This window comes from Tauraco erythrolophus, chromosome 7 (genome assembly GCF_009769465.1).
Source record: "Tauraco erythrolophus isolate bTauEry1 chromosome 7, bTauEry1.pri, whole genome shotgun sequence".
Taxonomy (NCBI): domain Eukaryota; kingdom Metazoa; phylum Chordata; class Aves; order Musophagiformes; family Musophagidae; genus Tauraco; species Tauraco erythrolophus.
The window spans coordinates 33,977,467-34,509,605 of record NC_141471.1 but is presented as its reverse complement, the minus strand read 5'-3'; the positions used below and the strand labels follow the sequence as shown (position 1 = coordinate 34,509,605).

Genomic DNA, 532,139 nt, shown 5'->3' with positions numbered 1-532,139 from the left:
TGAAAGCCGATTTGCGTTGTAATCTTAAATGCAATTTAGAAAACAATGGGAGAATGTTTCTTGCATTTGCCTCAGATTTTGAAAAGGAGTAAGACTTTTCTTCTCGTGTGAAAGTGTACGTGCTCCGGACACAACACACACACAAAACACACACAGTCACACGCACACTCCGCTTCTGAACCTGGAGCTATCAAACATGTTTAGTGACTGAGTGAGGTGCTGTCTACGGAGGGGTTGTTGATGTAGGAGCCAAATTAGCGTTAATTTCAAACAGGCGGCTAATTCCTCACGGAACCTCAGCACTTTCAAAGTGCTTTGCTGTGCTTAATTTTTAATTACTTGCGATGGAAAATAAATCAATTTCCCACGTAGAAAGATTAGCTAATTAATTAGGTGTCTTCTTTCTTTCTTTCTTTCTTCTTCTTTCTTTTCTTTCTTTTCTTTCTTTCTTTCTTTCTTTCTTTCTTTCTTTCTTTCTTTCTTCTTTCTTTCTTTCTTTTCTTTCTTTCTTTCTTTCTTCTTTCTTTCTTTCTTTCTTTCTTTCTTCTTCTTTCTTTCTTTCTTTCTTTCTTTTTTCTTTTTTCTTCTTTCTTTTCTTTCTTTCTTTTCTTTCTTTCTTTCTTTTCTTTTCTTTCTTTTCTTTTCTTTTCTTTTCTTTTCTTTTCTTTTCTTTATTTTCTTTTTTCTTTTCTTTTTTTTCTTTTCTTTCTTTTCTTTTCTTTCTTTTCGCTTCTCCAAGAATCCTGGAACACCTTTCAACTTCAAGGTTTTTACACCAATATAAACCAGATCCAGAACAGACTCCCTTCCCCCTTCCCCTCGGTCCTCAGATCTGAACTTAAAACATATCATAGATCAGTTTTCATCCAGCGAATTTAGGCATAGTCCTCGACCTGTATTTTCAAAGAGATTCTGGGCTGGAGTCTGCAATATTTAATCCAGTCAGCTATTAAATGTCCTCCGGCTTGAATCAAGAATTTAAACAGGCATCTGTGCTGGGATAATGACAGTTAAAGCAGTTTGGGGTATAGTGTGTGTGGCAGAGAGAGGGGAAACGGACAGAAGGACACGATTATGTCTTTGATTTGGAAAATTCCTGAGTTTTAGGAGTTATGTCGGAGTAGTATTGGTAGGGGAGAACATGAAAGAAACCCTTTGCTCGAAGGCATGGCTTTAAGGGGAGAAATAGTCCTATTAATACCTGACAGTGCCTGACTCTCGCCTTCTTCTGCCTGCCCAGCAGTAACGTGACACCCGTTCCCCTCGGTGATGGCCGGGCCCGGTGCGGGCAGCCCGCTCCCCGCGGGGATCTCGGCTCCGGCGGACGGGGCGCTCCGCCGGCGGGAGGGCTCCGCCGGGCGCCGCCGGGAGGGCTCCCCGCGGCTGTCCCGCCGGGAGGGCTCCTCCAGGCGCCCCACCAGCAGGGCTCCCCCGCTCTTCGCCTCCCCGGGGCCTCTTTTTGGGATCTTGGGGTGGATGGGCTGGAGAACCCGACGGTATTTCAGGCAGAGAAGTGTTTGGGGCTTTTTCTCTTCCCCCCCCCTCCCCCTTCCTCTGTCAACTATTGAGCCGATGGCCAATTAGATTGAAAAATGAGGTTAGGGATTGGATTATTAAAACTACAGGGCTCGAATCCAAGGAAGGAGAGCAGGGCGTTGGTAAGAGGCTCAGCTTTTGACTTGATGAAGCATGTGTCAGATTCTACAGTTCAGGCAATTAAAACTCGCTTCTGATCAAAGGGCTTCATAAATCACCAAGAGAAGTGAACTGGTCAGAGACAGCTGTCTGTGTGAGCAAGCGGGGGGCAGCTGCCTATCCCACCTTTCGGACACTGTCATCCACTCCCACTGCCTCCAAGGAGTCTCGCTGGGAGTGGATTTTTCCTGCTGTTTTATGGAGGCTGTTTTATTATGGAGGCATTTCAGCAGGAAAAAAATATAGAGGGAGTTCATGACCACTGTTGACTATCCCAAGGATAGAAGTGTCACAGCATTTTCTTTTCTGATCAGAGAAAAATTGCTGGATGCTGAGAAAATAATAACAAAAAAGATTTCCCTTATCCTTAAGAATGGAGTATGAGATGTCTGATTCTCTGTGCTGGGCTCAGCCTCAGGACAGTGGTGAACTCATGCCCAGAAGCTTCTGTCTCTGCCCTCAGCTGGCTCCACTGCTGGGTCCTGGGCAGTGAAAGGGAGAGGTGGAGAAGAAAGGTGAGAAGGGAAAAAGGTTTTGCAGCTGAGTGAAGGCAAAACTCCTTGGTTCTTGGAATAGGGCCCTGAAGCCAGGGAATTCATGCAACTTTGTGTATGGCAGCCCCTGTCTATGAGTCCTGGAGTGTCAGGGACAGTCCTGCCATTCAACTCCCCAGTAATGTACCTTCTCATGTCAGACTTGGTGTATTATGGGGGTTTACAGCTTGAGGGGCTGCTCTTTGATATTGGAATTTAGGGGTGAACCTGTAAGTGCTCTCAAGGTACTTGTCAAATTTGAGTGCTTTTGGTGTGATTTATGGCAAAAGGCTCCTTTCTGACACTTCCAGATGCCAAACCTTTCACCTTGCAGAAAACGTGCTTGCGATAGCCAGGGTGAGTTTATGCCTGCTCTTTAAAACAGCTGCTCTGGGATAGTAAGATGGAATGCAAGCCCAGTAAAGAACCTTTTTTTATGAGATTTGCCAGTGGTTCGAATGGTCTGTACCATGGTTTCTACCTCCTTCCAGCCTCCAAGCTGTTCACTGACTGTGACACTGAACCTGTCCTACTCATCTGGAGGAATGCAGGACACCCTTTCTCACTCCGAATCCTTCCTTCAGATTGACTTCCTAAGTGCACTCCAGTCAGCTTGTCAACCTTCCTCTGCCCTGTTTATCATTTGGCCAGCTGAGTCATCAGGAGTCTCTGGAGATCCTTTTAATACAGGCTTTCCAGAGATTTCTCTGGACAGAGGGCAACTCTGGAGTGAGAATTTGAGACAGGAAAACAGGGGGCATTCATCTTTAGAGCACATCAATCACCATGAACTTCCCAGGCTACTCCAATAGGCTTGGGATTCCTTGCAGAGATGAGTCACAGATAAATTACCAATGGCCCACAGAGAACAAAAGGTTTGTCCAAAAACTGCAAAGGGATGGGTGTTCTCCAAGAAGGAGCGGAAGCCTTGCTAACACATGCTTCTTGATGGACGATGGAGCCTCATCTGCATTCCCGGTTCTCATGAATAGCAGGAAATAAAACCAAAAATAGATCAAAATCCACTATGTGGTGATTCCTTCTATGCGTTTCTTGGCAGGTGGACTCAGATATTTGATCTCACTCAGAGACAGTTTTCTTTCTGAAATTTAAATAACTCCTCCTCCCAATCTGAATGCATCAGCAAAAACAATTAACATTGAGCTTAGCTAGTACTAGATGGGGAAAGGACTATCACCACGTTAGAGTTAGCATTGCAACAGCAGCTGTCATCTGATCGCTTCCTGTACAGAATGTTGATACTATTCAGTAATACTAATACTGATTTTGAAAGATTCTTCATTGCAGTGATAAAATTGTGCCATATGGAATAAAAACAACAAAAGAGGAGAGAGAGACAGAGGAGAGAAAGAAAGACAGAAAGACAGAAAAAGACAGAAAGACAGAAAGACAGAAAGAAGAAGGAAAGGAAGAAAGAAAGGAAGGAAGGAAGGAAGGAAGGAAGGAAGGAAGGAAGGAAGGAAGGAAGGAAGGAAGGAAGGAAGGAAGGAAGGAAGGAAGGAAGAAGAAGGAAGGAAAGAAAAATAATCTTTTAAGATATTTTCCCGAACACAGAATTAGCAGTGTCTGGTGCATGGTTGTCAGCATTTATCTGAAAATTCCCAGATAATACTTGTTGCCTGTATGTAAGGTTAATGGGAAGGGGAAAATAGACTCCTCCACTGGCATCCATATTATTTCAATTTACAAGTGTATATTTCCTGTGGATGATAAATGAGTCAAATCCATTTTTATTGTTTTGTGCAGAACTGATCCCATTGCTTTGAACCCTAATCAGAACCCCAACAGAAAAGTTAATATATATAAGACTGGCAGTTTGACAATCTGCTCTTTTAATGACAGGCAACCTTGCTCGTCTCTCCTATCCTCTGTTGGCCAACCATATCGAAAGACTTAAAATTGCCTTTGTCCTGCTGCATGCATATTTCCATGGAATGAAAAGAAACTTCCCCAAACTTCAAACCTATCAAATGTTTAGCATCTGAAGGATATTCATCTTTAGGAGCCAGGCCAAAAAGTCAATAAAAATTTAATTATTTCTGTAGCATATGGGAGCACTTACAAGATCAAAAATGTGATACTATGTATTGGTATTGGGAAAAACTCAAAATATACATTCATATTCGCTAGTCAAGACAGCGTTCCCACCAAAAGGCAACATAAGCCCTGAAACTGCAATTAATCCCAACAGAGTTTCTAAAACTAGCATATAACAAGTCAATGATCAAGGAAGTGATTACCTGCATCCCACTTAATGATAGAGTGGTGCTAATGATCTATATGCAAGGAAAAACATGTGTTATCATTTCTTTGTATGGTCAACAGGAAAAAGAATATTGTATTGATAAGATTCTTGCTTTCTGAAATGAGTTATCTCCTTGTATATGCGGGTATGGGAAGAGAGCAAAAAAATCCCAAACATTTTCCTGAAGAGACAGAAGGGAAATCTCTAATTCTAAAACTAAAAATAGCTTCAATATATCAATCATTAGCAATGTCAGGTAGAGGAATATTCTTTGTAGGGCCTCATCTAACGGGATCAACTCTGTGGGAGTCCTTCAATTAATTTCTTGGGGAAATAGAGCAGGCTACTACCGAGTTATTTTAGCATATCCCAAACTAAGTGTTAGATAAAGAGAAATTCGATCTGACAGATGTAGGGGACTGACATGGAACAGCCTGACGAGGCCTTTCTGTTATTGTACATGTGACTTTAGCAAGATTACCATCAATCCAGATCTAGGCAGTGACAGTTTTAAACATTAGAATTATTGTTTCAGGTGATACATACCAGAATCTGCTGAAATACAACCGCACATCCATGCCTTGACTTTCATTTTAATTAAGATGTATAACTATATAAGGTACCTATAACTACACAAGGTATCTAAATGAATATACATTTAAATCACATCCTATTTGTCTATCTAACTGGAACACATTCACACATTCAAGTACTTAGCCTTTTTTCATTTCTTTCGATGGTCTCACCAAGTCTTGGGTCACCAATCTATTTTCTCTAGGATTACTTATTCCTGCCTGCCTTTATACATGAAATAAATCTATTTTCTTCTGCCTATTTTTCTTCTGTCTCAATAGAGAACAGGATGTGAAGCAATGTTCTGAAAAAATAATTCTGGAGTAGAGCTAGATTTAGGTCAGACAAGAGTAAAAAATATAGCTTTCCATTTTTTGTCCAAATGCACCACCTGCTTCTAGTATTCACAGGTCCTGAATAGCAGGTGTTTGAACAGTGATGTCTATTTGGAAAGGACATTGGTTACTGCTGGTTAAACTGGTTATCAACCTTCTATTCCATGGATTGTGCAGTTGGAAGTAGGGCAACTAAAACATTTGGCTTTATAGGGGCTTTGTTAGTCTCTTAGGTTTAAAAAATAAGCTCCTTTTATTTTATTTTTTTTCCCTCTTTTTCCCCTCCGTGCTGTTAATCCCCTCCTTTCCTCTACCCCAAATTTTCTTGGTGGTAGCATGTAGTTTAAAGGATTTATTGGTATTAATTTGTGACTTTTTACCTTATTCATACACAGCTTCATCAGTGCTGAGTAAAGCAGGCATCCTAGATGAATGCCAGTACCATCACTATACCACAAGGTTATGTATGTTTTATGCCTACAGTGGCAGAGAAAACAGTTAACATCAGCCAAGAAAATGAGGCAGTCCAAGCCTTTTCAAAGTTGTGTAGAATACGATTCTACAAAGTTTGTAGAATACGAGCAAGTTCTTACAGATTAATAATACTTACCCACTTTACAGGATTGCAGGAGGCTTACTTCATTAATCTCTAAATATTCTGAGTATATCAAATGGAAGATGTTACCTAAGAACAATGTATTTAATTGTTTGCTTCAATGTATAGCATTATATATATTTATATATAATTACATCTCTATAGAATACATATACACCTACTCTACTGGTTGTATTTCCACTGGTGTAGTATATGAAGATGATTTAAACCAGGTAGTCTTCTTAAAAGATGTTCATAGCAAAACACGGACACGAATGTGACTGCCATTCTGAATATTTGCTTGGAATTCCTCATCATTATAGAATTTGGGTAAACTAGATACTTCTATATTAGTGTCACATTAGCAATAGTAAACATGCTGCCCCCTAAAATCTGGAATATTTAATTCTTTAATTTCTCTCAAAACAAATAAAAGCTAGGTCAGCGTAAATCAAGTAGACTCTGTTAAGGTTACTTTTATCTGTATTGCTTGTAAACTAAATGTAACTTAATTCTACCAAGAAAGTATGGACTATTATGTCCAGATTTTTTTATGGAAACAGTCAAGCTGCATACTACACTTACTGGATCAAGCACTGACCCTTTTACTCATATTGAGTAGCATTTCATTCTATAAACAGTCCCACCAAAGCCAACGAAGCCATTAATGAAGTAAGGAGTTATTGTGAGCTGGGATCCCAGAACTGCCCATAGCAATTCTTGTTTTTAAAAAAGGTATTGATATCTGCAAGTAGTGGTAGGTTTTTGACAAGGAAGAATGGATTTCCAATGTCAGTGGGGAAAAAGGATTCACAAAGCAGAATGACATTTGTTCAGTGAATTTTTTACCACATACTGCCAGTAATAAGATGTCTTCCGGTCATAGTATGAAGTGAATAATTTTTGCAAACCCTGCTGTAGCAAGGGAGGCTGTGACCTTTTTCACTTCTTTCCAGCAGAAGCAGAATACGGGCAGTCGGTTAGCAACATTGGTGCTAATTGTCTATGAAATGAATCTTAAATTAACTGTAATTTTTAATTTTAATAATGTCTCTTGGGAAATCTTAAATAATTCAGCGAAGTAACATTTATGTAACTTTCTAGACTGGACATTTTGCAGCCTCATCAAATATCGTGAGTTTCTCTTTTCCAATGCAGACTATAGATGTCATAGCTGTATTAACAGAACATCCCTCTCAAAAGCTGTAGCTAAGAGATATGGGCTGATTTTATTTGAGACTGCGTGCATTCTTTTCTGTCTTAAAACTCTTCTTCCCATTACAACTGTTAGGGCCAAGAAGAGCTGTATTGCGAAGAGAAGGATCACAATCTCAAGGCAACGTGTGGTTTTCTTCTTGCACACAGCACATCTTTATTTCATTCAGCTCCAACAGAATGCATAGGAGAGCAGCACAAACAATCTGCCCCTCCAGTCTTACCTCCTTTAATTTATTGTAACATTTCTGGAGTGAGGAACCTACGCAGTTGCTCCTGAAGATGTCCTTGAACTGTACTGTCCCAGGAGTTACCTTGAGAATGTTACGAGAAAACCAAGCAAATTCATTTCAGTCCTGCAGTTAATGCTGGTGCATTTGATCCCTCTGGGCACCAGACAAGGTAAATCATGCCAGCAGAAAGCCTCTCTTTCCCAAGTTAGAAGCAAACAATTGCTTCTGGAAATCTGCTCTGTGAGTGATGCAACCAGAGTTTTTAAATGATGCTGAGAACAGAGCTGATATGAACAATTCTCAATATATCTGACTGTCAGTACTGCCAAAAGATCTTGCCTCCTGAAATAAGTCTTACTTTCTCAACATTTACTCTTTTACCTAAATGTTCATAAGTAAGGAAACAGAGACTTTACTATCCCAGCAAAAAAAAATCTCCTCCCTGGGGCTATAATGATCCAGTGACAGTTCTTCTCATTGCCAAGTGTGGCTTAGACACATGGGCAGGAGGTTTGCCAAGGCCCCAGGTCAGCTAGCCAAGCCTTGAGGCCCTGAAGAGAGATGACCCTTTGGCTTTGCATGGGTGCACGGTAGGTGTCAGTGGGCACACGCTGCTATGGAGGGACTCCATAGGTCCAGCAGTCCTAATGCCTGCATGGCCATCTGTCCCACAAGAGCTGGAACCAGTGCTTTGAAGCCTTGCAGTCAAAACAGTTACTGGAGGAGGCTGGTCTGGGATAACGAAGGTAGTTGTTGTCCAGCCACACAGATGGTGGATTCCTAAGCTTTATGGATTTTATCTGACAATGTCAGTCAGTCTTCACAACCTTTCTTTAGTCAAATTTAGTAACATTTCTACTGTGATTTCAGGCATCATCTCACCCTCTTTCCCCTCTGTGGGAAAGGCTAAGTAAGAATAATCCATTACTAGTGGAAACAAAGCATTTTTTGATGCAGCATTTTTTTCATTGCTTGCCAGCCTGGGACCTCTCCTCAGAAGTTGGGATACATTATTACTCAGCATTTCATTTTAATGGGATATAAGACCGTCGGGGCATTGTTTCAAAATGTTTGCTCATACAGCAGACAAAAAGCTTTTGTACTGATATGCAGAGATGATGGACGCAGGTTGTGTTTATTTGCTGCTATGCTTCGTGAAGGTATTAATCATCAGCCTCATACTGAACTTTCTTTTTCTGTACATAACATCAAAAGGGAGGTTTAAAGCTCTATAACCTTTCTCAAGAACCCTACTCTGAGTATTCTGTTTCTTGTTTTGCTTTGTGGTCACTAACACAGGAGAAATTTGTCTTTTTTACATATGCTGGAAATAATTTACTGCCTTTAGAAATATTAAACCACAAGAAACCCCCTACATTAAAGTAACATTAAGGGTCTGCCTAAAATCCACAAAAAAAGCCAGGAAATTGAGAGTTAAAGCTGAAACTCTGATCTGATATCCAGCCTTAATTTACCTCACAGGGTATAGGTACAGATGCTATCTTCAGTGAGGGAGTGAATGCTATTGGGTGGAGTAGTAAACATTCTCTGTAGCACCTAGATGCAACAGCCTGAGTGAAATACAGATTTACTAAGAGTGGATTGCTAAGGATGATCCCTTTTTATACTCAGGTTAATTTAGTAGGATGAACTCTCCTCAGCCTCTCCACAGCCACTGCTAAAATTACTTCCATAGCTTGTTGGCTAGCTTTCCTCCTTCAGCCTGCCCTAAACAACTTTTGGTCAGGGCATTCTCCTAACTTTAAACATGTTCTGCTCGACAAATGATGAGCTACTTCTAAGGTTTGCTTTGTTGCTTGCAAGGAGATCTCAGTGATCACTCAGTTGGGTTTGCTCTTACCCTTTTCTCCTGTTCTTGTTCCTCTGGACTTTGTGTGCTCCACAAGCCGTTACCAGCCTGAAACACTGTCCCATCAATAAATGCAACAGAATCTTCCAGACCAACCACAAAAGGTTGAAACAAAAGGATGTTGAAAACACCAGAACACCTATGCACACTGGGATATGCAGAATTGATAGCAATAATCAAAGCATAGAGATGTAAACTATAACATTAGGGTGTAGGGAACTGTTGGAGTGCCACTTCATGAATCCCATTAATGCCTGGCAGTGAGAGACAAATTTGATTGTCTGGGTGCTCATGGGTATTGCTGTTGTCTTTTCTCACCAGCCGAACACCACTATCTGTCAACTGGAGGTACCTGACCAGGTAGTACCTTTAGACATATGCTTAACTTTCTAACAGGACAGATGATTACTGTGAAAAAGCAGAGGAAATCTCAAGGTCATTTCTCAGTTGAGAAATTTTCAGGTTCACAACACATTTTTTATCACTACTTGGCTTCTAGAGTTTAATGGCACAGGAGGCTGCGGAAGCAGACTGTATCAGTAGGTTCAAAAGATCTAGACAAATTCAAGGACAATATGTTGGTAAACAGAAACCTAGTGAATGGTGTACCTCTAAGATCTCTAATGCAAAACTGTGGATGATGAAGATATAAAAGGTGCATGTGCACCAGACTCACAGTTCTGTTGTCTCTGACATCAAAAGTGGACTGGATGGACCACTGCTCTGACCCGACAGGGCTTTACTCATGTTCTTATTATTTAACTGTCCAAAATGGTGACAAATGACAGTTTCATACTTAATTCTTATTTATTCTTCTAATTTCCCTTGTGAAAGACTTTTTGATAGATCAAACCTCAGGCAAAACTACTGAGTAGCAGCTGTCATAGCATTGCTCTGCCTCAGGAGCTGCGCCACGAGGAAAAGAGCAAATGATCTGTGCTTCTCTTATTCTGCTGAAGAAACTCGACTTTGCTCAATCTACTTTGTATTTAGGTCTAGGTATAGTGCAGTCCTGTCCTGCTACGTACACCAGCTTTGCTTCTCTACTAGCAAACAGATGAGGAGAAGAGGGTAGAGGCAGCAAGAAAGTGGAGCTTTGCTTCTTCTTTTTCTTTGCCAGCCAGCCAGAGGAAAACTGAACCACTTTGGGAACCACCATTGAAATTTGAGACAGCTGTTTCAGAAAAATGGCTTTTCTGGACCTGATAATAAGATAGTGCTGCTCATATTCCTTTTTTTAAGGTTAAAATCACCAGCTTACTGGATGGTTCACATGAATTGGGTAGGTTCATTTCAAGATGATGAGATGGTGTTGGGAGTCTTGAACAGGAACTGAATTGTAGCTACCTTTTCCTTTCTGTGTTGCTGAGAGTAAAATCTCAGCTAGACAGAAAGCTTCTTGTAAGGAATATAGATATAGGAAAGGAAATGTCGATGTGAAACCAGTTGAGACTCACTGACTTCTTTTTTAGTATCAACAAAAGCTGTTAAATGACATATGTATCTATTTAGGCCTATAATCAGTTAAATCGGGGCAAAAGTTATGCTGTGAACAGAGCCTAGACCAGTGGAATATTGTAACTCTAATATTCTACCCATGGCCTAATTCTCAGTGAAGGAGGATTTTTTAATGAAGTGAGAAATGTGGGAGAATTAGTAGAGAGCTGACACTTACTAACCAGAATTCCAGTATTTTACAGCATTTGTCCTCTATAGTATTTGTCATTATGCTTCAGCAGCTCATCTGTGACAATCAAGTTGCATGAGGCTTTTTCACCATAATAGTGTAAATTTGCCAGATGTTTGACAACAATTCCTAGACTTGTGCTTGCAGACTGCAAATCTTCATGGAAGTCACCAGGCTGAGAGGATTTGGTTGGTGAGGTCAGATGATATTGGAGCATGGAATGGAGCCAGACTGGAAGAATTTGTAACACCTTATGCTATCAATGATGTTACCCCTGTGCTCTCTCAGATAGGAGGCTGCTCATTATTAGGGTAAAGTTATTCAAATTATTAATTTGAGGTTTACATGTTTTGCCACACACTGATGATGGAGAGTACGGTTTTTAACAGTGCTTCAGCACTTCTTCTTGGCTTTATCTATTTTCTGCTGATTTTTTTTTTTTTTTAAGGCTTTCAAGAGGCAATAATCCTAAATACCATGCATGGAAATGATAAACTGCTTGTTGTGACTTTACTTTGAACAAGTTCTCCTGCAGAGTATCATATTTAAGTAAATTGCCATCAAGTACAGTGAGCAACACAATCATTCACATTCAAACAGAGCCTTTTGATCATATTCTACAATGCAATCAAGAATCACATGAGAATTCAAATACGCACTGACCTCATTCAATGCTAACTAGGTGAGCAAGAAAGAGGATTAATTGTGGATGTCAACTAATTGGCTGGTACATTAGCATATAGAAACTTGCACTAGTTATATGCAGTAACTGTATATAATTGTAAAAGGCTCATGTTTACAGTGCTCTGCAAATGTATGGTTACTCACTGCTGAAAGATTAAACATTGTTTCATGTGGGTAATACCCCCACCCCCCCATTTTTCTCAGATCAGAGAAAGATTTGGAGCTTTTTATCCACGAGACACATTAAGGTCACCGATTGGGAATTGTTAACTGATGGGCTAATTGGGGAAACTTACAGACTCTGTTGAACCTCAGCCAATAATTTAGCTTATAGATTTAAGCAGGGCAACAGATGTGGAAGTGGAACCTCTGACGGAATGTACGGCGCTGGCAGAGAGCTATCTCTGCCCCTATTTAAGTGACAAGTGGGACAGCAATACAACGAGGAGGTGAGAACTGATGCTGTCTGAAAATATCCCTTTGTTGAAAAAAATGTGCGCATTAGAAACCAAGTGTTTCTTAGAGAGAGAGTTCATCCTAAATTCACACAGAGGAATAGCCTGCAATTATAACCTTGACCACTGTGCCACTCTTTCGCAAATCTCTTTGTACGCTCTATGGTGATGTCCTGCCTTCAAGTACCTTCTCTGAACTTTCCTGGAAGATAATTCTCTCCTTTCTTCCAAATTCAGTCTCCAATTGCCTTTTTCAAGTTTAATTGCTGGAAATTAGCCATCTAATTAAGTTTTTGTTAAAGTGTATTTGGAAATAACAGTTTTTGGAAATCCTCTGAAACAGCCAGTTGCTATGCTTTGATTTAGTTACTTGAAAGAGAAACATATCCACTACTGCTCTACTTGCTAGTTCTTTGCTTATTGGTGTACATGTTCTATTTAAATCTCCTTACAGTGGAATATGCCTAGAGGGACAAGAAATCACTGCCTAAAAACACCACAAACTTCATTTGCCACTTCCTTCTCCTGTTGAGAGGGAAAAACTGAGGTAGAGTGAACCTCTCTCCTAGCCTGGCTCTTGTTTTCCATCCCTAAATGAGATTGGCCACACTGAATCTAGGCATAAAGGGGACAACTTATCAAAAGTGGTTCCAGGACTCCCTCCTAGCAATGCATAATTAGCTCTCGCTGAAGGGGTAGCAATGACTCTGCTTTTGCAGCACCCGTATAAAATCATTTTTTAGGATGACTATACATCCCTTTGCCATTTAGGAATGAGAAGCATGGAGTGGAAATATTTTTCAGTTTTCCAGTAGTTTAAATCTTTAGCTCAGCTTGGGGTTCTTTTTGCCTTTACTGTATTAGGTTTAATAGGGGCATTTTGGGGCAGGCAAGGAATAGAGGGGACGGTATTCAAGCTGCGGTCAGATTGGCAGTTCTGGTTGCAGCTGAGCTTGGTCACAGACTACCTCTTTCTGTTCAAATTTGTCCACTTTCCTCAGTCCTTATGCTATTCTCCTTTCTTTCTTTACTCTCTCACTGTGTTTGGAGGGGGTAAAAAATGACTGAGGTTAAAAAAAATAATGGATCAAAAGTGTCCAAGTAAATCAGTATTATTTTTTAACAGCCACATCAGAGAGACCATACTCATAGTTGTGTAGGTAGATTTTAGGGGGGGAAGAGAAGGTGGGCATAGGCTCAGGAACAGCTATAGTAGCACACCTGACTACAGCTTCATTTCCAGTCTCTGGTTCAATGAGTTATAGAAGGCACATTACGTCTACACACTGGCACTGAGTATGTCCCTGTTGACATCAGTGGGTCAGTGGGAGCTGGAGTTGACCTGTGAATGATGCTGACTTCATATTAAGCCCTGTTCTTGAAAGACAGGGCAAACCAACCCTTTTCTTGGAAGTAAATACAAATGTCAATTTGTCTGAGATTTCAAGACTGATCAGTGATGAGAACTTGTGAATCAACAGAATGGCATGTTTCACATTAGAACTGAAGCAGTGTGTGTGTGTGTGTGTGTATGTGTGTATGACAGCTTAAAAAAGGGGATATAATTGTGCTTTCTATTGGGTGGTGCAGAAAAAGGTCTTGATGTGTTCTGTTGTCTTATTTTTTTGGCAATTTTAAATGTTGTCACCCCTGATGTGTGCTCAGCTCCCACTCTTCAGACTTACATTTGATTTTGAGATTGGATAAATTTGAAATTTATTCCTTGATTGTGCTTAGAAGTTTTTACCAATTTTCAGTTAAACATTTTGATCCTTCTCTCCAAGAGCAACACCATTTTCTTTTTAACTGCTACTAAATTTTTTAAACTTGAGCTCTATTCCTATCTTTCTGTTGTGATGAAAAAGTTTATTTATTTCTTCTGAACTGAATGTCACCTAAAAAAGATCAGTTACGAATAGTCTGTCTACCCTGCTCCTGTAACTGGTAAGCATCCCAAATCCTTTGTGTTTCTTACTGCTTGCTTTTCCTTACGAGACAATTGAATCAGAAAAGCTATTAGGCATCAAGAGAGGTACCTAGGAAGAGCTATAAAACACCTGAACATAGCACATTCAGAGTCTGTCATCTGCAGGTAAAAGCAGTGACCTGGCTTTAAAGATTTAACCATAAGATAACTGTCTAAAGACAGTAGAAAATCTGTGGCAGAGAAAGAAGTCAAACACAGCTGAACGTAATGCTCAAAACACTCCTTCTCTGAAGACAAGATGATGCAACTTTGACCCTGCTTTGCAAAAGATGCTTTGGGTGCAATCTCTTGCATGCAGATGCTCTTTAGATACACAACAGGCATCCTTGTACTGGAGGTCAATCTGTAACACCAGTGCTGGCTTTACACTGCCTACAGAAGCGAAAAAAATATCTCGGTACGCTATGGTCAGGGCAGAGGACTGGGCACATTTTAAGGTGGTAGAAGGAGCTGTTGAAAGTACTAGAAAAATCTAGTACCTTTCTTTCTCCAGGCTGCCTGGGAAAGGGTTCAACTTCCCCGGATGACAGGTATTAGACTTCTGCCTTTCTTAGAACTTATTTTTCAAGAATCCTGGGTTCAGTGGTGCTTCCCCAAAGGGTAGTACTAGCTAGGCTAAAGCCTTGGAATCTCTGTAGAGTCAGTGTTTAGTTGACTGGATCTAGACAAAAGAAACTTCAAGAAATGAGATTTCTTGACTTTTCTTGCTTTCGTCTGGTTTGGTTTCACTTGGTTTTGGGAATGTTTTCCTGAAGACTTGTATTTGCATTACTGTGGCTTAAATGCTGCCACATTTTCATCATTAACCTATTCTAAACGCCTGTAAGCATCTTGGATATCAAAGAAACCTGCCCAAATATACTTAATTTAGAACATATAGAAGAATCACCCTTTCAATAAAAAAGACAGCTTACACAGACATGAAAGAGTCTATTCATCCTAGTGGGTGTTTGAATTTCTTGGCACTTCCACCAATACTTTAAGGCGTCTACCATACACTGAGGATGCTTTTCTTCAATTCTTTACATAGAAGGAATACATTATAGCCTAACTCTGACCTTGAATACTTTCTCCCTGCAGTCTCTTTCTCTCTGCAGTCTCAGTCCTAGCTCGAGAGGCAAATGGAGGCATAGAAAGAATGACTAAAAGGCTCTTCAGATCTAAAAGACTACATGAAATGGCAGAAACAAACACTCATTTGCTGAGCAGGGTCTCAGAACTCATATGAGCATCCTAAATAACCACTGGAACAGGGGACCCTTCCCTTCCCTTCCCTTCCTTCCCTTCTCCCCCTTCCCTTCCCTTCCCTTCCCTTCCCTTCCCTTCTTCCTTCCCTTCCCTTCCCTTCCCTTCCTTCTTCCCTTCCCTTCCCTTCCCTTCCCTTCCCTTCCCTTCCTTCCCTTCCCTTCCCTTCCTCTTCCTTCCCTTCCCTTCCCTTCCCTTCCCTTCCCTTCCCTTCCCCCTTCCCTTCCCTTCCCTTTCCCTTCCTTCCCTTCCCTTCCCTTCCTCCCTTCCCTTCCCTTCCCTTCCCTTCCCTTCCCTCCCTTCCCTCCTTCCTCCCTTCCCTTCCCTTCCTTCCTTCCCTATCCTTCCTCCTCCTTCCCGTCCCTTCCTTCCCTTCCCTTCCTTCCCTTCCCTTCTTTTTCTGGAATACCATTTCATATTTCTTTCCCCAAGGAAGCTGCAGGACCACGGCAGTAAATGACATAAACAGTGGATGACCTCATCTGTTGTCAGGGTCGTCAGTGTGACCCTCTTCTCTCACTCACCTTAGCCTGAGAAGAAACTGAGTGGTAATTCGGTACAAGGGCTTCTTGTTACTAATTCCTTTCTTTAAATGTCTGCAGACCCTATCTCACAGTTCTTTGGGTTCACACTAGATTTTGCAGTGATTGGAGACGGATATTAAAACTCTTAAGAAAAACAGAAATAATTTTCTAACTCTGGAGCACTGCTGTAATATGCCTAGTCAATGTTCTGCATTGTTTCTTTGTGGTATGGAAAATCTCTTGGAGAGGAAAAAGCCGAGCGTGCACTGAAGAACTCACTTGAAACATTTATTTTTCAAATCTAGGGTATCACTGGTGGTCATCTGTGATATTATACATAAATCTACTGCAGATGAAACTGAGAAAAGCCTTTTCAATATTATTTGCAGCTAAGGTGGTGACAGAAAACATTATGAATGCAACAAACAGAAAGAGAGGAAATGCAAGCCTGTACAGCAAGGCAGATTTACATTTTCCCCAGCTCTTTGCCAGCTAACAAATGTACATCTCTGACTCCTGGGTCCACTTTTATTGGAGGTTGCTGCAGCAACCTCGCTCGTGCATCTGGCTAAGTTTGGAGGTTGCAATAACCCTCCTTTCCCCCTTGACATTAGAGATGCTAGAAACATTCTGGAGACTCACTTTAAGCAAAGGAATCCCTCAAATGAAACAGGTGTTGAGGATGAATCATTTTACTTGACAGCTTATATCCCTATAGCCCTTACTGAAAAAGCTATATCCAACTGAAGAATAATAAATTTTACATTGTTTTTTATCATATTATTTATCAATCCCTGTCTTGTAGGATTATTAATTAGTAAATCTTAATGTTTCCCTATCAAATGAGAATGCTGTGAGGAAATATTTTCTGTTATTTTTAAAAAAGTGGGAATCCTGATTAAAACTCTGTTCCTTTCTTAAAGTTCTCATCTCTTCACTTCATCTCTGACCCTTTTATAGTCCCCATCTCCTCGGTCTACTCAAAGGTGCTGCCAATGACTTTAATTTCCTCTCAAGTGTAATACATACCCAGGATAGAAGGTTGCAATTTTCTTTGACTTTAAAATCACAGTCCAACTATTTACCAAAAGACAATTAGTGGCTTTAAGGCAGAGCAGCTGAGGAAAGATCATGGCCTCACTCTGTGAGGGTATCCACTAGGATATCCAGCGAAGAAGGGCAACTGTGCTTCTGAACAACCGAGCATCTTCCACCCCAGCATGTAAGGAGTCCAGGCACTGAGCTGGGAATGCAGGGGGAAGACAAGGTAAGTCCTGATGGTGAAGCTGATAAGAGCATCGTTACTGCTGCTGATCCCCCTCCATCTCTGCATCACACAACTGATGTGAGGGAGTATAGCCTAAAGCACAAAAAGATGCCACCAACAGCCAGTTTGTGTTCACTCATAGGGAACAGCGTGACAAAGCAGTCACTCAGTCCTGACACCTAAGTGTGAGCTGGAGATACATGCGTTTAAGAGGGTTGTTGAACTTCTCACAGGATTTCTTTCCACAGTGCTGCTGAGGAAGCCAATGCTTTTAACTAGCCAAGGAGTGTGACCTTCTATGAGATCCCACCCAAAACTGCTTTCATTTGGCCTGTGTCATGAAGCCTGGTGACTCTGCGTCGTGCAGCAGAGCAGCGCAGGCTTTGATCCACTGCTTGCATGGGAAAGAATTTGAATGCATTGACTCTTGTAAAAATGAAGTTTTCTTGGAGCAGCCTGAAGGTTTGCTGGGCATAGCTCCATCCCAGGGGGTTTTCTCTGATGTGACCAGAACCGTCCAGCTCTAGCTCTAATAAGCTAGTATATTTTACTTCCTTCTGCACTTGACTTTTAACACAATCACCTTTTCAGGTCCCAAAGCTGCAGTTGTACCCCTGCTCACTAGCCCATGGAATAGCTTCAATAGATGAGGTATCCTTGAGGAAGAGCAGATCATATTATTGCCCCCTAGGGTATTTCTAATCTGGAAAAACTTTAAACACCAGTTTTGAAGCTCTTCTGCTGGGTTGGCTTTGTAGGGTGCTGAGATCATCTCACAAATACCTTAACTACTGCTATAAGTATTCATGCCAATTCTGACCCATTGTCAGCTACAGGGTCCTAGCAAAATAAAAAAAGTACTTTTCATACAAGAAAACACATCAGAAATACATAAGAACAGATTTGTGTGAGTGGGATAGATATAGTATGGGAACTACAGCTATTCATTGTGTTTCTAGGTGTCTTCTGTAACAAATATAACTCATGAAATGGACTCAAGACACTGTGGCTGTCTTTGAAACTGTAATTTTTTTTTTTTAATTTAAATTTAATCTTTTTAAAGATTAAAGGCTACTTTCAGTTTGTTCTTTCTTTCTTTTGAAGGGGTTGAGGCACCTCCAGGGATTCTTCTAAAAGTACAGAGAGCGTCAGAATGACTAAATTAAGGCAACTTCTGCTACAGTGAAGTGAAAGCATCAGGAGGAAAGATTTTTCCAGCTTCTGCAATGAGTAAGAATCTTTCTGGTGAGATACAGAATAGCATTTCTCTAAAGCTGTTTCACTTGCTTTTGAAACTAAACTTGGAGAAGAAAATCAAAGAATTAATCAACATTATTTTCCTGTACCAAAGGGAGTTCAAAAATTTGAGATGTCTGTGTCAATGTTTAACCTCACAATAACAATATTTTAGTATTTTCAGAGGGGCTGGGGGAGGCTGGATGTAGATGGGGAAAGAAGTGGTTTTGGCTCTTAGTTTTTCATGTGATTCAGATGAAAAAGAACCTGGACCATTTATCTGTATAACATAAAATCTATTTCTTCCTTTACTGCGTGATACACATCCCAAGCTGCTTAGAAGGTGCGTGAAGGGAGTACAGATAGTGAAGAGAGGTCAGGAAAGGCATCTAAAGGGGTGGAAGCTGTCAAATGGACAAATTACATGTATTTTCCTCTATGCAGTATGTGCATAGGCTAAGAAACCAAGAAAAGAAAGAAAACCTTCCAGCATGCTTTGTTTCTTATATCTGGCTTCAAAGTCAGATTCAAATGTTGGCCAAAGAAAGTACATAAATTCTCAGGCCTGTTCAATGGGAGGTAGTGATCCTTTTCAAATTCATAACTCCAACAGAAAACCATCACTCATGGAATGCACTCCATTTGGTGGAAAAACATTATTTCCAGCTCTATTGAAAAAAGAAAACTCAAAGAGAGAGAGCTAAGCCACATTGTCCTAACATATATAGATGAAGCTGTACCAGAAGTGGAACTAACAGCAGCTTCATAGCTGAGGGATAACATACTAACTAAGGTTATCTTGATTTGAGTTATTGCTTGGCTAGCGTGTCCTGATCGATTTGCATAAGTAAATTTTAAATATTATGTTATATTTATTTTGGAAAACCATGTTGAAGAGAATTAATTTCTCTAAAAGGAGTTCATTTTGGGAACTATTGTTTCATCAGATAAGGTTTTCTTGGCTAAACCAATGTAACACAATAAGCATAGTTACAATGACTACCACTACCTAAACCTGGTTAGCACCATTGCCTCTGTATTTATTTAATTATTTTTGCTACTTCATGGGCTCTTCATTAATGCCAGCAGTGAGAAAATCACCGCTCTGTTGCCAGGGTCAACAGTCATTTATGAGAACTTGATCAGCTTCTGTGAATTAGTGTTTGGCACACATTTAAGAGTGTTGTTCCCCTATGGCTGTGCTCATGTTTTGACATTTCTATTGCAATTTTCTTCTAAAAAAACCTCATTCTCATTGAGTATCACTTATATCAGAAAGTACCTTGAAATGGAAAGTTTTAAAGAGGTGTGTGAAATGCAGGTTAGTCAACTCTGCTGTGAAGGTGAACCAACAGTTAGCTATGGGAAAAAGTATGAAGATTTCACAAATCTTTCCAGCCAGCTCACACATGTTCAAGAGACATAAATCCCTTTGTAATTTTGGAATGTTTCACTTCATAGAATAAATGGATTAGAGACTGGATTAAAAAATGAAATGTTGAAGTGTGAAGTCACAGCCTCTGTGCTGACCTATTTGCTGAAAAGTCCATAGGGAGCATACGACTGCCATTCTTCACACCTGCCTGCTTCACGTGTACTTAGTGACATGCAAAACAGTCGGGAACACTTGAGCAAAGAGATCTCTTCATGGTCTAGACTCATCATGGTCACCTCTCAGCTGAAGCTTGCTGCATTTAGCTGCACATCCCAAAAGTGTGACTGGACCCTCCCAGGGCTGGTGCATGCAATTACTGAAGCCTAACTTCAGGGAGGCCAGGATTTTCCCCAGAGGAAAATGATCATCAGTCTTTACGTTCAGTGGAGTTAAAATATTATATACAGCTAAAACTCAGCTCCCCTACTGTTTCGATCCCATGATGGTACATATATTCATAGCTGTGGTATGTAGAGCTAGAGATAGACATATATGGTGCATTATAGTACTCTATGCTCATATAATTTGGCATTTGGATGGGTAGCTAACCTAAATACAGACATAGTAGTTTGGCAGATATCCATCTAATCTAATTTATCTTAGAATACAATTCTTTTTAATATGACTTCATTAAAGTAGCATCTTGTGACTCAACAAGCACATCTTCTGTGAGTACTTGGTGGCTTAGCTGCTTACTTTAATGACTGAAGTTTGGTTTTTGTCAATCATGTTCTTGACAGTTCTGCACTCTGAAGAAGAAATGGTTTTGTATAAGTAGCATTCTGGGAAGAGCTCTGTAGGTCAGTAATTTCCAGGTTAACTCACAAGTGATCGGAAACCCCTCCACACATCTCATTACCCCTACAGGTTCCTCTTTTTAATGTGAAAATTAAAGCTGCTATTTCTTGCACGTGGTTCATATGTAAGAGAGAAGCCAATTCAGAACAAAAAATGCTGTAATAAATTACTTGAGTAAATTACTCAAGCTCTTTCTCTCTTCAATTACATACTTCATGTGAGAAACTACTCTCTGGCAGGAATAAAGTGATCACAATCTAACCTTTGGGTAAAACACCTACAGGGCTGCATTCTGCTCTGCTCTGAGCAGCAGGAACAACATTTTAAACAATGCTCAAAGGAGTGGAAGATGCTGCTCTGTAACACATAGATGTGCTTGCCACAAGTGACAGTGTTCTGAGTAAAACTGTGCTTCAAAACAACAAGCAACCATTCTATGATTCTATGATTCTACGTTCCTGCAGAACAATACAGGCTGATTCAAACATCAGAAAGGACAAAGACAATAATCTGTCTTTTAAAGCACAGAACATCTTCCAGAACATCTCTGTGAATTACCATTCTATTATCGCCAAACTCTCCTCTGACCTCACAGTATGCTTTACGTATCCGTCTTTATTTTACATTTTCAAAACAATTTCAAAGCAATTTCAATTGAGAAATATCATTTTACCAAATGTAAATTGGCTGAAGTCTGCTCTTCACATTTACTGCAATAAATTACTGAAGCCATCTTAAATACGTTTTGGGGCAAAATGATGCACAGAGATATAAACCAGCAAAATCACGAATCTATTTTATATGGGAATATTTCATCATAGAGGGCACACTCTAATTAGATCAGATGAAGAAAGCAGGCAGAAAAGTGGCCCACTAATGATGTTGGTAGTGCAACTGAATGTATAATCCAAGTGATAGGATGACAGAAATGGAGCAAGAGACAGACAAATATACAGAAATGCAAGCAGCACTGTTCGGCCAGGTTTGTTATATTCCCATGGAGACTCATGTTTCACATGTTAAGAGCCACTACTCGCTCATCTCCTACACACACTAAAAACACTCATTACAGACACACATACAAATAGCACATCAAATACCTTTGGAAATAAGTCAAACATATCATTACGTCAGTGATAGCTGTCTTCAGTAGTGGGGTTTTGTTTCAATAATAAATGCCTATGGGAGAGATAGGCATCCTTAGAATTTGGACATTTAAAGTCGAAGTCCTCTGGAGGTCTTATTCACAGCTGACTGTAACAACTAGAGGGTTATTTCTTTTTCAGTAGGTTTTGGTCAGGCTTCTGATATATTGCATACATGAACATTAATTCTAAATAAAACTCATGAACATTAATTCTAACTACAACTTTTATCCTTTAAACCCTATTTTCAGGCAAGCTACCTCATGGAATGTAATGGAGCTGTTGGGTAGGAACCTCCCAAACCTCATCCAAGAGCTAAGGGGTTTCTGTTGATCACGATAAAAGCATTCAAGAACTGCCCATATGCAGAGAGGATGGGATGCTGTGCTCTACCGGTACTGCAAAAGGCAGTAGTTTGAATAAATAAGCTCCTTTTCCAGATGCTTTCATTCTGCTCTGCTTGGTTGGCTTACCTATGAGTTTGTTGCCACGCACCATTTTGAAGATCGGTTTGCATAGCTGCTTTCTTCCTGTTCCCTGTTATTGTTCACATTGTTTTTCACCACTTTTGAGGCAGCTTTCACTCTTCCTTGGCATTAATTGAATAAACAGAGTTCTTTAAAGATCTATCTCTCTACCCAAACTTGGAACAAACTATGTGTTGGGAGATAGAACAACTAGTACCTTCTGTAACTACAGAAATGCTAGCAATGGACAAAGCTGCCCTCATAGAAACAGGGATTTTGGACTCAGGCTCTTCTAACAGCTATTTCACCATCTAAGCAAGCGTTTGTTTGTCTCTTCTTTTCTGATGTATATTAAAGCAGAAAAAAGGTCTATTCCAGGACTATTTAAGTTGACAGAAGATTTTTCTAAGAGCAGGTCGTTTCTGTAGGTAAAATATGCAAAAATGATCTCTTCAACTTACATTCACAGGGTCTGCTTATTGCTTTAAGCAGCTCTTTGCATTAGGTCTTATTGGCACCAGGTGTCTAGAGAGAAAATGTAACTTTCCCCTCATAGTTCTCCTAGAGGCAGGATGACAGACTAGGAACAAACCTTTCCACCTCTGTTCCCACAGAGGTTCTGGGTTGTTGGAGAAATAACTTTGGAGCAGCTAATACAGCCATCCACAGTGGAAAAAGAAACATACTTGTAAACCCAAAAAAACAGGGCAGCTCTCCTAGTCTCAACGGGGTGGTAGCAGGAGGTGGCTCTAAAAGGAAGTCAAATGCTTTAGTTTATTGCAAGAAGTCCTTTCAACTTCGTGCTAAACTGGCATGGAGGCATATACCTAACTGAAGCTGCAGGGCTCGGCATTTAGAACGACCTCTGATGAAAGGAAACAAAATCCCAAGCTCAGTGAAGTCAATGGCAGCATTCCCACTGACTTCAATGAGAACAGGAGGTAGCCCATGGTCATTACAGAATTACTAAGAAGCTAAATTTATTTAAACCGAGATATGACAAACTTCTGTTTGTGATGGCTTCTCACAGAAGAGATTCCAGTAATAGTAAGAGCTGACTTTGGTATTTCCATTCTAGCAAAAGTATTAGACAGCTAGTCTACATAGCTCAAAATGTGCTTAAGTCATTAAAAAAACAGGATACCACACCCGGTTTATAAAACACAGATTCTTAATGAAGCCATGCTTGAAGGAACTCGAACTGATTTTCAGGGAGAGTACTGGTTGCTAGAAAGCACAGATGTGAATCTAGAGAGATTGTTGTTGCAAGACGCATAATATTTAAGAGCTTGAACACAGTAGTTTGTTGTTGCTATTTTCACACAACTCTGTTGCTGCTTTGTGTTGCTGCTGGCTTTGAAAGATGCATGTAAACAATGGGAAAAGATTCACAACTTCTAACTAAGAGACTTTCGTTAAGATTAAAAGCTGCAAAAGTTTAGCATTCAGTGTCCCTGAAAGGATGGACAACCTAGTCCCTCTTTGCCCAGGCAGCAGAAGGCACAGTATGTGAGGTAGCTTGCCTAGAGACCTCATTTCAAGTTTGACACATTAGCAGCCTAATGACAAACCACCCTCAGTGATGACATAACAGAGTCCATAAACAGTTCAATAGATAGTAAAGCTCTTGAAAAAGTGGGACAGCTTCCTGAAAAGATGTCATGAGGACTTCTAAGCAACCCATAGAAACAGCTCCTTTCTGGATTTCAGGGTATTTTTTTGAGCTTCAAAATTTCATGCGTTAAATCATGCGTTTCCCCAGCCAAAGTATAGATTAAAGTAATTTCAGTACTGCAATTTGAGGGATGCCATAACATTAAATTACACCCACTTAAATCATTACAACTCTTTAGCTACAAATGATAAAATAAACGTATCATGTTTAGCGTGTGTACTTTGCATGCAGTCATATAAGAGTTTACATGCAGAGCCTTTCCCAAAGTAGCAGAGGGAAAAAAGTTCTTCTGGAAATCTTTACCATTATATTAACGCATTTGATTGTGGGAAACAATAATTTAAATGAGGCAAAGGTTATGGTAGAAAAATAAATGAAATCAAACGGGAATAAAAGCTATAGCTAGAAGTACATGTTTCAATCAGTGTACTTTATTCTCATTCTTAAGCTTGACTAATTGTTAAGAGGAACATGACTGTTAAATTATATCTTCTGTTGGCTTTATGAATTTCTCTTTGCATAGTTGACCTCTCAGGGCATATACACCAAATGCAACTCTATTTTTAGAGTCTTTATTCAAATGGGCTATAACATGCAAAGAAAATGTGTGAGATAAGGAGGAAGCAGATGCTGCAGCAGGGAGTGAGAAAGAGAATAATTCTGCAGACAAACAAAACCAACTCGATAACAGCCAGTGAGGACTTTTCCTCACATTTTATTATTTGGTCCATGGGAAGCAAAAAATAACTTTAGTCTTTTAAGAACAAATCAAAACACCATCAGGAATCCCACCTGTTTCTATTTTAGTCCACAACACCGGATATATTTGTCCCTGGCCTCCTGGGTGTCCAGTTCATGGAAGATACCAGCTGTAGTTGCCTTGACCTCAGAAGCCAAGGCTCTTCTGCCCAGCTTGCTGTTGCTCAACGCTTTCTGAGTTGCAGCCTGCCCGGGAGGTGGTTATGCACATCTTCACAAATAACTCTCCTGCTCCTCTCTGGCTGCTCCGCACCTGGCTGCTTTGTAAAATATATTTGAGATATATTGGAAAAGAAAAGAAAGGAAACATTTAAATGTTGGTAATCATTTGGTTCTTGGGGGCAGTTCACTCCCCTTGCATGTAGCAGTGTTAGAGATAGTCTACAGTCTAAATGCAGCTCTGAATTTGGATTTGAATTCCAATCAGGCCAAAATGTAGTTTACACAAATGTTCCTAGTTGGCTCATTTTAGAGATAGATCTTGTTGCTGAAATTTAGGAGAAAAACTTGAGTCCTTTTCTTCAAAAATTCCTTTGGCTTTTGACATTCCAGTCTGGGGCAACACCCTGTTTTAGGACCCACAGCCCCAGGCAACTGGCCCAAATCTACACCCTCCACAGGACTTGTTCTGCCAGATTTTCTTCAAGCACACCTCCAGGATTAGCCCATGCACAAAACCAGCTCGAGTGAAGTGCTTCTGCCTTTTCTCCCATGCTTAGGTCAGCAGGGCTTTGAGAAAGACACAGCATCGGTCCTTGGCCAGAGGAGAATGACAACTCAAAGCAACAGGGAGGGAACTGAAACTGAGGCATTGAAAGAAACTTCATCTTATGTGTGAGTTAAAATACACGCTAGTTAAATATCCATTGGGAGAATGAGAGAGAGAGAGAGCAGGCATGGCTGTGGAGCTCGGCAGTTAGACACTGCCCCGGGAGGTTGGGGTGCAGCCCCCAGCAAGCAGGGTATGGCTATTAACAGCAGCTGTGAAGCTGACAGGACTATCAGACACAGTCAGCAGCTGACAGGGTACTGGGAAATATATTTCATCCTGGGAATAACCACATGGCTGTGTTTCCAAAACCAAGTGAAACAACAATAACAACAAAAAAAGACTAAATATTTCCCTTTGTGCCCCTTCCCCAAGGTTTTCATCTCATGGGACTGAAAAAGAAAAGATAAAGCGATTTGTTCTGAAGAAGAATGAAAGCCGCATTTGAAAAGCTGGCTTCTCCTGTCTCCTGAATTCTGCCCAGCTCTGCTCAATGTCCCAGAGACTAGGGCTCTCTGTAGGAATGGGAGTGACTAGGCAGGAGAAGAATGGACTCGTCTACTAAATCAGGCAGACTGGAGATGAACATGTCTAAAATTGCCAGCAGCACATCTTTCCAGGAAAACAGTGGAATGCTCAAACTGTGGGTGCAGAGGGTAGAGAAGGTACCTCATCACAAAAGTCCCCCTTGGTGGGGCATGAGCAAGGTGACTTCTGTAAATACCTACCCTGAGGATCCCAGTGGAGCTCGGGCCGGAGAGAAGCCCCAGGGGCTGCAGCCAGCAGCGCTCAGGCAATGCTGATGCTTGCAGCACTTGGAATCGGTCCAGCAGCAGCTCTGGGAATGCCAGTGGACACTACCCATTTGATTGAAGAAGCCAGGCCTTTGGAAGCCTAACACTGACGTTTTGTGACCAACTAAAATGTCATCAAAAAGCATGATCTTAAAGAAAACGTTGAAAGTGCCTGTAGTATAGTTAATTTCAGATTTTAATGAAGGCAGTGTTATGGTTATGAAAATCTGTATTTTTCAACGTAATTCAGTGTCTTCTGTCTGCTGTCCTCAGTGTGCTTCACAGTCTTTTGCCGTTTCACAGCACAAATACAGGGTAATTATTACTATATTTTGTGATTGGTGAACTAAAGAGCAGAGAAATGTTCATCAGAAAATTTATGCAGCTCAATGCCAGCAATAGAACATATTGATCTCATTTTAACAATAGTCTGACTCTGTTTCTACAGATAGACTTCCTCAATAATTAACATTAGTTACATTTTTAGGATTGTGACTTCAGTCAGCTTAATACCATTATACTTATTGTAAAAAAGTATCTTGGATTTGTGTGATTACATAGGCACACACCAGACCTCACATGGGTTTGTTCCTGCTATAAGACGGGCATACAGATACTAGATAAAGATACTATAGTCATGGGCACAACTAAAAGCAGAAGCCTGAGGAAATAGATCATAGCATCAGAAAACATACTGCATGTGTCTTAAATCTCATCTTTCTTGGGCAGTCAGTCAAGTATCCCTCTTGTATGCATTAAATTTGGTCTAAAAGCCTGCAAAGCAAACAGATATCCTGCTGCCACATCTCCTGCCAGGGTCCCAGCCATGTAGGGATTGCCTGACTCCACGTACAATAACTCACAGACTGCTCCCAGGAAGCTTCTATGGTTATTCAATTTCTATGGTTATTACTGTATGGAGAAGAAATGGGAGATTCAATGTGATCAATGTGTCTATTCCCCTCTGATATGTTTGTGTGACCTAACGCACGCCTTTTATCAAAGCTTGTGCCACTCGTGAATTCAGTCATGGAATTACACAGCACACAGTGTAGTCTCTCCCTAGAGTATGTTTTCCATTCTATTTCTAGACATAGTTCACACTATACTTAAAATTCCTTTCATAAAGGCACGTGCATAATGTGAGGAGGTGATGTCACATATTTGGGATAATTCCTCCTGATTCATGCCTTGCTTCTTCATTCTGTTTGAGTTAAAGATGGATACATGGAGCTTAGCAAACACTTTTTGCTGTGATGTCATTTTAAATTTTGAGCTGCTCCTATATTAGTTCCACATCACAGTTAATGATTCATGTTCAGGTGCAACTGTAGAGTTTTCTCATCCTTTCCCATTTACCTCTGAGATTCACAGTGTGTGAGGCAGGGTTTAGGGTGTCACAGGATTCTCTCCAGCAGCTTATTCTGATTCTACAAGAGGATGAAGAATGTCCCAGACCTTTTGAATCACGTCCTAGTGCTCTACACTGTGAAGGTCCCATCATCATGGATCCTGTGGGTACGTGGTGCACAGTACACATGCAGGTCTCACTCATTATGCTTGAAATATGCACATACTTGTCTCCAGCTTCTTGGTTGCCTATAGTTAAGAGCATGCATTTTGGGCATAACCCCTGAGACTTCCTAAGAGTGCCTTACAGGAAGATGCAGTCCAAAGTTTCAGTTTAACAAGGGTTGTCTCATTACATGTACCACCCTGCTTCCTTCACGCATTCAAGAAGATGGTTGGACAACTGTATATAGGAAGATCAAACAAAATTTGTCTTGAAAGGTTCTTAATACTGCTCAGATGAAGTCTAAGTAGGCAGAAAATAGAAGCAGAGTTGAGAAATCACCTGTTCATCAAGAAGCAGGTTTTTCCAAAATTCCTGACTCAATTTGCAATGTGAGTTAGGGTTTTGCTTTACATTCAGTTGTGAGGGCTTGGTGCATGCAGTCTATGCCTGTTCTGACCTGTTCATTCGTTGAACCCCTACGGTTAATACGGGGCATAAGGACTGGGCTGATGTTTCTTGGTTTGGTCATAAGAACCACAACTTTATGCTTATAAGCAGTGAGAGTCTTGAGATAACTTCCTTCCAAATCCCCTGAAGCCTCATCTGAAATGGTTCAGTTGTTATCCCTTGCATAAGTGCAGTATTTATTGATATTTTTGTGTTCTTTGCAACCTATATTCAAATCACAACAGCCAACACATCTAGCAGGGTAAAGGAAAGGTCTAGTTCCTGTGCACGGATTTTTACACAACCTAAACTCTTCTCTGTTTTGTGAAGGTCATTGAAAAACAGGGAGCAAGTAAGAAAAGAAAAACACAAGGAAACTACAGGATATGATTCATAAAAATCCCACGTCTCCTCTATATGCTCATGCAGTCTTCTTTGAAAAAATAAATAAAAGTTTTTGTTCTTTAGCAATGTTCCAGTAAGTAATACACATGCCAGAGAACAAGCAAGCTCAAAACAATGAGCTAAAATTAGAAGAGGCAGATTCAGCATCTAAAGTCACAAATACACACACACTTGCTTTATAGTGTAAAGGCATCTGGAAGAAATATAGTCACATGGACTATCTGGGTGCTGGCATGAGGACTGTAGCTCAGGATATTCTTCTATCAGCTACAAGCTCTTTGCTTATTCTCGAGCAACTTTCTTAATCCTATCTGTGAAAAGAGGCAACAAGGGGCCTGCTTTTGTGGCTGTTGTGAGGATGAAACCTTGGATGTTTACAGAGATCCTGGATTTTTGTGCTGAGTGCCACTGAAATAAAACTATTTCTTCAATCCACTCAGTTTTAAAAAGTGCTAACGAAGTAGCTCAGTTTGGGCCGTTTTGCTCTTCAAAGTCTACTTTGTACTGAAATGGAAGAGAAAGAGAGACGTGGTGTGTGCTACTACTGACCGTTCATCAGCACTTCAGTACTAATACCAATAATATCTTTTCTGGCATATTTTTCTCCTAACCTAAAAAACCCCCAAAGTTCTCTGCAGCCAGGTGTTTGCTAGACACCATCAATTCTCAGCAGATCTTATCAGCTCAATCAATAAACCACTTACATTCCCATGGGATATATGTTCAGCAACACCAAGAAGCAGCAAGACTTACATGAGTCTGGGGAATCATGACTCATGACCAGGACCACTCCTTACGTATTGTGCCATCAACCAGTAATTAAAGAAAAAGTTACTTACATCTACAGAGAAGGAAAGGACAGAAATCATGAGTACACACAAATTTTGACATTACAAAGAGGATTCAGGAGGAGCTATCTGATACCACTCCAAATTTACACCCCCAGTGCAGATACAGGCTCTAAAGCAGGCAACATGAGCTATTGCAGGTCAATGAAGATGGACAGGTTTTTCAGCATCCAATATTCCTAAAAATTCCAAAGATTTCATTGCAAGGCAATACCACACTGTGATGATATTTTTCACAAAATAACTTGCTGGACGTTTTAAAGGATAACTGGAGCCCACATATTCATTTTTAAAGTTTTTCTGTTTGTTTTGTTTTTTTTTTTTTCACTGTTTTTAGATGTTGTTGCAGCTGTTCTTGAACTATGTACTCAACTTTCGATACGAACCCAAATGCCCACTGCAGGCAGTAGCTCAGAAGGAATGGGGACTGGTTCCTTCTGGCTAATGTGGCATAGACAGAACTGCTACACATCAGATCTAGTGACACATAACATACATTTGCATTTGGGATAACATCTTATGTATTTATATAAAATGATTCTGAAGGGAGGAAGAGAAGTTGCTGAGAAAGAGAGAAATCAATTGCAGAATTAACTTCGGTTTTGTTTCCTAAGAATCAGTTTTTATTTTTCCTGCTGCATTTGGTAGCTAGAACAGGGAATCATCTAATTTATCACTACTCATAGACCAAATTAATTACAACAAGACTAGATTAATTATAGACTCTATACTAGATTAACTATAGATGTTCCAATAAGATTCTCAAGTCTAGATTACCTAAAATACTGCAAAAAATATTAGATCTTTACCAATTGCGTTGCATGACATAGTCAAAGTTGGAGAGCAGAATTTAGACAAGGAAAGACAAGAGAAGTTAAGAACAAATTATCAGAAATGAGGCCAGTTGTGTTCCTACCCTTTGTTACTGTGTAGAGTCTGGTAGAATTGCACGTAGTCAGGCTGGGACCCTGTCAGAGCTAAGATCAGGTACCGTGAATATGGAAAGTGAACCTGTACTGATTTGGTGAACATAAATATGTGTAACGCATGCTTTTACCTTGATTGGTCAATTGATGCATTTTTTTTTTTATAACACTTAGTAACTGTAACCCAGACTAATTTTTAATTAGATTAGTCAGTTAAAGAACAATGCATTCAAATGCCGTAATGATCTGAATGATGTAAAATGATGTTGCTTGTATGTAAAATACACCACAAAAGTGGTAATTTGGGATCTTACTATCAATGCTCTGTTTAATTATTAATCTATGAAGACATTAATGTGGCAGTCGTAATGGGCTGGGTAATTTTCAGTGATATGTGGACAGAGAAGTTCAGCTTGAAGCCGCTTACAAGCTAAGAGTAGTAATAAGATAAAGTTTGCACAAAATCCTGGACCCATGCCCTTACTCAGCTTGTAGTAAAGTACAGAACTTCGTTTTGGGTTTTCGTTGAACCTGTTCCCTTTATAGGCAAGCACAGAAAAGGGTGTAACAAGAATCCTGGAACTCTGTTTTCCAAGTAGCCAGGAGGCCTGTATAAACGAAGTACTGTACCCAGGCCACTGTCATAGCAAAGGGAAAAATAAAACATTTCCCTGTTAAAAAAAAAAAAAAAAGAATCTCAATAGCATGATAACAAAATAATTTTAACATCATCTTCATCTCACTTAGCAGGAGAAGAGGCAGAAATAAAGAAGAAGAGCAATGGCTCAATGTGTAGTCATTCAGCTTTTATCTCACTATTTACCCTTTCTGACAAGGAGCCATCCAACTCTTGCTACTTCTTTCAAAGCTGCCAGTGGAAAGAAAGGTTTTTCCTGGGGAGGAGGATCTCCAGGGGAAGCAGTGAAAAAACATGAGAGAAAGAATCTGGAAGAATTCACTCCCACCCACCTACAGGAGATTCCTAGAAGCATTGTTAGCCTGAAAGTTTCCAAAAACCCAATCCACTGCTCAAAGGCAGGGTCATTTCTGTGGCAGGTTGACTTTAAAGCATCAACGGTGTCTAGCTGGAACCTCTCACGAGGTTGGAATGTTAAAAGTAGTCCCAGGAGAGAGGATTTAATGTACAAAATGCAGGTGAGGCAGCCAGAAAGACATGATGAATGCGATTTATCACAGGGTTCTGCAATTTATCACAATGGAATCGCAGGAAACAAGCAAAGCAGAGAAGCAGATAGATAGACTGGATAGATTAAGCTCCTCTGGGCATGGAACTTCTTTGAAATATGCCAAGGAAATTACATGTCACACGTCCAGATTTTCAAACAGTATTTTATTGACTGAAATGGAGCTACGGGTTTCTGGGGCTGGGGTCCTTTTCCCCAGAAAGGAAAAAAGATGTGTTATTCTGAAGACTGAAATAAAGCTAAAATTATAAGGTGCTGGTTTGTTTCCTTTTGGTTTTAATCCACCTCTGGATAGATGCCAGGGAGTCAGCAAATCAAGCACCTGCACTTCCCAGCCACCCTTCCGCTGGCTCAGCTTCCACCTTTAGGTGCACGAAGTTCCGCACACAGGAGCAATCTCAGGGGCCCAAATCCGTCAGCCACTTTTGACGATGCGCAAGTGACCGAAGTTGTGCTCACAGCAAACACAGCCCTTCCTCACTGCCCTGCTTTTGTGGAGAGCCTTTCTCAAAACAGGTCTGTTGGATCCGCGTAAGAACCGCTGAGTTTTACAGCCGCAGGGCTGGCGCGATACCGCGGTCCAGAGGATTGCTGCAGTGTGCTGCGTATTCCCCACCTCCCACAAAGTAGGGGCCTTACAGCTTTCAAAACAGCGCGTGTACTCTTTAAATTGTTTCACTGGGAGGAGAATTACGTGTTCTGCAACGCCTCAGGACAATGAGCCAAAGGAACTATAGAATATGAGCTTGGTGTTAAAGCTGGAGCTCTGCAATGCTCTGCTTTGTGTGGGTTTTAGCCTGCTATGTAACATTACTTTTACATTAACATTTGTGGTTCCTTTTTTATGCACTCCAGCTTCACCATGCTCCGCCCTTTATATTTTACACAGTAAGATTCCTATGATCCAACCAGGGTGGCATGTTCAAAGTTCCACTTCTTTTTAGCACTGATTAAAAAAAAAAAAACAGGCAAAAAAAAAAAAGCGCAGAGTATCGAACAAGCTTACTTCAAATAGCTTTTATTCACACTAGGACAAGACTATAGCCAAAGAATTATACAAAACACAAAACAAAAGGGATTTAACAACTCGGTTGAAGACTATTTCACTCCAATTCAACGCTCGTATATCTATAATCAACAATGTTTTGGAGCACAATATTACTTAACATTACTCATTGGATGCTTTCAGATACAAAAATGTATCAGGAATAATAACAATAATCCACAGGTTCCTTTTACTCTTATGGAAATATTACTATTGGCTTTTAAAAATGTTGCCCTTTTGGTCAGTCCCACTGATGCTTTGTTCCTTAGAATCTGATCTGCCTGGAAAGACAAATTACAGATAGACTTTTAGTGCTCTGAGCAAAAGGACTGCTTTTTATCATAGAAACAGAGAGCAACATCAATTTCTGAAGAAAAAAATAGACATTTCAGTTGTGCATCCCTAGACCGAAAGTCAGAATTGTAAAAACCCACGGCAATAAGTTTGCTTTGAAAGCTTTAGTTATGACTTCACCAGGTATTGCTTTATGCTTTCCTACTGCATCCTAACTTGGAATATTAAGCCAATCACAAAATTTAAAATAGCAGTAAACTAAGCAGCAAGAGACATGAGTATGAACCTCTTCCCATAATGCACGATGCATATACCCTCCTGAAGCCCACTGAAGTCAATAGACTATATCCGCTACTGTCAATGCTCTTTCAGACAGACTTTTTCAGAAGCACAACTGGCACTTCACATCAGAAACAGTGGTGTGTGGTCAAGTCCAGATCTGTATCTGTGCTTTTTTTACAGTTTGCTGTGGCTGAAAGCAAAGTTAAAGATTTCTGCTCTAGCTGCCTTCCGAATGTTACCCAAAGCCTGTCAGAGAAGGCATTTCAGTGGTCTTTAAGTGCCTCTGGCCATGCAGGAGTACTGGGGAAGAGGATAATGTGTGGAGATCTTAGCACAGAATCACTCTCACTGCACAGCACTAGTGCCACTGATTTCATGCGTCACTTGCCTTTAGACCATCCACGCGGGAGTATGTCTTCCTTATAAGTTACAGCCCCACTCACAGTGTGCTAATTAACATACAAATAGCAGTATCTTTGATGGCACGGAACAATTTATATTTTGCTATGAACTCTTCTAATACGCTGAACCACAGAGCGTGGCACTAAAGGAGGATGAAGGATTGTGCAGAAGAGATACAATTAATAGTTGCTGGAATGTTCTTTCTGGTCTTCACTCTCTGTGGTGTGTTATTTGCTAGAGACTAAAACTGAGCTGGTAACAAGATGTCATGGGACAAAAACCTTTTGGATCAAGTGAAAATATTACATTGTTAAAATCAAAATGGGTCCCTTTTGAGGTTAGAGAGGAATGTGAGTTTCACAATTTCTTTTTTTAACAATCAGCAGACAGCCAGCTAAATCGTACTCATAAAATACCACTCCAGTTTGGATCTGTCACAAAAATGAAGCATTTAATTGCTGCTAGAAGTGACAAAGATAAGCTATTTTCATTCCCACACGAAGAGCAGGGGCATCTGTGGAAAAGACAGACTTTTTTTCTTGGTTTTCTATGTGCTACAAAGATGCATTCACTTATAGGTAAGAAAACGAAGCAAGCAATGTGACAAAGTAAAAGCTTAAACATTAATTAAGAACCTAAACTCCTCCAAATCCAGCATGAAAAGCAGGTAGCAGAAGCTTGGTTTAAGAGAAATTCTTTCCCAGCAGGTTCCCCCCATGTACATATTCTATTTTACTTCCATATGGAGTCTGTAAAAAAGAAAAAAAAAAAAAAGTACAATGGTTCACAAAGCTCTATTGTGACCTTTTAAAATAAAACAACCATGCACTGCTACACTTCTGGAAAGGCCACTATTGGGAAAAAAAGATATTATAAAAATCTTTCCTATCAGTCACGTTACGAACTGTCTGCTGGGGGCTGATAGCTTCTTGGGCAAACGCACAGCACAGACGTCAGGGCAGCACACCTGGATCCTGCTGCTTAGGACAAAAAATCTTCCAGCCAGGTTCATGTCTGCATGCATGTGGGCATGCTTCTGGAGTGGGGGGCATTTCCCAAAGGATAACTGCTCCCTGGGCACCTCCTTGCCCCTGCAAGCTAATAGAAGTTAGTTGCCTCACAGCCATCAGTGTCTTTGGAAAAGTTCCCTCTAATTCTTTGTCCCAGACACATTGCCCCGAAAGTGTCCTGCTGTCTGTCTACACAAATTAGTCAGTCTCTACAATCTTGTTCTCTACAGGACTTCTGGTGTTGGCTGCAGCAAAACCTTTCTAATATTTCATCTCCGGTTATGACTCTCAGCTTTTTAGGGAGGCTGCACTTAGATAAGACACCAACTCAAATATCCTATACTCTAGAGAGGGCTTTCATTCAGCTGGCAGCATGTTGTTGACTTTTTTGCAAAGTAAAGAAACAGCCATCTTTGTTTGCATAACAGCTGTTGATATTTTCTTTTTGTTTTATGATGTTTATTTAAGATATCTTAATGATTTTATTTTCCTTAGATTCACTTGCCTGGAATTAGCTACTTTGTTTTCACTGAAAGGAAAATTAGGAAGGTACATAATTAAAAAAGGGACTAATTCTCTCATCTTTACACTGGCAGAATTCCCATGAACTTTGATTACTTGCTAGGAATTTTGCCTGAAAAAGGATCATATAATTAAGGACTTCATTGCTGCAGATTATATTAAAGCCAAATGCCACATACAGAATTCCTGCACACAGAGTCCAAAAATGAAGTGCAAGACACTCTTAGGTTTTAGGAGTTCTGAGATTTACTGTTCATCGTTGTTCCCACTTCAGCCCGGGTAAAAGCATTAAGCTGGATAAAAAGAAGTCTTTTCTTGATATCTTGCATCATATTTCTTTTTAGTTTTCAGTTTCTGCTGTGAGTTTAAGGATTTAAGAATACAAGAAAACTATTTAATTACCCAAGAACACAAAAAAATTACAAAAATACAAGAGAAGTCCCACTAAGCTTAATATTTAGTCCCGAATACTAGGGAAGAATACGAACTGGAGCAAGCATGTTAGTGATGCTTGTTGCTGAGGCATCTTTCATTGTGGAGGCTGGTGGCTTAGAGACACCTTGATCCAGAGGGCAGAGGGCAAATTCCTGCATGCGTCCTGTGTGAGGCAAGGATTTGCTGCTAATGGCAATGGCAGCCTGGGATGGTGGTGCTGTGAGATGTCCTCCCACTCGCCGGCAGCCCCCGTGACACCAGATCACCAGGCAGAGGATCACCCTGGCACCGAGGGCTCTCTGCCACCTCCTCAGCTTCACCTTCTCCATGGAATCACTCACAGAAAGCACCATTTACCCCTCTCCTTGTTTATCCATTTCAGCTCATTTTAGAAGTAATCTAAGCTCAAATGTAGATATTTCGGCAGCCAGCTTGAAATATCTGGGACTTAATTTTCAGAGGTGTCAATCTCCTAGCCTAGGCTGAGGTCTATGGGACACTGTGACGTCTCTTCAAAAATAGCTCCTAAGCCTCTGAATTTGAACATTAGAAATGGAGAAACATGCAATTCATGCATCTTTCTGAAATTCTGGCATTTGTTGTTGAATCCAGCTAAGACTGCGCCTTTTAACGAGTGTGTATGTGAATATTTCCCTGGAAGTATGTCTAAAATTGCTGGGAGATATTTTAACTGTAATCCATGGGGAGCTATTGATGGTAATAAAAAACACTGTGAGAAGAAAACAGCAGCAAGTGAAACTGCCCTCTCAGAAAGCCCAGTGTCCCAGTTTTAGCTGGGACAGAGTTTTTTTTTTTTTTAACAGCCAGAAGAGCTCCCTGTTTTGGTTTCACTCAGAGGCTCACTCTGAGAAGAATGTTGATAGCAAGCTGATGTTTGTGGTTGGAAGTGAAACTCCAAGGACTTTTCAGTGTGCGGAGTACAGAAACACGGCAGGATAAGGGGGGAGCATAGCTGGGACAAGGGGGACACGATTCCCTTGTCATTTGTGTGGAACTTAAGACTGAGGGCCAAACTGGCCAATTAGTATTCCATATCATGCAGCGTCATGCCCAGTATAAAAGCGAGGGTCAGCCGGGAAGAGGGGCTTTTGCGCTTTTGCTCTTTTTGCACTTTTGCTCTTTTGCGCTTGCTGCGCTGCTGCTCTGCTGTTTTTTTTCTTTCTCTCTCTCTCTCTTTCTCTCCCTCTCTGCCCCTCTCTATTTCGGGGCCTCGCGTTCGTCCGGGATTTGCAGTTTTCGGGACGAGACGGGCTTCGCATACGAGGGGTGGTGAGCACCTACATTGTATTAAATCATCTGTATTAAATCACTCTTATCTCAACCCACGGGTTTCACGTTTATCCTTTAATTCTCTCCCTCATTCCTGGGGGTGGGGGAGGGGGAGTGACCGGCTGTGTGTGGGGCGGTTCAACATAACCCACGACAGTCTTAATTGGCGCCCAACGTGGGGCACGAAGGGGTTGAGATAACGATGTGGCTGGCCGGAATGCTGTTCGTTATGCTTGCGTACATGTTACCGGACATTCATAATTTATTGTCTTATCTACCTTATATGATGTTAGGCGGAATGTTTACGCGGTTTTCTGGCTCTGGGTGTTGGACCGGCATGAAAAGTATGTTATCGGTAATTAAGGGTTTTGCTATACTGTACGGTGTAACTCTGATAAGATCATCGGTGCTGGGTCCGGCTCAGTCTTTGTATTCGGCGGTGCAGAGGGGGATGGTGATGTGGAACTCGTTTATTAATTTTGAGCGTCACCTGGCGGATATCATCGCCAATTATACCGGTGACTTTTCATTCACAAAAGCTTACGTTGATTTTGATAATGCCGAACATCATTGGAATAATTTAACCGGTTTGATTGTCCTGCAAGGTCTCCTGAATATATGTTTAATTATCTATATATTCAAAATCAATCGGCCATTTAGGGGTGTATATCAATTTATTTCTCGGGTTATTGTGCTTGCCATCTCAACTCCCATGACAAGCACTATAGCTACTCAGACTACAACGTTATCAGTTGCCCCCGTAAGGAAAAGAAAATGTATACAAAAGTTAGACGACGAAGAAGAGGAATCAGGGCCATCACAACAACCAAATGAGGAAGAGCAACCAGGACCATCAAAGCAACCAGACAAAGAAGAACAACCGGGGCCATCACAACGATTGGAGGAAGAGAAACCAAGGAAATGTCTGCGAAAGTCAGAACGCAGAGGAGAGGATGATGATGATGATGAAGAGCGACCAGGGCCATCACGAGAAATGAAGCGGGAGCGTTCTGTTTCGCCCCAGAGGAAATCTCAATGGAGGAGGAGTGACATCATAGATGAGAGGATAACCACCAGATCTCTAAAAATGAGCGAGCTGCGAGATATTCGAAAAGATTATGGCCGCCTTAAAGGTGAGCCCATTGTCTCTTGGTTGCTCAGATGCTGGGACATGGGAGCCAATAGTCTGGAGTTAGATGGTAGTGAAGCTAGGCAGCTGGGAGCCCTTGCCATGGATGGAGGCATTGATAAAGCAATTGGAAGGCAGACACAAGTCCGCAGCCTCTGGAGACGACTCCTGGCAGCCATAAAGGAAAGGTACCCCTACAAGGACGAGGTGCCATGTAATGTAAGCAGGTGGACCAACATAGAAAAAGCTATTCAGTATCTGAGAGAACTGGCTGTGCGAGAGTTGATTTATCTTGACTCGAGAAGCGGACCAAGACTCGAAGATCCAGATGACGTCCGGTGCACACGACCAATGTGGCAGAAGATTATACGGAGTGCGCCAGCCGCATATTCCACCTCATTGGCAATAATGGACTTCGGGGACGATGAAGCACCACTATCCGTAGGTAATCTGGTCACCTACCTCCGACGATATGATGATGACACTTCTATACGAACCTGTGTTGCGGCTGTGGAAAAGCTGTCTGAAGAGGTCCGAGAATTAAGAGAAAAAGTAGATTTCCCACCACCCGAACGTTCTAGAATTTCAGCTGTCAGAACCAGGCGTTACCCTCCTCGAGAGAGACAAGAGAGACGGTACAGATCACGGGGTGAGCTATGGTTCTACCTCCGTGATCATGGAGAAGACATGAGAAGGTGGGATGGAAAACCCACCTCCGCTTTAGAGGCCAGGGTACGCCAGTTGGGAGGAAGAACCAACAGGAATAGAACTTTCTCCAATTCCTCCAGGACAGCTGTTGCCCCAGTCTACAGTGAGCAGTCCACTAGTCAAAATGGGAGGGCTGATCCTCCTAGCCATCCTGACTCCAATCCTGCTGATTCCTCTGATGAATATGATAACAGGCATTAGAGGGGCCCTGCCTCCAGCCAGGTGGAGGAGAGGGATAATCGAGTGTACTGGACTGTGTGGATTCGGTGGCCTGGCACATCATACCCTAGAAAGTATAAGGCTTTAGTGGATACTGGTGCCCAATGCACTTTGATACCATCGAACTTCAGAGGGGCAGAATCCATCTCTATTTCTGGAGTGACAGGGGGGTCTCAACAACTGACTGTGTTAGAGGCTGAAGTGAGCCTAACTGGACAGCAGTGGCAAAAACACCCTATTGTAACTGGCCCAGAAGCCCCGTGCATCCTTGGCATAGATTATCTTAAGAGAGGGTATTTCAAAGACCCAAAAGGGTATCGGTGGGCTTTTGGCATAGCTGCAGTAGAGACAGAAGAAGGCAGGCAGCTGTCTACTTTGCCTGGTCTCTCAACGGACCCTTCTGCTGTGGGGTTACTGAGGGTCGAAGAACAGCAGGTGCCAATTGCTAATACAACAGTGCACCGACGGCAATATCGTACCAACCGAGACTCTCTAATTCCTATCCATAAGTTGATTCGTCAACTGGAGAGTCAAGGAGTCATCACAAAGACCCGCTCCCCTTTTAACAGCCCTATATGGCCTGTGCGTAAGTCCAATGGCGAGTGGAGGCTGACGGTAGACTATCGTGGCTTGAATGAAGTTACACCACCATTGAGTGCTGCCGTGCCAGATATGCTGGAACTTCAGTATGAACTGGAGTCAAAGGCAGCCAGGTGGTACGCTACAATTGATATCGCTAATGCGTTTTTCTCAATTCCTTTGGCACCGGAATGCAGGCCACAGTTTGCTTTCACTTGGAGGGGCATCCAGTATACCTGGAATCGACTGCCCCAGGGGTGGAAACACAGCCCCACTATTTGCCATGGACTGATCCAGACCACACTGGAACAGGGTGATGCCCCAGAACATCTGCAATACATTGATGACATCATTGTATGGGGCAACACAGCAGAAGAAGTTTTTGAGAAAGGTGAAAAGATAATCCAAATCCTTCTGAAAGCAGGCTTTGCCATAAAACAGAGTAAAGTCAAGGGACCTGCCCAGGAGATTCAGTTTTTGGGAATAAAATGGCAAGATGGGCGTCGTCAGATTCCGATGGACGTGATTAATAAAATAACAGCTATGTCCCCACCAACCAACAAAAAGGAAGCACAAGCTTTCTTAGGCATTGTGGGTTTCTGGCGAATGCATATTCCTGACTACAGCCAGATTGTAAAACCCCTCTACCAAATAACCCGAAAGAGGAATAATTTTGAATGGGGCCCAGAGCAAAAACAAGCCTTTGAACAAATTAAACAAGAAATAGTCCATGCGGTAGCCCTGGGACCAGTCCGGACAGGACAAGATGTCAAAAACGTGCTCTACACCGCAGCCGGGGAGAATGGTCCCACCTGGAGTCTCTGGCAAAAAGCGCCAGGGGAGACGCGAGGTCGACCTCTTGGGTTTTGGAGTCGAGGATACAAAGGATCCGAAACCAACTATACTCCAACGGAAAAAGAGATATTGGCAGCATATGAAGGAGTCCGAGCTGCTTCTGAAGTGATTGGTACAGAAGCACAGTTGCTCCTGGCACCCCGATTGCCAGTGCTCGGCTGGATGTTCAAAGGGAGCGTCCCGTCTACACACCACGCAACTGATGCCACATGGAGCAAGTGGATCGCGCTGATCACACAAAGAGCTCGGATAGGAAACCTCAATCGCCCAGGAATTTTGGAAGTAATCACTAACTGGGCTGAAGGTAAAAACTTTGGAATGTCACCAGAGGAGGAGGAGGTGACACGTGCTGAGGAGGCTCCACCTTATAATGAACTATCAGACAATGAGAAGAAGTACGCTCTGTTTACCGACGGGTCCTGTCGCCTTGTAGGAAAACATCGAAAATGGAAAGCTGCTGTATGGAGTCCTACTCGACAGGTCGCAGAAGCTACCGAAGGAGAAGGTGAATCAAGCCAGTTCGCAGAGGTGAAAGCCATCCAACTGGCTTTAGACATCGCTGAACGAGAAAAGTGGCCAATGCTCTATCTCTATACCGACTCTTGGATGGTAGCAAATGCCCTGTGGGGATGGCTACGGCAATGGAAGCAGAGCAGCTGGCAACGCAGAGGTAAACCCATCTGGGCTGCCCCGTTGTGGAAAGACATTGCTGCTCGAGTAGAGAAGCTGATTGTGAAAGTACGACATGTAGATGCCCATGTACCCAAGAGTCGGGCCACAGAAGAACATGAAAACAATCAACAGGTGGATCAGGCCGCCAAGATTAAAGTGGCTCAGGTGGATCTGGACTGGCAACATAAAGGTGAAAAATTTCTAGCTCGTTGGGCCCATGATGCCTCAGGCCATCAAGGAAGGGACGCCACATACAAATGGGCTCGTGATCGAGGGGTGGACCTAACTATGGACACCATTGCAGAGGTGATCCATGAATGTGAAACGTGTGCTGCAATCAAGCAAGCCAAGCGGTTGAAACCTCTTTGGTATGGAGGGCGTTGGTCGAAATATCAATATGGAGAGGCTTGGCAAATTGACTATGTCACACTTCCACAAACTCGCAGTGGCAAGCGTTATGTGCTTACAATGGTGGAAGCGACCACTGGATGGCTGGAAACCTATGCTGTGCCCCATGCCACCGCCCGGAACACGATCTTGGGCCTTGAAAAGCAAGTCTTGTGGCGGCATGGCACCCCAGAAAGAATTGAGTCGGACAATGGGACTCATTTCCGTAACAATCTTATAGACACCTGGGCCAAAGAACATGGCATCGAGTGGGTATATCACATCCCTTATCATGCACCAGCTTCTGGAAAGATTGAACGATATAATGGATTGCTAAAAACCACACTGAAAGCAATGGGTGGTGGAACCTTCAAACATTGGGATACGCATTTAGCAAAAGCCACCTGGTTAGTTAACACTAGAGGATCTGCCAATCGAGCTGGTCCTGCGCAATCAGAACTTCTACGTACTGTAGAAGGAGACAAAGTCCCTGTAGTGCACATGAGGAATATACTCGGGAAGACAGTTTGGGTTATTCCTGCCTCGGGTAAAGGTAAACCCATTCGTGGGATTGCTTTTGCTCAGGGACCTGGGTGTACTTGGTGGGTGATGCAGAAGGACGGGGAAGTCCGATGTGTACCTCAAGGGGATTTGATGTTGGGTGAAAATAGATGATAAAATGAATTGAATTGTGTGATATTAATTGCTGAATAACCCTGTCCCTGCATACCATCATCACTATGGTTGTCACATTGTACTAATGTCATTATATTAAGAATCATCCAGGTTAATGAAGAATGAACTTCGTCAGAATCAGAACTGATTCCAAACAACCAGCAACTTCTTCAAGATCAACATCTTCAACCTGCAGACAGCGGCCGGATACACCAACTACGAGCTCCAGGCGCCACACGCAACAAAGACTACATGTCATCCGTTCTACCGACTGAGCGAATTCCACGTCGTCTTTCCTGCCCTGAGAGACTGCTGTAACAGATGAAGACACATTTTGGAGGGATGACCCATGGCTAAGGGAATAGTATATATGTAAGGTTTGAGCATGACATGCATGGTATGGAATAAGGGGTGGATACTGTCCCAGTTTTAGCTGGGACAGAGTTTTTTTTTTTTTAACAGCCAGAAGAGCTCCCTGTTTTGGTTTCACTCAGAGGCTCACTCTGAGAAGAATGTTGATAGCAAGCTGATGTTTGTGGTTGGAAGTGAAACTCCAAGGACTTTTCAGTGTGCGGAGTACAGAAACACGGCAGGATAAGGGGGGAGCATAGCTGGGACAAGGGGGACACGATTCCCCTTGTCATTTGTGTGGAACTTAAGACTGAGGGCCAAACTGGCCAATTAGTATTCCATATCATGCAGCGTCATGCCCAGTATAAAAGCGAGGGTCAGCCGGGAAGAGGGGCTTTTGCGCTTTTGCTCTTTTTGCACTTTTGCTCTTTTGCGCTTGCTGCGCTGCTGCTCTGCTGTTTTTTTTTCTTTCTCTCTCTCTCTCTTTCTCTCCCTCTCTGCCCCTCTCTATTTCGGGGCCTCGCGTTCGTCCGGGATTTGCAGTTTTCGGGACGAGACGGGCTTCGCATACGAGGGGTGGTGAGCACCTACATTGTATTAAATCATCTGTATTAAATCACTCTTATCTCAACCCACGGGTTTCACGTTTATCCTTTAATTCTCTCCCTCATTCCTGGGGGTGGGGGAGGGGGAGTGACCGGCTGTGTGTGGGGCGGTTCAACATAACCCACGACATTCATGCATCTTTCTGAAATTCTGGCATTTGTTGTTGAATCCAGCTAAGACTGCGCCTTTTAACGAGTGTGTATGTGAATATTTCCCTGGAAGTATGTCTAAAATTGCTGGGAGATATTTTAACTGTAATCCATGGGGAGCTATTGATGGTAATAAAAAACACTGTGAGAAGAAAACAGCAGCAAGTGAAACTGCCCTCTCAGAAAGCCCAGGTCTGCTTTGAAGGAAGTGTTGATATTCACCATAAGCCTCGATCATTTCCCAGAGGGCTGTACAGTGCCTTGTAATGACATAATCAAAAAGTAATGGTGTTCTGGACTTAAAGAGAAAAAAAAAAAAGCAGGGCCTGATCCGTCTCCCATTGAAATCAAAGAGGATTTTGCTATTGACTTCAGTGAGAACAGAGTTCTGGACACAATCTGCGTACAGTTAATTTGCACATTTGCTTATCCAAACGATCCTAACTTTAACCAATAGCATGTCTAGATGTTTGTCTGGGAGTACTCCTGTACAAATGCATAAGTGTGAGTTTATCATGTGGTTTAATTCAAATTATTCTGGCATTTAAAAAGCATTTCCAGCTACAAAGGACAGCTTTAGCTGATTTCCACCCAGAATATAGACTTTAATTGGTAAAGTTGTAACTCATATTTCAGGCTGCAATTCATATTCGATTTCATGCAAGCTAAGGACAGCAGCAGATTTTGCATTTGTGGGGTTAATTTTAAAATGATCTTACTATGCAGTCAATTAAATTTTTGCAGTCATTATTTCAAAATGTGAAAAGCTCTACAAATTACTCAACTCATCAACTAAGGTCCTTGGTTTCCTTGAAGGGAAACTTCTTTGATGACCACAAGAAAATTGCAGTAAATGGCAAGTAAGATTGCCATCACAAGTCTGCTGAAAATACAAGATGAACTCCTGATTGCTTTAGTCATGTGAACAGTCCCTTCAGAGCAGCCGAAAGTCAGGCAAGGTGGCTTACACCAGGAGTTAATTTAGCCTGCTGGGACTCTTTGCATTGCTAAAATGAGCATGATTTTGGCTTGTAAATGGGGGGTAGAATTTTATTTCGCTTTCTGAGAGGCATACATCCATTTTAGAGTAAGCCTTTCAGAATAAAAGTTTACTTCACATTATAGGAAATGACATTCCTTTTTTAGATTTCCCTTTTCAAAGCATGCCTCAGATTTCTAACTTGTAGCAGAGAGCTTTTGTATAAGTAATAAAAGTCTTTAAAATTAAAATGCTAATCGTAAACAAACCCAAATGCATGAAAGATCTAGTCTGACTGCATAACAAAAGAGAATTATATAATTCTATTTGAGTGAAATCTTTCATCTTTGATTTACAGGTTTGAGTCTGCCTATAACTGAAACCATATTGCTCCATATCTTTCATATCATGGCCTTCCCCAAAATCTTGTTTTAATTAAGGTTCCTTTCAGATTTCGGAATAAAAAGCATGACAGTCTTCACTTATGGCTTTAATATATCTTGTGAGTTTGGAAAATATATAAAATGAACATCACTTGCTTTTAAAAGCTGAGCGAACTATCCAATACTGCAAGTCAAATACTTCAAGGTATCTCCCAGAGTTCATTAGGTGACAAAGTGGTAAACAAAATCAAAGTTGCTGTAGCAGAGTTTTGTTCATTTGAAGTAGTCTTACATACATGCCCTATCTCTTTTTCTGATGGTAAGGCAACACGTGTAACAGTTTAAGCATTCATTATCAGCTAAAGGCACAACTCTATGTTACGTTCTCAAACACAGAATTAAACAGCTAAAGTCACATTGCAGGGAGATCTCGCTGCTCTTTGAGGATCTAAAATAAAGCCTAAACCCTTTGAAGCTTCTAAAGCAACATCAGTTCTCTTGGTGCAGGACTACATAAAAGAACCAGTTTGCATTCACATGACGACCTGTAAAGAACACCCCCCCGACACAACCTCCACAGAAACACCTGAGCTTCAAATGAGCTGCACGCAGTTACTGAAGGTTGCTGCTTTTAGAGTCAGGACGAAGAAAAGTTTCAGAACCAGCTAAAAACACGTTTGAAAAACCATCCATTTTTTCAGAGACTACTTGATCTCTGCCGCACATCTGGCGAGAGCTACTGTCAACTACAGAGGGTACAGCACTTTTTTGTAAAGGCAGAAGATTGCTCGTTGTAGAGAATCGTGAATGTGTTTTCATGATAGAAAAGATTACATGAAATGGGGAGGGATGGCCAGGAAAAGGGAAAAGAAAATAAAGCACCCCCAAGCACAGTACTTCAGGGGATTTATAGTATGGTAAGAAGTGCTTTCCCGTTAGCTGAAATCCCTCGTTGTAATTTACATGCCTTTCACTTACTCAGCTATGAACTCATTACAGGGGGTTAAAAAATAGCACGTAAAATAAAAGTTTTTTTTTTCTTTTTCATTACACAGAGCAAAGAAAACAAATTCTATTAACAATTTAACACAGTATGAAAAAAATCACCCAGTAAAAAGTGTCAGAAAGTGATTCATGGAGTTTACCGAGTATTTTGCTGGCTGTTGCAAATCTCGTATCTATAATCTATCATGTAGAATTTTGTAATACTCTATTTCACAATTTATGTTGGTGAGTGGGTCAAACAGCATATAAAAAGCATGCTCTAGGCTCTTTCTCCCAAGCCCGTTTTACTGTAACTCTAGAATTGTAGTGGTTACATTTAAGGAATCTTTAGGGCCCTTTCAAGTCCATCCAAAGAACAAGTGAAGCTGCTATTCAGAGTTTTGTGCCCAGTGTTTATGTTCCATCTGATCTGTGCCACCCAAGCAGCAGACAAGACATGTCTGAGGGTGCTTTGGGGGGATACACAATGATGTCACCCACAGGAAATATCAGGGAGGACTTGGCACTTCACAAGGCTGGCTCTTCTTCCATGGGCTCGCCAGCAGCTCTGTAAAAATAAACAGGCAATCAGAATATGGCACAAGAGTACACAATGACATTGTAGATTTTCATGCATAATCAAAGCTGATTTTTCAGCTCTCTCTGATGTTTATTTGTGCTATTCAGTTATCCATAAATAGAGTTTCTTTCCTAGGAAGTATAAACAAATGTCAAGTGGAAAAACATTTTAGATCCAAGCAATCACTGAAAATGTTCCTGTTTATATTAAAATATGTCAGAATATTTTATAACTTTTTGTCGAGAAATGTACATGCTTTGTGTCAATAGAGTCAAATAATTTCATGAAAAAATAGCTGTGATACTTTTATTTTACAAGCTTTTGCAACTAAAAATACAAGCATTTATTTTTTCAAGTGGGCCCATACCATTGAAACTAAATAGTTCACTAGTAGACAAGTAGTTAGCAGTGTTTCTTCTGTGGTTCCTCGGATTTTTGATTCTGTGCTTCCTCTGATTTTTGATTCTGTGCTGTCACAAATGTATTGCCTGCCTGCCTGCAACTTCTGAGACCAGATTCTGAACTCAATCAGATCACTGTCATAGAGGAAGTATCTAATAATAATATCAAATCAGATTATACACATATCTTGTATTTTAAAGCCTCTGGGAAATATTCAGCTTAGGTGAGACAGGCTCTTTAAAACATCCAGCAAGAAAATAATGGGAATATATGCTGAGCTGGAGTAAAGTGTCATAATTCATGGTATCTGACAAGGTAACGCACCTGAGGATTATGCTGGTAATTATAAAATGGGAAGCTTCTGAGACCATGAGACCTCAGTGTTGAAGGACATGAGAATTTGAACATAAAACATTTTTCACCTCAGTCTGGCAGAATACCATAAAACAAATGAGCTTAAGATCTCCTTAAAAATAGTCACTTCAAGCAATGTTGAAATGAGAGAGGCGCCAAAAGTAAATGCAAATTAATAAATAAGATATTTACCAATTAAATCCAGTAAGCCAGTATAATAATTGGCTTCAGTAAAACATCCCTCAGAAAGTACAAACTCATGAGATTGCATGGAAAAAAAAAGGACTTGCACGGGCTTTGGTAGTTTATTCGGCAAGGAACCCAGAGAATTTTAAATGGATCTGGAGTCTATTAAAGGCTTTCCCAATGAAAAATTCAGCAGTGTGTCTTTAAATGATTTTAAACAAGTTATTCCTTTATGATTTGGAAAGGTCACAGCTAGTATGAAGAATATGTCAGATGAATGATATATGAAAAAGGTGGTGTTTTTCTGACTAATCATTTTCCAAAGGGTTGTTGACCCTAAAAGATTATTAATCTATAACAATCACAGGTTGCCCAGAGAAGTTGTGGATGCCCCATCCCTGGAAGTGTTCAAGGCCAGGTTGGATGAGGCTTTGGGCAACCTGGTGTAGTGAAGGATTTCTCTGCCCATGGCAGGGGGGTTGGAACTAGATGATCTTTAAGGTCCCTTTCAACCCTAACCATTCTATGATTCTGTGATTCTATAAATCTCAAATCTATTGCTCCTCACCACATGGTGGAGAATGTTTCCTATGTACAGTAACCACTGCAGCTCTCTCATTCTGGAGAAGGGAGGTGAAGCAGAATTTCAGGGAAGGCTGCAGCAGGAGTCACTTTGGATGGGGCAGTGCTGGGGTGGAAGTGCTTCCCTGCCCATGTGCAGATGCAGCAGGACATCGCTCCCCTTTGACAGGCAATATAAAAACCTGGAGAGCTTATCAAGATACGCATAAAAATGTTTTGCAAGATCTTTTTCAAAAATGACCGAGATCATCACTGTCTTCTCTTTTTTTTTTTTCCCCCCTTACTTTGTTTTGGCTTGCAGTAGAGACCACACAGGGGTAGCCAGGGTGGGATGGAGCCCAGCCTGCTGCTCAGGTCCTCAGGTGTGATAAAGGATCGTGCACCACGTGGAGAATTCATATGGATGCTGTATATGGCTGTTGTTCTGACCACATGCTTCCACTTTCTCCAGCCACTTTTGGAAGACCTGCATGTCCTCTAGCATAGCACAAAAGTGCAGTAAGTCCTTGTTAAACCTCCAGGACCTTATGGGGCTGCCTGGAGGAGAATAATTTGGAAGCAGATAACAGTTCAGTTTTAAGTTCTGGTGTGGATAAGTGAATGAATGAGAAAAAATAGTTGTCAACAGATTTCAACTGGAGACTGGCAGAGCAGGAAGGAGTGGAGCTCTTGAAATCTTATGGAAGTGAAAGTAGGAGTTTGCATTATTTATAAGGAACTAGGGAAGCAGTATGTGCAACAGTTTGTTCACATGTATTTGGCTTCTGGGAATGACACCTTCATAATCATAGTACAACTGAGAGACAATCTTATTCAAAGTTTTAGTCCTGGACAATTTTTAACTGATGAGGGTGTTTCTGGGTGCCAGGACCAACCTTCAGTGCTATATTCTAATATATTCCAATATATTCCAACACTATGCTAATATTCTGCACCAGCCAGAGCCTAAGCACTAATAGAAATTTTTATATGTGAATGCAAGATGTAAGGCCCTTTTTGGAAATGGCACGGAGATTAGGGTGCCCTGGTGAATCCAGCTGTTGTCACTCAGTGTGGTTGCTCTCACAGCCTTCTGTGGCCTCCTTTTGAAGACTTATGTGCATGCTTTAACTTAATTTTATTAGTGTCAGAGAAGTCACTGGATCTGTCCAATGGCTTATCATTAAAAACATACATTTTTATGGGATAACGGCTTAGGCCAGAGTTTTGTGTGAGAGCCAGCAAAGTTTTAGGGTCGTTAGTACAGAGACAAAAACACTGTAGTCACATATCACCAAGCGGTGAATTAATATATACCCATTCTGCTAAAACCAAAAGTTCTCAAAAAAAAAAAAAAATCGAGGAGGCAGAGTCTGACAGGCCAAATTTAGATTACCTCAGTTATGTCACTGTTAGTTACATCAGTTCAGTCAGTCTTCCTGTAGCTGACAAGAAGTTGGCATAAAACAGGCAAAAAAACCCATCCCATGTTGTGTGCTCTGACTCGTTCCTCAGAGGTGCAGCTGCAAACTTGGGTCTGATCCGGACTGATTCCGTGTGGTCAGCAGATCCAGAAAGACACTGATTGGGACTGTAATGACTGTAGAGTCAGAATTGTGATTTTGCATTAAGGCTTCACAATGGTTCATTTAAACTGCAAGTTCCTAGGAGCAGAGAGTGCTCACCTGGAGCTCTCTATATATGCAATTTACACTACAGCATAATGAAGTAGTCTCTTTGCAGTTAGCGCTAAACAAAACGATTCTCTTTAAACCTTAAAACAAACGAAACAGATGAGGCAAAATCCCCCATATGGATGAAATCTGGCAAATGTATGACATCTTAAGTATTGTTCTGTGGCAGTTGAGAAAAAATGACAACCATATTATTTAATGAGAATATTATTTAAAATAGTTCACATCTACACTTAAAAAAAGTCAGCATTTAAGAATATAGATAAATCTTGTACATCTTCCAAAAAAGTAACTGTTTCTCTTACCTTATTTTTAAAATTAGAATTATAGAGATTCCTCACAGCTACATCATCACATACATAAAAACAAAAATTCAAGGTATGTTTCCAAGTCACAGAAACTGCTGAAGAAAAGATAGATTTTCTGGCATGGTATGGCTGCTTTATGCCATAATCTGTTCCTAATTTAACTCAGCTGTCTCAGGGAAGATTGTAATTGGAAAGTGATCCTCTGGTAGCAGAGAACTGAGGAAAAAGAGGTAGATTTCTATACCACGGAGATGATTTGGAGAGTGTCTAAAGACATCATATAAGAGATCCTGAGTAAGTGTATATCCTAGTAAAAACAGATTTTGCATGGATCAAAGAAAAAGGAAATAAAAGTAAAAGCCATCATAGTTTAAGAGCAGAATAAGGTAACTTCACGTATACTCTCAAAAGAGGAAGTAATGTTCAAATAAGGCAAATTTAAAAAAGTATAAACTCTGGCAAGTTAAATGTAAACCCTCAGGGAGGCGGGCAAAAGAAGAGTCTGAAGAGCAACATGTTAAAGGCATAAAAACTAATAATAAAAAGATCTTTCAAATACATCAGAAGAAATGATCAAAGCATAAAAGGATCATCAAGGAAGGTAGACCGCAAAAGCAAAATGTACTATTTATATCTGTGTTCACTAAAGAAGTGTCAGGGAGATTTTATTATTTGCAGATGAACTATCTTAAACTGAATCAGCACTAGAACAAACTGATATATTAAACATTAGCAAATTGCTAAGAGCAGACGATATTTGTCCACTGAGTTTTAGGGGAGTGCAATTATGATTTTGCTAAAGAAATAATTATTGAGCATATTCTACTACTTAACTCAGCATCCATGCCATAGGCAGAGAAGATAAGAAATACAATTCCCCTTTTGGAAACTACAGGAGATACAGTAAGTCCTTTATGGGGAAATTGATGGCAACTATAATCAATGATAGAGTTAGTGAGCACTTAGATAATAACAATCTGGGTAAGAGTTATGTTTTAATACTTACAGACAAAGCAAGACTTACAAATTTATCAGATGCTTCTGAAGGAAATGAAGGAAAAGAGATCAAGTGACATCCCTCTGCAAAGAAAGCCTTCTAACAATTTTATCCAAACGTTTTGAGGAACCTAGGTTATGAGAGAAGGTCCTTTCATAGATTAGCAGTCCATCAAATGTAGCAAACAGACAATAATATTGGCAAATTTTCACTATGGAGAGATTCTCCAGAGCATCTCCAAAAGACTTGGCAGACTACCAGTAGATTTAGGTGATATCGTTTGTTGATGATGCCAAATTACCAATACTAGTCAGTTCTAAAGCCCATAACAAAATTTCTGAGTGGAAAAGAAGGCAAACAAACACAAACTAACACAGAATACACAAAAGGGGGGGAGGAGAGCTTTAATCGTTTATGCATAGTGAATCCTATGACTGAGAGCCTGGAGTTAATGGTAAGAGAACAGAGAGCAATAGAAACAAGAGAAAATCCCCAACATTAAGCTATTGTGTAAATCCACAGTGTGCCCAACACCTGGAGTCCTGCATGCAGTTCTCACTCCATCTCAGAGAAAACTACAAAAGGCACAGAGAGGGGCAAGATTCATCAGAGGTAAGAAATTATTTTCATACCAGGAGAAATACAGAGTCTTGAGACAGGTGCCTTTAAAACCAGAAATGCGGCAGAGACTATGAGTAAGAAAAGAGCTACTTTTATTTCTTACAATGCAAGAACTAGTGAATTTATTGGTTAATAAGTTTATAGCAAAGAAAAAGAAGTGCAATGCCTGATGAGGCTGTGGGATTCACTACCTGAGTGCCAAAGGTGTAAGTTGGTTCAAAAAGAGCTTTGAAAAGTTTATGTCTGGGTAGGTATCCTGAAGGCTTTTATGCAAGATGAGTCAGATGATACAGCTGTTGACATCTACCGACTCACCAGGGCAAGGGTGGCTCTCCAACTCTCTGCTCCTGGTTTTCTTCATTACACATGCACTACCAATGAATGAGAGGAAGGTGGGCAACATAAGGCTGCAGCCTGGCCTGGGGAAGCTTTTCTTCAGCTCCTGAGCCTGGCTGCAATTGCAGATCCTGTGGGGTATGGCCAGGTAGGTGCATGTTACTGAGCACAGCTGAGGTGAATACCGAAACAGTGAAATGCTAAGTGAAGAGTTGATACACAAACACAGCAAGTGACCCTAGATGGTGGCTAGCTGTACCCCATGATCCAACCAGTCACTCTAGTATAAAATATAATGCATTATGCAGTGTGACTGAAACTGCAATGGGTAGCTCTGTAGCACTAAGAGTAATATCTAAATATTATACTTTGTTTTCATTTCCATTTGAGTAAAATCTATGCTCAGCTGAAGGAGGGCCATAAAGTCAAATTCTGATAAATGTCATTCTCAAGATTTACTGTTTGCTGTAGAAATAGTAAGTGCAAGAGATCTCTCTCCATACCCTTTTATTTTTCCATTTTAAGAAGAAACATACAGAAGCTCTAATGTATCAGGGAAAACACGATACTGAATATTTTCACAGCAAGATTTCTGAAACGGGTGTCTGGCCAAAGCAAAATTCTAATCAGCTAAATCTGTATCTCACATAAGGAATAAGCAATTATCAATGCACAACAGTTATGGTAGTTAGAAATATTTTATAGGACATGCCTGTTCCTTTAATTACATCTGTATTTAAATCTGTGTTAGCATCATGCATGTTTTCTTTCCTATCCACAAACTCTTTTTTCTATATCTGCTCTCTTCTGAAGTCTATAATCAAGTTTCAATTGGATGTTAAAATGCAGAGTTGTGCTTTGGTAAAATAAAACACCGAAAGTGCGGCAGTTTTTCACGGTTTTCTTCATTTAGCCTGCCAGAGAAAATCAAATAAAAAAATAATCGGTACTGTCACTTGAAGAAAAGAAAGACAGAGAGAAGAAAGAAAGAGAAATACTTAAGATGGGCCTTAGCCAGAAGCGTTTTATCCTTTATTCATCAGTGGTAAATGAGTCAGATATGAGTTGGCCAGGAAAAGAGCCGCTTTACCCAAAATCCGAGTTTAAAGTGAGTCATCTCACTCCAAACACCAATATATCCTCCAACATAACTGGCAAGAGTTTCCTGCAAAGAGATTCTTGCTGCTGCTCTCTTCATCTGGAGGCCTGACCATCCAAACCTGAAGTCAACAGGATCTCTACCATCAATTCAGTGACACAAGGTTAGAGATGCAGGCCAGAGCTGTCAGCCTGGCCGACCATGGTGGGAATTAAGAGAAAGTAGATAGGTTTTTGGCATAGCGAACAAACCCTTCAGGCTGCCCCGTCAGACACGGTGCTTTCTGCTCTGATCTCGCCCTACCTGTCACAACCAACTTTCCCAAATCAACACTCAACAGAAAGGCTTGCAACAGGTCTTCAGAAGGTGGCCTCCATCTAACATGTGGACAGGAGAGGCACACCTATGGTGGCCTTATCAGGAGGACTTGAGACACCAGACGTCTCTTCATGTTCCTACAGTTCTGTCCTTTGCCACAGAAAGGGGCTGGAGAAGAAGCATTGCATACTTGGTCCTTAATTACAACAAACGTAACAAATGTGAAAAAGCAATGTTGGACTTATCACTACATTACCGAAGTTTGTGTTGGCATGTGTCTATGAAATGAATGGCATGTTTTTGTGAAATGAATGACATTGTACTGGCATGAAACCACAGTGTGCAATGTTGAATCTTTCCCTGGATTTATGATCCCGTGCTGGACTTTCATTCATGCTCGAAGTACAGATAGGTCATCTCAGGTCTCACCCAGCTCAGAGGGCTGTGCCCTCAAAATCAGACCTTCAGGGTCACCATTTTTGATTCCATATCCCTCTTTACATTCAGCAGGAAGAAGAAAAAGAGAGTGATGTCCTGAAGCCTCAGAAAACCTATCAGTTTTGGCTCAGTGGGACAGTGCTTATGATGTCTTGTTGCTCTCTGATGGCAATATGGCTTTGAGGGACTTCTTTGGGGGTTACAAGTGTGAAAACAGAATTAGGAATGTATGTGTGCATAGGATTTTTTTTTGTCCTGCTGAAAAATCTCTACAGCACCACTGAAGATATTTCAAATGAAGCCATTTTTCCACGGAACAATTCATCACGACGGATTCGTCCCTATTATAGTCCAGAACTGATGAAGTGTAATGAATCTGGCAGCCACATGAATTCCACTTGTGTACATTTCAGCACATCCCTTTTTTTCCATTTCTCTCAGCTCCACTCTGAAATTCTGTTTTCAGAATGGGTAGAAACTGTCACAGGTTATCAGTAGATAGGTAATAAATACAATAATTAAGTGCAGTGTTAGTCAAAGAGTTATTTTGTTCAGGTCATGTAGGATCAGCAGTTGCTCTCAATGGCTGTAGTTTTAAGTGAGTGGAGGCACACAACAAATACAATTCTTGGTTATTCTGAGCAATATAGAAATACACACAATTAACCACACCCTTTTTCAGACAATTTAAAATGTAGCTTTGTTTGACTGCATTAGTTCCAACATTTTAACTAAACATTTGTATATTTCAGAGCTCTGCACGCACAAGCAGATACCCTTCTGTCCCTGGCTAGAAGTGTCTTGTAACTGTCACTAATTTATATGACAAGCCTTGTATTATTCCTTAGCTGAGCACTGATTAGCACTCTCACAAATCTAAAATATGTCTCTTATTCATCACTGGATCCTTCTCTAAGCTTTTATGGATTTGTTTTCAATAATACTAGCACAACAATAGCCATAGCATATTAAAATGTAATTACAGTCAGATAGGTAATTGTGTAAATACTGAAACTTTACTAGCTAGCTCTGCTCCCTGTGTGTCCCTTTGAGCCACGGCTGTTAGCTCATTGACAGACGAGCGCTCTCACTGCTGTCAGAGATGTTCTCTCCCAAAGGCACCTATAGCTTTAGCACTGCACTCTCCTCCCGGATGCCTATCAGTTCAGTTCTGATTGAAAGAGTGAAGGCGGGAGGCAAGAACCGAATCAAACAAGTAGCTGGCACGATGTAGGAGCCATGGATCCTTCTGGCTCCACTCCCACCACCACTCTGTCTACTCACAGCTCCCTCCTTTCTCTCTGGTTGTTATGCAGCTCTGCTCCACAGCCCGCGGGGAGCTGATGAGACTCCTTATAAGGCTTTTTTCTCCTTTCCTCCTCCCTCCCCTGTTTTCTCTGTGTGATGGAAATTGGATGATTTTACTGCGTTTTGGGTCTTCCTCAACTGGTGAAGGCCAGGAAGGTTTGTCCTTAAAATGAGTAAATAGGAAACTCCAAGAACTTCTGCAGTGGCTTTTCTGACTCCTAACGACTCATTGTAGAAATACCATATTGTAGGTGACACAGTATTCAGTGTAATGCATTTTTTTCATCTCCAAATGGCAAAAACCACAACAGCAGTTACTATATAATTTTCTCAATTTGTGAAATCGAAAGCAATCTTCATTAACATAAAAAAGCAGCTGACAAGCTGGAAAAAACAGCGTTCTCATTCTTCATTCTTTCCTGCTATACCTTCAGCTTGGTACACAGAAAATGTTGGCCCTGATGCTGGTCAGGGTTGCTCTAAGTTTTATACTGCTACCGTTCCATTGCTTCCAGGGAAGTAACTTTTAATTCCTATCTAATATCATTTAACAATGATTTAAGTCCATCCTTATTAAATTTATCCGACCACATGTTAAATGACTTCCTAGAAAATTGAAACTAAACTAGGTTTGAATATCTTCCAACAAGAAGAATATGATTATTTACATTTGATGATGCCTATTTTCCTCATATGGATATTGCACTTTTTATGTAGTAGAGAGTACTAGACGCAGGGAGAAAACAAGGTTCTTGTACTAACCCTGAACCTTAGTAAAGAACTACACACGCTAAAAAAATACCTGGTAGCATGGAACACCTCTGCTTCCAGTGGCCACATGAGACAACTCAAATCCAGGGATGAAAATTTCCAGGTACCTCAATTAGCAGATAATTTTGAAACAACCCTTAGTCTAGCTGTCTTCATCTCGCTTGGCTGGAGCAAAAGCCATGTTCCCTACAATAATTGCATATGCTTACCTGCTGCCTTCCTGAGGAGTACACTGTTCAACATCCACTGAAAGAGAGGCCATAGCAGATACCGTTTCTGTCTCCTCCCTTTCTCGTTTCTGAGACTCAGCCAGAGCACAATCCACTGGCACAGAGTATGGCTCCACTGACTTCCAGTACTTGCCTAAGGAAAATACACATAATAATTTATGGGATTTTTAGCGAGCATGGTGGTACGAGCATAGTAATCACTTAGTTCAACACTGCGTGATTATAATTTAAAATCGCTGCGGTGTAAGCAGTACAGTTGAAATTTCAGACTGCAGTGCAGAGGTATATTTCGGAACCTAAGAATGCCAAGTTGGAAAGTGCTTTTGTTCCAAGGGCTGTGTCACACCCTTCCCCAGAAGGTAATAAACTGGAGGAGTAACACGCAGACTAATGAACTCATACTGTCAAAAAAGCTATGGGCTTTATCTACACAAGGTGAAGGGAGTTCAGGGCAGGGTTAATAACTAGAAGATCTGATATAGCAGGCAGTTGATGCATACACAGCAAGTAGGACTAGAAAAATGAACATGGTTGCACAAAGTGCTCACATAGCACAGTCTAGAAAAGGGAAAAAGTCAGAAATGCCAGCTCGGACTGAAGTGATGTTGCCAGAACAATCAGGTTTGTTAGTCCTGGATGTTCTTTCTCCTCCAACCTCAGGGCGTATACTAGAACAATAATTTATTTAAAACTTTCATATATGAACTGGCTGTTGCTGGAAAGCTGCCAGATATCATAAGGAATAGAGCTTTCTGGTTTGCCGTGTAAAAACGCAGCAGTGAATTACGAGTATTCTCAGTTTTCTGCCTGCAACAGAAGAGATAGTAAGAAACTTCTCGAGCAATGCAAACAATAATGGCAGGTGGCTCACTGTCAACATGTAAAACGGTCTGCTACTGCAGTACTGCTAAGAAACAGAGGTTGATTAGTGGTAACCAGGTGAACAAGTAAGAATCCACATATGCATTTCTTACAGTCCAGTAATGCACTGAGCACTCACTAATTGCCAGGTGGATGACACCTGGAAATGAGGAGCTTTGGGAAGGCTGGGAGCTCTGGGCCAGAGCTTATCCAGTGTTTAGCAAGAAGCTTCCAGCAGCTGCTGCAGAGGTTGGGTCAGGGTACTTATCTGGGAATTAGACAGAGGGTTTCAACAGCTGTGAAAGAGAGGGGATCAAGTAGGGGACTTTTCCGAGGGCTAAAAGGAGGATTTTAGCAGCTGGGCAGCAGGCTGAGTCGAGGTGCTGATCTGGAGGGTAGCTGGAGGCTTTGACAGCTGGGCGTCCGGGCCAGCGGTAGTGGTGCCTGAAAACTCCCTCTTTGGTAACACAGCTCTCAGCACAGTTTCAGGCTTTTCAAAAGATGAACTTTTCCCTCCAGTGAGAAAGCAGCTGTCAATAAAGCCTGAAAATGTCTTTATTCGAAAACATCGTCGCAAGATGAAAGTCCAAGTCAATCTGCAAGAACAACCAGCGAGCAAGGCCAGCGCGTTTCTTTGAACTCTAATAGTGTGCACGTTTGAGTAGTTAGCAGAATCTTTAAATAACGGGGACCTTCTGGGGATAAAAAGTAAAGTGTATTAAGTATCCTACAAAGTTGAGATTAAGTGTTAGGAGGTTGGCTTTGCTCCAAAAGCATGAAAGACACAGCTAAAAAGTTATGTACATAACAGTAGGCTCAATGATTGGAGCCTGGCAAATTTTATAAAAACAAGACAAAAATATTCTCTATTATTACTGTGCTCAGAGACCATATTCTCTATTCATTAAAAAATACACTAAAAACAAACAAAAAAGTTATATGGGCATTCCACAATGTTCTCACAGATCATATGTGTAAAAGTCAGTCTTTGCAATATACACCCAATTCAAACTCTATAATTTATGAGCTAAATGTTCGCAGAGTGGGTGGGGTTTTTGTTGCAGAAACAGATGTGCAAGAAAATCAAATCTGTTGGCATGGGAATAATACCTCCTCTTGCCTATAAAAGAAATGAACCCATGTTCACTGCTGGAGTTTTCAAGGGCTCTTATTCATAAAATAAAATATTAGTAACCAGCTACCACTGCGTTGCTCTCCTGCAGCAACAATAAAACAGCATCAGTGAGGACTGCTACATCGCATTCGCCCATTCACACACAGGCTCGCACACCAGCTGCCCCCTGAATCCTGACTTTCTTATAACACTAAAACTCAGGGCCAATTCAAGCATATTAGTGGGCTCTCTGTGCCTGTTCAACTGCCCTTCACTCCCAAGCAATTGGGGATTTTCCTTGTTTCCCTGCACTGAGAATTGGATTATGAGAGGGACTTCAGCAGTAAAGAGGGAGAGCAGAGTCAGGGCAGGAAGCAAGTGGTAGCACCTATGCTGCAGTGGAGGCTCCTGGAGAAGGGGAGTACACGGCAGGGTGTTTGCGGTTTGTGAGAGGAAATTTTAAAGCAGCCTCAATCAGGAATAGCACCCAGGCAGCAGCAGGTACCTCGTGCAAAGAGGGCTTTCTGATGCTTGTGAAAAAGCAATGGTAGGCTTTTCTTTAAAATCAGAAATCTGTACTTTACAAATGCCTGTGGCTAGCGGAACAGCTTTGCAAGCTTCTTTTTATACAGGACAACCCATATATGTTGTACACAAAACATATAGGGCTTGCATGTGTGTTCAGCCAAAAGATTTGCAGGCAAAGTCTTGTGGAACGGAGAGGCAATCAGTGTGCAACAGCAAAGGCGCTTTGTCGGAAACTCTAGGTATGCTGTGGATTGACAATTAAATGAACTCAAAAAGCATCTGCCTCAAACTGCTCACATCTCTGAAAATCCCATTTCTACTGTGCTATACTGGAATGTGATATTCTACCAGTCCTGTTACATTCATTGAGAAGAACTTGGTGGAGCTCGGGGGAAAGAATGAAGCATACTACTGGTTTCATTCATACGAAACTCCAAGAGCAATCACAGCTTGCAAGAAAAACAATGAAACCAAATCAGTCTTCTAGGTATGCTTTGGCTTTCAGCATGAAAATGTGCTTAAGTCTCCCTCAAAGATTTGTGGAAGCACTGATTATTACCAGGAAATAATAAAAAGGAACGTTTCTGTCACTGTTACAGGCATTTGTAACAGACAGATTTGGACATACCGCACCATGGCTTGCTTGAAAAAAAACAATTTAAGGGTGATATTCAAGCTAGTGAACAGGATTGTTTAGAAATAGCATATTACATGGGTGTGGGAACTACTACTTCCAAACGTATTACATTTCCAAAGGAGCTTTGGATCACTGTCACAAACAAAACATTTATACAAATTCCATTCTAGTTAGAAAAATATTGTTTCCTCTCATTCTCTAACTAAATATTATATCTTCTTTTTTTTTTTTTTTTTTTTTTTTTTTGCAACAAACACAGTAGAGGGACTGTTTTTGTCTAAAATATTGCTAATATTCATTAGGAAATCTGGATCACAGAAATACAGACCCAATACACATGCAAGCAATCATCCAAACAAATGAGACTTCTCAGCATCTCTTGAGGTGCAACTCCACAGCTTAATGATTTCAGCTTGCATAACTCCCTATAATATTCCACATGTACTTGCCTCTCTTAATTCTATCTAAAAATGTATCCTCCATAAAGCTGCACTGAACTTCCTCAATGCTCCTTTCTGTCATCCAAGCATATTCCTTTCTAATACTTAGTCTCTCTCCAGACACAATGAGGTATGCATAACTTTTTAATAGCTGCAAGAAAAGATAGAATATTGTGTATAAATTACTCCAAACCCTGAGCAGCCCAACTTAGGTTTCAGAAGAACAGCCCACTGGACTGCCATGACTGTATCAGTTCAGCTCAAACTTAAGTGTGGCAAAACTAAGCCACTCTTCAGAGCTTTGGACTATGTTTTTAGACATACACTAGATATTTGTTCCTAAATCATCCTTTCTTTCTGAACTGCCATCTTTTGTGTTTATTTCTAGTAAGACACTATGCCTTTCTAGAGTCAGTATTTTTTTTTTGTTATTTCTCAATTCACTTTTTTTGTTGTTTTGTTTCAGATCAATTTTTCATTAGATATGTGTCTTATTACAAACAGAATTGCATAGTCTTTCCTCATGTCTGTGGCCTACATGCAGCTCTCTGTCCTTATTGTCATTTGCAAATCTGTTGTCTTGCATAGTACATGAATTTCCTTAACTTGCTGATTCCTTTCAGATCATTAACAGGGAATTTCAAGGAGGATATTAACTCATGAGCTACCCCAGGACATACCAGTCAGCAAAAATGACTTACTGGAATTTATCATATACAGCTGACTTAGAGCATTTTCATATTCAGATGACTTCTAGATATAAAGGATTAATTACATACCTACAATGAATTTTGTCACTTCACGACTAAAATCAGATTAAGAAGTACTGCATGGTCAGTGAATAATGCATGGTGTCCCTTTAAAAAAAATGCATTTATTTTATATATATGAAACCCCATTATTTGTGATTCATTTAACATGAAGAATAACATTTGTTATCCATTTGTTATTGTTAAGGAGCCAGCAAATGGCAGAAGTCAGGAAGCTCCCACTGCCTTGGTGAAATGGCAGAGAGCAGAAGACTAAGCAAAAGAGAAATTAAGGGAAGTCTGCGCAGTTGGATTAAGGCAACTGATGGCAAAGAGAAAATTTTTCAGTGAGGCCAGAACAAGTGCCCTAAAGCATCTGAGTAGTAAAGGGTTAGGGTCAGAGTACACAAGTGAAGCAATCAAGTACCTTCTGCATCAGAAACAGAATAAAAACATAAATTTGTTAGCATTGTTCCACGGATCAGTGCACATTTTGAGCTTTTCAACTTTATCTTGAGCTCCTATACATCTCAAAGCGATAACTTGTAAAGCACTGCACAGACTGAATCTGAAGAAACTATTTGTTAGAGCTCTAGTTTACCTGTATCTTCCTGCCCCTCACTGACAAACACCTATTTCATCCAAGCTGCTCTGGAATGGAAAGATTTGGGAATATTCAGGAATCAGAAAGCTCTAAATAATTTCAACGGGTTAGTTTTTCAGGGCTAAATACATAGCAAAAATAAAATAAACAAAAATAAAAGCATATATGTGTATACACAGACACACACACACACACGACACAGCATGTGGGTTTACACATAAAACATTTTCCATCTCTTTTCTCTGAAACAATTGTCTAATGTCTATGACTTCAATTAATAATAAAAAATACCCCAAATCCACCAACCCAAACTGAGAAACATACTTTGAATTTCAGTGGTCTTTTTTAAAGAAGCTATTGCATTCATATTTGGGATTTGGTGCACAATATCTTCCGGGAGAGGCTCCAGCTGCAAGAATAGAATAGAATAATATAAATTTTCAATAAGCCACAGGGAAGTAAAACAAACTGAAACAATCTAATCCTCAGGAAAAGCTCAGCCCAAAAACCAGTTAATGTTTTGCTGGTATCGGTTCTAAAAGTATAGCCATGATTTTGTTTTCTGTTTTCCAGCCATGTAATTGAATTCCAAGGGGCTTTTCTATTGGCTGCAAGACTAATCTATGGAGTCTCTGAAGCAGGTGCATGTCTGTGTATTATTCATTAAAAAAATGCCAGTTATTTGTGTAATTTTTGTAGGTTCCTCACAAACCAAATTCCACTGCGTCTGTATACGCAGCTGGGCGCTCCAAACAAAACCTTGCTGAAGCCACACTGGAACCGAAGTGTACACTCTATTATCTTTATTTTTCTAGTGTTATTACATCTAACCATCTTACGCATTTTAAGATTTATAGGGGAAAACCATAAAACACAGCTGCTTTTACTAGCTTTGCATTAATTTTGAATAAAGTAGTAGATAAAACATGGTTATACAGATCGGCAGTAAGACTTCTCTAAGCAAGTTTTTTATAGAGTCAGCTGCATTTTAATTAGACAGTTTTAATGATATATTCTTTGAGTAGGGCTGCATCATAGTAAATCAGCAGAAGGAAGTGTTCTGTTACTGCACAGTTATTTTTGCCCTGCAATGGACAGATATACCAAACAAACTGTATTTTGAAATTCATCCACATGTGCTTTTTTTGTCCACCTTCCATACATTTTCTCCTAGAAAAAGGGCAATATATCGCCTGGTTTTAATGCCTCTTCCTGTACTGTAAAGTCTCCTTGAACTATGCTTGGGGAGCAGCCAGTTTTTCCGCTTCCTCACATAGGCTGCTAAAGCTGGTCATGGAGGCGTGCTTCCTGCGGAGTCAGGAGTAGCAACCATGTCAAGGTAGACAAGGAAGACTGATATCAATACCAATCGCTCTTCTATAAAACTAAGGAAGTTTTACCATCGCTGACAGGAGACATCTGTACTGCAGACAAAACTCCTTTCTTAAGCATGCCTGGGTCTACTTTAAACGAGGTCAAGTGAAGCCCACCCAAGGAGCTTCCTCTGTGAAGTTAATAGTTCAGTAGCCATCATATATTGTCCTCTGGATCGCTACCGCTGCATTGCTACCCACCAACTAGATAAAATCAGCTTTGATCCAAGTACACAAAGTGGGAAGTAACTGCAGTGTAGATACTCCCTTAGTGGTGTTATTTTAAGCAAGCTCAGCTACAAATCCCAGAACTTCTGAGATTTTACCATTATGACCAGCAGTGAATGCCTGTCAGGGATAAAGACATTGCAAATACCACCAGTCTTTTGGAGTCCTGGTAACTAAAATAAATAGGGCTGTTCGTGTCATTATTTCCTTAGAATCCCATATAATATTGCAGCTGGAAGATTTCCTTGTCGCTAAAAACAATAGCATTATGTTTTGTTTTCAAATAGCATAAATCACTCCATTTTGGGCAGTGAGAAATTGTGCAGAGAAGTGCTGGTAGGACCTAACTGGGTACTGTCTCTACTTGATTACCAAGGAGGCCAAACTGCAAAGGAAGACTGTTGCTATCTAATTTGTATCATGGATTAGAATGAGAGCAATTACAATAAAAATAATATTTATGGATACATTTGCAATTCTTAAACCACATGCACTTCATGATCTTCATAGGTTACTCTATTTGGTAACTCTTGCGGGAGAAAACTGCATATTTATGAAAATGCCCGCCAACAGATCAAACTTCACAGATTTTAGAACAATAATCCATATAATAACCTTAATAATCCATACCTGGGGTTAGGTAGATAAATCGCACTTGCTTTTATCACTTGTTATTTTCTGTTTACAGCAACCTGTCATTTGGCCAGGAAAAGGACAAAATCCTGAAGTTTTGTTGGTTGTACTGGGTGCAGGAACACAGAAGGGGAAGCAAACAGTAGCTTAAGTTTCTGTTTTGACAATTTCCTAATTCCTAAGGCTCTGACAACCAATTCACTCCCCTGAAGCAGGAGAAAATAGCTCCAGGCTGTAACAGTAGGAATAATAGTGCAAGGTATGGAATTGCCAGACTGTAACATCTGAGAGCTGTGTCTTGCTTTGCCGTTTGAGTACCTTGAGATTCTTTCTGCAGACCTCTTGTACTAATTATTAAACTGGAAGCAACTGATGTAGAGACAGCTAGAAGAGATTTCCTATTAAAAGGTGAATATTTTGTTGCCATCTTCAGACCTGGATTTTTGCAGCCAAAAAATTGTCTGGACTTTTCCTATTATATCAGACTCCTCTTTATTTATCGGTTCAGAAATAAATTGTTTAACAAGTAGGCTACATTTGAATATCTAGACATAAAAGATGAATATTTAGAAATGGTAGATGTGTTTTTAGAAATCAAGATAAGCTGATGAATCATGAAAGAAAAGAAGAAAAAGGGTCAAACATCCAACAATTATTCCAATCATTACTCCATTTGTTAGCTCTACTAACAGATCTATAGGTGACATGAGTATGATAGTCACATTTGGTTGTTTCCTTAACTCTTTTTTCCACAAAACTTTCATTTTTCATCCCAAGCTCGGCTTCTCCTCTGAAGCTGTTCTGCCTTCTCACTCTTAGGGATAGCCACACAGAACTTGGATCCTCTTCCATATGAGGGAAAACTTATCACACTCCAGAAGTAAGCTCATTACATCATATACCCTATTCAGCCCAAATGTAGTACTATTACAAAAACACTGTAGAAATAAAGCCAGTGGCTTATGGCAGCTATTTCTATACACTTTGAAATGAGACTGTCTGCATTCGAAAGAATTATTTCTGTTGGCAACTATCCACTATACAACTGTATAGACATAGGGGTGTCCCTGGAAAATATCAGCAGTTAGATCCAAGAGTGAACAAAAGAAATTACCCACCACCTGGCATATATGGCGCTATCACCTTCCCGCCTACACTTATTGGCATTCAGATCATGAAGTCTATTAAATCTGGAGGCTAACAGAAAGGAAGCTGAAAAGAGCACTGGAAATACACTGTCAGGAAAGAAATCTCTCAGAGAAGAACAGTTCAAGTCCGTGCAGAAATAACCAAACCACTGGAGAAACAGTTTGGACTAGACACAGAGAGTCACATTTTCAAAGGTTTTAAATGGCTGAATTGGGCTTTTGTGCCAAAACTGGCAGATGAAAGTAGAAACCGTGTCCACTAATCATTTTCAAAGTAGGAAAAACAATGTAAACGGGCAAAAATCACTTGGGCTGACTAAGTCTACCAGAGGCATATAAACAAATGTTTGGAGATGGAATTGATGGAGATTTCATGTGCCCAGAAGGTGATCTGAAATGATCCTTGGGAATGCGGACAGAATCTGAAACTACAGCAGTCTGTACTGAGCTAGAAAATCTAGGAATTCTTTCAATATCTGCACTGTCCTTAGCACTGTCACATCTTAAAGCACCAAGACTGTCTTCAAAGAAGATTGTTGCAGAGTGCAGTGAGAGATAACTGAGAAGTGAGTCAATTGCAAGCATAAGGTAAGGAGCATGGAGAGTCCTGACAGAAGCAGCAGAAGGGGAGGAGGCAGGCAGGCTCCTCTGGGATGTCTAGGTTGCAGGAGAAGCCCTACAACCTCCCTTTCCCAGATACACCGTGCAAGAGGCATATCAGGCCAAAGACTGGTCTTTGCTGCTTTTAGGGTCGCCTATGATTACAGTGAACTAAGTTCAAAGATCTCACAGGTCCGCTGTGTACTTGTATTAGCAAACTTCTCAAAGTTTCTGCATTTTCTGTTTATATGTAAGCACTTTAGGCAGGTATTGTTGTGATCCACTGTTACAACGTGGTACATAAATGAGTCAGTTTTCAGTAGGGAATAGGTTCAAAGGCACAAAGGATCATTAGAACCTATCAGTCCCTGAAAAACAAGAGATGCCTTGGAAATATGTAACTTTGGAATCAGAATATTCCTTGTTTTCTTGGAAAAACCACTTCCTGACTAGTATTGCCCACCTTGGAGACTTGATATTACCATACTGACCTCTGGCACAGTTTCCTATTCCATCTAATTCTCTATTTCTGGGCCAATTTCTGGACTCTGGGTTTATGCAGTAGCAGTTGACAGGTGGCTTAGACTCAGTGTTAATTATTTTCTAGTATTAGACTCAGATTAACAATGAGGATGTGAGACTGTGACTAAGTTTACCATGCAATTTAAAATTGATCTCAGGCCATATTCACTTCCATGAATATTTCCATTTTGGAGAGAGAAACGCTTACCTGTTCCGGCAAATAGCCCCTTTTAACGCAGTCCAGGCCCTCTTGGCAGAGCTCACTGCCTAGCTGGCAAGCAGCCCCAGATTCACACTGAATTCCACAAAGGAGGAGAATGCCAACTTTTCATCATCAGCAGGAAAGCTGCAGAGTATGAGCTTTCCACTTAAATTACCATCCCCTCCTAAATGCCAGCTCAACAGATTGCAAGAAAGAAGCACATACTTCACACTCTGCAAGAAAATTGTCCAGTATAAGTTTTCAAGCATGCTTGGGAGCCAACCAATCACAATGTTTTGTCAAATTCTGCTTCAGACTGAAATTCAAGCCAGAAGAATATTTACTAGAAGATGTTAAATTTAGTCACTTAAAAATGTTTTTGCACTTAGGGCCAAATTCAGCCTTGGCCGCCACAGTCAATGAGAGCAGACTCGCATCCTCTGTGTGCCTTTGTTGCAGGGTCCCGCTGGGCAGAGCACACTGTGGACTGCACTCCTCTGTTTCCTCTATGCAAAGAAGAGCATGACCCCATCTGTGACTAATTATCACTTGTTATAGACCACAGCAAACTGCAGTACCACGTAGAGCTAAGAGACACTGCCCAAACCTGTAGACAGATTAGAGGGACCGTGATGTTAGACTGACTTCTATGTCCCATGGAAATATCCCACCTAGCTGCTTGAAAAGGGATGGGATGAAGGAAGAATTAAATCCTTAGTTTTTAACTCAAAAAGTTTTGTGCTTGAAGGAACCCTTCCTTAGTCTCTCTGGCTGCAGAAGAACTCCCAACTGAACGCAGTTACATTGGAAATAAGCTGTAAGATTTAGGATACTGAACTCAAAGACAGCTTATCCCTGAGGGTTTTTTAAATCCATGTAGTGCCTCTTCAAAAGTAATGTGGAGGAAAGAAACCAGAACCTATCCTTGCATCAACACAGCAGCCTTACTCACCACCACCTGGCACTGAAAGGCATAGCAGAGGTCTTTATAGCACTGAAGCTAGGACAGACAAAATACTGTAGTGCATCCATTCTCCATGACAAAGATTTTTGGGAAAAATCAAAATTTTCAACCTAATTTTCACACACTTCTTGAAACAGCATACAAATCTTAACATTTAATTATTTTCTTCATTGAAATAATTTGTGTATCTACATATGCTTTAAAAATAAGTATTTGAAACTATACAATCAGTGAAAAACTGTAGAAACATTTAAAGACTATCATAATATATGAAAAAAATAAATTTTAAGCACAAGAGTATATTACCATCTCAGAAATGCTTACATTTAAAAGCAATATATCTTCTCTAGTTATCTGATTCCATCACTTCCTTTGTTTTGACAGATGCCCTTTTAATGGACAAGTTCTCAAATCATGTGGAGAAAATTCAGGGATGTTTTAAAGTAAATGATGCTCATCCTACCTTTTTACCTTCCAGAAGGATTTCCTTGTTTTCATTTTGAATTTCAAGGGAATCCAGCTGCTTAATCTCTTCTCACCTCTTAGGAAGATTTCATTCCAAGGAGATAACCTACAGTGCTCTTAATTAGCTCTGCAAATGGTCAAATGGGTTTTTCTCAAAGTGACATGGAAATTTTCTGCTGGTACACAGAAACATGGACAAGAAAACCTGAGATCTTGATTTTTTTTTTCAAAAAGTAATTTTATATGTAAGCTTTCTAATTAATAATTTCATTTTTATAAAATTTATCCTTATCTTTATGACTATAATTTCCTTTTTAATTTTCTCATAATTTAGGGAGAGATTCACACAATCAAACCATTGAGCCATTTCAGATACTATAGGGTGTCTTGCCTCATCTCCAGTTGCTGCTCAGAAAAGGTGTGAATCTCCTCTAAGTTCTGCGTTAGATCTTCCAGTCCTGTGCTGATGTCCTGGATACTCTAAGGTATCTAAAAAGGCACTAGGCCTTAGGTGTTAGAAAGAAACAATTAACAATATAAGTACATCTAATCAGAGAAAACCAACAATTATACTCGCATTTGTGTTTCTGTGAAAATTTGAAATTATTGTTCAAAAGTACTTCTGCAGAGTTCAGAAGTATTGACCAGACATAGATGGGCCTGATAGCTCATATAAATTCTGAGCTCTTCCAAAAAAAGAGACCTTTTTAATAGTTTTTTTTTGGTTAGTCTTCAAAATCAACAACTGTATGCAGGAATGTCCTGTGCCATGCTCAAATTATTTAAAGATTAGTGCACTAGTGCATTCTTCTCCTAGTGGCTCTACTTGCATTTGTTAGGAGAAGAATACAAAGTTATCTTGCTAAATGGATCTATATGTGCTACAGGCCACATATAACTAAAAGCAAAATGTATCTATTTTGACTGTTAATCTGTTTTCCTTCTTAGTGTTCGGAGACAAATTAAGAAAAGAAAGCATTTTTCACTTATAAATTTGATGTTACCTCTACATATCAGACCAGCTCTCCATGAAAGTTAGAAGTGGTGGCTAGTTTTACAATTACTCTTTTTTAAAAAATGTTATTCTGCTGGTAGTAGAACATATCAAGCAGTGAATTTCTGTATTGACAAGTCCTGGCCAAAAACAACAAAAGAAAAGAAAAAGTTTTTAAAAAAACCTGGAAAATGTTTATGAATTCTAATCCTCAGCACATGAATAAATACATCTGACAAACTGCAGAGTACCTTACAAAGGCCTTTCCCAACCTTTCTAATTTGAGTTCAATTACATGTGTAGTGTTTAGAAACCGAAGTTCGTTTTGCCAATGTTTTTAAACTGGGGTTGCACTGCATACCATTATTTGTAAAAGTGAAGGGCAGATAATAAGTTATAATTATCCTATTAATCACCTGTAAAGAATTGCATTCAAGGAAGAATGCATCCTCAAATTACAGTAATTGGTTGCTTGAAGAGAAAAGTTTTTTTCTGTCCTTGGCAGGAACACACTTGGAGTTTGCTGTGCAAGTTCATGAATATTATGCTGAAATCAAGCTATGTATATGCTATGGGCCATATGGTAGAGATTGCCATAAATCTATAGATGTCAACAGACGTGCTGATTTCTAACTGCTAACTAGGTATCAGGCTTCCTCATTAGTGTCTGCTCCTCAGCAACACCTTTACTTAATTCTTTTAAGCAAACATCAGTTTCTTACGGCAGTGTTGGTAACAACATCCTCTCTGGAGTATTTTTGTCTTCTTAGCAGCCACAGTATATTTTCTCTTTGAAATTCTGCTGCACAAGACCATTTAATGCATGTCCCTGAAGACAATGCTGTGAGTAAGAGTGCATGAGAATAATGCTTATTGCATGAGATGTTTTGAGATATTAATTATCATATTCTTTTCTAAGTGAATTAAAAATGGCTGCACGGTTGTTTGTTTTCATTCTCAGTTATTGAATTTTTGTTTCTCCTGGAATTTGATTTGTTGTGTTTTGCAAACAGACAGACTCACAATTTATCTAAGTTCCTGGTCTCTAATTACTCTAAAATAAAACGGAAGAAAGTCTCTCTTCCAGTACACTTATCCCATTCCTTTTTCTCACAAGGAGTATTTTTTCTCAGATAATGACTAGTCAGTGACAGCAGAAACAGCAATTGGGTGTGACATAGTGTTAAAACAAAACCAGGCAGTTTTCATAAATGGGTAGCACCACCAAATGGTCATAGCTGGATAGAGGGACCCAGGCATCTACACAGAGGAAGACACATCACATGAGGACATCACCCAGTGGGTGGATGATGGTAGAGCAGTGGATGTGGTCAATCTTGACTTCAGTAAGGCATTCGACACAGTCTCCCACAGCATCCTCACAGCTAAACTGACGAAGTGTGGTCTGGATGACCGGATAGTGAGGTGGATTGTGAACTGGCTGAAGGATAGAAGCCAGAGAGTAGTGGTCAATGGGACAGAGTCCAGTTGGAGGCCTGTATCCAGCGGAGTTCCTCAAGGGTCGGTACTGGGACCTGTATTGTTCAACATATTCATCGATGATTTGGATGAAGGAATAGAGTGCATGGTCAGCAAGTTTGCTGATGACACTAAACTGGGAGGAGTGGCTGACACACCTGAAGGCTGTGCTGCCATTCAGAGAGACCTGGACAGGCTGGAGAGTTGGGCGGGGAGAAATTTAATGAAGTACAACAAAGGCAAGTGTAGAATCTTGTATTTGGGTAAGAACAACCCCATGTACCAGTACAAGTTGGGGACTGAACTGCTGGGGAGCAGCACAGAGGAAAGGGACCGGGGGGTCGTGGTGGAGAGCAGGATGACCATGAGCCAGCAATGTGCCCTTGTGGCCAAGAAGGCCAATGGCATCCTGGGGTGTATTAGAAGGGATGTGGTTAGTAGGTCGAGAGAGGTTCTCCTCCCCCTCTACTCTGCCCTGGTGAGGCCGCATCTGGAATATTGTGTCCATTTCTGGGCCCCTCAGTTCAAGAAGGACAAGGAACTGCTTGAGAGAGTCCAGCGCAGGGCCACAAAGATGATCAAGGGAGTGGAGCATCTCCCTTATGAGGAAAGGCTGAGGGAGCTGGGTCTCTTTAGCTTGGAGAAGAGGAGACTGAGGGGGGACCTCATTAATGTTTATAAATATGTAAAGGGTGACTGTCATGAGAATGGAGCCAGGCTCTTCTCTGTGGCATCCAATGATAGGACAAGGGGAAATGGATATAAGCTGGAACACAGGAGGTTCCGCTTAAACATGAGGAAGAACTTCTTCCCAGTAAGGGTAACAGAACACTGGAACAGGCTGCCCAGAGAGGTTGTAGAGTCTCTTTCTCTGGAGATGTTCAAAACCCGCCTGGACGCGTTCTTGTGTGATCTGATCTAGGTTGTCCTGCTCCAGCAGGGAGATTGGACTAGATGATCCTTTGAGGTCCCTTCCAATCCCTAACATTCTGCGATTCTGTGATTCTGTGATCAGCATTGTACCATTTGCATTAAGCCCATGAGGGTGGGAATTTCAGAGAATGGGTTTAGAAGGGCTATGAAAAGCCACTGATGCTATAAGATACTACCACAGGGAAGACGACGACAGAGCATATCAATGACAGTGCCCTGGAATGGCAGCTGATCAGGAAGGCAACGCTGCATTCACTAAGATTGTCAAAGGCCTCAAGCTATGTTTTGTAATCCATATTTCAGCACCTAAATAAAAGGACCAACATTGAGCTGAGCATCTTTTTCAAAAGTGCAGGTCACCACACTGGAAAACTGTCTAAACTGTCTTTATGGGACTTGTCAAAGATGAAAGTAGAAAAAACCCAAGGAAAGCTTTATTTTTTTTTTTTTGTGGACATATCTACTTCTTTGCATTTCTGAGAATAATTTTGAAAAAGCTATTAGTTCATTCAGTGCATGTATAATGTAAAAAAATATTAAGCATAAAAATGTTTTTCTCAATGAGTCGTAAAGATGAAAAGCAAAGGTTTAAAAGAACATGTTGAAAGTCCTTCTATCCAATATCCATCAGAAGACACATTATTTCACATTATTCACATAGGTATGAAGTCTTAACGTGGAAGGGAACTGTCAGACTACCTTGCAATTTCGCACTAATATATTTGATTGGAGAGATTATATAGCTATTGCCACTCCCTCTGGGGGAAAAAAAATAAGTAACACACTGCATTTTATAAGAAGATCTTGCAAAATTCACAACTTATGGTAAAGGTTTTCGCCCTTTCATAAATTATTTTGGCTGCACCTTCAGCAAGCTTATTTTCCTTCTCGCCGTATTTATAGGAGAAAAGATGTTTTCTAGTGGACAACAGGAAAATTTTCAGTAATATGAATGCTTCTCTTTTCTTTGTGTACATAAATAGTACGTACTCTGCTTAGTCTGATAGTCCACTCTCAAAAGTTTTAAAATAATATATACAGTGTTTGATAAATCTTGGACACTCCATTTAAATCACATACAGATTAACCTGAATCTTCATTTATAACTTTAAAAAACCAAAATTTTTGAAGTCTTGTACACAGTTATTAATGTTGTTCAATTTCGCATGTCAGTTGAAGTGTCAAAATACTGCAAAGAATGTGCCTTTGCAAGTTCCTAAGATTACTAGACACCATGCAAAGGCAGGATTTTTTTCATGATAGTTATCTGGAAGGTCCAAACCTGATTGATGATATGCACACCAATGACTACGAATGGTGTCAAGTCTGGTATTCAGCACAACATCACCAAAAGCAATTTTGAGGTATTAAAACTTGCTCAGAACTGGGAATAATTTAGGCAAACACTAAAGGATTTATATAATCATCTAATTCAGAGGTATTTATCCAAACCAGCTCATCTGAGGTCTGCTCATTTCTAAGACATGTTCAGATTGCATGGTCTTTATATCAAATGCAGAAAGGACAGATGCCATTGTTACTAAAAGAAAAACAAAAGAGTTTCAGCAAACTTGGATCATTCTCTCCACCTACTATGATTTATGTTTTACCTCATTTCCTAAAAGGGCGTTTATACAGGCTTCAGATGCATCACAGATGGCAGTAAGGTCATGTCCTCCCTCCAGTGCCAGCACGACACGGCCATCCGCTAGCTTCAGCAATTGCTTGGTTAGGTGACCAAAACCTAGTATTCAAATACAGTAGTGCAAATAATTAAAGCAGAACAGATATTACTGGCATATTTCACATCTGCTGCATGAGAATGTAGAAAGCTCACGGATATTGCACAGGGAGCATGGGATACATTTAGTCCAGTATCCTGTTTCTGACTATGACCCACACCAGATGCTTTGAAGTTAGGTATATGGAACTTTGTACAAGGCAGATGTGAGATAATGTCCCTCATGCTGATCTCCAATAGCTGGAGATTAGTTGAAACATGAGGTTGTCTCTCTTCTTACCGTTGTTAACCATTATTACCCTGAACTCTCTTCCTATTTGCACACCAATGTGACATATATCCAAATTATTTAGAGAGATCTGACATAACCCTGGTCATTTATGGCATCGATATGACAAATAATATTTTAAGTCAAACCGTGATACTATAATTAAAAATAATTATATTTTTCAGATGAGATGATGAAATTTTTAATTACAAACTGCTTCTTCTCTGTACTTGAGGTTTGAGTATAGTGTACAACTCTGGACTGAAAAATAGTGGAAACGTATGTTACCTCTTAGCTCCATTTTGAAGTGGTTTTGGAAGCTGCACTAACAACTAGCTCACTTATTTTGATTCAAGGTTGAAACTGTCCAGAACTTCACAGATATCTCTACCAATATCACTCATTCCTGATCAACAATGTTCTCAGCAATTATGCACCACAGTCAAAAATGACAGTACTTCATTTTATGTGGTGATCTATAACTACATAAACACTTCCACAAAGTTTTCATCTGTGATTCAAGTAAAATTAATTTATTTCATTTTTAATGACAAGAAAAAATGCATTAAAAATATTAATTTGGAGAGAAGATTTGGAGAGAAGTTTTGAGGCAGTTTCCTGGGACAGCTGTTGTTTTTGATTAATCTCCTTTAAATGAGTAATAATAAGTAAAGCTTTGAAATTATTGAAGTTAAAAACCCATCACATCTTGCTGTTAACTTTTCCACTTGGTCTGCTCTAGTTGCTCTGCTTGGGGTCATCACTACTCATTCCAGTGTACTTCTTAGCCTTCAATAAAGCATTTAGAAGGTACTCACTAAAGTCTGGGGCTGTATAAAGACAAAAGGAAAATCAACATCTATTTAATACGTTCTAGTGCAGAAGGTCATCAAAAATTAAAAACTAAAAAAAAATTACAAGCATATTTTCTAGATAAATTTCCGAAGACACAGACTTAAGGTCTGATCTGGCAAACGAACAATCACACAATTATGTCCGTTTACATCTCAGGACTTTGTTAAGCACATGCCCAACTATTTTTAGAATAGGGACTTTAACGATACCAGATTTTGTTTAACTGTGCAGACAAAAAAAAAAAATCTACTTGCCACTTAATCTGTAGATGATCACAGAAGACTTGAGGTGAAATATTTTTTCCTTAAGCCACTCCACAATCTTCTGTACCCTCTAAGAACTGCAGTTTTGATTCTAGCAAAGTAACTACACTGTGGTTCAAATTACATACAGGGTTGAAAACCAAATAAAATCTTAAACTCTCATTTAAGCTCAATCTTTCCTCATGAAAGAAAAAAAACACCCACACTCAATCCTCTCTACAAAAGACCAAATTTAGAGAGGATAATAAAAGTGAAGGAAGGAGTGGAATGAGGATAACCTTTGATCTTTAGCCAATTTCTACTTTCTTTTACCTACAGGATTTATTTCTGCCTGCATGTTACACATGTGATCTTCAGATTCATAAGAAGAGAGTGCCAACAGCGTAAAGTGAGTTGTACACACAGCGTTTAAAGGAAATGAAGAAGAATGAACAGATGCAGACTCCCCACATCTACAACTCACCCTTTGGGTCTGTGAGAAATCCAACAGCAATTTCAAGACAACATTATCCTTCATGTTATACAGCTTCTGCGAAGAAGGGAAAGCTCTACCATGTTTCCCCTGCACATTTTGAAAATTTTGTATGACCACAAACGTTGCTACTGCCACATCGTAATTTTCTGAGGTATGTGTGGCAATAAATGAAAGACTCTCTCAACGCTTTTTGCTTCTTTTAGGCAACCATACATAATATAACTCATGGACATTGTTACAATATTAGTTTGCTTGGTTTCTTAATGATTTGCCTAGTATCAATGCCATAATAATAATCTCCGGCTGAGGCAGGATCCATGCAATGAGCCATACAGAAAGCATCTTTCCCAACAGAGATGACTGTAATAAGACAAAGGTTGCCAAACCAAATCAACATGATGGGGGCTTTTCTTCAGTGTAATTGCCCTGAGAAAGTAAAGGTGACTTGCTGGAAAGGGAGGGAATAACTTTAGTCAACAGTACCACCATTGCTGGTGGCTAAATGAGTTATGGAAATTCTTAACAAAGAAACTTGGATCCTAATGTCACTGCAGCAACCTAGGAAATACATTAGCCGCCTCAAGGAAATCCCCTGGAGTGCAGAATTAACAAAATGGAAAGAAAGGAATCCCAGTCAAGTAATGATTTTAAGATGAGCTGTAGTTCATGCCAAATAATTAAGAAAAACAAGCAGAAAATAGTAACAAGCACCATGAAAAGAATCAGTCACCTCCCCTGATATAAGGATTGACGCTCCATTGACAAATTCTAAGGTGATAAAGGAGTCAGACAAGTATTTTGAATCCTGGATCTTCCAACCCACATGAATTTCTAGAAATCAGCAGCAGTTCTTTGTCCTTCTGACAAAGGTGTCAGCTATGATGCTGGCTTTAAAAGATGTTTTCAGTTTGGATATACTATTGTCTAAAACTATACGCTTTTGAAGTGATGCATAACCGTTACAAGTTAGTGGCATTTTATAAAAACAGAAAAAGTTCAGTTATAAAATCCAAAGTCATGTTAAAATATTGGCGCTTGATTTCCAGTCCAGTCTTAAATGGACATTGTTTCTTTGAAGCTGCAGGTGCATTTGCGCCGTTTAGAGCCTGACTCAATGACAGCCATCTATTAGTCAGAGCTTGAAAAGGCCCTGGCAGAATTCACAGTTATTTGTGTCCATAAACATGGGTAAAAAGTCACATATTAATAATTAAAAACCAGAAAAATCCAGTCATTTCAGTCAACAAGTGAGAAAAAATTACGTATACTGGGATATTTCTCAAATCTTGATTTGCTCAGTGGATTTGTAATTCAGAGGAGTAGCAGAATTTTTTAATGTTAGGCTCATGCAGTGTGCCAGGAAATTGTGAGCATGATTTTGTGCCAACTATTATTTTCATAATTTCTGTAATATAAATGTTAAAAGTACCTATTTCCTGCACAGATCCAATATTTAGACATCCAGGGTAGAATTTGCAAAAGCACTTAATATTTGTTTGCTGTGATCCTAGTAAAGACAATGATAAACCTTCAATTAGCACAAGAAACATTAAAACATTACTAAGTAGTTCTGAAAATCCTGCTCACTAAATAGTTTACATTTTCCTGACAAAAAAGCTGTGGGTGCACAATTGTACATCTAAGCAAAAAAGACTAGATTCAAACGGAAACCATTATAACCCATGCTATGTATTGGAGAAATATTCAGTACATGAGCTGTTATCTGCCAACCTTTGAAGTAAAAATATAAACTTTTAAAACAGAGACGTAACACATACTTTTTGATTATACCCTTTCCATTCCTTCAGTGCTATTAACGGAGGACATGCACTATTCAGCCTTATTTAAGAAAATATTCTACTATGGGAAGGGAGAAAGAGAGAAAAGTAATACTGTATTATACCAGTGAGCAATCTACCAGGCTGTTATTGAAGGACACAACGTACTAATCACTTGAATTGCTGTCTGAGCAAGTAATTCAGGTTTTAGTGGACTGATCTCCTGGTACAACACTAAGAGCCCTGTTGTTTTTTTTTTCTTTTGTAGCAGAGAAGCTCCCCATGTGCTCCTTCTAGTTCTGCCAAATAGCAAGGAATGATATAGGTGAAGCTTCTGCACTATTTGACTCTACCTGGACTTACTGAAAACCAAGAAAATGTTAAACCATATAAAAAGAGAACCTGGAGTTTTTTCACTTTTTTCTTTCCGTTTTTTAGGTATCCTTAGTCTGACAACCTGAAATGGAAAGTGGCAAACAGAGAGCAGGTAAAAGACTTCGGAACCAGGACTGCTCCCCTCCAAGGAATTCATCACACAACTGTGTTGTGTATTACAGCTAGATGAAGTAAAGCTAATAAGTCAGAGTTTGCATGTACAGCCTCCCATTTCGAGAAAGAAGACAACCTGTGAATTTATTCTTTTTACGTCCTTTCCTCAGCGGACAGGAAAGGAACCATATGGACAGCGTACACTCCCAGCCAGCATCACAGCACTCCTTGTGTGCATGAACAATCATACACGCAACTTCAATTTGCTGGCCAGCAAATGTGCAAAAATCCAGATAGTGGGGAGTAAACCTCTCTCAACAGAAGACAGACCTCTTCCCTCTCCCCCACTGTGCATAAGGAGAGCAGATGTCTCCTGCACAGTCCCTTTTTGGGTGGCAGCAGGCTGAAGAGAGCAGAGCTGTGGCTCTGGCCCTTGCTCAGAGGAGGCTGCTGGTGGAGGAGCAAGGACACGTCAACAACGGAGAGGCTAGCAAAGCTTTGGAGTTATGGAGAAAGCCTCAGCTTTCTCAGCCACAGCAGCGGGGCCCCAACAGCTCTTTTGGCTTTAACGTCTTAAAAGCTACAATCCGACCCAAATTGCAGGCAGAGTTCTGGTGAGCTCCTCTGGCTACTCGGAGCAGCCTGGAGAGGAATACATGCAAAACGCAAAAACTCCACAGTCTCTGTCCTGGACCTCCAAGCATGTATTTAACTATTATTTACCATTTAATCATGTCATTACTGTCTAATTTATTTGAGAATGTGTTTTCCTCTCATTAAAACTGTTGCAATGATCGCTGCCAAAAGTCTACCCACCAGTGTTCTGCATTACTTCCCTGTGGTTCCTTTGTGATTATTTGATTAATTTTCATTGATACTCTTCCAACAATAGCATCTAAAATTAACTGGGTCAGTTTTTACATAACTTCCTGAGTCATCAGGCTACGTGTCCTAAATAAATATGTCCATACAGGAGTCAAATGATAATTTACCCTTCCAGCACTGGCGGGAGCTAGAACTTTTGCAAAGCTTGTGTTCTATGATAAGAAAACATTTTCTTCTCAGGTCTTAATTCAGGACCTTTTATTCAATCAAAACTTCATTTGGATTAAGTCAGAGGTTTGACTCAGTTGGCAGGATGTGGCCCTGAGTAAGGGGAGAAAGGGAGATATTGATGCCAAATACATTCTTATGAAAAACATTTTCCAAATGGCTGAAATTACGAATGTTAGTGTGGAGGCACCTGAATTTAAATGGTAGAGATCTGGCCTCTAGGCATTAGCTGCTGATTTCTTGCTTTTAATACCGGAGAAGGAAGCTCAGTAACACTTCAAATTACATGTCTCAAGCAGGCATTTAATTTAGATTAAATTAGACAGTAATTGTACGTTAAATAAATACCAATGGTCTCAGGAACACATTTTTTATGGATTAACAATTTTATGTAATAGATGTTTTTATTGCATGCCTGTTAGTTCTACAGTAATATGTTTTTCACAATTAGCTGCTCTTTAGCTCCTACGCTGAACATAACTTATTAAATCTCTATTAAGTTCATACTGAAGGATATATAGGATACCCCTTCAAAAGCCAAATAATGCAAATCTGTGTCACTACAGGAAAAAGTCACCTTGACAACTCAGTAGAATGGTCTGGGCATCTTCAACGCTCCTGAGATATGTTTGTATCTGAGCAGGCCATACAGACCATTGCACTTGCTTAGCTCTCTGGGAAGGAAGAACTTGTACATCTTCACCACACAATGGGAGTACTGACCTCCTGACAAAATGTTCCTCAGAGAAAACACATGGAGGAAGAAGACTTCCTCAAACTCTTCTCCCAGCTAATTAATACTTTAAAAAAAAAAAAAAAAAGGAAAGGATTACTTTTGTACCCTGTATTATCAAGCAGTAGGGGTTCTGCATCCTCCAGGAAAGGTCATAGTGATGTACAAAATAATAATGATGTTTTTAGAGCTGTTATAACACTGTCATGCGGATTCAGAGGGAAAATATTCAACCACAGATTTCAGCTGCCAGAGTCAAAGCAGGAACCTTTGGATACTCCCAAAACTGGCTGGATGTTTTTAGCTCTGTTCTTACTTGCTCTGTGCCTTCCTTTCTTCTCAGTTTCCTCACATTCTCTTCATCTCTACCCCATCTCACATCTGGTTTAATTGATAATTTCTCCACTGTCCTGCCATCCTCCTTCTTTTTTTTTTTTATTTATTTTGCTTCCTATTTAGTAAATCCTCTACCAGGTAAAGCTGGCCAGGAAGCAAAATTATTTGCCCCACAGAGTTCTTCATGTTTTTTTTTAGGAACATGTAGCTGCTCTGCATCAGAAGGCAAGAGGCAAGACAGGAAATGTAGAACTGCAAATGGCAAGGTGATATTTCAGAAGCAGATTCAGATGTCTCTGAAAAGGGCTGGTGTTTCACATCTGGCTGGTGAGGAGATTCACCATGGGGTTTGGGGTGGATTTCTTTTCTTTCTTTCTTTCTTTCTTTCTTTCTTTCTTTCTTTCTTTCTTTCTTTCTTTCTTTCTTTCTTTCTTTCTTTCTTTCTTTCTTTCTTTCTTTCTTTCTTTCTTTCTTTCTTTCTTTCTTTCTTTCTTTCTTTTTCTTTCTTTCTTTCTTTTTCTTTCTTTCTTTCTTTCTTTCTTTCTTTCTTTCTTTCTTTCTTTCTTTCTTTCTTTCTTTCTTTCTCTTTCTTTCTTTCTTTCTTTCTTTCTTTCTTTCTTTCTTTCTTTCTTTCTTTCTTTCTTTCTTTCTTTCTTTCTTTCTTTCTTTTTCTTTCTTTCTTTTTCTTTCTTTCTTTCTTTCTTTCTTTCTTTCTTTCTTTCTTTCTTTCTTTCTTTCTTTCTTTCTTTCTTTCTTTCTTTCTTTCTTTCTTTCTTTCTTTCTTTCTTTCTTCTTTCTTTCTTTCTTTCTTTCTTTCTTTCTTTCTTTCTTTCTTTCTTTCTTTCTTCCTTTCTTCCTTTCTTCCTTTCTTCCTTTCCTTTCTTCCTTTCTTCCTTTCTTTCTCTTTCTCTCTTTCTTTCTTTCTTTCTCTCTTCCCTTCCCCCCCCAGCCCCCCACCTCCAGAGATTAAAAATACCTTTAAAGGAATTCTATGGGGATAGTCTAATGAGTCTGATAATTATTTACTGAAAATCTGTCCCATGTATTGTGAAATCTGCTGAGCTGATAGTGTAAATGGTAATACTCTTATGACGGTAACTTCTTTCAAATCTGATCAAGTTGCCTGATTTAAACTGATTTAAACTGATATACAATATATGCACCTGATGTTACAAATTACAGATGATTATATCTCAAAATCTCAGTCCAGACTCAGTAAGGGGTTGGCTGGAAAAGAAGACATTTGATAAAAAAAATAATTCAAAGTATGAAGAATTTATTTCTAATCCACTCTGGAATGAAAATCAGATACTACTATTGACTATCCAAATAAATCTGTAAGCTTGATTAAGTTTAGAGAAATTTATTATAATGCTACTGACTATAAAATCAACTTGACACATTTTTAAAATATGTGGGGCAAAGTTTCTGCTGCTATAAATGAGTATAGCTGAAATGTGGGCACTGAGTTATGACTGCAGACAATCTGATGGGAAGATCTAGCCTTATTTCTTTTTTTAACTGATGAAAAGTTAAGTCAGTTAATTTTGAATTGACCCGAGAGACTTACACAAAGGATCTGATTTAAAGCCCATCACTCAGAAGCCGAGAACTGACTGCCATTTTCTGAAGATGGTCTACAAAATTCTGCCAAGAAAAGCAGCATGGACTAAACGATCTTTCCAACATATACAGTTTCTCAGGGTCTACAAATTAAGGCTCTCACTTTATTTGCAGTCATTTATTGACCCTGCCACATCAACATATCGCATTAAATTAAGGGCTAGTTCCTTAGCCAGTGTTAATCAGCATATACCATTATCTAAAGACCTGGCCTCCAGATGTGGATCATTCATCATTCCAGGACTAGAGACATAGATACAATAAGCATATCAGGGATGGGTTCTTGTAGGTGGATAGACGAGGTAAATACTCTATTTCCTGACCAATTTGGCATCAAGTCTCCTGGTGAACTCAGTATTAGCATCGGAGGTCTAGCGCCCCTCAAGATTTGCATCATGTTGTTTAATAAACATCATTTTATAATATCAGGAGGGAATAAGGCAGTGCATTTCTAAGGGATTACTGTACATCTCAAGTAGTTACTCACTTTCCCTCTGGCCATGTGCCCGTTAACCCCACCTGACATATGCTATAATCACCCAGAAATGCACTGCCTGTCATCACTTATTGAAAAGGTAATGTGTAAAACTCATTAAAGGAAATGGTATTGAAACTAGGTTTAGGGTCTGAGTCCTTACAGTCTTCTGATTAATTGCAATTTCCAAGTAAAATACATTGAGCAGCTTTCTATTATGCTGTTCTATTACAAAAACGTGTAAGAATTAAGGATGTGATTTCAACCTATACAACAGCCCCTTTGTCCCTTTTCATACTATTAAAAGGACACACACCTTGAAATGGTGGGTAAAACCCCACAGAGTAAAAGAAACTGTAGCTACCATTTGAATGACATAGGTGGCTCTATCCAGCCTTCTTCCCGAACGGAGAAGTCATGTCAGAACCTTGTCACTCATGTTATTACACAGCAGAGTTTGCAAGAGCCTTAAATTGCTGGGAACACAAGAAAAGGTGACAGGGAATTGCATGGGCCTCAGGTGAAGACAGGACTGATGCCACTCTGTTCTGATGCACAGTCAGTGGAAATACATAGAAGATGTTTTTATTTACTGTTCCCCAGAACAAAATCTATGACTTATCCTCATCACAGATATGTAAAATTTTTAAAGAATGAGAGTAAAGATGTTTCTTTTTTCTTTTCTTTTTTTTTTTTTTTTTTTGTCACTTCGTAGACATGAGGGCAAGTTCTAGCTGCTGGGCAAATGAGAGGGCTTCATGCACAACACAACTTGTGGTCTGGAACAAGTTAATTGGAATAGGAGCGGCCTCTTTGTTTCCCCAGAAATTCTTCCCTCTGGAAACATATATGAGAATAAAATCTTTTCTTAGAATATTGAATATCTCATCCCTGTCTTTCCAGTCTTCTGACATACGGTTCTCAGAAAAAGCCCTTTTGTGAGCTTCTGCAGCCAAGCAGAGACCCACAAATTACTGCTTGAGAACTAGTGCTCCAGAAACTCTCATGGAATTCTTCACCCAATGTTTTTCTACCTTTTCTTAGAGAAACTTAAAAAAGTGATTATAACAATGCCTGGGTGAAAATGCCTTTGGATGGCTGAGCAGTCATGAAGTAATATTTTCAGGATTTTCTCAGAGTGAGGAGCAGAGTCGCTCAGGAATGACCTGATTCTGCAGGATCCTTAAGTAGGGAAATGATCAGTGTCTCTGCTGTTACCATAGCATGACAGCAGTATTAAGGGAAGCTGGCAGACCTAAAATAATTGGTAATCTTCATTGAACAATAGAAACATAAAGACAAACAATGACATTTTTGTGCTACGCTCAGACTTAAATCCAGTCAACTAGTGTCAAGGTAATTTGAGGACTCCAGATGTTGTTGCAGCTGCATTACCACAGCCATCTTAGTCATTCTCCTTAAAAGTGGAAAGTTCATAACAGGGCAAAAATCATTCATTCAGTGCTAAGACACTGTTTCTTGAGCAACATCAGTAATGTCTTCTTCAAGGGAAATAGTACACTGGCTTTACTAAATGGAGACACTCACTGAAAATCTACTACCAGAATAGCTACTGTTTCTCCCTCCAGAGTTTTAACAATTAGAAGTAAAATAACCTGCTGCCAGAGCTCAAAGCTCCCTAGTGGCTCCAGAAACTTAGCAAACAACATATACCAAACTGCAACATCAGGATTTTATTTATTCTTCCTTCTGACAAAGCTGAAGAGCCACAACAGCTGAAAGCTTGAGCAAAAATTGTCCAAACTTCTTAGCAAAGCCATTTAGAAACCCTTGATGGCAAAGGTTTTTGACTGTCTCACTACAGATAAATAGAGAAGGTCAACAAGGAAAAATATCAAATTCTGAACAGCTCCACTCATCAGAGCATACGGTGGTCACCCCAGCAGAGGATGCACTTTTTAGTCAATTTTAGCCAAAGTGCTGATTTCAGTTAATAAGATAAATGGACAAAGACAACATTCTAATATCTTCCCACTGTTTTTACCTAAATTTTACATTCAGACACTATGTTAGAGGGAACTAATTAATTAATAAATATTAATTACACATGAGAGACAAAGATGAAAGAAAACAAAAAAAGAGACATGAGAGAATTAAGAAAAGGATAAAAGTGTATGTTGGGTTAAAGAAAGAGACTTATCAAGTAAGATGACAAATACATTTGTGACTAAAAGATGGTAAAGGCATGTAAGAAAAATTACTGGATGGCTGAGTGGCGAGCAAGAACAAAAATGAATGTGAATATGAAACTAAACATTGTCAAGGAATTAGATTTTCTTATAACCATCAGGATTAGTCAGAAATTAAAGATGGCAGAGAAAGCTTATGACCTCTTTTCTGCAAAGGGATGCAGAACATTTCTGAATTCTTCAGGGATATATTTTTATATCCTTTATATACAGAGAAAGACGAGGCAATCTCACAGCTATATTGACATGAAAATGATTCAGATTTTGTCCACAGTGAACTCTGAATTCCCCAGTGACCAGTTACTAAGTCAAACAAGGTCTAAACATAGGCAGCTGGCACTGAAAGTGTGTTTCAGGTGATGGGTTTGTATATGTAGGCAAAAATGTTAGTGATAACACTCAAAGCAAATAAAGTATTTAAATAAGCAGGTACTTGACAATAAGCTGGTCTCCCTGGGATCAATCACATCATTTGCCATTTATTCAGACATACTACCACATTGTCACAGAGACAAAATCTGAAGTAATCCCACAGCTGGAATACGTTTATACCTCTGGAACTATGAGCAAAATTTGGCCAAGTACGTACAAACATTTATCTTCTTTTAACCATAGTAAAGTAAGTTTAGAAATTGCAAATGAAATCTGCATTAAAGTTCAAAGGCATATTTGGAGATCCACATTTTATCAACCAGAATAGAGATTTTACAGTGAATGCATAAGTTTCCTGCACTCATCTGGACTCAAGCAGCCAATAGCAGTTGCTCTTTCTAACCTTTTAGCTACATATGTATCTTACCAGACTATGTCTTACTCTAGTGCATCATCACAAATAAACTCAAACTACCTTTCCGTATATACAAATGCTTAGTGGCAGTGGAAATGGTGGCTTCTGTCTCCTTCCCAGGTGATATATGACTCCATGTCAAGCTGATAAGCCCTGGTATATGCCTACCACAACCCGGAGCAGCTGAAAGATGGCCTGGAAGTCTTTTAAACAAAGATCATAAACAAAAAGCTTTCATTTTCTTTTCCTCATACCCATTCTGAACTCAAACAGTAAACCTATGTATTTATTATAACATTTGCAAGGACTTACTGCTCAGACCTCAGTGGAAAACATGTCTGAGGGCAAGTGCTTGCAAGTAGGTAAAGAAAAAACTCATTTCTGAATATGAGTTTTGTGGTGGTAGTTATTAATAAACCACGTCTTTAGTGCTCAACTCTATACAAATCAGAGCAAGACCTATTGAAGAGGTGTGAAATCCAACATGGACAGCCGGCAGGGCTGTTACAGCCATGCATGAGTAGGTGTGTGGTTGCAGGCAGAGGGAGATGTAAAAAAACAGGTGTGGGGTTTTTTTTTCATGCTATCCTGTCTCAGTGGCCCAAGAAACTGGCAGGAATAGTCCTTGTCTTTCAGACTAGGACATTTTTACTTCTTGTACATGCTGTACTGGGTCTTCCTATATCCTCACTGTGTCTGGAAATGCTCAAGAGAAATTTGTTTCAGCATGACTATTGTCTGTTCTATGGGACTACTATGGAGTGCATGCAATTTAATATTTGGATCAGAGCTCTGTCTGAATCTCTGGCTTTGGCTTTTCATGGCCAGTTGCAATGCATAAGTGACCTGCTGACTGATGTTACAAATTGGACAATAAGAAAAACAAAAACATTTTTATTTAATCTGAAATCAAGATTCAAGAGATCTAGAGCTCCACAGTGTCATTTTTGTATCAACCACTTTTAGCAACAGAGCTTGTGGTGTTGAAGCTTATTTTTCATTACAAAAAAAAGAAGATACAGGAAGAACTGATATAAAAAAAAAAAAAGGTGAAAAAACATATATTTCCTATATTTTTTAGATTCAGGCGGAAACTTTGAAGTTAGCATTTATTGCTGGTTTATAGTTACAGTTTGAACCTGGCCCTCTGTATACTGAAAAAAGCGAAGGCGCAGAAGAGTAGATGTTCATTTAATTAACAACTCTATCTTAAAGCATATGCAAAAGGGGTCCATTGTGCAAGCAATCATAAATCTCACTTGGCCTAACTTCAGAGCAATTGACCTTACAATCCAAATAATGTTCCTTTGTGCACAGTTTTATATGCAATTTCTAGATTTACTGTTTCAAAGAAAGAGTATGTAAACAGTTTCAAATGAGCCTAAATTGAGCAACTCATTCATCCTACAGCTGGACTAAAGTTTGCACCAAACTGGAAAACTTGTTCTGGAAAGAGTCTTTATTGATGCTACTTTCAGTGAATCCAGATTCAAACTTTTATTTTCACATACCTCTGATATCTTAATTAGGAACGAAATAAGGAGAAGAGAAATTACAAGTTTTAGAAGTTCACTGGACAGCAAAGAATACAATAGGAAAAGGTAATGACACTTTGCCAGCTTGAGAGTATTTCCTCGACAGTCATCAAAAGACTGCTACAAACACAAAATTCTGAGAACTTCTCCAAGAAAAAGGTAGAAGAGAAAACACAGGCAACATAAACGTGACTTCTATTTACTCTCACTCTAATTATTCAGTGTCCTGATATTTCTTTTTTCTATCAACAAAATTTCAAGACACATTTTAATAAGTTTAATATACAAAGCACACATATCACTTCCATAAGTGTGTTCTAGGTGACATCTATCTGGAATCAGTGACAAATCCCTTTGCTTGATTGAATGTTGTAAAGCCTTTATTAGAAAATTTACAAAAAAAGAAAATATGTTATCTATATCAATACTGCGCTTAAAAAATCTCAAAGTACCTAGCTCCAAGATGAATCTTGGCAAACTCTGAAATCCATATGTGAGACAGGCCACTTTAGCACTCAGCAAATATCAAAAAATCTGCAATCAATCCTGAGAGATTCTTCAAATATCTCTTAGGTGGCCAGTTTTTTTTGGTCATCCACTTCTGGAGAGCTCTGGAAATCTGAGTCAGCCTCTGAAGGCTCCACTGGCCATGTAAGGCATCTGGGCTTTCGACTCAGACGCCACGGTTGGGTGCTTAAAGTTGAGGCAGGCAAGAATATGTCAAACTCACTAGGAGGTTATCCCTGTCCTTATATTATATGCAAGTATGGTTAATCTTTCATACATTATTAGAACTGATTGAAGTATTAGTTACAAATAAGTAACTCAGTCTAGCCCTGCTTCATGTTCATAATACTGTCTGTAAACATATGTTAGTATTTCCCAAATGTTATGTTCATAAAGTTGTTTGTGAAGATATCTGTTAGCCAAATGTTATATTCAACTTCGAAGCTCCATGCACACTGCTTTCTTTGACTTCTTAACCTTAGTTATCCATTTCTTATTAGTGCTCATAAAAGGACATCCTACAGTATCTACTCTCTTAATGTGTGATTGAAACTTTATATACAACAGAATGGGAATCAATTAAGATAAAGTGATAACTAGTAAATAATCAGTTCTCTTGATCACACAAATATCCAGGAATCTTTGCAAAGAAATACCACGCCTCAGACTTCAATGAGAAAATAAATTAGAGCCCGTGACTATTTCTTCATAAGAAATGAAAACGGAATATGACCAGGGATGGGATGAATGAGGTTTAAAAGTCAAAGAAATGTTTACTAAAAAGAACAGCATTTGCATTCTTATTTGCCTGGGCCACTTGTCCCTTTGCAACCTGATAAAACAAATGAGTCAATACAAATCAAGATGACTTAGTAGAGGAACAGCAAATGGGCATTGTAAAGTAAAGGCCAGAGGAAAAGGGACACCACAAAGGTTCCAGTCCTGCAATTTGTTTTTTGCAAGCAGATTGAACTGGTGTACTGTGGCCAGACACCTTCAGAGTCAGACATGCCATTTCTTAAGGAGATAAAACGGCAAGATCTTGTCCAAAGACAGCAAAATGGAATAATAACGTGACCTGCTACAAAGTTCATATTTTGAAAAGAAAATAGTAGAAAACTTGCAAAAAAATTTTTCCCTGAGAATCTGTCCATTCTTCAACCATCTTTATGTGATAAATGGGGAATGTTATTCTTTCCTTCATAAACATACTGCCTTGTTTTCATCGATTTACCGACTGTCAAGGAGCCTTCCAGAAAACAGTGGATAAGCTGAGAATTTAGGCAGTTCATATTCACTATCAGACAAATCACTGCAAAGCCTCGTTTTCCCCCTTGCATGTCTGACAAAACTGCAAGACAGTCAAATACAGGTGTTCGGATATATTCAGACAACATTTTTCTTCTTTCTCTCTTTTTAATATAATATTTTGTCATCTACTCTGGTGAAAACATTATGGTTGGTAAAGTAAGATCAAGCAATAATTCTAATTTTTTAAAGCTTTTAAAGAATTTTTTTGAGAAATATGGGAGTTTAGACAGAACATTTATTTAGTTTTAATTTTTGTGCTGTCATACATCAGCACTGAAGTCCTGATTTAGAACACATGCAGCTTTCCTTTGAAGTTTTGGCTGTTTTTTAACAATGGCAAAAAAAGATATAAAGAAATTAAACAGCACCAAAAAAATCATAAAACAGGGCTTTTGTGCTCTTGATTTATATATTGGGGTTTTTTTTATGTTTGTTTAAAAAAAGCTTTATTCTTAATAATCTTTCATGGGGAGCTTTGCTCTGACATACCTTTATTCATCTAAGCCTTTTCTTCTGCGTTGACCTTTCTTTTTTTTCCTCCTATCCCCTCAAGTCTGTGAACAGTGCTTTCTAATATTGTTCCTATTCAGTAGCAAAATGAGTTTACTGGAATTCTTCTGAAAACTGAAAGAGTAAAAAATATGCAGTGATATGCTAAACTGGTATTTTTGGATGAAAGCAATAAATGTTCCAAGTGAACAGGACCTTCACTTGAAAAGATTGTTTTCTGCTAGTGCTTGCTGGACTCCCCTTCTAGGTTGCGCGTATGCAGTGGTATAAGTGGTCCTTTTGGTCAAGTTACACAACACTGACATTTTCCGAGGGAGCGCATGAAAGCTGATAGTTGCCGTTGTTCATTTTTGTCCAATGTGTTGTAATGAATACGAGCCAATGCCGTATTTATTTGTTCTGTGGCCAGCTTTTTCCTGTTATTCTCTCTCCATTTCAGCTCAAAGACTAAATTGTTGAAGCAACAACAAAACCACCACAATTGACTTTATAGTTTTTCTCCTCCTTAAGGTCTTCCTTATAAAAAAATTTTAGGGCTTACTAGCGTCATCTAAAGGCACCAACACCATGTGCTGCTAAGACCTACCTTCAAAACATATTGAAAGTAGTTTCTAGACAGATCAAGTTCTGAAAATGTCCAGATGTTTGAAGCAGAACACTAAAAACCACTATAATTCTTAATTGTCAGCCCAAATATATATGTATACAGTACCAGTGTGTATGTGTAGAAGGACATGCGCAGGGCATTTATGATAGCTGAGGGAGTTGGAGAAGCAGGGGCTGACAAGGGAGCTGGACTTTGTCTGAGGCATTGCAAGAAGGTTAACAGCTGTGTATCAGGAGTTTACTGGGGACCTCCTCACTCACTGTATCTCTTCCCTTACCTTCACCATCTCATATCTATATGCTTAATATCTGCACCCCTTCTAAAATACTGCTTACTCTTAAAAGTAATAACAACAAAAAATAACAACAGCTGCATCTGAGGAGAAAGTTCTCTTCGTATTCCAGCTTATTCATGGGTTAGTGAAAAATAACAGAACCAATAGAATCTCCTATCACCAACATTGACACCTGGATTTATGTCAAAATAGTTTTTCCCGGTGAAGAGTAGTGGTAAGCTTATTGCAAAGACATCTCTGAGTTCTACAATACCTCCCTTAAAATCCACATGAAGAATTTACGTAAAATTTTGACTGAACATATAAGGTTCTGCAGTTTATTTTATTTTTATGGAATTTAACTATCAAATTTAGCAACTTGATCTGTGTTGACAGGAAACTCACTTATGAGTTCATTTAATTTCATATTTAATTCATGACCTTTCTATATCTTAAAGCAAATACTGCTGGATGGGGAAAAAAAAACTTTGATTTTAACATTAATTATGATTCGTCTCCCCTACCTTTAACCAAGCAAAGGTTAGCTGTCTTGCCTCTGCTACTCCTCGAGGCTAGTTACTAGTCAGTGGGGAGAGAGGAATCTCCCCAAGAAGATCTGTTGTACCAATTTACAGAAAAGATGAAGGTCTCTTTGGAATTAAGCACTTCTCTATATTGACTGTCATGGACATATCCGGACTTATCAAGATGTATGAAGTTCAGAAAGCCAAATGTAGAGAAAGGAAGCTCATCTATAGCTCTGAAAGACTATTTATATCAAAGCAGGTAAAATTTGCTTTCATCCACCAAGGTCATTCTTTGGCATTGTGGACATGGTAAACTCAGTGAGAAGCTTGTCAGGTAAATTTGAAATTAGAGATGAATGCATTTAGATTAAGTAGACTATGCCTCTGTCAATACCTCAATAAAAATTACTCTTGCTAGAGATTTTGTGGGTTACAGAGCCCTGATTTCTTTTTTTTTTTTTATTTAAGCAAGTCACCATACTAATATAATAATACAATATTATTATATTAATTAAATTGTTACTAGGAAATTATTTATACAAATATTTTCTGTATAATAATACTATCTGATATATTTCTAATAATCATTCAAATATCAAGCTAGCAGGCTTATTTTTATACAGAAATCATGGAAATTATACAGAAATTATGATTGTTCTACTTGAAACATGGAAGAATTCATAGTAGTATGTCGCACTAATAATCTTTTCAGCTTTAAAGCCTATTCATCTATAATTCCTTGTAGAATATTTCCAGATTCATAAAGTCTGAAAATAATTATATGCAGACAGAGGATTTCTATGCCAAATTTGTTCCATTACTCGCAATAATAATTCCTCAGACTACACTTCTGACTCAAAATATTTGTTATCTTATCAACCCACTTTGTACCTGCTTTCTTTGTCTAAGATATACATTGTCAGCTCTTTTTAGCACCGTTCAGTACTTAGCTCAAGCTCCTCTAACACGTTTTTATTCCACTCTCCTTTTCCCTTGGATATACTGGCACTTCTCTGCTAATAACATGATAAAAACTTGGTAAGTGGTATGCGTTTACCAGGGTGGCTTTTAGATATCCCAGAAAAAGTGGAATTTGGCCATTTGTCCAAGTATTTTATAAGTTAAGCCACTCAGTCAAAAGAATGGCTCCAGCTCGGACGTCTGATGTTCAGGCTCGCCATCCTAACATGGGAGATTTCCCAGGCTGAAACACAGGAAAACGTCCTTCTCCATCATGAATTAATTTGCTGCTCTCAGGTCCTTTCTTTCAGATTAGTAGTTGACATATCTCTCAACAGTGCCACCACTCTTTTACAAGAGTGTCCACTGATAGGACAAGGGGAAATGGGTTTAAGTTGAAGGAGAACAGATTTAAATTAGATCTTAGGAAGAAATTCTTCAGTACGAGGGTGGTAAGACTTTGGAATAAATTCCCAGAGAAGTTGTGGATGCCCCCTCCCTGGAGGTGTTCAAAGCCAGATTGGACGGAGCCTTGAGTAGCCTGGTCTAGTTGAGAGGCGTCCCTGCCCATGACAGGGAGGTTGGATTAGATGATCTCTAAGGTCCCTTCCAGCCTATGCCATTCCATGATTCTATGATTCTATAAATATTTACATTATTTCAAAAAGGAGACATTTGAAAGAGGGGAATGATTGCTTACTTTAGAGAGATAAATTAAAGCAAATGAAAATCGAATCTCTAGGGACGTACTCCCAGACTGAAGTCTGCACATATCAGTCTCCCAAAGGTAGCAAGTGGTACAAATCATTGATCTGAAACTAACACAGAAGGTACAGTTCAGTAACATAGTCACATAACTATAATAAAATAGACTAGGAAATATTCTCATAGTAGTGAGAGGACTTTTCTCTGAACTTTTTGATTATATGCTTATTTTTGATGCTTTTATGAAGCAGAGTCTACTAATTTGCTCTCGTGAGACCCCACCTGGAATACTGTGTTCAGCTCTGGAGTCCCCAGCACAAGAAGGACATGGAGCTGCTGGAGCGGGTCCAGAGGAGGACCACGAAGAGGGCTGGAGCACCTCTGCTATGAAGACAGGCTGAGAGAGTTGGGACTGTTCAGCCTGGTGAAGAGAATTCTCCGGGGTGATCTTATAGCAGCCTTCCAGTACCTAAAGGGGGCCTACAGGAAAGCTGGAGAGGGACTTTTTAGAAGGGCGTGTAGTGATAGGACAAGGGGCAATGGATTTAAACTGAAAGAGGAGAGATTTAGATTAGATACAAGGAAGAAATTTTTCAGTCAGAGGGTGGTGAGGCAGTGGAACAGGTTGCCCAGAGAAGTTGTGGCTGCCCCATCCCTGGAAGTGTTCAAGGCCAGGTTGGATGAGGCTTTGGGCAACCTGGTGTAGTGGAGGGTTTCCCTGCCCATGGCAGGGGTGTTGGAACTAGATGATCTTTGAGGTCCCTTCCAACTTTAACCATTCTATGGTTCTATGATTCTATGATTCTAACTGTGCATCAGTTTTCTTATAAGTTAAGGAAACATTCAGAGCAAACCAATATATTTCCCAGATGCATTGTCTTTCACTAGAGCTTTAATAAAATAAATAAATAAATAAAATAAAAACAGGTACTGAGCAAGGACAGTGTTATCCATGGACTAAATTATGTAGTTGAGTCTCAATGACAAGAAGGATAGGCAAATTTTGAAAAAAAGCCCAGGTTATTCAAGACATAATGTTTGACATTAGGTTCATGATTCCTCTCCTCTCCTCTCTCTCTCCCTCTCCTCTCCATTCTTTTCCATTTCCCAACTTTATTATGTCTTTGATAAAGTACTAAATTTGATCAGGCAGATTCAATTTCCCATTCTTTTTTGAAAGCACCACGTAAAAACTTATCTTCTTTAAGTGACAGTGGGAGTCCAGCACCACATAACTAATCAGAGAATTCAGTAGCTTCATGTCCATGTGATGCCTCACGTTCAAAGGGGACTAAGACATCCTGTTTGGTGTTTTGTCACTCAAGCTACTAAAACTGCACAGACCTCCTTAAGTGTTTGGTTTTTTTTAAGTAATCTTCTTTATTCTCTATCAGTAAACTAAACCATTATAAAAGCCAGTATCAGTTTAGAAAATTTTCAAATCTGTAATGTGATTTGGAAAAAAACCCTGGTGATTCTCAGTGAAGTGAAGGACTGAAACTCCCGATGAATGCAAACATTTCAGATCTATTACTTTTTTCCATGTCCCTCAAAGATCTTGGCTTAGTAATTCTGTTCAGCTTTTCTGACCTCAGTGTTTTTCCTCAAAAGGCATGCTGGGAAATTCCCAGAGGTGTGCACTGTGTGTGGGAATGTATACACCCAAAAAGGTCAAAAGAAAGAGATTACATGGTTCAGAACATATGCACGTCTTCATGTATATTCTACAAAGCTACAGCTGATGTAGTTGACACCACTAGAAAAACAAAGTTTTGTTCACAAGGTCATATAAACGTCACAATTTTTTTGATAACTCCTTTCATGTAGCATAATTGTTAATTAAATTACAAGTTTTGAAATAACATTTTATCACTTAATCGATAGATTTTCCTTATTGTTTTCCCCAGGGCTTGATGAAAGCTTAAGAAGGTTGCTTACTCAAATATTTGGGTGAATGAAAAATTACTTTTGGCCTGTTCATGCTGGCTTCCAAAGTTTCAACACTACTAGGTTCCACTTAACCACTTTTACTTGTGTGCTAAGATGATTTGAGATTTGAACATAGATATGCAACTATTTTAAAGCTGATTACACAAAATTTCTTGAAATTCCTGGTAAATGTTAGTAAACAAAGCAGTCATGATTTTACTGCGAAGCTGTTCCTCCAATGTAGGAGCCATAAAATATCCCTCCTGTACTTTGAAGGAACTATAGCTTTCAGCTGAAAATAAAGGGTTTCTTTGCAACAGTCATATCTGAGACCACAGATACCGGCTTTTTTTAATAGAAATAAAATAGCTACAAATAATAACAATTGGATTTGTTACTAGTTAATAACTTTTTTTTTTACAAAAAATATATTACAGATATTCTTGTTCATTTCTACCATTTTGTACCATTTTACCATTTACCATTTTGTAGAAATTACACATTTTTATCAGAAAGAAATAATAATGCTTTTTGTCTTTAATTAAAAAAAAGAAATTAATGTGAAAAAATTAATAATAAAACATATTTGTGAAAATACATATTTTTAGTTGAAATTTATAAATACGTCAATTTCTAAATTGATCATTTCATTTGGCAACATAAAAATACTATGCAAAAAAATTACGTTATTCTTTGCATACCTTGAACATTGCTTAATAATAAGAAAAAGATGCAGAAGAACATACACAATATGCCTAAACTGCAATCATAAATGAAAACATAAATTATGTGACGATATATGTGAGCAATCATCTTTCCATACAACACAATCACTGAATAAGTATCTGACGTTAAGTAGTCACATTAGGAAAATGATTTTAAGGCTAGCACATTTACAATCCAGATATTTTATTGAAGGATGGATACATTCCACTATTAAATGGAACAACTTTGGGGTTTTTTGCTTTTAGAGATTGCTAACCCATCTTAAGTAAAGGGAAAAATGATTTAGAAACCAGCCCTCACAACCAAGCTGACCTACATAGATGCAATGTCAGATACCAAAAAGCTTTTGGTCACCATATTGCTGAAGAAGTAGTCTTTTTTACAGAGAGGAATCTAAGGAAAAGGGATAAAACTATAGATCAAAGGAAACAAATATTTAATTCATGCTAACAGTTGCTATCATAAACAGAAAACAGGAAGTAACTGAATTTTAATTAACAAGCAGCATTTTTTTTTTATTCTGGATACACACTTATTTTTAGTTTCTTCTTCCAAAGAAGATCTTCTAAGATCTGTTCCTTGGTCAGTTTTAGCGTATGTGAATCATAATCAATGATAGGAAGAAAAGAAGGAATCTGAAGTAAATAAATTACTGCTAAATGCATTTTAAATGGATTTATTTTACAGAAGAACTACTCATTTACTTTCTAATTTAATTCCATAAAACTTCAGGAAGTATTTAAATAACAGCTTTCTCATGTGAAATGCTTTTGAAGGATTTTTAGCATGTGTTTTTGTACCATACAAATACTTACAATGCAAGGTCTGTCCCTGTAAACATTACTTATTTTAACAAATCTTAATCAGGTTAGTGGAGTGGTCTCAATCAACAAGACTACTTAAAGTGAGTAAAAGCTTGTGGGATTAGGACCTGCATTCTTGCATTTCCAGCAATTTTATGGCAATTAGTTGGTATAAGCAAGAACAAGTTCCTCAAAAAAAATCACCAGCACAACCTCCCAAAACAACAAGCAAAGGCAATTAAAATGCTGAAAAAAAGATAAGGTGTGTTTTGTGTTTTTTTTTTTTTTAATGTGCCAGTGTTGGCAACTTGCACCATTTTATTGCAGATTTCATGGTATTAAGTGTTTGCATTAAAGCTATTATAATCACGAGATTGCAACAGAATCTCATCATCAGTTGATAAGAAATGGCTGCAGGGAAAAGCTTAAAATATGAAGGAAGTATGTCCTGGGAGCTCCACAACAAAAAGAAATCTGACTAGTATTTTAATAACTCTTACAATATTTTTGAGGTCTGAAGCAGTGAGTATTAACTTTTAGAATTGATACTACTGATACTCTATTTGAACCATTAATTAAGGTGCAAGCATCCTGTGTGGTGATGCATAATATGTGACTTTTTGAAACTACTGTCATGAATTGATGTTTCTAGTTTAATTACATGAGTAAGCACTTATTTCCCTTTACCCACAAATAATTAACATACCTGTTATAAGTACTATTTTAATAATTTATTTTCTTTGAGCCAATAGTACCTTGAACCTAATTTTTGAAATTTTATTTTATATGTTTGCTTGGGTAAAAACCAACACAACAGTAACTAAGACAACTGCCTGTGTTCAAAGCTGAAAATGCCAAGAAAGTCTCTTCAGATCAGTGAAGAACTGCTAGTGCTGATACCAGTCAGACCTGAAGTGTACTTGATACTGGGATAGTGTGAAAAAGATGAGCTTGCAGACCAAAAAAACAGATGGCCCCTTATCACCCCATGGGGCTAAACATACAAGAGCAAACTTCAGAGACGCCTTACCTTTACCCTGTCTGTCCCTATCAGGAGAGACTGTTATATTAAGGGTTATTGCCTCTCTAGCCCTCCCTGTGATCAGCTTTTGAAGTCCATGGCCAAGAGGCCAGTGTGAGAATATCACCCCAGATAAGAGGTGTTTGCTCTGTGAAATATTCAGGACAGGAATCCATGGACCCCATGATAGTTCAGCAGGGAACCACAAACTCCAGCTAATATCTTCTAATCCCCTGTTGGTTTGAGAACTACCCACCATAAAAAGCATAACTGGCTGTTTATTTGTGCAGGCAAGAGATAACATCTTAAAGTTACAGTCTGCCTTAAGCAGTAGGGATGTGAAGCCCAAAGAAATGAACCATTCAAGCTCATAATCAAAATTGTGTGTGCTCCCTTCTTCTCTGCCTAATGAGATGTAAACATTTTGGCTAGTGTCTCTTTTGAAAGATATTAATCAAATATATTGGTTAGAAATCACAAAGGATAGTCCGGTCTGCAAATTACATGTCTTCTTTTATAGCATTCTGAAGCTGTGAACAATATGTTAAAAATTTTCCCATGGCGCAACCAAGTAAATACTTGTGGCACATTTCTATTTATTACAGAGAATAGTTAAATTCTAAGACATAAATCATGCTCTTCTACTAAAGGCTTTACAAATTCCCAAAGACAAGCCTAATTCCCAATGCAACGATGCTATAAAAGATCAGACACTTTGTTATGGAGAAATCCACATTTGGACATGTCTTTCAACAATTTTCTCTCAGGATCCAATCCTGTAAAAGGCACATGCAAGTTGCTGAACATTGTGTCGAGCTCCATTAGTTTCAAAATGGCCCCAAAAAACTTATATTTAATTTGCTGTATTTAAATTTTAATCTGACAAGTTTAATACTGCTTAAGCAAAAAAAAATCTTTTTCCTTTTCATTCTTCTACTAAATCACAGTCTTTTGGTTTCAAAAAGAAAATAGATTTCACAAGTTTAAATTTCAAAACTGAGAAAAGATGCCACCAATTTTATCTTTTTTGCACCCCTCGCATCAGTTATTGTCATTAGCCAATGTCACTACTGTTGCATGAAAGAAAAGATAAGAGGTAGGTGAAGAGAGAAGGGAAGACGACTGAAAAGGGAAAATAATTCTTAATGGTTCTGTAGATCTTTTTTTTTTTCCCATTGTAATCTATCCTCTGCCCTGTCCTCAGCAACTGCCCTAAATCAAGGAGCTGGCACCTGATGCATTCTGCAGATGGACCGGCACTGTATATCTGGAACACAGTATACAGGCAGTTTTTCACTTGCACGAGTTAGTTAACTAGCCAGCAGACACATCTTTTGTTTGTGAGGAAGGAGCGGGAGTGGAAAATGGAAATCTCTCTCAGCTGATTTACAGAAAGAAAGGCAAAGTGAAAGAGCAGGTCAAATCAGTGCTTATTTATTAATATTTCTAATTGCTTTCTCTTCCTGCTTCTTTCCAGAAGGCACACCAGTTACCTAGGTAGTCTTCGAAAACACTAGACAATAGCAAAATCAGTGCTAAGATTTCTGAATCCTTCAGTTGTCTTTTAAATACATCTTCAGTTGGACATGAGTGCCTCAAAGTCTGAAGATGAGGATTTCCTTGGCCTCAGTAAATGAGGTGAATTGTTCACCAATCTGTTTCTCTTGGTTCAAATCCATAGTCTAAGCCATTGACACATGCTCACTTGACGGCAGGTGAAGGCACATTCCTCAACCTGAAATTAGAACTGGAATTGTCCATATTTTTATGTATTTCTGCAAGCATTAATGCCTTCTTTAAATGGATTTTTTTTTTAAAAAAAAAGAACAACAACAAATAAACCCCCCAAATCCAAAAAAGATTTATCCTCTTATATCTTCACCTTTGCCTTTTATTATGCTGTGTCCTGGAGAGGATGCTAATTTTATACAGTGAATTCCAATCTCTGCTCAATTTCCACAGCAGCCAGTAGACTACTCTTTCTCATAGAACAGGATTTCTGGAATTTTCTACATTTCATATTCATAAATGTAAATGTAAATAACATACTGGATCCTGGATTCATTGGCAAATAATTCACTAATATTTGCAGTGCAAGAGTGAATTTAAGGAGTACAAATGAAGGAGTAAATGCAGCATAATCTGACTTGGGAGGCTGGGCAATCCAGTGGCCATGCCCGAGTCATAGAAGATGCTACAGCAACCACTGCTGTGGGCTAGGAGAAAAAATAAATCAAAATGCTTTCCTTCTCCCAATAAGTTATGAGAAGATACTCATGTCTCAGGGCACGTCACCAATGAACTTGTCATCTATTTTGATGCCTTTTTCCTTGTGCCAAGCAACCATTCAATTAGCATTCAAGAACTGACCCTAGAGAAAACCCAGACTTTGCTTTCCAAAGTGAAGAACTGTAAGCAAAGTCTTGATGCTATGTTTTCTTGCTGCCAGTCACTGAGTATCCTGTAGTTTTCAAGAGACAAAAGGAACAAAAGGAAAATTTCAGATACAAATCAGAAGACTCCCCTGTGAAAAACTATATGAATGATCATTGCTCCATCCCACCTCCAATGCTTTTAGCTCTGAGTTCAAAGCTCAAGATCTGTCCTGCTGGATAACCATCTTATCACTTCCAGTACCGCAAAGATAACCAAATTATGTTAACCAAAATCAAATCTCTGAACTCAGAACAATTCAGACAAGAAGGCATCTGTGGCTACTGAGTTATTTTAACAGCTTTCTGCTACCAAAAGGTATCCTACTCCATCTCTTCCTTTCTGTATTGCTCCTGCCCTCCTTCCACTAGCTGTGGCACACATTAGTCCCTCCATAATCTGATTCAGCTTCATAGCTTAACAGAAATCTCTCCACTTTTTTGGTTCATTAGGTTTTTTGAGGGGTTAAGGAGTTAATGCTGCATGTGTTTACAGAGAGATCTGACAAGAGCCAGAGCCAATGCAACCTAAGTAATAGACAATTTAGAAGGGGAAGGGGCATGCAACTACCTTTTTATATGGTAATGAGCTGCTGGAGTAGCTTACACCGTTTACTGGAACTAAACTCTGAAGTAGTTAGTACCAGACTTTGCAAGATCATAGCTTCTTGTGCTGATAGTTGAGTCAAAGAGACTTTCTTGCTTGTGAAGAGAAGAAATTAGATATGGCATCATAAAAGCTTGCAATGCTATTTTTAGAGGCGTGAATTGTGTTTAAACAGCTACTAAGTCAAAATTACTATTCTGTTTAGTCAGCTGTCAATTTTCATGGACTCTTTTTGCCTGCCTTCCTTTAACATTTACCTATTACATTAGCCCCAGTACTCCAAGTCAGGACTCTTTTTCTGAGTCAGGTGTCAGAGAAGACTTTCAGACCATCACAAGAAAGTGTAGTCCTTCTCCAAAGACATTACAATCGCTCCACTGACCCTACACAGTCAGTGTAAGGTACTGTCCAGTAGATAATTACAATATTATTTCGGGACTCCTTTAGAAATTAAGTGCTTCCAGGAAAAAAACAAACAAACAAACATATATATATCGTTTTCAGTCCTTGTAATACTCAGAATAGTCACATAGAATATTTTAGAAATAGTGAGTCTGGCACACAGGAAAGTTTTTATCTGAAACATATCTGAAGTACCAGGCTTAGACTCAGATCAGTTCTGCATTTGAAATCAGTGATGTGCAGTTCTAGCATCTTCCTTTGGTCTGTTTCCAATATATATACTATACATGACATGTAGCGGGAAAATGAAAAGAATTCCGAGATACAGTAGGATAATAGTGAAAACTCAAGAAAACACTGGTCATTGAAGAGAAATTTCATTAAGTGATTTTTGCATTAAGCCTCTAATGTCTGAATGTTCTATGGCATACCTATTTGTAAGGATGGTGTAAGCCATAGATTTTATAGATTTCTAGGTTGGAAAAGACCTTAGAGATCATCCAGTCCAACCGTCTCTAATCCCCATTAAACCATATCCCTAAGTAGTTCATCCACTCTTTTCTTAAACACATCCAGGGATGGGGACTCAACCACCTCCCTGGGCAGCCTCTTCCAGTGGCTGACAACCCTTTCAGAGAAGAAATACTTCCTAACATCCAACCTGAATCTCCCCTGACTAAGCTTATACCCATTTCCTCTTGTTCTATCACCCAACACTAATGTAAAGAGCCCTTCCTCTACCTCCCCACCATCTTTTCTCAAGTATTTGTAGGCTGTAATCAGGTCTCCCCTCAGCCTCCTCTTCTCCAGGCTAAACAGCCCCAACTCCCTCAGCCACTCCTCATAAGTTTTATTTCCCAGCCCGTTGACCAGCTTAGTCGCCCTTCTTTGGACTCGCTCCAGGAGCTCAATATCTCTCTTAAAGCGAGGGGCCCAAAACTGGACACAACATTCCAGGTGTGGCCTCACCAGTGCCAAGTACAGGGGCAGGATCACTTCCCTGTTCCTGCTGGTCACACTACTCTTGATACACGCCAGTATCCCATTGGCCTTTTTGGCCACCTGGGCACACTGCTGGCTCATATCAAGCCGGTAGTCAACCAACACCCCCAGGTCCTTCTCCGCCAGGCAGCTGTCCAGCCACTCTTCCCCAAGCCTATAGCAATGCTTGGGGTTTTTATACCCCAAGTGAAGGACTCTGCACTTGGCCTTATTAAAGCTCATGCCATTGGCCTCAGCCCAACGATCCAGTCTGTTCAAATCCCTCTGAAGGGCCTCCCTACCCTCGAGCAGATCGACACAGCCTCCCAGATTGGTGTTGTCCGCAAATTTACTGAGGGTACATTCAATCCCCTCATCCAGGTCATTGATAAAGATGTTAAACAGAACTGGACCCAGCACTGAGCCCTGGGGAACCCCACTGGTGACCGGCCTCCAGCTGGATTTAGCCCCATTTACCACCACTCTTTGGGCCCGGCCATCCAGCCAGTTTTTAACCCAAAGGAGGGTGTGCCTATCCAGGCCAGCAGTTACCAGTTTCTCAACCAGAACACTATGAGAAACTGTATCAAAGGCTTTACTGAGGTCAGGGAAAACTACATCCACAGCCCTTCCCTTGTCAACCAGGCGGGTCACCCCATCATAGAAGGTGATCAGGTTCATCTATTTATAAATCTTATTTAAAGCCTGCCAGTGATGGCAAATACACCATGCTCGATCACTTGTTTCAGTGATCAGTCATCTCGTTATTAAAACTGTGCACAATACTTCTGAATTTTCTTGCCCCCAGATGCTAGATATTTTATATTTTTGTAAGATTGTATGCTACATTCAGAGATCCTATTATCAAAAATCATTACTTCCTGTGGGAAGCTTGAACTGAAATGTGAAGGGCAAAGCAGAAACCAACAGGACTGGTACCAAGCTCAACCTGGTTGCTCTTATATTCTGAGAAGTACCAGTTCCAGCCATGAGAAGAGATTCCTTGATGGAAGACCCATAGGCTACATCTAAGTCAGCAGCTCTTTTTACACGTTAATTTCTACCACTTAGGCTGACATATCCTTCAGAAACAAATTGTATAGAGCATTAATTGTTTCCTCTGCTGTGATTAATCAGATAGATTGTGCACTTTTACAGTGAAGTCCTCTAAGCTCTACTTGCCGAAGGCTCATGATGAGGGAAACTGTTCATAGGTTTAGCACTCTTTTCATTGGTCCCATTTGAATGGGGTGTATCACAGCATAACGTGGCTTTTTGTAAGTTAAGGGAATTACTGCGATTTTCTCAAGTAAAACATTTAAAGTTGTAAATCAGCTTCATGAGAGTCAGTTATATTCTAGACATTGGATCAACCTTGTGTCACAAATTTGGGATAACAGCAGACATGTCTCCAAACTGACAAAACATAATTTACTTTCTAATGTCTGCAGTGGTATCTTTTCCTACTGCTAATTGCTGATCTTATTTTGCACTCTAGTGTCAAATAGCATCTTTGGAATAAGAGAGTAAAACAACAGGAACACTCCAGTAAATCACCATAGCCCTTAAAAACGCAGTGCTTCAGGAAGATTAGTACTCTGAAAAAGAAATCTTCATTCTTGCTTGACACTTCTCTATTTACTTTATTCTTTTTATGGACTGGTCACCATTTAATGAGCAATTATGTACAATATTTACTTGAACAGTAAGATGATCTCAGTGACTTTAACACAAGCATTATTCTAAGGGCTGCTCTATAAAACAAAGCGAAAGTACTTCACCTCAGGATAATGTTACAGGGAGAACTTCAGTCAGCAGAGCTAAAATTAAAAACAATGCTCTTGCAAAATCTAACAACTTGCAAATTTATGATCAGATCTGGTAACTCTTTTTAAGACTTGTTCACTGTACAGAATTCAAATGGTGTGCCAATGCAATACGTTTTAGCGGAGGCTGTAAAAATTAACTATACAATAAAGCACAGAATATATCAGCTCTATCTTTAGTAGTTCCACCTAAGCATAATCAGGATAAGATGCAAGAGTAGATTCATACTCTTTAGGCATCTCCTTACTGTTTTAAATATAAAACTCCTTTATACCCCTTATTTCTTCCCCCATAATTTTTCTTACACTTTATTGCCGATACAATTTTTACTACTTCAGTACAAAAAGTGGATTTGATACAACTATGTTTTTATAACATGTAATTTATTGTGCTGATATTTTATCTGTTACTTTATTGAAAAAATGACACATTTCTAGTAATAAAAATATTAGGCTAGTCAGGAACTAAAGCATGTTTTCCTCTTATCTGATTATAGTTTACAGTAAAATTAAAGCACTTTCATAGTCTCTGATCTAAACAAAGGGATCCCAATGACATCAATAGTTACTCTACATAGTGAGTTGTTCATGAGAGAGCTCCCGCTGCTGCATCCACCTTCACCACACAGCTTGGGGGACCAAGCAACAGGGACAGAGCTGTGCCAACACTAAAGATGATACTTGACAATACAAAAGATATTTCGTTATTTCATCTAATGAAGTTAAGCTTGAGTCATAAGAGAGGGGCCATAGAAAGTAAAATCTGAGGTTAGTTGCTTGAATACCCCTGACAATCTGAGCCAGACCTCATCAAAGCTAGAGAAGCTCCTGAGCAGGAGTTGGCACCTATAACTGATGCAAGACCTTGGGCCGAGAGGACTACCAGAAAGGTTTAATGTGCCATGTGCCTTGCTTTCTTTTTGCTTTTTGATGTTAAACTTGGTGCAGCTTTCATAGTATAAGGACACAGGCAAGGCAGAGCTTGTGAGTGGAGATCGTACCTTTATCACAAAAAACAGGTATATTTGGAAAAAGAAACTCCTCTTCAGACATAATCCTTTTTTTTTGGGAAGATCTTCTTCAGGACAAAATGGTTGTGCATTTAAAAGTATACCTATTGTTTCTAATTATGCTAGGTGGTCTTATTATATGTAAATATATATATAGCTGGTACCCAAGGTCTTTCCAGCAGCAGAAAGTTCTGACCTATGCCACCAGTAATATCAAGTCTTTGAAGCTCATTTTTTTTTCTTAACAGAATATAAAATCCATCACAAAGTTTATGCACATAGGTAGAGTATACGTTTCAAGATGTGTACGTGTACCTAGGTATATACAAGCACCTTTTGAAATGTTTAGCGCTTCATTGAGAAAGAGCATTGGAACAAAGGAAAAAAAAGAGCCAACACAAAGGAAAATGTGCCTGTGAAATCCTCAAGTTGGGATTGAAAAAATGTTTTAATTAAGGCTCATTCTCAATTCTATGTTGCAATAAACAATATCTGTTTTGGGGCCAGGTAAATGTTAGTTAAATACTTGTTAGCTTAATGAAAATTTTTCTCCTCAAAAAATCAACAGACAAGGAAGAATTGCAAAGGCAATTGGAGAAAAAGATTTACTTAGGGAAAGTGATTTGAAAAATGCAATAAGAAAGGCAAGATTCAAACCTCCCTTCCAATTCTTCTCAAACACTGCCTCTTATTTTCAATGAAAAGACGGATAGTGATTTTGTTAATGGGATTGGAGATAAATTAGGCAAGTGAGATATCTTCTAGCTCTGCTATCATCACATATCTCAGTTGGCCTTCTTCCATCCTACACCGTTCTAGATGAGCTGAGTGTCAGCTCACTGAGAGAAATCTTGACATACACATCAGACTCATGCATTTAAAATCAGCTGCAAAAATACATACGACTATTTTGTTGCTGAGGTGTTTGTTTACTAGTTAGAAACGACAACTCCTCAGTAAATCAGATTGCATGTCAATATAGCAAAAAATTATAATACTGAGTTAAAGCAGGTTATATTTTACACCTCTCAAACTGTGTAGATTTAGTAGACCAATTTTTCTGTATGTAATTGCCTGCTATATGGTTATTCCAAGGCTGTAATTAGTCCAATCTGTTATCTTCATCCTATGTTTTTTACTTCATGACTTGGGAATGCTGATTGGTTAACACGTTTTCATTTTTTTCTCTTTGACTGTACTCTGAAGGAAAGACATAAATAATTCCTTATCAAGAATCTAGTGTCTCCCTAACTGTTTAATAGCAAGTTTAGTAGCTAAGGACCCATCTTCTCTCTTTTGATGTCAATCTCTTCTTAATTTATATGTGTGAAGTTTGTATTGAGTCATAGAAATCATAAAATTCAATGTATTAAGTGTACACAAAGTGCTGACAATTTATAAAAAAGAATATTTACAGGTTAAACTTTACTTTGCATTTAATTGTTCTGAGCATAATTTCTAATTATTACAAACCAATTATATTAAAAATTTGCATGAATATCTATTTTTAGTGTTTAATATGAATGTTTCTCTTTGGAGTGGTTTTTTTTTTTTATAGACTGTTCATTTTTCTACATACCACATATAGTATGCTGTGTCCTAAAATGGTATGGTGGAATGTGGAGAATTTTGTTTTAGGGAAATAATAAATTCCTTTGGCTCTGTACAAAAGGCTTTATTCATCCCTCCAGTGCATGATCATTATCTGGGTCTATCTTGGCTTTTCCCTTAATTTAAACAAAAGCCACATATTGTAAATCACCTTTTTTTGCTTACAGACACATGTGCAACTTGTAGATGCGCAGCCTCTTATATTAAAAAATGTACCGTGATTTCAGTTTCTAAAAACAGTTATGAAGAGTTACCTAATTAATTCATGAATGGAAATTAACATTGATTCCAATATCAAAGAGTTTTCTTTGCTGTCAGGATGAAATTCAGTCTAACCTAAGTTGTCAAAGCTGCTGTGCCAGAACATCATGTATGCCAAAGCACCTTATTGGAGCATGACGCATACTTAAGGGACATGCAGCATGCATTCTCAGCTGCTAAATACAGATAATTATACAGTGCTTCTCAACAAAATATCTATTTCATATGGGTTGGAAGCTCATTTGTCTACCACATAAGCTCGTGGAATGGTTCCTCTGACCAGGAACCATGTTTTTGGAAAACAAAAATGAGTAAATCTCTTACAACGGGCTTTGTCATGCCCAATGTTTTACTAAAAATCATAATACACTGATAAGTGATACTCAAGCATGCTTCTAGGCTACTAGGCTTTTTTTCTCTGTAGTGCAACCGCTGCATTAACCTGAAAAGCTGTGCTAAATCTCAGTGTGCCTTATTTGCAGCTACAGGGATGTTTCCTTTCCAATCCACTTGTGCTTTAGCACCTGTGAGTGTTTTGGGCAGACGCTTGCACTGCTCTCTGCATTCTCACTTTTTACAGCACACCACTATGGACAGTCACTCTAGCTCTTCACCTATCCTTTCATCCTTGGTATTCAGGGGAGTCTGTGCAGCATGCAGTTAAAATGAAAATAAAATAATGTGTCTCTGTCCTGCTCCTCCTGAGGTAAACAGCAACTTTGTTCTACTGAGCTGTTGCAAAAAGTAGAGGTCAGAAGGACAAAATCCTCTAAGCTGGAGTCCATTTGTGCAGCGTGCTAAATGCCATTAGGTCTCATTGACTTCTCCGACTTTTCCCAAGGCTTTTGTTGTTAGCAGCAGAGATCCGTATTTGCTAACTGCTTAAGTGTTATTACAGTATTTCTTGAGATATATTGAGGTGTATATACTGAAGAAAATTATTCACAGCATTGGATTAGGAAACCATTTGCGCTGTCTCATGGAAAGTGATTTATATACAGCGATGCTACGGTGCGCGTTACTGTACAGACTGTTACTGCATTGCCCAGCCTTGCTTAACATCCCAGTCTCAGCATCAGTTTGGCCACAATATCCTGTAAGAGCTAGCGACTTTGGAGTGCTACATATGAGACATCTCAGGCAGACCTGTCCTTCAGAAATATAAATTTCTGCCATGAGCATGCATTTCAGAGGACTGAAATGGACATCCAAGCATTGAGATCCAACAGAGTAGTCTTCTAGAAATTTTGGCCTTCGTGAACACTGATGTAATTCAGGATTAATGCCATCAAGCTAAAAAGATTACAATAACAAAAAAGCAATATGAGATTGGATTTAGGCCTCCAAAGTCCGAAATCTCCAATATATATTTAAAGAGAAATAACTTATTCCAGCATTTGCAAAATGGGGCCTATTGAAAAGCATGAAACCTCGAAAATGTTATTTGAATGCCAGAAAAGTAATACTTTGAAAAGCCAAGAGGAACAGAAAGAGTGAGCCAGAAATGCTAACACGTTTGTTTTTCCCCCTGTCCATGAGCTGGGCAAGACTCACAGCTCCAGGGGCATCTCCAGATGGACAGTCCCTGCCCTCGGGGACATGCGTGTCACCTCACCACATAGAAACATGGATGTAAGCTGTTCTTAAAATAAGGTTCCTAAGTGGAAGAAATACCGACTCGGAACATGCAACTTATGATAATACCTACATTTAGCTGTGACTTTGTACCCGCCCAATGGAGGGTCGTGGCCTTCCACGGCATCGAATCCCGCTGACACCAGAACAATCTCAGGATCAAACTCATTGGCAGCTGGCATAATCACTGTCCTGCAGAGTGAAAAAAAAACAACCTGTTAAAAATTAGAACTTCTATCTTCATGGTATAAATTGCCACAGTCTCAAAAATCCACAACACCAGGTATTTCTTTTAATTAAACCAATCTTCATGGTAGCTGTCCAAACCCAAACAAAGTCAAAGGCTTCAAATAATTTCTTTCTGTAGTCACTTTTTTCTTTCCTATGATTGGGGGGGGGGGGGGGGGGGGGAAGGGAAAGCAGGTACATGTGAAAGCCTCTAATATTACACACACATCTGTGCCTGTTTTATCCTGCTGCCTATAAAAGCTGCCTCTTCCAGGGAAGTGACTAATGGTTTACAGAGAGCACTCAAAGCCTGCGTGGAAACCCGGACTGCTCCAGTTAGTGCGAACTTGGTGTAAATTTGAACTATAAATTTCTTTTGGGAAAATGTTTGCTTTCCAAACTTTTTTTTTTTTCCTTCTTAACATTTTTAAATGTTTGTCGAGGTGGGGGGTGACTCTAGCAAAGGAAAAACATGAAATTCCCTTAATCAAATCCAGACTATGTTGTCAAGCCTTTCCAAGGTCAAGCATAACAGGAATGTGACAACCACAAACTAGTGACAGCAACCCCTGCTGGTGTCAGGAAGAGAATTCAGCCCTTCACAGTCACAAAGAGTCCACTTTTTTTTTTAACCCTTTCCTTGACAACCTTCCGTGGTGATATTTTGTCGCTTTGTTTTTGCTATTCTCCAAGCTCAAAACATTAAAGATGTGTTGAAGGAGAAGATAAAACCCTGCATTCTGCACTCACAGATTCCTTCTTTCAGGCTGACTTTCCAAAGGGAAGGTGTCAGGAGGCTTTTACACCAGTGCGACAAACGCTGAGCCTGTAATGACTGCACTAATTCAGGGGGGACATCACTAATATTAAAAGGCAAATACACAAATGAATGTTCTATTCCAAATATACTCGAGGGAACTCAAAAAAATCCCACTTGGTCTACACTGATCAAAATCTGAAGATTAATTTTGCACATTTTGCCTTAGTTCAATATTTATTTATTACTATTTAATCAATCAACTTAGGCCAACGAGATAATGTGTTTGTTGAAAGACTAAGGTTTTCTGTGGGGAAAAAAACCCAATGTATTAATAATATTTTAATAACTCTCTAGGTTTTTCTTTAGTTTATTTTTGATCTGTTTGTAGAATTTATTTTGTTCTGATTTCCTCAAAGTTAATTTTAATATTAGGAAAGTGTTCCTTTTACTTGTTAGAGAAAAGGAGAATCCAGACTATGTCAATGTCTTTATCAGAACATACAGCATTTCAATGAATATTGTTTTACATTAGAAAAGGACAGAGATAACTTCATTTTTCTGGTGATTTCACCAAAATTGCATCATGAACATCTGCAGGAAAAGTGATATAATTTGTGAATATTCCTTTTTTCACGTTATTAGTAGGCCACTGCTGAAGTATGGATTCAGTATTGAGCATTGTACTTCAAGAAGGGCCTAGACCAACTTGAGAGAACAAAAAGAAAGAAAAAAATTCTAAAAAATGTGACCTACATGGAAAAGACAATAGAATTACAATTATTTGATTCACAAAACATGAGAGTAAACATGATAAAAGTCCACGAATATGTAGTGGTTGTTGCAAGAGGAAAGGAGTAATTTGTTCTGCATTTCCACTGTGGATAGGACATGAACTAGTTGCAGCAGGAAAGCTGTAGTTCCGACACTGGAAAAGCTTTTTAATAGTAAGGATAGATAATCACTGAAATAAAATGTTTAAGAAAATTGAAGAGTAAAAAAAATGAAAATTGAAGAATAAAAAACTCTGAGTTTTTTTATAATGGGTAAAACAAATATCTACAGCTTGCTTGAACCTGTGAAGCTTGCTACAGGTTCAAGCTGACATGGCCTTGAGGCTGGAGGTCAGATGCTTCTCTTCTCGGTCTTTTCCCTATAGTTGCATGATGTATTACACACAAAGTACACATATGAATAATTATGTTAGACACTTTGGTGACTGAACATTTTTGCAGGCTAATGTCCACAAATTTAGGGAACAACATCAGGAATAAAGATCTCCTATGCAACCACATCTTATCTTTCTTATGTACATACCTTCTGATACTCCAATTATATGTTGTTTGAAGCAACACGTACTTCTAAACTTTCCATGTCTTCAACACATGTGGCATGGATCCTGATTAATGATGAGGACTGTGGCTGATATGCAACCTTGATCTGTCCCCACAGGACCATATATCTTATGCAATGAAAGAAGGAGGGATCCTATGAAGAACCCTTCCTATCTGCAGCCACTTGAGCTTTGCCCTTGTCCTCTACATTCACATTTCCTCAAACTCAAGTCAGGCTCTGTTTTTTATTTCTTCATGCCAAATAAAGTAGCAGCACCACAAGTACATCATATACAATGCACAGAAGTCAGAGATGGGGTGTGTTCAGTGCAGACAGAAGCTCTGGAAACTCAAGTTGCTGAGCACTAACAAACCTAACCAGGCTAACACGGAATGAGATTCTTGAGAGTTTTATAATTTGGAACATTGGGAAAATCATCACACTTCTACCACATTTCAAGACCTTGCTTAAAAGCGTAAAGATGTCAGCACGTTTTTTTATAACTTGGGCAAAACAATGCATTTGACCCTTAATCTCATTCTTAGAAGCAGCAAAAATTGTTCAGCCAGTTTCTTCAAACATTTTTGTCAAATAAATATGTCTGACATGAAAACCGCCAGCCAACTGGGTAACATTAGTAAAATTATTAAACACTGAAAGCAAAGTCTTTCAACACAAAGCACCAGGAATAGCTATTAACACCATCTTTAATAGTACTGAACAGGAAATAGTAGCATATTCATAAATCTATACAGAAATGATATATAGGGATCTCAGCTAAAGGAAGGAGAAGGCTGTAAGGATAATAACTGGAAGTGGCATTTAGAATTCACTGTTCTGTTACTAGCTTTCGGTATTACCTGAATTCATATGACTGAAATCAGACCTTAGAGAGTTTTTCTGAAAGAAAGGCTTTTTTCTTCTAAAAATCTACATAGCATCTGTTAAATTTCAGCAGAAGAATAGCATCCTACTTTTACTGTAATATTGTCTCACAAATTATGACCGAATTTTGCTGCTGCTACTCTGCATACTACATACCAGAAGAGCTAACCTGTGTGCCCACAAGACCTGTCATTGTTCATTTATCTTTCATTCTCCATATACTGAGGGACTTGGAATGTCAGAGCTCACTCATCTTACATTGTTTTTAATCTAATACTGAACAGAAAATCTAAGGACTTTTCTTTAGAAAAGACCTTATGGAAATGTAATCTGTTTACTAGGATAGCAAGCCTGACTCTTCTCTAAAACATCTCAGAGTGCCTATGGTCCTTGCCACAGCAGTCAAGACTATTATTTGGTCATTCAAAAATATGACAGCCACAAGTTTCTCAATTGCAGAGAGGACCATATAGACATCTAGTTCCCAAATCTCTAATCCAGTCTTCCTCTACATTAACCAACAGATGTTTACGGTTGCTCTTTCTTTGAATAACTACGATGAGATCTTCACTCAGAGAAGAGTGGCTTAATATCTGGAAAACATCATAGCATTTGTTTTGGACTTGGTGCAGGTAGGACCTCTCTAACTTTTGTCTTGTCTTGGCAGGAACTTCCTTGTGGCACAAATACACATGTAAATTCCTTCACGAAAGCAACAAATACTTTCCTATCTATATATAAAGTGCTATGAGGACTCATACACGTGCATTTTAAAAATATAGACTAAATTTTACCAGGATATAAATAAAACCTTGAGACATTTGCTGACTCTCAGGCTTCTGAACTTTCATTATCCCTGAATAACTGCTTTGAGGATGGCAGCTGTAAAGAAAGCCCACATAAAGCACTAGACTCCATCCCTTTTTTTTTTTACCCCAAAGCAAAGTTGAAGCTCACTTTTCCCTTGTAAACAGTCTCTACCTGAGGAGAGTGGGGACAGTTTCGCAGACAGGGATAGCTCCCGACCCTTCACTGTCTCTTGGGAGCAGAGAATAATTAGACCCTGTATCTTTGTCCTTTCCCATCTGCACTCTGGAGGGCACAGTAAGGTGTGAGAAAGAAATCGGCCATCAACCACCTGATAAGGAGCTACATAACCATAGCACTTCCCTTCCTAATGGCCTCAGAACAGAATCCTCTGAATCAGATCATAACAGAAAATATGATTTTTTTTAAGCATACAACTAGCAACGGTCATAGACTAATAGATATTCACGTTAACCTTTCCAAATTCCTCAGACCAACCCTATGCTCAGAAGTCAGACTGCAGCTGGCAGGATTTGTTACGGTGCGAAGGGTCAAAACTCTGCTCATCAGAAATCCTTTGCAAGGGTGCATAGGCAGCCTGCACTCAGATCGAGGTAGGAATAGTTTTTATCTTACCCACAGAAGGAGTAAGAAATATGATTTGGCTTCTGGCTATAGGTCACCAGACAGGTATGGACTGGGGAATGGCAGGCTGTCACCTTCCTGCTTGAAGCCAGTTCAGCTGCAAGGGTTATCAGAAAACAGAAGTTAATACTCAGATCCTTCTCTGACAAAATGAGTAGTTTTGTCAGAAGAGAAGTGAATTTTATTCTTCCTCTATGACTCAGACTCTCCTCTACTCCCTTCTCCAAAGAAAATAAAACACATAGATATTTATTTTCTGTGATCCTGAATCATATAGAAGCATAAATATTTGGTATACTGTATTCACCTAATGATGACAGCAGAGTTAGAGGGGCATCTTGCCTGGCTGACTGTTTCTTTCTTTCCTCTCACATTTTCATTAATAAACATGTCAAAGCCTGAAAACTCGAGCAGCTGGATCGCAGGAGTTATTTATCTGCAGTAAACCTTGCAGTTACAATGAAACTGTGTCCTTCAGCCCAAGGTAGTGCAGATCTTCCTTTAAGTCTGATGGTATTGGGAATAGAGCACGTGTCTGGGAAGCTGAAAAGATTCCTTTTTGTCCCACTAAGGAGATTTCCCCAAAGAATTAATATGTTCCATTTGGGTATGCTGCCGTCTGCAGAAAAGCCAAAGGATGGCTTTCAGTTGGGTGTAGTCCTAGAGAAAACATCATGCATGTGATCCTCCCTTCCCCACCAATCTGAACATCAGATGCAAGACATTAAAGAGATTCTACCAAGGGACTGTTCCTTTTAGTCTTCCATTCTATTTTTGTACATTTAAAGCACATGGTTAGGATGCTCCCAAACATTTGGTCTCCCAGAAGAGATTGCAGAGAAGAACCCAACTCAGAAATGACTCTGCAAGTACCATCACACAGAGCTGGAAATCTCCAAAGAAAATTAAGCTGATGCAAATAGCTACAATTCTTTTGCTGTGTTGGTAATTTAAAAAGGAAATGAGCGGGAATACCAGCCCAGGACAGTAATTTATGTAACCGAGAAAAAAAAAAATACATGCTGTTCTAAAACTGCAGATTGGAATGGCTTAGTAACATAAATTATTTGCTTTTCCCCTAAAATCCTCCAGTGTTTTCATCCACTAATCTCGAAGTACTTTCAGAACATTAATAAATGGAAAGGCTCATATCTTCAGCTGGTATAAATCAGTGTAGCTGTTTCTGATTGCATAGTTCTCTAACGCAAGCATTTCTTGTACCCACTTCACAGATGAATCAGCTAAAAACTAAATGCTGGTAAAAAACTTGAATAAAGTACTTAGCTGTCCCTGGAAAAAAACCTTGGAAGAAAACACAGAAGACTGTGACCCCTACTTTAACTAGTACAAAACACTATAAAAGCACTGTTATTTATTCAGTTATAGAAGTATTTTGCAAGAAATAGATATAAAATGCATTAGTGCTGTTAGAGTAGGGGTTTTGCCACCAATGGAGACCCAATCTCTCATTTGAGAAAATGTAGGTCTACCTACAGTTTCTCAGTTTCACAGTCCTGCCAATGAAATATGTTCCAAACAATCACTCTGTTGTCCTACCTTAAACTACACAAATTTTTAATATATTGCTGAATGCACCCTGATAGGTAGGTGGAACTTAAGTACCTATAATTTTAGGAGTTGTTCGTGTGTGTTTTCATGTAATGCAGCATCAAGTAATTTCTACTCTCAACAGAAAGTTAGATAGCATTTCTGTACAAAACATTGGAAAATTACTTTTCTCTCCGTATTAATTGTGTTGACACTAGTGTCTCTCACTAAAATTTAGTTTACCTTCATGACATTTCTTTATGCCATTTCTACGGCCCAGCCCAAGTTCACCAGGCCAAATCTGAGAACTTTCCCCCAAAACTCCTTGCTGATCTGAATATCAGCTTTATCCTGGAATTATCCTCCAAAGTATGCCCAAATCCTGCAGATTTTATTGACATGAGTTTCTAAGTTATATTTTTTATGTAATTTTATCTTTATAATCTTTCTTTTAAATATCTTTTATCCTTATAGATTTTCTTTCTGTATCTGTTTAGAATTTATTTCTTCTCTATATTTTATAAGCACAGCATATTCTTGCCCTTACTTTTATTTATAGTTACCATATTTGCTTTCTGAAGGTACAAAACATATCTTCTTTTATCTTCAAGGGTCAAAAGGTACCACATCAATACAAAATTCCTCACTACTGTAAATCACAGTCATTTCACTGGGATTTACACACAGTATTAAATTTAAGCACATGCCAAAATGTTTAAAGAGTCCAAAGTCTTCTAAGGATGCACCCAAGTCAGTAATTTCAAATGTTATAATTTTAGAAGTATCTAGTGCCACTGAATGAAAAGTTTAGAAGCACCAACAGCTTCACTTATTTGTTTTGGGGTGGGGGGCTTTGGAAGACATTTTCAGAGCCTAAGACTATTATTGTGGGTTCCTTTTTAAATGAATAATTATTTTGGCATCTTGCATGCAAGTTCCTAAATTCTATTACAGCTGGAATTGCAACATCTTAAGCACTCCAAAAGCATAAGAAATATTGACTACGATACTGCTGAATCCTTCAATTTTTAATATTATTAGAAAGGTAATTTCAACGTAATTAGACAGACTCTTCTGCATTTGATCTACAGAAAAAGTTTAACAAACAGAAAAGGATGAGGAAAAATATTACTTTGCTGTTTTTGGAATTCACTTAAAAATTAATAGCAAACATTGTCAAATAAAATTATCCAACTTATAGGAAACATGAGCAAAGGTATATACACACACACAATGCATATTCATATTCAGAACTGAGTAAAATTCAAAGTTCTAAAGGGATTGGCTAAAAAATATGGGTAAGTAAGTTTGCTCAAAGGTTATTGGTCCAAGTATCTCTCAAATGATTATACATTGAAGAAGAGGTTACCTTGGAAGGATCAAAGACTTCCAGCTGTCCAGAATGCAAATATAAAGCCTTCTATGGAAACACAGGCCAAGACAGCACATGCAATAGCAGGATATCTCCTTACAGAACACTTTACCCTGAAAAGTGACGGAGTTAAAAAATCTCCATTTTATATTAAATGTTCCTCTGTCTTTTTAGTTTTATTTGTGGAAGCACTGACGTGATGAAAGAAAAATTTACCATCTTTTTACATCTTATTATTTCCCAGATCTCAAAGAAAGTTGGTTGGTACCATGCCATCTTGTGCAACATAAATAACACATAATGTCATAAATAAAACTTATTTACTAAGTTCCAGCTGGTAGCTAAAGGACTGAGCTATACAACTGAACATGATATATGAGAAGGAGGAAATAGAGGTTTAATTCGAAAGATGGGGCTTAAAATAAAACACAGCATGACTTAAAATAGTATCACCAACACTGAGAAAGGAAAATGCAATAAATATGGAATCCCACTGTTTCAAGTCAATTGTTTTTCTATCAAAGAAATTTACATGTATGGTAAATGGTACTGACACATGCATATACACTGCCAAATTTTACCCTCAAGTATTATTTAAGCTAGCAGTTAGTTTTCATGCTGTAACATGTTCCTATCAGAAAAATCAATTTGGTGCCCATTTCTTGTATTACTTTATTCTATGATTAAAAAAACCAAAAACAACCAACCAAACAAATCTTTAGAAATTTTCCGCCCTAAATAATCACCTTTAGGGGTATTTTAAGTTTTCTGTCTTAAATTTGCATGGCTTCTTAGAAAATATTTTATTTCTAATCAGCTTGAGTACACTACAGTATTTTCTAGAACAAAACAACTATAAGTTTGCCTTTCTACTAAGTAACTTCTTTTAATAGTATTTTATCATAAAAATCAGTGGACTTGTCCTAAAACGTTAACATAATAAACTAACACTACTACTAAAACAGTTCACTGCAATCAGTAAATCTTATTACATAATAATAAGATTGCTCCTAAGAAGACAAAAGTAAGTGTTCCAATATCAGAAACAGTTAAATACAGAGGTAGAAACCTTGCCACAATGTGTTACATTTATAGAGTTCACAAAAATTAATGACCATAGTATCCTTTCTGAGGAATTTGATGTCTATGAAAAAGCATATTTTGAGCATATTCTACCTTTCAGTGTCTTTCTAGAGTACTTGACACTTTGAAAATTACTTAGCAATCTAAGAACAGTATAAGAGAAAGGAGAGCACAATACCTATTTTACTTACACTCCAGAGGAATGGTAGAAGTGAGGAAAAGAAGGAAATGGTGGCGTTCTGAATAAATTGAAAAGAGAAGAGGGCTCTGGAGTATGAAGTTTGTCTCTAAGTCCAAAATCTACCTTCCTCCTTTATGAAAAAAAATTAGAAAAGCTTCCAGTTTGAGTGTACAGTATACAGTTTGACAAACATCAGGAATGAGGAAAATACGCTACCCAAATTTACTGCTATCGATTGTATAACAGCTCAGTTTGCAATGTTAACTATCCACTTATTTCACCACTGAAGTGATTGCTAGAGAAGTTTAAAGGAGTTTTCAATTCTTGCAAAAGTGAGATGTGGGGAAGAAAGGAGGGAAAATCTTATTTAAAAATGCCTGGGGAGGTGAATTGAAGGGGTTGCATTTCTTTACGGGAGCAACAGGTTGAACGGATAAAAGATACAGAAATCCCTTGGAAAAAATACTTGTACCACAAATTGCTAAATTTCTGAAAAGTGCATTTTTCCCAGAGGAGGATTTTTTTTCCTTTTAAATGAAAAGAAACCAAACATTTTCTAGAAATCAAATTATTCATCAAGGTTATGGCCATTTGAAAAAGCATAATTTTTCACATGCTGTATTCATCAACATGATTGTGAATACAAAGTACAAGAAGTTTCTTTTTTTTCTCTGAGGTCTCTACATATTCTTCTGCAAATGCTTTCTTGCTTTATCTTGTATTTCCTTCGGTATACTCACATCTACTTTTAAAGGTATTTTCTGTATGTGGTTTTCTGTCCTTATCATCAAATAGAAATTTCACAAGTTTCTGGGTAACCACTATTATTTATTATATTATGTTGTTACCTTTGAAGTAATGCTATTCAGAAATTGCTTGTATGGTTAACCTTATTTTGAGCTCTTATGAGGTATTCTTTCAGAGGGAAGATACAGATATATATCACTTCCTCTTGTTTATTGCTGAGGAACAACACACACTTGTAGAAAAGGAACATATGGACGTTTTCTTACACTCAAATTAATCAACAGGAAGTGTCTCTGATCTCAAGCACAAAGATATTGATGCTACTGGCAGCAACAGTTTCCAATACTTCTGTGTTAGTAAATACAGGCCTATTTGTTTGTCTCATGCTTGGCAGAACTTTGTCATTGGAATTAGGGCCACTTTAGCCCATCCCGTTACTCTAGCGTGTACTTAAACAGACCACCTGGTCTTCATTCTGATAGCCAAAAATACAGCATCTCTAATATGACAAGGTTTTATAAAGTACAGAAACATCAAGTCTTCTCGCTTTACTAAATTGAATTCCACTTAATGGAACCCATACCGATACAGTTTTAGTGGGGATTTAGAGGAAATATTTATAGATAATGCAAGGTAACATAGAAAAGTACTTTTCAATCCTTGTCCTTCCACACCCCCTCGTCCTGCCCTCCAAAAAAAAAAATTAAATAATTTTCAGAGAGAAAGAGAGAAGATATTTGTGCGAGCAGGATGAACGCTCACACTAAAGCACTAATCCCTAGGTAACACAGTGTTAGACACGACAACTTTTTCTGGTGCAGTTTCAGCTACTGTTTGGTTAGAATGTGATCTGGTGTTGCTTCTGGGTAGTTTGAGGAATCCTGTCTCTTTTATATTATCCTATTCCCTCTCTTCCCTTACTCTCATTTTGCTCAATAAAACGGAGGAAATATGATACATGCTCAAGACAGAGAAAATTGGATGCCATGGCTTACAAATTAACTAAATTGAACATCACTAGAAGGACTCAACTCACAAAGAAAAGTACCAGACTGGTTCAGGAAGTAACATCAGGTAGGCTATTGTTATAAATATGAAACTCTCTCCTGCAAGAGAGTTATAGATATAACTTAAAGAGTGAAGTCAAAGAAAAGACTGGAGAGAACTAAGGATTAGGGAAATAAGAAGCCAAACATGACATGTGGAGGACAATTGGATTTTTTTTTCTGATTTCAGTAGTATGAAAAAAATAGGGGTTTATAGCTGATATTCAGAGGGAAGAATTTTCATATAGGAAAGAACCTTAAGTATTAAGGAATCAATGTCACAAATAGGAAGTTTAATAAAATACAAAGCCAAAAGGAATCTAATTTCATAGAATGGTTAGGGTTGGAAGGAACCTTAAAGACCATCTAGTTCCAACCCCCTGCCATGGGCAGAGAAATCCTCCACTACACCAGGTTGCCCAAAGCCTCATCTAACCTGGCCTTGAACACTTCCAGGATGGGCCAGCCACAACTTCTCTGGGCAACCTGTTCCACTGCCTCACCACCCTCTGACTGAAAAATTTCTTTCTTATATCTAATCTAAATCTGCCCTTTCAGTTTAAAATCCATTGCCCCCCTGTCCTATCACTAACACACCCTTGTAAAAAGTCCCTCTCCAGCTTTCCTGTAGGCCCCCTTTAGGTACTGGAAAGCTGCTATAAGATCACCCTGAGCCTTCTCTTCTCCAGGCTCAACAGCCCCAACTCTCTCAGCCTGTCTTCATAGCAGAGGTGCTCCAGCCCTCGGATCATCTTCGTGGCCCTCCTCTGGACTCGTTCCAGTAGCTCCATGGCCTTCTTATGGTGGGGACTCCAGAGCTGAACACAGTATTCTGGTGGGGTCTCACAAGAGCTGAGTAGAGGGGCAGAATCACTTCCCTCAACCTGCTGGCCACACTTCTTTTGATACAGCCCAGGATACAATTTGCTTTCTGGGCTGCCAGCGCACATTGCCGGCTCATGTTGAGCTTCTCATCCACCAGCACTCCCAAGTCCTTTTCCTCAGGGCTGGTCTCGATCCATTCTCCACCCAGTCCTGTACTCGTGCTTAGGATTGCCCCGACCCACATGCAGGACCTTGCACTTGGCCTTGTTGAACTTCATGAGGTTCTCACAGGCCCACCTCTCCAGCCTGTCAAGGTCCCTTTGGATGGCATCCCTTCCCTCCAGTGTGTCCACAACACCACACAACTTGGTGTCATCTGCAAACTTGCTGAGGGTGCACTCGATCCCACTGTCCATGTCTCCAACAAAGATGTTAAATAGCACTGGTCCCAGTACTGACCCCTGAGGAACACCACTCATCACAGGCCTCCACGTGGACATTGAACCGTTGACCACAACTCTGAGTGCAACCATCCAGCCAATTCCTTATCCACCAAGTAGTCCATCCATCAAATCCATGTCTTTCCAGTTTAGAGACAAGGATGTCATGTGGGACAGTATCAAATGCTTTGGATAAGTCCAGGTAGATGATGTCAGTTGCTCTTCCCCTATCCACCAACACTGTAACCTCATCATAGAAGGCCACCAAATTAGTCAGGCAGGATTCGCCCTTAGTGAAGCCATGTTGGCTCTCACCAATCATCTCCTTATTTTCTGTGTGCCTTAGCATAGTCACCAGGAGGATCTGCTCCATGATCTTGCCGGGCACAGAGGTGAGACAATTTAATTTAACACAATATCTGAACAAAACCCAAGGTGGTCAGGAGATATTATATCAGCTTCAGAGAAACTTAAATAATAATTAAAAAAAATATATACTCCCAGTCACAGACACAATGAGGGAAACAAAACCTTTTCTTAAGCACAGCTGGAAGGAGAAGGAAAAAAGGAAACCAAAGGCCTCTGAAAAATAAGGATTGATGTTGCTCACCAGCCTGGGCTGCAGCACTAAGGACACTGTTGCATCTTCCACAGCCAGGAGGAAATGGCCTGCCTCTTGTAGGCAGGATCGGTACCTTGAGTTGATTAGTTAATTAGTTCATTATCTTCAACTCAGTCCAGCTGGCTAATAATGATTGGATGCCATAGATTGAAGACAACACTGCAGAATTCAGGAGTAACACGACTCCTGCACAAAGGTTTCACAGCTTTTTTTTAAACAAAGAAGGAATAGTGAACTGCAAAGCACTTGAAATCTCACACTAAGAAACAAAACATGAAAATGCAGATATACTGCGAGGTGATTAATATTTCACTTAAGCTTCCATTGACTTCATGGAGCCAAGATTTCTCCTAATAGATTTTATTGACTTGTTGCAAAAGAAGTGTTAGAAAGTCTTGTGGTCCTAGATCCATCGTAACTGTTTCAGTGGTGTGTGTGGAAGAAGTCTTTTATTTGTGCCAGGCATTTTACAGCAGAAAGGGCAATTTCACTTACCCCAAGAGAGTCATACTAATACAATGCCAATTCATTTGCCAGTACAATCACTTGCACCAACTCTTAATGTTGCCAGGTCCCCTGAAGAAAGTCAGAGGAAAAATCAAGGGTGAAGTTTGGGATTTAACTGAAGGGCATCTAAACATTACATTTTGATGTTTCTGATTTGCCTTTCCCCCATGATCTTATGTCTCTGCACTTCTGTTACAAAACTGAACTGCTCACACCTCTTTTAATCATTTTGGATCCTATTTGGAGTGATAAATTGGATGGTCTCCTCAACAGCATGAAACAAGAAAGACTTTTCGACCATATGTTACAGTAATAAAAGAGAAAGCTGTTTCCCATTATTGGCTGGTCCATCCTCATGTAGTCATTGCCTTGGAAACTGAGATTGATTATAATTCAAGAAAACATAAGAATGAACTGAATCACATAGTTCCTTTTTCAATGTCTGACTCAATTTACAACGTTGAAACTAGAAACAAAATATCCCTAAGCATGACTTCCACTTCTAGCTTTATTTTTGTTGCACTTATCTCTCAGAGTGACAGTCAAAATAATATAATAAGTTAGATTGGATACATCAGTAAATAATTGTAAAGTTTCAGAAAACGTAATAAATGTAAGTCAAATGTACATTCAAATGGACTTCATTAAAAAAACAATAAAATAGTTGTTCTTCCAGATTTGATATCTGGATGACACAATATCTAGGTATCATGTAATTTAATTCTTCACTCCTGTCCAAAATCTTGAACTTTTACTGAAGCCAAATATATTTGATAAAGCGTTCATTTTCCAACTATTTCATAGGCCCCTTCAGATTTCATAATCATTCTCTCCTAAGGATTTGACTTTAATCAGCTTTAGTGTGTTTACTGCAAATAAGTTGCCATTTATTTATTAAATTCTTTTGTCATTTTAAATTCCTCACTTAAAATTGCCAACAGAGCTTGTAAACTGTGCAAAGGACTAATTCAAAAGCAACACTTTTCATGGTCCTATCTTTGGATTACCACAGTCCCAGAAACTTTGTAAAGATCTTTTTGCTGTGAGTTCTTCATTCCAGTTCCCAACCTGTATTTAAAACAAAGGAATTTTACACTAGCTGAGAAATTAGGCATACTCTTTCCATCTACTCTTTGGTAAAGTTACTCTTCCAACATAAAATTACAAAACCTGTGATAGGGAGTTGTGCAACTACAGTGACTAGGGGAAGTTTTATCATTGCTAATACATGGGGAGGCGATCCAACAGATTTTTAAGTTGTGGACCCTTCAAGAAAGCTTAGAAGACTCTTGGCACCTAAGCAAAAAAAAATTTGTCAGCCCTTCAGCATGAACAGCTAAGGAAAAAATTACTTATTAAAATCTATAATCTTTGCATTGTTTTTCTGTAACATAGTGCAGTCTTTGGGAGAAAAATCAGAATCCTAAATTAATATAATGTTACGGATAACTACACAAGGGCTGTATCTATAATTCTCTAAATTGATTTTGACTTTGAAGCCCTAATTCCAACACTTTCTGAGTTTGAGATCATAACATTAATCAAATTTTATCTAATTTTTTTTTCTTCTCATTTATTGGGCAATTCATGTCTTTTTCTCTTTATCCAACTCTGCACACTTGACAGACATTGCTACTCAAGTAGTGTTGCATTGAATTTTCTTATTTAGTGCCAAATAAATTATTTGAATTTTTTATTATTTACCTGGTATAGCTTTAAAAGACATTGCAGTAGCACAAATATAATTTAAAATTTCACGTCATAGCCTTTAGATTGTTAAACAAATTCTTTATTTCATTTTATTTTAGACCTTGAATTCCAGTAAAAATCTGGGCTTTTAATTGTAGGTCTTGAAATTTAATTCCAATCTCAAACAGCAATTGGTGCCCTGACACTGGGAATCCTGGCAACCTGTCAAGTGCAAGCAGAAATCTACAATCAGGAAGGAAATGGTTATCTTGAAGAGACTTGACGGTGGAATGAGAAACTGGTAAAGTCTTGCTTGCTATGACACAAAGCAAGTCAGTTTTCCCACCATCTCATTGTACTTGCTTTCTTCACCAAAAAGCAGTGCTAGAGATAGGGAGTATTAAAGAGCAGAGAGTACTTAATATAAGCTGATCTTGCCAAGGCTGATATTTTCATCTTCCCTCTGGCTCTACCTCATTCTCTTTAAATTCCATTGAATCACCAAAGGAGAACTCTGGCCTGATTATGGAAAAAAAAAAATTATAAAATATAAAATCAGTGCACTAACCAACAAATGAGAATAGCTTGTAATCTAAGAGAACTCCTTTTAGCAGGATTGCTACCTATTGGTGAACAGCTCAAGAACGGCTTAAAGAAGCTGCTGCAATTCTAGAATACTCAGTATTTCTATAATTCATGCAGATACTGTACAGATAAGAAACATTTAAAATTGAAAAAGGCGTATGTTGCTTCAACAGCTACAGGGTACACATGGATCTTCCAATTTGGCTCTCTTTCTAATTGCAGTGAAGCCAAATTCTGATATGCAGCTCCTTCAGACTTCTGCTCTCTTTAACAGTTCCTACATTCTCCTTCCATAAGTTAAAACATTCAATTAGATTTTTTCGAATTCACAATCCCACATAAATGTAAATAATGGTTATTGTTAAGGGATGAAGATTATTATTACAACAGGCTAATGTGAGAAAAAATGGTCTTCTAGGACATATGTAAAAAAACCATGGGGTTTGTTTATCTTGTTATCCATGCATTCAATTTCAGGCTCTGTACAGCTTTAAAAGGAAGTATATATTAGCAACGAATAGACCTCAAGGGGTTTGAAGTTTGGTTCATACAAACATGTAAATGTTTTGATGTTTTATGTCAATCTTATCTATGCAAGGTCACCATACTATCAGAATATCCTGTTATAGAATCTCTGTTTCTAGTTCCAGGATGAAAAGATTCACAAAGTTTTGGCTTGATCTTTTTAAAATCCTGTTAAAGATTTGCTTTAGTTTGAAGTTGGACTGAGGGTATAAGTTTCTTTTTTTTTATTTTATCCAGACAAATTCCATTATGTCTTGTGTAAATCATTATAGGTCTTGTCTCTCTCACTTCATTGGCTTTTCAGCTTCCATCCTGTTTTCTCTCATCTTTTTTCTCTACCTGTCTCATCTACATTCTCTTTCTACTCTGTTTTCTCTCATCTGCTTGCTCGTTACTATTAGCCCAGCCCTCTGTTTCCTCTTCCAATTATCTCACAGTGGTAGAGAATGCATGAGATCTGAGAGCACCATTCTGAGAGATGCTGACCACTTTAACTTCTTTTTTTTGACCTGCGAACTTTAACTTTTTTTTTTTTTAAATTTATTTTTTAAGACAGTCCTGGATGTCTTTACTGACCTCAGCATGTTACTTGTCTGAATGTTTGTCTAAGGTACATTGTGTTCTTATTCCTGGAAGCATTAATTTCTACAGGACCTATTTGTACTTTCCATAGAAAAGTGTAACTCCTTAGTGTCCTACCTGCACACAGGCTAGCACAGTATCATGATATGTACTTACTAAACTCTGAAGGAAAATTGTAAATATTTTACTGTTCACACGTTATGTATCTGTTGAAGAACCTTCAGGAATGTGTTCATTTAATGTTAATTAAGCAATTAATTTAACAAGATGCTGTGATATAAGCAAAAAATTGAGTACTTCAAATTAAAAAAAGAAAGATAGATAGACATGCATTTAAAACCTTTTAAGATCAGAACCAAATATATACATTATTCTATCCCTGAAACTGGCTTAACATGGCAGGCTTAATGCTCTACAGCGACCTTTGTGACACCGTGGATGTCACAACTCCCTATCTAAAGCCATAATCCAGCCATTGATGATTAGGGGTAATCATTAATCTTTACATTGACTTCAGTCAGAAACTTCTAGCTTGACATTATTTTTTTTTTTCCTTCTCAAACAACTCTTCACAATTGTTCAAAACTGTACAGTAATGTACTGACCTTCCAGAAGTGTGCATATGGTCTCATTCCTAGGGCCTTCACTAGTTTCTCATGTTTGAGTACTTTACCTTGTCATCTCTGCAGTGCAGTCCCCTGTGACCGAAGTCCAGAGATGGCAATGCCGAAGGGACTTAGACAGGTCATCACCTCAGCATCAGATCCATCATTTAAGGGGTGCATCGATGTGTATTTCAGAGAATTACCTACACATTTCTATGTCTCAGGCGTGGGAACGTTGGCTGGACACTTAACTACCAGCTTCAGTGAAGTCCAGCTGTGCTATGCATCCCTATTCCTTGAGACAGCTCCCATTTAGCAAAAGGCACCTCCTCCAAGTAAACACCCTGAAGTAGGAAAGCTCTATTTATCTTCTGGGACTCATCACCTCGGCCCTTGTGCCAGCAGAGATCTGTATCTGTCAAAGCTTTCATTTCTCAAACTCTGCCCTTCTCATGCTGTCCAAGTGAATATTTTCAAGCACTGCCTCCAGGAGGGACAAATAGTAAGGTTTATGCTCTACCTAGTGTCAGCGGAGGGAGGAAAATCACTTACAAATAAATGTCCAGCTGTCCGGAAACTACAGAGACTTCTACAACATTCCCGAGGTTACAAATGAGTTTAGAGAAGTAGCTTGCATGTTCCCTTAATTAAAAAGTCCCTAGCTCTTCCTCCCTCTGCTAACAGCACTGTTCTCCACTGAATGGCAAAAAGGCAAGTGACAGAAGAGGGTCGGCTTGATTTGGATTTTATCAAATAAAGTAGCTGTGTTATTCCAGGTCATTCCACACTCCATGACATACCGTATCCTTTTTTAAAGACTACGAAAATTTTAAAGCTGAGATGCTAATGTGGAGCCCTGTCAGAGCTCTTGTTACTGAAAGAGGTAAGCAGTCCTTCACACTTTCAGAGAGCCTCTATTCTGAAAGCTGGCAATCTGTGCACACAGCCAAAACAGTACTTATCTTTCAATGAATTGTGGGAGTCATGAACCTGATGTGATTGGAGCTGCTCTATTTACAAGCAGATATTCAAGACAGCATTTTGGGAAGCAGCCACTGAGTGTACTGTATTACAGAATAAATCACTCTGAAAAGATGCTCCTTGACAGTTGGAGATACTTTTAGAAAAGATCAATTACAGAAACCATCACATTTATGTGACTATTTCTAACCTTTGTTAGTGACACACGCTTATTTATACACAACATAAGATCCCAGATGAGTTCCTCTAAGATTTCACACAGATCACAATACCACAGGCTCTTAAATCTAGTGGAAAAGGTCCCATTTTGTATACTACAATGAAGCACAATTAAGGCATGATCTTCCTCGACCGGTCTGAAATGATCTCCATCTCAGCTCCTTAGGGAGGTGTTGAAATCTAGCCATTTAAAAAGATCTCTAGCCAATGTGTGAACTGCTCTGAAGTCTCATAAATATTACCAGCCCTAAATTTCTGGAAAGGGTCACTGTTGAGAGGCAGTCCCTTCAGGAGTATACAGTGCAACCTAACAAAAGTACAACCTCATCCCAGGTTGTTGTTCTCATGTATTTTGGTCTAAGTGCAGCCAACAATATTGGCTACAGAAGGTGCAGTACAAGTGGCAAACCTCCCACTTACATCATCAATAACTGAAGTGGACACCTTGCCTAGGGATATGACTACAATGCACAATACAACAAGATGCAAAGATGTGTAGCTTTAAAATGAGTCAGTGTGGATACTGAAAAAACTTTTGCCAGAGGGACTTAGTTTTGTATAGGCTATTTCATATTGCTAAGAAAAGGTAATTTATCTCACTGTGGTATGGCAGCCCCTTTTAAAGCTTCTTCCAGCCTGAAAGATTACTTTGGAGACAGACATAAACCACTTCCGTTTTGACACTGCGCAGTAAAACCAGTATCAATTAGCATGGGTGGTTCATGAGAATTCTCAGACATTTCACAGGTAGCTTTAAGCTGGATTGAACATACCTACACTTTCTTTGCATGTATAGAAGTACAGGCATACTCTGAGACACTGGCTTAGAACAACATTCCTAATCATCTATGGATGAAATCATGGTTAAGTGAATTTTACCAGAATATGTAAAAAACTATTATCGAGAATAGAGATGAATTTACCAGAATGACATCCAAATCCAGATGCAGATACCTAACTGTATGCTGTAAGTCGCTATGTGAGCTGAGGGTATAAACTCTCATTATATTTCATGGAGACAGAGGATTCAGTTGAGTTACCTATGTGAAGATATCCAGTAGCTTTTAGGATGCAGGGGACCTGTCCTGGCCACCTGCTGACTCTCCAAAAGGGCACAATCTCCCCAGAGATCCTGTGCTAGAGCTGTCAGCCACAGCAGTAAACCTCAGCTCCTCCAGTGCATCTCGTGGCACTGGACTTGTATGCTTTTGAGAACTAAATCAAGGTCCTAGTTGGTACAGGCAGTGAAGTCGAGAAAGTTAGTCAAACAACCGATGTCTATCCCTGCTTAAGGGTGAGTCACGCGGCTGTTCAATCTGCTGACTGTATCACCCAGAGCTTCACAATGGGAAAGTAGGCACCTTGCTTGCAGACTCCTACATTGCAGGGACATGGCTGGATTTCTGAGGTTAACCCTGAATTCATCTCTGTTTATATGCTAGTTTTCAACCATAACCTAATGTGAAATAAAAAGCCCAAAATCACAACTTCTTAAATATATTTGAGTTAATCAAGCTAAAAACTCCAGCAGAGAAACCATTCTAGGAAGCCTTCTATTACACTATATTCTGTCCACTCTCAAGGTACTGAGGCAGAGAAGGTCTCCTAGGTAGAAAGCAGAGGAACTCAAGCTTCTTTTTCCAAATATAAGTAATCTCTCTTCATGTTCAAAGCAGAAAGGACATAAGGAAGTGAATCACATCCTGTAAAATCAAATTTTCAACTAAGATCTGAAAATGTATGGTTGATTTCCAGAGGTTTCCTTCAGGTACTAATACAAATTGTTTCTACACAGCAGGCTGAACCTTCTGTTTCCTCCAACAGCTTGTACATTGCTGCTTTTTTCAGTGCAAAAATCATAATCTGATCTGGGCAGCTAATGTTGTTATAATATTTATAATAACAATTATATAGATTTTACTAAGAATAGTAATAGCATTCATTATCTAAGAATAATAGCATTCATTAGCAGCATAGACAATACTGGACTTAGCACGCTGTTAATTCCATGATCCTTACACAATCTAATATGCCACAAATAGTAGGGAACTGCAATTACACAATAGCTTCCATTAAATAATAAATTACTTTTTTTTAAAACAAAATGCGTGAATTATCCAGTCCTGTTTTTTTAAGATATCTAAGATAGATTGACTGCAAATTCAAAGTAATGCTTCATGTTACTGTTAGAGTAGAATTTCACTTCTGCTAAAATGTTTTGAGCACAATAATAATAGAATGCAATGGGAAGTCTTTTACATTTTTAAAGAAGCATTGAATTTGTGTGTATTTTCCTGTGTTTTATTATAGCACTATCAATCACTGTAAGTTACTTTGGAATACTGTACATATGAATTACATTAAGGAAACAGAGCTATTAGGAGAAAATATGCAACTAAAAGCACTCCCTTTTTTTTCTTAATCCTAATTGACCTTGTTAACAGCAGGTGCAAGACTTCACACTACAACCAAGAACAATAAAGAAGCATGTTGTCCTCATTTTCCTCTAATTGTTCTTTTCTCCAAATCGCATTAACTCCCATTTGTTTTATGCAATATTCATCATTATTTCCTTTTATTCTTTTCAAGTTTATTGTAGTCATGGAAATAAGAGTACAATCCTTTGATCTCCCACATCACACAAAAGTAATCTATAAGAATATAGCATATGCCATGATACGAGGAATGTATCCCAGTTGAATTCCTCAGACAAAAGAATTAAGTATCTATGGCATCCTCTGTGAAAGTTCTCCGCAGTGAATTATTCCCACTGTTGCTACTGAGTACAGCAATGAAAAGGCACAACCAAAAGGCCACATGTATATACCTTAGGTAGGTAATGTCCTAATTAACTCTTTCTCTATTCTTTACCAGGGTAAAAGATGCCAGAAAGCAACCTATAATTATATAACCAGGTAAAGCATCCAGCATCCAATTAAATGTTCTTTATGGCATTTATCTTCCAGTTACTGTCTTGTTATCAAAGAGTGTAAAAAAACATGTAATGAACAACAGAACGCAGTGCTGCCAAAACATATGTCGTGGTCGTTGCATCTAAATGACTTACTGAACCCAAGTGGTTCAATTTACCTCTTCTTTATACATTCTAAAATGATACAAAGGAAGAATAATGAAAAGCAGAATTAAAATCTGTTTTCAAATTTTAACAAGAGAGCAGATAGATTTTCTACCTGAAAATTTTAACAGGAGAGCAGATAGATATATAGAAAGACGACATCGAATGATCGTTTTTTTAGATCTGTCATTTTAAAGATTCAGGAATTTCACAGAACTAGTGAAAAGTATTGAAGTTCAACATTAATTCTTGGCTCAGCCAGTGATCTGCTGTGTGGTCTCTATAGTGTTTTGAAAACGTGCAACACACCACCATTGCATCAGATAATGGCTACTTTATGAATATCTTTGTTAGACTTCCTTTTATTAAATTGCAGGAGTTACATGCAATTGTAAGTAAGGTGGAAATTATGAAACTGTGTAGCCCTTAGCTCCCCACATTAAAAAAAGAGCCTTTTTAGTAATAAGCATTTGTACTACCTTAAAAACATTGCTGGAAACCTTGGAAATAAGTTGTTTAAGCATTCAGGAATTTTTTCCTGCAATAAATGCTTCCTCAGTCACTATCCCTTGCTTGACTTACACCACCCACCTAAGCTTAACTTTACTCTATAAAGTTTGTAGACAGATGTGCAAAGGTCAAATTAAATCACCAGTAGATTTTATAATCCTATTCCTTCTATTGAAGAGATCATTAGGCATATGTGCAAGGTATGAATTAAATCACTAAGAGATCATATAATCTCACTTCTCCTAGTCAATAAATCTTTTCCAAAATACTAGAATATTACATCACCACTTACGCTCCTTTAAATCACAATAGCCTCTACAACATGTGAACGTAGCTGAAAGTACAGTCAGACAAGGATTATGATTTACAATGTTAACAGCTCAAACTACCTCTTCGAAAGGATTCTATCAAAAAAGAAGTTTATGTGTTGTTATTTAGTTATAAAAAATGAGAGCAAACAAAATCTTCCGTTTAATAAAGAGCAGAACATCTGCCCATCTGGAAATATTGCTATGTTACAGGAACTCTCACACACTCACACTAGGACACCTACACAGCTATTTTCTCACAAAACAACCTTTTGTATTAGAAGGGAAATTATTGCTTTTTCATAATTGCAATGAATTATGATGATTTCAAAAGATATTTTCTCAGCTCAGAGGGAGATTCATTCATGCTAACAAAATATGCATCAAGATATAATCAGCTCCCTGCGATGCTGCCTATGAGTTTAACAGTTTAAAATTCCACAAAACGTTGATAAAAATATTAAAACCTTCTACATCTCTTTAAAGTATATAACCAATTTGCCATTCTACTTGTATAAAACATGTTAAAATGACAGATCATATGAAAGAGAAGAAAATCAAGAGACCTTCAGGCTTCTTAAATAGGAGTCCTTTGTGTTAAAAAATCTTCAGCTATACATACATAAAAATTTGCTTATAGCATATATATTATTTATAAAATAACATAAGGTAGAACTATCTCAATTACAGAAGCCTTCTTTGTGAAACAGTGTTTGCCTTATGAAAGGGCTGAATACTCTGCAGAATGTATGTTTGTGACATTTCTAATTTTTATGAAGGAATCCAAGACATTTTCAAGCTTTTAAGGAAAAAAGCTTTAAGAAAAACAGGAATATTACTCCTTGGAAAAAAAAAAAAGCCGCAAAGGAAATAAAAATCAAAATAAAATGTTCACAGAGTAGACAGCAACAAAACTGATTTTTCAGTCCTTTCTAATTTGCCTCCTGAGCTCATGGAAAAAATGTTTGTGTACCTTAATCTTAATTTCACAGTTTCGGTCGCACTAGAAAGTAATATTCATCAATATTTCTTTTATTATGTGCTGGTGTTGGTAATATGGGATCTGGCCCAAACTGGCCAATATTATACACTTTCATTAGTCTCGTGAGGCCCAATCCTGCAAACATAAATGCACATGTGTAACTTTACTGAGGCTAGTAGCCTGATTGACTTAATGATGAGTTAACATGTAAATATATTCAACCACACGTCTAAGCATTTGCAGCATCTGTCCCAGCTTTCCTGACAGCAGTCTTCCCAGGGACCTCGGCAGCCCCAGACACCGGATCCCGAAGCCTGAGAGACATCTCTCCTGATATAGAGTGTCCAGATCTAAAAACCCATTCAGGCACACAAGTTCAGCTTCCTTTTTTTTCCAGCAGCACCACCAGCTGGAGCAGCTAAAGAGATTAGGACCAAACTCTGAAAATAATTATCCTGAAGAGAATAACTTACAACTCACATTGCTAAAATACCTCAGTTGTTGCTTGCCCTAACAGTATTTCGCAGGAGCTTTCCTGTTTTTGGAGAGCACGTTACAAGCTACCCTCCAGATCCCAGGCTGGCCGTACGGAGTCGGTTCTGTAGGGTGTCAGGTCTGCAAACACACCATAGGGGTTTCCTCACTTATTCCCACTTCAAAGCAGCATTAAGAACAATTTCTCTTTATTACAGATTTTAACTAGATTTCTTTCCCCTGTGATGATTAATTAGGCGTTTGTTACGATTTGCCTTCTTTCCACCTCTAAAAATAAATGTCCCCTTCTGCTAATCAGACACAAACAAAATGTTTTGAAAAGTAATCACTTGCTAAAAAAAAAATGGAAATTGGGCTTCTGTGTTGCGAGGAATGTACACACATAGCACAGTGAAATTTAACACGGGTAAATGATCCGACTACCTCAAAGTGAAGGTTTTGCCTTCCTACAGTGGCCTTTCACCCTGCCCTTTCCTCCAATCTGAGGAGAGCTGATGTTGATGGAACATATAATGGCTCCTTTCCTGTGCAGTAAAGTCAGCAATAAAGCTCAGTAATTAAGGTGACCGGGGAGGCCCAGCCCAGCAGGCCAGTGGTGTGGCGAACACTTTCAGAACTTCAAACAATATCAAAGTCACTGAGAAGTGGGCCTGGCTCAGGACTGGTTTGAATTAAGCCTCACTTCCACATGCACTTTTCAAATCCAAGCTCAAACAAGAAAGCCAAGGCCTTCTGGATTTCATTAGAGCCAATTATCTTATCTGTTTCATCTCGGCCTGACCCTGAGGCTGGCAAACAGCTATTCCGCGTGTTGTTGGTGGGGCTGTTTGAGAGAGCCTCCAGCCAGCCAGCGGCCCGAGGAACCGCTCATTAAAACACAGTTGCCCCCTGCCTCCAGTGATTAAATATTTTCAAGCTTTTGTAAATAATTTTTCCATTCTTTGTCCCGAGCCTCAGAGGTCCAATACATATGCAGTAATTTATTTAATTTGTCAAAGAATACTGCTGGAAATAAAGCTATAATAGAAATTTAGGAAACTCTTGTGTCTTGCTTAACTTCTGCAAGTGACATTCTGCAAGCTTGCAAAACATGTATACCGTTTCTTATGTAATTAAGCCTTTACAACCTCATTATGTTTGAAGTGATGCAGTGGACAACAGGCCCTACGTTTTGCTGATGATCATCACGTTTCCTCAGATGTCGACAAGGTACGTGTGCTCATGAGCTTAATGAGATCACAAGCGCTGCAAACGTGATACTGAGCGATGTCTGTGCTTCTGAGATGGATGGACAGAGGGTGCATCACACTTCCAAAGCCTGTTTGCAGAAGGACTGAATCCTAACAGTAGGAGACTTATCTCTCAGTTGACAAAAACAGTTCCAGAATAAAGGTCCATGTCACCATATCCCAAATAAATTCTGGTCATTAGAATTTGCATAAAAGACAAAGAACTTCATGTCTTTTATCTGGGCTGGAGAACTTAATTCCTCCATCTCCCTTTTTCAAGTCCTGGGAAGACACTCCCTTTCCCATCAGATCAGAGGATCTGATTCTAGCCGGGTTCTAGCCGTGGTCCCAGACACTCCACTGGATCGTGTCACCCCATATCTCGTGCAGCCACTGTTACCAGTACTGGGGGTGTGTACCTCTCATGCAACATGATGGAGTGAGGACAAACGACATTTCCCAAATTAACCTTTTAACTCCACACATCTTACTATTACCTTTAATAATAAGAAATACATTTAAATTAGTACAATGCTTTGGAGATACTGTCATGAACCAAAACCCCATTGCATAAGACTGCAAAGAAGGAATGAAAATATGGCTTCGGTCTATATACTCTACAGAGACTTGGGGAACTACAGACAGAAGCTGTACAAGCTAGAAAATTAGAAGCAATCTTAGCAGTATAGGAATTTAACTACTGTTGAGTTTTGTGGAAGGTGATACAGCAAAACAGAAATGTAATAAAAGATTTCAAGGAGGCTAATGAAGTAGTTTTGTAACTGTTTATGAGGATACCCTACAAGTATGAACATGATCACCAGAAAAAAGCAGAAAACCTGGTGTCATAATCTGGAAAATGAAATTCATAGGAGCATTCTGACAATGACACTGCAACAATGAACAAACTGGCAGAAGCTTAGAAATTAGAAATTTAGCTGGTTAGAATAGTAGTATATTCTGTATTTCACAGACATGCTACAGAAAAAATTTGCAAAATTTAGACATTGCTGGGTTGTGACTTCCAACAGAGAAGGTCAAAGGTAACACAAGAACTTGTCTGAGTGACAGACAGAAAGATGGTTTTGCCTATAGAAAGTGGCAGTAGGAACGGTTTGGGGGTAAAAGTTTGGTAAGGTTGAGCTTGAACTAAAAGCAGATTTCCTCAATTAGTATATCATAATGTTACTACAAATTTTCATGATACACAGAGGAGACATATTTAGAACGGAGAAGTAATTAGCTGACAAAAAAAAATTGAATTTGCGTTGTGGATGAACTGTCCTCTAGACAGACTTAAAGAAGTAGGAGAAAGGACCAAGACCAAAAGTAGAATGCCATGGAATCACTGAAAAAAACTCCAGGAGGAAAACATTGATTCTTCCAAAAGACAAGTTAAAGGATCTACTTGAAATGTTGGGTCAAGGCCAGGGAGTATCAAGCATGGAAGACAAGGAAGGATGAATTTTCAAGACAAAGATCAAGGTCAATAAAGTGAATGACACACAGGCTAAGGAAAGAGGATGAAATATAGGCTCTGAGCTTTGGGTTAGGAGGAGTTTAGGCTAAGAATGGTTTCAGAAGAAAGGAAGGCTGAGATGCTATTTTGGAGAAGGTCTAGAACTGAATCAGAGAACAGACAGCAATCTGTACACTCAGTGGTCTTGGGGACAGAGAGAGAGAAAGGAGAAAGGATGATAAAGAGTGAGCTTAACAGCACTTCTTTTCAGTGAAACATGATTGAATCACAAGGGACAAGAGTCTCCTGTGAGGGGAATGAGATGAATTAAATGGATGAATAAAGGAAGAGAAGTTTGTGCCCCAGGTAGATCAGAAGATGAAAAAGAATGAGGCCCAGGTGCCAAGCAAAAGAGTTTGAGAAGAAAAACATAAGGAGCAACTTGGTGATCAGAGGCATAGGACAGAGCAGTAGGAGGAAAAGGGGAGCTAGGGCTGCTGTGGGGAATTTGGTGAATGGTCAAATTATGACTCCAAGAGAGAAACGTGAAAGGCAAGGTGTAGTATTTTCAATACTGGAAAATTATTTCTACTGTTTGGTAGAATTCGGTGTTTACAATACTTTGAAATTCTTAAATTTGTTTTGCAAGACCACAAAAGACAACACAAAATTTTCTGGATTTATTCAGTCATTTTGTTTCAGTCATCAAAAAAATGACTGAACTTGTCACAGTGCAAGTCAAAATTAACTCAAAAATGCTCATCCACTGCATGTTTTCACTTTCAGAGGCTGCTGATACTTCTTAGCAGTGGCCCATCTGATGGTACAGAATGAGAATGAAATCACTGCCTTCTTGATCAGCTGGAAATCACAAGGTCTTTAAGCTGTTCCAAACTCTGCATTTCTTTTGCTGGTGTTGCTTGCAGTTTCTAACAATAATTAGATTGAAAAAGATGGGCAACCTTTTGAAATAGTTTTTCTTTGTAGAACAAAATGAGGTAAATAAGCAGATAATAAATCATCATTCTCAGATCCAAGGGGAATCAGCTTACACAGAAAATTCAACACATAGGCAGTAAAGTAGATGTTAATAAAGCATGAGGAGGGAGAAGTCTCTGAGACACAGGAATTGAAGCACTTGCAGAGGTTTAACACTTTCTTAATCTGTAAACATCTTGATTGGAGAGGTAAGAGGGCTGGATTGGGTAGGGAGGTAATTAGCCCCCACTCTCCCGTCAGCCTAATAACCCAGGATTAGAACTGTAACTTTTTCAAGAAATGTACTCTTTTACAAAACATAATCTTTTTGTAGATGTGCATTACTTTGGTATTTTTCAGAGGCAGACTTCCTTTAAGAGCGACGGGGAAAAAAAAACATTCCAAATAGTCTGGCAGCAAAGACATTAACTTCAGATGTGATTAGGTCAGGTTCAAGTCCTTGATTTACAGAATGGGGGACAATAAATTGTTTTTCAGTCATTCAGGGATGGGATTTTTCAAGTTTTTTTTCAAGGTTTTTTTTTCTTCCTAGAGTGATGTCCTCACCGTGAGGCTAGAGATGAACACAGTCATGAAAGGGTTTGAAAAAGACACTTAGTTGTTTTCTTGGAAACTTTCAAATAGTTCTGGTTTTGTTCCAGTGTAGAAGAAAATCACATGTCAAAACCACGGACAGTTGCTACTTACTGGAACTGCTGTCTTTAGTCATCTCTACTTAGTAATGCACACCCTACACAGGAGGGAGAAAGCAGCAGAGACCAGCAGTTCACTGTCAGGGAGAAAAGAACCAAATAAGCTGCATCTTCCCTTCAGCCCTCCACCTTATATCATCTGATATGCACACACACTCCTATGCATGACACAGGAGAAATGCATTCCAGATATAGGTATTTTCAACCTGGTATATACTGTGCTGTAATTTGTTTGATTTCATTTTTTGTGATTTTTTTTTATAAATTAATAATTTTGGTAACTTTAAACACTTAATATAAATATGACTAGAAAGCATGTGGTAGGTAAACATATGAATTAGCTCATGAAAACACTTCAAAAGCTTATTTTGTTTCAAGACATAACAACTCGTGAAAGTGCTTGCATATAATCTGAAAGATCTGATTGCTTAATTAGGTTAAATATAGTCACAGTATCTAAGATAAGATCCTGCCACATTTACTTAGTGAAGAATCTCTGCTTTTACAAACTCTTCTAACAGTGATTTTGCAAGAAGCTACTATTTTGTGCAAGTAACAGCACTATATCTTATCCATGAATTATGCTGGTGTGCAGAACTGACAGCTGCATAGCCAATGACACAAATGATTGATTTACTTCTAAATTCTGACCCTAGTATGCGTGATCGCAGGACAAAGGCCGCACTTTGCATGAAAAAATATACAAATATGCCAAACGTGGTAAATCACTCTATGACTGAGAATTTTTCTTATATCACCTGTAAGAAACAACTAATGTCTAGGAGTCTGAAGTTCCCTCACACTGAGTAACAACATATTCAAGAAGCTGCATTGATTTAATGGTATTACTGGTGGGCCAAGCAGTACTGCTATACCACATAATAATGAGTCATAGACTTCCTAACTTTTTCATTAGATATCTATTTTTGAGACATTTATGTTTTCATAGTTACAAACATCTCTCCATAAAACTAAAAACTGACTTTACAAAGTAATAAAATACTCAGAACTGGGGCTTCGACATCATCCAGTAACAAGAAACCTCACAAGATCTTGCAGTACTATTCGCATAATCAGATTTCAAAATCTGACTCTTGCCAGATTCTTCTATTTTCTCAGAATTACTGGAGCTTATCTTTAGTATGCATTTTCTATGAAAAAGGCTTGTTCCTTTCATTCTATTACATTATGGGCAAAGTGTAGCACAGGTACACAAAATCATTAGGATGAAAAAATATCTCCAAGGAGTTACTGCTGCAAAAGTATGAGAACATCTATAAGCTCAGGCATGCCCTGGAGGTACCCACGCAAACTTACACCAAGACACAGGTGTGAGCACACATAGAACTCACAATATTTCTTTGCAATCCTGCTTACGTTTGAAAGAAGTAAAATAAAACCTCTCATTTCTTTTTCTTCTTTAACTATTAGAAGAAGAATAGGGGAGGTCTCATTAGCCAAGCTGGCTAAAGAAAGCATCAGTAAGAACTGTGTAGCTGAAAGGCCTCTGTTTCTGCTGTTCTTGAAACAACACTTCTGTCTGATTCGGGATAATGGGCTTTTAATAAAAATATCCACCAAAGGAAAACAATTAAACAATACATAAAGCACCAGGGTGCAATCTAGTGGTTCTGTTACAGTCTGGAGCTGTTCCAGCAGAGAACATGTGGATATTTTTTACAGGCTACAGTGTAGTTCTCAAAAGTTATTATAAAGCAACAAAATTTAAATTGGGGCTGGACATCTATACAATTGCTCAGTGTTGCTGCAGGACTTTTAAATCAGACCTGAAATTTATCTCCATCTAAATGCCACAGGTATTTTGACTTCTAGGATAAAAATATCTTCTGTACTCTTGCTGCTGTTTAATTTCTTCCAGGATGTTTCTGGTGATATTTCTCACCTTTCCATCAAAGTATTTGACAATATGGCAATTCTTTATCCATACACCTTATTCTTTCATCTTTCTGCCTTGACAAAAATTGGAAAACGGTTATATTGGAAGAGAGCTTAGGTACTTTTCAGTACTTTGAAACTATAGACCATGTATGGTTTGGGGTTTTAATCAAATAGTTTTTGACCTGAACCACATAAACCTGACACATGCCATATTTTATTATCCTTTCTCCTCCACCCCCTACTCTGCCATGTCAATAAAAGAAACTGTGCGTCTGTAGAAAAGCAAGCCGACACTAATTAATTTCTGTAATGAAAGGTTTCATTTCTGTAGTTCCAGTGAATGAAAGGAGCGTCCACATACAGTTTTAAAAATCCTGGTACAGTAAAGGTGAAAATTTAGAGTAGTTTGGTAAGAAGAAGTTAGATTTTCCAAATAAAATAAACAAGTAGGAAGAACAAGAGGTCGCAGGTTATAAACAGTGTTGCCAGTTTTAGTTTTATGGGGAACTTTGAAGCATAACAAAATGTTGAAAAGCTGTTTATACCAGTGTTTCAAATGCTTTACTCTGCTTCTCCATTTCCTAAGGACTCTGTCTCTATCCCCACAATACTAATCATCTGAATGCTCAGAACATTTGTCAAGAAACAAGAAAAAACATGAAAATTCCCATTATTACAAACTCATGAGCACCACACTCAAAGAATATTCAAAAGCCACAAATCCTCAGGACTATTGAATATTTACAGATGAAACTTATACTCTAAGCAGATTTTAAAAAGCATTATTCCAAGCAGACTATTACTTTCTTCAAACTCCTCCAAAAGGAACTGCTCAGGCCCTCTTAAGTCATCTTTTAACAGCTGTTTGATGAACCTTTTTTGAATTCTCCTAAGACATTTTCTGTGGCAGAAGGGAAAATAAAGACGTCTCTAGTCAAAACGCTCATCTTTTATAGACAGTTGGAAGAAGTGGACAAAATCAGAAATTAAAAACTAATTGAAACTCTAACTTATGACTCCATAGAATGCTGTGGGTGACTGAAAGCAAACTATATACATCCATACAGGAACCATCGTATAGATTTCCTAGACCTTCCATGACTGTGTTCTGTTCAGCTATATTTTCTTCATAAAAGCAGTATGAAGAAAATATAGCCCATGACATGCCATGACAATGCAGAAGGATTGCAGATAATTAGCACTTTCAAAAATGTCTGTGTACATTTGAGTAAGATATGACTCAGAGATTCTGTCTTCCCCTTTACACAGTGAGATGCTGAACACATTGCTGTCCAGAAAACAGACGAGAGATAACAATAGCTGGGATAAAATTTACCAGCTATTGTAAAGCAAAATATTGAGAAATTAATAGTTTATTTCCGTTAGTAAATATGAACATGCCATTTTGCTAGTCTGAGGCTATTGCCAATGGAGTTCACTGATAATATAATAGATTGAAGTTCTGAAGATGTTAATTCTGTCTACTTTTAGTTCTTTTATTAACTCATGAGGCTGAGCAGCTAACTTGGCTTTTTTATTTCCTCTCCCACACTTTTGTCTTTTTATCTCTTCACGTTTGTATCAGAATCGTCTTATCATATTTCTGTACCATATTTTTTAGACCCAGTCTAGCATAACATAGCCTCAGAAGCCACCTCTGTACATTACAGCTGTAAAAAATAACAGCATTATGTTATGGGTATCTAGAATTACTGTTTAAAAGAACTTTTTTCCTCAAAAGCTATTCTTGTAGAATTCATTAACCATTATCACAATATAGCATGTTCTATGACTCACTGTAAATAGTTAGGTACAGCTAGGAAAAATTTTGATTTTTGTCTTCTACATTCTTTTGCTATGTTTATCAGAAACCAAGGTTTCTACTCAGTCAGAGAGCTATGCAGTATTGCAGAACACTGATGTCAAAGAAAACCATTACAATATTCAAAATATATAAATCGATGGTTCGCCCTCATGTGGTGTATTTAGCTCATTTCTAGAAAACAGCAGAGCTTCACGGATGAGCAATTAATATTATTTTTACATTTCTGGATACATTTCTAAATGAAGAGAGATTGAAAAGACCAGAAATATTGTATTTCAAGAGAAGAAAATAGGAAAGGACGTGACACAGATAATGTAAATGTATTTAAAAATAATAATATGGATATGCAAGAATGTGCACTTCATCTACACATATAGTACATGAACAAATGGACTTTTAACAAAAGTGGACGAACAGTGATTTCAGCTAAAACAAAGACTATTTGTCAGACACACATACTTAAGACCATGACACTCAATACCAATATGATACACAAAACTTTTTTAAGTTGTTCTAATTCCTAAGTGAACAAAAAATTATAAAAATAAAATTTACAGGAAAATTAAATTAATATACACAAATATATACTATTTATGTATACTTATATGAAAAGCATAAGGAAAAATAGCAATATTTTCTGTGAGTATTCTTTATAGGGTTTATGAATGAAATCGTAACTTAAAAAAAATCATAGTACTTATGCTGAAACAGAGATAACAAGGAGAATACATTTGGAAAAAACTAAAAAATACATTTACATAGCTTTTCATTTGAAATGTCGACATTAAATGTCATCAGATCAGGAAATACAAAAATAAGAAAAAAAAGGTTGCTATTCATCAATGTAATCTCTTAAATAATCTTAACTACGCCCTGTAAGGCCACAAGGCTATAGTGAATATTTCTTAATATTTTTGATCAAAGATTAGAATTTAGAAAGTTTTAAACATTTATTTTCTCCCAAAACAAGTACTGGAAACTGTAAGATGGAGTGATGATTTTCTGCACACCTTCATTTTCTTTCATTTTTAAACCTTAACATATGTGAGTTTAAGTATGACTTTAATTTGAATTCTGTTTGTTTAAAATAATTATTTTGGGGTAATTATAAATTTTGTATTTTAGTTTAAACTAAATCATGGATATAGTTCATAGAATCGTAGAATGGTTAGGGTTGGAAGGGACCTCAAAGATCATGTAGTTCCAAGCCCCCTGCCATGGGCAGGGAAACCCTCCACTACACCGGGTTCTTTAACTCTGCCTTATTATCACCTATGTCTTTTGAATTTGCTCACCTTCTTAAATTAAAATCATACAAGGGACCGCTAAAATTGAACTCAAAGATAATATTATCACGAGCTATTTCCACTCATTCCAAGAAATACACACTCACACTTTTTGTCTTATGTAAGCTTTTATGGCCACGTTCACTGATATGCGGTGGCTGTTTTATGCTACTCTGGAGTAGAGCAAAGCAGCCAGAGCATACTGGCTGGTTAAGCTAAATTTGCAGCTCCTTTGTTGAATAAAAGCAGTGCAAAGCAGTCGGAAGGCAAACCCCAGTTTCCTTCTGTCTCTTGCTTCTACCTCACTTTTCTGAACATTCATATTTGTTTCTACTGCCCCCTGCGTCTTTTATATTCTGCTCTATGGAAACACATTTATCGGGTCCTCTGTAAACTCCAAGTACCTACATGTACATGTGTGCATGCACAGCCTCTGTCTGCTGCCTCCTTTACTAACCACATCTGGTATAATGTGGAGCTTATGAAAATAATTATTTGAACATTAGTAGTTGACCATTGCTCTTATTTTTTCTATAACTCTTGGCAGAAAAGAGTGGATTACATCCTCATAAACTTGAGTGTAGAATCATCCTTAGAAAATAAGCACCATCTTCTCTTGCTTTCAAAGACATTAAAGCAAATTTAACCTGAATAGGTGGAAGTAAATGACAAAACAAAACTCTCTAGAGCCAAAGATACATTAGACCTTGGAAATAATGGAAAAGAGCTGTGTTTTTTTTGTTATTGTAGGGGAAAAGAAGAGATGCCTGCCCTTTAGAAAAAAAGAGGTTCTTCCAAGGATTTTTGTAGCTAGACCAGATGCTAGACCAGACTATGACAAACATCCATCAAACAAAACTTTGTGGCAAAATTGAAAAGTATACTGATTTGATTACTGCACTTCTTTTTCACTCTATAGAAACTTCTCTCATATGTTTTCTACTATCTCTTTGTAGTTGACATGAGTAATGTATTTTCTTAGTAGAAATGGGAAAGAAATGGAAGGGACACATTCTTTTACACATGAAAGAGCAGTCTTCATCTTCAAAACTGGCTACAGCTATTTAAATTTGATTTTGCACTGTAAAGAGTTAGTTTAAAAATATAATGAAGACCCTTCTTATAGAACTGAAATCAAAATGGCAGACTACAAACCAGCATGATAATTTTTCCTGTTTCCCAATAGAGTCCCACTGGAGCCACTCCTCAGCATGCCTTTGAAGTGATTATTCTGTGTTATGCCTCTAACTCATCTTCAACTTTTCTTGCATTTTTACGCATGAAAGTTGCTTTTTTCCTGAAGAAACAGAAATATGTTCTTGGACAGTTTGGAGGAAGAGTGAGGTGGAGCCTCATTCATTCCCAACAAGATTTACTTAAAATAGATTTATCTACTGATTTAATGTAGTGGAAAATTACTAATATTCAGCTACCTACCTGTGTATATATATGTGCGCGTGTGTGTGTAAATGCTTATACTGTTCTACCAATAGATTCTGGCCTAAGAACATATACCTGATGTCAAACACATCATCATATATAATCCCCGATTAGAGGTAAACTCTAAAGGCAGAAAAAAAGCCTCGGTCTCTGTTCCTATGGACATTATCATTCAGAAGGATCTCTGCTGTGAAGTTTGGCAGTCCAATAAAGCAGTAACGAGCTACCTAGTGTCATGGTTGCTGACACTTCAAACGTGCTTGATGCAATTCTGGGAAGAAACTAGGGCTCTGCTGGTGAGAAAGTGAAGGCTATGTGTACCCCTAGGAAGCTTTAGAGGGTTTTAATGCCATTTCTCAGTTCCTAAGAACTCAAAGGAGTAGGCCTCTCCAGGCAGCCAGAAAGCAGGAAGCCTCAGCTTCTCTCCAAACAGGATCCACCTGTCTGCAAACTTATTCACACTTTGGTTATTTGGAAAGGATCTTCACCAAGGTCTGCTGCTGCTGCCTTCACTAGGGATTGAATAATGCATAACCTCTCTGTCTACTAGGGAGCAGGTATGAAGAGAAAACCTCTCCATTTTGTCTCTTATTTTTCTCTTAAATTGAGGATGTCCAACACTTTCCCCACTCCCTAGTTAGGATCTTCTCTGTAACTCTGTCTCTAAAATCAATGTATTTGAAAAAAAACATCAAGCTCGATTTCCTATCATAAAACTCATTGTTTATTTTGTTAAAAACTGACCTGTTGCAGATCAAAACTCCAGAACAACAGCTGACTTGCTGGGTCTTTTTAGCAACTCTTCTATTGATTTTGTCCAAGACTGTACCTTCCTTTCTAACTGTGGCTAAAGGACTGAACTGTGGATCTCTCTTTCCTGACTACTGTCCTCACAGTTCTGTCCTGGTCAAACTGAGAACGCTGGCTACATCATGTGTGGACATTTTGGGTAACAGAAGGGATAGATTCTAGTCCACAGATTGTGTCTTTACTAGGAGTTGTAAATTTACCTACAGTTCAGTATAGATCCATAGAACATTCCTACCTGATCTATCTTAAGTAATTTACAGATTTTTGTACTCAGCCTTCAAAGTTCCATGCAGTTTGCCTCATTGCTCCCCATTCAAAACTGTCATAACCAGTCAAACCAAATCCATATGAATAAGCACTACAGAGGGCACAAAGACTGTGCCCAGGCAAAAAGGAACTTGGGCTATAAGAAAACATTTCCTGTTGTTCCTACTCTTTTGGAGAAAATGAAAAGAGCAGTATCTATTGCAATGAGTCAAAAGCATTATATTTCTTTAAAAAAAAGCAATTAAGTATTTAACATAATGTATGACATTCACATTAATTACAGCATTAATTGCAAGGTTAAATGGCTGCATTTAAAATAGCGACATTAAATTTTGCGCCATCAGTAATTCTTTTAAGGAAGATCCCAAACTTTACTTTGAATTTGTCTGCATTTAAAAATACATATAATTAAGCACTTATTTTAGTGGTTTGTCTGCAATTGATTAGTCAGTGTGTAGTAGCTTACATGAATTTTATTTTCCTGAATAATGCTGCTTTACTCAGGCACAGAGATTGAAATTCCTTCCAACTCTGAAGCAAAGCAATAGATACAGCAGCAATATTAACTGCTTCAAAGTATATAATAGTGTACCTCAAACTAGAACTCCAAAGTACATACTGGAAAAGGTATTATTAAGCCCATGTATTTGTTGTCAGGATAGCAGGAGTAACAATTCTGGTTGCAGTCCTCAGTTATGTGAGTCTTCTGATCAATAAGCTCAGACCACCATTCTCCACAGTGTTAGATGGCCACATTACCTATATCATTGTTGGGACGGGTTGGATCCAAACCAAGAATTAATATCAGACACTAATACCAGTGATTTGAACCATCCAGTCCCCTAACATCCATAAAATCTCATCAAAGAATAAGACAGATCTTGAAAAGAGCTTGAGGCGGTACTGAGGTGTAGAAAATTTGGAGTCTGCCACTGGCTATTTGTTTAGACTCTTTTTTAAATACAGGCCAATGTTGTAAATAAATTGAAACCTTTTCAATAATAATAATAATAATAATATACTGTGAATGTGTAAGGCTATTTCTGTGTCTAGGGCTTAGACTTTGAATTCATGTGTGTTATTTATCAGATCCTCTGCATATTATTTCATGGACTTCACAGGTGTGCTTGTTGTGGAAATCAGGAGAGTGTTTCAGAAAAAAACCTCCAAAACTTAGTTTTACACTTTTTTGTGTTGTATTTTGGATAGAATACAGTTAAAAACTGTATAAGATAAATGCATTTTTTCAAACTAAAAGTCTTGAAAGTGATTGGAAATACACGTTAGTTGTCTCATTGCCTTTCTTGCATATCAGTTTTCACTAAACGAAACCTCTTTTCAAACCATAGTATCTGCCCAATCTTGAGAGGTGAGTGCCTGCTAAACCCTTCCACTGGACTGTTTTACAATGAAAGGAAATGCTGTACGTAAGTCAGGACTACTGAGAGTCTAAAAGAGAGTGGTTTAAACAGGTTTTATCTTCTCTGGTCCCATGAAAATAAGACTATACTTTATGATGCATCACCTATGAAAGAATAAAATCTCATTTAGAATCAGCTATTGAAAACAAAGAGAAATACAGCATGCAAGATTTCCTATTATTCTTACTGAGACATTTCACAATTATTTACTTTACGCTTTACTGCAATTCACAGAAAAAAACAGTTGGTCAAATCCGTGAGCATCATGATGAGACTTTTGAGTGAACAAGGAACACTGAATTTGGACCATCCTTCATATTGTCTTCTATCTGCCCTGCTTGCATGTAACTGCAACGAACATGAAGTGAACAGTAATCTTCCTCTGGCTGGTATAAATGCTTACATTTAAATTTTGTAGGTAGAGAAGTAAGCAAGCTCAGAGTCATTTAACTGGAATGATTTACAAATGATAAAATGCGTGACCGATTAAATCATTAGACATTTTTTTTTGTTGATTCTAGTGGATGATCACAACAATTAAATTGTCAATTTTTTATTATTTACTAAGCTTTTGTATACTGGGATACCAGGATTAAGTTAGTTTCACCATGGTCATTCTTCTCTTATTCATGTGCTTATGTTCTACAACCAGTTTTCATAACTTTAAAAGAAAAAGGTACCAACCTGAATGCTGTGAGATACTCAACATCACCCATAGGAGGATCCAAGCCACCTGTCCAAGCAATATTATGTTATAACCCTTCACCAGGGCCACTTCCAACCTGAAAAATAGGAATAAAATGCCAAAGGAGTGAAGAGAAAGGAATATAGAGGAGGAAAAGAGAGAGGGAAAAAAAAAAAAAACAAACTGAAGTGTTCTTTAGAAACAAACATCAAACAACATGTCAGATCAGCCCAGCCTTGTTTGACAAGGACTGCTCTGGGTTATGCACTTGTTCTCCACTGGTCCCTTGCTCCCAGTGGACAATTTGGTAATCTGGTGTAATTTAAAGAACCAGAGAAGGACAAGAAATTAGGGGTAATCATGCAACGCAATTACCTGAAAGATACAAATAAAAATGGGGCTGTAAAGAAATAAACCTAACCTCATTTGGGGCTCCACTGCCGGGGAAGAAGTTGCCTTCATCATAGCGATGGAGGGAAACATACAGGATGCTGGGGTCAGCATAAAAAGCCTGCTGTGTACCGTTGCCATGGTGAACATCCTAAAGGAGAAAGAAAACAGATGACAAATGTAATAATGTCCAACTCAGTGTAGAGAGCTCAGTTCTGCTTTCTTTTACCCCCATCTCTCTCTTTCTCTCTGTTTCTCTACTCTCTCCCTTGCCCTCCTTTTGTCTTTCCCTTTCCCCCTCCCTTCACCACCCCATACTTCCTGAACTTTCAGGCAAATTACTCTTTAATGCACTCATTTTTTAAACTGGCTTCTAAAAATCAGGAAACCATAGCGAGCGTGCCCTGGAGACTCCAGATGAGCAGTCATTGAGAAATCCCAGTCCTTTGTACAATTAGATATTTATACACCGGCTCTTTGTACTCCTTGCCCTCAGTGATGGAATCTAGCATCCTGTTTTATGGAGGAATTTTATGACTTATTAACTGCCAACAGTTCATAACCCCTCAGGCTTAATTAACTAGCCTCATTGGCCTCTGAAGAAAGACTAATGTTTAAACTACAAACTAGTATTTTGCAGAAGGATCTATGGTTTACAGAGCTTTTTCACAATTCTTGACAGAACACTAAACATAAGTGTATTCATTGATTTGCCAAGTTCCACTATTGAGGTCAAAGGCTCTGCGACCAGCTGAGTAAATTGGCTTTCTTGAAACATTCAGTTCAGTTAGCAGTCCCTCAGCAGTTAGATCCACATCAAAAGAGATGCCAGATGCGGAAAGGGCTTCATACTTCATTTTTGCAAAATCATGACGGCAACAGTTGAAGACATAGGAATATGAATCTCATTAGCTATTAAATCATCTGGCAGATAGTACGGTGCCTTCCACAATCAAGGAGTGACCTTGGCCATTCTCCTATTTCAAACATTATATATGCTAGTAAAAAAGAATTCTGTCATTAAATGAATACTGAAAAAGAAATGCTGACAATATATCTATATAACAAAGGCTGATGATGTGGACTTTTCCTCTTTCCTTAGTTTGTTTTCACAGTTCTATTAATTGTACTATGTGGTTATACCCACAAGAAATTATACAAGTGAAAATGAAAAATCCCTTGCCTTTCAGTAAAAAAAAAAATGATTCTTTTTTATAAGCTTCTCCACTGGCATTTGTAAGAAGCTGAAAAATTACAGTATATTATTGATGCTACTCCTTTAATCCTCCCTTTGAAATTTCTCATTTAAAGAGAATTCAGAAGAAAGACAGATAAAGATATTCTGAATAGCGACACTATCACCCAGTCCTGTATTTATTTTACAAACGCTATGAGGTCTGATCAATTTAGTATCAGAAAAAACAATGGTCATATTTTCCTCAGAATGCCTAAACGCCAGGAAAAGTTCAGCTTAGGTGTACATTGCAAATGGCACAGCAAGCACTGCCCATTGCTTGTGCGCTTTGCCAGCTGATGTAGCCCGTGGCTTTCACACCACATTGTTCAGGACTCTCTCCATTGATTGAGTCGTTACTTGTACTGCATTGTGCTTGACTTGGTCCTCCTCTGGGACCTCTGTGGGGTAATATTATAATGGTTACTTTTCTTTTCCTCGGTTAGGAAGTACTTGAAACAACGTGAGGATGAGGTTACAGCCCAAGTGTGACTTAATGCCAAGGTTAAATGTAACACATGGTGGAGCTGCAAAGGGAGGGTGTTGGAGATTTGAAGGCAACCAGCATAGTGTTAGAGAGCTCTGACTGGCAAATGAAGTAAAATCTGGCATGCAGACTAACCCCAGAATCTCATCCAGTCTTCACTGTGACAGAATTAATTGGATTACTTCAAACAGACCCCTGTCATGCTAACATACATGCAAGTATGGATGACCTTGGAATGTGGATTGCAACAACCACCTTAGAAGCTATGTTGGCCATACAGATATATCTTCAGAGACTATGACTAAACTATAATAGGACTGCATTTTGTGATTTTAATTAGCTTTTCTTTTTCATGCATATTTGGGACTTTAGTATATTCTTGCTGTGACATTTTCAAATTAGAAGAAAAAATATTAAATGGGCATGCAGAGCTCTTTTTAATTTTTTTTTGATTATTCAAATCTTGAAGCTAGCTTTCTTGTCTAAACTTTAATTCCACCCAAGGGTTACTCGGTTTTGAAGAGCAGTAACTTCTCTGGTTAGACAAAGGAAAGTGTTGTTAAGACTGCGGATGTTACCATGCAGGAAATGTGTTCATGTTCTGCCCTTAGTAGATCAAATGTATTTAGGGTATAAAAGTCAGTTTAAAAATGGAGATTTATTCACATGGTGGAATGATGAAAAAGATGCGTAGAAAAAGATGAAGGAAAGATTAAAAATTAAAGATTAAGAATTTCATATGACACATGTAGCAGCTATGTGGACTACACTTAATTTGTAACTAGAGCACAGTTTTACCTGTGGGATTGAATATTACTTTTTAACATCTACATTGTAGTAGCACGTATAGCTGCCAACCAGCATGGGGTCCTGCTGTGCTAGTGACTATCAAACATAGGGCTTAAAGGTTAATTTCAAGTCTAACATCTGTATTTCCATTCTTTCCTTTCAGATGCTCAAAACCTTCTGTCAGTGGACATAAAGACATCACTATTAACTTGTTCATATCATTCCATTTGACTTGTGATTTACCCATAGTTTTGCATAAATAAGAGATGTTTCCATATGAATTTTTGTACATCACTGCACTCACCATGGAGCAGACTAGGGACTGGACTGCAATTGCTCTAGGAATGAAGTAATCTTGTGTCAGCCATATATTTTCTCCCTTTTCAACCAGCTGAGTTATTCTGGCCAATCAGATAGAGTCAGAGAGAGGCTGAGCATTCCACGTCTGCTTTCCTGGGTAAGGACAGGCAGCTTCACAGGTAATCATTTGCACAGGTAATGATTGCACATTTAACCTTGCCTTGCAAAACTGAAGCTGAATTCTTAAGTGCTTATTGGCTGAGTAGGTCAAATGGAAGTGATTTCTTTTCCTGACAAGGTGAATGCAACACTTACAGTCAAAAAGACTTTAAAATATTCACAAAATGCAGACTTTGTTTTTCTTATTAAAACTCAAGAATAAACAGAGAGTTCACTTTTGGCCAGCATCTACAGCAGTTATAGTCAATGAACTATAAGATTCAAGTCAGAAACAGATAAAACATACAGCGGAAGTGATTTTTCAAGAATACTGGTTCTTGAAGTTTAAAATTTTGTTCCTAAGTGTAGTAGAACACTCTGAGAAATAGTTAAAAAATATTCTAAGAATATCTACCTACCCATATACTTGTTCTACCCCTCATTTTCACTTGCCATTCCTTCTCCCACACTCTTTCTCTGCTTCTCTTCAACAGCCAGTATGCATGTTTAACTGAACAAAAGTGCTAGCTTGGTAAGGCCATGACTTCACAATAAGATTAATTATGAGTGCAGATATGAACAAGATTTAAACTATTAAGCCCTGCACTTCAAAAACCCTTTAACATATTTTGTCTTTAAATCTTTTATCACCTGCAAAAATTAATTAAGTGCAGATGTAACAGGTTAGGTTTTGATGCCAGGGTTCATTTCCTGTCTATGCTTTGTCAGACACCCTATTACACCTCCTCATGAACTGTAGGAAAACAAAAATGGTGCTCATAAATCAGCATTCAACTTCCTTGGGCTGTGCATTGGGCTGATCCTTTAAGTGCAAAGGCAGAGCTCCAATTCATTATTCATGAAAATAATATAGACAACATGCCAAATGTCATCTGCATTTAAATAATCCATTTGTTAAACATATTAAGTATTGTGTAAGAATGCCTTCTATTAAAATACAAGACTAATCCAATGAAGTGGATTTTTAATCACGCAGCTTTCCTTCAGGGAGCCATCAAAAGCTGGCATACATGACTTGAAAACTTCTTAGAGGGAATGACCTGTTGATTTGTTTAATAATATCGAAGTTACACAACAAGTCAAATCATTGCTAGCTGGGGGAAGTGGCCAATTTGGTTACCAAAGCAACAACATTCTTTAAAGCACATCTGACTATTTAAAGTTTGTATTCTATAGGAAAAGTAAACTTGGGTTCTGTAGGGTTATTTTAACTGTGGAAGTATCAATTCATTAAGGAACATAAAAGTTGCCCTGATCTGTGCCTTCTTCTCATTAAATTGCAGTTAACACCATTAAAGTGAAACATAGATGTTTATGGCTTCAGTACTGCCATCCTGGCTTTAATGAGTTCCCAAAATCAAAGGAAATGCACACCTTTATTACTTGTAGGTATTAAAAGCAGGAAAGTCTGACATATAAATACAAATTCATTATCTTTTATCTAGGTGCACTGAAAGTGCGATGCTTGCCAAGAATACATACCAGATCTACAATCAATATCTTGCCTATATTTAGCTTGTCTCTCAAGTATTGGCAGTAATTGCAATGGAATTAAAAAAGCAGAACCCCCTGTGGAATAGAGAAGAACAGAAATAAGAAAGCAAATCAGTCAGGAAAACAGCTATAATAATGTTCAGAGCATTTTAAAAATGCTATATGATCTCTGAGGCCATAAATCTGCTTCTGGGAGTACCTAGAAAGCCTTTTCAGTCATCTGCTAACAATTACAGTTCTTCAGAGACATGCACAACGCAGGTGATTGCCAGTAACCTTAGTGCTCCAAGATGGGCAATATTCCCTGGTACTTACATGGCTGTTGATTCTTCAGCATGATGGCCTGGGGGCCTTACAACAGCAAAGAGCCATTCTGTAAGAACAAGATAGGTTTTCAATTATCAGCTTAAAAAAATACTTGACTCGGTGCAAAACAGAGCAGCAGGCAGACTGGATTGAAATCTATTAGAGGCTTTTGAGCACTCTTTCTGTCCAATCACCCTTTCATAGTACTGCCAGAAATAATATATTTGAGAACAGTGGCATATAAACTTACATAATACACACATACACACACATACATACACAGACAACATGATCTAAAGAGGAGGAAAAAAGGCCGGATGAAAAAGTCGTCAATTCTGCTGTCTAGAATTCACATTTAAAGGGAAGCAGAGACCACAGATCCATTCTTGATCTAAGTTAATGTATTCTTACATTGCTCCAGCTTGAGATGCTTCAAAATAAAAGTAGCTTGAGGTATATATTTTACATAATTAGTCAGTGTTGTCTCTACCTTCTGTATGGACTAAATGATAACTTCAGACACACACACACGTGTAATTCCTAACAGTAGAAAGAGGATGACAATGAATATCCCGTATTTCTGCAAACCATAAATTAAACTTTGGAACCTGCCATGCTTGCAAGTTTACTAGATTCCTGAGCTGGTTTTGGCTGGATAGAGTAGCTTGTGTGAGGCTGCGTTTTGGGATTTGTGCTGAAAACAGTGTTCATAACACAGGGATATTATAGTTATTGCTGAGCAGTGCTTACACAGAGTCAAGGGCCTTTTCTGCTTCTCACAACCACCCCACCAGTGAGTAGGCTGGGGATGTACAAGAAGCTGGGACACCTGAACCCAACTGACCAAAGGAATATTCCATATCATATGATATCATGCTCAGCATATAATGCTGGAGGAAGAAGAGGAGAGGGAGGACGTTTGGAGTGATGGTGTTTGTCTTCCCAAGTAACTGTTAGCATGTGATGGTGCCCTGCTTTCCTAGAGATGGCTCAACATCTCTCCGCCAATGGGAAGTAGTGATTAATTCCTTGTTTTGCTTTGCTTGCATGTATGGCTTTTGATTTACCTATTAAACTGGTTTATCTCAACCCACGGATTTTCTCACTTTACCCTTCTGATTCTCTCTCCCATCCCACCCTGGGGGAGTGAGTGAGCAGCTCTGTGGGGCTTAGTTGCAAGCTGGAGTTAAATCATGACAATTCCTAAAATTAATTTCTAACACACTTTCTGGAATTGTGTATAAATATCATAAAGAACAGCACTAGGATCAGTGATCAACAAGGATTTTTTTGCCTGAAGATAAAAGAAAAAAGACATTTCCCTTCTTCCACTGTGGTAAGGTAAAGGGAAAACAGGGAAGTACTGGCAAGGTAGCTTGGTTCAGAAAGTCAGATTATGTATTCAAGAAAGCGTCTCATCAGAGTGTGTAGCATATCAAATTTCTTTTACAACAGTCAGACTCAGGAGTAACACCATTATTTAATCAAATTTACTCTTTATTTCAACTATTCAAGACAGTTATCTCTTCTATTCGACTATCTACTTGACATCAAATTAATGACAATTAGCACATACATAAAAATAAGAAATTATAATTTGTGCATGAGTGTACCAGTCAAACTTGTATTTTCAAGCAGTTTCACACAAATACCACGTGTATATACACTTATGGCTGCAAGACCAACCAAGCATTGTATTTTAAGAGAGGAGAGAACAGGAACAAAAGGATGGACTATTTCTATATCCTAATAATCAATATTAAAGTAGTCCAGTTTGATATACAAAAGCTAGTTAAATGTCAATGTTTCAGCCTTTACTCATCTGAACAAACATGATAATCACTAAACTTTTACTCACACTGATGTAACTAAGGAGGAACAATGTGGCAATTAACAGATTTACACTGGTCCCTGTGAAATCTGTTTATTTACAGTCTTATGAATGTGTCTGTGTTTACCTGTGCAATTGTCTACCTATGTTGTTACACTAGCATTAATTTATAAACAAATACTACCAGGCTATCTCATATAATTTGCAGCTAAACATAATCCAAGCAGCCAGCTGCAAAGTTTTGTGGAGCATGGCCAAAGTTCTATCAGACTACAGCAAACTTAAACTATAATGCAAACGGAGTACATCTGTAAGAGTGGTTCTTCTGGCCAACATTTAAAGAATCTGGGGGATTTGACATGATGCCTTACTTTGCATTAAATGTCCACATTTAAAAAAAAAAAAACCACAACAAAACAACAAGAAAATAAGCACAGAACAAATATATACGTGCATATTTAGGCAGGCATTCCTGGAGGTGGAATATAAATTGCCTATATATCAAACACACTGTCAAAAAAAAAAGGCCTTGTGCACTGACCTTTAGAGCCAAACCAGCTTTACACTCTTAGCTAAAACCCTATTCCTTGTCCTTCTGAGGGTTTTTAACATTTCCTTTTCATGCAAAATATGGCTTAGAGAAGAATTCTGTGAAGAATTCTCTGGTAGCATTTATGAAAAAACAAACTGTGTTTCTGCTGAGGAATGTGCAGATAACAAAGTGAAAGAAGACTCAGAGAAAAGGGTACTACTAGAGAGGAGCATCATCCTACGTGTATTTTGTTCTCTCAATATTTACAAGAATTGGAAAAAGTTCACCCAAGGCTTACAGCTGCCTCTGCTCAGCTCACAGCTCATTATCATCTAACCATCAGCATTCCTAAAAGATCAATATATTAAGATTATTATCTCTGGGAGGATTTCATGGGGCAATACGGAGGCAGGAAAAATCAAAACTGCTATTTTTGATAAGATGACAGTTACAGTACAGGCTTCCCTTTTCTGTTCCCTTACCTTGACAAGACTGTTTGGAAGCCCTGTTTTGTTATAGCTAGCTAATTTCTGCTATAAGAGCTGAAGTTAACTATTACAGTTCTTCATGAGCATGCAGGGCATCAGTGTTGTGACCATTTTTATATGTTTTTACATTACAAAATGTCCAGTATTCACATGGGAAATTTGTTTTTGTTTTTGTTTTTAAATACAATGCTATATGTTATATCGATGATAAAGCATACAATATAATCAAATTTTACCAAACACTGAAAGCTAGTTATCATGTAGTATTAACAGCAACTTTTGTGCAATCAATAAAACACTTCATTTCTCCTACTTTCAAACTTTGTATCAACACAGTGTACATTAGCATACACAGAACGTGAATTCATTTATTTAGGCAATATTTAAATACCAGACAGTGAGCTCAGAACAGTAGACAGAAACGCAAAAATATGCTTTAAAGATAGAAAGACTAACACAGAGCAGTAAATTGAAAATGAAGCCAACACACATAATTCAAAGCATTTTGTACAGACCTTTATTTATACTAGGACACAGACACCTTTATGTGTAGACAGAACATTAACTGACTGACAGACATGAACATTAGAAAAAGGATTCATGTCTGTGCCATTATATGATTAGGTTTGGTTAAATTTGAGGATAACAAGGTGAAGCCTGAATAGTGATATTCGAAAATCTGTGCGTATTTGAACAATGAACAAAAAGAAGTCTGCCCAGTCTCAGTTTACAAAGAATATCCATTGCAGATAGACCCACTTAGTTGGATCTTTAATGAAAAATAAGAAAAAATGTTAGTCTTTTTCCACAGTAAACTAATATTCTCTTCTTTCATGACTCCAAATAGGTAGCTGGATGCTTGATTTCCAAAGATTTTCACATCCTACTGTGGCCTTCTTCTCTTTGGTGGCACAGTTCATGCCTTTCTGTAGTGTGCTGGGTTAGCATGTTGGGCTACATCACGCTTGGGCACCTATTATACATCTGCCTGAACCCTTCCAAGAGAGGCATTCTAAACAATGCCATCACACAGGTGGTTACTCCAGGGCTTGGAGTAGACCATCTACAGCTGAGTTCCACTGGTGTTTCTATGATACAAAAGGTAAAACTAGACATAGGCAATTTTTCCCTCAAGTAATATGTGGTGACCATGGTAAGGTGTGAATCACTCTTCCTTTTGCTTGGCAGTGAGGAGGTTGCTCTGCCTAGATTCCAGGTGGACCAAAAGCAACCCAGCCAGTCTGGCACTCCAGGCATGCTGAGAAGCCTGGCTGAGAAGCAGTGCATACTAGCTTCAGCCTGTTACTACCCTAGTAAAATCCTCTGGCTTTTTGTTTACTCCAAGAAAAGCCAGTGCCATGCAAGAAATAACAATGAACTCCAGCAGCCACTCCAAGAGCACTTGCTGAAGTAAAAGAAGACTCAGGTTCAACTCCTTCTTGAACATTGGGATTAATTTGTAAATATTCTTCTCACCCCTGTTTGTGTATTTAGATTGTATGGTCCATAAAGTAGATATTGAGATACATGTTTTCAGTTTAAGTGAATTTTCTAACAATAGGTCTAGAGTCATGCTCTTCCTCAGTCCTTATTCAAACTTCTGAATCTTTAATTATTTCCTGCAGAGTAGCGGTCCTTCAGTAAAGGACAAAACACCACCTCTGAGTCTCAAATTTAAGATAAGACAGTTTTATATGGAGTTTAAAAATTAATTCCTTGCAGTTAAAAAGATAAGAAATTTGAATTTGAAAAAATTATCTTTAAGGTCCCTTCCAACTCAAAACATTCTATGATTCTATGATTCTATGATTCCATGAAATTGAAGCTTTTCGTATATTTTAAGCTGTAAACCCCTGAATGAAAGAGCAATGGCGTCTGTCTCAACTGTTCAAGAAGCAGTAGGCACAAATTGAAACAGCAGAGGCTCCATCTGAAAGTAAGAAAATTCTCTTTTACTGTGAGCGTGACTGCGCAATGGAACAGGTTGCCCAGAGAGCTGGTGGAATCTTCATCCCTGGAGATACGCAAAAGCCATCTGGACATAGTCCTGGGCAACTAGCTCTAGGTCGCCCTGTTTGAGCAGGAGGGTTGGACCAGATGACCTCTGAAGTCACTTCCAACATCAACTGTTCTGTGATTCTATTCAGAAGTCCATAACCTTAGAAAAAAGTCTTTCAGGAAAATCGGTGTAATCCTTAGCGATGAGCAAATTTCTCAGCAGAACTTTGTCCTATGCACTAGCTAATTGCAGCTGCACACATTGTTAAGGACAGCTTTCTCGGGAACCTCTGTGTATTTCATATGGAGACCAGGTACCCAATTCTGCGTCCGGATTCCACACTTGAAGCACAACATACTCTTAAAGTCAGATGTTAAAGTTTCCATTTTCTGCATGTCTAAATCCCTTAACCTATCTCACCCTTAGCTCTTAAAATTAGCAGTGCCATGTTTAAACATGGCTTTCTTGACATTCATTTGTTTTTAATGGAAGAGTTTTATTTTTGCTTCAATGCGCTCAGGCTTCAGAATGAGAAGCAAATCACTAAAGCTAAAATTTCATTTATTTGTAGAAACTTATTTAGTTATTATACAGAAATGTATCCATTCCTCCTGTCAGAATTATACTCCTTGTGTTTTATATAGATACAACTTTGTATTGTTACAAAGTTATATAGAAGCCTATTTCTTTAAATTTAAAAGGTGCTCCATACAGTGTATCTGAGTAATCCCTGAAGTGGTCTTAGTGTCCATCTTTAACCCTGCTATCTCTGGCTTAGTTAACTCCTACAGTAACAAACATCAGGGCTGCTTTAAGTCTCAGCTGCCTACAACAATCTCCTTGCAACTGGTACCCTGAAGAAGATAACCATATTCTTGCCAGTGTCCGTTATGCTGTAACATGATCCCAAGCTATGCCATCCAGCAGGGAGGGTAAGCATAAGAGTGAGTGGTGTAAGGCCCAGGCAATCCTCAGGTCCCTGTTCAGGACAATTTTACAAGCTACTCATACTGTCAGAGCAGGAGCCAGTATCTGGCCCTGGGGGTGTACGAATGCAGTGAACAAGAACCCATGATTTAACAGAGTAGTATTAGCAGCACGTAGATTTGCCAAGAAAACAGTAATGGACATGAGGGAACACCATTTTTGTCTTGCAGAGGAAGCTAGCAGAGACCAAGATCACAGAAACGAACACTAAACACTTAACACTGTGATGGAAACAAGGAGTTCTCTCTCTGCTTTCCTGAAGATCTAGAGGATAGCACCAGAAAATATACATGAAAAGCTGGTGCTTGCAGGCTAGCTTATATACAGCCACAATGGCCTGTTTAGCCACAACTAGTGTTAACTATATTGGGAAAGAAACCAGACAAAAAGTTTTATGGTCATGGAGATAAGCTATGTACCACACATATAATTAAAGTTGTACTCCTATATGAAATAATAACAGTCATTCAGCTATAAATATAACCATAATTGTTAGGATAAAAGTACTTAAGAGAGGGCTCCATATAAAATTTTGTAATTTTGTAACTCTATAAAAGCAAAGAATACAAACCACTATCTGAAAGACTTCGTTGGTAGCTTTGATTGATGGCTTTTATCAATAGTATCTTTAACATTAGTACAACCAGCATTCGTTACTGTTTCTTACACATTATGCATTGCTGAAAATGCTGTGCCTGGGCATGGAAAAAATGCCTCTTTTTGTGGCTGCCACACGTCACTCTGAAACAGTTTTAAGGCAGAGGGAGAGCGTTACAGGGCAGAGGGTGCAACAGGGAGGTAGAAACAAGGGTAGGGCAGAGCCTTCAGCAGGAGTACTGTCCAGGAGGCACCTGAGCACAGAGTGCTTCCCAGGAAAGGAGATTTTTGGAGGTAACCAGAGGTAACACAGCCTTGTGTGGGGTTTGGTGTTTTTCAGGCAGGCATGCAAATTTGCTGGCCTGAAGCTTTACTGGAGGGAGGACACTGTGGGACTAAGGAGATATTTGTTTTCAGCTCTTTTTGTTTACTATGCCTTTAGAAAGAGACTGCATTTTAGTTTTGTTCTAAGAACATAAAACGTAGGGGTGGAGCTGTGAAAGATGACTGAGTGATTTTTACACAGAATGCTTCAAGACTAGAAAACAAAGAGGTGTGGGGGAGGGAGTTGATTAAGCTAATTCTGCTTATTCACTAGATTAGTACAATTTACTGCATGATGATTCCTCCACAGCCCTGTGTGACAAAGGCCTTGAGAACAGTATAACCAAGCTCATTTGGAATGAGAGTTTCAAGCTCAATTTAAGTTATCCACCAATTATGCAAAGACACCAGAGTAGCAATGACCAAACGCAGGAGGTTTATTTTGGTATTGATTCAACCTGACATATCAGAAAGAACCATCCCAGGAACGTATCAGATTCTGGTTCGGAGGAAGCTCATTTCAATTGCTTTCATTCTGTTACATGACCCCTAACCACTAACAGGGCACCTCTACACATGTGTGTGTGCACATGCATACATATGATAAGGCAGAGAAAGGGCTTGTGCTTCACTCAGTTCAGCTGAAGTGGGTGTTCAAGACAGTCTCAGACCATGCTTTTAACTTATGTGCCTTTTTTCTTGAGTATTCTTTCGCAAAATTGCTCCTTAATTGATTCAAACTTTTTTAAAAATAGGGAGTAACCATACAAATCCTACCAGCTCTTGATAGTTCATTGTGAAGGTCTCCTCTGTTTCAAATTTGTAAAATTAAAGATATATGGTGCTTATATGTTTCTATCACAGCAAAGAGTGCTGCCATCGCCAACGTTGACGTATTTAAAGGATATGCAAAGTGAGCTAGACAGTAATCCTTATTATGGGTACTGTACTTCAAATAATTAATTCCAGCTTGTTATAGTACTGAATGGGGTCATCTGAGGCTGAAGAAAAACATTTCAGAAATGTTCCTTTGGATTTTCAGTAGTTCCACAGTCTACTCTGGCACTCAGTTGTCCATTGTGATGCAAAGTAATCTCCCATTGCAAAAAGAGGTTCTTATTAGGTATACTCTTTTTAAGTTACATTTTTCAGTGGTACAATTTTTTTTTCCTGCCCATCAACTGTAAGATATTAAGGGACAACCAGGAAAACATACTATTTTTTCTGAGAAAAGAACTTAATACACACTTAATGTTCACAAACCAGCATACGATAAAACAACCATTACAAGAACAAATAATATTTGAAGGACATTATTCAACAAAGTGTACTTGCAAAATTTTGATACTAGCATTATCAACTATCTGAATTCCAACTTCTTAAAAGTAGTATTAATCATTTAATAAACACCTAATATATGACAACAAAAAAGGTGGCAGCATCAGCATAAATAATTCGGTTAACAAAATGGAAATATCGGCAACCCAAACCCTTTCAGAAATAAACAGTAATTTGGCCAGCTAAGTCCTGAAGGTGAGATTCTCTGCAAGCTCTAAAGTTACAAATGAAATGTGAAACTCAAGAGAGACCACAGATGCAGAAACCCTCCTTTATTTTCCTCTAAGACTTGTGTAATGTGGGGTTTGGACAACCTCTGTACTCGCCCAGTTCGGCAGCAGGAGGGAAGCGCCCGTTGCGCAGGGCAGCCGGGTGCAGGCAAGGGGAGAGTCCCTTTGTGCCTAGCTGCCTGTGAGTGAAGCCATGCGCTGGCAGCGAGGGGAGGTGAATGAGCTGAGCATCAGAGACAAGGTAAGGGAAGCAGCCGGCCGGAGTGGAAAAGAGACAGGAAGGCAGCGCAGGACAGCACCTCCCCATGCTACCAAGCCATCAGACCACAGGCTCCTGAAATCTGCCTCATTACTGCAGAGCAGTGACTGGGACAATGTGAGTTGCAGAGCTGCCTCCGGGTCCTACGGGATGTGTGTCATAGCCTGGGCCTCCACATTCACCGCTTCCTTTTGCAACATGCTTCTAGCACATGTCTATTTTCCTGTGGCAATGTGAGAGAGGAAGGAGATCATTAGGAGATACTTCTAGTAAAGAAGTGCTCTCTCTGCAGATGCAGATCTTTTAGGGCCTTCTTTCTCAAGGTACCAACGTTAGATAGAGGCTAGAGACAATGATTTCCAAGACCATGAGCAATACCTCATGCAAGGAAACAAACGCAGGACACTACTTGTATTTCTACCCCAAGCCCCGTAGAATATATCGTAAGACTTATATGTTAAAATTACTTATTGGATATAGGTAATGGCTGCGGTGGAATTATATTCAAACAGTTCTGCATGCTCCACTCTTCTAAAGATTTGTGGTCAGCCAGCAAACTCTAAAAACAATCTACATAAATCTGTTGGGGAAATGAGAAAGGAGCAAAGGTAGATATAGAAAAACAGCTAAACAGGAGAGCTGTGACACCAATTCCCTATAACATAAATACCTCATCATGCATCAGCAGGTTTCCTAAATTGTAAAAAGCTCAAAAAAGGGTGACCTTCATGCAATCTTTAGGTTCACTTCCCATTGTAATATTGCCAGTATGACACTCTTCATACATGTAAATAAACTCATGGAAAAAGGAAAAACATAACATTTGACTCGGTATAACATCTCATTTATCATATTATATATTTCAGTGGTGTGATTCTTTGTTCTCTATTAAATATTATCTCAAAAGTGTATCAAATGTATCAAATAGAGTGCTCATTATATTATTAAACAAACCTCTAAAATCCTTAATTTTTAATATTGATATAATCAAATAAAAACCATCCAGATTAAGACTCCCCAGTGAGAGGACAATTTGTCTTGATTTAAAAAAACCAAAAACCACCACCACAGTAATTTACTATTAAGGCAGCAGTAGAATTTCAGTAAACTGTTGTTTTACATCCTCAGCACTGTCATATTGATGCCTTCCCTATTAGTCAAGGAGATCAAAGAAACCCGATGTCTCACAAGGGGTTTGAACTACAGAGAAGAGAACTCTCAACTCCTGGTCTGACTTTGAGCACTGTCCAAATCAGATGAACAAAATGTTGCTGTTCTCAAATGAGACCTGTGTGAAATGGGACTGACAGTCTCAGGAAATTCAGAATAAAGTAAAGAACCTTTTGCTTTGCATACAAGTTTGACTCATGTAGTGAATCTCTCAATTGTTCTGCAGACTTTCATAATTTATTTGTATTCTCAGCCCTTTTCTTAGCAGCACTTACCTATAGTTCCAACCTATTACTATCACTCTTTGCAATAGCAAATAATACCAGTAGAGACTGTGGAATAAGAACAGAAACTGAAATGTCCCGTCCTTCCTGAAATAGACTTTAAATGTCAGATGCCAGTCAATACAGGGCAGGTTATGTTTGTTACACTCTAAGCTAGACAGTGAAATATTTATCTTCAATATTGTAAATATTTTTTTTTAAATTAATTGAATACATGTCCATGAAAAAAAAATATTATATTCATTTTAATTTTAGGAAAACCATGTTAGACTTCTATAAAACATGTACAGATTCTTCAAGCTATAAAAAATATTTGGGTTCCTCATACCCAACTACACCAACAAATTTGATAATTCTCATGTCAGAAAAGCACTTGTTAAATGAGTGACTTCAATCTCCCATTCCCGAAGCTTTTTGTCTTGGACTTTGCCTATGCTAAATAGTCTTACTCTGAGGTTATCCTCATGTCACTGTGCCTGTTTCACAAAAAGGCATTTGTGATTCTCCAGTTCAGTGGTAGAAACCCGCTGCCTCCTCTGCTGCAATGTGGAGCATTGCCGTGTGGGAAGTCCTTGATACGTTTTGTAAATCTGCCACTGTGAACTTCAGGACATGCAGCTCTTCTGAGGGAACTGTGAGATTTCAGAACAAATCAGTGTGTCCTATCTCATAATTTCCTTTTTTACTTAAGATGACACCAAACTGATGGTGCATCATCTGACAGCAATTCACGATGGTAAACTTCCAGGAAAAAATTACAGCATGTTTCTGTACTGCTCCCATTTTGCTGTTTACATGTTGCAGGGCCGTTATAACTTACACACAGTTATTGGAAGGCGCTTTTTTGTCATCCAAAGATTCTGAAGCTGCAGCAGATCATTCCAGATTCCCATCGGAGCTTAATCCTTCCACTCAGTGCTCACAGTACAGTCCTCAAATGGTTGCTTCACATGCATGTTTGCTTAACAAATGCACACGGAAGTGGTCAGCTTCACTTACTTCCCCTCAGATCTTTGCAAGTACACTACAGAATTGGCATTTTCCCTATACTAGAAACAGTTTATCAATGCAACATGTATGTTTCTAGAAGAAAAACGGCAGCAAGATGGAAAAGCGACAGATCTGCGATGCTAAAATCTCACAGCTACCTAAAATCTCATCCTGAACACCATGTAGAAAACCCTAGAATACACTGCAAAAATTTCCCTAATGTCATTTAGCATATGAGGTATTGGGAGCAACTTACCTGCAAAACCAAGGTTTATATGGATGCAGTGACAAGAAAAACATAGGAAGACTCTGTCAAAATAGCTATGGTCAGAGTCGATGCATTATCAGAACTTATGCTACCATGCTTTTCTTCTGTCAGTCAGGCCTTAATAACCTTTCCATAACCTTAAATTATTAATACCACATGTAGATTGTTAGTTCATACAGTTGGCACAGTGGCATGTAAGTCATTGGGCTTCATGCTGGAAGTATAGCGGCAGGTTAGATAAACACCTATCAGGAACGGTGTGAGCATTCACAATTCTCTTTCACAGCAAAACCTTTCCATTCCTATTTGCTTGATGATTGGTATAAACCAACTACTTGGCATGCCTGCTGAACAATCACCTTTCTTATTTCTCAGCTGGAGGTTGCATGAGACAGCTTCAGTTCTTTGCACTGTAGACAAATATTCTATTTAGGATCAAAAATAATTTTACAGAAAACTACAAACTAGTATTAAATTTAAAATATTTCTTTACAAACTGTTGCAATGCCAGTAGCAACCAAGGTCTCACAGTGGCTGATGTTTTGATTCTTTTCAGCTGTCCATCACACACAGATAAACAACCAAGAGCATTCACACTGTGGAAAGACACCACAAATGTTCAGAAGTAAGCAGTAAAGATTCTGCAGCAGACCCTGCTCATGTCAACTGCACTCAGGACGTATCTCATTATTCTTACCAAAACTTGCTCTTATATTGCCTTAGAGACTGATGTACAGTCACCAAAGGTAAAAACTAGCTAAAAAATCCTTCTTCACTTTCTTTAGTCCCATTGGGTGGGAATAATGCACTGTGAGTTGTGTATTGACTCCATTGTGCCCAAAAAGGTTAATGGGCACGAACTACCCATCAGAAAGGATGCACAACAGGATCTCAGATGATGCACCCTGTCCTTGAGCTGAGATTTCAAAATTTGTATATGTTGTTTAGTACCTGGTTAATGATTTTGGTATCTGAATGTGAAAGTTTAGTAACTGCATTCGATTGGATCAGAGCTATATATTATATTATAATCCAAAGATTCTTTGCATGAATCTTCGCAAACCTGAGCATGCTGTCATTTATGTACCTATATATTCTCTCTCTATATATGTATCTATACACACACATAAACATATGTAACCCTCCCCAAATATGTAGCTAATGTATTTTCACTGAAATAAGACAGATACACGGGAAGAAAATTCTCAAGTTCGAATACATTGTGGAATTTTAAAAATCATCATACAGATCTGACTCTAAAATATTTATTTCTATCTTGATTTTGGAAACAGGACTGAATCCATCAGTATTTGGGCCGGAAAGTGAGTAAACAGTTTCATTAAGGAGACACGTTAGCTCCAGCAATGTTTATTGGGGCAAGCCTGCACTCCGGCTGCACACGGTGTACCTTTAAATAGGGCTGTTAAAATACCAAATAAACCGTCAAAGTCCGTCAGGTCTGGAGCTTTTACAAATTGTTTAGACTGGGGATAGTTTGGGTTTTGTACCTCACGCTTCGCAGACCGCGCAGCGCGGAGGCAGGCGAGCCGAGGGGCCGTGGAGCTGGACGCGGGGCGGCCGCCCGGCGCGAAGGCGCCTCCCGGGGCAGCGCCCTCCTCTCCAGCCGCCTCCCTCCGCCCCGCGGCCCGCGGGGTGCCTCCCCTCGCCCTGGGTGGCATCCTGAGGCTACTACGCACGTGACGAAGCAGCCATATTTAGAAAAAAACCCAAATAAATTATACAAATTCACTTCAACGTGCAGCGCCACAGCCGGCTGCCAGAGACGCGCACGCTGTCAGCGACTTCGCCCCGGGCTGCAGCGCCCTGCGCTGCGTGCGCCCGCCACTCGCCCAGCAGGGCCTGGCAGCGCCGCCCGGGCGGCCGCCCCTTCGCGCTGCCGTCCCGGCCCTCCTCCCGCCGCCCTGCCTAGAGCGGCGCGGCTGAACACCGCCCCCCGTCAGCCCCCCCCGCACCCCCGGCCCCGGCGCTCCCGCCCGCGGCGCGGCCCGGACCTCACCTTCAGCTCCCGGGAGGCCACGCGGGCCGCCAGCTCGATGACACAGCCCACCGCCATGCGTGCCGCCCCGGCCGAGTGCAGCTCGTTCCAAACGGTGTCACTGTCCACCTGAGCAAACAGCCGGCCCCGGGGGGAAGGCAGGGGAGAGAGGGAGAGGGAGAGGGAGAGGGAGAGCATGAGAGAAAACAAACCCGTGAGGGAGGGCTGGCAGCGTGACAGCCCGTGTACAATAACATCAGTCTTTCCGTCCTGGCCAGCTGAACGGCCTTCTGGACATGGCTTTGCTTATGCTTTTGCTCTGCACGGGCTTCTCCAATGGAAACACATTCCTGTCATGCCTCGCTGCCGTTCCCTGTTTAGATTTCCCATTGCAAACAGCGTTACATCGGCCAGGCCGGGCCCGCGCGCCGGTCCGCTCGCCAGATGCCGCGCCCGGGCGCCCGCGCCGGCGGGAGCGGGGACCTGCCAGCGCCGGGACAACGCGTTCCGTGGGGACAGCCACCAGCCACCGCTGCTCCAGCTGCCACCGCTGCTCCAGCTGCCACCGCGGGCACTCACCGGTGCCTCGTCTCATTATCCCTCTTTTTTTTTTTTTTTTTTTTTAAATAAAAAGAGCACTAAGCACTTGTCTTTCCTACCCAGGCGGGAGTCGTTTCTAAGTGACTGAAATCAGAACAATTAATTGTTTGTGTTCATTTCGGTAGTCAGTATTGCCATAGATAGATAATAAACAAAACAAAGCGTGACCCTTGCTGTATCTCCAGGTATGAGAAACTAGTAAGTTTTGGCTGAAAGTCTTTAGGTCCCACTTTGTAACAGATGAATGTGGTTATTTAAAGGAGAAAATTATATTTTGCGCCTTCTAAATAAGCAAGTATGACATGTGAAACATTACATGAATTTCATACAAAACAGAAGGATAAACTACTATAAAGATAAAATATTATAAAGGAAATATTATAAAGATGGCTGAGCAGCACTGCTCCACAGCTTCAATTAGTATGCTAATATTTTACTTTTGAAATCTAATTTTGGTAACTATTTATTTGCAGAAACATACCAAAAAATACAGGTGAGATGTTGTATATCCCTTATATGATATTATGCCAAGCAGACATGATGGTGTGAAATAGTCTGAAAAAGTCATCCAGAGAGACAGCCAGACTTCCTCGACGCTCCATGGGAAGTGCATTTAATTGTATCATACCGTACAAATTTATCATGAAAAGAAAAAACGTTCAGGGATAGACAAAATACTGTGGCAGATGCTATTTGGATAACTTCCAAGCACACTGAGACATGTTTTCAGTTTGAACCAGAAGCTTCTGTTCCTAATTTCTTTTTTTTTTTTTTAAAAAAAAAAAAAGGGGGGTGGGGGGAATAAAAAGGAGGAAAGAAAGAAAGAAATCAAGTAATTGAAAATGGATGCAAATGCTGCTCGACTCTGGAGGTTCTGAGGAATTTTCTCTGATTAGTCATTTGAAACAGAAAGAAGCTTGATTTTCTCTACACCTGTCAATGTCTTCGCCATTACTGTTACAATAATATTATATTTCAAGCTACTAAAGTGATCTTATTTTCCAGTGTACTGGACCTGAGTTTCTATCGTTTTGATCAGTTTTGTGCACTTACAGCAGAACTAATGAAAGTAGTTCATATTCACAGTAGACCTGAATAAGAAGACTGGATTTTGCTCGCAAAGTTTAGAATAACAGTAATAGCAGCACACTCTGTTTTCATCTGAAAAACTCAAAATGTTGTACAAACACAATTAAGCGTCACCAGCTTGATACAGGATGATTTATTATATTTATTTGCAGATTGATAGCTTGAGATTTAAGGAAATTAAGTAGCTTTCCCAAAGACGCAAACAAATCAATAGGTAACTAAGAAGATTACAACAAGAAATAAGAAAGAAACCGAGCAGTAAAAAAAGAATGATGTATTTAACATTAGGCAGACCTTCAGGTTGTCTCTCTATTGCTTTAAAGCAACTGTGAATCAATTTTCATTTTTAAAACAAATAAGGAGATAAATAAGTAGAGGTCATTGGTTAAATCAATTTAATCAAACCATACTAAAGTTTGAAAAATACTGTGCAGTACTTTAAATAAAGAAGTATCAACAGGAGGGCTGGGAGGGAGTACTTTCTTACCGTTTTTTATGGGTAGCAAATTAAGGTTAACATGAAGGAGTGGCTGATGAAAAATGATTCAGTGGCAGCTGCTCGGACACCAGGGCACGAGCAGGAGCCTGCATCCTCAAAGGGACTATGATTCATTTCCAGGAGGCCGATTAAGTTAAAATTGCAACCACAGTTTGAGAGTACCCACCCTTCAAGACAACTAGTTGTCTGCTCTGACACATGGGATGACAATCTCTCCGGCCGCCGAACAATGAGTGTTGGCCAGAACGTGGCGTTATCGTTTTTCTGCTTTCAACTGGGTATAAGGAGACTGAACTGGGACAATGAGACCAAATATCTTCCATCGAAAAATTTCCCTCCCGCCACTTGAATGACTGCTACCTGATTTTACCTGGACTGAAAGTAAAAATGGGCGTTCAGGAAACAACAGCGTTTCCTGAGGATTTTCAAAAATGACCACCTAAATGTACGCAGGAAATTCAGGATGTTTTAACTGATCTCTTGGGCATGGTGCGTATAACGAATGGTAAACTCTCAAAGCCAGGGGTAGCCAACTGAAGCGGCATACCTTAGTGCATAGTTATTATAATAATACAAGATGACTGACATAAACATATGAATAATCACCCTGAAAAGGCACAGTATTATAAACTGAGATGTCGAAATCTATTTAATATTCATGCAAAATTAAGGGTGAATTTCTGAGGAACATCTCATGAAAAGCGACCTAGAAACACTTTCATCACACAGCCAACGCTTAACTGTAATGACTGGAAAATGTCATCTCACTCCTTTTATATCTCTGTTAGCTCTATGTATTGCCTTAAATGTTTCAGGTGTTTAAAGAGAGATTTTCTTTTAGTGGTACTCAATGTTTACTTTGTAAATTGCTGTTGAAATACAGTGATATAAATGGCAAACCCATTAAATTTACAGCTACTGGCTGGCCGAGTTGTCAAGCTATACATGAAATGCAGCCTATGTAAAATCCTACTAGATATTCTTTTATTCCTGGGAGATGAAATGGTTGGATTTTATACAAATAAAGGGAATAGATTAGACGTTATGATTTCTGGTTCTAGTTCATGTATATATCACAATATCCAACAGTCCATCTAGATGCTGACTATGCATGAGTTTGTGACAAATGTGATGATTTCTGAATCATAGATTATGAAAAAGTCAGATGGAATTTTATAAGAGGTTATTTTTGTTCTGTAAGTGCTTTAGAGCAGCCAAAGAATTCAGTAAAACCCCTATCTTGATTAGGAGGGTTTTTTTTTGTTAAACAAAATTTAGAGAAACTACAACATTTGTAGCTTAATTCTGACACAGAATCTTAGCTCTTTTTGTTTTTTTCTGCTTCATTATGTATATTATTTTTGTTTAAGAGTCCTTTTAAAAAAAAGTTAGGGTAAGAAAATGTTCTGAATGTCTAACCAAATGAAAAAAACATTTTTTTAAAGCATCAAAATGTCAGTGTTGAACTATGAGTATGCTACACATTTCTTTATCAAAAATCCTATCACTGCTGCAGGTCTTCAGAGAAGGATTGTGCATGATAGCGCCAAGAGCCAGAAAACATGAGCTCTAGCTGAACACTGACATTCTAACACACATATGGATTTACTTCACTCCGAGTTTCCTGAATGAGCACCGTAGGCTTTTTCAAGCACATCTAGTATAGCGGAATCATTGGCATGTGTAGCAAAGCTAATACTCTGTAAAGCTACAGATGATAGAAATTAAGCTACCTGTCCCTGAAGTGGATGTGGAGGCATTAAAGAGGAAGGGAATGACTTAAGTTAAAGAAATGTAGGTAACTTTTCCTGACTGAATGCAACTAGTATTTCAAGCCCTGTATGCATAAATTCCCTGCTTTGCACTACAAAAAGAACATGATATGAATGCTTCCTGCAAGAAATATCTGTGTGATAACTTGACTTTCACAATGAAGACTTTAAGCATACTGAAAACAAGCTAAGAAACAAGAAGCCTTGCAGCAGAGACGTTTCAGCAGATAGAAAGCTTGTATCATAACCCCCTCATGACTGGAACATTTCATATTAAGGAAGACTGACTATAAAATTTGAAAGTCAGCAACTGCTTATACCATGCTCAGTTTTTGGCAAGTGTATGTGAAGGTAGAGAGGAAGGATATGGAAGTACATCTGAGGATATATTGTTTACTCTTAAAAGCCTTTCTGAAATCACTGCAGTTGCTGAAACTGGAAATGTTACTTGTCCTGCTGTTTACATTTATCTGGAACCTACCTCAGAGAGCAAAAAAAGTAGCATGAATAATCATTCTAAAACGTTTATAAAAGCTATTTATAACTGCCTTTGTTTTACCTGTCTCTTCCCCTGCTAGAGAACCTATTCACTCCTCATCCTCTTTTGCGGTCGTCCTTCCTCGGAAACCTCCTGGGGATCTGCCTAGTGGTCACTGGATCACGGTTCTGCTGACCAGAGATGCTGTTCACAGTCTGATGCAGCCTTCCATTTTTCACACCCTGCATGGTGTATTCATCTGTGTGAGTTGTTTCTCTTTCTTAAATAATTATTGTAAACTCTGAATTTGCCTTAATACACATCAGCTGATAACTGTGTGGCAATGTAAAAGAGAGCCCAAGCTACTGTTTGGGATGGATTCTGACAAAGCATCCTAGAGCATGCCCTCTCTCTCTCTCACACACAGACATACCTACACACGTTTTGTGATTTAACATAAATCTAGCTTCCTCAGTGAAATTCTTCTTTTACTCCTAACAGGAATTAAAAATATACTTAATTGCTTATCCTGCTCTGGATTCTCTGCACAACTATTGCTATCATAAAAGTCAAAACAGATCCTCCTAGAGTTTGTCCCTACCAGAAATGCTCTACTTTTCTCTGAGAATAGTTCAAAATGCAATGTTATCTACCTGTTTGTGGAAATTTTGACCTGTGATGATCCTTTGATAGCAGTGATTGTATTCTATGTGTCCAATAACCTGAACAACAAGCTAAAAAGCAGTTCTTTACAGTAGTTTAAAAAGAATTTTTTGTCCTTTCTTAAAGAGCAGAGGTTGGACTCAACTGTTCTTGAATGGAAGTTAATCCAGTATGCGTTTCAGGTGGATGCATTTCATACAGATACATTTTAAACACAAATCTGGAAAAATTAGTATCTAAAAAAGTGCTGTCCTTTGATATAAGTTGGGTTATAAAACTGAGAAGTAAAAAAAAATCCAGTCAGCTAACCACAGTGTAGCTATATGCAGTAAACAAACTGATTAAAGAAATCTGTGAGAAATAATACAGGAGAATATAAGACCTCCTCAGTGATACTGCAGTTTAAGAAAATTTGTGCATTACAGAATAAATTCCTGTGCTTTAGCTTAAAAGCATTCAGAGTCTCACACTTTTTCACTTATGCCAGAGCAAATATGTTCCATCACTGTGGTTTTTTAGATCCCTGACATGAAAATAGAAATTAAATGTTTTCCTGAAGTGTTGCAACCTCTAAAACTTGTGTGTGGCATTTTGCTATCACTTTCCAGCAAGGAGTCTGTCATTCTTGGAGACAGTTGGTGCCAGCAAAATCTAGCACATAAGTTTGGAATACTTTGCTCCTGACCATGAGCAGTGCAGCTTCCCAGGTGTCACGCTCATAGCTCTCGCCTCCCACTCTTACAGATGTCCTGATGGTCATTTATCACATCTGTGAAACTAAGAAGCAAAAGGTCCTCGACGTGTTCTCAGCTGCTATTTCATCTTACCATGACTAAAGAAGCGAAGGTGTGCACATCATCTCCAAGGAACAACCTTTAATGAATGGCCTGTCAGCCATGTCTCTCTTTAAGGAACAAAGGAGAAAAAGTTCACATGGCTGATGTCTCTTCCATAAATCCACATATCCGAAGTGTGCTAAAGCAGGCTGCTTTAGGGAAAATATGTAGAGTGAGCTTCCTTTATTTTTACTGCTATTGTACAGCTATATCAGAGATTTGTTCTGACAAAGTCATTTCCAGTTGCTTTAAGCTAAATGCCTGCCATGAAGAGAACCTAGAATATCAGCTTTTCATACTTCCTTGCCTACTAATGTGGTTTACAAATAAATTGTGAAGGGAATGCGATGTTTAGGCTCTAGAGGGACAAATAGTTCAAAGGATCTTCACAAATGATTGCTTATATGGAATTTACTTGGGCTTGCATTGACTTCTCTGTTGTGTTTGAATATTCCAGTAGGAGAATTTATCAGCAAAAGTATTCATGGAAATGGACTTCTAAAAAGAATTTTAGAGGCTATTAATTCTAACCCCAAAAACCTCTTCAGAGCAAGAAAAAGAATGGTGGACTGTAATGTACCTACTGTATGTACAAAATTTAACATCTTTGAAGTTTTACCTGCCAATAGTGATCTAACTTGTAAAGCTATTATAAATCAAAGCCAAGTTTCAGAAAATACTCAGACAAATTTCTAAGTAAAAATTAATAATTGAATGCCCAGCAGAGTTACTCATGATGGTAGCCAGTCCACTGATAAAAATGCTACTACACCTCTTCTGTACAAACAGAATTCACCTGGAAGTTTTTAAAGGAGCAAGTAATATGGGGAGGTCTGTATTAAAAAACAAATAGCTTTGTGTTCAAAATGAGAATCAGAAAAGAATCTGGCTAAGTCAAGCTGAAGCCCAAATATAAAAATATCTTCAGAAGAAATAGTTTGATTTGGTTACTCTCTGAAATCAACTTTTATGGCAGGCATTCAGAATTCTCTGGGTCTCATAAAGCAATACATTAGACACCCTAAAGGATCTCAGAACCTTAGTGAAAATGGTGATGCGTGGATCATTGGTAGGGGGAAAGGAGGGAGTATAGCATGGATAGATGTGGATTAGAACTGGTTTTAGAAAAAAACTCATAAATAAAACATTTAGGTCCTATTCAAGTCTCAGATATGTGGCATATGTCACCAGATGCTTGTAAAAGTGTTACTGCACTTTCGGTCTTAGCCCCGAGTACTCTATTAATTTAACTTGACGTTTGTTTTAGTATTTAACGGATTAGTGTGTGAAAATGCTTGTGTAACTGCCGCCTTCTGTTTGATCATGCAGTTTCCAGGAGTTCATGGGCAAATACGTAGGACAATGTGTAGTTGGTTGTAGTGCAGTTACAGAAAATACAACTTTCATGTGCAGAAATTCAAGCCTTAATTTGAAAAAGATTCATCATTTGCTGCTGAACACGTTTTAGCAATACTTAGCATTTCTGCTTTCTTCTTGGATGTAGATGATCTTTATGTTAGATGCCACCATGGAGCTATGCTAGAACCTGATGTTTATTCAGACAAGCAACACAGGAGCATTTCCTCTTTGGAGAGCTTTTCTGTCCATCTTGGGGACTAAATTCTGTCAATAACACATGATGTGTTTTTAAAGTGCAAATGTGAAATTCTGTTTTAGTTACAGAATTCCCATCAAATCCATATGTGTGTGAGTAGATCAAGTCTGGGGAGAGTAAGTAGTATTAGTAAATTGTATATGGTGCAGTTCCACTATTTACACTTAATATACGTGAGTGTGCGTATATATAAAAAATGTTGCATATTCTGGCAAATAAGAAGGATTCTTTGCTTAATGCGAGCCTTTGGCAACACAATAGTTTTTAGGAAATACACAAAATTAGGTAAGATCTTTAAAGATTTGACTTTATGGTAGATCATTAACTTCACAATAATTTTCTGTGTTCCATGCACTATATCTTTGTTTACAATTTTAATCTGGTCTAGTACTAAGGAAAAAAGGTCCTCAGTTAAAAAGGGCAGAAAAAATTATCTGAGGGATCAAAGTCTATATTTGATGAGTTGGCAGATTACCACTCCTGAGCTTGCAAGTAAAAGCAATCTGGGACTATTCAAAAGTATTCTGTTGTGCCTGCAGCAATGCCAAGGAACTGTGTCTTTCAGTTGAACAGTTTCACCTCTCACTGTCTAGAAATCAAGCTCTGTGGTGGATGGCACAAGGCTACCTCAGTTCCATTAAAGGACAAGAATGGACAAATATCTGCCCTTTAGTGTGAAGGGATTTTTAACTTTTTTGTGGCCATGGTATCGATGTGCTAAATGAGGCATCCTCTCCCTGCCCAGAGATGAGACACCGTTGCACTTTCCAGATTCAGAGATGAAGTCTCTGTACTTCAGTAAAGGAAGAATATCTATTTCTTGCTCTGATCATCCAGATTCATGTTATCACACTTTTTTTTCTAGAATGAATGTGTGTAAAATTAGGAAATTAGTTGCTTCAAATCCCTGTCAATGGAGGAAATCAAGCATCTTCAGTCAGTTCTTCTGATCTTAGGTAGACTGACTCCTTCTCTAGTGGTGCACATGGCTCTCTAATGGTTATATAGGCAAGCAAGGCTGGTCAAGGTCCTTCTTCAGATGTTTCAGTAATTTATCCAAATTATGTACATGAAGCTGGAAAAGTGAGTCTTCAGAGAACTGTTGTTCTGAACTGAAAGTGAGTAAATGAGCAGTTTTTATTTCATGTCTCTATTACTTTTTGGTTCTTCTGCTCAAGGAACCCATGAGCTTGTCAGCTAGAAAGCCTACAATTTTCTGTGCATAAGAGAGCTTGACTAAAGCGTAATGTCAATTGGTCTGTTCCTACAAAGCATAGACCACTGAAACAGCTGGTTCCCATGAATTGCCAGAACTGATGGAGTATACCACCTGAAAAGTGCATTCACCCGTGCAGCTGGGAGTACATCATGCCCTCATTCCCTCATCCTGTGGATAGCCTAAACAGGTTTATCTGGAACTGCACTAAGTGACTGAGCATGCAGACCCCTGAATGCTCTGCGATAATAAACCTCCAGCCCTTGCTCCGGTCCCATCGCCACTGGCCTTAAATAGTGCCTTGGGGTGGTACCAGGATGGCCTTTTTGATCACATATTTTTATGACCTCTGCAAACAATGTCAAACAGTCAAAACTGTGTAACTATGAGTTCTAAACAGTCATGCAAAATATGTCAGTTAAAGTATTATGTCCCTCTGAGGTTGTTTTGATTAAATTTTGGAATTTGTTTAGGGATGATGTAGCTGCCAGAGAGGCTTGGGAGATAAGCAAGTCCTTTACTCCCAGAAGTCTCCAGCAATCTGCTCCAAAATGTTGTAACTGGCAAATTTCGGGAGGCTAATAAGGCTAGTCAGGTAAGTAGTTTAAATTAGTAGGTGAATACATTGGCAGTGTGGTATATTAATGGTTTCACAACGAAAGACATCATATTGAGTAGGTGAGATTCTAGAAATAAGAGATTGCTTTTCCCAAACCATGAAATGACATAGTTTTGGTTGATATTATGAAAGGACTATACCTATTTTGGTACAGCCTGGGATATAGGAGAAGGACACAAGTTAATTCTAACATCTGTGTGGAAGTGACGTTTAATTCGAGTGCCCAAATCACAGGCAGCCTGATTTATTTCAAGTCAGATTTGCATGCAGATATAAGGAGAGACCCCTAAGCAGCCTGGAGCCTAAAATCTGCTTTAGAAGACAATGTCATCACCAATACTTTCTTAATTTTTACACTCTTGTACTAAGGTAATGGAACCAGATTGGTACCATTAGCTCTTAAAGAAGTAGAGGAATGAAGAGTCATAATGTGCAAAGGCTCAAAATTCTTCCTGGGCCCAGACTGAGAAGATCAAGAGAAGAATGAGAAGCAGCAGAAACTAATTTGTTGCCTGGATGACATACTAAAGTTTTATACTAGTGAAATCTTGCCTTTCTTATTGCTTTTCTTCCTGTGTGGTCAGGACAAAAAGTAGTACTGTTCAGCTACCACAGCAAGGAATGCCAGGAAGAAATTCAACTTTAAGAAAATATGATATTTTGTAAGTTTTATAAAAATGTAGAGAATTTTGTAGCTTTACATTTCTTTTCTTTATAGTTACAGGCCAAATTATATTCTAATACAAAAGATCAGAGCTACAGTTCAGTTAATAAAACAAGGCCAGCAGTTAATGAAACAAGACCAACTTATCCCAGCAGAAAATCTCATCTCTGTTTTACTGACATAACAGCAAAATTAGAGGAAATGCAATGGACTTTCCATAATGTGTACAAGCCATTCTTAGCCATTCAGATGGCTCAATATTTAGCCCATGAACCATGTTTAGTTCACCAAACATTTATTCTCCTAAAGCCTGATTTCTTGCAGGGTGGTGTTCTCCCCCAGCTCCTCCTCTTGCAATTTAAAGATCTGACTTTACACATTACAGGTTTGGAGCAGTGTCTTGTGAGGGTGTGGGGAGAGCAGGGGGGATTGGATAACTGCCCAATTTCATATGAATAAAAGAGAAATTCTCTTCTGTCTGCAGGACAATCCCCAGGGAACAACGTATGAAACCCAAACTTAAATAAAATCATATCCTGTTTGCAAACATCATATTCCCTTTGCTTCTCAGTAATCTGGACCCATAAACCCCAGCACAGCTTGAGAGCCCATTCCTCATCTAAACAAATGCCATAAGCCCCTTTATACTTTTACAACCATGTCAGAAAATAATATTGACTGCCAATAGTGATGTGATTGGAGTTGCCTCCTCTGAGCCATAAAAGAAGCAGTCTGTTATCAATTTCTCTAAATGCATCAAGGGATTATGGGTCGGTTCAGTTCCAAGTTATAAATGACAATTCAAAAGCCGCAGAAGTGTTTGAAGCTGGGAGCCGATGATGACATTATCATAAAAGCCTGCTCTTCTTTGCTTTTGTGGGTTTTTTTTGCCTATCAACTAGACAAAAAAATATGGCTGAGAAATGACTTCAAGATTTCTTCACACAGCAGCAGGTCAAGCAGGCAGGAAAACAATCACTATTTTTAGTGACAGACTGAGGCAAGGAGATGAAACTTACTCCCATTAAAAGTAGATTTCTGCTTCTCCTATTGTCATCTTCACAGCACAACAGAAGGGGAGGAATTGCAATAGATGGATGCAGTGATCAAATAATCAGTTATAGCTCTAAATTGTGGAATGGTCTGATAATCCACAGAACGACAAAGTAATTTGTAATTATTCTCCTCATTTGGCCACTTCACCTGCAATCTACCTGCCTCTCCTGGAAAACTTTTCATATTTCAAACCTCTGATCAGCTGCAAGAAACCATCTCTTGTTATTAAAACTGCTGGCCATAGCACTGCTAGTCTCTCTCCAACACAAGGAGGTTCATTCCCCCGGTATTAGAATTCTTTAACAACAGTTGATTCGGGAACAACATTAAGCTTGAAAAAGGAACAAAAAGCATTATTGCAAAATGGAGGTCCCTACTTCAGTGAATGTTATACTGCTGACCTGCATAGTCCTCTGATAAAATATTCACCATCACTGAAAGAAAACCTGTTATGGGCAAATTAGGCGGTTAGATTTAGACAAGTTTTTCTTCTCTCTCTGTGAGATCTGTTCAATTTGGCTGTCAGTATGAAACAGCTTTGTGCTCTTAGATAAGAGGGTAATTATTACTTATATAATTTCTTATAAAACTATAAAGTTTATGGTTAGATTTCTTCTGAAAGCCTAACGTATATCAAGCCAAATTCGCCAATGACCCAGACGCAATCAGTTCCTATCACTACTTGAAAGAAAATTCATATGGATGAAATATGTTTACAAAATCAGTAAACAGTAGCTTTACATGCATTTTGCACTGGTACAAAAGATTCAGAGCCATGATGGAACAGGATCAGAAAATATTAGTTATGGACACTGCCTTTTGTTTGCTTCTCAAAATTCTTGAAAAAAACTTTCTTTTAGTGTAAGTCTAATATCCAAAGAATAAGATCCCTGACCTTGACTTCAGTTTATTGGTGCTCTTGGAACAGAGAAAACGACAAAATCAAAAACCTAGTAGAATTCAGGTTTATAGAGATTAATTGGACCTTCGCTTGTGAACAATGCAAGCCATCCCAAATTCATGCTGATATAGTCTTTATAGGTCATCAGCTGCTGATGTCTTCAATACCTGTGAAGTCCTAGGTTCCAGTCCTTGCTCCAAGAGCAGTTTCCATTTTGTCCAGTGATTCTCTCATGTGAAATATATAAGCTGTTTGTGGAGCAGGGGCTCAGAGCTAGGACTTAAAATCTGAAGTCCATTTATAAATGTATGATAGTAGATCACAGCCTTAGATACATGGGCTTTATACTACTTATGCTCTGCCTTGCTGGTCCAGTGCTCTTTCCAACAGTGGCACACCTTCAGCGCATGGTGTGAGGGTCCCCAACCAGAAACTGTGGTCTCCTCAGTGTAACAACATCCACTAAGAGATGAGGGCTCTGATATTAAATCCAGTCTGGCAATGGAGAGAAATGGGTCCAGGTTTCCCATCCCCTGTGTGAGTAGTTTAACCACTGATCTATTTAATAATAGAAGAGCTGCATAATAACAAGCAAGGTCCCCATATGGTTAGAAGACAATAGGATCAGAGAGCTCTGAAAACGATCATTCAAGAGGCAGCCATAAAGTCTCCTGCAAGAATGGAATCATTTTTTTCTTAATACTTTCTCGCTATATTCTTTAGTAAATAAGTAAGCAAGCAAGCAAGAAAATATGTGAGAATGAAATTAAAAAAAAAATTCTTTCATCTCTCCTTAAAATCTTTGCATGAACTATTAACTGCTTTACTTTGATTACTGCTTTATAACTCTATTAAGTTGAAAGCTACTAAATAGCAAGCTTCTTCTTTCTTTCCACCAAGTAAGCTTAAAAAATTTCTTTCCACAAGGTTTGAAACAGCTCCCTTTCCCAGAGCTCATCTTAACCAATAGACAGCTAAATATCACTGAAAGAGAGCTCCTAATCTGATTATTTACCTTGAAAAAGGTCATAACCCATTCCTTTAAAAGAGGCCCCACAGCAAGCCTGACAATAATAATAGTAGAAAGACAAACCAACTAGAAAAAAATAAATAAAAGATCCATTTCTACAGCATGTTCTTTAATCCAATTCCATGATTTTAATAAGAAATAAAGCAGACTTTAAAAAGTGCAGATACATTTAAATGCTTAAAACATGAGGTTATACTGAGCATTTCCGACTTGCGTTAGCTTTAGAATGGACAACATACTTTCATTAGTAAAAGGATTTCAAAGCACATCTCTAGTCATGAATGTTTAACACCACAATAACTACTTTTATAGAAAAAACTTATACTTTAATTTTCAAAGCATACCACAGTCCTATTTACTTTCCAAAGCCCTCAAGAAGATTGGTCAAGACATTTTACATCAGCTCCTCTTTACTCAGAAGCCTGAACAACCTCCTTCTCAACTTTATTAATCTCTTGTTCAGTTTTCTCTGAACTTAATAACTGCAATAACAGTGTGAAAAATTACCCTTTTTTTATACATAAATGTGTGCACGTATTCGTGTGTGTGTGCATATGAGCACACAGTAGTGCACAGAGGTGCATGTGGACATGCATGTCTACACATCAATGTGTAATGTCAGCTGATTCACTTACAGAAACGACTCTCCAGTTTCAAAATTAGTAAGCTGTTATTCACCAAGCTCCAAACTTTAGGAAGAATCCTCAGCAAGCTAAGTGCACAGAAGAGGAGCTGGAATGATTACCACTTCCTGATTCTTTCTTCCTCAACTCATAGTTCAGAAATCCTCAAAAATTACTAAATACTGAAAGCTAGAATAGATTTTTTTTTTGTTTTCAAGTGTTACAAAGCCTTACAAACTGAGCATTTCTTCTGTCAGGTATCTTATAATAACCCCTCTGCTATAAACATGACTACTATGTTATGGAATTTATCCTTGTGAAGGATAAACCTAAATAAATTTTAGAAAGTTGCATTGGAAGTTGACCTCCAGAGATTGTGGCTTTATTCCTGCTTACTCAGAAACAGTAAGAGGGTACTAAAATATGTATGCATCATCCAGTCAGTCTATAAATATCTAGTAATATCATCGTTTCACTTTGACATTGCTCACATCAGTAAATAATGGACCCAGCTGGACCAAAAGTGTAGAATACTTTCATGTGAAAAAACCCCTGTATGTGAAAAACTGTTTCTTCCTGGTATCATCTTCACTGAAATTTAATAGGAACATGATACCAACATCAGTAGAAATTCTTCATTATACATGGTTTTAAATAATTTAATTATTTACCTAGTATTGCAAGAGGTTGTTCTGCAGATTTTTGTCTACTGTGTCATAATACTCGCAAGCTTGTATTTCAGAATGAAACAATTTCAAAACAGAACATAAAAAATGCTCAAATAATTTATTAGTTTAACAACAAGCAAGTTATTAGCTAGCAGCTAGAGAGCACTTCTTATGCTAAATGTTAGCTTTGGTAATTTTTTTGTCCTTTCTAAGAAATGTGAAGTTATATTTACTCTTCGACAGTACACAGAACATCTTCTCCAAAACTCCTTCTGCTATAACAATTGCAGTCATGCTACTTTCCTCAAAAACAGAGCTTATGTAAAAAAAACAAAGCGGGACAACTAAGAAATGTGCACATTATCACAAAATATGTTCCTACCTAACTGTTCCATATGCTTATTGTAAAGTTCCGTCTTTTGTGTCTTTGAAAAACACAGTATGATAATGGCTCGGGTTTCATCTATACATTTTTATCACCTTCTGAAGACTTTGAACTAATAATGCAATAGCGCTAAAGAATTCATGACCAAATACGTATGTTGCGTGCTGTCCCTCTTGCAAAAAACCAAACATCTACTTACCCCAAGTCCCCCACAAGGCAACAAGGAAAAGAGTTTTTGAGACACGTTTCCTATATATTAAAGAAAAAAAGAAACAATAAGCATCATTTATCAAAAAGACATTTAAATACTGGGACAGTAATCACTCTTTACTGTAATCCAAATTTCCGTATCACACATGAAAATACCATATATTAAAATAAAAAAATATGAACAGTGTTTAGAAAGGAAACCAGACATGGGACATTTAAGGCACTCCTTTGCAACGGTGACAAATCTTAAGATTGGTAAGCAGTAGTTTCAAAGGAGTATAATGTCACTCTGAACTAGGGCGACTAATCATCCCGATATCTGCAGCTGATAAGCAGCTTGTCTAAGCTAGTCATCTCAGCTTCTTCTACAGCCGGTGGAATGAGGTAGGCACCTCTGCCCAGCCTAGATGACTGATGGGAGGAATTACACTTGAGAAGTGCCTGTTTCTTTTCACTGACAACAGAGGGAACTTAGTTAAACTTACATGAAACTGATAACTAATTTCTTAACTTCATGTCTCCAAAAAAAGTTTCTCCTTTGAAAATCACAGCCTTAGTCTGCTTATCTATGCAAAAATGCTATTCTCTTCATTTACATACCATCAACAAATGCATTAATATTTTAAACCAAAATTAAATACTACCTGTTTCAGTGTTGCTCAGTAAATACACTCTACTAAAGGGAATAAAAACTTAATAGGCTTTAGAATCTAATTTCTAGCTTACTCTGCTCAATACATTAGATAATGTGATAGGGTTTATCTTAATATTTATAATCACTTTTTATTCATGCATGTTTTCTTTTTTTATACCACTAAACTCACAGTTTGTCTTGATAAGGACAATATGAAAACCGGGTAAGGATCTCAGGATTTGATGCAGTTTCTATCCCAGTATGTAATCTGATCCTAAGGCAGCTGTGGAAGAGAACAAGCTTTTTCCCTGCCAGAACTGGCTTTGTAACTTTGCCATCTGGAGGAAACGTTAGACAGTGAATCACTCAAGTTACCTAGAGGAGCCACCCATTGTTATGGAAGGGGCGAACGCTGCAGTTACTCATGTTTAGCAGGTGCCAATGAAATGCATAAAGGCAATTATAAGCCATCATCTTTGAAGTACGAGAGACCAGACTGCAAGGTCTGAGATGAAGAAAGTGCTTTACACTTCGAGTAAAATCCAAGATGCATTTTTAACTGACTAGAGGCCTTTGATCAGTTTGCACAGTGTGTGAGAGAAGCCAAACAAAACCTCCTGTGGAGCTACCAGGGGAAATGCAGGTGCAGCAGCTATGCAGAGTATTCTCATACTGCGAGTCCTAATGGCCCCAGATATGCAAGGAAATGTTGGCTGCAGGAGATTGTCAGTGTAGAGGGACAGGAGGATTTTCCAGATCTCTTGCTAAGCAGATCCAGGGACCAATTCGAACAGCGATTTTCCACTTTTTACTGTGGAGAAGATCAAAAAGTCTTGAGCAGAAAACTAAAAAATTAGTGCTGTTAAAGTGCCAGGAGATGTTAATGGAAACAGAAGCTGTAATTTGAGATAAAAGAAGTCATTTTTAGAATGTTGAATGACTAGATGTTTTTTCTTAAATTCCATTCCAGAGTTGGGACATAAGAGAGAACAGATGAATTCTCATTTATCTCCCTGCAGCTGGGCACATTGTGCACGGTAAATACTATTAAAACCAACAATACAAAGTAAAAACAGTAAAGCAGATGGTGAGGAAGTACACTAAAATGAACCAACAGATAGTACTAAAACAGGTGGAAAAAAGCATGAAGTCTTTTCAGTCTATCAAGAATCTTGCCAGGATACTCACTTCTTATTGCATAATAGTCAAAAAAAGCAAATAACAGACTTTGTAGAACAAGAAAAATATTGAGATTTCAAGAAAAGAAGAGTGGGGAAAGGTTCTACTAAGAGAGAGATCATCAGTTACCTGGTCTCACAAAAAGAAAAGAGCTCACAACACTCTGCTGTGAATGAAAATCAGTTGCGAAAAGTGAACCCTGAAAATGAATCGAAGGGAGAATTTCCCATGATGTTTGGAGTTGATGTCCCAGCAGAACATGTCCCAGTCATTTCCCAGTAACATCGTTCCACATCCCAGGATACCTCCAGAATAATAATAAAAGAAGATATTGGGATACTTCATGTAAGACAGAATACATATTTTAAATAATCATACTTTCTTTTGGCTTTGCATCAAGATGGAGTTGGTAGTCACCAGCAAATCACTTGAGAAAAAAGATCTTCTAGATAAGATAGGATACAACAACTTATGGATAGAACTAGAAAAAATATCCAAGATTTGTATTCTAAAATTTCAACTCACAAATGCAGTAGAAGCTGGTTAGTCAAATTAGGTGCTGAGGCACTCATGACTGACTGAGGTCAGGACCCCTACAGAAGTCAAGGAAACTGCTTAGGAGGTTGCCAATTGGGGACAGAGAGTCTGATGAGTAGGAAAAGTGATGGGCGAAAACTCCCCTGAAAAAATAAATTTAAAAGTGTGTTCAATTGTGAAAAGACACAGTTTGAAGAACCTTTCTGTTGTCAGTACCATCCCTCAAGAATGAAGCCATTTCTGCTAAATGGTTATTTTTTCACTAGCTTGAAATTACAATTGCACAGATATTCTGTGAATGCATCTCTAGTTCTACTCTCAATACTGCCCCACTGTCAGGGATGCGTTGACAGCATATTTCTCACTTTTACAATCTTGTAAATCACTGGAAACTTGATTTTTAGAAATACTTTCTTCATTGTGGTTGGAGAGGGAAAAAGCCAACAAATTTGTAAGACGTGTTTGGTAACTGTTCTGCCCTTGAGCTTATTCAAAGAGATTTGAAAGGTTGTATTCTGTCACATAAAACCATAATGTGATGTGACACATAGTCTACATATTAGTGTCCTTCATGTCAAGACAACATAGTGAAACATAACGTGGCTTAACACACCACTCTGAAATACAATCAGTAAAAAGCTTAACTACGCAGTAGTGTAGAAGTTGCAGTGATCATTTGCAGTAGCTGCATTTGTAGGCCCTGATACAAGTAACACAAAGGCAAGAGTTCAAACCAGTTTATACTCTGAAACCATTACAATTAGTGAAAGATAACGGTGTGCATAATTCTCACTCATTTCAGTAGTTTACGTCCATTTTGCTCTACAGTATTCCAGAACAGAGTTTTTTCCTGAGCAGGGACACTGAAATAAGCATTTATTGACAAGTAGCACATTTCTAGCTCTAGTTGTACTTAAATTTCATTCCCACAAGTGTTTCTTTTCTGTTTGGAAGATACAGAAGCTACTTGTTAACAACATCAACAAAAAAAAAAAAAAAAAAAAAAAAGAGCTTCAGACAAAGCAGATGTACTGTTCTGAACAGGAACAGGAAACGAACACTTTTCTGGAGCACAAGTGAAGAACAAGGGTGCCTCTGTCTTTTTTGGGTGGGTAGAGGAATAAGGAAAAGAATGGTTAGGTCCTCCTTTTCGTAAATATGCAAAGCCATAATTTAATGGAACAATTTCTATAGAAAAACTATGCCCTTTCATTGAAACAGAAATGTTTTATGAGACGATGTTGTTATTGATGACGTTTTTGATGAGAAACATGTCCTTTAGATTTTTCTCCTTTGCTACACATAATTTTTAATTTCTAGACTATACCAAGATGCTAATTTTAATGTCAGCATTGGTTTGGTTCAGTCTCACTGAACTGGGGACAAGGAAAGGTGGAACAGTCACATTGCGTTTTGGAAAAATGTAGGTGACAATTAAGTTCCTTTATACAAGAGTCTGGAAGCTCAAACGATTAGAGCTTCCAGCCAAAAAACAGGCACATGTAAAAGCATCTGGGAAGAGTGTTCCATTGACTATTGTCTTGGTAAAAGGCCGTGTGAGATGCAGCAAGAAAACAGAAAAGGGCATTAAACCAAGGATACACTCAGAATATATGCTAGGAGTGTGATCTTGGTGGAAACTTAGAGAATAAATGTTTTGGACTAAGTGTCAAGTAAAAAAGGCAAAAAGCATTGAGTAAAGAACTGCGGGCAAAGAAATGGTTTTCTGAAATTGGGTAAACAAAGTTTTCTGGATTCTTGATACATAGACAGAAATGGCCAGGATACCTGGGTCCATTCCTTTTTTCACCTTGTAGTTGCAACTATGCACTGCATCCCATATGTTGATCAACCACTGGGATCCAAAATGGGAACAATATTTTATATCAATGTATGTCATATTAAATAATGAGAAAATTAAAATGAAATGAATCAAACTCAACAAAATTTAAATGAAATGTTTGTCTCTATCAAAATGGAACATTTTGACAGTGTTGATGAACTCAAAATGTTTCCAAATTTTCATTTTGCAGGAATTTAGAGCTTTTTATTGGAAACACTTTTGGGGTTGTTTTGTTGCTGTTGTTGTTCTTGTTGTTGATTTTTAAAAATGGGATTGCCTACCTTGGAAATTCAAGCTCTTTAGAATCTGTCATACTGGAAGTATTTTTCAGTTTTGATGTTGACTTGGCTAAGAAGATGTATAAACTTAGATAACATTGTGATCAAGCCTTTTTTCTTATCTACTCTTGTGACACGCTAAAGCAACAGTACGCCTTACAGAAGAAACTCTTAGCATTAGTTTTCAAAGCAAAATAATTGGTATATATTACTAGAACTGTGGCAGTATTTTCTTTTCATGGCTAGTATTGTTTGAGTTGGGTTTCATTACATTTAGCAAGAGCTCCACATCTTAGAATAAGTGTCATAAAAATAGCTGAGAATTAGAGTGTTGCCTCCAGTGTGCTGGGACATAAAGGGCAGGATTTCACTCAGAGATTATTTCCAAAATTTCCACTACTTTTTTGTGTGCTTCCTTTCACATTCTCTGTGGCAGCTCTGACAAGTAGATCTGCTTCGTGCTACACCCATGGCAGAGCTCAATTTAACCCTACTTTTCCTTTATAAAAAGCATACACTGAGCATTGGTGGTGCATGAAGATATTTGATGTGTAAATCCTGTCAGTTTTCTGCTAGTCTGTACATCTATAGGATCATTTAATATGTTAACGTGTTTTTTTTCCCTCTGTTACTCACAAAGATATCATATCCTACATAATGGGAAAGCATTAAAATAAAGTTATTAGCAAGACTTCTGCACTTAGCTGAAATAACTGAAATAAAGCAAATGAGAACAGCAAACAAGCAATTCTGACAAGCAAGTGTATCTTAAACTCTCATTTTCAAATCAAAGAGCACAAGGAGATAGAAGACCAATTGTGTTCAAAATTGCCATTGACCTCCGATGGAGAACAAATTACAGTAAAGGGTTAACACTTAGATGATTTTTGAAGCAAATGAGGAGAAACTTCTATTGCTGCTTTCCAGCCTGTGCATTTTGCTAATCTATGTTTGGCTTCCATTGTAATGTTCTCCTTCCACATAGCAATGCATTTGGAAAAAGTGAATTTTTGTCACTCTGCTTGCCAAGTATTTTAAACTGACACCAGCTATGACTAATGACAGTGCTGGAATGTGCTGTTCTCAGTAGAATAGAGGCCTGTACAGACCTAGGAGTTTCCTGGGGTCCAGCTTCTGTCTGTTCAGGGGGCTGGTGCCATACAGCAGTGAATGATGTTCAGAGTGAACCAGCTGTATTTCCTCCAGACTGGCTTTTCGACCTCGAATTCGCTGAAAGAAAACAGCAGAGGCCTAAAATATTCCACTGACAATATTTAGGGAGGGGAAAAAAAAAAAAAGTAAAGGTCCAAAATAACATTTAGTATGATTAATAATGGGTTGAAATTGCGTCATGCAGGAATGTGACACTGATTTGTTTATTAAAGTAATGCTATATGAAAAACAAATGCGTGTGTGGTTTATCACAAATGCTTCACTTAAGTCTTAGCAGAGTTAACTTAATACAGGGTTTCACATACAAGAAAAAGAAAAGATTCTGCCTCTTTTCTGCATTATATTAAGAGATACAAACCAAAACTCGAAATATTTCTTAACTAAGAAATCTGGCTGGAAAAATTCTAGTTTAAAGAGTAAAACATTCACACCTGTAAGTTGCAGATTGTTCTGCACGATTAATGTTTTTTGCATCACTACCAGTACTTGTGTTTTATTCTGCTACGAAGAACATTATCACAGTGAGGAGATCCAGGGAGAAAAAGAAAAATAAAGTTTAAATGCTTTCATAAAATGTTTCTACATATTTTTTTTTTTTTAATGTGTGTTCAATATCTCAGGATTATTTTTGCTGTTAGACATGATGACTCACTTGCTTCCTTACATTTTTGTAAATGAAGTTTGTCCCTTTAACTGTTTCTTCAGCCTATATTCTCCCCAAGTTAAACCGGTGTTATAAAGTTTGGGAAGTCTTTCTATAAATCCTTTGAAATTTAATCAGTTCGGGAAGGAAGGAAGACAGGAAAGAAGGAAGGAAAGATAAAACTAACATTTCCTTATTCAGCAGATCTGTTCCTTGTATGTATTTGGAGTTACATTTTATCATAAAAATATTTACTTCTCTGCTTGTGCTAGTGCTGCACAACCTTCGCAGATACAGCAATATGAAGTAGATTTTGTTCGAGTTTGGGCATAATAAACAGCACTGTCAACAAAGTTCTGGTCTCAAGATCATCTTTCTTGTTGATATAGAATAACATGGAGAGAAAACAGCCTGTTTTTAAGGTCTTGGACTCTATTTGCACATCTAGTCCCTATGAACACCTAGGGTGAAACCTCTGGATCTGTCCGACTGTCAAGGTCTACAGATAAACAGGTATAGAAGTTATTTAAATAGATCATCTTATTTTTAATAGACTAATGAACCTGTTACAGAAATGCCATACAATTCTAGTTTTCGTAGAGGTTAACTTGTGATTCTTATTATATCCATCGCCTACTCATGCACATCAGAAAGCACCAGCCTCTTCTCTATGAGAAGAAAGCAATATTATAAATATTAAAGAGAATGTGCACTGTGGAAGAAAGGAGCTGCCTAGGGGGAGGTCAGAAGAACCATGCACAATTTAAATTGAGTTAAGCAGTGGCAATTTTTTCTGGCTAATCAGGAAAAATATCCTAAGAGTTAGATCAAGATGACTGTGGAACAAGCTCTCCCTCAGGGAAATGGTGGAAGCCCTATTTCTTGCAGTGTTTAAAACTTGACTGGACACAGCAGTGGAAAAAACATTTTAGGGAATGTTCCAAGAACTAAATGACTTAATAAACCCTTTTTCATCTCTAATTTCTTCAAGCCTCTCCCAGTCTCACATGAGAATTTGTAGCAGTGCACTCACATCCTTTTAACACACAGTTGCACAATCAAAATCAGCACATTATGTTACTTCATGGAGTCAGTAAACTCTATAATAGTTCTTCTGGGTCAGATAAAATGTTTTTCTTCACAAGTGAGGTGACTGGTAACATTTATTCGTTCATCCATTCTCATTAAGGTCTATGTTCCAAATAAGCTGCTTTAAAATCTATATACCCAATTCTCCCCAGCAAAACTGGGAAGGAAGGCTGGCTTTTAGGACAGCTAAAACAAATGTATAAGAAAAGTAAAGAGGTATTTTGTGAAGGTCATATCAAAGCAAGTGGAGTAAAGTACTCACTCTCTGATCATGTATTTTCTACAAGTTATACAAAAACTCTTTGAGATGTTTAAGAGCGTTAATTGCCTGGTTCTTTTTAAAGTGTTGTTAAATGCCATATCCTTTTAACTATAAAAAGACCCACAGCTAGTCATTATTGTTACAATAAGGAGCTCTGTGATATCCTGTGGAATATGGTGATTTGCACTAACAGGGTAGGGTCTGGAAGTGGACTCCCCGAAACTTTTTGCCAATGAGCTACCTACTACCCAATATTGTCAGCCATATTCTCTAGGGCAGAAACAAGTTTGGTGCAGCAATCAAGTAGCACCGAACAGGATGCCCTACTCCAGGCTGCTCCCAGCAGTGAGATCCTCGGAGCACAGCCAGCAGCTAAGCTGCCAGGGCAGGCACAGCCTGGAGCTGCTCTTTCTCCAGCTCTTCTCCAGCTTTAACCTTGAGCACTGACAAGCACATTCACACAGTAAATGGCAGGAGGAAAGGGAAGGGTAAGCAGTGCACATGTCTATGCTGTTTCTGCATTCTCATCTCCTCATTTACTGTTCCGTTCATCCCACCTTTGCAGTATCTCTGCCTGGCAAGCCATTTCAAGAACATTAAAATTCCAACTATCTAAGGCTCTACACAGAGGTAAAAATAACATATTAAAAGTTTCCTGTAATAATTGCTGAGAACAGTTCTTACACAATGGTGTCAGGATTTCACGGATCTACAAAAGCACATGTCGTAAGTCTGTTGCCAAAATCTGGAATCATGTAACTTCAGTTATCCAAAGCAATAGTTTCTGGTTCTTACTGGCATGAGTTATCAGACAACGTAACATATGCATTTGTATTACTCTACATACACAGTTTTATCCACATCTTTTTTATTTTAAAGTGTCTTTCATAATTTTCATCTGCCATGGTAGTATCAAAAGCTTAAAATGTAGGGGAAGGCAGAAAACTGGCATAAAGCCAATGAAAAAGGAGAAATAGCATAGGAGAACTTATGAACAGTATTTGTTTCATTCAGGAGGATTTGAATGCTACATCCATCCATTTATTACATCCTCAGTAGAACGCAGGTCATTCTTTTCTAATGTGCATGGCAATTTGTGTGTTGGCTTTCTCCTCTGACATATGCTGTTCCCTCATCAACAGAGACATTTATACATCTCAGGACAACAAAATAGTGCACCTGGATGCTTCGAAAAGTCAGTCTAGAACTAGAGAGTCATTCTCCCCACAATGGTAAAATGCTTTCACCTTTCACAGAATTTAAGGTCAAAAAGAACTGTCTACTCTGGTCTTCTGTTTAAAATAGACCATTAAAGTTTCACCCAGATAACCTCTATTAATCTGAAGATTTTGGTTAGACTTTCAGCAGACTAAACTATTGCACAGTCAGAGATTCAAAAAGATGAAGGTGACATTGTCTGTTTCTCTCTGCTAAACTGATAGAAATTATTGACATAGCTTAAGGAATACTTTTCACTCAGGTCTCTCGGTGTAAGGTGTCCATTGCCTTTACTGCAGCCATTTGTATGGAGAGTGTCTCTGAAATTCCCTTAGGCTGTCTAGTTTGTAAACAAGGTCTTCAGAGTTTTTCCTGCTTTTCTGGGATTTCTCATAGTTGTTAAATTCTCTCTTGTTTTTAAAATACACACAGATAACAGGTGCCAGTCAGTGTACCTACATTGCTTACTCTCTCTCCGTTACATGGGAATTGCAAACATATCTGATACCCTCATGCATCCACATAGAGGTGGATTTACTCTCTTCATGTGTTTTGGTTCTCCAATGCCTAACATGAGTATGTTCAACACTACAAAGATTTTTGCTCTTGAAGACTAACTTTTCCTATATTATTTCTTCTTTAGTGGTAAACTCAGGTTCAGAGGATGGAATTTTTTCATATACTTCAGTCTATGGGATCTGGCAGACTCAAAGGTTTTTAAATCTTTAAATTCTTTCCTTCTCTCTCCTTTGATCCATGAGATGTGGACAGCAGGAGGTATAAGATGTATCCCTAATCCAGAAAACTACAAAATTCAGATCAAATTCCAGGGTGAAAGGAAAAATGTTGCTGGACCACAGTCCCTACAGGAAGTAGAGGTGGGGGCACAAAGTGGAACCGTGTCTTCATTCTTCTTTTCTTTTCTAAAACTGTGCTGATCAGTGTAGCCTGATGTCAGTCATGTGTGCATAAATTATGGCCCCAAAGGAGTTATGTAAATACTTCCTTTCCCTAGAACAAGTAGAAAGCAGACACCACTACTAAAACATAATTCAGTCCCTTTTTTCTTTCCCCAAAGGTAGGGCAACTATGCATTGCTCGTTACCAAGAGAAAACTGCAAAAAAAAGATAATGGATGTTTCTATGCCAGTCTTTGCATATTTTAGCTGCCCTGTTCTGGTGCTGCATTTGACAACTGTCTGTTCTATATCCTTTAACAAACACACAATAGGTGTTTAAGTAAACATGCACAAAACTTTTAAACTAATGAAAAAATATTGAGTCTGAATTTTATTTTTCAAATACATGTACACCGGGACTGTAAAAAGTCCACTTCACTCTCTCGCCCTGGACTAGTCAGAGACTGACTCAAATCTGGCTCTCCAAGGCTGGCCATGGTCTGAATATGTTTCTCCTTCATCCTGGGGAAGCTGATGGGGGAAGTAATCTATCTATTTGAAAGAGTGATATGATCAAAAAAAAATAAAAAGCTGTAACTGGTTTCTCAATTTAGCAAAAATCTTCTAAATTGTTCTTTGATTAACTCTAGAGCTCAAATATCCATGACTAGAAAGACAAAATACAGTCTGGAGAAGTAAGTCCTTTTGGCTGTGTCTGCAGCAGTAAACTGAGCAGTGCCAGGAAATGTTCCCAGGCAGAGGAACACAATCATCTGTACTATTAAATCGCTAAAGTGGTCCTTCACACCGTTTTGGCTGAGCAGCAGCTAACAGTCTCCCAAACAACTCCCAGACATGGTTTGGTCACTGGCATGGGCCAGGAAGCATTCCTGGTAGTATGAACATGGGTCTTTCCATGCCAGTTGGCCACAGCAATGGAGAACAGTCCCAGGCACTATGGCTGTTGCAACTGTGGCTATTGCCCAGATTGCCCAGCTGGGTTGAATTGATTGAATTTCCTAATTAAGGTTTAGACCCTGCCTACAAAAGGTGGGCCGTTTCCTACTGGCTGTGGGAGATGTAATGACATCCTTGGAGCTGCAGAGCAAGAGCTGGTGACCCTGATGTGATATGTCTGAGAGACCCTGAGGACTGTGACTCCCCCACCAGAGTAGCCTGAGCTGGAGCCAAGGTGGGAGTGAGAGTCTTTGGTAAAGAAGATAAAGCTGCAAGCCCAGAGGAGGGAAGTGTGCTGGAGTCAGAATGAATGGACTGGTTCTCTGCTCACTGTGAAGCCTTCACCTTCCTTTAAAAAGAAAAACTGGTAAAACAAAAAGGGGGAATTATGGCTGTTGCAACTGTGGCTATTGCCCAGATTGCCCAGCTGGGTTGAATTGATTGATTTCCTAATTAAGGTTTAGACCTTGCCTACAAGAGGTGGGCCATTTCCTCCTTGCTGTGGAAGATGCAATGACATCCTTGGAGCTGCAGCCTGGGCTGGTGAGCAACAAGGTGCATTTTATTTTGTAGTGAAGACAGCTTTCAGTGTCAAACCAATCAAACCTTGTTATGATTTTACCAAGTTGTATTTTAAAAATGCTATATATGGGGATAATATGAGTAATTCATGTAGGTGATAGATTAAGTCTAGATTAATCTACCTAGATTAATCTATTAACTGCAGCAAGCATGGTGTCAGCTCAGTATATATGCCTTCCATCATCCTACGCCCAGTTGGAGATGATGATTCTCTGTGCACTTGAGCCAGTTGTCTCTCCATGGCCATAGACCTGATTTGTCTGAAAGGGGTTAATCCACACCACATGATTTAAGAACCATATTTTGCTCCCTGCTATAGATAGCAAAGATTGTTATATATATGTATATAAAAATCATATAGATTGTTCATTTTCATAAGGGTTTCTTGTTAGATTAAGAAAACAGAAGGGGCCCTTGGCACAAGCCTACAGCTTAGGATACACACATTGCAAGGTAACAAGATCTGAGCCACCTCTGACTAAACTAGTTTTGATCCTGAAACTCCTCTTCAGACAGAGTGGGATTGCAGTGCTGTTATGGGACTGTTGTTTTGACAAAAGAGAAAAAAAGAAGGTTCACAGTTACTGCAGAGGCTTTCCTAAGTGGCTGTTGCAGGTTGCTGTTCCTAAGCTGCTTTTCAGACTTGGCGCACGAGGCAGTGCGCATAGCAAAGCCTGACCAGCAATCTCCCTGCTCTTTCTGACAGAAACTGCGGGAGATTATGTTGAGAAATTATATGAAGAGATACTAATGTCCATGAGGGGGCATTCAGAAGTCAGTAAAAGAGTCAGTGCAGTTGCCTGTGATGCTTTGACTCATCCTCAGTGTGGAATATTCCAGCATGCAGCTTAATGGTGGCCTCTTATTTCTTGAATGGTGTAATAACCTCTCCTTTAGTGACACGAGTCATATATTCAGCTGAATAACTGTTCTAAAGAATCAGAGTGCCAATTAAGTGAATCACCAGTCTTCCTTATTTTGAAAAGTGAGCAGATTTAAGGATGTGTTTGCTGTCAGGCAAGTTCTAGAGAATTCAGTGAAGGAAAGGACAGATTGCATCATCAGACATAATCCTGTCTTCAGCTACAGAAGAGTATCAAGGTAAACAACAGATCTACGCACCAGCTTCACACTGAGATTCCTCAAAGTTTTATCAACAGAGTTTACATTTTGACAGCTCGTTTCACATTCCAGCCTCATTTCAAAGCACACACTGGGAGTCAAAATTAACTGAATGCCATTCAACATGAAGTGTCTTACTTCCTCTCCGCTCACTCACTGGATTTTGTAAGAACTAATAGGCTACATTTCTGATTTTGAAATTGCAGAATTGTAAGAGGAAACTTTATATCTTCCAGGAAACTGTCCGACTGCCTGCACCTCGGGCTAACCTATACCACTTTTCCTGTTTACACATTTTGCAGATGCTCACAGTTTACTGTTCAGCAATATCTATTTATTAGTGAGGAAAGCAAAACATACGTGAACACTGCATTTTACTTATTTTCTCTATCTTCTGTCTCCTCTGACAAGAAGGTACCTAGGCTTTATTTTAGCAAAGCACTAAACTGTGTGTTTGACTTACTCCTTACCAGTGAAACCACTCATGTGATATGTAGCTTTAAGGGCCTTGCTGAAAGAAAGTCTCCTTGAAGACTGAAAAGATTATCCAAGCTAAAAAAAAGAATTAGCTTGTTAGAGTGCTGCCATCTAGTTAGAGGAGTGTATATAACAAATCCATACATAGTGCTTGCAATATCTCGTTGCCCAATACACTGGGCTACCTGCAGAAAATCTTTGTGGACAGTCGCTAATGGCTAATACAAGGGACCTACTGTACCAGTTCCTTTGGGTTTGTGAAAACCGAAGTTGATAAAGAAAGGTAATTAAAGAAAACAGAGCATAAGAGCTCTGGTAATTTTGGGATCCTGCAAAACAAGCAAATTTGTGTTGAACTTTGTTAACTTGTGCTGCAATGCAGTAAGCACCCTCAATTGCCACAGGCTTCTGCAGAAGTTGACAGTGTGTACTACTCATGGGAAGCAGTGAACGGTAGGAAAAGGCTGTTTTTCAGCTACCCAAGTCATATATGAACGTCAGAGCCATATTTGATTAAAGTATGATGTTTTAATATGTAATTTTATGAGGAAAATAAAAGCAGAAGAAAGTTCAAGATTTGTTCTGATATTGTCTAGAAGATTGTGCTTGCTTTTGATGTGGTACCCATTGTACATCAGGCAAATGAAAATGCTATGAAAACAGGCTTTAGAGTCTGAAATAAGGCAAGATGCAATGTGCTTACGGAGTGATACAAAATACATTTTAAAAAGCAATGTTCTATGCTACTACAGAAGTAAAATCCTTAGCTGCTTGAAAAAGTTAAGAACTGTGCTATTGAAAGGACTGCACTTGCCGTTTGACTACTGCTTGTCTACCTTCCTATATCAAGGTGAGGAACACAATCATGTCTGATACTTATATTCTGATGTATGTGAATAAATGTCTGTCATTGTGTAAATTCTTTGTTTTCTGATTCGGAAGTGTGCTTTCCTAAAATGCATTGTTTTAATATTGTCAGTGAAGTCCAAATAATTCCTAAGACAAATTACTCTGTTATTACAGAAGTAAGACAGATTTAGGATTTAATGAATTTGCCATTTACTTTAAGAAGTCAAGTATCTGGTCTTTATTTTTTATTACCTCGCACTTGTTTAGCAACCCAGTTTCTTGCAGCCTCGACCAGATGCTTTGGATTCTTCCCGCGTGTTCTGGGTGATTAGCGTAGTTGCCACACATACACTGGTGCTTCAGCATCAGACTGTCATACACAACACCTTCAGCACAAAGACAGCATAATAAGAAACAGTAAGTGAAACAAATGCAAGTCACACTGTTCCATGTCATGCATGCTATAGTACAACTTGATTTAATTTGACAGGTAGAATAAGATGAAAATTCTGGATCTTAATTCCCCTTTCCTCCGGTAGACTCTGAATTTTAACTTACAAGGTACATCTTGTGATATTGATAAGGTAAAAATGAATCCTCAAAAAATTATACTAATAAATACGATTAACTGTAAAGAAGAAAGAAAATTGGGTGGTGACTCGTAAAGTTTTATGGTTAGAAAAAAATCAGTCCTATTACTGAACCATTTGTTTTCTTTCTCTAGTGGGTAAGGTCAATTAAGGCTGTTAACCCATACATAACAAGAAAAGATTCTATGTTTATAGCAGTGTAAGGAAAAACATTCAGGAAAACCTTTTAAAATAAATTTTGAAATGGCAATGCCACTCTGTATTTGTCCTGCTTAACTAATACTGTATTAATTCCAAATCTCAAAGCATATCAGATGAAAGTTTCAGAGAGTTGCAGCAGTGGTAGCCAGAGTCCTTTTTCATTAAAAAAGAAAAGTTCCACCCACTACTCAATAAGGACTGAATCCTGTTGTTAGACTGCAATGCAAGAATCCTTTGGAATATTCTATGCTCATTTATTCAAGGACAGAACAACTTTATATGGAACAGGTATCAATATCCCGTTGCTCTGTAGCTGTCTATTGGGAGCAAAAGAGAAATTTTATCTAGTAGACTTGAGCTAAATTCTGTTTTCAAGTCTTTCAAACCAAGTCTGCAACACTGAAGAATGGTTTTATTTATTTACTTGTTTCCCTCAGAAATGTCTGGAACAAAAAATATTTTCCTTACCCCTGTGAACCATTTTAATTTGGGAAACATTTGGATTTTCTTCCTCTTACAGCTGAAAGAGACTCAAATTAACAATTTCTTCAAGCTGCAAAACTTGGCATTCAAAAATTCTTTCTTATGTGCCACCACTACTGGGGACGCCAACACAGTTCTGGGAAAATTATGTTAGCCTGCTACTGAAAAGTCAGCCAGTGAAGAAAAGAGAACATTAAAATCCAGATCAACAACATGCTCAATATCGCCCTTATTTAGCAAAGTTCTTGAATGGATATTGAGCTTTAATAAAGTGTTTCAAAATTCTACGGAGCAAGAGTCGGCATACATTGTGGACAATGCAAAGTTAAGGTTCTGAGATAATTCAGTCTGAAGCTGGCCAGATATTATGCTGTTCTAGAAATATTTATGCTGCCATATTTCTTAGCTCATGTACTTTAGAACTGATCCTTCGGGATCTTGCTATTTAAGCCAAAATGATAATAAAACAGTTATGTTTAGCTTAAGGAGAACACAAACATAATACCTATGTGCAGCATGAATAAGTTTATACTAAATGACTATCTAACAAACAAAATAGTTCATTAGCAATAAATTTTTTACTTTTTTGGTTTGTTTTCTTTAAAGAAAAAAAAAAGAAACCAGTGCAAATCTGGAGCTAATAAATTAATGCAATTTACAATCTCTGCTGGCATTGTCAAAGCAGTTAATAATTTCCTTTCTCTGCAGTTATTTCCACTGTACTGTTTATAAGCTTTGCTGCTCTATCATCAGGAGTTATAAGTTATTCGAAATAGCAAGTATGCATACAAATAAGTGCATGTTCGCATATCTGGCTTTCCTTTTACTGGCACCCAAATTTTTAACTTTTACAGTCTATTGCGCACCCAGATTGTACAATTTGCCAGTGGTCATTATGCCCTTAGATAAGAAAATTTTTCCTCCCATCCCCTGCCCAACAGAGAAGGTGTTTAGATGCTAAACGTACATGCATCAGGACTTTCAGAAGCTCTTAGGCAGAGTAGGCAGTTGCATCCAATGTATTTGAATGGAAACACTTGGTAAATGCTAACAAAATTAGCTGAAAGTATCTCCTGCCTGCCACGCTTTCAAGGAATGTTTTATTCTAGTTATCAATGCTCTCTACAGGCTTATGTTTGCATAGTCCAAACTGCACTTAATAGAAATAAAATATATATATTTTACTATGCTATTATTATACAGAATGAAGACGTCATAATGACACTTTTAGATGACCTGTACCAGGTTTGCAACTAAACAGTAATTTGAAGTGAAATGCTGAAACTGTGTATTTAGAACGCCTCCTCTATATAAGCATTCTTTTCTTAACTCATCAGTATTTTTCCCAAAATAGAGTATAACTAAAAATTTTATTTTATTGTACATGAATTATTTTGTCAGAATCAAAAATCAGTTTAATCGGTTCAGGTCAGCATTGCATGAGAGAAGCATCTGCTCCAAACTTTTAAATACTAATATATTCACACCACTGAGTGTAAAATTTATTTCTAGCAGGATTAATTGATTTAAGAAAAGACTAAAATACATGTTTTCATTTATTACAAGCATCTACATTGATTTAGGATGTGCAAATAATTCAGATATGTGACTGCTGGTCATACAGCACATGTGCTTGGTACAATACCGCAGTGCTTACTGCTAAAAATAGCCTGTAGGATTTCCCTAACAGGATTCAGCCAATAATCTCCCCACCCCCACAAAAAAAAGAGAGAGAGGGAGACAACTGTTTTCAATTGCAGACTGCTGTGAAATATTAATAAAAGATGGTCATTCTGTCTCTCCAGAACAAATGCCTACAGCCAGATTCTGCTCTCAGATTCCTTGCGTAAATCTGAGCAGCTCCATTGAGACTGGTGGATTTATTCTGGATTTACACCAATATTACTGAGGTCAGAATGTGGCCCTGTTGACAGATTGGAATGGTGGCACCACTGAACCATATAATGATAGAGAACACAGGACAAAAGAAACTGAATTTGTATTAAGTCAGAAAAAACAAGGTCTTCCTGGTGGGGACTCCCTAACACTCTTTTTTTTCCCGAAATAGTTTGTTTAGGTCAGCTTCTTTTAATAATGTTTTAAACAGAGGGGACAGCAAGAGACCTAAAAATTGTTGGCTAAAAGCATGCTTTGAAGAAAGTGAAATGCCTTGGAGAACAAGAAAGCCCAAAGGAAGAATATCTAATAAATTATTCTGAAGAAAAATCTGAACTAAATAATGTCAAATTTTCTGTAAGTCATCTAAACGAACATCAAGTACACTTTATATTTTTTTCCATCTTTAACTTATTATCTTGTGCATATACTGCATATATATCTCGTAGCTCTCTCACAACATCACCATTCTGATTCCCTTCAGATATTTGGCTAAGAACATTTTCTCTCATGACTCACAAAAAAATAAGCTCATTTTGATTCTTGCGTAATGTTCTGCCACAACAGTTTTCCTTCTACCTTTTTTCTCTTCCTAGAATATATTGTCTTTAAATAGGAAAAAAACCATTAAGAAATAATTCAAGGCAGGGAGGTGTTTTTACATTAATTTCTAAAGTCTGAATTTGACCTCACTTCATGAGGTTCTCTCTTTCCACCCACCCATTCCTTCCTTCCGTGCTTTTAAAAATGGTAGTGTTGCAACTGCTGTGGACAATGGTTGGTTGCATCTTGTGCTCTCTTAAGGGAGCAAATCCTAGAACCACAGCATAGCTCAGGTTAGAGGTCTGTAGTCCAATTCTTTGCTCAGAGCAGGTCAGCTTTCTGATCAGACCAGGTTGCTCAGGGCTTTCATCTCAACTGATTTGGGAATGGCTATATAAGAACAGATAAAATCCAGGTCCATGTTTCTTTCTTTCCACTGACCATTGAATAAATGCCAGGGCACCATCCAGATCCAGGAAATACTATGCACAAATAAAGCCATTCTATACAATACCATACAGTAATAATGCACATATCGATCTAGTTATTCACAGAAATTATATTAGAACTGTTGACGATGCAAAGTCTCTGCTCATTGTCACTGCAAAGGTATTAATCTCGTAATATAGAAAATAGCTCTATTTCCAATGTACTCAGAAACTGCAGTGATAAAGTTTATATATGTAAGTCTATAAGCCTAGAGACATGTCAGGGAAAGGGATTTCTTCAAGCAGAAAGGAAAGGCTTCATTGTGTATGTGGAAGTGTGTGCTGTGTTGGACCTGCTAACTGGTCAATCAGCCAGGGATACTGGCTGTTGGCATAGATACAGCTTGGGAGCTGCTATAGTGCTGCACTATGTCTGCAGCCAGTACCTACAGTATATGAAAGAGGTGAAGGTACAGAGCAGAAGCAGAGAAGCAGAGGCATAAAGTTGTAGAGAAAGTGGAAATATGGGGATTTTTTTTTTCATTAATGAGTAGAGATTATTATCTTGAAAGACTAGTGGAGGGGAAAGAAAAAGATTCAACAAAAGAAAAAATAAGGATTCAAGAAAAAACAAGCATTCAAGAAAAAAATGTTTTGGATTTGGAGAAAGGAGTTCAGTGAGGGACTGAGAATCTCAGTTGGAATAAGATGTATTTTTTCTCTCTTTCTTTCTTTCTCTCTTTCTGTCTTTCTTTCCACCGCTGTTGCTGATGTAACAATGCTTTACTAAAGGGGTATGGTTAAACATACCCCTTTAGTCTGCCCAGTCTTAGTACACCCTCACTCTCTATATATGCACTGTCTGCATTTCCATTGCAAAACCCATCAGGCTTCCTTATGTCAGATCTCGAACCCTTTATGCCCAACACCAACTCCTTTCAATGTTTGTCCTACATCATTTCATTCCTTCTCTTATTCTTCCATCTCAACTTCACATTCTCTTTCTTGATCAGTTCCACTGATGCCACAGGTCCCCCAATAGACATGACACCCTTGATCCTAGTCCCCTTTCTGGGGACTTATAAAGGGAGGTCAGCAATCAGACTGGATCAGCAGCCTTTACATTTGTAACTCCATTCAACTTTTCCAGTGGAACAGCAGATTTTTGAACAGAACGTTGAAGCCTACGCACAATGAGCTCACTTTTGGTGTGCTCTGTGAATCTTTTAGAATGAGTTTACAATGTTTTGGGGATTCTGTGAACCACAACTAGAAAAACAGTGGCCTGGTTTAATAATCCTGTCTATACACAGCTGGTCTTTTTGCAGAAACTCATGGAAAGTTAATTAGCATTTTTCTTTCTGTAGAATCCAAATGTTTGCTACCCAACAAGTGAAATTCCTAAATTGACAGCATATTTACAGAAGGAGAAATTACGTTCTTTCATCTTTCAATGTCATCTTGTATCCATCTATCCACTTGCAGTGCTTTAAGGACATCTCTTTTTCTTTTGTAGTTTTTTTTCTTTAAAATTAGAAATTTTTGCTTTCCAAGTTCGCATTCTAACTGGAAAGACAGGTGTTCATGCTGTCTTGCACAGTCACATACAATGTCCATTAAGGACTCCATCCTACGTCAGTCCATGGTCATGGTCTGAAAGCTGTAAGCTTTCAGGGAATGGCAATTTCTGCCAACCGATGTGAAGGAATTAATACTTCTGGCAGAAATCTGAATAAACAGTATCTACAAGTATTCATTTCCCCTTTCTTGTGCACAGAGTAAGTGAATCTTCACTTCTAACCATGCTGTAGTGTTATACTGAGATTCATGGTCTTAAAAAGATGGACCTTCTTGCAAGGTTAGATTACCCATAATAAGAAATGGGGTTTCTATGGTCATTTTTCTTCCTTTCACCGAAGATTTTGGAGGTTCTAATCACTCTGCTTTGGACAGCCCAGGCCAAACCAATAGGAGATGCCCCTGAGTGACTGCCCAGGGCCTGACCTTAAAACCTTCTGTGGACTTCACACTACTGCTAAAAGACACCAAAGTTCTAGCCAACGTCACCTTCTAGTCATGGCTACAGCTTTGATGTTTCTGTAGGGAAAGCACCCTTGTAGCATAGACTGACTTGTCAAATGAAGACGTTGGGAATTACATTGCAGCTTTCCTACTTACTGGCGGTCTTTCTTCAACTTATTGGTGGTCTCTTTACAAAACAAGCAACAAGAACACAGAGAAAAGAACCAGAGGACAGGGGAATGAAAGAGAAAGCTATAAATGACTTAAAGGAACCAGAAATGCACCTGTTGCTATGTTGCCAGAGCCAGTCAATGATAATAATTTATGACTGTGTGAATATTAACCCTGTGATTTATCAGCTGCCCTGGTTGACTTGATGCCAGTACAGCATCATAAAACCACAGCACAGTAAGGCTAACACTGATTGCATTGCTGCAGGAGGTATTTGAGGCATTTATATCTGTTGATCCTACATGAACAAACGCATTTGCCCTGCCTATTAAAAGTAGTCTTGAGGGAATCCTACCAGTCATGTAGACATGCTGGCTGGGCTGGTCAACGTCTGAGTGAGGTAATGTGGAATCAGCAGGGGAAGACGCAGCCCTGGACACTGGCCGATGTTTATCTAATCCTGCCATGCCAACTGTAGCCATCTGAGCCTCGTAGATTTGCAACTGGTGGACACGACGATGTGCCAGGAACTCCTGTTTCCAAGAAAACAGCACAGTAGAAAGAAATGTGAGACGGGATCAAGTAAGACACTGAGGGAAACATGTCAACAAATTAAGTTCATTAGGTCAGGGCTGTAATAAACAGCATGGAAAAAAAACCCACCAACCCTACAACTCGCACCTAAGACCTAGTCAATAAATCCATTCAACAGATGTTTTCACACTGACAGTGTGGGCTGCTGGCTTTGCTGGTAAGTGATGGCAGGCAACCTGTCAGTTCTCCCTGACAGAGGAAAAGATGGCTTCACATGAAAAGTCTTACAGAAGACAAAGGTTTCTCTAATGTATTGAATACATGATATGTTAGAATATGCATTTTATGACCCTACACAAATAAAAAAAAAATACAGCACTGAAAGTGAAAAGCGACATCCTTACTACTCAGTACCAAATTTGCTGAGCAACTGTGAGTCAAGTTTCTACAAAGGACTCAGTTTCTAGAGCTCCCTGGAAAACAGGAACAATTTGCACATAGGTTTTCACAAATCATCTAGAAATTCAGGAACTGTTACATGAGATCCCACTTAGGGACCATCTTTTTTTGTCATAACTGATGCTGACTATAGGCAGTGCCAAACACTTCAGGAAAAGTATGGAGGTGTGAAAAGACTGAGACAGAGCAGAAAGGAAGATTTCCTCCTCTGTTTTTCTTTGTCAACAGATGGTGACTTTTGCTGACATGAGAAAGGCTGATATCCCGCTGAAGTTAGTAGAAACCTCTGCATTCACTCGCTCCACAGAGTATGATTGCTTCACAAGCCCTTTTCTTTCTGTTTTCGTTTTTCATGCATATAGTCCTAGAGCCTCAACAGAAAGTGAATGCAAGAGAGAGTTTTCCAAATCACTTTGTGGTATAAATTCAGTTGAAACTCACACTCCTGTCGTAGAACTGCAGACTCTGTTTATCCTCAGGTATGCATATATGGTGTATATACAGCTTTTTCTTTTTTTAATTTTTTTTTAAACTCAGTAACAGTTAGCAACGCTGTTGCCTGGGGCAGCAGCTCAGAGGCCCGTCCTGGCCAAGGAGGATCGTTGGGTCCTCAGAGAGGTGAAGCCGAGTTCAGGCTGTGCGGGAAGGCAGGCGAGAGTGCCTGGGAGTGCCCCAGCCCCTTGCGTGCTGCAAAATGAATCCACAGCTCATGGGAAGTAAGAATGTCTCCCCTGCATGTAAAAAAAAGAGGCCTTTACAAAAACACATGCTCACCAATAACAGCTAAAATGAGAACAAATGCTTTAAAAGGCAGCCTCAAAACCCGCATTAATATCTAGGGTCACCACTTCAGTGAAAAGATGTAAGGTCATGGGGAGGGTAAATCACCTGGGACCTTGTCATAAGTGACTAAATAAAGAAAGAAAATATGAGTAAGCAAAAAGAGGTTTTACAAGAAGTGTCTTAGTTTGGGGTCATTGAACCATTTCCCTCTCTTTAAATACAGCCCCCAACTTTTCCTATTGCTTTTTTAATGTATGATGACAGGATGGTGTTATATATTCCAGGAAATATTTTGAGGTATCTGAAGACGTCTGTGTATCTCCTTTCCTTGTGAACATAACATAACTTCATTCAGAACTTCATTTGCATACAGGAATTCTTTCCTGAAATGCCTAAGTGCCTTGTTTTTACTTAGTTTCACTAATTATTTTAATTGTGATAAATTTTCAGAGGATATATTTTTCGTGCTCCTAGTTGTACACATCTTTTGTAACCTTTGCTGAGAGTGTGTGTGATTGGAGAGAAGTGAAGAACGCATGGACACTGAGTAGTAGTGTTGAATATTTTCACTATAGAGAACAGATAAATTCCTTTGTGAGGATTTAGCGTCCACTTTCCCTAATGCTGGCTTAGTGCTTAATAAAGGGGGCACAGGGCATATTTTGCTGTCTGTGGCACAGTTACTCCCTGCATCCTAGGGTCAAGTGGTGATGGCAGCACTGTTTGTCTGATGCTGGTGTGTTCACCATCTCCTGCCTGCCTTTCCAAAGCATGAAGCGAGCCAAGCAGTTTGGAAGAAGCCAAACTCCTGCCTGCAAGTGCCCTTTTTCATGCAGAGCTTTACTGCCATATGTGAAATCAGCAGAATGGTTGTTATTTCTGCTGCTCTCCTCAACCTCATAGGTTGCATTCATTGGGTTAATTAAATAGCTGGTATCTCTGTAGTTCTTTAACCAAGGAGATTTTTGAGACTATCTTTCGGTGTTCGTATTAACTAATAATTCCTTAATTGAGTTCTGTTTTCTGATAATTACTAGAGTACAGAAGACAAAAGGGTTTGTTCCCTATTGGAATGCTCTTCAAGCTGGTAAGGGTTCATTAGAGTATTCTGGCAGTCTGCATTAAACAGCATTATATTAAACAGCATTATTTAAATATGCTTCTTAAGGAAATATTGGAAATTCAACAATCAGTGTGGGGGGATTCATACTGTGCACAAATGTTTCTGTTTGGACGTTTCTCAGTGCTGGTAGACTCTGAACCTTTAGAGCAATCTTGTCTGGTTTTTGGGGTTTTTTTTTGCTTTCAGACCTGAACTTCACTTGTGCAATAGCTGCATAATCTATTCCAGGGAAGCTGTAAGTTTGCCATTCAGTCAACACCTAAAATCTAATCTATCCAGGTCTCTAATCTGAAAAAGTCAACCGAAGTGGGTTTGTTTTTTTTTTTTTTTATGGTGTCCTGAAGAAGAAAAAAAGCAAAATCTGGAACACTACAAAACAGATAATTCAGAAAGCTTTGCTTATAAAAATATTAAGTGTTTGTGTCTATGTAAGTAATGGAGGTAACAATATTTTTCAGGCATATGAACAAATCAACGTAATTTCTTTTAATGCTAATCAACCTGTACGAGCATCATCTAAGAGCCAGACAGCCACATATTTCAGCAATTTGTCAAAGACCAAGAAGAAAGCCTGTTCTTGCTCTCCTATATTTTCCTGTAAAACTGTATTTTGTTTGTCATTCATCCCTTCTCAAATGAAACCAGACACATACCTAAAATTTGACATATTTATAAACATAATCGGTCCAGGCAAGGAGAATAAATTTGTGGATTGTTGGATGGAAAGCTCCGTGCACCTGTTTTAATTTCTGAGGTCATGGAAAGCTGTTTACCTGTGAAAACCTTTTAAAATTTGTTAAAAATGTAAAAATGCAGTAGTTTGTCTCACAAGGCTCACTCTGAGGCTTGCTTACCTCCTCTGGTGACTTCCAGATCCTTTAACTGTGATTTTAAAAACTCTAGGCATCAGCAAAGTTTGGACTTGTTTTAGTCAAAGTTTTAGGCTAACTTCCTGATTAGGTTTCATTTTACAGACAACAGGCACTCATGAAATACATATATTTTTTCGAGCCACCTACATATTTATGCTGTGAGCATTTGAGATACTCTGTATCACACAGACAAGTGGATTAGTGCAATGAGTAATGTGGAGAATCAATGCACTTCTCTGGCTCCCCAAATACCCACCTGGCCTCTGGAAGGGATTAAAGCAACACAATGAATTCATCTTCAGGTTTTATGTGCTACAGCACTGCAAACACGTGTCCATCTCTCCAGCAATATGACAAAAAACAGTATTTGCACATCTGTAGGGTTAGTGATTTGTGTGAATATATTTGGAATATTTCTTAGGTAACCTGAGCCCTGCCTGCCCGGCATGGAGCCTGCTAGTTCCAGGTGCCTGAGATTAGTTCATTAGCAGAGGCAGGCAATTAGAGCCTCTGCTTGAGTGGATGGAGGGCCTTTCATTGTCTTACCCAGAAACCAGCTCAGGCCCTTAGTAATTATTTTGAGGAGGATTTTTAGAGTCAGTATCTAAAAAGAAGACGACCCTTTTAGAAGCATGGGAGGTAAACATTTGTTGTTCTCTTACTATTACTGTAGGGTTTGTTTTTTTAGGAGTTGAAATTGGTTTGGGCTGGTGTGACTACTCTTTTCATGTAGATGTGTGATTTGTATGTTTTAGTGCTTAACGTTTTGTATATTTTGAGGATTTTAATGAAAGCTACTTCCTTATTTCTACTGGCTGTGACATCTGGTGATCTACAGGTACATTTGGTTGGATTGTTGGATGGTCTATGTTGAATGATAAAGCACAGGTGAATTGCCTATGAATTAATATTCTTTCAAGTTGTTATGTTTTGTATGGAGGAAAAATACGTGGGATTCACTCATAAAAACTTTTCTTGACTCTCAACTGTCTGTTTTTTAATTTAGTTTGATATGTTTATATTTAATCACAGCTAAATAAATCCTAAGATTTACATGTCTGTTCCATAATCCTAGATGTGTACGGGCATATTGACACCTCTCTTCAGAGTTTATGCTTTGGCTTTTTTGCACTGTGGCAGAAAACTTTTCTCTTAAGAAATTTAAAATTTGCTGTTCCTAATAGTGAGGTTACTGTTCATAGACTCTCATGTGTTTGTGGCCAGGTTTATAGCCCTCTGTTGTTGTGCCTCTAACGCGTTTTGCTGAAGTATGAAATGTGCGCTAATGTCTGTTAACTGTTAAAAATCATGCACGTATCACGCACCTTCCCCTCCTCTTCCCTCTCGCAGAGATCTTCAGTACTATTAACCTTACAAGGTTTATCCTCTCAAAGCAGTTTTTGGCAGTCTGTTTGTTAGTTAATTTTTTCTTATAATTTCCACATTGTTTTCTGAAAATTACCCGAAGGACCAATCATTACTGAAGAGGAAAAATACGTATGTGCTGCAGGAAGTTTCGCCCTAAATGAAGATGAAAACAAAACCTTCCCAGCAGGAAGACCTGCTGCATTCCAAGTATTTCCTCCAGCTCCTTCCTCTGAAGGGTAATTTCTGATGCCTGCTCTGCTGTCTTATTTCACCCTGTGGCTCCAGTTGGAGGCCCTGCTCCTCAGCATCTTCCAGACCCCTGTAGCAACACGGGAACAGTAACTGTAGGTCCTGCCACTTGTCTTCCCCACCATCCTCCTTGACTTCCCACCTTCCTGGTGTGGTAGTAGCTGAATGTATACAAGAGGTGTCCATGCCAGCCAGTGGCTGCATCCAGCAAATAGCCTCTGCTTGCAGCAAACAGAGCTCAGTCCTGCTTTAAGGTAGCCACAATGGCAACCTTGGCCCAAATCAAGACAGCATCATTCAAAGTCTGATTCAGTCAGAACTTCTGGGTGCTCAGGAGCTTCTCATACTTTCAGATGTAGCTAGTTAACAGTGCTTCAGAAATCATGGACCTCATGAAAATATTAGTAGAGTTGCCCTTGGTTATCCCCAGAAATGACAGGGGAAAAAAAAACATACCAAAACCAAAGAGAGCAATGAATTCTAAAACAAGGAGTATTGAACAAAAAGAGCTGTAGGACACAAAGAGATGTAGGTAAGTAGAAGTTGTAGCACTCTTTACCCAGAAGTTTTATGAACTACTCTTCTGCCTGCTCTCCTCAAACAAAACAATAACCCGTTGCCTTCAGGAACTGCGCAAAAATAGGTCATGAGATCTTCTGAAAATACTTGTGTAAATAAATGTGAAAGTGCTGGAAAGACTTATCTCTGTCAATCTATACAACCTAAAATAGAAATTAGTCTGAGGTATCCCTGAAAATTAATACATTGAGAAGTTTTCTTTTAAACTGCTCTGTCACTTAGGGTTTCTTGGTCATGTGTTTTCTTTCAGTGATATTTTTCACAAAACCACATGTAAAGCCACAAACTTAATGGTCATCGCTTTCAATAGAACTGCAAAAAAAAAAAATCAGTATCACTGTCTGAAATATAGTCAGCCACACATTCAGAATCAGCATTTTTATGAAAATTAAATAAATAGCAAGTACGGATACAGACACGTAGAAAGAATAGGTAGAAATAGGTTTAGAAGAAGCAAAAGCATAGATGGAAAGAAATAGGGCAGCTAGCCTTGAGGCATCTGGGTATATATGTAAATGTAAATTATATATTTGCAGGATATTTATAGAATTTGATTTTCTCTTGCTGTAATCCAAGGGACACAGTGTTGACTAAAAAATGGGTAAATAGAAATGAAGTCTTATTAACTGATTGTTGGGTGCAGGTACAGATTAGTGGGATGAAAGCCATACCCCAGAACTGCATAGAGTCCCAGGCAGAGAAGACTTGCCTTGGGCAGCAGGTTGCTGCATACAGCAAAAACAGCCCTTTGTCCTCTGCCCTCCCCTTGACTGCTGGAGGACTGTGGGCAGGCTTATTCCAGCCCTGCCAAAGTAGAGTTTAGTACTTGGGGTGGCCCTACTGCAGTGACTGCCCAGAGCATGATCACCACCCTCGACCAGCTTTGTTTTCTCCCTCTGTTCCTGGAGCAGCAAAGCTGCTGCTGCAGAAGTCTCTGTCCGTCTCCTGCCATCCTTCCCTTCTAGGGCAGCAACATCTTTGGGATGGTAAAACATGTTATTAAAATGAAAAAAATTTTGTCTAGTGGGCCAAAGAATAGGAGAAGAGCCAAGACTACTAACAAGGTGCCAAGTGTTCTCCTTCATCATGTCATGTGGGAGGGAACACATTCCTTGCCTTGGGTTACATGACCAAATGTGTGAGTCAGGGCTGGTGTCACACCCCTTGCCTCTGACTGTAGGGCATAACATCAGGGTCAGGGCCCTACTTCTTTCCCCTACTGTTGCACAGGGAATTGGGTGGGTTGCTGACCTGTGGTTTCAAGGGAAGAGATGGTAAAGGTTACGTCCTGTGGATGGGGAGTTTCCAAAAATCTGAGCATCAGAACAAGAGCCATCCTTGAGGAATCAAGATGGCCACATGTGTTGAGGAAGTTTTCAGCTATCTTTGTGAAGAAATATGAGCCAGGCAGTCATTAAGTTGAAGCCTGGCGTGATAAAGAAGAAAGGAGTAATGGAAAATGGTGTCTGGGAGCGACAGCGAGGAGAGCCCTAAAGACAGAGCATTTTTTGCTGAAGGGAAATTCCAGGAGTCCAGCTGAGCTGCTGGTTTCACTCCTGGCTCCTGCTCCTGTGAGACCTGCCTTCTCCACTCCTGATGTTGGCAGGTACTCGGCTTCTGTCACTTCTGCTAAAGTGCTGACTCTGCGGTGTGTGCAACATGTATCCAAAGAAAATGCAGCACCTCCTCAAAAGCTTGCACTCCTGGCTAAAACTCTTCCTCACTTTCTGACTCTCCCAGAGATTTCATATAAATATATAAATAATTGGGGGTACAATGAAGGGGAGAAAGGGATCATCTGAACATCTAGTGCATTGTTTTGTTTTGTTTTTTTTTTTAAAAAAAAAAAACAACTCTTTAGAGGATTCTTGTTACTTTATTACTTTTACTAGAAATACCACAAGGCTTTCCTGAAGTCATTTGGTGCTTTCCAAAAAAAGAATACAGAGAAGTGCAGAAATGAACACCAATGGGAAAATACAGTTGTTCACATCTTGTCCTAACTTTCAGTATTAACAAGTATTTGTTTCTTTACTTTGATGTGAAGACTAAATAGGCTTTATAATAGCATTTAATGGCTACAGCCACCTAATCCTAGCAGCCTTCCAGACGTCATTCAGTTAAACTATTAGTTGGCCAAAACTAATTAATGAAAAATCATCTGTCCCACCTGTTTCATTGTTCCAGGAAATATCACCCAGCTCTCTTCAAGAGTGTTGGCAAATCAGTTTGGTGTTACTTTATACAGATAATTTCAACCACTTCCATTTCTCTGCTGTTTATTGGAACTATTTTTCTTAGCAGACTTGTATGGTTTCATTTTAAGTGAAGAATCATTAGTTTGGCCTTCATACAGAGAAATAATAGTCTCCAGGCTAAATTCAGCAGCAGCCCTGCTGAAGACTTGTGTTTTCCGAGTACTTCAACAGATTTGCTTTGGTTTCATAGGCAACTCTGCTGAGTTCAGTATTTATTGTAGAATTAATGGAAATTACTTGAGTCTGACATATAAAAAGAAAACCTTGGAAAACCCTGCTCTTCAATGTGCAGTCACTAACACATTAGTGTCTAAGCGTAAAATCATGAGGGTGTATAGAAGCCCTCTGCAGACATATTCTCTCTTTTATGGACGTATATGAGGTCAGAAAAAGGAGCATCAATGGACCAGCAATGGTCAGCAAATATAACAGCCATAACCAAGGTGGTTTACCAAATCTGTTCTCTCTCCCTAAATCGTTGTATCTAATCCACAGACTCTGACAGGTGTGTGTATTGCTGTTACCTGCATCAGAGCTCTTCTGCACAAACCATCCATTTCTGCTGTCGCATGTGTGACAGCATAGTTGTAACCTGATGGATACCAGGTTCCAGCCCTTCGCTGGAGGACTTCTGCCTCTCTGAAGCGTTCAGAGAGATATATTACCAAATCTCACACCTTACTTCAGTGTGGTTAAGATGTCAACAGACTTCCTTTCTCCAATGTATTTGTAGGAAGTTATACAGTTTCTTGAAAAAATACATATGTACACACACACATTTGCAAACATCCCAAAGCATTAAAAAAATGTTTTTCTCTCTCTAGTGCTCAGCTCTTCACTTCTTTGATTCTGGCTCGCAGAGATGTAGTGATATACAGTGAAATGGTGATACAGTTTGAGATGTTAAAAAATATACCATTTGAATATAGAAAGGATGCTGTGGATGGAAAAAGGAGAAACTCACAAAATACATCTTTTCAGGTCTGTTCTATACACCTATAAAGTATCCTACATATTTGCAGAATGCTCTCCATTTTTATAGAATAAATATATTTCTGCAACAAACAAGTACAGCTTGTTGTACTACTACTGTTTTTTTTTTTAATTTGGAATAAGATAAAATTACTTGGAATTTAAACAAAATTGAACTGAACATCTAAGTATTACTTAGATGATTTCTAAGTAATTTCTTAATTTCTTGAAACCAGGGACTTTCCTACTATATGCTTCTCCGCATAGGGTTTTCTGCTTTTAAGAAGTAGGAGAAATGCCAGAATGGGCAAATTGAAAATGAGGGGGAAAACCTTTGTGTTTGCTTGTTTAGGAACAACTAGAGTGTTAAAAAGAAACATGTAAAATAGTATGTGCTACCATAGCACTAATTTTATAATGCAGACTGCAAAATAAATTCTCCGATTTCTCATCTCTTGAGCAAAACTTAGCCCTTAAAATGCAAAGTGCAGTTCAGAAGAGACCATAATACCTGTTATATTTCCTGGGAAGAATGAACAAATTTATTTGAACTTACTGCATCACAATGCACTTCAAATGTCCCTTCTAAAAATGTAAAAAAGAGGCTAGAGTGCTGTCACAAGGGGAGATGTGGAAGACTCGTTAGGACTGAAGCAGAGAAGAGAGAGGGAGCAGTATTACAAAATCCAAACAACTGAATATCATAAGCTCCAACCTCTTCTTTTCTCACCCTCTCTCTTCTTTATGATAATGTTCTCAATTTTCTTTCTGTTTTTAAAATTTGAAAGCTATTTTGCTTGTATGTTTAGCTATCTTCTAGTTCTTTCTTGCCTTTATAGTTTTTTCCAGCAAAAGCTGTCTTCCATGTACTCACATCTTCTTAATCCTCAAATATCATATGATATTACAACAATTACAAGAAATGGAAATGATAAGAAAAAGTAAAAATAATAGAAGCTAGGCAGGAGAAGTGAGGGCAATAGGAACACTCGTCCCAGTGTAGCACTTCTGGAAGGTGGTTGCTTGATTTGATCACACTACATAAGCCAGCATGATATGTTTCTCTATCTAGAAGAGATCTCTATCCGAAGTATACAGGAGTAACTTGCAGGAAAAGAAGTCTGAATGCTTAAAAGACCAAAGGACATAAAACTAGGGACCAAACACTAGTCTATGTTCCTCATCTGGGATCTGTAACTCCTTACTATGATCCATGTCCTTCCTGAAACAAGAGAAAACACAACAATCTTAGGTATATTGATTAACAATTTCAACTGCCTGAATATGGAATCAAAAACTTTCTACTTTAGAAAATAGCTAATTTTTTAGAGGATGGCTGCTTAGTACTCAGAATCACTATCTCTAAGATAAGAGAGTGGTGTCTCAATTTATATATTGGGGAAGGCAGCCCTGAAAATCAGCTCCATTGCTGGTACACTCCCTTAAAACATCTCCTTGAGCATAGCCTGATGGCACCCTGGGAGGGCACCCACATGCTGGAGATTGTCTTGGAGTCAGTGGCTGAGGAAGATTGCAAGCAGTTGGGAAGAGGCAGATGAGCCAGCTGGGAAGCACAAATCCAGCATCCCAAAAGCTGTTCGGACGCAGTCAAAGAGCTCTGCTTCCAGTAATTCTCAAAAGAAAGGACCTGACAGTTAGTGGAGAAGGTAATCTCCTCCAATAATAGGTTATAATTTGTAACACATTCTAGCTCTGGTTTTGGGCCAGCCTGGATTGTTTACACTGAGCTAAGTCTAGATAGACTGGAAGGAAATCAATAAATTTATTTTGGGTTTTCACTGGGGTATCTGAGAGGAGGTTTTGGCATTTCAGTAGCTGCTTCTTAAAGCAATGCCCACAAGGAAGGGAGACAGTCGTCTTGCAGCCATATAACACTTGAGAAAAAGTATGTACTGGAAAATATTGCACCAAATTAATAGCCACAACTTTAACTATGTCTAGTGTAACCTGGAAGGAGGGAGAGGGGGGAATCTTGAGAACCACTCAAAGCAAAATGTTAATTCTAATTGTTGTATTTAGTTGGCCTTGTCTTGTGACAAGTTTGTTATTATGCAGATTTCCTACCTGCCACCTTCCATGGGAGGATTTTACAAAGTGAAGTTATGCAGGCAATTCCCCTTGCTTCTTACCTCTTTATTCCTAATTATGTTGGCCCTGTGTTCACTCAAGATAACATTATAGCTGTCCCCAAATACTCTAGATTTGAGGCCTGTGACAAATGAAATCTTCTAGTGCTTGGAATTTTTTTTTCCCTATGTTGCAGAACTGTAGCTACTAACGTGCTGAAAACAAGGCTGTACTTGCTTAGTGTCTGATAATAAATTATTAGTTTTAAATCTTTTCATGAGCATAATTTCTTAGATTTTCTTTTTGTCTTCAGATAGGTATATAATATAATGTCACATGGGATGGTTTGGTTTATTCTAATAATATTCTAATGTGTGCGTTTCCATACACTATTGCACTTGCCTTTTTTCTTGCTAGGAATGTCTTTCTTCCTCTGTAATAACTTTAGCATGTATGAAACATATATCCCTTTCATTATGCCATCCTATTAAAGGCTATAATGAAAATAATCTATAATTCATCTGCTACGTAGAGACTGTTTTTGTGTGGAAAAAACGAGATGTAGAAAGACTTTGAATTATGAATCCAAAGTGAAAAGGGATTAGAAATCCTGTTTTCTAAGTCCTTCTTTTAACCATTACATCAGTAATAATTGCATTGCATCAATAATATTCTACACTTGTTTTAACTTGGAAACGATGCAGCACTGTGGCTTTCAGTTATTTCTTAATACAACAGATGGTAGTAGAGGTACAGGCAGAAACTGGTTTATTTTGTTTGTGCTGGATTTGGAAAAGGGTCAGAGAAAGAAGTCAGAGCAACGAGCACTACAAAATATCACAGCTTTTAGGCACTGCACAAGCAAATTAAAGCATCACTACTTTATAGCTTTAAACTGGATGCAAAAGGGTTCTGGACAGACTGAGTGAGTAGAGGAAGGCTGGTCATCCCTGTGACCCACACAGAGCCTTCATGGTGAAGGGTCCCTAGAAACATCTCAGCTGTTAAGTCTTTGCGGTCATTGTTGTCCCCAGTCTTGTTGGGAATATCCAGTTTGTTTTCTTTCCAGCTTCAGGAAGCATTAAATCCATTCAGAAAAAGGATGAGGAAAGGTGGTGCCATAACACAGTGTGTAGTGTACACATGATGCCACAGCTAGCCCTCAGGGCCACCACGAGTACCAAGAGCCATGCTGACAGCAGCCCAAGCCAGGCAATGCCAAAGCACTCCCAATAGCTGGTACCCACATTGAGGATGGCCTGGAAACCCTGCTGGCCACAGGACACCTTTTGAAGAAGAATGGACGTTGTCAAATGTATCTCAGCTCCATGGCAGAGCTGCAGAGGTGGGCCAAAAGCTTTGGAGCTGGGTTCAAAGCATTGAGTCCTGCCAGCCCAGCAGAACACGTTCCTGTCAGTGCTCTATGAGACAGGATGCATTTGAAGGTTTCTTCCCAGGAGCTACAGGAGGTTAAACCTGATCTGATTGCAACATCAATAGATGTGCTAAAACATGGCAGACTTAGCTCAACCGGAGAACTAACACTGTCCAGAGGCCCAACCACAGGCAATGAGCTTCTCAGCTACTTCTCTCTCTCCCTGTCAAAATTCCCCTCTGACTATGGTCATTGGGGTTTCTCTTTGCTACTCTCAGTAGACAAACCTAATTAAAGCAATTAAACACTTAATAGTGACATTCAAAAATGGAGAAGATATGTGAGATTCTGCCGTAGCTTCTGACTTTTACTGCTGATTTTAGAAATATCTCTGGTTTTCGTCATTAAAGTTCAGATTCACACATCCAAGTGGCCCTTTGGATGTTGAAATGTGCTATACACATGGATATAATTTAATTCAGAAGAATAACTGCTGCTACCTGGCCTTTCTTGCTTATTTTTAGTCAGTCTATAGAGAATTTAGAAGCTTTTTGTTATATGGTTGGAAATAAGAGACAGGGTTGTTTGTCGTTTTCCTCATGTGTGTTGTGAGGCATCAGCCTAAGCTATGATCAGGCTCTTTTTTTTTTCTTTTTTTTTTTTTTTTTAACCTGGATTTAAGCCCTGATGATTGTTGCTGTTATAAAGTAATATTCTTCCGTGTTGTAATACATTGCATTCTAAAGAAGTTCCACAGTTTTCTTCTTTTTGGGAGGGATCATGAAGTTGCAAGTCAGTGTTTGTATCAGAAATAGTGTGGCCAGCAGGACTAAAGAAATGATTATCACCCTGTATTCAGCACTGGTGAGGCCGCATTTCAAATACTGGGTTTGGTTTTGGGCTCCTCACTAAAACAAAGACATTGAGGAGATTAAATGTGTCCAAAGACAGACAACGAAGCTGGCGAAGAGTCTAGAGCACAAGTCTTATGAGGAGAGGCTGAGGGAGCTGGGGTTGTTTAGCCTGGAAAAAGGAGGTTCAGGGGAGATTTTATTGCTCTCTACAACTACCTGAAAGGAGGTTCTAGCGAGGTGGGTGTCAGTCTCTTCTCCCGATCAACAAGTGATAGGACAAGAGGAAACAGCCTTAAGTTGCGTTTCTTCCCTGAAAGGATTGTCAAGCATTGGAACAGGCTGCCCAGGGAAGTGGTTGAGTCACCATCCCTGGAGGTATTTAAAAGATGTGTAGATGTGGTACTCAGGGACACAGCTTAGTGGTGGACTTGGCAGTGTTAGGTTTACTGTTGGACTCGATGACTTTACAAGTCTGTTCCAACCTAAATAATTCTATGATTCTCTAAGTTTTCTAATGAATTTTATATAAACTTGTTAATTAGTTGGAGAATTCTGATATTAAGTACATCCAGGAGTTGGTCCTGGATGTACTTAAAATCCCAGAAAATGCTTTGAAAATTTCGGTTCAGTATGACTTCAGATGAAAGCATCTGCTACCTCATCTAATCTGCAGTATATTTGTGTGTGTGGCAGTAAACAGTTTCTGAGCTCCCTTTCAGAGCCGGCCATGTTTCTGGGGTAATATCTGTAATACCTGGGGATTCAACATATTCAATACAAAAAGTGTTATATGCAGTCACCTAAGCTAATAAGGCCAAACTCTTTTGAAAACAAACATTTGCTGCTCATGCAATGATTACTAAGAGCAAAATTCATCATATTACAGTGGAAATAACATACTCCAATTTCACATGGCAGGAAGAAAAACAATGCACTAATTTATGAGTAGCTGCCATCTGAGACTTTTAGGCCCATTGAATCTTAACCAAAAAGACCTGGGGAATGTTTGAGACAAAAGCTAGCTGGTAGATTCACATCTGCTGTTATTAGGTGTTCACATCACAGGCATCTATTTGTGCCTACATAACCCTGGACGAGGGAAGGAATACAGGCTGTGGGTGCTGTTGTAGACAATGCATTCCCATGGAGGAAGCTTGGGGTGACCAGTGCACATACTTGGTGCCTAAACTAGAGGTGTGAGTTGTCTCACCTAATCTTTGTATTTTAATGAGAAAGGAGGGAGTGAGAAGCCCTGAGCAGGGGGCCATGGCTGGCTCCCTCCAGCTGTGAAATGTTTGTGTCTATGGTGGCTGTTTACTTTCTAGGGGTAGAGTGGGTGGAAGAGCCTTTCCTTTTCATTTAAGAAGGGGTTATAGGGCCATGCTGCCAAAAGAGCTGCACCAGGGACTGAAAGCCCCAAGAGAGGTTTGGGTCAAGTTAGGTTGCTTTGGGAGGATTTGGATCCCTGAAGATATTTTGGTTTCATTCTTTGAATTAAAATTTAATTTAAGTAATTGAAATACATAATCCATCTCTGAGGAATGCTGTCTTAATCTTGTCTCTTAGAAGAAAAAGCAGGATTTTCAAATTTTATCTGTTACTGATCAGGTCTATGAGCTTACACCAGTCTTCTAACCTCTCTGAGCCTTTGTGTCACCTTATCTCATCCTGGCTTTATCTATTCTAACTATGGAGATTTCAAGCAGTTTATCCTTTGCAATGTGACAGTTCAGTGCTCAACAGTAAGCATACTTGACTGCAGTTGTGGAGCTAAAGCAGTAATACACTTAAAATAACGAAAAGCTATCTTGAAAATCCTCCTCTTTGCTCCCATCTACCTTCTCTCCCTTAAAAAAAAAAAAGCTATGAATTTCATTTAGTTTCAGCATGGTAATTACCCATATAAGTCCAATTACATTTCATATTTAAAATAAAAATATATATATATAAAGTGGCAAATATAAGGAATTAAAGCAAAAGGACAAAAAGTGAGAGAAGAGAAATTAGGCAGGAGTGGGGCGGAGAGAAAAAGAATTCAGCTTTAATAGAGACAGATGATAAATAACTGAGACTATGGATCCAGGCACCTACTTTCTCATTGCCTGGAAATGATTAGAGCATCGCAACTGTGATTTTTGGACATTCATACAGTATGAGGTTCTGCTGAGTGAACCCTGATTCCCTAGGTCCCCCTGCAACCATTACTTCTTCAAAAGCTTTCAAACTTGGGACTTCACCTTTGTTGTAATACAAAAGCTTCCGAATCTGTGGTGATTTTGGAGGGTTTTCGTTTAATGCTTTATTCTACTATAAAGCTGTATACCCTATTTATTTGATGCTTTCCAAAACCCCACAGTAATTAATTGCTGTAGCGTATGGTTGTGGTAGCCCAGTGGTCAGGCAAAATCAGCTGAGAAAGCAGGGCTGGTTGTGCACTGACTGCAGCACTCGCCCACCGCTGACCACAATAACCTTTTTGGGAAAAGTCACTTCCATCAGTCGGGCCACTATAGGGCAGTGGCCGCAAGGCAGCAAAACACTGCTTGGAATAATTCTTTGCAGATGCCAGGAACCGGAAGTTTCAGGGAGAAAAATGAAAGCCATTCACTCTTTCAATGACACGAGCCTTTGATACCACAAAGTCATTTGGACAGAGAGCTCCAAGGTCAGGAAGGCACGTAAAGATTGGTGATTAGAGAAATACTATATCAGCAAAGTGTGGCAAGCTATTAAAAGAAACTGTAGCTTTTATGATTGTGTTGCTGAAGCTTCCCCAGGGCTATTTGTATTAGATATTGAGTTAAGCATAACTTACTTAGTCCCAGCATTCCAGAAAACATTTTGATGTCAGCTACTGAAGAAAAGTAAACACAAGGAGGAGGAAACAGTGCTGATCCCAAACAGATAAAAATATTGTAATTTAATTTTGTGAACCCATGCACGTTAGAGCATTAAGAAAGAGAAATTTTTAAAAGGTTGATTTGACTTAAAAGTCTTGGTCGATAGAGGTATTTAGTCACTGTGCAGCTGGGGGAGGGAGGGTGGAGAAACAGAGATGATTTATCACCTTGAGTATACGCTACACCCTGACAAAGCATGAATGCAGTCTTCTGTAGACAATATTTTCATCTAGAGCAGATTTTCTGCACATGTGTGATTCTCATCTAATGCGGTGGGCTTGTGCGTATGTTGGGCCAAACTATTTGCTTAGCTGGGCCGTTTGCCCAGCGGATGTTCTGATGGCTGGTGACAGGGGTTTGCCTGCCCTGTGGTGAGCAATTAAGGGTCTTTGAGACTCTAATTTAGGAATAGCTCTTTGGGTCTGGAGTTTTGGTCACTAAGTGAAGAGTTCAAAATCTGATCTAGAGGCTGATAATATCTGCACAGATATTATCTCATAGCTCAGCAGCTCCAGTGCAGGAGTCATGCTTGTTTATTTCTGTATGAAGAGGACAATAAATCCATTGGGGGATTCTGCTCATGGGTTCTATATTCTCTCAGAATAACACCGCAGACCTGAGGAAATCACAGGTATATATGTAAGGTCAGGTGTGGTTTTCTTTGATTTGCCAGAAATTACTGTTTATTTAAGAGTGAGGAAGTGGGAGAGCTGAAACCTCAAAGTCAAGTATAGCTCAACCCCGAGGGAGACACCTCAATAACAGCTCCTTGCAGAGGGTTTTTTCATTCCATCTGGACTGTGCTTTGATTTTTAGATTTTTTTTTAAAGATGTTTTTAGGTGGGAGGGTAGCACTTACAGATCTGTTCGTTTAAGTACTGCACAGAAAAAAGGGTCAAGGTTTATAGCAGAACTAGCACAATGCTGCAGATACCACTCTGTAGATATTATCCGTCCAGAGATACTGTCCAAGAAAAAATTTATACTTCCTGCTACCTTGCTCTTACCAGGTGTATTAATGCACTTCGTTTTGGACCTACGCAAGATACCAGCCCTTCCACTTCCTTTTATCTCAATAGAAGACAAGGTATATAAGACTGTGAAGACCATACTTTGGTTCTTTTCTTGATTAGCATAGTTACAGTTCAGTGACCTCATACTGGTGATAAAATAAGGTTTTTCACTCAAATTGTGAAATTCTGTATTTCTATGTTCTGAGTAGGAAAGATTTTTAGCATGAGATGAAGAGGAAGAAAACTTCCTCTCCCTTCTCTTCTTGTCATATATTTTTGTGCTAATGTTTTCACGGCAAAGAAATTATTCATTACCACAGGAATATCCCAGCTCTGCAGGTTACATATTAATGACCAGTTCTCCCAGACAGAGGATCATATTCCATTTAGAAGTGCAAATGTTATGTCTGCTAGTTACCAAACATGCCATATAGGACTTAGCAACTAAGACTTTATTTGCACGTCCTCTGCCTAAAAACATACTAGTTGATACAAAGATTTCCCACGGATATATATATTTTTTCTAACCTTAATTACTCAGCCTTATGTACTTGTCCTAATTCTTGATATATTTAATAAGATGATTCTGGACTATAAATTCTCTACCTTGTAATTTGTAAGTTATCACTTTATTGCGCTTTTAGACTGTCTTTAACAACATTTAGTCTTTTACTCAGGAATACAACTACTGCATTTTGCATGTCGTGAAGACAGATTTGAAGCTTTTTGGGACCCATAGCTAAAAGGGAAAAAGTCTTGTGTTGTTGACTACTTGCCTCGAGGAGATTAATTTGTGGCTTAAGAAAAAGAAAGCAGAAATATGCTTGACCTTGAAGCTAGACAGAAAAAATTACATAAATTTAATAGAAGAATCTAAGTTTGGCTATGACTGAAGGACTAGATAAAGCCAAATCAGATTTAAGAAGAGTATAAAAAATGCCTTACTGTATCAGGCCAGTCTATCCAACCCTAACCATTCTATGATTCTATCGTGCCCAATACTGCATCAGTCAATAGGAGATGCTATTTAGTCAGAGCACATGAGCATGGCTAGTCTCTGCAATTCATTCCCCTCATACTCCCTCGACATCCAGAATTTTTGCATTATAGTTGTTAGAGGTACATCCCTGTCTCTTTCCTTTAGTATCTGCTTAAGACCCTATTGTCCACAATTTGTCTAATCCTATTTTGAACTGCTGGTTCTACAATCTCCTGTGGCAATAAATTCCAAATTTCACCACTCATGGTACAAAGAAAAAAAACTCTTGCCTGTTTTAAACTAATCTGCTCATAATTTCAGCAAAAGCTCCCAAACCTAGTATTGCAGGATTTGGTGAATAACAGTTCTCCACTTTGCCTGCTGCCCTCGTGATTTTGTAAATATCTCTCTGAGGGAAGGTATTTTGTAGCAGAATTAGAGATGTTTACCCAGGAGGGTCTCTGCACTTTTCCAGCCTTCCACAGGTGATAACGTGGCCCTGCTTCTCAGTTGTACAAATTACCTTTCTGCTTGGCCTTGTTGAAAACGCTGCTTTAATTGATGTTCGTGCTGCAGCTGGCCTGGCGGGTCACCCGCCGAGCGGAATGAGGATACTGCCGGCTCCCGCCAGGCTCCCTCCCAGCCCCGGCATGCCCCAAATCTGCCCCCTGTTCTGCAAGCCAAGGAGAGCCTGGCTGCCAGCTGGGGAAATCTTATTATGCAGGTGATATTCACTAGGGGAGCATTTGAGAGGTGCGTTTTAGTTTTATTTAAGTGTTCTGGTTTCTACTGCCACAGATTTACATGTATAAAAACCCTTGTTTAATAGATAATGTATGAGCTTTCCGAATGTTTTCTCTGTACTTCTGCTGCTACTCTCCAAACTCTTCATTCTGTCTTTCTCTCTCTCTTCTTCCCCCGGGGAGAGGATGATGTCTCTTTGCACAAGACATTTGTGTGTCTGTGTCAGTGCTTGCAAGCAGTGTGCAGTAAAACGTTTAACTATAATGCAATTTAGTCAAGAAATAAGAGACAAAACCCAAACCAGCACCAAAGCTACAGGTTTGTTATTAAATGTATTGCAACTTTTTCTTTCTAATATTTTCAAGTAGGAAATAAATCTCCTTTCTGTTGAAAGATAGTTCTGCCTTTGAAGATAGAATAACGTTTACATAAATGTTAAGGTCTTCTTTAATGTAGCTTTCATTATCTCCTACGTTCCCCCTTTCTCTGAAAGCCCAAGTGACTGATGTCAAGATCAAGGGAGTCAATCAATGTAGATACACTCCAGGACCCAGATAGGATATAAATCACCCTTACTCCTAACCACAGTAGACACCTAACTGAAGGACAGAAGTTTACATATTCGCTCTCCTTGCGGGGGAGGCTGAATTTCCCAGCCACTTACCTCACGGGAACCCCTCATTCATTAACCAATTGGGGTGCTTAGTATCACTTATCAAATAGGCTAATCAAAGTTTGAGAGAAACCAGCTCTTGACCACTTCTTGCCCTTTGAGCACTCCAGGGCCACTTCCCGCCCCTAGACTTTTATCTAATTAAAGTTAAAGAGGGGAAAATTAATCCATGGAAGAAATGAGATAGCAGCCACCATAGCAGACCATCCCAGAGTCTGGTTCGGCTTTCGTCTATTGCTACCTGACAATTAACTCTTCAGCAACACAGGAACCCCATTTTACAGGAACAGGATCTGTCCCTTCACACAATGATGGGTGTTGCATTTTCATTTTTTACTGCTCCGTGTTACAGTTCCTCTACTTGTAGTGGGTGTGGGTGAATTAAAAAGGTCATCCTTTACTCTCCCTCTCTCAAGCTTGACTTAGTGCTGTTTTCACTTGCAGAATACAAAAGTGAAAACTGTAATTTATTGCAGTACTAGCAATTCAAGATATTTTGCTTGGATCCTGTGCTTGCAATTGGTTACCAACATTCCAGTCTTTCTTGCTTTTGTTGGCTACTAGTTTATAACCCTCAATTTAATTCTCTAAATCTGTGTTTAAAAAGACATTTCACAACACAGGGTTGTGGGTTTTTTACCTTGGAAAAAAAAGTGTGGAGTGTCCCCTTTGCAGATTCACTGCAATTTTTTTGTACTGCTTTTGTTCCTGTTTGGTGTTTTTTGTTTTAAATTCTTTCCTTCTTTTTTAAGCCATCTGATTGTTATATTTCTGAAGCCCAAAGGATCTTCCTTTATGGTTGCTTGCATTTTTCAACGGCTGAAACTTTGGCACAGTGAATATCAAAAATAAGTTAACTCTGGCAACACAGCAGTCATTAGCTGCGCTGCGAATGGAGAAACTTGTGTTTTACGGGGTACTCGGGAGTCCTGGGCTGTGGCCGCACAGCAGCAAGCTCTGCTCCTCCAGCAGCACCTGCCAGCAGGGAGTTGGGGCGTGGGGGGCAGCTCCGACACGCCACCCTCACCTTCAGGTTTTGGTGCACTGAGGGAACAACGGCAACGAAACTCAGTTTTCTTTCTAAAAATACTCTGATGTTTTGAAGGCTGCATTTGTATTTCTATCAGCTTTAGCAGGAGGCATCAGATTATAAAGTCTGTGGGACAGGCACGTATGGCCAAAATCGGAAGTGCTGAGGAAATCCCACTTATACTGTACGCTCTACCAGTGTTGTGACTTACACCTTGAGGCGCTCAAAGGGTGGGTGAGTTAAAGTAGCCCACTCAGACTTCTTTCTAGAGAATAAGAACTGTTTTAATTATTACATGTTTGTATTACTTTGGAATGGGCCACTGTTACTGGTTTGGGTTTTAGTGGTGTAGTTTTTGTTGGTTTTATTTTTTTATAAGCCTACAAAGCCCATATGTACCTATGGCACTACAGCCAGCAGTAGTCATTGAATACCTGACAAGACTCATCTTAATATTGTCAATACCCAGTTCCTAGCACTTCATAATGGGCATTCTGCAACATTGTTAATTACTTGCAAGTGGATGTTGTAAAAGATAATAGGGTTCAAACCTTTTTATTTAAGTCAAAAAGAAGCCCCAAGCAAGCTTCCAAATCCCTTCCAAACTTTGGGAAAATTTTAGTCCATATCAATGTCTGAACTAATATCTGGCTTTCCCTTTAGCTACCCGAACTAATCCATCAGACCTGCAATTTAGAACTATGACCTGCAGCTGTTTGGTTATGGAAGGGACATTGATAGGACTTTAAAGGGGGCTAAGTGAGGCAGTGAAAATGAGATTCAGTAATCTCCCTGTATTAGAAGATATTTTGCACAGGGTGAGAAGGAGCTGGGACTTTTGCTTGCTCCCCCACGCCAGGCAGCAGTGTGGGGTACAGGCACTCCCTGGGCTGCTGCTGCCTGCTCAGTGCCCGCCGCGGAGGCAGGCAGCAGAGAGGTGTCTGCCGAATCCCTACAGCTCTCATGCCAGCGTAGTGAGTTCACGAGGAGCCAGTTAAACTCAGGTACCAATTAATACCAGCTGCTTTGCTCTGTAGGGTGGACAGGACCTACTAGGAACTGGAAAATCTGTAATTGGGAAATAAGCTAGAGAGAACAGTTCTGTACTGGTAGGGGGATAGGCTGCAAGCTGTAACAGGTCTTTTCCATCTCTAATTTCTACATATTTAATTTATATAGGGCACTGAAAACTTTGGTCACTACCCACAAGAGACAGATTTGATCCAGTGACCCAAAGGCGAAAGTCTCTGTATTCCATTAGCGACCCCCTACAAACGCAGTCCCTCACTGAGGTTTTTATATCAATAACTAAATACTACCAGCCTTTACAAGCTATGTGGCAACATTTTCAGTCTCCTAATTCTGAATCATTTCACAAGTAAAGGGAAATTCGAGTTTGTTTTAGAAATAAAACTGGAACTTCTTCCAAATTTTGTTGTTAGCTATTTAGGAATACAATTATTTTTGAAAGAGGGGAAGAAGGAAAGCAGGTTGGATTATGACTCCATGTGTTTAGGAGTGTCTGAAAGGTATTGCCCTAGGAGAACGCATTAGGAACCACTTCTGCACTGCCTTTCCCACCCTCTCCTGTGACTGATTGGAAGAGAAAATTCATCTCTTCCCCTTCCTGGCAATTTTACCTACTCTATTACCCACTGGAATGTCCCTTGGAATTCCACCCAGGATCCAGAAGTTAAGAGAGTCTTGATCTTGATACTAGTGAAACTTGTAAGCAAGATAAAAGTATTTCCGGGCATACTTTTTGAGCATGCACAAAAATGTATACAGGCTAAGAAGATACAATCCTATTTAATTTATATTAAAGGTAAAAATGTGGAAGTAACCAAAAATAAGTTACATAAAATAGCAGTTGGAGGTCAGTATTCATGTCAGAGGTGGTCTTGTTCTATTTTTTTTCTTTTACCTACAAGCCAAACACCACTAAGCCAGAAACCACCAACCAGTACAGTCTCACAGTAACAAGATATTAATAGCCCATGGAAAAATCAACATATAATTTTATATTATAGTACTTACTACAGTCCCTGTATTTTTTTTTAGTTCTGACCTAACTGTAACATGAGAAAAGGCAGTGGAGTGACATGCAAGAATGTGTGCTCATTTTAATTTGTAATATAATCAAAATATTGTTGGTAATTTTTCATATTTTATGCTTTTAAGGAACCCTCACTTCAATCTTTTATTACAGAAAGCTAGGAATTTTTCATAAAAATTTTAGTGTTGTTGTTTTTTGTTTAAACAAACCTATCATCCTTTAATACACAGAGAAGTGTATAATAATCCTCAGAGTCTATAAAGTGACTTTGAGATTGTGACACATCTTCTACCTCCTAAGGGGACTGTCTATGGGCCTGCTGTCTCCACCATTAATTATATGGGCTCCTCTAACACATGAGCTCTTTTTTGTTGTTGTTGGTTTTGCATACATAAGTAAATACACAAATGTTTTCATTAGATAGCAAAGAATACAGTTGCATTACTTGCATGGACCTTTGAGGAAGTCACTCATGTACTTGCAGGCCTTCAAAATAGGTGCCCAAGCACTCCACTGGTTTTACTTCAAATGACTAAGGTTCATACACATTGTAATGGCCAATGACCTGAACTGGGTTGAGGCACGCCTAATGCTTAACTTGTCCTTCTTTTTTTTTCCACTCATGCTTTATTGTTTCCTGCAACATCTTTTACCATTTCCCCTTCTTGCACTGATTCCCTTTAGCATCAATGACTTGGCATCATCTATTGCTACATTTCCTAATGCTTTTTTTTTTTTTTAAATTATGTTGATCAATCTCTTGATGTCAAAACGCCAAATCCAAGGACAATAAAGGAATTGTTGGTTAACAACTTGAAAAGACTTTAATCTGCATTTGACTAGCCTGATCTCCACCTTGTAGAGGTATGCAAACAGCTTAGCAAACTTTCAATCAGTGCCTCTTAGCCATTGACTTTTGGAAGGACTGAAGTCAGTTCAAAACTGCAAAGCTCTTCCCTGATTTCAGGAGTGTTAAAACAGCAGAAAAAAAGAGAAGGAATACAGACACAGCTCCTCCAAAAACCATCCCTCTGTCAATAAAAAGAGAGTTTGAAAGGAAGAATCCACTCAGCAGGCAGTATTTAGAGGATAAGAACTTACACATATAACACCATTCTCACAGGCCAGCCAAGAGCTGCACTCAGCGTGCAAAGGTAAAGCTTTAGGTCAGGGCAGAAATGTCAGAACTTTTGAAGAATTCTGGATATTCTGAGTGATGCCACGGAGCCTGAGGTAACGCGAACATTGGGGCTGAATTGCAGACTTGCTCCTAGGACTCCTTGGGTCTTAAGGATGCCTTGCTGCTGTTTGTATTCTGATCCTAAAACAAGATTAGATACTTGGGAAAACACTGTGTTAATCTGCTCCACAGTGATTCACGCTGGTCACCAGACTGGAGTGAAGTCCTGCTGAAACGCTTTAAAACTAGGCAACAATATTGGAAGCAGAGCCAAACCAGCAGTGTTATTTCTAAGGCTGAGGGCTTCGTTCCAAAACTACTGTCTCCTCTTCTCAAGCAGCTTAGTCTTCAAAAGAGGTCCATTTAATACTAAAAATTACCATGAATCAGGGGTCAATAAATCTTTTTTTTTTTTTTTTTTTTTAGTGATAAACCACATAGTGCCCCATGAATTGATCTACTTCACGTCGCCACAGAGTTTGTCATCTTCTTATTTTCCACATACCCAAGTATTTCATTCTGCTCTCTCCTTGAAACTTGGAGGATTTGGGTTTCTCCCTCTCCCAAGATAGTTATCATTGGCCAGGGCATCAAACAACTTCTTCTAGTGAACTGTAGCCACAGAACAAATACACCACCTACCAAACCAAAGGCGCCCTCTTCAAATCACAGTCCCATTTGGCAGCTGGTTCCTCTCATACCATTATACCCAGAGCAAACTATAAATCTTTTGTCTTGGACACTGCTCACTACCTCAAGTGCGTAAAACTAGCTATTGCAACAATTTTCATAAAACAACCAACTGCTAGAAAGGGATTGTGCTGTAGGTGTAACACATTTCACAGAGATAGTTACATATAGCTCCATCTTTATTTTTCAAAATTCAAGAGCTTCCCTCTAGCAAGCCTGAAGACTTTTCTTTTTTGTATTGGCTGATGCTTTTTTCTGTTGTGTTTTTTTTTTTTGTCTCTCATCTTTTTTTCTTTTTCGTTTTTTTGGGTTTTTTTGTTTTTTTTTCCTTTCTTTGTGTGGTCTCTTGCATTCCTGTGAGCTCAGAAACATACCTTACCATTTGCAGGTACCATCACCACACATGATTCTATGTAAGGAAGAACCTCACCATTGCTACCTTAGATAAAACATAGGTTTGAAAATGCCAGGTGAAATTCATATCTATTCAGACCAAAATCTCATTGCATTGTCATAGGACTTTGTTTAACACTGAATGGTTTTGTCTTCAGATTATCTTAAAAGGAATTCTTGATGCTATTGAAAGGGTGGGGAAGCAATAACTCCTCCTAAGAGCTCTTCAGTATAAATCGTCTGAAGAGCTATGCATGGAAGGGTACTTTTTTTTCCTCCTTATTGAAAATAAAACTTTATTCCACTCCACTGGTATATGCTCAGTTTAAAACACATTTTGAATGGCACTGCTTCATACCATGCATTGGAATTTAGAGTTTGATATATTCTGTAAAACGGTAGATTATTCTAATCCAAATCTCAGTTTAGTACAGAAGCAAACGTTTCAGCAAGGCACTTAAAACGATAATCCAAGCGCAGTGACTTTGGATTATACAGACAGAGCTTTCATAGCAGTGGTCAAAAGGCACACATGTGTCCCAGGCAGACGTGAAGGAGGCTTCACACCAAAGGCCAAATTTGGCTGTTTGTCACCTCACTCACCGCTTGCACTGCTCCAAAATGCTTGCTACTACTGCCTTGGCAATATGTGGCGAGAGAGGAGGAAGGACTTTGAACTATTTGCTTATAAATACTTTATCTCCATTGCCAGGGCTGTGCAAAGCTGCATATGTTACTTTCCACTTTCTGACTTTGGTTCGCATCCACTTGATTGCTCACATGCTTTGTACTTTTCAAGTTACTTGAAGAAAGGTTTTTAATTTTTGCCTGCTGCCATCTCAGATCCAGATAACAAGAAGTCCTTTTCTACAGGCTAAGAGTGGAATATCATTAAATCATAACTTCTTTTCCACAAGCGTAGCAGGTATAACCAAGCTGCTTTCCTCCTAAGGCTCCCAGCCCTGAGGAAGGGAAGAGGCTAGCCCCAAAGGACTGCATTTCTTGGGTCACTATAACTTAAAGTCTGCTTGTCAGAAGGAGAGAACAAAAGCACCTTAAAACTTCTTTTTTTAATCTCTTTTCCTTCAAAGGCAATGCAAAAGCTCACACTGTGTGCTTTTACAATTAGACTGAGCAGGAAATGTGTCCCTACGTAGGTAGTGTATGTATCAATAGGGTATTTTTTCTGCAGCAAATCCCAGATCCAGGTCTGAAGATGAGCTGCTTGCTTTGTTGCCTGCTGTTGTATACTATAGCTAACTTTCCTGGAGCTCATGCTTAGCCATAAATAGAGTGAAGAGCTTTTTCCCTTCCTAAGCAGTCTTTGGAGGGAGACTCATGTGAATCTCCTGACAAATTTAAGGAACTGTAGGAAACTGGTGAAAAAAGAAGCAATTCACATAAATGTCCTGTCTAAATGAAATATAAGAGCACAAGATTTGAACAGGAAATCAAAGTCTGAAAAAGTAATTACACTTGTTTAGATTAAATACAAGACCATTTTAATAAACAAGCAAAACCTCTGGCTAACATTATTTCTCAGCCTTTCTCTTATTTTATGTTTAAAATTAGATGTCTTTTCTCCTTAGACCCATAATCACCAATAAATTAACCTGTCCAGATAACATATGCACAGGATAAAAGTATAGCTTTGATTTTGATTACATTGCTCATGATTGCAAATTAGGTAGCCTTGATTCCAGGCGTTGTTCCTGGGGACTTGGGCACCTTTAAACTGCTCAGAAAATGTCAGTTATTACATGGCTTTAGTTAAGCTGTTGGTTGCAAACAGATAAATACATCTCTTTTAATTGACAAACGACTTAGAAACATAATTTTACAAATATGGTGCTATGTTTGTGGTGTATCATCGTTCTTTTATAGGGACTATGGACTCACATTGCTGTAATCTGGAAGAATTTAGTTGTGAATGGGATAGATTTTATCTGTAAATACAATTCCCAAACATTCAACAGAACTAGAGGAAACATTACACTAACTGAACGGTCACATGGATACAGCAAAGCTGACACTGTTAAGGCAATATAATTTCTTGAAGTCCTACAAATCTGCAGTTGAGCTCGTATTGCTTAGGACAAACTTGATACAATGAAAACAGCTTAATTAGCAGAAATACCTTGCTCTCTAATCTCGTGCTAGGTAGACACTCTGTGGACTTCATATTACATGACCGTAAAGCTTTACTACATTTAGTAGCAATTCTTTGCATTAAAAGAGAAGAAATAATGCTAAAATAACGGCTTGCGACAGAATGTGAAACGTAAACAGAGCAGAGCATCCTAACAAGGCAAGGAGGCTCACCCTCCCTGCTTGCAGCTTCGACTGGCATACAGAAGTACTTGGCTAATGTGATAGAGGATTAGATTTTACTCAGCCCACATCACCACAGTTTGGGGGATTAGGATTAAAACAGGTGCCAAATGAAGAAGATTTTTAATATTTTAAATTTAGATTACTGAACCGAAAAGTAGTTCTTGATTTTGCTTTGACTATGGGTAGTACATTGTCACATTAGTAGCTGACAGGCAGATTTTAAAAGACATGATTTAGTATGGCCAGTTAAAATACTCTTTAAATGAAGTATATCACACAACATAGGTATTACAGTTATAGCACATATAGAACAAATGTGTTATAAATCGAGACAAACCTTAACACAGCAAGATAGTTGTTGACATAGGCAAAGTGTATCAGAAGGTGCTATTACTCCACTTCCACATCCTCATGCTCTTGTGCATGCAATTTAGTAACATAAACATAACTTTGGAGGAGCTGTTTTTCAAGTAATTTCGAGCCTCTGGATTTCTGAAAATCAGGCTTTTAGAAATTCAGGATTCGTTCCATACATCCTTCTGGAAAGTTCATTGTTCCTAATTTAAAAACCACAGCAGCAGCAGCCTTATGGATATACATGACAGCCCTTCTGTGTCTTCCTCCTCCTCCTCACCGTTTGTCATTTTTGACTTGAATAGTGCAGCCTGCTCTCGCCTGACTCTGCAGCATAATCATTTTCCTATGCCCAGGCATTCCACATTCACACTTCAGAAGCCAATATAGTATCCCGTTTTTTTTGGGGTGTGGAGGAGGTAGGGGGCTAGGGAAACATTCTCCGCAAACTCCAGCCTATTAAGTTTTTCTTAGAGTTTCTCTGATTTCTTTTAAGTAGAGCTGTCATCGACACTTGCTAAGTTACAACACCCTAAAGACTCGCACAGTGAGTAATAATACATGTTTTCTACAAATCATGCAGACACGTGTACTGCTTGAAATGCTGGTGTACACCTTCATGCTCACACCTAAATATCTATGTGTATATACCCAAAATACAAAATTCATCAAAATGTATAGGAATGAAGGCAATTCCTGTACAATGTCCTTTTCAAAGCTCTTTAGTCAAGAAGCATGTAAATATATGAAATGGCATATAGGAAGATAGGAGCATATGCCCATATCTGTTAAGTAAGTGGGAAGTAGTGTCATCTAGTGGTTAGCTCAAAGCTAAATGGGACAGGAGCTGTAATTCAATATATAGTAACAACAATTTTCATTCTTGCGTTGCTGTTCTGTGCAACTTAGAGGAAATAATTGTTACTTCTTTGTATCTCATTCATTCAGCTAGAAAGCAGGGGAGAAGTAAAGCCAGTTGGAGAAACATACACTGATATATCAGGAATATGTAAGCTCTGCTCAGATGGACGTTTTCCTTTTTTGTATCACATCCCATCCAATATTTCCTTCTGATGGGGCGGACCTCTTGAAATCATATTCATAGAACTTCTGCCCACTCTCTTCCATGCCGTGTAGCTTGAAAACTACTGTGGCAGGACACTGGCACACTACCATATAAAGAGGTAGATTAATTTACTGTTAAAATTTATAGTAACTGAAGTTCATTCAGTTTCCAAAAGTGTAAGAATAGACAAGTCTTTCTATGTTTAGTAATTCTTTATAAGACGGAACTAATTTGATTAAAAGCAGGTTCTTATTCTTACCTCTTCCGACAGCATGATTGTTAGAAATTATATCCTCATATAGTCTAAAGTACTCTTTAATATCACTTCTGGATGGAGGAAAACATGGACTTGAGCACTTGCTTGCAAGTGAAGGAAGTGGTAGTGTTAAGCACATACTTAAAGCTAAGCGTGTGATTAAATTCTCTGCAGATTTGGCATTTATAATATGAATAAAGTACTGTAATCTGCCAATAAGCTCTTAAATTTTTGTCAAAAGACTTAAAGCTGTAATTTGCAGATATTTCTTATATAAAAATAACTGTAAGGTGTTAATATAAGGATGCAACATTATTGGTACAATTATTTGCTATGGAATCATAATTAGTTTCACCATTACAGTTTTATCTACTAAAGTTAAAGAAACTAGAATCTACTGAAAGTGCTAAATGAAGGGCTAACCCTATTAGAACGGAGCGGTTATAAACAAGACTTTTCCAGTTGCCCTTGCTAACAGGCAACTCTAAAATAACAGTGATGCATGTCTTAAGTTTCTGCTAACAGAGCTGATTTCTGACCAGAAGGCTAGAGTATTCTTTTTCATCTATTAAGCCCCGAAAGTGACAGTTCTTCTTCATATCCCTAATATTTCCTTTTCAGCTTACCAAGGCCAAAATGTCATCTTTTCTTGTAAAACAAAAAATCAAAGCCAAATGGTTAAAACACAAAGTTTTGGTTAAACAAACAGTCAGTATTTCAGTGGTTTTATCTGCAGCCTGCAGAGCAACTAAACAAAGCCAAGATATTGTCCATCTCTTTGACAGACAAAGAGCCTCAGAGGTCCAGAATGACATGCCCGGGGCTGGCACGTGATTAGAGTAATTAAATTAAATAGCAGGAAACATGTTTTCCATATGCCATTGCCTGGCCACACACAAACTGTAACAGTAAATCTTTTATATTACATTGGCTCAGGGAAATGGATAACCGTTTTAAAAATGCATGATGCCCGCAAAAATAAAGTTAGAGGGAATATAGTAGCACACTCACCAGGCTCCCTGGCTTTGGTCATAGGCCTGAAATGCCAAACAAGTTCACTCCTTATTTATTTATTTTTAAAGGTGCAGCTCAAAATGCCCTGAGCACGTGAACATTCAGGAAACTACTGGGTTTACACTGGAAGGTAGCACTGATGCTCCGATTCAGAGGGAAAAAATAAAATCCTCCCAGTAAAGTTAAGGGAAACATCTTGAGTATCTTACAAACTGAGATTCTAACATATTTCTGTCAGTCTTTTGCAACAGTCAGCCTCCAAACATGTATTAAAAATTAATTTTTGTTTCACTTCTCTTTTCCACAGCAATATGAACACAAATATCTTCGTTTTCATGGCCGGTTGTTAGAAAAGACAGCACATGTATCTGTGCCATAATACAGTTAGAAGAATTGCTAGTCAGTGGGATCATCTGTCATCCTTGAGTTTACTTGTCACTGCACTATTAAGATCAACTTGCGAATCTATTTCCGACTCATCTTTCAGTGGCTGATGATGCCAAATTAAATCACTGGTATTTCTCTTTTGTTATGTTTTTGCACAATAGGGAAAAGGTTGCAAATCAGTTTGGAAGGAGCTATTAATCAGTGAGGTCACTGACTTAAATGTCCAATCCTTGAGATTATTAGGAGATGACATACAGGCATAAATGAAAAATTCTGAAGACTGCAAAATGCTCTTAAACTGAAGAGAAGTAAAAAATCAGGGAAAACCATCTCAGCACACAAAAACTTGTACATGAAAGTAAATTTAAAATTTATATCTCACTGTTTTCTGGTGAAATATATACTGGATAATTTCATAAGCATTTTAGATATTCCATCTTCACTTTATCTATCCCCTTGACCCAGAAGGTTCAGATAAGAAACAACAGAAGCTTCAGTGCTTCCGAATTCAGGTTCAGCACTGAACTACAGTATTAAGTTTAACAATAAGTCAGTAAAATCAAAGTACAAGCTTCCAGCTGGAAAAATAAATGTTAATTTACCTTTAAAAAGTAGTGTAACAAAGATGATAGAACATTGATACTCTTGGCTCAATATTTAGCAGTTACGGTGTTTCTCAAGTGAGATTCAAGATATAGTCAGTATGGAGAATTAGGAATTGGGACCTTTTTCTTTTACTCCTTTGAATGCTTTCTTTACTGACTAATCTCCATTATTTCATCAGAAAAATATGTGTTTAACAGTGAATCTAAAATAATTAAAGGAAACAATGACAGGAAAGTGAAAACCAACAGCTGATGTTGGTAGTAGCTGGCAGAGCTCTTTTTTTTTTAATGTTTCTTTAACTGTCTGAACTCTTCTGTTCCCTGAGAAGATCAGTGCATCTCACCTTAAATTGTTTAGCCTGAGCTTTCTATAAAATGGGTTAAGATGATCAGTTAAAAGGTAAAGCAGTTAATCCCTCGTTACCATCTTGTCTTCTGAGAACAAAGACAATAAAGTAAGTTCTTTGCAGGAGGTAGAAATCCGGAGCCTCTGGCTGAAGTAACGTTGTCATCCTCAGAAGGGACGGAACTGCTCTCCGAGCCAAGGAGGGCTCTCAAGCCTAAGTACATGGTGTGCTTTAAGACACTTTATGACTGCTGCTTCTTCCCCTCCTCTGCCTCCCCTCACCATTACCTCCCGCAGCAGTGCCACAGTGAAGATGCCTCGCCGCTCCCCTGCTCCCCAGCTGGCCTCGGCCGCTGGCCACTGTCCCTTCCCTGCCAGGAGCCAACCCCACCGCGGGGTGACCAAGCACGTCTGTGAAGCAGCACTAACTAAAGGCTTGTGGCCATTCCTAAGAGGATCTCTTATCCCTTCTGATGGTCAGAAACAGGGGAACACCCGCAGGATGGCCACGGGTGGGAGGAGGGGCTGGGGAAGATTCTGGTGAGGGAGAGAAATGCTGTGGTAGCTTTGGGCATAATTAGTCTGATTTTGCAAAATACACTCTTGGAAAGCGGCTCTGCCTTTCACCTTTTGGTGCTTCTCCAGCATTACCCTTTTGAGGGATACAAGCTCTATGCTGTGAGGAGCTTCCATCCCTGCGAGCCACCACAGCTGCTTCAGCGGCACAGAGGAGATACAGCCTATAGAAAGAACTGGGTAGCATTTCTTTGCTCTTATAATGCTGCTGTGTGCTTAAAGCTACGAAAGCACATGAAATTCAGCGCAGTGGTTTCTGTCAATGTTAAAGGAAGTAATTCTGTTTTTGCCCTCAGTGGTGCCCTTGGTGAGTTACTCAGACCAAAGGACTTGGATAGTTTTGTTTTTCCTGTCCTGCTTCCTATTCCTTGTCCCAAAGACCTGCTATAAGCCCTGAGGACCTCCTCCAGCACAGCACTTCTCAGAAGCTACGCAACCTAGGGATGGAGTACAGCAGCAGTAGTGACAGGTAGTTGTTCGTTGCTGATGCGGCAGCACTGTAATAGTGAACTGTGGAGGCGGCGATAGCTGAGCACTGGGTCTGGTTTCTGGTATGGGTCAAGTTGTGATACAGCATTTTCCAGCTTCTTATTTTGCATAGAGTATCTCAGCTGTGTAGTCAGCTGCAGGGCTTGAATCTCCTGGTTTTGTTAAGCCCAAGCTCTTAGTTCAACGGATAAACTTTGTAACATAGAGGAGCACAAAAGCAGAACTTAAGGTTTTCTTTCATTAAAAGCTTTTTTACATTTTTCTTTTAATGAAAGAAAAAGACTCAAAGCACATTAACTCAGTTTCATTTTCAAGTTCTGCTTTCATGCATTTACAGGATTCTGCAGGTTGAATGCAACTAACCTCAGCGGGACTGTGTCCTTTCTTTCCAACTTGCCAAATCCTCCTCCATTTCTAAACCCCTCATCTGAAAAGTCTTTTTTTTCCCTTTTCAGTACTAAGCATCCATACTAAAGCAGAATAAAGAAAAAATAGGAAATACCAGCACTACATGAATAATAACTTGCTATGCATCAAACATAAAGTGCCTTGTCTTGTGATTTCCTTAATTACTAGAGGAAGTAATCATGCAGAAGAGCAGGTAGACACAGTAGAGCTGATCCTGGTAAGATGTAAAGAGCTTCCAAAAATATTTCTTCGCTAATGTACCCAATCCACTTTGACTACCTGTCTAAGTGAATATTCAGCCTTTTGCAATGACACTAAATGTGCAGGTGGCAATGACAGGAAGAGGGAGAACCAAACACTGACTTCTTGCTGTCATTGGCCAGCTAAGATCTCAGTATCTGTTCAGGCTTAAATGATCCACTTAATCATAGCCTCTAGGATTGGATACGGAAACCCAAATCTACGAGGGAAACTGTGTTATGAAACTGTCTCTCTGTGATGACTCCCTGCAGCTCGCCTTTATGACAGTAGCTTCACAAACGCTGTGCTCATATCAGTATGGCATCCCACCAGATGGAACCCACTGCCTCTTCTCTGACTGAATGTGCTTCATGCCAACCGATTTCACAGCCTGAAAGCCCCTTGGTGGTCAATGGCTGTGGGAACCACTTGCCAATGAACAGTGCAAGGCTCAAGGATGCAGCTACTGGGTCACCCATGGAGCTGGACCCGGATGGAGTTGGGAATGAGCATGGGGTTCAGCACACCAACTGCAAAACTACTCTCTGGTCAGCTCATCCCTGATGTAGCTTCTTACCAAATTACAGATTCTTGCATGAAAGTGGAACTTGAAAATAAAACTGAGTTAATGTGCTTTGAGGCTTTTTTTTTTTTTTTTTTCATTAAAAGCTGGAGGGAAAGGGCCAGGGAGGTGAAAGAAAGGATTACTTATTTTACAGGATGCTCCAAACTATTATAACAGTGACATATAATAGTACCTAACTTCAAATCTGGGTTCTCAGAGAGGACTTAAAATGAGCTGCCTGCTATGTTACTGTGTTACCCATCAACGTGGATGAGTTAACGGCCCCCATGCTCAGTCTCTTGCTGCAGGAATGAAGGTTGCTCCTGTTCCTTTTTTCTTGCTGGTTCTGTGCTGCCTGTGCTTGTGATGTCAGAGCCTGCCTGAGAATGGATGGAGATTCTTATGAAGGAACTCTCTTACGTAGCACAAAGGGTAGGTGTTTTAACTGAAACCATTAGCATCCTTAGTGAGGCCTAATTATCTGCAGAAATGGCCAAACCAGAGCTATTCAAGTGGGGTGTCCCTGGGCTGAGCCTGTCATGATGGCACCTGTATTCAGCACTGCCATTTTATTTTTTCTGTCAGAAACACTAACAGAGAAGCTTTGAAGCTCTCTGTATAAAGTCGGTAGCTTCAGAAAACTAAAATCTGTGCAGAAACTAATGGGAAACTATGACAAAAGACTTGTACCAATGCAGATAAATGGTGAGAACCAGAAAGTTCTCTAAAAAAAGGTAGATGTCAAGGGATGTGCTCCTGGGCTTGGGAGCTTTTGATGTCCTAAGGCAAGGTGTCAAAATGGATCGATACGGGTGAGAAATGAGGGAAACCTGATCACCACCTGTCCCTGTGTGCAGTTGGGTAGCTGAGTAACAGAGCCATGCTCTCTGATGTGTGTTAACTCTTCAACTTGTATTTTCAGTAGAGGAAGATCTAGGAGAGCAAGCCTTAGAAGCAGCTGGTCTTGGCAGCTGCCCCTCTGCGCACAGAGGAATAGCATTTCCCAGTTTCTGTCCCGTGCTCCTTCTGGGTCTGTACAATAATAGAGATTCGCTTTAAAAATCTGCAAGCTGCCACCTAAAAATTATCATGGTGCCCTTCTTCATGGGAGCAAAAGGAAAAGACTAAGGAAAGGGTTAGAGACTGAATCCTCCATACTTCACTAGCTGCTTTACAGAGAACCTGAGCAAAGCCTTCTTAAGCCCTTGCCAGCGCTGCGTTGCTGCAATCTCAGAGCTGTAATTTTCGCAAGACTCTTTGCTGAGGAAATACAGGCAGTATGAACAGAAAGACCTCCTTGGGCTCCTGGGGATCCAAAGGTCACAGGCCAGAACATGAGAGGAGACAGATTATGCACTGCTTTCTGCATTAGAGCACCTACGTCTCAAAGGCATTCAGGCTGGGCTGCTCTTGCAGGACATTAAACAACAGAGCTTTATGAAGATGCAGCCAGCAGTATTGTGAGGCATGCGTTTATTCACTCTCACATTTGAAGGGAAGGAAGCAAATGAAAACTCGTGTGTGTGTGCCTGTACTTGTGGCTGACAGAGACAGACATTCAGAGGTCAAAACAGAATCCTTCCCAAAATGAATCGTTTAAAGAAGCAGCTTTCCAAGAACACATAATCCTGTTCAATGACAGTAATAATAAAACCCCGTGTTGTCTGATACAGGAAATTATAAATTGCCCAATGGTATGAAAGTAGTATCATCTGACTGTCAAAATGTGAAGTGATAATTACTGGGATCTGGACTTACAGACTTTCAATTTATGCTTTTTAGGTACCTCTGAGTAATTTTGCCTAGTATTGTCCCAGCAACTCCTTACACGCTGCTTTCTCTAACAAAAGGGAGCAGTGGCAGAAATATCGAGGTGCTGTAAGTATCTGAAGGAGGGAAAGAAGCATAAAAATTTTGGATCACAAAAGAAAAATACTCTCAATGTTATTCTGTGCAGGTATCAGTGAAATGAAAGAATTCTGCTATTTTGTAATACTATACAGTTTGGTCAGATAATTCAGTTCTCGGTTTAATTTTGTGATAAAATAAGTCTTATTGCCTTCTGTAACTGAAAGTTTACAGTAGGAGAGAGAAACAAAAATAATAATCCCCTTGGTGATTATTAAGAAAGTAGATTTGACACTTTCCAAAGAAATGGACCATTTTCAAAACCAACTGCAAAAGAAAAATTACTTTTAAATATTCTAATTATTATGCAATTTCACATAGATGTGACGTAAAAAAATGTTCTTCCTGTAGCATTTGATAAAAACCTATGTTTTTAAAGACCACAGTTAAAAACATGATACAGATGGACAGGATCTTAAGAGAAAAGATGACAGAAAGCTGGCTAAGTATTCAGATGGGGCTTTCCCTCACGTACACAAATGAAAAATTTTCTCTAAACCAAATCCAACTACACAGCGCTCTGTCAACTTGCTCCATCCAGACAGTCTATGGCTCAAGTTTGATCTCAGAAATCATAGTGCCAGCTTGTGTTACGCAGGGGTTGTACTGGGACTGTGGACTCACAGACTTGAGGAAGGGCAGAAGGGTATGAGGCTAGTGCCTCTCTTACTGGCTGCACAGTTAAAGGAGACAACTAAGGTACCCCACAACAAAAAAAGATAGAGTGAATTGAGCTAGTCCATATCAGACCATGGGTACAACCTCAATTAGGGATGATGAGAGGGAGGGGAGGTGGTGGAAGGTTTATTTGGAAGTCTGACATTGTTCAAAATTTACATTTCTATTTCTCCTGCCCTGCACAGCACTTCTCAAGGCCAAAAATGCTGTAACATGCTGCCACCTTGGAAGGACCAAGTGCACAGAGGGGTATGTTTAAACAGTGTATCCTCCAACCAACCTCCCTTATTTCAGGGCTATGTACTGTTAATACATAATAGTTAATAATACATAGTAATATAGTCACTTCAAGGCAACTACGGAAATGTGAAGTAAAACAAATGCCACAAAGGCTCCACAGCCAGATTAAAAACATCTCATTTAATCAGCTAATTAAAGAACTGAAACACAAGCATCTAGTCTGCCAAAACAACTCTAGTGACTAAGGCCCCCATGTAGACATCACAGAGAATTGGACGTTGCTGAAGAATAATTTCAGGTTACTACGCTAGTACCCTTTTAACTTTCAGCTGCTGATGAAATAACCCTTGGGGTTCTCCAATAGCTGTGCGTACCCACAGATAGCCAGGGAAGTTATCCTGTGTGGGATAGATGAGTTATGGAGCCAGAAGCAAATTAAGCAAAAGGAGTGTGACAGTTGAGGTCAGCAAATGGGGACCAGAACCAGGACATGTCTAAAGGATGAGCCTTCCTCGTCCCCTTAGCGTGGGGGTGAGTGAGCGAGCGTGGCTAAGGAACCTGGCCTTCCCACTGGCTGTGCAGTTTGAGCTAGTTGTCATTTTTATCTTTATAACTAATTCAAAATTAGCCTGAGTTAAAAGAGAAAAACACAAATGCAAAGCATGAATTCTACTAAATGCAAAACACAGCACCTACCAAATAGCGTGGTAGAATTCCACAAAAATCACTAGGATTGTGCTGGAGCAATAGAGAAGATAATTTTATCCAGGATGCTCTTCTGTTTGCCTGAACAGTAATTCAGTATATGATGTTCTAAACTTGTATTCCTCTACTGAGAAGCGAGGTACAGAAGCTTTGCTACCACCCAGATGATGGGAACTGCATAAGGAAATCAGAAACTAAACAAATAAATGAAAAGCAAACAAACATCTCTTAAGAGGATAAGGAGGACATGCTGCTAGTGGGAAAGAATACAATAAGGAAATTAACTTGGCTTAGCTAATTTTGGCTGCAAATTGTGATGTGTTCATAAGGGGGAGAAATAAGTAAACATTTTTAGATTGGTGCTTGGGACTAATGTTTATAGATTTTTACCTCAGAATGCCAGTGAAGATAAAAACAGGGTATAGTTGGCTCAAGTAACATGGAGTAACTCTTAGTGATCCTGATGATAATGAAGATGGAATGAAGATAGTGCACGAATGAATTGCAGAATAGAAAAGATGAGTGGTGGTAGTGTCTGGAGTGCTCCTGCTTTGCTGAGGCATTCACTCATTAATCCTAGTTTGTTAACTGTCAGATGAAAAAAAGGCTAATGTTACACTACCTACGTTCCAGTAATGTGTGTCTGTCTCGAGTATAAAAATATTATGAAGCATTTTCCCTCATTTAGTAGTAAGTACTTCTAAATTGGCAGCTTAGTGGCATCTAAAGAATTAAAAAAAAAAAAAAAAAAAGGAGATGCACATCATTCACATCATTCCTGGAAAAAGAATTGCAAATTGTATTAAATTATAATTGCTTTCTTCTTTAAGGGTGCTTTAATGCATGGTAAACAAATAATTTAGAAAAAAATCTAGGTGTAGCCTCTGAAACAGGAAAGTTATAAATTGAAAACATTTATGGCTGCTCTTCTAATTTCGACATGAGTACTTAAACAAAAGGCATCTCAATAAAATCCCCGTTGAAACTATGATTTACTTACAGGCACAAAATTCTAAATACATAATAATCTACAGGGCAAGCAGTATAATGTTATACTGTTAATGCTAGTTAAGTTTCCTAACCTAAAACTTGACTTTTTATCTAACATTTTTTTGTGTATGACTGACGAAACATTACTTTGCTGTTCTATCACTGAAAATAATTAAATTTGATTTACAGAAATATTTATTCTCATGTAATTATGTCGCTGAAAGCATTTTATTTTAGTTAAAATTATACCAGAATCAAAGCTGTTAAGAGCCTTTGCAATTTAAATGAAGAGTTAGAAGAGCATGAATGCAACAATTATCTGAACTCTTTTGGTAGTTAATAATTCATGCACTTTAGCAACAGAGGTAGGTTTGCAGTACAAAGTATTTATCTAGATCTGAAGCAAAGTTCAGGAAATATGACAAAACAGTAGAGCATTTAACATCTTCAAGGAAGTGCTTAGGTGTTTCTAAAGCAGGACTTCACGGTCTCACACAATTGCTTTAAAGTCTGCAAAGTTTGTGGACTCCCTCCTCCCCAGCATATTTACAGGTGGACTCTAGTTTTGCAAAGGTCTTGAGAAATATCCAAGAGGTCAGTAGAAGCTCAGTTTCAAATCAACACCTTTTGGGTTCTAGGCAGATTTTAGAAACATCATGGAAACTACTTCAGTTCATCTGAATTTTGGATAATTAGGAGCAAAGAAAGCGGAATTCACCTTTACCTTTCCTATATGGTACAATATATGATCACATGTTCAAGACAGATGCCATGATGGGAAAATGAGCATGCATTAATACTATTTCCACATTGAGTAAAACTTATAAATGGTTGATGTAGGATAAAACAAGAGACCAATAAAAGACTTTGTGTAATCATTGTAAGAATCATGTAATAAAAACCCTGCTCCTGAAAGCTTGAATTGTTTCAACAATGTGTAGCGAACATATTTGGTTACACAAAGCAAAAGCACAACTAAATTATCAACTTTACACAAAGTCAGATATCTGAAAGGGGATCTTTTAAAAAAAAAACTTTATTTGAGAAAGGAAGAGACTTATATCAGAAGGCAAAAAAAGGGAACATACAAACAGAATATATTTACAACACAAAACAAGAGATCACCTCTAAGGGTGTAAATTATAATAAATACAGTAGATTTAAAATGTAAGAGACAATTATCAATTAGAAATATGGTTGTTTAAACCCAGTTTTCCTTTTCACTGGTTCCAGGTAGTTTCTCTATTTTAATTTTATCCAAATTGGAAAGATTCTGAAATTAAAGTCCAGTAATATATTGGGGTTTCTCATCTGACTGACATTATAAAAATATCTGTTGTCCTTTCTGAATACATGTCTTTGAAGTGATATTGTACAAAATTCTTCTCATTTGCAAGTTTATCCCTAAATAAAATGTATTTTAAAAGATGCACTATCCCTTTTTGATGAGGCTGAAGTCAGGTTTCAAAGAAAACAAAAATTATATAGAATGGGAAAAACATATCTTTTCATTTTTATATGTTTCACTTTTTGAATGTGAATGTGATTTTTTAATCCAAAGTAGAGAAAGATTTCTGTTCAAATATGCAGCACACACAAAAATCACCTGTATTTTCTCAATTAATAAATCTTTCCTATCCAAGATGATCTTTACGTTCCAGGAGGCCTTTCATTTTATAGCAACTATTTAGTCATTTGTTGGAGACCTTCTAGCAAAAAGGATAATGTATCTTTAGAAGCCATAACATTTTATAAGAGATTTAATAGTATTAGAGCATAATGTAAACAACATATGCTAATAACATATTTTAGAACAATTTCTACATTTGGCAAAACAGCTATCTCTTTTGAAACAGGATACTGCACCTTAAAATACCTCAGCTTTAGAAATATAAATATTTTTAATAGAAAAAAAACCTGACAAGGATTCCAGGTCAGTTTGGGATTATCCATATTAAAAGGGATCTTAATACAATGAATCTTTAACTAGCTTAACAAAAGTAAACCTATAAAACAAGGTAAACATATCAAAAGGGAATATGAAGGAAATGTTTCACTGGAAAGCTTCCTTAACAATTTCCCTACTCGCTTTGTTATTTTCTTTGACAATAAATCAATTCATAGAGTGCCTTTAAAAACAGAGGGAGCGCTGCCCCGTCCCCCCCACCCCGCATTCCTCAGCACATGAATCACTTGGGCTTCCTGTTTCCATAAGGCATTTCCTGCCCCCCCTCCCAAAATCACTTTTCTGCAGGGGAACAGCGGGGACCTGACAAAGTATCGACTTAAATAAACAGGGCCTTCCACTGCATCCAGCCTTGCTCTGCCTGCTCTTACAGCAACGGAACGGGACGCCAGCTCGCTGGCTGCACAAAGGCGCCGCGCTTTTCAGCCCTGGTGAAACGCCCAGCGACAACCTGAAGTTTCCTTTAGCCCAGCTGGCACTTTGTACACAGCCATTACTTTAGTATCTGTCCGTGGAACCTAGCTGTAAAGGTTATGTATGATTAGTCTTTATTTGAAGAAAAAACAACGAGTGATTGGATAGCAGATGGTAATGACGACAGTTCTGTGCTTTTCATGCAATGTTCTAATAGCTGATTGGAACCTAACCTAGTGCTGCATTTTGCTTCTCACCAGTACTTGCAGCTGCTTCATTTAAGAATGTCTCTGCGGACAGCATCATCAACTAAGACAGAATGGAAAATTAACTAAGCAGTGCAAAAAAGAAAATGATGCAATTTTTAAACAGTGCCTTGCCTCGCCTCTTTACATCCACCTCGTAATCTTCTCTAAATTATACTTCATACACCATCCTGGGACGACTGATATAGCAGTCAGTACCTGTCTACGGGGGAAAAAAATACCCTAACGTTAACAGTGTTCAAGACTACGGTATGATACAGTATATACAGACAGCTGAAAGCAAAAGTCAGAGGATTCAAAGTCAGAGAAGAAGAATGTTTCATCAATCAGGTCTGGAAGCTAATTCCAGCTATTGCTGATCTCAACAAGCTAGGTGATACGAGTTCTCTCTCCCTAGAACTAAGCGATGTAATGTAATCCTGGGCTAATACGAAGTCTATCAGCTATTACGCAAAGATTTATGTAGAATAATTGACTGCAACAGGTATTTTCTCAATTAGTGGCCATAAGGATGAGCTTCACTATGTTTTCAAGTGCGCATACAACACTTCTGCCTTTGTTAGATTCTTTGAACAGTAAATCAGGATTTGCTAGATCAGTGAATCAAAACACAACTGCTTATCAAAGCCTAGAAAAAGCACATGATGTTCAGATAATAACCTTAATTACAAATCCTGGAGCTAAATCTTTGCCTATTACCTGTTGCATAAAAGCAGCTTGCTCCCCAGATTCCATTTGCTGGGTTTGAACATCCTCATCACTGTCCGGTGGCTCCTCTTTGACTTTCACAGCCCCCACCTGCTGTCCTATTCTGTCATCCACACCAGCACTGCTGCTCTCAGCCCTAACGCTGGCACTGCTGGCCGGAGCTCGCTCTTCCTGCATCGAGTGATCTCCGTGGAGCTCTTCTTCAGCTTCCTCCAGGTGACTGCCAGGCTGCTTGAGTTGCTCAATGGACTTAGAGAGCATCTGGAAAGAGAACAGAGGAGAACAGTTATTGACACCTTTACCTGATGGCAAACACCGAGAAGTACTAGGTTCACTCTGACAAAATTAAAGCTTCTGCAGCAAAACCATGTAGCTATGCATCGCTAAAATACTAATGTACAGGGGAAAAAAGAACCAAAGCTCCTAAGCAAAAGATCACTTGTTATTCTGCAGTAGAAAACGCCACGTATGTAGACAGCTATACGGTAATACTAAACTAAAAATGAGGCAGAACAATGAAAACACTACACATCTGTTACAGTTACAGCTGGTAATCAAGAGAAATCAGTCTCCCTTCATAGTCTTCAAACATAAATGCAGAAATTTATTTAACTATATTACAGTTCATTTTCCACAACACAAAACAATAAAGGAACTCTAAGACATAAGAAAATTAGTAGTCTGGTTTATATTTTGTTATTAGCAAATTAGGGATCGTTCACACAAGCTTCTCTATCAATTACAGCATGAAGGTACTGAAAGCCAACAAAGGAGTGATGACAAAGAGCTGGTGTCAGTTCCCTCTCCTGTGGCACAAAGATACTACAAGCATGTCTGTCCATGACTGGAAAGACTACAGCTTTTGTGGTGCATGGAACAGGTTTCCTAGTTTCAGCAATAACGATATAACACAGCTACCCAGACAATACTGGTTTTACACCATTAACTGCTATTGCAAAGCTCCGCTGAAGTGCCAAATTTCTCAGTGTCACGAAACTAAAAAAAAATAAAAATCCCTCCTTTGTTGAAAGAGGCACAAATCAGACATGTGAGTAAGCATCTGCAAGGTCAAATGAGTAGTTATTATTTAGTCATCTGGCCCACTTAATTTCAAGCAAATACTGATTTGTATCACCAAGGTCAAATATATCGAGAGGGGAAAAAAACACCTTTTACCACTACTCTTTACATACTTTCCTCTTCCCATCAACCTCCCCCTGCAACTATCAAGTCTTTCAAACTGAGTTTTAGCTAGTGTTATATGCTGAGTTACTGGATGGCTTCAGTATAGCTATTTGTGTCACAAACCATGGACCGTCTAGTTTCATTCTGCTTGCTAATGCATACAGAAAAATGCCACCCTAGTGAAGGGCAGCGTTGTCATGTAAACTATGATCAAGATATAGCTGGATTCAGGAATTCCCACAAAGTCAACAGGAAGAGTTGAAAGATCTGTCTGTGCAGTTCCAGATGATGCTCTGATGCATATGCCTCATATCAGTGGAGAAACAAATTCCATAGTGGAAGTCCACTGGCTTCAGTCACAACAAACCTTCATTTTTGGGGAGTCATGGGAGTTTAATGGCTAACTAAAAAGAAACAAACAAAAAATCCCTTTTCATTACCGCAGTAACTGGCAAATCACAACACATGTATCCTGCAGGCTGTAGGTGTCATGTGCTAAGCTAGGAATCCTTACTACTGCAACTAATGCAGTGTCTCCTTTTATTAAGCAGCATCTGAGAAATTTCTCAGATCAAGCCCATAAATCTTTTCCAGTTGTTTCTCCAGAGATGATGCTGACCAAGAACGCACTGAAGCTATCTACGTGTATTCAGCTCAAGTATGCTCCTCTGTCGCTTGGTTAAACATCTGTGGGTGAGCCTTCTCTGCTCCTCACGCAAGAAGCAAAAGGCTGGGCTGGCTGCTGGGCTGGCTGCTAGCAAGCACATACAAGCTGAAACATCTGTGTGACAGATAATCATACAGAGCTACGAGAGTCACTGACGCTGATCCATCTGTAAACCATTCCATGTGCCAGTTACTTGATATCAGGTGGGTTATTCTGGAGAGGAAGCCAAGAGAAAATGCGTGCATGTCCACAGCAAAGTTAAGACACATATTTAGCTCATTACTGCTCTCCTTTCTTTTATGCTTTTTTCACTTTTATGTCAGGCTCTTTCTTCTTCACGCTGCTGTATGGCACAAATCTGCTGCTGAGCTTTCTGAGACATCACACGATGGCTTGCGGTATATAATCTATATGTGGAACACCTTCAAATGCTTTTTGCGTGTCATCAGTAGAGTGATACAAGCACACGTAAGGGCTCTGCGGAGACCAGAGCGCTATTTGTGTGCATTTCAATTTGCAGGGTTTCTGCTTGGGGGCCTGCTCCCCTGCCATGGAAGTCAGTAGGTGATTTCCTCCAGACTTCAGCAACAAGAGGAGCTAAACAAATGAGATTTTTTAAAACTCTGTGAAATGAAAGTCTTTATATATTTACACAGTAGATTTTACAAAGTGCATTCATAATAATATCTTTACTGCAAAATCTTATTAAAAACACCCTTTACACTGTGACTTTAACTAAGCCTCAGGCAAGGGGCTATGAGGCACAGTAGCCACGTAAGATGGAGCATGATAAAAACAAGTGGATGGAACGGGGGAGAACGCACAATGACCCAAAACCTGAAAAGCACTCCTGCTGCTCAGTCTGCTAAGCCACAGCGGACTCGCTTCTCCATATCACCACCATGCTTTCATATTTGTTAGTGTTTTTTAAAGGCAGCTTGGCCCCATCTTATTCCAGTAATTACATAAGCAGCATTGCCAGGAGACTGTTCAGTTCTCGGTCAGAAACATCTTATTTTATATTATATCTTCTGGTGCTACCGCAGAAAATTTTGTATCTGGAGACATGCAAAGATGCCAGTTTAGAGTCAATATTTCTATCTTATCTCTCTATCTAAAGCTGGATTACACAGCAGAAAATGAGTCCTGAATGAAACACTGCTCAAATCCTTTCACTACGCAGCTGGATACTTCTGCTTGTACTTAATGTTTAAATCTTTCACTTTAAATTCCCACTTAACATTTTTTCTGAATTTATCTGTAGGTACATGCAGGACCCTCTCCTCATTTTAATGCACACTTTTGATTTCGAAAAAGTGATTGCTTAATCTGAGTTTTAATAAGACTACATTTAAAAAAATAATACAACAACCATGCTTTGTTTCACTAATAAATTAGAGTTGTACGGATTGATCTTCTTTAACCAGTACACTTTACTGTTATCACTATTCCAACTAAAAGAGTCACTCAAGAAAATGGTTTCATGCTAATGTAGCCTATATTTTTTTCCCTTTTATTTTCAGGAAATTAAACTGTAAGGGATATGCATTAGCCAAAGTAAATAGTGGCAGCAGGAGAGGAAGCATTTATAGACATCAACTCCATTGTATAACTGTAAGAGTCCAACCAAAAAAGACATCAAACACAATCTAACCTGCTTGCTTCTACAGAAAAATAGAAGACTAAGTATAAATAATCTGGACATTGCAACAGACCATTTTACAGGTCCTTCAGTTGCATTTGTTTCTCTTTTGAAATGATAAGCTCTTATAAAATACAGTATTTTAAATAAAATGTCTTACAAAGAGAAAAAGCACAAAATCCTGCAACAGCCACCCCACATATTTCTTTCCTTAATTAATTGTTCATTTTAAATACATGGTGGTTGTTTCTAAGAACTCAGGTATATATTTATGGAAGACACTTTTTCTCCATCTGTCCTATGGCTATCAGATTACTTTGACCAGCTACGTATGTTGTTAGCTGTACTGAAACACCTTGGCATCTTCTTACTGTTGTCTCTGTTACTCATGTAGTATGTTTCTAAGGGATGTATTTATCTTTCAAAATCATTCTTCTGCATTATGGCTTAAACATTAGTTCTTAATAAAGGAGAAAATGCTCTGGGCATTTTTCAGTTCCAAACACAGTCAACTGTTGCTATAGTCTTGTCCAAATAATCTCCTGCTATAAGCAATATTTGAAAGAAGAAAGGTGTTATCTCTCACCTTCAGAAGATGCTAGTCAGATGTGTAAGCAGGAACGCCAAAACCTCAGTTGTAATATGTTTAATGGAACCAGATTCATTAACTCCAGCTGAACCCGATGCAGTCTTCTGTATTTCATTAAATACCATTCAGGGAAGTGAATGATTAATCTGGAGTTAACTGTATATTTTCAGTATTCCTATTGACACCAAATAATCTTCCTATTTTTTTCCATCAATAAATCATCAGAAATTTCCATATTATTTTTCTATTTTTATTAACAGATATTGGTCGATTATGATCACCATTCAAAGCACTAACGAATTTTCACTTCCTATGTATTTTCTGTCATGGATTTTTTACCTCACAGTCTTGCCCAGTCACTGGTTCCCTATACAAAGATGCTTTAAACCAACTGACATCTTGGAATGAAAACTGAAATTCAGGTACTCCTTATCTAGGCTTTAACACTATCTATACTGCTCCCATACTTTAGTGCACACCACCAACTGCCCCATTATTTTAACCTTTACTACTCCAATACAGAGGAGGATTTTGCCATTGAAAACAAATTGGCAAAATGCTGTGAATACATCTTTAACAACACATGTAGGGTTCCCACACTGATCAAGTGAAATCTTGGTTCCAGTGAAGACAGTGCTAGTTTAGCTTCAGCAGAGGCAGGCCTTTATTCATTGTATATGACGAAATTAACTGTTAAAGATAAAGGACTTTGTTTAGGTACTCTTTACATCACATCACGATTTCTGAGAATTTCTGGAAAGTAGACTTCTGCTAGTGGCTTTGCACTTACATGAGTTACATTAAAATGACTCTTTTTTTCTGCAAGTGGCAGGGTCAAACCTTTCTAGATATAGAGATACATGAATAACACCAAGTTTTTCAGGTTTTTATAACAGTCACGGTCTTTTAGTACCCAACTGGAATAATTTTAACTGGAGGTTTCAGACTTTGGACTCCCTTTATTGAGCAGAATGAGCAATGGTGATCAAAGGGGCTTATGAGGAAATAAGCTGTCATTCAGACAGAAGTATACTAAAGCTGACAACAGCAAAGCTGATCATCCCTAAGACAAGTGGAATTCAGGTTACTGCAGATTCATTATTATATTTTCCCCAGAAAGCTGGGACAAGGGTTTCTACCTACTTTTGGATGGGATGTCAACATTTGCAGAATGTTTTCAGGTCAGTGTACTAGATCCTGCAGGTATAAAGGTCAGACTTCAGTGGAAACATATACTGTTTCCCACATCAAAAGCCTGGCATCTGACAGCTGACCAGAAATAATCCATAGGGGATCTTCTCTTTGTTATTAAGGACAGAGGCACACCTCTTGGCAATGATTTGTTTCTTTTCAGAATGGAAATGAACCAGGGGAATTCTTTACCTCTGACCTATGTTAGATTTTGCTTGTTATCACCCTCATAGCAGGACTGGCTTGCTGCTGAAGTATATACTTTTCTCAAAGAAAAGAAATGGCTTTTTAATACAAGATAAATACAAGATCAATGGGGTGGCGAGAAACTTGCTCTCTTCCTCTTTTTGTTTCTACAGCAAGAATCATCTATATGTTCACCAAAAAGATCTGACTGAAAACAGTTTTCAGGGAGTGCTGACACATGCCATACCATCTTAGCTCAGGGCAAACATTCAAATTCTGGGTTCAGCTGACATATATTAAAGCCTTAAGTACTGGAAGTCCTAAACATAAGGAAAAAAGGAAAGAGAAATGGAAAATAAAAAGGAGATATTAACTTGTTCTAAGCTCTTGATCAACTGGCGTTTCATACTCTTGTCAGCTTAAAATGGTTCTGGTCTTTCTCACCAAAACGTTTGAGAGAATGTTTGAGTATGCCTTATTTAAAAAAATCCTATGTTTTTCATGACTGAAAAGGAAGAAATTATATCTCTGTGCAGATTTTATTATACAGCCTATGAACAGAAGAGTAAGGGACAGAACAATGGAAAATAACAAGTGTATGTATTCACTTGATACATGCCTAAACCTGTACTAAGAAATGAGAAGATATTGGGTTGCTTTTCTATGTGGTCTGGAGTATCTACTGTGTCGCAGCTGGAAGGCTTCAGGTGGCTCCAAGCAGACCAATGTTCTAATGCGAAGGCTTCAGGCTCTACTCTAAGGAAGGCCCACACTCCTCCAAGGCTCAGGAGGAAATGCCTCCCTTTAGGAACAAATGCCCTGCCTTAAATAGTCAGGAGTCATGTGGTTTACTAGATGGGTCAAGGCTATTGGTCACTTGACCATCCATCTCCCAGAGTGATTGGCTGAATGCTACAGCACCTGTTTCAAGGCAACTTCCCCAGTGTAACGAGCCACAGGTGTTTCTTAGTTAGCCTGCATGGGGAAAGAACCTTCACAGGATGCTGCAGCAGCCAAAAGATTTCTCCACATCTACTGTTTTAAGGTTCACATAACTCTGCTTTGCAGAGTTTAAGTTTGAGTGTAAAGGCATGTAAAGTACATAACGAACAAATAACTTCAACTGCAAATAGAGGCAAGTTTTAAGATTGAACAAAGTATATTCCACCATGCTAGCAGATTTCAAAAATTTTATGTGGGCACAGGTGTTCAATTTGAACCTTTAAGTTAAAAGGCTAAAGAATATAGTTTTAAATTCAGTACTTAAAAGTCACTCTATGATTTGATCTTTTCTCACTCTCTTGTCTAAGGGCTATCCTTAAATTCCACTTTTTAAAAATCGGGTTTCTTAAGTATGTAAGAAAGCCCCCTGGCTTTCTGTATACTTGCAGAGGGCAGATACGTGATTAGAACACTGACATTCTTCAGTACTATTCATCAGAACGGTTCTTCTGAGAACAGTGCTGAAAAATAACTTAGACGCTGCAAATGGTAAAGTCTGATAAACCACTCACATTCTCAGATAACCCACTGCTTCTGTGGCTGCAGCACGATCCTATTCCTCCTTATGTGTTTGCTGCTCTGATGAGTTACTGTGCTCCTGATGAAGGGTAGCTGCTCTGGGAGAAGCTACTAGGGGCAAAGGAATTAGGTTATGGAGGTTCCAGGCAGTGAAAGGCCCTAGGACAAACTTAAAATTTCTGCTAGCTGCGTATGCGTATGGCCTATACTGTAGAGAATAAAAGCTAGGTTCACGAAGTTTCAAAAGACAGAATTGTTATGTCTCTTTATCACACATAACTATGCGAGAATGAAAGTGTATTTCATGTATGAGAGGGAATTATTCTCCTTAACATATCTTTTCATTGCAGTTTAACTCAGAAAAAAAAAAATTACTGAAACAAGCATTATCCCAAAACAACTGCAGTCTTTTTACTTCCTTATCCAGTCTAGCTCTTGTGAGGTGCAACAAACTCCTAGTCCTATGTGACTAGGAATATGTTTAGGTGACTTAAGTTTAATTTTCACGTTCAGGACAAATGTACCTATATGCCACAGCATATATCCCCGAATGCTATGGTAGAATTTATGTCAATAAGCGTATGATCTAACAAAAACATGTCAGTTGTGTTCATTGCTGTGTGAGGAATGCATGAACTGACAAGCTTGTAGTGAATACCCACAAATAGCACAAAGACTCAGTACTTTACCGGTAAAAATGCGTTTCTCTTCAGACAGTTGAGGGCAGGTGAAATATTTTCAAAACCTGAGGCTATGAGATATACATATGCCATCTTGATTAAACATATGGAATGCATACTCAAAGAAAAGCCAACTGGAGTCCTAGTTGAGTAATCAAAACACCCAAGCTGAGAGGGGTTAACATGCAAGGATCAGCTCTGAACTTTGAAGTTTTCTGGTCTTCATTTTTCCTAATTAAGGCAAGATTTAATAACCAAACCACTGTACAAACTATGTACTTAAACTCTAGGTTTGTTTCTAATTTTGTTGGGAATTCTTAGTAGATACCAAAGAATCAGTACCCCATGGGAAGTTCACCCAGTAAGGTGGATTGATATTTTTTTTTCTTTTATCTTAGGTACAAGGGCTGAATGCCTGCTTTTCATCTTTTATTCTTTGCCGTTGCCTCTTATATACAGTTATTAAGTAACTCTCAAACAAAAGAAGACAACTAAAGATGCATGATTAAGATCTTTGAATTACTACAAGAGCTCCAGCGAACAACCTTTGGAAAGCTATGTAGTAAGGGCAGAAGAACGTTCTCCAGATAAAAGTATTTAATTACTTGCATATCTTCATTTTAGAGCAGGGAACATCATCGCATTTATTGTAGAAGTATTAGCTCGTGACAAATCTTTTTCTTCTCTCCGCCTCCCCCCCCCTCCCCTCGTCAGAATGAGGTGTTACTCTACAGAGAAAGAGGGGTACAATTCAACTCTGTATCTGATGTTAGCAATAGCACATTCTTCTCTTTCTCCTTACATGGTAATTTTATATCCCCATATAGATAACAAACTTTCATTTCACTAATTGATTTACAGAGAAAAAGTTGGTTTGATAACAGCTGATTAAAAATTTATCCAGATGTTTAATAAGTTTCTTACACAAAAAAGATAAACTTAATCAGCTGATTGAGTTCCAATGAGTTATCTATTTACTCCACATACTAGTCCACAATGAGAAAGCTTAAAATACAATTCAAAGGGAGCTGAATGGAATAATTGCTGAAGCTCAAAAGTGCTTGAGCACTAGAGCATTAGAAAGCTGGACAGAAATCTAGGAATCTTTAAGGCATCTATCGTTCAACAGGAAACCACCTGTAACTTATACCGGAAAGATACTTTGAATCCCATTTTGTTGAATTGTATTCTTACTGATGTCAAGAACCACAAATTACCTTTGTAGCATACCTCAGAAGCTGAAAAAGAAGATCTATAAAAATGCGTACACCAACTATGCATAAACAAGATACTGTTGCAAGAACCCACCTACCCTCCACGACCACATGGCGCCAATACTCACATGTCCTTATTAGTTCAACCTTTACATTTATTGGAAATTCCTTACTTTGGGAACTCACCTTATTCATGTGGATCTGCTGCTGGTACTGTTTCTGCTTCTCCAAAAACTGTTGATGTTGCTGCTGGATGACCAGTTGGGCCAAAGTACTCTGAGGAAGAGGAGCTGACTGGGTTCGATTCAGTGGCCTGTGACGAGGCAGTTTGTGAGCAGCTCTTATGCCAGGTGAGACTCTCTCCTTCGCTGCTAGAGGAGACTGTGGATGAAGAGGAACCGCTCCTGCAAAACAGGGACATTTCACTCCTGCGTGAAGAACAACAAACTAGTAGTTCTAATAGGAGAGACAGCTTTCAGCGAGAAGAGGGGTGTATATTGCAGAACTCTGCGTCAGCGCTGATGCCGTGGGACATGTACCACGTGCCTTGCCATGCTGGGAAGTTCAGCAGCTGCAAAAGAATGTGATGAAGTAATCATTTTCTCTTTTCTGTAATCACCGAATTCTTTCAGGCTAACAGACTGGAGCAGAATCACTAAAGGGGGAAAACAAAAATGCTGGGTTTTTTTCTCCCACCCTTCCACCTTTTCCAACCATTAGGACGTATAGTATCTGTATTACCACATTTAGTTTAATGTGAAGACGAATGTCACTAAAACTGTCTTGAATTATTACTGTGTTGAAGCCTTGATCATTACCAGTCACAAGAAGTTTTTGCTGTCTCATTTGTTCTTTCAGTAACAGATGCTGCAAGAGAGCTTGGTGGCTGCTATTTGGCTTTCCCTCCAAAGCAACGTGAGGATGAGTTGAGGATGGAGGAATGTTGCCCCCATACTGTCCAGCCAAGGCCACTCCTTGTCTGAGCGACTGGGTCTCCCCCTTCTGCTTTTCTTTGAATGACGACGAAGCCTGTCAAAGAACAACAGTACTGGTAACTGCTTCTCATAGACCTAGCCATTTATATCTCTGCTTGATTAGATGGTCTTATGTCATACTTTACGAATACATACAGAAGAAAAGGTTAACATCCCTATCTCACACTTTGACTGTGAGATGAAAAGGGAGGAAGAACATGGCAGTTAAATGTAACACTGTAAGAAACTGAGTAATGAAATTACTTGAAAAAAAATCAGTAGTAAAAGCCAAAGCATAAAGAACTACTAGTTAGAATATTATTAATGAAAAGACAAGACCTATCCTTAAAATTCCTAAAGACCTTCCCACAGTCTCCTGCACAGGAAAACAGGGGATCAGAGGAAACAGTTTCCATTGAGTTTGGAATAGGCAAGGCTTGGTTTTTCACATAACTTTTCATCAGACAGCAAGCCAACCAGCAAAACAAAATAATTACCTGTAGCAGTGGGAAGCTATTACTTTTCCTGGAGCACTCCCTGACTCCCTGAAGGACAGCACAAATGCAAGTTTTACTCTTTGCAAAGTAAATTTGCATAGTTAGACTCTCATCTACAGAATCATCAAGAGCCATTGTATGTGTGTGGCATTTTAAAGTGTCATTAAAAATTGCACAGTTATTGATTTAAAGATTTTGGAAGTTTTGGCCCTTCAGCATTGCAAATGTACTTTATATTTCTTTGTTCTTTGTCTAGTTTAAAAAAGAAATATTTCTTAAAAGAGCAGTTAAAGCAGAATAACAATTTTTACAGCAAGAATAATAACCTAACAGAAATAAGCATGTTGAGGCTTGTAGATAACCACTTATCATATGTCATGGTAAAAACGGTACCTCTGATAATCTAAACTCCATAAATTCTAATGAGGCAAACCAAGGTTTTCACTAATATTTTTTTGGTTTATGCTTACTTCACACTCTGCTATCACCCTTCCCTGAAAAACAAACACCAAAGTAAACTTTACATTCAATTTGCAACTACTTATTCTGGTTACAGAAATAAACATTACTTGCATAAATCAACCCCTTTGTTTCTTCTAATGCCAAAAGTAATATTTGGTGCTAGCTGGCCACATCAAAAGCTCATATGATTTGAGTGAGAAAATTAAACGTATTTTCATTTCCATTTTGATGTTATAAAATTACTTTGAAGCTAGCTATATTTTTTGTGAAATAGCTAAGAAATTTTTGATGATATCGTCTGGAAAAGTAAGCACTACTTTTCATGGTTAGTTCAATTTTTCCATCATTTAAAAACAATAATTTGCTTATAAATATCTCATGAAAGGCTTCTAGAGAACTGATTTAAAGGTTACACAATTTTCTTCGCAAAGTTCTATATCTGATGTTAAAATGTTGGATTGCAGCAATATATTATTGGTGAGAACAGTAAATGTACTGAAAAAGCCCCAAAATAACTGGAAACTTTAACTACATTTAGCACTGGAATTAAGTAGCACTTATTACAAACCATAGTAGATTGTACAGATTTGGGGTTTTTTTACACCATGGAAAGCTGTACTTGCACCTCTAGTATTTTTATAGAAGTCACCAATTCACGTTCTAAGAAATTTAAATGGCTAAAATTTCATCAGAAATTTATGCACTGTTGTATACAACCACCATATGACTTACATGAGTATTTTTACATATTTTTCTGGAAATCAGAAAAGGTAAGTTTTGACTAGTGATAAAGTTTTCAGATTTTTTACTGAGCCTCAGATTTCACCTCTAGGTTACTGTAACTTGGTCTAGATCTAAAGATCCTTATCCATCAGCATGGATCTCCATACATACCATGTCTGTGTTTTCACACGTTTCACATATTAATTTAACATTTACCTCTAAATAAAGGTGATTGCTGCAGACTGAACAAAGGGCATAGAAACAAAACTTCGTCATTAAAATATTAAGTGTTGTTCACATATCACCAGTTTTATCTGCCTGATTGACAGCACACCCCTCAAATAACAAACCTATCTGCAGAAATACTAGATTCTTATCCTGCTATGCTCCATCCAAGCTTAGGTTGCTACTGGAATCTCATAAAAAGTTACAGGTGCTGTACTTTACCAGGATGATATAATTTGAACTTTTGTACTAAATGATCTCCTCATATACTTCTCACCATGTCTGAAATCTGTTTTCTGATTTGCAGACATAAATGCAATGCATGTGGCCCATACTTAGCTAAGCTCCACACTGGCACTTGCCTATTTGCAATTAAGAATGATGACTGCTTTCAAGTTGTGCCCTTAAATGTTCTGATGTTGCCCAATGCAAAGGCAGGTGTGGTTCCTACTCTGAATTGCCTACGTTCCAAAATGCTAAAAAAGGGAATAGTCAGCAAGCAGGTTTTCTGAAAGCAAAAGTAGGCAGGAAAGCTTGAGACTGGTCACTTACACTGATTTGAGGTTGCACTGCTGGAAGTCCCAAGGTAATGTTGGGCAGAGAAGGGGATGTGTACAGACTCAGCAAGTTCACTGATTCGTCCTGTATCAAAAGGCGTTGCTGGGAAACCAGATGCTGGAATAAAGGGGAAAATCAACAGAAGTATAATTTCCAAGCTTTTTATCTTGGATACTTTATCCTCGTTATCCTGCTACGTCAAAAGCCAGTTACATATCATGCACTGGTTTGCATCCCAGTGGGGTTCCAGATAAGGAAAAGTACTGTCCCTGTGAAAAAGCCGTTGATATTTATTTTCTTAAGAAAAAAACTTATATATGTCTGAAATTATTCCTTGGTTAGTTAATCAGATTTCCATGCAAAATCGAAATCTTGAGGATTTCTAGACCACCTCTTCTCATCGACTTCTCATCAGCTCAACACCAGTTCTTCTCATCAACTGTACTTTCACTACTAGAAACTCAGTGGGAAATTTAGTCAATGAATTAAGGAGTATATCTGGCTGAATCAAAGGTGTAATGAATGCGGATGTATTAGACCTTTACCGTGGTTGTTATAAACTTTGTTTTAAGGTATGAAACGTGGTTTCTACTTACCTCATGTATTTTCTCAACCAGATTGTGATATGGGGATGTTTTGGGCACGTTATTTACTTCCATCGACATGGGAATTTTGAGAAGATGAGGCAGTTTGCCACATTTGCCATTTAAAAAAAATGTACTGTCTCTATATGTGTACACACAAAACCAGCGTCCTGTCATTCTCTGATGGTGGGATACCCCTCCCAGCCTTCCTAATTGCCTTCCAAGTTAAAATCTTTAACACTTCTTTTGAAGCCTTGTGATATAATTTTCAAGGACATGGAATTGCTGATACATTTTTAATTACTGTCAAGTAAAACCAGACATTCTGCAAAGATCACCCTCTGCCTTTCCATTCTAGATTAATTGAGAAGAAACATAAAAAGTTACATTACCACAACAGGAATGTTTTTGAAGCCTTTGCCTTTCTGCTTTAACAGTCATGTTTTTCAACATGTGGTCTAGTATAGTTGCTTGAATTACATTTTCTGTTTAACTCTTGCTTCCCTCCCAGAACTTTAACACAATAAGAGCTACAAAGGTCTTATTAGACTTAGGAACTCTGGCATGATATGGTCCCCAAGGGAACAACATCCTTGAAAAAGAATACCCTGTGTAACAGTATGACACACTGACTGCTTTCTTCCCAAACAAAAAGCATATGGGACTCCAATAATAGACCACCTCCAAGAGGGATACTGCACACACGGGCTTTGACTAAAGTAAATATAATAACTTGTCAAGCATGTTGTGGGGAGCTGTAGATTTTCCCCTGGACAAACCTGGAATATCAATTAACTCTGTAAAATACTTTGTGCTAATACAATGCAACTTCAGATCATCAATGAAAAGTGGTTAAGCACAAAAACACAGGATGTTATTCCAAAACATAACCTTCCTCATAGTTTGTTTGGAGATACGACCTATCACTGAGACAATAACAGTAGAAGTCTATCTCTGTAATTTACTTTTGGTACCTAGGGAATGTCAACAGATAGCATACGAAACAAAGAAGCTTCGCTTGTATATTACACTAATTCCTGGCTAACAGTGTCTTGCCTTGATAACGTCCACCTTTGACCATGAATAAAACCAAGTACATCAAGTACTATGGAGGTATTATTGAGGGAGAATACAAAGATTCAACTGAAAAAGGACACTGCAGCAGCTCTAATGTGTTTCCTAGAATATAATTTTGTAAGGTAAATTTGTAGCAACTGCAGCATCTATACAGAGCCACTTCAAAAATGCATGTTTCCTTTTTGGGTTCCAGTATGCCACTGTTACCTTCTAAGAGTTGAATTAACAAAGAAGGTGTAGTGCAGTAAAGCACATTTCCACATTAAGGTCAGGCTGACTGTTTCATGAGGCAGAATCAATCACACTATGTACCATGGGAGAAAACAGGAATTTTTTAGTAAGAGCAGTTCCATTCAATTTTTAATACTGCTAATAATCAGTAAATTTCATATGGGGAGACAACTGATTTCAAAAAATATTTTCAGGTAATATTAGCCTAAGTGTCAGCTAAACCTCATCTCCCAAAATAAGTTTAGCAGCTCACCTGCATATATTAGGGTCCTGCAAATGCTGAGGCACAACCCATATGCTGAGGCACAACCACATGACCCCAGCTGCCCCTTCTCTTTTTACATAGTTGACAATACCTTGAGATGGTGGCACAAACTGGAGTTGCCAGCAGTGTCATCTGGCAGCACAATGGCTAAGCCATGGTCCTCCTACTACATGCAGACTTCATGGTTTGGATTGGCGCCTAAATTACCCCAAAGGGCAAATGCTCTACTTGCTCCTCTACGTACTTACTCACTGGATCCATGGATCCTGCTTCCTGATGTTTAAAATATCCTGTCAACAGAGTTACCCTCTTTCTTCAAATGGAGTGTAATAACTAAACGTAACAGTACATGATGATCACCAAGTAATCATGATTAGTTATTGTACTTTTGTTTTGGTACTAGAACCTGCTGAGAGGCAGGAACATCTATTACACATAGGCATGTTTATATGCACCTTTACACATTAGGAGGGGAAGAGGAAATGGTTTGGCTTTAATGCTTCTAAATTGTGGACCTACACTAAGCTTTGAATATTCACAATTACATTCTTATTTCTTAAAGGTTTTGGGGTGGATTTTTTGTTAATTAATTAGATTCTCTTCACATACACTTGAAGCAAACCTCTCCAGCCAGTCAGAAACCTACACATTTTGCTACTAGCCACTTGCAAAGAGCACCTGAAGGAGCTGAGTGTTAGAAACACAGTACTGTGGGGTTGCACAAATCAAGTATGTGTTTATCTGCCATGCATGTCGTTTATGTCTCCTGTTTAATCAGGTGATATTCTAGGAAATGCTGCTCTGCAAAGCACAAATGAAAGAGAAGAAAACTGATCTGAAGGCCATTTACACCAATTGGAAACTTTCCATTGTGTCCAATGGCTTTTGACCAGGCTGTGAATGGCCAATATTAATCATTCCACATTTCTAAGGCAGGTTGTCCCTCTGAACTCAAGGGGCGTGCTGTGCAGGGGCTCAATCCTGCTTGCATTTCTCATGCAAGTAAGATTTAGTCTCAGCACAGCAGGTGACCTGAAAGTGTATGGCATGCTACAAGAGTCAAATAGCTACTGCAGTGAACCTTGATGATACTGGAGACAACTGGGCCTAATAAAAACAGCATTTTATTTATAAGGTGCAATTAAAATCTTGAGTTTTAACTTTCAAGTTTCATATAATGAGACCAATGTTTTAACAAATGGTACTGAAAGTACCTTTAAGGGAACTGTGATAGTAAAAGATTATCTGCAAAAACGTAGCATTTGCAGTGCACCTTTGTTCATTCAAAAAAATGGAAATGTTTACCCAGCAGACTGCCTGCTCCAGAGGGTAAACCACTTAAAAGTCTCATTATTCAAATGGATATGGTAAAAATATTGTAAAAATCTGTTTCATTACTGATAATGCTCTAATTCTGTCTATGCACTAGAGTGTAATCATTTACGGTATTGACTCATGTTTTACTGGTAAATGGCTCTCTGTCATAGCAATCTGTTTTCCCCCAGCAAAAAGTGTTTTATTTGCTGCCATGAAAACCATGGCTATCCACCCACTCAGATATGAGCACAACACTTACTGCAAATGTCACAACAACAATTATGAAACAACAGCAATGTGAGTCATGCGGGATTACAGCACAACAAGTGATATTTTGGGTGATTTTGGAACACTTATCCTATTATTAGAAACTCCTGTACTTTGTGTATCTGCTGAAAAATTGATTAGATACATAGCCTTTGAGAGCTGGCAGCTAATGCTAAACTAGAAAGGAGATACATAGCAGTTTGGCTGCTGTTAAACTACCAGAGAAATTCCTGCTGAAACCAAAATGCTCTGAGGTTGAGATTTATGGAAAAATGGTTGAGCTCACAGGACAACAGTATTAAACAGCCAAGTAACCAGAGAGGTAAAGAAATCCCCCACTGGATCCAGAAGTGGAAGTCAGTAGTTTCAGCTTCTCAGTACAATTCCAGTGAGCTAAGTGACCGACTCCAGCACACAGAGCCCAACTTCTAAAGGAACTTTTTAGGTTCATTTGAGCATCTCTGATTGTATGGTGGGGCTGTAGCTTCTGATGTCTGGCACAGAAATGGCAAATGATATGCAATGCCGTGTTCTATTAAACAGAAGAGAACTCTGCTGTTTCTTGCTGCAACTTTTTCAAAACTCTCCAAACTGAGATTGCCAGCCTGGCCAGATTATATGCACATCTGATAGTGGTGCAACACTGTAGGCAAGTGTCCAGAAGCTATAATATGCAAAGTAACAAGCATCATGTATCAGTCTGAGATGTTATTCCCCTTGCATTTTGTACTATCCTCAAGTCAATATAAGATCCAATTGGACAAGATTCCCTGTTTAATACAGCACTAACATCCACATATTACAAACTTCTATCTATAGCATTCCCAATATTGAAATATACCATTTAATTCCACTGAACTAGGATCTGATCTAATCCAAATGATGGATCTCACTCTTCATCATTTAAATTTCTTTGCAATCATATACAGAGGGGCTATGAGGCAAGACCACATGTTAGCCATCAATGCAATTTTTTTTTTTCTTTTTGGTTACGGGCCAGAGAGAGGCTACTAATCAGTGTGCAGAGGTCACACACCTGCCCCCTGGATCATAGTTCACACACACAATTAATTCATTATGGCGAAAAGTCACTGCTGGAGGTTGAACTGCCCATTCCAGGTTTTTTTGAGGTGAATGTCCTGCCACTGACCTGGAGAAATAGCTCCATTAGCTAAAACTCTGTTAAATCACATTTTCTTATGCAATTTTTCTGATACAAACACTACAACCCAAAAATTAATAGAAAAGTTTTCCACCGAAGCAGGAATTGCTGTAAGTACAGGCACTGGATACAGAATATTGTGGAACTTGATTCTCTCTTAGTTGCATTGGTTTATTGTCCCTTTACAATATTGCCACGGAAAGCATGACTTAGGCATGTCGTCTGTGCTAAATGAGGTTTATCACAACTGATTTACCATCCGCATTCCTGTTGTTATAGGCAGGTATGTATGAAACAGAATAAGGAACAGTTAAGATTCCTTCTGTGTACAATCTTGCTTTACAAAATAGGTATCCAGGCATGCCAGTTGTATTGGTAAGTACTGCCCTGATAAGGAAACTGAGGTACAGCAAAATAAAAGGCAGATGTGAAAACCAATTTATTCACCTAACTCCGATACTGCAACTAAACAAATCTACTTCATAGAATCACAGAATCATAGAATGGTTAGAGTTGGAAAGGACCTCAAAGATCATCTAGTTCCAGCCCCCCTGCCATGGGCAGGGAAACCCTCCACTACACCAGGTTGCCCAAAGCCTCATTCAATCTGGCGTTCAACGCTTCCAGGGATGGGGCATCCACAACTTCTCTGGGCAACCTGTTCCAGTGCCTCACCACCCTCTGACTGAAAAATTTCTTCCTTATATCCAATCTAAATCTGCCCTCTTTCAGTTTAAATCCATTGCCCCTTGTCCTATCACTACACGCCCTTGTAAAAAGTCCCTCTCCAGCTTTCCTGTAGGCCCCCTTTAGGTACTGGAAGGCTGCTATAAGATCACCCTGGAGCCTTCTCTTCTCCAGGCTGAACAGCCCCAACTCTCTCAGCCTGTCTTCATAGCAGAGGTGCTCCAGCCCTCTGATCATCTTCGTGGCCCTCCTCTGGACCCGCTCCAGCAGCTCCATGTCCTTCTTGTGCTGGGGACTCCAGAGCTGAACACAGTATTCCAGGTGGGGTCTCACAAGAGCAGCAGCCATTCAAACCTGGGACCACCTTAACTCATATGTGTTAGAGTCAACAATGTGTAAATCACCCTTTTGCACATGAAAGTTCTTCGTGAGTGTTCAGCACTGTGCACCTCTTCAGGTTTTCCCAGAAGGTAATGTTCTGCAACGTGAATGCTTCCAAGTTCCTTCCATAGTTGTCTGCCACTCTTCCAGTAGCATTACTGATGCTTTTGTTTGGATTTTTGTTACCAAAGAGTCTCCTGAACATGCATCTCGTATATGGAGGTGAATTTCACATATAACACACTGTGATCTCAGCCTGCATTGTCCTGGTATCCCTGAAAATTATATCTTCTGCAATTACTCTGCTGGTGAGTATGATCAAATTGAAGTTTCAAATCTCTCCAGTTTAAAATCTGAGCAATTATCTACCCAATAAAGAGAAGGAATCTTACCTCAGCTTGAATGTTAGATGGCAAAACTGAGGTTTCATTTTCTGTTATACTGCTGGTCGGGCCATTGCTTGGAGAACTGGGACCGGATCCAGGGGAGCTGCTACTGACTGAGGATTCTGAAAAACAGATTAAGCATACCTGAATTTCACACTGGAAAAGGAACACATGATCTTGATTAATTGTATACTCTTTATGGCATAGGGGTTTTCTGCTGTTGAAAAGTATCTATTGGTTATGAATATATTTACTTATGTTAAAGATTTTTAATTCATCCTCCATTTCTTTTGATTTTCTTTCTACAGTGCTAACGAGGAAAGACACTTTTCATCTTTCCCCTTCTGATCTGTTTGCTTCACAAAGGAAAGTTTATTTTTTCCACAAAGATTGTCTGATACTCAGTATCAGGCAGAGATACATAGAACTTGTAATGAGTAAAAAGAAAAGCAAGTCTTCTCTTTTTAATTGCAGAGTCCTGCCTCTGTAAGAGATCAAAATGACAGAGACAGCAGGCTTGCAAAGGTCATGATAACATGTCGTCAATTAATGAGGCCTACTGCCATCTCCTTTCTGTTTAGAAAAGGGATAAGCCCATTGTGGACTAATCATTAAATATGCAAGTAATAATGGCAAAATATATACCACTTTCACTGCATCTTTGGCACAACCATGAAGGAATATTTACAGCATACAGAAATCTTAAAATAGCATTTGAAAGGTTTCATGTTACCTTGATTTAAAATTTCCCAAGTTCTGTCTAAGATAAAGCGGAAGAGGATGATCTTGTTGTGTGTTGTTGCATTGAGTTATTCTAATCCTACACTGATATAAATTAAATTTATGTAACGGAAACAGTTAACAAAGATGGAAGAGCACAGCATTAGTAGAGGTAAGCCTATTTCCTAGGATAGCTTTCAAATTAAAGTACTCAAGAAGTTAAAGTAATTAATATCTAAATGTGGCAGTAAATATTCTATAGCCACTTTGCTTCTTTGCTCTTTCTGCCTTAGTTCACATGCAAAAATATATCCTTACTTCAACTGAAATCACTGGGAAATTTTCTAGCTGTTTCTTAAACCTGTTGCTCTTTCCTACTGGAGTTTACTTTGATTTACTGAAGTGAATCTGTACCCAAGTATGCCAATTGGTCAGGTAAAGTTCTTGCATCATATTCTCACTAGTTTTCATAGAAGAGTAGAATCACAAACCTTTTTTTAAAAAATTACAATAGCACTTTTTGTATAAACAGACATTTAAATAAAGGGTCGTTTCCAGTTAAAAGAATTAAAAAAAAAAAAAAAAGGAGAAAGAGGTTTCAGCCAGAAATGTTTGATCAGGGAAGTTTTGATTATGAAAGGTGCAAAATGTCACATAGCCGATATTAATAATTATAATGGCAATCTATAAGGCTCCAAATTGTTGTCAGAGCTAGGAAGAGAACACATTTATTTTCAGGCTTCTGCTTTTTCAGTGGCTGCGGAAAAACTCCTGAGATAAGTATTTCACTTTATACCTTACTTGTCAGTGTACAAAATATAAAGAAATCAGCTAAAAGTAAGGAAGTGGAGATCAAGAATCTTGCAAGAGCTTCAGCAAATGAAAAGAATACATTATCTGTAAAAAATTCTAATCCAGAAATAATTTATAAGGAAATTATGTTATTTAGTTACCTTCATACTTACATTCACATTGTGTCCCAGTCTTACACACGACATACTGCAAAAAGTTGTCATAGGAATTGCATGTATGGGGACACTGATGTGAATTCGTTCATGTTGTGTTATATTTCCATCTTGGTGTGACAGCATTCTGATATACCAACTGAATCCAGATACATGTCTGACAGACTAGCAATAGTTGGTTGCATAAACATATGGACCGATTGTAACATCACTTGAACAAGTCATGAAGCTACCAAATATCAATGCAAAGTCAAAGTAAGAAATGTCAGAATGAGGCCATATACTGTAAATGCTCTTTTCTTTCAAATCAAAAGATAGACCTTGGCAGCCTACTAATCCTAAGGAGTAAAAATAAGAGGACTTTAGCCTGTTTGGGAACTTGGGTGCAAGTCTGCAAAATAATATACGTAACAAAATCTACCACTCTGCAATACAAAACATGAAAGAAAACTTTAGCTTCCATGGTCCAGCCAACCTGTCACTTTTTAAGTTCAAAGGCAGGAAAATATTGAAAACAAATGCTACTTAATGATAAACATTTACTTTGCTTTTTTTCACCTTTTAATCCCCCCATATGCATAATTCTGTATTTTTACATGCTAAAAATTCCCTTTCAGTTATTAAGAATACATACTATATGCTATGACCATCAATATGCCAACGAATATTTGAATGTTTCAACTCTTCTCAAAAAACAGATTAGTCAGCCCTTACATCAAAACCAACTAATCTTGACATTTTCAAAAAAGAGAAACCAGAGGGACAGGGCCAAATGCAAGATTCCCAAAAGGTCCTTGATTAACCTAACTAATATCAGATAGGTGTTTTTGCACCTGCTATTAGCATCTGCATTTTCCACGACATGGGAAGTGGGAGATGTGACCCAAAATGTTGTCCTTGTATGGAAGACACAAATTAAGGGAAGAGACCACTCTTGTTTTCTCCTTTGATGTCCCTTGTAACCAAAAGTCTACTATTTGTTCTTGTGCTTGCTGTTGTAAAGTACTGGTTTCCAACCTGGCTTGAAAGTATGGCTTTCAAATTGACAATGACTTTTTAGTAAGTGGTAGAAAGCTGTAGATTAGAAGCTATTTATACACAACCATTTATTTAGTATGGTTTTCTTTTCAGCAGCAGAAAAAAAAAAAAGATACAATCTTTTGTTTAGCAAATAGTTTCAATTCCAAAATACCACCACTATTCTATAAGCAGTCACAGCTGATACATAATTTCTCCATTTTTAATTACCTGTCACCTCAAAGAGTCGCTTCTTGAATGAACTGACAACATTTCCATCCTTCCTCCTGAGTAAAGGACTGCTTCTTCTTTCTGTCACCTTTTGTTTTAACCTTGAACGTACCTTCAAATTGGGCTCTGAAGCTGGAAATGAAGAGAAGAAAATAAATGATTATAAATCATATTACTGCTTTGTGTCAAATACGACTGACACTCCCTGTAGGACCTCATCTGATCCAAGGAGGGCTTGGGGGCAGAGATTTTACTGCTCATCCTCTGCAGCCATTCTGCTGCTCCTCATATAACTTCATTTTACATTGGAGTCTAGGAAAGAGAGGAAGAGAGCTGAAAAGGTTCGGATCCCATTATTTTTCTCATCCCATTTCAACCCTGAAGTTACCCGTTAAATATTGTCAATATCAAAAGTATTAATGAGAGATGAACAAAATTTTTATTCTACATAATTTTTATCTCTGTTGTACGTGAAAACTTGGATGGAAATACAGCTTGGAACTTGGAACCTTATAATTGGATTATGGTCTGATGACAGAAATAAAGAGAAGCCTCCACTGGTGCCTTTTGATTTCTCTCAGAAATATAAATTACAACAAGCCTTGCTGGCAGAACATTTCTTGGTCAGCAATTTTAGGCCCAGAACTTCAATGTTTTCTGAGTAACACACCAAACAACTAGATTTATGACAGTGTCCTAATAACACTTAGACAGAAAAATATATGCTCTGAAAATGAAGAAGTAAGATTGATTCCCAGAAAACCTGGGCTTATATTTAATGCACCTTGGGCAAGTTCCTCCTTTGTTTCCTAAATGGACACAGTTTTTTTCATATGAAGGCCATAGATGAAGCTCTGCTGTGGTTTTTATTTTGTGATATTTTCAGCATGATAAAATGTTTCATGTACTCCTTTATCTGTTCTTCTAAGTAAACCCTCTCTCAAACAGACTGCTAAGAGCTTGTGAAAGATAACTGTGGAATAGAATTTTTTTATATTTCCCTTTCTGGAACTGAGGCCTGGCTAAGCACCATCTCAAAATAGAGGGAGCTAGAAAGAGGGATCAGTTCTCTCTCCTATGCACAGACATAAGCTCAGTCCCAAAGAAGGAGCAAGAGTTAGCAGAACACCAAAATAAATGAAATCTTCATTCGATTCAACATTATACCATTTGTCACTTTGAGGTAGGAACTCCATCCTATGCTTGTGATTCCAGTCCCTGCCCGGCATGTAATATTGTACATCTGTTTCCTGCCGTCCCACTTGTCCCCTCAGGGATGGGGATGTTAGAAATGCTCGCGCAAGAGCAAAGGGGCTGCAAACTCCGCCGGGGCACTGCTGTAACCTGCAGTCGCGCGCTGGCCTTTGCCACCTGCCACATCCCTCTTGGCGAGCGCTTCCTTTTAAGTGGCCTCTGCCTTAAGTGCATTTCAGACCAAGATACGTAGGCTAGTAAAACAATGGAAATCTTTAATAATAACAATATTAACCAGAAATTTCCTTTTTATCAGTTACTACCATTATTAGGACCGACTGTTCTAGTGATGGAGTACGGATGACTTGTTTGCTGTCTAAGGTACCATTTGCTATGAAATTGAAAATATAAAACATAATAATGGTCTAAGATTACACTACGTGCTTTCACCACAGGTCTCACTCAGGTACAATGACACTTGGAAGAAAAGGTGCTCGTTCCTTTTGCACATATGGTTATTTCAATTCATTCCATGCTCTTCAGGTTTAGGAGAATATTTCCATACGCTTGACAGACTAATGCAATACGAATCCTTTGCAACACTCGCCAGAGAAATGCTGCACTTCTGCATGAATGTTTTATGCTCAGTCACAGAAACTGTCTTTCTATTTTTGCCACATTCCCATCATATTCTGCATCTGAATCAATCATATAAGCAGAGAAAGCAGACTTTGATATCAATGTCTGAATTTATGAGCCATTTGAGAAGACAGATGAAGATCATTTTTATATGGAAATAATAAATTTTAAAATGAAAAGGCATGGAGAATTAAATTATAAATTATTATAATAAAAATGATAAAATAAACCTCCCAGTTAAAAAAACAAAGCCAAAGTTTGAAGAGTGTTTACTTCAAACACTGGCTTTCTTGAACATCTTCCATGAGACACTGCCAGCTCCTAACATGGTACCAGCTAGGACTAGATGGCTGACAATAAGAACTCAGGTTTCAGTGCACTAAATATGTAAATTTAAGCAGTTTGAGCATGTCTGCTCCAATGGACAAAATGCAGAACTGGGAAGTGGTTTCCTGATACACGTCTGTGGCTCAGGCATTAACTTGGTGTGTGAATGTAGAGATGACTGCACTATCCTGCCCCACCAAATTTAAAGCAGAATTATTGTTGACTGCAACAGGTATGGATTGCAATAGCAATCTTATGTGCTTCAGTGCACTCCTATATGAAGGCGGTAATAACACATCTATAATTGTCAACTGTCTTCTGATAGTTAAAAAGACAAAACTAAGTATCTTAAGCTTCAAAGGTAGAGCTGTGGATAAAAATTATAAATGTATATACATATAGGGCCACAAAGATGATCCAGGGGCTGGAGCACCTCTGCTACGAGGACAGGTTGCAGGAGCTGGGATTGTTCAGCCTTGAAAAGAGAAGACTTCGGGGGGACCTAATAGCTGCCTTCCAATACCTGAAGGGAACTTACAGGAAGGCTGGGGAGGGACTTTTTACAAGAGTGTCCACTGATAGGACAAGGGGAAATGGGTTTAAGTTGAAGGAGAACAGATTTAGATTAGATCTTAGGAAGAAATTCTTCAGTACGAGGGTGGTAAGACTTTGGAATAAACTGCCCAGAGAAGTTGTGGATGCCCCCTCCCTGGAGGTGTTCAAGGCCAGGTTGGACGGAGCCTTGAGTAGCCTGGTCTAGTTGAGAGGTGTCCCTGCCCATGACAGGGAGGTTGGATTAGATGATCTCTGAGGTCCCTTCCAGCCTATGCCATTCTATGATTCTATGATATATACACACAGACTGCCCCAAAGCACATACATGAGACTAATGTATGCACAAATACAGGCTGGGCGGAGAATGGATTGAGAGCAGCCCTGAGGAAAAGGACTTGGGAGTGCTGGTGGATGAGAAGCTCAACATGAGCCGGCAATGTGCGCTGGCAGCCCAGAAAGCCAACTGTATCCTGGGCTGTATCAAAAGGAGCGTGGCCAGCAGGTCGAGGGAAGTGATCCTGTCCCTCTACTCTGCTCTCGTGAGACCCCACCTGGAATACTGCGTTCAGCTCTGGAGTCCGCAACACAAGAAGGACATGGAGCTGCTGGAGCGGGTCCAGAGGAGGGCCACGAAGATGATCAGAGGGCTGGAGCACCTCTGCTATGAAGACAGGCTGAGAGAGTTGGGGCTGTTCAGCCTGGAGAAGAGAAGGCTCCAGGGTGATCTTATAGCAGCCTTCCAGTACCTAAAGGGGGCCTACAGGAAAGCTGGAGAGGGACTTTTTACAAGGGCGTGTAGTGATAGGACAAGGGGCAATGGATTTAAACTGAAAGAGGGCAGATTTAGATTGGATATAAGGAAGAAATTCTTCACATTGAGGGTGGTGAGGTACTGGAACAGGTTGCCCAGAGAAGTTGTGGATGCCCCATCCCTGGAAGTGTTCAAGGCCAGGTTGGATGAGGCTTTGGGCAACCTGGTGTAGTGGAGGATTTCCCTGCCCATGGCAGCGGGGTTGGAACTAGATGATCTTTGAGGTCCCTTCCAACCCTAACCATTCTATGATTCTATGATTCTATAATCAGAAATTATTTAAATCCTTTAAATTCCGACATGCAAATAAGTAAGCAAAAATTGAAAATAGGTTTTTTCCAAACTTTTTTTTTTAAAAAAAATTAAATTATTCCCCTCCTATTTGCAAGACACTTGGAAAGCCTTAGTGATAAATGGTGAAAAATTATTATAATTAATCTGCCTTATGTTTCAAATAAGCATTTGGTTCAATACTTCAATTAGTGGTTCTTAGAAGTGGTCTATAGAGGGATAATGCTCAAAATAACTGTTTTGCATTAGCCACCCTTGGACGTCTCTGCTGCACATTATTAGCACCTTTTCTCAGCTTAATTAATCCACTGCCAAGGTTGACTATGTTCATCACCCAAAGCTATTCTCCATGTGGAAATGAAGTGTCACATGGGGAGCCAGTGCCAAATAACTTCTGAGGCTACAACTTTACTCACCAGCTTGCTGCAGAGTAGCTTCCTCATGCAGATACAAGCCCTGAAAAATTAACCTTTTTTTTTTCTCCATTAATGCCACAAACCCATTGAAAAGACCTTCATGCAGTCTATTACTTCATGTGGTGATTCAGCCATAAATCAAGACATTGACTCAGCAAGATAATTAATGTACATGGCTAACTTTCTGTACACTGAGCATCCCACTCAGGTCCAGGACGCAAAACTAAATTAATTCTGCCCCATAGAGGACATGTCCTCTAAGGAGGAAACAGGGCCTCCTTAAAGTGCTGGAGGCACTGAATGAGGTGGGGTTTGCTGGGTTAGATGCCTGCAACTATAGTGGGCTGAATCAACTGACCAAGGAGCCAGAATGCCAGAGACAAAAGAGAAAAACAGGAGCACATAGCCAGGAATGCAGCATGTGAGGAAAACAGACTGCACATTTTCATGGCAGCAGGCTGGTAGGTTGGGCTATTCATCTAAAATCCTGCTAAGAACCAGTATGCATCTAATATGTGTCTAATTAGTCACTATTAACCCAGCCTCTTTGCTCCACAAATCTTTGCACTTCTGCTACATTTAGCCCTTTGGAACAGGGGCTAAATAGAACAGTGGGAATCAGTTCCACTGTAAGAAAGGGAAAATATATTATTTGAGAGTGTCTTGTTGCAAAGAAAACAAGACGCAGCTATTTTCTCTGAAGGCCATCAAAGCCCATGTCATTGATCTCAACGGGAATCAGCTGATACTCATCTGAATGATTCACTCGAGTGGATTTCAGGAAAGACTAGCCTGAAAATGACTGTTTATGTAACTGCAGCATAATTTGGAATAATGAGATGTTGCCGTAATATGGCTTGTTCAGTTTCATTGCTATTACCTGGCTTATTCTCTTTTTAGTGCTGGTAATAATGAACTGGTATTACTCTTTAAGCAACTGTAAGTGAGAAACAAGTATGAAACATACAGAAAGTACTAGTTCAAACAACAACAGAAGATATCACAGGATGATATCTAACCTAAGGATTGGTTACCTAATTCCTTGGCCTGACTTGTAATTATCTCTACTGAGAACTTTGGTCCCAGGTGAAGAAGACGGACAGCATCTCAATGATTTTTCTCATCTTTTATGGTGGCTTCATATAGCAAAAAAGAAGGAAGTAACTGTACTGTTAAAAACTGAAAATATGCAGGCTTCTATACAGGTACACATTAATTAAATCACAACAACCATCATTGCTCAGGTGAAAGAAAATTATTCTCTCCTGCGTAACACGATACCTAAACACAAGCATGAGAGATAGGGAAATGGTTTGGTGAAGTTATTATGTCTTATACTTCACTTTGCTTAATATTAGCAATTTGCAGATACTAGCATTAAAGAATATAGCCTGGGGTCAGATTGCTCCCAAATGAGTTGAGGGTTTTTTGACAGGGCTTTGCTTCACTGTTTCATTTTATTAAACACACAGAGATATTTAAGAAGAAGGGATAAAAATCCTTTCTATGCATGGGGAGAGGACATATATATGAAGGGAATGTAAAAGATAATAATGCACTACTTTCTGATGGTTCCTGGAACACAGTACTACTTTTGTACCAGAAAAGCACGTGCCAACTTCAAATCAGCATTTAATGAACCCAGGCAGGAAATGGGGGATGGGAGAGGGTGCATAGCTAGCAGGTCCTCATCTCGAGGCTAAAGCCATATATAGGAAACCTGAAGAACAGAAAGTGAGCTTTTGTCCAGACTTCGAAAGGCTCTAAAGGGAAAGCATTTCCTTTTCCTTGCTGGCAGGCTGGCTTAGAAAAGCTGTGGGGCAGTCGAGGTAAATGATGCTAAATTTGGCTACAAAGATTCCAACAACAACACAAGCAACAGCAGCAAAATTCACATCTTACTTGAGAATGATAAATTGCTCCCTATTGCCCAGGCACCAGCTGTTATCACCAAGATCATTTTGAAACAATAACTTAGACATCTCTAGCGTATTTAAGTCAACAGAAACAATTACAAAACAAAGACCTTGTGATCTTGAAGTAAATCTTCACTGGTATTCTCTACTTCTTTAGCTGACATTTTTTTAAGCTGTGAACGGTCATATACTGATTTTAATATACTCTATGCTGCACTCCATGCAGGAGTTATTAATTGTTTTTTCCTGCCTTATATTTCACAAATATCAATAAAAGAATACAGAGTCAATTAATCTTTCTTTTTTCACACCACATAGGTTGTTATTTTTTATACTATTCCACTAGAAAGCCACACACAGATAAGCATTATGTGCTTTACAACATGCAACCATGACAGGCTATGCCGAAGAGAGTTTACAGTCTAAGTTATAGGACAAAAGGATGATGTATGGGTGTAGACCAACAGAGGAACAAGAGAAAATAATGAGACGGTACTGGCTAGCACGATGGTGGTATTGACAGCATACCAGTGGCTTATCCTTTGTCAAATTTCTTTATAGCACTGCGGCAACTGAGAATTTTCAAAGCAGGTTGCCTGTCTATGCCATGCCAGAACCTGGGGATAAGGAAAAAGTCAAATCCCATCTCACTATTGCACCAATGAAAACAACCAAAAGAGGCATATTTAAGGTTCATAAGCAGCTAGACTGAGGGTAGTGGGCGAGGGAGAAACTTCTCAGTTTCCCCCTCAGGGATGTAGATAGAATGAAAGGCACAAGATACTCTTGTGCATCATCAGATAGGACAAATGAGGAGATGGTCTGAGTTTCCTCACCAGAACTACCAATGCAACCAAAGCCAGGCAGAAAGGCAGAGAATACAGGTCACGCCCTGATACAAGACAATACTAGACAATGAACACATGGGACATCCTCCCCACTGGCTGACCGACTGGGAGATACCAGTGTGTAGCAAAATTCAGTAGGTTCAATAACTTCTAAATTCTCATAATTTAAAATGCTGTTTCTGAAAGAGTTTAAATTAGGTTCATGAGACTGAAAGCTATTTACACATGCCTTCTAAAGCTCTTCCAAGAACTACAGGGACCAGACCGCTAGGTGGTCCCAACGAGGTTGGAGCACCAGATACAGTGGTACAGGATGGAGACACTTTGTTTTTTTGGCTTGCATGACCTGATGTGTTTTCAGCATACACCAAAACTGTTTCCTGTCCAACCATTTGCTTTAAGGGGGGTGCTGGTCATATGTAAAACCCTTTAGTCCTTTGCTTTATTTTACTTTTGTAAAAGGTAGAACGCTTTATTTATTCAGACTAAGGTAAATAACCATTCCCTAAATAAAAAAACAGGTTTAGTGAAACACATGGTATAAGAGCTAATTAGATTAGAGGGGATCTCTCAGCCCTTCAGCTCTCTTCAGGCTAAGGAAGCCAATTTAACAAGATTAGCAATTTTTCATTGATTTCCTAAAGAAGGTTAAAAATTGAAATATTCCCTGAAGCCATTTTAAATGTCTAACTTTCCCTTGTTATTCACTGCAGTCTGTATGAAATATAAACTTTCTGGTTTATTATCCACGCAAAGAAGTATTATCTTTCTAGGAATGATTTACTGAGTTAGATGTAGGAATTACTTAGTATAGTGCTTGCATTTAGGCAGAATTAGAGATCTTTACTTTTTTCGTGAAAGGGTGATCGATGTGATATATTTCCTGTTGATACCTGTTCTGCATGTAACCTGTGAGGCAAAAGAATAGGTCTCTTGAGAAGATTCTTAATAATTTCTATTCCCCAGCACAGAAACAGCATCTCCTTACATTTGCACCAATTGAGCTACATAGTGGTTTCAGTGAGGCCATGGTTTTACTGGGCCTCTTGAGTCCTCATTACATGTCAAGTCTTCTGAAACCAGGGCACATTATTGCTATGTCAGGTCTATCTTAATCTTCTTACACGCAAACTAATACTCTTTTGCAATAATAAATGGGGGATTAAAAAGCAAATAATACCGTACTGTCTTGAAACATAGAATAAAAGAATGAGGATATTTTAAAATTAATTCTTATCTTCGCTGTACATCTTCAAAATCTATAACTCTTTTGCACTTTTATAGCACTTAGGGGAGCCAAATCACATTTGAGTTCTCAGGAGGTGTAGAAGAGAAAGAAGAAGGTGAAACGGGCCATTTAATAGACATTTCAATACATTTAATACCATTTCAATGGTAACAACCAAATTTAGATACGCATGACTGGCAGTCCTTCTGGTTAGGTCTCCACTGGTTATTCTTGCCCTCACTTCTGACCATATATACCAGCCAGTTCTAGCTGGGAAAAAGTAATGGGAATATAATACCATACTTTCTGCAAATATAGCAAATACTACTCTTCAGCCTAAATCCTCCTCCATCATCCATTGAATCACTAATTTTACACAAGAAAAAATACTTTCTTCAGTGAATTGCCAGAAAGAATCCCCTAGCCACAAAGTCAAGGCTTTGCAGGGTCCGAATTTGACCCCTAGATATAGGATTTTATTTATTTTTTTAATAATCATGTTCATTATTATGTTGTTCCCCAAGCCCCATACAAGAAGAAATTAGTTAATAGGGTGACTAAATTACACAGATTTTAATCTAGGAAAATATCCAGCAGTGATAACTCATTGATGGCAGGCAAAAAGTATAATCTAATATTTCATCAGCCTTCAGAAATACATAATGAAACACCATCACCTTCTTCCCCAGTTTAAGAGGGCATCAATGTCATCAGTAGATGAGTGCTGGGCAGATCTAGATTGCTGAAGCGTACTCTTTAGAGTTGTCCAAAGGCAACAGAGAGTACAGGATGCCAAGAAAACAAAAGCAACCAAAATGCAGTGTATCTTGCTTTCCTAGCAGATGAGAACTGTGGGCCAAATTCAGCTCAAGAGCAGCAAGGCACTTCAGCTCCACTGAAGACAAATGAAGATCAAATCGGACGCAAGTTGTTTGGACTTTCAAAATATGTTTGTCTAACTTCTGTAGGCAAGGTTAACTTTGTGAAAGGATCTCTCCATGTTAAGTGAAGTGACGAGAAAAACCCCACCTGTTCAGTCTTAATTAGTCATTGATACTGCACTTTGACAACAAAACTGAATTAAAACAAGTTTACTTTTAGATAGGTTCTTTATGCTCTGGGACATAATTCCAGTCCCGTACAACTCAATTAGCTAAATATACAATGTAACCTTCCATCTGGTAGAGTAATTTAACAGGAATAATTGTGCACCACCATAACTCAACGAGACACTGAGGAAAACCATTGAAATGCTATTTCCTTTCCTTTGGAAGAGAATTATGTACAATTTCAGCATGCTTTGCATTTCTAACAGTTAAAGCCAACAGGGACGTATCACTCTCATTTATATTACTTTCCCATGAGAAAATCAAAAGCAAAGTACAAAGCTTATGCCGTTGTTCATGAATGACTCTGTAATACTTACTTGGCTTTAGCCAGAACATGCTATTTGGCAGCTAAAACCCTTAATTAGAACTGTGGGTTTGAACAGATTTTTCAGCGAAACTATGTTTTGCAGGAGTTTGGAGAAGTGCAATTTTTACTAACCAACATCTTCTATTTTGGATGATCTGATACCATGTGATTTCCACTTTTCACTTCTCTGTCCGTTTCTTTCTTTTTCCCATCTTTTAGATGTTCTTGTTTACTTTTCAACTATCTCCGCTCTAGATATATGGAAAAAAACCATCCTAGTCCCAATGAAATCACACAGGACAGTTTCTACTGACTTCAAAGAGTCTCATATTTTATATGCAATATTTTGTTACTTATTTATCCAGAGGGAATAGACTTTGAAATGCCCATTAAAACCATTTCACTTCATTTTCAATGGACGTTATGCTCTTAAAAAGCTTTAGATTTTAGGACTGCTCCCTGCTTCTTATTTAAGCTCTTTCCTTTAGGTTCAAAAGTCAAAAAGCAGTCCAGTATCTGATTACCTGCTTATCAAAAAGTTACATAAGCTACTTGTTAATGCTAATTTATAGAACGTTTCTGAAAACATACACAGTTTGTGTAAGAAAACCTTCATGTAACCACATGAAGCAGAACTTTGTAATTCAATTTTGGCTATGCACTGGGCAGTAAAAGGAGAATTAGGATAGTACATAGACCAAGATTGTATAATTAATCTAGCCATCGAGAAGGTTCAGTTTCTAGCACAACACAGTAATTACTGGCAAGACAGAAAGTGATGTTATATACAAGTAGTGGATTTTTTGCTAAAAAAGAAATACAATGAAAAATCTTTATTCAGGTCATCTTGAAACTGAGTAAGGATTACCCACACATAACGCTTTTGCTTCCTACAATTAAAAGTAAGCGTTAAATAAAATATATTAGAGGAACAATCTTACACTGATGGGAAGACTGTGATGGTCTTTATGAGAATCACACTCGTGATGACTCCTGTTGAATCCTGGTGCAGGCCTTGGCAGGTTTCATGATACCAAAGCATACCTACACAAGTGCTTTTCTCTCTGACGGTGTCATTAAGCCTACCCTAGCATTCATTTTTATTTAATTTTAAGCTACCTCAAAAAATTTCTCCTTTAACTTGAGCTAAATCAGAGTGATAGGGCATCCCTCTTCACTCCCAGCTTAGGAAGCTGCAGAACCCTGATGGACCTGAGATGACTGCAGCCCGGCACAGTAGCTACGATGGTATTACACCTCCTCAGATCTGCTGGCTCCTAGGGGCTGAACTCTGTTCTGGCCTGTTCATTACATGACTCTGAAAGAAGCTGTTAACAGTTTGCTTTGGATTCACTCTTCAACTGCAAGTGAAAGTTTCTTCTCTTTCTAAAACTTCTCGCTATTAATTACGCCCTCTCAAGTTATTGATAGTGAATTTAGGAAGGCTAAAATAGTCTAGTGATTAATGGGAAGAGAAGTTAAGAAAAAGAAGGGATGAGAATCAGGATTTTTTCCCCTCACACTGTGATAAGCACCGGTGATTTCCTTTGGGCACACCACCTAGCCCAAATTTGTCAAGACTGTTCATTAACCCAGCAAAACGAGGACTCTGACAGGCAGGAATGCTTAGCATCCCTGAAAAATGGGATAAAATGAGGAGAATCATATCATGTTTGCCTTGTTCCTCTGCTTCAATAAACAAAGTGCCTCTCCCATTTACTGTTCTCACTCAAACTCAGACAAAAATAATGCTTCCCTCTACTGAGCTTGACTTCTTCATTTTGGCAGACATGGTAATTGAGGGTTTGTAATCCTCTAAGCCTTTTTTTTTTTTACCAAAGACCAAAAGAAATTCAGCCTTTTCATATACTGTTACTTCACAGGAGTGTTTTCTAGAAAATGCCAACAGAAATGGAATTTGGTGGCACAAAAGGGAAAGGGAGAAAAACTTTCACACGTGAAATGTTTTTCTTCTTGGTTTGAACTGCTCCAGTAAATTACTGAGTCATTAAGTGCAGAAAGAATAATGGTAAGAAAATATTCTAATTAATTTCTTTTTAAAAAAAGTTACATCTGCTGAGTTCTCATTCAGGAATCTTTCACTCTCATTACCCAAGAGCTATGCTGTTATTCTACTGCCTAATCAGGTTAACTTAATATAGTTTTTACAAAGTGATCTTCATGACTGCGCACCACAGCCTTCTTCCTCTCTTTCATCATAATATTAAACAATCCTTCATCTCCTCTTTTTTCCTGTATGAAATTACACAATTTCCACCTCCCTTCAAGCAAGAGCCTTGTCCTATTTGCTGTTTAAAGAACCCATGCTATATTTCCATTGAGTATGCTTCCAATTTTCAGAAAGCAAGCTACAAACATCTTCTCAAATAGTATTACTGTGAGTGATCTTCAGCTCCCTAAGCAAAATGTAAGTTGTAAGCTTACAATTCCATCAGCAAGGAAAGACTCAACTGGCATAAATCCAAAACAAATAGAAATACTGATTGACATTCCCATTCTGCCACGATTGTGCTAAACTCAGGAAAGAAAAAACAGTTCATACTTGATATGATGATGTCCCCGGGAATTTCTTCCAACAAAAGCAAAAACATGAGGCAAAATTCAGAAATTCCATCTATAGCAACATTTTAAAAAAGCATGCAGCTCTAGTTAGAGAGCTAACCTTTGTTGGAATTTACTGGCTTTTGCTGCTTTGCATCAACACTTGCACACAGAAAATGAAATGTTACAGATTGAAGAAAATGTAAATGTTATGACCATTTGCCAGAATTTCTGCATTTATTTCAATAAGGTAAAAAAAAAAAAAAAACAAAAAACTTTCTTTGGAAAGAACTTCTACCTTTTCAAACCCACATTGTTTGCTACATTTTTGTTAGTTTTACAGTAACCTCGTCAAGTAGATAATATTTTCCTAGATAGCTAGACACAGAATTATGGAGATCGACAATCAAAAGTTCCCCATATTAAATGATCAGGTCTTCAAAAGTGCACAGCTCCCATCTGAGCTCTTACAACAGTCAGTATGAATTTCAAAAGTGTTCAGTAATAGGGAGGAATTTTCAGACCTCTCTGGGTAATTTAGACGCATTAGTCTCATTGAAAGTTAATGAGCCATGTGCTGCTCAGGCTTTTGGGTGCTTTGCAGAAAACACATGTTACGACTGGTATCCATGGTGAAAGTTGTGGACATTTTCAAAATTTGATCTTATGCTCTTTAGGCTAAATTCTGCTCTTAGCTACAGATGTGGAGCTTCTCCTTATGGTATATTTATCTGTCCAATGAAGCTGTAGCTCCCCTTGCTCTGCTCTTTTGAAAGTCTGTCAACACAGAGCATCTGAATGCAGCTGTGCAGTGAGTTGCATATCCTGGCCTCTAGCCCCTAGGACAGTCCCAATCCTCCATGCAGCTAAGCTGTGTGAAGCCTACTGCTGACAAATTCTGCTGCATCTTGTACAGAAAGGAACAATCCACATGGCTAAGAGAGATACTGAGTCCCTCCACTAGGATGTTAACACTGGTACCTAACTGTAAACATAGAAAGAGCAAGACTGAAGTCCTTACCTAGATGCTAGAAGAGTAAAAGTTGCACAGAATATTTTCCTCTGAAATAGTCTCTCTGAATTCATTTTTAAAAGATTAATAAGGAGATGTCACTTCAGGACTAATCAAGCAAAGGTTAAATAGATTACTGAACAAGAAAGTGAGCAAGCAAGACTCATGATTTACAGTGCCTGTGTGACACTTGCTGTTCCCTTAGCACTGAAAAACACATTAGGATGTCAGGAGAGAATCATTCAGCTTTGCTGCCCATTAAGTGTGATCTTAGAGTAACCAATTCAAGCAGAATTATCTTCCCAGAGCACCGTATTAAAGTTGGATAAGAGAAAGATACCTCTGTATTTTATATTACGAAGATGGAAAATAAAATTGAGAAGCATAAGAAAGCTGCAATTAAAACCCACAACAGGTATTCCTTTCTTAAGGCTGAAAGGAATGCGAGGTCTGCTTTCATATGAATTGCTGACTTCATGCAGGTTCAGCACCACAGAGGGTTTACCAGGAGCCAGTGGCAATAAGCCTTCATAGCCTAAAGGAAAGGAAAAGAGGTTCACCCCTCATGGCAAAGGTCACATTTCTGCAGGCTTATAGCCTGTCCATATACATGAGTGTTCGTGGGACATCTTTGTCTAGTAAGGTCCCATGAGGATGGCACAGGCTCCACAATGTCCCCTCTGCCTGGAGGACGGCCCTGTAACCACCCAGATCAGTTTAGGGTCATTTGGCTTGTGTCGATTTGGTTCCTGTTGCTTTTACTCTCAATCTGATGAACAACCATTGCAACCTTTGTGGGGATGTTGCTGAAGGCTGGAATTAAACAATTCTAGTATACAGAGAGATCAGACGTGTAAACAGGATATTTAACAGTTGCTATTTTCCCGGATGCAGAGAGCTATCAAATACACTCTCTTGCTAACATACAGCATGCTGTACACTTCATTTATATTTGCTTATCAGATTCGCTATGTAAATGTCATAGAAATGGTTATGCTAATGATTATATTAGTATTTGTCTATTTATTCTGCAGATATCTTTTCAGAGAGTCATCATGTCCTTTGTTCAATTTTGGAACTGACGCATTGCATGCCCAAATATTTGGAATAACATATAGAAAACATCTGGATTTAATTATATTGTAGTCCTCTTATGCAGACAATGGGAATTGAATTAAGGAATATTTTGAAACCCCCACAGAGATATAAAAGTATTAGCAGCTGCACAAGAACTTTACAGTTACAATGTTTGAAAATGTTTTGTTTTACAGATCACCAGTCTGACACATCATAAATATCAATCATAACATTTAAGATCTATAAACACGGAAGAAAAATTAAAAGTTGCATTTCAAAACCATGTAGATGAATTCACAGTATTTAGAAGATGTAGAGTGTATCCTTTTGTTTAAAAAATGAAATGTATCTTCTACTGGCACATAAAATATATGTTGCACAGTGATATTAAGCAGAGAACCACATAAGGGCTTATTGTGACTGAATAGCCTGAACAAGATTTTACAGAATCTTGTTATATTGCCACTATACCATACAAAGAGTAATTCAGCTAGAATAAATTAGCATTTTGCTTTTAATCCTTTCATTCCTTTGAAAATATTTGGGGATATAATATGAGCTTAGAGAATCTGCCCCAAAGTATTAGACACAGACTGGATTTTCTTTCTGAATGTATGCTGCTTCCAAATGCCACTTCTTTTCAAGTCAGTACCAGTTTTGCAGTTAGTTCTCAATCTCCCAGTGGGTAAATCACATTCAAAGGCTGTTAGCACAGTAGGGGGTCAGACTTTCTCTCTGAATGTAACTATATCACTCAACAGCAGACTCATGCAATAAGCGACCTAATGTTTTCTTTTCTTTTTTTCTCCCCCCTCCTCTTAGTGTCTCCTTGCATTCCTGGATATCGGTCACTGTGCCAAGGACCTGCAGCAACAGCCACATGGACTCCACCACCATCCTTCTAACTTGCTTTATGATGGACAAAAAGTCAAGTCTACCATTCACCTGCTGTCAAGCCAAAAATTTCAGTTGCTAAATCCTCTGAAACATTCAGAAACATTCAAATGAACATATTCTTGTACTATTATACACTGCTTTTGTAAAAAGCACACACAAATGTGTGCATATGCATGCGTGTATGCACATATACATACAAACTTTGACAATCAATGACACCAAATATGATATCAATCCTATTCCTCCTCCTCTCAAGAATTCCCCTCAAAATGTCCTGAAAAACATCATCTAAAGGCAGCATACCATCTGAAGACAGATACTGTATCTATCAAGCAAAAGAGAGAGCGCTAATAAACCCAGAAGTAATATTGAGACAAAGAAAACAATGCCATAAAAGATCCATGAAATGATAGTCTTTAGAACCTAAATTTATCAGGACTGAAGCTTGCACTAGCTATTAGCAATGGGAAACACCAACTCTTGATACCGTGTGGTCAGTCTGACCTTGTAAAGATGCAGTCAGGATCTTTGAACTTACCCATAGTATCATCCTGAACAGGCTTTGTGGATTATGAGATATGCCTTGCTGATGGACAGCCTGGTTAAAATAAAGGGTGGGAGAACTGCTGGGTAAAGGGCTCGAATAAACTACACTAACTCACCCGTTTTACGAAGTGGAAAATCATCCTTGGCATCCTGTGCTCCTGGTAAAGTGTATTTGTATGGTGGCGAGGCCCCGCTCAGGGGTGGAGAGCTTTGATCCAGTGAGGTATGGTGGGCAGCCCTGCAGCAGACACAGAGAGGTCACAAATTAGCAGTCACTGAGGTGACCAGCAGTAACTATCTACACATGTTGTACACATGTCTCAGCTGTGTTTATGTTCTTGTTCCTCTAAGTGCGCACAAACCACAGGCTCATGTAACCAATTTCACTTTTACAGTAAGTTATGGAACTCCTTGGGATTCCCAAGAACGCGTTTTTTTTGTACGCATTAGAAAAGTCACATAGGATAAGAGTCATGTTGACCTACAGACAGGATCTGTCACCAGTTTGGGGAATTGACCATTTTAGACTGTTGCATTGTAATATGAACCAGCTGAGGCACAGCAAAAGCCATTTAAGTCCTGTTTATTACATACAAATAGAGGTACATTGGTCCAGCCTCTTCTTTCAAAATGCGGGCGATTTTCAGGGCAGGGAGGTTTGTATAAAGCTAACCAGAAATATTGAGTTATTAGTATCCGTTGAATAAAAAAATCCAACAAACTATTTAGCAGACAAGGTAGATAAAACCTTGCATTTAACTAAAGTTTCCAAGTTTTGGAGCACATCACTCTGCAGCCCATAGCACTCACGTCAGCAGAGAAGCTCCAAGCTGAAGAGTGCTTTCTGACAACTGCTGGATAAAAGAAATAGTGTGGACAGATCTTGCTGAACACGGAAACTGCAAATTGCAAAGAAATTGCATCATTTGGCCCAGAGACAGGGTTGGTTTTTTTGTTTGGTTGATTTTTCTATTTAGAGGGGTAGAGAGGGAAACTTTCAAAATTTTTATCTAACCATAATTTTACTTGGCCTTTTACAGAGTCTCTCACTATCCTCCCAATGTAGTATGGTTAATCAATAACACGTCTCTGTCAAAAGGCACACTACCATGAGAGGAAGTACTACTTTCCCTAGTGTAGCAGAAGACACCCTCTGCACAGTTCCTTGTTCTCACTCATCTGAAGACTCAGAACTAAACTCAGATTATTAGTCTAGAAATCTTACTCAAGAGAATTTTACACATTATTTAGGAAATAAAACATTTTAAGTACTGTATCTCTATCAGAAACAATGTAACTATATATTAAATCGTGTTACCACAATGCTCTGATTATCTCAAAATGGAAATTCGAAGGGCAGGCCTTCAGTAATTCTTTTTAAAACGAACTAGTACTACATGGAAATCTAATGTATAATATGCATTTCTGTTTATCCTATCGAACATCTATTCAGGCATAACATCAAAGTCTTTCAGAAATGCAGCCGGAGTTCAATTTGTTGGATTGACTTATGTGTCTGTTGTAATAAGGACGTTAAAAAGGAATTAATTAGTTAAAAAAAAGAAAGAGGATAAAAACTGTAAAAATGTAAACTCTTAAAATGTTAATAGGCCTATTACAGGACTGAACAAAATCTCTTGTTTCAATGGTCTAAGCAGATTCTTATCAAGGCCAAGGCATGGTAAGAACATGCAGCTTTGGATACTAAAATTCATCAGAGTAAGAAAAGTTAAATGACCACTATCCTTCTCAAAATCCTTGTGAGTTACTTACACCATTCAAGTAACTTCACTGGAAAGCAGCATCTCTTCAAGAAGAAACAAGTTTCACGATAGATTCAAAATCCAAGTAAATCAAACACAAAGTTGTTCTAACTGCAAAAATTGAAGAGACTTGGAAAAATAACAGGTATATTTGTAAAATTTGTGATAGCATCAAGAGATGAAGCAGTTGAAACAAAAGGTTTATAAAAATTTTTGACAGCATCTTTTTCTCTATAGCTCTCATCTCATCACCAAACACCAAGTACTCTTCAGTTTAACCAGAATTATTACACTTCTGGCTTTTTGGTAACTTCTTGGTTGAACTATCTTGTTCTGGAGGCAGACTCTCAGTACCCCTGCTGAAGAAGCATTCTAGCAAGTTTTAACAGATACCTTGATGAGGCAAGGGAAACAGCTTAATACTGAACATACGTGTACCAGAGCTTGGGGTGGCGGCTCATGGAATGATTCTTCCCCATTTGATGGAGAGTCTTTTGTTGCCGATTTACTCAACAGGAACTCTTGAAGTTTCTGCTTCACTTCTGTACTGGCCACTGCCCCTAAGACACACAAAATTAAACATATCTTACCTTTACTTAAAAAAAGTACATTTTTAAAGAAAACGAAACACAAAAAAAAACATGTCTTGCTGCTGGAAGTGTTGTAAACTATAAAAATATTGGTGGAAATCAGTTAAAATGAGATAACACTCAGATTAAATGTTTGTTTGTAGAAGACTGAAGTTGGCTATAACACAGGAATTCGAAGTCATAAGAAATATTCCAACAGTAGATGAGGCCATTTATCCAGGGCCAGAGAATTTAAATTATTTTCTAATAATTCCCAAATACATAACCAAGGATAGAACTAAAAAGATCGTGAAAAAAGGTCACTTTGAGTTTGCAGTAAAGAATGTTTTTTCTTTTAGTAGAGTAATAGAAATAGCACAGGAAAACTGCCCTCTCAACACTGTCTCGGTTATGAGCAGACACCAAAAAAGAGCCAGCATTGAGCCTTTTATTTAAGCCACTTAAGAGCCTGTACCTGTGATGTCTGGAAGACAGACCACAGTCTGAAACATGAGTCTTAGCTGATAACTGTACTCTTACGACACAAAACCAACAGAAACACCAAAATGCCAGGAAGACACAGTGCATTTTGACCTCTCTTGGTGGCTAAATCAATACAGTACAAGAAGTAGAACATGTCAATGTCAGGTTAAACTGCCAATTCCTACTTCCAGCATGAGACATGATTCTTTACTCACAGCCATAATACTCTTCATAAAAAAAAAAAACCAAAAAACACATGAAAAAGATCTTTCACTTTTCCATAAACAGTGACAGAAAAGGGAAGAAAAAACACTTATCTGAAAGTAGCAGCACTAAGGCGCACTGATACTCTAAGTATTTGGTTACCCAACTCTCATGCAGCACAGCTAGCTGGTAAGCATGTCCCCCTGGGACCCAGTTCCCATAAAATACCTCTACTACCCTTCAGCTTCAGACCCTAACTCCCCTGCCCGCACCTTCCTTCCCTCCTCTGCTCATTAAGTAGATCATCATCATCAGTGAACACTGGGGTTGGGCCTGGGGGGTCACAAGTGCTGCTTAGCTGGCTGCTACATACTGAACAGCCACCCAGCAAGGTAAACTGAGAAGGGAACCATTGAGTTCACATCACTGCTCTTCCTTTGGTGGGAGCACTAATAAAGACCAACTATTTATATAGAGGCTGATTTTTCCTACCATTTGTAGAAACCTTTTGCTCCTGCGGCTTCTGTCACCTTCCTACTGCTGGGCCAATAGGCTGGTGATTCTTTCATGGATTCATCGTTCACTAAAGTACTGGAAGCACCAAGGACACCTTAATTTCTAAAGTCTACAATATGGTACACTGACAACTAGTGAACTGAAACATTTTTCCACCCAAGAAGAAAGGCAGGAGCATATGATCACCATGAACATAAAGTACAGCTCTTCTCTGCTTCGGTCTTCGTCAGTTAATTCTTGTGCTTATTTAGCAGGGCAAGTAACAATATCTGCTCATGGCAGCTTCATTTTGAATACCTTCACAATGTACTTCTACAACCTGATTTTTAAACTAACCTCACTAAGGACACTTATTTGTAACTGTCTCCCTCTAGTGAGCACCAAATTCCAACAGTATCCTTTATCTCTGTCATTTGCCTTAGCGCTATATACAAGCTAGAAATAACTCTTGGTTGGGCCTCACGAAATGGCATCAAGAACAAACAGCAGGCAAAAAGTATTCAGAAGTCTCAGCCAAAGATATTCTTATGTATTTTGGTTTATTTTCAGTATGAAATAATGCTTAAAAATTAGTTAATCAGCAAGTAATTTGATTTTTTTGCTGTTTTGTAGTGCTTTCTATATTGGGAAATAAACTCTTCAGTGAGAAGTTCTGAAGTGATACTTAAGGCTTTCAAATTCCCTCCTTTTTAATAAAAGAGCTAGATTCTTGGGGGCATATACACAGGCTTGCCAAAATGTGCTTTCTTACAGTCCTCAGGTCTGCACACAAACCGGCAACGTGTTTCTCGGGGTGCAGCGGCAGCCCTGCCTTTCTGCAAGCACAGCCTCGACTTCTCTAGCTGCATATTTCACACAGTGGCAGGCTTGCTTCAGCTCCTTTTCGTTGGCCATTTCAGCTGGGAGAAGGCAAAGCGGAATAGATTAATTCATTATTAGGATTCGTGGTAGTTGGCTCTTACTTTCTCGGCCTCTTTCTTTGCCTCGGAGGGGAGGAAGTTGCTGTTCCCTGCGATGCCTCTCCAGTTCCTGCTCCTGTCTCTGCTGCTCCAGTTTCTGCTCTTTTTCAAGGAGTTCTTGCTGCTGTTTAATGGCTAGGAGTTCCTGTTGTAACTTGCACAGAACAAAAAGACATGAGAGAGTGCAGTTTGCACTGTTTTCTAGGTCAATCCTAGCTAAAACAACCCCCTTGAATAACTGATTATCAGTGTTTTCTTTTGTGCTTACACTTCTTTTCACCCCTTAACCAACTTTCCCCAGTCTTTTAAGGTGGATAGTGCATTATTGGCTGTCAGTAAAATTAACTCTAACGTCAAGTAGCAGCCTGCTGCTCCAGTTTCACTTCTTTCTCTTTTGGCAAAAATGCCTGGAAAATGCACAGGGTTCTTAGCCAGTGCATCACCCAACTCTGGCTGCTGTGCTCTGCTGCATTTGTCAGCTCCATCGAGCGGAAGCTTAGCACAGTAGCACAATGGCAAGTAGATCAGAAGGAAGAAATTAAAAGAAAGACATGATCATAAATTCCTGGTCAAAATCCATTATAGCTATCCTACCATAGTGCATGTAACCCCATAAATCATTTTCTTTTTATATTATATGAAGCAGCTCAGAGAAGAGTGAAAACACAACACTTTCAGGGCTTGCCTCCGTTTTACAAAAGCAAATATTATGCACTTGCCTATCACTTTGATTTGTGGGCACAAACTCAAACGGCAGTCAAAAAAAGCAGTCTGTGAATATATTCAAAACTGCACGTACAGAAAAGACAGTCATATTGAAGTCTGGCTGAAAATCCAGCTTTGTAAAATAATTAGTTTGATTTTCTGTGGGTGTGGTGGCTTCATGAGCTTGATGATTCTCATGGTACTGCCTTGGTCTGCTGTGAGCAACTCGCTGGTAGGCGCTAGCAGTTTTGCTTGAAAAGGCTTTTATCACCCAAATACAGAGAAATAAGCACTCAAATGCCATCTCTCAGTCACAGCCAACCTTTCATGCATGTTCCCTTTTCAAGTCTGCCTAAGCATATTCAGTTTTGCAGATAAAGGGAGGGATAAATGAAAAATGTTGCTACCTTTATGTGCTCCTGGAGCTGGGCCTGATGCTGGCGGGTCAGGTTTTCATGCTGCTTCTGAAACTCTGCAATCAGCAGTTGTTTCTGAATTTGCTGCTGCTGCTGGATCAGAAGTAGTTCCTGCTGTAGCTGCTTTTCACGCATAATTGGGTCCACCATGGGAACCATCATCCTGAGATCAGTTCGCAAGTCTAATGGTGAGATAGGCTCTAATCCCACGGGAACCTCCGACTTTACATCCACTGTGGGAGGAAAACAACAAAACGTATATATATTACATATAATTGGAGAAGGAGAATAGATATCATCCCTACTGGGGAAAAGACCAGTTTCACTCAAAGACTGCTTCAATGTACAGACCTAACAAAACACAAATGCCATCTATGCCGTATGCAAACTTCAGACGTTCATACTAGCAACTGGAGATTTTAAAAATTATTTTATCACTTCCTTTCCATTCTCTGCAAAAATACTCCCAGATTAATACTCTGCTAAATAGACTAACAAGCAGCTCAGTTCTAAAACCATGTCACAGCCTAACAGAGAATCTCCTAGGCTCAGGGCACCTCTTCAGGGAAAGCTGAAGGCCTTCCAGTTCTCACTGCATTGCAAGAGATTCTCCAAAGCCAGTGTGTGGATTTTCTGAGGATGGTGTTACACATGAACAGCTACCCAATGCTACATAGTTACTGCATGTAGATATACCCAGCAAACACATAGGAATAACACATAAAATTACAGGAGAATAATTTGACATAGAAAATGATGAGTTTTAATATAGCTTTTTGAAAAGTGACTATTGTGCTTGGAGTGGATTAGGCGTACTTAATACACTACATATGACTTGTAAGAAAACAAAAACGTCTTGATTTATTCTAATTTGCTGTAGTAGTGGTATATATTGTGAAACCAGCACTGAAATAGTTAATGAAGAATCTTGTGTTTCTCCATATCTTGATTTAAATCAAAGGGACTAAAAAGCAGAAGAAGAAGAGAGAGAGATTTGATGATTTTCACTACAATACTTGCAAAGCTCAGGTTTTCATACTAAGTGAAGAGACAAAGTTTATCTTTTTCAAATGAAAAAAAAACTAGCAAGTAACATTTCTACAAGAGGAAAATATATAGTGGCAGAGGGTCTCTGCTCAAGCTCAGCAGTTCTGATTCCATCCACGAGAGGACAGTGGAACACAAACACATTCACTCCTGTTCCTACTGCTCCACTATCTTCATAGGAAAATAAGATTGTTAACTGAAAACAAACATGCTGTCGGAAATGACTAGATAACAAGATTTTAAGTATATTTTCTCCTTTTTCTCTGCTACAGCTGTATTTGTTTTCAGGGAGAAAATCAAAATGAAACAGAGAAATATTCTAGCAAGCAGGAGCAGTAAAGTCGAAGCAGCACAAGTTGAAACTGCAGCAAATGCTGAATTCTAACTGTACAATCAAATCAACTAGCAAAATGTTCTAAAAAAAAGAAGAGACAAGGCACCAAATCTCTTCTGCTGACCATATTCTTTTCTTCTCAAAATTCTGGAAACATGCCATTTTCTGGGCCTTTTTTTTTTTTTAAATCCTAGCAACTGTGACTGTAAACCTCAGAGCATAATTTGCCTTCTTAACCTGCTATCCCAACAGAATGATTGTGTCTAAGTGCTTACTTTTGTTCTGAGACTAATCACTAAATTATAAAAAATCACCTTTAACTTACAAAACTACTCTTGATTATAAATAATTGCTGCAGACCAAGAGAAACGGACAGGCAAACCTCCAGCCTTTCATCCCATTTATTCAGCAGCAATCCACATTCCATTTGTCTAGACTAAATATAGCCACGTTTATACAAGAAATCAATAGTGCTTGCAGAGAGCAGAGCAAAGACATGAATATTTCATCAAACTCAGAGAGAAATGGCAATCAGCGAACTGACAGCAAACCGTGTAGGTTGACCAGCCCTCCAGATAAGTCCCCGGTACTTGGACAACGGCTCATTGCCTGCAAGTCACAATCTTATCGTTGGCACTCTTCTATTTTTAACATTAATTGCATTGTAGGTGACAAAGGCTGATCGTGTTCAAAGTGCGGAGATGGATTTTCTTACATCTTCTGCGACAGGATAATAAGCCTTACTAGGAGCAATAATAGTAACCGGAGCTCGGCAAACCCTGCAGGGTCTGGTTCGCAACAGTGTTTGCAAAGCGAACCCTGCAGGGTTTGGTTCACAATGGTGTTTGCAAACTGGAGCCTGCAGTTTATTTTGCAGATATTGGCTACAAATCAACCCTTACAGCTCTGCATGGTGATTCAGGCCGAATTATACTCCCTATCGCTGACGAGCATCCCGCTTCTTCCTTTTCAGAGCATTTCTCGTGAGGGGAGGCCTCAGATTTTTCTAACAACAGAAATTTCCTTCCACAATGAGTGAAATGTACAACTGAAATCAGGCTCAGTTTGACAAGATACACACTTCCAAGAATTTTCACACACTCAAATAATGAATCTAGCACTGGAATGAATATCTACTTCAAGTTCGACTTCACCTCATTGTTAACGTGGGGAAACAAACATTAAGGCAGTTCTAGAGACCTGAACCCATAGAAATCAACGCATTATCTTTCATGTCATTTAAATGTCAATGTTTACTGACAAATAAAGACAAACAGTTATCTCCTGGCATAAATATTACTAACAGTAAGGTTACCGCCCATACTACTACTAACTGTTGACACAGAGAATGCAAACTTTTGGGGGTTAATTACTGTCTTAAATCTATAATAGCTAATAGATAGCTGGATAATAAGTCAACTTCATCAATGAAATTATTCTAAACAAGTAACTGTAAAATCACCTATCAAACTGAATAATTTACTACTGTCCGTTAGTCGGTCCTAACGCCACAGGTCATTTCCATTCTCCTTACTTGTTACCAGCTGACAAGAAAGAGACAAAGCAGCCCCGTGGAGCTACATCAGTGTGAAAAATGTGTAATGGAGCAGAGAATCAGAATCAGCGTCTTTAAAAGCTTTGACTTTTAGCTGAAGCATCTTCCCCCTTGCCACCCCAACACAATTTTAAGTCTTAAAAGAGCAAAGGTGATGCAGTATATTTATTCTCATCAGGGCTTTTAGTGTTTTTTCACCCCCTCTACACAAAGATACATGCATTTTTCACCTAGAAAAGGCATGTCCTAATCAGTGCCCTCAACTTCCAAACATCATGAGAAGCAGTGGGATGCAGGACTGTAACAACAGGATTCATCAAGATATCAAAGAAAAAGATAGCCAAAGATATTCAAAGATAGCCAAAGAAAAAGACGGATAATGAATGAAAATATTAATCAGAGCTTAATAAAGGCTAACTTCACTAGCAGGAGCCTTGTTTTGCAGAATTTCCAGTATCACCAATGGAGCGATGTTGTAGCAGGCACGATTCAGAGAAGGACCCTGCCCGCACTCTCTCCACTGCCGTCTGGAGCGGAGCCTTCCCAACAGCTCTGCTGGCTACAGAGCAAGCCTTGGATTCCTCTCTAAGGTTAAATAAAGACAAACTCTCTGAGCTCGTGTTAGCTGCGGTGAATACAACAGTAGGCTGCAGAATATTAAATAAAAACGTTACTGAAAGCTCAGTGATTCCAGGAAATATGCCAAAATCTGAGTAGAAAAATATTTAATTTTCAGCTACAACACACTGCAAAAGACATACGTATTTATTTTTCCTATAAAATCTCAATTGCTTTTATCTTGAAACGTAACAAAAAAAATAGTCTCAGAAGAACATCCATATCAATTATATTCCACAGCCAGCACCTCCTATGGTGTTTTTGACGTTCTGTGGAAAGAAAACAACATACTTGCAAAATGGCATGCTTGTTGAGCAGATTTAGATGCTTGAAGCGTATGCAAAAAGAGGTGAAAGAGCTTTTTTTAACCCTGGAGCTTTCCTTTTTGAAACTATTCCTTAAAATTGGAGTCACTGAAAAACTATAAGTCTTTTGCTAAGAGATGGCATTTCAAGCTTTGTTCCTAGTGACTGCTTTCAATTTCTGGTGTATTAGAACACACAAATCTTTTGAATCACAAGTGTTAGAGGAAAAACTCGGAAAATAAAACAGCCCACTTTCTTACCATCATCTCCCAAGAGGGGCAATCTTATTTTTTCTGGCAACTACATTTCTTGAAAGACATCTATGGCATCTTTAAAAACAGGAACTTAAACAAGGGCTGCTGCCGTAAGTTGAACAGGTGACATTCTTTGAGATGCAATGAAGAACAACTCTAGTAGACTTGCTTACCATAACATCTTAGTACATTTATGATTTTTACATTAGAGGAACCGTGTGAACCAGGTGGAACTGCAGGGATTCAGGCTAACCCTTTCCCAAAGGAATTTCTTGGTTATGCTGTTAGGCTGGGACAGTAAGGAAGGCTGGAGAGAAGAACAGGACATGAAGCCGGTGCGGCTCTTTCTCCTGCTTGGTCATCCAGAGAACCTTTTTACTAGAGAAGCAGTTAAGGTTTATGAAGTGAGCAAGGAGGACTACAAAAGTTGGAATGCTAAACTAAAATTACATGCAACAAGAGACACATGACAAGCTCCTCCAACTCGCAATTTCAGTATTAGGCAATAAAAGTGTATTCATGAAAACAGACCAAAGTGAGTAAAATCTAGAAGAATCATTCTGCCAAGAAATGGCCACACCTTACCCCAGACATCAACTCGGTGAAGTATTACAAAGAAAAGAGAGCATAGGAGAGCTGTTTATGTTAGTGGTACTCTTTTGAACTCTGCTCTGCAAAACAGAGCCCACTTAAAGTTATTATTAACTTGTACAGTACTTTCCATAGTTTTCATATGCTTTTCATAAAATGAAAACAAACCAGAAGAGTTTTACACATTTTAGTGTAAAAGAAACTGCCTCCATTTGGCTTCTTCATTGAAAGAAAGCAAAAAACCTTCCTTTTTGCAGGATTAGTCATCAGTCAACCATGCCATAATGAGAGCACTAAAGAATTCACAGAATAGAGCTCTAAGTGGTAGAAAGAGTGGAAGATCCACCTCTACTTCAATAAAGATAATACTTAAATTTACTCTCCAGTTTAAACCTAGAATTCTCCAGATTTATGTTCCACCTCACTCGGGACTTGAAAAGCACCGATACCTGAAAAGCCGTAACAGTGTCTTTGAACATAGATTGAAAAAATGAAATACCACAGGAGGCTGAAAGTCGCAGAAATAAAGAACAGAGGGTAGGAGGGAAACTTTGGCAGGCAGGTGAGACACAAAGTAACTGGCAGGAGACAGGGTAGAAAAAGACTGGCCAGGCAATAAGACACGAGCAGCCAGAGATGGAGCACTGGGAAAGGATTTAAAATTTCTGAGCTTTCTGCACCGAGAAGTAGCATTACAGGAGCATTGCTCACTCTGTAATCTAAGAGCAGCCCTGGCACACTGATAAGGCAGCAGCGCTTGGCCTCACTGCCAGTGTAAATATCGACCTAATAGAGGAGCAATGTGTCTGTGTGAGGATGCTGGGAAATGAAGCGAGCAACGTGGTTTTGAATAGCCATGACTAAAGGGGACGGAGTCTGGCATGAAAATTGCTGTAGTAATTGTTCAATGTTCAAACTTGCAGAAAAATGTCCTAATCTGGAGCCCGTTCCACAGAGGAGAGGCAGCTCGTGGCTTTCGGGGGGCGGCTGTGCCATGGCAAGACCTGTGCAGCAGACTGCAGGAGCGAGGAGATGAAATTTTAAGAATAACTAGTGACATCAGAAGTACAAGTCAGGTGATCAATAAACTGTGAAAAGTTACATTACCTCCCATGGGATGCTTTCATCGTCCCAGCTCTGGTGGCTAAAATCTTGTACCTCAATTCTCAGCTGGTATAATCTGTCATTCCTCTGTTAACTTCAACATAGGCAAAGCTTCCCTATGCCACCTGAAAAGCTTGATGCAGAATCTCTCTCACAAATACAGGAGTGAAGCCTTGAGAGCATCTCATTTCAACATGGGGACAAAAGCATCCTGATTTAGGATGACACTTACAAAACTTTTTTTCAATATTTAAAATCAAAAGAAAATTTCTCCACTCTCACAATTATGCTAAAGGATGCACGTAAGCTGAAAAATCAACACTTAGATTTCACTGAACATCATCAATTTTTTTTTAATTAATTATATTTCCTCAATAATAGTCCGGATTTTGGTTGTCAACAGGCAAGGGAAGCAGAAAGAAGACAGAAAATACAAATGGAAGATTTTTTTCAAAAGCAACACAATGTCTTTTCATGGCAGTTAAGTACTCGACTGCAATTTGTACTTCTTTGCCTGGAAAGGAAAAGCAGAAGAAATTAAGACACATTTCAGATCAGAGAAAATACTTTCCAGTTATTTTCTTGGATTATCCTTCAAGAGTCAGTAACTATTTTAAACAGTACTATCACTGAATTAGAAGTATAAATGAACTGTCAAACCTGATGAGGCACTCAACTGAGTTTGTGGTATTAAGGAGAAGTGTAATAAATTAGACTAGAAATGTATTCCCTTTTGTTCCATAAAAGGGATCTTATCGTCATTATACCTTTTCCCTATTTCTTTTAAGTGTCTGCATACATGTCATAATGAGAAGTAAAATAAATGCAAACAGCGATCTGGGCTTTGATTTACTCTTCTCTTATTTCCCCAGGGCCTGGAAAGGAAGCTCAAACAACCACAAACTTCTAAAATATCAGCGAGAGGCCTTGAAATACCAACACTGAAGTTACAGCTAGCTGGCTTTTGTGAAAAATCAAAGGCTTTATTATATCGATTTACTAAAATCAGATTCCTTCTCTGCAAATAGGCTGTTGAGCCAATCAGTCATAACAAACACAAACATAAATGCCATCTAATTTGTTATAGCCAAGAAGTTTTTAAACGTTATATTGTTTGCTTTTTCTTCTCTACTGAATACGTGAGCAAAAGTTCCACTCACGAGCCTGCCTGAGTTCATGCAAATATCAGGCCAACCACTTCTGTCACAGGAACAAAGCCAAATGCGCCCAGTAAATCACATTAGAATCTGAAACGCTTTTAAACTCAAACCTGGGATGATCTGTTATCAAGAAATTCAAGCTGAGCTATATTTGGGTTTCTGAGTTACTTTATTTATATTTCAGCTTGGAGAACTCTTACGCACGCCTTCTCTACAACCAGCAGCACACAGGCACATTCTCACTTTCCAGAAAACGCCCTTTTAATACAAGGAATCCAAATATCCTAAACTCTAGATACTGCTGCTGCAGGCAAGATAAAAACAGGACAAAGATAAATGAACATACACTTACAAATGTAGAATTTCTATGTAACTTTCTTCTCAGTTCAAAAGTCTATGACATAGTGGTGATACTATTAAATAATGATAATATATCAGTGCTAATTATGCTGTTGATATCAGGGTAGCCTATTTGACCATAACATGCCCACCCCATGGCATGTGTGCACAAGAAATGACAGGGAAGAATGTGCATTCTTTTGGCTGTGTATCTTCTGTACTCCTGTCAGCCAGATCATATTGAAGATGCCAAGTCAGGTTTGACTTGGAGGCAGTACCACTCAGCGGCTGCAGAACTAGGTAGGTACAATGTCTCCAAATCAGCAGGTGCCAGCTTATCACTATCGGCTGGTCATTTCATTAAAGCGTTAAAATTAATTAATTAAAATGAAGTATGTGTGATATAAATCTGTGGACATACACTTGCATACATACATAATTCTTGCATTATATCCTGAAATGCTAAGAAAAAGAAAAGAGCAGACATGACACGACATTATTCTCACCTCCCTTTTTAATAATGATAGATGATACATACACATGAGAAAGACAATATGCTTTTAATTGTGTCAGTGTTAATATGCATTAAAAGAGAGTGTACAAAGTCCCTCAGGTTGCTAAGGATGACTGAAAGGGCATCATGAGGGGTTCTAGGGACCTGCTACAGTCCTTGCCTCATGCCCCATCCAGAGACAATACGAGGCTGCTACAAGTGGTACCAAATAAGTCCAGAACATACGATTTTCACGTACTTTCTTTCGTCTCTTCTCCACCTGTGAATGCTGCAGGCATGCTGGTGGCAACGTCGAGTTTACATCTACTGAATAATTCCTAACAGTGGGGATACCACTATTCTACTCCAAAGTGCATGACATAGAGAAAGAGGAGAGGGGAAAAAGCTCTACCTAGAAGTGAGAATATCAAAACTAAACAGCTACCATTTGGGCATGCCAGCAGGTAGAACCTGAAGTATCACGGGTCAGCATGCTCCAGGCAAATCAGGCAGTGGATGGAGGTTTGCTGAACAAGTATCCTCAAATAGCTTTGCTATTTCAGGGGTGTAACAGCCAGTGCTCTAACTGAAACCCTTGGAAGGCGAGATACAGTGTAAATCTTTCAAGGAACTGTTGGCAACTTTGTATTTTAGGGAAAAAGATGACTGACCCCAAAACTGCATTGAAAAGAGTATTTTCCAGTTCCTTTTTTTTTTTTTCTTTTTTGTATTTGCATGTGCTCCCCAAGATAGTACAATATTTAGGATTTTCTTTTTTCTTCTTTTTTACTGCATAGCAAAAAACTATCATGTACATGTAACTTATTAAGCTCACAACCTCTCTCTTATACCCAAGAAATCAAGAAATACCTTCTATTATTCCAATGTTTTTAATAAGTATTTATGGAACATCTTGATCTTTGACAAGCATGAGGCTAAAAATGGTTTTGATCTCAAGCACAGAAAAAGGGAGGATCAAATTGAAATCTCCCACAGAGGAGGGCGAAAATCCAACAGAATGATAATAGTACCTTTTAAAGAATCTTTCTAATGAGAGCATAAATGAGATGCCAGTCAGAGACTGGCAAACACAATACTACTTACTATATAAGCTTAGAAATAAAACTCTTATGTATCCTATGCAAAATTAATAATTGCAGATGTTCATTAGTAAAGATGTATTTATTTGTGTTATAAATGTTTTCCTATTCTGCTCCCCTTTGTACCACATTGCCTTGGACTGCAGCATATTCAGAGAAGTCTGTCTTCCTTTGCTCACATAAAACAGCTAGTATATTTGCATAGTGACTAAAATAAAATTAATAAATAATACTAGATCACTGATTTGGAATTTTTCAGAAGTCCACCTGTTGGATTACTGACACCTAGCAGCAGAAGAGATTACAGCATGTATAGAGAAAACGCTATGGGCAAAGCAGAGAAAACGAAAGGAAAAAAGATATGGTTCCAATGATGATGCAAAGCAAAAGAAAGAATGTAGAGTTTATTAGACTGAAGAACTGAATTAGGAGTGACAGAATTTGAACAGGGATAAACAATGGCAAAACAACTGATGGGAATATTACACAGCAGTCAAGTCCCAAAGTTGGATAGGTGAAGACGTCAATAGGTAGAGAAGATGGGCTGCTCTAAAGAAAGTAAGGAGGAGTTTCTGAGGAAGATCCATCTCAGCTTCATGAAAGGGTTGTGAAGGTTTTAAAGGTCTTGATTTAATCTATTTTCTGCTGCAGCCAGAGTATGTCTTTCAGGGAACAACCTTGACTACCATGCAGATGGCCTCATTTCCATTACTAAGACATTACATAAGGCAGGCACTCCAGTAAAAGAGATTACATAAAATATACAGAAAGCTTTATGAACTCACAAGCAAGGAAATGTCAGTCTTCCAGGATGTTTTCTTATATTTTCATCTCATTAATGGGAAGACTGTTGTGGTTTTATAGTGTATAGATCCAAACCATAATCATTTGCAGTAAGTAATCACAAAAAGTGTCTCTCTCATATTCTGCCATTTGGGATTTGGGGGAATTACTTGAAAAAAGGAGACAGACATCTCAGGTTCACAGCTGTAATCTAAATATTGCAGAACTCTTCCATTTTATAACAAAATGGTGCCTTGGCAAAGACAAACTTTTAGATGTTTACTTCTAAAACCAAATAATGTTCTTTAGCTGAAAAAAATCCCAAGCTAGGTATATAACATCTTGTTCATGTAACTCTGTGACACACTTAGCATCATCATTATTACACTATTTATCTAAATTCCTGCTTTCCTATTTTTTCTCTTTTCAGCAGTAAATGATTTCAATCCTACTGTGTCCATATCTGTGTCTACTTTGACTATCTACTTTGATTCCTTGAGAACATGTGCTATAAATATGTTCCCTAAATTCAAAAGATCTCAGATAGCAAAAGCAACTTACCACTAACATGGCACTCTGTACGACAGAAAAAAAAAAGCTATTGCTACTTTTTTTATAATGATGTAATACTAAACTTAGAAAACATTAATTATTTGTGCTCTCTAGACTACAGAGATCTCTGAAAAGCACCCTCCAGAATGCAGAGAAGTGATTTTATCCACCAGAGGGAGTCGATCTTGTTTTTCAGGTCAACTAAGAATGAGAATGAACAGAAAATGCACTGAGAAGGGAAGAAATCACTAACAAAGTTTATATCCAGATATATGTGGATACCAAACATAATGAAAACAAAGCTTAACTGGAATTCTGTTCATTGTGATAAGAAAATTACCTTTTTTGCTTTAAGTGTTCATTAACAATATTCATATTACTGTACTTTTCCTGTATGACTTGAGATTAATGAGATTTGATGGAAACTAAAAATAATAATTGACATAATTAGAATTATATTAATATTTCTGTCCAACTTACTATTCTTTCTATATTTGAGTTCAAGTCACTACCATACTCATAAGTCTGTTTCAGACACATACTGGCTCAACTCAAAACTGTAAATACAGCAGGTTTTCTTCAGTTTATTTATGATTTTGTCACCTTAATAAGCAAGTAGAGTTATGAACTTATGATGGCGAGTATAGGAAAGAAATCGGTATTTCTACTCATTCTGTCAAACGTTTGTCTTCGTAATTTTTCAGCACTGGAAAAGTAAACTATAGGAATTATTAAGAGGATTGGCAACTTTCTCAATACATTAGCTGGAGATATTTTCTATTATTATTATTCTAAATAAATTATGAAAAATCATTCTGCATTCTGTACTATTCCAGATACTAGCAAAATGAAACACTTCTAAGAAATTCATCTGTTATGTCAAAAGATACAACAGCCATAGAAAAATTCCACATAATTCTGTTGCCACTTAGCAAGTGCAGTTCAAAAAACTGGAAAGCCGAAAGTTATTACCCATTTTTGGTTTTCCGCTTTTCAGTAGGTCCATTTTTTACTAGTGGGTTGGTTGTTTCTCTCTTCACCTTAACTTATCTGACACACAGAAAGTCAGTCAAGCCAGTGGCCATTTCTTCATTCTCAAATGAGATATTCTTTCTCAAGTCAGCTTTTCCAGAAATTACAGTTCCTATTAAGAAGTCTACAAAAATCACGGGGAACTCTTCTCAGATTTCAAACTAAAGTTTTAGAAATCTGCAGATCAGGTCTGGAACATGCACAGTAGACTGAAAACTGCTTGAACGGAGTCAGGCACTCAAAATTACTCTTCAAGAAAGTATTTGGGTCCTTTGAGAATTTCAGCCTAATCATTCAAATAAACCTTAGTCATATTGAAACCCTCACCCTCCACTTAACATATTAATCATTCAGAGTAGAAGTTTGCTCTCATTAGACCTAAGATGAACAAATCTTAGCACACTGTAGTAAGAAGCACATTTAGTCCTGTTGACTGAGCTTTTGAACCTGGCTGGAAACGTCATTAAAAACTAAAATTCTGCAATACAAGAGGCAACATGAAAGTAAGTGCTCAGTTCTGCACTTCAAGCAGAACTTTTTGTGATCAATGAGATAGCATTAACAATATGTTATGGCATTATTGCATCAGGCATTGGATATTAAGGGCTGGAGAAGGCGGCAGTGCAACTAATTTAAGGTTTGCCATGGAAAGGCTGTAATACTATCTTAAGGCAAAGCACTGAGAGCTTGCTACCATACAGAAGTCATTAACACATTCACTTTGTTGTTGTCAAACAGACAAACTGAAATCTAGCCTGAAACCTCCTCATCAATGCACTGCAGAAGGCTGGATCCTGAGATTTTCAACAGAACTTCTCAGTTGCAGCAGCAGCATCCCTTATCAGGTTCTTCTGTTCAGTATCATTTGTTTTCTTTCTCAGAAATTTAAAAGTTCTTTCTGACTGTAATCTGACTAATTTTGAGTCTTCCTCTTTCTTACTCAAAGTATTCAAAAGCTACCAGGAAATGACTTTCAATAGTTTAGCTTACTGAAAATATTACAATAAAGCATATTAAAATAATTAAGAACAAAATGCAAATAATTTCTGATTAGTCCAGAAAGTAGCATCACTTTCTATGGCTTTTTTTGTATTTATGCCATGCACATTTATATTTCTTAGAGTTATACTGCTAAGAAATGGTAATTTATTTTGGCTAATGAGGTTATTTACAGTAACTTTTAGATATGCTTTTGTTTGGTTAACTTCTCTTAATTAGGATCTGACAGTGAATAAATACCTGAACTGAAATTTCTACAATATTATGGATTTCTCTGTAGCAAATCTTGGTCCAGCGGTCTCTCTGCTGACTGTAAAGTGTAGTTAACTAAATGAACACTGAGACCATGGTAGTATATCCATAAAGCATGTTTCATGCAATGTCTTAGGAACTGAAGGTGAAGAATATACCACATGAAGCTGACTTCCCTGTAGTCACCAATATAGAACAGGATTTCCTAGAAGTACCACAGAATCTACAGAACCACTAGCAACTCGTTGCTGTGTACAGAAGCACTCTGCAAAAACTACAGGAATAATACAGTCTGGACATAGCATAAATATGGAGAGAATGACCAAGAGTCAGTCTGCCTGAAGGAAAGGAGATCTGGAAATACAGACAATGGAGATATCATTGATTTCACTCATTCCAAATATGAGAGTACTATTCTGTCAATTGAGAGCTATGCACCTGATGAAACACCACAAAGCAAAGCTGATACCCAATACTATTACCTTTCACTTTCTCCACAACTCAGAGTCCCAAAATAACAAACTGACTAGCTCTTGGCTCAGAAAGAGCTTACTTATGCCCCCATAAAATTTCACTTCATTTCCAATCACACCTACATCTTCCAGAGAAAAAAAAGAAAAACGAAATTGATAGCCAACACACACAAAAAGGCATCTCAAGAATTTACCTTAAATGCTTTTTGAATACAGGTAAAATGAATGGCTCACCTTCAGTGCCAGAGATGATAAAAAAACAGCATATGATCTTTCTTAATAAATAGGAAATGACCAAATATCTCTATCCATTATCCTCTTAATTCACCCATTTCCAGAACTTGCACCCTCTTTTCTAGAGCTTGCTTCACCTCATCTTAGAGGACATTCTGATAAAGAGGAGACTAGTTGCAGAATGGGATGAAGTTGCTGAGATCTCACCACTGATTTCAAGGAGGCTGACTTCAGACAGTGCCATGCTATATTTATCACCCATCTCTAAAAAGGTATGGAAATCAAATGACATAAAGCTGCATGACTTGGGGTCACAAGGCTGAACAACTGTAGATCCTGCACGATTTGGAACAAGGAGACCAAGGATTCTTTGTTAGCCAACAATGACATATATGGCAATATGCCATACATGAAACAATTTTGTGCAAATACATTTATACTGACAGCATACTATTGTGACATAAGGCGAACATCTCACCAACACTGCGGGGTGGGACCATCCTTTCTGTTGACAGGGGCAAACTATTACAGCAAACAGTTAACAAGAAACCATTAAGGATCATTTGAAATATCTTTTTTTTGAACCATCTGACAAAATTTTCGCTGCCACTCACTTGAAATTTAGCTTATTGAAAAGTGTAATTTTTGACTGGAAATTATGTCCAACAACAGGATAATCAGCTTTTGATTCCTATATGCCAGCCAAAGGACACAACATACATATCCAGATACATAGTTTAATATCACAATAAAAGAAATAATAAAAAAAATAATCAATACACTTTGTCCTTCTACCATTTAAACAAAACTCAATGAAACAGTGCCTTACAACTTTCATCCAATGATGACCTTTCACAACCATCTGAAGACACACAAAATCTTGCCAATCACTCAGAAATCTGGCTAAATGTCCCAAGGTTCCAGAACCAAGTAAAAATCCTGCGACTCAATACACAGCTATCTGCTATCTGCTACAGTTCAAATATCCTAAGAAAGCCCCTGTGTGCAAACCACACAAAAGATCTTCAGAATTTGGTCGGTTCCTGAAAAATGGTTGCCCACATGGAACTACTCCAGAGCACAGTAGGTAGAGAAACTAGTGCTCATTTCAATTATTTCTGAGATCTCAGAGTGACATCAGCCCTCTTCAGAGCTATCTTCTGCCATTCCAGTGTGGACCTGCTGATCATCTTTCCCTCAAATGAAAGAGGGGAGACTAGATGGAAAATTACTCACTAAACCTTACAGCCTTTTAAATAAGGGCCTCTGCTGAGACCTTACAGGGCATGTTTTCCTCGTGTGTGTTCAGTTCCATGTGTTTCTGACTTCAAAATGCTGCTACAGCAATGAGATTATCTTGATAATGCCAGGCAGGCTCATAAGACTCAAGCTTCAATGCAGTGCCCACCCAGGCTTAAAACTCAGCTGGCTTTTCCAATTTTGATATCAAGCTGGTGGGTACATTCAGACAGCTACCAAATTGCTCTCTGTAACCTCCCATCTGCAGAAACCACCATGATAAATTTCCCCATTACCATTATTACAAAGACAGAGAAAAAGTAACTTACTTGCAAAGCAAAAGCCATTCCGACCTGAGAAGTATGTCTTTTTCTGAAATAAACGTTACTCGGTTCTAAGAATTTGCACAATTGACTTCCTTTGCTCTTCCTTGGCAATGTCTATTTAGAAGAGATCTATTTATTCCTCAGCACATTTCACAGTTCCTGTTTCTAAATGAGAACAATATTAACAAAGGGTAAAAAGACACAAACATGTCTCAAGAAAGCAAGACTGATTTCTATAAGGTATGTATAGTTTTGTTTCCAGAGGGACAAAAACTCCTAAAACCTTCAATGGACAGCAAAGCAGTCAGTCTTTCAAGACCTACTGATCCTAACATGAACTTGCCAAAAAGGAGAGAAGAAAGTAAAAAGGCGCTTCAGATAAATGAATAATTGGAAATAACCGTATTATACTATAAACAGTTTCCAATTTACCACTCATAAATAAATGTCAAAACTGATCATATTCCATGAAACAGATCTGTGACTATTTCATGACAAGTGGTTGTCCCTTCACCTACAATTGCCACATTAGACTACAAGCACTTCTTCCATCCTGTAATAGAGTGGACTCCATGTTAAAGTCATTTCAAGATGATATATTGTACTTTCAAAAAAACCCCACAAAACCCAAAAACCAACCAAAAAATGCAGAGTGAAGGGAATTCACTTCCCACAAATTCACTCTGTTCATAGTTATTAGTCTTGTCTCATTATTTTTCTGCTCAAACTAAGCACCTATGCCCTATTTCATACTGCAATATTTGCGGCAAAAAAAAAAGTTCAAATACATACAAATCTTCTGAAAGAGTACAGAGGACCACAGCACAGATAGCAAAAAGAGTAAAGGAACTGCAGAAAAAAACCCAACACTCAAACATATCATATTTAAGGAGATTACGTAGTGAAATTCAGATTTTTTTTTGCGTGATTTGCTCCCTCTCCATGCCCTTTATAAGCTTTTCACCATCACCTCCAGGTACTACTCCTGACTATGTAACCTCCACTGGCACCTCCCACTGAGAAACTTTACTGGTAGGTTCATTGAACCAGTGGTATATGTTGGCATGGGCACGCAGAGCTGTTTTCATCCTTTCCCTGTGGTTTCCTTTTCCACAGTAGGCTATCCAATATTCCAAGGCACAGTATGAACCAGCATAAACTTCCTGCTAAATGACTGCGGTTCCAGTCCTCAGCCTGAGCTTAGGCACCAGGGACTGACCACAGTCTCCTGAGTTCAGAAGTATCAACATGCTACTGGAGTTGGTGAGTAAAATGATTAATGCATCGAAATACCTGTATTTGCTAGCACAGTATATTCTTAGACCGTTTTCTTAGGATTTTTGGAATCTGTAACTTGCACCTCCATGAAAGAATAAAATAAAAACACAGAAGAAGTTTTCTTCTCAAAACACTTTTTTTGCCATAACACAAACTCCCCTGCGCCTCTGTATGGCATTAAAATGAATAATCTACTTGAAAGTAACATAATTTGAAAAGTATCCTTAACAGTGAAATTCCTGAAATTTTGTTATATTTATATTTTATAAATAGACATAAAATTTTATATTCATTATATTTTAATACTTTTTATTTTATTTATTTTACTGTTAAAACATGCCACAAACACACACAATTTAGTCAAAAGCTGCAGATGCATCAGGGTCTGCTATCATAAAACAAGCTAAAAAGGATGAGCAACTTAGAAAAAGGTAACATCAACTTTACTTGAAGTTTACACCTGAACATTTTATACATACATATAAATGGAGAGAGACAGAGCTGGATTAAGAAACGGACACTGTAAGGCCAAGAGCTGCAAACAAAGCACCATTTAATCATACTAGAACAGAATCTCTCTTATATAATGTTTCAGTTAATGGTTGGTATGGAAAGCTAAAGAAAAATGGCTCGAGTATAATCATTATTCCTAAATCTGAGAAAAGCTTAAAATTACACCTCGGGGAGCTAAGCTGCTTCACGCTGTGCGTAAGCTGCACATCTCCTCTCCCAGCAGCTCTCGCCAGCCCTCCCAGGCAGGGTGCAGACCATAACAGATCGGCTGTCACAATCCTCTCCTCGGAGAAAAGGAGGAGCTCCCTGCTCTTGTTTTATGAAAGAAGGTGAGACACTGGCTGAAGTCACGCTGAGTGTGTGTGATGTGAGTCTTAATGACAGTCACATGAGATATGGCCAGCGATAGCCCCGATTGCCTTAATAAACGAATATGTATTATCAGAGCCTACAAGAAGCGAGTTGAGCACTGTGTAACAAGCAGGAGCCGTGTAAGCAGTGAGCGCAAGGAATTATTTCTTCAGGGACGAATATGAATCCTACATCCCACACTTAGCTAGTAAAACATAATCCGGTATTTAATACAATTAAGCCAATTAACACCATATCAACACTATTTTAAAACTTGTTGAGTTGGGTAGCTTCATGCCTTGGGAACAGTCTTAATTCAGCAACGATAAAACCACTCTTACATTAGGCAGAACTCTTTCAGCACAGGAGCACCACTTGAGATCAAAAAATAGCCCACGATAACTGATGTTGACAACTCCCAGTAGCAACCTCCCAGCCATTTCAGCGACCACTCTTGCAGCCTGTGAAAGACAGAGCCACCAATATGAAGCTAATAGTCTTTAGCTAGTTTCAGTCTAAGTAAAGAAAACCATCTGGCAAGAAACCTCAGCCAGCCAGCCACAGGGCTGTTAAACTGCTGTGCTGAGGTTGGCTGCCACTGGGGTTGCGTACTAGGGGCAACGGGGTAAGGAGGGGGTCTGCACTGCAAAACGAACCTCTGCTTCCCCACTGACACATCCATTTCCCTGTTGTACCCTCTTTTCTGCCATTCTCCACTGGATGGGTTGGCACAGTACCAAGCAGGAACAGTCAGGTAAGGACCGAGCAGTGGGAAGTCATGTTCTTGGTCTTCCTAAGACTCTGGTTGGGGTCCTCTCCCAGTACCTTACTGCTTACAGCTGGCTTCATGGCACCAGCACACATGGTAAGACAGGGGAATAACTAAAATAATTTCTTCCTTCATAATCTGTAAGGGGCACACACCAGAAGCGCTCCTCATAAGCGAACTGGAGAAGAAGGGACACAGCATGAGAACTTCCCAGAACTTACTAAGACAGAGGAAATGGAAAAGGACTATAAACTGCTGGTGTCAGGCTGATGGTCTAATCAACCACTGCACTATGGTAGACTTTGAAGTTTGGGTAAACTGGACTGAAATAATCCATTGCCTGCCAACTGTTTATCTATACTGATGTGCCAGTATCTTTCTGATGTGATAGTTCAGCTTCTTAAAGAACAGTAAGTTTTAAGTCTCTCCAGCCTACAGATGTAAATAAGAATCACAAGTAAGTATCTATTGCTTTCACTTGAAATTCCTACAGATTTTGCTCACATCTTTTGGCCAACTTCAGCTGGCTGTTAACCTTTACCAGAGTACTCACCGGTACAACAATTCTCTTAGCCTAACAGCCATTTCACACTATTTTGCTAATCTATGATTCTACCGTGAGAAGCATATTTTCATAAGGCAGACCACTTCTTTGGAGAGAAAAGCTTAAATGAGTAAAAAGTTACGGAGAGAAGTCATGCGTTTAACCCCATCTCATGTAAAAATGGGGCGGGCCTTCAGTCAAACAGATGTACAAACATCTGCAATTTTTTTACAGTATTTACAGAGATAAAAGACATTTGAAAGAAAATCTGTGCCTTTTATGTTAATTCCTAACCTTTCTCCTGCCCTCTTTGACCCACGCTCTCAGCAAAGAGTCCTGCTTAGAGTCAGTCTGACAATACTTCGAGGCCACGACAGTTCCCTGAAAGTAACTCAACTGTGCAAGTTCAGAAAAGGAGGACTGGCATATACCACATGGCCATGCCTCTTTTCTGCTCTCCCTCTCTCTGGAGGGACAGAGCAGAGCAATGGCAGTGACAAGTCTACCGACAGATGCCGTATTTATTCACACTGAGAGTGCAGCCTCCCTCATATGGACATTTTGCAACCTGTCTCATGTGGGCATATGCATTTGTGCATATACAAACTAAAAACTGATTGAAGACACTGGAAATTTCCCTGCTACTACATCTTAATATTTGGATTGATAAGAATTTGAGGTCTCTGGAAACTATCTTATGAAATATCTGTCTGGGTTTTAAACTGCACCTTTCAATTACTAGTTTAATCTACCAGCACGGCACCTCAGCAGTTTTTGTGACTATTGCGTAATTTGTTAGTCAGAAATGCCACAATGCAGTGTTCTATATATGCAAGTCTGCTCTAACGCCAGTTTCCATTCTGAAAACCACCATATGATTTGCTTTTCAGATCGTATTAATTAATCCCTCATTGGATTAAACTGCTATGGTTTGTTATTTGTTATGCTGTTAGCAAACAGCTGGGTTTTAATAACTTGAGTGCAACTTAATATCATCACCATTACGAAACTCTTTTAATGCTTAAAAAATGGCCTGTAATCCGAACGTCCTGTTGGATGGCATGTTTAATTTTTAAGCACTTTCATCTGTAGAGAGTATTTTCCCACCACATTTTTGTTTGCAGTTTTGATGGCAGACTACAGATAACAGAGCTCTACTGTGAAGTAAAGATACAGAGCAGATATCATTTGCTCAGACAGGTATGCAAAAGACAGTAGAAGCTACACACAGTTCAGAGCACAACAGCTCTTTGTGGATAAATGATGAAAGATAGGATTTCTTCCAGTGCGTAGTAAGCACGCACAACAAACAGCTGTACTGGTCTTAATTTTAAGAATATACCACAAAATAGGGAGAGCTACATGGCTGTTATCTGCATTTCTGTTACTGATCATTTCAGTGACATTTCTATAAATATTGCACATGAGCAGCTACAAAGACAAAGATTTAAAAATAAGGCATAGGCATTAAGAGCAGATTATACTGTATGGGTGGGAAACAATGATTTCTGGCACAAGCACAGATTATGTCTGTGTTCAACATGTGGGAAGTCTTCATCAGTAAAAATCAGCTGCCATCAGTGCTGAATGAACTCACGTCACTGTGGAGCACAGCATGAGTCTGACACAGCTCTATTGCCTTCTGTAAGATATTTCTGTATCTCAAGGGAATAAGAAGTCAGAAAACAGAAACATTTTTAATGTGGGTTGTGTGAATAGTCCTGTGATGTGTGCCCACAATAAAAAAAGATTGCATATTCCTGATCGTTGCTGGTACTGGGTGAGAGACTACAGAGAATTACACAGAAAAGAGAGTCTTGCCATTCCTAGAAAACACGGTCACAGCTAGGACAATTCAGGTACAACAATGCGTCTACAGCTAATTTCCCCAGGAAAAACTTTGTTTATGAATGGCAAAGAGCACAGTATGGTTGGTTGCTCTAAAGAACCCTGGCTGCACAGCTTTTCTTCATCTATCTGGAGTGGGATGGGCAGTACATAGGTTATGGTCACCTCACTATCCACCAAAGAATCCTAACTGCTTTCCTAAAGGGCACAAAATAAGAACCACCCTGGCTGCCTGCCTCCTCCCGAGACGCATCTTTTGGACACATCATTCTTCTGTCCTTGTCTTGCCAGTTCTTTTTAAAGGAAACATAAGAAAGGAGAATCAACAAGAAGAAAGCAGTCACATACTTGCCACACTTCTTACAGGTGACACTTTCTTGAATACTTTAATAAAATCTTACTGTCTTACAAAGTTCAATGTACTCATGAAAAATATGAGCACAAAGTTCTCATGAAAAATATGACATATATCAAACCCTTGCTTCTCTCAGTCATACAGTTTTATAACAGCAGCTTTTCCCTTGCAGCTAGCAACTTATTTCTCATTCCTTCTGCTTTTATGCTTTCTGTCCTGCCCATACGGCAAAAAGAAAGGCAGAGGAGTGGAAAACCTGTCCAAATAGCACTTGCCACCATTGTAATAAGTCCAGTGTAAGCATCCATAGACAGATTTACGGAGGATAAACTGAAGCTTAAATCAGAACTTAATACCCCTCTCTGGTTTTTGTCAGGAAGAAAATACAGAGAGAGTATGTAGAACATCAAGAAATCAGTGTTTTGTGGAAAACTAAATGTCACACAGACTTCTAATTTACAGTCCAAATTGTTAATGAACAGTTGAAATCAGTTCAAAATTGATTGCTATACTTAAAGATGCATAGGCATTCACAGAAAGGTCCCTATTAGACACACCTCTCAAAGGAGTAAAAAGTTTCCCCACATGGTTTTCAGTCACTGGCCAGGATGCCACAGCCACATTCTTCAGCAGGAAGCCATGCAGAGGAATGTAGAAACCATAAATATTACCAGAGATCGATTGCCTGTTGAAAACTATTGCAGAGACAATCAATTCCTTCAAAAATGTTTCTTCATTCACACAGAATCTGACTGATGTGCTTCTCAACAGAATTCTTAGACATCTGTAGTAATTCCATTTAATGCAATATATTGGCTTTTTTGGCTATGGCTACTAAGTACTCAACTCTGCTAATTGTCTTCATGTTTTACTTTGTAAGAAGTGAACTGGTCTACAGAATTCAAGAGAAAATGTTAACTGCATAGATGTATGTTTAGATAGAATATGGTTATTGAATTAGATTTTAAATTGGCACTAACTTCAAGTAGACACAAGAATAGGAAAAAGTAGTTTTATGGCTGTTAGTCTACATCAAATATTGAATCACAGATGCTTGGTTTTTTCCATAGGGCTTTTTCCTCTCATCTCCAGCTCCCTGCCACATTCCCTCAACTCAGCTTCTAATTCTCAGTTCCGAGCCGTCAACACAAGCGCAATGTTCTAGTTTATCCTGACAAGTTTTCTCTTTCCTATCCAGGGAAAGCAGAAAGAGTAACTGAGCACAGGAATGACAGATGTCCTATCGGTACTTGGATCCAGGTTCAGATTCAGTCTTCGGCATCCAAAGAACTAAAACAGCTGAGCTCTGAAATGGAGCACATTCACTGCAGATGAAATCTTCAGGTTATCTACACAGTTCTACAACTTTTATCACACAGAAACTGTAGTTTACCAAGGGCATTATATTGGCCAGATGTTTAAAAAATAAGTAAATAAAATGCATTTTCTAGTATGACAATACTTTTCCCTGCCGTGACAAATTGCAAAACTTTTGTTCTGTACACACCATGTGGTCTTAAAGATCAGCAGAAATTTTGAAGTGAGCACTGTATGTAAGCCACAGGAGCAAAGCACATAAGGTGATTTGTGACAGGCACAAGACTTGCTGGGCATGGCTTGCTGCAAGCTCAACATACCTGTAGTCGAGTAGCTGTAAAACAATCATTCAGCCTCAGGAACACAATATCCATAAACCCCACTGACTGCCAATGACCAAGTAGGCCTGACATTAGACTTTGTGTTGCTTTTTTTGGGTTCTGTTACATATGATTGGAATTTATCAGAAACCCAAACAAAACTCATCATCTTTGAAAAGCTACTCACCCAAAAAAAACTTGAGCTGAAAGGGAAAAATCTGGTAAGATCTACTACTACCAGTCTTGTGTGCTATAGGCAAAGAAGCACAGGTCACACATCCATGAACACTGAATTTAGAAATTTGGGGGAAATTCTGACTACACTGAATTGAATATAAAATCTCACATGTACTTCAACAAGGATGAATTTTACACATATTTTTAAGAACTCAATCATTTTTCAGATTTATCTCATTATCCATGGCCCCTCTTCTTCTGATTGAAGTCAATTATGAAATTTTCCTTAACTTCTACTTTTACAGTCAAATGGAGAAGTAATTTCAAAATTCAGGATAGAAGGTGATTTGCTATAGAGACAAAGCTCCGTGAGCTATGAGCAATTACTTCATACAATTACAACTCTTAAAATGTCCAGTGGACTTACATGTATTGAAGTAGAATGCAAATAAGACTTTACCTTTTTTTTCTCTTCTCCTTTTTAAATACATGAGATTTTTTTTTAATTTTTTTTTTTTTTAGCTTCCCTGAGCTAAAAGAAAAAAGGTAAAGTGTTAAAGCCCTGGAAAATGTTTATAGGTTTGTTTATTCTTCTCCTGCCAATGTAATACCAGCAGGCTCTAGTAACTGCTTACTGTAATTTATTTAGCTCCATGCTCAACTTCCGTTTGTACCACTCCTGAACGGTGGGAGCGAGGGCTGTAAATGAGTCTTTGACTAAGCAGATGATCTGAAATCAATGAGTAGAGTTCAAGAAGTTGGAAGACTCAGAATAACTGAGTGGAGAATATAATTCAGATGTCACAGAGATTTCAGTTTGGCAAGGATACAGTTTACAAAACTCACACTTCATCAAATTCAGTGAAACCCCTTGACTGGAGGAACTGAATTGTGTAGTAGGGTGAGAACACCCAAGAAGTATATTGGAGTTTTTTTTTCAGAATTTGGTAATTGTTCTATGGAGGTAGATGTGCTTAATCTATGTGAAAATCTGATTTGCATGATTCCTGAAAGTGTCTTGAAAAATAAATTTATTCCTTTGGGCAAATCTTTGATATTGATTTTTAAAAAAAAATATTCCTGTGTGATACAGAAAACACAACTGCCTAGGTTTAAAATCTCAATGTATATTCTCCCTTAATATTATTTATTTTTAAACTAATTTAGAATATAATTAAATCCTTCGAAGATTCTCAGCTGAAAAACTAAGTTTTTTTTTTCCTAAAGCAAACATTAACACTAAAAATAACACAGAGGAGATGGATTCTATTGGTAACACAGTTGAAGCAATGCTGCTTTTAAGAAACATTTATAGGATCTCTGTGAATATAACAGTTGATACATGGTATTAAGTTATGAAATCTTCTCACACACAATCTTGTTTCTATGAATGAAATGTTTGGCAATGTACGATGCCAAAGTTCTCATTTTTTTCTAGTAAGAATTTAGCTGGCATTTATCTTTGGAGTTAGCCTCTATCAGATGAAATCTAAAAGTTCACAACATCAGCGCTTTTCATCACAAAATGTTGACAGTAAGAGCTTGCATTTTTGGCAGATATGGATAATCTCTTCCTCCTCCTATTGAAAGTCCTGCACTTTTTCAAAACAGATCTAGTGAAAACCATAATTTGAGAGAAGTCCTTTACTCTTCAATCCAGTAAAATACAGTGAAGATTATTGTTTCAGTTGGAATGAATAAGCATCTTCTATGGACAAAATTTATGTAGGGAGTTTCCCTACCAAGGAGATAGACGATGTTAGTTTTCCTTTGTGATACTATGCTTGGAATACACTCCCAAAATTTGTCCTAAGCAAAATTATTTTAAATGTAGTCATATTAACTTGTTTTAATAGAAATTCTAAGTGTTTTACCTTTCATGACAGAGAGTTAATTTGATCTCGGCTCATTCTTCCCTGGAGTGAAACCTACTTTACTGAGTTACTGAATACACAGAAAATTTACTGCATATTTATCATGTATCTGAACTAATGACACCAGTTAATATCTAGTTGCCTAGAGCCAGATGACAGGGTAGCTCCGCTGACTGAAATGGAAACTTTGCCAATCTGTGCCACCTTTAACATTTTACTAGATAAAGCCAATCAAACTGGAATCCACAATCCCTCACGTTCTGGTGCTATTAAACAGATTGTGAAACCAGCAGTGCTGGTGGGTGATTTCATAACAATATGAAAAGAACTCAAAGCTTGGGTGATACGGTCATCTTTTTCACTTTGACTATATGGCAGCCTTTCCTCTACTTTCTGAATGAAAAGTTCTCCCTGTTCTTTGGACCTTCTGAGGCATAGTAACCAAGGAAAATAGATAAATCTCTTTCCTCGTCTTCCATATCTACATTCACCACCAGCAAATACCATTAAATAATGTAAAATAACTTCTGCCACATTCTTAAGAAAGCTAGATGACAGTCCAACACCAATATACTTAGTACACTAAGTATTAATGCCACTTGAAGTCAAGGAATCTTGTTTTAATACCACTCGATATGAAAAGGGATGGAGTCTCTCAGAGTCTCAAATTTGGAGATGCTTTCAAGGGGATTTTGAAAAATCACTGAAAGTCAAATCCAGCCATAGTGGGAAAGGCAGTTCCACTGGTTCTCTGTGCATATCATCTATGCTTTCGGGTAGGATACTTCATTAAGTTTCCTCATGTCTAGTGCCCATGGGGAGTAAATAACCGTGCATGTAGAGAGGACAGGCAGACTGATTGCTAAAATGGAGATTGTGTAAATAATGTGGCTGGGATGATGATGCTGTCTTTTCAAACTCATGGAGGCATATCCCAGATATTTCATTCTTCGGGAATTTGGCCTTGTAAGATAGCACATCCTGAGATGATCAAATCCAGTGTATAGAGAAATGTAGTGAAGTTTCACACTTCTTGATGATTCTAGATATTCTAACAATGACAAAACATACCAGCTACTGCTTTCATTCACTTTCCTTTTTCTTTTATTGAGAGCTCAATAGCTACTTCACTCCACTGTTACATTACAGCTTGAAGATCTATGCTAGTTGAGAGAGGCAAGGAACATGATATTCCCCATGTTCTCTGCCTGCCTTCCTGTAAAGAAGTCCAGCTAAGTCAGTCTGCAGAAGGTAAATACTAAGTTAATCGCCATGCTCATTCAATTTTTTTTATCTCAATTATTTTTACGTCAAATTCTTTTATCTCATGTTTTTTGTGTGCCAACCGCAGGTTCTGGATTTTCTTTCAAGGGCACTGGACAGTCATTTCACAGAGATCAATAATAAGGACAATGTATTTTGATTAGCATCAACAATCAGGTTAAATTCAAACTGGTGCTCTAGAGATGAAGATCTCAAGATTATTACCAATCCCCTGAGCTAACCATGCATTCCTCTAAATTGAATTTGCTAATCCTGCCTAAAACCCATTTGCACTTCTCACTTTTTGACTGTTTTCAGCAGAGTGCTTTACATTATGAGCAACCTCTTCTACAGAAATTCCTTCTGGATGTCTTATTGACTAGGCAGCACACTAGTATAAATTCAATCCAAGTCTTTGCACTAGCTATGATCTTAAACTGCTGACTGGCAGAGATCCCATTGCTTTCCTTTGAGAGTACTATATGCAGGGTACCTCTTTAAGTTCTCTTTAGCCTCCTTTCTTTTAAGGTATGTAGGCCGTTCATATCCTTTGTACTACAAATAGAACAGATACAGTTAATTGAAGGCATCCCTGCTGCTGAATTTAGCCTGCTAGTCTGGTAGTCTGAAACTTCAGAGGAAGTTCCTATAACACAGAATGAAAGGCTACTTTAATTTCCTCTGACCCTGTTACAGACCAAAACTTTTTGACAGAAAGGATTTTTTTGATACAATAGGAAGAAGCAGTTTTACCCTTCCAGCAAGATGCTGCTAGCGCTCACATCGAGCAGAAGCTGCATATCTTACTGGTATACAAACACCAACATACAGGAAACCTATCAGGATACAAAAAACTCGTAGGAAAAGTTTGGTTCTCCAAGTGAGACTTTTAACTCACTCGCAGCAACACAGAAAAGATATATTAGAATTTGGGGAAGGTTTTAAAAACATTTAATCCCTTAAGAAAGACCTTAGATGCCCGGTGTCAGATCTCAGCAGCTATTGGCCTTCCCAGTGCTTTTGAGAATCCTAAATTCCTTCTTGCACAAGCTCCTTCATGCCTAAATAATTTTGAAATTTGGATCTTAAGTAATGGAGAAACCGCAGAGTTTAAGTGCTATTTTACCTCAATAAGATCAGCTGTCCACTTGCCTATACTTCTAGAGGAGAAATTCCTATAACCTTCCATTTCCATAGAAACTGCTAAAAGGTGGTATAGATACAGTTCTTCTGTGAGTGCTCAGGTTTCACTGGAGACATGCAGGCAGATCCTAGTTCCGAAACTGGAAAAACATCAGTGGTTTCTTTGCTACTGCTTCATTTACGTGTAGTCATTATTTAACAGACGGAACCACACTATCGTACACAGTTTAGTCCGTCCTGAGGAAACAGGAGTCAGAGCTAGTGAACGTGCTAGTGTAGGTAACCAACCAAATAACTTAAAAACGTGCAGAAGCACAAGAAACTTACCTTATGAAGCTTGATTCTACTTTTCTTGAAAAGTGTATTCTAATACTACTTTTAAGTACTTTAATATGTCTTTAAGTAGAAGGGCATTCAGAAGCCTGTGATTTTGATAACACTGTTTCCATTTTAAACTCTACCACATTTAGAATTTCCAATGCTGTAATATTTTGCTTTTAAATAAGACTGAGTTTGGAGGTCGTGACCTCATTTTCTCAATTGCTTTTGCTAATTTAACTGAAAAAGTTTTGAGGTTGGAACTGGAAATACTTAGCTGTTTTATGATTCTGGATTATTTTCTTTTGCTCCTATCATTTAATATGGCCATGCCTCTGAAAATATTTTTTTCCCAGGTCATTAAACTGTAAATCACAGTGGTGGATTTCAGGAATTGGGAAACACGATGGGACAAATTATAAATGACCAAGTAATTTCATGTAGAAATACACTTTCTCTGAATGACCATTAATTACTTCCCACATAAATTTCCTAATAATTATATATACACAACACCTGCATGGGTGAGTCTGAGCAAGGTTGAGGAATTTGAAGTGATTTATGGAAACAGATCTCAAAAAGGTTTTATGCTAAACACTGCAGGATCTTTGCCAATGCAAGCTTGCATCTGCAGTGGTGAATTGTGGAAATTTTTGAGAAGGGGGGAAAACCAACCACCTACAGCACATCAGAAGCAAACAGCAGCAGAGCAGTCCCCATACACTATGCTTTTTTCCTGTTGGTACCATACAATGTTGAGTCTCAGTACGAGGACTTTAAAAAAAATATTTCTAGTTAGCTATCTCACTCCACTCAGCAATGTAGAGAGGAGGAGGCTCTAATTGAGGGCTCTAAAGCAAAGCCCTTAATTTCAGACAAAATACATATTTATTTCTGTGAGCTCTTTCTTTATGGATAACCAGATATACGTAGCTGAATAATGCTTTGAACACAAGCTGAGGGGATTTGTTATCTTTTGCCATCCAGCACCACAGTGTCAGCCTTGGATATTTTGGGCTGAGGGAAGCTGGCCCCAGAAACCCACCAAAGCAAAGCCAACCAAGACACTCCAGAAAATTTACAACTGTGCATGACACTAGGATGGGGTGGCGGTGGGTACATTTTGTTTTAATGAGGGCTGAATATTAGTCACATCTTTGCATGTTGTTCAACACTGTGGATAATGTTGATAAAACAGGATGATTGCTGCACTAAAAGGACATTTATAGAAAAATTAGCACAGATGGGGTGAAATTATAAATATGTTGTCTGGACATCTGTGGCATTTATACAGAAAAACCTAAAATGAGTGATAATTATCCACATTTAGTGAAGCAAATGAGGAAAGCTTATTCACTGTGTAAATAATACGGTATGCCTTTGGACCCTCTCCAGCAAAACCATATAGGCAGCAAACCTTTAGACTCACACTGGATACTCTTGGATTCTTGCAGGCACAAAGTAGCCCTGGCTTTCTCCCATGGTGAATCTATAAGAAGAACAGTATCAATTGACAAGTTCATTGGCTCACTTCTCCATATTACATATATTCATTTATAAACTCAACACGCTAAATGATATAGCCTTTAAGTTTCACCAGCAATTTACAAAGATTTAACAAAATTATAGCATGTAAAAAGAAATCTCAGAGAAGAGCTGAAGGACACTTAATAACGTTATCTATCCTAAACTGTCTTAACTCCAAACTATACATTGTTTTTCAGTTCACTAGTGGTGTGCTCAAATCTGCATTTTTATGGGGATGGCCATATTTTTTTCTGGTATTATTTACTTTCCTGAAGTGTTTTCTGCCACTGTAAAGTTACATAATACTTGGAAGATGATAGAAATAGGACTTTTAAATTACTGTCTTGTCTATCATGGATTGGTTTTGAATGTACTTTCGGTCACATGCATTTTATTTATCCTGTAGGGTGATGTGTCCTTTAAGCGCAATTGTTTATTTCATAAACAGTAATAAGAAAAAAGAGAGGTGGAGTCCATTTCAAACATAGCGCTCTCCCCTGAGACATCAGTTTTCCTATGGATGCTGTGTGGCATCCATTATATTTAAAATGGCTTGTTCTCCTCTAATTGGATTCCAGATGATTATTTTTGCCAAAAACAAAGGTTTTCTGTGTTCTTAAAATAATTAGGCCTGATTGCAAATCAAATTATCCAATTTCAAAGGCTTGTTCCCCTCTCTGAAATGCCCATTACAGACAGACTACAGATGACTAAGCCTTGTGTCATCCTGTGGCTTTATTAGGAGAATGTTCTAAGTCCTTCACTTTCTCTGTAATCAGAACTGTAATTTCTTCAGGTTATTTTAAGACCAAGCTACAGCTAAAGCAGGAAACTCAATTTTATTCTGAGCTCCAGACATGTCGACACAGCAAAGCAGGGCTCCGGTTTTATAGGCTATCTTCTTACATAAAGCCTAACACTGGTATTAAATTCAAGCTCTCTACGAGATGCACCGTGCTGCCTACTATCAGATAGCTCTCTATTCGTGGAATGAAGAGTGGCACAAATGTTTGTTTTGATAATCTGTTTATAAGCTACCCTTGTAGAAACAACACAGGCTCAGTACGGCCACTTCCTTCTCTCTCTCATTCATTTTTAAATGAAAAAGGAAAACAGACCTGTACCCAAAAGAAAGAGAAGAGAGAATGTAGCAGCAGAGATATGCCCTCAAACTACCTAACAGCAAGCTCAGAGCATGTGTTTCCATTTAGCTCTTCAGCTTTGTTAGTGGCATTTGTTTCGGTAGAATTCCAGTAAGTTATAGAATCAATTCTACAGAGGCAGAATATTTACTCCTAGTTCTGTTAAGATACTTAATCATGATGTAAGCTGTTATATTAATAGTATAAAGAAGGTGCAATCATCCTTCATGACAATCTATAGTTAAAATGTAAAAAAGGTCTAACAAAAGCTTTGAGAAGACATACAGTGAACTTTAGAAAACTAACGTGTGATGAAATGTAAAAGCAAATTAGCAGCGACACTACAGCCATGAGGTTTTCTTGAGGCTGTGGAAAAAATAGAACGTGGTTAGTACTCCACTACTTTTCAACAGCCTAAAGTGGGCCTCACAGCTAAAATGTCATCTCACATTTGACTTTCTATTGCCAGGATATAACTTAATTAACTCTTTTTTGCCAGTTTTCTGTTTGTAACACAATAGAATATAATTCCTGCTTTTCTTTAATGTCTTCTCATCCTCCTCAAAAGAGTTTGAGGTTACTCACAGTATTAACCAGCTACCTTCACCTACACCACATTACTTTCTGCACTATTCCTTTCTCTCCACTCCCCCTTTCTCATTTTTCTCCACTAATGAAATCTATCGCCTATCTCTTTTTTATCTTTTTCCTTTAATGTCTTTCATGCTCCCTTTCCACCCTGCACTGTGTATACACAAAAAGAAACTGATGCTAACAAAAGAACTGCTTACTGCTCCAGGAATAAAATACTGCTCTGAAACAAAGTCTCCCAGTGGGAATCCACCCATGCTTTTCTCCTGTCTATTTAACTTTCATACCTGCGGCTTATAACCAGTGGGAGAAGCAACATAGTCCAAATTTATTATTACTTCTATTACTATTATGGTTATTAATATTGTTATTATTACTATTACTAAATAGTTTCATATTCATAACGTTTTATAAACTAATAACTGGATTATGTCCCTAGTGAGAGTTATCTAAACATTAAAGGGAGGGAAAGAACAAAATGGAGCTTCCTTCTCTCCATATCACTTGCCCTTCCTTCGCAGCTCAGAAGTTGCAGGTATCATTAGGAATCACGTTTGTTGCTCACATCATGAATTCAAATTGGTGCTGACATTAGAAATACTTCCTTTAAAATTACAAAACCGGGAACTTACAAAAATGAAAAATATTAAACCTAATGAGATGGGGTGTAAAGGTATGAATGTATTCCCCAAGTCATGAATGATTCCAACTCCAGCTTACAAAAAGGATCTATATCAGTATGGTAGCTTTACTTTAAAAGAGTAGCATGCTCCGTAAATGAAGCTGACCTATGCAAGGCTACAGGATATCCTGCAAAAGCCAGTTCAAGTGTTGGGAAGACACTTTAGTATATGGACTGCAAAATTGCTCATTTGTGCACTTAAGTTAGATGTAGATTTACATGTTATATTAATTCCAGGCTTGTTATCTGGACTTGCCATTCCTATGTCACTCCCGTAATGGGAATCCCTGTGTCAACGCAAACGTTCTAAGGACGAGCAAGCGCAAAGAGCGAGCCAAGACTCTTTCACATATCAGCAAATTATATCCTTGGTTAATCAGAGGTCTTATTTTCACTACATTTCATTAAGCATTTTAGTAGGTGAGAAAAGAATTTAGAGGAGTGAATTTAATCTGGTAACTTCACTGCATGGCTCATTTTAATTCAGAAAAAAATTTGGCTCTGAACAGTGACCACAACAGAGAAACTGTGGCCATAAAGCAAATGGATTTGTCATCCCTCACCCCAGCATCACCAATAACAAACGCTTCACTGAGTCTCCACTGACTCAAGCCCATTCAAATGGGTATATTCCTGGCTCTAGGTAAGCCATGTATAAGCCCAAAGCTTCGATGTTCTGCACAAGAAGATACTTGCTGAAGGCAATAAGAAATTGGCCAATTCTGCGTCCTAGACAGAAACAAAGGAGACAAAGCAGAAATATTTAAAAAGAAACAGCTAAGCAAAATCAGGATGCACCTCTCTTTATTCTTACCCCTCCTTAATACATTAACATCTATACGTGCAAGACTAAAGGTACCCAGTGTATCAGTTGCGAGAAAGCCTGATCTTGCCACAGCACTCAGGAAGAGATGCACGGCAAGGTGTCAGCTTGGCGCCTTGGGGAGGAGCGGTGAAGCACTCCAGGTTCCTCCACTCTGCCTCAATGTAAAAGTGACTGCAAAGCATCTCAGAAGAAGATTTCAAGAGGGTCCAACTTCCATTAAGCAGGGATTCTAACTAAGACGTACAAACAGTAACTATATCTTTATAACATAGACAACTGACAATTAATTATCTAAAGAAGAAAAAACTTTTCCTACCTGCCATGCTTCTCAGTTTTCCTGACAATGAGTAACATGAACCACATACAGTTATGAACACAATCAGGCTTACATTGAAAACCAAGCCGATTAACTGGAGAGAGGCTGACAGCAAATAATTTCTTCATGACTGTTTAGAAGTTTTTACTAAAGACTCTCAGGAGAAACACTACAGGTTCCTCCTCCTCCTTTCCTCATCCATCCCACTTCAGCACCACCCAGTTCATTACAGCTCTGTCCAGGTGGTTATTGGAGTCAGCTGGCAAGATATTATACTTAAGCTGCTGCTTTTCTTCCTTGTCCTGACTTAAGGAGCCACAAAGAAGTGCCACTGAGAGACTGGAATTCTCTAATTCCCAGTTTTTTGTAGAAAGATTCAGAGATACGGTGGTTACTCCAAAAACACTTGCGAGGACAGCTTTTGTCATTCTGAGGTAGCAGGTTTGAAATAAGCCTGTAGTCATTGTAAACAAAGTGTAAAGTGTTTCTCAAACTGCATATCTCAGTAAATACTTTCTCTCCTTTATACAAGGTCTAAGTGTTCCCTGGAACAAGTGTGTGATTTATAACCACTGGCACAAGTAGCTTAATTCTCACACACCCCAAGTTCACAGTTTTGCAATCTTCATAAGCATTAAGAACACTTTTTAAGGTGTTTTTATTGCTTTTCCCAGCTAATTATGAATTCGAAGATAAAATAGCCATAGACGTTTTGATAATATAGGCAAAGTTAATCTAAAACAATGGAAAGTGTGCTAATGAATACAGAGGGATACTATTTGTTTCCAGGATTTTTCTGAAATCGTGAGTCAGCAAAAAACCAACTTGCACGTTGTAGAAAAGCCAATGGAAACAAAGAAGAACCACTAGAGACAGTTCACAAGAACTGACAGCATTTCTTAGACATATTGTATTACATACTTATTTTGTATCAGTCATTTACTGTCAGCATTTTTTACCTAAACAGACTTTAGCAAAATCCAAACCAATGACATGTTGGAAGAAAATGTTATGACTCTGAGAAATCATATATAACATTTTCACGAAGCAGGGCAGGAGGCTCAGTTAATTATTCCTTGCCTGTAGTGAAGCTCACTTGCCCCTGGATAAAGATAAAACATCTTTTGCCTCACAAAAATGTTTGGCTTTTTAAAGATGAACTAAATTTTTTTATATTAACTGACTATGTGAATAGAACTCTACTCTAACTGCAACATTAAGCCCCCAAACTCTGCCTTAAATAACAGTACTATATAAAGTAAGCATGCTGAAACCTCAAGGCCTTATCTGTTTAATGAGGGCATAACACATTCATAGATGTTTGGGATGTTGGTAGTTTAACTGCTTTGCCCTTTAGTTTCCATCCATAACACAGCAACAACCTCCCACGTTTCCCAAAAGGTGTTCTGTGAATATATTAATATTTAGGAAAGTTGCAAAAGGTGAGCTCATGAAGAAATTAATGTATTTTGTGTACTTAGTAGGGTACAAACAGGGCAAAGTTAATAACGCCTGCAGCCAGGCACGGAACAATTGAGTTATAGAAACATTTTCATCTTTCATCCACTCTAGACATAGATAAGGCAGAAGCCCTATATGAAGAAAATGTGATGTGATTACGCAGCTCCTATTCCTACTGGCTTCTTGCAATTCTGACCCTTCTCTGGTTCTCCACTCATTGTCTGTTGCTTCAATCCTAGCTGCTCCTGGCTCCTATCATTCACCCAGTTCCATCCTTCTTGCCATGCCCTGGCTTCTCAGTAGTCCTCAACCAGATCCAGCCTCCTTGGCTGATGAGTCAGTTCCCTCCCCATTCAGAGTTTTCTTTTTTTCCCTTCTCTCCCTTATGCTTCCAGTTTCCAACTGGCCTTTCATTAAAGTCTACTCCTTGACATGCTTGGTGATGGAGGTGGAGGTGTCTGCAGGGCAGCTGAGGATACAACAGGTTCCTCCCTTCAACTCAGGCACCTGTAATTAGACCAGGGCTGCTTTCAGCTGCCCTGCCTTGAATAACAAAACTGGTAAAAAGGAGAAGATTGCAACATGATAATTGAAGACAGAATACCTTGACATTTTATCAGTAACACAATAGTAAAACTTGATCTCCAATTTAAATTCAGCCAACAAAAATAGATTTACGCAGAGAAAGTGAAAAGTCACCTTCCAGCTGCAAACATCACATGCCAAGTTCCTGATCTAAAGCACAGAAAGCACCAGAGTCTCATGCTCTACAGTAAGGCAGACTGATGGAACTTTCCAAGCACAGAATAGTTTATTTTTGTCTAGCTCCTTTCTCAAAAATGATTGAAAAATTTTGGCCAAAAATAATGAGAGAAGAAAAAAAGTAGTCACATTTTAGCAGACAGCTGAATGGCACTTTCACAAATCTCAATATTTAGTGTCATTTCCTTCTAAAACATAAATGTTAGTAGCATATCACACTAGTCTGAAAATCTCAAAGATAAACTGGTTTACAAGTAAGCCCCATCATTTTTGACCACTGCTACAATGATGATTCTGTTCTAATCTGGTAGAAAAATGTGGCTTTAACAGACAAGAAAAAAACAGTACACTGATAAGCTGAACGGTAACAATGAAACAGTTACTGGCAATGAAAGAGAAGACTTACTAGTTATTTCCTGTTAATGAATGGTTAAAAATAGAGGGTAACAAAACCTACGGGACTTGATAATCATTCCCCTTGTCATCCTAAAATGCATTTTCCCTTGCCTGTTGAAAAGCTCAGGTAATGCAAATCCAGGTAACTGACAACTAGTCTATCCAATGTAAGGCCTCGCATAAACTGTGAGTCCTGTTGTTTCCTAAACACTCAAATAACTTCACCAAGTTCTTTGTAAGCACGAAACCAGAAATTCATTTCCCCTCCTACCGAAGGTACTTTGTCAAAACATTTGCCTCTGCTTTAAGGAACATATTTTTTAAAACGCGCTTTCAAAGACTGCAGTCAAGTTTAAGATGATGAGGCATATCCAATCAAGTTAGCAATGCCAGTGGAAAAAGTCTTGCTTAATTTGAAGTCTTGAATGCTTATGACAACACAAAACTTTTCAATCTACTGAGTCAAAGATCTAGGGACATTTATTAAGACAGCAGAAAGCGTTAAGACTTCATTGTTTTACCACAGCAACTGTAATCATTCTTAGAAACTAATCATTAAAGAGTGATTATACAGTCTTTTAATTTCACCTAACTCTTTAAACAGAAGGAACTTTTACATGGCTTGATGTTCTCAGAATTTTTCAGCAAAAGGTTTTCTGTAGAATAGATTTATGGAGTGAGGTCCAGGTATAATACATACCATTTCAGATTAAAGAAGAATTTATGGGTCTCTAAACAACAGAGATTTAAACACAGGGCACTTGTCTTCTTGGATGAGAACTAGAATATGCCAACCGCTTCCAGGAGACAGTCCGTACAGGGCTAAATAAGTACAACACATTATCTTATTTGTAACTTTATTTATTGATAATTTATTTCCAGATTTAGAAAACTGAATAAACTGTGGTCCTTTCCCCACAATGACCCCTGTACATGTCCCGGGCACTCACCAAGGGCATGATGGCAGGGCAGTAAGAAAACAGGGACAATAGCTTTCACTTACTTCTCTGCTTACTTACAGCAAAGCCGCTTCAGCAGCAGGGAGCTCAGCACGGCCTAACCGCCTATACAACGTTCTCACTTCTCAAGCAACGACAACGGCAGTGTAGGCACAGGTGCCAGCAGAAATGCGTAAGAATATGTAGTTTCACAGAGGCTTCAGGCTCAGCTGTGCACGGCAGCCCTGGGGCCTCTGTTCTAAAGATAAAACGTTTCCTGAAAGACTGAAGAACATCAGCGCGTGATTTTGTTCTTTCTATAATAAGTAAGAATAATACTTAATTTCATGCTTTCCTTTTCAAGTTCATAAAAGTATGCAAGCCTTCACACATGCACAATGTTTGCTTTTGGCCTAAGTACAAGCAAATGAAATTTCACTTTAGAGGGTGACTTTTTCTTGAATATTTTTCCGTATATAAAGACAGATGATTGAAGAACATGGCAATTTAATCCCAGGCTTTACCAGCTGGCATCAGACATACCTTAAGATCATTGGTTTTGGAATAGGAATAAATTTTTAAATTTTGGACAACTTGGATATCTATTCATATTACTGTGAATAACTGATCAACATTTTGCATTATTTAGGAGACAAAGTCACACTGTGAAGTGGACAGGAACCGGCAGCTACCTATTGGACACTATACATTTCATCAAGTAAGTGAACATGCCCTAGGGGAGTCTGCTGGAAAGATGAAAGCGACCGTAACCAGTGTAACTGAGAGCTGTTCCTATTCTGTGATAACAAATTATTCAAGTAATTTGAATGAATTCTAAAACCTGCAAAGAAAAAATACAAATAAAACCTTTTTTTCCCCCACAAATTACAAATTATTTTCTGAAGTCTTTAGGTCTTCTTATTTAGTGATTTTTGCCCTCACAAGTACAGGTTTCACCACATCAAGGGAGAGTCCAAGAATTCTAAAGGTGTTATGATTAAATATATAGCTTTGCATGAATTGAGAAAGAGCAAAGAGAAAATTCCAATAGAAATAAAAATTAAGAAAAAAGTTGATTCGCTCTTCTTTAACTTTGAGAAAGATCGATACGAAACAAGGACACTGTCAGTCAGAAGGTGAAATAAATAAAGTGATAAGGACTTTTACAGTATAAGACAGATGCCTCTTGGCAGAAGAATATATGAAAATATTTATGGACAGCTCATTCCAAATATAACAAACATTAAACACTGAAACGTGCCACTGTGCATGCCAAATAACTAGACTTTTCATCTTAGTGCCATTTTCACTCATTGGAAATCCCATGGGCTGCAGATTGGTTTTTTGATTCTTTGATCTAAAAAGTCATAGTAAACATGCAAGTGCCATCTTAATAATCTTGGGAAATTAAGTTACTTTTCTTAATTAAATTTAGTCAATTCTAATTTACAGCACGCCCTAAGGTTCTTTTCTCTTTTAGTGCGTAGGGGCCTGTTAACTAACGTAACCAAATCTTACACATGTAAGACAACCTTCAGGCCAAAGAATCCCAAACCAGCCAGATTATAAACACTTTCACCATATTTCGTCCATGATGAGAGGAGTACATTTGAGTGTACAAGGACCACTGTGTAGTTACTATGACGTCCCAAAGCCCTTGAGCTTTTCTGCCAGTGTAAAGCAGTGCAATTCAAGGAAGTCCAAGAAGAGGCATCAGCAAGTTCTGCTGTGTACTGTAGGGGTAATCCCGAAAATGAACCCATGGGAAACACCTTTTGTATCACATAAGATGCAACCTTCCCAGCTTAGAAGAAAGCAGATGCACATGTGACAGCGGAAAAGATTATGGCAAGCCCTGTGAAGAAAGAAAAATTAAGAAGTACTACGCATTATATAGGCTGCAAACATACAGCTCTATACTAAAGTTTTCATAAATTAAACCAGATCTCTAATCTCCCAGCAGTCTAATCTCTTAAAGGCTGGAGCTTTCCCAAAGCATGTTTGTTTCTGATGTCATCTACTTGGACTACTAACATCATCTTCCTGGACTTGTGCAAAGCATTTGATGCTGTCCCACATGACATTCTTGTCTCTAAATTGGAGACACATGGATTTGATGGATGGACCACTTGGTGGATAAGGAATTGGCTGGATAGTCACACTCAAGGGGTTGTGGTCAACAGAGATCAGTGACAAGTGGCGTTCCTCAGAAGTCGATATTGCAGCTGGTGCTGTTTAACATATTTGTCAATGACACGGACAATGGGATTGGGTGCACCCTTAGCAAGTTTGCTGATGACACCAAGCTCTGTGGTGCTGTTGACACACTAGAGAGAAGGGATGCCATCCAGAGGGACCTTGACAGCCTTGAGAGGTGGGCTCGTGCGAACCTCATGAAGTTCAACAAGACCAAGTGCAATGTTCTGCACATGGGTCAGAGCAATGTCAAGCACAAGTACAGGCTGGGTGGAGAATGGTTTGAGAGCAGCCTTGAGGAGAAAGACTTCGGGGTGTTGGTCAATGAAAAGCTCAACATGAGCCGGCAATGTGCACTGGCAGCCCAGAAAGCCAACCGTATCCTGGGCTGCATCAAAAGAGGTGTGGCCAGCAGGTTGAGGGAGGTGATTCTCCCTTTTTACTCTGCTCTCTTGAGACCCCACCTGCAGTACTGTGTTCAGCTCTGGGGCCCCCAACATAAGAAGGGCATGGACGTGTTGGAGCGAGTCCAGAGGAGGGTCCCAAAGACAATCTGAGAGCTGGAGCACCTCTCCTATGAAGACAGGGTTGGGATTGTTCAGTCTGGAGAAGAGAAGATTCTGGGGAGACCTTCTAGCAGCCTTCCAGGACTTAAAGGGGGCCTACAGGAAAGCTGGAGAGGGACTTTTTACAGGGGCGTGTAGTGATAGGACAAGGGGAAAAGGTTTAAACTGAAAGAAGGTAGATTTAGGTTAGGTATAAGGAAGAAATTCTTCACTCTGAGGGTGGTGAGGAACAGGTTGCCCAGAGAAGCTGACGATGGATGCCCCATCCCTGGAAGTGTCCAAGGCCAGGTTGGATGAGGCTTTGAGCAACTTGATCTATTAGAAGATGTCTCTGCCCATAGCAGGCAGGTTGGAACTAGATGGCCTTTAAGGTCTCTTCCAACCCAAACCCTTCTATGATTCTATGACTGATGTGAGTGAAATTATCAGTACCCAGAAAACTGTCAATATTCAGACATCAACACATAAGATCTGAAGACCATGGAGTGAAATGAGGCAAATTACTCCAGGAGGTAGTTGGTGCCTGCTCCGCAGAGAGAGACAACAGGCAGTTACTGCTAATGTCCAAGGCTACGACCAGCACTCTCTTAAAACTTATTTCAAATCCAGGAGAATCAGAGGTATCCAGTGTACTAATAGCACCGTGCCACCAGAGTCACCTGGCACATGGGGCACTCCATGTTTCAAAAGATGGCCATTGAGTGAGAAGAAGAAATTCTTCCAGTGTTGCCATCTGGCTGAAGAGGAAACGTGGTTTTGAGTGTGGCAAAAAGAGGTGATGGGTATAAAATCAAATTCCTTCCATTGCTGCCCTCCACCATACTGGATTTTCATTTTTTTCTCTATTAGCCACATGAAATAATATTATCAACTATCTCATTAAGACAGAGATTTTTGAAAGCTGAGCAAATTAACAGCTAGGAGGTATAAAGGAAAGATAGGGAAAAGAGTTAAGTATTAACTAAATGGCTGACAAATTAAGGGCTCGTGTTCTGAGCTATTGTACAGTGGATCCAATCCACCACTGGTCAAAAATCTAACATTCAGGTATGCCCAAAAGCCTCTAATTCAAGAGCAGACTCTGCCTGATTTAACAGAAGCGGAGATGTCTGATGGGGCTAACAGCTCAAGCATATAAAGTTACTGAGTGTGAAATCTTGGGCAGAAATGAGCAAAAATTACATTCCTCTCCTTGTACATATACTTCTTGAAACTATGCAAGCCAAACACTTCTACGTGATTTGCTCAATGTTAACTCAAACAATATTTACTATGGGTATTGCATATTACATCTAAAGCCCCAACTCCCTCAAAACTATTACTGCCTAATGCATTACACGTTAGACAAGCAAAGATGAACACAGCTGTCGTTAATTTAATTTGCAATATTTGCACTGTCATATTGCAATGCATAATGCATATTTTGTCATATTGCTTTCACAACATATAAAAAGCCCATGAGTACTGGAAAAGCCATGCATCTGCTGAATGATCAAGTAAATGGTACGTCATTTGTAAAGGTCCAAATATATCTGTGCAGTTTTTCACATTTACTCAATTGATTTCTCCCTCTCTCTCTCACACACACACTCTCAAACATATTTGATGCCACACTGAAAGAACTCTGGTCCTTCAAACCTTCTCTGTTTTCTCAATGCCATGGTGTGACATGGCCTTTCTTAGTCAGGTTACAGTGAAAGTATCTTGTCCGAAATTTTTAAATTTCAAAATAAAATTTCCAGTGTTAGGAAGCCCTCCAGACACACGAAACTAAAGGAGAAAGAAAGCAAAACATGCACAAGCAACGACCTAGACTAGAATCATATTGTTTTCAGAGGTCTACAGCTGGGGGCAATAGGATGGTTACAACACTCCAGTTCGTTCTGAGGTTTGTGCCCTTTCTGCCCCCTTTTCCTTCTGTCATGGCTGTATGAGGGTTCACTCTGAAGCAGGCCAGTACCCAGCCTACATAAGTCTTTTCATTCTAGTGAAGTCAGCAGTACCCAGCAAACAGCCAGTGTTCTGACATCACCACATATGATTCACACAAGCTATTTTGCTTATCAGCAACCTAAGGTTACGGTGTTCAAAAGCCACCATCTCATCTGAGGACTGATCAGAACAGAGGACTTATTCTTTCTCGCCAGAACAAATAATAGCAGGAGACTCTACCACTTTGATTAAAAGAATACAACTTTATAATCCCACTACTAAAAGAGGTTATAATTGACTAATACTGTTATTTTTTACCCTTAATCTGGTTAGAGCTGCACAATAATCTCGGAAGGAATGTTGCATCTATGTAATCTTCATGGGAAATTAACGCATACCATGAAACATGCATTATAAAACACAACAGGCAAGAAAATAAAAAAAATGTTTGCATCACTAAGTCTAGCCCTGCAAATTTTGTAACACGACTCCCTCTATGAGTAATTTTAAAGTAGCCAAATAGCTATAGTTGGCACTTTAGGTACTGCTTCAGCCTCCTACCTTAGTTATTTATGTCTTGGCTCTGTACAGCTCTTACAGCTAGAAAAAAGTTCTAACATATAACCTAAACTTTTCTTTTCTTTCCTTCAGGCTATTATCCCAGTCTTCACCATCTTTTGAGAACAAATAAATCCCTTCCTTCATTTATATTGTTACCTTGAAGTTATTTATAGCCTGTGCCCATGTCCCTTGAGCTCTCTCTGTTACAGACTATAAATATAGCTCCCTTAATCCCTCTTCATATGTTTTATCCTCTAGTATTTATATCAGATTTGTAATCTTTATATTTTCTTTTCATTTTAAACTCTTTGGACCACAACTATAGACAGTATTGCAAATGAGTAGTGAAGTAAAAATACTTTGTTCATTTTAATTACGATCTGCTTATACCTCTAATTGTGAACACACTAGTAAAGGTTGAAATGCATAAACTATTGTAATTGCTTTAATCTCCTGATATTTTAAAAACAAGTTAATTCAAATTTAAAATTTCTGATGTTTTGTTAGAGCTTACAGATTAATCTTACAAGAGATTTAGCAAAAATTATTTTAGCTAAATGAAAGCCATGAATGTAATTTTAAAAGAAGAAAGGGAAAGAGATATTCTTTCCCCATATGTTCTCTCAGAAACTATATCCTCCATTAACAGCTACAACTGAGCCAATTTTTGTTTAAATTTGACTTGTTTTAATTTCACAGACATTTAGGGAACAAATCAAGTTTGATGCAAACTGACTTTGTAGGATGAAGCTATGAGATATGAATTATAATTGCATGCATATTTTGAGACAGAAAAGCACAGCAAATTATTTCAAAGGGTTAACAAAATGATGACTAAAAAAAGAGTCTGGATTTCAGTTGGGTTGCGACTCTTGCCACTGGTTAACGATCTGGTCCAGACTTCTCTGGACTTGCAAAATGTCCTTCACAAGGTGTCTCACTGGATTATGTGTCCTGCTCTGGCCTTCATGTGAAGTTACAAGAACTCTATTGCTGATCAGAAACAGTTTTAAAGATAAAAAGCAGATGGAAAAAAAATATTCTTTCTGAATTTAAGAAAAGGTTGATAGTGCAGTGAGGCAAAGGTAATTGCTATTTTAATAGCCGTCTGGAGAGAAGAATAACAGAAAAAAGATTGATTGGCTTACAACTACAGATGAAACAAATCTCTTCAGGATATTTCATGGAAAGCTCTGAGGAATGCCAGAGGTCCTCATAAAGCTTTGTGATTGGGAAACGAAATAAAAATTTCACTCATTTTTTTTGTCTGTGCATGGTAATTTCTGTTGGGAAGAATGAGTAGAATATACCTCACTGTGCTTCGTTAACCTTCATATAACCTTAAAAACAGATGGCTGTCATTGCAGACAGCTCAGTGACAACATGTGGTCAATGTACAGCAAGATTCAAAAATGAAAACAGGAAGTTCAGAAAGCAGGATAAAAGTAAGTTTTCATATTCATCAATAAGGTTTTGTCATCAGGAATATCCCAGTTCAGTTATCCTATCTCAAAAGGAGCCACGTCAGAAACAGGAAAAGGCTAATTGGATTTAAGATGATTAAGGGCTTGAAAAGACTTCCATAAGTAGATAGAGTCTGATTTTCATTTGCACTACTACGCTTTTTTTGCCTGGAACACATACTATTTATATCCACCTTAACATCCATCCATCTACATTGGAAAAGGAAAACCATATCATAAATGAGAATTATTTGCATATCTACAGGCCTCCTGGGGAGTGCAAGTAAGGGTTATACAACAACAAAGTAGATTTAGTGCAGAAATGTAATATTAATCTATACAGCCTTTCCCTTTTGCAGAAAGCAACTACTGTCTTCTGGGTAGACTCAATAATTGCATTCATAATCATGAAGTTCAAACATCTGAACATGTTATCTAAGCAGAAAGCTGAGTTTTCATCTCTCTGCTGAGGTTTTGGACAATTAGTTAAATACTAAGTCCTGACAGCTGGACACAACATGTTATTTCCTACATAAACGTTACTAATGCTTCTGGTTTTCCATTCTTTTCTACTTGGGACATAGTCTGTAGCTGTCCCCAGTTCAGATGCACAGACTTTCACAGTAAAAGAACAGCAACAAAAACCTCTATTCTTACAGATCATGTGTCTTCTACTTGGGATGCTACCATGGAGAGCACGGGCGTTTTGAAGGGTTCTGATCCAAAAAACATCTGCGTTCGATGTCACCAGGCCCAGCACAGCCCAGCACCAGCCACAAGAGTCAAACTGTGCCTTCAACTTGTAACCGCACTCAGTAAGAAATGAACTCCAACAACTGGGACAACTACATGGTCTTTCTAACTTGCATTTGCTAGCATGTCAGCATCAGTTAGAGTTCTTTTATGGTTTTGGTTTATGGAGGTACTAGTATCAAATGCTTCCCTAAGTAGCAACCAAGGAATGGCATCACACAAAGGAAAATTTTCCTCCCCTAATTTGAATTCGACTGATTTCCAGGTTGTCTGGAAAGGATAAGGACATATCAGAGTTTCCTAGGTTACAAAAATAAAGCAGGATAGGAGGGATTACAGTGTGAGAAAGTCTGGCAAAACATTTTCTCCACAAAAAGAGGATTAAAAAAAGAATGAAGCACAAATTGCAAACAACAGCCACGAAGGTTTTCCTGGAGCAGATTCTTCCCATGGCACCACACCAGAGCTAATATGGTCTGGGGCTGCAGATGGCTACTGCTTCCAGTATGCTCAATTTTGGTGCAGGTTGCTGAAGCCTACACAGATACAGTTTTCTACTTAATATGAAACAATGTAGACTGGTAGGGCATTTTACTTTCATACTAACAGATGAAATGTGCCCTATGGATGATCATAGAACTACAGAATAGTTTGGTACTGGAAGAGACCTTTAAAGGTCTTCTAGTCCAATCCCCCTGCAACGAGAAGGGACATCTTCAACTAGATCAGGTTGCTCAGAAGCCCGTCCAGCCTGACCTTGAATGTTTTCAGAGATAGGGCATCTACCACCCCTCTGGACAACCTGTTGCAGTGTTTCACCACCCTCATTGTAAAAAATTTCTTCCTTATATCTAGTCAAAATCTACTCTTAAAGGTGATGAAAGGTATTTAGACAGTTTCATAGGAGCATTATTAGCATAAATACTACTTAATGGTGAAGCTCTGTGTAGTTAACTGGAGCTTAACAAGGTGCTAATTGGGTGTGAAATTTTAGGCTCTGTCCTTTAAATGTCGAGAGGAGCAAGAGGTGTACTTTCCAGACACTGAAGATTTCCCAGGCAGCAGCTTGACATGTACTTGGGGCCACCATATGCCATAGTCAAAGTTGAGAGAAACGGTTGTGCCTCGCTTCCTGGCTCATGGTCCCTCCAACCCCGAAGACAATCCCTCCTTCCCAACACCGCAACACAGAGAACTGGGGGGCACAGGGTCAGTTGTTTACTCCATCAGTCCCAGCAGACACATGAATAACTGTGTCAGTAAAAGGGATGTGACTGCTCAGCAGAGGAACGAGATCCCAGGACCAGGGAGAGGATGGGACCACTGCTAGTCCACCACTTCCTGGCAATGCCAGCTGCTATCTCTATAGATATGTATTGAAACCTTACATCTATATAACCAAATACACTGCATTCACAGATTATTAAAAAAAAAAATAAAAAAAGGAGAAAGAGGAAAATAAAGATAGTTTTCTACACTCAATCCCTTCTTTCTGAATCTACAGAACACTAAAGCCTATTTGGCTGCTAAATGTTTTATAACCTGCCCTGCACCTGGACCTCCTACTCACTACCAGAATAGACCTAGCAATACTATTCCCTAGAGGGAATAACAAAAACAGGTCCTTAAGAATGAGTTCCTGAGGTCTTCAGGAATAAACATGTGCTGCTGCATACCTCTCGATATCTGCAGATGAAGAATGGCAGACAGATGGGGAGGTTTATAGGATGCGCATCCACCTCCTGTGGGCTGCAAGGCTGCAGGAGGAGGAAAATCACTCTGCCTTAGGCACTCGTCCGAGCTCACCTGAACTAACTTGTGAAACCCAGCGTTTTTAAAGTTTCTGTCAAATTATAATATAGTCATACCAAAATGTCCCCAGTGAGGGAGGACAGAGTAAGATTGGTGATAAGTCTATGCATATACATCTTCTGCAGTTCTCTATGCATACCAGTGACAAGTATATATGGATGATCACACATCAGAGAGAGGCATTCAACTCAGAGGAGGTTTGAGAATTTTAGCCCAAGGGTAATTTTTTCTAAATATTCGCATTTCTAACCATTTATTTTCTGAACAAAACAGCTGTGTCAGTATTAGTATCCTTAATCATCCATAGCATCACTATTACTTAATTCAGCTGCATTAGCATTCCTTCTTATTCCTTTGCCTATAGCCCTTTGATGTTGTCATTTGTAATTTCCCTTCTTTCCTTGTAAGGTCTCCAGCTGCCCCATTATCACCCTGTGTGCATTGGCATGAGAAAAGAAAAAAAAAACAAACCAACCCAGAAAATAAGCACAGAGCTCAGAAAACTGCCTCCTAGGCCAAGCAGAAAAGGCAAGATAGGGATGGTGCAGGTGGCAAAGGCAATGTATTGCAAATCTCTGGTGAGATTGCTCTGCAGTTTCTCTAGGAAAGCTGAACTGCATTTGGTGGGAGGAAGGGGGAGTTAGGGATAGTAAGATGCAGCAGAATTTGTAGTGTGTCCATAAACATGCTCAGAGTCCTACACCTCTCCCTCTCCCAAACACATCACTCATTCTGAGACAATAAAAAAAAAAAAATAGAAAAATAGTCTGTACAATGGCAAGGAAAATCCTTGAATACTAGCTTTCTGTGTGACTACATGAGTAACAGAGTCTTGGGTTGTTTTTTACAACTTTTGCTGATTTTAAAATATTCCTAATTTCCCATGTATTCTTCATTATGGCTTTGGAGGTTTTTTTGACAGAAACTTCTCTCATCTCAGTTGAAGCTGATTATTTTCCTAACTGCTTTCACCTACATTTTTCCTCTGTTCATGGACAGTTAGAAGAGTATTTCAAACTTCCTTGGTTTCGAGCTCTCGCATAGTTCTCTTCCATCTTCAGGTGCCTTCCCCACCCTCCCTGACAACAGCATTTTAACATAGGAAGTGCTTGTATAGCTCATCTCTGCACTGCTACTCCATTTGTAAAATTCTCACGTATTTTTTTCAGACCTCTTTCCCTCCTGCCAGTCCTTCCCTCATACTCCTTGAAAAAACCTAGGTAAGACATTATTTCCTATGGAATTCCTTCTACGATAACTATTGCCAATTCTTAAAAGAAACAATAGTGTAAAACTTTCTTCTTTTCTGAAACAGTGACAGCAAATAAAAGGATGCCAACTTTCTGATGTGTGCGTGGGAATGAGTGGATCTGTCTTTGGAGGCTGGAACGTTTTTGAGCGTATGTATGACACAGGCTGGTGAGCATCTACCGGACTCCTGAGGTAAAGCGCTCTCCTGAATTCAGGTCCCACTAGATTTCAGCAGCTGCTATGCAAGGATTTTTATTACGAGCATTTTGAGGCATCTAAGTAATTTCTATAAAGTCCTTTAACAATATGTATCTACACTTAAAAGTAGATATGCTAATATAAAGAATCATACTGATGATTTTCCTTTTGCTATTTCTTATGCCATTCTGTGCCTCATACTAATTCCGTCACTATTTATGTCAGAATGAAATCTCAAAAAATCTAGGTATTTTATTTTATGTTTCTTGGTGGTATGGTAATACGTTTATTCTTGCATGCATTTTAAAACTTCAAGGTCAGATTCAAATTAGAATATCAAAAACTCCTTGAACAGTCCAGGAGTTTTACTTCTTTTGTATCCATAGGAAAAAAGACTTCACAAGGCTTAGGAAAAATACATGTTTTTCAACAGGGACGTGGATCCAGAGATCAAACAAGTAGATGAAGAGAAATAAGAACTTACAGTCTCTGCAAGAAAAGGAGTTGTGAACAGGTAAATAAAAGGCCATCAGTAACATCTTACTAAACTTAAACGGGAGTAGCAAACACCAAAAAGACCCTCTACATGAGATTAAGCACTAACAGTCTGTTTTCCCTACTCCGTCTCGTACCGTTACTGCACAACACCAACAAGGTGGTGGCCTTGGGCACCAAGAAAGAAAAAGGAAACTTGGATTAAGAACAGAACAATTAGGGGAAATTATTAAATTAACATTAAGCTTCCTCATTATTCCATTCCAGACTCCACTGAAATTGAATAGCTGTGGTTCCTCCCTGTGGCATGCATACCTTCAACCACAGGGATCATGAAAGAGAACAATAGTCTTTGATTGTAAAAACATGACTTTTATATTTGGCATTTTCAAAGAATTCATTCCGTTCCTTCTCTTGCCTCCCTTTGATGATACTCAGTTTCATTACTAGAAGGAACGTGTTATCATTAGAATAGAGCATCCTGCATTTCAAGCACATTCATCCACAAAGGGCTTGAATTCTTGGAGCTCTTGTGTTTGTATACTCCACCAGCCGGAAGGAGTTTACAACCAGGAGACGCAAAACAAATAAAACAGATGTGCTGACTGTGCTCGGATTATGCGAAATGCCAAAGCACCTTTGCAGTCATGCACAGAGCTGCCAGCCTGACAAAAAGAAACGAGTTGCTTATTATATAATGGGAGTTAAACCAGCACTGTATCATTCAACCATGCAAAGGCTTCCACTGATTTTTCAAGCCTTTTTACACTGATAACATTTTAAAGTATGCACATAAAGACAGACACGTGCCATTCATTTAGAGGAAAAAGGTGAAAAGGAAAAGATGGCGTTCATTAGACAATAATAATTCATTAATATTACACTATTTTATAAATTGCCAGCTTACTGAGCAACAACACAGTCAGAGGCTGCACCGACACCCAGCTGAAGATCTGCCACTTTACTATTTTTGTTGCTTTTTACTAAACTGTCACAAAAAGCTCGCTCCTAGTTAAACACATGCAAGCACAAAGATCCCAGTGAACTTCCTTAGGGGAGAACGTGCCTTACTGTGTTTTTGCATGACAGTTCCCCTTTAGGATTCAAGTTTTTCTGGTGAGTAGAAATGTTTGTGAAGCAACCATAAAGAATGGTTTGCTAAAAACGTGTCAGTTTGCTGCAGCTTCCTGCTATGTCTGTGAAAAGCACCAAGAAGGCCAATTGAACAGCAGACATCACTTTTATGTAACAAAACTAGACGGGTCCATTTTGGAGGAGCTGTGTGCATATGTGACATGTTCACACTGAACATGGAGCTTGACAGTGCCAGCCCCTAAAAATAGCACCTGGATATCCTTGTTCTCATCACCAAGCACAACCTCATCTTCTCTGTCGTTCGGTGCATCGATCTGGCACCCCTCTCCCTCTTCCGGAAGAGACAGGAGCAGTGGTACCCTGAGGAGCCTCCTTTTAGTAGGACTGAGGGAGATAAAGAGGATGTTTGCATCTGCTGCAAGCACACATTTTAAACAATATCCCTGCCCCTCAGCAGGCAGTTATCATGTTGTTTTGGCAGCAGGAAGGAATCTGTGGTTTTTCTTGAATGTTGCTCTTCTTTATTTAAACTACCAGAAATAAAACAAAAATGACAGAATGCTCCGTCTATAAATAACCATTCCGGTGTACAGTTATATTAGGAGGTAACTCAGATGGCATGATAACGCCTAACAGGCTAATCTTAGAGCTGTAATGCCATAAGATGAAAATAACTGGGCTAAGAATAACTGACCCAGAGGAGTCAGCCTGTTAAGAGACCCACAGAACAGGGCATTTTAGGTTCTCATGTATTTAACAATAATATCTGCCAATTAGTTTCTCTAGAATATTTTTGATTGTATCCACCATATAACAAAACCACATAGAACAGTGGTTGGGAAAGGTTAAAATGCAACAACACTTGAAATCTTCCCCATCATCTATATCGAAACCTGAAATTAATGTGTGTATACACGTATGTTTGCAGACTATCTAGCTATTATGCTTTCCCTGCAAAGACTGTGCAGAAGAAAAAGGCTGGGCAGTTGATACAGAAACAGTCTGATTAAAGCTCGAGCTACAAGTGTTCCTCATACCCAGCACAAACCTTAATGAACTAAATGGATTCTGTACATAGTTTTACAGCAGGAGAGACTGACTGAAACCCTGTACCCTTGGGCGCAGTGCGAATGTACAGGTGTAATAAAGCTGAACAGCTAAAATAATGAACAGCTGAAGTAAAAAGCTCTTTTCCAAGAAAGTGATGTGGCTCAACACACCAAAGAGAGGGGAGCTACTGTCCTAGTGCCAGAACTAGCGAACCTCTGTATTAAATGCAGTGTTCAATGGTATCAGGAAAGACGCTCAAAGAGGTTTTGAAATTATGTTCTGCATTCTTTTTTATTTACTTTCCAGCTTTCGTAGCTTGCTATTCTTGTCAATCTTATACTTTGAAATCCTTATTCCAGGCTTTTCCCCCAACATATAAATATATCTTCTAATACAATGTAAGACTGTCAGGTAACCACACGGCTCCAGAAGCTGGGACTTAAATTAAAGAAAGAAAAAGCAATGTTACAGCATTAGAGGACACATGAAGTTCGCAACATCTGTACTCAAATGTCTTCTCAATAATGCAAAACAGAAAAAAAGCAGCTTTACTCCATTTTACCAATGGAATTACCAATCCAGTTTTGTTCAACTGAATTCATAACCAATGTCTTGTCCAACATACATGAATGGGCAGAGCCTCTACCCCAAATCTGTGAGATTTTGACTACAGAAGACCTGCAGGTCTGTGTTGCTCATCTCTTCTCATTGTACTGATTGTTAAGACTAAGACCTTATTCTTCTGTAAAAATTCATTAAAATACTTCAGCTACTATTATGAAGCACTAGATTTTTTTTCTACCTAGCCTTTATGATGAGCATTGAAAAAGCCTCTCTGTCTGTTATCCAGAATTTCCTTGAACTGAATTTTCACACTCAATTTTTTTCACTACTCTGAAAAGAATCACAAAGTAAAAGCTTCACATATCTATTCTCACTTTCTCTGAAGAGTTATTGCCTGAGATAGCACATATGTAATGTTTTGTATCTGTAAGATTACGTTCCTTGATTCAGATATGCAAATATGTCAAGATTTTCAGAAATATCAGAGCAAATCTTTAAATGAGTTTTCTTTCTGAAATCTCTACACAGGAACAGTTGAGCAGGCGAAAGTTTTGTTTGGCCAGAAAAAAACAAGAGCGCAAATACCAACGAATTTTCCCTGAAGGCAATATAAACGCATGTGTACAAACGTGTATACATGGACACGCAGCCACAAGATAGACACAACACATTAGATAAATTTTGTACACATAAATTCTGAAGATAGCTCATGGGGACCTGTCAACCCACGTACAACATCATGCATGTAGCATTAATTCTTTTATTTATATTCAAGCGATGTAGTGTGAATTTCCTGACTGGTGCAGAGAGTAAAATACTGCAACTACATTCACTTAGTACATTTCTGAAATTGCAGGTGTTTTGCCAGCCTGTAGGTAGATGAAGTCAATCAAATTAATCATTCTGAATCATTATATTCCCTTTAGAATATTTCCACTATATAGATTCCTGAGCCTGATAGGTATCATTTTCCATATTTCACATAAGGGTTAGCTAATGTAAGCAGGATTGCATAACTTGCTCAGGTCACCTGTCAACTTGGTTACAACCCAAGGATTTAAGCTCAAGATCTCCTTGAACTCTTGATTTTTCAACACAACAGCTTTGGGCAGGAAGCAGAGAATGCCTTATCCAATAAAAGCCACGATGGAATTCAGGCGGGCCAGTGGAAGGGTGTACGCCAAAATACGGCCACTGAAGCACATGTAGCAACATTACCCTTTGGAAAAACAGCACAGTATATTAAATCACCAGAAGTTAATGACGTTGGCATTACTTCCTAAAGTCCCACATCTACAGATACCACAGCTGGGTAGGTTCTTTCTACTCCTTCACACAACTGACAGCTATTTGAGTAATGTACCCTTGCATTAGTTATTTATTGACTACATTTTAATGAGCATTCTTGTCATGGCCTGTGCTGTACCAAATGCTTTTTTTTGAGGACTTGTAGTTTATTACTCATATTGTGGTAAGATAAGAGGCCAGCTGAATGCTACGGTCCATTGCGGCATTGCATACACATGGAAGTTGAGACTTTTTGGGTAAAATAAAAGCAACAGCATAGTTAAATAGTACTTCCAGCTAAATAAGAGGCTTTAGACTCCGGATCTATTTTGTAAATCGTGAAACAAAAATAATTTTGGTATCAAATAAGAATGCATCAGCATCATTTTCTTAAACAAAGATGCACAGCACTTACTGCTGCATTTTAGAGCAACAGTACCATATGGGAGAATCTAGTTCAGTCCTCTCAAGATAGCTGAATCTGCTCTCTGCAGTAAGGTGTAGGTGTCTGCAAATTACACAGCTTCTTGAGTCAGTGCCGATCTAGATTGCTCCATTCATAATTAGACTTTTGATTGGTACCTATCCAGATCATCTCATTCATAGTATGATTTACAAGCAGGGATGGAGACAGACAGGCAGAGCAGTAATTGAGGGAATACCAGAACTGCTTCACATGACAGAAGTAATTCCTATGTCTGCTATTGTCAGAATTTCCTTAAAGAGTTTGCTTTGCAAATACGCATCCATGGGTCATTGAATCGGTCCTCTCTAAGGATGCCTCCAGCCCAGTTTAAAATCAGGGTTCCATACTAAATGCCCATCGCATCTGGAAACGAGCAAACCTGAAAAACCATTGAGTGTTTAGGTTGTGCTTACTTCAAAGGCTTCAAGAATATCAAGGGTGCAGACAGTAAATGTTCAGAGATCTGCTCTTTTCCTAAATATGTGCAATTTTTTAACCTGAACAAAAAGTCACATACATGTAAGTGAATATAACTTTAAAGTAAGGACACTGCGAAAAGCAAAATCCAAGTGACTTGATTCCAGCTACTCCAAACACTAGAGCCCATCATCGTACCATGGCTATTTCTTTCTCCCCTATACGCAGCATAGAGGGAGACAATACCTGAAAAGTTACCAGGACTGATCCTGCAAGACCTTAAACTCGAGGGAACTGAAGGTAATCAACAGCTGCACCAGGCTTTGTGGTTTCATGTGACATGAGTTCAACTGCAGACTATGTACAATGTCAACTACTCGCAGTCTAGTTGTGCATTTTGAAGGCCAACAGAAACACTGAGGAATATTTTGTGTTCTACAGAATAGATATTTAAACATCTTTTACCTGGATAATGTTCTTAACTGATTTTTTTTTTAAGTCTAAACCCTCTCTATTCTACAGGGGAAATTGTGTATGTTATATGCGCCTTATGTAACATCAGATAAAAATCAACCTTTACATGATATTCTTGTCCCCGGTGAAGAAAAGCAGAGTTATAAACTTACAGAAAATTACCTCCCTTTCTTGTGTTTCAAATAAGAAAACTGCTATTACTCAAGCAAAATTAGTTGGCAGTTACAAGGTAGCATAGTGAGCTAAAAAACCAGATTTTTCACTTGTGTACAGCTAACTTCAACTTGACATGGTATTAAAAAAAACAAGAGTGAGGGGAAGCAGTCTGTCTTACCTCTGTAACCAATGCAAAAGCACTGGACACCTGCTGAGCTGTTTGGGGGAAAACCAAAGAAAAGCAATAATTGAACAAGAGCTCGACACTGTAGATTTCTCTGGAAGTGTTAGAGTTCTGCAAAGCAATTTCTGCTTTTACCCACTGTCTTTGCTAGAGTTTCGTTGCTCATATTTGTAAACAAGCCTTTCACCTGATTTCTGTCCTTGACAAAGGAACTGCAATTGGTGATCAACATCTCTTTTAAGAAGTGAGTGAAATTAGTAAATTCTTTGAGAGATCCAAAAAGAAACAAATGAACTCAGCAGCTTTATAAAGGAATAGAAAAATTGCCAATCTTAAACACTACCAGTTGGAAGTCTCCATTGTCCTTAGGTATTCTCCTTATTTTAACCTGCACATAATAGCTTTTCACTCTCTCATTCCCTCAGTCTGTTTATAATCATTATGAGGTAGCCTTGGCTTTCTATATTGAAAAACACTAATCATAAGGTTAAGACATAAGTCTCTCCTAACAGGAAAGATATTACCATTTGACACAATCTCTCACAATTTATTTTTGTATCTGAAACTAGAAGTTTGCTCTAAAATTGTATATAAGAAAGAAACACAAGAAAGATTTTAAGTTCTTTTTCTATAAAGCAGGAAAAGAAACAGGGTTTGTTTTTTTTGAAAACAAACAAACAAACATGGGCTCAACAGGTGTACCAAAACAGGCAATACATGAAGAGAGCCACCGTCTACAGACATAATCTTAAAAACCAGAAGCACTGCAAAGTTTTGTGAAAGAAAAAGAAGAAGAAAAATAAACTAAGAGTAAAGTACATGTAAACAATTTACCCTGCGTTCTACATATAGGTCCTCTATAAAGCCAACTTCATGAGAAATAAAGTCAGAAACCTAGGATTGAAAAGATATAAAACAGGTAACATTGTGCCTCAAAAGACGAGTTTCAGCCCAACAAAAACACAACTGGAATTCACAGACTTTAAGAGAGAACGGACCAGAGTAACCTGAAATTTTGACTTATTTAGCCTATATTGACATTTTATCTGAACGGCAACAATTCTTCCAACTTAATTCATCCTCAACACACCATTTGCACGTCTCAAACATAGCTAGCAAAGAAGCTAGAAAACACATGGGTAGCTTCAAATACATGAGTGCTCTTTCAGAGCATCTTTGAAATGCATTCATTAAGAACCACATCCAATTTACATCTCAGTGAGTCATCACACGTGAGTACCACTGCTAGGTTCCCAAATATTTTTAAAGCAACAAAATAAGCCATGCATATTAAAGACATTTTAAAGTAACACTGTAATGAAAAGAGAACGGGATTAGTACTAAACTCCCTTTGCATGCAAACTAGAGAAAAGGAAACTCACAGAAAGACCAAATCCTGTTTACAACAGACACATGACGATTGGGTTTCTAACTGCAGCCTCCTGACAAGGGCTGTCTGAGGAAGTCTCTCTCCGTGAATAAGCCTGTACCACGAGCCCCATTTTGCAACCACGCAACAAAACAAACAAGGAATCCCAAACTAGATTTCAGTTGTGAGCATTTTACTCCGACTGGAAAGCAGCAGAGTGAAGGAGACAAACTCCCTGCAAAAGCAGCAGCTGCTACCTAACATACTGCCATAATTATTTAACCAGAACTTACATAAAGCCCACAAAAATAAAGTCACTTCTTTAAAGAAGGGGTGTTTTCTTGTCGTGCCAGGCTGGGTTGTCCCGGTCTGCCACTGAAGCCCGAGGTATGGAGCTGTCTCTTACCTGAGCTGATCATACTGTGCATTCTTTGCTGAGCCAAGAGCTGTTCACGTCCAGAAACCCCATCTGAGGAAAAACACGATTCACTCTCGTAAATTGTCTGCAGCATATTCCAACCGGTCTGCACTTCAGCTACACGAGAGATTCATCGCTGCACTTGCACAGGGGCATCGGGCACGACCCTCTGCGGTCCTGCCTCCTCCAGCGAGGGTTGTAAGATAATGAGCTTCGGCAATCAGCAATGTTTAAGCGTTTGCACAAGTACGTATCGGGAGGGGGGGGGAAAGCCCCACTCTCGGCAGCCCCCGCCTGCTGGCGGGGAGCCGCGAGCGCGCGGGGGGCTGCGCGCCGCCGACTTGGAGCGGTCGCGCCCGGGCAGCCAACGGCAGGTGGAAGGAGAAACGAGGAAATATCTCTGCGCTTCGGCCTTTCTGGCGAGGCGGGGGGAAACACAGCCTCTTAAAAACCGTCAAACCCAATCAGCCCTCTTGCTGGGGACCTGGAGCCGCCGAGGGTTTAGCCTGAGCTACCCCGGGCCGGGCCGGCGCGGCTGTCCGCGCGCCCCTCTCCTCTGGCTGCCCGGCTCTCCCGCGGCCGGGCGGCTGGGAGAAGTTGGCGGGAGCAGCAGCGATAACTCATTTGCATTTGAATCGACACCCGCGTGGCCCAGCGGCTGCAGAAATAGAACAATGGCCGGCCTGAGCCAAAAATAGGTCAAGCATGGCCGGGTGATTGGAGCCTGCATTAATGCGTTTAAAAATACCACAGCAAACACAGCTGTCCAGTCTCTGTCTTTCAAACCGCCGGCCGGCCGCCCTCCACAGCTCAGCCTCGAGCGCGATTAACCCCTTCCCCCTGCCCAGCCCGTTTCAGTGGGGAGAAGCCAGGGATGGAGGAAGGCAAGCAGGGAGCGGGACAGCAACGCTCCTCGCCCGGGATTCGCGCCCCTCTGCCTCCTCGCCCTCCCCCGGGGAGCAGTTTGTGAAAAGCGAGCAAAACGCCGCGGCGGCCGCTCTATCGGTCCTAAAATAACGCCGGGAGGTTTTGCTGGCGATGTGGTTTCTGCCTCGCCCACGCGCAGCCATCCTGCCGTTCTATTTTTGCTGCCCGTTTCTCTGGCTACGCTGCAGTTGGCTGTGGCGGGGGAGCCGAGCTGCTGCCTGCTCCCTGCAGGACCCGCGGCCGCCTCGGGACAGCCGATTCCTGAAGTTAACAGGGCCGGGGGGGGAGCAGAGGGTGGGGGCAGACGCTGACGAGGGACTGGGCTTTGTGCGTGCAGTTATAAGCAGCCGAAATTTCTGTATTTAGCATGCTCGCTGTAATTCTTATAGCAAGTCACCAGTTGTGGCACAGCGTGTCAGACACGCTTACCGACGACGCGTTATTCGGTTGACTCGCTAAAATTTGGAGAGGGGCCGAGCAGCTCACACTTATTTTTAGAAGCATTAAGCAATTTGCACAGCCTCTTTCTCAGTTTTACGAGACAATGTGCTTTCAGAACAGCAGCGTTCGACAGCGTACCCAACGACAGCACCATGCTCCTCGGCGTCTTGGCAGGTGTCACACATGCTATGTGAAGCTTATTTTTCCTAATGATATGTCAGAAGTTGTGTATCTTGTTTGCTGATTAATATACCGACACGTAGATAAGTTTCATTTCACTGTTATAGATGGTACTTTACTTCTCTGGGACCTGCTCTGCCTTGTAGCACTTGTTACACAGGTGACCAAGGCCTGTCACTGCCTACGTGTATCGTACAGCAGCCTGACCACTCACCTACCAAAATTACAAGTCCTCTTCCATGTCCCTACTCTAGGGGAGCAACAATGGCCAAGGGACATGATTCTTCACTGTAATCAGGAAGCCAATACAGAGATTGTCTCGGAGCTTTCTAGAAATACACTGAATTCACAACTATCTCTAGCATTTTCTGCACCTGAAGACACAAGAATCTGTCCAGTACCTGAGAATCAGTTCTGCTTTTCAGCGAAGGATCACCTGTCAGCTCTTCAACTAACACAACAGATTGAGGCAAGGGCAATTTTTTTTTTTTTTAAACTTCTCACAATTGTGTTACCAAAAAAGATTCACAGTAACAAAGTACTGTGATGCTCCTGTGACTATCACCCCAAACCTTTGCTTCCTCCATGTGCCAAATGACCTGGTCCTGCTGAGAGTTAGCTTCTGTTCCCTGGACAGACCGAGACCACAGCAGCTGACAGGTTTTCCCTGCAGGATCCTCAAGTTAGCACTCATCACTGCTAAACACTCCCCTCTCCTTGCCTGCTCTCTTCCCTCCCCGCAATTTTCCCTGGGAGTGCTCTTCCCCGGGAAGTGGCGAAGCCCTGCAGACAGCACACACCCAGCTCTGCAAAGGGGCAAGGACACGGGCAGTGGCAGCACAGCAGCAGGTAGGGCGTTACAGGGGATGAACATCACACACACCATCGCACTATTGACAGCTGACAATTTGGTATTGGGAACATTTTTCTCTTGAAAATAAAAATACACAAATATTTTATGGGAAATACATGGCACTTTCATAGTCCAGAGCAGAAGACATTTAGCATGAGTGCAAGGGGGATTACCAGTTGAAACAGAAATCTTCTGTAACACAGAAAGAGCTTTTTATAGACAGAAGTAAATACAGTGGAATTGCTTATGTCCTTGTGCCAACCAGAACATGACTGTTTAGAGATTCAGTGCTTCAAAATATTTCCCTGTCCCATATGACAGGGAAAACTGGAAGAATAAGTTAAAAACAGGCCAGAACACAGAAAATGCTGGAGTGTGGGATCCTGGTATTAGGTACTTATACATGTTTATAACTTCTTATATATGCAGTTGCATTTTTAAAGATAGCATTTACAGCTCTAACTGACTTCAAATACTTCAGTAACTAAATAAAAGCAAACTATTTTCAAGAGTAGAAAATGTACATTCAGATATTTAGCTGCAAGCGTTCTTAAATTTGGCTTACGTATTTTAAACTGACAGACACAAACTATCCTATGTTAGCTCATTCACAGACCATAATAAGTACTGCATTGTGCTTTGTATTTCAGATTATATATAAAAATTATATCAAAATATTTTACTTATGAAGTCAGCCACCTCAAAGGTAGGGCTTTTACAACTTGAATTCTTCTGACTTGCTTCGACGTGTTATGAGCCTACTTTGGTACACGCTTAGCCTTAAAACGTGTGTAAATCCATCCCTTTTCAACATAATATTTAAGCACATGCTCAAGTTCTATTGATTGCCACAGAATTTAAGCACACAGTTAAACACTTTGCTGAGTCAGCCCTGCCTTTAACTGCACAATCACATGAGTTTAAGTAGCCTCTTTAGAGTCCCACAGGGGAAGGATAAAGGGTTCATGCCTGAAGAAAATCTGGCTTTTATTTTTAAAGCTATGCATGTTATAAAGGTGACATTTTCATACACAAACATGAGTGGTTTTGTTCTGCTTTTTCAAATGCATTTCCTAAACTGGGAGAACTTTAATGATACTGGAGGTAAGAGTAAACTATTGAAATGCAATCAGCAACTTTATAGAAAATGTAAGGCACGTAAGTAGCACTAAGATCTCATTACAGGGCTGTCACAATGTGTTTCTCTTATTTGCCTTCTAAGTTGCTAAAAACAAATAAATATAAGGAAATTAAATCTGGAAACCGCACTACTGCAACATTAAGACTAAGAAATTAAGCACTTAAGTTAGAAAGAGCTAAAATTTCTACTGCATTATTAACTCTGCAACATTATGATTAAGTAGCACTTTTCTTACTTTCCTTGTTAAGTAAAAACAGTGTTTTACTGTTTGGTTTTTAGCAGTTTCTCACTCATGTTATTCTGGAGCACAGCCTTCATTAATATTAATAGCTTAGTTTCAACTTTTGTAGTTTTCTTACTTGTAAATGAATTCTTGCGTAGATTCTTCTGCTGTATTTCTCAATTGTATCATATAAATATTACATACAAAATTAAATAAAGAGATGTTCTCTAGTTTCTACTTGTATGCTTAAATTAGGACATTGCAGTCTTACAGGTGTCCCAATCAACCTTCTTTCAGCCCCTTTTTCATTTGGCAAGTATTCTATGGAAAAGCATTAAGTCATCACATGCATCAATATCCAACAATGCATAAACAAGTGGTAGCTAAATTAAGGTTGCATGGGTAATAATAAATCTGTCCTATTTCAGTAGTCAAGTTTTGAGTTCTAATCTCTGCAGCCTAAAGAGCTCCTAACTAATCGCCAGGATTAAAAAAAGAAAAAAATTATTGTATAGGAACAGACGCTCCTGTAACCACAGCTCAATAGACACCATTAGTACCATGTGAAACCCAAACATCCAACATAAATTACTACAGCTTATGCTAGAATATTAACTAGGTTAACGAACAGCAGAAGACTATTACCACAGAGAAGCAGATGGTTTGGGAGCAGAAAGAAATCAGGTGAGATGCTCAAGCGGTCAGGTTCTGCTCCCTCCTGGAACTAAGGGACTGTATTCCAAACCCCTGGGAGAGCAAAACTGAATCACTTAATTCATGTGCTCTGCTTGGAAAGATGTAGTGCGGGAATGTCTGTGATCAGTTTTCTGTGCAGCAAGCCTTTGGTGTTGCCTGCGCAGGAATACATGTTGCTTTTTCTTTGCAGTGCCATGAACCCATGGGATGGGCATTTTCAAGTGAGGAAAAAACTGTGATGCTGTATGTGCTTCAGCTCAATTCCAGCTTCAAAGGAAGTTTCTGGGACAAAGACAGATGTATCTGTAGCTTTAGGGGATTCCGTGGCAAACAATGGGAGAATAAAACTTTACAAAGTTTTGAGGATAAGGAGTGCTACACGAGATAAATGTATGGGTCTCTACCATCTCTCAGAGCACCTTGCATCTTTCTTATGCTAATTAGCTCAGGGTTTTTGCAACTAGCTGATGACTTATCACTTCTTTCTCCTCTTAAAATATGCCTTTCCATTTGCATAAGTCAGTCTACTAGAAATTAAGTCCTAGATTCAGGACAACACCTCAGCAACACATGCTCGATTATAAGCACAAGGCTAAAGTCAAATATATGCTTAAGGGCTCCATAATTTCAATGTTTCTTTCCTGAATCACAAAGCTCAAATAATTTTTAAAAGACTACAGAGAGCTGTCAAATAAATAAATAATATTTCAGTTAGGAAATACATATGCAATGCAATTATTCTGCTGGCACAGCTATTTATCAGGTTGGAACTAAAATCTCCATATTTTGTGACAAGGCTGAGGTAAATCAAATACAAAAAAATACAAGCCACGTAGCCAAAAGCAATGTTAGATGTTGACAAACAAATGCCTCAGACCAGCAAAGCACTTTGCACCTTTTATGCCATTAATGAGCAAGTAGAGAGATGAGCAACATAAGGTTTGCCAGGTCTTCCATGTCCAGCTTTCTCAGAGAGACACCAGTGCGCACGTGCACTGCGTCTGCTGTGTCTAGCTGCACTAAACACACCTGGGTGGACATACACAAAGCTTCCCTAGAGCACATCACCTATGATAGCTTGCAATACACTGCCTGTGACAGCTGGCAATACGTTCAGCATACTTGAGGCATTTCAAGCTTGTTGCACATCTACTGAGCAGATAATCTGTACTGCCATACAGAGCTGTGCACAGGATTTCCTGATGCTGGGTAGTCTAGCCGGTCAGATCAACTGACCTGGACACTGAGAGTTCCTGGACGACAGACTACTAAGTCCCTATGGCTGGAGAACCAAGAAGAACACTATCTCTAGCTTGTAATATATGCCTGGGTTTAAGTGCTTTTTTGGACTTAAGCCAAGAAATGTAGGCCACGCTTGCTGTCTGGAGAACTGCATTGTGAAAACCAATGGCTATGCACAGGATTTAGGATCACAGCAGAAGACAGTCAACTCAATATGAGCTCCTAGGATTACATCGGGACCAAAAAGGCTAATAAAATCCTTGGATATATAAACAAGGTTATATTAAGTAACAGTAGTGAGGTGATATGCACATACCAAAGAGAATATTCTTAGGATACTGTAACTGTTCCAGTATAGATACCTGAAAAAGAGTGCTGAAAAACTGAGGATAGATAAACATGTCACAAACATAAGACAGGTTTGGAAAACCATTGGAAATCGGAAACTCAAAGATTTGAAATACTAAGTTTACTGAAGAAGTTTAGGCGTAGCTTGGCACCATCTATATATACACAGGACAAGATGTCCAGTGGTGCAGTAAAATGCTGTTTATTTTAAGAAACAAGGCTTTAAGGAAAATTCATTGATTAGAAAAATTCAAGCCAGAAGCGGGCATGTTTTAAACACATTTTAAACACTGCAGCAACTTACAAATAAGCTTTACATCAATAGTGGCCGTGTGTCTGGAAAGAAAGCTCTAACACTTCTATAGGCAAACTTCAGACAGGTTTTGTTGCAGGACTCCAAGTTAGACAGGTCAGACCTTGTGCTCATGGGGGTACCACCAAAGCTACTGAGAACTAGTAGGAATTATTGCTTAACTGATAGGAATAATAAGAACTAAACAGAATAATTATTCTTACATGATAAATAGGCATCTTCTTTTCAATCACCCTCTCCTGAAAAGCAGAGGGGTGTTTTCTGGTTTGTTTTGAGTTTTTTTTTTTTTAATCCAAAATAAGTTTATTTTCCTATGAGATTTGATAATTTTTATGAGAGTAGCATAATAGAGTGCATTGTCAACATCTTGGGAAAAAAAGTCTTCGTGAAAGAAAAAACAAACAGCACAAAGTGTTTGCTTTGTTTTGCTATTCAAAGCTGCCCTTTTAAGTCAACAGTAGGGTCTTTCTAAAGCCAGGCTTGGATTCATGGAGGGACGAGGTGGCTTTACATAACACGCTACAACCACACTATAAAGCTATAGTAGATTTATTCTAGATTTATAGTAGATAGATACCCATGTAGATTGGGACAACAATGGCTCTGTTTAATTTTGAAGCAAGTAAGACTTTTTCTTAAATATCAAACAATATATATAGTTAGAGAACTGCCACTACAAGCCTCTGGAAGCTTGGCCTAGAAAAAGTATTTTACATTAAACACTAAGAAGAGCCTTCTTTAACATGTGAGCCAAGGAACAGAACTGAGATGCCAGGCCACGTGCTGGGCTGTCGGCACACACCAGCCTTTCCTGCTGCCCTGCCTGCTGGGATCTCCTTACTCTCCCAGCTTCTCCATCCCTCACTGGGAGCTTTCAAGCACATGGAGAAACAGCGTTACATGCACAAACATGCCTCTGAGAGCAGTAATAAATCGACCGCTACTGTGCTATGAAAAGGTCACATCTCACGCTGGTCAATAATGTTGTTATGAAACAACATGAAACCCTCCTGGTTAGCTAGACCAGGACAGCAGCAAAGTTCAGTACCAGTCCTCTTCTGTTTTTTGTGGTTTTGTTTTTTTTTTTTTAAATGTTACAGTGAACCTAGATCCAGTTTTCATCTAACTTTCTTCCGCATCTGGAACTCTGATAAAGAAGAGATCTGCAAACCAAAATGTTATTGAGACACCAGCTTGAGAGCTTTTACTATGCCAGTGAATTTGAGGCAATGTCAAAGGATGAAACTGTGACTTCATTGGGGGAGCTGTAATTTGTTTTGACTTCGGTAGAACCAAGATTTCTCCCAAGGAGCAATATGATCTTAATTTTCCTTGTGGAAGCTATGAATTTATAGACTGCAAAAGAGAAAATAAATTAAAGTACAATTGAAAGCAAAGTTTCATAATTCTGAAAGGAAAATTACAACATATTTTAACTAAATATTTCAAGCTAAGTAAACCACCTTGATAATATTAATGCAGCTACTTACTGTAACTGAAAATACCTTTGTAATGTACTATGGTACTGCCAAGATTTGTCACAAACTTCACTTTTGTAAATACAGGTATCCAACTGATATTCCTAAGGCCAGAATCAGCCCCAAGAAGGCTTTTATCCATAATTCAAGCTCATTTAGCCAAATCATGCAACCTTCAATTTGCTAGGCAGTCTGTCCCATAGAAGGGATGAAACAAATCATGGAGTCATAAAATGGTTTGGGTTGGAAGGGACCTTACAGACCACCTAGTTCCAATCCCTCTGGCATGGGCAGGGACACTTTCCAACAGATCAGGTTGCTCAAAGACTCATCCAGCCTGGCCTTGAACACTTCCAGGGATGGGGCATCCACAACTTCTCTGGGCAACCTGTTCCAGTGCCTCACCACCCTCAGAGTGAAAAATTTCTTCCTTATATCTAATCTAAATCTGCCCTCTTTCAGTTTAAAGCCATTGCCCCTAGTCTTACTGCTGTATAGCCTTGTAAAAAGTCCCTCTCCAGGAAGGCTGCAATAGGACCACCCTGGAGCCTTCTCTTCTCCAGGCTGAACAGCCTCAACTCTCTCAGCCTGTCTTCATAGCAGAGGTGCTCCAGCCCTCGGATCATCTTCGTGGCCCTCCTCCGGACTCGCTCCAGCAGCTCCATGTCCTTCTTGTGCTGGGGACTCCAAAGCTGAACGCAGTATTCCAGGTAGGGTCTCACAAGAGCAGAGGGGCAGAATCACCTCCCTCGACCTGCTGGCCACACTTCTTTGGATGCAGCCCAGGATACGGTTGGCTTTCTGGGCTGCCAGCGCACATTGCCGGCTCACGTTGAGCTTCTCATCCAACAGCTCTCCCAAGTCCTTTTTCTCAGGGCTGCTCTCAATCCATTCTCTGCCCAGCCTGTAACTTGTGCTTGGGATTGCCCTGACCCAGGTGCAGGACTTTGCACTTGGCCTTGCTGAACTTCATGAGAAGAGGGAGGGTACAGCAAATTCTCAGCAAAGTCACTAGTCACCAGGCAGATGTGGGCAGCTGCTGCTTACACTTGTCCCTCACCTGCCCCATCTCTGGCTCTTGGTAGCAAGAGGCAAGTGTTCAAGCTCTCTAGGACAAAGGGGTAAGGCTGTTCCAAGCCCCACAGTTTTCTGGAAGGAGATCTGTTCAAACCACTACGCAATGGCTAAAAAAATGCACAGGACAGAATTGATAATTTGCCTTGAAAGCATGGGGAACATGAATCTATGTTCAGACAACACTCCCATTCTAATCAACTCTAATAAGGTAGATTTATATCTTGCAAAGAGTCTGGGAGGGAAAGCTCTTGTATTCACTTCAATCCAAAGAGCTGCTGGGAAAGGGCAGTCCAAAAATGAATTAATAAATGAAAAATAACTCACAAATGCTGGAATATCAATGCCACCAGCAGAGATGACAGACTATGTAGGATCAAACTTGAGCTCAGGGCCTATTCTAAAAATAGCATAGCTCTATAGCAGTCATCTATGCACTTCATATTCTGTCGATTCGTAGATGAGAGAACAGGACAGCAGGATAGGTAATAATGGGAGGAAAACCAAAACCTTTCAGTCAACAAATCAGAGATTCTAAACCATCACGTCAGGTATCACGTAAGTCATCAGTCATGGACAGACTGGTCTGTGTATGCTATGATTGCACTTCATTTCCAGCCCCTTCACCCACTTGTTAAAGCAGTTTCCAATTAAATAAACTGCTAAGAACATTTCCCTGAGGTTTGGAATATTTATTTTTAATTTTAGATCTGAAATCAATGCAATTACAGTGTTATCATTAGACTATGAAAAATTGAGCATGTTTTCAGCAGCCCACAAAACAATGCTGTACACAGGTTATGTGGCAGTTTTGGCTAAAAGCAACTAGCAAAAAAAGCTAGACTGTACAAGGTAGCAAGTATCACCTGGGGACTAGATTATTCTAAACCTTGATTGTATTCTCCATCTCCTCTCCTTATCTCTGCCAGAATTCCTGCTAAAAAGAAAAGCTGAAAAAGCGGAGACAGAAAACTGGTTCAAGAATGATTTGCCAAGCTTTCTATGTCTCAGAAGACAAAGGAAGATAACTAAAGCTTGGAGTCTGGTTTTGTGTTATCTGATAAAGGGGTGCAGCAAAATTGGGCACCACCTTAACTAAAAATAGATGTACTGTAATAATAAGGCTGAAAAAAAACCCATATAAGTAAATTACCATTGTGAAAAAACAGTCTTAAGCTTGGTCAAGCTTTATTTTTTTCTTTTAATTGCCAGTAAGAATGCTTCTAAAAATAGCATCCTCATGCTTTACAATATTAATTTGTTTACCATTCTAAACAAACACTTTTTTCCATTTTCAGATTATACACAAATATGACAACCTTATATTTTAGGAGCAATTTATCTGAAGTAACACCGCAGAGCTGGTTTTATCTAGACAACTTCAGAGAAAATGCTATTGTAAGCTACTTAATCACAGCATTCTCTTTCAATAAGTATTCACAGGCATACAAGTGTATTTCTCATAGAGACTTTATATGTATGTCTCGTGTGTGTGTATAAAAATATAAACAGATAAACAATGCACTTTCAGCTACTGGTGTCACACATGGCAATTGAAATACTAAAGTGCACATACATTGATAGAAACAAAAAATTTAAGCTGCAAGGTGCATAAGCAAGTGTCTAGCTTAAAACATGTGATGATTGAGTGTTTTACTGACTTGGGGCCTAAATCGTTACATTCACTTTTCTTCATTTAATGTCCTCTCAGATGCAGCAGAAAGCTTCCAGTGATTCAGAGAGGCAATATGCTATTCTGAAACCCATCAGAAAATGAATGAGTTGAGAAGTTGAGCAACTAACTATATTTGCAAGGGGAAAACTCCAAGACATACCTACCAACAAGAATTTCAGGCTAGAAATACACTGGGATGGTTGCCAACAGAAATATTTCATCAGTCAGTTTTTTACAGTACTGTGGCTCCCATCTCGTTTTTTGCCAAGTTATTTAGCGCTGCAGACACCAGCAACCAACAAGTTTGGAAACTGCTTTCATTTCTGACACTCTTTTTCTGGCACTCAGCAGTTTTGTGATACTTCATCTTCTGATCCAAAGACCATAAGCTTGTCACAGGATGCTAAGGAGATTTGCGCGCATTGTTGCGGTGGGAGGACAGAAAGAACGTATAGAGGTGGTTGGTAGACCCTGAGTGGTTACAGATCCCCTACTGAGTGACCTGCAGCTGTGGAGGACTGAATGATCTTGGTAACTCCTTCAGCCATCTCTTCTCAAGTGGCCTTGTGAAACACTGTGTTTCTAGGCAGTGCACGAATCTGAGGGCAGCCATTTCTCCAGCACGAATGTTCTTATTTAGTACATGTGTCCTAAGACCATGTCCTGAATAAGACCATAAGTACTAACAACCCATTTATGGAAAATCTACATCAAACCAGCTACTGCAGCAGTCTTAGCGCTGCTGCACTGCTGATCAGTAGAATGATGTTTGCCAGGATGGGATGAAGGGCCTTCACAGGCAACAGTGTTTAAAGCGTCCAGCACAGCAAGGTTTTACGCGCATTTATTCATGCATTCTAAAGGAAACTAGATCAGTTTTCCATGGCAACTCAAAAAGCACAAGCAAGAAAAGCAAGACCCCAAAAGCACAAGCAAGAAAAGAGAGAAACTTTTGTCACCAGGTCCTTTGCCTCATCAAGCCACAAGCACAGTGACAGGAGTTCGAAGTATTCCTGACACTGCTATACTACTCCAGAACTCTATTCATCAGGGGCATAACAGGGATTAAAGAGGACTTGCATCTTGAAGAGATCAATAAATCTGTAAAGCTAATAATCAATGCAACTGACTATTGAAACCAGCCAACATCATTTAAAAAGATGCACAAAATTAAGAGCAGATGTATTTTGAACATTGAGGGGAAAAAAAAGGCTTAGAACTCCATAAACAGTTTTTTAAAAAACTAAAGTTTCTACCAATTTGTAGTCATGATAGTATAGATCTCAATTGCATTATTCAAATAAACAATTAAGGTCTCCTTTGAAAAGGAGAACAGTATTCTTCAATTAGTTTCTATACAGTACAAAGTCTGCATTTTCTGATGATGCAGAAAATGGCATATTAGGTTAAGTAACCTCTACAAGACTTCAGCTAATGCCTTCACTTTTCACAAAATTTTAGACTAAATTTAGGCTGCCTTAAGACTTGGACTAGCTAGCAGACTCTGTTTGTCCACATCTTTTCAGTGCTCATGTGCAAAACTCCCTCACTAGTGCGTAATTTTCCTATCCTAGAGGAGGCAGCAATCGGAGCGTGCCATTTGTGCACTGAGAGGGCAAAGGGACGTTCCCGACTGCTGGCGTCAAAGGAGAGGCTGATAAACAATCCATATCGCTTGGCCACCCCATTTGATAAGCTTTACGTTTATTTTTATCGTCTGCGCAAGAGAAAAACGATACACAGTAAGGCTTTTTATATGTTATTCTGCTCGACACACAGACTTGAAGAGAACCAATTTTGCCCATCGTTACAATTAATAATATAATTTTCAAATTTTCATTTTGGAGACAAGATACAATAAAATCTTATCTGGCATGAAGGAGGACTGAATCCTTGTCCTCTTGGAAAGTACACTGTCATTACATGATTTCACATACAACAGAGCAAAACAGCCTGAGCATGTCTTGTGCCATTCACTGTCATGTGGAGCCAATAATCTATTTCTGACTTGCGCAGATGGCCTGTTCCTATATTTGACAAAGTAACATTCGTCCCTTTACCTGAAGCAATGTAATTCTTCACTGGTAGAAAGTGAGACCTGCAGCAGTCTTAGTCTTGCAGTACCAAGAAGGAAATGTGCATTTCATTCACATACAGAAAGGAAATACCTGCTAGATACACACAAAACTCTAGTGAACTTTTTTTGTTTGATTTTTTTTTTCCCCCGTTATAGATTTCTACTTTTCCTGGGATAACATTGAAAAAGATCATGTGACATTTTTTACATCAATGTATTCATCATATATTTCTCAAAAGTGCCCATGAGAGATGAATGAATGAATGAATGAATGTGGGTTTTTTTTAAAAAAAAAAAAAAAGCTAGTCTAGTCAGTTGTTAGGGCACTCAAGATTTAGCACTCTGGAGCTGAAGTCATCAATCACAAATTTCCAGTGATCAGAGACTCTGTAACACTCTGTGTTCCAGGCCTCCATCTGTCAAACAGGAATAAACAGCAGTATATTTCACACTACTATTTAGAGCATAAAGTGTTTTAAGGGTGCTCAAACATGGAAGTGGAGAACATAGACCTTCTTTAGGTCAAAATACTTTTGCCAAACTACTTCTACAGTGCACAGTCAGTTAGGAACTGGTAATCTGTGTCCTTCCACAGGGAACTGGCAACGCTCTGATTACCATGCGTGACTGTCAACGTTTTTTAAAGCCTATATTCTTCCAGATAGCTGATTATCACCGAAATAAAACTGCATGTGATTTCCCCAAACCACAAGAGTAGCTGTTTTCTCCTCAAAAGTTAAGAGACAAGCTCAAGAAGCCTCTGCTTTCTTTCATATTTCAAAAGCTTTTTCTTTTTACCTGTGTTCCCTTAACTTGCCTTTCTCTTCAGAACATTTTATGTAGTTCTGTAAACATTGCCACTTGCAAAAGAACATAGCTAAAAAAAGTTTCTCATGTCTCTCTCTAGGTTCCCAGGCTTACAACTTAGAGATATTTCCATTCACAAGGAGAAACAAGACAGCTTGGCAACAGTTATGGCAAGCAGTGAATCTCACTCATGTAGACACTAAATGCTTGAAGTTAAAGAAAAAAATTGTGTACTTTAGCTCAAGATAATGCATTTAAAAAAACAACTAAACATTCCTGTCTTTGAATCTGTTGTGCGTTGATGAATTAATGAGACGAATTGCAGGACTTTTTTCCCCGCTCAGCTGAAGCTGTGGCCATAGACACCTGCTCCCTTTATTTCATCTCCAGCACAGACCTGGCATGGTCAGTTAGTTTTCGGTCTATTTTTGGCATGAGGATATTTGAACAGTGATCGATCCCAATAAACTGTCTCTGCTCTAGTCAACATTAAACTAGCCAGTTCTCTCTATACCCTTCCCATGAGCCTGGAAATCTCACTTGCAAGGAGAAGTAAATATTTCTGTAGGATTCTCCTTTTTAAACTGAACAGAAGAACAATCTTTTGTATTGTTGTGGGGTCCATGTTTATAAATGTCATCCTCTCCTTCTTCATTTACTACTCCCACCAAAAAGGATGGTGTTTTTCAAGACAAAGTTAGTAATGGATGACCATTTTTTCTACATCTTTCTTTTCTTGCTGTTAGTGTCTCTTCAGTTATTGCAGACACACGACTGTCTGTCCCGCTCTCCTCCTTTAACTCCATCTTTCATTCACTACTGAAATGTTGACTCCTTCTATGCTTCACTTACTAACATCTCAGACAAAACACATTTTTGAGGTTCCTCCTGTGCTAATCTCTTGTTTGTGAAGGAGTCTCCAAATACCAGCTCACTTAAAACTCTCCTCCTTAGGTCAATACAAGGAATTGAGCTCCTTTGCTCAGAAAACCACCAACATTACCAGGCACTATGGCTCTTTTCTTCCATATCTGAATAGGTATGGAGATTATACATGCAGACAAGATATTTCCAACCAGCCTGAAAAATTTATTTGGAAGAGGTCTTGTTGTTGTGATGTTAAACATAAAGTGCCTCCCTCCATCAGGTAAAATAAGAGATTGTGGCTTCATACTGTAATTGTACTACTATTGCCATTGCTAGTTTCCTGTTATTTCAGGGGCTTGGAGACCCTCCACAGAGTCGCCACCTGCCTGCTTCTGCAAGAAAAACTCTTCCACTGACCTGCTACCAGCTAAGAAAACACCCACAATCATTAGAAGTCATATTTATTCCAAACCCATTAATTCAGACTTCATTTCACAGGGTTTTAACTGCCATAATCTGCTGAATGTTGAACTCAAAAAGCAGATGCAAAGCACTCCTCAAAGAACAGCTCACGTCAAACATTTATCAGGTCTCTGATTCTTTTAGTGCATAAATAAATGCCTCTCTCTTACTGTTTTCTCTCTTGTATTTGCTTTCTACAGTTTCTACAAAGAGTGCTCCACAATCTCTCCTCCCAGAAGCTTCTGATCACGAATTCTCTGGTTTAATCCTCTTCTATGTTTATCACTATATTTCACAACTTAGTCTCTTACTCTTTGATCCCTTAATAGACATCATACCCTGCAATTTCTTTATTCTTATTAACAGCCTGAACATTCTTCATAAAATACAATTCAGAATGTGTTCCTTACCACTTGTTTTCTTATTGTACTTGCAAACTTTCATCTTTCCTCTGTCTATAGAGATGCTGTAGAAATTGTTTTCTCAATTACTGAAATTTTTCCTTTGAGCCCTCAAATTCAAAGAAAACTTCAAACACAGACAATTTTGTCATGTCTTGTTCCATTTTTTGGAGGGGAGAGGACAATGGTGGTTATAGCATTCAGAAATCATCCCACAACATGGTTTAAGTTTCGTTGCTGCTAACGCTGTATCTCTTTCCTCCTGGGAATGTCTAATTCTTTAAAAGCCAACAAAAGGGGAGAGATCTCTCCTGTTTTGCCAACTATTCAAACAACAGAGGCAACTCTTGACTTTCATCTTTTCATGTTATAAATTGGTGCAATACCAATGGATAGGCAAGTGAAAGGGGAAGCATCATCCAAAAAGCATCATTTCCTTTTGATTATAAAGACTCAGCATGTCAAAACTGATGTAAGGACACCGATAACATATCATGAGGCTTGTATACTTTATATTCATCATTCGTAATCAACTCTCCAGAGCCAGTTTTATCCATTGTTATATGGTAAGCAGAGAGGTATAAAGCCCTAATTTTGGCCAACATGAAACAAAGGTAGGCTTTTTATTCCATGAGAGAAAACACTGTTTTCCCACACTGCACAGAAAAGGAGTTTCATCCTGAACAGAAAAGGAGGAGGAGAGGGGAGGTGGTTGCAGAAGAGGGATAGTTACCGTGCAACTTGGAAGCCTGCTAGAAAAACAAACACAGAAAAATGGCAGTTTGGGAAAAACCACACTGTTTATCAGTCTGAGACTGACCAAGTTACAATGACTTAAAAGCATATGTTCAACGTCACCAAACAGCATGAGCTTCCAAAGCATACACAGCAAAGCTTTGCGACTATGTTTAGGTTCTATTTAAAATGGACTAAAAACAAAATTAGAGATGTCTAAAGCTCTAGTATTTCTTCAGCTCTCTATGGATACTTTCCTATGCCTGGCTTAAAACATGTTCAAGGCAAGCACATAAACCTGGCATACAGTAACACTGTTCATTTAGCCAATTCAGCGTATCTTCCGACTACCACCAGAACGCAGTCTGCAAACTCACTACCACCCATTCACTATTCCTCTCTCTCCCCTCAGTCTGCATGATGCTGTGCAGAGCACATACATTTCAGGCATGTGTGTCCTGCCTTGACAGACTTACATGCTAAATCTGATAAGGAACTACTCAATCCTTACACTTCCATTTCAAAAGTGTGTTCTCATGGGAGAAACTCTTCATATTTTTTACTTGAAAAACAATGAACATGGATGATGCTACAGAAACAACAGGAGACTTGATTTTGAAGCACCTTACAGCCTTGCATTTACACTTACATAGGACTGAAAGGAGCTCACGAAATTCATCATCTAAGCATCAGCAAGTCTGGCACCAGTCCTCCTTTGTTAGTTGAATATTGATAAATATCACCAAGCATTATGCCAAACAGTAGAAAGCTAAGCTTCTCAAAAAGAAGATAAAACAGCAGCACGTAAATTTAAAAAAAAACAACAACAACAACAAACACACCGAACCTCATGTCAATGACTCAGTCTGTTTTCATGATACAACAAACTTTCTAGAAGTAACAATAACAAAAGGGAGTGAGGTCTGTCATTCTACCAAGACATTCAACCCTAGTGTTTACAGGTGCCTTATACCAACTACGCAAAAAATAGCAAAGAAATTACTGGGTTATATTAAAAGAAGAGTTTAAAATAACCATTGTGAGCTATTAAAGTAACCAATGTTAGAGGTATGCAATGAACTAGGTTAGGTCACACCTACAACATATTATTGCCTTCAGCTCTGAGATCTCTTTTGTGAGCTCTACAAATACACTGGTAGAGCTGTTGAGAAGAGCACCAGTAGTAAACATTGCGTCAGGCCAGCTGTTTCCTTGTTTTTCATCTTTGATAAACATCAGTAAATATTATGTCAGTTTTCCACTCCATTCTTATTTTAAGAAAATCCTGACAGTTTAGATGAAAAAAAGCTTGGATTGCTTGATATTTTCTTATTTATATGAGAGTGAGAAGACAATAGTCCAGCAAAATCGAGATTTCCTCATCTTTGTTGCTCTTATATCAAATACATGGCTAAAGATATGACTGTTGTCCTAACCCCTTCCTCACAAGCATGGTCATCATGTCACAAAAGATGGTGTCACATCTAAAATTAGAAACAAATCTCAACTGTGATGATTTTAACACTGAGCCTAACCTTGAGAAATGCTGAGCACCTTCCAAGAGGGACAGGAAAACTGATTCAAGGGTTCTCAGCAACATACAGATTTTGATTGCGGAATGGCAAATCAAAATACAACAGTAAAATGCGGGGGATGGGTGAGGAGAGAGAAATAGAGGTGGATTTGGAATAGGCACTGTGGGAAAACAGTGGCAGGGTTAGTGCTATCCATTTATATATAGTACTCAGGGAATGTGGTCTAAAGACTAATGTGCTCTTTAATTTTTAAGGTTCAATTCAAAATCCAAGCTGGTGGCTGACAAGACTAAACCTGGTTCAAATTATATTAAGCCCTGCAGGTTTGTGGGCCATTTGACCCACAGAAAAATAATGACATTGCATATTAAAGATAAGCCTTAAATGACCCTATTTACTTCAGTATACCACCTGACAGGCTTGATGAGATCACTAGCTATTTCTAAATCACCCCAGAGCACAAAAGTATGTCTGCGTGGGGAAAGACATTAGAACATGAAAAAATAACAAAGCCATAACTATGAAGCTAACAAGACACTTCCGAATCCCTTTGCAAATTAATTTGCGATTTATTGAATTACACTCCACATTCTTTTCTGTTGTCTTTCTACCTCAAGTGCAAACTTTCCAAACAGTTCAGTAATTATCCCAATTTTTAAACTTCTCAGTTTGTTCAATATACCAGATTAAAAGTTATTATAATCATTCATAATAATCACGTCATGAATCAAGAAAGACTGATATGTCATTCTAAATTTAAATCATTAACTATCCATTTTTATGCAACTTAGCTTGTCTACAGCTATTTGGAACACAATTTAATTTATTTCCATTTAAGTTGGGAAACATGGCAAAGTTATGTGGCTGTATGAAGTATGAAATTTCTTTTGAAAACACATCTAGATCAATGGAGCAATTATGACAAACAATATAAACCATATAAGGGGCATAATATATGTCTTACCATCTCTTTTTAAAAAGCTTGTTTTCTTCAGATTACATTGCATCAACACCTTTAAAATTTAATTATTATAAACTTTCTGACAAGATGCTGAATATAGGGTGTCCGAAGCTCTGAATGTCTGACTTCCAAGAGGGACTGTTAAAACCTGCAAATGTATATCACACTTCTAAAAAAAGTAAAACACATGGGCTGAGTTATTTTTCCTGGTAGAGCCAACAGGATTTTCTTCTACTGGCCCAAGCTGCTCTGGAGTCCACCCCTGTAGCCCATCCAAAAGAGCACACAGAAAATACAGCCAAGTGAAAGATATATGTCTGTCTCGCAGCATAAATTGCAGTGAAAAGATCAGTGGACCTTTTCCTTATTTCTTTTACTTTAGTGAGCCATTTAGGATAACCGTTATCATAGTGAATAGAGACAAGTGCCTGAAATTCGGTGCAATGACCTCATAGATGAAGTATCAAAACTTGAAAAACCAACAAACTTCTCAGAACACATATTTCATATAAATATGTTATATGAAACACATTCTCCAAAGAATCTGGCTCTCAAATATGGCAAGGTCAGAGCTTTCGTTCAAACTATTAAGCTTCTGGTACTATGGTCGGGAAGCTACCTTCACTCATGGTGTTCTGCTATGGAAGAAGAACCTACAGGAGAGAAACTTTGGTGGAGATATTTCTGTTCCAGCTTAGAAGTGGCACAGACAGGAGCGAGCGAAGAATCAAACATCAAGTACGAGAGCTTTCCCAAGGTTAAGGTGCAAATTCTTCAGAGTATATCCCCTCCCCTCACCTGCAATCTGACTTGAAAGATGAAGACTTTACTTCACATCTGTCCACTCCATAGGAAATTGCCTGCTGTCACATACAACTGATAAGCTCCAAAAATAGAGTAAAATTGATCTCAAAGGGAAAAATGGATTGATTGGGGGGGGGGGGGGGGAGGGGAATCATTAAACAGAAAGGGAAAAAAAGTTATTTACTTCCTTTGAAAGGTTATACATTAAAATTCCCATATCACTTAGGAATGAAATATGTGTTCAATACAATGGGTTTTGTTTTCCCACCTGGAGATAAGAGTTGACAGTGCAATTGTTAGCAGAATTACTGCTTCAATAAAAATCTGCCACCATAAACAGTTCTGTTATAAATAAAAAAAGGTGCATTGTCTCTTACTGTTTCAAAGCTAATCAAAACCACTAAAACACAATTTCATTGCACTAAATGAAGTGTTGCGGCTTGGCAACTTATTATCACAATTAATTGGAAAGCAGGCATGAGCCTGGTTTTACCATGCTATGACATGTCAAAATCCCACAAAGGACTCCATGGGGAAAGTATGCATCTAGGTAGAAACAGCTGTCTGTGTCAGGTATAATCACCCTCTTACTATAAGAAAGTATAACACAAACATGAGGCACAATGCTCATTTGTTATGTGAAACAAACATATTCCCAAAATATGTATTATTTTCTATAAGTGATATTCATAATTTTCCGCAGTATTGCCTCAAGCAATAGAGGAACACAAACATAGATTCATAGATTCATAGATTTCTAGGTTGGAAAAGACTTTAGAGATCATCGAGTCCAACCATCCCTAATCCCCATTAAACCATATCCTCAAGTAGATCATCCACCCTATTCTTAAACGCATCCAGGGATGGGGACTCAACCACCTCCCTGGGCAGCCTATTCCAGTGGCTGACAACCCTTTCAGAGAAGAAATACTTCCTAACATCCAACCTGAATCTCCCCTGACTAAGCTTATACCCATTTCCTCTTGTTCTATCACCCAACACTAATGTAAAGAGCCCTTCCCCTACCTCCCCACCATCTTTTCTCAAGTATTTGTAGGCTGTAATCAGGTCTCCCCTCAGCCTCCTCTTCTCCGGGCTAAACAGCCCCAACTCCCTCAGCCGGTCCTCATAAGTTTTATTTTCCAGCCCCTTGACCAGCTTAGTCGCCCTTCTTTGGACTCGCTCCAGGAGCTCAATATCTCTCTTAAAGCGAGGGGCCCAAAACTGGACACAATATTCCAGGTGCGGCCTCACCAGTGCCGAGTACAGGGGCAGGATCACTTCCCTGCTCCTGCTGGTTACACTATTCTTGATACACGCCAATATCCCATTGGCCTTTTTGGCCACCTGGGCACACTGCTGGCTCATATCAAGCTGATAGTCAACCAACACCCCCAGGTCCTTCTCCGCCAGGCAGCTCTCCAGCCACTCTTCCCCGAGCCTATAGCGATGCTTGGGGTTTTTATACCCCAAGTGAAGGACTCTGCACTTGGCCTTATTAAAGCTCATGCCATTGGCCTCAGCCCAACGATCCAGTCATCTATGTCAGTGTCTCGGAAAATAGTTTTTAGTATTTGTCAGAGAATTTGTACTGAACTTATCATTTTAATCTTTACATATTAGCTATAATCACTTATTTATGCAATCTAAAATTAACCTAATGAGTATATTCTAGTCTTCTGACCGAACAGATTTTTATTTTCTATTTGGTATAACATGTCTTTACATTGTTTTTGTAATTGAAACTATACTGCTCTAGAAGCTGTAAGTTATTTCATTTTCTGTTTTTTCTTAGTGCTAACAGCAATGCAGTAACAGTCTGATTTTGCTTTAACGGAGAAAACACATGAAGGTGTCAGTCACATCCCTTGAGTGCTCATGGTCCACCTGTGTAACGGTGCTACCATGCAGGAGCAGGAGTGCCAGGCGGGCCCTCATAGGGAGCACACAGAGCTCCATTATCACGTGGCCAAAGTGACTGTGCACCCAGTGTCACACTGCTGGGAGCTGTGGTACCCACTGAGATGAAAATCCCTGCAGCCTTGAATTCAAGGCTGGCTACACAGTTGTATAGACAGACTTGTAGGCACGATGTTCAGCGGAAGCCAAGGAGGTCACCTACAGCCAGTGACCAAACCTCAATGTCACGAGTTCAGTACCAGGTGGATCCTTGAAGCTTGGAAAATGAGACAAAGACCTACAGCACCTGCCAAACTGCAGAACTACATATTTTTCATATTTTTACAATGCAGTCCCTGATTTCACAAAAGGTTTTCAGTATTCCCCAATCATGTATAAGAAAAGGACCTCTAAAGCCAAGCAGTGGATGCACAGATTGCTCACCATTTGACCCATCCGTTTTGCTGTCTATGGCGTGTTTGTTATTGACAGAGGCAATAAAGATATTTTAGTCTTTTGACCTGATTATTTTATGTTTTTATCCTTTCCAAGCAACTTTAATGTTTACTTAATTAAAATAAATCAATGTTTTGCTAGCTACAATCTGCTGAATTTCATGCCTTGTCCTATCCCTAATGATAATATGACTCAAATATTCTATTTCTAGCATTTCTTGTATGCATTGTTTATTTTCTCAGCCCTGCGTAACAAGCAGCATAGCTGCAAACGTCAGCTGGGAGCTGGCAGTGCACCATTTTAACTGGTGTTACAAAAAACCTTCATCTTTCATTCGATTAATCTAAGAGTTTACCTCCCATTAAAACATCCCACTGGAGCTTACACATATGAACTGTTTCGTTGCAGGGAAATCCCTTGCTGAAGAACACCATGTAAGGATATTATGAACTCTTAAATATAAAAAGCTGTGGCTTCTGCAAACGCAGAAGCATAAACTCCAATACACCGTAACTTCACAAAAGTGGATGTAACTACAAACAGTAATTGTCTGACTTGAACGGCCAGGTCCTGGCTGGCCCTGATCCAGGCAGACTACTGCCAAAGGCAACAAGGTAGATTTCTTTTTTCTCACTCTTTCTTTGCTTACTTTTAAAGCTATATTTAAGTTAAACAACGAGAACACCTAAAACGAAACAGGACACTAAAAAGTGCTGAATCCTCAGAGGCTGCAGAAAGATTACATGGAAAAACACTCAGCTGAAAACACCATACTAATGAATCTCACCTAGTAAGGAGATCTTGAGAACAAGAAGATGTCCTTCAAAAAGACGCAGTTGTCCCCAGATGAAAAATCATAGAGAGGAGTAAATTTAATACGGGAACACAATAACATCCCCATCACACCTTAAAACGTATAAGGATCAGCTAGCAAATTGACTAATAATTCTGCCTTCAAACACAAGAGGTGCAAAAAGACTGTAGGCCCAGTTAAGTTCAGGATGTGGTAACAGCATCCAGAGAAGATCCGGCCATTGCAGTGGGGTCTGGGGTCTAAATGAATACCATGCACCCACAGTGAACAATGGCTCACTCAGAAAAAGAGGTAAGCGCTGAAATGGTAAACCTGCAACAGTAAAGACAAGAGCTAACCATGCAGGACTGCAAAAGAGATTTCTGAAACTGAACGGGCAATAAAATGGCAAATGAATTCAAGGAAGAAAAAGGGAAAGCAACGTATGTAAGTACAGCAAACCTAGCTTCACATATAAAATGACATTTTACAACCACAACCATTCAGGAGTGGAATCTTAAATTTGTAAATAGTTCAACAAGAAAATGTCTGCTGAGTGCTCAGTAGAAGTCAGAAAAAGGATATAAAATTATTTAAAATGATATTAGGAAAGGAACAGGGATCAAAATTGAAAGCATCATCACACCGCTGAATAAATCCTCAGTTTACCTTGATATCTGGTAAAGTTTGGGTCCCCTCATCTCAGAAAGGATATAGTAGAATTGGGAAAGGTTCAGAGATGGGCGGAAAGATATGAAATGACTTCTGGATGAAGAACTACTAAGTTAGAACTCTAGTCTGGATAAAAGGGAGGATATGATAAAAGAACTGCAAATCAGTAAGGAGCATAGAGATGGGGGATAGAGACAAAATGTTCAGTATCTTTTAAGTAAAAGAGCTAAATGTCATCAAAAGAAAGTCACTAGAAATGAAGCAAAACAATGCAGTTTTTCACAGACTTGAGAATAGACCCATGGAACTTCCTGAAAAATGATGTTATCGATGCCAAAACAAGTCCCCTGAGGTGAAAACAGCTGGAGGCTGTGAGATTACTGAAGAGAAATATCATACAAGTTCATCCCAGACATCTGTTTAAAGCCAGTCCTGGAGACAGGATACCTATTTCTTCATGGTGGTGTACCACCACAGCGTAGTAAGGGAGCTATGTACGACACTGTAGCAGGACACTTTCCAACACCATTTTGGAAAGTATTGTCTCAGTTAGATGGGTGCCATCACTCAGATAAGTGAATTAGGCATTTAAAGACCTTCAGACAAGGCCACCTGACAACTGTTAAAACAGAGCTGGGGTTTACTAATTTAGCCAAAAATAAACCAGAAATCTTACTTTCCTCACAAGTCTTATTTTCGGGTGTTTGCTTCAGTGGCTCAGAACAATCAAAGCAAGCAAAGACCCAGACAGAACACAGCCCAAGTCAGATACGCTCAGCCTCTGTTCATCCCAGGGGCTCTCTGCAGTTCCTCTCAATAGATAACTTACTCCGTTAGAAGCTGCCCACTCCCACCTGCTGTATTTCCCTCTTCCCAGGTTGGCAGTGAGTGGGCTCTGGACCGGGCTACATGCAGCAGAATCTGGTAGAGCCAAGAAAACAAACCTACAGCAATAAGCTTTGCAGCTGAAATTGCCCAATCACAGCAAAAACCACCTCATGGAAGTGCCGGCCTAATGCACAGAACAAGACTGCGCAGGCACTCTCACTCAGGCCACAGGGCAGGAAGGAAGACGCTACTGCTGCTGTGTTTTAAAAAAAAAAAAAAGCATCTGGACTGATGACCTAATATTTACCATGTGATTAAAAAAATACAAACTCTTATATATATTGTATACTAAGAAAAAAAAGAAAGGAATATGAATTTCATTTTCTGAAATCCAACTACATTTGACAGTTTGTTCAACTTATTTCTAAATATTTGTAAATCTTCAAGAGATTCAAAACCTCATGACTATAATAAATCTAATGTAATCTGAATGAAATGCCTGCAATGCCATTTTCAGACAAGTTATGCCTTATTCCTGTAAGCTAATGGTTAACAAGTCTTGCTAAGTCAGTCATCCCCATTCATTTAATAGCATCCCCAGCCAGCTAAAGGAAAAATATGTCCCCATAACGTTATACTAATAATTAACTGTAATGCCATTAAAGTCCTATGCTTAGGGGTCCACAGGGACAATGAATCATGTATTTACATTTTAGCCAGGAAAGTAGTTGTCTGGTAGCAAGGATGGTCACACCTGCTGCAAAATAATTACAGGGAAAACATTAAAGAGCAGAGAAAAATAAAACAAAAAAAACAAAACACCTTTTTACTCCTTTAAATGTAATTTAGAAATTACTTGTTAAGATTTCTACAGGATGACAGTAAAGAATTACCTCCTTACACAGCACTTCTTTGTTCTAAAGTATTACCATGCTTTCTAATATTCCGAGGTGAGATAAGGAAGTATCAGAGCAGATTATGGCAGAGAAACCATTTCTTTTACTCTGCTCAGAGTTGTACTAGCAAGTTTGGAGACATGAATTATGCCTCACATCGACCTGTAAATAATCAAGAAACATATAAGTAAAAAAAATATTCTCAAAGACTGAAGTCCACAAAATTATACTTACTGCATTACTGAATCCACAGTGGAGAGAAAGATAATTTCAACACAATGTCCCACCACCAATAATCTCCAAGAAAAATAATTATATCCGAGTATTGTGTTTTGGCTGATGGAATTGTACACACGGTACAGAACTTAATTTGTCATACAAGCTTATCACAGTTCCCATTTATACCACCTTTGTTTTTCTCTAAATATGTAAATTCAACAGTTAGAGCTTTAGTTAAGAATTTACCTTTTCTTATGCACATACATATGTACATATAAATATATATGAATGAAAAATAAAATGCTTATAAAACTTGGGTTCTTTATATATAAGTATACTACAAGGTTGAAATGAAAGCTTGAGAACTTGACATAAATCTTCAGCCTAAAAAAGAACCAAACAGAAGGCAAAGATGGAACTCTCCTAAGGATACTTGAACAATACATTATACAATAAATAGCTTCTGAGCTTACTGGTTTTTGAGGACTGACTCACGACTTTTATTCTGGGGTGGCAATACAGCCTCACTGTCTCTCATGCGTTTCCTTAACTGGACTATGAAGTCAGAGCTGAGCAACGTAAAATACTCTCATACTTTTCCAGGAATGAAGGATGAGGGCTAGAAAAACAGGCACAATTTCCTGCCATGTAGTGCAGATTTTTACCAACAGGTAAAGCTAGATGAAATTATAAATTTTAAAAAACAAAACAAAACCAAACCAAAAAAAAGGACATAAATAATAACACAGAGACTCTGTTTCCTACTCTTCAAAGAATGCGAATTATTTTGACTAAATTAGATACTCTTAAATAGCAAGTCCTTGTCCTCTAAGCAGAGTTTAGGTAAAACCATATCAGCCTGTTTAATTACCTAGTAGCTGATTAAAAGGAACCGCCTGCTATTTGCAAGTAAAGTTCGGGTCACATAGTGGAGCATCTGTCATACAAGGAGAGGCTAAGAGAGCTGGGAATGTTTAGCCTGGAGAAAAAGAAGGCTTAGAGAGATCTCGTGAGTGTGTATAAATACCAGATAGTAAAGAAGGAGACAGAGTCTTCTCAGTGGCGCCCAGAGAAAGGACAAGAGGCAATGAGCACAACTGAAATATAGGCAATTCTGTCTAGAAATAAGAAAAAAAAAATATCCCTCATTTACTATGAGAGTTATCAAACACAGGCACAGTTTGGTAAAAGAGCTTGCCGAGTTTCCATCCATGGAAATATTCAAAACCTGACTGGACACACTCCTGGGCAACCTGTTGCAGTTGACAGGTTTTTTTTTCAAAAAATGGAAGAAAAAAACTTTTTAGAGTTTTGTTTTACTGAAATCAAGCCCAGCAACATACCATGCATGAATGACCCTTTGCTCTTGCATAGAAATCCTCCATCTATTGTGGTGCCCCATATGAGTAAAGAGATCACCTGAACACCTTTCAGTGCAAGACTTACGCCTTAGATCTACACTTACTGGTTCATGGGGTTTATATTTTATTTATTAATTTGCAAGTAATTTACGATGGTGGGTCAAGCTTAGACAGGTTTACGCAGTCTATTTTGGTTAATTTAAACACACAACTAATAAACTCAAGCCATGAATAGACTACCTGCTCCAGATCTAGCCCTAGTGGTTTAATGTATCAGTGTTGCCATTGCAATTCAGTAGTTGGAGTCTGCTGCCTGCAAAACTCTGCTAGCAGAAGATATTTTCACTCAAAGAGACTACCAGTCAGATGACCTATTGGAATGTCTTAGATGCTTTTGTCTTCAGTAGAGAAGACCTTATTCTGGCAAAAGTTTGGAAATAATAGACTTCAGATTGAAAGTAACAAGCCACTGGCATGGATAATAAGGTCTTCAACCAGCACAGCTACTCAGAGAGCAGACATGGCCATCAGCTAAACCAAAACAATCTCAATTCAATCTGAACAATCTCTCAGAGGTTTAAATTCAGGCTAAGTTCAGGTTTAAACACAGGCTTAACTCTACTGCCTCAAAAACAGAGCCTTAGCACATCAGTGCAAATGTTCTCAGATGGATAATCACCTTTTCTGAGTCGGGGGAAACATGTAATAAACTACGTGTGGGGATAAGAGCTTGCTATCTTACCTGACCAATGTACAAATACATAAAAACTGTAGGAAAAAAGCTTGGTGTTTTTCTAAACTGATGCAGAGAATCTGCTCTCACAATTCACAAGCAATATTAACCCTCACTTGTAGAAGCACTGGCACCAATAGTTTTCAATTGTAAAGTGGAAATTGTTTTTTGGAAAAAAAAACAACAAACACAAACACAAAAATAAAAAACAAATCACAAAACAAAACCCAACAAATTTCAGTGAAATACTTGGGAAAATTTTAAAAATTGTTTTGCAACTTCTATATACAATTTCATTTTGGGGAGAGAAAATTAGGTTCTCTTACAACTTTACATTTCTTTCTAAATTTTGCTAGCAAATATTTACTATAGTCATCCTAAAAGCCAGAAAATTGTTTAGATTTTTTTAGTTTATAGCACTGCAACATCTAGGGACAAATTATGCACTTTCTGCCAGGACTACAAATCCATACAGAGGTTTTTTAAAGGGACATAGATGAGATGAGAGCTGGGAGAAGACTGAAAACCTCAGTACTGCAGTCATGCCCCTTGGCCCCACCACCCCTCAGTATCAGAACTGGACCCGTTCACTGTGCCCGAACATGTCAGGAGCAGACTTATGCAAGGCCCTGGCTCTGCTACACACCAGGGATCTTGACTTTGCTCCAGAACCACCATGGCTAAACGGCTCGGAGCCACTCTCCATCCCCAACATAGACCTGGCAGCGGACGAGTCTATTTGGATTCCGCTGCCTGGGATTACAGGCTTTGGATGCCACTTGGAGTCCAGCACACTCGCTGCAGTACCCAAGATAGCAAAGCTGCCTTCATCACTACAGCTGGCTGCCAGATACTGGCAGGGATAGCATAACCCAAGCCCAAACCCTTCCACGTTGCTTCAGGAACTCCATGCTGCAGCGTCCGTACTGCAGCTATGGTGGCTCCTCCAGGCCAGAACAAGCCACCCATCCTACAGGCTCTGTATGTCGTGGAGATCAACAGCTGCATTAGCAAGCCACTTGTTGGGGCCTCAAACGCTCCCAGTTAAAGAGTTAAAGGTATTGAGCAATGAGTTCAGGTTCAAATGTATGACCTCACCACATGAATGAATTCACAAGACAGCATGAGTATTTTTAGGTCAGAATTTTTGGAAGCCTTCAGCACTGGTCTAATTCTGTTGCCACTGATTTCAGTTCTATTATTCTAAAGACGCTACGGTCATAGTATTATTTAAGCCAACAGGAACCTGGTAGAAGCTGACATACTCTCTTATGCTGTGACACCTTGATTTTTAAAAATTAACTACACTGTTAAAAATAAATTGTTTTATAATTTAATAAAATCTACTCTGAGAATAAGCTATTTTTCCTCTCTTTTCTCTTAACCCTCTTTTCTGACACACACAGATATGAGTTTTACTGAATTTGGAAGGTCACAAAGTTCTGCCAGTTTACATAAATTTGAAATCAGCTTCAAAATGCATCATATGACTAATCAAGATACCAGACTTTGCTCTAATGAGAGTCATGAACTTTTCAGTAGCAAAATCAGTATCCACATTAGTATCTGATCACTCCATGTCAATTGTACAAATAAACTGAAGAAAAAGACAGCACATCATCAACGCAAGTATAAATAACCTCTAGTTCACCAAAACATCTGTGGACAACAATAAAGCATTAAGTGGAAAGTAAAGTAACTTACGGTAATTAGATTTAGACTGCTACTTAAAGAAAGTTGTGACTCAACACTAATAACTAATTTTACCTTCCGTGATTAGGGAAAGCTGATTAGAACTAAGTATGTTTAGAAGTAAGTATGTTATCTGCTGGCTCTGACATGATTATTGTTTTATAAAAAATGCCTTATTAGTTTTGCTGCAACTACAAATTTCTCTTTAACAGGTATGCTCAGCAACACTGTAAGTATTCCACTACTCATATATTATTCAGCTCTCCTATAACGTGCAAAACTCTTGTGCAGAATTCAGGAGCTTTTGTCATTGTTCAGTATGGACTAAATTCTGTGAGCGACTGAGAAAACATAGGGTTAGGATTTATGTTCTCAGAGATGAGAGAGATGTAACTCTAAAGCGAACTCACATTTCTCACAGTCCCAGTCAACAACGCCACATAAAACCAAAAAGCACATGAAAGTTAAAACTTTCACAAGCTTCTGTTGACACTGAGACATTGCAAAAGACGTAGGTAAATATGGCAATGGTGAAATTATCTAGCCATAATTCCCATTTAATTTCATGTACTCACGTGACAAATTATTTGATTACTCAGATTGAAACATGAATAAAGATTAGACATAGCAGATACAGAAGACAGGTGGATATTTAGAGCAGTGCAGATGGTGTTGACAAGATGTCTACTGTCCAATGGATCTTGACAAACATCAAAAGTGAAAGATCTTTTCTGAATCCTGCTACATCACAAAGGATAGATCAAAAATTATTTTCCTATACACTCTGATAAATTCAGCAAAATCTAGTAACTCAGCATTTGTCTTTGCTTGTTTGGCCGGAGTTAACAGAGAAAACAAAGACTTGAAATAGTTTAAAAACTGAGATATTATGTTCTTGAAGTAGGTGGTAGCTGTTGTTCTTTTGACTAAAAGCCACTTATGCATATGTTTTTTCACTATATGGTGACTAATGAAACATCTATTTCTTCAGATAAACATCCTCAGGAATTCTCTGTCATTAAGGTAGGGTTAGTACTAGCAACCTCAACCTCTGCCTTGTTTGTGCAGCATGCACCAGAAAAATGTAGTCCACTGTTTGTTCATTTAAAGCTAATAACTTATTTACAGAGACTGTAGCAGTAGCAAAAAATAATCAAATTCTTTTCAGCTCTTGACATAAATGGGTGCAATTCTGTTCTCTTCAACAGAGCTTCCTATTTAACTACAGCTGGTCATGGTCCCTAAAAGAATTTGATGGACACAGTTGCTCTAGTATCTCCTTTTAAAGTAGCACAGAATTTCTCAAGGACAAACTTACTAACTTTGCCATAAAGCTGATGCATAAAGAAATTTTCCTGGGCAGGGAGTGCCCTCCAGAGAAATACTGCTGCAGCCAGTGATGCTGCTTTGCAAAATGGACCACAGGCGATCCAGAACCATTTATATTTAGTTTGGAGGAAGCTCATCAAGAAAGGGGAGGTACCTCAGGGGATGCACTGAAGCTGTACATTCCCACATTAGCATGTCCTAATGTGGGTCCTCTTACCTCACCAACAAATGTGCATGTCCCTTCCAAAAAAATATGATGAAAGTAACTGTTGCAATATTGTTCCTCTGCCCTCTGTGTGTTCCTCTTTTTCACGTCTCCTCATGTTAAATTTCAGTGAATTTAGACCACAGTTAACAACCTGTACATTCATACTCATGCCTACGCTGTTCTTTGAAAAGCTGAGAGGTTTGTAATTGTCATTCAGGTGAGCACAAAACATATTGCAAAACCATTTTAGAAGAGGAAGAATACAGCTGTTTCAGCATGCTTTGCTGTGCTTTACCTAGGGCTGTGCATGGCTTATTAGTTTACGCGGCATTTTCTTACTTACCTAGAGATTTCTACAGCTGCTTTATTGAATGTTCTGTGGGATCATACAGGTGGTGCTGATCCAAACCGAGTCTCTTAATAATGCGCATGGACTACGTCAGTTTTATTATTTGCGGTATACTGTGATGTAAATAAGAACAGAGACAGGCCTTGGCTCCTACCTACAAACATCAGAGCCCTTTATGTTTATGCTTCTTTTACAAAGTATTTTTAAGTTAGAGAACAGGACTGTCCCTGGAGGTTGCTTTCCCCTCAGGCGCTGATTCTAAAATCAATGACTGAATTTACAGGAGAAAAAGACCTTTGTAATCTTTTCAGATCCCAAATGGGCAACCTCTATTAGAGCATGTTTTATTTTCACAAAGGCCCAAGAACCATGAAGAGCATGTGAGCGCCCATAAACCCTACACACTGGTTCCACTTCAGTGAAACCGAGTGAAGTGAAACTGGCAGGTTTGCTGAAGCTCAAATAAAACTTATTTTCTTGTGCTAATTTGATGGAGTACCTGAAAATTTCACCTATTCAAAGCCAATCTCTTCTGCCATCTGCTGGAGCGCTACAATATAAACCCTGACATATCACACTGTAATTTGAAATCTACCACAAGGAAAACATTATTATTATGTAATATAAATTACACTTATAATCAGAAAATCATGACAAACACCGTACCCTTATCAGGTTGATTTAGTACAGCAAGCAAGCTTTGATCTTTGATATAACAGTTAGGTCAGCATCCCATAACAAATAAGTAATATTCTTCCAAGCTCTTCAAATAAATGAGCCTTGAGGTAAAAGCTATTGGTCCAAACTCTAGTTTTTATCACAATATATAGCCAGTTACTCCAATGTAGTTCATGAAGTCAGCTGAGTAGCATTCATTTGTAATGGAGACCAGACTGTTATTTTCCTCTGTGTTTTTAAAACAAGTGTCAAAAACAAGTTTCAGAGTATGAGAGTTGCGTACTACCCATATGCCTTGCAGACTCCTGTAAAAGAATCCGTACACGCTGGTGTCATGTGAAATGCATTCTGAGCTGTACGTTTCAGGATCGTTTTTACAGGCACGATGCAGATTGCGGTGAACCAAAACAGACCTTTCCTCTACCGGATGTGCCAAGTGTCACTCCTGGTGCCCTGTCAGGCTCACTGCTGAATTGTCACTGGCAGGACCAGAAAAGGCAAAAACGGACAGAGCTTAGCACAGGCAACTCAACTTCTCAACCTCAGCATGCCAGACCTCCCAGAACAGTTACACGGACGAAGCCAAGATGAGGGAAGGCGATTCTTTGTCTACAGGTGAGACTACTACTCCCACAACAACGCAGGAAAAGCTTCCTACTGCTGTTTGTTTCATCCGAGAAACAGGGTTACAGACTATTTTTTTTTCCTGAAATACTTTAGAAGTGATCCCATATCAACAAAGAGAGGCTTCAGCCCTTTCAGCTCCCAATGACTTTACCAGAGACTGACTACATCTCCAATCAAACCATGATTTTTCACATTTTGGAATAGAGGTAGAGCAAGTGAAGAAGCTACCATTCACGTTACCCAATAGTTTCATTATATAATCTTGTACTTGGCTCCTTGTACTTGTAAAAGAACTTAATAATTTCCTTAACTCAGTTGTTTGCCTCTAGCCATTTTCAAGGTGTGGGGGAGCAAAGTTGCAGGTAAAACAGCTGACCCAGCTAAGACAGCTCTTTTGGAGAAGAAACGTGGGTAAAGGAAAATATGTTTTGCCCATGCGAAATTCCTACCACTCACACTTCCAGCATCTTAGAATCCACATTTCCACAGTCTTAGAAACAGGTATCAAAATTTGCCAGAGAAGATACCACTTGACCACAGAGATGCCTTTTACTGGTCCCACCTAATAAGTCTTTGGCTGAATGATGGATCTGAGGAGCATCATTTAAATATTGTGCAAGAAAAAAAAAAGTTTTCTGAGGACTGATACGGAAATTCTTTGTTGTTCATATACAAAGGCAGACCTGCTTTAAGCAGAGTATTGGACCGGATGACCCCTAGAGGTCCCTTCCAACCTAAATTGTTCACTGTTTCTGTTATCTGAAAAAGGCCAACTCAGCCCACAGCTGACTGAGTCTCTTCTTGATCTCACTATTTGGCAAAAGGTGACTGCAAACTACATTTGGGCTGGAACTGACACGTCATCAGGATATCAGAAATGACGAAACAGCAATACTTAGCTACTGCTCCATTTTTCTATGCAGCTAAAGTGATTGACCAGTGATTCCTAAAGCCTCTGGGAAGATGAGAGCTATGGATCACAGCCTTCACATGAGACATCTTCCCTTTGTGTGAAAGAATAAAGGCATGTTCAAACTGCTCATTTGGCTCAAGCCTATGCCCAGGGTCTGGTAAGCTTCTCCTGTGCTGCTTACGTGCAGCCCTAGGCCAACTGGCATGGGCTGTGAGAATTTCCCTCTCTAGAGGGAGGAAGAAATCAAATTAGCTGTCAGTTCCCTTTACACTGGCATGACACCGAGCGGAGTGAAAATCTAATGCAACGTACATTAGTCTCTAGCTAAGAGGTGACAATCAACAGTCCAGCTATCCGCTCTGTCGCCAGCTGTCTCTCAGGTGGTGGCACCACCAGCACCTCTTCTCCACCCTACCAAGGAGAGGATGCTAACCCTTGGAAGAAATTACAGGTGGTTTAAGCTAGCTGTTTGCACAGTCATTAACACACAGCAAGAAAAGCATAACTAGCAGCACTGCCTTTGAGCTGTTAATTGTCGTGATTTGTGTTGAGTTTATTATCCACATTGCTTCCAGGAAGGGAGTTTGTGTTTCCTCAGCAAAGCTGCCACGCCGTTGTGTAAAACATGACCCTTTTCTAGTGGCCGTGCTTTGAAAGAACTGCAGTGTCTCCTCCATTGTATGAAGGACAGAGCCTGGACACCTACCTCAGCTCCACAGATGCCCAGCAGATGGAGGCAGGCTCTTGAACCCTGGAATAAGGTGCTAACGCAGCAGAGAGGAACAGGATTTCATACATAGTTCTGTCCTCAGTATTTCTTACCAGGTAGCTGGGAGCAGCCCATCACAGAGCTCCCAAATCTCCAGGAACCCACGCTGGGACTCCTGCCTCTCCCCGGGATGGCAGAATCCATGTGCCCAGGATGCTGCTGCAGGATCCCATTGGGAGTTAGCGCAGTAATCAGCTTTAGCTGCACAGGACATTTCTGGCATACAGCAATGAAGCTGAATTCATCCCAAGCGGCATGTGGTTTTTTGCAGGTTTCTAACCGAATGATGTGGTATGATTGGCCTGGGGTTTGGTGTTGATTTTCTGCTGAAAGAGTTATCTTTGCAACTGGAGTTGATACACCCGATACACAGCAATAATATTACTAAGTACTTTAAGAAACAGAATTTTTAGAGCTGGGTAGCTATATTACTATTTTAGATAACCTCTGAGGATACGTCTAAACAGCACAACGCTCTGCAAGTCAGAGATATCCTGTCTTAATATAGCACAACCACAGTGCTTCACTCAGGCTAATTTGGGAAACACAATGCAGAACATCTTATTATGCAGCTTCTGATACACTACCTAACTCAAACAGAACTAGCTAAAGTAGCTCAGCTCAGCAGTGCCCTGAGTTTGAGTTGTCTAGTTATAAAATAAAAGTAACACCATCTCATCTTTTAAGGATATTATGAGAAAAAAAATAATCTGTGAAACACTTAGATAAAATAGTCAATAACCACTACCAAAAATCCTACAGGACACTGTATCCACTGTAGGGCTGGAGGGAAGGTGGTAAATAGAGTAATAGCTTTAGTGAAAAGAGAAAGAACAAGATATCTTTACAGAGCAACCTATACAGCTAGACCATCTGTCAAGTATTACCAAGCAAGCCAGATTCTGTAGGGAAAAAAAGTCACAATAATGAAAGTGAAATAGCTACACGTAAGAGGAAAGGAGGGAAATTAAGGCTATAGGGACAATCTAATTGCAGTTTAACTCTTCTGTTTTAGCATTCCTCTATTTTACCTCTCTTTCTCTCTTCCTTTCTTTTCCAATTTCACATGGGTATCTCACACATAGACATTTTAAATACAGAAATATAGGTAATATGTTTTCTAATTAAGAATATCCCTTTCCACCTGACCAGAAAATAGAAGGTGGCTGTCTTCCCTCAGATTTTATAGTGCACTCTTTTTTTAAAATCTATGTTGATACACCAGGTTTCTAAAATCAAGCTAAAAAAAAAAACAACCCAAAACGTTATTTCCTTTGTTAGGATATTACAGACCTATTTATATGTAGGAGTAGTGCTTTATTTCTCTACAACATGACATCTGGTTCCACAATGGTTACACAAAGATGGTTATTTATAGACCAAGGAAGCACAAACGTCCCTCCCACCTCCCCCAGTATAAGGGTCATGGAGCCCTCACCTGGTACTAGATTTAACATGACAGGTGATAACACAGAAGTAAAAATAACTTGTCAGTATTCCCTTCAAAGTCAGACAATTACTAGTTTAAACACAGAGATGATCTGTTCTTAATTACAGAAGATTTAAATACAACAGAACACAAACACATGCACAAGTACACCCCAACAGATACATGTATAGGCACATCCGTACACACCCATTACTTACAAAAGAAACCCACATGAAGTTGAGGCCAACATCAGCTTTAATTAAAATCAGCTCAGTAAACCTGATACTGGATTTCCAGTACTAAATGGAGGTTTACAGGGCTTTAATTAGGATATAAAGGCTCTGTTCCCAGTGGAACAGATTCTCAGTAAACCCCTCTGCTAGTCCATTATCCCCAGCCCGGCATGCGTCATTAGGTGCCCCTGTCTATTTTAGCCTTATTAATGTGTTTAGGCACATACATCAGTGAATGAGCACAAAGCGGTCTAAGGTTTCAGGATGAGGGAGCCAGTCATTTCCATCACATCAGCTTTACCTCTCACCTTCCAGAAAAATAAATACTGCAAACCAACCCTGCTCGTTTCCCAAGTAAACTGCTGTAGATATATAGCAGGTTTCATAATAACATACTGCATTTCAACAGGTTTATACAGCAAACAGGAAGGGTTTTTTAGACAACATCCATAGACCTATCACTTAGGTTTTGAATTACAAGACAGACCTACTCTGAGGACTGGGGATAGCTCTATGCAAACATAAAGAAGTTTTTTTAAAAAAAAAATCTACTTTTCAAGTACCCTGTACTCTTACTCCTATAGTTCTTTAGGCAAATTACTAAATTAATTCTTCCTTTAAAGAACAAATTATATCCGAAAGGACGGAGCAATCTTCCTCACTTGCCAAAATTAAGGTCACCAATATGGTTACAGGTGCTGGTGCATCCCACTGTTAGGATAAGTAGAGAAAATGCTCTAAGAGGCCTTTTTCATCTTCTTTTATACTTCTATTGTCATAATCAAGCAACCATTTTCTGTATAGTCGAAACACAAAGAAACCTGCCGGTATGCAATCTCTTTCTTTAATGTAGGAGAAAGGAATTTGTATTGATGCTAATATGCCTTCCTTGAATTTGTAATTGATCAAACAAATCTTGATCAAATAAAACATTTGGAATTTTACTCAGTCTTGGTTTATCTTGGTTTTTAATAGAAAGCACATCTTTTTAATATGGACATACATATATTACTTTCAAATTTTTTTCCCAAGAGTTATGATAATCTTGCTGGGATGATTTGGAGAACACAGAGAAGTGCAGTCTGTCAGACTATCAGTTCACCCTGAAAATGAAACCCATCTGCAGAGAAGGTTATTCCAGTGAGGCCTGCTGAACCTGGAAACAAGACAAGGTCATGGGTTTAGGATGATATGAAAACCTACTGTCACAAAGGTGTTTCTTTGGATTTCTACTTATGGCACAAGTTATAACTTGTGGCATAAATTCTCGCACCTTATTCTGTATGAAGTTACATAATGTTGCATTTACTTGGCAGATAGGAATCCTTCAGTATGGCACCAATCATTCTTACCCAGCTGGACTGAGTTGAGATAATGACTAATTACTAATCAACTCAAGGTACCTATCCTGCCTACAAGAGGCAGGCCATTTCCTCCTGGCTGTGGAGGGTGCAACAGTGTTCTTGGTGCTGCAGCCCAGGCTGGTGAGCGACAACTGGTGACCCTGACGTGATACATTCATGAGACCCTGGGAAGCCCCGACTCCCTCGCGGAGCTGAGAGCCCGAGCCAAAGAAGCCCGAGCCAAAAGAGCTGGAGCCGGAGCCGGGAGCTCGAGCAAGAGTCCTTCGGAGAAGAAGGTAAAGCCGCAAGCCCTGACGTGGTATTCGCAGGAGGGAAGCGTGCTGGAGTTGGATGAATGGGCCGGGTCTCTGCTCACCCATAAAGCCTTCGTGAAAACAAAAAATGGTAAAACAAAAAGGGGGAATTATGGCACCAATCATTCTTACCCAGCTGGACTGAGTTGAGATAATGACTAATTACTAATCAACTCAAGGTACCTATCCTGCCTACAAGAGGCAGGCCATTTCCTCCTGGCTGCGGAGGATGCAACAGTGTCCTTGATGCCGCAGCCCAGGCTGGTGAGCGACACTTCAGGTTCATGGGTAATTATTTATTTTAGCTCAGGCTCAGGTTTGTACACTATCCCATTAAGAGCTGATAATAGAAATGAAAGTCATTAAAACTTTTTAACACATTCTGGGATGTGAAGCTATATTTAGAAAAGATACTGCATGCTGACTGTAGTCTGACTGCTGTAGTCAGTACTGCTTCGACTAGTAATAGGTGATATACCTTTCATACATAAAAGGTCAGACCCTAAATCTGAAAAGAAAAGATACAAGGGCAAAGAGAAAGACTTAAAGCATTTACGGATAAAGTCACTTTTCCAAGGTCACTTAGCAAAAGAGGAGGAAATGCAAATGAAATCAGGTCATTCTGATTTCCAGTCTCCTGTTCTAATAACTGGATAATAGCGTCTTCCTCAGCTGCCTTTTAGAAAGCTACCCATAGAATATATCCTATGCATAATTTGCTGAAATATCAGCTAGAATCTTGAAGGTTCATTAAGGAATAAGTGAATAACAAAACAGAAAATAAGTAACGCTATTTTACATATGCCTCCATCATATCTGCAACTTTTAAATTTCTTTAGTACTTGATAAGAAGTACATGCTTACAGTAAGAACCCAAAGTGAGCACAAATTTAAATATTCATCAGGAAGCTTTGGAGTGTTCTACTAGTTGAGCTTTGCCCTTTTATGCATTCAGAGAATAGCACTCAACAAAGCATTCAGACCGGAAAAAGGAACAATAACTAAAATGTCACTCTAGCTACAGTTAATGCTCAGAAGCACTGTTGGAGTGTTTGATAGATCAGATGAATATAAATTATTTACTGATGTGAAGTAGTCGAGAAAAAATACTGTGAACATTTAATTATTACCAAGAATCCGGAGAATCTAAGACATTAATTTTAAATATTCAATTACCTATTGAACGAAAATCTATTAGGATGCTGTCGTGAGTGTAGCGGCTGCTTGTTAACTCTCCGGCACGGCAATAAAACTTGGGCAATGAATGTAATTGTACTAGGGATCAAAGAGCTGAGCTCCTACTGAGAAGCAAGTGTATACACTGCCAATATTTCATCATTCAGAGTCACTTTCCCTCCTCTACCTAATATGAAAGCTATAAAAACAAAACAAAAAACCCTCAAACTGTTATTGTTAAAGCCAAAAACTAATTAGTCATCGCTTCCCAAAGTGTTATGTGAAAAGTCTCTAGAAATAATGGGCTGCATTCTCAAATTTTATAGGTTTACAGAGTCTAGTTTTCTCTGGTATTTCCTGTTTCCCTTGCTAGGGAAGATTGAGTTGAATTTACAAGTCATCTTGAGTAACACACAAACTTTTCAATAAAGGCAATAATTTGTAGATTCATAAAGTATATGCTTGAAGTAAAGACAAGCGTGGTAAACAAAGGGAATAGCAATATTTTTTCTATTGTTTTTAGAACTAAAATTCTCAGCATCTTAAACCTTCTAGCAGCATATGATTTGCCATTTTAGAAGAGTTTGGTGACACACTTTTATTTTTCTACTTAAAATATCTGAGCTTGAAAGCATTAATATATGAGATTCGGGGGGGGGGGGGGTGTCAACAAACAACACAGCCATGTAAGTCTAAAATACTATTTCTCTATCTTAATGAATACATATCACAGCAGTTACATGCCGTTAACAATACAGGGAACAACGAACACTGTTCTGTCTCTTCCCCTGTGAGACATTACAGCAAGCAATCTCAAAACATGACGACATATACAAAGGCATCAATGCAATCCTTGAAATAGCTACATATGTTGGTTTCCCAAGCTATGAGCATTTGAAAAGTGCTCTGAACAATTAATGACAACGAATCACCTTATTTCCTGGTAGCTCTACCTACTATGAAAACAGGGTTAAACGTCATGACTTTTGATCAAAGTCCCGAGATGGTGATTCAGTCCCCTGGCCGCATTACAGTTAACGGGAGTTCTGATATTGACTTTATTATGTCAGGATTTCAACTCCTGAGATCATTGAATTGTCCCAAACATTTATCACCTTGTTTCCATTTTACAGCCCTGCTAAAAGCATGTTCAGAACTGCAGCCATAATGCCGTGACCAAACACTGCTTAAGTGAGGGCTCAGAAGAGAAAAATACCATCTCCCAGTTAAACAACTCCTAAATCACTCCCTGAATTTGTGCACAGTCCCAAGCCATGTTCACTTATGGCGTCTAACAGCATCACAGCCCAAGTGTGCATAGCTGCGTTTTTACTCCACTTACATGTTACACAGTCATTATGAATATACACTGGTCAAGAAAATGCTCTTCCAACATACAAGATATGTTGTATACCTCTGTGCATATCCCTCTGCAGGTGTATTTGCCACCTTTCCAGTACTGTTCTGCCTTTCATTATATCAGCAAAAAGGCATAGATTCTCCAAGGACTGTGTTCAAGGAGAAAATGCCTTTGATTTACTTAATAAAGAAAATAAGTGCATCTGTATGCTTAACTACCACCACTTTACTACTAGTAAAGACAATACAAATAGCAATATGCACAGATGATTCTTTTTTTCCTTAACCTTCTTGTGTATTCAACTCACATAGGCATAAATCTGACCTCAGCTCCATGGAAGTCTAGGAGACTCTACTGCCTCTTACAGCAACATGACAAAAGTAGCAGGATTGGTACTGAAGGAAAAAAAAAAAACAACAAACTAGATTAAAAGAAAGAGACAGGAAACAGGGCAGTTGGGCTGACTCAAAACCCAAAAGATAGCTGTTAGTAAGCCAGAAATTTAAGGCTGCATGTTTTCACCTATATGTTTTTTGTATTTGCTGACTATTAAACTGCACAAAAAGTACCCAGAGATGTAGCAAACTTGTAAAACTTTGGTTAAAAATAGGTTTTCTACAGTAAACCTCTGCATTGCAAAAATGCCTTTATCCTCAACCTTAACCTCCAGTGATGTTTTTAACAGACTAACCTTGGCCTTAAGACACCACCAGGACATGCTTAGTCTCACCGTACTATATATAATGTTATATATACATGATGTTCTTCATAAGTTCATAAAAGCAAGAGCTCTAAATTTGTCTCTGGCTGATGTTCTTTTTATAAGAAATGTACACATCTGCATGCAAATGAGGGACATCAGTTGAGCTCCTCACATCTTGTGCGTGGTCCTGCAAAGACCAGTTCCCACAGCTGAAGAAGTGCTTGGTCCCTCAGCTCCTCATCAGAGCTGCCTCCATTTGGTGATCTGGCACAATAAATGCAGTCTTATAATAGGTGACAAAAAGTGAGAAAAGCATAAAATGTCTGTGTTTTGATTTTAGCACACAGAGCCTCTGGGCTTTAAACATTCATAAAAAATATAAAAATATTTTTAGAAATTAAATCCAAGATACCTGTTTTGAATAAACTGCTGTGTTCTGAGGTAACTGGACTGTAAAAACGAATAGGAGTATTAATAAAAATGTTCCAGCAGCTTAACTCTGTTGTAATTTAGTAAATTACTGTACACCCACCCAGTAGTCCTGCACTATAAAGTTACTTTCGACTTTATACCAATGTATTTCTAGCAGCAAACCTCCACTGCAGATCATTTATTTGACCTCTTTCTAGCACAGATCATGTTATAATACTGAAATTCTTTATGCTCCTAAAAATAGCAAGACAGAGATTCTGAAATGATTAATGACAGTTAGGACTGTTGAGCTTGATGTAGAAAAATAAAATAGTGTATACATCCATCCATCTACTGAGATCTGTAAGATTATTTTTCCTGTTCTGGAGTGAGGATATTAAATTTCATAAGAGGTCTCCTATTCCAAGATTGTCAGAATGTCAGTGCCTTTATCCAACATTTGTTCCAACATTTAATAGAATATATAACTGCCTAGAGGTACCAAAATACAGGCAGAAATTGAAGAGTGGTTTTCTAAAGATATAAATAGGAATGGCAGACATGAGTTTATTGCGAAAATGTTGAGACTCCCAAGACTCGGGACTGAGGTCTCCATCACTGCCATATCCCTGCAAAGTATTCTCGTGTTCAAAGTCCAATTTGCTTGAAAAATTTCGTTAAGGATCTAGAACTGCTACAGTGAATGTGTGGAATTTCTTTACTTTCTTCATAGAAGTGCCAGTGTTTACTAATGAACTGCATAAGATTAAAACACTGACTGATCTCTAGAGTCAGTATCCGAGTATCTCTTGTGTTGGTAACAAAGAACCATGTGCCGTCAGAAAACTAAGGGGATGAAAGCATATCATAGGACAATTCTAATGATACTACCAGAGAACTACACATACACTTTATATTTTAAAGGGGTGACCATAAAGCTGACTGCACGCCTCCACAAATTAGCAGAAAGGTAGTTGAGGTGGGCACCCTCTGAGTGTAATCCAGACCATCAATTTCAACTGAGCAGTGAAAGAACACATAGCGGATTATCCTGAAGCAGATGCCTAATTTTTAGACGGATAAAATGACATGAGATGAATTGTGCTCTGTGCATCTTAATGCTAGTTTATTTACTCATTCTTCTGACTCAGGAGACTAAGTTATCACTGGCCAGGTGTATTCTGCTTTCTAACCCCATTAAAAACAAAACTGATCACTGTTAAAGACGTTACGCGTTGATGAATGCATGTTCAATTCACTTAGACTGAATCTTCCCCCGTGACGAGCTGAATGTCATCTGTGTCTTACATGTCTACTTATTCTAGCTTTTCTCAAAGAAGAGGACAATCACGACCCTCGATTTCCAACACTTTAGCAGCAGGCACTTAAGAACACTTAAGCAGAGGGTGGAAGAGTGGGCAGCACAGAGGTAGTAAGGTCTCAGCAAAAATTGTACCTATTCCTTGGATTGACCAGCAGATGTACAACGTGAGATGCACAACCTGTTGTGTACACAACTCTCACGCACTGCCAGACAAAATAGAGGAGACAAAAAACCCTGATGACCATCGTTATTCTTCCCCTGGTCCCACCGTATTGCAGTCCACCACATAGAAATAGCATTGTTCGTTATGAACAGGATGGAATAACCTGACAAAGGAGCTAAGAACTTAGTTCACAGCCCATTGAGATGCAAAACAACAACAGTCATTTCTGTGCGGGGATGAGAAAACAAGATCTTTAAGGACTCAATGCTGAAAATTTAAACAGCAAAACAAATCAAGGAAACAAGCCGAGATCATTGATGTGTGGTAGCACATGAAGTTCTCCTTCATTACAAATTTGCTTGGTGTTCATTGCTGGTAATATGCAGATGTCATTGCACTTGCCTAAGAACTTTCTTGTAATGAAGGACTGATTTTACACACTATTATAATTATAATTCTGCTGCTGCAGGAAACCTGAAGGACAACAAGCTGAAAGCTATTACTGAAAGAACAAGATCCGAATGCATTCATTCTTCATATTCTACGCAGTCATTTATCATTCAAGGAGCAAATTCCATTGCTCAAATAATAGCACTTATAAGGATCCTAGATTTTTAACTCCCATTTCAACACCAGCCATATCTGAAATTATCAGCATTTCTTTTACGGACCTTATAATTTCAACATATATATTAAGTGAAAGAGCGCATACATGGAATACAAGTTTCTTTTAGTAGATCCCAGAATTTATAAGAAATAATCAGTTATAAAGGAGAAAAAACCTCCAAGTCTTTTAAATTAAATCTGGTGAAACTCATGCAAATAACAAAGAAAACACATTTCCACTTAATACTTGTTTAATAATTACTTACATTGTTTAAATAGAATATTAATTTAATGCTCTCTTTAAAGTTCTTTTATAACAAAATTGCATCAATAATTATTTAATTAAGCTAAGCAGGCTTTAGGTGCATTTGCATGCTTTTATAGCAGCAATTTACAATTGAATAAATTAAATTCTTGCAACTTTTCAAATACAGAGATAGCAAATACAATTCTCCTTGGAAACACTCATGTCCATAAGCACCTTTATGCATATAAGCAGTGCCTTTGAGTTATATTCATGGAAGTGTTTTCTGGAATGAGGCCCTGTGGAATAAATGTAAAAGTGGTACTCCATTTTCTAGTATTAAATATAGCTGAGGAGTGTGCAGCTTTTGAATAGCCATTTTATTCTTTCTGTGTCTGAAAGCCAGTGCTTCGTTGGTGGCACACTTTTAAATTTCTGGAACCTATTCATCTAATATTGGGAGTTCTTCTTATTTCCAAGCCATGAAAAGTATAAAACGTCTTACTGAAGGAAAAAAAAAATACTCAAATTTCTATTCGCATGAAGAAACACACACCTTTGGGGGGCCATCCTTGCAACTAATCTTTTTGCTTCAAGATGATAATTTTGTGTATTTTTTTATCTTCACAGTTGTCCACGAGCACATTATTCAGTACTGAGATGTTAGTTTTCTACCTTAAATCTTTGTGTTTTTAAAAAACGCATTCCTTGCACTTGCTTTTCTGAAGTTCTATAAAGATCACAGAGCAAAAAATAATACGGAGGTATGTTTTGTACAAATTCTTTGTGCTAATGCATAAGAACTTATCTTTTCTTCCAGTACAGTGACAGCTTACAGATATATTTCAAGCAATCTTTTGCTTTTCAGTTTGTAGTCATTGAATTTTTAAGTACTAAGCAACATTAAAATGATGAATGAAAGATAGTAATCTTGCATTTGAATTGTATGAGAGATAAAGCTATGCTTTATAAATAAAGCTATTTGTTAAATGTAAAATGATGAGGGTTTTTTTTTTTTTTCAAAGGGTATTTGGAGACATATAGTTTAAGTCCTTGCTGTATATGTAATAATAAAATATATGAAATGGAGAGAAAAATCAAGATCTTTCTAATAACAAAAATATTTTGATATGTCTATCAAAATATTTTTATTTCATTCTTGAATTGCCATGCTTCACATTCCAGGTTCCTGCCTAGTTGCTTCCAATATTCATCCAATACTCATGAATTTCAGCACAGAAAAGAAGGAATAGACTGAATTTCGTAGCTGCCCAGTGATGCAAAAAATACTGCCAGCAAGAAACTCCCAGTAACACTTTTTCTAGAGTGAACAGCAAAGTGAAATAATTCACAGAAATTATGACAGGCAGAGTGACATGTACAAGTAACAAACAATTTCAAGTTTTCATGTTAGGATTCTTGGATGGTTATTTCAATGTCATTAGGGAGGGAAGACAGAAATACAAGTACAAATCTCACAAACACACACACAAAAAAAGGCTGTCCTGATGAATGCATATGTGTTTCTACACACATATATACAAAACACTTTTCCTGACTTTGAAGACATCTTCCCTATACAAAAAGACAAAGCCAAACAGTTCACATACTTCTCCCAACTGCTTTTCTTTCAGCCATCTCAGACAACCTGGGTTACTTCTACACACAAAGAGCCCTGAAGGGATGCCAAGAAGGCCAAAACATCTCAGTGAAAAACTTGCCCTGGTTTTCAGAAATCCAGAAAGTTAGATGAGTAGGGCTCAGCATAGCCCTGACCAGACTAGATTGCTTTGACTTTCAGAGCTCGGTGCTGTGTTTCACTTCCTGGTGCACCTTCTTCACAAGAACATCCTGTGTTCTGCAAAAGAGGCTGTGTAGCCCCAGGACTAACACAACAGAACAGAAGGTGCCAAAAATCCAACCATAAACCTCTTCGGCCTTTGCCAGTAACCACCTACCTTTCCTCTGAAGTCTGGCTAATATTAGAAAGACCATTCTGGCCTTTGTGGACCATTCCAAACAAGCCTCCACAAGTCCTTCTGCTGAAGCAAAATGATTATTAGAAAATAATAAAAGCAAGTCTCTCAAAAAAAATGCGTGGGATGTTTCTCATTGAATATCTATGATATATAATAGAGGAAATATCTCTAAGGATATTTACCTTAGATGAGAATGATATCTACCACTCACATACTAGATAGGATGGAATAGTGAGTGGAAAAATTCTTACATATTTTAAGTACTTGAATGCCTATCTTTGTTAAATCTTAATTAAAATCAATATATCTGACTGAATGACATTATTTTGTTACTAATAAAGTACATATTAAATGAATTAAACACCGTACAAAAGACACAAAACTATCTCTTAATGAGAAACAGTCGTTATTAAACAGTATTAAGAAACAACATTTTATTTGGAAGAGGGTCTAGTAAGGTCATTCCAAATACTATTCAATATATTTATCCTTCATTTAACACTGCAAGTGATGTAAAATCTGAATGACAGAAAAAGCTGAATGAAGCGTCAAGGCTCTGTCCATTTCAAGCAGAACAAACTAGGTTCTAAAGTTACCAGTTGAAAGAGTGGATAAGGCCTTCTTTGGACAACTAAAGAAGCCTCAAATTCTGAGGCCCTGATCCTCAAGAGGGATGACTTCAATGACCTGTTATCTGCTGAAGAGATAACAAAGCAGGGCACAAGCAATCCAGGAGGTTTCTGGAGGGCATTGGTGGTAACTTCCTAACACAGGCAATTGAGGAATGGACAAAGGCAGGTACTCTGCTGGACCTCATACTTACAAACAGTAAGGAACTAGTTGGGAACGTGAGGGTCCTGGGGAGCCTAGGCTGCAGTGACCATGACATCGTGGAGTTCAGGATCCTGAGAGGAAGAAACAAGGCCAATAAGCAGAATCACAATGTTGCAGTCCAGGAGAAGAGCTTTGGTCTGTTCAGAGGGTCGCCTGGAAGAATCTTGTGGGACATGGTCCTGAAGAGAAAAGGGGTCCAAGAGCTGGTTGGTTTTCAAGGATCAACTCCTCCACGCTTAGAAACAGTCCAGCTGAGAGGCAGGAGGCCAAGCAAAGGCAGGAGGAGGCCTGCATGCATGAACAGGGACCTCCTGACAAAACTCAAACTTAAAAAGGAAGTATAACAGAGGTGGAAACAGAGACAGAAGACTCTGGAGAAATACAGTGACACTATCCAAGCATAGTGGGGTTAAGAAAGACAATCAGATCACCTGGAGGTGAATCTGACATGGTACATGAAAGGCAACAGTAAGACCGCCCACAAAAGGAAGATTTGGGAAGATGAAGGCCCATGGTTGAACGTGGAAGAGGACCTGAATCAAAGGACATGGAAAAGCCCAAGGTTCTCAATGCCTTCTTCATCTCTGTCTTCACTGGTAAGATTTGTCTGCAAGAATCCCAGGACACTGAGACTAGCAGGAAAGTCTGGAGCACTGAAGACTGACCATCCATAGAGGAGGATCAGGCCAGGGAGAGGTTAAACATAACCATAAGATCTGATGGGATGCTCCCAAGAGTGCTGAGGGAGCTGGACAATGTTGAGGGAGGTGATCCTTTTGCTCTGCTCCACACTGGTGAGACATGTCTGGAAGATTTCATCCAGTTCCGGGGATAAAGCTCCTCAGTACAGGAGAGAAATGGACATACTGGAACAAGTGCAGCAAAGGTCTACAAAAGACAACGAAGGGACAGGAGCCTCTCATATGAAAGGCTGAGAGAGCTGGACTGTTCAGCTTGAAGATGAGATGGCTCAGAAGAATCTTATCAATGTGCACAAATGTCTGACTGGGGATGATGTTGTAAAGAAGATGAAGATAGACTCTTGTCAATAGTATCCAGTGAAAGGACAAGGCAATGGGCACAAACTGAAGTACAGGAAGTTCCATTTAAACATAAGAAAAGACTTTTTTCACTGTTAGGGTGGTCAAACACTGGAACAGGGTGCCCACAGAGGTTGTGGAGTCCCCTTCTCTGGACATATTCAAAACCTGATTGGACTTGGCCCAGACCAACCTGCAGTAGCTGACCCTGCTTGGAGCAGGGAAGTGAGAATATGCAATCTCCAGAGATCCTTTCCAAACTCAACAGTTCCATGATTTTGTGACTCTATGAAACACACTGTAGTATTTTATTGTAGTTGGAGCATGCAGCAATCCTACCCATTCACTTCCTATGCTCGATTATGTGAAAATTAAGGAAAATGGCCAAATCATCGTCAGAATTTTATGCAAAAGGACAAACTTAATCTCAGAACAAATAAGCACATTTGATACCACACTGCTTTTGTTAAACCAAAGGAGGTACCACAGCAGCTAATTATTTTTGCTGTTCTTATCCATAAGCATTACATTTTTCAATGTTCACAGAGAAAAGCTTTAGTTAATGAGATCCATAAAGATTCTTTAATCAGCTTATATTGTGAAAAAGTATTAAAGTCTCCACTTTCACAACAGGCGCATGAAATATATAGTTTTATGATATATTACTAGCACAGGAACTCACCTCCCCCTTTCCCCTGAACCACCTGCAATTTTTAATAGTCATGTATCGCCAGGGTACCAGAAACCCATAAAAGTTTAACCTGCCAATTAACAACTAGGTAAAGTTCCAGCCTTGTACAATATTTTGATTGCTTCTAAGAGGTTTTCACAAAACACAGAAAATATTTCAACAAAATTGCTAGCCAGAGTTTTGATCTGATCGATTAGAAGTTGAGTAGTACGAGAAAAATATAAATGCATTATGTATGAAAAAATTAATCAAGTTTTATACATGACAGTAGACATGTCAAAGCCAAATCTTGGCATGGAAAACATGGATAAAAAGCACTTTTTTTTTTTAAGGGAAAGGAGGAGGGGGGGGGGAGAAAGCTTCCATTCTAATATTTCCTCTCAAAGGGGGCACAGAAAGTACAGGCAGAATTCAGCTATTCAATATAGGTTAATCAAGGTATGAAGTATTGTGCAATAGTTTTCAATTTATTTCATGATACTGCATCAAGGAAATAATGAGGTCAAATAATATTATCTTATTTTTTGGTAATTCTTTAAAAACTAGATAAGAACATATCAGCTTTCAAACCATTTTCAGGAATACGCAAATCAAAATACAAAATTGTTACGTTTATCTAGGTCTGGACTGGGAGGTACATACCAAAGTATAAATTTTTTTGGTCTTATCATTGACAATAATGGATCCTAAGCACTGACCAATACTCCCATTAAGGCGTGAACAAAAAAAAAAGAATAAAAACATATCCACCTCTGAGAGCTGAGATTTAATTATAAAGCAAGAAAGTTTAATGTATATTGGCAGGAAAGAAATCATAGTCAATATGACTCATCAACTATAACAGATACCAACTCATATCCATCAAACTAACCACTGCTAAGTTTTTGTAGGCACCACACAGTTTTTCAGGTGAATACAGGATCTCCTAAATATGAGAAACATAATGAGAAAGCATAAAGATGTCTATCTGAAAGTGTAAGTTGGTAAAGAAAGCTGTTCAGCAAACAAAGTGAGAATACATCTTTGCTACTGGATAGCAGATGCCATAAAGAAGTGGCAGAAAATAGAAGGAGAAAGTCTAAGTTAGCGGGATGTGGCGGAAACTGCAAGCCTGGAAGTTAATGGAAATAAAGCAAACAAATTATTTGGAGAGATATCCAGTCTTAGGAGTAGGAGAGCAAATGAGAAAAAGGGAGCTAAAAGAGAGGAGAGAGTCATAAATTGCTTAGGGTGTAAGTGGAAGGACTTGGGGAAAAAAAAGGGCCTAGATGCAATGAGATGAAACTAAATGATAGATGAAAATGAGTTTGGGTTTTCTCATGGTTCACCCAGCTGGCAACTCAAGGCCATACAGCTGCTTGCTCATCCTCTCCCATCCCCAGGAATGGGGAAGAGAATTAAAGGGGAAAAGGGAAGGAGACGCATGGGTTGAGATTAGGACAATTTAATAGTAATAATAGATGAATATATTATATGTAAAATGATAATAATATATTCAAATGAATGGTGCACAGTGTAATTGCTCACCACTCGGTGACCAAGGCCTGTGCCGTCCTGGTAAACGACTCCAAAACAGGTAAGTCCTGACATCACAATTCGAGACAAGTGAGAGGCCTGAAAAGAGAGCAAGAGCGAGAGAGCACTCCGAGAGACCGGCAGTGAGAGCCCCGGCAGAGCAAAAGCCCTTCTTCCCAGTCTGTATACTCATCTTTCATCTATATACTGGGCATGACGTTGCATGATATGGAATACTCCATTGGCCAGTTTGGCCCTCAATCCTAAACCACAACTCAAATCATAAGGGGAGTTGTGGGCTCTTTGTCCCGGCCACACTCCCCCCAAGCCTGTTGTGCTCCTGCCCACTGGCAAGAACACAGGAAGCGGAAGAGTCCTTGAGGTCTCAGTGCCAGCTACAAACATCAGTGCACCATCAACATTCACTTCATAGTAAATCTCAGACTAAAATCAAAACACAGAGCTCTTCCAGCTGCTAAAAAGAAAAAGACCTAACTCTGTCCCAGCCAAAACCAGGACAGGCTTACATACCCTCTTTCTACCATAGGGACACAGAATAACCAAATCCCTGGCACTACAGAGTTACAACTGAGCACACAGCTGCATTCAGTGGATCTTCAAGGCACAGTGTAATTCGACTGCTGCAGTTACACCTTGCCTTCAGGTCAAAAACCATTTGAATCTGGGGTGTCAAAAAATGCTGATATTATGCAAAATGAGTGCACACAATTTATGGGAGCTAATTAATGGCCCTATATAAGTCCTGGAAACATCCTGAAAGCACGTTCAGGCCATTTCTAATGCTCCAGTCCACTCGAGGAAGAGAAGGTGCACTTAATCGTTTTTTGTTTGATATAAACATTATTGATAAAAAAATATATTTTTTTTTAATGAAAAAAGAGAAAATTTTTCTGTACCACAAAGTCCAGTATCAGGAGAAGGCTAAGTAGTTTGCTTAGATCCTTAGCTCTGAACTGATGCTACTGCACAGGAATCTCAATTTAGCTTTTCCTTCCCCTTTCTATCCCTTTTTCCCATCTTTCCACCTTTACAATCCATAGTGAAAAGCTTTAAAACTTGATAAGCATTAGGCAGTGATGAACTATGAAGCGATTTCAAAGAATCATTATTAGCATTTTTCATACTGCAGTGATTTTTGTCAGGCCAAGTTAAAATTTAGGTCTGCAGGCTTACTCTGCACTGTCTTCTAAAAGATCACTTTTAAGGAAACTTCCATCCATTACCACTGAAAAGAAATATTTACTGAAACATTGCCCAGCAACTCATTTGTGCTCCCTTACTCGATCAAAAACTGACTAAAGAAATAGCTGTGGGCTTTATGGCACACTCAAAGCATCTTCCAGCATATTGAAAAAAAAAATCTAGCTTCTGCCTAGTCACTCAGTTTTCTTAGTAAATTCTCTGTGTTTCTGTGAGAATTACAATAAAATCAGTATTTGTAGGAGTCAAGGGAGAAAGGAAGCGATTACCACACTGAAGAAAAAAAAACAACCAAAACAAACCAAAAAACCACTATGAAAGCCCATAAGCCAAACATTTTCAGACATAGGCTATAAATCCTAATCGGAAACATTCTGACCACGTTATTTTTATCTACTGTAATCTACGTTTCATTATTATAGAGGAAAGGGGATCAAAATCATTATTTTACAGCAAAAATGCAAAGCTGTGACATTCTGGTAATATCTAATTTATCATTCACTTGGTTCTAGATCCATTCTATAACATCAAGCACATATACTCTATTACTAGTCATCAATCCAATTCACATTCCCATAAAAACAATAAAAAACAGTTAGCATTCACATTTTGTAAGAATGGCATTTTTAAGAATCTCTTACAGAGATTTCTGGCTTCTCAGGAGGGGCTCTCAGAAGAATGGTTGAAAAGGAACAAGCACAACCATTTATTTCTGGTTCTCTAGATGTTCAACAGGAGTTTTCATTCAGAACTACTGTGTCTATTGAAGTCATTTTAGACAACTCTTAAGGGCTTGGCATACAGTGTTCAGTTTCATAAGCACCATAACTTTACATTCAAAGCATTTTTATTATTATCAGCATACACTGTCAGCCTACAACATATGCTTGATTTAAAAGTCCTCACAAGTTTAACTGAAATAATCCTAATGGTTCCCAAACAAAAAATTAGGTAACACTTTTCCTTTCTCTAAATTACTATCACTCGAATAAGACCAACATAATAGTGAAACACAACAATGTACAATAAAATAAAAGCTTAACTTTAATCTTCAATTTCTAATTTATAAATTACACAGGACGGGAAGATAAACAAAGCTGAGAATTCAATATCCTTATTTCGTTAGGAAGGTATCCCAAATGTTAGGTTGGTTACTGGGCAAGGAAACTATCTATATGAATTCTGCTTTGATTTGTGACAGCCCTTGATGCCACTTCACTTTAGGCAGGGCGTAGCCCAGAAACACAGTTCTCACCATACCAATGCAAACTAAGAAAGCAAGACTGATCTATCCCTGATATGGGGCATCCCTGGTGACCAATTTGCCCAAAAAGTAGCACCATCCACATTTATCAGTTTCTTCTGTTTTGCAGAAGATGGGAATTTTCCTGGTTTTGATATACATATCTTAGATCATTTATTGCATTTTGTGTTCATGAAAGAAAATGGTTTATTTGTCTTAACCATGTTTTACTCATTGCCAGTTGAAGAACGATAGAAATTAGCTCTGCCACACACCAGTGACCTGCCTAGTCATTTTTCAGCTTCATAAACAAGTCAAAGGGAAAGGAAATCTATTTTTTATTAACCAGCTTCTAAAACTAAGTCATTTATGCTTCACTCTGCTGAGACCCCTAGTCGAAGGAAAAGAAAGCCAACTGCAATAAGTTTACCAGTAGGTTGCTTTATTAAAATCTATACGGCAAAATTTTTCAACACAATCAAATCATCATAAAATACGTTATGTATTTATGATAAATTAAACTGTTATTACACTCCTTTTCACTATAACACCACCCTTGGGAGAAAGGAATTTTGTAGGTTCCAAATACGTGTTATTGTAAGGTGCTGTTCTGCTTAAGGTTAAGCTGCATTTTCCATCATAAAATCCCATTTCCAGAGGTTTATTACTCAGCTGTAAAAATTTGCTTGGGGCTGAAATACGGCATGTGAAGACTCAGTTCAGCAGCAATTTTTTCAATGAACATTTAAGTTAAAAAAAAACCCAAAAACACACCACCTCGGTTTAGCTATTTTTAAATTAGTAAAGAGCCAAACATTCAAAGAAATTCCACACCTGCAAATATTTGAGTCTGGATCTGAAGTACTGACACCTGAAGCCAAAAATAATCTCTTCAGCGATCATCTGCCTGATCAAGCTCAATATTCCCCCATGGCAAAGCAGAGCTGGCAATACCAACAGGGCAGCCTAAGCATTGCAGAACTATCTCCAAAGACTGCTGTTTCCAGACCCTTTCATGAATATTTGAATGCTCTCTCAAATCTTCCTCCTTTTAAGTGTATATTTTTCAAAACTACAATTAAATTAAAGATTGTTTTCTCATTTGATTCCTGAAAAAGAAGTGCAGGATGCTACCCTTGACTTTGACAAGCTATCGGAAGCGCTGGCATTAAAACTTCAAAAATATTTCAATGAATTTGCCTTTATTTACTTTGCACTGTTAAGTTACGGTGACACAGAAATAGATGCCCTGGGTCAGAGCACAGGTTCATTCAGCCTTGTTCATAGCCTGATGCAGTGAGTCATGCCCAGGTACCTAGGAGGGAGGAAGAACAGAACAAACATACTGTTTTCCCAGCCTCCAACTATTTTCAGCTGAATAGCATCTTGAGCCAGACACGTCTTCCAATATATTTAAACCACTGCAAGAGTAAAAATTGCACGGGGTCAGTGTACGCAAAAATTCTGTAATTTTCTCTTAATATTCTTTGGTTTTATCACATAAAATGGTAATGATTTACAGCGATTCAATACAGATGTAGTGATACAATGACCCACGCCCGCGACCACACATAGGCGGCAACTCAAACTTTAAAAGGTCTGATTAAAAAGGCAGGAAATACCAGATTAATCTCAACGGTGCAACTTTCATTTTAACACCCTTGTGCATGGCTGCTGTAACTGAATCTTTAACCACACGTCTACATGCAGTTTTTTCTACAGAACTTACGACACATTTCCTCACAGCAATCATTGCTCTGTTACATCTTTTACTCTCCCCTCTTTGATCATTATGTAGTCTTCACTCACATCTTATTCTTTGCGTGGAACAGCAATGCAGACACAAAGATATTTCTTTCCAGACTTGACATTTCCTTACATGTTTTCCTCTGCTTCACACTGCAGCCACATACTTGATTTTGAGCTTTGCGAAGCCTGGTGAGATGCGCAGCAGGTTACTGATCCTCCAGAGCAGAAGTGCAGCACGAGAAGACTGAAAGCGAAGAGGAGTCACTTCTCTCGGTTGCCAGTCTGGGACATTACTCGGGACATTACCTTTGCCCATAAGCGGTGGTTAGCACCGCACAGCACTCACCGGGATCCAAGCAGACGCTCTGTGCTTCACTTGCAGTGAAGCTCTGTAGCGGATTTCTCTCCGGTCCCAGTCTCCTCATCTAGCCAGCCCCAGGCAACAGTCCTGCAGCTTCCAGTCTCAGCGCCAGTGTCTCTACCCAGGCGATCACTTTGACACTTCCACCATGTAGGTCCCCTCCTTCAAATATCTTGCTACTTCCAACTCTTTGGGTTTCTCCTTGTGCACTGTGAAGTCTGTTAACCTTCCCTGCTCCAGGCTCTTTTCCCAAAAAGTCCCACTGTGCTTGGAAACCTACCCTGCACACATTTTTCTGCCTGTAAGCCTCCAGTGTCAGTTTTGCTCCAGGCGACCCAGAGTCGCTGCTGCAGAGAGCAGGAGCACAGCGGCAGGAGAGTCCTGCCCATCCCGGGGGCTCAGGGAACAGAGCAGTGCAAAGCTGTAATGCACAGGGGTCACGCACATCTTCTATACACCACCGTTTGCCATGCCTTTACTAAAGTAAACTTGTAATACAGACAAATTGTAGAGGGACAGCTTATTCCACTTAAAACCTGTATTTAACTAGTCAAGCACATCTGTAACAGATTTCTTATTAACTGAAGTGTCAGCATAGACAAAACCTTTCCCTCATGGTTTTTAAATGCACATATTGCACATGGTGCCAGCGGCACGCAGTACATGCTGACAATGTATCTGCAGCTATTATTTCAGTGAGGAAATCCTTCGCACCCTGCAACACCCGAGCACATCCCCATCATTCTGGGCCAAAAGGCGACGGCAATGTAAGTCCTTAAAGATTACATGGCCCCTCGCGAACAGTTAAGTGGAGATTATTTAAAAGACTTAAATACACAGAAACCTGACACACTCCTTTTTAATGGGCAGGCAGACTGTTGTTTATTTAGTTTTTGAAATCTAGTCTAAATTGGGCCTTAAGAAAGAAAAAAGTAGCCTAGGTTTCAATTAACAGATTGTCTTCCACTAGTCAAGGGATAATTTGAGCTTTAGAGAAACACTTGTAAGAAGTAAAAATAAAGTGTAAGTACTTCCTCATATTGCATATTGCTTTGCATCAGTCTAGTTATCCTGTGGTCCATCGCTTGTATTAAAAATGTACATGTATACTCTAGTTTAAAGTATTTTAACATAAAGTAATGTTGTATCTACTACATATCGGTCATTAAATTTTTCAATACCGCCCAGTTTATTGGCAATGGTTTGGAAAAAAAATCATATAATTAAGAGTAGCAAAGACAGAAGCTTCCACAAGGAAACTGTGCTGCATAAGGAGTATGTCAGTTGACAGCAACAAAATATTTTTATAAGAGAGAGTGATACTGATTAGTAATATCAGTACCAAATTTAGAAATGTTTTGGTTGCAACTATGCAAATAAGTGACTGGGACTTTCTATTTAGATATATTGGGATATATTTACGACACAGATGATGTGTGAAATGCCTATTGTGTAAAAAAAAATATATTTGTTTTAATAAAAAACCAAATTCTTAAAATCTGAGAAAAAGACCTCAAAACCTTTGTTTCAAAGTATTCATTCATAATAACATTAAAATTAACTCCTTGCAGACTGAGGTACTGCAATACATCAGAAAAGAGTACCTAAACAATGCTCTTTAAGAAAAAAAACCAACTGTACTACGGATGAGAATGAGAAGCTCTTAAAATTGAGTTAGGAACTAGGCATACAACAGTGATTTGCTATTCAAATTGACTAACACCTAGGTCAGAAGAACTGAAGTATATTTTTTTCTCTTTAATGATTAGCATGAAGGAACATCTGCACACTGCTTTCAGCAGCAGAAAATAGCAGGAAGGAACTTACATAGGCAAGCAAGATTAATCCAGGTTGTTAACTGCCATGAATTTCTAAGTTTGCAGTGTATTTCAGAGTCAAACAGAGGGCAGGACTATTCTCTACCAAAGATTCAAGAAAACAAATTGACAGAATTAATACTTTCTTCATACATATGACTTCTCACAATAATATTTTTTATCTTTAAGTATACGTATTTCCAGTACTATGAGCAAACAGGAACACAGGTCCCCACTCACGAGAAAATACATAGATATATAAAACTGTATTTTTTTCCAAAGTTAGTTTCTATTCTAATTGTACCAAACAGTACATACTACTTTGGCTTGTGTGTACCCACATACTTTAAATAAGCCCAGGGAAAATTAATTTCTGTTTGAAAAATGAACACAAATTGAAATCACATAGCAAAATTAACACTTAAAAGCTTTACAAATGCTAATGCTTTCAGTAAGCAATTAGCAAGTCAGGTTATCACACAGGCACTGCCTGCACTGCAGACTTTCTGCCATGGCTTCCAGACTTCTCTTCTGGGAAATTTCAGCCAGATTTAGCAACGTGTTTTAAAGCTTGAGGAGGAAAGGCAGACAGTGTTACCATTTTAGCCTCATTGCCTCAGGAATGAACACCAAAAGCCCTGAATTTAAAACTGTAGCTTGGTTGCCCTACAAATCTCGACAATCAAGGATTACAGGATTTTAAGCGTCATGATACATTTTTGCTACCATTTGGGAAAATAGCTATTTTTATAAGAAGTTTCATATACAATGCATGCTCAACTTACTATTTTTCTTCAGTTTTACATTACAATTCATTAAACACTTCACTCAGTTCTCTAAGCTGTCTTCCATCCATTTGAAATCCTCATTGTTCTTGTGAAATGACACTATTCTAAGAAGGAAAGCAAACAGCTATGGACCATGTGGTATCTTCACTAAATTAGCAGAAATTTCATTGATGCCAGTGGAAACCAGATTCATTTATCCTACAGATTGCATCTGCATCTCATTTTTGGGGGTTAAAAGGCAGTTAGATTTGACTGGTTAATTAAGCCCAGGGAAAAAAAGATCATTAATTAAAAAAAAAATAATTAGCTGTGCTTTAATTTATTTAGTGACAATAACAAACAAGCCTTGATGATGTCATCATACTATTTCTCACTGCACACCTTTCAGAAAGATGCACTATTAATATGATTCTATGATTTGCGCTGGTAGAAATGTCACCTGCCATCATCAGGCTGATAGGAAATGAATAAGTACCCAGCAAGTAATAACAGAGCAGAAATTTTTTTTAAATCAACGCACACAGAATTGCTTCAGAAGAATTGTCCACCCCATCCTGCCACAACTCTACATACTGCTGCAGGGAGCAGGTGTAACACTACTCCCCGGTTCAATCTCAGGAGCAATCAAACCGCCTTTGAAGTCAGAGGAGGAGTCGTCTCTAGGACGCCTTCAGGGTCCGGATAACACAGCTCACTTGGACCAGCAAAGAATCCTGAATCTACACAAGGTCCCCGACTTGTCCCAGCAGACTCCTGTGATTGACCAGGAGTCACATGGATGACAATCCACTTAGGCGAAGGACATGCCTGTCCTCTCCATGGGAGAGCAAAGCTCATCTATCCGCTTTAATTCAGCCCCTGCCTTCACTCGTGCAGTTTGTCAGTCCCCACTGGGGAAAGCCCTGCTGGTGGGCAGGATTCTTTACTTGACGTATCACTCCATGCAGCGTTCAACCAAAAACCTAAATATTTTTAAGTTGCTGACTTAACCCACCTATTCAAAGCTTGTTGGAAATTCCCCAGCATGTTCTTGAGCACGTGAGCTGCCCTGGGCAGCTGCTGTCATTGCAATGCTGCCAGCGTGTGCCTTCAGGGTCTGCTGGGGCAGACATGCTCCAGACGTGGCCACCAGTGATAAACCTTTCCCCCTTGCATCCCTTCTTCAGACACATTCCAGTCTCAGTCACCATACCCGATCAGATACTGGTCCATCGCTCAAGGCTTTGTCAACAACATCAAAGCATTTAGCCTCCCAACAATGCATACGAAGTACTTATGCACAGTCACAGATTGACATACTGGAAACAGAAACTGCATGGGCAGTAAAAAAAAATAAAAATAGACTGAATATAATATGTTGAACACATCCTATTTTCATATTTAATTTTAAACCTCTATTTTTAAAGAATATAAGACTTCTGCAAAACATACATTGAAATACTACTGAACTGAATGAATTCACAGCAGAAAGGTCTCAGACTACATCAGGGTTAGGGTTATCGCCATAAATTTTGATTAAATATTAATGAGTCAATTGAAATATTGCAGGCAGGATCTTTTTTCACTATAGGGTGCACAGATATAGTGTAAAATCCTCTAGAAATATAGGGGATTGTGGGTTTAAAATATGATTATTTATTGTTAGATCAATTTATTATGGCAATGGTTAGGGGTCCCAGCTGAGATGTTAGCTCTGTAACATAAAGAAGGAACTGAAACACTGAGATGTTTAGACAAGGTGACTTGTCTAAAGCAGTACTATCTACAGTGGGCACTTACACCAAGGGCCAGACCAAGTTTTCAACTGATGCCAGGGAAAGAACCTGGAAGCAGAAGTGGACTAGACTATGCTTCTGCTTTAATTAGAATATCGCACTCAATAACCTTCGCTTTTTTATCCTCTTTAACCAAACTTGATATCACAGCGTAACAGGAGGATGCTGCTTCAGAAAAAGCACCTTTTAACAGCTGTGTAAAAACTTCCCTAGGGGTAAAGTTTTCTGATTGCTCTGTGCACAAGAAATTAAGTCCAAAATCCAAATGCAAGCTAGTATGAACACCAAAACTGCAGTAAATTTAGGTTGTGGGTTTTTTTTTTCCTAGCCTCTGTTGCACACAGCTATGTATTCTTTGAATCAAAACATGCTACAAGTAAGGTTTTGATCTGGTGAACTCATGACTGATTCAACTAACTAGTTATCCTTCAAATCCCAGCTTGCTGAAACAGACTTTCACAGGGATACTCCTCTCTCCTGTAATTCTCAATTGTGCACATACCATATAGTGGTTAAATTAAATGCACATTTAGTAAGTTTCCTCTGCAATTATTTACTTGTGCAGGAACAGATTGCATCCTCTGGAAAGTTTAGCTTGTTAATTATGTGTCCATTGCTAGATATTTAAGCAAGTGAAATTACCAGGACGTGCAAAGATGCGTAACAGCTATTTACAGTTCTCAGTGCTCTGAAAAGAGCAAATTCTTTTGGAAATCTTAGTGTGTATTTACGCATTTAAAGACAATCTAATATATAAACATAAATAAGGTTCTTCAAGATACTGAAAACTTGCATATCCTGAATTTGCATGCATGAGTTCACAATGCAAACAACACAATTTTAAAGCATCAAAGTAGTGTAGGAATGTGTTTAAAGAAATAGAAGGAAAAATAAATCCTGTTTTATGCAGCCATCAAATACCACCACAGCTGAACGAAGAACCATTACTCAGCCCTTCACTGGTCTGCCAAGCAGCAGCACTGCAGCTGAACAGAAATCTGGCCTGCAACCAAAAACTTCCTTGACAGGGCTAAGAGGGTGCACCACAGCTGTGACATGCTGAATTTCAAGGGACGATCAGCAGGAAGCCTATTATGGCTTTCTGTTCACGTCCCAGAAATCAGAAGAGTTCCTGCCCTAAATGGTCCTCTCAAAGAAGAGGCAGACCTCTGATATATACTTGGGTACTGAGGTTAGTCAAGAAAAGTGGGCCGTCCAGCTGTCTTTCCCTTTCCTCAAGCATTTCTGCTGCTCTAAGCTCCCAGATGTTTCTAACGTTGCTTTCCTATTGCTCTTTCTGCTGCTGCTTGAGCAGTTTGTGCTTCAGCTTCTGGAATGCTCACATGCAATTAGCATTTAATCAAGCACCCATAGCTTTTCCCAGCATTACAGCTGGCATAAAGCAAGTGGCAATTTTTAATACTTTATAGTGCTAAAGAAAAACAGGAATCTTTGGCACGTCTTAAAGAATGTTACAAGCAAGGGAAGTATATGAGCTTCTCAAAGCCAAACGTAATTGTGGAATCGTATACAACGGGAAGAGCATGGCAACACCACAACACAGACTGCAACCAGTTCACTCCAGGATTACACATCTAAAACCACTTGTGTCTATTCAGGTATGCACAGAGAAACATGTTATGATGATTATAATTTTTTTGGTATCTACCTGATGCCAAATTGAAAATAAACAGTCTCTGGAAAATAAACAACCACTAATTAGCTGAGTCTCACCAGCAGACTGTCTGTCAAATCCTTTAAATGACAGAAATTAATTTCAAATACTTTATTGGGCTTTTTTTTGAACAGTGAGGAAAAAGAAATCATGTAGCAAACAGCACCTGGATCTCATGAACTCTGTGATAATACTATGCCTGTACTAAAAATGTTTTTGGAAACCCTTGAGCACATTTCCAATCTATCAGAAATAAAGATGACTGTCAGATACTCTTATTAGTCAGTTGGAAAAGCCAAAACAGCCCAGTGGGAGGGAGAAATGTTATACTGATACAATTATGAGTCATTGCAGTTTTGGTTGAATCAGGGCCATTTATGTGAAAATCTGCTGCCTCAAAATGTTTCCTAATTTGCAAAACTCTTCTTTTTTTCTTTTTTCTGTTGTGTTTTTTTTTTTTTTTTCAACTGGATATCTTATATATAAATTTGTTTCCATCACTTTATGCTCAGGAATTTTCTGTTGGCCCTTTTGTAGCATGATGCCTATAACATCCAAAACAGAGGGCTCCAGGATGTCTGCCATAAGAAAATATACTGGCTTGCTTTATTTTTAAACATTAATACAGTTGGCAACCATGAGGACATGAATGACATGATTTACAAGTTTGTGGGCCAGACAAAGAAGGATCAAAAGATTATCTGTGAGCAAAGAGTCAACATTTCAAACTGAGGAAATAGCAACAGAAAAGGCTCATCTGTATGCAGACCAGATCTCTCCAGCAGCCCGAGGTAGAGGGGAGCAGAGCGCGGGAACTCCTCTGCGCCAGCTCCCTCTGCAGGGGTCGGGCCACAATCCTGGCAAGATTTTCACCCTCGTAGCTTATTGCATGTAACTTTTGTGTCTGGGTGGGAAACACATGGCACAAGTGGGCAGATCACTTCTAACGGCTGGAAAAGAAACCTAAGAGAAACCTCTTTTCCTTTTCCTTTTTTTTTTTTTAACCTAGGTACAGACTCAAGTGCCTACACTCTCTCTAACTGCGGATGCCGTTTGGATCCTTGCCGCAAAGAAGACACAGTACATTAAGAAGTATCTACACTCTGAAGCAAAGGTCAGTGGTTTGACTACGGCATAAGCACTGTGCAACCAAATAAGCTAAGCTACCTTCAACAGCAGCCCTGAAAATCAGTTGTTCCCCCCTTGCACTCCGCGGCACAAGCCTGGTGAGGCACATCGCACATGTTTAATGCCCTCCTCAGGTATGGCTCTCGGGCTTCTTTCAGACCTGCCTTTAAATCACAAAAGGCACTACAAACACGACCAGAACAGGAGCTGAACAAGAGTTTTATATTACAAGTGCTGAATATTGATATTACTTGGCCACCTTCTCCTGGTTTCTAGGTCTTCACAAAAGACATCAGAGTCTTCTTGGCGGTAAAGATTCTATGAACTCCTAGAAATTGCCAGGAACAAGCAGATGAGGACAAAACCACATAACATCTCTACTGGTAAGCTACAGACCACAGCCTGGAGAATTCAAATAGCATCAATTACTCTTGACTTTGAAAGACTCTTTGAAAGACATTTCTGACTCCTTCCAATACCAGCCCCCAGGGAAGAAACAGCTCTGTCATTCTGCTCTTAGTCCAGCACGGAAAGTGAAGGACTGATTCAGCCACACCATCCAGCACGGAAAAGGAAAAGAGAAAAAGCACAATGTGAACCGGAGTGGGAGCCGGGAGGGATACTGCAGCCAAATCAAACACTTTCCAAATGCTGGAACAGAGCACAATCTGAAATACAAATGAACCCTGCTGGTTTTATGATCTGCACAATGAAGTTTATCAAGGTATCACTTCAAGGCTACATCCCATTTACAAATACAGCACTAAAACCTTTGAAGAGCTGTGGCAATACTAGGTAAATACATGCTACTAATTACTTCTTCCCAAAGACCAAGTTGTTGCAGTTTGGAGCTGAACATCGGAGATTCTTGTTCACGCTTCCTGGTTTCTCCTTTTCTGTACCCAAATGAATACTTTCTGAACACAGTAACTGGAAAAAATGGTCTTTTCACTCAAGCATTTAAACAGTCAGGCCTCTAGTGAACAATAATAAAAAAGGAAAACAATATTAACCAGATGGACTGAACTCCAACCAACAGCTCCCCCTACCAGCCAAATCAAAAAGGATCAAGAGAAGCAAAAGTGAAGTTGTTTAGGATTCAAAGGCACTGTGAACTAAAATATGAGTTCTCCAGTGATAGCAGGAAAATGTTAATGCAAGCACAAAGGCTTATGCTTAGAGTTTTGTGATGACAGGGAACCTTATACCACAGACAACGCCTGAACAGAGTGCATCTTACAAGTCACTGAAAAAATACTGTACCTAACTGTAATGGCATGTTCAAACCTACAAGATAAAGGGTTTCTGTTTTGTTTTACAAAATGAGAGGTAAATTTTACTACAGCTGTATTGGAAGGACAGTCATCAACTTAAGCATCACAGACTTGCAGAAGCACTCGGGTTCAAAGGGACTTAGGGTCATCTCCAGTCCAACCTCCTGCCTACTGGATCAAAACTGAATTTGGATCACATTGTTTAGGGCTTTATCCCATTGTGCACTGAAAACCTCCACGGGGTGAGGCTCCACAACCTCCCCCAGTAACTTGTTTGCTTAATTATCCTCATACAGTTTTTTTTCCCTTTTATTTCTAATTTATGACAACTGTTTCTTGTTATCTTGCTGGGCATCTCCATAAAAAGCCTAGCTCTACCTTCATGGCAACTTAGATATATCAGAAAGCTGCTATTCCCACTTTTTTCCATATCTTTGTGAAAACCATTTAACTAACAATAAGTCTCAAGGGCAAATTACAATGCTGTTTTGGACATAGAATCATAGAACGGTTAGGGCTGGAAGGGACCTTCAAAGGTCATCTAGTCCAACCCCCCTGCAACAAACAGGGATATCTCCAACTAGATCAGGTTGCTCAGGGCCTCGTCCAACCTGGCCTTGAACGTCTCCAGGGATGGAGCATCCACCACCTCTCTGGGCAACCTGTTCCAGTGTTCTACAACTCTCATGGTAAAAAATTTTTTCCTAATATCCAATCTGAATCTACCTCCCTCTATTTTAAAACCGTTACCCCTTGTCCTATCACAACTGGCCCTCCTGAACAGCCTCTCCCCATCTTTCCTGTAGGCCCCCTTAAGGTACTGGAAGACCGCTATAAGGTCACCCCGGAGCCTCCTCTTCTCCAGGCTGAACAGCCCCAACTCTTTCAGCCTGTCCTCATAGGAAAGGTGCTCCAGCCCTCTTATCATCTTCGTGGCCCTCCTCTGGACCCTCTCCAACTGGTCCACGTCCTTCTTATGTTGGGGGCTCCAGAACTGGACGCAGTACTCCAGATGAGGTCTCACGAGGGCAGAGTAGAGGAGGAGAATCACCTCTCTCGACCTGCTGGCCACGCTCCTCTTGATGCAGCCCAGGATGCGGTTGGCCTTCTGGATATATAACACACACATTGCTTGTACTCAGCTACACACACAGAACGAACTCATTTATCATGAGGCTGTGTAATCCATCACAGACATCTCCAAACATCCGAGTTGGCTTGTGCATGTTGCACAGTACATAGATACACCTACCTGTCTTGTGCACACATATCCAGCCAGCATACCAACAGGGCATCTCTTATTTTGAAACCATTTCATCTGTGGTTTGTGCACTGATTTTCAGTTCTAAAATGGTTTTCAACATTCTGAGCAGCTTCAAATAGCCATTTGTGTTCCTTCCCTAAAAAAAACACACCACAAAACAACAAAAAACCTCACAAAACACTCAAATGTTTAATCGAAATGTTTTCCTCTGCTTTCCACCATCTGTTTCCCTTATCCACCCACAAATAGTTACATCCCCTGACTCTGAAGGACACATTAATAGTACAGTATAACTGCAGCAGGCCTAGAACATGAAATTCACATCTGAAAATGAGAGATTCCCAAAACTCCCAGTGAAACATGGAAATCGATATTTGCAATACTTAAGAAGATCCACTGTGTTGATCCTAAAAGTTGGCATATTCTTATGAGTCAGAAATCTATTTTGGGTCATTTAGGATTATGTTTATGACACCTTCTAAGCCCTACCTTTGAACTAAGGTACTTATACCTTATATAAGCACGAAAAATAATACCTCTAATACCATTTAAAGACCTCTAAAATGTTTATTGGTTTCTCTAATACTTGGTGAGTATATAAAATATTGAGTTGTGACATGGAGTGATTTAAAGCTTTTAATAGCTCTCTAGAAGGAAAAAAACTGTATAATTTGTTTGTTGCTTTTTGTCTTGCAAAAAGCATTACTATTCCTGAAACCTGTGCTCCAGAATAACTCTTGTATATGCTATGTTTCTGGATTCTGGATTCACATTTACTGCCACATGACATTTCTACACAACATGGACTGACACAGAATTATAGCCCTAAAGGAACCAACTCCTGGGTTCCCATGTATGTGCAAGGCACCACTGCCTTCACAAGCACATCGCAGCAAAAGCACAAGCACAGTGCTCAATGTTGTGACCTCAGAGAAAACAAACAGCTGAGTAGATCTCATTTTTGTTCCTTTTTTTTTAATCTTTTCTCCGAATAGCAACATATTGCAGCATGTTAGAGACTTCTGTAAGTGTAACCTTCATTTCTCATTCAACTCATGACATTTTTGATTGAAGCTATGTGGCTAAAACCATACCCTTTGATAATCTCCAATTTTAAGTGCAGTTAAGAAACAAACTTTTCCTCATTAATGTATGTGAATCACTGACAGACGTTACCACTCATCTTTTGCAGGCACAAGACATTGACACAGCCTACTGCGCTTTGACTTACACTCCTAAATTGATAAACGCAGTGCCTCAAACAAACATTTCTAATTACTGTGAGAACCTTTATCAATTCATTAGTCATTAACATTAGAAGGAAAATACACATATCTAAAAACAGTTTCTTGATCATGTATCTGTAGATAGATACAATTTACTTTGTCTTTCAGCAAACTCCATTGTGGGGAGAATCCTTCAACAAATTTTTCGTATTCTGATTAGACACCCTTTTATCTTTATTGCTCTTAAAATCTTTCACCAAAAAGCAAAGCTCTCCACCTGCCTTTTGCATCAAAATCCATGTAAAATGAAACAAAACAAATATTCTTATATACACGTGTATTACTGTATGTGCACTATTATTTATATAAGAGAGTCCACATGCTTATTCAGGCATCTCAGGAATGCTGTAGGAAACCCTGTGTGCAGTCTCAAGCACCTATTCTACAGAGAGGAAATCTGTGTTTGCTTTCATAAGAGTAAATCAACTTAATACGGGGGACAGAAAAAAAATTCTTACTAGTCACCTGCTAGTTACTTTCATTTTTTAAACATGCAGAAAACAAACCCTCTTCAACCACACAGTTTCATTTGTAATCCCTGACTTCCAAACACTAAATATGAACCAGCCACAGCACAAACATTCAAACTCCTATGAAGAGCAGCAGCAGTACTGGCCCAGGCACTCAGCGGGTCCAGAAGCTGCCCCTCCGAGCCCGCCTCTGCTGTCCCCTGCTCCCAGGAGCCCCCGGGTCCGCAGCCTCTTGCGCCGGTAGCTGGCACTCAGGCCCACTAGCCCACCTCCAAGTTTCTTAGGGTTCATATAGGCAGGCTCAGGGCAGACTCAGGAGTATGTAGGGGATGGCGGGAAACAGGAGGCTATAAGAATATAGACTGCAGCAATCAGGTACAGTGCTCAGTCAGACAAGTGTAATGACCAGCAATCTGCTTACAAGTGACAAGCTGCTTCTACATCCTTTTCCCTCCATCTTCCCATGCTTTCTCCTCCCCGACCCACCTTCATAAACCTTTGATCCTTCCCTCAAATATCCCATACCAAATCTTGCACATTCATTCCCCCAATCCCATTAAAATATCCCATAACAAGTTTTATATACAATCCTAAAATACTCTGGCTGCAGGAACTCATGTAAAGTCCTGTGACCTTTCAGGCAATAACCTCGTTAAGATCTCATGACATCCTGGGGAGAGCTTTCCTTTGGTAGTTTTCACCCCAGGGACCTTCACAGCATTGAGGACAGACGTTGGCAGCACTTGGGTTACTGCCACTACGGCCCTACAGCGCTGCTGCCAGCCCTCTCGCTCTGCCGTGCCTCCGTGCTCCCCCTGCTCAGTCCCTGCTCATCACACCCAACAGGTACCTGCCTAACAATCCTTTTCAGAAGTCATTCATTCCATTTCATTAACAAAAGCATTAAAAAACTTCAAATTCATTTCAGATGGTACGATCTCTTGTCTTGTGATAAAATTGAACGTTCACTTGGTGAAATATAGTTGTATTTCATAAAATTTCACGACAGTAGGTAATTACATAGGTGTGATAAGTCTAGGTCGACAATGGGACACCTTTTAAACTGGCAGGATCATGAATAGTAAAGATAGGTGTCTATTCAATGCAAACACACTCCCAAACACACAGAAACTCCCCAAGCAAGACAGCCAGTAAAGTCACCAGTACTGGGCAAGGGTGTAGCAAAGCCAGTGCCAGAGACCTGCTATAAACATGGTTGATTTTATTAATAATCCAGCTTTCAACAAAACTGTTTTCATGTACAAAGAGGGCCTACAAGAAAAGCTGGAGAGGGACTTTTTGCAAGGGCATGTACTGATAGGACAAGGGGCAATGGCTTTAAACTGAAAGAGGGCAGATTTAGATTGGATAGAAGGAAGAAATTCTTCACTATGAGGGTGGTGAGGCACACGAACAGGTTGTCCAGAGAAGTTGTGGATGCCCTATCCCTGGATGAGTTGGATTAGACTTTGAACAACCTTGTCTAGTGGAAGGTGTCCCTGCCCATGGCAGGGGGGTTGGAACTAGATGATCTTTAAGGTCCCTTCCAACTCAAACCATTCTATCATTCCAAGACACAAGAGCTATTTTAATAAGCAAGCATCATGAACTTAACACTTTCATCATATGCTCCTCAAGCCGGAGACTTGGCACTTGTCATCAGCATATTTACTATGATTATATCACAAACAAATGGACTAAAATAGAAAGAAAAAAAACTAGTAACTCTAAAATGTTCTCAAATTACAGTCCTTTATTTTAAAAAATTCAGGATTTCATCTTAAATGCTGAATTGCTCAGAGAAAAATCTAGTCTAATAAACACTGAATTCAGCGCTATGTTGAGGATCTAATTTGGTATGCAACAGCAGCTGAGAGAAGGATTTCAGTTACAAAGGCTGCAACACGCAGACAGAACAGAGGAGGATTCTGCAGCATGAAGTCTGCCAAAGCCTTCCATTTTTTTAATTCTGAGGTTTTAGTTTATATCAGATTTGTAACTATTTAGCATGATTTTCTTACTAAGAATAAGAGAGAAGCTGGTAAGTGTCAAATTCCAGGAAGTTTTTTATACTTTTTAAAATGAAAAATAAACACCATTCCAAAAAGTAGTCCAGTGGATCTCAGCAGAAACCAGTAAAATTAGGAATAAAACTGTTAACAATTTTAGTGTATTTGCAAGTTCTCTGGTCCTAAAGTAGAAATAATGTATTTCCTAGCATTCTCACCCAGAGATAACTGGAATTTCGAGGAACAGCTGAGGAATGTTAATGATCAATAAAAGAGATTTACTTGAATAGTTCAAAGTTTGGGAGTGGTACCGAATACATCCCTTTCAGAGCTAGTTTTGTGACCTAGATTATTGAAATGTCATTTATGGCACCCCATTTCTCTCTTACTTTTTACTTATGAGAGGTCTAGTGCAACACAAAATTGACATTTAAATACTATAGCAGCAGTTTATTTCCTAAGCAATTATATGATGCACTGATTGCCTCAAAGAAGCACCAAAGATAATCACATAGCCCAAGACAACGTCTACAAATTTTAACGAGAAATTCAATCTTGTTACAAAGTCTCTTGACAAGTGTTGGCACCTGAGCTCATATAAACCATTTGATCCTGCCTCTCTCTATTCCTAAAGCAGAAGCCACCTATTAGCATTTGTATAAACCTCAAATTCCCAAATTGGTACACCATTATCCTTCCTAAGTAGATCTAGATACTGCCAATGCTGCTGTTAGGTACTATATTAACTAAGCTGTATTACAGACAACCATTTCAGTTCTGTATTCCTTAATCCTGTTCCTTTGACAAAAAGGAGTTTAATTATTTGTCTTCCACTGCTGTTTATGCAGTGGAATTATACATAAAGAGGAAGTTGGTTCTACACCACACTTTGAATAAATACAAGCTATAATAAATATAACACATTTCAAGATTGGAAAAGAATGTGGACATTTCAAAGCCTATGGATCTCTAATTCAATTATTTTGGTTTATATTTACTTTTAATGAGGATTTGTAAGACCTTGATATTACTTTTGAAGTAGGTGCAGTACCCACAGACACTCTGCTCTATTTAATATTGGACCCTAAAGGAAACCAATCCTGAGTTCAAATATAAGCCGACAATTCCCCTGAGCTTAACAGGATTGTAAGAATTTTATTTCAAAGCAGAAATCACTAACTAGATTTTAACTGAATTCAAACTGGAAGTATTGTTTTAATTACAGAAATTAATTTCACCATGTCTAGCTGCATTATTGAGTACTACCTGCATTTTCAAATTCACCTTAGTATTGATATCAGCCATTCAGAAATCCTTAATTCACAAGAAAAAATAACAATGTGCTATTTCTGAAATACAAAAAAGAAGTGTGGGGATAAAAAAACAGAATAGATTACAGAACACATTTTAGGCTTCAGTTAAAATGGTACAAAGACCTAGTTTCAGTTTTGAGCATGAGTAACCTTACTGATTCATACAGAAATATTCATATTCTTAAGATTTAGTATATACCTCCATAAACTGCTGAAAATTGAACTGCAAAGACCTTAAGCGAAGTGGAGGTGCAGCATCCTCACTTCTAAGAAAGCAAAGTAGTCAGATGCGTTTAATAAGCTTATTCTCTTTTATTTGTTTCTACATATGAATTTAGGGAAAACAAATCCTGAGAATCCCAGCAGCCTTCTAAACATGTTTGGTTTCTTACAAGTGCACTTTGCTTGTTTGTTCATTCCCCCTAACAAATTTTTCAGGCATCTTAATATAAAATATATGTATGAAAAGACACAGAACTATAGCTAATGCTGATCTAAAATTAAAAAAAAAAATAAATTCAGAAAAAGTTTAAGTGTCACATAAAAATAGATACAACTGGCTACAGGAATAGAATTGGAATATTATGTATAACTTGAAGAAATCCAGCAGAGACCATCTCTTGTAGAAGGGTAAGGAAAAGATCACAGCTTAAATTAACGATAGCCATTGGAAAAAGAGAAGCAGAGAGGCTGAAGTGAAATCATTTCATTCCACAGTGGTGAGCTAGTTGTGACTCGGAGACTCTCCGCAGTTCCTAGCGTAATCCTTTTTGTGCCTCAAGCTCCGGTAGGTCCCTGAGCCTTCATATTGTGCTCTCCACTTCCCCATGTACATCTGTCCTGCAAGTGTTTGTACAGCAACACAATACCAGCATTAGGCCAATACAAAAACATCCAAGTAGAAAAGTGTTTAAATCTTGTGCTGTATTAAGTTAAAATGTAATACAAGTAAACGTTTCAGTTAATAAAAAGTCTCTGTAATAACTGTTAATCATCGTGCATTAAGATAACATTTATCATAATAATATTCATTACAATGAATAAGCTGATTTGTTAATAATGGGGATGTCACATGCACTTCAACGGGATTCCTTTATTCACCAACACCACGGTCATTATTTTAAAGTGCTTCCAAAAAAATTAATGCACAATGTTAATCTGAAATCCATACCTCAGTCATTTTCATGAAGCAACCGGTATGGTTTGTTTAGGAAATTTCATACCAAGCTTCAGAAGTGTGCACTCTAACCTTCTCCAACACATAATTCAAAATAAACACTTTCTTCATGACAGACGTTTCAAGAGATGAAGGAGTGGAACAAAGGCAGAGAGTGACACGAAGCACAAGTTCTGCACCATTAAGATGAATGGAGAGATTAGCTGGAAAATCCATAATGACACGTTGGGCTGGCTGAAGCAGTTCTGTTTATGTAATTACAGCTTTGGTGCTTAAATGATAGGAAGCTCTGAGCAAGACCTTTACCTTAGGACTCCTGCACCAGCACTCTGGCAGTGCTTCGGTAACCCCGTCCATCAGTGCCAACCACTCGATTCATGTGACATCTCATTAAAGGTTTTAAAGCGTCACCTACTAGAGGACAAATAGTTTCCTTAGGTAAACTGTTACAGGCCAAATATAATCTTTATCCAAAACGTGCCAAGCAACGTTCAGGTATATTGCCAGCAACGGCAAAATAAAAGTCAGGCAACGCACTCCCATCCAGTCTCTCACTCACCCACAGATTGCAGGACAATGTCTTCTGCTTGCTTTAAAAAAGAGCTCTACTCAGCCTATCTTAGATGCAAAAACTGAGAGTGCAAGTCTGTGTGTGCTTCACTCTGGAAAGAAAGATCGAAGCAACTCTGCATGCCAGAAAGCCCACGACAATCAAGCCTGCCTTCTTAGTTCACGTTTACAGCAACATTAAAGACCACAATGCAGAGGTGTGCCATGAAATCAAACCTGACCAAGGTTTTTCTTTCAGTAGTGACTTTTCATCTCCTAACTGGCATGATTGCACTGACTTCCTGAGAGATTACAGGAGGAAAATTATCTATATGAGTTTGGCAAAACTGGCTCTCATGGAATACCAGGATCAAGGAAAAAAAAAAAAAGCTTCAATTTGCATGTGAGTGCTCTGCATTTCTCTGAAGGAAATCCAGAGAAGATTGCTCAGAAAAACTTAAATATTTTTCCAAAGTTAAGAATACCCTAATCCAAGGCTTGCTGAGCACAGATTGCTGCAGGACTCCCTCATGTAGAATAAGATGGAATTACTCACTGATTTTCCATGTTCTTCTCCTTCTAACAAGGTGAATAATATAGTGACAGAGATCATCCTATGAAACAGAACACCTGTCCTCAACCTAATAATTCCCTCTGTTTCTATTTCATAGTGTCAGAATTTCCTTACAGCAAAACCAGCATTAACTCATGATGAAAGGTAATACGTGCACAATACGTGCCAAAAATTCTAGGAATGCTGGAGAAAATGCTTTACAGCAACATTTATTGACTCTCATATTCCTGCAGTTGAATGTGATGATCAGTTTGCCCCTTCTAGTCTTAATGAATCCATAGAAAACAAGGAACAGAATAAAAATATCCCAAATTATAGCATTAATCGAAGATGTAGTAATCATGTAACGCGTTTTCAAGTCTGCTTCAAAAAGCCACTCCAGCGGCACAGCACAACTTCTGAACTCAGTAGCCACCGTTTCATTAGATTATGTCATTGTAAAGCACATTAGGTCATGAACAGACCCAGGCTGATATGCCTGCTAGCTGAGAGTTAAGGGAGTGCATAGTACTTCAGGAAATACTTGCACGAGTAATTCTCCTGCACAACACAGGGAATCTAATACTCAGTCATATTACAGACTGGATCCAAACCAGAATGTAAATAACTAAAGTTTTTCGAACTCCAAATCTCCAAAGACAGTTTTCCTGAACTCTCATACAGCCTAAGCAGCACCAAAACTCACCAAGCCCTTTCCTTGGGTCTGAGGATGCCGTAGGTGCCCAAAAGTCAGGCTCTATGTAAACTTCAACTTCTTTGGTGCAAGCTATGCAGTGCTTTGGTCGAGCCTGATCCCTGACTAGCCTAGAAATCAGGTAGAGCAGATCCTCGATCACCCTAACAGTAGCTGTGCTCTGTATGTAACTAACACGGACCAACAAAATTAGGTTTCTCTCAAAATGCAGTCATAGTGGCTCTCTTTTTAAATCCCAGAAAAGTAGCATTGCTTCAAGATCCCAGCCAACTTTCCCCTGAAAGCCCGGGTTAGCAGGAAGTGGGAGACCTAGATAACAGTTCGCTTCTCAGCTGGAGGAGGTCCCAAGTGTAACATCTGCTTTCCAAGAAGGTACCTGAATTCAGACAGTTGGACAGTCAGGGTGACACAAAGTAAAAAGCAAGCAAAAAACTTACCTGGCTTTGGCTGAGTGGTGAGAAAAGATCTAGGTCCTGATGCCTACCCTTAAAATTATTTTTCTTTTTACTGTTTCATAGGAAGTTCAAAACCAGAGTAACAGCCCTATTACAGGTTTAGGGTTTCTTTTTTTGAAAAAAAAAAATTACAACACAAATTAAAACTCTTCAGTTGTATCATACATCATCTGAGCATGTGTTCGGATTCTGAGCAGGGAAACGTTGGTTGCTATAAAATCTCAACAGTCAAAGAAGCTGATAAATATAGCTTGCAATGTGATTATACTGAAACAGTTTGTTCCAGTCATACGGACTCTTGACTTGACATTCCAATTAAAAAAAAGAAGTGACAGAAAAAACATTTCAGTGCCATACTTCGGTATTAAGTCAAGGACGTGCAGAATTTTCTTTTTTTAAGATGAAGTAATTGGAACAACCGACATTTTAGGTATGGCAGTTCCTTCTGTTTCCTATAATTTCACTTCTAGATTAAATGAGACAAAAACTTCCCAAATTTATAAAAGCAAACTCTTTGTCATTTCAATGACTACATAGCTCCTTATCTCCAGCATTACATTCACAGTATTTCTTGTTGGTGTTTTAAAAAGGCAAAAACCATGAAATCTCAAAATTGTAAAAGATCAGTACTTCTCACCAAAAAAAAAAAAAAAATAGCACTTCTTGAAGAGGGACTGATAAAGCTCAGTTTTATGTATACGAATACAAATTACTTCTCATAGCAAATTTTTCCGTAGCACTCTCAATTTGTTTTCTGATAGGAAAAATCCTTTCACTTTCGTGGTCAGGGTCTTGAGAAACAGGTATTTGGCCTGGCAGACAGTGAGCTGTGCAGTCCAGACAACGAGCTGATCATCTGGACAGCTCAGCAAAGCAGACTACCTTCTCACCATCAAAGCGCATCCCACTGCAAGAGCTATCGATCCTCCAGGACTCGCCCGGAGCACCAGGTGCTCTCCCGGTGTCAAATCCTGCAAAGGAAGGAATGCGTTTCTGCTAAGGGGAGCCCGCCAGTGCTGAGTTAGCATTTGCTCTTGGACCAAAGCAACTAGGGAAGGGAATCAGTCTTTCAAGAATAATGAAAAGTTGGCTAGGAGTTCTCTCAGTAAAGGACTGGCACAGACGAAAAAATCCTCTTGCTCTGCACAGCAAAGGAAATGGCACATTAAAATGCTCATGTGAAATACAGATAACTAAAAATCCTGGGAGCTTTTAGTAGCTTGAGTAAATTCTTTCACTCTATTAACAAACAAAACTCAGCTAAAAAGCAAAAAGTAGGTATCAACTACTTAAAATCCATCTATTATTATAAATGGCGAGTTCTCTGACCTCGTTTTGATTGCTGCCAGGTAGGCCAGGCCAGAAACAACATGTGATTTCCTTTTCCTAGTTCAAAGGAATCTGAGTTAAGAGTCTGTGAAAGGTGCAGCAGGAAGAATCTCATGCTTGAGCGTCTTGAACTTAAAGATGCAGTTTAAATTTGCTGCTGTTACAAAAAAATAAAAGGTAGTTGTAAGGCATAAATTTAATATTCAATTAATCTGGCCAAGCATTCAACAGTGCCAGGTTCTGTCGTGACAGTCCGCAAGTTTCCAGGCTGCTTGTGCAGCGGACCAAGGAAGAGGCTGGCTTGTTAAATTTTCCATTAGGTTACAAACAATCTTTTCTCCAAATCACATAGGTACTCTAAATGATGCCATCAATTCAGTTCTCTGTGTATTTATTTGCTTTTAATTAGAGGAGTCTGTACCGTATATAATTGTCATAAGAACTTATTGAAAAGAAAGCAACAGGGATAATTCTCCTTAGTTTGCCATTTGCACCATTTGAGAGTGAACATAAAAAGACAGTCATCCACTTTACATGATTCTGCACTGATGTAAATGAATGCAAATGTTTCAGGTTAAATATAAACAGTTTTTTAAAGACATGACAAATATTTTTCTGAAAGCATATGATGCTCAGTGTTTACTTCTACTTCTCCCCACCCTCTCAAATCTATTATTCCCATTCAAGGAGATAGTAATTGATACAAACTTTTCAACAAATTGTTTTCATCATCTTTTGTCTCAACAAGCAACTGTACCCACAGCAACATTAGTTGCTGAATTTAGCTACAAAAGAACTTTTTGTCTATACCACCTACCCAATACTCCTGGACTGCATATAGGGGTTTTCTGTCCTACCTTTCACAGACACTTCCTTAAAGGATCAAATTGTGAGAACACTACTAAGGACAAGACATGTGGTTTAAGCAACTGCTGTGGCTACCACTGACCTCTTTATCTTAGCTTTTCTTTATTAGCAGAAGCACAGTACCACCAAATGGCTAGAAAAATCAATCAAAAGAATGCCAGCAGGTAGACACTGCCATCAGACACTAATTCATATCATACTATAGAACACAGTTTAGTGTAAACCACCCTTTGAACATGTTTTAAATTTACTTTTTTACAAAAACTATTATCTACATGTCTGCATGAGGCCCTCCAAAATGCCGTAAAAATCTAATAAGGAGCCAGGAATTCTTGTGGTTTCATCCCAGTTCTGCTACTGACTTGTTGTGTGGTCTTGGAAAAGGCACTTATCCTTCCTCTGGGTTTTATTTCTCACATATGGTGATATTAATATGCAGTAGAAACTAAGGCCATATCATATGTGAAGCTGAGAAAACAAGCTGACATACACAGCAGAAAACCACCAAACCCTCAGCTATATTCATCATCATAAATGCCATTTTAAGCACTGAGATTATTGCTCCTTGGCAGATGAAAACTGTGAAAAACACAGGGCACAAGAGCGAAACCCAGCAGCTACTACATGTTATTCACCTATGCACACATTCTTACCCAGTGGCGCCTTGATGTGCACTTCCTTGCCTTTCCCAACCCAGGAAAAGCACCACCACTACAATCTACCTTGGAGTAGGTGATGCATTGCAAGACGATGCCTCATCCAGCCCATGGTATCTTTTTCATACACTATTCATAACCTTAAATCCCACAGCCTAGCACCTTCCTCTAAGAGGCAGCACTCCGAATCAAGGAATAGCAGGTTGTGTTTCATTATCAAATTTACGCTCAGAAAACTGACAGAGTTCCCCTCAGCGCCAGCAAAGCTTTTCTGACCTTGTGAAGACAAGGTTGCAGCATTCACGTGGAAAGTATACATGCAACATCTCTTGTTCCTGATCTCTGCATTTTACTGAAGATAGTACTAATTTAAAATATTAGTCCAAATCATACGTCAGTTTTTCAGTATTAATAAAACTCAGTACAACATACGGACATCATGTCTAAGTTTCCCACTTTCAACTTTGAAAAAACGTGATGTATTCTGGAGAGCCAGTGCAGTAAGGGACCTAAAGATTTAGGGACAAGAAACACTACATACATGTAGTGTACTATTAATTTCTAAGACTGCCTTAAACAGCATGAGTGACGCATTACAGGACCAAGGCTCAACAGAATAGCTTCTGAATTTTACTGAAGCCTACCAGATGCCTCGGAGCAAAGGTCTCTGGGGTCCTCTCTGAAAGACAATTTCTTTCCAAACCAAAAGAGCCTTGCAGACCTTCTCCTGGGGAAAAAGATTTTTATGTCACACTGCCAAAAAACTAGACTTAAAAAAATTTCCCACTTTGTTCCAGGGTTGCAATGGATGCATTTAAAAGCAAAACAAGAAAGAGATTCAGCCTCACACTGTCAAGTAGCTGCACAGATGGACACACCAGCGTCAGCCCCAGATGTAACCAGGACCAAAGCAGAGTCGGGTACCCAAAGCTACTGAATACTCCAGGAGGTATCAGCTCTCCTCTAGGCTACATAAACCTTCCCAAATGAAGCTTTGTTCTGGGTTTGTTAAATTAGGGTTTTTGCAATAACAAGTTTCATTATCAGATCCACTGAGAGCACCTTCTGAAGCTCTGGAGGAAAGTCTCCTATTGAATCTTCCAAATGAAAAGCAGGTAGACAGTCATGAAAATCATGCAAGGAATCAGCACAGCATTTAGATACGTATTACATAATAACAAAAATATTTTCTAGGTAATCCACTACAGCAAAGTTGACACACAGGGCTTGATTTAAAGCATGCCTGTTGCACTGTGAGGAGTCTAACTTGCAAAGGTCAGGGATGGTCTCTCAGCTCATTAGAATACACTGCAACACAAGCCTGAGGGAAAAGTTTCTCTTTTTTCCCACTGGAAATTCTTTCAAGCATAGATAACTAGCTATTTTTATAGAAATTGTGAAAAAGAATCATATCTGAGACGTCATAATTTACCTTAAGGTCCATGAAGCCTAGAACAGCAGTGTAAAAAATTTTTAAGGTAGCAAGAAGGACAGACTGTATTTCACACTGGCAGTATAGAAGAGATCGATTTTATTCTGCCTAAAAAAAAAAAACCTGTAGTTCCCAGGAAAGCCAGCTGGGCAAAGCGACTTACTTTATTTTAATTTCCAAAAGAATAGCATTCCCACCTAATTTTGGAGAAAATATAAAATGACAAGGTTTCATGATTGCTTAGAGGATTTTGCAGTCATTAGAAACTTCTCCATTAAAGAATAAATATGAAAGAAAACATTTTCTGATGCTTTTAGGGAAGTTTGTCACCAAAGTTGTATATTATGCCAAAAAAGAATTCATAGCATCTATAATGATTGGTTCTCAAGGGAAAACGTGCCTCGTTTTCACATTATATTCCATTATGTCTACATTGCAAAAAAGTATCCAAAGAACAACTTTATCATTAGCTAATATTTTAATGATGATAATGTTGCAGTTTTAATATAAAGGAAATATGGCCTAAATTTAGATTTAAATGTTTCCAGAGTTGGGGCATGTGTATTTGGTCTGTTTCTTCTGCAGTTACAACATCTGTTTGGGAAAGACACAGCAACCTAACACCTACTGTTCAAAGCAATGCCCTGGAATTTCATTAGTTTTCTCAGTCCTTGTTGCAGACATAGGACAGCACAACTGATAGTACATTTGATTTTGCCAGAGAGGAACAGACCTTAAGGTTCCAGCCCTTTTTATCTTAAAAATACTCTCCAAATATCAGCATCTTCCCTAAACACATCTGAGAGATCAGTAGATATAAATATCACCGTGCACCTGATGCAGACACCGTGTGGACTTGTTCCAAGGTCTTTGAGCATGAAAAACAGTAGGAAAATTGAAACTACAACTTCGGCAGTCCTCTCGTGACAACGCAGGTGGTTGTGGCAAATGCGAAAAGTAAAATGAGATCAAAGGGATGCTTCATTTATTGCCAAAATTAGTGAACAGTATGTACGTCACAAACTGCCTGTATTGCTTTGAGATTCCATGTCGCTAGAAATCATGAACAACAAAAAAGTATTTCTGTAAAACTATATATGTGTATTTGGGTGCCTCTACTTTCAAAATGTCATTATGCACTGGGATTTATTGTCTATTGCATCATTCAGTGGGATAGAAGAACAATGCAATAGGTTTTGAGGGGAGGGAGGGGTTGGGAGGGGTTTTTTTCTTTTTAAACAGACAAGTCTATTGTTTACAGAAGGATGAGAAATAGAGCTATCCATTTAAATTATGAGCGATATCTGTCATCGCTGTCCAAACTACAGTCTGTACACATTGTTTCTCACGTTTAATTTCTATCTTCAGAAAAAGAGCTGTAACATAACAGCAAATGCTATACAGTCACCTTACCGCCTCGTGAATGCACCACGACTGGAAGGTTAAAGTTTGATGACACCTTGTAGAGGCTGCAACACATGATAAACATTAATAAAACCAAGTCCATGACAAGGCCACTTTATTTTGAGCGAGTGCTTTAGACGACAAAGTTCATTTCACCCTCCTTGAAAGCTTATGTTGCAACTGAGCTTTTTCAGCATTAAATCTCTGGTTGGAGACATTCACTGGGCAAATCTGTTTTGTTCAGAAATGGCACAAAGAGCAAGTCGGTAACATCTCCTGCAGAACTGACCTAACACGATGTGTCCACCGCCCTCCTATGCTCGCCCCCCACTTTGTTCTGAGATTTCTGCACAGGAGCTACCGGCGCTCCTTTCCCCCTGATTTCCAACAGAACAAAGTGAAGTTTCATAATCAGCGACGTGTTAATTCAAACAAAACTCAGGACAGCAGTTCTTTCTAGGCAGTAAAGTCCTGTCTGCATATTTTAGCTGTTGCATAATTGTTACCTTTAGCTCATAAACTTTGAGGTCAATTGAAGGTCACGTGTAGGTGTTTAGCACACGAAACTCAGAAATGCTGCTGTAAGAAGCATGCTTTATAAATCACAATATTTTGTTCTCATTCGGTTTTGTGTGTTGGGTTTTTTTCTCACTACCTGATAGTTTTTAATTTCCCTTCATAAGATGCACATTTATACAGTACTTTCAAGCTAAAGGTATAATTTATATGCTTGAAATGCACACTAACATATTTCTATATTCCAAATTTGACTATTTCCCCTCTAACATTCACATCAAATGTTTTAAGTTTGTTTGAGGAAGAGCAGAACCCGGCCACTATAACAGGTAGCATTTATTCAGAGCTGGTATCAAACATTTGAAGAAATTTATGCAAGAGAGAGAACTTCACTTACACAGATTATCACAAACTTCTCTCATATTGAAAGCCATGATAAAGTTTACACTTAATTCAATGAAAGACAATTGAATTCATTTTGCTCTGGCTCACTTGTACATTTTAACTGTGTCACAGCACTAGCAGTAACTGCTAGGATAACTTTTGCTCTTTTACATCATGGATATTTTACTTCATGTAGGACAGAAGCACACTGTATAATGTCAAGAAAAACATACAGAGATAATTAGAAGAATACTAAAAAAGTGCAAGGGAATTCAAAACTTCATAATGACTTAAATCTTTGCTGACCTGAGCCTTCACACAATGGTAGTTGAGAATGGTGACTGGTTCTGCACTCCCTCCTGCTTGCATGCTCTCGATACCCAAGATACAGCAAATAATGTCATCGATTTCCCTCCGTTACATTACAAAGGATTAATCTGCACCCAGGGAATAAAAGGTTGCGACGGTAGCTTTTGCATCACTCAACTACAGAATCCAGCATTTACAACATGACTCAGCAGCACACGGGAGGAGGGAAAAAGTCATTTACTTAGCGTTCCTTAATTCTTTGTGGTATAATGAGAGTATATCATGATTTATGGCTAAATAGCACATATATTTTTCTCAGGAGAAAAGCCTTTCATAACCTGCTCATTTCTGTGGCACTCAGGAGTTACAAGGTCCAAGTCTGCTCGTAAATGTGGTGTCGTGCTGAAAGTAGCTTGATAGCCTTTAGATTAAAGATAGTTCTATGTTCTCCCGTGTTTTCAAACCATGGGTCAAAATGCTAAACCTCCAGAATTTAAAAAAGTTAAGCAAAATGGGATCATTTATTGTTAATTAAGCATTCTTTTCCTGATTTGATTACAAAAAGAGTTGGTTTGCAACACAATAGCATATGAAGGTCAATACGGCTACGGGAGAAACCCTATATGCTGTGACAAATCAAATAACCATGAGGGTATTTGGTTCATAGAAACAAAGAGTTTCTTAAAATATTTTGCCGATTCGCTAAGGTTGGGAAACATTTTGGTGAGTGCGTAGCATGACATTCCCAGAAGGAGGTATATTTTATAGTGAAGTTGTCAACAAATTTGCTTGCGGGATAAAAGGTCGGCGCTTACGAAGCGAAGGGTGTAAGAGGTTGCGGGGATTGGGGCACTAAGACTAGAAGAGGAAAGGTGAAGAGGAGTAGACACATGAAACTGCTTTCTCACTCCCTGCTTCTACATACAGAGAGAGGAAAAAAAAAAAGTGAAAAGTAGGATTTTTCCTCATGTGCCTGGACTAAACAGAAAACAAACATTCACAAATTCTAACATCTTTAATTTTTGAAAAGAAGTCAGTCAACAAGGAAACTGCTAATGCTGTATTTCAAAACCGAAACAGATGTGATTTGTTGTAGGGACAGGAACATCTCCTCGCTCCCCGGAGCACTACCCAAAGCAGCGCACACACGCCCCCCTCCACACCGCCATAAAGTGCTGTGCCAGCGCAGCAGGACAAACTCACAGCCCCCTCCATCACCCACCACGCATCGCCGCGCGCTCGCCTCCTTGAAACATCATGGTCAATATCTATGAAGTTCAATATGTAAATTGTGAAATATATTTTTGAGTAGTACAGACGACTATGCTTAAACCTCAAACTAAAAAAGTAGGAATAAATACAGTCTCAGAAGGAAAAAGACTAATTTCCGCTAGGAAACGGTTTCAACTCCGTGTAAAGTTTGCAGTTGCAGCTGTAAGAAGACTGCTGGCTCCCTCTAGGGGCTCCTACCTGCCCCTTTACAAAACAGATTTCTAGATACCCTATAATAATCTCTATCTCTCTGGTAAAGGAGAAGAACTACACGATTCTGATATAACTAGACATGCCAATAACACATTTTACCATTTGGGGGAAATTTTTTCCCCCAGTGTGGAAAAAGTAACAAGTACAATAAGCCCTCCTATACTATACCCCAAGAGCAAAATTTCCATGTGCGTTTGTTCTTAGATTGCCAAACCTCCTAATTGTTTGTGAGGAAAACATTTCAAACAAAAGCAACTATGTCCACATCTTTATAGTTAATAATCTCATGGCCAAACTCTGATGTGAATCATCCCTAATTATTTTTCTTCAAGTTCAATCGCCTGTCATATTCATGCACTTCATCACTTCCAGATTTTGTTCTTACTATTATTCTGAACAGTGTTAAAACACCACTATTTATTTATTTTATTATTGAACATTACAGCTTAGGTTTGTGTTTGGAACCTACCAAGTAACACAAAGCAGCAAAGTAGTGAACGACTTTGCTGTAAATCCTACTCTAAAGACTGTTATCTAATTACATCTCAGCCAGAGCTTACACACTGCTAGCAGCTAGCACACAAAGAATAAGATTATCAATTCAAATTAAGGCAAACAGTAACTTCAGAAAAAATAGCTAGAAAGAGAAGCAATAGGATTGCTGTTTATAATCTGTTACAAAACACTTTTGCTGTCTACGCATACACAAAACAAGGTAAGAAGGCCTAAAAATCAGTGTGCCACTCTCCATTGCTTTTACTAGGCTTCAGATGAAACAGGTCATCCGTATTTTGCCTTTGACATAATGCAGGTAAGACAGGGCAACGATGCATCATTGTAAGAAACTCTGAAGATGTATTATTAGGCCCTTTTTAACAATCACAGCCAGGTCTCAGAAATGACATTTCCCTGAAGAGCGTGTGTGGATCAAACCTGGACCATTTGTATGAATCCCTTGCAGAGTCGATCACTTCAGTTCTGGGTGCTCAGCATGCTTTGCACCAGCAGACAGGTGGGAGGCGACGAAGTACTTCCAGCACAAGTTTAAAACAGGACTAAGCAAAACTTACGTCACACCCAAGCAAGCTCACACATGCAATAAGAATAAAAACAACTCCAGGTACTGGTAATTCCGTCCAAATGTATGTAACTTGCTTAATTCAAACCTAATCAAAAGTTTGAAAGCCTATCCAGGGAAACACAGTCTCAGCTCTCAAACTGTGGCACAAAGCAAGTCGAGAAGCAGCTCGGCAACAACAAAGCTATGGCATGCGTGCCCGCTGCACTTAGGGGGATTAGCGGGGGGTCAGGCTCCCATGGCCGCACCTGCAAAGTTCGACACTATGACATTAGCTAATATCCTGCATAAATCATATTCCTTCTGTTTTAAAAGCAAATAAATAGTTGTGCGTGTGTCCTTTGACCTTCACTGCTGGGAAACCTGTGCAGTTTATCTTTATGGCAACAGACTTCACTCAGCTAACCACTGCTGGTGAGGCGTCTCTCTACTGTTTTAAACAGAAATGAAATTCAAAGTGGCTATACCCATAAAGATATTTTTTTTTCTTAATCCTTAAGAAGTAGAAGAGACTTTAAGAAGTGTGAAATAAGAAAATCTTAAAAAAATATAGTAGACCATGTATATGGACTTCACATTGAGAAGTACAGTAAGAAACCCTCATAAGACATTGATGGTATGATATCAAAAAGTCCAAAACATAAGCCCAATTCATGAGCTTTTGATCTTTTCACAATTTGAGGACAAAAATGAATGAATTTTGGCCTGCCACAGCTTCTATAGTCTACTTAACATTTCATTTAATTTCAGGCTCAGATCCCAATTACAGGTTCAGTCTCTATACAAAACACTACCAGAAACTTGCAAATACCAAACATATAGACATGTTTGCATAATAATATTTCTTTTAAATATATTCACTAATATTAACCAGATAGAATCCAAGAGATTTTAAACAACCTCTAAGAGATTCTGACAACCTAGCCAAGAAGGAACAGGAAAAAATCCATTAATTGTCATAATCAATTCTATTAATGTGTAATAAACACATAATATATTTCAATAAAAACGTGTTTCTAATATGGCCAGAATATTTATGGCAATAAAATATAAATAATAGGAAATATTTATTGTTTGTTATTTCTACATAATGATGCTGTAAAAATTAGCTATTGAATATGCTATATAATTACATAATTGAAAGTGCATAAACTGCACAAAGTACTACCAAGACGAGTGTAACATTACTACAATTAATTTCAAAATCAACGCATTTGAATGCCCATACCAACCAAAGAGAATTCTTTTTTTTTTATGAAAATACAGTTGTGAAACAAGACTGGAATAAAAATATATCCAGGTTTCTTTAGTTCATAGGATTTAATTCCACTTTGAAGTTTAGTAAGCCATACAGTGTTTCAGGACTATCAAAGCTCCCTTGCACAATACCTTGGTTTAGAGGAGCAGCAGACAGTGTATGGCTTATAGGAAGGGACCAGATTCTCTCTGCAAGCGAAACAAAGGAGGGGAGCACAAATCTGCACCTGATGCAGAATTCTGAAAGATTTGGTATGAAGAGGTAAAATGACTTGTCTGAGATCCTACTGGACTGCAGCATTCTTGGGAACGCAAATGCAACTTTTGGATTTAAACACACAGCCTTTTTTTAATTATATTACATAAATAAACCATATATGTAAAATATGACCTTTCATTACATCACTAAAACCTACTTTGCGCAGTCAAAATCAACTTAATGTCACAGGCTTTTTTCTTTCTACTTTTCTTCCTCCCCTTTACATAATTGCCTTTAAATTAGATTGAAAGCAAAGACTTGATACAAAAATCTGGTTTAGCACAATGAAAAGCACCAGGATATCTGATAACCTGAAAATCTGAAGCTAGCTTCAGGCATGAGTGGGTTTTAATCAGAATTTGGCAACTGAAATGAATTTGCAGCAGTCTATATGAATCAGCTCAGATGGTGGTTTTACTGATAAAAATGAAAAGAGCGATAGACACGCAAAAGGTTTTCTAAGGCAAAAGTAATGGGACTGAGTACTGGATGTTTCCCAGTACTCTTATTTGAAGAGAAATCTGACAGAATGCCCTCACTCCAGTTTTATAGAAAGATTTAAAAGAAACAAAACAAACAAAAACCCCCAAACAAACACAAAAAACCCAAATAAACACAAAAAAACCCACAACACCACAACAAAAAACCAAACAAACAACACCAACCCCAAAACACAAATGAAAAATCTCACAAAACCCAACATCACTATTTCTGGCCAAAATTTCTTTTTTAGAACTGAGTTTGCTAAGTCCATTCTCATATAAGCTAAATTTAGGTAACTAATAAACTAACCTAGAAGATGAGCAGAAAATCTGAGATGACTTCATGTCCTGTAAGTAAAAATCAATTTTAATTCAGTAATGTTTGAGGATATAGTTTATATGAGCTCACTTGGTTCAAGACTATGCTGTTGATGGATATGGCCTTCTGCTTGTTCAGCTGTAGAAAAGAGGAATGCAATCCAGTTTGGTGGTGATAAAGAGTAAACAAAATTCCATAAATCGAAGCTTACGCAATTTATGACACCCACTTTGGATGTAAACTTGCAAAAAAACAAAACAAAGAAAAAAGCATCATTACAACTCCTGAACTGAGTTGCAAAGCCAATAAATAATCATCAATATAAAAAGAGAACAGAAGGAAGTAAAAAAAACCCCACAAAACAACAAAAAACACCACCCCACCCAAAACCTACCAGAAACACTACAGATTGTGTGCCTCATTTTTTCATCTTCAGAATTTAATTAGCCAAAAAAAAAAATCCCATCCCTTTCTGCCATATACATTGTCTGTACATTCAGATAGATACATATTTGGCAAACACGATAAGTCTAACTATAATAAACAATAACTCCAATATATGTCACATTTTTTTCTTAATAGTAGAAAAACTCATTTGGACGGCTTTGAGAAAACTGTATCTTCCTCCTGGCCTAATACACCGAAGTATTTAAATAAAGATTCATGTGATTTAGTTCCTTCCATCCCTTAACCACACTGACCAGTTCAGACCTGCTGTTTCTTGCCTGGTTCCGACAGGCTCTGCACCACCGCCAGGGACCTGGGCCTGCGGAAGAGACTGGGGAGCTGCAAGCTGGGGTTTGCTCTCACCTCGCCTGCAGCACTAATGATGATACTACACCAGGACAAACTGGAACTTTAGTTGAAAACACTCAATCGAGTAATGAGGCCAGCAGAGGGACCCATAAGGCAGAAACAGTCACGTAGCTATGCAATGGCACGAAATCTCTATTCAGAGGGTAGTTTGGGGACACTTAGAGTTTTGCACTGTGTGCTCCCTTCCTGAGGGCTTCCCACAGACTACGGGCAGATCTTTAAGTGCACTGCACAGCGCACAGAGGTCTCCTTGTGCTGTATTTTCTGAAGATGGCTGTTTTTTTCCCCATTCTTCTCCCTTGCTGCTGCCATTCCCACTTAACCAGCCAGCCTAGGAAGCAGGGTGACTGTGAGGAGGGGTGGAGGGTGGGCTTGCTGTCCCCTGGTAGTTCTAGCAGCAGGATGAAGTGCCTGTTTCCCCATAGGCTGGCTTGTAAGAGATGAGGTCAGGCAGTTGGTCACCTACTCTGAACCGGCTCTGTTCAAACTACTTTTGAAAGGATGACAAAATTTAACTAGTGTTGTCTGCGTTGATCAGCTCCCGTGTTCCTCAACCACAGGTCAGTGCAGGAGAGCAGTTGGGTAACATCTGTCTCACAAGGCAGCTGCCTTCTCCTGAGGCATGCACAGCACGATCACAGGAAACGAGAAGGCAAAAATCACAGCACAAGGACTCACCGAGCCTGTCAAGCCAGAGCAACAACTAATCAGATCAAGCTATTAAGACATCCTGCTAAGCATGAGGAAGACCTACCTCAATATTCCCTTACTTTACGATAATGAAGAGCAGTAATCTGCAGTTCTAGATATGCTATTAGACCTGTCACCTCACTGTGACAAATTCAGGGCAAGGTATTAGATAACATTTTTTGCCTCAGTTCTCAGCTTGCACCACTAAACGTTATTAACATGCCTTAATTTTATAGTACCACTACCTTTTATAAATCAGGATCAACCTTTCCTCCTTTACTCACAAAAAAAAACCCACAACCAAAACTCCCCGAAACAAAACAACAACAAAAAAAACCCACCAGAAATATGCAGTTCATTATCTGATAGTCATAATCACAACTGCACAGGCCTGAAAAACAGTGTTCTGTAATATCTGGCAATCGTCTATTCGATAGAATTATCAGGAAAGTATAGAAACCATCTTGACACCGAAATAAAACACTTGAATACTGAGACACTCAATAAACATGGTGTTTTCTTCGTATTTCAATGTTACTCGCATAATCACAGCGAGGGAAAAAAAAATATAGACACATAGAACGCCCATAATTACTGTCCTCCTTTTTTGGCATAACATTTAAGTCATAGCATTCTTGACTTAGAAAACGGTTGAAAAGTAATAGAAAAATTGTTTAATAATCATTATCAAAGCCAGATTAAGTTCATAGTCATTTTTGCTGAATAAGAACCAAGTATTATGCTTATAGCAAACTAGCTGATAAAACTATGAAATCACCACGAGTTGTTTAAGGAAAGGAGTTTTATGAAGGCAGAATGGACTTTTTAGCTGCCTGCCTGCAAGCACAGCCCAGAACACGTTCCTCCTCTTTTGAAACAATGACATCTTCACACTATTAAAAAAAGTCAGCTTTTAATCTCAGGAATATATCACTTCTTAGAAGTTTCAGTTTAACAAATACCAACCGTAAACAGTACCCTGCACTGGAATTTACCTGAACACTGGTATTTACCCAAATAGACGTGCAGGAAGTGCTTCCAATAGTCTTCAAATACTACGGCACCTGACAGCAAGTACAAAATAATTTAGCATTTTTGGTACACATTAGATAAAACTGCATTTTGTGCGAAAGAGGGATAAATGACAAGAGGGCAGCAATGATGTACAGGCTGCTTTGTGATTTTAACCTGCTGTAACTGACTTGTAATTTACTCTTACCATTTTTACTGGCATAAGCATTACCGGAGTTTAATATTAAACACTCCCTGGTAAAACTCTTAAATAATATATATTCTAATTTCTTTTTAAAGCAAAACTAGCAGTTTGGAAATTAATTTGTATTTTTTTCTGTAGCATGTATCTGGCTGCCTTAAATCGCCATAGTAATCCTGTGACTAATGTCCATCAGATAATTCCCAGAATCATGCCACGGTGAGTTCTAGCAACTAACTACTTCTGACCAGATCCTTGTTCAATGTAAATTGGATAGAGCAAATTTAGACAAGATATGAGCCAAGCGTCTTTGACATAAAACTAAAGAAAGTTCCAGACATCTGCCTCAACAGGATTTTGTTCAAAAAAACACTCCTACATACCAGTTATAAATATACAGAAGGTTATATATATTTATTCTAGAAACATATATTTGATAAAGATGACCTTCTCTGCAGAATGAACTGGAAAAGTTTGTTGATGGGAATGTGAACTGTGGAAATGTAAATGAAACGCAGACAGCATTTTGTCAGATAAGGGCTTATGTTCAAAGAAGCTACTACAGCAATGCAAACAAATTGGAAGGATCTGGCTCCACCCCGGCCCTCAGGTGGGTATTTAATAAAATACAGAATTGTGCTGTCTGTACGTAAAGTGATGTATTTTAACCATCTATGGCTGTACTTACACCATCTTCATCAACTGCCCACATACATATGGTATGGAAATACTGTACAGCCTTTAGTTCCTCAAACACACGGATCTGTACTGTCTGAGCTTTCTCTCACCACAGAAGGAGAAGCAACATGTCCATATGTGGGGTCGGTTCCAGTCGGGAGATGGCAGCAGCAGGCAGAGTGATTGCAGTGCCTCACCTCATTTATTTTCAGTATATGCTCTCCTGGTCCTAAGGTCAACATTAACAAAAATACAAAAAGACTGGGGAGGGTGAGAAGAAGCATTTTTCAAGGTCACAATATTTACAGTTACACTGCACTAATACATTTGTGGTTTCTGATGCTCACTGTTAATTCAACACTATGAATGGCAATTAAATTAAAATTAACAGAAAAGATGATACACTTACGGTTCCTATGGCAATATTTGACTACTAGATAGTAAGTGTGGCTGCTGTTTTACCAGTCACCTTCATGCCATTTAGTGCACAACCACGGAATTTTTTTCTTTTTCCTTTAAAGAACAGTACAGTCCTCTCCCTCTTATCCCTCCTTTTCTTCTTTATTGATAGGTCCCTCTGAAGTCTATCATACAACTCTTCAAATTGGTTAAACAGTACTGGGACCCATCATGAAGCTGTGTTCTCTCTTCTCTGGAGAGTACAGCAAACTATTCATCTGGCAGAGTCATCACCACATCTACGGCTGCTGCCACTTCGCTTGACCCTGCTTGTCAGGGAGGTGGCAGAGAAAACTGGTCTGTATTGAAAATGCACTCCTTGAAGAGGGTTCTCGCCAGTAAAACATTTCTGTCCAATGTACTTATGCCATTTTCTCAGACTTGTGAATGCATCTACCCATTTTATTTCAGAGGAAAACCAGGTATAATTATTAAACGTAAATAAAATGCAAATATTCAGTGAATATTCAATGATCTTTTAAAAAACACAAGGAGAAAAAATAAAAAATATTTCATACAAAAATATTAGAATGAATTCCAAGAGAGTAATGACAGCATTAAAAATCACAGCAAAAGAGTAAGCAACTGAAAGTGTTCTGGCACTATTTAGAGACCTTCCTTAGAAGAAGCTATGGCATGGATGGAGCCTGTAGTAGAAGAAACTTTGGAGATACTATGGGAAAAGAGCCCACATAATGGTATTGGCTATAGATCTACTGAAACAAATTACAAGCAAAGGAGGATGAAAAACAGGAAAGCACTTGACCATTGGGATAATGGAGAAGTGTTTCAAGGGGGGTAGTATTTTGTTTTGCTTTGGTTTTTTTTTAATATACAGAAACCTTGAGTAATACTTATACATGCATCGAAAAATGCCTAAGGATAGGAAAAGAGAGAAAAGTAAGCTAAGATGAGGGAGGCAGTTTAAGTTGGGCTATAAAGAGGGAGAAGTCAGGAGATGAAGTTTAGACCACAGGGGAGCAGCTGGAAATCCGTTTAGGAAAGAAAAGATATGCAGAAAGGAAAACATAAAAGGGATGAAAAGAGAAAACTGGATCTCATCTGTCTTTTAGTTTATTAAGACCTTGGCAGCAGATAAAAACTTAACAATGGAAATAAAAACAGGGAATAAACAGTCAGCTGCAAGGTCTGGCAAGTTCTTCTCCAGCATATATTTTCCAAAATTAACAGGAAGACATCAAACACACTGTGCCCATCATATCTTTGCTTTTCTTCTCAAAACGGTACCGATCACTCTGGCAGTGTGCGGCTACCCTTTGTCTTGCCACTGGCCCAGGCAGCCAGAGCCCTGCGGGCAAAACCAAACCCAGGTTCTCTGGAGCAGCAGGGGTCTTAAATGTAATAACCAGGGAGCGTAGGGCCTGACAGTAACTCTCTGTCCTAAAAGCCAAAGAGATGAAACTACTAAATAAGCAAACGCACACACACTTTGGTATTGGCAGCAATAGCTTTCAGTGAGCTGATCTTAAAACAGATGAGGAACTAGTTTTATTTCAACATCATATTTATGCAGCAAGCATTTTTCAAATGTAAATATGGTGAAACATAGTCTCATAAAGAACAGGCATCTACTTAATTTATTACTACCATATCGTGACTTTATTTTGAAAAGGGATTTACTGAAAGAGTCTTCACAAAACCTCAGGACTTTGTTCTTCCTTTTCTTTTCCATATATTAAGCTCTTCTAAACAAAGCAAGATGAGATATGCTAAGAATTTATCACTGCAGTAGTCATTTCAGAGTGAATCAAAATTTCAATAGGATATGAAAAGCTACTTAAAAAGAGAAAAGTGTTTGTGAATTTTCTCGGGAGGGGGGGAAATAAGACAGTTGTTTCATTTACCATATAAGAAAAAGAAACCGTATCTTTGATTACAGTGCACTGTGGGCTTAAAGCTAAGCAGGAGATATCCTAGTTAGTAAACATCATCTCACTCATTCCTAAGAAGCTTAAGAAATGCCATCAGCAAAATACTTGACTTAGTCTATCAGAATAAGCGAAGTAACACATACATGTTAAACTCATGCTGTTAAGAAGGACTAATCCAAAAACTGTTTTTAAATATTTAAAATCAAAGCATCCTACTGAGATGGATATTTGCTAAGTCTCACCTTTAGATCATCTGTGTAGATGTTGTTATGAAGAAGAAGAAAAAAAGGAAAACAACTTTTTGTAATTTTGCAGATTTCAGGTGATAATGATGAGCCTCAAAAACAACCTCAGTCCTCTAGATCTTTTTTTCAATATCACATCAATACTAATTTAAAGCACCATCTGTAGGCTTCTCTCTGTTATTTGGTGATTTTGCTGAAGTCTGAAGAAGCATTAATTCCTAATTAGTCACCTGCATGACTATGTCCAACATGATGTAATACTTTAACACAAGTCAATGGTCAGAAATTTGGGATAAAATGCTAATTTCTCAGACTAAACCAACATACTCTAAAAAGGAATCAAGAGGCAGAGCTTGACATCCCAGGTAGTTCCATGAGAGCTTGACATACCACAAAAAAACAAAATCCAAGAAAATAAGGATAAGAAAGAGAAAGGAGGTCAAAAGACGCAGGTGAGTGCAGAAATGTGAAGAGTTTCCGCTTAAAAGATATTACACCCAAAAGGAATAGTGTGACCAGAGCACTTAGGCACAATGAGAACACTTAGGCAGAATGACAAATACTAAGCCACTTTTATCTAACTAAAACCCACAGAACACCTTAAGAAGCAATGTAACGTACCACAACTTAACTTCCTCTCGCATAATGCAGTTATTCAGACTGGCATAACTTTGCATTATACTGAAACACAAACTGGATAATATCTGTTCCTCTATGTACTTTTTTTTAGAAATAAACATGCTTTTGTAGTGCATTCAGCTGAATCTAAAAGGAACTGTCAGGAGAAGAGAGAGACTAGCATGGTTAGAGAGGCAGCAAAAAATTGCACCAAGTTGGTTTTGGTCATTTTCAGTGGCACCCACCAGTAAAGGAACAAGTGAAGAACAATTTATAAATACATTACAGAAACATGAAGAAGATTACACTTGAAATCCAGCTGTGTTAATTGTTCCTCTTCAAATTTGTAAAAGTCATCTGGAAAAAAATGTAAGGATGTTTTTTTCTTCTTTCAGGGCCAATGCAACTCTAGTCTAGACTTGACTTATTTATTCCCCAAGTTCCGTTTTGATGTTAATGCTGTGCACCTTGAAATTACGTTACATTCAAAAGCATAAGGGGAAATTTCTGTTTGAAAAACCACTTCATTGTCAACGGCTACCCTGATTAACAGCTTGGAAGTATCAAAGGCTATTGCTTCTCAACAGGAAAGCATGCCCAGCCTTGTGTTGCCACATGGAACCGCAGCAGGCATCCAGGTGCAGCTTGGATAGTTTGCAACCCTATAGCAGTATGTTCTCACTGCTGAGCAGTGATTTCCGAGTGGACTGTGATACAGACAGATCCACTCCTTTAACACAGTGACTTCATCTACAGGTCTCTGCACATGTATAAAACATAAGCATGAATGTTCAGGCTCACTGTAAGTGAAGCTTGACTATGACCGTGCAGTCAGCAAACTGCGAAGGTTCCACAGCACTTTTATACGGGCAATCCATACGCGTAAGTGCTAATACACCCTAAAAGACTTTTCATTTGCCAAAACACCAGTGTCTATCCTGGCACCTATGTGAGCTTTAAAAAAAAATGCTAAGAATTATCTTCAGAAGCAAAAGCTTCTGGGTATTCATAGGTCAAAGCATGACAACCAACTATTTCACATTTCTGAAAGATAGGTTGTTTCATTTCAAGCAGTTAATTTCTTAAGTGAACCTCTCTGAAGACCTGCCTGAAGCGAGTGAAACACTCTTTTACTTGCAGGTGCGTTCTTCATAACAAATAGTAATTGTCTGCACGTATAAACGGCAGTCTGCACAAAATCCATATACACTGTGCATATACAGTACATTTCACTTCTGAATGCCAATTTTTCAAAATGTGGCCTGTAACATTTCTCAGAGTGTAACAGCATACTGCAGCATCACTTTTATTCTTGATGAACAAAATCTGTGCATTGCCTGTTGTAGTCTGCACTCAGCAGGTTTCATTGTTAGAAAATAGCTCACAGAAAAGATGGAGCTCCGTTTATTTTGAGCTGTGGAATTTAAGCTATAATCGTCTAATTAGATTTCAAAGCCCACTGACAAGCATGAGCAAACTCCATTTGAATACCTCCTGATACAGGCACAGAAATGACCCCTACAAGATGTGGGAAACTCATTAGTGATGAACAATTAAGGAATATAAACCTCAAAAAGTTTTAATAAACACAGAGTAAGCGTTGCGGTCAACTACAACAGCTGTTGCGATTTTAGGATTTATGACTTGGTGTATGTTATAGCACATTTCCTGCATATCCACAAACAACTCTTACAATATACACCAGATTTTTTTTTAAATTGGGCAAAAAAAAAAAAAAAGATAAACCTTGCATTCCTTTTTTGAACAAAACCTTCAAAATCTTCAAAATCAAAAGCCTTGGACTTCCGATACGTAATGTAGCATCTTCTCTCCACTTTTACTTTACACATGCACTTCAGAAAACACAAGTAAATTTAAGGACTAACTCAATAAAGGAAATTAATGCTCTCAGAGCTGAATTTTGTGTGGTAAACAGACTCAAATGCAAAATATAATGTTAAGTACCTCTGCTCCCATTATAGAGCATTCCAGGTCATGGAAAAATTAGTCACCTCAGAGGACAAACCACAAAACTGGTGCAGAGAGAAAGAAACAGCCTAAAAGTAGCTAACAAGATAGACAGACACTGCCTGGGTCACTTGGCTCAGTTCTTCACAATTAAAAAGATCAACTTAACAGGTGTTTACTTCCAGGTGGGTGCGCACCAAAACTGGTACCAGCCCTTCAGAATGCCAAAAGCCAAAAAATTCTAATTTCTCCTCAATTTCTCAAGAACATTTCTCAAAATATTTAGAACAAGTATCAGACTTTTCACTCAACAGACCACGAGCCTCAAAAGCAGCAGAACACTGAAAATACGAAAAGAGGGAGAAAGAGACGGGGAGAGAGGGAGAACAAGACAGAAAAAATGAGGAGAAAGAAAAACCAAAGGCTTTGCAGTAGCCCTGCAGAAATTTTATTAGGTGAAACATGTCCAGTGATCCTTGCAAATGAAAAAGGCTCTATGCTGTAAAGGAAGGAAAAAGAACTGCATTCGTTCCTACCAACATGACTCAGAGCAAAATTCCTTCCTATCCTAAGAATCAAACCATGAGTCTAACCTGAACGTGCATGCACAATGTGCCACTTGGCCAAGTCTCTTCAGATCCTGGTGTTTCCTCCCCTCCTCTGCATCAGCAAAGCATCTCAGTGTATCTGCCTCACTGGGCCTCAAACCACCACCACGTTTCTGGACTTCACATGATTTACACCATCAGTTCCCATCTAGAAAAACACTACAACTACCTGAAAGGAGGTTGTAGCAAGGTGGGCGTCGGTTTCTTCTTCCAAGTTACAAGTGGCAGAACAAGAGGAAACGGCCTCAAGTTGTGTCAGGGGAGGTTTAGATAGAATCATAGAATCATAGAATGGTTAGGGCTGGAAGGGACCTTCGAAGGTCATCTAGATTGGATATTAGGAAAAATTTCGTCATCAAAATGGTTGTCAAGCATTGGAACAGGGTGCCTAGGGAATGGGTAGAGTCACCATCCCTGGAGGTATTTAAAAGATGTGTAGATATGGTACTTAGGGACATGGTTTAGTGGTGAACTTGGCAGTGTTAGGTTTGCAGTTGGACTCCATGATCTTAAATGTCTTTTCCAACCTAAATGACTCTGATTTACCTCTCATAACCAGTTCTGATACCATGCAGTGTGTCAGCTAAGCTGAGCTTTCAGTCTCAGACTACCCAGTGTTGATACTGGAGGTGCAATGGCTGAGGTCAGAGCAAGGAAGCGGAGTCAGAGGCAAGGGATGCAAGGAGGTAATAGCCCTCAGAGAAAAAGATGCGCAAGGAAAAGCCATGGCGGGAAGAAGTGGCAGGATGAGGGGAGGCAGAGAAGGAAATGCCAGCAACGTGTCCGCACTTCAAGATGACATCCAGTTTCACCTACAGAACTTCTACATTGCAAAGGAGTAGTAGCAGATGGGGAAACGGCTTTGAACTCTTTGAATAATTTATTTTTTTTTTCCACTCTTTGAACCACAAACACAGTTCACCCTTTTCCTCCCATCCTCTACTTTGTTTTTAACTGCTCGGAGGGCAGAAAAGGCTGCCTGCAGCCTAGCAAGAGAGGTTAAAAAAAAAAAATACAACCAAAACCTTTCCAATTACATTAGCCTGAAGACATTCAAACAATTATTTTTTTCCTTTCTTACGCTGCCTACTGAAAAAATGAAGACACAACTTACTTTATTCATTCTGAAGATAAGAAGGAACACTTGTCCACTATTCATCCTTTCCTGCTGCTGCAGAAATCAACACAACAGTTTATAACTGGGTGCGACTCCACACATCTCATTCAAAAATTCTTACTGGCCTTAATGTCCTACATGAAAGGACAGCACAGCTCTCCTTTCAGTAACATAGCTTCCCACATCTTTCTTTCAATGAAATGTCTTCTGAGAAAGGAAAAAGCAATATTGCGAAAGCGACTGTCATTGCATTTACCACTATTGCAGCGTCGGTTTACAAGAGCAGAAAGGAAAGTGTCTTCTGTGCTCTGCTGTGTGATTCCACCAGTATTGTACTGTTCTTCAGCAACTAAAAGATGCTGACGAAATTCAGAAAAGGAAAAGCTCAGTACCCTATAAAATGGCAAACAATGCTGGAGACAAGAATAAGACAGTTCCAACTACACAAAGAGGACAGGAAATACAGTTTTAGATTGCTACTCTCTTATTTTTTAATCTCATTCCTACTAAGAGCCTTTACGTTCTATTTGTAGTTATAATTCAGTGTGTTTGGTGTATCAGTGTGCTGTATAATAATTCTACTAACAATTTAATTACTAAAAGCTCTTTTTGCCATTAGGCTGCTAATATCTGAGATTGATAACAAAAGCACAGAATAATTAGATGGGGATATTTCCACCAAATGGAATGCATGCATTTATTACACACTTGGTTGCCCATCTAAAATTAGGTAACTAATCTGAATATGCATGATGAAAAATAACAATGATGAAAAAAAACAATTAAAAAACAATACAGAGATAAATGCAACGAGTTTTCTCTTTTTAGCCATAAGTGCCATTTCTATTCCTGATTATAAAAGCAGCCTAATGTGATTCCCTATTTATGATTTATGACTGCAGGCTGGCAGCAAAGCACATTGTTAATTGATCAGCAGAAAATACTTCATCTCTTTTAGCTTATGTTTCGGCTTTGATCTTAATTTCTTTTGTGATTTCTGCCAGGATTGTTTGTTATATGTTAACAAAATCCATGAGCCACATAGGAGATGCTAAGCTTGTATCTAGGCATTTGCTTATGAATAATCTTCCTATAGTCTAATTTACATAATTTTATTGTTTAATAGATTCTTCCCTTACAGATATATTACTGCCAGTGCAACTGTACTTAAAGTGGCATCAATGAAGTGTGCTTCTGAGAGTTATAGTTTGCATATAAAAATCTACTCTGAGCTAAAACATGGCCTATATCACAAAACAATGCCTTGGAGGAAATTCAGTTCACAGAACGTCAGAAGGAAAATCGGTTTGGCTATATTAACCTATAGGAATGCAAAACACAAATAGAAGATATAGATTTTTAGAGCATTTCTTAGAGCTTAAGAATATGTTGCTTTGTTTTGTTTATTTTTAGGGTGATGATGCCTGTAAGAATTCTGCCTTTGGGTTTGGGATGCTTAAGAATTAAAAACTGAAATTGATAATTAATATTATGCTTAGAAAGGTTAGTTTTCCATGTCAGATTGAACATACTGGGAAAAGACATCAGGATTTTTTTTTTATTATTATGAATTGAGCTATTTTATAGAGTTTTGTCCATTCAAAAAACTTGCTAGTTTTCAGAGCTGCTAGCACAAGGATCACCTGTTGATAAGATCATAAAATCTAAAAGATTATCAGTGTCACAAGAATACTTCTGACCTCATTGCCCAACATTCTACTTGAGCAAGGACCTATAGATTGTTTGTCTGTTATTATATGCTATCCCTTTCTGAATTATCTGCATGCCTCACAATCTTTAAAAGTGTTTCTTCAATACCAAGGAAACTGAGATTCAAAACAAAGGGCAACTAACTCTCACTGATCAAAATGCCTAAACTCTTTTGTTGATCTGGTTTAAGTGATTCAGGCCCCTTAATTCTTGATTAGCTCCCAAAGGTCTTCTGCACTCTGAGAAGCTGGTCCATGCTGATCTCATAGGCCAGTGCTGCCACTGAAAGGAGTAGGCATTAACGAAGAGAAAAGATGCCCACTGCTTGAGAACCAACCAACCAGCCTCACCTTTCTCCCACATCTTAGTGATGCTTCCAGATTCACTAACACTTCTCCAGACTGGACAACTGCATTGTGAAAACCAGCACTGAGCCCAGGATGCCAGACCCCAGGAGAGGGCAATGAGCTCAGGGCCCTGACATTTTCTGTCACTGAGAAAGACTAAATAGAATGCTTACTCTCCCTCAACCTTCAGGGTGCAAAGTTAAATTCTGCTTTTGGTTTTCATAGGCTTTGATCTAGCTCTGCATCTGAGGGAAAGCAGAAAATAAGCGTGCTTCAGTTACTCATTTTGTTGCACATACAGGGAAAAAGTGGGAAAGCTGAAAGAAATGTGATGTAAATAATTCAGATATGATTGCAATACCACTGTTTCTAATACAAGCCTAGGCTACATTCAGACGACATAGTATGGACAAGCCTCCTCACTAGCAATGCCTTTGTAAAGATGTTTTAAATGTAACCTAATGTTAAAGGTATGACAAACACAGTACAAAGTTATTTAACAGCAAGACTTTAGCATATCAAACATAAGAAAGGAAGGGCTGTAAATAACGAGGCTCATCACATCACGCCATCCAACTGAGACCACTTAATGGAATATATCTGATTCTTTGAGAAGCAGGTAACTTTATGTAATTTGACAGCATAACACATTAAGAAAAAGCTAAATATATTTTCTGGCTGTTCGTGGCTGAACTCAACTCTAAAATTAGTATTGCACAACTCTCTTCCTTTGTATTTCCTAGTGCATGCATGTTTTTGTAGTGTTTGTTTCCATGGTGTATTCCATTTTTATTGACAATTTTTTCCTCACAAAGAATTCATTTTTCCTTTTCTTTGTACAAGGTAGGATTTCCACATCAGTGGAGGTTCTCTGTTTTGAGGACAGGAAGACAACAATTCATTTTGTTCAAAGAAGTTTGATTCTTCATTCCAAATAAAAACTTTGTTGGAAACAAACTAAAAGTAGTGAAGAAAACAATATTTTATAAAACCTATCTGGCTCTCAAGAGATACCCCTCTGTGTAATGAGAACAAGACCGTATAGTAGCCTCACACAAAACAGTTACTCATATTACAACAGAGATACTCTTCACACAAAACTCCTCAGTTACTCTAATATTACAACAGACATCCAGACAAGTGAAGACTATATTTTGTGCGATCACTCTCTCACATAGACTATTTAAAATCCCAAATGAAGCCATGAGGGGAAAAAAAAAAGTACACATTCATAGATAAATTGTATAACACTTTGATATTAGAGCAAAATATTCCTAGCTCACATGGGCTGCGAAACATCCTCAGAACAAATGCTTACAAGCCAACCCACCTACTTACTTATTGGTATTTCTGTAGTTGTGCTTAAGCCAAAGAGACAAGTGAAAAGCTCATACTGATTTCAGTCATGTCTTTGCTGGAAAGCTAACAGAACATGGGAAAGCCTCAGGCCAGAAAGATTAAAATCAAATACCCAGGGGAAAATTCTGAAGTATTTAATGGCACAAAGGAACTGCCAGTTTCTAGATAGTCGGACATACGTGCACACCACAGCGGGGTAGGCTAGATCGCAGGTTTACAGCTTTCTGAATATGCTGCTTAGCCATTGGTACTGTAACAATTAGGACAGAAAAGTTCCCTTGAGTCTTTCAAAATATGCAGGACTGAGATCCTTGAACAGACACACGAATATCTTTTTCTACTCACGTAAAAATTGCATGTATAAAACAAATTCCAGATAACAGACTTAAACTGACAAAAGTCTAAAAGTTTTGAATATTACAATAAATTTCAGGGAGCTGTGATACAGACTGCTTTGCAAGAGTGAACTCAATTGAAGTTTTAGCAGCTGATCTGAAAACCATTTAAAACTGAAAACTAAAACACAAGCAAGGCATAACCTCCCTAAGTATGGCTGTACATCTGGGCACAATTTTAATAAACAAACAAAGAAATAACCTTGTACACATCTACTTCTACTCCTGCTCTGACTACCACACTGGTTCATCTCAGCTAGTGAAAAGATTTTCGCCATTTCTTGGCGACCAAGGCTTAACATAGCTGCACAAAAGCCAGTTGTGTTCATTCTGCTTGACAGAGCTTCCCTGCCACCCAGACAAAAAGACAGAATCGAGCAATTGTGGCTCGCCAGTGTTTGCTTTTATCTAAGTGTTACGCTGGTATTAGCAGCAGTGGTCCAAGAAAATGTATGAAATTAGTTATAAGTTAAGGCTGCACTAATACTTAGGTCCTGTTTCCCAGTATAGTCTCAGGAAGAGAGTTTTAGTTCTGGGAGGATTTTTGGTAAAATTATCCGACTATTAATGAATTTTGGCAAATTACAGAAACTTGTCTTTTTGGTTTGGATTTCTTCTGAGTTCCTAGAATCTTTGTCCTACAAGCAATGTGCTTTGATACAATGATAATGCAAAAGTGTTATATGGGTTTCTAGTCTAAAACTGCAACAGCCTGAAGATGATGAATTTTGTCGAGTTATTTTAAACTGGATAAAATTTACAGCAGTTAAAGGCCTGGTTTTCAGAAGAAACTAAATAATCTCTTCGAGAAAGTTGAAAGTAAAGTTGACATCTGTCAGTCTGTTTGGGTTTTTTTTTTTTCAGTTTTCTGAGGTTAGTGAATGATTATAAGCTATGGCAAATTGTTTCTGCATAATGTAGAAATTAATATAGAAACTTGATGTAGCTTTATCACATGTACAGTAACATATACATATACAGTACAGTACATTTATCAAGGAGTACAAATTAACATAAAATACTGAAAATACTGCTGAAGGAAATTAGAGATTAAGTATAATCCAGTCCAAAACTAAATACCTTACTAAACTGACAGAAACACAATAAAAAAAACACACACTGAGATGATTTCCCAGTCTTTATTTCCTAAACTGAGTTTGGTTTTCTATTCTAATACGCTACTCTCTCAGTAGTAGATAATGATCTCATTATCATCTCCCTTCTCTCTCCCAAAACTTGTAATCCACCTTCTTTTAATATTATTATCTTGTAGCCTCTCAGGACTACAACATATTTCTATAGCACCCATTAGAAGCAGAGACACATTCAGTAGTATTTGTTCTTCCTAGAACATGCACATCTTTTGACAGCACTGAATGCTTACGAATTATGACTTCTAAATCCAGTAAATAAATTTAAGAAGATTCTAGTCTGCTTTCTGCTAAAAAAGCATTCAAACAGATCTGGAACAAAACTGTGATTTTTTAATTTATTTTTTTTAAACAACTCTAATATAGTACAACACAAATGGAGTCTGTCACATTACAAGTCTCAAGGCACTTCATAAATTTCAGCAAAAGCTGACAAAGCCCTATGTAGTTAGATATGACATAGAAACAGATTTTTCAATTATTATCTTGTGTCTTAACATAGTAGTTGAATCTCAAAACAAAGAACAGAGTAAGTTCAAGAACACAGTAGCTACGAGATTCAAAGGACTCTTGAATTCAGGTTTAGAAGTTGGCAAAAGTCTCCCTTCAGATCAAAAGGAATTTACTCAAAGACAGTATTCCAATCTGTCTTTTGTTACACAAGCGGATTGCTTACAGAATAGTGTTAAAATCCACGTGCTACATAAAAAGACAGCTCTAAATAGAAGTGCTGTACCAAATACACGCAGAAACTAAAACAATTTCTATAGCAAAACCTACGTGAAGAGCAGAAAAGGCGTGTTTTTTGTATCTATACATGTGTCCACAACAACTTGCAATGTTATCTCTAATATCTACAATCCAAATTTCTTCAGAGAGGGACATCTTTTTGTTTAAACATTCCTTGCAGAATCAGAACATAAAATAAAGCTGAAATTTTATAATAGCCTCTTCATTACTATTAGTTTGCAAATATTTGAGACGTGAAGGTTGATAGTAAAATGGCCAACACATTCAGAGGAATTCTAAGGAGAAACAGTCACTAGCTCCAAATATACCAAGGTTGTTCTGTTTCTGCCTCTGTAACACAGAGTGAGTCAAGATAAGGTCAGGACCTAGAAGAGTGAAAATTCATATTGTCCTTGTAACTCCAAATATTTTACAAGCCTATATGCAGAGGAATTTCTTCACGCCATAACAAAATGGTTCTTCCTCTGAAAAAGTAGAGCTGGACATAAAAGTATGAAAATGAAAATGTCTGTGTATCTGAAGAGTCATTGTAAGCAGCTGATTGCCTGATGCATATATGGTACTTCTAGAAAAAAGTACTACTGATTGTAGACATACAGACAGATATATTTGAATATTGCACAATATGTCCACTGTTGACATCCCAAATAATATGCTTTTACTGTTTTTACTGTCTTTGCTCTGCAAGTTCAAGTGCAAATTGTTTTGTTACATCTTTGTTATACTATCATCATCACTAGACACTCCAATTTCAAGTGGAAGACCAAAAGAGTATAGATATGTCTTTGGATGTCATCTAATATCTACTGAATTATTCACTTGCTGGGGTATATTCACATGGTTTAATGCACCTCACACACAAACATCTGCCCTACTATTCCCAGGTCGCTTAGGCCATGGAAAAGCGAGTTCCGTAGGCCCGAAACTTTCATACCATGTCATTACACAGTAACAAATACAGTAGCTGTGCTTTTGCTTGAAGGTAGTAATAGATAGGGATACAAAGCATTGGGATTTCTCTTTGGTTCTGTGATTTCTTAGAGCCGTCCAGAGCAGGACTCTTCCTTCTCGTGTTCTCTGTTGAAAGAAAACGCCAGGACTGCTGAGCTCTGCTGCTCCTAGCGTAGTTCCACTTTGTGCCCTAAAAATTCTTCCCTCTAAACGGGACAAAGTGTAAAGCGAGAAAAGAAAACTTTGGTTCCTTCCAGCTATTATTCGCAACATGAGTGTGAAGTAGATATACATGATGGCAAGTATGAATTGTTTTCACTTCAGTATTTGACTGCATATCTAGCATGAATGGGAAACCAGTAGATATACCAACATGTATCTGCATGCATCTGCAAGAAATACATTAAACACTTTTATCAAAAAGCAGTAGTACATTTACACCACTCTCAGACTCCTTATTCTACACTACAGCAAACATGGACAAGATGGCAATTCCAGCCATTCCTTACAGACCTGCATAGCCCAGAGGTGCTTATAAAGCTCACTGTTTGGAAACTATTTGTTTCTATGTTCACCTAACACCATGTATAGTAACGCCCCGGCTTGTGACTGAAACCTTTAGGTGCCACTGTGTCGTGGGTTATGTTGAACCGCCCCACACACAGCCGGTCACTCCCCCTCCCCCACCCCCAGGAATGAGGGAGAGAATTAAAGGATAAACGTGAAACCCGTGGGTTGAGATAAGAACAATTTAATACAGATGATTTAATACAATGTAGGTGCTCACCACCCCTCGTATGCGAAGCCCGTCTCGTCCCGAAAACTGCAAATCCCGGACGAACGCGAGGCCCCGAAATAGAGAGGGGCAGAGAGGGAGAGAAAGAGAGAGAGAGAGAAAGGAAAAAAAAACAGCAGAGCAACAGCGCAGCAAGCGCAAAAGAGCAAAAGTGCAAAAAGAGCAAAAGCGCAAAAGCCCTTCTTCCCGGCTGACCCTCGCTTTTATACTGGGCATGACGCTGCATGATATGGAATACTAATTGGCCAGTTTGGCCCTCAGTCTTAAGTTCCACACAAATGACAAGGGGAATCGTGTCCCCCTTGTCCCAGCTATGCTCCCCCCTTATCCTGCCGTGTTTCTGTACTCCGCACACTGAAAAGTCCTTGGAGTTTCACTTCCAACCACAAACATCAGCTTGCTATCAACATTCTTCTCAGAGTGAGCCTCTGAGTGAAACCAAAACAGGGAGCTCTTCTGGCTGTTAAAAAAAAACTCTGTCCCAGCTAAAACTGGGACACACTGACAACCGCCAGCTGCATACTTGTTTAATTATACCGTATTGGAATTAGGCAGAAAAGTGGCTGGAGAATTACTACTGTGCCCGCTCTTACGATGCTTAGTCTGTTGGCTTTTTTTTTTTTTAAAATCTTCTTGCTACCAGGAAAGCGTCTCTTTGCTTAATGAAAGTTGATCACTTCAGTAATTAAAACCAAGTAGGAACCTTGCAATTCTTAAAGACACTGCACAAAGTCAAAAGTTAAATGCTGTTTTCAAACAAAAACTTGAAGAGAAATTGTAGCCTCTGAGAAGGTGTAAAGACACACAAACACATGCTAATCTTACCAGCTGGAAATGTTAAATTCCTCTTCAAAAACTAGGCTAATACCCCTTGGAAGGAAAGTGTTTACATATCTACCCTACTTTTTGATGAATCCTACATAAAAGAAGATTCAAAACTGTAAAAATGCATTCAGCATTTTTTCTTTACACTAACAAAGTTCCAACTAAAAAAACTATGGTCTTTTTTTAAAAATTAAAAATAATCTTAGATCAAGGGGTTTTGCAGGCAGATTCCTTTTCTTGTGTTCATAGTTTTAAAATCATAGAATGGTTTGGGTTGGAAGGGATCTTAAAGATCATCTAAAGTTCCAACTCCCCTGCCATGGGCAGGGACACCTGCCACTAGATCAGGTTGCTCAAAGCCTCATCCAACCTGGCCTTGAACACTTCCAGGGATGGGGTATCTCTGGACAACCTGTTCCACTGTCTCATAGAAGTTTAAAAATTTAAATTACTCAATTTCCACAAATGTACGTATCTAAACACTGGTCCTCAAAACACTTTCATTCATCACTTAAAACATGTCTTTTCCCCAGCCACATGCACAAATGGGACCGTTTCCAATCACGACTTACTCTAGGAGTAACTGAGTTGGCTGGTCCTACAAGCACACATTTGCATGCTTCAGGTAACAGACTCAGCTGTGCAAATGTAACAGACATAGGGAGAGAACGCTCACACTTCACAACTAGGTTTGCGCATCTCCAAAGCGGAACAACTGCTGCCTGCACTAGCATTTGCAACACGGCCCCTTTGCTGGGCAGTCACCATACGGCAGTATCTCTCACGGACAGTGAGAGAACATTTCACCACAAACTTGTACCTTCCCTTGGATCCATACAATTAAAGTCAGGTGAAGTTCCTAAAGCTTCCTATTGTGACAAAATACTGATAGCTCCACATGGCAGGAGGAATTAAAAAAAAAAAAAAAATCTATACAATGAATACAAACTCAATTACTGCATTGGATAATCTCATGCATGCATCAGAAAGAGCTGCACAATAAACTATGGAGAATAAAACAGTTCAAAAATAAGTATTTTGAGACAGTTTCCTCAGAATTTCTCTCTTTTTCAGTTACTATTATTGGTATTTGTCCAACATGTTCTCACAACTAAAGGTCATTTTCAGCCTATTTTTTTTTAGCAAACAGGAAATAACATTCACAAGTTAGAAGACACAAATAAAGGCATTTACTGTGTTGCTACTTCATCAGCAGTGGTCAATTTTTTTTTATGAAGTAAGCAAAGATGAGCTGGAGTAGGAAGAAAGAAGCATTTCAACATTTATAAAGCAATAAACTCTTTCTCTTTCCTCTGCTTTCCTCATGCCAATTTTAATAATAAAGCATGCAAAAAAAGATCTCAGTTGTTTTTTTTTTTTGCCAGTTCAGCACACTCTGATCTCACGCAGAGCAGCATGCTGGTATGACTCCACACACTATTGTTTTAGATTAGATATAAGGAAGAAATTTTTCATTCTGAGGGTGGTGAGGCACTGGAACAGGTTGCCCAGAGAAGTTGTGGCTGCCCCATCCCTGGAAGTGTTCAAGGCCAGGTTGGATGAGGCTTTGAGCAACCTGATGTAGTGGAGGGTGTCCCTGCCCATGGCAGCGGGGCTGGAACTGGATGAGATTTGAGGTCCCTTCCAACCCTGACCATTCTATGATTCTATGATTCAGCAGTATTACGTGAACAGAATCAGACTGGAGACTCTCGTCCTCCATACGCAAGAAGGGTGCCAGGGCGGCACACTTCAGAGCAGACAGACAGATGGCTGAAGAGAATTCCTGTCAGATCAAACAAGGGAGACTCGAGAGGACAGAGCATGGATCCAACACCCTTCATCAGGCTGAGCCACGTTCCGGTGTGCGAGTAACTTCACTGCAGCCAAAGGACTGCACCGAGCAAGTGGTGAGAATTCTTACTCAGTGAGAACGAGTAAAAACTATATTAACAGGAAAAAGTTGAATTTACTTATTCCTCAGATTATCTAGTAAAGTTAATTATAGTAAGTCACATCTTCTTGCTGTTTATAGTTAAAAGCACCAGCAGCTAATATAAAAAGCCGTTAGGCCATCTATTCTAGTCAATTTTTTTGAATTTTTTGCAAGGTCATGTAGGGATAGGACAAGGGGTAATGGCTTTAAACTGAAAAAGGGTGATATAAGGAAGAAATTCTTCACTATGAGGGTGGTAAGGCACTGGAACAGGTTGCCCAGAGAAGCTGTGGCTGCCCCATCCCTGGAAGTGTTCAAGGCCAGGTTGGATGAGGCTTTGAGCAACCTGATCTAGTGGAAGGTGTCCCTGCCCATAGCAGAGGGGTTGGAACTATATGATTTTTAAGGTCTCTTCCAACCCAAACCATTTGATGATTCTAAGACAGAGCTTTTAGTTTATTCAGTTTATTCAAGTATTTAAACAGTTGCCCTGTTTTTCCTGTAACCAGAGAAAGGTAACCTGGTTAAAAAGCTGTCACTGAAGCGGTGGTAATACTTACTGTCCAGAGCAGCAAGGCCTTATTTCAAGGATCACGTTATAATATAAATTCTTTGTAGATATTATCTTGAACCAGATGATCAGTTAGCACAATTTTTTGTCTGTTACAAGCCAACAGAAACCTGGTAACTAATTATCATCATTGTTTACTGTTCAGTATATTTTACACAGAGACGCAGGATACATCTCATCTTTCCACACATTCATGCTAAAGAGTTGTATTCCACATGGGCATGGCTTGTGGCACAGGTTCTGGCACTGACAGGAAAACCTGAAAGAAGGTTATAGGATAGCAAGCTTCTGTTTACATTCACTTAGCATAGAAAATTGTCTTCTGACATGAAAACAGACACAGCTAAATGAAAGAGAAAAGCAGCAATATTTAATTCACATTTCCCTGTTTCTGGTTATAAAGTATTCTTTAAGAAGAATCTGTTTTTGTAATCAGTATTTGAAAAGCAGAGAGAAAATTATGTACAATACTAGAACTAAAACAGTGTTTTCAAGCCATTATATCTTTTAAAGAATAGTAGAAATTTCTATTAAAATCCAGATTGATTTGATTCAGACAAACTTAAAATTATAGCAAACATTTCACTGCTTTGCAGAATGCTAGTTAACTTAGATGCTGCTTAATGTTTGGAAGAAAAACTGCAGAAAACACAAGAAAACGTGCTTGCACTAAAGAAATATTGTTGCTATATTATATGCATGTAGGCGTGTGTGCGCGCATATACATAAACACAAAGATAAATCAGTCTTATTTCTGTGATAATCTTCTATCTTCCAGTGACAGTATGCATCTTACATATGTTATCAATTGGGTTTTGAAATATAACTGTTTAAAAGATCTGTTTTTCTTCATATTCAAAAATTTATACCGGTAAAAAAGGACCAAACATTAAAAGCTTTTGATTTGACTGCATGGTCCTTTAGCAAACAACTTCTCCATAGAGTAAATTTACGTCTACTGTAATTTTAATTAAACTAATAGATTGTAGTGAAGACCAATTTGATTCTATTCTTTCTGTAAGTAAACTGGTATATTTTGTATATAAATTGCATTTTTTTTTAAGCATTAAATATATTTTCCATCAGTGAAATAACTGCACAATGCAAAAGATGCCATGAACATGACAAGTCAGAATATATTGCTTATTTCTGTTTGTGCAGGCTACTCCCTACAGTTCCTCAAAAGCCTTTGTAAGGGTCCCTAGATATTATCATAATTCTGAAAACAAACCACCTAACCAACAGAAATGGTCTGCCGAAGGTCGTTTAGATATCTTTACAGAACTGTTAGGCACAAATTCAGCATAGCTGTCAATATTATAATAATAGGATTCTTTAATAAAAAAAAAAGTGTGATCTATAATTAATACATGCATGAGAATAGGGCTTCTAGGGTAACATTTCAATATCTAGCTCGAGTAACATAAAAGCAAATACAAAGATGCAAAACAAGTTGTTCACATGGATGGAAGTTTTTTAAAAATATTTTTTTCATTCTCACTTTTTGAATTAACCTGAATAAATGAAATGTGTCTACAATCCTAGTTCCAGTTCATTCCAGTATTAGAGAAGTCTAAATATGGTATTTTCAAGTCTTTCTAATTTTTTTTATTACCTTAAAATACTTTTCTGAGATTGAAACATTTTCTCCCATCTGTCAAAATATTGCCAGCAGAATAAAGCTGGTAGTAATTTGTCAAAATATTTAATTGCGAAAACGATCTTAACATCAAGCCCAACTCCTTGAGCTACTTAGAATAAGCTGTCAAAGAGACAGTGAAAACTGAGTTTCCTTTTTTTTCCTAAAGCTACAGTTTATCATATATAACTTAAACAATGAAAATTACAATAGGTGCTCCAAGGAAACTATATATACCACTAGGCAGGCTTCCTTTCTTCATTTACATCTCCTTAGGAAAAAAATACAAACAACAGCAAAACCAAACAATAAGAAAGGAAACAACAACAACAACAAAATCGGAAAAAAAAAAAACAAAAACCACTAAGAATAAAACAAACAAAAAGCCTCGGAAAACAAAACAAATAAACCATCCTATCCATTAAGATTTTTAACAGCTACCAACTAGGAAAAAGGAAAAACTAGATATACACTGTTTCATGATTCTACTTTCATGCTTTTGATAGACATATTCTACAAACATAAAACTCTTACAGAATATTAAGGGTAAAAAGTTAAGCACTTTGAAATTACAAAATTTTGGATTAGGATTGTCTTTCACATTTTAATTTGGCTGCTGTTCTTATATGCAGTACAGCAAAAAATTTAATTAAGTGTTCATATGCTACTTAGGCCCTTTTATCAGGGGTGAATGTTGCTCATTTAACAAAAATATTTTATGATTTTTTTTTCCCCTATTCAGTGATTAAGGTTCCAAACCCAGTTTACGGAACATTATCTACAGCCTCCTCTACAAACAAAATTATTCACTTCAAAGAGGACCCTAAAATGTTCAACACATTTTACCTCTTCAACATCCCTCCAGTACAAAAGAATCCTCTTCGCTTCAGATGTTGAGCAGAGTAACCAGCTTCCTTTGCAGACCAGTTTTCTCCCAGCCTGGCCTTTTGCACATCAGCTCCCCTCACCCCTAGCCCCAGTATCACCACACTCCTCCCCTCTGCCAATCTCCCTGCCTAGCCAGCACCTCAACCAGTCCAACTCCGAAACCTAACACCCCTAATAACCTGTCTGGTATCTCTTCTGTGAATGCTCTATTAGTGTGTCTAAATATACCATGTCTTTACCTGCTAGTCTTTTAGCAAATTTTTTACTCAACCTAGACTATTGGTTCTTCAAGTAGTGAGTCATTTCTGAGCTGGGAAATAATATCCATCACAAAAGAGAAAAACAAAAGCCCTAAACTAGGACATGTGTCATCACCATGATATTGTCTTACGAACTCTCGGTTGGATCTGGCCGTCGTCTCGGAGTCTGCCCAGCTTGTCTAAGGTGGGCGCTGTGTGGACCCTGGGGTGCTGGAGGAACTTTTCCACTTCTGCAGAACACACTACAGGGTTGGGAGTTATTCCATGTAATTTAAAGGAATCCCAAGAGCCTTTCCAAGCTATAGAAACCTCTCCAATTTGTTTCCTATATCTAGAATTGTATAAAAGTCCTGTATCAGATCCTCTTGAAACACTTTTCCATCTGCATGCCTCATCTGAGTTCACCTCAGAACTAAACCAGAGCTTGAAAAAGTCCTTAAAGAACTGCTTTTTTTTGCTTTGTAAAAGACAAATCTTCAGCCATTCCATTAAGTCTGGGCTTTGCAAAAGCTTCTACCACGTGTCAAGAGGGGCAGGGCAGATGTAAATGTCAGTCCCTGAACCTCCACGCAGAGAGCTCCCAGCCATTTCATACAACATGAGATCTCCCATATAATCTTTTTATTCTTTTTAAAAGCATATAGGTTTTTTCAACTTTCCCTGTATTTTCCTCTATAGTTACATACTTAGATTCTTTCGCAAGCTCCTGTGAAAGCACCTGAAAGGTAAAGAAGTATCTGCCAACAAAAAAGGCTGGACTCTCAGATTTGGCTTTAAGAAACACTACTGAGAAGAAATTCTCTCTTTAACGGCGCTATCAAAAAAAGCTCCCGGGATGATACAAGTTATGCACTACCCTTCTTCAGAAATACGTCTAATAGTGCGTGATTCCACATGCACTGTTCCGAAAAATCTCTGTGCAAGAGTGTGTTTTATTTTATTTTTCCATTTAGGGGGTTGGGGGAAGTATGTTAAGATAGCCAAAACAAGGCTCAGGTTATTCACATGAAATAGATACTCTGAGAACCCAGAGTGAAAGCACTACATTCCCAACAGTGTTTTCATTTCCAATAACTATAGAAAGACAGAATCTGTAGTACACACCATAAGATCCATGGAAACAGGATTTGACCTTTGAGCTACGGACACAATATTTTAGATGGGCCTTATCCCAATATATCACTATAATAGGCAGTACAAGAAATGACACAGGTTTGCTACTGAACTGTAACTTGTCCAGTATAGCAGATTTTGAAAGACACATTTAATAAAGCTAATCTGGTTTTGCAACTTCCAACAAATATTGGTTTTCTGTTAAACCTATTAATTCTTACACATTAGTTTCTGATAATCATATTTGAGGGAGAAAAGGAAATGGGAAATACAACGGACTGAATCAAAAAGCTTAATTTCCCTGAGAGCGGTCAGATTTTTAAGCTCCTGCAAAAGAAGCTTAGAGCTAGGTATTTCATTCAAATAAAATTAATTTTTAAAAAGCAGCTAAAGGGCCTAAAACAACATGCAGGCTAACATGTTTGTGTCTCACTTATATTTTCAAAAAGATCAGCTTACGGAGATATTTAAATGCTTTTCAAAATACCATATACTGAACTCTTCTCAAAACGGAGCCATATATCTGAACAGGTAACTGCCTAATTCAGCCTAAAATGCTGTTGGCCTTCCTTACTGCAAGAGCACATCGCTGCCTCCTGTTCAGCTTGTCAGTCAGGACCCCCAGGTCCTTTTCTGCAAAGCTGCTTTCCAGGCAGTTGGTCTGCAACCAGTATTGGTGCACGTGGTTATTCCTCCCCAAGTTGAATTTCAACAGAGAGATGCAAAGTCCTGCATGAGGTGTCTGTTGGTCTATTACTCCAACCTGTCAAACTCCTTAATCTTTTAAGCAGTACTGGCGCTAGTAATCAACCTCTGGGACACTCCCAACCCTTTGATCCTGGCAGCTCAGCCAGTTTTCAGTCCACCTCCCTGTTCACTTATCTGTCCATACTTCATCAGTTCATCCATGAGAATTTTATAGGAGACAATGCTGAAAGCCTTACTGCAGCAGAGATAAACAACATCCACTGCTCTCTGTTCATCCACCTTGCTAGTCATTTAATTGCAGAAGGCTGGTCAAGAAGGTTGGTCAAGCATGACTCTCCTTCATAAATCCACGCTGACTTATCCAAATCACCTCCTGAAGACAGGAACGACGTTTGCTTTCTCCCAGTCCTCAGGAACCTCTCTCAAATTTCACAGCCTTTCAAGGACAACCAAAAGCACCCTCCACAATGACATTGGGTCAACCACCTTAACGCTCATAGGTGCACCCCTTCAGCTCCGATGGACTTGTATGTGTTCAGTTTGTTCAGATTCTCCGATCCTCCTCTACTGAGGGTCAGTTTTCAGTGCTCCAGACCTTCCTACTGTTCCCATGGGCCTGGGATTCTTGAAGGTCAGTCTTATCAGTAAGAACATAGGTGAAGAAGGTATTGAGTGCCTCAGCCTTTTCCATGTTCCCTGTCACTAGATTCCCTGTCGCATTCAGTAGTGGGCTCACACTTTCCCTAGTCTTCCTTTTGTAGCTGATACACCTGCGGAAGCCCTTCTCATTGCTCTTGTCCTTAACATCCCTTGCCAGATTCGACTCCAAATGAGCTTTGGCTTTCCTAACCTGGTACCTCCTCCCTGGTCCTGCAAAGTCATCTGCCTCTGCCTCGACATCATTAACACTTCCTTTTAATGTCTGATTTTTGTTAGGAGCTCCTTGTTCATCCATGTAGACCTCCCAGTACTTTTGCTTAACTGTCTAAATATTAGGATGGATTGTTGCTGAGATTGGAAGAGGAGATCAGCCAGCCTTACTTGACCCCTCTTCTCTCCAGGACCATATCTTTTTTAATTGTGGTGTAGCATGGTATCAGGGCTGTACCTGTGTGCACACAAGTCATTAATTCCCTGGGTGTCCCAGGAAGTCCCCAGGTAGTGCTCTACAAAGGGGAAATAAAAGACTTATTTGCAACTAGAGTATTTGCAAATACTAACTAGAGTTAGTATTTGACTAATTGCTAAAGAAGCTTGCCATGTGGGAATTTTGGACAGTTCTAATGATTCCCTCAGACAGGTCCTGCTGTGCCTCAACAAACTCATCTGCTTCAATGTCCTGATTAACATTCTGAATGGAGTCTCTGGCCATTCTAGAGAGACACTCAGGCAGTTTCTGCAGCAGAATTAACCAAATTGTATATAGATTAGACACTTGCAAATAGTAAACCGTTCCTCTGAATGCAGAAATGGTCACATACAACAATCTTTTAGTTAAGATTATTTATACAAGATTTGTACCTAGTTGAAGGCAATCTATAGCGAAGTATCATGGACATGCTAGAGAGGTCACATAGGGCCACAAGTCAGCTAGGTTATGATAGGGGGATTCTTTTTTATAAGAATTCAGCAGAATCGTGTTTAGAGAGTCCCATGCAATCCAGCCGAAGACACTGTTGAGAGAACCTACCACCCAGACCAGCAAGTGATTGCTTTATTCAAGAGATTTTATTGTTGTGGGAGTCTATGCAACATGCTTTGACTATGGGACACTCCAATACTGTATTTGTTTCTTTTCACTATGCGAGTCCATGACTTGAAAAGCCATCATCAGTCATAGATCCTTTGTAAGTGATGATTTTTGTTTATCAGTATCAGTACTTTGTAGGCACCTCACATGTCGAGGTGGAAAACAAAATGCAGCCACTTGATATAGGAACTGTTAATGCTAGCATATGCCACAGGTGCAATCAGCAGGCCAGACCAAAGAATTAACATGATCAAAATTTGCATATATAATGAATGAATTGCATTCCTGCTTCTAAAATAATACTTCTCTCTGCATCATGCACTTGTACTACTACGCTATTATGATGATCTGAAAAATGAATATGACAAAGTACTGCATACAAAGTACTTCAAGCATGCACTTAAAAGACATACTTACCATCAAATACATCAAATCTCATTTTTCATTGAAAGAACATAAGCAGATCGTCGCCTTTATAAAAAAAACACTGACAGCCACCGTTTTGGCATCTGTGTTGAGAAGGGATAATAATCTGATGGATATGTGACTACATGAAAAAAATAACTAATTAGAAAAACACTGTAATCATTAGACAAATATGTACATAAAATGTACGTAGTTTGCAAACAATGCCCTTTCTTTTATGCCTTTATCTTTTCAGCCTTTTCCTTTCTCTACTCCTGACAATGCTGACACAAAAAAAACTCCTGTCTAACAAATAATTGTAAGCATTCCACATGTATTTTTAAAAGACAGCAGAGTACATAGACAGATTTCAACATGGGTTGCCATTGATGGTATTTTAGACTTTCCTAGTTGTTTTATTTAACTTTTAATAAGTTTAAAGTTATCGAAAAGCCCTCTGTACAAAGTTCATGTCCATTTCTGGCAAATAAACAGCTGAGTAATAAATTAGTCTACAAAACAATTGAGGAGGGTTTTATTGTAGTAATCTATTTTTGATAATGTTAGCATATTTATTGAAATGATTTAGTGTCAATTTAACATTTATTTTACAAATCTGATCTCAAAAGAAATTACAATCAAAAATATACGTAAAAAAAGTAAGACTAGCTATATTGTGAAATACTATAGGGAATGAAAAAAATAACTGTTCACACACATTGAACCTAGAGACTCACAAATTTGATATGGTCAATGTAAAGAAAATTTTTATGTAAATTCCAATTCCTTTATCTGCTTCCACCATAATCTTTATCTTATACTGTACATCCCCAATATATCAAAAAGAATTGGTTTTGGTAGCATTGTGATGATTCTTACAATATTTCAACTCTTCTTCAGTTCTGCGAATAACTTCATGAAACTGCAACTCTGAACGTTGACATGGTATTACAATAAATAACTATGGAATTTGTGTGCTAATTTTATTTTATTTTTAAAGAAATCACTGCAATACCTGCATGGATCCGCGTTTAGAAAGATCTCTATAGCATGAAAACAAAAATTTTCTCTGATAAACCTGACAGACATTTATTACTGAAGATAATTTTACAAGAGTCAAGATTTAATTAGCTCATCCTTCAGATGTACTTTGAGGCCTGGACACCAATTCACGTATTTCACTGCTATTGGCTTGGATTGAGTTAATCTATTAAGAAAAATGCATAGTTTTAATAAATTATAAATCATTTCGCCAAAGTAACTATCTTGGAAAAGCCAGCAAATAGTTCCATTGCTCAGAATATTCAATATTCAATTAATATGAAGCAAGCAATACTATTTTAAACGCTTCGGCGTTGTGCTCATTTACTTCTCTGAATCAGATAACACTTTTTGTTGCTCACTGTCAAGTTTAAGACAGTCATTTACAATATCAATTCCCATTAAAGAAAATTAGACTGGGGAATAAAGCATAAGTAGTTATGCCTGAAGTGGTATTTTTAAGAATGGTAAAAATTATTAAGGCAAAGTGAAAGGACAGAATGGCCCTATCTAGAAAAGAGTGTTCCATTCTTTGGTTACCAAGTAGGGAACAGGTCTTTGTGTGAATGACCAAATTCGTAACAATGCTGGGATTTCAGAGCAGTGCAGACAAGTATTTGTCAAACACGGATGTCACATATTAAGATGTATGAATAACTGTAATCCATTATTGCATTCCTTATCTACATTAATAAATGAAGAAGAATGAAGGAGAAAGAGGGCAAACAAAAATAAAACCCTTCACTGCAGGCTTCTAGTCATCATGCGTGTTAAGACAGCTCTCGTAAAGACCAACAACATGCATCCCAGACATTTGCCATCTGACTCTGTTCACCATAGTGCAAGAAGTAATTTTGAAGAAAAAATGCAAAATATATCTATGATTCGTATTAACCATTTTTAAAAAACCTGAAAGATGGCACTCAGAAACATCATACAAGCAGCATGATCTAGAAGCCTTTAAAAATATTTCTTCATCACACACAAATATACAGCTATAACAAAAGTACAAATAAATCAACTTTGAATTTTCTGACTCAATAATAAAAAAATCTATTGTACGCAACACTGGAAAATACTTTTCAACTGTTACAAATTAGAATTAATGTCTCATTAAAAAGGTATTTCTTATTGTTAAAATATTTATGCAAAATTTGTAGGTTCTGCACTGAATATGTAAGAAAATATATTTAAGCTGATGCTGCAAAGACAAGAAACAGACCTCAGTCAGCAGGACACAACACAAGACCTGTGGGTGCCCAAGGGAAATAGTGAAGTGATGCATCAGTTTAACACAGAGAACAAAGCACAGGGCTGCCCAGAACGCTTTATTCATTCAGAATTGTTACTCACAATTCAGGGAAAATTGGGAACCATTACTCTAAACAGACCAAAGACTGAAATGATAGCATTGTTCTACAAGGACAGCTTTTTATTTTACTTCATTAACTTTGCCTTATTCGATTTTGCCAAGCCATGAGCCTAGCTTTGGTATTAAACATGTTCGTCATTTACTACACTTACACCCCACCACTATAACAAAGTCTGGCACCTGAATTCAGAAAAGGGTTGGGCAGAATCCCAAACCACTAAAAATTAGTTTGTACTTTTGTTGCTTCACAAGCCTCTAAAGCCACAAAGCTGTGAAAGTTACTTTTCATTACAAAAGGCACCATCAAGAATTTATTACATAAACATTTATGACTCTGTATGATCTACGCACCAATTGGGATTTACCCATCCTCATCTCAGGCAAGTTCTGGTGCTAACAGACAGGTCTCACCCACCAATGCCAGTCTGTAAGTCCCAGCTGAATCAGTACAGATTTTTTTGTTGTTGCTTTTTGTGTTTGTTTGTGGTAGGTTTTTTTTAAAGACATTAGCTATTCCTCATCAGCCCTGAAATTCAAGGCAAGAAATGCAATAACAACCAACTTCTGCTGCTGAAATTTCTCTTCAGGGAATCACTGTCTTTCCAGCAACTATTGACTACATGGAATGAGAAACAGTTAGAAACTGCCTCAACAATTCTCAGATGAATGCATGTTATCCTATTAACAAACACTTCATTTCATGGGAAGGTAGGCAAAGAAAGAAATGTTAAGTGTGGAGTCCTTTCCAAACTATCCTGCTGCCACGGCAGCCTGGATGGAAGGCTAAAGCTAACTTGTGTTCTGCTTGCCCACGGGTTTTGCCCAACTGGAAGCATAACCCATAGCAATCAGCCACCTCTGCCTTTTGGGGACACGGTTGTATGCCCTGCTAACTCTGAAGTGCTTTACAGAACTCAGAAAACAAGTAATAACCAAAAGCTTAATTTTGTAACAAACAACTTGTTCGGCTCTGTTTGTGCCACCTGACTTCAAAGGCAGGAATTCTTTTTAATCAGCCAAGGAAGAAAAGAATTGTACACCAGTTGAATGTGGATTCATTAAACAGAGCTGTATCTGAGGACTAAATTAGGTATAGGGAACAGAAGGGAAAAAAAAAAAAATCTGTATCTTAAAATGCGATAGGGTCCATTTACGCTCCTAGATGAGATTACTTTTCTCTACAATACATTACCCAAAGGCACTTCCAAAACTGAGGGAGTATATTACATGGCACTAATCAGAACTTTTTTCTAAGTAGGTCAAATGTTGAAACAAAATCTTGAAATCTTATGCACTGTTAAAAAGAAAAAAACCTCCTGAAAGCAGTATAGTCAAGGTGCTAATCACTTTCTAAAATATAAAAACCTTCTGCATAAAAATTAAGTGTAGCACTTTAAAATGCAGTTATACACACCTGAGGTTGTTCTTTCACTGTCATTTTAATTCAGTTTTTAATAACCAACTGAATTTTAATTAGATGAATGATTTTATTTGCATATACAGTTCTTTAACTTCACAAAGATTGACTTGTTTAACATTTAATTTTTTCTGACATCAGAACATCCCCAGTTCCAAATGGTCAGGCATATTTAGACTTTAGGAATATGTTCTTTGTCTAGAAGAAAATGACTAAGGTAAACTAGGGGTTTTTTTCTTGGTTTTATTTACAGTAGGTATATTCTATCTTTGAATAGGTGTGCTTGAGAATAAGGCATCATGGGGAAAGACACTGAAGGTACTAACAAAACCGAAGGAGAAATAGCTTTGCTGTCAAACTTCAGAAGAGGCAATTCTGACCTCAGGTTCCAGGCAAACACCACTTACACACTGTCCTGAATGTACTGTCCTGTACTGCACATAACTGCAAATTCAAAAACTAAAAATTTCTTTAGTAGAGTATGTTTTCTAGTCATTATTTTAAAGACTAACTGAAGATTATCCATTATTATCTTCATGCTTTCTTTTAAAATTCAGAAACAAAGTACATATATCTTCATGGATGGGTACAGAGGGAGGAGTTGCCATGGATTTATATGGAAATACCATTAACCTCTCTGAAGGCTTATGCAGTAAAGCTCTGCCTGCCTTCTGAGCTAACTGAAAACTGTTTGACTGCAATTAGGACAGCACTGAACCCTTGCTGCTAAAATGTAGGCTCTATTAGCTTGGGCATAATACCAACATAGCTTTCTGTAATCTCCAGATGCAGACAGAATCATCTTCCAGCTGTTTGCAGCATGGAAACAGTAAACCCACATCTGTCTAAAAAGGAGATATTGACTTACTGATGTTACAGCTATAAGTGCAGAATTAGGATTATGAATTTTGCTAAAGTATAAACTAATAGTAGAACGATGACTGGAAGCAACTGAATCAAAACTGAATACAGATAAAATATGTGAAATATTATTTACTTTCATTAGAATTGGATAGAAAAAAGTAACTTGTTGAGGAGTACAGTGCTGTAGTTTGGTTTTGAAAATAGAGCCGAAGTAGCTTCCTGAAGGTGAGATTGAGAAAGGCCCAAGGGGAAGTTGCACCTTTACGACTCAAGAAAGCAGCTTAGTAATGCACTATATCCCCACTGCTGCAAACTGTGCTTCAGCAAGAGCTTCACATAAGTGAAAGGTATGTTTTAATTGTTCATGGGTTCGAAGGGTTTTCTGGTCTATAATTTGGAGGGTTTGGTCTATAATGATGGAGGGGTTTTTTTTGGTTTATATGGGAATAAAGAACAATTCTGGAAAAGAAAATAGCTTGTCAAGATAAGCTGCTGTGTCTTATGCAAAATGTAGTAAAATACTGTACTTGCACGCGTATCGCCTGCATCCTTGTTACTATAATTCCTTGTAAATAACACAGGAGATAATCAAGATCCTCATATAATCACATAAAATCAAAGAGAGTCTAGGATGCTATCTTGCAGAAAAAAAACAGATTATCACAGTGAAGACTATGACAGAAGGTTCTTTGGAAATGAGAGGATCCTACCTACGTACACAACATTACTGTCCAAGTGAATGTTTGGTTTATTTATGTTCTTTACATACATAACTTGCAGGCTATACATTACTATTGGCTATGTGTCTAAGAGGCACATAGTAATAATATGTAAATTTCATTTTCAAGCCCAAGTCAAATTCTGGAATGATTCCGTATTTCCTCCCTCAAGTTAACTTATTGTGAGTTAATTCAAGACACCAAACGCGGTTTCATAAAATAGTATGTAGGCTTCCACACATTTTTTCTGGTCTACAAGTATGTGTTCAAGCATGAAAAACAACCTAATTAGCGAATAACTAACTAAGGAAAAACAGTCTTCAGCAGACACACTCCAAGTTTTGTCATGCCTTCACGAAAAATAAAGTAGCTCTCCTAATTCAATCTCCACACTAAATACTCTTAGTAGACATGGACGACATAAGAGAGAAGGCTTTGGTTTTAAACCATAACTATTCATTAAGAAACTACTGCATGGTCTTTTCAGACAAATACATGCCTGACAAAAGATTATATTGTTTAGAATTTTTGGCAATTTATTATTAAACAGTGTTCAGCTGTATGTAACGTTTCTAAATGCAGCAATTCAGAGTAAGTGAATACATAAAAGGATAAATCTGGTTCACACAGTCTAAAATCTTTGTCACAGTCTGGGAAGACACTACAACAGGGAAAAAATTCAGAAGAAAAATCTTCATCTGTCAGTCAAAGATTCTCCTGGCATAATTTCAAAACTTTACTCCCACTTTGCTACACGTTTTGATATAAAAGTTCATCCTTTCAAATTATCATGTTAGACTAAGCTAGCAATCTTGCTAGAAGATCTGCAAACAGAAATCTGTCAGAGTAAAAAATGGTTGCGATCCCCAAATCATGCTTATGACCTCACATCTTAAAATTCAGAATTTTGTTTCTTCTTAAATACTCTGTTCCTTTGCCTAAACTAATTTTGTTATGGACCTCTTTACTCCTCTCCCTGTGAAGAGAGATATGAAAGGAATTGGAATCATCACACCAAACATGAAATGAGTAATGCTGTTCACAGTTATTCAATAACTTGTACTATTTATTTTCAAATTATTTATTCAGTGAATATTTTCTGCTGTATGGAAACAACGCATTAAGTCCTGCAATCTTGGTGCCTTATTGGTATAAAATGCATAGAATTTGCAAATAGATGCCATGTGAAAAAAAGAAAAATAAACCTCCTGAGTTATATGACAGTTTCTTAAATAAATGGCAGCAATAACAATCTTTTGCACAACAAGGATTTGACAAATAATAAGAAGGTAATGAAAATCTACAATTACCAGGATTATAAATTACGGAATCGACAGCAGGATTGTTTTCATTTACGAAGCCAAAAGTAATTATAAATAATGCAATAAGAGAGCTCTAGTAACAGCCTTGGTTAAGAGTATCAAATGAGCAAGCTGAGCATAATTCTTAAAATGCAACGGCACTAAAGAGCAGTCAGAGTGATAATAATAATTGTCAGCATCTGCTATTTCACTGCAATAGTGTATCAAATCCAACTGTAAATATAGGGGGGTTTAAGCCTTCTCACCAAGTTGTATACTCTCCTGCTTCCTCTACTTTCAAATATTGACATGCAAGGATCATGCCTCACACAAGAATACAGGACGAAAAAATTATAATCAAGAATAAAATGACTTACCAACATTTAAAACACAAGAGGTGCAATTCTAGACAGAAACTCAAATAGAACAAATGTTTTCCAGCCTTTATTAAAATATTCTCAAGTTATTTGATAATTTTAACTGAGTTCCTACAGAATTCCTGTATATTATCCAAACTATTTCTATCCAATTTCATCTTCCACCAACATTGAGTAGAAAATTGGACCAACAAAATCAATCATACTACTCAATGAACTGTATTATCCAAAATCCTCTGTTAACTCTTGAAACTTATATGGCCAGAATGATGTGCTGACCTTATCTGAGATACAGAGGACGCAACTTCGAAGGTTCAGAGAAGCTTTAAAATGTCACCACTTCCTACAAGCTACAAAACCCTCCGAATCTGACTAAGTTGGGCTTCATAACCACAATCTTCCTTTTGGATTAAAAAAAGTGCTGGGAAATATCAAACCCCACCTTTATTCTAAACATGACTGAAGTTATATTTCCTATAAGCACTCAGAAACTGAAGGTGGGAGTGCACCATGGAAGTGATATAGAATTCTAATTATGGCCCACACGTCATTTACTCTCTCTCCACAGTAACTACGGAAGAAGACAAATGCAGGCTGGACCTTCCAAATACCTATGACAGGGAGGGAGATTACAGACAGATGAAGCAAAGGAATGTGCCATTGCCACAGAGACATTCCAAAGCGGCTCCTAAGCACCTTCTCCTATAAACTGTGAAATCCTAGATAGCTCCATTACTTCCATGTGACTCCAGAAACAACTACACAGACAGTGCGATATTAAAGACTCTCCCTCACCATTCCTCCTTCTGACCTCCTCCCACCCACAGAAGTATTATGCGATCAGATTTTAGAAACTTCATTTAAAATATCCTACATACCCTCCCACTCAGAGCAATGGTCATAGACAGTATGCTGACTTGTATTACATTTAACATATTAAAAAAAGAAAACTGCTAACTGAAGACTACTTTGAGTGCTACATATTTCCTAGTCAGAAGTTTGATTTTAAGATCTGACCTGCCTTTTTGTACATTATTTATTTTGTCTGTGTTATGGATACAGAAACAGTACAGTTCTAAACTAGAAAAATTTATTTGGGAAGGGGTGGGTGGTGTGCAGCAACCTTTTCCATAACATTAACACTGCATAGCACAGAAGCAGCACAGAAAAAGTCACCCTGGAATTATTTTACATGTTTGCACACCGTTTCACTTACAACTAACTGCAAGAGAAAAAAAGCGAACTAGAGGAGGAAAACTGTCTAACAGCAAGCTGTACTTGGAGACAGATTTAAAAAAAAGTCAGTCTCTTGGCTTGAAAGAATTCCTCCCTCCCAATAGTCAGAATCCAATGAAGTTCATTAATTTTAGTGATAGACAATTGAACAGTTAATACAAACAGTAAGTCTACACTTTTTATAACCATCAACACCACAAATTTTGGAACGGATAATATAAGAATTGCTTTGAGATGAACTACTGGATTGGGAACACTGGTCTGAATGACCAGATCGCTTTGAGGTCCTAGACATTAGGCTCTGGTAACACAGGTAATTAAATTCCAAGACTTTATAGCCACAATGGCTATTTCTAAGAACAAGAGAGATGGCCTCAGGAACAGTATTAAGCATATCTGAATCCTAGAGAGAAGAGGAAAAAGAACTGAAAATTTGGTATTTCAAAATTTAAACAACAGGTCCCCCCCACTATTCGGCTGAAATGTCATATTTTTAAAACAATAGCTTTTTGCCTCACATTTTGTCACAAATTTGATACTAACATTTAAAAAAATTTTCCTCTGTACACAAAAGAGCTAAAAAACTTATTTTTAGCTTCATTTCCTAAGGAAATGAAACTTATCCGTTAGGCCCTCATCACAATAACTTCTAAAGTCATAGAATGATTTCTGCCAGGTCTGACAGGGTGTAAAACATGTTAGGTTCCCAAAAAAGGCACCTGGGAGAGGAAAGGGAATTTAGCTAGGGCTCCCACTGTGGGGTTGCCTTCACTAGGCATCAGAGAGAACACCTGGGAACTCCTCCCTGCCAGCTCTGAGACCAGGCTGCTGTAGTTGTTTTGCTTAGAGGTCTAGGTGGAGGTGGGGGGAAAGGAAAAGGCTGGGTTTGTTTCATTGACTTGTTTGCTTTAATGAAAGCTGAGATGATTGTACATTCACATAACTGCAGTTCAGTTGCAAATGAAAGTGGCATTGACCAAATCCCTCACTCATGTATCTAGTCCGAGGTCCACCAAAACTTTAAGAACAGTGTCAATTTGCTGAGGATCCAGTATCAGACACTGCAATGCAGCAAAGACTGAAGTGGTGAAATTTGTTGGTGACGTGAATGAGGGAAAAATCTGAAGAATTCCAAGAGGATCTCCTGTAGATGGAGAACTGGGCAAAATAATAAGACTAAACAACTTTCATGTAAAGAAGCAGAGTGCAATATTAAAGGTTAAGATGTCTGCAAAACAAGCTTATTTTGTCACTTCAGTAGGAACAAATTACTTGCTAATGACCTTTGTGTTGCTCAGACGGGCAGTGTGGATGGCCTCAAAGAGCAATACATTCTGCAGCTATTATTTACTCTGTAACTTATTCACTGCTGTTAGATTTTAAATTTTATTTCCTTACAAGACTTACTGAGTGTTTTCCTTGGTGGCTCTCCAAAAGCATCAGTAGGTAAGAGTGGCTGGCAAGCGCAAGGCCTGTCCTAGCTGAACCTTCCACAGTCCACCATGTTTTCTTGTGCAAGATTCAAGTGGAATTACTTCTACTGTTTTTCAGAATGAGAATGTAAGTATAGTAGTTTCAAAACCTTATTTTTACCAGCCTCATGAAACTCACAAAACATTTGGCTTAATGTTTTTACCTTTCAAAAGTGAATATTCGAAATACGAGTAGAAAACATAGAAGTCACTTTGCAAATACACGTTGTAGAAACTAAAAAGTATCAATGTGACTAGAAAGCTTGCAGTAAAATAACATGAATTAAGACTCTGAAATCGTGTGATGAATTAAGATCTTCAAATGTATTATCAACATTTTAATTATGTCTTCCTTAGGAAAAACACCCATTACCGGGACTTTTTTGTCCGTTTTGTGTTTGGGTTGGGCTTTTTTTGCTAGAAAAATTATCATTAAGAAGTTGCTAATACATTCCAAGTAAAGCTATTACATAAAGAAATATACTGACAACCCAAATTCACGCATCCCACTAAATGAACAATGTTATAAAACAGACTCTGAACTGATATACCCTAAAACCAGGGAAGGGCACATTTAGCCACATCACAGACACATTATAGATAAGGCAAAAAGAAATAACTGTTACAGCTGAAACCCTTATTACAACTTTTGTCTGCACACTGGGAATCCAATCTAACTCCCATTCAGACCAGTAAATATAGGCTAGAGATTTCAACTGTACTGCTGCCGAAACACCAGGCTTGAGCTTCATTCAGACTTTATGGTTGATCAACAGTTTTGTGAGCACAGCAAGCCTAAAATCAGCTTCTTTTAGCCTTAACTATACAACTCCACTGTAAGACTACTTCACTTTAGGTAATCTAGTGTATGTAGAAGTGAAACTACTGAAAAGCATTTGCTTGTTTATTTAGCCTATTATTTAGGCTTTTTAACTATAATAATTACCACTAATAGAGCCTGCAACAGAAACCACGAAACAAGAATTTTCCAATCACGACATGCTAATAACAACCAACATAGATGGCTTTAGCTTGTGAAGGACAGTACAGCATAAGATAAAGCACTTGGGAGAGACATGGAAGTTCATTTTTCAATTAATGCAAAAACCATCAATTAACCACCTTTCAGATCTTATGGGCTTGCATTCGTTTTTCAACTGTTATTATTATTTTGGTAGGTAGCTTGTAATTTATCAAGAGAATATACCCTTCTGACCCTGCATGAAGTTTGCTGCTAAGGCAGGAATGTGTCTAGATTTGTTTACTATAAACAACACATAAGATCATTTTTTATTATTATGAAACACTAACATAAAGCAATACATCCTATTCAAATTTTAATCACTGAGGATCATTTCCAATTCAATTTTCAATTTAGATCTTAAACAAAAGGAACTTACCAGCTAGAGCGTACATGGTCTCATTTATGTAACTCATGGTGGTTTAGAGAGCTAGCAAGGCTGTTCTGATATTAAAAGCAACAATGAAGGGAAGTGGTTAGTCAACTAGCTGGTTCTGTTATTCCCTCCCACCTCTTAGAGCAGTACCTAACTCTATAGGCTCATAATTCAGTTTATCATCTCAGTTCTTCCTTTTATTTGTTTAAAAAAAAATAATAAAAACACCACCACACCAGTGAATTATTACAGTGTTTCAAATCAGATGTTCAATAAAATACTAGATACAACGTCCAAACAGTAATAATCTCTGATTACTCAAAGAAAAAAAAAAATCTAATATCCCCCCCCCAAAATCTACCTAGGAGTAGTTTTTCTCATTGCTGCTTTGCACTGAAGCTAATAAAATGCAAAACATTCTGCATTAGTAGGGATGGAAGAATAAATTAGCTGTATATATCATTAGTCAAGTTACCTAATAGACTTAATCTAGCTGACTTTGGAGTCAACAGACAGTAATTTTTAAGCAGGCATTTACGCATCTGTACATGAATAGGGGACGCTATCTAACAAAATATTAGTATTTTGTAACCACTTCATACAGGTGAAAGTGGCTGAGGGTAAAGAGCGACAGAAAAGAACTAAAAATGAAATAATTATTTTTTAAGTAATATGTTTAATTTTTGCCTTAAAGCCACATCTGTAAACGTATTTTCACACTCACACTGTATGCTTCTTTGTTTCAGGTAACAATCTGGTTCTGTGGAATTTATTTCAAATTACAGTTGCACTGATGAGCCATGTTTTTTTTGCTAATACACAATATTTAACACCACAACGTAAAAGCAGCTCAAAGAATTAACACAATCTCAGTGTCCTCATTTAGTAAGCTCCTTTAAACACAAAGAATTTCCACTTTTAGCAACAGTATCTGGAAAAAAACAAGACATTTCCCTTTGTTGTTGTGCATTAAAATAACATTAAACCATTAAGACAAGTTGGTTAAAGCTAAGCCACCGAAATAGCCCGAGTTTATCTTTACATTTGTGGTCTCATGGTTTATTCAATGCTTTCCTCTGGCACTTGTAAAACACATCAAAGATTTAGTGTCTAAACAATGCAGGGGTTTAGATGTTTTGAGTACTTGTGATAAATCATAAGCTACACCAACGTGCAACTTCTCTCCCTACCAAAAAAACCCTCACGCTAAAAAAACAACACTTGAGTGAAGCAGAAGGAACTGCACCCTCTCTGCTCCTCCCACTGCAACACATGCACTGCCCAAGACAGCAGCCTACAACAGCTCTCTAGCTTTCTTGAAAGAATGACCTTGCCACCAACCAGCAGACACCGTCGTACTTCACTTTCTCTCACATTTGTTCCTGACTTCCATCCCTAGAGATTGTCCATCTAACACAATGGAGAAGGTGCATTTCGTAAGAATTTTCAACGTACCTAACAAAAGGCCTATCACTCATACATCATGCGACCATCATACATCAGCGGGTCCAGAGGAGGGCCGCGAAGATGATCCCAGGGCTGGAGCACCTCTCCTATGAAGACAGACTGAGAGAGTTAGGGCTGTTCAGCCTGGAGAAGAGAAGGCTCCAGGGTGATCTTATAGCAGCTTTCCAGTGCCTAAAGGGGGCCTACAGGAAAGCTGGAGAGGGACTTTTTACAAGGGCAGGTAGTGATAGGACAAGGGGCAATGGATATAAAATGAAAGAGGGTGGATTTTTATTAGATATAAGGAATAAATTTTTTACAATGAGGGTGGTGAGGCACTGGAACAGGTTGTCCAGAGAAGCTGTGGCTGCCCCATCCCTGGAAGTGTTGAAGGCCAGGTTGGATGATGCTTTGAGCAACCTGATCTAGTGGAAGATGTCCCTGCCCATGGCAGGGGAGTTGGAACTAGATGATCTTTGAGGTCACTTCCAACCTAAACCATTATATGATTCTATGATTCTATCACAGTCCTGTTTTACAGCAGGACAATTCTAACAGCATTCTTCTTGTGCCTTCCCAGTAACTCAGCATTCAGCTTGATGTTGTCAAGCCTCATCTGCTGTAGCTTGACAGTGCAAAAGACCTTACAATAGTACTATTAGTTTCTTAAATATTTACCTACTAAGCAGCCTCTGTGGAATCATTTTTCCTCTCCTGGGAGGAAAAGACGACAGGATCTGAAGAGAAAGAGACCCTCCAGAACCAAGTGAAAACTTCACTTGCGGAGGTTATGAAAAAGGACTTTGCTCAGGAATACAAATATGGACTAGGTGATGCTACCTGTCTTTGAAGCAATTTCCTTGTATAGTAAGCAAATGTTTCATGTTGATGAACACATCACACTATAACTACCCTCTACCTCTCTATTAAAATACTGTCTTACAGTTTCATTTCCTTGATGGTTAAAACATTTATGGTATTTCCAACATACATGTACTTGTAGCTGGTCTGTAACCAATACTTTTTAACACTAACGCTGCCCTTTGGCTTAAGGACAGCTTTTCCGCCCCTTGCTATGGCTGCACTGGTGCAAAGAAACCTGAGCCTGGTAGATCTGGAGCAGTTTTGAGGGCTTTCCACTATATATATTAAGGGATATTGAGGGTGGGCAGATGGGTGTGTCCTTAGCCATGTTTCATGTGCCAAGAAAAAGTGTCCTTTTAAGGCTTTTTAATTATTCCTCTTCACTTCTGAAGGAATAATTGCACTGGCTCATCCAAAGGCAAAGTTTCATATATATATTCATACCAAAGTTTCTCATATTTTTAGTATGTACTGCAGCATTTATATGCCATACACACTTTATGAAATTATCATTATCCATGCAAACAGTTTTCTTCTTTATGCCCTAAGATATTTATAATTTTTGCATGTCCACTGAAGAGAATTTTCCTCTTTCTCCACACTTTGCAGAATTTCTGTCAGCCTATTTCTTTAAAATACATAAATACATATTCGACTTACAAGAGCTACTGAATGCAAGTAATTCTTAATGTAGATTTTCATCATCACTTAAACATGATTATATAAAAGTATACTCAATTTTTAAATCCTTGCTATGCACAACATCATATTCTGCTTATTATTTCTGAAATTAATGACACATTATTTATGTTATTCCAGTAGAGAATTATATTGTTTTCCTGTTGTATCTCCTCTATCCAGCATGCATTGCCTTGTTATCTTCCAAGTGTTTGTCATGCTTACTGCACAGGCACTTGTCTTCAAGTCAAATATTCCAACAACAATGCTTCGTTTACCTCAAAGCAAGAAACTCATTGTGCAAGGTGACAGCTAGACAAGCAGGAGTTTAAAATAGGGTTTAAAAAAAGTGAAGGTACCAGACTGCTAGATGTGACAGCACAGTCTCAAGAACTCTACACTTGGATTTTCTACTACTGGCTAAATTATGGTGCAGCACTACTACAAACGTTATAGATAAAAAAAAAAAAGTCAAGGAATTCCAAAGTTTTCTACTTCAGAAGATCATCTATCCATCTTCACAGTCTTCCCTGGATTTCCAGCTGTGGATGACCCTGAAATTTCAGCTGTAATGTGTCACAAAGTTGTTTACAGTAAAACCTGGAATAGAATTCAGTTTAACCAAAGAGTAAGACCTGTAGCTGGAGCAGATGTGTACTGCTCTGCTGACTTCAGTGCTGATTCAGCCTCATTGATGAAGGATAGAGAAGATGACCTCCTATAGCACTTTCACCTACTCACTAGTCTGTATAATACTCTGTAGCTTTTAGAACCAGACATTAACCCATCCAACTTAAGTCAAAATAGGTGTTAGGTAGAGAAAACTGAGGAATCACCACAGAGTTCCACATAAGTACTTACCTACATTAACATCATCACTACCTGCACACTGTCAAGATACATTTATTCAAACAAATCAGAGTCAACTGAAACATCTCCATAAACACAAAATGGGAGCAGTGCTTTATGTATGCTAACCAGCACAGTAGCTCTGAGATTAGCTCTAGTTACTAAATAAACAAATTATTACTCAAATCTCCATGGAAAGCTTTCATTTTTCCTGAAGAACCACAAATCTGGGGTCTCTGGAACTCATCAGAGAAACAAGGGTGGAGATCTTATTAGTATGTCCTCTATATTTGCTTGTGCCTTTCTACAGATTATGAGACAGCATGAGACAGAGCAGTTACTTAAATAACAAGAACAGACCTAAATTACACTGATAGGGACTGCATCATATAAATATGATACTATCTTCTGCTCTAGAAGTAATTAAAAAAGAAATCCTTTCAATATCTGCTGAAATCTCAGCATTCATTTGTAAACTGGCTTATCAAGAAATAGTACTCTTTAAAAATTGATAGCTGATCTGTACTGGAGACAATCACAATATACATAACTAATACATATGCCACATGGCAAACATGCCAGACATCAGGGCACCCCATACATTTTGGTATGGTTAACTATAGCATCTACTACTCCATTCTACTTCTACATGCGTAAACGCTTCTGTTTTTTCTCAGATGTTTCTACTAGGTTAATACCACCACAGCAGAAAAAAAAAAAAAACCACAGCTACATTTCATTTTGAAAGACAAAACAGAAATTTTGTTTTAATACATTAAATATCTATTTTTCTTCCAGCTTGTTAACTATGCAAGTATCAAGGCAATTTCTAAAAAATCATCATTGCTATCTTGAGAAATCATTGTAGTTCTCCTTCTTATTTAAAATAAAACCAAAAATATTTAAACTGTTCCAATCCCCATTTAGACCAGTTGTTACATATTACTGAAATTCCTTGAGGAAGTGCAACTTTTACAAATTTGGACAGCTTGTTTCATTTCCCTAAGCTGTTTCTTTATAATATCTTTGCCTAAAGGGTGGGGAAAAAAAACCCAGCAGAATCTGAAAAACAAGGTTTTCATATGGACAAAACAGAAATGGCATCTTTTTAAAATTGACCGTTTATTACTAAAAGTTTTGATCCATTCAATGGACTGACAAATCTCCTAATTAATTTTACAATGCCACTGCTGCACATCCCACACATGTAGCATATACTACAGCGTAGCCCTCAGTTAGTCAGAGGACTTGGGTTTTCTGGGAAGTTTTTTTGAATAGCAAAACTCTTCCAGCCTTCCTGTTGCTAGAGTCCAGGCAGCACTGCCTGCAATAGCCCTTCCCAAGGCAGAGAGCTCCATCAAAGGAAAGCTTGAAACTTACTCACATTGCAGCAGAATCAACTCTAGCGGTCGTTTTTAGGACCACCTTGAGTCTTCTCTAACACATAAGACTCAGACTAAACAAGTAATAAACTAAATGAGAACCCGCTTTATCCTGTTTCAGGTTATGGAAAAGCAAATTCACTTTTAGACTCTGAAAATACTCTTTCTAAAGACAAATGTAACTTGTGTCTGGATCACTTGGTACAGATCCCTCAAGCTGTTCCCAGATGGATTCACTCCAAGAAGGTTCAGCACTGCCTCCTCTGTGAGCAACAGTCAAACACTAGTCTCTTTCCCTGTTCTTAAGTTACTCATGTAACTCATGTTACTCATGTTTGGCAGCCAGAAAAGAAACTGTATTTTGTAGATATTTGTTCTCATATAGTGGATCCTTGCTGTGTGAAAAGACCATGGGCATGCTGGAACTTCCAAAGCTATTTTAGGTCATTTTCCTAGATAAAGTTTTCTCTTACAATCCAATATCCCATTACCTTTGATTATGTGATCTGAGACATTTTGCACAGTAGGACTTCAAAAAAAACCAACAAAAACAAACAAACCAAAAACCAGATGACCAACAGCTATCACAAAGAATTGCACATTTGAAGTAAAACTATTGAAGTGAGCTTTACTATTAAAACATATCTTTTTGCAAATTTTCTTACATACACCCATCAAAACAGAGAGCTCACCACCTAATGCACAAGACCGACAACTGATAACAACAGCATAATGATTTTCTATCTAACATACAGCAGTATTTCGTTTGCAGAATGCTTACACAATGAAAATCATGAGTTTCACATCTGTCCACAGGCATTTGTGTATGAAATGATATTATCACCTTTTGTAACATTTCTTGTTACCAGCTTGGTGTTCTCCATGCTTACACATGCGTTGTACTTCATAATACATTCTAGACATTTCCTTTGCTCTCGGTATGAAAAACAAATCAAGCATTAAAGGCTGTTTATGATCCCACTGCTAAAAATGACTGCTACAGGATGTTAAGAGTGAAAAAAACTTTAAACAAGATTAGATCAGACAGGATGAGATCTTTTGCCCTCTCACTCTGCACATTTCAGAGTACACAGCAACTATGAAAATAAGTCAAAACACTACAATGTACAAGTCAAATTGGACATAATTTTGTACTGAAGACTACACATTTCAAGCAAGGTCAAAAATAATGAAGTTGGCTTCCAAGAACCTTTAAAAATCTCCTTTAACTTCTAGATGATATGCTGAAAAATGGCAAAAAAGTGATACAGATTTGGTGCATAAAGTACTTGCAGCGATGCTTCAAAAAACTCATTGCAATTTTTTGTATTCACCTGTAGTCACTTTTAAGGTTTCAATTTTTAGCTTACGTATTCCAGATATAACAGTCCGGTGTTTTAAAGAACCTAAAAATAGACCCTCAAACTGTGAGTCATAAAATTTTTTTAAAAAAAAGTAAAATCTCTGGTCAATTTGAAGAACATTGACCTGATATAGCTGAAAAATTTACATTTGCAGGAGGGAAAAAAATGGTGCAGAGAATAACAGACTCCAAGTCTGTTATTTCAGTGTGGGTGGGGAGGGAGATAAAGGACAAGTGTTTCTGCATAGATTCTACAACTACTCTTCATCATGTTTTTAACATATGGCATGGATGCACAAAGCTCCAAATGAGGAGCATTTTGGATGGAGCTTTTTTTAAAATCACAAGAATAAACAAGTAAAATAGAGTACTAGGAACATCTCTGCAGTGGAAACAACACATAAAGCACTTTGCTCCCTTTATCAAAGGAACTATCTTCCACTTTCTCTCCAAATCCAGTATCAAGAGAATCAGAGAGCATACTCCAACTGTTGATTTTGGCCAGAAGACGTCAACAGGACTACATCCAAACTGTCCAGACTTCACAGCTATAGTGGCTAGCGATATTTTTGTGTTCTCCTGCCTTTTTGCCAATAATTTATCTACCATTTTTTCATTTCCAGGATGCATCTGAAATCTCTATTAGGATGAGATATGGACATGCATCAGCTATTCTTCTGCATAAGTATTTTCACAGAAAATAAAATTGGGTATTTAGTCCAGCCAGAACTATAACACGTACCAATAAGTACCCATGGAACGGATCCCAGATATACAGAAAGATCCTTAAATTCATTAGGATTTTTTCTACTTTATTTTTTATTACTAGAAGACAAACACCAAATACACACTTGTGCAGTGATGTTTTAACAGTAGAAAGACTATCTTACTACTAACGTCCCTTTTTTGGCACTACTTTAGCTATAAATGACTGCTGGCTCAGAGGAAAGCGACCTCTCTTTTCCAGGGAATCGTAAATGCAGAGAGTAAAGTTTCCTCTTTTCTCCTAATTTCTTAATAATTTTCTATCCTGCTTTTGGAATCCTTTCTTTAGTCCTTGTTTCTCCCCAGCAGCAGCAACACAGGTAGTTTATACAGACACTAATCAGATCAGGCTGATTACTCAATGACTAAGAGAGAGAAAGAGAGAGAAAAAAAAAAATCAACATATTTATTCAGTGATTACATGCCTAATGCCAGCTGAATTCTTTAACCTTCCCTTGGCTTTTTCTCCTAAATTCTGAATGTCTCTTGTTTGTCAACATTTCATTCTCTTCAGAAGAAGTAGTTCTTCTGCATGATCACATCCTTCTTATAGACAGCAAACAACAGCAAGTGACATGCAGATTTTTGGAGTGCAAATGCAAAAAAAAACCCCAAACAAATCAAACAAGAACTGATTTTTGCTTTGCCAAAACTGTCCTACAGTCTAGTATTTTCAAACTGGTACCTCTTAAAAAGTAAAATTTTAACAATAAAGATTTTATTTTATATAATTAGTCTTGAAGTTTTTAAAACTCAGTGTACTCAGTCAGCTTTACACTGACTATGTAGAGCTTGATGAACAGCACAGCTCTACATGGATTTTATTTGCTAATGCCTTAGGTTCTAGTTATTCCAAATCTAACTGCAGCTTAATCTTCTAATCTCTTGTTCTGCTCATCAGTATGACTGTTAAATATGCCAATCTCTAATTATTTAAAGAGAAGCTTAAAAAAAAGAAAAAAAAAAGCAGAAGTAGAAACATTTAAAGGTAAAGGTTTTGAGAGACTTAGTGCCAACTTGCACTCTTCACTTTTTTGTAGACAAACTAATCTGTTCCATGAAATAGTGCAACTTCTATGGAGGAAAGTTTTAATTCTCAAAGCAGTATTTTATTACTTTATGTAAAATGAACTTTGCTATTACTTGTTGAAGCATGGAGAGTTTTGAATGGTATTTCACAAGTGATTGTACTGGAATTGTCTTCCAGTGTCTAAGCACATATACCTAACTGCTTTCTCAAGTAATCTGAGAATCTGTTCCAGTGCTGTCTTCATTTTGAATTCTAACAGGAGATAGCTGCATTTGGTTGTCAGTGGCTTTAAATAGTAAGCAAATAGTATGACTCTGCAATGTTCTTATCTTGTTAAAAAAAAAAAGCCTGCAATTATCACTGTATGGTACCCTGTGTATCAGTGTGCACTCCAATATAAAAAGTGCCTATTATCTGTACTGTTACACATTGCAAAATGTGCACCTTTAAGGCAGTACAGCAATTTATCAATGATGATATTTCTTTAAATAACCATGTTAGAAGAATGAGTATTAAACAAATTTTAATGGCTACATCTACAGAAGACTTTGTGGCACTAAGCCACGGATCTTTCTCATCTGAAATTTATATTTAGATCCGTAATTTCTTTTATCTGTATACCGATTTCTCATTGTTACAGAACATATGCTCTTCCTCAAAATAACTTGCTATTTTTGTACTATTACTCAGCCGCATACTTCCACAAAGCTGCAAGTGTTACTTCAGATAAACTTAGCAGCTTTTTGGCTAGTTTCCATTTTAGTTTAATGACAGAAAGAAGACAATCTAAAAGTATGCTCCCGTACCCCCTTCAGCTAACTTGAGTTTGCTTTGAGTGAGGGCAACAAAACCAGGTGTTTATCAGTCCCCAGTTGACTGGTGGAGATGGAGGGGACAAAAAAGGACAAGTTCTCGCACATTTTCCCTCTGGTAGAAATCCTGTGGACAGGAACAGTATCATATCTTATCTCCTAGTAACTCTGATGACTTTTTCTGCTATTGTGTTTCTGAATGGAAAATAGCAGCGGTCCAAATTGTAAGATTATCTCATTAAAAGGTGGATGAAAGAGAATACTAAACATCCACAAGATTTAACAAAACTGTTTACAAATCTGATAAGCATCTTGGTAAATTTTTTATTTGATACAGTCAACTCCAGCAACTTAAATTTCAAATGCTTTAGATAAATTACCATTGCCTCACCAATTGCTGTTCAGATGTTACGCAATCTTTGAATTTAATAGTCATACTACATGCTACCTCTTTCAGGCCATTTTTGCATCAGCTGTCATCATTAGCACACCAATGCCATCACCCCCCCAGTCACAAATATGAACTGTGTAAGACATATTTCAGCAACAAAGTCTTGTTTTATCTCTAGAAGTAATTTGTTGCAGTCATAGAGATATGGGTTTTGCTATGTATTTTTTTAAATATAGACACATCATACACTACACATAAAAATAAAGTATTTCAGTATTCTTCAAAAGGAAGTAGCAGCTTGTTTCCTACAGGACTTGAAACACAAATTTACAGTCTCCCTCTCCATTTTCATCATCTCAATAGATTCAAATTTGTATAGATATGGAAAAAATAAGAATTTAGCATGACACAATACTAGCATCTAAAACAGATTTTTTCCTATTCTAAGTACATATACATTTCTTATCAACTGTATGCTTTCTTTTCTCTCTTACATAACTATTTTAGACCACATTATGTGGCATTTAATCACAGCAAGTAAGACATTCTCATGCAAAAAAATCTCATTTCTTCAATCACATCATTCATACATATTCTACCCAATACCACTAAAGTCTTTAGAACCAGAAACTTATTATACTGGCATGTAAATAGTTTCTAATCTAAAAAAAAAAAATTATATTCTATAACTTAAACTACTTTTGACCCAAGTAATTTATTGAATCCTGATTTTAGAATATTAAGTCTAAAAAAGTCTTGCTAAACTTAGTGACTTTGGGTCACCAACCTTCCTCTGTAGCTCCTCCCTGAGGAAGCTATTAAATCTCTGTCCTGATAGATCTTCCATGTGTTTTGAAGTGCTAACATTTAAATAACCAGAAAGTTTCCATTTTGGGGGGGATATTCTGAGAGGAAACACACTGCTTTCAAGAACTGATTGAAGGTACAGCAAAAAATGTTTTTGGACACAACAGTTCTGAAAATTGACTGCGGATGAAGTTGTTTCATCACACAGCAGTTGTCTCATATGCTGCTTGTACAGCTCCAGTCCAGTAAAGTCCTAGTTCTTTGGGTAGTTTCTGGACATTCAACATGAATAAAGAATCTGTAAAACTTTGTGAACTTACTTTCCCTTACATGCATCTTAACACATTTTAATTTCAATGTTTTCTAACCTATTTTTTCTACAGTCAAAGCTGATAATTATTACCCTACGAAAAACTATCCTAAGCTGTTTGTGATCATAAATAAAACTGCCAGAAAACAAATGAGTTGAGGGAAGCAACCTCCAGCTGAGGAGCACTGAAAGAACGGAGAAGGAGAATACATCTTCAACCGCTCCAGGCAGAACCAAAAGAGAAGGTGTGACTGGTTTAGGGTGTTAGCCTCACATTTAGCTAACAGAAATGAAACTATTCTTTTATAAATAAATTTCTAATAGCATCGCCCTATCAATATTAACTATCCTTTTGCAGAGTTCTCCATATTTGTTACACGACTCCTGCTAAGGATTGCTCCACATTACACAACTCAGCAGGATGCAACAAGCTCTCAGGAGGAAGTTGAGGCTGTTCTCTGAGAGACAGGGAGGGGTCATCAGTAACGTACTGACCTTTTGTTTTCACTTTTCCATATTCTACTGCATTCCATGCGCTACTGGTAAGTAAATTACTCAGCTTATTTAAAGCTAGCAGAACAAAAGCAAAAAGTGTAATTGCCATGCTGGTTTACTCATCAGAAACTCTCTCTCTTACCAAGTTATCCCCATAGTTTCTCTACTGGGGAGTCAGGTAACTGCCTCACAGCACAGCAGGGCCACTATCACTTAATCGTTATCATTAACCCACCTGCAGCAACACAGATTTGGCTGATCTGGAGTATTCTTTGCCCCTCTGCATCCCTCTATCTCACACTGGGAAACTAGCATCTTCTATTTTCACAGAAGTGTAAGTAAGTTAGTCACAAATTGCAAACTAAAGTCAAGACTACACTATAGTGTAGACTATAGCACTGTGGGCTAGCAGAATAATTCTTTTCAATATTAGATATTAACAGATAGTTAAGAAAAACTACTTTAACACTGTAGTGTCTTTGATGGGCATATTCTATTGGAAGAAATATTTTACCAACCAAAAGGGAAGTCCAACAAGAATACAATTAGCAGCAAGACAAGAGCATGATGTTTGTCTACACGTGTGTGAATGATCTTGTAGCCTGAAATGAGTCCAACTGTAAATTAATAAATAATATAAGAAAAAGTAATAGGGAAAACAATTAAGCAATCTAACCTCTGTATACAGCAGACATGCTTGAATCAAGGCTTAATTAGAATTTAGAGCATTTGATTAAAAAAATGAAAATTTAATTAACAGAAATCCAAGACTCAAATTTTAGACGTGTTGTTTAAAAGTGTCCAGATTCACAGTTTGAAAGAGACGATATTCAGTTATCGAAACTATTCATTATTCAAAAGTAATACAGCTTTACATCTAAGAAAGCCTTCAAATTTCTCAATACTAATTCATCAGTTTCTCTCCATTAAGCAATGAAGAGCTGAGCTCAGATTACAACTTTTTTCTTTTTAAACAGGAATGAACTACAAAATCTCTTAATTTAAGAACTTGGAAGCCAACAAACATAACAAGTGATAACTTCAAAGATTGCTAGATGAAATATAAAACCAATATCTTGTCTTCATTAATATTCATAAGCAGATGTCCAGGGAAAAGTAAGAATAGGACATGTATGACACTCTCCTGAATACTCTTCCAGACTCCAAACCCTTCCCACTCAAGGAACTTTCCGAGGCAGATATGATAACTGTATACTAAGAAACCTTCATGCATTTCTCCACATGTACTTATCTAGACTGCCCTTAGACTCAGATTAAAAAAAAAAATAGCATGAGCAATATCCTCAGCAAGGCTTTCCACTACTGTTTCTAGGAAGAGGAAACCTTTCTTTGTTTTGAACCTGTCTCCCACTAGCTTCATTTCATACCCTTCAGTTTCTCCAGATGAGACAATCAACCTTCTCTCATGCTATTCATGATTTCGTAGACTTCTACCAAGTCTTACTAAATGCCTTCTTCCCTGACACAGAAGCTCTGTCACAACACAGATCATGGTCTTGCTCTACTTAAATTGTTCCTGTTTTTATTAAATAATTTCTGATATTCCAGAATTCTTTCTGAAAGAAACAAAGGCACACACTGTATCACGGTGTAGGAAGAACTTAGATTTATATGCTGACATAACAACGTCTTCAGGTTTGCTTTTTATTTCTTTCCTAAGAATTCCACACACTTAACTCGCTTTACTGAGCTCTACTCATTAGGTGTTTACATGGGAGTATTAAAACTTCAAGATCTCACTCCTGAGTGACTGCAGTGTTTTTGGCATCCAGTACTTCCTATACGAAGAAGGAATTGCTGTTTCTAACGTGCATCACTTCACATCTACCTGTGCTGATCTTTATTTGCCATTTTATTGCTCAAAGTCAAAAGGTTTTCATCCAATTCTTTACAGCTGTCTCTCCTCCTTACTAATCTAAAGAGCTTAGTATTACCAAACATTCCTACTTTAACCCTGGAAGGGAATGAGCTGTAACTACAAAATGCTGAACAGCACCAGTCTTGGCAGAGCTCCCTGCAGGACTCCCCTTCTGACCTTCAACATCTACTACAACTGACCATTTATTTCTGCCTATTTCCTAACTTTTTCTTTCCCTACCCATCTCACTCACAAAGAATTTTCCCTCCTATATCACTTCAGTTCTAGTTTCCTTAAAAAAAGGTCACTGTTGTCTTTCACAAAGACCTCTTGAAAATCCAAACAGACCATGGTTCCCGAACTACTCTCCTCCACATGACTGTTGAGCCCTTCAAAAAGGCTTAAGCCTTTACTGAAGTCGTGCTATTTTCCCCTTAAGAACATCATTTTTAGCTAGGTGTCCTCTATTCTGCTCTTTATACAGGCTCTGCTTGCTTGTCCAGTAAAGGGAGGACTTTTTCTACTGGTTTCTGTAGGGTTTGTTTCTCTATTGAGCTGAAGCTGCACCCTTCTATTGCAAACAGCATGGCCACTCTTATGCCTGTCAGTCCAAAACCTGACCTCTGCCACCTGAAACATTCATTTGGCAAACATCATACTGCAAAATATCTCCAGAGCTAACTCACTCCAGGCATTTGAACTATCCAAACCCAATAACTACTAGAATATTTGAATCATTACTCAACTTCAATGTCTGAGACTGCACTCTCCCAGTTTCCTAGATTCCCACTGAATTTGTTGTCCAGCTCTGCTGGATCTTTAAAATTCTAAAAATTCAGAAAAACTTCTGGATTCTTACAAAACACTGCTTGGGGTTCATGGAGTTTACTTAAACTTAGATCCACTATGAAGAGGAATCATTCTTGGGATAAGAGCCTTATAAAGTTACCTGTCTAAAAGATGTGCTGTTCAATTCCCATGTCACATATTGTTGTGATCGCATCTCTTATACTGTTTAAAAATAAATTTAAAAAACCCCAAACAAACCCAGCATATATTACATTACTTGCATGTATTTTAAAAGAGCATAAAATTTAAAATAAATGCATCAGGAAATTAATATTGCTTATTAAGGAAAGCATCTTTCTCACAGCCCTACATTCACATTAAAATAATCCAAGAATTTGTTAATCACAAACTATTCAGCAGACACAAGAAAGGTAGTTTGACATGCAAAATATTAGGAGTTTGAATGACACGTTTATTGTTAAAAAGTGAATTATCTTCATTTTAAGTGCATATTCCTACATCACAAATCAGATTTAATTTTCCAGCTACAAGAAAACTAACTTTTTTTAAATTCATATTCAGCCTCCTATTATATAGCCCTGATCAATATTGATAAATTCTCCAAGTCTTGCATTTTTTGGTAAAGAAATCTTATACCAATAAAAATAAAGTATGGTAGTGAACCAAAAGCTACAATTTTAAGCTTTGATCAGAAATATCAGCAACTTCTTTGAAATGAATAAGTAGTTCCATCTCTTCAAGCATCCAGGAGACACACTCAATGCATGTATAAAGTATTTGCATTTCTTTTACCTTTAAATTGCTAGCTTCTCCAGTAGATTAGAATATAAGTATGTAGGAATTGAAAGATATGGAAACTCAAGTCCCATGAAGCCATTTTCAAATAAAATTATTTTAATTTATTCAGGATAGAAATGCAAATAAATCATTCAAACGCATACTGAGCACAGAAGACTGCACTGAGACTTCAATATAATTATTATAACTTGGGGAGGAATGGAGAGAAGTATTAGTGTGACAGCTTGGAAAAGAGACCTTCTAAGGATACAGCCACCATATGAGCACTAACAGGGTTGACGCTGCCTTTACATCAATGAGTAGCAACAATAATTTTCAAACTAACATCAGAAAATCCAGCAAAATAATACAACTCTTTCATCAATAAGCCAAATATACAATAATACAGGTTAGCTTAAAGAAAAAAAAAAACAAACTACTATTTTTAATGTAAGAAAGATGAGAGCTGCTAGTATGTCTGTTACTTGAGGCTGAGAAGACCTTGTGTTGGGTACACTGTCTGATCTCTCTCTTATGCACCCTCCTTTTGCCTCATTCTCTTTCCTCTCGGAGACATTTTATGTAAATATAGGAAAGAGGTTTATCAGATGCATCAGGCATTTTACTTCTGTCTAGGATAAAAAGTGACAAGAAATATTTATTTATTCAAACATGTTAAGCTTTATATACATATACAGACAGTGGAAGAACATGCATTTATAATCAGCTAGCAATAAAAATCATTGCGGAGTACACACAGAATGAATATGTTCACACAGACCATCAGTTAATGAAATTAGCTAGATATCCACCGAAATAAAACTAATGAAAATTTAATTACTTAGCATGTATAAGAAAATACCAGGAAATGGATGACCCTTTCCTTTCCCATTTCTGTTGTCATCATAATCCCTTGATTCTCAGAGGTAACAAAAAAATAATCTGCACTTAGATCTTTTGGCATTTCATTATTTAAAATATTTAACAATACTAAAGAAGTATGGAAAAAATTATTTTATTGTTTAAAAACTTGTATTTGAAGAAAACTCAAATTATATTAAAAATTCATTCCAATGTTGATTAGTTTGGATACTAATTAATAGCTATACATCTACCTTAACTAACATTAAAATGGTTTCATTTACTGAACCTCACAGACCTTTTTCTTCTTTTCCTTATTTTTATTTTATCGTGGCAGATGATACGGAAATCCCTCAGCAAACTCTGCCATAAGATCAACATCCTTTCAAATACAGAAAGGGACACGTATCACTTTAAAGGTTGCAAGGAAAGCTAGAAAAAAAGCGATCAGGTAACAGTACACTTCAAAAGATATCCCACACAGGAGGGAATATATTACCAAACAGAATAAAAATCTCAGCTCTTTTCTAAGAACTAGCCTGAGACTAATTCATTTCATCTGGCCTCTGGTCACTAACCATGAATAGATATAATGGGTCTTCTCCCGTACAAATACCAACATACTTGAAATCATTAAAGCATGCCAAAGAGAACACCATATCTGACTTTTACCATCTTCTAAAGCCAAAATGACTTTAGTTTAAGAGTCGTATTTACTCTAAAATGCAGTGTCTTGTTTGGGCATGACATGACAGTGCTCTTTTGAAAGGCTTAATATGGCAGTTCATCATGAAAAGAACCTAAAGAAAATAAAATTACGTCACAATATTCTTCTACTTGTACAATAGGCCAGTCAAAATTTGATGAGACAAAGCAGGTCTGTATGGAATGTAAGTCCTATCAGTCACACTTGATCAAATTTGTAGGAAAAGGCTAATGTTCAAATTTACTGTTCTATCAATGGTAGATGTCATGAGAAAGATAACACTTCTCCCCACCATTCCCAGTGACTTGTTGCTCCCCCAACTGCCATTAGACACTTCCACACCCTCGCCTGTTCTGGTTCACACTGCCACCTCATGGTCGCTGAAGTGGTCAGGGGTTTGGAAATGGTTTGCTGTAAGCATTGGCTTCTGTAAATCAGAAACAAACAAACCCAACAGATCTCACAAATCTGGCTTAATATAGACCTACCCAGAAAACTAAATATATCTAAGAGGAGACAACAACTTCCAACAGGGGAAGATCCTCCTTTACCACATCCTCTTCTTTTGGACCTTCTTCTACCAAAAGGAATACTAACATAGAAGACCTGCAACGTCTACACCTTTCAAGGTATGAGTGGCACTAAGTACTCAAGTAACCATACAGCATAGCTGACATTCAGGAAGGGGTGGTATACAAGGTCTGATAGTGATTTTCAAATTGAACAATCAACTTTAAAAGAGGTTATGAAACTGCTCTGTGTTCAGCTCGAAGGGTAGGGGAAAAACAAGAGGATCTAGCTCTTCAGTATTACACAAATGTCATAGTTGCAGTCTGCCTCTCTAAGAAACATCTCCAAGGAAAATGCAAATCACTTTAAAGGAACTGGAAAATCAAGTTCAATAAAAGCACATAAGGGAACCCTGTAGAATTCAAATGAGGCCCTTTTTGGGAAATTGAAAAGAGGGAGCCAGATCTCACATTGCCCCAGTGAAACAAGCACTTCAGGCAAGCCCTGATATTCCCAGCACTCTGCCATGTCTAGAGCATGTTTTTGGAGCACTTCACCTTGACTTCCTATTGTCAAAAGATGGAAAGACTTGGCAGCTCCTAATTGCATTACCAACTGTTCTACAATTTATTCAGATTATGAATTACAAATAATCTATTCAAGTGGCTTTGGATGATTTTGTAGTGATGCTACAACACAGTAATTTTACTGATTTCAGTTAGTGTGGATTTCCTGAGACATAAGTAATATTCAAACTTGGGTGAGCAAATGGTTTTGCGTATGGTAACATAGTGAGTTTTTTTTAAAAAAGCACAACAAAGAAACTCAAACCGCCCAATGAAATATGTATAATGCTATTTTTAGAAATTTCATCTTAACTGAAGAAGAAATTCAGAAGAAAATACAAATATATTAAGACAATCCAGATTTACTTTTAAATAAGAGTGGTTAAACTAGTTCAACTCTATTATGGATTCTTATTCAGGATTAAATTAATTCCATACATTTTAATTCACTTCCAAACTAAACGAATATACATTAAATTGAAGGAACTAATTTTGAAAGCATTCTGTATAGGGATTTAATGCAATTTAACTAATCCACTTCAAGTTTAGTCAGTGCAGATTAATTTTTGAGTGTCCTTGTGTAAACAAGCCCAAAAGATCTTGGAAATGCTCCCACGCAAAAAGACCTGGATAGCTTTAAGACCACACACTATCATGTATGTAAGACCCTCTATAAAAAAGTATTAGCCTTTATTAGAGCTTTCTCTTTTTTCCTGCTTAAATTTGTTTTAAAAGGAGACATTTGCATTTAAATTATTAAATTTGGATTTTTTTTTCTTTAATAAATCAGTTTCTCTTTGCTGATGATGGTGTAAAAATGGGGACAAGGATGTACTTTTAGACTAATACTAAAAGTAACCGGAGAGGGAGATTTCCAGCTAAGTCTAGAAACAGTCATAATAAACAGGCATTTCTGTATATATGAATATTAATTTTTATATAGGAAAGAAATATAGCATTTTCCAGAACACCACATGGTTTTATTCTTAAAATCTAAGTAGTAGTGTATTATGTGAAATCTGTGGTCATTTTGCTATTTTCAATTTTTAACCCTTATCTACATGTAGGAATAAGCCAATCTTAAACATTACAAAGAAATATATTATTTATTTTCATGCAGAATCTCAAGTAGGTAGTGAAATATTCTAAAATTAGCCACTGCTTACAGGAAACACCAAGACTACCTTGTTTACAATAATTCTGAGGCTGCGTAAAGCAAGGGACAAAGGAGGAACAGAAGTCTGATCTAAACACAGAGGTCCACAGACGTGACCTGACTGTCGGACAACTAAGGCTCAGCTCTCTCCATTTCAGCTGTGTCTACTCTGTTGAAGTCGTGTCTGAAAAACATCCAGTTAAAAACACTAAGAAAGGTTGGGCTCTGCTACAATGTAACCAGGAACAATCCTGAACAGATAACTAAATACTTGGAGATATTGAGTACTTCTCAGTAAGCAAGTCCATAGTTGCTTAAATTTGGTAATAAATTCATTTAATTCTGTTAACAAGAAATCCTGCAAGCTACAGCAGTGCTGCCTCCTCTTGTGTCTCAGCATGGCGTTTCACAACTTCCATCCCCTAAAACGCTGCCTGTTGAGCTGCTCCTGAAAATGTTTTCAAGGGTATTTCTGTCAAAACGTACCAGATGAGCAAAATCCTAATATTTAAACTACTGGTAGCAATCTGATTGGTGTAATAGACCAGAGTGCATTCAGAGAAGGCACTTCAGTACTGCTATGCTCAAAGATATCTGGCAGAAAGAAACATTGAGTTGGAGACCGATAACAGACAGCAACCTCTTCTAGCACAGCTTCCTGATGAATACATCTCAGTCTACAGTCTTAACATTATCAGTGTTAGACCTGGATTTAAGCAAAAACTAGTTAAGTTTCAAACAACTGAGATTCAGTTCAACTGAAAATTATTTCTGAACTTTAATGAAATTGAGTTGTTCCAGCAAAAATGCATGCTAAAAACATTGGAATGCAAAAATTCTTTCTCGTGATGCCTTTTAAGTGAAACATTGAGATACTTCACGTGGTGTTGGAGAAGGAAGTTACTTGAATTTTTAAAAGTTAAGAGTACAATCACTAAATTCAGAAGTCAATTATTTGCTCTAAATCTGGTAAAAATCATCACTTCTTGTTCCTCCTTCCCTTAAAAGTAACCAGCTCCTCTGGCACAAATCATTTACTACAGATATCTTTACTGGTACAGCATACTTCTTTGCTTGTACCCATTCAGATCTGCTGAACAGCACAATCAATGTAAAGCTAATTCTATGTCTAATCTTAATCTCCTCATCAGGTAAGTGGGAAAGGGAGGTAAGTAGATTTCATAGATTTCTAGGTTGGAAAAGACCTCAGAGATCATCGAGTCCAACCGTCCTTAATCCCCATTAAACCATATCCCTAAGTAGATCATCCACCCTATTCTTAAACACATCCAGGGATGGGGACTCAGCCACCTCCCTGGCAGCCTATTCCAGTGGCTGACAACCCTTTCAGAGAAGAAATACTTCCTAACATCCAACCTGAATCTCCCCTGACTAAGCTTGTACCCATTTCCTCTTGTTCTGTCACCCATCACTAATGCAAAAAGCCCTTCCCCTACCTCCCCACCATCCCTTCTCAAGTATTTGTAGGCTGTAATCAGGTCTCCCCTCAGCCTCCTCTTCTCCAGGCTAAACAGCCCCAACTCCCTCAGCCGCTCCTCATAAGTTTTATTTCCCAGCCCCTTGATCAGTTTAGTCGCCCTTCTCTGGACTCGCTCCAGGAGCTCAATATCTCTCTTAAAGAGAGGGGCCCAAAACTGGACACAACATTCCAGGTGCAGCCTCACCAGTGCCAAGTACAGGGGCAAGATCACTTCCCTGTTCCTGCTGGTCACACTATTCTTGATACACGCCAATATCTCATTGGCCTTTTTGGCCACCTGGGCACACTGCTGGCTCATATCAAGCCGGTAGTCAACCAACACCCCCAGGTCCTTCTCCGCCAGGCAGCTCTCCAGCCACTCTTCCCCGAGCCTATAGTGATGCTTGGGGTTTTTATACCCCAAGTGAAGGACTCTTGGCTTTATTAAAGCTCATGCCATTGGCCTCAGCCCAACGATCCAGTCTGTTCAAATCCCTCTGAAGGGCCTCCCTGCCCTCGAGCTGATCGACACAGCCTCCCAGCTTGGTGTCGTCCGCAAATTTACTGAGGGTACATTCAATCCCCTCATCCAGGTCATTGATAAAGATGTTAAACAGAACTGGACCCAGCACTGAGCCCTGGGGAACCCCACTGGTGACCGGCCTCCAGCCGGATTTAGCCCCATTTACCACCACTCTTTGGGCCCGGCCATCCAGCCAGTTTTTAACCCAAAGGAGGGTGTGCCTATCCAGGCCAGCAGTTTTCAGTTTCTTAACCAGAATATTATGAGAAACTGTATCAAAGGCTTTACTGAGGTCAAGTAGCAGATATACAATGCATCATTTCTCTCCTCTACCAGAATCTTAATAAAGGAAACGTTGAAATCTCAACCAAACATTTCCCCTTCCTTCCTTGCTCTCCTGTTTAGGAGCAGGTCATAATTACACTACGGTAAATAAACTGGGAACCATTTTTAGGTCACTGACAAAATATTTAAGTGAGAAAGCCTGGAGCAATCAAATCACAAAGCTTTTCCTACAGCTGGGATGATCTAAATCCAGATACTCATCAGTTTAAGACTGCATATCATGTATATAGCTACTTAAAAATTCATCTGCACAGCTTTATCACTTCTGCTGTCAAAAACTAGTAAATTCTTATAATTTGATTTCAACGTAAAACATCTTGGAATTTGACTACGAGTGTTACTATTTTAAGATCCACTTGTAAATTGAAACTGCAATCATGTTCAGGCAAGGACAGATTTGCAAGTTCTTAAACCACTAGTTGTTTCAGCCAATAATTAAACAGACCAAACAAGTGCAATTTAAAAAAAAAAAGTAAATTAATGCATTTTCAAAGTACTTCTGAAAGTTATTTTCATAATGAAATGCTTCCAAAAAAACTTGTAACCTAAAACTCTGCTTGGCATCAGTTAGTATAAAAAATTACAGGCCACAAAAAGACTGATTAATCTACTTCCTGCAGTTCAAAAAAAAATCTCATGACTCATGAGCATGACAGGTGCAAAAGAACCGAGGAGAAAATGCCACACTACCAATTTCAGACAGCTCATTTAAATATAAATATTTAAGGGGAAAAAAAAAAAAACAAACCATACTTATCCACCCACCACTGAGCTAGTTCAGGTAGCTAGTGCTACCTTCAGAGATAGGCTGGAATTTTTGTGCAGTTTCTCATGGGAGACTTAAATTTATAAGATGATGACAATTTGCATGGTAGACACTGAAGTTGAGCAACTCTGGGAGATCAGAGGAAGCAGAGAAAAAAATCCTTATTGAACGTAAAGAAAAGTTTATGGAGAAAGACATTTAATTCAGAAAATATAATTATTCATGTAATTAAAGCAAATAGTGGTAACGCTAAAAAAAAAGCTAAAACATCAATAGAACATCAAGATCTTAACTAGATCCAGTTATCATAGAAAATGGAAAACACGGATGGGAGAAGGATGTGGAGACATTTAATCACTCAATATGACTGCTTCCTGCCAGCTGTATGTAATTTTTATCGTCTGCCTGTAAAGTAGGCACCTTAATCAATCCTGACTTTCAAAAGCCTTTGCTTAAACCAAGACTTATTTCTGGATCTTCTGCACAACAGTCTTCATCTGACATCATTGCTTAAAAACGTGACCACTGCTTTTTGGGTTTGTACAGCTTGGCTTTTATTACGACAACTTCTAAAAGAGGCTACTTCCTCAAATACACTCCACCTCCTTCCCCCAAGTTTTCCTATAATCGTAACACAAGTCTAGTTACGTAAGTACTAGACGGAATAGCAATTTATACGCACACAGCTAGAATGGTCTGGAGGATGTGTAATTTCACACTGCGCTCCCCAGATGCAGATCCATAGACCCCCATAAATAGAGTTAGGATGATACTGCAGGTTGAAATATTTACCTTCAAGCCACTCAAAGCAGAATTCCCTGTCCCAGGTGGTTCCAAATCAAGTAGACTTGAGCTTCAGTTTCCCACTTCCTAGACGAGTCACCAAGACTCCTAAATACAGTCTGAACACAAGTCCTCAACAGCAGGCTGATGAATTGTGGAAACTGCCAAGCCTCAGAACGGGGTTTTGGTTTTAATACCATCAGTTAAGAAAAAGTGTGGCAAGGAACCCTTCCTAAAATCATACGGGCTGTTGTTTTGATGTTCACTCGCCAGGTAACATTCTGACACACTTCCTATACTTTGTGTAATGTTTTACCCCTACAAACTTACTCCACACAAGTCCTGCTGATCATTATGCCACTAATTTAATTTAAATCATTCTTCCCTTCCTTTGAGTGGGACTGTTTCCAAAGTAAGAGCCCTGTTGTACAAAGATACATAGTCACAACCTAGTTCCTGCCAAATACAGCTGTGAGCACTTATTCTGCGTGCCATTTAGTATTATGTAACCTTCCATTGGCTTACCCACGTGGAGAAATATTAAAATAAATTAACACTTTACTGGTTCTCTAATTGGCAGTGTCTGTTTGAAACAAACATGTTTATCAAACAGTTTGACTGGGAAAATACATTACTGTAGCTGTAGTTACCCAAATTACATGCTGTCTAAAGCAAAAAGGGCAAAAGCCATCTGGCTCCATATAACTTACATTTTCTAGACAGCTTGCAGCTGGTTCTGATTAAGCAGCATCTCAGAACTCCCAGAGATCTATTTTTAACTCTGTAAGTTTATTTTTAGGGCTCACACTTCCAAGCCACATGGTGTTTACATTAATAAATGAACAACCGCCTACAGTTAAGAAAAGCTTTGTGCAATTCTTGTGGCACAGTCGCTGAGCAACATAGATGGATGGTTAAATAAAACATCATGTGTACTAATTAAAGAGACCTTGCCCACCTCCGACCTCTTTACAGGACTGCAGAAAGCATCTCAGAAGAGCTTGAATGGCTAGAAGATGCTAGAGAACAGGATGATTTACTTCAGAAGTAACATTGGGTGGCATGTCCTCGGAAGAGAGTACAATCTTCTGGCCCAACCCTTCCCCAGAAAAGTCTCTTTTTTTTATATGGAATCTGTCAATTACCCAGACAGTTTATCTCTGTATGTTATGCAGCCACATGTATTAGGTAGGGGAAATACTGTACTTGCCATCAAAGAACGTTAATGCTGAACAGGTAAACAGTACAATTTATGCTGACTGAAAGCTGCTACTAAAGCCCTGAAACTGGTAGAACAGTGGATGCTGCAAGTCCAGGAAGCACTAGCAGACCTATTTGCAGTGGAGTTTTTTATTACACACACAGTGTTTTCACATGATTTTTGATGGTAAAATACCAACACATGCCTGTACCATCAAAACATCCTTTTCATAAGGATATTAAATGCTTGCACCAGAAAGGCTCAAGGTAGGACATAGTTTGGGAGGGTTGGCTTTTTGTTTTGTTTTCTTAATGTCTGTATTTTTTTATTCCATGGTACAGCTAAACTGCAACTTCATATTTTTTGGGGGGAAAAAAAACAACACAGTAACCAGCTATAATGAGGTTAAACATAGTTAAGCTAAAGCTAATCCGTGATATGATTTTATAATACTAATTCCATTTTGCATGGACTTGCAACCTATTCTGTTGCAGAATACTGTGCACAGTACCTGCAACCTCCTGCACCTCTGATCCCTTACTCTTTCGAATCAAGGCAGGCAGCTGCAACATCCAGCGTGAGTTGGCAAATGGAGCTGCTAGTGCTCTTAGAGAAGGTATGCTCCCAGAGTTTGGCTCTGGATAAAGTTATACGAGATGGACTATTAATCCTGAAACTAAAAAGTTTTTACTGTTTCCAAAAACACTTCCCAGAGGTAAGAAGATATGAAACATAACAAAAGTAAGTCAGGTATCCCTTTAACAAGCAATTAAAGGAATTTGCTCTTCCATTCCACATCCACTGAGCTACCTTAGTAATATAACAGACTTTAAAACTAGTGGCAGCTAAATACCTTAGAATCCCATCAGTGGGAATGTTTTCAGCGCTACGAAGTATTGACTATCTGTAAAGCATCAGCCGGCTTTGAAACAAGTTTCCATTTCAGCAGCTAGGCACGCAGAGAAGCTGGTCCCAGTTCCCTCATGACGTTGAGGACCAGTGCCAAGCGGAAGGGAGGCTATTTCCCCAGGAAGTTCTTTTAAAAATTTCTTTTCCTTACTCACACTTTAGACACACTTATTCTCATGTATTCTTACATTTCTGCATATGTCTTCTCTCCATATCTTTTTCTTATGTCCTCATTCCTTATTGTTTTATGCCAAGCCCAGCGTTCACCTCGCCCCACCTCCACAGCTTTTAAGGTCTCCACTCTATCTCATTTTCCCTTCTCTGCATTGCCTTCAAGTCACTGTTGGTGTCTTTCTTCCTCATTTCCTCTATATGCAACTGCTGGTTTTGTTTCATTACTGAGTTGATTGGTTGGGGAGTTTCTTACTATTAGTGAAAGAACTATACTATTAAATTCCCATTTATAGACAGATCTGCCTTCCAAAGACAGCTACAGCAGTCATTTTTTAGAGTCTCCCTGCCAGAGAAATGAGTGGTGCCTCCACAAGTCTATAGGTACTCCTAATCAGCTCATCGAAATCAAAATGTTATTTGTCATCTATCACAGTTTCCTTGGACGGTAATGGATTAAGGAGTGCTCACAGGAGTAAACTTTCTTGCATGGTTGGTGAGGGAGGGAAAGTAGACCCTTCAAGTGCATCCAAGGACACAGCATGAAAAGCACTTTCTAGTATACCAGTTTGAAAAGGTAAAACGTTGATGAAGTCACAAAAGTAACACAGGGGACAAGTGATCTAGTATTTCATATAGCAGCACTATGTTTTGAGTTGCATTCCTCTCCTCTTTACAAAACAGCTGAACAGAAAAGATAAAGCACGCATTGGCTATTTCAGGATTTTCCTGTCTTCACTTACATTTACTTGTGAATTTGTGCCCCAAAAAATTGTCTAGGGCAACTGCTGAATGTTTTGATACAGGAAATTGTTATTCATCAGGATCTGAGGCAGCTTTTGAGCAAAATAAGAGTGCTCTCTGCACCCACAGCAACTACCTAAAGCTGAGTTGGGGATATCTAAATGAGCTGTATTCACTTTAAGTCATTAAAGATATATTTCAAGCCTAGAGGAACAGACACAAGCACCTTAGGGAAAGCTGTGAAAGATCTCTGATGTCTATTTTCTTCATGCAGCTTGAAGTGCGTGTATTGTGCGCGGGCCGTTATCACTGGGTACTGCCTCAAAACAGTACTGTCTCAAAATACAGAGCAGCTGTATTTTTCATACTGGTTTATGCTTCTTTTTGCCCCTTCCCCTCTTTTTTTAAGCAGGGATTCTGCTATGGTTTTTCCTATCAATTAGCTTCTCTAGAAATACAGTGCTGGCATCGCCATCAAGACTCAACTCCCTCTATCCTTAAGAAGGAGAACTGGTTAAACGCAGATGGCCTATAAGCTGCATGTTCCAGCAAGACAAAGGATTGCTAATGCTTTCCCAAGTCAGACCTGACCGTTTCCTGAAACGGTTAACATCTTTTTTCCCCCCCTCTGATTAGCAAGTGATGTGAGTCACACAACACAGAGCACACACAGTAACTCACAGGCCTCCATAATTACAGAAAACACGTTCCCTCTACCACACCCCAGATCACTAACCCTTTGTGAATTTCCCGCTCACGTCAGATCATTCTCCATTATCCAGTGTGGGAAGAATCAAGAACACAGACATCATGACACTTGTGTAAATGGATGATAAGGACACTCACTTTTGAAAAACCTGCAAACTCATTTCTGCAGAGGACAGAAGCAGCCTTAAACAGCAGTACATAGAGGAAGCCATGTCTGAGCAGTTGTCAATACAACTGCATTACTCATGCTATGGCAACGTTCTACACTCAAGTATTGAGTGGCACAGAACTTGGTTAATCCATAACATAATCCAAACACTCGAGAGTGACTATGTCTGTAAACTGAGGGTTATTAAGCAGTAAGAGAGTAATAAACAATAATTACTTGCATAATTTTACTTTTATACAACAGAAATTTTCCTTTCAATTTTACTTTCGACACATGCTTTCTGAATAGTAACAACTTAAGCATCAAGGCCAGACAAACCACTGTTTCGGAGCAACACTATCAGGAAATTAGACTTCTTAGCACAAAAAGAACCCTTTAGAGAAAGTTTCAAGAATCAACTATTATGACATAACTTTGGACAGATGAAAGATGTCTCAGATGGAGCAGATATGGAGAACACTTGTGCAGTTTAAAGCAAAGCTGAATGACTCAAAGAGCATACATCATCTGCAGATAAAAGCAAGTTGGGAGAGTTACAGGCACTTTAGAAAAGACAATTAGAAATCTACTTATCTTAATAAACTGAGGGAAAAGCCCAAAATAAATAAAATTAAATGCAAAAGCAAATATAAAGAAATAAATTTGGGGAAGGAAAGCAAAAATAAACAACAACGAACACTAAAAAAACAAGGAACAAATCTCAGAAAAATGAAGCAAAGAATACAAGAGTGGATAACTAACCCTGATTTCACTTCTGCAATAGAGCGTGCTAAAATTTATATTAGTCAATAGTAAAAAGGTGTGCAAAAGATAGTTAACTCGCCAAAACATCAGTAAGAGTGGAAGGTACAGGAGATGGAAGGTACTCCACTATCATCACCCAGAATATAATATACACTTCCAGGTGGCACCTTAAGAATCTAAGGACAATCTGAAAATATGAAGAGATTTAAAAGCATGATCTATGAGAAAAGATTGATGAAATGGATTTTTACAATCTAGTAAAGAAAAGATTGGAAAAATAAACTAGCAAACACTATCCTAGGAGAAGAACACTGAAAAAAGCAAGGAGGGAAAATAGAATGGCAGTGGTCACTAGTTCTCAGGTCCTCAGATCAAACAGCCGTTAACTACAACTACTAACAAAGTGTATTTCAGGTAGGAAATCAGCAATACTAAAATAGGTCAGTGCTTTTTTTTTGGCAGAAACTGTCCAAGTGTTAAACCAAAAACTTTAAACTCAAAATATCCTATGTTTAATGCATGGGAGTTATAGATTTGTGTCAAACCCTCTCAGGTCACCTTCCTTTCTGCCAGAATTTCCAGCCAGAGGCCAGCACCTCTAGGAGACCTAACTGGAACAGACACCGAGTTTGACAACACCAGCACCACACATCACAGCCTCAAGAACTACCGTCTTCACCAAAATTACGCATTATCCTAGGACCCCTGACAGCTGCTCAGCTTTGTCATAACTAAGAAAAATTAAAAAACAAAGAAAAAAGCATTATGTAGGGATTACATTATTTCAAAATCCTCCCCCACAGTGAGCAACAGTCTAAAAGGAGATAATTTGCATTAATCTCTTTCAGACCACATTAAACTTTGAACAAAATTCTCAGTTTACCAATCTTGCATATCTAAACAGCAATGTTAAACAGAAATAGAAAGAATAGGAACCCTATGTTTCTAAGTGCAATCACACATAGAAACAGGTCATCAAGGGGGACTGTGGAATTTGTTAGCTTTTAAGACAAGCATTTGTCTAGTCTTCTTAGAAATGATCAAGTTTTTTTAAAATATGCCCTGAGGCAGGTTCAAACCATGAGTTCTGTTAGTTCAGCAGAACTTGGATCCACCTGACAATGCACACATCATTGCCTGAAGTAAAGTCTTCCCCCCATCCTAAATTAAATCATACCTTGAGGTCTTTTTAGACCTTCATTTGCTAAATGCTACAAAGCAGTACTTAATTTCTAGATTAAGACATTCCAAACACTACAACATTTCAGACTTCATAATGAAATTTTGAAATTGTCACCAGCTTCAAAATTAAGGTGCTACAAAATAGTCCTGTTCTTTGTGAGTTAACTAATCTGCAAATTACCTGTTATAAGTGTTATAATTATCACTGTAGAAACACTTCTGGGCTGCTAGAGAGAAAAATAGGAGGTGGTGTGTGGGTGGGAAAAAATTAAAAGTCGGCAAACACGCTTTTTTTAGGGTATTCAACATAATTCAACATTCACGCAGCTAATTGAATGAAGAAACTAAAAGAAAGTTTTTATTTCTGGTGTCTTGTTTAACTTTCTGTATAATGTAACATTTTAGAAACAGATTGTTACAAAAATGTAAGTGTTATAAATTCACATAGGAAAATATTAATTGCATGATCTTTCAAAAAAGCATATTTCACATACTTCTAATTGCTTTGTGCTGCGTACATCCTTAATGAATATGAAAGGATGCCTTGCGGTCAGATGCTGAAATACCACTTTAAAACTGTTACTCTGCATGACAGATGATGTGACCTTGTTGGTCATTACTTTCAACTATAAAGCTGAAAACCAATGTTCACTGAGCCTCCAAATTCTGCATGGGCAGAACTGGGAACTCTTAACATTTGGAAACTAGAAAGGAACAGTAAAGTGAAGATGTGTTAAATAGTCTTTAATATCTCCAGCTTTACCTAGGGCTAGGTAATCCCACAGTTCTGAAGGCTGACCGTGCTTCTCCTGCTCAAGGATCCCTCGTGATCATTTCTTTCAAAGGTAGTACATTAGTTAAACACTCTTTTCTCTTCCCTCTTCCTTCCTTGCCTTGCCAATACCATTGATCGTGTGGCTATGTAGTAAACCACAATGAGGAACAAATCCAGGCTAAAAATCAACCTTTTTTTCTTGAGAACAGCTGAAATTGGATCAGTTCCCAAATCTCTTTCATCCTGCAGCCACACAAATAAACATACCTGGCATGACTGAGCAGTCAGTGAGAAGAGGAAGAACTGGCAGACAGTCACTAGAGCTGCTTATTTTGGTATTGCCGTTGAAAAAGTCACTTCTCAAAATGTAACCTCCCCTTAGTGGCTTTTTGAATCATGCAGTTCCCCTGCTCACACTCTGCCCCCTTGCTCACCATTCAAAGACGATAGTGAACAACTCCTCACCCCTCACCCCCCAAAAAAAAAAGAAATCTAAGTCCTGGACCGTGTGGAATTGGAGCACAGGATAGCACACAGCAACTGCTGAAATTACATGAGGCAGGGACATTTCTTTAGTTGAGCTGTTTCAGATCCTGACTTGATTTGGAAGTACAGAATATTTTTGTTCCCAGAGGAAATTTGTATACTTAGGGAAGGCTTAAGAGTTTACACTAAAGAGTCTGCATCAAATGAAATCAAGCTCTTCCAAGGCAACACAGGATGCTCCCATTGCATAAGCTTCCAGCAAACACAATGACTTCAGGATTACATACAATAACACAGTAGAAGCAGAGTTGGTTAAATATTTCCTGGGAGACTGGAATCCAAACTTCTAAGTTTGGAGGCTTTCCAAATTTAGTCAGAGTGATGGCAGACTTCTATTTAGTAAAAACACATGAAGATTTTATCATATACTTAGTGACAATTGATGCAACTTCTAGGAAGCTACTGGCATTTATAGCTTGTAAGGATAAACCACAGGAGGAATTAGGCTCCCATTATTATCCAGCATATTCCAGTCGTTAATTATCAACACTGTTGAAAAAAGGAGCCCCATTTCTAATCTGAATTTGTCTAGTTTCAGCTTCCAGCCACAAAATATCATTAAATCTTCCTGTCAGGAGTAAGCATCTTATGTACCAGAAATCTTTTGCACATTGGCACTCATCAATCATGTTGAATCATCAATCACATTGTCTCTTAACCTTTAGCAGGTTAGACTGAATGTCTCAACTCCTGAAGCTTCTTTCAATAAGCTACATTTTCCAGAACCTGTATTATTTCTGTAAACCGTTCTTCAAAGTCCCTTCTGAACTGTCACTATCAGAATTGGAACCAGTACTCCAAGAGCTTTCTTCACCTAGTCTAAACAGAGGCTGAAGGAAAGTTTTACTTCACCCTAACCACGTCTCTTTCCTGTGTTGAAAAGGAAACTAAGACATATTCATACGTGATTAATCCAAAGCTTCTCTCTATTCAATCTCCAATGATGGATCTGGCCACCAAAGCAGAAGCATTACTTTCAGCATTCAGCCCCCATGTCATAATGAAGTCCATGTGCTTAATCAGCTACCACAGGATACTAGCTTCCCTTTTCATGATTCGGAGAGTTTATCATCACTTACAAGTCATAATCAAGCATCCTTGTGTACAATGAGACAGTGAAAAACTGATAGTGGAGAGATATCAATAGAGATCTACCAAGTCAGGGACCTAGAGCACATGGCCTACAAGGGGAAGCTGAGGAAGCAGAGTTTGGTGAGAAAAGCCTAAAGGCGATGGTTTAAGAGCAGCCTGCGACTACTTGAAGGGTACCTGCAAAGATCACACAAGCACATTTTTCTCAGTGTTTTTAGATGACGGTAAAGGGCTCAATAGCCACAAATCTCAACTTGGAGGCACAGGCTTCTCGCAAGGAAGACAGTGCAATACTTGAGCAAGATGCCCAGCGAAAAATCTGCAAGTCTCCAGCCCTCGAGGTTTTCAAGGCTCCTCTAGAGAGCAACGTCTTTATCCTGATCTGGTGTTGGCAACAGTCCTACGGGACCTCTAGAGGTCTCATCTCATCAATAGCCCATGATTCTCCTCTTCTTAAATGCTGCATTGTTACTTTTATTCGATTAAAATGCATATTGGTCAAAAGAACTGACTTTATTAAGTGGGATTATATAACCTTATATAACCAAGTTTATTCCAGTATAACTGGATCCAGTTTATTCCAGTAACTGATCTTAGATTTACCAGAATTAATATTTCTTTTCCTCTAGATAACTGATAAAAATACTGAATAACGTTAAATCAATAATGAATTTCTACAGAAATCTACTAGGAAAGCCTTCAGGGGATAACAATTTTCCCTATGCACAGTGCTTTCTGAGATCTGTTTGCCAGTTTTTACTTCATTTCATGTAATAATTTTGGATAATGTTATTTTTAACAGATTGACACCTACCACAGAAGTCTAATTATATTCCTTAACAATTATCTTTATGGAGAAAGCGTTCTATCATCAAAACCATAAACCATTTGTTTGAAAACTTTTTTCTTAGAACTGTATTAGCTGACATAAGTTATAACACCATATTTTCATTCTCTATAGAATGCAATCTTCTGATTTGCCTTTCGTAAGGTCACTTAAAATGTAAATATACACATTTATCTATTTAAAGTATACGTAGACCTACTTAAAACATAAAATATGGCATTAGCTTTATTTTACAGCATTCTGAAATGTTTTAGAACATTTAAAAATCTGCTTTGCCAATTGTATTAATATTCTTGTATGCAGGTTATTAATTTCTGTATGTTTAGCCTTGCACTGGATACCTAATAAGGTGTTAATAAACACCTGATGTTTAATATCTGAGTCTTGATAGTATACAGCTTATTTTTTTTGTGCTCTGAGATGTAAAATCAAAACCCTAACTTCCCCAACAGCTAACAGAGAAGTATTTCTTGCCTCCTCTACACTGTTACCGTCTTTATGCACACTAAACACCACCACAGGCTAACTGAAAAGACACCACTAAGAATAGATAGTATTTCATTGAGGATGATTCTTTCAACCTGGAACTATGCTTTAGTCCAGTTTGTCCCACAGTCATGCACAACCAGATACTTACCCTGAACCAGTTATATCCTGATACCTAGCAAAATTCAGCACAAACTCAGTTTATATGGACTGAAGATACAGCCTTTGGTAAACAGAAGAAAATAAGGTGTGGAAAATGGTTTACAGAATACTTCTGCATGGAAGCTTAGATATCTCACAGCATGAGAGTTGTTCAGAGTAGGTTGTGGGGTTTTTTTTCTGAGAGCACTTTTTTTTTTTTTCTTTTTAAGAAGTACCAAAGCCCACTAGCTGGGAAACCAAAAGCCCTTTAAGTAATGATCCTGAAGGTGTTAAGCATGACTGTATGGTTAATTTATTCAATTTATATTGCCACATTGATTTAAATTAAATTTAGCTGTGCTTCTTTACTAGACCCCAGTGAAAGTTTAACTGTGCCATCTTGGTTTTATGAACCAAGAGTAAAAATTCTGATAACTCTGAAAGGACAGTGAAATTTTGTGTTTTGTTGACAGACAATAAATTTGATTGCTATTTCTAGAGATACATGTTTTAAGTGTCTAAGTAAACACTGAGGATAAATTGTATACTTATAATGAGAAAAAGTTTGCACCTCTAATTAAAAAAGTCATTCTGAAGAATCTTTACAAGTTTAATAAACCATATTGAAAAAAAATCTTTCAAGATTTATTCCCAGAGAGCTAATTTAGCTGTTAAAGCACTGCTCGAAAACTAAGACCTGCACTTTGGCCTGCACAGCCAACAATACACTTATTTTGAAAGACAAATTCCCAGACAAAAACATCTGGTGGCCCACATTAACACGTGATTCCTGAAAGGAAAAAGTAATAAAATTGTAATGACAGAGAAGTGATCCAAAACTAGTAACTGGCAGAATTAAGTATATGGTTCCTCTCTCTTCCCACCCAGTTTATTAAGAAAAGAAAAATCACTTTCCGATTGACTACAGCAATGGGCAGCTCTTACAAGACACTGAAGATGTGGAAAAATAAGCAATGTTTTTGAAGAGCAGAAAAGTTTGAACAGAGATTTCCAAAATATTATATATCAGACCAGGATTTTAATTCAGTAATTACAGACATAAGAGCGAGCTGATTTCACCCAGGTGCCAGTAAGTAAACTGTACACATTTTGAACTTGTTCTCAGCAGCAGGCACAAGCTGTTACGCTTTTGAAAACCAGCATGATCCCCAGGATGCTCAAAAGTGCTCTCACTCTAATCAATGACAAGCTTCCCACAGCAGCATTTCGCCAGTCTGCCACAGTAGAAGGAAGAAACTGGACAAACTGGATGTGTGTTTTAACACTGGCGGACTGTGATATTGAATGACACCATTTAGCCATAGTTTGTAGCATCTAGAAACTGGCTGGACAGTTTCAACTTCCACGTATATTCCTTTCTTCATCATCTATTACTATCATCCATTAACATTACTTATCCCTCTCCCCTAACAGAAATCATTCTACTGCAAGTGAATCCATGAACAACTTTAAGGGGTTTGGTGTTTTGTTTTTTAACAGAATTTACTTATTTTAACTATTTCAATGCTACTTCTACTTTCAAGGTGAAAAGTAAAAGCATAAAATCTGAAAGTTCTGGGTGACAGAAGAGGGAAAGGGGAGAAGAGATGAGATTTCTCTGGACTTACTCTCCTTCTCAGGCTACAAAATGAAAACCTAGGGTCATCATGCCTCCATGATCTCTATCTTTACTGAAATATTTATAGTCCACCCTCCCCCACAGCTGCTCTTTTTCTTTGAAAAAATCTGGTTAAGAAATACTGTATTAAAATCAACTTTAAATGAAGTAATCTTCTGTTCAGAAGAGTAACTGCCTTTGCAAGGGTTGGAATCTTTGGAGTCTATGCTGGTAAGAACACAGCAGACAATCACCAACTACACCACCATGTTAACAGAAGATATATTTCAAAGTATTAGACACTTAAAGCCAAATAACTCCAAAATACATCTGTGAGCATTAATTCACCACTGGGTGTTATTTAGGTTTTGTTGTTGGTTTGTTTGTGTTTTTTTTTTTAAAAAAAAGTCTCTCTCAAAACAATAGGTTAACTATTCCCTATAAGAGCAAATAAATATTTTTATGCACATAGATCAGTTCAGAACATGCAATGACAACAGGATGCAAACATTTCCTTAATGATCTTACAATTCATAACAAGCAAAGCAAACAACCAAACATCAGCACCTTCCCCTGTTGGGATTCAGCATTTACTTTATAGCTCTACAGATTAGCAAGAGCCTGCTCCCTTAGGGTTGGAACAGTTGAGATCAATTTAATAGGTTACAGTGTTGTTGCAAGTAGATGTTGCTACACTGGAGACCTTGCATTCATTGCATCATACAACATAAGGAAATGGTTATGTGCGTAAGTGCTGTGTGGACAAATCCTATCCAAAGAGGTTCCTCAGATAATATTTGAATAAAAACATGCATCATTCTTGCTAGTTCCCATTGGGTCTTTCAATGGATGTTCTGACAATTTAGGTATGAAAGGAAAGCAATTCTAAAGAAATAAGTATTTTTTCCACTTAGTATATCACATTGAAAAAATATAGACAGATTTAGCATAGCACACAATACTTGGAGCTTTTTACAGCATTTCACAATTTTTTCATTGACAGAACAAGCCATCTATTCAGTAGGCCTATACCATTCATCTACAGAGTAGCACTGCTTTACCAGTTTGCCTCTTGATTTTGTGCCTCCTCTATTTTTTTTTTTAAAGTATACTTATCTTTTGTGTAAACAGCATGTATGGATGTACATACACAAGCTATAAATACATACATGGGCTAGATAACTTGTAAAATAAAAAGTACAACTACCATTCTGTTGTAACCTACAACCATGACCTAAAATATTGATATTTACAATATATTATGGAAACTTTCACAGATCTTACACATAAGACACACAGATGGGTATTGAAATGAGGTAGCATTCTGGTATTGCACAATAGAAAAAGAGTGTTTTTAAATACTGCCTATATTAAATGGGAATAAGTTTCCTGCTTAGAAATTGTTTTAAATTGCCCTAACCGCTGGCTATAACTGAATATAGCAACCTATTCCCTGAAGAAGCACAAGATTCTCAGGAGTAAAAAAGCAAGAGCATAAAACTCCCTACTCTAAGAAAAATTTCCAGCAGGCTTTTGCCATTTAAACTGTGTCATAAACGCAAGAACTGCCTTGCACAGGCTAACCATCACAGGAACAAGCTGCTCACATCAGTGCCAATCCAATTAATTTTTCCTTTGGAATACTAGAGATACTTCCTCAACTACTGCAATGTCTTACAAGTGAAACAAGTACGTCTTAGTATGTATTTCTAATCTTAAGTTAGAAGGGCAGTTCCATCCCGCCTCTATCTCTTCATCTCATTAAGTTCACCTTCATAAAAAACAAACTCCAAGAGAAAGAAAAAGAAGCAATAAAAATTGCAATGGGACAAAGACACATTGAGAACATATAAAAAAATATATGTTTGAAAATGACTGGGAAGGGGGAACTCAGTTATTATGGATGCAATAAGAAAATTCAGATATTTTTATCTTCTAAAAAATCCTAATAATCAAGTGTTAACTGCTCACAGAAACGGGAGGCCTTTCCTACCACTCTATTCCCTATCAGCCTATTACATTGACTGCACTGAAAGCAGAAATGAGTGATTGCTTGTCCTGGTTTCAGCTGGGACAGTTAGTTCCTCTTTTTAGCAGCTAGAAGAGCTCCATGTTTTGGATTTAGTCTGAAATTTGTAACAAGAAGAATGTTGGTAGCGCACTGATGTTTATTAGTTGACACTGAGACTTCAAGGACTTTTCAGCTTCCCATGTTCTTGCCAGTGTGCAGGAGCACAACAGGCTGCGGGGGAGCGTGGCCGGGACAGTGGGTCCACAACTGCCCTTATGGTTTGAACTTAAGGCTTAGGATTGAGGGACAAATTGGCCAATGAAGTATTCCACATCATGTAATATCATGCCAAGTATATAGATGAGGGCTAGCCAGAAAGAAGGGCTTTTGCTCTTCTAGGGGCTCGTGCTCTCACTTTCTTTTTGGGCATCTCATTTGTCCGGGATTGCAGTGTCTGGACTTCGATATCTGTTTCGGGATCATTAGCTGGGATGGGACAGGCCTTGGTCACCAGATGGTCAGCAATTATATTGTGCATCACTCGTTTGGATATATTATTATTATTATTATACACATATATATTCATATATTATTATTATTATAAAATTTTTCATATCTCAATCCATGGGTCTCCTTCCCTTTTCCATCTTTAATTCTCTTCTCCATCCCCTGGGGGTGGGGGAGGGTGAGTGAGCAGCTGTGTGGCGTTTAGTTGCCAGCCAGGCTAAACCGTGACATTACCAAAAGGTGACAGAACACTACAAAAAACACATCTCAGACTCCCTTGATGGAGGGAAAGAAGAGATGCCACAAGGAGACATGCATCCTTCTTTACCCCACAACATTTACTTCAAGCAGGATGCAAGACTAAAGTCCAAATAAAACCTGCCTCATTTCCCTTTCACTGAGGGAAAGAAAAATGAAGATCCCATGGGTAATGTCGTCCTTGAATACTGCAACTCTGCACATGTTACAAAGGTGTTTTGACATGGTTGGTGAAGCAGCTCACAGTTTTCACAGGCAAACTCTAATGATGGTGTAGACTAAGAACTAGATTTAAAGATATTTAGGCACTTAACTTCTACTGAAAGCAATGTTTCTAAAGTGTCTAAATACCTTTACAGGTCATCTGATTATATTAAATGTTTCTCCTTTGCAGGATTTGGAAAGACAGCAACCATGAATGTCTATTTACAATATGTTTCCTCATAGCAATAAGAGCATTGGAAGATTTACCTTCTTTTCGTGAGAGCCAATTCAATTTTTGGCTATTTCCACAGACTATGGCTAACGTAAGATAAGAAATGTTAGAAAGATACCCAACCAACTACAGTATCTTGGAATTCAAACTGCATGTTTAGGAAAGGAACAAGATTATTTCATATTAGTCACCACTGGGATACAGATCAAACAAAGATATGCTTTAAACTGAAATAGGGTAGATTTCAATTAGATACAAGGAAGAAATTTTTTACATTGAGGGTGGTGAGGCACTGGAACAGGTTGCCCAGAGAAGTTGTGGCTGCCCCATCCCTGGAGGTGTTCAAGGCCAGGTTGGATGAGGCTTTGAGCAACCTGATCTAGTGGATGGTGTCCCTGCCTGTGGCAGGGGGGTTGGAACTAGATGGTCTTTAAGGTCGCTTCCAACCCAAATCATTCTATGATTCCAAGATTCTGTGCCTTTCTGCTAAATGCCCCATCATGCTTTGTATGGATAATTCACTGCATGCACTAAATTGCACTGTAAGAAAAAGATGTTGAGTATGAAACACAGCTATGCTTGACTTCATTTAATGTAAAAGCAGTTATTGCCAGTGTTCAACACTACAATCAACAGTTCTTAAAAAATCCTCACTGAATTACATTTCTGCGAGACAGGCATCTAGCAAATTAATACAGCGCACTATTACAGTGTTCTCCCTGATGTTTCTATAGGCTGTTTGCACAAAACCAAAGCAGTCACAAAATAAGCCACCTGTAAAAGGTTAATTTACCAACAGTACTAGAAATAGATACTTCAAGTGTGGGTGAACAAAGCGCGAACCATATGGAACGCTGCACAGATTTGAATTGGGGACTCTCACTCCTCAAAAGAACTGAAGTCAAGGCATGTTCCATATGCAGCATTCTTTGAAAGTTTGAACACTGAGTACAGCTACTAATAGTTCACTTTCTATCAGGTGAACCTGCAGTAACTCATATTGCAGGTATCAGATAAAGCAGGTTCAGAGACCATTGTTAATTACACGTCCTTAAAGGAGAAAGCTTTACAGAGATTTGCCCAATGTGGGCAAATACAATTTTAGAGCTAAAACGAAAAATAACAGAATAACATTTGCACTTTCTTTAAACAAGGAAATCATGAAAAGGCAGATGAGAATTTAATGACTAAATAAAAATATTAAGAATTAAAATTGTTTAAGATGTCTGTCTCACAATTATTCAGTTTCTTAATAAACTATACAAAAATGTTTTAGAAGCCTCACAGGATTATACAGGCTTTATAATTCAGCTGAGATAAGGTATCCCTAAAAAAGTCTTTTTTGCCTGTATAGTCTTTATCCTGTTTTATAAGGCAGTCATATCTTAGGAAGTGCAGCTGGCATATCAGTCACTTGCCAAATCCATTGCACCAACACAAAAAATTCTGTACATCCCAATAGATGACAGTGTTCTGCAGGAGTGAGGTATAAAAATAAACTAACTCACCTGGTGTTGTGGAGCTCATTGCTCTTGATGGAATGGTAATCTGTTGACAGTATAAAGCCAAACTATGGCAGAAGTTGTTCAAATGTTGAGGTTCTTCCAGAAGTGAGAAGAATCTAAATAAAATAAAGAAAAAACATCTTTGACCTATACATTAAAAACATACTATTTTTTTAAGAGATGATAGTTGTGTCAACCACACTTAAACAGAAGAACATCTGAAATATTTCTCAAACTAAAGATTCTTTCTTTCACGTACATTTTTGCTGTAAATTCAAGAGCTGATGAGCACTGAAAACAAGATTAAATCTAAAAATCCTCAAGCTTCAGGGCAGTCCAGACTCAGATAGAAGTTTGCATTACAGTCCATCTACATTCATGTGACAATATTAGAAAGTAAAGGATTAACTGGACCTCTCTCTTTCCATTAAGATCAGGGAATTACACAAACTAGAGTTTGAAAGACTTGAGGAAGAAATAGTTGGATTATATCCTTATGGTTAAGCAGTAGACAATTCATAACTTTACTCTTACTGCAGACAGTTGCAGTCAGCGCTGAAATATGAATGTGCAGAATGAGATTTGCATTCAAAAGCCTTTCTGGAATATCTACTACTTCCTTAATCTCCAATGTTTACTTAATTCAGAATAGGATTTGTTGAAATAATTAGTATGGTTGAATGGATCTCCCACTATTAGCTAATGACATCTCTGACACCACTGAGATAGATCCTAATAGCGTGGGCTGCTCAAAAGCAGGGCAAGGAAGGTTCTGCAATTTGGCTGAATCCTTTCACAGTCTTGTGGCATTCTCAGTTCAATGCAGAAGCATTCCTCTAATATTCCCATCTGCTGAAAGTTTAAAGCTGCAGAGAAGAGGCTTTCAGGGAACTAAAATATATTTTCATTCAAGTATGATATAAACAGCATAATGGGAGAGAGGAGAAGGTTGTAGTGCATTACAACGACTGTGACTATCCTATTCAGCCACTGTTCCTGAAGCATTTAAGTAGTCAAAGATATTCTTAGTGCTGAATATTTTAGCAGCTTTTGTCACTTTTTTTAAACCAACTGCACATTTAGTTTCAAGCTGAGCTCAGCCAAATTTCAGATAGTAGATTACATTTTAACCAAGTATAATCATTTAAGTTTAACACCATTATTGTTCAAGAAAGGGAAATCACACGTTTAGATAAGTTACTTCTGCTTTTATGCCCACTAAAGTAGTTTGCTCAAACAGGCATGATATCTGGAAACATCCAATACTCAGCAGACAGCACCTGTAAAACTAAACTTCATGATACTTCATGAAAGTCTTAATTACTTTCCCTTGCTTACCTCATGCATCAAATTTCATCAAATATCAGATGGAACTGCTATTAAACTGAACAGCCTCTACTGTTAATCTAATCCAAAACCTCTATCTGGGCACTTCTTTATCTTGATTGAGGCAGGCAAGTTACTTCCCCATATAAGTCCAAGATTTATCAACAGAAGTACAACAAAAGCACAATTCAGGCTAACCAAGTTCTAAGAGTATTATTTAATTTCAGAGAGCTCATTACTTTCTTAGCAGCTACACAGGTAGTGAAAAACATTTTCCAGGGAATCCAACATCCATTCATTCAGTATCCAGCCTCAGCTGTGACTACGCGGTATCTCACAAAGTAAAGTAATGGATATAAGTCTTAAACAGGGACTTCACTAGAGTGTGTTTTCAGTAGAGGTTTAAACTAAACATAACAGAAAAGTTTGGACATTAGGATTTGACAGTATTCTAAGAAAAACACTTTTACAATCATCATAACTAAAACTACAGTTTTGTCTAATTTCAGTTCATGGAGACCGTCCCATCAAAGGGGATATTTGAAGCTAGTATGACCAGAAAACATGCAGTCAGTTCAGACTGCACGTTCGACAGCTACAAATGGTTAAGCTTTCACCTCACAAATTTCCACTTTTTCTCCCCCCCAATAAAAATAATCGCAAGTAATTTGGGATAGTCGTGTGAGATAGCAAGCAATCAGCAGATATGCCTGGCATGCTCCTCTCAGTGCAAATACTGCCATTCCACACTCCATCAATACAATGGTCCCACCCATCCTGAACCCCTGGGTTATGGATATCAGCTTTGCTGAAACTCTGTAGCAAGAAGCTGCTCCACAGCTCTCCCATTCTTTTCTGGAGCAAGGAACACGTAAGTGTTCTCCTTGGAGGAGACTCAAGTTAGGGAAGAATTAAACAAGCTAGACATACATATGCCCATGCGACCCGATGGGATGGATGCTCCCATGAGTGCTGAGAGACCTGGCCAGAATCACTGCAAGGCCCCTTTCAGATTACCTTTGAAAGGTCATGATCATCAAAGGAAGGTTCACAAAGACTGTAAGCAAACATTACTCCTGTCTTCAGAAAGGAGAAGGTGAATACAGAGAACTACAGGCCAGTCAGCCTCACCTCAATTTCTAGGAAGGTGATGGAGCAAATAATCCTGGAAAGAATTTCCAAATATGCAAAGGGCAGGAAGGTGATGGGAAATAGCCAGCATACATTTATGAAGGAGAATCACGCCTGGCCAACTTGATAGCCTTCTGCAAAGAAAAGACTAGCAACACAGATGAGGGGAAAGCAGTGGATGTTCTTTATCTTGACTTTAGCAGGGCTTTCAGCACTGTCTCCCACACCATCCTGACAGATAAAAAAATACAGAAATACAGATAGATAAGTAGACAGTGGTCTGGCTGAAAACTGGCTGAGATGCCAGGCTCAAAGAATTGTGACCCGCAGCCCAAAGCCTAGCTGGAGGCCAGTCACTTTAATGGAGCACCCAGGGGTCAATACTGGTGCCAGCACTGCTTTTCATTAAGGACCTGACTGATGGTACGGAGCATACCCTCAGCAATTCGACAGATGATTCGAAATTGGGAGGAGTGGTTGACAGAGCAGATGGTTGTGCTGCCATACAGAGGAACTTCAACAGGCTAGAGAAAATGGGTCTATTGAGTGTATGTAGCAAGGTTTGGGAGGGGTGGAGGGGCTGCAGGGATGGACTCTGTGGGAGAAGGTAAAGGGCTACCATGTGCCAGTCACAGCTGGTCCAGCCAGTCCTGCAACAGCCCCACCACAGGCCAAAGCTTAGCCCGTCACCAAAGTTTGTGGAGTCTCTGTGAAAACATACTCAGGGGCAGAAAACACCAGACAGAAAGAGAAGGGAGGGGGAGAGAAGTGAGAAACAGAAAGAAAACCAAGGTCAGAGGAAAAGAAGGTCCTCCATCACAGAGCAGCTACATAAAGAGCAGCGAAGAAGATGGAGCCAGACTCTTCTCAGTGACACCTAGTGACAAAATAAGAGGCAACATGCACGAACAGAAATATGGGAAATTCTGTTTAAACATCAGGAGGCACTTTTTCACTGTTAGTGAGGCCACACACCTCAAAAAGAGGCTGCCCAGCAAGTTCATTGAGTCTCCATCCTCAGAGACAGTCGTACATCATTTTGGGCAACCTGCTGCAGTTGACCCAACCTTGAGAAGGGGGTAGACTGAGTATCTCCAGAGGTCTCTTACAATCTCAGCTACTCTGTGATTCTGTGATGTGGAAGTTAAGAATTTTTCCCTTTCAAGATCACCATAGATAGCATCAGTACTGAATATTCATTGCTGTTAAACCCACCAAGAATAGCTCCCATATAAGCATTCTGCTGGGATCCCCATAAAAAGGTTTCTGTTAAGGAATTTTGTAAATTCAACTGCACTGGTAGTCTTATATTTTTATGAAGTGGCGGTTGGCATCTTGCCTGATACTCTATTTCCATATATTTCTTGTAAATGCAAAGCTTTCAGTAGCTGAATGTTGTTGTTCAGGTTCAGTTTTAACAATTCCTTGCAAATACGATACAATGCTCGCCTTGTCAAAGCTCACATTTAGAACCATAAAAAATTCCACAGTCGTATACAGAATTATATCCACAACACAGACACTCTCACTCAAATAGACTTCTACTGATAAGCTGACATGCTTCATTTCTTTCCCTTTATTGAAGGAACGTCATAGACAGTATGAACTGCAGTGCCAAATGTTTTTTAATATTAGCACTGAACCAAAACAAAAGAGCAAAATGCAGGCCACAACACATTATAATTTTATGCAGGATACCGTGGTCCTTCAGAAATGCATTTATACTCCACTTCCACCCACAAAAACCAGCACACAGCTCCCAGTCAGTGAAGTCTTGAAGATACTAAGGTACAGCGAGTGCCTTCGGGACTCAGTATAGACTATCTGCATTTCCTATGGTAATCCACTTTAACTGGATAACTCATTAACCAAGTTATTGACTTGGCATATTAGGCTACAGCACAATAGACAGCAAATTAGCATCCATCTTCAGACATATCACTGGCAGTGAAGCTGCTCATCAGTGACCTGCATTTGCTCACCCAGGAACAGTGAAGCTGCTCCCTTTTATTCAAAGGGAATTCAGTAGTTCACATACTGAGATTGATGCAGCTTTGAAACTGCTACAGAAGAACAGCACAAGATGGATGTGGGTCTTCATGCCCAGTGGCCACCATAAAGCTGATGTTTCTCTTGACTATAAATAGGTACAACACTTTCAAACAAAAGTAAGTATTTCAAGTTAATACTATTCCTTTAAACTGGCATCTCTCACTGTGCTGTCCTGAGACTATATTCACTGTCTACCTTTTTTCTATCTTGTGCCTATACTTCAAAATTATTTTGGGAATTCGACTTCTGAAATAGGATGCAGTGAATACAAGTTAACAGAACTCAGATGAAATAGATATTTCTACTGCTATTTCCTCATTCTCCAAGACGAATTTTTCATTAGCACTTTTGAAATGAATCCATAAGCACATGTTTTTCAAAACTATATCCTGGAGGTATCTTCCAGATCTTTCTCTACCAGAGGATCTTTTACCCAACTCCAAAATAACTCTATTTGTAAAGGCGTTTAGAAAATCATTTCGCAAAGACTTTGTGGATAAAAATATAGTATGCTACACTTAATTAAATTCTGAATGAGACACGTTGGCACCCCTAATAACATACTTAGTTCATTCTCTGCTGGATAGATTGTTTTAAAATAGCTTTCAGTTACTTATCAGCAAAATTGTGGTCTTGTAGTTGAGATAAAAATCCTGTAGGCCATTCACCTCAAGCGTCACAAGAAAAGAGTAATCCCTTTTCCTCACAACAGCTTGTGTGCTAAAAAGCTAAGCATTTAAAACAGTGGTATTAGTACAAATTCTGTTGTCCAACAAGCATTTTAGTAAAAAGTACAATTAAAACAAATCTGAAAGGTTAAAACAATAAAAAAAATAAAGAAACAACAACAGTTTACAGGGCATGAAAAACTTGATGGGTTAACAAAAAAAGCCAAATTATTTCAAATTACTGATATTTTACACAAAAATCTTGAATAAGTATTCATATCATATATAATGAAAAATCAGAGGGGGGGAAAAATAAAAAAAGAGATCAAGCTGAAGATCTTCCAAAAAAGCATGGCAATATAAAGCCTGCAAGACAAATTACAGTAAACTTGTACTAAAATCAATTTCACCCACGTAAGCCAAATCCAGAGTGCTAAATCCAATCCTTCTAACCTTATATGAACCTTCGGAATTTGATTAGGAAGTGAACTGGCATATGGAAAAAAAAAAACCAAGACCACGTGTTAAGGCGTATTGATAGGAATTCTAAACACAAAGGACTTAAAGACATCAGCTCAAAAAGCAAACAGCTATATACTCTTATTGCATTTCTATTATATTTGGCTTACAAACATAAAATAAGGTAGACTAAAACCAAGGATATTATGCAGAATAACACTATTAGCCAGTGACCTTTATATGCAAGTAGAGTGCAGATTTACTAGCAGCATTATCAAAGTCTAGTCCAAGAGATATTGAGGTATATAACTGCTTTCAGTGAGAATTTCAAAGTTCCACAGAAAAGCAATGTCTTCAGTATCCTGAGCTCAGTGCAACATTAAATATTTTTTACAATGAGGTGTTCAAGTATCTTATTCTTAATTAGGTAGCTGCTTAACAACTTTCTGAAGCCTGTAACAATTTTGCAGTATATATCCTTGCAGGTTCAGTATTAAAGAACTACTCTAGCAGCAAGTTCTGGACTATCATGCTCTTTGTACTTCCTCACCAAAGTCGTTTTTGACACATAGTGCCTAACGGAAAAGTATGTCTTATGAAGTCTGTAAGGAATCCTCTGCTGTGCTCATAACACACAGCTAGTTAAAAATCACAAATGTTGAAGTATACTAGGTGGTAGGCCACACACAACGTTGTGCAGAAAGGCAATTAGGTTAATACAGTCCCTTCCTTTCTCACCAGGAACACGCTGACTGTATCGTGCTGTGTCTCAGTATCAGCTGCACAACTGCAAAGCCGCCAACCCCTTTTCCCACCTATTTGAATCGGACTGCCTTTGCTGGGTGCAGAAATGAAAGAGTCAAGAAATTCACATTATTTCTTTTTAAAAGTTACATCACTGTACTTTTTCAATTACTCATGCAATATTAAGCAGTTTTTATACCTCATGCATACTGTGAGCATATGACTTAACACAGCTGTAAATGGGAAGGCTCAGGCTTCTGTCTAGTAAGAAAAATTCTCCTTTTTGAAGATTTCTTAAGCAAGGAAAGGAGCCATATAGCCATTTGGTCAATCCTTTTTACAGCCACCATCTACTACAGAGATGAAGCAAATAAGATTTCTAAAAAGCAAGATGAGATGATGTCTTCCATTAAAAAGAAGTCTTAAGTCTCAATCATCAGCATTAAATAATGTGCGGCTAAGCAGCTAGCCGGACTTCTGCTATGCCAATTACAACAAATTGGCACAAGCTTCTGCTCCGTTTCCCAGTGAAGCCAGTTGGAAATTCACTAAAAAAAAAAAAAATTTTTTTTTTTCCATCTCACCATTTTTTTTTTTTAACTTGTTCACCACACAGCTACAGAATTATTTCTATTGCAGGTTAAGTTGCCCTGTTTCCCTCCTCCATAGCAGCCTCTTGGCTGGGCCAAGAGGAGTGCACATCAAGCTATGTCCTCGCAAAGTAGAAATGAGGTACAAGATTCATCCTGCATCAAGGAATACCTCACCAGGTGAGGTGAGGAAAGCATGATGTTTTCACAGCAAAAATAAAACAGGAGACAGTCTAGCGTCTTTATGTCCACATTTTGGGGTTTTTTAATTTTTTTTTTTAATATGCCAAATTTTAATCAGTATTGCTTAAAAATATTTTGTAAACAAAAAGAACTTTTGCTAGGGAAAAACGAATCATAAAATTAGTAGGTCAATGAAGCACAAATTTGACTTCTATCACTTCTGCCACTTGAAGCATTGTACAACATAACCCAGCTGAGACTGTATCACTAATCAATATATACAGGCAGTTCCAGAGAGGAAGAGTTCTCTCCTGCATTCCTGAGTTCTGCCAACGGACCCTGCTGGGAGTCAGGGAAACATAATGGACTTCGCAGATTCTTCACAAAGCCTGATGAAAAGAGGGATAGAAGTATAAGTAGTTAATGCTTCTCTACGCCCTAAGGGTAGCTCACAAGGGAAGATATACTTTCTAAACTGAAGTTTGGTGACAAGCAATGAAAAAAAAAACACACCCAAACAAAACCAAAACAAAATAAACCAAAAAACTACCACATTAGAGAGCTGAAGAAATCCAGTTAAATATAAGGAAAGAAACAAACAAACAAATCTTTTTCACTGGAACAGGTTCACCATCCTTGGAGATACTCAAAACCCAAGTCGACGCGGCCTTGATGAGCCTGTTCTAGGTCACTAATTCAATCCTAATGCACACAGTACAATCTCCAGAGATGCTTTCCAGCCTCAGCCATTCTGTGAGCAGCTCCAAGATACATGAAGAAGCCTTCACAGGCAGTTCAAAAGCGGATATATAGTCCTCTCCCTGCACACAAGGGCACAGAGAAACTTCCACCAAATGAATACAACTGAAGGAAAGCATTTATCTCTTCTGAATTTTTCTTTTTCTCAAAAAGTTGGACAAAATGAGACACTACAAGAAATTATAGAGCCAGATTATTTTGAAGGAAATATCAAATTCTAAACTTCTCTTATTTCACCTCTCTTCCCCAGCACTACCAAAACTAACTCCTGGGAAGAAAAACTCAGACAGAACTCAAGTACCTGATTTAGAAATGTTTTGTATCAGACTATAAGAACATTCTTAAATTTGTTTTTGAAAAATTTTAAGTGGACATCTGTGGAGAGCAAAGACAAATTTAAATTACAGTAGGAGTACAGAGACTTACATGAGCACTGTAAACTCTGCACTACTGATCTAAACTGTCCTTAATTCAGGGGATATTTGAGACTTGAAGCAAGGCTTCATTAATCAATAATTTATTATCAATTACCATCAATAACTTATTCACTGATAATTAAAAAAACCCACACAAAAAATATCCTTCTGAGTTATGTGAAAGGAAACAACTCTGCTGAAACCAACAGAGCATACTCTTACCCATCTCTGCCTGCTGTGTGTCCAAGAACATCTATTTCTCTAAAAACACGATAATTATTTTCATGGGTTAAAATTACTGTTAACAACTCATTACAGTGGAAAGAAGGGAGAGAGATGAACTGTTTATTCCCTGTAGGCATACACACGGAATAAAAATAACACACCACTAACATGCATTCTTAATGAACGGTCTTGCACAAGAAGAAGAAAGTAAACAGGCAAACTTTTACCATTCATGTCATTAAAATATGATTTTTCCTGTGGGTTCAGGTAACTCATCCTAGTTCAGAGCACTAAAACTAGAAACAATCTTTCAAAAGAACAAGAAATAGACAGTAAACAGAGCACTTCTGAAATCCTTTGAGCCTATAATATGTAATCCACAGTACTTCAGCTTTGGTTTATATTTGTGTTTTCACCAGTTGAAAATGAAATTTCTCTCAATCACTCCCCCTTTTTTCTTAAATTGAATCATATTCCAGCTGCTGTTGAACTTTGCTCCACAGTGTGGTAACTAACATATAGAAAGATTTTCTACAAAGTGATAAAGTCAGACTAACAAGAGAATCAACATAGGAGAGGGGCTATAGGTAGAGAAAAGTTGCCAGCAAGTTTAGCAGGAAGTAGAGGCAACCTCTACGTGGAACTTTTTCATAGCTGTGATACATGATATGTTTTCCAGTGTTATTTCATGTATTAAAAGTAGCTGAGTCAAAATTTTCCATTTAAATCTGTGACGGAAAAGTGGGTTTATCTACTTAGCAGCAAAAGGATTTTTCTTGTTTTCATCACCTAGAATCCTTCAGCTTTTGTTGCTTAATTAACAGCCAAGTATTTTTCTTTTCATTGAAAACAAGTTTCAGTCAAGTTTTCCTCAGGAAAAGTGTATGGATGGCCAGAGAACACGTAAGCTAAGTTTTTGTATATAAACTTAACATTGAATTTTGGTGGTGGGTTTTTTTTTTTTTGTTTGGTTGGTTTTTTTTACACTACCTTCTACGTACATTAGGCTCCAATTTTGGCTTTTCCATGTCTAAAGAACTATTACCACAGTCTTTAAGCAGTTATCTGCATTGTTCGACAAGTAAGAAATTTTGTAGAGCTTGTATGAAAAAAAAAAATAAGCCTTTCACTAACACTGCTGCTTTGAAGAACACTTACATTGAATGTCCTTTGATGGTGGATTTATTTACAATAAAGCTTCATTTGTCTTCGCAAGACAAGTTTAGCATCAAAACTGACATTTTTTAAGAGTATGGTTCACCAGGGACTAAATGATACATGAAAGTTTGATTACTACTTTGGCATTTTCAGCAGTGGAATAAAACCCAAGAAAATAGACTTTCTGCACCAGGCAGTTAAACCGGATCGCAGGTAGAAGCCTGAAAATTATTTTCATGAGTGATTAGTTTTCTGTGATTTCACTAATGTCACTGGGGAAAAAAATAAACAAACATTATCTCTAATAATTTATAAGTTAGTATTATAACACATCCTTCATACAGGAACTTGCCAGCTACAATACAAGAGATTTATTAATGCACCTGGCTGATAAATTGAACTCATAAAGCAGAACTTAGGAGAAAATTCTCACCTCTGCTGCAAGTGCATACTGTCATTTAGCAACGGTACTAGGGCAAAATAATGAGAAAAGCTAACGACATTCATAAAAATCATACAAAGTAAGTCTTGTGCAGGAGGCGGGAAAAAAACCCAAACAACACAACCCCCATCCTAACCAAGCTCTTGTCCACTCTCACTCAGTGTCAAGCAAATAAAATACATATATAAAAAAAGTCCCAACACACATTAAGTCAACTGGTTGGTTTTGCCCCCATCAGATGCTATAGATGTACAAAAATATTTGCATCGAAAATAGTTGTGAGTATATCAATTTAATTACAAGGAAGCTTACAGATTTGTAAATCTCAGATATTTATATCAGCTCAGATACCAGTTCCAAGAAAAAAGTTTTACAAATTTACCTAGCAATAAGGTACAGGTAAGTTTCCTCATTTAATAAAATGAATTCTCTATCCATGCACCTTTGCATATAGTTACATACATAGAAAAAAGTAACAGGCTTCTTACAAAGTCACTTGGTTTCTCCTCTTTAGGATTACAACTGTGGCAAGTACTCTAATTTGAAAGATTTCACACACACAGTAAGTTTAGTTTCAACTGTGTAGGCTCATTCTTTCCACACTAGAATTTAGTTTTGAATTCCAGATTTAATATACTCAAAACCTCAAGAAAAATCACAGCTACAACCACCAAGTTTCTTGAAGACTTGAGGTGGGGCAGGGAGAGGGAATACACACATACAACAACAAAAATAATCAAAACCATGCCTATGCCCATGTAAGTAAATTCTACTTGATTCAGGTGAAAACAAAAGCACAAACAAAACCAGGGCTAAAGACGACTCAACACTTGTTCTCACTTAAACAAGCAACCCTGACTGGGTGAAAACAGTTTTAATTCAAACTCAACAGTTCTAGCAAACACCTCAGAAAGAGCACTGCAGAACACTGCACCTGCAATGTTTATATTTATATAAAAAAACCCACACACGTTTAAATATATTGTTCAAATGCACTAAAACCTTGACTTTTTTTTCTTCCTATTCTTTCATCATCAGCAACCTGAATATCTATGGAAGAAACTGCATCTGTGAACAGAGACGTTAAATTCAGTTGGTGCCCCTCAGTTTGTTAAGGATATGAACTTAGAGTGCTCAGATGTGATAAAAAGGTTTTGGTTGGAGTTTTTTTGTTATTCTGTAGGAGGGAACAGGTATGTAGATGTCAACCAGTCAATCACAGAATTCATTTTATGCTTCAATGAGACTGTATTCCTCTTGCTGTTGCCTCTAAAACAGGTAAAGGAATAGCAAAAGCTATTTTCTTACACAAAAGAAAGGAGCATTCATCCCTGTCTTAGCTGGTAGATAATGTAGCACTTAGTCTGTGATTTATCAAAATCTATCATATATTAATCACAAACATTAGACAATGCAATGATTTTAATTACTGCTGCATAACTTTAAGAGGCCAGTAGAATTTGAAACTGAAAGAGAAATATGTCATTGTTAAAAAAAAAAAAAAAAGATTTTCAGGTTGCAAAAGCAATTCTAAATCAAACCATCACCTGCCAAACTAATGTAAACAAAACTAGTGTCAAACAAAATAAGACACTTTGAAAGCCTTTGGGACTCAAAGGAAAACACACAGACGGATTAGCAAAGGCACAGGGGCAGGAAGGGACATAATAAATGGAGGATGTGGAACAGAACTGGGTTTCCAGTGTACTTCTGAGGGAAGCAATGTGACAAGCAACTTCTCTATGTAACTTTTGGCAAGATGCATCTTCCAGTAGTAGGAAAAAAAGAAAAAAAAAATAAACCCAGAGTTACAAACTGTAATTCCTAACACATATATTGGCATGTACTGAACAAACTGGAATTAAGATAAAAGCACAGATGCAAGGTTTGTGAGTACACCAAAAAGGAAAGGTTTAGGAGTTTACAAGATATGCAATACACAATTTAAGTCAACTTTTAGGAAAACTCAAGGTTTAAACTGATAGAAATATAATTTTCACCTTTTTTTCCCCAAAACAGGCAAGAAGTACAAGAGAAAATAATTAAAATTACAGTGTTATGCTTGGATTTACTGCCAAACTCTTGTAGCAAGTAAATCCAGATGCACAAACAGGAATAGATTTTATGCTATTTTTACTGGCAGAGTCACAATAACCTGTCCACAGTCCATGACAGCTCATACAGCTGCAGATTTCCTGCTGTAGACTCCTGACAGCAGATACTTATCTCCTTTTGTATTGTTACAACACCAATCATATTGCAAATGCAACTAGAAACAAATTTCAACAGAAGCTGCATAATTATGTTCGAGGATATTATGCATGCCATACCACAGACTGGTAAATAAATATCCCTTTGAAATATTTTTCCAGTATATCCAGTTTTTTTCAAATTAGTATAAAGATACTACTATATTTTTTATTTTATTTTTAAACTTTAATAGCATGGTAATCAAATTCCTCTTGACTTTAGGACACAGACAACTTGATGGTTAGATTTGTCTAAACAGAGTTACAACAAAGTAAAATCTAACACAAAATTTGAAAGCAAGTATAACAGCAAAAAAAACCAACTCTCTAGCTAGTGGAAAATAACCATCCTAATTAATTACTAAATAAGTAAAATTATTTAATAAAGGCACAGACATCTTAAATGAATGCACAAACATTTACAATGAGAAAGTTCTTTGTTCAACTTCAACTATGCTTTATTGGCAATATAAAATTTGAGCTTAAAACTAGTAATTATAGAACTACATTGTCCCACAGCTGGGAGAAGCTACTTTCCTCATGAACATAAACATCCCTAACCATAAACCTGTGGCTAAAATAGCCTGCGTAAAAGCAGATGAGGTCTCCTGAGAAATGAGTGTAATGATGTCATTTCCTTTCAAAACCCACTCAAATTCCAAGTTAGACAAATCTCAGGTCATTTCAGGCTCAAAAAACAAGAACCAGGCAAATGTAGTATAAGCCTTCTTTTCAGGGATCTCTAGTCTAGCTAAAGATTGAGTAAGACTAAGAGGCAATATCCACAATTTGTGACTAAAGATTTTTCTGATTAATACGTCAGAAATGACTGGAAATAAAAGAATAACAAAAAGTAACCTCCTACTTGCCCACAGAGAGACAGTTATTTAGTATTCAGTTATTTCAGCACTAGTACACTACCTGACTTCCCAGTAAAATGAAGAACTGGTTTCAAAGAATTGATACTATCTTCTACAAGTAAGTTAAAAGAGAACTTATTGCGGCCCTTCAATAAACATAAGAGAGGCTTATAAGAAAGACGAGAGAGGCTTTTTACCAAGACCTATAGTGACAGGATAAGGAGCAATGGTCTTAAACTGAAAGAGGGTAGGTTTAGATTGGACAGAAGGAAGAATTTTTTCACTATGAGGGTGATGAGATACTCGAACAGGTTGCCCAGAGAAGTTATCGATGCGCCATCCCTGGAAGTGTTCAAATTCAGGTTGGATGGGGCTTTGAGCAATCTGATCTAGTGCAAGGCGTCCCTGCCCATGGCAGGAGGGTTGGACTAGATGAATTTTAAAAGGTCCTTTCCAACCCAAATCATTCTACGATTCTAAGTTCACATTTACTTTTTTTTTAATTTCAGTATGCTAAAGGAAAAATTAGTTGATACTTGTGCTAAAAATTTAAAGTTGTTACAGATGTTGATGCAAGGTTTAATACTGATGCAACAGCTAAACACTGACGAAATAGCCATCGGTGTGAAGCAAAGAAAAACCTCAGCACTAGTTTATAGTATTTCTAACACTACTACAAAAAAAAAATACATAAATAATACAGCAAGCGCACAATTGAGTCTAGGGTGACAGAACTTAACAGCACACAGCCTTTTGAATTTCAGGGCTAAGAAAAAGCTCTGCAGATGCTGCAGCTACACATGTATTGCATTAGTCCATTAACATTGCTCAGTTTAATCACCTTACAAAGCTGCTTTTTTTTTTTTTTTGCTTTTAATGCCTAGCAATATCAAAAAGATGCATCCCTCATATCACTGACAAAGCTGGCATGCTCCATTTCCAACCTTCCTTTTTTTCTTTTAGTGTAAGTAGGAAGAAACCAAATTTCTTAGAGGCAGGTAAAAAGACTCAGTTTCCACTAGTCAAGAAAAAATACCCTAAAGCTGAGAAAAAGAATAGGAGACAGAAAAGGGCATGGAAAAAGTTAACAGAATTTGCTGAGCTGCCAGAAGATGATCTAAGAAACTGAGCTTTATCCTAAGACACGCCTTCAGTTAAAATAGTCAAGTATTATGATAAAGAGACAAGGAAAAGAAGCAGTAAGTAAAAGTTATAATGGTGTTCAGAAATGCAGAATTTCCATTCAGAAACAAATGGAAGTATAACAGCTTCAGCTGGGGAGGTGTGGGGTACATGTGTGTGGCAACCACAAGGGAAAAAAAAAAATAAATAAAAAGAGATGCGAGGCAACTCATGCAGTAGGCAAATCAAAGAACCCAAAATTTCATGTACCTTTTTCATGTTTAAATAGAGCAAGATAGCAAACATCTCAATTTTGGCAAGAGGAAAGCATTTTCAGAGGAAGTAGAAAATATATATTAATGTAATAATAAAAGTTTTATCCCGTTGAAATCTATGGTAGTGTTCTGACATTCTGTTGCTTCAGTTTCATAACACTTATTTATTGACATGGTTCAAGTTGTGGACAATAAAGAAAAAGTGGTATCTATTGCCTCTTTCAAAGTTTCATGCTTTTTTACCCTTACCTTAACAAAAATAAGATCTTTACATGCAGACAAAAAATTCAACGTGCCAAGAATCAGGAAAGACTTCTGTGTCTTTGCTCTTTTCCTAATCTTATGACTAACTGTGGTAGGGAAAAGTAACAGATACTGATAGCTCACCGGAAATGTTTGGGGTTTTTTTTCATAATGCACTTCATATAGCAAGATAACTAGGTAAGAAGTTCAGAAAGAAAAATGATAGGCTTTTCTCCAATAATGCGATATCTTTTTCAAGTCAGGAATGTCTGCTAATACTGTCAGTGAGAAAGACACCTTTTCCTCAGGAGGGAGAGGTTTTAGTTACCTATGTTTAGGCATGAAGTCACAATTAAATGCAGGCATCTGCCAAAGAAAATGCATTACAGACTACAGCAGCTGCTTTGATGAAAAATATGTACCATTACTGTTTCCCTGCCACAGCAAAACCTTAGGTAAGAGAGAGGCATTTAAAGCTACAGCTGTGCTTTATCAAATTTACATCAGTCACTCCCATAATAAATACAATCTAGAATTCTAGAGCTTATTTTACAGGTGGAAATGTTATTTCCACTATTAATGTTTAGGATATTAGGGTAAGAAAGAACCTCTTTCTTTCTGATTCTTTTGCAATATATTTTAATCAAAGACATTGGTTGTCTTTGTTATCTCTGGATCACTACCTCAGTCTAAAAGCCACATTATTCAGAGGGCATTTGCATCTTACCTTGTATCAAACTGTAGGTCTTGAATCCATGCAGCCACTCTGCATTCTCAGGAAAGAAAAGTAAAAGCAACACCACAACTTCATTTCAGGTAGACCTACAACTTCATAGATTCTCATCAAGTTCTTCATTCTAAATCATTTTTTATACAAGGAAAAATGTGATGGGTCTATCTCAGCCAGAACTGCATCTCCCACAACATCTGATGCTTACATAAAGCGTATAAAACCACAAAAAGTGCACACAGACATCTCCCAAGTTTACTCTTCCAGTGATTCACAGCTTACGGATTTCCCAAGCCAGAAGTTCCTTGCACTAAGTAGACTTTAAAAGATTTTCTTTTGGTTATAACTTTCACTACTGAATGACAACTCTACAAAAAGTCAAAAAAGCCATTTTTAGATGTGTGTAAATCCCTTCCCTTCCTACAAATGAGGATATTAAACTTGCATGTTGGCTGAAGCAGATATGCACTTAACCTCACCCTGATGGTTGTGTTTAATGTGTTAATGGGATGTACACCTGTCTGCATCCTACTGCAGGTTTCCAGAGCACAAGACTTGAACTCTATCGATACACATTGACACAAACTAATCACTACAAAAGACCTGTAACTATTAATGACTTCGATGGACAAAAGTCTATACTGTCTCTTCACCTCCTCGTAAAAGAAAGATCAGAAAGTGAAAGCTACCTTTCCTCCTACTGCTTACCAGGACAAGAGACTCCTTTTTGTGCCCCTACAAACGTAGAAGGGACTATAACAGCAATTCTGCCAGACAGTTAAGCATTATCCAATGAGTGTTTGCACTGGTCTGCTTCTTTCACATGCTTGCTTTTTTTTTTTCCCCCCTCCCCTCACTGTTTTCTCAAAGATAATAGAGTGTGCCGGTATAAATGATAAAACCAAAAAGCTGCATCTACACATACTTCTAGGTGCATTCAGCAAAATAGCAAAAATAAGAACTGTTTTAAGGTTCACAGAACATTAGGGATTGGAAGGGACCTCAAAGGATCATCTAGTCCAATCCCCCTGCCAGAGCAGGACCACCTAGATCAGATCACACAAGAATGCGCCCAGGCAGGTTTTGAACATCTCCAGAGAAGAAGACTCCAAAACCTCTCTGGGCAGCCTGTTCCAGTGTTCTGTTACCCTTACTGGGAAGAAGTTCTTCCTCATGTTTAAGCGGAACCTCCTATGTTCCAGTTTATATCCATTTCCCCTTGTCCTATCATTGGATGCCACTGAGAAGAGCCTGGCTCCATCCTCATGACAGTCACCCTTTACATATTTATAAACATTAATGAGGTCTCCCCCTCAGTTCCCCCTAAGAATATGAGATTCTATGCACACTAAGAATATGCTATTCCAAAGACCATGTTGTTGGGGGTGGAGAGTTCTCCTAACATTGGAAAGGATGATCTACACAATACATCAGAACTGATTTGCAATCTCTCTTACCGATTGCACACACACAAAAAAAAACCACAGTAACATTTAAGAGAAAAGAGAATTAAGGATTCCTGCTGATAAAAGACACATAATATAACCTGCAAACACAGCTTATGTGAAATTAATCTATGTAACACTAAGACAAAAAAATAAAAGGGAAAACTTGAATTAATTGACACCATACTTTACTCACATCAAGCCAAGGTTTCACTGACACTATTCAGGACCTTAGGTTCCCACTGTGGAAAAAGTTGAAGGGTAGGGAGGAAAGAAATAAAAAAATTCTAACATGTTCTAGAAGTCCTTGTGCCCACAAGCAGAATCTTCCAGCTATAGAAGAAAGCAAAACAGCACAGTTTGCTGACAGAGAGCTTGCAGTCTAGCTGCACGCCCTCTCCAAGTCAGCTGCACCCTACAGTGAAGTGGTAGTTGGGACCCAAAGAAACCAGCACTGTCTCCTGACTGCAAACTGCTCCCAGTGTACCCACGCCCTACCTCTTGTGCATGTTAGACACATGAATATTTTGGTGTGCAGCCAATAACGTGAGGAAGGCTGGTCACCTAATTCTGGCCAGGTGAAAGAAGCAGGTCTGGATAGTTAAGCTGAGAACTCGAAAAATACAACAATAGGACACACAAAGGAAATCAACCTTCAGCACATGCATCTAACAGACTTCTATCTTTCGTCTAGAAAGACATGTTAAAAAACTATTCTCTTTTGGGTTTGCACACCATTCTTGGACAATTTGGTCCAGAAAAAGCAGCACTTAGATATTTGCTTTCTAGGTTAGTCTAGACACTGTGTGGCTCCATCCCTCCATCCCTTTAAATTCACAGGCAGCACTGAGCAAGTAACATTTACATGACTAAAGCTCTCTCTTGTTCAGATGCTTTTACAACTAAAACTCTTCTTCTATACACTGAATGAGTTAAATTTTACTGTCAGTATTTTGGAAAGCTCTTGTGGTTCAGGTCAACTATCTGAAATCCTAAACTTCTTAGTCTATCATTACATCAAGTCAATACCCAAATAACTTGGGGAGTGGAAGAGGAACTCAAGTCTTCAAGGAAAATGAGTGCTATACACAGGTTTCTTTAAAGAAGAAATTACAGGGAATAGCAGCCTTTAGTCTTCAGCAACACATTGGTTTCATATCACTTTCAGGTACCCAATAGCAAGCATTTATTTTGAAACCAAAAATAGTTCTAATGCCATTTCAAGTTTCCTGTGTAAAAGCTCTCTAGAGATTAAGACGCAACAGAACACTGGCCATATTTAGGTCCATATTTAAGCAGTTTTTCTTAACCATTTCCTCTTCTATAGCATTGCCTCCTCTGAAGTTCATCCACTGTAAAAGTCATAGTGGCTTTTTGATCCTCAATCCCGTTCATTTATCCCATACCTCCTAGTCTCTTATCATGTACATGATAGCCTGCTGCAGTCACAGACCTCTTCCAACCTCCAAATTCTTCTGAAAATGCCATTAGGAATGTTCAGTGGAATATCCGCACAAATATGACTAAAGAATAGCTTATAGAGGTCTTTGAGGTTCTTTCAATGACCACAACAGGTACTCCAGAAGTCAGAGCTATGACTAATGCTCCAAGGTGTAGCTGGTCCTCAGTGACTCAGTTACTAACAGTTCCAAATCTTTTTTCAACATCACTTCTTCCAGTGATCAAATCCACTCTGCCTGGGATTGCCACATTGCTCAACTGAACACCAAGTTGGTCAGACAGTTTGCTTTGATTATAGTAGAATAGCAGATAGTCAGACTAAAATTGTGCCACAAGCATAAACAGTGCAGCAGCTTGGGACAAAATAATTTACTCTGGCTCTCCTGTTCAGACACGCTAAATTCATTTTTCATATGTTACTGGTTAATTACATTACTCTTACAAGCTTCAATCATTTGCAGTGCAGTAAATTAAACTCAGTCTCTTCATTTTTATATTCTATTTTCCTGTATCTCCCACACTATACATACTGCCTGTTGCACTGACTTACTTTAGTCCTTCAAAGAAGTTTGCCTAGTATTAATTCAAACTTACTAAGTTTTGGAAAGGGTCAGTATGCTCATTACAAGTTATTCTATTCATAATGCCGTGGTCTTTATCTGCCTTCTGGGACTCATTAGCTGCATTTATACAACTGTGAATACATTTACAATGCACATTCTTTGTAAGATTTAAAGATCTGATCCAACAAGGGCAAACTTAGTTCGAAGTCATACAAAAAACAATCAATGAAACTAATCATGAACATGAAGTTAGGTACATACCTCACTCTTCATTAAAAAAAGGTGCAGCATAATTACAGAAAATAAAAAAAAAAAACAGGCTCTTATTCAATTACAATACTTCACCCTTATTTTGCCCCTAAGTGCTTCTAAAACGAAACAGAAAAGTAATTGCTGACGCACCTGTATTACATAAGAAAAGGAAGGACAAGTTTAATATCTGAAATGCATTGGCTAACAACACCAAAAAGGAAATTATTTAGCCTCAAAAAAAAAAAAATCCAAACAAACTAAACAAACACCATGCTTAAATGCAATTATATAGTACTTAAAAACATAGTTTGTAAACCAACTGTTACAAGTAATGCGATTAGTTTAATAATGAATACTTGAAGGATACATTCAGAACATAGAATAAACCTGAGCCTGTTACTATCAACATCATTAAAGACCTAACCAGTATATCAGGGTTGTATCAAGCTCAGAAACTTCTAAGTTAACACTATGATTAAAAACAAGAGAAAACAAAACCAAAACAAAACAATTTGAGCTGTCAATATACGGAAAAACTCAAGATCAGGTCCTACATTGTAACACATATTTCAAACATACACAAGGCTAAAATGCAGTCTTTTCAGATAAGAGCTATCTTGAACTGGTAACACCTCCAAGTTCAATAGTTCTCTGTACACTCCATCTTACACCAAAGTAACTCTCCTATTAAGCACCTGTACTAAATCTTGACGCTTAATCAGATTCTTCCAGCAAGTCATAGGTTGACATTCCCACAACAATACCTTTCAGAACATTCTTCAAACATAATGAAAAGAAACATTAATGTATCTATCAATAACTTACATTTTCACGCTCATTTGAGATCGATCCTCTCAAAACAGCATCCAAGCCGGCTACGAACAAATCAGCCCTTCTCCTATACAAGTCATCATCCTACTACTCAGCTGCTCCCTCTCATCACCTTAATTTGCTGATCCACTCATCACGCCTTTCTCTCCAGGTGCCAATACTATCATCAATCTTGTGTGTCAGCTTTCCCTCTAAATTTACAAATTTTCTCATATCTTTACCTTTTTCTCTGATCTCACTAGAGAGCCTCAGCAACTACCATGCCAATGTACCTCTTTGTTTACACAACTTTAGTGTTACCCACAATCAACTGACTTTGATATTTTTCTTCTTCAGATCAAGCTTTGACAACTTTCTATAATTCCCTTCTTTACTGGCATGTTCCCACTCCCAGATGATATGCATCCAAACAGTTGAGTGTCCCACGTGTTCGTCCAGCATCACTTTTAACCTGGGCTTCTCTAATCAGGTTGGATAAAGATAATGTTTTGCCTGGTTATCTATGTCAACCAATGTCAATCTACAGCATAGGAATGAATCTGTGTATTTCTGTAATTTCTTTTCAGATATCTATCTACTTTATTTGCTAATAATATAACAAAGATGGTCCTGTTTAGATGTGCTCCCCAGCCATCAATCCAACTATTCTGATTCTTAAAAATCCTGTTTTCAACACTGCCCACTGATGTCACCAAATTCTACGATTTGCCTTCCCCCATCTGGTTTTTTCCTTCCACTACAGCACTTTCACTGTTGCTGAAACACGAGAATGTCAAAGGGTTCCTTCATCTCGAATGAGTCACACATCACTAAAAGCACAATGAAGCTGGTGAAGGGTCTAGAGCACAAGTCTTATGAGGAGCAGCTGAGGGAGCTGGGGTTGTTTAGCCTAGAGAAAAGGAGGCTCAGGGGAGACTTTATTGCTCTCTACAACTACCTGAAAGGGGCTTGTAGAGTGGTGGGTATTGGCCTCTTCTCCCAAATAATAAGCGATAGGAGAAGAGGAAATGGCCTCCAGTTGCACATGGGGAGGTTTAGATCGAATATTAGGAAAAATTTCCTCACCAAAAGGGTTGTCAAGCATTGGAACAGGCTGCCCAGGGAAGTACTTGAGTCACCATCCCTGAAAGTATTTAAAAGACATGTAGATGTGGTGCTTAGGGACATGTTTAGTGGTGAATTTTGCAGTGTTAGGTTAATAGTTGGACTCAATGATCTTAAAATTCCTTTTCAACTCTTTCACAGGACCAAGTCCTAAATCATGACATCGAAATTTGAGAGGAACAAACTTCAAAATATGACTAGATTTAACAGACACATGTATTTCTGTTAACATCAGCTCACAGTATGGATTTGTGTAAGAAATTTAGCTACTGACTATAACTTGCATGCTGCATTCCATTTGCTGCTGCTGTGTGACACCTTTCCTCTGTGCTAGTTAGCATTTAAAATAAACATGAAAATAAATGAAAAAGATTGTACAGACCAGAAATTAAGTTCTGTACATTACTGTGTGTATGTACAAATATATTGTATTCAATAATATTGTAGGTATGGATTGTAATAATGTACTGCATTCTTTATATGACATTATCACACCATATGCTTTAAAAAATAGCAGTTTCAAATTTTTGTTCAGCAAAAGAAGCTTTGGTGAACATTGTTTCAAATACATTTTACTAGTGAGTTCGTTGCTTTCAATAATGTTAATTGATTTTAAAAGAGTATGACGTATTTTAGAAAGAAATAATTTCAGTTTAAAGCCCCATGAAATAAATGAAGTTAAAAAGTACAATATTCAAAACTGCAGGTATCTAAACATTTCTACAGAAAATATTGCGTTTAAGAATTCTAAGATAAAAAGTCTACATAGCTTATAGAAGCACCTGGAGAGAAAAGTGAAATCTCTATGAAAATTTAAGCCACAAACATTGAAAAAGTAATCCCATTCACTGTGACAAGGACTCGCCAGAGGTACAACTGTGATATAAGGACAAAACGCCGTGGAAACTGTGCCAGGGAAGAGTGACCTCAACATGAGTGCTTTTACAATCCATTCAAGAAACTACATAGCAGGAAGGAGAAAAGAGTTGGGAGAAAGAGAAGAATTTCTAAAACAGGTAGTTTGAAAGAGGAATTTGGCAAAGTTGTATTTTTGAAAAAGCATTCATCCAGAAAATTAAAAGCTTACTCGGAGGAAAGGGGTAAAGAAACATTTTTTTTCATCTGTTTGTATGCTTACTGTTAACTTCAGAGCAACTGTAGGTGAATTTTCCCTTACGAATGTGTGAAAACAGTTAAGAGGAATCATGAACTACTATTTATTTTAGAGTCTTAAATGACTTAGATGCATAAGCCTGACTTAAGCCCAGGAAGCTTTGGTCTCCGACTTACCTATGCCCATTTAAAAAGCTGAATCGAGGTTCTTTTTCACATTATAACCTGTCTTCATATCTACATTTGATGGTGTATCTAATCTAACTGAGATCTGACAGAAGGATCCATAAATGCCACAGGAGGAAGGATGAATTGTTATGATAACTCTGACCAGAGAAAAGAAATGTCCTTTTCAAATGATAGCATTCCCCTTAGAATCTGCAGAAAAGCAGCAGTGCTATTAACAAGTTCTTCACTAAGGTCTTTACGGACGTGAGACTCTCTGTAGCACTTGCTGGATAGTTTTGTGTTCACCTACTTCCTCAAATGTTCAACTGGGGAAGAAATATGTTGCTATCATTTAAAAGGCAACTTTCTAGCAAAAACATTCAAGGAAGAAGCTAAAATAAGTTTGTCGCCACATTGCTGAGCCATCATATCTCACTCTCCCCTTAGCAAACTTCTATCAAAGCTTGTGTGTGAAAATCAGAGAAACAGCCACTTCATTTCTAAAGGAAATCCCTTAGCACAAGTCAGAGTGGCACAGATTATATAGCAATGGGGAGATCTGGGAGCCATATATGACCACATTTGGGAGGCCATATGTGGATGTGCAACTGTGCTACCAGTAAAATTTTGTGGTCATATGTCAGGACCATGAATAATAGGGACTCCAGAAGAAGGAAACAGATCTAAGTTGAAGATTAAAAAATTCAGCATCCAGAAATTCCTGGGCCTCATGCAACATCTGCCCCTTCCATGAAGGTCTGTATAAAACATTCACAGGCTGTCACCAACCCTGGTAGTGTATCCTAAGGCCTATCAGTGAAATGCCAGAATAATCTCCAGACAACCCATCCTGCCTCAGGACCTTCTCCCAGACTCATACAAACAGAGTCTAGAAACAAACCCTCAGATCCCTCAGACAAGTTTCCTGGATCTCGCTGACTTCCCCTAAGACACAGGGGAAGAACTAAATCGTGTCTACAGCTACTAAGTTTGCCAGTTGGACAGAAAGGCAGTTCAAGGATAAAGACATAGGCTCTGCCTAGAGGACACGTGCTGTTTTAGATATTTGTTGGATAACCTGCCCAAGCAGTAAAAACATGAAGCTGACACCTGCAGAAGTCCGAACTGTCCCTTCCCACTCATCACTCCAAAACTTGCTCTTAAAGGAAAATCACCTCAGAGAGGCCCAAGTTCTAGCCTAGATACATGTACAGGTAACTTAATCTGATTCAGCAGAAGAAAAAGCCAAATGTCATAGGCCATGTATCCTGCCCAATTGCCAGCCCCCAAAATTGAGGGAATTCAGACCTATCTTACACCCATATCTAACAGGAGGAGAAGATGCGAGCTTTTACATACAACCATCTCCCAGATGCAGGGAGTTACAAGTCCTGCAAAAAAAGGACTTGTAACTCCACCATGAAAGGCAGGCAACAAAGCCCTGCACTGACACACCACTGTGACCTCCTGAGTACAGCTTAAGACTCTTCGTTCTCCCAGCATTCTTGTTCTCTACTGGAACTGCTTGCCTGTGGTTCAGCAGATGCTTAACTACTGAAGAAATGCAATATAGGAGAACTTCTTACACAGCAGGACCTCCTGGTTTGATTTCAGCCCAAACACAGCTGTCCCACTTCTAACATTGCTATGTCAGCTCTCTCCTGGATATGACTGGGACAGATCATCAAGAGAAGCAGCATTGTCATAACCAGAGAGAGCACATGACTGCTAGTTTCAAGTGTCCTCTCCAGTGTGAAGGAGGGAGACTTCAATCAAGAGTGTCTTGATCCACTTACCATTCAGCTTAGTCTAGAAACACACAAAATAAAGACGCAGCATTACCAAGTTGCTTTAAATGATATTTTTCTCTAGTTCTCCTATCCAGGATGTATTTCATAGTCTGCAAAGCCAAAGATCACAACTACTGTCTCCAGACACCTGCTCACTCCTCTGTATCTTAAACATACCAGACGTTGCTTACACCTATTCTCCCAGTCAGGAGCAGGCAAAGGATCAGAATCATGTGGAAAGTTACTGATCTGGAGAATCAGAGACTTGAGGAATAAATAGTAAACCTAAGCTGGTTTTGAATGTGTAACATGGGTGAGACCTGGCCAAAACTGCTGACTCTCCATACTAGGAGCACACACTCACATTGCTGAAGCATACTCCACTGATATCTCTAGTTAGGTCTGGAGCACCAAGTGCTGAAGACATTTGAGAAGGCACTCATGCCTCTCTATTGTCTCCAAGTTTTGTACTCGGCTTGTCCAGAATTGTGTGCTCTGAGCTAGTAATCACTTGTATGCTAAACAATGGTGGGATGCTGCTCAAGTTTCAGTGTTTTCAGTCTGTCAAGCCTGTGTTGCTTTGGTTGTCATCTCCTTCCTGCCATCAAAGTTTGTCTACATGTAGACATTCTCCTGGCCTATAGCTGGAGTTTCATGAAAGACTGACAAGAAGCATTAGAAGTTGCAGGCAGAGCTGAATGGTGGCTGTTGCATGTCTTGTGACTTGGAAGAATCTATCCATTATCCAGAGAGTTTCTGTGATTTGGATGCTGAGCATGGCAGGAATTGTACCAGGAAAAGATGAGCTCTTCTTTTTCCTTCTCTTCCCATGACGAATTTTCCTTCCTGTTTCTGAGTCACTAAGAGGCCTGTAATCCAAAATTCTGCACTGCTCAGGCCAGGAAGAGAGAAAAAATCAGGATAAGGCTTGTCCATGCTGGTTGCCTATGGCTGATAGAGAGCTTTCTGTTTAAAGCTGTGAGACAGACTGGGACTCAGGCTGCAACGGAGACTGGGAAAAAGCTATGGTGAAACATATAGAGAAAGAAAACATCAAGGAGGCACTACAATGTTTAAGGAGGTCTCGTACCAGCACAGAACGTGTCAGTATTGTCTCAGTGTGTGCCCTTTAGTGTGTATAGGTAATACCATTCTGATTACCCACGACTACATGGCTACTAGACCAATATACCGCCAGCTCTTTTCCCTGGGTAAATGCTTCCTCTCATGACAGTTTTAAACAGCTTGTCTACAAGGGGTTTGAGAAGAGACAATGCACACAGGCACCTTGCAATAGTCCTGGACTCCAGACCCTCCTCTACGGGATACAGTGAAAATCACAGTGCAGTAGTCAGAAGATGGAAGGAAAAAAGTAGAAAATGAATTGGATTGCTAGACAATATTGGCAGCATCTTGCATGCTTAAGAATGCTTAGACGTCTAGATGAGCCTAGTGAGAGATGCAATGGCTCGGGATGTAGGCCTGAGCATCTAGAGGACATAAAGTGGTACACACAGGGAAATTAGTCCTATGATCAAGAGCAATTTTGCCACAACTAAATTCAGATTCAAAGTTTTAGAGTGGCATCTAACGTCTCTCTGTGCAGGAAGATGAATCACAGCCTTCATGAGCAATCTTGAACGAAACACAATGTGCTTAGACATAGTCACAGCATTCCACTTTATCTACATAGTATTTATGCCCACCGGACACTGTAATTGGAGGGTTACTGAAATCTGAATAAGATTATAAACAAACATTCTTTCTGCCCGAATCATGCAGAAAATATCCTCCTTTGCTACTAAAACAGCAGACTAAAATTGACTGCATTTAACCTTATTGTAGGGAGAAATGTAGTTTAGCTCTTTCTCTTATAGCTGAGGCCATAGTTTCTTAATACCTCATTATCCTAAAAAAAATCAGGTGTTGAAAGTACCTTTTTTCTTCAGCTTCATTTCAGTTATTCAATTGACTCCAAATTGTCTCCAGTGCTGTAATTACCTTCTATGTGTCAGCAATAAGAAAAAAGGGAAAATATACCCCATTCTATTACAAAATGGCAGATTTTACAACCTTACACAGTATGGAGGGCTCCTCTGTTGATCCTTTTTTGTTCCAGGAATTATGCACTAAATCGTGAATAAATTCTGTTAAGTTATTAAATATAATTTTTTTTTCATTGGGACATAAAAGATGACTCCTTCTAATCAGGAACTCAGCACCAAAATAGAGTGGGCCTTCAAAAAACCAAGAAAAAAAATGAGGCTTCGCTATTATTTGATGCTGTTGCCTATCAAGGCATAAATTACTCAATTCTGTACATCCTATACATTTCCAGCACACTGGGAATACGGCTATTCAAACAACGAAAAAGTGATTTTTAAAATTTTTGTTTTACTTTGAGACTGTCTTTATTAGCTCTTTCAATATTTATCTGACTCATGACGTATCTTACAGCTATGTCAAAGGGATGTTTTCCTTCTGCAGCATATAAAGTGTTGGCATGACCCTTGCTATGACTCTTGATCAAGTGAGAAAGAGAAAAAAAAAATGAGACTCTCTGGAACAGATCCAAGATACCATACCGTTGAGAACAGTTCTGTAGTGACCTCTTCTTGCAGCTTCCAGGGTGAGGTTAGTGGCAGGATGGAGATGAAGAGTTCTTTGATTACATACTCACTTCCTATTGCTCCCCCGTGATACTTCTCTGTCAGCGACACTGGTTGGCTCTGAGTATTTTCTAGTTGTCATCAGCCAATATGATCTTGACTAATCCAGTTGCCTGTGTTAGACTCGTTTGCTTAATAGAAATATTCACTTCCATTTAAAACATTAAGATTTTACTGGCTTTATTCTCATATGCAATTCTTAGGATGAAAGTTATTTTTCCTCCATTTACTACAGAAGCACAATAAAATAAGCACAGCGTCTATTAATTTTCAGATGCATTGCAAAAGAAAAATCAATGTAAAGTGAAATAACAGAATTCCAATTTATTACTATTAGGAAATGAGAACCACAGCACTAAGTAACCTTGCAGTTACCAAACCAAAGAGCATCCTCATCTATTTCAGATTAAAAACCCAATATTTTTCATTCCCTTAAATTTCCCCTTATTTCTTCTGGCAGCACTGTTCTTAGTGCACACAATCAATACATTTTTTAAAGATAGATGCAGAATGAAACATAACTGGTTTCAAGTACCATTTGCCATGTAGTATCAATGCTTACTGCCCATATGCAGAGTATTACTTTCACTTTAAACAATTAACCAACTCAAAAATGGTTAGAATCATATGAATTTCTGATTCGGAGAAAATTATTTCTTTAGCTATCTTCTACACAAAAGTCATACCTACATTTGTAGTTCTAGTGATGTCACAGCCAACACTATTCTATACCAGCATAAACCTAGGGAATTCAGAGGTAGCAGTTATGTTTCAAACCAGAAATACTATTATTACTCTCTTTTCATAACAAAATATGAAACTCCTGTAGTTCTGTATAACATAATAAAGTATTGTAATATATACTGAAATAAAACAGGTGAAAACCTGGAGTTATACACTGATTATTCACATAAACCCTATGTCTTCAATAGTAGTTTCTGACAAAAGCTTCCTGAACGAAATGGCTAATTTTCTTTAAACAGTGCCTCTTTTTCCAGAAACTTAAATTTTACAGAAAAAGTTCCACAGAATTTACACTATGCTTTAGATTTTTAAAAATTACCGAAAGTATGAGAATTCAATTACTATTAAAATACTGAGGACTGGACGAAGATACGCAATTAGATCTAATTGCTAGTTAACACATTTTCAACCTGGTGCAAGTCAGATTCTTATTTTATTTACCTTGATATGTGTCAGCAATATCATCTCTGTCAATATCAGTATAGTTAATTATTCCTTTGCCTAACTGAAGCAGCAACATTAGTGGAAAAAGTCTGCAGATAAGAGAATAATAGCCTGTATACAAAAATCTGACGGATCATTGCTCTGACGTTAGGTAACTGCTTTAAGGATGAAGAGTCATTGCCTTTGCTTTGATTTGCATGCGCTTAGCACATACTCCCCATCCCTTTGTGATGTACAACTTTAAAAAAAATATGAACAAAACAAGATAAATAGATGAAGCCTCAGTTCTGGCTTTAGCAATCTATGCAGCTCTCATTCACTTCAGAATATAACTATATACCATAAATGACAGATTATGGTCTTTTCACTATCTTGATTTTAACATCGCTGGAGCGGGAAGCTATATACTGTTCTTTTTCACAAAGGAGAGTAATATAAAATCACCATATATATACCACAGCAACAGGGACCTGAAAAAGAAGCAATCATATGACGTTTTAAGAGAAATACTTTAGCTTACATATCACATAGCTAATCAATTTCATGCAAGAAAATCACCCTCCATCAGAGTAAGAAAGGAAAATTTAAACTATTTTTTAAATCTAGCTTACTTTTCATTCGTTTTGATTATATTTCTGTGGTCTTAAAAGAGGAAAAATATGCTTTTTCGTTGTCTCTCCTGAAGTACTTAGACTGAAATCACTGCAAAGAATACTTTTTTTTTTTCTTAAAACAATAATGAATTTACTATGTTGCTTCATTATCTGTACAGAAGTGTATTTTTATCTTTCTGACGTTTCTATGCATAAAACCTAAGTTATGGTCCAAAAGTCACCTGAAAAAGACAGACTCCCAATTTCTGTCCTTTCTCCCCACCCAGTCTCTTCTTACAAAGACAGTGACACAAACACTCAACAGAAATTAAAGGAGTCAGGAGAAACGATGCATCCAGACTTCACAGAGGATAAACATCCCAGCAGCTCTCTCCGGAAGTATAGATAAGTATTCTGAGGATAAGTAAATAGGAAGCTGGGGCAGAAATGACACTCAATTTGTCACCACAAAGTCAAGCAGAACTTCCCCATTTTTCACATGCAATGTATATTCTCCATAAAAACTGCAGTGAAATTGTGGAAGCAGCTCTGTTGGTACTTCGTGGCCTAGAGCAAAAGGATTTAATTTGCCAGACACCCAAAAAAATCTCCTATGCATACCAGTACGTTCTGTTTGCGTGTAATTAGAATACACTGAAGAAGCTACAAACTTCTCTTTGGGCATCACTAAGAAAAACTAGTGATGGAGGGGACAGAAGCATGCATATATTCTGATGTTGGGAAAACATACCTAGAGTGCATGCCAAAATCCGTTGAAATTATTTAAAGGTAACTGACAAAAGACAGCAAAGAAGAATTATCAAGAATTACTTTTGATACACTTTTGTAGCTCCTCCACTGCATCGACAGTCTGTCTAAATCATATCAGCCTCTCAGGGCTGCCCTAATGACTAATAAGCATGAAAAGTCTCTTAACTGCTGCTAGCTGCAAACCCAACTTCCATTTCTGCTCCTGGCTGGCCAAGAGACAACCATACTGCAGTCTTCCACTGTGCATGTCTTCAGTAGATCTGAATCCTGAACGAGTCTTTCACAAGCTCTCCTTGTAATCTTCTCTGTTTCTCCCAAAACAAATAGCCCATCGAGAGGTGAAAATCTCATGTGCAAAGGTGACGTCTTGATCTCATTATAGTCAATGGCAAAACTCCTCATAAGTAAATAAAATCCTTGACCTTTCAATCAAGGTCCTAACACCCTTAATATCAGCGTCCTCCTCAGCAAATCATTTAGAAGATGCCCATTCTTATCACCTTCTTTTGAAATCTGCATTTTCTTCATAATCTGAGTCAGTATCAATGACATGCATCACCAAAAGGAAAAGGAATGGCTGAACACCTCTTAGGAGTCCTAAAAGAAGTCTCATCACATTAATAGGCTAGTATTGCTCCAGTCATATGTATCTCACTGAAATGCAGTAAAACCCTAGGGTTACACACCTATTAATCACATTAATCGTGTATCTTTTTCACTAGTTTTTGATGAAAGCTTCTTGATCAAAAAACCACTTAGTGACATCGTTTTCCAATCAAAGGGAAGCTTTGAGCTCTTTTGTTCCAAACAATTAAAAGATAACAATATTCAATAACATTTTCATATCAGGACTTTAACTTCTTTATTTCAGGGAGAGAAAAAAAAATACAGAGTATAGCCATATGGAGTGGGAGACAAGGTATATGTGATGGCATACAATATATATACTTTACGTTCTTCCAAGAGACTTTGTGTAAGAAACCTGAATTTATTGAGAGCAGTTGAACATTCTCTTTGATGTTTACTGCATTCACAGATTTTCATAACAGACTAGTATGTTCAAAATAGGAGAACTAGCACCTCTAAAAGGTTTTACTCAGCTTTTCTTTGTTACATTATGTTCGACAGTGTTCTGTGTTCAGTGCAAACCATCCACCTTCAAGCAAGGAATGTACACACGCAAGAGGAATGGACTGCTAGGCTGCTACTACAGACGGTATCCTTAAATTAAACCTAGATATATCATTTATAAATGAAAATACCTTTCTCTGACTCGTATTTTGATTTAGATTCCGCTCCAAACTATTCAATCTTGTCAGCTCTGTGTCTCTGATTGCCACAGGATGGCATCTTGACTATGTCTTCACTCTGTTGCTGTTGATGAGATTAAACTTCAGTTCCCCTCTTACTTACTACACCCTTCAGTTCCTCCCTACTTACTCTGATTTGTATGGAAGGAAATCTGAGCACACAGAGGTCAAAAAGGATCCTATAGCAACCTCCAGCGAGCTCTCTGGTGTGGATGATGGAGGTCAGCAGGGCAGATGTAAGCCACATTAGAAGACTCTTTATGATCTGTTTCAGATATTGAATATTATTTTTCATTTCAGCTCACCGATCTTTTCATTTATAACATGTTTTCAGAAAATATATAGAGTAACTACTTATATCCCAAATAAAACAACCTCAACTCCAATACAAAATATCAAAATTCCACTTAATTAATAGTATGGCTTATTAATCAATGTTGGTTATATTGTCTATCAAAAGAGGAAACATATAAAATTAAAGTGGTAACTGCATCTGTTGTATATTGTCAGCATATTCATTTAACTTTAAGCTATATAAGAACAATTGAATAGCTATCTATCTAAGAATCAGGTAAAATGCCAATAATTTATACATTTTACACACTAAACACAGTTACTATATGCATGCTGCTTAGTTTCCATTTGAAATTTAGTGTTTCAATTTTTTTCCTTAGAAATCTTTCATTCACACCTGCAGTTCACCCACCTCTTGTCAAAGCAAGGTTTCAGTTCAACAGTTAGGCACCCTGGAGACTTGATGATAACTGTCAAAAACTTGAATAATTAGAATTTTGTATAATTAAAAGCCTAGACATTCAGAACATCTGTGTCATGTAATTTTCTTCATATGCTTCTACAAAGAAGATGTTTTAATGCATGTAAAGTGTTTTAAAATAAAATTCCAATGTCACACTACTTCCCTACTCCAAAATAACCTGATTAAAAACTTTTCTGATAAGAATCATCAAATAAACTGTGTTTCTATGTAAGCTGCAATAACAAATTCTTCAAAACACATAATAGCTTGTATTAATACAATGGTCTCAAGACACTACAGTTCTGTCCAATGCCTTATTCATGGATTTTCAGAATCTTGTGCTATTTACTATTTGCTATATTTACCAATACGATGTTTTAGGGTTCTCCTTTACTCAAGCACTAGACCTCATCTGCAATACTGCATCCAGTTTTGGTGCTCCCAATACGTAAAAGGTGCCTCCTCCTGAGTCCATCAGAAGCCAGCAAGGCAGTCAGGGGCTGGAGCACCTGCCCTGTGAGGAGAAGCTGAGAAAGCTGAGCTCATTCAGGCTGGAGATGAGATGGCTTTAGAGGAGACCTAATATCAGCCTGCCAGTGCATATGAGGAGGTTACCAACAAGATGGAGCCAGGCTCTTCACAGACATGCATGGCACAAGAACAAGAGACAATAGTCATGAATTGAAACTAGGAGGTTATGACTCAGCATAAAGAAGAAAAACTTCTATGAGTATAATTAAGTATTGGGTCTGAGGTTGTGGAATCTCTTTCCTTGGAGGTTTGCCAGACAGAATTGGACAAATGCCTAAGCAACATGGTCTGAATTCTGCGTTGACTCTGCTTTGACCAAGAGGCTGGACTACAGACCTCCTAAGAAAGGTCCCATTCAACTTGAACGTTCCTGTGATTCAGTGTAATCATGAATGTTACAAAAAGTATCAGGAAAACAAACTTCCAGTTTGACCTGAATACATTCTAGGACACATCAGTCAAGCTTTTTAAAAAAGAAATACAGTATTACCACCCTTGGACAAGGCGCTAATGAGATTTCATATGGGCACAGACTACCATTCTGGTCACACTTGCTGAAGAAATGTAAATTCAGTTTGAAAAGGATACAGAGAAGGGCACAAAGATATCTGGAGGAATAGAGATATTCATATATGAAAATAAACCAGAAGGGTAAACTTAGACTGACTAAATGAAGGCTTGAAGGATGTATGATTTCTGTTTGACCAAAAAGTAAAACCAGGAAAGTTATCAGATCTGCATTTAAACAGGTATAAATGGAACATGTACCGATCTATTAGCACACTGAATTAGCCTTCTCATTACAAGTCTGTGAGCATCTTTACATCCCTTCCTGATTTACTTGCAGAGTTTATAGCTGATGATATGCATCAAATCCAACAATAAAATTTTCTTTTAGGGAAAGAAAAAGGGGGAGACATAAAAAGACAAAAACACAGAAAAAGGGAAAGGGAACTGGAAAAGCAAAAGGCAAAACTTCCTCTAGTGGCTAGCCAAGAAGAGAACTGATAGGGTCTCCCCAGTAAGCATCCTCTCCCAGGTGTCCTCTCCAGTGCATCAGATGGTCCTCTATACTACTTTTCCCATAGAAACTATATAGATTTCCTCATGACTCATTCAAATTCCCCATTGCCTGTCCCCACTCATGATGCTATTGGCACTGATTGGAGTAGTCTTTGATCAGAGGCTGGTGTTGCAAGCTAATTGGCTGTTAAGATTTGTATATATTATTTGGTAAGACTTATCAGATACTTGTCTTTCTCCTAAAGCAAACTAAAAGCTACAAAAAACCTTGCAAGAAAAGGATGGCGAAAAACAGTGACTCTTATACTAGCCACAATCACTTCCCATGGGAAGTAACGTAACAGTAGATCAGGGTGTACAGGTGCGAGGCCACGAGAATAACAGTATGAGACCAATAGCATTGGGACAGCAAGGGAAACACTGCCCCAGCAGCTTTGGTGAAAGGTTACAGAGCTGCAAGGGAAAGGCAGAGCGCAGAGCTGCAAATGGAAGATCCTTGGCATTGCAGAAGGTTGAGACATCAAAGGCACCGTGCAGCACACCACCTTCTTTATGAATAAGTTCAGGCTCAAGTCTTCTCTTACTTTGCACTCACACAAGACCAACTTATCCTTCAGCGCCGCCACTTCTCTAGTGGACCGGGTACCACCTTTTCAAGACGCTCATTAGATGAGGCCTTCTTTTCTCTTCCAGGATAAAACAGCATGGCAACAGAAGCTGGACTCAGTAAACATGATGGCAGAGACTCACATGTGCTTAACTTGAGCCAAATACAAGACTCAAGTCCGAACAAAGCCCCAAGAGTGACAGTCATCCGTTCTAAAGAAAGAGCACTCTATATCTTGAATAGAAATTAACTAAAGACTGAGAGTCTCAGAGCAGAAATTGAATGAAGAGATACAGAATCCAGTATTTTCTACTCCAAGACAGAAGAACCAGGGACAAATAAAAGATGTACGTAAGTAGTCATCTTCTTACAGGCACTTCTGAGCGACCACTGAAAAATACTTCATTTCCTCAAACAGTTTACATTTACGCAACAGCTTTAAAACCAAACTACCCTGATAGTAGGTACTACCCAGACATTATAAAGAAACTTCTACAATATATCATCATTTGTGAGTGACAAATGTTAATATTTATATTTAAAAACACCATTCATAAGAAATTACTGGAACATAAGAACAAATATTTGCTCACTACTACCTTCCTAGCTCATAATCTATATAATACATTGAATCAATGCTAAAGACAAGTAAATATCTGATCTTGAAGGCTGTGTAACAAAAGTTTTCGATCACTCTTCTCCAAAAAGGAATTTCTAAATTGCATAATTTCACCCTGCCGATCTTGCCTGTGTTAAGAATGTATGAACAGTAAAACCTAATCAAACCAAATATCTGTTTAGCCCAATATCTTGCCCCCAGATGCCCAACAGCAGATGAGTAAGAAAAAGTGAAGAAGTATAATGCAACCATGTAATGGTACCTCCTTGGAATACTCTGAAGTCTCCAGAATATTTGCAGGTCAGGGACATTCTGACCCAGAACTATCTCTCTGCTTTCTAGCCGTTGGTACGTTTTTTCATCTATGAATTTGTCTAAAATGTTTTTGAACTCATGCTAGCTTTTTGAATTGACAAACCTCTTTGGCAAAAAGTTACAGAACTATGTATTGTATAAAAATGGAGAAGCATGGAGAAGTTTGGATATGTCCCCACAGGAAAGTTAGATCATACTTTTAAGTTGAAAGAAGTTTAAGACGGTTTCAAGGTACAGAAACATTATTTTTGTACAGCAGTTAAACACTGTTTTGTTGCAATTTTTAAGATCCTTGAAGATGAAGCTATGGATCAGAATGTACAAGTAAATTTCATAATATTATAAAAGTTGTTGTAATAAAATCAACACCAGAACAGTCTTACCCAGCATGCACTGATGTTCACAACATAATGCACTCATTCTAAGTATGTTACATTGAATAAGAGATAAATTCTTTGGTCATATACGATCATTCTAATCTAAAAACTCAAAACCAAAAGGAAGAAACGAAAGGTGATTTCATCCAGTAATATTTTAGCTCAAAATGCCTTGCTCACATATTAGTTTCAGTAAACAATGTAACGTTAATGATTCAGCAATGCAACTTTCTCTGAAAAAAATGCTTACCTTGCTGGAAATCGTTACTGAAACCTTGAAGCATGACAAATATCTTTTATCATGGAATAGTCCAATGTTCCGTCTTTACACGAGAGTTATCTTTTTCTTTTTTCTTTTAATTTAACACAACAAATGTATTATGTACCTTCCTACTTAAACGCAGCAACAGAAAGAACATTTTCTTATACACTCTTGAAGAGACTGAAAAATTCTGAAAAATACTAATTCTTTTAATTTGAATTCCTATGGAAAGTTAATTTCACAGAAATATTTTGCATATAGGACACA

General features: G+C 38.6%; 1 protein-coding gene across 1 annotated transcript; it reads right to left on the bottom strand.

The window, feature by feature from the left end:
- Positions 1 to 46,073: 46,073 nt before the first annotated feature.
- Positions 46,074 to 458,111, bottom strand: HDAC9 (histone deacetylase 9). Its single transcript, XM_086615076.1, is given in 29 exon segments — positions 46,074 to 46,113; positions 55,728 to 55,881; positions 61,006 to 61,090; positions 71,833 to 71,966; positions 105,562 to 105,680; positions 143,085 to 143,182; positions 143,507 to 143,626; positions 147,948 to 147,997; positions 148,000 to 148,034; positions 148,275 to 148,324; positions 148,327 to 148,332; positions 161,580 to 161,687; positions 176,472 to 176,521; positions 182,063 to 182,183; positions 190,477 to 190,610; positions 196,914 to 197,091; positions 238,237 to 238,506; positions 247,307 to 247,524; positions 247,939 to 248,149; positions 250,554 to 250,676; positions 256,923 to 257,038; positions 259,850 to 259,981; positions 275,701 to 275,822; positions 277,780 to 277,823; positions 277,825 to 277,907; positions 280,082 to 280,232; positions 281,191 to 281,432; positions 335,396 to 335,458; positions 458,091 to 458,111. Coding segments are annotated over 29 exon segments (3,273 nt in total). The 5' UTR covers positions 458,107 to 458,111.
- Between the last annotated feature and the right edge of the window lie 74,028 nt (positions 458,112 to 532,139).